A 567,523-nucleotide genomic window follows, 5' to 3' on the forward strand; every position below is an offset into this window, starting at 1 on the left:
AGTGCTGCACTAGTGAGACCCACCACCACCACCATATTAATTTGCCCAGAGGGAAATATATGTCATGGGCTTCCACTCCACATCTGTTAAGTTCCTACCAAGGTCACTAAACATGGGGCGGGCTCTATCTTCATCTGTACCACCCAGATTAGAATCCCAACAGCCGATATCATTAGAGAAAGGCCCATGGCCCAGGGGGTGGAGCACATGTCTTGCTTGCCAAAGGCCGCAGGTTCAACACACTGCATCTTGAGGGAGATCTCCCCTGTCTGAAACTCTGGAGAGCTGCTGGCAGCCAGAGGAGACAAAACTGAGCTGGAATGACCGATAATTTGACTCGGTATAAGGCAGCTTCCTGTGTTCCTGTATCATTTTTTAAAACTACACCACTTTGCCCTACAAAGTCTCATTACTATCTTCTCCCATTTATAGACAGAAGCTTTCTCTAAATACTTGCTAGTCGTTATTCAGTGTGGACCTTGTCAAGCAAAGCTTCACAATCCTACCACAGCGTGCAACTTGCCACAGCCACTGTGCTTAATGTCTCTCAATTTCCTTATCCTTGCCCAAAATGTTCCTATTTTCTTCGCCAAAAGGCATAACCCACACAGCCTTTTTTAGAAAGAGAGAGAGAGGAAGGAAGGAAGGAAGGAAGGAAGGAAGGAAGGAAGGAAACACTATGAATTCCACATGTCCCCCCTCCTACTTCAAAGAATTTAGCGTCTGTTCTTCTTTGCCTCAGCTCAGGAAAAATAAAAACCTGTTCCCAGGAAACGGAGCGGGTTGGTTGCACACGCAGTAAAGTTTCCATTTAGTCTCTTCCAAGCTGAAAAGGAAACAATCTTCCCTCTTAAAAAAAAAGTGGTCGTGGGGAGAACCTGCCATAGCTTGTACTTCGTAGGTTCTGCACTAGATGGCACTGCGCGAAGTTTTATCTGCTCTTGTTTTGTTCCAGCGACTGGAAACCCAGGCTGGGATCGAGCGGAATTCATTGAAGCTGCGGGCTTTCGTGACGTGTCCCTGAGCGCTCCATTACTTTGCTTGCTGCCAGCGCTTTATTGTTCTTGCTCCCCTCCGATCTTCTTCTTCCCCACCTTCCCTCGTGGTGCCCATCCGATGCCTTCGCCATCCCGCTGAACTCTGCCGGGCGCCCGCTCAACTCCAGCCCTCTTGCCCGGCTGCGCTTGCGGAGGAAGCCCAAAGGGATCCAGAGGCAGGTGAGCAGCGCGCAGGATGGGCGCCGCGGAAAGCAGCGCGGGACCGCTGTAGACGCGGGACGCCTCGCCTGTCCTTCCCTTGGAGACGGCCATTGGCTCGAAATCGACCTTCCATCCTCCAGTGAGCGACCAGCCGCCCCCAAAAAGCCACCCACCCGCGCCCACCCTGCTCGATCTCGGAGGGAGGAATCATGATCGAGTGAGCGAAGCTGTGCGCCGAACAGGTAGGGCAATGCAGCTTTCTTCCTTCTCGCCGTGCGCGAAGCCCTGGAGGGATCCAGCCCTCGTTCCTTCCCCCTCCGCCCTCGCCCACCCGAGCAGATCCCGTCCCAAAGTTGTGCTTTTGGGAGACGGAGGTGCCAACGGCACGGCGACAAAGGGACGGTCCGTTTCGCATCCTCTTCTTGGTTCGCCGGTGAAAACCTGGAAAGGCTTGGCGAGGTGATGGAGGGAGGCTTGAAACGCAGTCGGCCACTTCTTCCAGATCTGTTTCTCTCTCCCTTTGGGTCGGAACTCCGGATATGTTGGTGGAGAAGGCTGTGGGGAAGGCGTGTGTGTGTTGAGTTGTTGAAGGAATCAATTGTTCTCCGATCCTGTTTACCAGAAAGAGAGGGAAGGGGCGGGTATCTTCGTTGGCTTAGTTTCTGTCCATGCAGCCAGATGTGCATCGGGAGGGGAGCAATAATTGGATAGTAAAAGTCACCCAGCCCCGAGATCCTTGAAAGTTGTGGCTCTCTTCTCCCTTCCCTGGCAAAAACCTCTTGGCTGAAATCAGACAAGTTACGAGGCTGTGGTGGATTTTTAAGAATAACCACATCTGGAGAACCTATTTGGACCTATTTGTTTGTTTACTAAGAACAAATGATTGCTAGTTTGTTTCATGAAGATAGGGAGACAAACCATGATCTAATTATGTAACTGAGCAGGGTACTTAATCCCACATTTCAAGCTCTGGGAGGCTGGTGTGGGAAACAGCAGAATGCTCCAAATAAAGACCTGCATGGCAACATCCAGGATATAAGGAGAGAATATTCCCACGAAGCTTGAACAGGGAAAGGCAGGGCTGAGAGTGCCAGCTGAAACCCGTGGCAGGATTCTGCCTGATTTCACTGGCGCTGGATGGCACCCTAAATTTGCATCATAGCAGAGCAATGGTTACAATAGAGTGGGGGGTGTCATTAAAAGAACAAGGCATCTGTGGCACTGTGACGCAATGTCACACAGTCATGCAGTGGCACCCATTTCCCTCCTGAATCTTTTGAGGAGCAAGAGAGTTCTGTGATGTGCAAAGCAGCAAGCGAAAGAAGTCTTTAGGCTAATGAGGTGATGCCTAATTTGTCTTGCTCGAAAGAACAGAGCTCACTATCACCATGGCGACCCAGAGAATATTTAATTCCATAAAACATGTGGGGTGGGGGTATCTTTCCCAGTTGTAAGTGGGGGACGGGGTGGGATAATGAAAGGCTTGCCGCCACTGATTTAGTAGAGAAAGTTTGTGGCTTTGGGATGATGTCTTGCAGCAAGTCAAGTTGCCCTCTCTTAAGCATAGGATGCATAAACCATGCATCAGCACCATGGACAGTGCAACATGGAGAAGCCACTCCATTCAGCCCTATGAGCGTGGTGTTGCTTCTTGAAACTTTCCCAACTCTCTTTGGTCAGTTTAAAAGTTAGCATTCTAGTGAAAGGTGTGAAGTGGGGGAAGAGAGAGGCTTATTGTACATATTACAGCATGCAAGTCCCTTTTGCGCGGGGGGGGGGGAATTAATCTGCTTTGTGCATAGCGGTGGTGCAGCATCAGAAGAGTTCTTGGGAATGAAGATCAGCTCCAGTAGCTGGAAAGTAGAAACAATCAAGCAATTTTAAAAAGTGATAGGAAGAGAAATGGAGTTGTTTTTCCCATGCTGGTTTATCTCTTGAACTTTTCAGGGCCCAAGATAATAGTGAAGAAATAGTTTTGCGGCATGTACTGTGCAGACATAGCGCAGTCTGCATAAAAAGCACAGCTCTGCCCCAGTCTGGAAGATGAAAAGGGTATGTGGGCACCACTTAGTTAAGTTCATGAACGCCCAGAACTGCAAAACTTACGTTTTGCTTTTATTTGGTAGTTGTATAGCAATGCCACTAATTGGATGGTGCTAAAATTACAGATCCACAGGGCTAGGAGGGACTCTAATGTATTCTATTCTTAAATCATTGCATCTGGGATGGGACAGAAACTCTCTGTCCAATAGACCTCACATCAAAGTCTCTAGCATTTATATTACACTTTCCCACAGGTAGCAATCTTGAACCGTCAAAAGTGTGCTATAGATGAATTCCTAAAGAAAAAAGATCATATATATATATATATATATATATATGCAGGTTTTGGTGTCCTCGGGTGTCTTCCCGTGTAAAAGTTGGGGTGTCTAGGCGACGTTTCGACGAGGTCTCACTCGTCATCTTCAGGCTGGTGCTTTCGGCTTCTTGTTACTGGAACAGAGCGGGATCTCAATGTTTGAGTTCCTATAAATGCTGTAGAGGGGGTGTGGTGTCTAGCCTCCAATGTTCTGGGCAGAGAGGAAGTTCCCAGGCTAGTGTGCCTTTTCTTCTTTTATTCCTTAATTACTTGAGAGATACCTTGAGTGATTTCTTGAGTGATATCCTGAGTACCACTTAGGTGGGTCATTAGGTGTGGATTAGTTGCTAAAGTCTTTGTGTCTTGACCTCTTGAACTTTGTGAAGAGTTTTCCTGAGAAGATGGCTGTATTGCACTTAGTTGTGCTTTGGCTTGGCTTCGTGTATAGGGGCGAGCTGTGGTTTTGTGGCTTGTGTCAGCCAGATCTGTGTAGGGATTGCAGGGGGGTGCAGCATCCGGAGGTGCCACCATGGATTGGCTACTGGATGGTGTCAGTAATTCATCTGTGGAGAGGGTCTGGGTTTGGGTCTGGTGTGGTTGATTGGTGTTGGCGTTCTGTGTGCCTCTGGATCTGGTGTCCAGATCTGGTGTCCAGATGAATTACTGACACCATCCAGTAGCCAATCCATGGTGGCACCTCCGGATGCTGCACCCCCCTGCAATCCCTACACAGATCTGGCTGACACAAGCCACAAAACCACAGCTCGCCCCTATACACGAAGCCAAGCCAAAGCACAACTAAGTGCAATACAGCCATCTTCTCAGGAAAACTCTTCACAAAGTTCAAGAGGTCAAGACACAAAGACTTTAGCAACTAATCCACACCTAATGACCCACCTAAGTGGTACTCAGGATATCACTCAAGAAATCACTCAAGGTATCTCTCAAGTAATTAAGGAACAAAAGAAGAAAAGGCACACTAGCCTGGGAACTTCCTCTCTGCCCAGAACATTGGAGGCTAGACACCACACCCCCTCTACAGTATTTATAGGAACTCAAACATTGAGATCCCGCTCTGTTCCAGTAACAAGAAGCCGAAAGCACCAGCCTGAAGATGACGAGTGAGACCTCGTCGAAACGTCGCCTAGACACCCCAACTTTTACACGGGAAGACACCCGAGGACACCAAAACCTGCATATATATATATATATATAGTGTGAAGCACTAATTAAGGCTTGCAAAGAGCCTATGTATGGTTTCCCAAGTGTGAAAATGGAATAGAATCATAGAATCTTAGAGTTGGAAGGGACCCTGGGGGTCATCTAGTCCAACCCCCTGCAATGCAGGAATCTCAGCTAAAACATACATGACAGATGGCAATCCAACCTCTGCTTAAAAACCTCCAAGGAAGGAGAGTCCACCACCTCTCGTGGGAGTCTGTTCCACGGCTGAACAGCTCTTACTGGTCTTTCCAAATGCTTAGTCGGAATCTCCTTTCTTGTAACTTGAAGCCATTGCCTTGAGTCCTACCCTCCAGAGCAGGAGAAAACAAGCATGCTCCCTCCTCCATGTGACAGCCCTTAAGATCTTTGAAGATGGCTATCATAGCTCATCTTTTCCAGGCTCACACACAGATCAGAGACACATTGGTGCTATGTTGGCAGATTGGCTTAATGGCACCAAGAATGCAGGCTCAGCCTGAGAGGGAAGATGGGAAAACACACAAGGAGAATTTTTTGAAAAACACATAAATGTTTCCAGGATCCTGTACCCACTGGTAAGGGACAGGGCTGGCAATGGAGCCCAACCTGCCACCCACATCCAGAGAAAGCGAATGACTCCTGCACACTTTTGCCTGTGACATAAGGGTGAAGTGAGTAAAACATGGGAGACTTCTGTAGCAGTTAGGCATGACAGCCCGTGTTCCCCCTTCCCTTGCTTAGCCATATGGGATGCTCTGTTCTGGTACTCCCAGAACTTCCCTCTAATATTTGGATGAAGGGTGGTATACAAATGTAATAGATCATCAGCATGAGCATCAGTTGTTGGAGTGGAATTTGGTATTATGTGTTTGTGTGTGGAGGAAGTCAAGAGCAAGGTACCTTTTAGAGATCTAGGCATAGATGTGTTAGCAACGGGCTCAAGTTACCATGCATCTAACGAGGCTAGCCTGCTTTGCGCAGAGTGCTCCCTTTGTGTGCAAGGTGCCCTTTCTCCATAGTTTCTCATCCCCAGAGTTCCCTTTGTGAACCTTTAAGCATGTGCAGCATTGGGCCAGAGAGAGATAATCCCAGACACAGCATCCTATCACCTCAGTTATTGTCTCCCTGTATGGGGTTTATAGACTGATGGTAGTGTGATTGGGTTCTGAGTTACATCATAACCTGTGCTTTGTCACTGTGACATGTGTGGGGCCATCACTGATGTGGGGTTAGCTATATTTTCAAAGAAAAAAATCTCACCTCATTGAAATCAATGGGAGGAGTTGCACTGTCCATGAGTCAAAGAGGTAGAGAGGATGCAGCATAAATGTGCTCCTGCTGTGTGCTGCCACCCATGCGCCACCCACAATGCTACCCTGTTTAGCCATTTGACCAGCATGACCTGTCATGGCAGTTGCATATCAGATGTTTCTCCAACATTGCTGTGTCCCTGTCAAATACTTTAGCCCCCTCATTCAAGGATTTGTCAGTACAGAATTGTGCCCTGAAGATATTCAAAATGAAACCATCATTTCAGTGGAATAGCCCTTGCTAAGTTGGTGTCCTCCAGACAGTGGCAGACCTTGGGGTCTCAAATTTCAGTGGCGCCCCCTGCCACTTGTGCCCTATTCTAAATCATAGTTACCATGTCCCCTGCAGCACCCCAAGGCTCCTCACCCAGGGTGACCAAACCGGTTACGCTCTCCTTAATCCACCTCTGCTCCAGATTGCCCTCACAAATCTGGAGGGCAATAGATTGGCAAAAGCTGCAATAGTATTTTATAGAAATGGAGAAGGTGGGTGGAATGGTGGGCATGTCTGAGGACTTGAATGGTGGGCATGTTTGAGGACTCCAGACTTGGCATCTTACAGATAAACTAAAAGGCCTTCTGGCACAGATTAAACACTGAACGTCAAACAATTGTCAAATGACATATGCAATTGGATCAAAGATTACAGCCATAATCCTCCGTACACTGAATTTGGAGTAACTTCCAAGTAACTCTGCCCTGGGTCACTCAACAAAACTGTTTGGTTGGTGACTGCTCTCAAGTGGTTACAAGAAGCAGGAGATGGTAGGCAAATAAATGCTCTTCCTGTGTTTCCGAAGCTCTAGTGCGTAGTCTGTTCTGCATACTATTTGAGAGCCTCCCTAAAATACAGCCGTGTACATAAGTATCATTTCACATTGACATTGCTAGTTCTATTTCTGTTTCTTGCTACCATTATTTCTCTCTATTGTTAGACATACAAGACAATCAAGAACAGAAAGGAAAACAAGAAAATAATAGTGTTCATTTAGGAAAGAAATCTTTCGATGAGTCATTTTGATTCTGTTCCCTGTGCAAATGCATGTGCGTGTTTTGTTTTGTTTTTTACATTTCACAAACACACTGTCTTTTAGTACTTTACGTAGTCTTCAACAGACAACAAGCAGTAAATACACATTTTTTGTGGAGGGGGAAATAAACTGAAGATTTATATACCTGGAGAAAAATTTTAAATATGTATTTGTAATCAAATGTCTTATTTTTATAGGTCATTAAGTTATCTCACCCTGTAACTCAGTGAAAATAATCTAAGGGGCAGGGAGGGAGGGAGAAAGAGATGGGGGGGGCAATCAACCAGGAACTACACATGTCAAGTGGTTACAAGAAGCAGGAGATGGTAGGCAAATAAATGCTCTTCCTGTGTTTCCGAAGCTCTAGTGCGTAGTCTGTTCTGCATACTATTTGAGAGCCTCCCTAAAATACAGCCGTGTACATAAGTATCATTTCACATTGACATTGCTAGTTCTATTTCTGTTTCTTGCTACCATTATTTCTCTCTATTGTTAGACATACAAGACAATCAAGAACAGAAAGGAAAACAAGAAAATAATAGTGTTCATTTAGGAAAGAAATCTTTCGATGAGTCATTTTGATTCTGTTCCCTGTGCAAATGCATGTGCGTGTTTTGTTTTGTTTTTTACATTTCACAAACACACTGTCTTTTAGTACTTTACGTAGTCTTCAACAGACAACAAGCAGTAAATACACATTTTTTGTGGAGGGGGAAATAAACTGAAGATTTATATACCTGGAGAAAAATTTTAAATATGTATTTGTAATCAAATGTCTTATTTTTATAGGTCATTAAGTTATCTCACCCTGTAACTCAGTGAAAATAATCTAAGGGGCAGGGAGGGAGGGAGAAAGAGATGGGGGGGGCAATCAACCAGGAACTACACATGTCCTTGTCACTCTGAAGTCTGTAGAAAATAATGAATTTTGTAGAATATTGCAAGTAGAAACTCCAGATTCTATGACTAGATTATAGTGTGTATATTAGTTACACATAATGCTAACAACAGAATATACATTTTTCATATCATGAAATTTGGAGGAAATGGATTAAGGTGATAGGAGGAAACGGGATTTAAAATGCATTTGGGCAGTAGAATCATAAGAAAGAATTACTGCATCTTCTCACTGTCCGCAAGTGCTTGTCTTTCTGTGATTGCTGACCAGCTTTTCCCATTGAACTCTGGTTTTTCTGTGACACCTTATGCAATAGCAGAATGATCGAGCCCGGAGGGATGTTGCTTATGCCCCGTCAGTTCTTCATCCCACACTCTGCCGAGACCAAAGAATGCAAGTCAACGTTTTGATTTGACTAAAATCAATGTCACACAACAGTCCTGATCATCCTCAGAAACAAGCACAGTCAACTAGGTCGGTGGGGTGATGAAATGCTCACATCGCACACAAACAGCACATACCTCAATGCAGTGCAATGTCAGGATTCCTGGGGGGGGGGGTCCATTTGTGCCCCACTCTTCCTCAAAAAGACTGAGTAGCTTGCACATGGTTCCCTGGTAGTCTCACATCCAGGCAGTTGCCAAGCCAGGTATGTTCATGCTGTCCAGCACACTTGTGTAAATCCAGCATTCAGTTCCTTACAGCAATATAAATTTCTGCATCAGCATAGCAGGTATAACCAGTGCTTTTTTCCGGGGGGATGCAGGGATACGCATACCCCTAAACATTTTGTGGGTCTAAGTTTGGTCTCATTGAGGGGCAGTATTTCAATATGAATAGGAAAATGAGAATATCCCTAAACATATATATATATATATTGGGGGGGGGGGAGCACTGGGTATAACAAGGGAAGGAGCAGAGGTCAGCAAAGCATTTAACCACACCAGATCCATACATTGCTTTGGAAGGGAAAATTGGCGAAAACTTAGTTGTGGGGGGTGAGGGGTTAAGGATTCATCTTCTAACACTGTCACGGGTACTAAATCTCTGCTGTCCCTCCACATAAACTAGGTTGATCCCTGCAAGAAATAAAGAACCAACAGAAAATAGCCCCTTAGGCAGATTCTGGGGCCTAAATCTCTCCCCAATCCAGTCCAACATATGGACTGGGCTGCCCCAAGTTTGAAATTGATATTGCTAGCACAGTTTGTTACTTCCTTTATAGAAAGCTAACAGTTTGCACCTCAAAGGTGCTGGGAACATGAAACTGCTGTCTGTAAGCCTAATTATTTGGTACTGAACAGCATGTCTTCTTGTGTATGAAAGGGGTGGGTGGGAAAGAGATAAGACACAGCAGCTAAAAATATTGGTCTAGAAGATATTGGTTCCCATGGCCTCCCTCTCCATAGAAGCTTGAAAAACGAGAATGAAAAAGAGCCATCATAAGCATTGATAACAAAACTGTTCAGCATACGTGAGAGTGTTTATTGTTACATAAGCTACCGGTAATAGCCTAATGACAAAATTATTCAAATACAGTTTAAATGCTATGGAAATGGAGGAAGGGAGGAAAGAAATTGCTATAGTCATCCAACCTCCAAACTAAATGAATTCACTGATACTTTTTTTTTAAAAAAAGAATGTTTTCAATAAGTCCAGCATTTTAACTTGCCAAGATAGGAATCATATTTCGCCCTCCTACAGATGTTCAATTCTCTTGTCAAAACGAAATCTTTTTACACTGTTCATTCAGTGAGAAATTTGGATTCGTTTCTGGAGACAAATCACTCCAAAGACAAAACAATTAAAATTATGTCTGAGAAATAGATTTCCTCTCGTCTACAACTCTTAACAATGCCCTCACATCGGATGCTTGGCCAGATGAGAACTAGATGAAAATTATACTCTGTTTCAGCTAACTATATTAATCATGTCTGTGTAAGGGTCAGATGGCAGAGTGCACCATTAAAACATCACACTTACGCAGGAATTATTTCCATGTTTTGAATGTTAACCATCTGAAATGAGAGGTAAATGTTACTTCCTATTGAAAGTAATAATAATAAAGTAAGCTTTGCTTTGAACAATTTTAGTATCACAAGCATTTGATAGAAGGTGCTTTAATTTTGGTATTTATTATCAATTGCTTATGTTTTACATCTTTAATTAGCTTTTATTGTTTTATTGTTTGCGTGTATATTTATTTTTCAGAATATAATAATAATAATAATGAGGAGGTTCTGTTGTTAGCCACCATGGAAATACTCAAAGGAGAAGTATAAGTAAAACAAGAATAAGATAAATAAAATAAACAAACCAATTTATTACGATTGGTGAGTGGTAAGAAGAGCAGGCAAGTTGTGGCCCCTGTAGCAACTTTCTGGACAGTTTATAGACAGTTTCTACCATCTCTTATTATCTCCTGTGAAATTCCGGGGGGGGGGGGTATGCTCTGACCAAAGCTATATGAGCTTCTGTGACATTACATAGCCCATATGTTACTGTTGCTGTGGCCTGAATGAATCTGCCTACTGTGATGACAGGAGAAAATCAGTTTCTAGGGGAGCAAGAAGCTGTGTCTTGCACACAGGGTTTGTTAGGTGTTATTGCAAAAGACTGCTCTGTAGTGAAGGGGCTAAGTGGGAGAGAAATTACCACCTCAGGGAGAAAATACCATACTCTTGTCTCACCACAAAATTGTGGGAGACAAGAGTAGGGTACTTTCCTACAAAATTCCCACAAAATAGGTGGGAGGCTGTGCCACAGCCAGCAAATCAGCATGACTTTTACGGGGATGGAAATTTACTTCTTACTTATTTAATGCATTCTCATTATGCAATTCAGGCAAAGAAAGGAGGAGGGGGCATCAGGCCACTTAAAAATATCAAGACAGCCCTCAGGCTCACAATCTAAAAATACCTGACACAAAAGGGAAATGGATTGGGAGGGAGGAGGAAAAAACAAAACTCTGGCACTTTATTGCAATGATCAACTAGAATGGAAATATTTCAAGGTGGCGAGAAACCAAAAGTTGCTAGTATTTTGACAGAGCTGATAGACGTGCCATACAATTCCGTCTCTGCACTTTTTCTTATATGGAATGGATGCAGTAGATCAGGCATAGGCAAACTCCAGCTCTCCAGATGTTTGGGACTACAATTCCCATCATCCCTGACCACTGGTCCTGTTAGCTAGGGATGATGGGAATTGTAGTCCCAAACATCTGGAGGGCCGGAGTTTGCCTGTGCCTGCAGTAGATGATAACTGAGGAAGGAGCCTTGTGGAGCCAGTGTTTCAGCAGAGCAGATGGAGAGGCCTTGCAATGGGTTTGGGGGGAAAGCAAGTACCAATGGCAGGTCATTCCAGAACAAAAGTGGAAGTAGATGAATTAGGACATCCAAATCTCGTCCAAAGTGAAAAAACAGCCTGCAGATGCTCAGAACAGAGAATGCCTTTCCCTCACACCCATAGATGCTGAGTGCCTTCTTTCCTGCTGAATTTCCCATAAGTTTCTTCCTACAGAAACAATGATGTATAGATTGAAAGAAGAAAGCCGAAGACTGGAAGGAAAAACAAAATGACAAGAAAACGAGCTCCTAATTCAATGGTGTAATCAACTGTGTTCTGCAGTATTTAATCAGAGGATCCCTCCATTCATTTATCCAGCTCAGGCTTCTGCTGCAGCATTGCAGGACACCTTCTGGTTCCGTCCCCCCCACTCCCCATGAGGAGGAGATTTTTTTCAGTCGCACAAGAAAAAGGGAAATTGTGAAGGCCATTTCACACATTACACAGAAGCATACCTGGGTTTGCTGCTGCAGATCCATGACACGGGAAGCAGCTGCCAATTATGGTTTAGACTTGCATTATACACGCTTGCTGTTGTCACATTCCCACCTTACGTATTTACATCTACTGCACTAAAGCTGCTTGTGAAACAGAACTGTGTATCAACCCTCGGTATGTGGTTCTTCCGAGATTTAACCCTATTAAGGGCCCTTTCAGTTCGTTGAAATTTAAGGGCCAAAACAGATCTGACAGATATAATTGGTTAGGATCTCCTGTGGTTCTTATGTTGCTTATGAGCTGCCCTCAGAAGGGCTGCTTTGAAGATCAAGGAGATGGTGCTCTGGGAGACGGTGAGTCACCTTTTCCTTCACTGCCCTTTTCCAGATATGACTTCTACTCCACCAATACCCTAACCATCTGTCAATGTGTTTTCTCCCTAAGCAGCTCTGGGGAAAGATTTCTATAGGCTCCTTGACTTCTCTCTGACCTAGCTGCTTCGGGGGAAGATCCATTGCTATGATATAATCATGTGTCCCTGTGAGCACCTTGGTTGGGGAGAGCCTGGCTGAAGGTGGGCCATCTCAGTCAGAAATAGCAGGTTGCTCCCCTTCCCCATCCTCTGTGGAGGTGGCTGAGGCCAGATCCATACCATGCATCTCCAGCACATGCGTATGACATTCCCCCAAAGAATTCTGGGAACTTCCCCCTCACAGAGCTGCAGTTCCCAAGGGTTCTTTTGTGGGGATTAATATGCTTTGGATGTGATTTAAATGTATGGTATTGATTGGCCCTAAGAGGGCTCTGGGGCATTTCCTGCCAGATCCTTTTGTTCCCAGTCTGCATGGGAGAATCCAGAAAAATGAGGATGGGGTCCAGATAACCTCCTCTGGTCTAGGGTCCTGTCTTCTGGTGAGCCACAATCTCGTAGCTGTGGCCAATGCCAATGCCTTGATCATTGCAGTTGAGGATGTTGAATCCAAAGTTGTTCTTCTATTTGTGGAAGGAGTTTTTCCCTGAGTAAAAGGACCCAATAATCTAATTTGGATCCAGACCTGAACATTTTGTGATCATCCCTTGGTCTCCAGCCATCTGTGGAGGACAATGAAAAGTCCAGCTTCTTTCTTGCAGGATTATGTTGGAGAGGTTGTAGTGAGCAAGCATTAAAAACAAGAAAAAAACTCATTTAAAATATTATTTTCCTTTTAATCTTGTTGTATTTCAATATCTGAATATTAACTGTTATTCAAGGCTCATGTAGTAACTTTGTTCTCACTGGACAGAAACTTGGCCAAAAAAAAGTCAAAGCTTAAGTGAAAAGATTTGGGGGGCAGTATTTGTCTCTAGGTGTTTTACACTATATTTTGTGAATAGTTCTCTAATTTGGGCTTTTGCCTGACAGAGAGGAAACCTAGCCTAGCTTTCAGGTTTTACTATCTAGAGAAAAGGTACCTGCTTTTAAAAAGCCTTTTAGTTTATACGTTAGACAGATGGCAGTTAAGATGCAGAAAGTCTTGTTTAGTCGCTACCAAACAGGGCAACTGAATTGCTGTGGAAATGGTCCCTTAATAAAGGCATGAGATCTCCCCCAACTTTAATTTACTAGTGGTCGTTGCACGACAGCTTTCTAAAGAATGGAAATCAGTTCCATCAGCTGTCATCCAGTGTTATTTTGCTGCCGTGTTATAAAGCTTTTCATTGACTTGTACTGACATTGTAGTAGCTCTGCAGGAACTTCTGCTATGTCCAGTCAATCAAAGAGGAGCAGCAATGTCAGGACCTCTACACAGCTCTTGCTAGTTGCCTTTGGCTTCTTCCTGTTCCCTTGCCACAGTAGCCTCTGTCTAGATCACTCTGAAGATGACACTGAGGACCAGCTCAAATCTATACACTTCCTTCTGGATTTCATTGTGCAATCTGTCCTGGATGTCTTTGTCTGCAGCAGAAATGTGGCATCTGTGGCTCTGTCAGTGTTACTAGACTACATTTCCCATCATCCCTGACTGTTAGCCATATTGGCTGATGGGAACTGAATACAATCTGAGGGAGGGACAGGTTCCTCATTCTCGGGCTACAAAATTGCCTGGAGATAATTATTATATGCTGTTGTTTCATTATATTACTTTTGTGGCTTGGAAAAGGTGTTATGCTGGTAGTCTTGCATATTATTCAAGGGTGTGTGTGTGTGTTATTTTGTAAATTTTCTTGTGGTGCTGAATTATGATGCATTGTGTTGTCTTTATTCTATAGTCCTCAGCTTCCTTGACCAGGAAATTAACATGGATCGTAGGTATTGATAGACCTACCCTCGATTAATTTGTCAAATCCCCTTTTTCTCCAACTCAGAAGTCATCATCACATTTTGTGCCAGCAAACCACACAGTGTTTGATTGACTATTAAGTTAAGCATGCATTCTGTGAAGACATGATTTCTTTTGTCCATCAGTTTCATTAGATAATCCAGAATTCTAGTGTTATGAGAGAAGGAGATTTCCCCCCCTCCCTCTACCCACTTTCTACACATCATCATTTTAGAAATATCTTTAGTTGTCTTTTTTCCTACATTAGAGATGCTTTATCCTCCTCCAATTTTGGCTGCCCCATTTCTGCATCTTTTCCAGTTCTACCATATTTACTGAGATGGGGAAATTAGAGATGTAAAAAGCATAATGGCATTTTCCCACCCCTTTTTTCTGATTACCAAGCACCAATTTTGCCTTTGTCACATTCACTGCACACTGAGTTCACCTTTTCATTGAGATCTCCACTGTGACCACAATATGGTTGACCCGGTTAGTCACAGTTCAGACACCATCAATTTATATGTTGTATATTCCCCAATTTGCATAGTTTTACACTGAAGTTACACTGGACCTAACTAGCCATCTTGTTGCCTAGTCAGCCAATGGAGAAATCCTGTTGCAATTCTTCACTCTCTGCTTGGGATTTCACCAACCTATTTCCACATAATCTGCAAACCTGGGACCCTACGAGCCATACCATTTTCATCCTGACTGCAGTCCATTTTTACACAAAATACTTTGTTATTTAAAGTAATGTCATCCTGCTCTTCAGCTCAAAATTATTCTCAGAGCAGCTTGCCAGGATCCATAATAATACAGTCCCTGATCACAGGCTGACAATGGAAAAGAAATGGCACAAAAGGAAATGGAATTGGGAGGGAAGAAGAAAAGGCAGCGCCAGGTGCTAGGTCTGGGTTGCAAGGAGGAGGGAAGTGAGCTCCTTGAGCTGGATGGAGGGGGGCAGGCTGGCCTCCCCCTTCCCATTTTGATATTCCCTGGAGGCAAGGGAAGGAACCTAACAGTGATCCTCCTTCTTCCAGCCAGTGGTAGAGGCCAGAGTGTGCTTCCCTTAAGCTTTGCAGTCCCTGGGACAAATTAAATAGCACCAGCCCCAACACAGGGCTTTGGGGCAAGGGGGTGTGTGGAATGCGTTTCTGCTTCTGCAAGAACTGTCCATTTAGTCCTGCCCATTCACCCAATACGTGACTCTCGTAAGAGGGGCTGTCACTTAACCCCCTGGCTGTAAACATTGCAGGTGAGGGATTTCATCGGAAGCTTTTTGGAATCCCAAGTATGTAATGTCTTTGGGTTGAGAACATGTTTGTTCCGTATATTACGGACCATCTGGACATGTTGTCCTAACAAGCAATACAAGGCAGGTGACTGACTCAGGAGGACTCATTTTAATTGCCACACTCCCAAGCTGAATTTGTGTTTGTGAAATGGTGCGAATTGCTTTGGTTCTGCTACTGCCTCCCTCCTCCTCCTCCTTCTCCTCCTCCTTTTCCTCTACATGCTGTGCTGCTGCACTATTATATAACCAGCCATGTGTGGAAGCTGCATGCAAAAGCTTAAGAGCCAAGATTAACTTGTTAGTTCAGTGCAACAGAAGCAGAGCAGGAAGCTTTTCTTTAAAATATAAGGAGGTGGAAGCCAGCAGCCACCCACTGACCTTCGCTCACTGTAAAGTAATGATGTTGGCATTCTGTAGGATTGATATCCTGCTGCCTGACATCTTGTGCCAGTATTTACTAGAACCACAATATTCTTAAATCAGAAGAGTATGCTCTGCATGAAATAGAAAAAGTTACAAGACCATGTTCTGATATAATCCCCCTGATTTTGATGGACCATGTGGTGGTCAACAAATCAGTCATAAGGATAAATTAATTTTCTGGTCAATTTAAATGTTTTCCTCAGTTCATTTAAAATAGGATTTCAAACATCTATATTAACACTGTTGAGGATAGCATTTTCAGACCAGAAGGATGCTTGAGGGGCAGAATAATCACTCTGAAGAATCACTAAGTACACAAGAATGTTCAAAGTACAGAAATATGTCATTTTTCTGGGACATGGATATTGATCCCACAATAAAGAACTTCACTCTGTTCTACCATGCATGCCCACTCAGAATTAAAGCCCAATGTCCAACAAGATTTGCTCCCACGTAAGTGTGTGTTGAACTGCAGCCTGCATTCTTTCAAAGCTTATGGGAGATGTTACCTTTTTAACATCAACCTCTTACTGATAATGATATATGTTTTCAGTGTGGTAAGCTCCTCCCCATTTCTCATTTTACTATTTTATTAGTTATCCATTTAAAGCATTTTTTTGCTTCATTTGTGGCCAGAGGCACCCAAACTAATGCATAGTTAAAATGCCATACAAACCTAGTTTACTTTTTTCATACTCGTGATTTATTTTCAAACTTGGGTTGCTTGAAGCAAAATCACAGATCCTCCTCCACCCAACTCATATTTCTTTCCTCAGCTTTTCTTATTTTTGAAATGAATTGGCATTTAGAATACGAATGACATGCAGCACCATTCTACAGTGGCTTTCTTTCTGGTCCCACCTTCTTTCTTGGCCACCCACCTTCCCCAGACCATTTCCTTCACTAGACCTGGCCCATGTCAGCTTTATATGCTTTTGTTTGGCTGGAATGATTCTGTGGACTGTGATCATTCCTCTAGCTTGCTTGGATGGAGAAATTTGTGTGCATGCCATGACTTTCATGTTGGGTGGGATGTAGCTTACCCTACAAAGGCGAGAGCACAGGCATTGCTCTGCTCACTTTGACTCTGATCTTGCCCACCACAGGCTTGCAAAGGGCCCTGGAATGTTGCCCATGAGGGAATTCGGCCTTCAGGCTGAAAAATGTTCCCCACCCTTGGTGAATAGGACCGCTGCCTTGCAGTGCAATTATATGCATGTTGGCTCAGAATTTAAGTCTGTATAAGATTCCTATGCTTCTAATGTTGCCTACTTCCTAGTAAGCATGTTCAGGATTGCAACCGCCATCGATTACAAATGAGGACAAGGTTTTGTAGAATACATTGCATGTGCTCTTGATATCCTTCTCTGCTAGAGTGTGGCCTGCGGCTTGAGTTGAAAGCCCCACCAATGCATCCCTTCCCACCATCCTGGGATGTAAATAGACCAGACAGGCACTTGCTCATTAGGACAAGAATGATTTATTCTCTGTATATATTCATGCTTCGCCTCTCTACAGAGCCTTCCAACAAAGCAAGCTCTGCTAGGCTCAGAAGTAGGATGAGATAATTCAACACATTTAACTTAAAATCAATCTTAGGGGGGCTTTAAATATCACAGCCAAGGGAGATCATGTTCTGTAGATGCAGTCTGGTTAAATCTAAACTAAGTATCTAAAACCATAAATATGGAACTCCTGATTATTTCTGTACCATGCATACTACTGAAACTCAAAAGTCGCAATCTGATTTTCTCTCTACCAAGCTATATAATTTGCTGGCTCAAGTAACTTCATCTGCCCTGCAGGCCACATATTCACCTAATTTGGGAGAATGAACCATGTCTGCAGTGAATCAAAGCGTTCAAGTAAAGCTTTCCATCACTTCACACCTCTTATCCTTGCATAACAGCATCACCGATAAAACACACATGCAAACCCAAAGGCACTGTTGACCATATACTGGGAAACAAAGTCTGCTAGGGAGTGTTGTATTGGCAGTGTTCTTCAGCCTTAGATTCTATTCAGAAATACTCAGAAATAAACCCCAGTAGGTTTAGTGGAACATACTCCCAGGTAAGAGAGTATATGGCTGCAGACTTAGGGGGGAAGGATTATGCACTGACGTTTAGTCAAGCATCAGTACTCCTTGCACAGAATCTTCATAAATGGCAGTGTGGTGTAGTGGTTAAGAGCGGTAGACTCGTAATCTGGGGAACCAGGTTCACATCTCCGCTCTTCCACATGCAGCTGCTGGGTGACCTTGGGCCAGTCACACTTCTTTGAAGTCTCTCAGCCCCACTCACCTCACAGAGTGTTTGTTGTGGGGGAGGAAGGGAAAGGAGAATGTTAGCCGCTTTGAGACTCCTTAAAAGGGAGTGAAAGGCCGGATATCAAATCCAAACTCTTCTTCTTCTTCTTCTTCTTCTTCTTCTTCTTCTTCTTCAGTCAGTGAGGGGTTCTATTCCAGTGGTCACATTGTCTCATCTGCCCCAGTGGCCCAAGAGAGTTGAGCATCATTCAGTGAAAACATGGTGTGGTCCAGGAAGTAAGATTTTGCCTCACACACTCTAAAATCCTATTCCCTTATGGTGTCCTTTCCCACCTTGCTCATTTGTTTCCTCTTGTATCATCAGCATTTCTTTTACAAATGCATTTATGAGAGAGTCCAAGCAGAGTCTGGGAAGGCAAGGGAAGTCATTTACGGTAAAGGAAAATAGAAATCTGGTGCCTGTGAATTAAAACTACAACAGTGATTGACAAGTTACAGTAGTGTGTGGTGTTATCTGCATCCACAAGCAATATAAAATCAGCAGCCAGTGCAATTTCCTGACTGCAGTGGCTCGGTGTTGTCACTCGTGATTGCTAGATCCTTATAGTTCCCCTTGAGGCAAATGGGAAACATGAAGGGTGTAATTGGATTCAATAGGGCCACAGCTTTATTTGGGTGGAATCTGATCTGTCGAAAGCTTCCACAACAACTTCCATGGCAGATCTGCCATTTCATAGCCTCTCGATCTAAAAGCTCTTGCACCTGCTTTTGACTCTCGTGTCTCGGGACCTTTCATTTATTAGTTGAAATATGCCACTTTTGAGTTATGCAAGGCTTAGGGAAGTATCCATGTATTTTTGCCTATTTTGCTAGATTTTTTTTTTCCAACTTAAAAAGGGAGCTCTTCAGGGATGCACCGAGAGTTATCAACTCCTTTCTGATAGGTTAATGAACATGAAAATCATATGTTCCACAAAAATCTACCATGAACTTAGCCTCTTCATAGAGCTCCCAAAGGGACTGTCAATTGGGCAATGTTCCAGAATGAGACAGGCATGTTCACTCCTTTTGAATATTAAAAAAAAAAAGAGGAGAGGAGAATTTCCCCAGCAACCGTCATAATGTAAAATCTACTTCACAGAAGCTTTATGCAGAGAGATCACAACTTGTTTTGGTAAAATGAATGTTCTAAAGGAAAATAAAAAAGATCAGGGCATGTAACGCACGCTGGGTATATTTTAAGGGTCTGTCTTTCTAAACACCCATGCTGAGCCATAATGGAGGCACAGCTAGTTAAGGGCCCTACCAAGAGCTTCTTGAAATCAATGGAAAAATCTCCCATTGATTTCAATGAGCTACTCATCTCTTTTTTTAATGCCTATAAAGGGCAATGCACCAGTGAATTAAGCACCACCAGGACTCAAAGAGTGATAGTCCAGGATTTAATAACTAAAGAAATTGTTGCGTTGGAAAATAAGCACAAAAGAACAGTCAGCAACAGAATATGTAGGAAGCTTATCAGCAAGAGGCAGGAATTACAGGTAAATAAAAATTAACATAACCATGGCCAATAAATACTATGGATTTGGGAATAAACATCCTAATCCAATGCTATGAAATGAAAACCTTTTTAAAAATACTGTAAAGAAAAAAATGGTCTGTAGCCTCTACAAGTGGAAAGAAAGTATACACCGTCCAAAATATCAATACAGAATTCTTCACCCAGTTCGTACTTCAGATGCATCTGATGGTAGGGATAGCCAAGCTTATTCACACAAGGCATGGGTACAGCCTTTAAAACCTAAGCACTGTACTGTACTTTCTTGTGCAAAAAATAACCCACCAAGAAAGTGAATGAATTCTTTCCAAACTTTAAAAAATCACAAATCACCAGCGGCTCTTTTAAAAAATACATGTGTATTCGTCTCACAGGCTGGAAAGTGGGTGAAACCCAGAAACTCAAGGCTGATGATAGTGCCGAAAGCTGGGCAAGATCCCAAAAACGTGTGGGTGTACAGGCCTATATAGCTGTTCAGCCAGTTTCATAGCACCCTTGCAACTAGGGGGTAGCCAACATGGTGATCACTAGATGTTGTTGGACTACAACACCCATTACTCCAAAGGCCAGGGATGATGGGCATTGCAGTTCAACAGCATCTAGAGGACATTACGTTGGCAACCCCTGAATGAGAGCAAGTCGTTTTATCTCACACTATGTGCAAGCTGAACAAAACTGCTTTATACCAGATAGAAAGATTGTGAATCCTCTTAGACAAATGTCCTGAATGCCAGTAATGCAGAAAAGGGGGGATATGCTAGTTTTTATCTTGAGATGCCCACAAAGTGATCACCTGGAATGGCATTTCTTACTGGCAATGCTAAACAAAAGGAAGAGGGTGGAAGCAAAGCTGTATGAGAAGAAGCACATCTATATTAGGGACCCGCAGCAGTGATCAAAATGAATAGCATGAACGTCTTTTGTCACACAGGGGAATGAAATAAGACAGCCTCTTGTCTCCGCTTTTGTGTGCACTCTCTCTGGAGCCCCTAGCAGACACACTTGGAAGTAGACATTGTGCTGACAGTCAAGAGGTTAACGTCAACCAGAAAGGCTCTGCTCATCAGCATGTTTGCATGTGACACTGCACTCATCATATCCAACAAAAATAAGGTGGCCTTGGGGCTATTTTGCAGGTGGGATTCATGCCAGGAAATCCAGGTTGTACAACTAAACTGGTTTTGGCGCTCTTGAGCAACAAGCTGCTTTCCTAAAAGATACCTGACTTTTTGAGGAAAGGAAAGTGATGGAGGGAAGCACTGGGTGCTATGACATCATATAACCTTGCCATGAACAAAACAGCTGTCATCGTATCACCTCCATGCAAACAAATGGGCACGAATGTATCTGGAAGAAGCCCAGCAGTCATATATTTAAATGATAACAAACCTGTAAGCATCAAAAGACTTAGTCAGAAAGCAGCAGGCAGTGCATATTAAAATATCTAGGGATGCATTTTTCCAAGAATCCCAGCCCCTGCATCCTTGCTGTGAGACATGTCTGCCTCCATCCCATTCAGGAAAGACATCACAAGTCTCTTGGTATGGGTTCAACTTTATAAGCCATCCACACCCCATCCCCTTTACCTAGCTTGGCACTCCACCCCTTTTTCAGAATGGGAATAGCCAGCTGCCATTAGGAGCTGAGTAGGAATTTTTGGGGTGGTCTCCAATTGGCCTTTCCCAACTACTCCATACAGCCAATCAAAAATGTTGTGGTAGGGAATTTAGTCAGCTTTCTGTCATAACAGGCATGTTGTGAAGTCAGGAATGGTGGGACTTGTAGTCTAATAACATCTGCAGCGCTGCAAGTTGCCCATCCCTGGCTTATACCAGAATTATTATTTTTAAATTTCTATGTATGAATTGGTATACTACTTATATGCCAAAATAGCCTCTAGTCAATGTGTTGGCTTTGTAAACTTTGTTGTTTTTGTTACAACGACGAACATAGGCACCCCTTTGGAATTTGTGGCTTTATAGATTCATTTCGCTTGACCGGCAATTCTTCTCTGCTATTGTGCTGTTGTTCTGTTGTTTTAGCCTTCTTATCTCCTGCTCCAACATCCTGGAAATCTCAAGCTTGCTGCAGCATTCTGGCAGGAGAATGAATTGTCTTCATCAAACCTAGGTATGTCATGCTAGTCGGAAAGCAGAGGCAAAAGCAATGGCAAATGTATTCAGCATCTTAAATACAGACAGTGCAAACACTCAAACAAATGACACACCGTACAATATCCTTCCCAGTCATTATTAAAGTAGCTCTCTACAGGAATCAGCCATTAGGAAACAAGGCAGGTAAAGAAACAAAGGCCAGCAATTCAGAATTAGAAATATGCAGATTGCTGTACCTTGGCAAGGGAAAACACAACTCTTCGGTTGAGCAAGCATCAAAAAAGCAAAGCTGTTGTGCTGTTTATTCTCATAGCCCTCGTGCATGTCCTATCTGGATTCAGTGCATGCATTCATGTCTCTCTCTTAGCAACATAGGAAGCTGCCTTATACCGAGTCAGACTCCTGGCCCATCTAGAGCTTCATTGTCTACACTGAATGGCAGCAGCTCATGGGAGTTTTAGACATTTACAGCCCTACCTGGAGATGCTGCAGACTGAACTTAGGACCAGGCACTCTATCACTGAGCTACAACACTTCCCCTCATTGCTAACAAAGCAAATGTGAGCAAGTGCTGGATGGCTTTTCCTGATGTCCAAATAGGAAAGTTGGAGTTTATTTAAAACACAGTACAGAAGCAAAATCAACAATAGCTCTTTCCTTCAAACACATCCAATTATTATCACCAAAAAGGGGAGTGGGTAGTCAGGTTACTAGGTCTTCAGGTTACTAGACAATGCATTCATGTTATATAGATGTAGAGTAGAGAAAAGGAGAGGAAATGTTTGTTTGATCTATGTTTAGCCAGTCATGTCTAATCTTTACAAGCCTGTCTATATTTGGCAACAAATGAACACATAGGGACATTGGCTCAAAAGCTTTATAGATTGTTTTGTGTGTTCGCTAATTTAGAAGCTAGGAGTAGACCCAAGGGAGATGGAGTCTGGGTTTGGTGTTTCTCCTATAGTCTGTAATATAAGCCACTGTGTTGCTTTTCAGCACCATTTACTAATGGTAAACCTACCATGGAGACTTAGGATGAAGGGTGGGCAATTAATAATATTAATAATAACAATAAATATTATCAAATCCCCTAAAGAGACTGGGTGCAGGGCAGCTCACAAATAAAACTCACAGGTCTAATTGTTCTGTCCCAACAGGTACTTTGTTGCTTTTTTAATGAAGTGTTTGTTGACTTTGGGTAAGCTCTTCATTGCTAGAGGCAGTCTATATGCACTAAAGCTGCAATCCCAACCATGTCTCCTTAGAAGTAAGTTCCAGTGAATTCATTGGGCCTTACACTTTGGTAACTTGGGTTAGGATTGCACCCTTAATCCACTGTGAATCGTGAAAACCAATGGAACACATTGTTGCCCCACTCCCAGCCAAATACCCATTGCTTTCCTCCCACCACCACCGTACCCTGAAATTTTGTTAACTTATGTTCTTCTTTTCTAGAATAGAACACATTGTTCTTTTTCACACAAAAAGAATACACAGAAACAGAACTGAAAGCGTGCACAAACAGAACTGAAAACTGTCAAACACTAAATCATGTTTACTACAAACATTTAAACATAAATTAGCTTGAGCAAACATACACAGACGACCACTTTCTGAATAAAATAAATGTCTATGAAAGAAAATGTTGCCATGAAAAAAGGACTTTTATGTGCTTAAGTGGCATTACACTGAGTGAAGGGGTACTTCCTGCCATCCAGGACACAAAGAGCAAAATATCAACAGGGTGTCAAACTGTTCGTCCTTGATGCCTGAATGAAGGGTGACAAATTTCTACTGAAATCAACCTGCAATCATAACCCCACTTACCTGGGACTTAGTCCTGCTGAGGCTTACTTCTGAGTAGACACAGTTAGAACTGCAGTCATAGATGGCTTTGTGATAATGGGGCATTAGTCACTTCATTAACTTTGTCATTAAGATGCCACAAGATTATTTGCCATTTTTGCTGCAAAACTCTAACAGGGCTACCCCTCTGGAAATTCATTAACTTTGAAGGAGAACATAAAGAGAAGATAATTGATCTGTAAATGTCTGTTGGTGGCTGAATAAAAAAATATGTATATTTCAACATCAGCAGATGATGAAATGAAAAAAAGACTAGTGCAAAATAAACCCATTGCAGTGGGATGGAAAATACCAGATGAAAGAATGAATGAGTGTTGGAAAAGTTCTAGCTTTGACCTCTAAGCTGTCTGTGATATAGCCCATGGAAAGGAAGTCATGTCCAGTTAGGGTTTGGCTTTTGAAGTTTGTCAAAAACCAGGCTCTGGGTGAAAAGGCCAATGCCTATGATCTTCAACCAGTCTTTTCCCATGTGTAAACAGGTCAGTGTTCCGTCAAAGGGACAAAACCCAAAGCTTAAACCCAAATTTCAAATTAGACTGGGTTCTGGGCTGGATCTTAAGGTTGTACAACTGCCACCCTGGCCTACAGCAAGTTCTGAATGTGAGGGATGTCAAGCCTTGAACAACCATCTAGAAGAAGCACATCTATATTAGGGACCCTAAGACCTCCCAATCCATCTCTCTGTGGCTTTCTAGGGAAGGGAAATATCATAACTGCTATTCACTGCAGGTCCTGGAGGTATGAAAGCTTCCTGGTCAGATTAGCTTAAAGTAACAAAAAGAGCCTGCTCTGTGTTTTCCACATAGGAGATCACCCTTATCTCTGTCTCCTGCTAGCTGTGGCAGGAAGCCGGTCTGACAAACATAACCTGAAGCACGAACTCATCTAACAACCCGTGCTCCGCTCATTAGATTCCAGATTCATCTAGTACACTGCTTGCTTCATTTACATACACCTCTGCTGGTAGGATGACTCAAAGGAATTACTTTAAAATAACTTCAAAGTATTGCAAAAATTGACAATTTAGGGAAACAAATTGATACCATGGGATTATACTACAGGTGGAGTAGAGACAGTCTTGCTATCATTTCTCTGTCAGGCATATCAAACAGTCGCAATCAATACTCAGCCTTTTACAGTAACATCTTCATTAGCTGGTGCATTCAAATAGATCAGTTTTGGCGCCTCAACAGAGACGTTCACATCTACTGACTCCAAACTGTAACATTTTTGCAACTCTATTATTTTGTAGTGCCAAATTCTGGGTAAGGTATGCATATATTCTGGTCCTGAAGGGAGCCTTCATACCCAGTTGAAGCTTGGTATAATCAGCTGCTACAGCACAGTTCACCTATTGGGTGTTGGAATTCTGCCTCGGTCAGAGGGATGTGCCAGTCTTCCAGGCACCGGCAGATATTCCTTGGCGACCTCCCCGCTGCTCCACTCTGCTGATAAGCAGCCGAGGTCTCGGCGATTCTTCTCAGATGTGTGAGAGGAACACACCGTTCTTCCTCTCTCCCCTTTGGTGTCCCCCAGGGAGGGGAAAGAAGCAGACAGAAATCTATTTACATCTTTTATTTCTGTCCTTTACATCAGTACAGAGAAACATGTCTGCACTCCACAGCAGTAAGAATAAACTCCACCCATGTACTTCCAGTACAGGTCATATGACACACACACTGAGCTAACATCCGGTGCTCAATACAGAATGGACTGCCCCTTTGTTCCCATGGCAACAGTCACAAACTTCCTGTTTGGCTTTCCAGCCACAAGCAGCTGACTGAGCTGCTAGAGCCTTTGCTTCCTGCAGCTTCGGTGCTTTAGAATAACATTGGGAAGGGATAGAAATCTTTATTTTTTATTCACTGTTATTGTATGGCCACCCAACAGAATAAAACACAATATTAAAAATATGATACAAAACAATAAAAGCAGCACCAAAGCCTGATATTTTGTGTGAAGTCCAGATTTAAAACATTAAATTGTTAGAAAGCTCTGGGTGAAGAAAAGGATCTTGAGCTGAGGTTGAGAATGCCATAAAGAAGGTGCCATGCAATTCACTCTAAGGCTGCTGTTCAATAGCTAGGGTGCCACCACCAAAAGGCCCTCTCCTGCCTGCCTCAATTCATTCGGCAGGTGCGCTCAGCAGTGGTCCAATGAGGATCCAGCAGGTAGGCAATTTTTCATGTAACCTGTCCCAATTACCATATTTTTCGCTCCATAAGATGCTCCTGACCATAAGACACACCTAGTTTTTAGAGGGGGAAAGCAAGCAAAGAAAAATTCTGCGCAGAGCATGTAAGCGGCTCTCGCTTTTCTTGCTTTAAAGCAAGCAAGGTGAGAGCCGCTTACATGGCTTTTGTCCCGCTTTGTGCAGCTCTCCCTTTGCTTGCCCATCCCTCCTCCCGCCTCGCTGTGAAAGAGGAGGAGACACCGGGACAGGTAATTTGCTTGCTTTACAGCAAGGTGGGAGGGGAGATGGCTCTCGCTCTGCTTGCTCCCTTCCGTCCCTCCTCCTCCCGCTTCGCTGGGAAGCCAGAAGAGCCACTGCACAGCTCTCGCTCTTTCTCGGCTGTCAGCAGAGCAGCACAGCGCCTCTTGCTCTTCTGGCTTCCCAGGGAAGCGGGAGGAGGGACGGAAGGGAGCCCTTACACAGAGCCCCTTCCGTCCCTCATCCCACTTCACTGAGAAGCTAGTCAAACCAGAGCCTATGCAACCACTCACCTTCTGTAATCAATAAAGTTGTGGCCTAAATTCTGCCAAAAACCAAAACTAAAATCGGAGTCAAGGGTGACTTTATTTAGGGGGGAGGTCTCTGGGTCTGAACATGCAAAATACATTTTTGCAAAACATGCACAAATGCCAAATAACAAATTGTCCAAGCAAACATATTTCTGCTAGGGCTGTAAAAAACAGTGATTTAACCAAAAATGCACAAAACTGACCCACTAATAGAAGGGAGAGATGAATGAAATTGTCCTTGCAGCTTACTTTCACTGAATCATTTTGCTGATTTATAAGCATATTTATTTGGGAACAAGTCCTGTTTAACTCAGTAGTAGCTAGACTCTAATCCTAGCCCCATTTACCTGGGATTAATCCCCACTGAATTCAATAGGATTTATCTCAGAGTAGACATGGTTAGGATTGTGCTGCTACTTCTGATTAGACATTCACAGGGCTGAACTGTTAATCTCTGCTTTCCCCTTCACACACACACACCAAAAATAGCATGGGATGCATAATAAACCTTTGTGTTTGCTTTTTGAATAAAGCATCTGGGGTTTTGCAAGACTTTTCTTATTTTTAAAATGTAAATATGAAAAATTGTAGCATTTCAGATTTAAAAATAGAATTGCATACAACGGCACACTGCTAGTTAATATTTTTTTAGACACCTGCTTCAGTCACTGGTCTTTCTTTGGACAAGTATTCAACACTGTACCTCTTGAGTATAATGAGCTATTTAAACTACAGTTCATCCATATAATGAGCTACTTGAGGTACAATTCTTCCATTCTGCAAAAGCACAATATGTATTCAATTGCTGTCCAATAAGATGGTAACCCATCACACACACACACCGCAGTAAGTGGCAAAGGACACAGATTTTTAAAAATGAATTTTCCAAAATTCCAAAAGTACCTAAGAGCTGGGCTTCCTGGCAAAAAGAAAAGGAAACATGGCAGGTGCTCTGATTCCATTTCCTACAAAAGAGTTTTAGTTCATTCACCAAGATACAGCCTAAAACCAAACAACTGGTTTCCAGGTGAATGAAACAGTTGAGAAATGGTCATTCTCTGTTTATTATACTTGTAATTTCCACATATTAAGGCAACATGTGGGAAAATATAACTCTGGTGTCTCCTAGCTCTCCACCTCCTCAAACCATACAATTTACCAAAGATCAAGGCAGGAAGCCTTTGGACCTCATAACACAGAGATCACATAGGATTCCATCTATGGTTATAGGAACCTGACAGCTCTGTCTCACTGAACTATGCCAGGGCTCAGTCTCAGAACACAGAAAGCAGGAAGAGATGAAACTGTCCCCTGAGCAGCTATCTGGTGGAGGACTGAAAAGAAAATGAACATAAAAGATATAGTTCTTCATGCAGTGCATCATTTAATGAAATCTGCTGCCACAGCATGTGGTAATGGTCAACTTAAATGACTTTAAAAGTGGGTTGTACCAATTCACGGAGGAGAAGCCTGTCAGGGGCCTCTGAAGTTCAAAGGCCATATGTTACTGTGGCAACTAGAATGGTAGATTTGATAGGTTCTTCATCTGATCAAGCAGGGCTCTTCTTAGAGTGCACTTCACAGATAACTATAGTTACAGTCAAACCTTGGTTTTCAAACGTCCCAGCTGCCGAACGTTTAGGAAGCCAAATGCCCAAAACCCGGAAGTGAATGCTTCCATCTTTGAACGCACCTCAGAAGTCAAATGGCTTCTGAGGTGTGTTTCTCCATTTTTTCAGTGGATTTTGCTGCCAGCCCTTTGATCCTCGTTTTCTGAATGCTTCGGAAGTCAAACAGACTTCCAGAACAGATTATGTTTGAAAACCGGTACTATAATCTGCACATATAGGAGATTAAGAAAAAATACTTCTAGATAGGTGACATTTTCCTCAGGCAGCTGAACTCCAGCATTGTTTTTCTAGCAATTAAGCACACTGCTTACATTCCACAACTGAATTCCACATTTATTCAAGGGAAATTCAAGGGCATAATATTTTTAAAGGATAATGATACGCTACGTGGACTGCAGAGTATACATTATGCTTTTCTGAAGTGGTGCTTCGACATGATATATCCATTAGTTTTCTAACTCTACTAATTGTAGATTCTATCATGCTGAAGTGATTATGAGAGTCAATTTTAATAATATCTTCCCCTTTTCATGCATAATAAGCAATTTTAGAAGTCATTAATAACTTGTGAATAAAGTGAAATGAAGCCCATAAACATTAAAAAAGAGTCACTACTGGGCAAAGGACTAAAAATAGTTCCAAGCCACTGGATGTTACAAAGAATTGATAATGAAATAGAAACCCACTTTTATAGGATCTGGCCAGCTGAACTAAAAGCAATTACAGCTTGACAGCTTGCTAGGTACATAATGAAATGCTGGATTTTTACGGGCAGGTGTCAGCATTAGAAAAACTGTCAGTTCGGCACTAATTGGTACCCTGGATGGCAGTCTCATTATCGAGAGATAGGAGAGCATGGCCAGGGTGCTGCTAGTGATGAAAACTGCTCACACATTCATTTTAACATGCAGGTTTGATTTTTCCCTTTAGGATCTCTAACAGGAGGTAGAGATGACCGTGATGAGAGATCATTCCCTGCGAAGGAGAGGCTACTGTTGACTCAAGTTATCTTTGTATAGCTCTGCTCATGCACAGGCTGAAAGGGAATGACACAGCTGCTGCAGCCAGCTCAAGAGTATCTCATCCTTAAGCAGACAGAATCATAATGTGCACCCAGCACCCTTGTTCGCATGTGAAGCCAAGCCAAATCATAGATTCACACAACTGAGCAAATGTTTGGGCTTCTGGAGAACAGACTGCTGCTCCTTTGCTCCTCCTGGCCATTTGGATGCAGTGCTCTGCTAGGCCATAGTTTGCCTTAGGGCAGCCATAGGCAAACTCGGCCCTCCCAATGTTTTGGGACTACAATTCCCATCATCCCTAGCTAATAGGACCAGTGGTCAAGGATGATGTAGTCCCAAAACATCGGGCAGGCCGAGTTTGCCTATGCCTGCCTTAGTGTGTCATCTGAACCTGGGTACCTGATTTGTCTCTCTCCCAGACAAACCACAAGCTGTAACAACAAGGGTTGTCCCTATGGTTTACAGGTCATGTGAATGGAGGGGATAACCCATCAACCCAGGTTTGGCCAACACACTAAGCCAATCCATAGCTTAGCAAGATGACCATGGAGGAGCAAAGCAGCTTCTGTCTCCTCTCAGGAAGTCTGCATGTTTGATCATTAGCACTAAGCTGTGCTTTGGCTTAGCACTGCATGCAAACCAGATTAATATACAGGTTACCTCTGGTTAAGAACGTAATTCGTTCTGGAGGTCCATTCTTAACCTGAAAATGTTCTTAACCTGAGGTACCACTTTAGCTAATGGGGCCTTCCGCTGCTGCCGCACCACCACTGCATGATTTCTGTTCTCATCCTGAAGCAAACTTCTTAACCCAAGGTACTATTTCTGGGTTAGCAGAGTCTGTAACCTGAAGCGTCTGTAACCTGAGGTACCACTGTATGCTGGTATCAGTCCTAGACTTGCCCCCCACTGCTAGGACTGATTTGTCCTCCTAAATCTCTATTGTCTGCTCTGACTTGGAGTTCATCTCCAGAGTCTTAGGCACAAGCCTTTCCCATAACCTGCTTTCTTTGCTTAGGCATTTGTAGTTTGCTAGTTGTCAATACTATGTAAGATGACATAACGGTTCTGTAGTTTTAACCAGTTGGCTTAGTCATATATTTATCTGCTCTCATTTTTATATTATTACGCTTATGCTATTTTTAAACAGAGTTACTGTGTCATGCCCTGGAGTCACTTACAGTAAATTGTGGCCTAGCAATATTTTAAAGAAATAAAGAAATTACTTGCTACCTGTTCTGTTTAACAGGATATGACAGCGATTGAAGCTAGGACTTTTTGCAAGCAATGCATTTGCTCTGCCCCTGAGCTATCTGTGATCCCTCTCCTAAGAAGTAAATGCCAAAAACACCAGCCAGGCCAAAACAAAAACAAAAGCATGAAAGGTAGTGGTACAGCATTTCTGATTCAGCTTCCACCTCTCCACACACTTTGGATGCATGCCAGGAGGCAGTAAGATGGTGGAAAGGGCTTTTGTGGGGCATTCCAACTTGGCACACCCCAGGGCCCTCTCAGCCTCTCTCCCCCACTTCCATAGTTCCAGCACTTTTCAAGTAGGGAAGGGGTGAGAGATTGACAGCATCTCTAAGATGGTCTTGACTCGTAAGCCACCAGCTGCCAAACACTATTCTAGAGTATTATGCAGACTAGATAGGACAATCACATGTTTCTCGATAGTCCTGTCTTAAAGCAGTCCAAACAACAACCCAGATGATTGAATAAATGAGCAGTGTGGTTTTCACATCAACGTGAGATGATTCAAACTGATGCTAATAATAATGGCCCCACGGTACAACCATCAGATGACTAACTACTGTTGCTGGTGAAAATCTGTTATGATATTTAGCATCTGTATCCTTAACCCACAGGAGAAATACTATTTACCAATACAGAGCAGACAAATTCCACCAAGAAACAAAAGAAGAAGCCAGCAAATTAAAACTCCCTGAGGACAATAGGCACAGTTCTACATAACCAACCAACAACGAACATCAGTCTTTACTCTACGAGGCTCTACACTTTGTGCCACACACTCCCTTGTCAAGAGCCAGTCAGTTGCAGTGCAGCAATTAAAAAACAACAACACAGTGTCAGTGAATTTAACTCTATTCAAAGAAACCAAAGCAGAGCAAGCCTAGTGATCCCAGCAACTTTTCCCAGTAGGTCTTGCCCAAATGAGGCAGTTATGAGGACTGAAGGTCCCCAACTTCCCCCACCTGCTTAGTCCACTCCTTTCCCCACATAGTCATAGACTGTGTCTGCACACAATCTCTCCTCTATTCTTTTCATTTCTCTGTGTGTTCTAGGAGACCGGGGCGGGGGAGCTGGTGACAGCAGAAGGGGGAGACTCCCTGGATTCTTCAGTAGCCTGCCTCACCACTGCCTCTTGGCCCCCTCCTTTCCAGCCTCCTCTTCTGCCTCTGGTTCTGGACTTCTTCTGCCACAGCCTCTTCCTGCTCACTAAACCCTGTTTCCCCTTCAGCTTCTGACACCTCCTCCCAGTCTTCTCCCTTTTCTCCCTCAGACCACTCATCACCAGTTCCCTAGCTCTGAGCCTTCTTCCCCTGGGGGTTCATGTGGAGGTTCCCAGCTGGTGCCTTCCATCACTCCTCTGCATCCAGCCAGTCCATGACAACCCTTTTTGTGCTGGCAAGCGGAGATGGAGTTCTACACACAATCACCATTCCAAGCAAGTTTCAGTTTGATTTATGCCTGTGACAATTTTCCATAGTAGCTGACTGTAGAACCTGAGATTGGCGCCTTTAGGGGGAACCAAGGAATGGTATTTGGGACTGCTTGAAAACAATAAATTTTCTCTCGTATTTTGTGGAGAATTGTGGACCATGCATGTCTGTTCTTGTAACTTGCATTTTCTAATTGTGTACATCTTGAAACAAGACCCGCCTGGCCAGTCCAATGACCACAAAGACGCAGAGGATGCCAGTGGTATTTGATGGGCTAGAGTTGGAATAAAATTTTCCATTTTCAGCTCAATTCCAGCATAATCCAAATTCTCTCTTTATGAACAAATAACTATCAGTGTTTTAGTGCCTTGGCAATTAATTGGATGAAATGTGACAGCAGAGACTTGCTTCATGTACTGACCATTTGCCTCTGACCGCTAAGTATAGTATTTCAGAGTACTATCAATCTAATTAATTGAAAGGCTGAACAGCACCCTGTAGACACCTTTGGCCTTCTTTATGAAGTAGACAACCTGGAGCCCTTACTACAAAATGGCACATTTATTTTGTAGCAGCAGCAGCATGCATGCCTCCTGTTTTGATTCATGTTGGTTCCCACTCTTGAGCTCCCCTGGAAACTCCACTTTATTAATGCCATAAATCTCCATATACAGAGCAACCTATTTATTACCACAGAATGCAACTGTCTCTCAACACCATGAAATGTTGATTTCCTCTATGTTCAGACTGAAGCTATAAATTCACCTCCATCATTATAAAGATCGGGCTAGGTTTACTGTTATGTCTTCTAGGGTGTCCTCCTATATTGGTCCTCGAGTTATGAGGGATTCATATGATCTCCAGCAAACTAACACTGACAATAGGAATCATTGAAGGCATCATGAGCTTTAGATAGATTTCCTGAACCAGGGTTGTGGGGACCTCTAGATATCATTCCTCTTTGTCAGTGACGTTCTTTTCACCACCACTGGTGCTGAGGACCACACAGGTAGGGGAAAGGAAGGAAGCATGAGAATTTCAGGCTTGGCCTTAAGGGAAGTCATTGCATTAGAAGATTTATCTGTCTGATAGATTTGTATTCTGATACTTCAACTCTTTGTGTTCCCAGGTCAGCAAACAATAAAAACAACAACAGTAAAAATCTAAAAAATACAATAATTAATTACAATAAAAACAACCGAAAAAAATCTCTACAACAAATATAAATCCTGCTGCTCTGTTTTTTGTTTTTGTTTAGGTTGTTTTTAACTGACAGAGATGATAAAAGTAGCAAATCCCAGAAAGAATGAAGACATTTTAACTGGGCATCTAAAAGACATCAGCATAAGTACCAGCAGGTTAGCTGGGGAAAGTATTCCAAAGGCAGAGGCCGCCACTGAAAAGGCATTGTCTCTCTATTTTTCTGTTTCTCTTTATCTCATAGCAATTAGTCACCTTAGGAGAGTTACAGGGATCGAGCTAGATGTGATGTTAAATATGTATTTGCATTTAAAATCCATATTTTTAAATAAAAATGCAGTTAGAAACTGTGTGTAAAGGATAATTATTTAGATCACAGTAGGTAGGGAGTAGTTACAGCTTTCCTCCCCAGCTGTAATCCTGAAAAAGTTGGGGGGGGGTTGAAGCTACAATTTGGATTGGGTACAAATCACCCAGTGGCACTGGTGGGATTTGCTCCTGAGGCAAGTAGCAGCTTTAGAGATGCAAATTTTGTCAGAACTGAAGCATTGAGAGGGGTGGGTTAAACTCCCCTTCTTATCTGCTGCTGTCCTGGTATCAGCCCTTGCTGCCTACTCCAGCAGGTGCTGGTTGCCTTTTAAAGTATGTATGCTAAATGCAAGGATCCATTGAGGGGTCACGTCTCATTTGATCATTGGATGGAGATCTCAGTGACTGGGTGAATCGCAGAGTTCGTCCCCGTGATACTTGAGCAATCAAAACACCCATAAGACTGGATATTTTGATAGCAAAGTTGTTATTTTATGTATTTGGCAAGAAACTGATTAATATATGCTATAAGGAAGCAAATTCAAATTGAACGTTTTAGAAACAGTTAAAACAAAAAACTTTTGTTAGCTTAAATGGTATCTTTATTACTAAAGAACGTACAAAATAGCAACTGTTGTTAGCTGTTGGATAATTTTGAAGCTCAGTGAGCTGTACAGATTCATACTAATCTTCTTGCTTCAATCCAGACTTTTCCCTAGCCATCTAGCCTTCCATTAACAAGTGTAGCCTAAGGTGGGGAACTTATAGCCATCCAAATGTTAATAGACTCCATCTCCCATTATCCCTTGGCAATGCTGGCTGAGACTGATGGGAGTTGGAGTCCCATAAAGGATTTTAAAATACTTGAAAGTTGAGGCAAAGGCATATTTTAAACTAAATTCTTTCAACGTCCATTGTTGTTTTTTGTAAGTTATGCTCATGGTCACATGACCAAAGAATCCATCATATTTTGCCTTTCCAGAATTTTTGAAATCCCTGTAGTAGGAAACCCTGCAAGAAATTACAGAAATGAGAGGCTTCATCCATCAAGGAGCAGAAGCATCTATACTCATCAACATGGCATTGTCTAGGGAAGAGTAGGATGTTTTCTATGTTTTGACAAGAGCAGATGTGAGCATAGGCACACAACATTACAAGGGCCTTGGGGCTTCAGACTGAACCTCCAGGTGTTACTAGGGCTTTGGGGATAACCAAATAAATGTTCTCTTTCACAGCAAAGACACAACTAAATGCATCTGTTTTTAAAAAAGGAAAAGACATGATCATGTATATTTTAAAACATTTGTTTTTTCTCCCTATTCTGCATCATATAACCTCTCAGTCATCTTCCAACAGGTAACCTTGACTATTTCCTTTTACCGTATTTTTTGCTCTATAAGACTCACTTTTTCCCTCCTAAAAAGTAAGGGGAAATGTGTGTGCATCTTATGGAGCGAATGCAGGCTGCGCAGCTATCCCAGAAGCCAGACCAGCAAGAGGGATTACTGCTTTCACTGTGCAGCGATCCCTCTTGCTGTTCTGGCTTCTGAGATTCAGAATATATTTTTTTCTTGTTTTTCTCCTCCAAAAACTAGGTGCATCTTGTGGTCTGGTGCGTCTTATAGAGCGAAAAATATGGTAAGTTCTTTTAAATTTGTTGGCTTCAGAATCACGCAGGCTTGTATATTTACTCAGAAGTCAGTCCCGTTCAATGTGGCTTACTCACTAGTAAATGCATTTAGGAATGCATTCTGCTTTTACCATGCCAAATCTCTAATTTTTTGCCCATGAGGGGCATCCCAGTCACCATTCATATACAGCATCCAGTGTGTTGGCTGGGGCTGATGGGCGTTATAGTCCAAAGCATATGGAAGGCATCAGGTTAGAAAGGGCTTATAAACACACAACCGGAGAAAGTTTCTTCCACTATTATTTCCTGTGATATTTCTGTGAAAAGTGGGCCATTTTCAGGGTCATAAAAAACATTTGCTTTGTACTTTCACTAGCATACAGGACAGGGAGAACAATATGTACTGAAAATAATAATTACAAACTTTGGTTCAATAAAAGCACACTCAAATCCACCCTCTATGTTGCAGGATCAGAAAATGCTACTGGCAGTAGAAAATGAGTATATTCAAAGGTATCTAGCAATGAAAGAGGATCTATATAAATTGATATAGAAAACAGTTTCAACACAATCACTTAACTCAATGTTAAAGTCAAGAAGACTGCAACTAGCTGTCAAAAGTATTTCTAAATTATATTTTGTCACTTTCTGGACAGGGCACTTGGTTCCCCTCTTTAATTTAAAGATAAGAGAAAATCTTCAGGTTTGATTTTTTTTTTAAAGGGTTTGCAGCTTACTGTAATCGGATCTTGTTTGGAATTATTGCCGATGTCAAGACTTCCAACTTTGTAAATAAATATAGTGGTTTAATCCATATATACAAGATAGGGCTATTGCCTCTTATTTGTTTTTTGAGCAGTGCAGTGGTGTCTTCCTCATTATCATCTGAAGCCTTGCATGCAATGGACATATCAAGTTGTGTGCACTTCCACTGGCTCTATGCACCGGGGGGGGGGGGGTCTGGTGCCAACTGAGTCTAGTGGGGTAGAAGGCAGATAAGCCAACAGTAGGTGGAGTGTTAGGGGAGGGGTAGTACCTCTGCTGGGGGACATGTCGTGCTGCTTCTGGGGTAGTTTGTCCATCTTTGGTCCTCACGCTGTACTCAGCTCTCACCGTGTGCTCCCAGAAGCTGTCAGTATGTGACAATGGCCACACCCCAGGAAATAGTTTTGACTGGCTGGCTAAACCAGGTGAGGACAGCTGATGGGTCTCAAACCCTTGGTGAGTTAAGGACTTCCCCTGCATGCAAAGACAGGACCCAGCAGATTGAGCGGACTAGACCAATAGTGGATCCAATGGTCAAGAAGGCAGTTTCTGCACATGTTGTAGAGGGACGTGAGGGGCAGATGAGGCTCATCAACCTGGGAAGGTAGCCTATCTAGGAGAAGGAAAACTCTAATCCTAAATCTCCTCTGCCTTGTGGGATATTTTAGGGAAAATAAAAGGCTAAGGAATAACCCTACACAAATCTGGGGTAGAATCCCTAAGATGGTTGGCTGGTGCCTTGTACACCTCCTTCTGGCAACTCCTGCAGCCCAGCTGGTGCCAAATGTATTGCTCTGCTTCCTTTTGGACCACATCAACAAAGCTGAGAGAGGAGTCTTGTTGTCTGGGGAGCCCAGGACCTCCATACACACTGCCCAGGCTTGCCACCTAGGCAGGTCACTTCAGTGCTCCTAACTCAGTGGTTTGACTTCACCCCCAGAGGTGTACTCCATTGTCTCTGGTCATATCCAACAAGCCTCTTCTTGTAAATGCCCATGGTATTTGGTTTTTCTTTTGCAGTATTCACAGCCATCTAAAAAAATGCAGTGTTCTCCTGTCCTTCCCCACCCCAATGTCCAAATTGGAAAGGAGATATTCTTTGGCAGTATATTAGAAATCATAACTATAGCACCATATGAGGGGGCGGGGAACCTAATAGCCTAGCCAAAATCTTCTCCTACTCAAATAGGGCTTTACTTTCTACAGCTGTGTGTAGGCTATTGCTGAGTAAGACATAATGATGACCGCTGCATTTGCCTACACACCATCACTGAGCATTCTCTATCAAATTTGTTGTAAGTAAAGTATTTAAGGATATCTTGAGCTTGAAAGCTGCTATATAACGTGAAACTCTATTATTCTCTCCTGATAGCATATCAAGCATAACACCATTTCCATGCAGTTTAAGAAGCAATTTAAAAATCCCAAGACAGTGTTCTGTGCACTAAGATTTCATAGGCGTCTCTCCTCCTGCTACAAACCACATCAAATTAGAAGCTAGTGGTTGAATTCATATTGCCAAAGAGAACATCCATGGAATGACAGGGCATTTGCATTAAAATTGCTTTGGAAAGTAACTAAACTACATACTGATTGAAAACATATATTCATTCCCACACCTTGAAATTCCCAAACAGTAGTCAGTTGAGTTCAGAAGCTTTAGCACTGCATGTTTACAAGGCAACTTCCAGCTGTTTAGAGCATCTCTAGATGCTGGATAAATCCTATCATGACAGATGTATCATTTTATCCATCATCTAACCAATTCTTCTACAAAACCTGCATGGCAGTAAACCTCACTGAAATCAACAGGATTGCATGGTGTGGATTGTAGTCACAGTGTTCTAAACTGCTCATTCTGAAGTGGGAAGAAAGCTTTATATTCTTGCAAATAATATTATCGTTTTACATACTTCTGCTTTACATTGCCGTCACAATGGTAAAGTGGGCTTATGTCATCTTTGCCAGTATAAACAGTGGAGTAATGAGTAGGTGTTAGGGAAAAAATTATTTTATCTCTGCATGGCACTAGTTAAATTGTTGCTGGAATAATACATTCTGTATTAGCAAGCACAGTTTGAAAAAGAATGTTGGAATATGGGGCTGAGAAAAGAAAACAGTTGCATGAATAAAATGTTGAAGGGGGAAGAAGGCTTGTGCTGAGAGAATGAAGGAGCTTGGTATTTTTAAATGCTGTTAAATATTGTTAAGTGAGGTTACTGGGTAATGCTGAAAAACATAGGCAGGTGCCTTTTACTGTTAGTGCATCTTGCACAGTCTTTTTCACACTGACTGGAAGTGGTTTTTCAGGGTTCCAGAAAGTGGCCTTTGCCAGCATTCCCTGGAAATGCTAGGTATTAAAGTTGGAATTTTCTGTGTGTGAACCATGTGCTTGTCCAGCAAATACTGGACTGGGAATGTTATGCTTGCTGTTAAACAAGGAATTCACCCAGGATAGGCTTAAGAGCTCTGTAGTGGGAAGAAAGACCTGCTTCCCATCATCCAATATCAACTGCAATGCGCTTCATGTAGAATGCTGCAGTCACATGGATGTAGTCATGCTACTGTGAATAGGATATGCCCAGGCAAGCATTCTGTAAGTGGTTAAGAGCCTGAGCTACAAACTAGGTTAATTCTCACCTCAGCTATAAACTCACTTGGTGAGAGATCCAGCATGCACATGAAGCTCCTGAGCCTGCACAATCTAGGGAAAGCATCCTGAAACACTGCCATCAATGTGAGGGACATGTTCACTGAGAGATCTCGGGGTACACTGGACCCACCCTTTGATCAAACTGACAAAAACTTTACAGTGGTACCTCAGGTTACATATGCTTCAGGTTACATACGCTTCAGGTTACAGACTCCGCTATCCCAGAAATAGTGCTTCAGGTTAAGAACTTTGCTTCAGGATGAGAAAAGAAATCGTGTTCTGGTGGCATGGTGGCAGCAGGAGGCCCCATTAGCTAAAGTGGTGCTTCAGATTAAGAACAGTTTCAGGTTAAGTACAGACCTCCGGAACGAATTAAGTACTTAACCTGAGGTACCACTGTATTGCAAGCTTACATAGGGAGCAGTGTTTTATTTCTTTTCATTGATAAGTTGTTGAAATGAAAATATTGAGCGTCTCCAAGTCAGAATCTTCACAAATGATTGTGCAGTTTAAATTTCCAACAGCTGAATGAAATTAAAGATCTGATAGCCAAACAACTTTTATCTGACATTCATTTACTGTGCTGGACAGCTCAATCACTGCTGTGCTCAAGGATTTATGAAGGAAATCTTAATTATTGTCTGTAAATGTAAGAAACAAGCTTACCACATAAAACATTCCTGAGGAGTGATGAGATTGATATAAATTCCACAATAATGTCAGTGTCTCGTGAGTAATGCCCCCTATTCCAGGCAACACTTTGTAACATTATAATGAAGCTACCCACAATATCGTTGCAGCAAAACATACTTTTTGTCTTCATAAAAACAGTCCACCTTCTAAATCTGTCTGAACATTACCAGACCCATCGCCAGGGGTGAGCACCATAGGGCTCCCAGGACGACCCACTGCTTGAACCACACAGGCCCTGTGGTCCTTTCAGCACTAGACAAAAGAAAACTAACAGCCATCCATCAGAGCAAAGAAGAGCATTCTGAATCAGGCCAAAGTCTCGTCTAGTCCAGCTTCCTGTTTTTTCACTGTGGCAACCAGATGCCTATGGGAAGCCTGACAGCAAGACCTGACAGCAACAGTGCTGGAGCCCAGGAGGTCATGGGCACTGCCTGTCACTTTAATTCCCCCATTATGACTCCGGGAATTAATGTAGCATTGCCCCAGAGGCATTGTGGGGGAATTAAAATGGCAGGTGCTATCAGCAGCACTTGCTAGCTAGACCACCTTTTCGCTACTGTGCCTTCTGTTGCCTACCTTGAGGGATGTTTACCATCATGAAGGGGCCCCATCAAGTCTCCAGTTAGAAATATCAATGCCTTTATTTATCACTATTGATGCAGCATTTGAACAAGAATTACAACATACCCGTGCCTTTCTGTATTTTCAATACAGAAAATGTCATCGTTTTTAAAAAATCAAACACTTTAATAGTTTACATCACTGTTTACTCTGTGTTCTGGACTTTAGCCAAAGCAAGTAAGGTCACCCCATTGTATTGAATATGAGTCTAGGAATGATAATCCCACTGTATCCACCCACTGCCCCCCGTGGGAAAACTACCATGGAAAAAGAAGTGCAAAAACCACACTGATGGAAGCAGAAAACTTTTCCTGCTTGGGCAGCAGAGCAAAGAACACTTTAAAAATGTTTCAGACACAGCACAAATACTTCTTCTGCTCTGTATCCACAGGTCAGACAATACATCCAGCAGTTACTTGATGCTTATAACTTGACAGGAAAAGGTGTGTGCAGTGTATTTCATGCATCATAATGTACACAATTCTTCCTCTCTCTGTAAGAGGCCCTATGTTTTTTGTCCAGTTCTCCTTACATGCGGATCTTTCTCAGATCCCTGAAGGTTTTTCCATTCTGAGGCAGCATTTTTCAGGTTCATTCCTCCTCCAGTATTCCCACACAGTGAGAAAACAACACGTCACAACCAAGACTTTGTTTTGTAACAGAGCAAAGGTTTTCTTTATAAAGTGAATCTCATAATAATGTACAAACATGACTCCCAGAATTCTGACAAGAAAAAGGGGTACAAGGAAGGTTTCTGTCTTTGGTGGATATTGCTGAGCTGGTTTTGTTTCCAGTCTTTGCTTACAGTGAAGCATTTTGCTCCTAAGGGACCAGGCTCTCTTCAGCAAACTTTCAGGGGGCATGTGGACAGATGTGTAATGTTGTCTTTCTTGCCTACTGTCATTTTGAATTGTGATTTTGCATTGAAAGGAAACTTCCCCCTCCCCACAGTGAGGGTGCTGGGGTTTGGGGGGGGGGACTGTGTACCCACTGCCAAACATCTCCTTGCATAGTGAAAAGGGAACTCCACAAAAATTCAACACAGCCTATTGTACTTCATTTCCACTTTTCTTGGGAATACTTCATTCCTACTCAATTTAGAGATCTTTAAATTTGAGACTCCCTGTTTAGTTTTGTAATCTTTTCAGTGAAAGGTGCCCATGTCCTTATAAACCAAGCACACATTGTCCCGGAAATACTGTCGGCAAATTGCATTTGTTGCTCTGCCCCACCAACAGGGATCTATATGAGAACAATAAAACATGAAAACAATAAACCCAGGTTCCAGGTGTGCATACTTCTTCTTCTTTGTTTCCCAGTTCAAGAGTATTTTAATGCAGCAAACAAATGAGCAAAAGAGAAGAATGGTTGGGTGCAATGAATGTTCTATTGTGTACCACATTTAATAATAATAAAAAAATGATTCGTCACTTTCAGTACTTTGGTTATGTTTTCAGATAATAAGCCACCCACGCAAGCTGCCATATTAATTGAATTGCCCTTATAAACAAAGCACTGTCATGGGGAGTGCCTTTCAAGAGGAGAAAGGCTTTCTCCCCCAACATAAACCTGACAGAACAGTATAATTACTGAAGCTAAACTAATATCCATATCTGCTCGGCTTCTGTGTTAAAAGATAAGAGCAAACCAGAGATTAGGGAATGAGATCCCAAAAGGAAAGCTGGTTAACAGGAAGGAAAAAAAACCTAGACCCTTCTGAAAAGGTTTTGCTGTTTTTAAAGATGCAGGCAGTGCCATTTTTTTCTCCTGACTCACAAAATGGTCTGGAGACACCTGGTGTAATTCAAAGTGGTTCTGGCCCTGCAAGCTTCCTGCATAGGAAACATGATGTTAGTGGAGAGGGGAATTAAAAAAGCAGTATCCGTATCATACATTTAAATCCATTTTATTCCACTTTTTGACTTTCAGGCCAACAAATCCTGGGAACTGTATTTATCGCAGAGGTACTGCTCCAAACACCCAAAAAAAAATTAAAGTTCCCATGGTTCTTGAAAGGGGTAGGAGGAGCCATGACTGTGAAAGTGATATAAAAGTAATTTAAATATATGGAATGGATGTGGAAATAGAGCATGGTACAAGTGTAATAAATAAATGTAAAAAGGTAGATGACAGAGTAAAATACACCACTGCCTTAGACCACACTTCAAAAACGATTTGCTATCCCCCAAGAATTCTGAGAGCTGTCGTTTCTTAACGGTGCTGAGACCTGTTAAGAGACCCCTATTCCCCTCCCAGAGCTACAAATTCCAGAGAATTTGACCATCAATTCCTCTTCACAGGGAACTCTAGGAATTCGAGAATAGGAGTCTCCTTAGCAGTGGAAGACAGAAGTGCCTGGCATGCTCTGGTCCATGGGGTCACGAAGAGTCAGACACGACTAAACGACTAAACAACAACAACTCTCAGCACTCTTTAGAAACTGCAGCTCCCAGGATTTGGGGGGTGAGAGCCAGGAGGCCTCAAAAAGGTGTCAAGGTGCTTTAAATATAAGGTGTGAATGTGGCCTTACTTCCATTCACTGTGACAAAGATTATTTAGGAAAGGGCATAGTTCTTTTTTAGCATGTAAAAAGCCCACATTTAGTGCTTGGCATCTCCAGGCAGGCCAAGGCATGTCCGCTGTTATGGAGAGAGTTATGTTGCCGGTTAGTGCAGATGATACTGAGGTAGATGGACCAAGGGTCTGACTCAGTATACGGCAGCTTCCGGTATGCATATATTATTTTTTATTATTTTGTTTCTTTCTCTAGGAGAAGCTCGAGAGAGAGAGGGAGAGAGAGAGAGATGGCCAAATTGACAGAGTCAATGAGTGAGTACAAATAGGAAGTTCAACTTCTTGGCTTTTTCTGCCTATTATTATTATTATTATTATTATTATTATTATTATTATTTAGAAAAGATTCCTTCCTGTAGGCAGTCTTCATCCAGGTTCTACTTCACTCTCACTTCCATTAAATGAATCATGCCTCCCCTCACAACGGCTGGCGTCCTGCTCTCGGTTATTTGTGTGCTGTGACTAAATTCTAAAATGATAAAAAGTTCTGGAGTTCAAAGATATGTGGGAGTCACATCTCCCTCATCCAAAATGGAGGCAGACCGGCTGTAGCTACAAAATAGTTAGCAGTGAAGTCACTCTGACACATTCACAGAATACCTACCAGTATCTGTACTGGGGATGCAACATTGTGCAATCTAATATGATGGGATTCCCCTTCCTCTCCTCACCAAGCAGTCTCTGTGCACCCCATATCTTCTCAGGAGGGGGTGCACAGGGATTTCAGGGGGAGTCCTGCTTCTTCAAGTGGAAGTCCATTGTGCAATTGGGACACCACAATTAGATATTATCACTGTAATGAATCTGCAATACCAGAACAAAGCAGTCACAATACATGTTCTGGGGCTTCTTCTTTTTTCTGGGACCTGGTTCAAATTCACTATAAATGACTTTGGTTTATGTAATTTTTTTATTACTTTAATGCATGTGTCATTCTAAGGATGGGGGAGAAATTCCATTCAAGTCTCATTTGAAGGCAAACCTATCAAATTCACACTTGCTGAAGCAGTATGTGAACTGAAACACATCTAACTTTCAAGATTCACACCTACCTGAATTTTGTTGTTCAGTTCTCCAACCAAGCAGTATTTACAAAAATGCATAATTAGGGAGAGGAGTGCATAAAAGTGATTATATTGGTGTAAATTACACAAAAATGCATTATATTAGGGGAGGGTGCTTGGAAAAATGTGTACTTTAGTTAAAACGGCATATTAAAATGTGTTTGAGAAATTCACACTAAAGGATGCTGATTATTTTCATAAGGATTTTTCGCAAATTGCTGCAAAGTGTAGAGAACTGAGAAACAAAGAGAGCTGAAATTGACAGATTATTCCAACCCTTTTCACCACACTGCAGTGAAAACAGAGCTGTTAGCGTCACAGACAAAAAAAAAAAGATGTTTCACAGTTGCTGGATGCCTTAGTGAGAACTTCTTTTTTGTCTTCATTCCATCCTGAAAATTTCAAGATGACTGATAGAACTCACAGAGCTGTGTGTCTCTATTGTATGAAACAAGAAGAGCAAAATCTCAAATGAGGAGTGTTTTGAATTAAGTTAAAGCCAATTTGCAATGACAGGGGATGTGTGAAAGAACTATGGAATGACTGAAGCTAGACAAGCATTCATATTATTCATATCAGCAAGGTGCTGCTTCAAAGATAGCAACACAGGCAAAAAGAGGGAAACAGATCCCAAAGACAGGACTTAACAAAGGTTTTTTGCTTTTCTTTGCAAGGCAAGAGCAGTCCTAAAACCACTTAAGCCATTGAAGCTGCACAGAAGTTAATGCAGCTCCACTGATGCACACAGTCTCAGAATCACTCTCTAAATTGTGGCATTTAGAAGGTAATTCAGTTGAAACATTAGCTTTTGCCTGAACACGTTGAGCTCTTGCTTTCAGCATGTTATGTTCAAGCTGTTAACTTCTCTTTGGAACTGAGCTAGAACACAGAGTGATTTTTAACAATCATTTTTACTCCTTGCAAAAAGCACCCTCCCCCTCTTGAAGATTCCCCCCCCAAAAAAAGGCTGTAAAGAGTGGGGAGAAAAGTAGTCACAGCATGGCAGCCCTTCCCCACAATCAGAGTGAAGCAAAGCTGCTCCTTTATTCTGAATTGACTTGGCAACGTCACCATGCAACAAATCTGACAAGCTAAGTCTATGTGGTGCCACAGCAAACTTTCATGCAATATTCTGAATGTATTACAATTTTGCCAACTTTATTACTTTTACAGAGACATCGAAAATATTGGATTTTTGTCACAGAAGATAAATGAAGCAAGACAAATGATATGGTACCTTGGTGAAAGTTTCAGGGAGGAATGATTTTGAAAGAAGCCTTTTTGATATGCAGAACAGCTGCTCACTGTGGATTAGTGCAGAAGTATAATGATTATGCAAGCTCTGACTCGGAGATAATATGAGCTGAAAGATACTCGTGAATTGATAGCAGCAAAAATTTTCCTCATAAGAACTGGTGACTAAAGAGCAGTTTTCCCACTGCACTTTAAATACATATAGAAAACTTGTCTGCATGATTTAATACTTCTGGCAAGAACAAACAAGCATCACTGCAATTTATTACAGATTTTATAAAAATGATAAACCATATTCACTTTAATAACCTGAATTGGAATAACACATCACAAGATTCTACCTTGCTATGTTGCTTCTGTCATGCCAGTTCAAGTTAGGAGTATATTCGGCTGGTTGGCATGTTTCAGTGCTAAGAGTGATATTGAAAGCATATCAAGATGATTAAAACGGCAGCTGATGAGTTGGCTGCAGAGCTACTTGTGCTTAGATTCATTTATTTTACCATGGTCTTAGCATGATTAAGTCTAGATCCAACCCAATGTGTATATTTGAATTCTATCCGAATAACATTTTCATGTCATGTGACCAGAGGAGAACTTCTCACTGAAAGGGACGGAGTATGAAGTCATTCACATTTTCTAACGTAACTCATGCCTAGATAATGCCCATGACTAATTGAGAAAAATCAAGGGTTGGATCCAGTGCTGCTCAAATGGTGTTCCACTCCCATGATGCAATTTCCCCTTCCTCTCTGCCCACATTCCCCCAAAATCTTCTCCAGTCCCCTAACTCTCTGAAATACATCTTGAGGTGACGCAGGGGAGAGCAGAGGAGAAGAAAATTCTGTTGTAAAAGTGGGAATCTGTTGTGTCAGCAGGATGGCAGTGTTGGATACAAACCCAACTTTATACATAGAATCAAATATAAGAGTTGATGGAAAGCAAATTGAAATCAGGAGTCTTATCTTGAATTTTATGACAAGCAGATACCAATATGGACAACATTGTGCCTCCAGGTGTTATTGGTACAACTGCCATAATTCCTGACCATTGGCTATGCTAGCTGGGCCAACACAAAACTAGATGTGATTCACCCAGCCTAATTATCTCTGCCTGGCTGTTGTTGTTGTTGTTGTTTGCTTGGATATATAGATAGACAGATATTGATATATTTAAGATATTTTAAAAATCTCTTTAACTTTTCATAATCCAAACTGGTGACAGAAGATCATTGAAATCTTGACAGATTGATTTAAATTTACTGTTTTCTGGTTATGAAATGATAACAGCAACAGCAACAACAATTTAAATCTCACCCTTCCTCCCAAAAAGCCCAAATAAGTGTGATAATTTAAATTATTGGTTTGATAATTCAGGCAGAAGAATGACTTTGCTAGCAAGTGATATATGCAGAATTTATGCAACCCAAGTTTCAAATTCAAAGGAAGCAGCTATTAAAATAGCTGATGTGATGGAAGCACAAGTCTCAATTAAGCACAGTTTAATTCTCCCCCCCCCCCCCCGCCCCTTGAATTACTGTATTATTTATTGGATTTTTTTTTTGGAAGGTCAGAATGTCATTCTAATGGGGCAAAGTTTTGCAATGTGGTCAAATCTTTATATATATATATAAATCACATTTTGGTGGCTAAAAACCTTGTGTAAAGATTACAGTTTTAAATTAAGCCAGTATCCCGTGTTACTATAGAAACCCCCATTTATGACATGTTTGCAGGCAAAAAGTCAAACGATGCATTTTAATGAGGGAATCGGGAGAACATTCCTTCTATGGAGAAATTTATTTTTTAAAAAACAACACAGAATTTCTTAATGATCTGGGAAAGGCAACCTAATTAATAGTCCTGTAAAACTGACATTAAATGCTGAAATGACATGTGCCATGTTAATTTTAAACAGTAGTCTCCACCTTGCAGATTATGTCTTAGGTACTGCAGGAGGTTGATGGATTGAGAAACATGTTTCCATGGAGATATATGCTGCTTTGCTGGTATTCCCTACAGAAAGTAAAGGGTTTCTTTGCCTTCTCAGTTAGACAAATTAGCTATATATAGCAAGAGATGTTAGAAAACTGAAAACAGCAGTCTGCTGGGGTGGGGGGGAGTGGTAAACTAGCATTTATGAGTCAAAAGAAGCACCACGTAACAGACTTGTTCAGGAGGATGGAGCAAGGAAAGAAGTATATATCATTTATTTATAAGCCATTTCTTCCTTCTTGAATGAAGAACAGCAGCAGAGGAAAGGCAGCTTTGCCTAAGAGAGCATTGCAGCTGCCAGCGGTTTATTCTGCATGAGCTGGTTTATAGCTGGAAGCAACGCTAACAGCTAAAAACTTCTCAAGTGGGTAAAGAAACAATGGAATGGCCTGGGGAGCAGAATTATCCATGTAAATCACAGCTTAAGTTAGAAATGCAAGCACGGCCTCCGCTCCGCCCCGCCCCGCCCCGCCCCCCTCATCCTGGAATTTTTGTTTCCAGCATTCTATGAACAATGGGTTGCAATCCTAAACCAACTTACTAGGAAATCTCTTCATGAACACAGTGGGGCTTATTCCTGAGCATTTGTTGGTTTTACTCGTTTATTACATTTATACCCCCCCCTTTTTTTTATTTTGTCCAAGAAGCTCGAGGTGGCATACATATTTCTCTTCCTCTCCATCTTATCCTCACAACAACCCTGTGAGGTAGCTCAGGCTGAGAGGCAGTGCCTGGCCCAAGGTCACCCAGTGAGTTTCATGGCTAAGTGGGGATTTGAACTCGGATCTCTCCTAGTCTGACACTCTAACCACTACGCCACAGTGGCTGCTAGTTGCAACTAAGTCCCATGACTAATTCATGGCTAAGATGCCCCAATGATTTCAAAGGGACCTGACTTAGACTGAATTCAACATAGCACCACCCCAGCATCCTTTTTAGTGTGCACCAGCAGGGGATGCTTAGCACTGCCTGGGAATTAAAAGAAAACCCCTATAATTGTGTTTTTAAATGGATAATGCAATGTGTGTGCACCATTCCCAAGACTTTGTGTTGTGGGGGGAGATGGGCTTTAAATGTATGGTGTGTACACAGTCTTAGAAACATGAGAAAGAAAAGGCCTTATACCAAATCAGACTGTCAATCTCTTGAGCTCAGTATTCTCTGGATTGGACTGGCAGCACCTCTCAGGTCAGTTGGTTAGAGCATGGTGCTGATAACGCCAAGGTTGCAGGTTCGATTCCTGTCTTCGTACAGACGCATATTCCTCCACTGCAGGCGGTTGGTTTAGATGACCCTTGTGGGCCCTTCCAACACTACAATTCTCTGTTTCTATGATTCTGCAGGGTCTCAGACAAAGGCCTTTCCTAGTGCTTTCTGGAGATGTCAGCAGTTGAACCACAGACCTTATGCACAAAAAGCATGTGCTGTACAACTGAGCGAAAAGAGTGAGGGAGAAACTGTGAGGCTGCCTCCTTAGTGAGTATTTCAGGTCAGCAATAGTCACTGTAGGAGAAGCAATGGAGATTAGTAGGAGGGATAAAGGTACCATGAGTCTCCATTGCTCACTCTCAACCAAAGGAAAGAATGCAAATAACAATGACACAGATTTTTTGCCTAGACTCTTCTTATGTCCAGGTGCAACAGGTAACATACATTCAAAATGTCCCGTTGTTTTATATAGTCTCTTATTGTTTCAAACATTAAAAAATATTCCTACATTTCCTTGTAGAAAGTAATGTTCTGCTCAGAGGGAAGATCACAAAATGAGGTTACCACACACACACACACACTTTTCAGTAAGGCACTTTTGAAGAAACCCTTAAATTTGGCTGTTTCCAAAGAGATAGACAGAGCCGAAATCCAAATGTACACAATAAGGGGGAAAGCACTGCATCTGCATAAAAATAGCAGCAGTTTGCATAATGTGACATGTTGGCATCATCTTGGCACAGAATTTAAGCTTTCTCGAGGCAGAGAACTACCAGCCCTTGTGTCGGGTTGTGGAAGTGGGAATTATGAGGTCTGCCAGTTGAACAAATACTTGATCAGGGAAATCATCATCAATTATTTGATCAGGAGCTGTTCCAGAGGAGTAAATTGGCTGAAAGCAAAGGTTTTACAGCAATAGCAGTAGATTGGGGGGGGGGGGGAGAGAGAGAGAGAGACAACTGAGGGATTTAAGGTCGGGCTTTTTTCTGATAAGAAAATGTTTGAGTATTTAACTGTGCCATGAACCCATCTGGGACCCAGCACTTTAAAAACAGGCACGCCAAATTGCAAGACACCACTGAGAAAAATCACAGCATCTCCATTCCCAGATTCAGCTGTTAGGCAGCGTGCTATATTAGGCTCTGTCCGTTTGGTAAAGGAGACATATCAGTATGTCCCCACAGTGTCACTTCCCAGGAAAGAGTCAAAAGAAAATAAAAATATCACCAGCACGAATCTGGATATGATGTGTGATTTCCCCCCCCCCAAAAAAAAAACCCAATGAGCATCCTCCACGAATGATCAGCAGGTGGTAGGAAAGATTGCATTTCTTTAAAGCAAAGGAGTTCTAAAACCAGCTCAGATGTTTTGGTGCCTATGGATTCTTGCAATGCCACTTTGGAGCAGTAGTGCCGGGGCTGGTGAGCTGGCAGTGGCACCTTGCCTAAACATCTGTGCAACAGTCCTGTGTGTCATGAATCCTGGCAGCCCAGCTTGTGACTGCCTGCTGGAACCTGAAGGAAGAGATGCCCGCAACTCCAGCAGCATTGGCAGAAGCAGCCATCTCACCCACCAGGCATCAGATGGCAGCTTCCCACACTCACCCCAGATAAAATGTGCGCGCGCCACTCATTCCCCCAGTTACGAACCAAGTAAGAGTGACAAAATTTGTTTGCAAATTTCACCAGCCTCTCCAGTTAATTGATGGCTCAAGAAGCGCTCATGCAGCAGGCATCCACAGTGTAGAAACGAAAGAAGGACCGCCATCCTGATGTCTTTTCCCCGATACAAGCCCAGAGAAAGTTATTAGAAGGGTGACCTTTATTGAACTCTCATAATTAGGAATCAATTTTGAGTTCTTGCCTATTTGGGATCATTAGAATTTGTAATCTGTCATGTAGATTGTTCTTTGGATGTGAAGTATTGACTGGCTAGATAAAGAGAATAGACAGAAGTGTGGGCAGTTCCCGCTTCAAAATCATTGTTCGTGGGCAGTAGCCACTTTCCAATTGTTTCAATGTTTAATTTATCTTCCTTATAAAATCCAGAAAGCTAATCTTTGGCAGAGGCGATAAAATGCGTGAACCATTTATTTTCTGTGTAAAAGTATCTGGAAACAAAGGGAGGGAGATGCATGTATTTGTGTTTGGTGTGTTCCTAAGATTTCTTGTGCTGGTTATAGGTTTTAGTAGGGAAATAAGAGTGTGTTTAAGAGCTCAGCGAAATGGGCAGTTTCGTGGGCAGAGAAGAAATAAACTGGCTGGGCACAATAAACCTGTTTGTAAATAGTCTGTTAAGAACCCATACATTTAAGAGTTCCTGTTGTATCCTTCCAATAGGGATTGTATTATGCTTCCTATCCTAGGAAGTGAGTTTAGGATGGGGCACACCACAACACCACAAACCATATTAGTTTAGTGTTGATTTTAAATAATCTTTTTGAGCTACCAACATACTTGGTGCTATGTATGCCATGCTGAGCTGCATGCATTGAGAAAATAAAAAAAAGGCCTTAGTTACAGCCTGGGGGCCAACCAGCTAACTACAGTGTGCAGAGCAGTTTCCCCAAAGCTTGTTGTCTAGAACCCCTCTAGGTATATGCTTGCTGACCCTCTCAAAGGACACAAAAGAATGTTGCAAGCCTTAGTGATCAGGTTTTACATAATTCCTCTCCCTATATATATCTACTAGTTCCTGCCTACATTGTGTTTTCAATTCTGAGCTTTTGGGCAAGAGCAGTATTGCACAAAACCTCAATATTTATTTAAAAAAAAACTTTTAAGAATGAAAAGGCTGATATACGTACAGCAAATATGCCTCCAGCATGCAGGAGTTAGTGGAAACTGACACACCGTCATCATTTGGGCCACCAAAAACAAAATGTACAGGTTGTGCTCAGGCAAAGAGCAAACAGGAGGGTATGTGGCAATAGAGAACACTGATTGAGAACATATATATATATATATATATATATATATATATATATACACACATACCACTTAAAATATGTTAAAATCTCTCAGCAGTTTAAATTAAAATAATAAGAAATAGAATAACATTTAATCAGTGCTTTTTCCTGGGGGGATGCAGGGGTATGCATACCAACATTTTGTGAATCTAAGTTTAGTCTCATTGAGGGGCAGTATTTCATTATGAGTAGGAGAATGAGAGTAACCCTAAACTTTTTTTGGGGGGGGGACTGCATTTAAAATACTTTCCTAAATATTTGATAAAAATGAAGAAGAAATAAAATGGACAAAAAAGGAAGAGTTGGCATCCAGAACAGCTTGGGTAAACATAGAAGTGTTAAAGAGGTGTAATTACTGTTTCCATGTCCTGAATTACCCGAGGGAGGACATTCCAGAGTCTGGGTGCTATAACTGAGAAGGCCCACCTCTGGGTTGTCACCAAGTGACAGTGAAGAACCACCCACCAAAACATTGTGTGACACTTGCCCACACTTGCACGGCCTGCAATTTGAAATTGGGTTTATTTTCCTTATTGGATTAGAACATGAACTTCTGGATTAAATGGGGGTGGGGGGTTTGGACTGGCATTTTGATGAGGTAGATAATATGTGGACACAACAAAAAGCATAAACACATGAGTAGCAGAGAATCCACAATAAAGCTGAGCATGGACAAGCCCTAAATGTTTCAAATAAAGCCCCCACTGTGATGCATCCTTCCATTGCCTAGAAGTAGACACCAGTGCCAGAGCTGACAGATCTCACCTAGCCAAAGCACTAAAGGAACACCCATTAACTTGCCCAGTCCAGGGACTCCAGCCATTTGCCATGCTAAATGTGTTGCCTGCCCTGCTCTTCAAAAGAAAGTTGGTTCATCATCCTGGCTTGTACTTACCGACGGCTTTTGCCTCTCATGCATCCACTGATTCCTGTGACCCCTGACTTGCCTTATGTACCAATCTGATTTAAAAATAAAAGTCTTGGGGGGAACCGAAATTGGGAGTTCCAGTTCATCATTTGCTGGGGGGAGCCAGGGCAGGAGAAGAAAAACTGGATCTACCGGTATTTTTACATAATCTTCCATATCACACTTAAAAAGAATAAGACTAGTTCTAATCACTTCTGGGCTTTTTTAAAAAAAACAAAAACACAAGAAAAAAGAATTCAGGGACAACATGTTTAATATGACATTTTGGGACTTCAATAGCACTGATATTCTAGAAAGACTAAAGTGATACAACTTTCATCTAGAGAAAAGCAATTCAAAGCCTATAATGCATATTTGATTTTCTTTTTAACTCTGTAGCATTTTTGACAATATTGAATATCCACCCAAACTATCTATGGGGCCTAGTAGGATCATTTCAGCTGTAATGTGGCATGTTATTTGATGCTGCTGTGATGAGCATTTGATCTGTCCAGTCTAGTAACTGCTGGTGGGGTGGAGGTAAAGAGCTGCTGTTCCAACACTGGTGTTTCTACAGCTTCCCTGAATGGGGCTGGAGTGGCACAGGGTGCTGGCAAGGTCAGGCCTGCATGAACACAGCAGTGGAAGTGCCAGATTGGCTCCACGCATGTGCTCACGCAGCCCCAATTTCGCCATTGCCCTAACCCCAGCCACATGTTCACTTGCAAAACTGCTTGCAGGTTGCAACCAAATGACCAAATCCTGTGTGCATTTGCTTAAAAGCTAATTTAGGAACCTTGCTTCCCAAAAATGTGCTTTGGATCAAGGGATTGCTGCCTTCGGATCAGTTTCCACTGTTGTCCCATGCTGAATCTAATTTTGAATTTTCTCTTTATTCTTCCCGTGATGCTCTTTGTTCTAGTGTGACACACACAAAACAGTACAGGAGTAATTAAGGGGAACGAGTTATAAGAATTGGAGGGGGGGAGAGTAGGCTGGAATGCCATTTTTCACATGTAAATTTCCCCTGGATAAAGGCTCCAGCCTGATTCTTGAAATGGGAGTCTTATTCATGAGCTTGCATCCTAGCAAATGCCCTCATGCTGCTATTTCAAGTGGACAAGACAGCAGAGGCCACGATGTGTCTGACAATGCCTGTGCAGGTGACACAAGTAATACTGCTGCAAAATTAATGTGTCGTTGATATGATATTGAACTAGAACTTGGAGATAGAACATTCACCATAGGACCAGGTGCAGATTGTACTAGCATGTCAGTGAATCCTAAACCTAGCTGTATTTACAGTGCAATCCTGCGCACGTTTACTCACAAGAAATGGGGTCAACAGAGCCTGCTCCCAAGCCAGCGTGCACAGGATTGTAGCTTTGACTTTGTGCCCTTCTGTTTAAACAAGAGTCCTCTTGTGGTGGCTAACTGAATCGATTTCAAAATGTAATATTTGACTGCTGCCACATCAATATAAGAAGCTGCTCAGAGAGAACATGGCATTAGTGACACCAAAGACAGACAAGTTTGCCTCCAAGGTCATGCCATGTGCATTTCTTTCTGTATACTTTTTAAAGAGCAGCTAAATTACTTCCTGAGAGTTTTTCTAGTGTTCTGCCTTGGTCTATCATTAGCCATTAGGCTTGGCTGCCTACTTTAAACAAAGTATTTGTCATAGAAGCTTAGTGGCTCTAGCCTCTCAAGAAAAAGAATGTAACATGACATTCCTTGCTAACTTTTATAATACCAAGACATTGCTGTCACGGCGCATATAACAGAGGACAGGTTTTTCATAAGGAGAGGTTATCTGTGGTGCAGTGGAGAGCGAATGTGGGGAAGCAACTCTTGAGAAAGCAGGAATGATGATGTGAACTGTTGACACAACTGGGTAATTGACGGACTTTTATTGCTCCGGCTAGTCAATGAGGTACTCATCTTTTTCCATTCTTTGTAATAGATGGGCATAGAGAATAAGGGGAATGAGCAGAGGTTGGATACATCTTTCCTTTTCTTTGATTGCATTCCAATCTCAGATTAGCTGTTTAAACTGTAACTTTTTTGCAAGGTTTTTTTTTTCCATTTTGTTTTGTTTTTGCATTCCCAATGATAAACTAAAGAGGTTGCATTTTAACTGGCGAGGAACCTTTTGTTAAAAGTTGCACCTATGCAATCAGAAGAACGTAGCAACAAGTTCAAAGGACCTTATTCCCAAGAAATATGGATAGCACTGCAGTCATACAATCCTAGTCAACTATGCATAGATAGTTGGTCTATGCATAAACTGGTCATTCTGCTATGTGCCGCTTCTATTCGTGGTGTGTAATAATAATAATAATAATAATAATAATATCTTTATTGTCATTGCCCCCTCTCAGGGACAACGAAATTACTTGGCTGCTCCATCCACCCAGATAGGGCACTCCACTTAAAATCAGAACAACTATAAAAACACTAATTAAAACAATATAATATAATACAGCAAGGAAGATTAGATGACTTCAAAGTCCAGGTTTCCCATTCAGGGCCGAGATCGCTCTGGAGAAGAAGCTGTTCTTGAGACGGCTCGTTCTTGTCATCATCGTCCTGTATCTCCGTCCCGACGGCAGGAGCTCGAAGAGACAGTGACCAGGATGCGATGGATCTTTTACTATGTCCAGTGCCTTCCTATGGCACCTTGTGGCATAAATCTGCTCTAAGGTGGAGAGTGGGCAGCCAACAATGCTCTCTGCTGCCTTAACAACTCTGCACAACACCATCCTGTCCTGGGTAGTACAGCTTCCGTACCACACACATAAGCCATAAGTGAGCACGCTCTCAATGGCACAGTGATAGAAGGCAAGCAGCAGTTTCTGCGGAAGATGGTTTTTCCTTAGGATTCTTAAAAAGTACAGTCTCTGCTGCGCCTTCTCTGTGCGTGTGTTTCGGGGGGGCGGGGGGAAGGAGAGGTGTCGATACAGCTGCTTGCATTTTTGGACTCCTCTTAGAGTGTAGCTATAGGGCTGTCATGATAAGCTACTGGGAACTTTAAAACACACGCACACACCTCTACAACACTGTAAGTTATATAACAAGCGGAAAAGGAGATCACAGTTCAGTGAGAATCTTTGAGAGGTATGTCAAGTAAAGCACCATACATTTTGACGGGATATATTTTGCAATCAGACATGTTTGTTATATACCCATGGCACCTTCAACTTGGGTAATTTGGACAAAGTAACTGCTTTTGGTTTGCTGGGAAATCTGGTTCATCCTGTGGGGGAGGGTGAAATATTTCAATAAAGTCAAATATTCCAGATGACAGGAAGTTAAAATTCTGGCAGTGTGAGCACATGAACTAATCTGGGCTCCATGTGAGCTGCTGTGTTCCCTTTGGCAGTGCAAGTGCCTAAGAGCATTAAAGGTAATACATTGTTGCAACTGACGTCCAAGCCTGCAGGAGCATTTGTTTAATTAGGCAGGAGAATGAGCAAAGCCAGAGAGATAGAGGCTGCTCTCTTAGATGGCTTGCCTGCTGGGTTTTGATATTTAGAATTGATTTTTCTCCTTTAATGAAAAGTTAAGCATTTTGTGAAAGGGGGAGAGCAGGGAGGGGAGGAAATTATATCCCCTCTCCCCTTGATTCCACAGCAGGCCATCAGTGGGCAGAGTGCTTCATATGCTTAGGAGGAAGCATTCATAGGCTGGTTCCTTCAGGAATTGCCTGCTTCTACATGCATCTCGTTGTATAATCTGAATGTAGATATGTGCCTTACAAAACTTAATAGCGGAACTAGGTCCATTGTGGTGCTGAATATTCTACATAACATGTAGCTGGTTAAGCACAGTTATTCAAGATCATATCTACCTAGAGAAAAGTCCCTCTGCGACTGCCTCTGTAGGGTTAGGTGCAGACCAAGGAATGTGCAAATTCCAGAGGTGAAGAATATGGTTCTGCATACAATGTAGCATTGCTTGTTTCTGTGTTTTTTATATCCAAGTGTTTTATCGTCTAATAAGACTTATTAATTGATTGTTCAATTATCTTCCACGGAGAGGACACAAGGAACTTATGGAGAGATAGGCAGTCATACACACCTGCCAAACTCCATTTCAACTACAGGAAAAGCAACTGATGTATTTGACTGTGCTGGGATCAGTTCGTGCCTAAACGTTTTTCTAAATATACTCACACCCTTATTCCCCTTTGCTGGGGTGAAAATTACTATAGGGAACATTGTTCTAAGGTTCAACAATGCATATAAGCCAGTGGTTCCCAATTAGCTAAGTACTGTGGACCCCTATGTTTTTCAAAAGCCAACCCACAGACCCCCTACTTCGGAAAATTCTAATAGTTTCTATGGTCGTTTTTGTTATGTGAATGGTGTTGCAGGCCCCCTGGGTGAGTTATGTGGGTCCCCTGAGGTCTGCTGTCCACCAGTTGGGAACCACTGAATTGTAATCAAACACAATTGTCCCTCCTTATAAGAAAAGGCAGAATAGAGAATTGGGAGAATTGGAACAGAGAAATGCTGGGAGAAAACAGGTCCTTTCATCCTATCCCTGTCTACCAATTTCCTGCTGCAGCTCCCTTCCCTCAGATGGTGCTTTTTAAATTTTTGCGAGATTCCAGGCTCACTTGTGGAACCCAGCAGTGAGGGGACCAGCTTGAGACATGCGGCACAGGTGGAGGGTTGGGAAAAGGGTCGAGCATCTCTCTGCTTCCCACTGCCCCCTCCCACTGCTGCTACCCCTTTGGAGAAGGGTCTGTCTCAGGGCTTTGCCATGTGTAGTCTATATAACATGTACTTCAGACTTGCCCTTCAACAAGCACATATTGCAGCACAGGCTTAACCCTGGAAAGATGCATCTGGAAAGAAAACGAATCACCCTCCCTCTGGTGGAGTCTTCTTTCTGCGTAGCCTTTGAAATTAAACATATACATCATGTTGTGTTAGTGGTTCTGAAACACAAGGCATTAGTAGAACGGCTTTATTTGAATAAATTGCTACCTTGCCTTCCTTCCTCACTCCCCTCATTATACTCTTCCCTGAGACCAATGACTCTCTAATTTCATTGGTCATGGATGATGGAGTAGGGCAACCGTTCTGCTAATTTTCCGAGCGTAAGAATACTACTTGTATTCCTTTTAAGTTTCAGAAGTTCGCTGTGTGGCTGCTTCTGTGCAGTTCCAGACACATAATGGATTGATAAATAAATTGGCTTTAGCTTATTTGCCGTAGTGTTAAATTAGGCCAAATATGCTTAGCAAAAGTACCCATGAAAATGGACTTGCAGGATGTTCAAGGTTTGCTTTCTAATTGGAGGCTCAGTAATCCACATGTCTGGCCACCACAGGAGACCCTCTTGCTCCAGGCTGATACATTCCCACATGGCAATTAATATTTACACAGACACATGTAGAGAAATCAAGAGGCTATGAGATGGAACACTTATTTAATTTCCATAGTTTGAGAGGCTATGGAAAATGAGTCCTGTATTCTGTTCATACAATTCAAAATTACTCTGTTCGTTTATACACCATACATATGCACAAATTACTATTCTGAATTCTATGGCTGAAACTAATCATGAAATTGTAGTTCAGTTTATTATGTTAAATGCATCTACTTTGAAAACCATTATATAGCCTATTATTTTACAGAGCAACAAACGTAGCCTCCGGATATTACACTATGTATTTATTTTGCTACCACAAAGCATCTTATAAAAAATGGGTTTGGAATGTGCTCTCACATCTCAGTTGCCTTCTGGTGTTTTCGGTTTTTAGATGGAGTATTTCGTTAAAATCTCATTTCTCACATACTTTTATGGCTGCTGTACTAAGAGTTAAAATAAAAAAAGTCTGATTTGGTATAAAATTAAGGGTCCAATCCAACAGCATTTTTTAACATGTAAAAAGGCAACTATTTTTTATCCTTCTTCTCATGTCAAGAACATGTAAAGTTCTAGATGCTTTAATAGAAACAAAGAGCAAATGAATCAGAACTTGACTACACATTGCACTCATTCTGAGAACTGGCAACTTTGTAGTAAATTCTCAGAAACTATCGAAGCATCTCTTTACTGGCTGCAGCCAGCAAAAAATTTGCAAGGATCTTAGCAAACAGTCTGCTAACTATATCCGAGGCTACTCTTCCTGAAACTCAAAATGGTTTTCGACCTTCTAGGGGGACAGTGGACATGATTTTCACTGCTTGACAGCTTCAAGAAAAATGCAGAGAGCAAAACCAACCCCTGTATATGGCGTTTATTGACCTGCATAAGGCCTTTGACACTGTAAATCGTAATGCCCTGTGGACTGTCCTTCTGAAAATTGACTGCCCAGATAAAGTTGTCAACATCCTTCAGTCCTCCATGATAATATGTCAACAACAATTGCAGATAACAATGGCTCTCAAAGTGAACCATTCACAGTGGGATCAGGTGTTAAACAGGGTTGTGTTATCGCCCCAACTCTTTTTATTATCTTCATTGCCATGATCCTACACATTGTCAAAGGGAAACTCCCCACTAGAGTAACAATCATGTATGGAACAGATGGAAAGCTCTTTAATCTGAGTAGGATGAAAGCAATGATTAGGGTTACCATGAATTCCGCCATAGAGCTTCAGTATGCTGATGACAATGTAATGTGTGCACACTCAGAGGATGTCCTCCAAACCATCCTAAATATCTTCGCAGAAGCTTATGAAAAGCTTGGCCTATCGCTCAACATCAAAAAAGCAACAACAACAAAGTGCTGCACCAACTACAAAATAACCCCTCTACAGTGCCACAAATTCAACACAGTGGTGTAATGTTGGAAAGTGTCAATAATTTCTCCTACCTAGACAGTTATCTTTCCACAAGAGCCGACATTGATGCTGAAATCCATCATCGTCTGAGCTTTACGAGTGCAGCTTTCTCCCGATTGAAGTGCAGAGTATTTGAGAACTGGGTTATTCACAGGGAAACCAAAATGCTTGTTTACAAAGCTATTGTACTACCAACCTTACTTGTGAAACATGGACCACTTATAAACACCATCTCCAACTGCTTGAAAGATTCCATCAACAGTGTCTCAAAAAAAAATTACATATCACTTGGGAAGAGAGGCAAACTAATGCAAGTGTACTGGAAGAAGCAATGATCACCAGTGTTGAAGCAATGATTCTTCAACATCAACTTCGTTGCATCGGTCATGTTGTTTGGATGCCTGATTGTCATCTTCCAAAGCAGCTACTCTATTCCAAACTGAAAAATGGAAAGTGTAATGCTGGTGGTCAACGAAAGAGGTTTATAGACTCTCTCAAAGCAAATCTTTAAAAATGTAGTATAAACGCCGACAATTGGGAAACACTGGCCCGCGAGCACTCCATTTGGTGTCATGGACTTTGAAAATGCTCAAACTCAGGATGAATGGGAGAAACGTGCTGTGATTAATTCCCACCCAGAAACCTATGTCCCCACTGTGGAAGGGCATGTGGATCCAGAATTGGCCTCCAAAGTCACCTATCAACACACCGTTAAGACCGTGCTCATGGAAGACAATCTTACTCGGCTACAAGTGGCCCCCAAAGAAGAAGAGTAAGTTCTCTGCCACCCTGGTGTATCATTATTGCAAAAGGTCACCATGGAAATCCTGCCCATCATATACCACGTTTCCACATTGCAGCCAGTATTAATAGTAGCCACTGACAGGGAAAATCACTATGTGATGGGCAGGAGTCATGCAGTGAAATTAGCCACAAGGATGCCAATTCCTGATGAACATGAAACATCTAGACAGCTATTATTTTCATTAATACATTAGAAATTCTCCAGAGCTAGACATTCTCTCTCTCATACAATATCATGACATTTTTTATAGAGGGCAGCATCATTAGTTCATACGTTTGCCTGTTATTACAGTCATAAATAATGTGGTCTGCCAAACAAAGAGGAAACAATGAATTGAATTATATTTTGATTATCACACTACTGAGCAGTTATATAAAATAATGACAAGAAAGGTCAGCACAAAAGGGATAAAATACAATGCAGATTTTATTATTTAACTCACTTGTTCATCTCTTGATGAACAACTTTTCAATTGACCAACCATCCAGCTAGTCTACAAAATCTGATACAAATTTTATCTTCATAGTCTCTTGCTACCTACCAAGCAAAATTGCCCCCTTTCTTGCAGTTCCCTTATTGCACTGACTTTTTATTAGTGACTACATGTTTCAGAGAATGGATTCTTGATCATGGGCTGGTGTTTAGTGACTTGATAAATGGCATTAACTTATTATGAAGAAGGGTCTACAGCTGTGGTGAGAAACCTGTGGCCCTCAAGGTGTTCTTGGACTCTGACGCCCATCAGCACTGCCCAGCATGGCCAATGGTGAGGAATGATGAGAGTTATAGTCCAATAAACATCAGGAAGGCAGTGGTGGAGGAAGGGGGTGCGGGGGTGCAGTCCGACCCAGGTGCCATCACTGGGGGGGGGGTGACAAAATGACAAAAATACGAGTTTTAAAAAATAAAAACAAATAATTGGGCTCACGAAACTTTTTAGTTCAGTCAACAAACATAACGAAAGGCGGCTGGCACTTACCACAAGGCCTGCAGCGTGCCCGAACCACGTGTCTCTCCTGGGAGTGACATGGTGGCTTGGGTGCCTGCAGGCTCCGCGCTGCCTGAAACAGCAGCATGGGAACTGTGTCTGCCCTCTGCCTCTCCCTCAGCCACCCTACAGCTGAGGGTGAGGTGGCGGAGAGGCTCTACGCAGTGCACTCCACCCCCATGGGCATCTCACCCTGCCCCTGGCTGCAGGACACACACGCCACACCTGGCACCCGAGCGGCTAGCTGCAGAAAGCTCACAGGTTCCTCATCCCTAGCCTACAGAGAGTGTGTTTATAGAATCCTCCTCAATAGGATGACCCAAGATTTGTGGAGACCTCTTATCCCAGCTACAATGTATTTAGGTATATGAATTAAATATTTGTTAAGATTTTTAAGTTACATTTTAATTTGTTCCTTAATTAAAGTGTTGGGTAGTCCAGAAGTCAGTGCACAAAGAGTTCAGGTGAGACGTGGATCCCAGTGTTACTCAGACACAAAATCTCCTAGTAAAATAAAAATTAAAGAACACTATGGTTCTTGTCTGAGAACATATGCTGTATAGCATTTGGCACATTAAATGCCACACAAAACAACATTTTGCATCCAGTGACACAGGGCTTCATTATTATATCACTGAGATAGAGGTTACTTTGAAAGGGAATGTTGCAAAGCTCATCTTCACTTTAACAGCCAAGTGTGTCAACTAAATGTAGCTCACTTCTTTGTGTCATTTGGAATTGTTTGCTCTAGAGGCACATATCCAAGATTCATGTTCTCTCTCAATGTGGCACATGGCAATCTATACTGGGCAGGTCGCTCCTTAAGAGAATATTGAATTCATTGTTCTGCCTCAAAGTGCCTTTAGTTTAGGGGGCACAAGATTCTGCCCCAGCTGCAGTCCTCTGAGCTGTCTTCAAGGACAGCCTACCAGGGATATGGGGGGTGGGGCAGAGAGATAACTCCCTTCACCAACACATGGGGGCAGCCATCTTTTTTCTGCAGAACTACTCAGAGAGGGACTGACTGTCATGGCATTTCACCGCTTCCAGGGACATTTTCAGATGCATTTTTCAAAGTGGGAGGTGGATGGAATACTTTATAACTTCTCCAAGTGGATAAAAGGGAAAGAAGGGCAGAGGGAATTAAAGGCAGTACTTGGACTACATTGTAAGCTATAAGAATTGAAGTGTGTGGCAAAAAAAATCCATAAACTGTGGGCTAATTCACATCGCTATAATCTGTGCACTGCTCCAGAGAGTATGGATCAGATACATCTGATCTAAAATTAGGATTGAACAAAATCAGCAAGTGTCCATTTTGTCAGGTGTGCCTACCTTGTGCCCCTGCAGATGTTTCTGGACCACAACTCCCATCTTTCAAGGCCACTGGCTATGCTTGCTGGGGCTGATGGGAGTTGTGATTCAGCAACATCTACAGGGACACAGGTTAGCCCATACAGACTTATGCCTTGAACCAGAACAGATCGCAGATACTTTAAATTATTCCTACAGAGCTATTCACAAGCTGGTGGCTTTTTAATATCTGTCTGATCAACATGATGTCTCACCTGTATCTATAAATCTTTATTACGCAAGCCTTCAAAAGGAACAGAGTCAGAACTATTTGTGTGACTCTCGCAACATATAAAACAAATTTCAGGCATTTATCTTTTTCTATTAAAAATCCCCAGTCTCTAAAGGGGGGAATGCTTTTCTTTAAAAAAAGTCAGATATAGGGTTGAAACTGATGAGGACTTAAGGAACACAGAAATTCTGGCCACTTTCCTACTCCATCCTCCTTCAGATGGGTATTGATTACACTCTTATGATTTATTGCTTTGTACTGGAATGTTTTCATTAGGACAAATTGCAGCTCATTCAGAATTCAGAAATTGTGTTACTGATCCTGTCTTAAAACTAGGAACAATCTTAAGTTCAGCTCTCCACATTCCCACATGAACATTCATCAGCATTTTAGTGCAAATTTCTTCTGCTGTACACATTTTTGTATAACATTTTTTCCCTGATATACCAATTTTTGAAAGACAATTTCCCTAATGTAACACATTATTGTATGTTATTTTCACTATATGCATTTTAATGCGCACTTCACCCCAGTACATGCAATTTTCTACACATTACTTGGCTGGAGAACTGCATTGCAAAATTCAGAGAAGTGTGAATTTTGAAGGCTGTCTGTGTTTCAGTTCGGGTATTGTTTTGGATACTGCAAACCAGGAAGGTTCACCTTTAAATGTGATCTGCATCAAATTTCTCCCCTATCCCACCTTAAAACTTGCCCGTTCACCCAGTAATTTGTTGGCTGCTAAAGCATAGCTTTGTTATAATGTTTTATTAGCTGCAAAAATGTATGTTTGAAATCTTTAATACGTGGATTCTTCTCTAGTATATTTATACAGTGTGAAATACTCTGGTGTTATTCAAACAAAGGGTATCATAAAAAATATTCTAGATAAATAAGCAAATACTAACATAGTGAACCTTGTCCTGACTCTGTATAACTATTCATTCTAGCTTTGCCTCTCATCTGTGTTGTTATTTTTACAGTGGTACCTTGTTTCGCGACCAGGATCTGTTCTGGAGCCCCGGTCGCTGCTGAAAAGGATGCTGGACAAAGCGCCATGTCTGCGCATGCGCATGGAGCATTTTGTGCTTCTCCACATGTGCTTCTGCGTGCTTTAGTGCTTCTGCACATGCACAAGTGGCGAACCCAGAAGTAACCCATTTCAGTACTTCCGGGTTTGTCACAGACATTCAACGGAATGGGCGCTCCATGAGGCAGACGCTTGACGAGGTACCACTGTACAGATCAGCTTCACTATACAGTTGTTTTCTTTCCTTTTTTTATTTCACATGATATCATGAGTTGGGGGGGAGCACTATTGCATAGACACTTGGCTGCCACCAAAATTGCTGCCTGTTTGGCACCAAGGGAGGACAATTTTAGTCTCCTGAGCTTTTAAGTGGATAATTTAATTTCTGCAGTTTCTGGTTTTATTGCTGGTTCTACTTCTGATTTTAGCTGTTGTTTGTACTGTTGCATGAATTTCAATGAGCTTGACACTAATTTGCTGGATTTTTTTAAAAAAAATGTATTGCTTGATACCCTGAAGTGTTAGCTGAAAAGCAGCCCAGATTCCTTTTTAATGAATATGAAATAAATAAATAAATAATATAATGTAAAACCATGCACACCTGAAAAGCAGACCCAGCCATCTTTAAAAACTTCGCTTTACATGCACTCAAGTGCAAACCCATCAAATAGATCAGGGGAAAGGGAACATTTCTTAGGAAGAGGAACACATTTCCTGTTCAGCAACCTTTCCAAGGAGAAGTAAAACTGGGCAAAGCTACTAATGTGAATTTTACCTTTGTACAGTAGGCTAGTTTCTGCACATAGCCTGTCTATTCAGGCAAGCAAGAGGCATTACCTGAATTCAAGGACACATTTCAACCAGGCAAAAATACTCAAAGTAGGAGCAGGACCAGTAAAGGGAAGACGGGTCATGGCTGTGAAGTGTGTAATCTCAGGAGAGTCCCACAGGTCAGATTTAAAAAGTCAGGAGGGCTGCATTTGACACTCCCCCCCCCCCAGGCCTGCACCCTGCTTTCCCCGAAATAGAAGTTATTGGGAAACATAGTCATTTGTTGTTGTTGTTTTGCTGATAGGATTGAGATAATACAAAGTGCTTGTTTTACAATCAAGAACATGGAATTCACTCTTAAAAAAGAAATCTGGCCAGGATCCAGGTTAATATCCATAAATTGATCTGCATTAGCAAACCTACCTAAGGGAATACTTGTATTCACTCATTTCTGTAATCGTACAAGAGGCTCATCTGGAATGCTAATGTAAGGCAAATATTCCATTTGAGAGCTCAACAATCTTGCCTGGTATTAAATATATGGGGAAGATCACTTTGGAAGCCAATTTGGACAGAATTGCAGGAAATATTTATAAAGTCTAGGTGAATTCTACTTTTTGACATTCAGCAGGAACACTGTCTGGGAGATTCTCCCCTTCATCTATAGCAGCATTTAGAATAAATACAAAGGGGAGAGAGTGTTACACAGAACCATACATCTGAAAATACGCAGATCACTCTATTTATGTCTCCACCATGTACTAAGGGTAAAAAAAAAAATATTGTGTCCATTATGCCCCTAACGGATCAGCCCATATAATGCAGTCTATTACTGAACCAAGTTATATTCTGCTGAAGTGTTGGGGTATTTTTAAGGATCAAAATGTATTGATGCCTGTGGGCATAGTGGCAAACATTCAAAACTACAGAAGAATGAATACTCTTAGTGGAGCCTGACAAAGTCATAGTCACCAAACCATAAAGAGTTTGTCTGGCATATTTTGTGGCCTTTAAGGGGCTTGACAAAGCACCTGACCTCCTTTGTTTTGAACACCTTAGTTCAGCTTTTCACTCCTTTGGGCCTGAAAAGGTTTGCTTAAGTGTGGAGAGAATACGAGATTGCGTTCTTCCTGTACTTGTCTCAATAAGAAGCATAGAATCATTGTTGGCACTGCCATACATTAATTCAGCAGCAGAGTGTTACATTATAATCGTTTTTCTCCTGAAATGAGTGAAAAATCTCTTTTGGCTTTACTGCAATATGTCCGCACAAGGTATTAATCTCTGTAAGATGAAAATCAATGTTGTCACCAAACTGTCCATCCCATTTATTATTTTAAACTGCAGTTTGCTTTTATAATGTACCCTGAATCACAAGCAGTACAAGCAATAAAGTATTGTCATTTAATTTCAGGAGTTAAACCAGCTTATAGTTTTTTTTAGTTTCTACAAAGAGAAAGAGGCCCAGACTGAAGGAACATGCCCAGCAGCAAATGGAGGGCTGGAGCTGTGCTGCTCACCTCACCTCCATCTTGCTTAATCACTGCACTCTACTGGAATAGAGAGGGGAAAGAGCATGGCAGTCAGGTCAGCAAGGTGCAAACACACCAGCAGAGCCAATCCCGTGTCCTGCCAGCACATTTACAACATGCTAACCTCGCCTCCACCACAACCATCGTGGCATCCTGCAGCTACTTAGTCATATACAGGTCAGGTGAGCAGAGCAACCCCACCCCACCATCCATTCCTGAATGGGCCATAACTTTATTTAAAGCAACACTTCAGTAGAAAACATTAGACACACAGGACTAAGTATGCAAAAATGCACTGTGTAAACAGGAGATTCCAGATTGACAGCTGACCAGCAGTGTTAATTTGAAACCATTATATTTCATAAGTAGAGTGCAACCTTGGTTCCCGAACTTAATCCATTCCAGGAGTCTGTTCGATTCCCAAAACAGTTTGGGAACCAAGGCATGGTTTCTGATTGGATGCAGCAGCTTCCTGCAGCCAATCAGAAGCCATGGAAGCCGTGCCAGGTGTTCAGCTTCCAAAGAACGTTAGAAAACTGGAACAATTACTTCCGGTTTCCATTCATTTAGTAGCCAGAACGTTTGACTCCCAAGGCATTCAGGAACTGAGGTTCCACTGTAAAAAGAAGGCACTTGCTAGACAGGAACACTTATTTAAGCTTTTCCACATGATCAAACAAAGCATTCCCCAATTACATTTTATTCACCCACATGCCCTTATTATTAATAATAATAATTTGTAACTTGCCCTACAGCATGAGGTACCATATTATAGTGGCCTGACTGCACAGGTTAGGAAGGAGGGGGCATAACCTTGATGTTGGGAGATCGACATTTTTGTCCACTTCTCCATCTAATGATGCTGAACCATGGAAGGTTCAGAGCAGACAAAAGCAAGTACTTCACATGCTGTAGGTTTCTTATGTTCTTATAAAACTTGCTAGATATGCAGCTTAGCAGGGAGGAAGGGAAAATCTCCAAAGAGCTTTTTTGAAAAGAAAAGATCCACAAAATGACAGGGAACAGGGTAATGTGTAACCTTGCTACTCTTTTCTAAAAACAAATTTTCCTGGATGAACACTCTAGCATGGGAGTTGCACAATAGGGGAATACAAACCACAGAAGTTGGGGGAGGGAGTATTTTGTTTTTATGCTTTCAAAGCGATGCTTGCAGAAAAGAGGGTTCCATTACTCATCACTTTATGCATCAGTGACATTCACCTTGCTTGCCATAATGTGTTGGTTACACTGTAAACTGACCACACAAAGCATTTCTAGCTCCACCTCTATGACCTAAGAGAACTGAGAGTAGAAAGAAACTGCCCAGGTTTCTTTGCAATTTTATGGCGCACGTCGGAACAGGTGAAGAGTAACACCTGACAAATGCTCAGGATAAAGCATGAAATCCCCTAAAGACCTGGAAGGATATTAAATTCTGATTTAGTACCCAATATCTCAGGTCCTTGGTGCACACAAGTCAATGGGAAGGTTTGCAGATTAAAGTGCTTAGCAAAAGCCACTTTTTAGTAGTTCAGTTCCCCCACCCTGCCACATCAGTTATAAGATTAATAATACCTCAGTTATGATCAGGAAATGTTTATAGAGAAGAACAATAATGGAGAAGAGCAGAGAAGGCTAGATAATATTGTTTGGGGAAGTCAAAGTTTTCCTTATAAGGCTACATCGCCTGAGCTCAAGTTTTTAACAGCATCAATAATATTGCATTACCATCCTCCACAGACTGAATGTATCACACCCAGTCCCTAAACTAATTTTCCACTGAGGCATATTCAAAAGGCACAACAAGATCATCTGCCTATAAATATGCCCCTATTCTGGTTCTTTTCTGTCCTTGCAACCTCTTGATTTTCTGCAGTTTTTAAATGTACAGCTTATGAAGCAAGTGGCCTTGCTATTATAGTAGTATGTGCTCCCCAGTTGCCCAAAGACATGTTTGCAATATCTGGTTCACTTACAGATAAACAACTACACAGTGGCACCAACTCCAGGGGTCTCTGGGAGCCCAGGCACCCACAAATTATTTTTTTGCTATGGGTGTCCAGCCCCCACCACTGCTGCCACTGGAGCGTGCACCCCTCACTGCACCGCCATTATGTCACATCACGACGTCATGACAGTGTGGTGTGGCGTGCATGTGCTGGACACCCACAGTCTGGGGCCCAAGTCAGCACCACTGCAACTAGAGCATAAGTGAGCATAAGTAGAGGCAAGCAGCAGTCACACTCCTACCAAGCAGCCAATCTGCTGCCTTGCATAAGATCCCCAGAGGGATGCACTCTAGAATATCTCCAGCCTTCAGCTTGTTCTTAGCCTGCTCACTCTGCCTTTGCTCCCACAGTATAACCACCCCGAACTCCAAGCAGTGTGATATTCCAGGGGTTCCAGGTGCTTATCCAGGGTTTGTGTTTCCTTTGGAAATAGGTCTTTATGATCTATGGTTTATTTACACATAGATACAACCTGAGCCTATGATGTAGGGGTTCACAGCCTTAACATCCCGAAAGAGTCTTGTTTCTCCCATAGCCTGGATTTAAACAGACATCGAACATTGTTCTTGAAGTGTAGGTGGGTGCCCACGAGGCAAGACACAGTGATAACAGCAAGAACCTTTATTGAATTAACAGAACTAGACAACAGGGCCAAATTAACTGCTTATATACATTTCTGAAGGCCTGGGCCACTCCCACTCCCAACATGATTGGCTGTCTAAACTTCCAAGCTGCGAATCATAACTCAGAGTTTAAGGGCCAATGGCAGAGGCCCAAATCCTGAAATATTCTGTGATTGGATATCATCTATCTAATCAGAACACAGGGGCTCATAATCCTTAGTCCAGACTCAAGCTCAGGCAAACACAGGCCACTGAATACATAACGGTTCTGTCTCTCTGTCTGTTTTGGCTATTCCAGGAATTGGGGCTTGATTAGCTTTTAACACTTGCTGGATCGAGGCAAGTGTTTAAAGGTTTCTGGCATACAGCTTAACACATATACCCCAAACTCACAACAATATTAACCACACTAGCATATAAGCAGCAATAACTTAGCTGCTGGGAGGTAAGATGAGTGGTACCCCACCATCAGCTACTGTCAGTTTCATGGATAGTTCCCAGAGTTCCATGCTGATTTTCAGAAATCATTTGTGAACTCCAAGTTTATCTGCTGCCCCCTAAATCTTACTGGGATTCTTGTTCTTCCCTTTCACTCATGCAATTATTCCTCTTCAAACTGTGCTCTGCTCTTTGAATAAATCTGCCTTATACTCTGCTTTCAGTAGAATGCTTTGTTTTAGTTTATTTTTCTGCAGCGAAGTACCTTTAACTGTGTAACAGAAGAAGCACGGTAGATAATAATATGACATAAAAATGCACTGACCGGAAAAGCAGGCACTGATATCCTTCACTGAATGAAAACCTTTCATTTGTCCAGTTATGATTGGCCTGAAGCCCATCAAAAGAGGGACAGAAATCATTTGTTTCATCTCTCTAAATATTATATTCAAAGTGGCTTGCAACCAGTTAAAACAGCATGAATATTAAAATCAATACAAATCATCCTTTAAAAAACAAAACTTTGTAGCAACAGCATTCAGATTGCACCATTCATATAGCACAGCAAACAGAAATCGCGAACCTGCTGAAACAAATAAATATATATCCAAATGCAAGTAGAAAATGCCAGGCAGATTTGCCAGGGAGGATGTTCCATAATCTTTGTGCCATCATGGAGGAGGCCATGCCTCTCATATCCACCAGACATGTATTTAATGGCAACAGGACAATAGATCAAAGCCTCTGAAGCTGACCTTAACACTCAGAGCAGTTCTTAATGTGTCCTTGTCCTAGCTATAGAAGAAAAGCCATTGGGTTTTGCCACTAGGGGAAAAGGGGGGCATGCTACAAGGTAAAATGGATACAGTAGGTATTTGTTCTCTCCAAGAGCCCATGCAAGATGGCCTCTTCTCAGTCGGTCACATTGCTGCAGTTTCTAGGACTCTTTGGGGGAAACCATGACAATTATACTTCTATTCAACCAATGTAGGTTTGTAGTGTAGAGCTGTCTCAGTTCAAAAGCACTGAATAATTCTTTACCAGAGGGCTTTTAGCACAGCCACCCTTTAAAAAGGTAATTCAATAATTTCATTTTGAAGAACCGTTTCATCTTGATTTTAACCCTTTCTTTTTGCAAATCTTTCATCTTTGTTGCTATAGAACCCTGTTAATGTTCTCTACTCTGGAATGTTCGTGTTTATTTTAGGCATGATGAAATCATTTCACTGCTGACTGTTCATCTCAGTCCATGAAGCTGCTAAATATCTGATCTGAAAGGAAGGCTGACAGAATTCATACAGCATGCAAAAACAAAATTACGAACCTAACAATTCTAAGTCCTAATTCCAGACAAGACTTTATGGCACACTTGGAGAAACAAAAACAAAATAGAATCCCAGGTTTCACCTCAGTTGAATCTCCCCTTAAGTTATTGCTCATTTTCTCTTGCAAGCTGTTCTCTGCCTGTGATTAAAAGTGTGTATAACAGAGATTTAAGAACCTTTCCCAGTTTTGCTTATCTATTAAGGCACAAAGGTGCCTTACCAATAGTTGCTCAGGTTTTGTTTGTTGTTTTTGAGCAGAACAGTTTAACTTCTTAGCAGCCAAAAAGGTATATCAGGGAACAGAAACCAAATGAATGGCATTTTTTGTAGAAAAGCTTTCTGAAGCATGGAAGTAATGTTTAGACCTTGATTAATGAGATTACCAAAGGAAAGAGAGGAAGAGAGGGCATGTGTGTCACATTTATTCTGTCTCTTTTTATATCAAACATGCTGTAAAGACCAAAAGTAGGTACAAACATATAAAGAGAAATGTTCAGTTTTTGTCCATTATTCAAAGGACAGTAAAGAAACCAGTAGGGTATAAAAATGAATTATGATTTCTTTCACTTCGGAGTTACTGAATGTTCAAATCTAGTAAAAAGCATTTTTTTAAAAAAAATAAAAATACTATCATTTAACAAAATGGTGTGGGTGATCCAGTCTTTTTCTTCTTTGGATTTTCCTATACTGTCTGGTTCATGAATACATTAAAAACCAGGATGGCAGGTGCAAAGGCAGACAAGGCTTTCACACATTTGCCATTTCAGTAGAAGAGGGGATTCTTGCCAATTTGTCATGCAAAGAGGTGAAAAGCTGCTCCAGCTGATTTGTCCTCTTCTGTCATAATATTAAAGGTACAGAACACCTGTCCAGTCTGCATCTGGTCACTTTACTAAAATATCATTATGTTGCTTGTGAAAGGAAGTCAGTTACTTCATTACCAAAATGGTATCTTTTCTGAACAGAGAGTTTCCCAGTTTAATTCTTGTCTAAACGGATAGTCTCAAGCATACTGGTTGGATTTATGTTAGCAGTTGCCAGGTTACTTGTAGCAAAAGGGTGTGAACAACTGTTCACTGTAAGCATGGCATCAAAAATTATGATGCTTAGAAGTGACAGAAAAGCTTGCCTCATTATCATATGAGACTAATCAGGAAAACCAGAACCAGACACATTTTTTCCTTCACTATTTGGCATAGTTTTGTGCAACTAAAAAGGAGGGAGGTTGCTACCATCGTATCTCCACAGTACATTTACCTTACAAAGGATACATATGTTCAAGAACGTTTGGCACAACCTTCCTCAACTTGGAGCCCTCCAGATGGACTACAACTCCAATGATGGCTGGGGCTGATGGAGGTTGTAGTCCAAAGTATCTGAAGGGCATCTGGGTGGGGGAGGTTGTGCTAAACAGTCTTGAACAGGTCTACTCTTTGTAAGGTAAATTGACTGTGCTTTCCAATAAAAGCAATAAGATGTCTGCTGATTTTGCTTGTGTATTTGTGTTCTGTGAAACAACCAAAAACAATGATCTGAATAATTTTTCATCTGTTTATAATACTGTTTATGAAATGAGTGTTCCTTGCATAAACCATGGCCTTACTAGGGGAACCTACACAAGCCCCTTCATCAATCTCAGCCCTTACAGAAATGCTGAGTATTTATTATGAGATTTAGAACTTCTCAAGTTCATTTTGTGTGTGTCTTATTTAAACATGATGTCAGGTTCTGCAGTGTACAATTCACAAGTGTAGCCTCTGCCATGACTAATCTACAGTTAAAGGCTTGCTGTTCCAAAATCTCATTGCTGTAGATTGAAATGGACTAGAATTTTGTGTAAGTATTTTCCATAGATCCTTCAGCGCTTTATTAACTGACACTGAAAAAAATGAAAGGAAATTTTTGCTGGAGAGTTTCCAGAGAATCATTTATAGTCAAGTCAACAAGAAGTCAGTAAATACCATAAGATTAGAGTTTATGCATTTTGCACATAGCAGAATTAATACTGGATCCATGGCAAACACTTTAAAAGTACTATGAACTTATCATGGAAGCTGTAATACAATGTAAGGATATAGGTGGTATCTCAGGTGTAGGATAGACTGCCAAGGTGCAACCTAGAGATTCACTCTGTCCCTTTAAGCTATCTTAGGCCCAATATTTCCCTGGTCCTTTTTGTCCGTTTTCTATCTCTGTTAGTTGTACTGACAGGATGAAAGTCATCTCCTGCATAATTGTTAATTTTAAAGGGATGGAGTAAATCTCCATTTTGCTTCTGGCAAACCTATCAACAGGACCCAAAAGAGATCACACTGGGTTTGGTATTTTCCATACACAGACATACGCCTTTCTGGGGAAACGAAACCTCAACTCAGGAGCTGAGTCTCTAAACATTAGCTGACCTTAAGGAACAGTGGACCATGGAGCCCATATCAAAACCTGCTGGGCAGGAGAGGATTCCAGGGCAGGGAGAGGTGGCCCTGTCCACTCACTTTCTTTGGAGGCAGGAACAGGCTGGCGAAAGGTAAAGTAGTCTCATGATGGCCAAGAACAGCTCCTGGTCATCGTGAACCTTTGGCGAAAAGATCTTGGGATAGTTCAGGCTGCTCTCAGCCATCATGATTTTGAAATGCCTGGCTATTTATTTATTGTATGCCTTAGTCATCCAACAATTAATGTTCTCTGGACAACGTACAGCACAATAAAAAGGATTAAACTATAAAATACAATTCTAAAAAAAAAGCAATAAAGAAATCAATATGAAACAGAAAGAAAACTCAAATAACTAGCATTGAAGAACCATTGTATCAAAGGGTCAGCTTTAAAAGGCCTGTAAGGATTTTTTAAAAAACTGGCACCAGAAGGACTATCATAAGACTTGGCTAGATGTTGGGTTATACCAGGCTTCTCTCCCCTTAAAGGACCAGGAAGGTATGTGTTTTCTTTCATGCTGTGTAGAGATCAAGATTTCCTCCCCCAACACTGATCCCACATGATCATTTAATGATTGTAAATGAGAAGGTTATGACCAAATTTAACCTCAGGCTCAGTGACCCCTTCTTTCTTGGTAGCTGCAAGAACTCTGTTGCCACAAACCTTATTCAAATGAACAAGCTACAGCCTTGTGGTTTGTCATGATGTTTTGAAGAACCCACATATCTTTTGCTTAAAATAATGAGAGCCAGTCTGAAAAAGTTCAGACTGTATGAATTGCCATGTTAGATGATCAGACTAAATGTCCAGGTCATCCAGCACATTCACAAATAAGCAGAGCAGTTTGGAAATCAGTCATCCCCACCCTTGTTTCTTTCCAATGTTTGGTCATCAGAGATAGCCTATCGGTGAATGTGGAAGTTCTAGTCTAAGCTAATGCCACTGAGAGATCTCTCAAACCCATTATTAAAGCCACATATGTTCCCATCAGATACATCCTAGCCAGATTAAATGTATAAAAAATACCCCCCCCCCTTTTTAAAGAAATTCAGAAGGAAAGCAATCAAGCATAGCAATATTGTTACAACTGATCGCATAGATTAAAAGCAAAAGGTTGCTCATTTAACTACAGTGCTACTTCAACATGAACTTGTCTGAAATTTCCATGTGAATGAGATTGAGAGTTTGATTGCCCAATATCAGGTCAACCATGTAATGCTAAAGTCAGTTGCAGCTAATAGAAATTTATCACAGTCAGCTGTTCTATTAATGGCTTGCCAGATGTTGTTTGCAGAGCGCTCTGTCTCTCTCTGTCTCTGTCTCTGTCTCTGTCTCTGTCTCTGTCTCTGTCTCTCTCTCACTCACACACACACACACACACACACACTGCAACCAAGGTGTGCCAAATGGCATTTTGCTGAGAACACCATCTGCTCTATCTTCCTGCCCTCTCTCTTTGTCTTTCAGAAGGCAAAGACTGGTGGCAGATTGCATTTTCTTGGGATTGTAGCACCAGATTACCAGCCTGAAAGGCCACCATAACTTCAACTAAGAATAAATTAGCGGAACATGTAGATTGATACTTAATATCTGGAGACTAAGTGGGGCAAAGGTGAAAAGAAATGCAACAAAAACATCAATAGGTACTATTTTCTGAACCTCACTGCAAACACCAGGTTCTACATTTATACACCTTCAGTTGGGGATGTGAATCTGAACACATTGTTCCTTCAAATTTAAACAGCACATATATTTTTTGCAAGTCCCTTGACCCCAAGCAAAGTACTGAGAAACTTTAAAAAACTAAAACTAGTATTTTCTATCTAGAATTCATAAAGCTGTGGAAGCTTTGAATTATTTGTGCCCCTGCTGAGCTGCACTAGATATCTCTTAAGATGTATTGGCTAAGCAGGTTTTTAAAAAACCATGCATCAATATGAAATGAAGATGATTCCCAAATATATCAGTTCACCCAGTTCTCCTGTGTGTGAAAAAGTTGATTCGCTCCCAGGGAAAGGGGACTATTTTTAGAAAAACCAAGAGATGGGCCCTTTTAGTTTGGGCACATATTATAACTGCTTGGCTCCTTTTGTCTCCCTGGGCTATTTTTACGCTAAGCCTGCTAGTGTGGTGAAGTGGTTAGACAGGGATTGCCATCCTTTTAGGACCAGGGGGCACATTTTGACTTCTGAGGGGGGATTCTAGCCACAAAATGGGTGCCATGGAGTGTAGCACAACACAAAATGGCTGCCATCCGGGGCATGGTGTAACACCAGAGTTTTTTTTCAGTTGGAACTCACCAGAACTCAGTCCCAGCACCTCTCATGTGCTCTGCCTGCACCTCTTTTTTCTAGAAAAATAACACTGCATAACACATTATAGAAAATACCATCTTGGTAAACTTCCCCTCACCCTAACTGTTTTTCTTTATGAGAAAAGATAACCTGTTGAAGTTTTTTTTGTTTTGTTGTTTACACCCCACCCACCTGTCTGGGTTTCCCCAGTCACTGTGGGCCGCTTACAGCATATATAAAACTTAGTAAAACACCAAACATTAAAAAATAGAGCAGGAAAGGTGCTTTGAAAGGGGTGGGGGAAACAGCAGCAATTGAAACCCTATCACTTGGTGTCAAAACAACTCACTTATCCATCACAGCTCTGACTTCAATAATCTCTGGCTAAAAACTCTGACAGACAGAAGTAGCCAGGCTGGCTCATTTCACAGAAATTACTTAGAAAGCTACCTACACATTTTGCTTTGTAACTTTATTTGTAGGAGGGATAACAACTTACCGGTACTTTTTAAAAAATGTACACTCAGAGTCTGGGGCTCCTGCCTGCGGGTATCAACAAAGGCCTTTGCAGGTGTCATGATGCTGACAGGCACTGAGTTGGTGACCTCTGGAAAGTTGGACTAGGGCTTACAGACCAGAATGCAGATCCCTACTCAGCCATGAAGCTCATTAGATGGGCTTGGGCCAGTCACAGTCTCTCAGCTTAACCTACTTCAGAGAGTAGTTGTGACAATAAAAGGGAGAAGGGGAGGACTGATATTTACTTTTCCTTATTAAGAGAGGATAAGTGCAAATTCAGAAAATCCCCATGGAACAGTTCTCTTGAGACTACATCAGTTCAAAATGCTGATAGGAAGCTGTATCCCTTGAATTACTCTTCCATGGCCAGAATGTCATGCCAATGTCCTGCTGGCATGACAAGAAGATGAATTCTAACCTAGCTTTCTTCCTAATGAGCTCCTTTTCTATGGGGAGGATTTTCCTGAACAAGTATTCAGAGCTGAGGTTCCACCTGCATATAAATAGTACAATCCAAGCCTGGGGTTGCTGAACACGTAGCTTGGCTGTTGCATTACTGCTTATGCATTCATAGCGGATCATAATACTGTAAATTATATTTTATTTCTCTACTGAGTTTCATAGCAAGAAACAAACAAACACAACAGCATCCTTCCAAAGATAGATGTATTTCAGACTTGAAAAAAAGAGTTTGCTTTCCCCACATCTTTAGAACGCTGGGGAAATAATAAATGCACACCACTTTCTCTTACTTCTCATTGTACACAGAAAGCAGATAAGCTCCTGTAGACATATGCAATATGCATTAGCAACCTTTACACACTGAGAGATAATTGGTATTGTTCTTATTAAACAAATCCAGTTGGTAGGCATGGTTCTCCACTCAGCCCAGCAACTTCCTAGACTGACTTTAAAGAAGCACAAGGCATATCTGCCTTCTTCTCATATCCAGCTGAGACCAATGAGCATTTTGCTGTGCTCCTGAGAATGAGATTCATTAGCAGCGAATAGTTGCTTCCCCCCAAACTGGATGTAAATGCTAATGCTGAATCACAAAGCAATTATTGTCAGAATAAACTTGTGGGTAAGGATTCTGTGACTTGATTGTGGGGTTTTGTGGTTGTTGTTGTTTTTCATTTGTTAAGATTAGATCCCAGTTGAGCTTTCTCTGGAGCAACAGAAAACAAATTTCTGTCACATTTCAAATACCTGAAGATGGTTATTATATTGCCTCTTTGTCATCTCTTCTTCTCCAGGATAAACATACCTAGTTCCTCATAGGACTTGATCTCCAAGCTTTTTGATGCCTTTGACACCCTTCTCTGGAGATGTTCCAGTTTGTTAATAACCTTCTTAAAGTGCAGTACCTAGTACTGGACCCTCTTATGAGTTTTCTGGGGACATCTAGCTGGTCACTGCAGGGACAGAACAGAGAACTAGATAAGCATTTGTTGTTTATCCAAGAGGACAGTTTTTATGTTCACCCGTGTCTAGTTCATTTTACATATTTTTTGTGAAAATATGGATTCCTATATATTGTTTATCCAAAGCTTTGTGGATAGGCTGGATAACATTTCCCATGCAGTACAGAAGATTATTAAAGTTCAGATAATCTTATCTATGGATAATTTCACCACTCTGATATGTTGTTGATTCCTATTTTCTTTTTCTGCACTGGTCCACAAGACTAGGTTAGCAAATCATTGCTATGATAAAATAGGACTAAATCCCTAATAGACATATTTTGTGTTTATCCATTTTTATAACTCAAATGAGTGAAAAATGAGAACATCTCTTCAGCCTGCTAGTGATTAAAAGTGATATAATTCATTTGCACACGATTCATTAAACAGAATACATCTAGGAGTCTTGGATTTAGGTGTGCTTTGATCTGGTACAAATCAAGTCCACCAAATTAGACTGAAAATAATTGGAAGGTTAAATATTTAAGCACTGTTATCAGGTGTGTTTTTTTTAAGGGAGTAAAACTGGCTTCCACATGAGACAGTAGGCATTAAACTCCTGTTTCCATAAAATGTACAATATTCATTACAGGAACATAAGAAGCTGCTTTATACTATCCAGCTCAGTAATGTTTATACAAACTGGCAGAGACTGGCTACCCAAACTGCCTTCAGACTCCAAAGTCTTTCCCAGCTCCATCAAGAGATGCCAGAGACCAAACCTGGCATCTTTTGCAAGCAAAGCAGAGACTCTACCACGAGCCTCACCTTCCCCATTTCTCAAAGCTGAAGCAGCTGAAATGAGATGGAACATCATAAGCCAATCTGTTTGCTAAATGGTGAGTTAACAAGCCAGTAAATAAAACTTTAAAATAAATACATACAATATTTGGTGCTTTATGCCAAAATGCAGGATAAGAGTAGGTGATAAATAAATAAAAACTTAATTGGCAGGTCCTCAGCTATCACGAGATTGAAAGAGAGGGCCATGTAAGATTATTACCTTGAAACCTTAATTTTTATAATTGTTTTGCTGGCAAACTACAGCTATAGAGCTCATGGGTCGCTCATTTATAGATTTGGCCCAAGTTAATTTTGAAGGAGAGACACAGAGGAGAAAGAGATCTTCTTAACTGGCTGCGCTGATTGTCTGGAGTGCAGACAACGTGAGGCTGCTTATCTGGTTTGGTTCAACTGCTGTCCAGGAGACATTAACCCCAAACAAGTGACCTTTAAAAGCTTAAGGCAGGTTATCCTATGGCATTCAATCACTTTGTAGCAGGTGGCCTAGTGGGGTGGTATCACTCACCTGGCCTCCAGTCAGTTGTGTCACTGCTGGTTACCAGGCAGTAAAGGGGGAGTTGTGAGGCAGTGAGTGGTGAGAACTCACTGGCAGAGTCAATGTGCCACTTCTGCTAGTGCTTTTGTATCTCCGCAACAGGCTCACCCCTCCCTTCTACTTCCTGGGAAGCAGCATCAACCTGAGCAACCAGAGGATCAAGTGAGCGACAGAGCACCACCACGTCCTCAGCATTGGTACTAGAAGTGGTAGTATTACCTGCATTTCAGTAGATAGGTTTTTCACATTGTTTTAATTCCATAGTTAGTTTAATTACTTTTACACAATAATATTTTGTATGTTTTTAACTATGTGTGTTTTATTTGGATTTGTTTTAATTTTTGTGAGCCACCTTGAAAAGTTGGGATTTAAAGAAATCATGATATCATCATGTGGCTTGGACCACGTGCTAAAAATCACCTGGAGCTATTGTTCTACAAAAACACCTGTCTCTGCTTATGACCTATTGTGATGGGGATTTCTCAGGCTGATGTGGGGACAAAGTTAATGTGTCGATTGCTTTGCTGCAAAGTGAGGACTTTGGTTGCAAATCCACCTGGGAATTGCTATTATTCATCATTCTCTCTTTCTCCCATTCATTCCCAGTCCTGCTTCTGTGGATGAGGGGCAAATCCAACTGAAAAAATCATACTCTTTGCACATTCACTCGTTATGGAGTTTCACATAATTAATGGCCACTTATAAAAACACTCCCACTCACACACACACACTGCTTTTCACACAGTGTGGCAAGGATTCATATTTGAGATTCCCAAATTAAATCTACCATACTAATGCTGCAAATTAGCCTTGGAAATACCAGTTCTAAAGCAAACATTACATCTTACAAAGTAGGCTTCAGCAATACCCTAATTTTGTCTCTGGAGCATTCAGTTCAAAAATTCAAAGGTAATTCCCTAGCAAAACTGCAGGCTACAGATTTAGACCCCCTGTAGATCCTCGTCCCCCTTAATTATTTGTCTCATTTCTAGTCATCCTCAGTCTCATCAGAGAGATTGGGCTGAAATGGACTGATAAGGATAGATACCTTGAATCAAAAAATGTCTCTTTACATATCACTAAGGCCTGACTAGGAGGGGTGTGCTAGTGGTGGGTGGAACTGCGAAGGAATTTCAGCATAATCATCCTCACTAAACTAACCACAAAGAGCAAAATTAAAAGCTATGTAGTCAGAGATGTCAAAGCCCAAATGTTTCAGAAGATTGTTACATCTGCTTCTGCTTCTTTTTAAAAACTCCTTTCTGCATTCACTAAAGTTGACAAGTTTGGACTTGTGCATAGCTCTAAACCCACAGGTGCACCACCCTAATACAAGCCCAGCTGAGGAACTCCTACAAAGCTAGCGTGTGCCTGTAGATCTGAGACTGCCCTGGGGAACTGTCAAGAGGCACCACATTGCTAATAGGTCGTGCATCTGGAAGCCCATCTTGCTGCATCAGAGTAACCACTGATTGGCGATGGAGGAAATACTCCTGGACTATGTTGTTAGAAGGAGTGCAGAAGAGATTTTCTTTTTCTTTTTAAGGAGCTTTTCTCAAGGGGGATGCTAGGAAACAGCTCAATTTTGTCTGTCTCAAGGTACCTTTGTTTCCTGATTCTAGCTCCTCATAATTGGGGGGGGGATGTGTCCCACTAGGTGCCTCGGACATCTGGCCTCCTGCACTCTCCCAAAGCCCCTTCCCTCTCCATCCCTGCTCTGGGCATCAGGCTGATAGAGCAGAGTGAACCATCCCTGCTCTGCATGCCATACTAGCCACATAGGAAGTGAATATACTACCTTAGGGCACACTATGCCTGCTGACTGTGATAGTAAGGCAGTGGAAGAGCTTTCCGTTTCACCAGACTCTGACTTCTGAAGAAAGGCCGTCTTTTGGGGGTTTGTTTCCCCCCCAAAAAATAAATAAATGTGAATTGGGTTAAATGCAAAAAAGAATTGAATTTTGCTCCCATCCCTACCAGAGAGAAAGCTAGAAGGATTTAATTTTTTATTTCTTTAGGGCAGAAACTAAGGAAGAGAAAGCTTTGAGTTAGTGAAGCATCTTGGGGAATTGATCTCTTCAGAAATCTAATACAGGATTGGTAGTTCTGCTTCAGAAGCTGGTCGTTCTTGTGTTCTTAGTATGCAGTACCTATTCTGATAATCTTCATACAATTTTAGGTAGAAATTATGTAGCAAGAAATGTAATTGGGGGACCTGCAACAGGAGGTGGTACAGACATAACAGATAAATACCTGAGTTACTTCAAAGCCATTATAGTTCCACATTTTAATCCCCATGCCCTGCTATTTTGTTATATTGGGGAAAGACAGAGATGTGCATTCATTATTCCATTTCATTATCCAATGTGGAGTAATCCAGGGAGGCAGCTTTGCTACCAAATGTAGTAAAGACCTCACTGTAAGGGCACTTCTGTTTGTCCCATGATTTATCCTGTTTCCCCCTGATTTCTAGGCATGGATCTGATAGTTATTTGTTTTTTGTTTTTGTCCCACTCCTTTCCCCATGAAAACCCAATGCTTACTGCTGAATTGGAACAAACATCAGTCTGCCAAAAAAAATACCCAATTTACATTTGTTCCAGTTCAGCAGTAAACATTAGCAGCAGGATGGGGGGGGGACCTCTTGGACCCATGGTGAGAAATTAAGGGACAGGAGGAAGTGTGGGTGAAGCCTCGGAGCTGCTTTGCCAAACCTAATAGCCCCTCATGAAATAGGCAGATTTTTTTGAAAGTGTCCTATAAGTTGATAGACCCAAACACAGAAATATTACTGCATTCTGAGGTGTTAGACCTTACTTTGAAATAAACAACTGATTGGGAAAGGAAGTACATGCTTGATAGCTAGAAAAGTTCTGAGACAATGGAAAGCCGATAGTGTGTTCTTTTGGAAGTAGTTTGCCTCCATCTAGACGTTTTAACAAGTCTACTACAAAGAAACCAAAGTCTCAAAAGTAAAACAACGTTCAGACATCTGTCCGCTTAGTATCCAACATGGTTTAGAGAACAGAGTACTGATATTTCATATGTTTACTACAGAACAAACACACCTTTTATGTTTTTTCTGTCCTTTCAAACCTGTATGATGCATCCACGTTTTATCTATTTTAAAAGAGAGGTTTTAAAAAGGCTGCTGCTGAAATCTGAAGCAGCAGCACTTTTAGAGCCAGACTACCAGCACACAGGACCTGGCCCTACAGTCCAAAAGGACCCAACATGACTGGGCCACACCAGCAGTTGCCGGAACATCTTTTCTTTATTTTTTAAAATCTTCGTACAGAGCTGATGCACTTCAGACAGCTCTGCCTCCCATCTTCATTTTCCCAGAGTGCCCCATGTGCAGCATTCCTACTTAGTTTTAACTTAGGTTGGGGGGTTTTCGACATTGTGGAGGTTGTCACCACCAGTACCAGGTGACGGGGTGAAAGGCTGGACCAGGGAGCTGGAAAGGAATGAATGGCTTCCTCTTTTCCCTTTCCCAAATGTTTTTGCAGAGGTTGCCATACACACTTGAGCCAGCATGCCTGGCAACCTTCATAAAACATTTTGGGAAGATTTTTAAAAAAGAGATCCAACTATTCCTTTCTCACTGTCTAGTAAGTCGGAGAGGGGGGAGAAACAGTAAGTGACCAGGCATCACATACCATGATGAGAAGGGAATGGGTTCCTTTTTTTATCTCCCACACACCAACGAAATTTTTCACAGAAGTTGGAGAAGAAAAAGAAACCTATTTGTTCCCTATCCAATACCAATGCCTGTTGAACAGTGATAAGTGTCCAGAGTAATCTGGGAGGGAAAAGGAACATTAGTGGGCTCAAGTCTCAAGGGCTGTGTTCCTAGCTTGGCATTGTGGAGTTCAATCATGGCAGCAGAAAAGGCTTGGCCGTAAAAGTGGTACCCTAACTACCAGACCTCCATGCCTATTTCAGTAATTAGTGTTTGTGAGCTTTTCACCTCTACCCTGGAGTGGTACATTTCAGGTTTACCAACCCACGTGGAATTTATGAAGACTAGGTATGTTTATATATACAGTGCTACCTCGGTTTAAGAACAGTCCTGTTTAAGAACGATTCAGTTTATGAACTCCACAAAACCTGAAGTAGTGTCCCGGTTTGCGAACTTTATCTCAGACTTAGAACAGAATCCAAACAATGGAAGGGCACCGGCGGTGGGAGGCCTCATTAGGGAAAGCATGCCTCAGTTTAAGAATGGTTTCGGTTTAAGAACAGACTTCCGGAACGGATTAAGTTCGTAAACCGAGGTACCACTGTATGAATGCCTGTACATAGGATGCATTCATGAAGAAACTGACAACATATATATGATTGAGTATAGAAAACAGAATAAGGAAATGGGAGAAAGAAGCGATTCCCATATATGTAGGTGGTAAGCATGTTTATTTATTTATTTTTTGACCGTCTGTCATGCAGGTGCAATAAAAAAAAGGGCTAACGCAATTTCAGACAGGATTTCAGCAGGAAGTCACTGACTGAAAACAAAGTAATAAGGCCACCTCATAACTTTTGCAGGTGCAAACAGTATGGAAAGTGGGTTCAAGTATAACCGCCCTGATGCTATAATGAGCACAAATCATCTTGAATGCACAATTAAATGGATGCATGGAAGGATCCTTAGTTATCAATGACAAAAGCATTGGTTGTTTCATGCATGGGGTATTGTGAATATCAAGGTGCTGATTAATCAAGTTTATGTATGCACATCAGTATTTATGCTCTCTTTTTTCTTTCCTGTCAGCTAATGTGCTGGAAGGAGACTCAATGGAGCAGGACGTGGAGAGCCCTGTTACAATCCATCCACCTAAGTTGCCCAAACAAGCCAGGGAAGATCTGCCGAAGCACTTAAAAGAATGTACCAAGAGGAAAATCCAGAGGTATGTTAGGAAAGATGGAAAATGCAACGTCCACCACGGAAATGTGAGAGAGACTTATCGTTACCTGACTGACATCTTCACAACCTTGGTTGACCTCAAATGGAGATTCAACCTTTTTATTTTTGTCATGGTATATACTGTGACGTGGCTTTTCTTTGGATTCATCTGGTGGCTAATTGCTTACATCCGAGGAGATTTGGAGCATATAGGGGACAAGAAATGGACCCCATGTGTCAGTAACCTCAATGGGTTTGTTTCCGCCTTTTTATTCTCCATAGAGACAGAAACCACCATTGGGTATGGTTTTCGGGTCATCACAGACAAATGTCCTGAAGGAATTATCCTGCTTTTAGTTCAGTCTGTTTTAGGATCTATAGTCAATGCTTTCATGGTTGGCTGCATGTTTGTGAAAATATCCCAGCCCAAGAAGAGGGCGGAAACCTTGGTGTTTTCTACCAATGCCGTAATTTCCATGCGAGACGGAAAGCTGTGTCTGATGTTCCGTGTTGGGGACCTTAGAAATTCACACATTGTGGAAGCATCAATACGAGCCAAGTTGATCAAGTCAAAACAGACAAAGGAGGGGGAATTTATACCACTCAACCAGACAGATATTAATGTAGGTTATTATACAGGGGATGATCGTCTGTTTTTGGTTTCACCGCTGATCATCAGCCATGAAATAAATCAACAGAGTCCATTCTGGGAGATTTCCAAAGCTCAACTGCCCAAAGAGGAATTAGAAATTGTGGTCATCCTAGAAGGAATGGTGGAAGCAACAGGTAATGTTTTCTCAGGTTCAACTTTTTCATAACATGTCATTTTTAAAAGGTGCATAAGCATTATGAAAAAGGTAAGATATAATCAGAGAGAAAATACAAGATGCTAATCTTCTCCAGTTTTGTCCCAGTGAGTGTCTTCCAGCCTCCAAAAAAATGTAGGTTGAGCAAAAGGTTCATTCTTGAAAGGTGATGATGCAAGCAGGAAAAATAACAACTTGGAGTAGGGTTTAGAGGGCACTGGATCTTTTTGAAGTTCTAAAGTAAATGGAGTGTGTGGTGGGGGAGAGAAAAAAGTTGCTTCTTTCTTCCCCAAGACCTGCAATCCACCCATCACTGTTTGATGCTCTGACTCATTGCCCGGTGAGGACAAATTCTAGGTGAGATTCAGGGCAGCAAATTAGCTTTCTTTGAGAACTGTTGTGCTAAATTATTTGCTGATGCCCACCTGGTGGTTCATTCTGCCAGGAAAAGAAAAGCATTGCTTTAACTTCACTTCATCACAGGAATCAGATACTCTTTTGCTACAGACTATGCATTATTAGGTTTAGAATCCAAAGCATGCTCTGGTTAATTGCAAGCTCAGGTCAATTCAATATTCACATTTGGTTTAATCTCGGTTCAAAGAGAGAATCACATTTTCAGACATTTCCACATTTAGCTAGCCCCCCAAACATCCCTAAACATCCAATAATAATAATAATAATAATAATAATAATAATAATAATAATAATAATAATAGATAAAAACATCAAACATTAAAAACTTCCCTAAACAGAGCTGCCTTCAGTTGTCTTCTAAAAGTCAGATAGGAGCAGAAACCACAGTTGCAGTGGGGGATGCTGACTGAAAATCCAGAGCAGATTTCTAAGCCATAGCCTTTCTCTTGCTCCCCAGACAGCCACCACATGTAGTTCATGTCATGCTTCTATTTCATGGCATTAAGAAAACACACGGGTGCCATAGCAATGAGAATGCTTCTTCTGTTTTTATTATTACTATTGTTGTTGTTACAGAATCACAACTGCCATCTTTGGGAAGAACTAGGCTAACTTTACCCCCTAGGGAAACTCAATTTGATGAGCCATAGAGCCTACTGATTATGTCAGAGAAACAGGCGCATTCGCAAACAAGAAAGAAAACCAAGTGACCAAAATCATAAAGGGAGAGGCTGGCCTGGATAGACTGATGGATCTGACACTGCAAAAACAGGAGGCACAGCCAGGGCCACTGCAAACTGTTCTCTCCAAATAAAAGACATTAATAGGCATTGGGAACCCAGAAGTGCATTTCATCAAAAATTCATCAAGGCAGAGTGCAGGAGAATAATGGTACAAACCAGGTGTGTGCACAGTAAAAGGAAAGGCAGCTACAAACAAACCCTGCTAAATGTCAAGGCAAAGGCACAGGTGACCAGTCAAGATAGGCACATTGCAAATCCATGTTGCTTTGAGAACATTGGCAACAAGAAATAAAATACAATCCTAAATCTGTAGCTCAGAAATGTTAATGGTGATTACCATGATCTATAATGATTAATTGGACATAATTCTTTGGTGGCTTACATAACATAAGACCTATAATAAAACTGGGAAAGTGTGAATAATAATCAAGTTTACAGCAAGATGTCTTATCCATTTAAATCATGCACAATTAGAGCAGATTAAGCAGACTAACAACCCAACCCCAACACCTTCACAAGTTATCCTGTGAAGTGGAATATTACTACAGTTGTCTGCTTCTCTGTCTGTCTGTCTGTCTGTCTGTCTGTCTGTCTGTCTGTCAAAGGAAGGTTGTCTTCCAGGCCCTGCTGGTGCTACTTACAAATAGTCCCATTTTTCAAAAAAAAATGCAAACTTTAAAAGAACACATTTATCTTTTGGACTGCCAACCCCACAGAGAAGTTCAGCTGGACGGAGCTGGGTCTATCCGCCAAACTGTCTGGTTCAGTAAGGTTTGGCAGACTTTATTAGAGAGTAGTCTACCTTGAATATAATTGGAAGCCAAACTTTGGCTTAGCATGAATGAGTGAGCATGCACTGCTGGTGCACAGTGGGACAATCCTGGCCACTTTGTTCCTTTCCCACTCCTGTTGTTGCCATGCTACCAGGAGCTCAGTCATAGTTTGGGGTTCATGGTTTGTCTCATTCCAAACAAGCCACAAGCTGTAACCAAGGCTTTACAGCTCATGGTTTGGTTAGAATGAGACAAACCATGAGTTCAGACATAATGCTAAGTCAGACCATGGCTTAGCTCCCTGGCACACATGGCTTCAGTGAGAGGACTGCTTAGCATGTTCCCACTTGTGTGTTGCTTGTAACCAAATCAGCCCAATCGAGTTCACAGTTGTGTGTTGCTTGTAACCAAATCAGCTCAATCAAGGAATCCAAGAGTGTAGTTTTTGTCATCAACAACGGAACTAGAAGCTGATGTGTGTGCCTGCCATCCACCAACTAAAGCAATCAAGTTTTGTTGTGATTCCACGTGTGAGAATTTGAACCATGTGTAGCCACAGGGGGTTATGGACACTCTTTCCACCCTGCTTTCCGTACTATGTCAAAAACATTTTTGTTTGCTTAAAAATAAGATAATTACATGTGAGATTTTTTTTTTAAGGCTCAAATTACTCTTTAAAAAAAACTGTATAAAAGTAATTTCTTTATAGCTAATCATCTAAATCTGTTTGAAATTTCATTTATGTTTCTGACAGATGAACAGCTCGAGCTGTAATGTTTGTAGAAGGGTTTGCGGTTACATAAAAAGCATGCTCACCAGCTGTGGAAAATGTGTTTGGAAAGCAGTAAACTGTGCACACAGACCGTTATTTAGATACCAAATGAGGCCATCAAATAGATTGCCACCTTACAAAGCTGGCTCGACTTTTAACTATCTCCCTGTTGACTGATGGATTATTGTCCCTTTAACAGTGTGCTAATGAATGACTTCGGTTGTTCTCTACCATCAGAGCTATGTGTCCTCTGTGCTTTAAAAAGCCATAAGTTTCACATCAAGGTAACTCAAATTCTATAATCTGTATGCAGTTAAGCACAATTTCACATTTGCATAACGACCCTCTGAGGGTCATCTAGTTCAACCCCCTGCAATGCAAGAACTCTTAGCTAGATCATAGAATCATAGAATTATAGAGTGAGGAGCAAGAAGCTATGTAGAGCACTGAAACGCTTCCCAATGGATACTGAAATTCCCACAAATTGGGGAGGTTCCCCATACTGTGCCTATTTTCCTGCCAATAAAAACGAGAAACCTGCTTTTTTAAAAAAGGAAAAGTAGAGTCTCACAGTATACGAAAATTCTGTACCAGGAGTAAGTTCACCTTTTTTTCTGCACAGAAATGTAATGTCTGCAAATCTTATGATACCTCTCCCCACTAATAATTGCCCATCCTGGCACCCAACTTTTCAATCAGATCTATTCTAACTAAACTATAAAATCTTTGGCAGACCTGACTTATCACATTATTATTTTTCATGGAATTAGATATAAAGAACACCATCATTATGACTGGGTACAATGAATAGCAGACAGTCTTAAAAACATAAAGTGTGGATGAAAAAACCTGTGGCTTGGCAGAGATGGTTGGACTACAACTCCCATCATCCCCTGACTATTAGCCTTGCTTGCTGGGGCTGATGGGAGCTGGAGTCCAACAACATCTGGAGGGGCACTAGCTTCTCATCCCTGAATTCTAAACCAGTACTTAGGCTTGCGGCCGTCATGTTTCAAATCTGATTCTGTATTATCACTGTGTGAGGTATGTCTTTTTGTGGATCCTGTTACTTCAACATTCAGCGTTCTTGCAACATTCTTTAGAATTTGAAGAACTGGCAGTGTTTATTTCAACTTTGTGACATGCCAAATAGCATAGCTATTGATTCCTAATACTGTGATATAAATGGCTTAACAACAGCGGCAGCAAGAAAAAGAACAACTTATCTTTCTCTTCCACCAAGGAACTTAAAGACAAGTTAATTTTGCTACCAAATTTGAAGGTCATAAATACAGATATTCTGGTGAAAGCATCTGAATTAGAAATAGAAAGAAGAAGAAAAGCTTCTACAATATATCCAGAGCAGCAGAATTTTCCACTGATTTAAGTATCAGGGTATTTAAACACTGCATATCTGAAACCCAAACAGTGCAAGTGGAGTGAATAACTGTCAAAAGATTCAGGTCACATTTTCAGAGGAACATTTTAAAGAAAGAAAATAAACTGTCATTTCAGAAGTGTGTGTTGATTATAACTCCCCCCCCCCCAAAAAAAAGACCTATGAAATTGCTAAGCAGAACACTGCTTCCCATCTGCTAAGATCTGGTCAGGTGGCTTGAATGCAGCCATCTGCACTTACAAATGAGCTTGCTCAGGTATACCAAGCATCTGGAAGGGTGGACATCTATTAATATGAACACTCCCCTACAGTAGCTTAAGAGAGCTGGTAGCATCCAGAACAGAATGTTTGGTGAGCTGAAGTGGACCTCCCTGGGAAAGGCAAGAGACCCACCATTTTGCCTATTACCAGCAGAGGAAAACAAAGCCCTGGAAGGAGAGGCAGAAGCAGATTCCTAGCTCTGAAGACTGGAAAGACATTCTTACAATCTGACAGGGCATGGTCTTTCCTGTAATGGAACAAGGTCTTTCCTGTAATGGAACAAGGGGGCTCATCTCTCCCCCCAGCACCCATGAGATCAATCTCCCACTGCTATTTTACCTGAAAGACCAGCCCCGCTGGGTAGCACCCAACTCTGTGCCTAAGAGTATTTCCAAGGACATGAGGGCAGTTAATGTCACAGTCCCACCATTGTTGTATTTTCTTCCTATCTCTCTTCCCTTCCCCAGCTAAGCTGATTTAGGATTCTGCAGCCATTCCACCAGCATAACAGCAGCAATGCCAGGCACCATCAACAACATCTTTCTGGCACAAAGTTAAAACGTATCTCTTCTCCCAGGTATTTGACAGATCATGACAAGTTGGTTGATGGCCCACTGGATGAAATGTTCTTGCTGCTGAGGTCTTAGTTGTTTTTCTGCTGGGTTTGTTTGTGGCTCTTTGGAAAAGCTTTATTGAAATGTGTTGCTTTTTAGCTTTTAACATTTTTGCAAATCACTTAAAGGCCTTTTTGATGTAAGCAACAAATAAGTCAAATAAATAATCATCATCATGTCCAGACCTAGTATACATTAAGCATAGGATTCCTTGGCCCAAGCAGAATACCTGAAAACACACAGAAATTGTAGGTAGCCATGAAATAAAACAAAAAAGTAACAATGTGATAAAACCTCATTGAAATGTACTAGAATTTTATTCTGACTTAATGCCATCAGGAATTGTTTTCCCCCTCCACAAAACAAGGGTGGGTGCACTCTGTGTTTCAAACATATTTTGTTTCAGAGGTGAGCAGAACCCACTTTGTTTGACAATTTCTTTCAAAAAGCTTTTACTGCAGGTAAAAGATAATTGAGGTGTTTAAGAGCTAGAGCAAGACAGTAAGTTCTGATTGATTATGACAGAGATTTGGCTCTGAGCTTTTCCTGATAGGCAGTGATGGATGCCAAAGTCCCATTAAGTTTATAGAAAGGAAAAACTTTATGTTTATATTTTATTTTATTTTGCGTAATCTCATTTAAATCTTATGGTCCATTTATACCCTGTAGATTTCCTTGGATTTGAAATGCGAATAATCAAATCAAATAACAAATCTGCCACTTATGTCAATGATAACATTTTCAATACCATTGCATCATAGCTATGGGTCCCCCTCCAAATTAAAAATAAAATTCTGGGATTTCAGATTTTTCACACTGCTACTTGCAAACTATTATATTGTTGCACACTACCCCAATATCTCAGTAGTACAAAATTCCAGAGGTTCCAGGCGCTTACCCAGGGTTTGTGTTTCCTTTGGAATGAGGGATAACAGAGACTGGGGCGTCTTTATGCTATGTGGTTTATTTACACATATATACAACTTGAGCCTACGATGGAGAGGTTCACAGCATTAATACCCCAAGATGATCTTGCTTCTCCCAAAGCCACAGCCTTTGATTCCAGCAGAAATCAAGCATAGCTCTTATCTCAACTCTGGCCTTTGTCTTTCTAACTACCAGCAAATTGAAGGAGGGAGACTCATCCATTTGCTTTCATTTCCTTTGTTACTTAATGCTCCATAGTTAGAGGACCATTACCTCACCAGAAAGCTAGCCTGGCTATTCTAGGAATTGAATCCATTAAAAGGGGGCTCAATCATACAACCTATCCCTCCCCAAAACTCACAGCAGTGTGTGTGTGTGTGTCTGTGTGTCTGTGTGTCTGTGTGTGTGTCTTCGTCTTCCTGACTTGTGTGGAAGGCGGCTAGAATTTAAGTAAGTCACAATCTAAGGAAGAGGAAAAAGAAACTTTTTCAGTGGATTATTGTCCCGCTGACTTAAGACATCTCAACTGCCTCATGGTCATGCTAGATAGAAATGTGTCCCTTTGCAGAACAAGTGGAGTGTGTGTGTGTGTGTGTGTGTGTGAGATAGATAGATAGATAGATAGAGAGAGAGAGAGAGAGAGAGAGAGAGAGATGTATTCATTCTCATTTTATAGCTTCTGGGCACCATTTTTATTTAGCCTAGCTGTAACTAGGCTCCCAGACTGTAGTGTGACAATGAATTAAGGCCTAGATTCATAGTTGGCAATACCTTCATAATAAGAACTCCAGACGTTTTGGAAGAGAATATTAAACGTGTTAGAAGCACAATCTTAAAAAAAATAAAAATTATAGTATTCCTTTTCCACCTACACAACATCCACCTTAATCATCTTACACCCACATAACTGGCTCGACTTCAATGACACTGTCTCCTCTGCTAGCTTAAGAAACTGTTATATATTTCCATGATAGCTGAAAATGAACAATTTTCAAGTCAAGTTGTTAAATTCTACATGCTTGGAACAGTGTGTGGGTGTTGTATGGATTGGCATAGAGGACTGAAGAAATCACCCCCCTCCTGGGTGCACACACACACACACACACACACACACACACACACACACTTCTGATGACAAGCTGCTTGTTTACTTATAGGCTTGAATAAAGGCTTTTACTGCATAGCAGTCTTTAGCTAAGAAAATTGTATGTAACATCAAGATCAATAGTTTCAAATGCAATTTAAAAGTTTAGTGGGATCAATAGGATGCCCCTGTCCCTGTGGATCCCTTTGGCAAATGTGCCAAAGTTGGAACTCAGGCTCAGTAGTCCTGTTAACTTATGCCAGCTATGTTTGAAACGTAGAAGCAATCAGATGTGTTGGGCCAACAAAATGGTGACTTCCATTGACAGTGTTTCTTTCCAGGCCACTTCCATGTAATCTCTTTTGAACATTATCAGCACTGGGGTGGGAGTAACCACACTATGGTTACCAGAGTGTGAGGGGTATTTTAATGACTCCCAATCTGTTAACTTTAGTGGCTTGGATGCTGGGTTGCCCGTCCATGAAGAGCGCCTTCTGTTTACAGAAGGGTTCTAATCCACCGGAGGCTCCTATCTGTGGCATGGGAAAAGTGGTTTTTGCTAATTTCTCCTCCGTAGCACCACCATCCATGCTGTTCTGGGGGGTTCCCTGGCCCTCTGGAGCAGATCTGCAGAAGAGAAAGGGGAAATTGATAAATAGCACCTCCCCTCATTTGAACCAGAGCATAATTCCAGTCATAGAAACCTGGATTCCAAGTCATTGTCTTAATACCACCTGCCGCTGTTCTAATTGTATTTGTTTTTATTACACTGCTTATAGTCTATTGTTAGCTAACTTGAAACATTCATCAAAAGGGAGAATATAAACACTTAAATAAATAAATAGCCATTGAAGGTACAGTGGTACCTTGGTTCTCGAACGGCTTGGCTCCCAAACAAATCAGCTCCTGAATGCCACAAACCCGGAAGTGTTCCAGTTTGCAAACGTTTTTCAGAAGCCGAATGTCCGACTTGGCTTCCGCGGCTTCCAATTGAGTGCAGGAAGCTCCTGCAGCCAATCAGAAACCGTGCCTTGGTTTTCAAACTGTTTCGGGAGTCGTACAGACTCCCGGAATGGATTAAGTTCGAGAACCAAGGTTCCACTGTTGGTGAGAGCCAATTGGTACCCACTTGCTTGCAGAGTAAACCCAATAGTGTATTACTAAACAGTATGAAATGAAACTGATGTTCTGATTATTTCTGCACCAGAAGTCATGACACAACTGACTAGAGTGATGTGTAAAAGTAAAGGTAAAGGGACCCCTGACCATTAGGTCCAGTCGTGGCTGACTCTGGGGTTGTGGCCGAGGGAGCCAGCGTACAGCTTCCGGGTCATGTGGCCAGCATGACCAGAGCAGCGCACTTGCACTTTGATGTGCTTTTCAACTGCTAGGTTGGCAGGAGCAGGGACCGAGCAACGGGAGCTCACCCCGTCGCAGGGATTTGAACCGCCGACCTTCTGATCGGCAAGTCCTACGCTCTGTGGTTTAACCCACAGCACCACCCACATCCCAGAGTGATGTGTAGTATGGAACAAATCAATAGCACACTATCATGTTGGAGTTTTTGTCCCTGATATGCTCTGTAAGTGGCATTAAAGCAGCACATGAAACATTGCTACAATACTCAAAATTCACACAATTTGCTAATAAATGTTGAGCACACAACAATAACTGGAACATATGCAAAAAAAAAAAATTGCAATCAAAAGTATGGGTAACTGTATCCATCATCTCAAGGAGGAGATCTTATAAGGCTGGTATTAAACCTTTCTCACTGCTTTGTTCACATAATCTTAGCAGACAGCACATCAGCATCTCATGGTAATTTGTTGTTCAGTTTCACCATATGCTTATTATAGCTTGATCTGATCTATCCATCATTTCCTACTTATTCTCTTGCAACCACGTCTTAACTGTCCCACTGCATCTCTGAAGTCTGCTAATTGTCTCCTCCCTGCTGACAGTTAAATTTCCTTTACCACCTCTCAGATGACAAAGGTAATTTTCACGTTATGATAATCAATCCATGTCAATAACTACGGGAAAATACCAAATACCGTAAGTTCTATGGTATAGTTCAGATTATGTTTTTGTTGTTGATTAGTTGTTTAGTTGTGTCCGACTCTTCGTGACCCCATGGACCAGAGCACACCAGGCACTCCTGTCTTCCACTGCCTCCTGCAGTTTGGTCAAACTCATGCTGGTAGCTTTGAGAACACTGTCCAACCATCTCATCCTCTGTCGTCCCCTTCTCTTTGTGCCCTCAATCTTTCCCAACATCAGGGTCTTTTCCAGGGAGTCTTCTCTTCTCATGAGGTGGCCAAAGTATTGGAGTCTCAGCTTCAGGATCTGTCCTTCCAGTGAACACTCAGGGCTGATTTCCTTAAGAATGGATAGGTTTGATCTTCTTGCAGTCCATGGGACTCTCAAGATTCTCCTCCAGCACCATAATTCAAAAGCATCAATTCTTCAGCAATCAGCCTTCTTTATGGTCCAGCTCTCACTTCCATACATCACTACTGGGAAAACCATAGCTTTAACTATATGGACCTTTGTTGGCAAGGTGATGTCTCTGCTTTAGGAAGTCATTATTTTAGCTAAACTGAAGTTCCAAAAATTCTAGGTCTTTTTGTCCACTGAGGATTCCTGAAGTCCTGAAAGCACAATATCAGTAACAATGGAATCCAGTGCCAAAGTTCAATGAAATTACATGGGCCACAGAAAACTCTTCTATCTGTCTACATGCATCCATTAGCTATTTACTGTGACAACAGAAAATGTCTGTAATTATTCTAACTGCTAAGAGAGGAAACAGTTGACAATAGGATCATCCTGTGAAATTGATTGGCAGTTTTCTCTCATAAAGTGCAGATCCTCCTCCTCCTCCTCCTTGTCTTCTTCTTCTTCTTCTTCTTAAATCACACTGAGGAATTTTTAATCAAAGAACAACACTTTAATCAATTAACCACACCAATCAATTCATTAAATCTTGCAGCCCTTTTATTTTCACATAGTACTGACAGGATAATGTCAGGATAATGAAAAATAGACAAGTTCAGCCATGGGTTCAGAATGCCAACCCCTATATCAACACTTCCCAAATTAGCATTGCTTTGGCAACGATAATAAAAGCACAGAGAAAGATACTATGCAATTGCTTGACTTCTGTTGTCATTAAGAACAATGCTGTCTGGAGTTGGGTTGCGATGCGCTCCCTTTCTTAAGAAAACAGAGGAATAGCATGAAAACAGCTTCTTCTCCAGAGCGATCTCGGCCCTGAATGGGAAGCCTGGACTTTGAAAGTCATCTAATCTTCCTTGCTGTATTATACTGTATTGTTTTAATTAGTGTTTTTATAGTTGTTTTGATTTTGTGTGGAGTGCCCTACCTGGGTGGATGGAGCAGCCAAGTAATTTCATTGTCCCCAAGAGGGGGCAATGACAATAAAGATATTATTATTATTATTATTATTATTATTATTATTATTATTATTAGCACAATAAATACTAGCTAGCACCAAAAAAGGGGACAATGTTTTCTCTTATGCCTTCTCTGTTAAGTACCACTAATAACTGTCAAGTTCATTCTCCCAAGCCCTGCTCAGTTTGAGTGAGTGTTGCAGGTGGAAGTGCTGTCTAGTATACTCACCATTACATACATACATACATCATGTTATTTGTATGCAGCCTTTCCATAGGTACAACGAGTGCTTTTTTCTTGGGGGCGGTGCAGGGATACGCATACCACTAAACATTTTGTTAATCTTCGTACTTTTGTCCATTTACTGTATTTATTTTTCCCAATTTGAACTATAAAATGGTTATTTTCTTGAGTCAAAGTGAGAGTACCCCTAAACATTTTTTTTAGAAAAAAAAGCACTGGGTACAACCATGCACAAGGCGGCTTACAGCATGAAAAGATTTGCATTACAAATATAATAAAAGTAGTCATAACAATAAGCACATCAAAAAGCACACAACCAAACTGAACCATTTCCACATAAATCATAAGATCTAAAATAAAGATGCCAAAGATTATTTTAGTAACATCAACAACCCCGTCCCACCCACTCCGCCCCCCAACAATTAAAAAAAAACCTAACCAACACCTCAGCCCAATAGTCTGTTCTGCAGCCTCATCTTTTGTAGCTGGAGTCAGTCAGGGCCCTCCTCTCCAAGGCCAGGTAGCCAAAAGGCCTGCAGGGCAGGAAGCAGGTCCTCCAGGACTCACAGCCAAGATGGTATTGCCAATTGAACTCAAGGGGTCTTATGTTTAAGTAGGCATATCTAAGATTGTGCTGATAGTAATTTTCACTGTCTACAACACCTATGTAGACAAGGTGGCTATGGCAACAATCTCAGTGTTCCTTAGGTCATGGGTCGGCAAACTAAGGTCTGCGGGCTCCATCAGGCCCAAGTGCCTTCTGGATCCAGCCCACGGAGAGTCCGGGAATCGCCACATGGATCAACAGCACACACGTTCTTTTCCTCTCCCTCACACGGCGGCAGTGGCAGCGCCTCCTCCCTCCCTCCCTCCTGGCTTCTCCTTGCCCTGCCTAAAGGAGGAAGGGAGCTGGGCTTTGTTGGTGCCAGCAGCAGCGCTTGAGCGACCGCCATTTTAAGAAGCCCCTCTCCGGAGCCCTTTCACCTGCCACTCATCGTCCCGCCGCCTCCACCAGCCCCTGCCGCTTGCAAGACACAGGTAAGCAGCCACCGGGGCTCGTGGTGCTCTTGCATCAAAAGAATATAGTCTGGCCCCCCACAAGGTATGAGGGACAATGGACCAACCCCCTGCTGAAAATGTTTGCTGACCCCTCCCATAGGGAGCGATCATCTGAAGGTGCTTCCATATGTTTTCTAGACTGCTTTTCAGCTTCCCCTAAAATTTCTTCCAAATTATTTGGAATGGTTGCGCTGAAGCCAACGTGAGAGGAACAGGGGCCTGAATCAGGGCCAAAGGGTGGAATAAGCTTTTATGAAAAGAGCCTTGTGCTATCTGGATTCCCGCCAGAGAGTTGGAGAGAAGATGAGACAGAATTCATACAGAAAAATAAGGCAGGCAAGAGGCCTCCTCAATCCATGTTTCACTGATGGTAGAGGAAATTAAGACCCTCTTCCCACCTCGCCACATTACCCCCCCACACATACAGAAGCAGGAGCACTTGTGTCAATCTAGCTGCTTTCATGATATTATGCTGCATTCTTCCCAAAGAAAGTCACTTGGTGCAATCCTAGGCATGGCTGCTCAGAATTAAGTTCCACCAAGTTCAGTGGGATTTACCGTATTTTTCCTTCTATAACAAGCATATTTTTTCTTCTAAAAAGGAAGAGGAAATGTCTGTGCGTGTTATAGAGCGAATGTGTGGTCCCTGGAGCCGAAAAATCATGCAAAAATCAAATCGCGGCGCTGCACGCTGCACGGAGAAGCGAAACCTGAAAAGAGGAAGCGGCTGCTTTCCTGCATTCTGCCTCAGGGTCTTACTGCCCACCCTCCTCTGTTTCGTTGCTGTGTTTGCTGAAACGGAACAAAGAGCAGGGAAAGCCCCTCCCCTCCAGGCAAGCTCCGGTGCTGCTGGGGGAGAGGGAGAGAGAGGGGAGAAGGGAGAGAGAGAGAGGGGGGGAGGGGGAGGGAGAGAGGGGGGGGAGGGAGAGAGAGAGGGGGAGGGAGGGAGGGAGGGAGGGAGAGAGAGAGAGAGAGAGAGAGAGAGAGAGAGATGGCTGGCTTGGGTGGGGGGGGAACTTTTGCCTTTCTCTCCTCCCTCCCGTTAAATCCCTCTCCTGCATTCTTAGCCAGCTGCTTCTCTGCACACCCCTCTAATGTCCCTTCTTTGTTTTTCCTTCGCTCCCCACTTAAAATGTGGTTACAAAGCATGGATCCTCAGGATCTTTGCATTGGGTCACCCCAAATTCACCATCAGATCACATAGCATGTCCATGGCTACAGCCTGCACCAAAAAAATCACGCACCCACTGTTGCCTGGGGCTGCAATGGTGCAAAAATGTGGTTAAAAAGCATGGATCCACAGGGATTCTCAGGATCCTTGCATTGGGTCACCCCAAATTCACCATCAGATCACATAGCATGTCCATGGCTACAGCCTGCCCCCCAAAAATCACGCACCCACTGTTGCCTGGGGCTGCAATGGTGCAAAAATGTGGTTACAAAGCATGGATCCACAGGGATTCTCAGGATCTTTGCATTGGGTCACCCCAAATTCACCATCAGATCACATAGCATGTCCATGGCTACAGCCTGCCCCCCCAAAATCACGCACCCACTGTTGCCTGGGGTTGCAATGGTGCAAAAATGTGGTTAAAAAGCATGGATCCACAGGAATTCTCAGGATTTTGGCATTGGGTCACCCCAAATTCACCATCAGATCACATAGCATGTCCATGGCTACAGCCTGCCCCCCCCAATCACATACCCACTGTTGCCTGGGGCTGCAATGGTGCAAAAACGTGGTTACAAACCATGGATGCACAGGGATTCTCAGGATTTTTGCATTGGGTCAGCCCAAATTCACCATCAGATCACATGTCTGTGGCCACAGCATGAAGCACAAAAATGATACATCCACTGTTTCATTCAGAATGTTTTTTCCCTTGTTTTCCTCCTCTAAAAACTATGTGCATGTTATGGTCAGGTGCGTGTTATAGAGCGAAAAATACGGTACTCCCACATATATGCGTATGGGGTTGGAGCCTCAGTGGCAGCACCAGGGGGGGGGGGGGAATATGGAGGGGTTCACAGACTGGGCAAAGTACAGCTGGAATGAGAGAACAGATTTCTTCCACATGTTAGTTTTCTGAAACAGAAATAATGATACGTTTCACATTAATGCTCCCACCCCAACATACCTTCATTATAGTAAGTCCCATTGTTGTTTTTTCATGGTGTTATCTTTCAAGTTAGCACATTTCAGATTACAACCTTACAGTGGTACCTCAGGTTAAGTATTTAATTCGTTCCAGAGGTCTGTTCTTAACCTGAACTGTTCTTAACCTGAAGCACCACTTTAGCTAATGGGGCCTCCTGCTGCTGCCGTGCTGCCGGAGCCTGATTTCTGTTCTTATCCTGAAGCACTATTTCTGGGTTAGCGGAGTGTGTAACCTGAAGTGTATGTAACCTGAGGTACCACTGTATTTTATTTTTTTACTTTGTGGTTCAGTTGTAACTTGTATGTGAGAAGTTTTTGCTGTTGTTATTGTTGTTTTATTTGTACCCTGCCAATCTGACTGGCCACCAAGGGTTCAAGTAATCAAAGGGATGGGGTGGGGGGAGTTAATGTCAGAAAGGTTGGTTGCTCCTCCCTTCACTCTTCTCTAGAACCATTTATTAAGTGACTAGGAAAGCTTGTGACAGACTCAGCCGGTCAACCACCTAGAAATATGTAAGGTGGCCAATCAAGCATTGCCTGGTGTCAGAACCCTTATGCTGTTATTATTGGCCCTGTGAACATAGTGCTGATTTGGTCTGATTCATCATTCTGAAGATATTGCCTTGCATTTAGAAGCGCCAAGTCCTTAAGACTGTGAAGACTGGCTTGAAAGTGTGCGAGCAATTGGTGATGAAACATGGAAGGCAGGGGAAGTGGGAAAAGGCAAGCAAGACTGGCAGTAACATTTTCCCCTACTGCATCCTACCTGCTTCTATTCATTTTTGGTGGCAAAACTGAAGCTAGTGTTAGGATGAAGTTTCTCAAATCGCTTTTGACTTGTTTTTGGGGGGGGACGGAGTTTGGGTCCCCAAAGGTAAGGTGGTGAGGAAAGCAAATTTCTTAAAGGATTCATAAAGGGCAGCTTTACCATTGCCAACAATGCAAGGGTGAGTTCTTCCTTTCCCCACTCCATCACACAACACTCTCTAGCACCTTCAGGTTGTAGGGGCAGTTGTCTTTCAGAGAAGCTTTCCTTCCATTACTGCTCTGCTCAGTGAGCAGAGCCTAGTAATCCTCAAGCTTCTGAGGATTCCGCTAGCCACTTTTTGAAAACCAGATAGTTCCCTTTCCTTCATTCTCTTCCTTTGCTAATGCCTCTCCTTGCTCCGCCTCCCTGGGGAACGCCGGCTTCCCACACTGCGATCATTTCTGAGCACACACCTCTTTGTCATTCATTTCCCTCACTTTAAAGCCGCAGTGTTGCCTCTGCGCTGCCTGACTGACCCTACTAAATGGCAAATTTCACCGCTTGCCATGTATCCAAACGATCTAGGGCGGAAGAGCACGTCTTTGCTTTATGCTACATTTCCAGACATCATGTCTCATTAACATCTGTCTGGTTGAACAAAGCACTTCGCTCCACGGAATTGATGAAAGCCAGGCAGGGGCTCCAGTAACGTCCTGAACCACAAACAGAAGAGGAAGCAGCCATGATGTGACACTGAGCTGAGGGCGCGTCTCTGGCTATTGATCTACAGTGGCCTCTTTAAACTAAGCACTCCCAGTTCCTGCATACAGATTTATACATGATGTGGAATTCACCTGTATGATATAATGAATTTGACATCTTGTCAACCCTCTCAGTTACCAAGTGTACCACAAATGTAAAAATGTTATTTAAAATAAAGGCAGCTGCAGCTACATACCATTTGTTTATTTAGTTAGGGGTTTTTTTAATAATAAAAAACACCCTACACCTTTCATAGGTGTCAGTACAAAACATATTATATATCTCATCATTTCCCCCTAACAAAATATTCAACCATTTTCCCAGACCTTTTTTGTAAACTCATGCTGATCTGTTTTATAGAGTTGCTGGTTTTAGTTCTATTTTAAGTATTCATTACTTAGTTGTGTTTTTAAGTTTATTGCAAGCAGTTCTGATAATGTTTTATTTGAATTATGAAGTAGGAATCTAAATAATAAATAAATAACTGTGCCAAGATTACATCAAATAGCTTTCAAGTGTTATTTAAAGTTCCTCCTTCTCCAAGGTATATTAACTCAGTTGGTTGTTTTTTTAAAAAAATAGTTTAATTTAATCTAGAAATAACAGGGCAATATGACAATCTCTAAAGAGTGACAAAAGTTACAGCTGAGTTGAAACAACTCATCCATGTTTGTATCTAGTGCAACCATTGTAGCAGAGCTCACCATGTCTCCTACTTTACAAAGGGCAGGCCTCCATTTCAGAGGGCTGCGTCAGAGGACAATCCTCTCTTTGTAGGAGTCCTCTGGTTAGGGTTGTCCAGTCCAAGGCCAGTTTAAAGAATCAGAAGAAGGGAGACAAGGGACTTGAATCTGCCTGTCAACAAACTGAAGAGAGAACATGGCACCTAGTCACAGTCTTCTCCACTCAGGGGAGAGGTAATCTACAGCCATCATTTCTAAATGTGCATCTTTATATATAAGTCACCTAATGCAGAACTGGTCCATTTTTATTGGTGGTGGATAAGTAGCCACCCCAATTGTGGAACCTATTTTGGACACATCTCAAAATGTCCATCTGTTTATGGTGGTGAAATCCAGTGACATTATATGTGATTACATGATCACACAGAGATCTCTGTATTCTCTGATTCATTGTCTTGGACCACTTGACTTTGTTCACTCCACAACAATGATAGGAACATAGGAAGCTGCTTTATAACGAGTCCGACCATTGGTCCATCTACCTTGGTATTGTCTACAGTAGCTGGTGGTGGCTCCTCCAAGGTTGCAGGGAAGGGACATTCCTAGCCCTGCCCAGAGATGCTGGGAGCTGACTGCCTGCAAATAAGTTGCTCTACCGCTGAGGTACGGCCCTTCCCCATGTAACTATGATAGTTGTCATCAGGTCACATCACCATTCAGCATGGAGTATTGTTGGCGGCATACCCTCACAGGAAATTGTTTAGAGAAGTCATTGTCAGTCATGGAGTTCAGAGGTGATGGCAGCAACCGTTCTTTGACACCAATTTGGCATTAGCTCCTCCGTGACCTCATCACCAACCATAGACTGATGCAGCCATTTTAGACGCGAAGGTGGATTTTAAGGGAACACTGGACATTTACCCTCTCCCCCCTTAAAAAAAATAGAATCTTTGATTTGAAAGAGGAGACATAAAAAATACCATAGTACTAATAGAAATACATTATTTAGTAAGATTATTCTTCCTGGCATCTCTAGCTGAATATTTCCTCTTCTGCATCTGGGGCTTTAAAAGGACAGTTAACTCACCACATTTTGCCTTTTGTATTCTCTTCTTCTTTGGAGTTCTTAAAAATGACTCCAGATCTCCTCCTGAATACATGAACCTGAAGTCCCGTTTGTTTCTCCCCACTGCTTTTCATTCCAAATGAGTTGGTTCAAAGTAAAAGATATCTTTGTTTATTCTCCAGGCCTTTTCCTTGCAAGGCAACATTTTTTTCTTTCATGGGATCACGTTAGGAGGAATACACACAAAGGGATGATGTGTCAGGACTCAAAATCCACATGGATTTTTCGGGGGGGGGGGAGCAGATGCAACTTACCTGAGGAATGTTCCACTTTGCAGGTGACAATGTATCTGAGATCTTATCTTGATCTCTGTTCCTGATATCATGCTCCTTTAGGTTTTAGAAATAGCAAGGCAGGAGTAATATGCTGCTGATCACACCCATTAAAACATTGAACATTATACATATAATGTGAGGAGCAATCTATTTATACATGCCACAAAGGCAACACCCTCCCCACTGCTACCTGTAGCCTATTGGTTTCAATAGTCTTTCTCAGACACTTGTCAGCCTGCGTACCCACCATATCATGCATTGAAAGCACATTTCCTCCCCAAATAATCCTGGGAACTGTAGTTTGCCCCTCACAGAGCTACAATTCCCAGAGTTTTCTACAGGCATATCCAGGCACACTCAGTTCCAGGATACATTCCATTCAGGCAAAACCACTCAAGGGTGCACAGTGGAGCCAGCTAGGGACATGATTTAATGATTTAGGAAGGAGCATGATTTGAGGAGAAGCCAAAGGCTGGCTAGACAGGCCTGGGCCTGGCTCCTGCCAAAGAACAATGACAGATGTACTGTCTTGTCAGTAAGGAAGCCAAGTTTTAGTCTAGCAAAGTGACAGCGTATAATCAGCAAAGGGAGAAGAGCAGAAATTAGTCCAGTTACCCAAGGAGCCCATAACGAAGGAAGAATCAAGCCAACTCCAGGGAGGGGCTTCAGGGTTCCTGAAATGTTTATCGGGGAGAAGGCCTGGGCTCAGGTTTCTGGGATCAGGAGCAGCAATCTAAAACTGCACATGAGCATGAAATTGTTCCAACAGTTGGCCCTGCCTACCCACCCGCCCGCCTGCCTGCCTGCCAGCGTTTCACTTCTATGATAATTCTTTTGAAGACATTACTTGAGAGTCCTTTTCAGGACAAAGACCAAGACACCAGAATGGTTGTTTTGGGACCCATTAGGAATCCTGTGTTAAACTTTTGGATGCAAATGTGTTATGTCCTCGAGATTTTCTGGAGCAACCTTCAAAGTTGTCTGATTCTGTAACTTTGAGGTTGCCTTTCCATTGACAGGCCTTTTGAAACAAAGACTGGTACAACAGGTGAGAGGAAATGATGCATGCTATAAGAATAGAAGTATAAATTTTTATACTTTTAAAGAAGTATGGTATTTTACGCTGCCAGGCTTATGCAGAAATTGAGAAAGAATGTTATGTGATAGTTTGCTGATCTCTCCTTTTTATTTTTTACATGGTTTCTATTATAAATATGTATAGTTGAAAAATGCTTTGTGTTTTTTAATGAAATTGTGGTATTTTTATAAATGCATAAATATTTGTCCAGAGACCTCAGGATGGGATAAAAACTAGATCCATGCCTTTAAAAACGAAGCATTGTGGATAAATGTCTCATCTTTACTTGAAAGTGATGGTAGATAATGAAGACTCAGGGAGTTAAACACTGTGGGTAGAAGCCAAGTGTGGTCCTTGTGCTCACAGAAGGGTTTTGATGGAGCAGAATCTTCCACTACGTGGGGCAGGGCATGGGCCCTACCTGAAAAAAATTGCTCCAGAAAATTCAGGGATCCTCTAAGCCACTGTAGATGCAGGAGCAGGGCAAGGGGGAATAGATGAATCTTATGGTTCAGGGACGTCCAACTCCCAAGAGACTGCAATCTGCTCCCAGAATTAAAGAACTAGCAGTGATCTACCCATAGGGGGAGGACCCAAAGTTGTTGAGCTTTTTTAGAGGGCCAGGGCAAAGTTAATGAGCTAATTTTAGGGGGGGCACCAAAGTTCTTGAGCTTCTTTGGGAGGGGGCATAAATTGCTCACCAAACAATAAACTGGGCAGCAATACCACCATCTTTCATTTTTGCGCAAATGAAGGACAGAGCGAGGGGCCAGGGCAGATATCACCCAGGGATCCACCTGCCAATCATGGTCAAGCGGTTGGACATCCCTGTTATAGCTCAATTCTTTTAGCAAAGGCATCCACTAAAACCATTAGCCTGGGGGCACCAAGTATATTCCACTTCTTCTTCATTTGGGAATTGGTAAATTACCATAATGATAAATAAGGTGTTTGGGGTTTTTTGTTTTTTAAAGGTCTCAAACGTTTTGCTAGCCATTTTCCAATGGGAAAATATTTGTTGAGTTCAACTGGGGAAGGGGGAGAGAATTGCACCGAAGAGAGAATTTTGAACTGATATCATAATACAGTAATGGAAAAAAGGGGAAAGGGATACAATAAAATTGGCCAGCTAAACTCACTATTATATCATTATTTTCACATACTAATAGGTTGTCAGTGCAGCAAATTTAGTGTTGCATATCTAGCATGACGTTCCTGTCCCTCATAGCTATGTGTGCACCATAGTTTTAACATACAACAGACCTGCTAGGAGCCATGTTGCTTCTGATTTCTCTTTCCTTTCTTCCCCAGGGATGACGTGTCAAGCCCGAAGTTCTTATGTTACCAGTGAGATCCTGTGGGGTTACCGTTTTACACCTGTTCTCACGCTAGAGGACGGATTTTATGAAGTTGATTACAATAGCTTTCATGATACATATGAGACCAATACACCATCTTACAGTGCCAAAGAACTGGCAGAGATGGCCAGCCGTGCAGAATTACCCCTCACTTGGTCTGTGTCCAGCCAATTAGACCAGCGTGCCGAAATGGATACTGAAGAGGAGACCAAGAACCACGAAGAACAAACTGAAAGGAATGGTGATGTGGCCAACTTAGAGAATGAGTCCAAAGTTTAGAACTTCACAGTGGGGACAGAGAACCACTAATCTTCCTTTAAAAGGGGAAAGAGGGAGGACCGATTAAGGTGTGACAAGCCTCCCTGCCCATAAGGCAAGCAAAGATTTGGGTTAAAGCTGCAATATCCCTGCAATGTTGCCATGTAATCTCTTATCCTTGTTCTATTTTTTCAGCTGGAGAGCTCAGTGTTCACACATGCAGGTGTGTGGTTTGGGGCTGGTTTCTAAGATAAAGGGCAGAAGTTTGTTAACCTGGGCCAAAAGCAAAACACAGTAACTGTAAGTGAAGTCCATTCACGTCCTGAGCTTTAACTCCAGTTTTTATATACTGTATTCTAAGACAGTTTTGAATGAGATGCCTGCATTGCAGCTTTTAGGCCCAAGGAGGTGAAGAGAAAGGTCTGAAATTCAATGAGATACTGTACATATGCCTTATGTATTTTCTTTCTCTTTCAGTTTAGTAATAAACCCAGCATGTACAAAAGTACTGTAGTAAAGAACCTCTAAATAATGTACATACGTGTGTAATTAATGTAGGTTTAGAGATATAATTTAGAAAATAATGGGATGCAAAAAACAAAACAAAAACCCAACCACCTATCATGAGGAAGGCAGTTCTCTTCTAACACCAGACGTTTATTAGAGTTTGGCACCCATTTATAACTGCCCCATGAATGCATGTCTATTTCCTCATTGTACCAGACTGGCAGTTGTTTAGAGTACCTCACTGTTTTCTTAAGCGATGATTTAGCTGACTCTAAAAAGCCATAGGTCTGGGGTGGGGGGATAAGGGCAGAAAAATTACAACACGATTCTTGATAAACTGTGAAACTGTTTACAAAACAATCGTTTTCTTTGTAATGTTATATGGTTAAAAAAAAAACACTTCTGGTTACTTGGGCAGGACAGGTAGAATTTAACTGTGGCAGATTCTTGTCCGAGGCAAGGATTCCTTTTGTATGACATTTGTCAATCAGAGATTTTGTGTCGGGCTATTAACCCTTTAAGTGCAATACTTTGGGAAACTTTGGTTTTCAAAACCATTCAGCTAAAAAAAACAAAAAAACACCTGTGTAATTTGCTATATCTATAGCTATATAACCTATATAAGCCATGAAAAGTTTTGAATGTTATACCATAGTTCAGCAGAGAACATTTCCAGCTGATGTTCTATCTGAAAAAAACAACTGGACTTCAGCTGGATTTCATTATCGTAATAGGTATTTCATATGTCTTGAATACTCCCTGCAAAGATCTGCCAGCATGTCAGCCTTGCACATGTGTCGTTTCTGTGATGTCAATGAGCACAATCTGTAGGCCTCATTCTGCCATCTTTACTTATAATGAGTAGTGCCTTAAGTGCTTTCCAGTGTTACATTCTCCCAGTGGTTGACAACTGCAAATGAGTAGATACAACAGCTACACAGCATCCCTGACCCAACTGCCACCAGTTCATGCATTCAAAGCTGAATTATCTCCTGAGGAAATAGGTTTGGGATTGTTTTGGTCCTCATCACTTACTCACTTACTTACTTACTTACCTACATTTGCTGCCCATCTGACTGGGTTGCCCCAGCCACACTGGGCAGTTGCCAACAAAAAAATGAGTAAAAACAACAGTGTAAGGCATAGCAAGCAGTATCATACAGTACTGTGTTCATCCTCATGGCTCAGATCAGCATTTTAGCCATGACAAAATCAAAACAACAAAACAGAAGAGGTCTTTATTCTGTTCCCATATGATTTTCTTGAAGAAGAAAAATTTGCAAAGATTTTCCACCAAAAAGCTTTCAGGCTGTCATCTAGGGAATAGACCTAATAAAATCTTTAGCTACTTAACCATGGATTCATGGCTAAGAGAGCAATCTGCTGTGGCAAGCCATTAATATTCTACCAGATAAGAACACTGTAATACATACATAGACATTGATTTAATCATTGAGCAGCCCAACCCCCAAAGTTCTTTATTATTGTTTGGTCATTAAAAAAACTTACCAAGTACTATCTTGGCACCCAAATCCCAATTAAATATGGATAGCCATAGCATCACACACCGACATTATCAGAACGGCATGTTCAGGAAACTACTTCAAACATTTACATGGCAAGTGTGTTACATCAATCCATATGTATGTCAGGTGGAATTAGCCTTTTACATTTATTATGCATTAATGCATTAATACTAATCCTATTCTAACCATTTATGCCTTGCCCTCACCATAAGTAGACCTTGAGTACTGCAGGGTTGCTGAGCATTTTTCCATGAAAACTTAACGGCCAGGTCCACGCATCACAGTAAACCATAGTCTGAACCAAACAACGACTTACCATGAATAAGTATTTTGGCGGTGTGTGCCAAATAAATCACACCTCTCTGTTCCTCTCTTTGCCAAGCCAGGATGAGGCCAACCCTAGCGCTGGCTTAGTACCGCATGAGAACCATCACTAGTGGTTTGCTTCTCTTCAAACCAATCAAGAAGGCGAAATTTGTTCTTGGCAGTTCTTGGCTCGCTGCTTGTGATTTGTGTGGAGAGAAACAATGGACCAGTCCTGCTTTAAGTATAATCTAAACTAGACATATAGTTCGTTCCCCTCCCAGCTCGGTGGGGTGGGCACATGATAGCAGCAATGTAAACACGCTGCTCATTCACGGTAAGCCATGGTTTGTTTCAGACCATGGTGTATCATGATCTATGAATGGGGCTAAAGCAGCATTTGCTAATGGTCATGTCTGCTGGTGGCATAATGGTACATTGACATAACTTGCTGCATGGTACACATTTAGTTGCTAAGGCAGTGAGACCAGGATAGATTTTTGTCGAGGATAGATTACAGCTCCCAAAGGAACCCACATTGTGTAATTTGTGCATGTGGAAATCTCTCTGTAGAAATAAAGTAGTGCAATTCAAATCAAAACCATTTATCCTGAACTGACTCTGCTGAATTTGGTAGCATCCAGAGTATATTACTGCTCAGTCAGAGTAAGGTTGGCAGAAGGTTGGCAGTGTGAATAGAGGACAATGGTTGTAACTCCGTAGTAAGCCCTTTCAAACAAAACAAACAAACTGCAGCCTTAATTTTGTCTTCATGCCTGCCTAATCTGAAAACTAAAAGTGAATTGAGAAGAAGTTCAATTATTTTTTGTATGAAAATATATATTATCATGTTGTAAAATACATGACTCAGGAGAAATCTAGTAGGCAGGTAGAAATTTTGCACTGTGATAGATTTTTCACATTTAGTTTGCATCAATGTGCTGATTTTCTCTTAATGCCATTCCAGTTATTTAAGTTTTATGGAGTTATGACAAATATGTCATTTGCACTTCCCAGGAGCTGTGTTCACTTCTAGCCGAAGATGTTGTGCCACTGAGCTGGATTGATAAAACCAGGTGCACTTGTGCTTATTGGAATTGGAAAAATATTTCCTGGTCACTTGCACAAAAGAAGTGACCTCCATATGGTTTTCACTGCCCTGGCCATTCCCCAAAAGGTGTTTTGTGTGTGTGTCAGGTTGACAAGTTTCACCAGGAAGATATAGAATTCTTACTTCCTTTCATTTCCACTTTTGGAAGCTAGTTTCATTGTAGATAATGTTAATATGTAGTCATAAGTCCTTTGTATGCCGCCACCATGTTGGAATGTGCCAGTTATTTATGTTTATATGGCTCACCCAGATCCCAACACAACTCTAGTAGCACTTTGCTATGTACAACCTGGAGACCCAGGTGCAGGTATATATCCCAGGTGATGCATCCATGTTGGGTTCAATGGAATAGATGAACATCCCAGTCAGCGCCACAGCCACACACCTTGTGGGTCTCCCTGTCTGGATGAAGCACTGTCTATAAGGCTGAGTTTGCATGACAGAAGAAGTTACTGGCTAAGTTCACATAAACCATCCACCTTCGTAGCTTACCCAGTAGAGCATGAGACTATTAATCTCAAGGTTGTGGGTTCAAGCCCCATGTTGGGCCAAAGATTCCTGCATTGCAGGGGGTTGGACTAGATGACCCTTCCAACTCTACAAATCTATAATTCTATGAAACCACCCTGTGGACTTTTGATGAAGAATTGTATAGAAATTTAATTATTAGATTAATAATAATAATAGGATTGTTATAGCCACCGCCATGCCCCCAAACTATGGGCAGAGGGCCCAGAGCAGGGGTCACAAACTTTTTCAGCAGGGGGCCAGTCCACTGTCCCTCAGATCAGGTGGGGCAGACTATATTGGGGGGGGTAACAAATTCCTGTGCCCCACAAATAACCCAGAGATGCATTTTAAATAAAAGGATACATTCTACTCATGTAAAAACACGCTGATTCCTGGACCGTTCCGCAGGCCGGATTTAGAAGGGGATTGGGCTGGATCCAGCCCCTGGGCCTTAGTTTGCCTACTCATGGCCCAGAGTCCAGAAAAAGAGGACTATTTTATCTTAAATATTTTTGACAAGGGTGGCTTGGTTTAGCCCTCTCCTTCCAGTCACAACTCTGAGGACTAAGAGTGACATTTCCATAATTTTTTGTGATGGTGCATTAACATACATCAGAGTTGGCCTTATAACAGAGAATCTACAGGAGAAAGAACTGTGGAAAGCTCCAACAAGGTTCTACTAAAGATCCAACTTACTCTACTAATGAGAATGCATGCGAAAGAATTTAAAAAAATTAAAAAACAAAAAAGTGAGCTTATTTGGGAAAGAAGCTTTTTGCTCTTGTGATTTTGGGGTCCTTTCTGTAATCAATTGTGGCAGGTTTAGTAAGGTTTGTTTTGTTTGAAAAAAGATTAAAAGCGTGCCATATGAAAATTCGGTCTGAAGGTCCTCTTAGAGCTTTCTTTGCAACCTTTAGCACATAAAGTGAAGCTGCATCATTCTGACACATGCATGTGTAAGCTGTAATGTTGTGAGTGGGGCACAAAGCTTAAAAGTCTCTCTCAAATTGTCTCTGTTATTATCAATGACGCATCCAATGTAAAGTTTACGGAATCTCGTTTTTGTAATATAAGCTTAAAACTCAAAGCTTCCGATGCTTTCAACGGGGAGGCATCACCAAAATTTTGTACTAAGAATGTCCCACACACTTCTATTTTTCTACAATGACTGATTAAGAAGTTTAACAATGTATTTTGTGTCAATTATTTCCACTGAAATGTTGAAAAGCAGAGAAGAATGGAATGCTGTTAATTAACAATGGATTTTCAAAGCCAATCAACAATGAGTAGTGTTTTTCATTCTTTCAGTACATATATACTGATCCAGAAATCTGTCATAATTAATTTACTTTTTATGTTCTTTATTTACGTATTTATATTCTGCCTTTTGGCCCCACATCTTCCCTCACACAAGGGGCTCACAACATAAATGAAAAGCAATGTACAATTCCCCCCCCAAACAAAACAAGCTAAAAACCAGAAACCAGATATTAAAATCACATAAATGGAGGGGGAGAGAATTAATCCATACCAAAGTGTGGGAGAACAAAAAGTGTTTGGCAGTCTTTGGTTATTAAATATCGGGGTGGATTTTCTGACCAATAACACTAAGGCTAAGGGAGCTGGGCATGTTTAGCCTGGAGAAGAGGAGGTTAAGGGGTGATATGATAGCCATGTTCAAATTTATAAAAGGATGTCACATAGAGGAGGGAGAAAGGTTGTTTTCTACTGCTGCAGAGAAGCGGACACGGAGCAATGGATCCAAACTACAAGAAAGAAGATTCCACCTAAACATTAGGAAGAACTTCATGACAGTAAGAGCTGTTCGACAGTGGAATTTGCTGCCATCGAGTGTGGTGGAGTCTTCTTCTTTGGAGGTCTTTAAGCAGAGGCTTGACAACCATATGTCAGGAGTGCTCTGATGGTGTTTCCTGCTTGGCAGGGGGTTGGACTCGATGGCCCTTGTGGTCTCTTCCAACTCTATGATTCTATGATTCTATGACTTGTGGGATCTTATGTTTAATTGGGATGACTACACCATCTAAGGCAGCAATCCTGTACATCTTTATTGGGAGTAAATCCTATTGGGCACAGTGGGACTTACTTCTAAGTCGACATGCACTGCCTTGTACCAATAGACAAATTTTCAGAAGCATATAGATGTGCTTTTCATATGCAGCTGCTAAGTGCATGCCTCAAGTTCCAGCTGAAATTCCTATATGTGTATTTCCTATATATTTCCGTTCCCCTGCCTCAAATCATCTTCCACAATTTTAGAAGCAAAAAGGCAATTCATGTGCCACAAGGTGCGATTCACTGTGTCACACTACTGTGCAGCTTTCATTTCAATGTTGCTTCGGACAGACCCTTTCTAGAGAAAAGCATCTTCATCATACTTGAATGGAACGTGTGCAGGTTTTCATCTTTCTGTGGCCCCTGGTGGAATAAAAACCATCAAGGGAAGCTTGCTGTTGATTTTAATGGAACCAGAATTACATTAATTAACTGCAGTTAATGCCCACCATTAATTTCATGTTCTATGGTTAATTAAGCTCTGGCCATGAGCAAAAAAAGTTACAGCAGTACTAAAACTAATCCCTAAATGATCTTGATCAATAGTGTTGCAAAGATTTATGCATGTAAATAACTTACCCGCTTAGAGCATGAAAACCACTTGCATAAATCAAGTCCCACCTGGGCTTAAATGCATGCAGGTTTAGGATTTTTCTCAATACATACCAATGATCTGGAAGGTTCACTGGTGCCCTCTACAAACAAAACTCAGTACTACAGGAGCCAAATTTCTGGCTTCAATGCATATGTTATTGCTGCTTAGTGAAGTTCTTACTTAAATATGTCATTAATTACTTTTAGCATGTAACCAATTTGTCTGACACTCAAAAGAACAGAATCTTAATTTAACTGAAGTTCAGTGAAATTCATTTTTGAATGGTGCAGTTGGCTCTGAGGGTCTCCAATTGTTTCCTTTTGGGAATTGTTATCTTTCCTTTCTTTTATTTTTAAAAAGCCAATTGCTTTTTAAAATATTTGGTTACAGTCCACCAGAAACATTCACTTAGAGCCCTGGAATAGCTCCATTTTCGTTTCCAAAGGCCAGGCACTAGAGAATGCCTTCATGGACTGCACCCTATTTGGTTTGGTCCATTTCTAGGAAAGTTTGCGTTGTGGATTTGATGTCATTTCCGACAATTCTCATAACTAAAATTCAGGAATTGTAGATGTCTCACACCATCATTTCATGCATAAATATTCAGGTTGAGAAGCAAACTAGCAAGTTCAAGAAAGGGTTTCTGTTGTTCAGTTTAAATCATTCTGTTTAATGCCCCTGTTTAATGCCACTTAAATTCCTTCTTAAGAAGATACTTTGTTGTTGTTTAGTCGTTTAGTCGTGTCCGACTCTCCGTGACCCCATGGACCAGAGCATGCCGGGCACTCCTGTGTTCTGAAGATACTTTAAATCACCCTTATTTTGAAGATCCAGTTTCCTTTTCACTTCACAAGCACAACAGGAGCAAAACAGTACCCTAAACTGCTGCATCCCTGTGGATTTCTGCATATGTTTACTTATTTACAACCTATACTGACATGCAGTTTGCAACAGCCATTCTGATAACTCAGGCTGCATGTCAAACTCCACTTACCTCAAGTCAGTATGACACTTCTGAGTAGACATGGCTATGATTATGCTGTTCCTAACTATCTGATGAAGAAGAAGAAAATACATAAGGAAATAACACATTGTCTTGTCATTTCAATATCCCCACTATATGGAAAAAAGTGAAAACACAGATTCAGATATGTATTGTATTATTTTTCTCATGACATGGTCAGCATTATTCACCACCCCTTTTTTCAACAGATGCTGCCTTTACATCAGGATGGAAAACCTGTGCCCAGTAAGCCAGATGGCACACTGCCTCAGCAACCTCAGTCTGCCATCAGCCAGCCCCCAGCTGCCTTCCTTCTTACCTGCACTCAGTCCACAGCATGGCAATGCCTGTCACCTTCCTCCTCTTTAACCTCACAAGGTTGCCTTTGTAGAACTCATCAGGGTGAAGGATCATTGGCTCTGGCCATAGGTGCCAATTCCCTGGGACCCTGGGTGCCCCAGCACCCACAGAATTCCCCATGAAGGGTCCCGTGCACCCACAAATTCTGGTGCCAGGGCCATGCACCCACGGCCCCAGGCATCCATGGTCAAGCTGGCACTTCTGACTCTGGCTCTATCTACTGTTGGCCTGTCTGCCACCCTGCTAGCCTCAATGGAATTAACAATGTCTACTGTGATACCCCATAGCAGACAATGAAAGATGAAGGTCCAGGGAACTGACAGGCCTCTGGGCTGGGAACACAGAGACTGCTCCCTATCTTCAGGAACCCTCAATATATTAATTATAAGTAAGGGCTCTGACACTGTAGTCCCAAGTCACTGATGAAAAGTTTTTCCAATATATTTACAAGTGGTTTTTTTTTTTCTAATTCTTTGTTGCTCCAAGTGTTTTTCCTCTTGCAGATATTAACAGGATGTAAAGCTATTATATTTATCTCTATAGCACAAGTCATTTCCTCAATTGAGGCCTGAATTTCCTAGTTTTTTAAAAACATTTGCCACAGAGACTTTGAGAGATATTATTCAGATTGCGAAGTGTTGGTTGCAAGGAAAAATTTAAAATCATAAAACATGCAGCAAAGTAAAGTATGGAAATATAGTCTGTTAGGCCTTTTAAATATGCACTTGTGAGCTTCTTCCAGAGTTACACTCTTCCCTTAACATAGAAAAAGACCAGATGTTTAGTAAGTAAAAAATGGTTTACTTACAACCTCTCCAAAGGTCAGATTCATGTGCTTTTCCATATAGCAGTCAGAAAACACAGGCAGTAAAACTTGGCTTAGTTACAGTAAAGTTCCTAAATTATTGGCATAGGAATTCAGGGGAGGCTGGCTAGGGCCATGCAGTCTGAACTGGGGCAACCAGCTCAGACCTTCTCACATTGAGCTTCTCAGATAGACTAAGAGGCGAACAATAAGCTTGATTACCTTCCTCCCAAGGTGAGGGGAAATGATCTTCATGCATTAATTAGACTTAAGCATGTTGGTTATATGAAGCTTGTTATCCCATACAAAGGAGGACAAACCTTTTAAAATAAAGTCCAATCTACTATAGTAGAGCAGTTGACCAATTTTCAAAAAAAAAAAAAAATCTTTGTCCAATTACCAAGTTTTCAATGACCAAATAACCACTTTTTTAAAACTAGATGAGTCTAGGGGTCCCTTCCAACTCTACAATTCTATGATTCACATACATTTAGATTCTACAGCACCTTGATGAAACTGTTTCCCAGTTATTAAGTGTAAAAATCTCAGCCTTAAAAAAATTGCCCTGCAATTTGTCACAATCCAGCCAAAGCTGGATTACAAATTCTTGTTAAAAGCAGTGGGATGGAACAGAATTTAGTCACACTCCCAAATAAAGATGCAAAGGATAGTATAGTAAGCCACCCCCCCCAAAAAAAACCCAGTTACTCAAACCCCAATGAACCCAGGGTCAGTTATTCTCTCACAATGACAATTAGGATTGCAACCCTACTTCAGATTTGTGAAGCAGGCAATCTATTGACACCCTCTGAGCAGTGGCGTAGCGTGGGTTATCAGCACCCGGGGCAAGGCAAGTAATTTGCGCCCCCTAACCCATGGATTTGCGCCCCCTAACCCGTGGATTTCCCTAACCCCCAGATGTTGCGCCCGGTGCGGCCGGGCCCCCCTGCACCCCCCACGCTACGCCACTGCCTCTGAGTTCAACTGAGTCTTCATGGAACAGGAAGTGCAATGGTTCTGTTCTCCCAGCCAGCTGGTGTTCTTCAATTATGAATTTAAAACACATTAATGTATTAATGCTGGCAGAGCCAAGGGACATATTCAAGCTTGTCTGCAGTAATTTCAGTGCTCAAGTCCCTTTCACAGGGCACTGGTGTGGCTAGGAATTTTGTCATATACTCCATATTAAACCTCACCTTTTGGAGCACCAAGAGAAATGTGCAGAGCTCCCCATGCATTTTAGAACCTCAGAAAAATGGGGTTTAAAAACATGCAGGAAACATTCAAAGGTACAGAAGCATCCCCACTTCACACATGGAGAGCACCTCCTAGGATGATAAGGGAGGGTGGAGTTGGCATGCTTGAGCAAACACCACCACTACCCTGAATGATTTCTGTATTTGGTGAAAGGATGCTTCTACAGAGCTGGAATGAGGTGGCTACTTTTGGCAGTGGGTGTTGGCAAGGGGCAGAGGAAGGGGTGTGTGCTGGGTGCAGGCCGCCCTGGGTGTCACCACTGAGGGGGGTGACAAAATGCTGGGCGGCACTCACCGTGGGGCCTGCAGCACGCCCGAGTCACGTGTCTCTCCTGGGAGATACATAGTTGTTTGGACGCGCGCAGGCTCCCCACTGCCCAAATGGTCAGCCCGCTGCCTCCTCCCCAGCTGTAGGGAGGCTGAGTGGGAGGAGGCAGGCAGACTCTGGAGGCCCTAGGGTGTGCCCACCCCTATGGGCGACTCACCCCACCCCCCAGGTGTGCTGCCCCAGGCACCCAAGCAGCTTCCTCCACCGCTGGGTGTTGGGACAGCCCTCATATAATATATCAAAGAAACAGGGGGCCCCAAATGCCAGTAAGTGATTATGCTTTAACGGAGTATGTGTGTGTGTGTCTATCTATCTATCTGTTTTGAAATGAACAGGAGAATATGAAGGAAGTGAGTATTTGTACTACAAACAAGTGGATTTTAAGAAAACCATTATTGCCTCTTGCTAACCTTCAGATGGCTATGTTGCCTTTTTTTTATTTGTTTTGAGCAGAAATATTACATTTTTGTTTGTTAAAACTTGTCCCTTGAAATACTTGGAACAATATTTCTTAATAAAGTTGAAGGATTGTAATTATGGCCAAATTACAGTGCAGATTACTAAAATCCTGTAAAAGGAGTCAAACTCCCATGCATGCAAAGCTAAACAGGAAAATGCATTTCTAATTTGGGAGATGGCAAGAAAACACAAGTCGGTCCTGTTGAACTAAGTAAATTCATTGGAAGTATTAACTGTAGGTGCATCAATGACAGAGGTTTACTGTGATATCAGGGCAATTCACACACTTTTTCTTTTTTGCAGCATCCACACAACATTGCTCTGTATTTATCCACAGTCACTACTAGAATGGAAGCTCATTTGTGTTTTTTGTTTAGTTTTTTCTGGGTGGTTTGTCATGTTTGTGGTGGCAATTTTCTCTGGGGGGGCCTCTGTCACCACATATCAATGTTTGATTCTTCTTTACCTGAGCACAACCAAGCTACAGTGGTACCTCGGGTTACATACGCTTCAGGTTACAGACTCCGCTAACCCAGAAATAGTACCTCAGCTTAAGAACTTTGCTAATACATAAGCACCACTTTAGCTAATGAGGCCTCCTGCTGCTGCCACGCCATCCTGAAGCAAAGTTCTTAACCTGAAGCACTATTTTTGGGTTAGTGGAGTCTGTAACCTGAAGCGTATGTAACCTGAAGCGTATGTAACCTGAGGTTCCTTGTGAGAAAAAGGTTAGACATGAAGAGAAATGCAGCAGGCTATAGTAGAAAAAGTTATGACAAAAGCTTAAATTTACCTGAGAGGAAGTCCTGTTGGTTTTAGTGAGATGAATTTCCCTGTTAATATGATCAGAGTACAAACCCCATTGAAATCAATGTGACTTAAGGTAAGCCTTTACTTTCTTCCTTAGATTTCCATAAGACTCAGTCACACCTAACCTTTTCTGGCTTCTTTCTATTAAACATGATCTCAAAAATGATATAAACACTAAGATACTAGGAACTAGAACCTGAACATGGAGTTTGATTGCATCTGTAGTCAGTTAAACCACTTTGAGGTTTCATCAGAATTAAGCAATTCACAATAATAAATTTTGTGAAATAAAATTAATGGCTTAGCTTTACCTCTGAAGGCAGTCTATGTGAACCAGTGCTTGTTGATGGATTGCACAAACTGTAATCTTCAATTCCAAAATTCAGTTGAGGGCCCAACTAGACACGGTGTGGGAGACATATAATATATTCCCCAACATTTTCCTTTAAAAAACATTTATACATCCCCAGGAGATCCCAAATTTAATCAGAGCAGCAGCTAAAGAACAAGGAGATGTTTAAACCTTTCTCTGTAGGATGTTTGCTCACTAAAAATCCAGTACATATTGCTAATACCTTACATGTTTTAAAAAAATCCCTGCTGCCCCTTTTATTAGATGATGGAAATTTTGTATATTTGCAGATTTGAATATTGGCTTTTGCATTATTATGCAAGCCAAGGCAAAGGTACTGCAGTGCTGTAAGTGATTCAGTCCTGTTCTGGAAACAGAAATTGAACATATTTTGACATGTACTCATAATGCTGTCAGTAACTTTTCTAACATCCTTCCTCTTTTATAAGAGAGAACTAGATACATTTATACCACCCGTTATTAGTAAAAGTCTATCATTCTGCCTGCCACTGTGATCAGCACTCACATAAAGCTCTATGCATGCACACACATTGGCTGGATCCTGAGTTGTTCCATTAGCAGAAGGGCTCTCTCTGTTAATGGAAGGGACCCCTGTCCCGTGGAAACATCTGATGGTGAAAGGCAAGATGGAGGCAATCTCCACCATGCCCCCATGTTCTCTCACAGGTCCCAGAGCCAGCTCCCGTGCTGTTCTGTAGGGTAACCCCATAATCTGAAGACATTCAGGGATTGTAGTGGCCTACAGTGGGAAAGAGGTGAAAATTCCCTCCCTCTGTTCCACCAGTGGGAACATCTAGAGAATATTGTAGAGAATATTGTAGAGAAGAGCCATAGCTCAGTGACAGAGCTTGTTTTGCCTGCAAGAAGCCCCAGTTTCACTGTGAGGCATCTTCTGGCAAGAATGGGAATATTCCTCATCCGAAACTGTAGAGAGCTGCAGCAAAACTGTTGACAACATTGAGCTAGGAGGACCAATGGCCCTAGTCAGCGTAAGGCATCTTACTATGTTCCAAGCTGTTGTATTTTAGTTCATACAAGGAGCTCTTTGGTAGCCAAGTCAAAATGTCAATCTCTTTGAACAGCTTGGCTCTTTTGCCCCATCACAACGTTGTCGTGACATTCCAGACACCATATGGGGGGGGGGGGAGTTGCTGTTCAAAAAGAACAAGTATTATTCTCCTTTGTGATTATTGAATCAGGGTTCTCTGGATCCGTGCCTATATAGTAATAGGATAAGATGTGAGAATGAAAACACTTTAAGACTAAGAGAGCTGAAACCACCAGAAAAGGATTACATATCCAGTTTGTCATACAAAAACAATTGGGGGAGGGTTCAGTTCCGTCATAAACTACGTCAAGAGACATAAGGCTTATTTCTTAAGCCTCTGCTTGCTTAAGACTGCCTTTAAGCAGCAGGACTTTTAATTCTTGCAAATATTAAAAGCAAAAAATAAAAAGGGGCTTGGGGCTTGGCCTGGCACAATCTGTTAAATGGAAGCTGCCTTTGGGACTCCATGCTTCTCCATCTCTGGGAAATGTAGTTACTTGTAAGGTGCTTGTGTTAGAAATGAGAAACCTTAACACTCAAGAACATGAAATTCAGATTTAGGAACATAAGAAGCTGCCCCAGACCAGAACAAAGAATTTGCAGTCTTCCCCAGTACTATTCTATTCTGACTCACGGAAGCTCTCCATGGGCTCATGCAATAGGTCTTCCACAGCAAGAGTTGCTTTTGTGGGAGGGGGAGGAGAAGGAGAAGGAGAAGGAGAAGGAGAAGGAGAAGGAGAAGGAGAAGGAGGAGGAGAAGGAGAAGAAGAAGAAGAAGAAGAAGAAGAAGAAGAAGAAGAAGAAGAAGAAGAAGAAGAAGAAGAAGAAGAAATAATGATGCATTTGTTGTAAGAGCTAGCATGGAGAATTGTCTTACCGAAATAATCAGTTCAGACTGCAATTCAGTATTTTTCAAAACAACAACTAAAGAACTCCTCTTGAGAGTCCCCTTTATTGTTCCTGTTCTTCTAGAAAATTCTAGATTTGAAACATTTTGTGTATTTCACTGTCTCCCTCCAAGTAAGTATAGCTCGAGTCATCTAGCATCCAGCTGATTTCTCAAGACTACATAGCAAACCAACGAGTGCAGGAGTATAGCCTGCAGAGGTCACAAGCAAAGGTAATCCTTGAGGTCTGCTCCTTTTCCATCTGGAAAGTTTGGTCCCATCCCATAGGTCATCAACCACCAACTGCCTTGTGGGAAGGATCCCAATTGGGTTTTGTACTTAAAATATGTATTTTTTCATTGGGTCTTGATTTTACTTGTAAACTGCTTTGGTAGATTTTTAAACCCACCAATTTCAACTCTGGGATGCATTACGAAGCAATAGAATTTGCACAATTTAAAACATACATCCTCTCATTTTAGACCTATTTTAGGTTCCACTGGGTATTAGAATGATAAGAGATACTATTATTTCCAAATCAGTAAGAGTAATGAAAATGATAATTAAACTTCAGTAACCTCACTAATGCCTACAGTCCCTTCATTCCCTTTTTCCACAGTGCAGGTAAAAAAACCCCAAATTTTCTCAAATGCCCAAAAGAATAGCTCAATAAATCTTAAATTTAAAAAAGTATCTCAAGAAATCAACATTAGGGATAGGAATTGTTTTATTTAAAACCTAACAAATCAGACTGTCAGCTCTCCTTGCTTGTAATGCATCACTGATAATCTCTCCTGCCATCCAAAATGCTTATATAGTAATCCTTTAATTTGAAATAATGCCATAATGGCATCTAATCTGTCTCATATCTTAGAATTCATCCAATGGCTTAGACAACATGTCACAATGACGATAACTGAATAATTTCTTGTGGTGGGGGAGACTGCATGTGTGAGAAAGGATGAATTAAACTGCTTCCTTCCAAAAATATTTTGCTAAACATCCTTTCCATGTAACAACAAATAGTCTTTTACCCAGTTTTCCTCACAACATCTCCATAAAATAGGCATCCATCATAGCTACAGGAAGCTGAGGCATAGACTGCAATCGTCTGCCCATTTATCTAGATCCAATCTCTCAAACTAAACTAAATCTAGATCTTTGGTCAGATTTTTTTTCTATCAATCAAATTTTATTGTTAAAATCATAGGTCACAGTATTAAAAAATGCAATCCATTCAAAAAGATGACTAAAAACATCATAAATGTAATAAAGTAGTGAATCTTCTTCCTTACCATGACCAAAACCATTTTAGCATCTATGAATTTCTGATGCAGTTTAGCTGCAACTACAGCAAAAATGGACACTGTCAGCACTATAATACTATAATAAAGGGTAAAAAAAAAAAATCTGTTATAGAGGCCAGCAGTTAAGCTTTTCTTTTTATTGAAACAAACCATAGTTGAAGTATCAGTATCAATTTTGTCTGGTTTGGTGGTGAAAACCACATCACACCGTTTTTATGTACCCTCATGCGCTATGAATCACCCACCTCTAGATGGCAGTAGCGAGGAAGCACAGAATAAATTCTCTTAATAGGAAAGTGAATGCTTTAAAAATAGATTTCTGAAAAATTTAAATTCTTCTCTTAAAAAATATTGCTGAGGCTATTTCCATAGTGATTTTTAAAAAAAATAACTTCAGAATCTAATTCCTTTACATTAGGGGGTAAATATTTCATCAATACTGATAGTCACAATGTAGCTTAGAGCAGGTGGGAATAACCTGTGGCGCTCCAGATGTAGGCAGAATGGCCAACCGTCAGAGATGGTGGGTTTTGGAAGTCTATAAACTTAGACCCTACGGCCCCCAGCCCTGCAATATTGTTTATTCATTACTCCAGCACTTAAGAGTACAAAGGCAAAGTCCCTTTCACCCGGACACTGGAGGCAGAAATGGAAAAGTTGGTTTACCCAGGTTAGAAGGCTCCCTATGCTCATTCTGGAACAGCAACAACTTTATCAAGAAAAAGCCGGTGCTAAAATTGTTTGTTGACTCCTTTCGTGGATTTGGAAAGCACGTTCATTTTAATTGTGTTTTTAATGTCAGTTGTGATTACACAATTGTATATTTTTTATATTAAAAAATTCTGGTTGTAAACTGCCCTGGGAAATATTTGTATACTGTTACAATAGCATTAAACAATAAAATAATGTGCATAACACATCATATTTGCATTAATGCCGGTGGTTTTTAAAAGACCAATTCTGCAAATGGAAATATCTGAACATAAACACACTCTGGCTAGTTGTGTATTCACTCTAAATCAGATCTAATTCTAAGTGAGAATTATTAAGCTATTGTTCTGTATTAATTTTTTTTGCTGCAGGTAAGCTAGGAGGGATTTTATGTGCTAACACATCAGCACATGCATGGTGGAAAATGAGATTTCTAGTGTTATGTTTTGCGTTATGTTGTCGATTGTCCAATATGCACTTTCTTTTAACAGTAAGAGCTGTGCTGGCCTTTACTTCTGTCTTATTTAAATAAACTGTAATAGAAAAGCTGAGTAACTTTTAAAAAACTTCTGTCCCTTGCTGACCTAAAAAGTCAAAGGAGGCACAAAGTATATGCAAGCTCATTGGCGGGAGACAGTACCTTCATGCAGTTACAGTATGCCACAATCTGGCTTACTGTGATGTGCGAACCAGACCATTGAGGGTTTACGATACATATTCCTATGTCTGTCTCTGACCCTACGCATACAGTTAGCAGTGTGTGGGATGTTAATTAACTCAATACTTACTGAGTTTGTGTAGATTATAGCTTTGCAAATTTTGAGGGAGCAATGCAGAGCTTTGGGTGTACTTGCTATTTTTGGGTGCCCCAGTATACTGTTGGGTTTTGTACATTTTTATAAATCCCTTGAACTGTAGACATTGAAAAGTCAAAATTGACCCAAATCAGTAAAACGAATGGAACTAATTACTGTACCTTCAGTTGTGACAACAGTTCCCATGTACCATGTTCAAACTTCTGTTGAGTACATAAAAGAACGAGCACTCTAAACATTTATGTAGACTTTACAAAAATTAAGATACTCAACCTAGCAGTGAGGAACTAGGTCTCTGCATATATGCAAAGTGAAGAATTTGGGTTTTTTCAGCTAGCTTGGATAATCACTAGGACAAGATGTGGGATCATGAAAAAGAAATTCCATCAGGAATGATTGGAAGTATTTGATCTAGAAGCTTGGGTTTCATTTATTTCACTTTGCAACAGTTCCATTTTATTCTTTTGTTATTTTACTAGGATAACTGGTCAAGAGATACAATTTTAGGGGAGAAGCATCTGCCTTTTTTTACTTTGGTCTTCATGGCAAATGCATTGATAATACCTGCTGGGCTGTCAATGGGAAAATGCTAAAAATAAGAAACAATATATGTGGACTTCTCTGATTACTAGTTTCTAGTTACATTTCCAATTGTAATTCATCTGATCACTAACTTTTAGTTGCATTTCCAGTTGCTATTCATTGTGCATAGCATAAATAAAGCAGACTAGCTTTACTAACACTAGGTGATCAAGAAATGGTGCAATGACAAGCAAATGATCAAAACTCTTGAAGAAGCTATACATTATACACAAATTATTGAATAGGGCCACATGCTCTATCTGGGGCATGTGATAATGCAATACTATAGTAATTTCGAGATGGAATTAATGCCCAAACCAAAGGGAGGCCAGGCTGGAAAGGAAGTAAAAAAATATTCTGGGAATATTTCAAAAAGGGTGGAGCTAGAAAAGGACAAATGCATGAAGAACTGGAAAAGAAAAGAAGACAAAGATGGCTCAAAGGTGTAAGGCACAAAAGCACAATACAGAGCCAGTGCTGGAAGAAAATGCATCAGCTGACTTTGCTTGAAGCAAAAAAACAGCAGTAATTGTGGCGATACAAATGAAACCTGGAACTTCCTATTGTAAACCAAACTGAATAAAAAGGCAATGAGAGTTCAGCTGCAGGTATGGGGAGTTGCACTGCTGTGAAAGATGACTGGATATGGACAGTCCTTCCCCCAGTCCTTACCGCCTCTCCCCTTTCTGCAACTCATTCAAGGGCTGTGCCATGCCTTCTGCATGCTAGAATCTACTCAGCTACCAAGATCAAAACCTGTCCTTCTAACACAATCTAGCCCTAATACAGGCATAGCTGCATGGAAGGACCAGCAACACTCTCAGTACAGCTTGTTTGAGTGAACTCTCCAAGGCAAACACACATGCCACTATGGGAATAAGATTCATACAGTCTCTACCTGTATCCCCATCTTGCATGTGTCTCCAAATTCTTGGTAATGGCACTAGCATGAGACTACAAGCTTGAGGGTTCACAGAGCTCCATCAAGCCCTTTGCCAATTCCTCCAAGTAGGCTGAACCTTTATGGGGATGGATTGTGCCCTTAGACTAGTCTAGCCCCAGCTTCAGATCTGGAGTACTGAGTACATATATAACCTGCTTTATGAACTAAGTTAGACAAAAGGAAATAGTGGATGCAAAACTGTATACAATTTGCAAACTAAAAATAATACTGCCTTTCAATATGAAGGTGTGAGCATTTCATTAGTACCTTGCTATTTCAATTAAAAACTCAAAATAATGTATTCTGCCTCCAACTTTTAATTCTATAATCCTTAAAATTCTGTGTCAAATGTATCTATGATGACATGTTGATTATAATCATACCTAGCAGACCAGGCCTTAAAGTAGGTTAATTGCATAGGAAGATTTTACTATGTTTACATTTTTTTTCTTAAATTATTTTTTAAAGCACAGTAAAGAGTCTGAGGACAAATTATTCAACTGTTTATCATACATAAGACTGCATGACTATAATACAAAGGGCTTGTCTTTTCATTTAACGTTACAATATACACAGCAAGTCCGGACTAGATCTTACAATCTGAACACAGGTATTTAACCTTTTCCATGCTGTTTATGTTTACAATGCACAGAAGTCCTGTAACCAAACTGTGTAGTAAAGCACACAAAACTGGACTGTAACATAACACAGTATGCAGAAGCATTGGAGTTTATGATTTTTGATTATGTAGGTTTAAAAACAGTATTAGGTTTTTGGTGCTTGCTAAGGTGTGGCAACCAGCACAGAAAAAAAAAGTTACCCATATTTGATACCCTTATATTCCTGGACAGCAGTAAGTACTGGATTCCTTTTTGCATTGCTAAGCTCAGTGTTCCATTTCTACGGTGACAGCCTTTCACTCACCAAACATCTTTGAACTACAAAAGTTCAAAAATACTTTAACTCACATGCTTGACATTTCAGTACAAAAGAAATATGGATCCCTTGATAAAAAAATTGATTTACAAAAATGGTTTAATTCCCAAAGCATTCTTTCACACTTGCACTGTATTCAGCCTCTCTGCTGCCATTGTGAGGACTGGTTTTTGTTTTTTTAGTTTTCTAGTTTTTAAAAAAACACCTTTTGTTCAGAAGACCTGACCTAGTTGGTCATGTGAAACTGACCAGTATGAAGTACATGGTTTTCTGCTGAATGACCTTTTTAAAACTAGTTTACTGGCAGAGGTAGATTACTGCTTTTGTTAACACATAAAGGGCAAACAGTGTTAAGGAAAGATAATCACTTAATTACCCCAATCCCTCAATTTTATTCACTGTGTTTTTATCCATAATTTTAATATTTTATGTGGGTCCACAAATTTAGCAACTGCCAAGCTGACTGTGTTATATTAAGGCAGCAGAACCCAAAAATTAGGCACCTGTTAAGTACAGCCTGCTAACCTCAGGTCTCACGAGCTTTTTGCTTTACTCATACTAATGTTTTGGACCTGTTCATGCAATCAAGGTCTTGCCTTCAAGTTTACATTTATGCTAATAAGGAATACAAGAATCAACTGCTGGTTTCATAGCTTCTGGATCTAGTGTCCCTTTTACTTTCAGAAGCCTGAACACACTTATAATGTAACAGATGTTGTTATAGTCTTGAATTAGATGTCAAATCTATCATGTTCAGTACACAGTTTGCTGTAAATGTATTGGCTATGAATTCAACAACAGTTCCAGTTTTGTTTAAGCAATAGTACAGCCATAATTTTCAACTGACATTTAAAAATGGTCTAGTTACACCTTGTGTCAAAGTGCAGAACTGCTACATTATTGGTTACAGACATCTATGTGCTATAAAAACAGCTTTGGTACAATAAATTATCAAAAAAGAAAATAATTTTTTGTAAAATTCACAGCATAATTGTGAGGCAAAAAAGCAGTCACATAAAATTCTGCATTTTTAAAAATGTTCAAGATGAACAGAAGACATCTTTGTGCAGAAGTAATGGTGGAGAAACCACGTGCCCAGAAAAAGCAAAACAAAACAAAAAAAGTAAAAAGCAGGGAGGGACACAGTTGTAGCTATTTCCATCAAAAGCAAACCACTACTCCTGTGACCTTCAACCAATAAGGAAGTCAACTTTATGACACACGCAAAGTGACCTTGCAATACCTTACAATAAGTGGGTCACAAAAGTCTATTTTAAAAGAAAGGCCTCTTGAATTACCCATTCTGTGTTTTCAGCATTAAGGACTGTCTGCAAAAGCATGTCCAAAAGTGATTGCATCTGAAATGGTAGGCTCCTCTAACTTAAGAGTCCAAATCCATAAGGCCAAAGGTTATCCCAAAGACCACCACTTAGACTTCCCCCTGGACTGGCCAAGACCAACCTGTTGATTGCTTCTCAGTGCACCTTAGTTACAAGACCAGCCATATTTCAATACTAGCTGATTGTGGTCTCAAAATATGAGACACACAGAATCCCATTATAATTGCTGCTTTGATTCTCAGTAGGTTCAGATAAGGAGAATCCTGATCACCGCCACTTAGCATGCTCAATGTGCCTCATGAACACCATTACAACCGTCCCTTTTTTTTTTAACAGCTGAAGACTATATTTTGTAATCTGAAGGTCCCTCTTCCTCACAGTACTGCCTTTTCGTGCTCATGTGTGTTCGGGAAATTAAAATTCATATGACTCTCTCCCACCCTCTCTTATTTTTTTATTTTTTATTTTAAAAAAAAAAACACTCCCCAAAAGCCCATTTATATGATCCTGGGCAGTGCCTTTAAAAAGCTGTTTGCAACTAAGACCAACATTTGAACTTTTACTCCTGTTGAATGGGTGGGGGGAAGGAATCTATGACTTGGTTCTGGTAATTAAAATAGGGGCAGCAAGGTGAGACATCACCTCAAAGCTATCTAGGATACGTATCATGGCTCTAAAAACTTTACTGTCCCTTTGCAATCTGTTCAAGTTTAAAAAAATAATCAGCTTTGCCCTTCTGTAGCGGTTCAGTTAGTCTATCTCCTTCTGATTCAAGCAGCTTTGCACTTTTTTTGGAAAAACACCACTTCTATAAAAACACACAAGAAACAAATTTGTTTCAGTTTAGTCACGAGCTAGCCACAGGACTTTGCTGAACACAAACTCCTGTCATGGGAGACTCTTCTCTATCAATTCCCTGCCTCATTGCAAGGTGTCCTTCAGTCATGTAATGAGCAGGACCTGTATTAGCAGAAAATTGGTATGTTGGATGTCCTGCTATGCCAGTTTCTTGGCGTGGATTAGAGTAGACTGTTAAATTGACGTCCATAGCTCCATTTTGTCCAAAGTCCAATGAATTAGCAGCCACTGGGCGGTTCTGATAGGCTTGATTGCCTTGATTACCAGTTGAGGAGGAAGATGTGGAGGAAGAAGTAGTTGAGGAAGACAGGGATGTCATGGAGTGGTGAGTATGAACCACCTCCATAGAATCCTGGGTAGAGGAGCTGTTTGTTGGAGAATTGTAGACCCTTGGCCTGGTCCGGCTACCCAAGGCCTGCTGTCCATGGTGATGGTGGTGGTGGTGATGGTGGTGATGGTGGGAGGTGTTTCCATGGTGATGGTGTAATGCATTCTGTTGCTGAGGGGTTACGTGGAAGGAGGTTTCTTGAACTGGATGGGTTTCAACAGTGACTTGTGTAGGAGCTTCAGTGCCTGTCCAACCCAGAGGAGGAGGAAACTGCTGACGAACCTGTTATTAAAAATATATAAATTAAATCCTTATATTTTATGTCATACCCTTCAAGCTAAATATAAAAAACTACTTTTTAAACATAACATGTTGACCCTTATTTGATATTTTGCTTGTTTTTTTCAAAGAAAAAATATAAAAACAAACTTTAGTATGACCATTCAAAAATGAAACACTGTTGCAATCATAACAGGAGAGAAACAATGTCAGCTGGCATTAATAATAAAACTATTGCATCAATCCTAAATTAAACATATACATTAATATAAACAGACCATACTTCCAAACAGGTATCTAAACAAGTTTGGCATTTGTATACCATACATTCAAACACAAAAGGGGCAGTAAAATTTCAGATCACAGAGTAAAAAATTAGAAGTGATACACTTTGTTGCACTGATCACTAGTTTCCTTGTTCTGCAATACACTCAAGTTCTAGTTCAGACTAGCAGATCTGCATTTTAAAATGCATACAATGAACATTCACATATTCCTAGGTGTCACAGGGTGGCTTAAATGGTAGTAGTTTAACAAGTTATTGACCTAGAAGGAATTATTATTTATCCTGGCAATAATTTAGGTGTCAAAGTACATAGATAATGAAACAAGCTGCAGATGTGAACAAGGTCATTGCTGTATATTAAGCAAATACTAATCTAAGACCTTGATAACTGATTTGACATTTGCAAAGCCTCATGTGGAAGTTTACTGTGCAATAATCTGGATAGCTCACTTCAGGAATAATGTTGCCAAATTAAGGATTAGAAAAGAGATGCAATTTATTAGTATGATAACATATAAATTGAACTGGATTTGAATGTAAGAGGCCCTCATTTAAATCTCCATACTGCCACTAGCTCACAGAGAGGAATTCAATGTGCACTAAGGCAATCATTCTGTCAGGGCAAACATTTTAACTTGCCAGACAGAACAAGCACTGTTCTGGGAGTTCCTCCTAACCCCCCCCCCCCCAACTCCACCTGCCAGAAACAATTTAAGAGGGTATGAGTCCTTGCATGGGGCTTCTGCTGATGGGATTCATTAGCTGAATTACACTCAAAGTGGCAAGGGTATGTCACTATTTTTCAGAGCCTAACCTACCAGAAGATGCAAAGGAATTCAGAAGAAGAAAAGAGGTAGGAGAGAACAGGCCAGCCTGAGGTATAGCCCAACAAGCTGTTATGTGCCTGAAATGACCATTTGGTCAGTTCAATTCTTTGAAATCAGAAGAGTCTGAAAGAGAGAGAGACTTCCTTTCAAGAGTCTTACCTGTGGACTATGTGTTTCACAATCCATAGCTTGTACAGCAGCAGTGAAGTGTCCACCACTATGTCGATGCTGATGTGTAGGATCTGACCGTGCCCTTCCACTGTTGCTTGTCCCAGAAGAGCCACCTTTTAAATTTAAGCAGAACCAATGTATGGAAAAGGCTATTAACATGATAATCAAGACGTCCATAATGAGTCAAGAAAGCAAGGCTCCATCTAAAAATGAGTTTCTGATATACAATCCACTAAGAGCTTGCTGTTGCTATTCAAAGGAAACTAAAGCAATGTCTAAAATCTTTTGGGAGGTTTAAGATTAGAGAAAACTATGCCATTTTATTCAGACAGCAAATATTCTGACAAAAGCTTAGGGTGGTATATAAATAAGTTACTTAAGTCAATTTATTTCAGTGGGTCTATAGTGAGCATGATTAACATCGGATATTTTTACCTCCCCCCCCCCCCAAATGTGATAATCAGAAGGTACCTGAGCTTGAAGATGTGCTAGAAGTGGTTCCTGAAGACTGTGACTGCTCCATAGCTGGACTTGTTGACACACTGTTGCTTGTGTTTGTACCTTCATCTGCTGTTTTCTTAAAGAAACTGTGCTGCAGGGCATAATAAGGTTGAATTCGAGTTTTCGGATCATAGTCAAGCATCCTTAAGATGAGGTCTTTGAACTTCAAGTAGTCAGCCACAGTATGACCCGATTCCCCAGCACGACGTCCCCCTGGGCCTCCTGTTTCAACTCCAAGTATATTGTGAAGTTTACGGGTTCCAGGTGGTTTATACTCCTGTTAAGAAATTAGAAATTCCTCAAGCTATCAGTTCTCAAAATATTGTTGACAATATTCTAATATTAAGTACTTTAATTTTACTTTCATTGAACTTAAAAGTCTCTTTGTAAAATGAATATAAGCACCACATATTTTATGATATAATAGTGTGATTTACACAGAATGCTATACCATGGTTTGTTTAGCTGGTGTGATTTGTTTGAACTTCTGAACCCAACCCTGGTTTGTCTTCTGGCAACCAGCCACAATGTAAAGTCATGGTTGATTGTTAGCTTACAAACAATTGTTTGCTTTAACTATGATTGTGTGTTACTTCTGAACCCTACCATATTGCTTAACTACTGGTTGTTTAGCCACCTCACCCCAGATGTTTGGCAGGCTCCAAAGGCATGAGGCAAAACCAGATGGAAAGCACACTAAGCTGCTGACATGTTTCCTTACTAATGAGATGACTTGTGGTTTGTTGAACAAAGATAACTGAAAGAAACTATGGCTGAGAATTGGTAGCAGATCAATATCAAAAGCCAAATTTGCTGGATCAGGATGGAGGACATTCTTCTGATAGGGATAGGTTCCCACTGGTGTTTACAAGCATGGTCCTGGATAGTCGTCTGCTTCTTCTCCAGCAGACATCCCACTCACCACAATGAGTGGCTTACAGTTGGTGGTAATTGGGTCAGACTTGCTCTCTCCAGGTTTCTTGTCCTGGCATTTTTATTCTATAAAGTTGAGCCTCAAATTTGAGTGTGTGGCCCTATATCATGTTTGTGTTTCTTTCCCTTACATTCAGCTTCTTTTATTCCTGAATGGTGTGAGTTTTGAGGAAGTTTTTCTCCTGAGTGTTGTGAGATTTCCTCCATTTTTTTTCCTTTGGCGTTTCCCTCACAATCTTAGCCAGTTGGTCTGGTGGATGCAATGGCCCCTACCCCTGGGGAGGAGGTAGAAGGCTGTTTAGGACCTGCCTGCCATCTCCAGAAGAAGGCATCGCCCCATCAGAGGAATGTCCACCATCTTGGTCCATGAACAGAAATATATGGTAAGACAAATTTCCATTGTCTCTTCCTTAGAAATTGTTATCTTTAAATCAATGGGAGCTATAAACAAATTAGTATAAGACTGAGATTCAAATTAGCAACTTACCCTTTTTCCATCTTTGGTCTTCTTTAAGTTCCAAGTTCCATCTGGCAACTTCTCAAAGAACTTTCTTGCTTTTGGTGCTTGGTCAAGAATGTGAGCGGGTGCAATACCTAAAACTTCCACTATTTTATTCATCTGATCCACCTGTTTAGGAAGCAGAAGAAACCAGTTAGGAAAGGGGGGAAATCTATGATGGTAAAATACTAAGCAACACCACGTAACATCAGTGCATGTGGAGGTTAGCTCAAACCCTGCATTCTAGACTGCATTCCAAGACACCAAATAAGGATTAATTCACACAATCATTTATACTGTCTGTTCCAGATAACATTAAGCCTTTGCTTTAAAGGTAAAGGTACCCCTGCCCGTACGGGCCAGTCGTGTCCGACTCTAGGGTTGTGCGCCCATCTCACTTAAGAGGCTGGGGGCCAGCGCTGTCCGAAGACACTTCCGGGTCACGTGGCCAGCGTGACAAAGCTGCTCTGGCGAGCCAGCACCAGCGCAGCACACGGAAACGCCGTTTGCCTTCCCGCTATAAAGCGGTACCTATTTATCTACTTGCACTTAGGGGTGCTTTCGAACTGCTAGGTGGGCAGGAGCTGGGACCGAAAGACGGGAGCTCACCCCGCCACGGGGATTCGAACCGCCGACCATGCGATCGGCAAGCCCTAGGCGCTGAGGTTTTACCCACAGCGCCACCCGCGTCCCCAAGCCTTTGCTTTACACAACATTAAAAAGTTCCATAAGATTATCCCCACCTTTTTGGAATTACATACCTCATTTGCACCACTGAAGAGGGGTTCTCCAGTGTGCATTTCTACTAAGATACAACCAAGGGACCACATGTCAATTGCAAGATCATAAGGCATTCCCAATAGCACCTCTGGTGATCGATAAAAGCGACTCTGGATATACTGGTATATCTGTATTGTAAAAACAATGTTATTAGATAAGCTTAAGTCCATTCTTAGTTTAGATATTAAATTATTTACAGCCAAGCATTGTTATCTGAAGTACAAGATACGGGGGAAACAATAAAAACTATTTGCAAGAAAGCTTGGCAGTTATTTAAAAACTACAGAGAAATCTCAAGGTGACCAATGTGATAGGTATTAAGAGTAAACATTACAAAATATTTTGTTTTAGTAAACACTGTAAGATCATTTTGCTATTACACTCAAAAACTGAAAATCCTATTTTATGTTAAAATTACAACTTTAGAAAAGGTAGTTCTGATCAACTTTTCAAAAACCAAATACTTCATATATTAAACTGCTGCAGCTTCCCTTTCTTCCCTGCAAAAAATCGAAGTACTTTGACATGTGTACCACACATTCAAGATTTATTGAATGCCATGTTAACTCATCAACTAATCTTTTTACAAAAGCAAAGTATTTACATACTGGTCATGATAAAAGCAGTGAACATTTTAAATTCTTTGCTTGGGGGGGGATGCAGAAGTTCTGGCACTCCTTTTTTACCTGCTGAAGAACTTATTTAAATCCTTTCCCCATACAGATTATGGATCTAAAATCTGTTTTGTTTATACAGATTTTTACAAACAAAACAGATTCATTGAAATATCCTGAAATTTATACTGCTTTTCAAGCTGCCCTGCATCAAATGTTAACACACTTTATAAATACTCACCCTCTGCCCAAGTTGGCAAGAACTGCCAAAATCAACTATCTTGATAGCGCTTCGTTTGGGGTTACAGAGCAAGATATTCTCGGGTTTTAGGTCACAGTGAATGATGCTAAGTTCAGGAGTTGCAAGAAAAAGCAGTGCAGTGCACATCTGTTGTGCAAACTTTCGTGTCAAGTTCAGTGAAACCCCTCTGAAGTTCGTATTCCGCAACAGGTCATAAAGATTGTAGGAGAGCATTTCAAAAACTAGACAAAGATGGTTTCGGAACATAAAATGACGCTTCAAATGCACTAAAAGAAGAAAACAATGTAATTACAAATGTATTCTCATAAGTAAAAATCATGAATATAAAATTGTCTGTTGCTAAGGTAATCTATTTCCATAAATTTTCATGCTTTAAAGCTTTATTTGAGCATCCTACATTATGTATGTTGAGATAGATACATATTATTCAGTGATCTAAATGATAACAGTATTGATGACAAGTCAACAGAGCACAAAATTTCCTAAAGTGTCCACAAACATCTGCCCCAACCTGTTTTACATTTCCCTATTATGGAAGATTTACCAATTTGGCCAAAGGATCATGCTTCACACCTGCTGATAAATTAAAAATACTTGCATCAATGTGATCTAAGGAAAGTGTTAGAAACCCACTTTTCACAAGGAGGTATTTGTTATAAGTGAAGACAGGAGGTGATTATTTGGGGAGGGTGGGATCAGTAACTGACAAGTTCAACAAATACACTGGAAAGAGGGTGGTTTGTTGTTGTTTTAAAAAAGAATAAACCGACTGGAAGTTCCCCAGACCATTAGTTCTACCCTAAAAACCCAAATTTTACTACTGGAAAGGAGGTGGTCTGACCCAACAGCTCACTCATAAATATTGTGTTTAATGAGCCACCATTAGCAACTGGTCTACAGAACTGAGGTGGTCATTTAGGACATAAGTTGCTGAGAAAGCTCTATGCAAAAGGTGATTTGAAATTGTTTCCAGATACAAAGCAACATTGTCCCTTTTGGATTTGACTAGTGAGGAGTTTTAACTGCCAGCCAGATGAGTTAGCAAAGTAGCAATGTAAATGTGTCTGAATTTGGGCAAAGTCAAGCTTTGGCCACTAATATCAAGCTGCTGCCAAATATAATTACTATTAGAACAACCTAAAATGAGCAATCAACACATATGAACAGTTGTTTAAATAGCTACAGATTATATAGCACACTTGGAGCAATAATGCGGAACGATTTGGCAACAACTTTGGATACCTTTTGCAATCTGTTTGCAATTAATTGAGGTGATGCTCTGAACAAGACAACTGCAGTCATCTGAAATGTGTATCTTTGAATGGATTTCTCTTACTATAGGTAATTAGAACTATTCAGAACTTATAGATCAACCATCCCCATCCTTAACACCCTCCACATGTTTTGGACTGTGTTGATGGGGATAGGTGTCAGTCAGTAGTCCAAAACATCTGGAGGGTACCACAACAGGGAAGGATGTTATAGATTGGGCCTTCCAAGTGAGGAAACCACACATCTGGACAATGATAAAGAGGGAAGAAAGCAAGAGACCAAGAAATTACAAGAAAGATTAAGTAAGAGATCTTCATAAAGTTTGTTTCCCAAACATTAGGTACAAAGTGCATATTGGCAAAGATGAACTGATTTCTTCCTATTGAAAAATTTGACTGAACTACTTAAAAAAATAGTGATAAAGATGCAGATATAAAGTTCTCAAATAATACCTATATAATATTTCATTTCCGTGTCATGTTTGTTCATAAGCTCAAGAAGTCGCACTTCAATCTGGGCTTGATTTAGGAAAGCCTTCTTGTTCTTTATAATTTTAATAGCCACAAACTCTTGTTCCACACGGTCATATGCCTTTACAACCTGTAAAATAAAAATACGTATCATCTCACATATATATATATAGTAAGATCTCTAACACAAAAATCATTATCTATATAAAATATTTCTTCAAAGCAATAGAATCTCTCAAGATGCAGTTTGAACAAAGAACCAATGATCCCTCACAGCTTTACTTTGGACAGGGCCTATCAAATGCTGAGTCAACCTGATAAAACTAATAATGGGTAGGATTCACCTAATGACCCCGATCGGTGTAAGCCGTGTGCAAGGACTTCTGCTTGCACAACAGAGCTTTCCCCCGTCATGCAGGGAAAGGAGAGATGGGATCATTCCATCTGGGAAGCATAAATGCTTGTGCAGACAGAGCATTCATCAAAGTGCAGTGCTGAATCCCACCCATATTTTTCCCATTGGTAGCCTGGATTATATATAAATGGTGAAGCAGCTTGTACACACAGTGGCTACAACTTGCCATATCCGAATAATGAGGTACTTAGGTTGCTTACCTGTCCAAATGAACCTTTGCCTATTAAAGAGTCAATTTCATAGCGATCCATCCACTTTTCCCCATTTTTCACAATGTAGTCATAGTTATCATCATCATATCCATCGTTGTAAACCTTTCGCTCCTTTTTGTGACTCGAATCATCACCTTGGCCCTGTTGGTGTCGCCGTTTCTTTTTTGCATAGTAAACCTGAAGTTACAAAACATAATTACAGGAACCAATCACCAGACAATGTTTTGTTGTTTTAAAACACTACTGTGTTTTCCAAAAAAACCCCCTCAATTCAGGGAAATTGTATTAATGAAGTACAACTTATGCCTTCTAGTGGCCCCATGCCAATCACTCTGAAAGCAAAACAAGGCCACCGAAATGACTACTGGAAAGAAAAGATTACCTTTTGCTGGTAATCTTTAATGCCAACAGGAACCCACCACCTTATTAGAGTAGGACTATACAACCCAATTAGCTTCTTAGTATCAGGAAATGCATCATGTACAGAAAACACAAAACCTGTTAAGATACTACTTATAATAAACAAAACCATTTGTGTGCAAATAAAAGGCAGCTGGGTGAATTATGAAAATTTACCTCATTAATATGTTTGTAAGTTTTGATCAAATCCACAGATAGTTTTCTCAGAGGAGCAGTTGCTGGATCACGGAAGGTTTGGGGCATCCGCCTCTGTAAAATGGCAATATCAAATATTACCTTAAACAAATTGGAATAGACTAACACAGTATCTAAAATGAATGAATGGATTACCTTATTCTATCCTCCTCAAAAGAAGAGTACAGTGGTACCTCGGGTTACAAACGCTTCTGGTTACAAACTCCGCTAACCTGGAAGTAGTACCTCGGGTTAAGAACTTTGCCCCAGGATGAGAACGGAAATCGCGCAGTGGCAGGAGGCCCCAATAGTGAAAGCTCACCTCAGGTTAAGAACAGTTTCGGGTTAAGAACAGACCTCCGGAAAGAATTAAGTTCGTAACCCGAGGTACGACTGTAGCTTTTAAAAAAATCCAAAATCTGTACACTATTACAGTGTAAATACTAGTATCACATTTCATTCAAAGATGAAATCACCACAATTAGATAGCTGGATCACTCCCAATAGGATTTGAAGGGGTTTTAAAGGCTATATTAATAATAGTGGCTGCAATCACACACCACACTACTAAACCACGTTTTAGTACAAGGTATAGCCACAGCGGTCCTTTGGTTTGACATTCTCCCATCAGCCGCATGCCTGGGAGGAGGAGTTCGGGAGCTTTGGCTTTTACTTTCTGAGAACTGTGGTTTGTTGTGTTGTCTGGTTTTGTAAGCTGTGGGCAACACGATCAATCCAACTTCAAATTGTGGTTTTTGAAATTGTCATGTTGAAACTGTTTCAAAAAGGAGAGAGGGGCATGCAAAGGTTTGGAAAAGGCTAAACCTTGGTCAGTATGTTTTGTTTTTCACATGTTACTTAAATTAGAAGACACGGTTTGTTCTTTATTAAAGGCTGTGTAGCACACACAACTAAGATGTCCTGAAAATATTAGCCAGTTTATCCATTCAGGAGATCCAAAGGTAAACCATTTCCTGGGTTGCACCACTTCAGATGGGAGAAAGCATTCTGAATACTCCGACCACCCAACAATTTAAACAAAAAATCTGACATTAAGACATTAAAAATCTGACATTAAGACAGTGTGCCATGGCCCCCTGGGGTGCTTTGAAAGATGGTCAAGGGTGCCTCAGGCAACACTGGCCCCTGTCCCTCTTTCTGTCCTCCCTTTTCTGATGCCTTCTCACGTCTCTGCCTCCCAAAGGCTTGCACAGCTGTTTGTTGCAGCAGCCCTGTCTACAGCTCCTTAGGCAAATGCTGCCTCTGGGGCTGGCTAGGGGGTGTAGGTTGCCAGGAGCTGCCTCAGAGTAAGCAAGCAAGTAGGTGGTGGAACCCAGCCAGCCCTTGCTGTTGGTAATGGACAGACAAGTGGGAGGCCGGGCAGGCAGGCAGGCACTACACTGGCCTTTCCTATGCTTGCTGTGTGTGAGGCCTGCCTAGGAGCCGAGAAGCATTTTCGCCATGCTGGCCTGGCAACGCCCAGTGCTGCCACTGCTACCTCCCAAGGTAAGGTACTGGCCTCACGTTTACCTTTGGCCAGTCTCCGTTGGGCCACTAAGGCTGGGGGCATCCTCTTCCGAGGCCCCTGGAGGGCAGTATGACAAAGCACCTCTCTTTGGGCAGGGGGCACAGCTCAGAGACTAGGGGTGACAGCAGTGACTGCCCAGTCCCAAGGAGAGAGGAGAGGAGGCTGAGGGAACCCTCCACAAGGGAGGGTGTTCGAAAAAGTGTGAGAAGCTGCCAGCTCTGCAAGCTAGCGGTGGCATAACTAGGCTCCTGAGCCCCACGGGGTGCCACAGAAAAAATCAACTACATTGAGGGAGCCGTGGGCTCCAAAAGGTAGTAGACCTCTGCACTAAGAGAATAAGGTTCGATTTTCCTGACATTTTTGTCCCTGCGGTTTTTCTTTGTGCAATGTGGTGATGATAGGGTGGGGGCGGGGTGCATTCAAACATTTAATGTTCAGAAATGTTGCGTTGAAACAATACCACAAGTATTATTATTATTATTATTATTATTATTATTAAAAAAATTCTCCAATATACTTCTTAACCAATTAAGCACATCACATTTTGGATCTTGCAGCAAACATATAACTCTTTCTTTACTAGACAGACTGACAGACTTCAACATGAGGTTGATCCGGTTTTTTCCTCTCTAATGATGACTTGATAACTCAGGTTATCAAGAACTACATTGTATCACTTCCCAAGCTTCTATTTTAGTTATGCCTATCTAACTTCACTGAGGACCTGGCTTGGATGTTAATAACTACCCACTACACTATTACCTTACCCAAAAAAGGTAAAAATATTGCTTGGGTCCTCTTACTGACTTTTCACTGGATTTTCTAGTCTGAGTTTAACAACTGAATTTAACTATTTTACTTGAAACGTAAAGAGACTTTGTGAAGTCATATTGCAGAGCATATATATTTCTGTATTCTGGTATTTTGAAAAATTGGGTTTGTTTTTTCCTTTGAAGGTTTGTGAACATGGATTGACCAGGTATCTGAAGGAGTGTTGAGCCATTCCAAAAAGATGTAAATGGATACCCATCACAAACAGAATACGAAATAGCAGTTGTCATCTGCCCTGGCTATTCATGTTATCACTCGTCCCAAATATATCAGACATATGCACCTGTCCACATATCTTGCATAAATGCAAGATTTTTCAATATACTGAATTCAAAATGCTTTGGAATTTCAGAGGTTCATTTTTTTTCCAGCTCACATTTTAAGAGTTCTATATTTATAGATGCTGATATAAACTGACGTGAGATAGGCAGAAAGACAGATAGATAAATGAAAAAAACTGGTTGCTGTCCACCTTTTTCTGTATCCCAGCCACTTATTGAGCTGTTGTAATGCTATGGGATATTCACAAGTGTTAAAGCTACTTAGGATAAAAGAAGTGGAAATAAAGTTTTGGACATAGAACACAGGCAAACAGGAAAGTGAAAACCTTCTGGCGGGAAAGTGAAAACTTAATTTGATTGAGTAAAATTAGAGGCAAATGGCTGTGGCAGAAACAAGGGATATTGGGTTGAGAGATTTTGTTATTTTAAGTGAATCTTCCCAAGTTTTTAAATCCCCTATAACAGCAAAATAAATATAATTGCTAGCAGTAGCTGTGAACCTTATCTATGTGTTACAATTCTCTCTGGCCAGCAGATGGAGCCTAAAGTCTGTAAAACAAGTTGTCAAATGGTTTTAACATATTCCTTGTGAGTGATAACAGTTTTCCAACAAGAAATGAAAAAGGGAGAAATTTTCATAGTCTAGCTTACTAAGACACCTTAAAACCAAATGACTCCTGAAGAATCATCCTACAAGCTTTTCAGTTGTAATCATATTTGCAGCATCCACATAGGACTGGAATATAAGAGGAGTGCAACTCCTTTAAAAACAAAAGGCAACAATGCTGACAGAACTGTGATTGATGGTCTAGTGGATGTTGGACAACTAGATAATACAAAGATTGAAAGGATTATTGAAAGAAGATGGGGAGACTGAAGAGTTCAATGCATTCATTGTGTATTAACAGCAAAAAATACTGGTCAGAAGATATCCATGCTTGAAGTGATGTGTTTTTGGGTTTTTTAGCACTGTAGAAGACAAATCAAAGTGATGAAAGGTGAAGTTCCAGAGAAAATGAACTGAACATTAACAGGCCAGCAGATCCAGATGGTATATTGATTTCCTTACACAAATCTGCAATTTGTCACTAGAATTGGCTTCTGTACTGGAAGTTTGACTACCCATTAATGTAACAACAGTGTTGTTGTTTTTAAGGGAGGGGTACTGGAGGGGAGCCAGGAAATTGCAGGCCACTTAGTCTGTATTAGTTGGGAATATTAGGCACTATAGTCTCATACCCGGTGCTGCTCAGGAATTCTAATAAGCCAAAAAAATCAGTGCAGTTTTGAAAGGTTCAGTCCAAGATATTGATTCAAAATGGTGTTTAATTGTATCCAAACACAATTAAGAACCTGGTCCTTGATCTCAGGAACCATCATGCAAAAGATGGTTGTGGTATCTTAAGAGGTGTCAAAATGCACAGCAAACAGGCCCACTTTCCAAAATATATAATGAATACAGAAGAACTAGCCACATTGAAGAAGAATCATGACTTTTTATGTGAAGGGAAGTTGTGCATCACCAAACGTTTCACATTATTTAAGAGAACTAATGTGTGGATGTAGCTGACATTCTACATATGGATTTCAAAAAAGTTTTTGACAAAGTTCACAACCAACATCTCCTGCACAATCTTAGCAATTAGTGACGGTTATAAAACAGGAGCAGAACATAGAAGTAAACCTAGTTTTTACAATAGGAAGGTAAACAATAGGGATAGGTTCTATTTAATTTATTCAAAAATGACATGAAATTGGGGTAAGAAGTTGGCTAAACTTTTGATGACTTCAAATTACAGGTGGTGACCATTTTAAGTGCATCCAATTGATGTGTGATTGCCAGCATACAGGTCCTTATTGACTCAGAAGTGGGTGGGGCTCCACCAACATGGGGGGGGGGGAGGGAGGGAACAGAAGCCCCGTGTGAAATGGTCATCACCAGTATTCAGAATAGCAGAAGCTCAAGAAGACAGTGAAGAGCAAACCAAAATAACTTTTCTAAATAGCAAATTAGGTTTGGTGCAAGGATGCACTTGGGAACAAAACATCCTAAAATCACATATGCAATGGTGGGGGCCTGAAATGATAGTGAATACCTAGGAAAGAGATCTTACAGACACTGCAAGCAGCTCAAGGAAAATGTCATCTCAGTGAGAAGCAACAATATAAAAGGCAAACTTACTGCTGGGAGTTATTAGGGAAGAGACTAAAGTAAAAAGAAAACTAAAATAATGCCCTTGTGGAAATATACAGTCTGGCCTCACCTGAAATACTATGTAATTTGGACAATCCCATCCCAAAGAGATAAGCATTGAGTTGGATTTGGTGCAGAAAAGGTCAACAAAATTATTAAAGGGTAGAAGGATAAAGAAAAGTGTTTGGAGTAATTTAACTTAGAAAAAAGACAATTGAGGAAGGGCATGATGTAGAACAAGATGGAAATTCTTCTCCCTTTCTAATACAACTAAAATTCTGGGACACCAACAAAACTGATCAGCAATTTTTACGGCTGCAGCTGTATGAAGCAATTGCCATGTGCCAAGAAAGCTTTAAAATGAGACTGAACAGATCCACAGAGAACATGTTTGTCAATGGGTTAGACATGACAGCCAAAAGAAACTTCCAGTTTCAGAGATTGTGTTCCTGAGACAACCTGTCGGGGGGTGGAAGGAAACAGTTGAAGGTTAATGCCTTCCTGTGTGCTTGCAGCCACAGGAAGTGTCTAGATGGACACTTGGTCTGAATTAGGAGGACTTTCAATGGGGTTTTAAGTAAACTGTATGCTATAGATAAGATTAATTTAAATCCCAAGGCAAGGAATTTAGAATTTTATAATGAAGATTTAAAACAGGAGACAAGTGACTAAAAGAATATAAAGAAAAGCCCCACTAAATCAGATTGAGATTTTAGCTAGTCTACAATCTCATTCCAACAGAGGCCAGCCAAATGTTCTAGGAAAACTATGAACAGGATGTGAAGGCCTCAAGAATGAAGAATATAGAAATGATAATAGATAGAAATACTGGGTGAGATCCAACACTGTATGAATAGATGTCTAGTAGCACAATGGGTTTTCTTGGTCTCCCCTTCTATTTCCACCCCTCCCCACAAACCTCAAATATTCTCCAGAGGGTTGGGAAAACCTGCATAGCAGATCTAGGGATGGGTGGATTGGAGGAAAGAAAGTACAAATTCTGTTTCACTACTGAAGTTCCTCTTGCACAAGTGGGAAGACATAACTGCATCTCATTCACTGAGACTATATTTTGGAAATCTTATGCAGCAATGATGTCTAACAAATTATTACCATTTGAAGAGAATTTGTTTCTGAAGTAGTATCTTCAGAACTATGTATTTTAGGCTTGATTTTAAACAGTTAAACAATAAAATGTTAACTAGCATGGAATTAGGATGCATCCTAAATGCACTCTTACCAGTAGAGGCCAGTGGTAGGCTATAAGACTGCACGATTTACTAGTTGGTGGACTTTGTTCCTGGTTCCTTTGCTTGAATACACCAATTATCAAATATTTTAAACTGCTTAATTCCATACCGTAAATGGGTTGAAAGTATCTTCTACTTTCAACTATCATCTAGGTGATGAAGAAAGTGTAATTTGCAGTTGTAGATAGGCTAGTTTAACAAACACTTGGCTTTGGGTACCCAAATGAAGCCTGAAGATGTAAGAACACCTTGTGGAATGGAGAGGTGGAACCACAAAGGAATAGGCAAGGTAAATTTTGGGGTAGACTTTTCTTGAGTTGATGAAGTAGCTCCTCAGGAAAAATATCATGACATATTTTAGAGACTACACTACACTTTTAAAGAACACCATGCTACTACTATAATCACAGTGGATTACAGATTGTGGGGGAAAGAATCTGGTATTAGTTACATAGAAAATCAGTGAATGCAAAGTCAGGACTGGAGTTTCCATCCCATGTAAAAATAAATAAATCTAATTATTGTAATTCCTGAATACAGAATGCGATATATATATTCAGTGCTTTTTTTCTTAAAAAAATATGTTTGGGGGTACTCTAATTTTCCTACTCACATTGAAATACTGCCCCTCAATGAGGCCAAACTTAGGCTCACAAAATGTTTAGGGGTATGCATATCCCTGCTTCCCCCCAGAAAAAAGCACCGCATATATTGCTTACTATTAGCATCTTTCTCCCCCTTGATCCATCCCTATCTATATTATGGGTCTATCTATATAAGTTATAGATTATTATAATTATCTCTCTATTGCACATACATGTGGCTTGTCTAAGGCCACTCAGGTTTAGTACAAATGTAGTATTTGCTACATGACCATGGTTAAGAAATCAAGAGAGAGATGGAATCTTCCTTCCCCGCTCGCATACCTCCACCCTCCAAACCCCACAATCCTTCCTGGAGTATGACTTGCTACAACCAGTCTAAGCCACGAGTTATTGTCAGCAACACGTTACATGATTAAAGCTAACCCAGCTCTTTGCCTTAACCAAGAACTAAACAAAGTTCCAAGCACAATTACCAAAAATAGTTAAGCTATCAGCAACATTATGCATACTTTTAGTGAGTTAATGGCTGAGGTGAGATATGAAAAAAGGCATTTCCCCGCTCATATTTTTATACTAGAATCATGTGTTACCATCAAATGCCCAGCTCCCACTCTGCAGTGAAGAAGCGGAGTCAGGTGGGAGTGACATGAACTATTAGCGGGAGGGTCTGGAACTCCAGACTGATGTGCATGAGCACTATCTCAGCTTAAATATTTATTTCCTAAATGTCGCATACCTGGTTGGTGAGAGGCTGTTGAATCTGGTCAGCATATGATAAGGCAGAAACTTGTTGGTCATTTAAGTTTTGCTGCCGACGATCGCTGTACTGCTGATGCGAATGGGACATCTGTCCAGCCATCTGAAGGCCAGCAGCATGGAATGAAAATGACGGTGCAAGCCGAACAGATGAAGGTTTGCATGCTGAAGTCTCTCCTCCTAGAAAGGACAGCACAAGAATTTAGTATAGCTTTCTTAATTCCATTGAGCTTTACCTTCATGTCAAACATACAAAAAGGGGGAGGCATTTTTCAGTATGCATTAGTTTTCATTTAGGGTTTTTTAAAACACACACACACTCCTGGATGTGGGTGAGTCAAAAAGTTTCTCATTTCTAAAAACTGTTGATGAACCTTGTTGAGGAAATTGCCTATGTCTGTATAATATTTATTTTCTTGTTTGCATGCATGTGTGTGCATTGACTGGTTTTATTATATGGATACAGATATATAATTTACAGATACACCTTTCTGCTTACTAGATTTTACATCAACATTTCCTTTCTTCAGCCTCTTCAATAACCAATATGGCCAGTCCAACCAGCGGTGCAGAGTCTACATGTGGGGAGTTTCCATGGGGCTCAATAGGGGCCCATTTTCCCTTCCTACCTTGGTCATGTTCAAAAGCTTGTGGGCGATAACAAGGAAAGGAAGACCTGGGGTATCTTGCACCTCCACCCTGGCTCCTGTCGTTACCATTAGTTACCAGCCCTTGTTGCCTGAAAGTTAGTGTACTTTGCCAGTGCCCTTTTATATATAAAAACTCTGAAATAAAAACTGTTTGTTTGTTATATGTGGTTGACTTCTAATAAGCATTCCAATGTGGTGAGCAGAGAATGCACTATCATATATGCAATTTCCTAAAATAAAATAAATGTTAGTTTAACAGTGCAATACTAACTACAACCACTTCAAGGATGAGACTTTCTCCCTGACTGTGTTCAGAGAGTATTTAGCTGTAAATATTCATTAAACAATGAATATGTATGTTTGTTTAAGAATTGTGTGAAGTATAAAAGGGAAACTTGATTTAAATTATTTATTAAATATTCTTTCCCACAAAACAAGCAGGGGATGAGGCAGACACCTTTAATGAACACTTAAAAAATATATTTATTTTATGACAATATTTTATGGCTTTGCTTCTGGTTGTTTATATATAGCATAGTTATAGGCTGTTTTTAACTGCTTTTAACAGTTTTTAACTGGTTTTTAGTAACTGCTTTATGGAGTTTTGTTATCAGTTTTGACAATACAAAAATTATATAAAGCGTTGTGAATTTTCAATGCCCTACTATGATGTGTACCAAAAAGACACTAAGATTAAATCTTTCTCACCTCGGAGTAAGTCCCCTGAACTCAATGATATATATTTGTGAGCAGACATACATAGGATTGCACCTTAATTGTTAATATAACTTTGAAACTCTTAGACAATAAAAGTTATTTGTAATGGTTCTACTTCTGTTTTATTTAGAAAGATGATATCATAGTGTAGATGAGGTCTAAACACTTCCGGAACGAGTCAATTCAGATACAAATGTCCATTCCATTCCCAGACCAGTGAGATATTGCTATCTGACTGTAGCTCACTTGACACTAAGTATATACATATGAAAAACATCCAACAACAACATTATACTGCCACTATGGGAATGAAGATGCAAAATACCAGTACTGTAATCTCATGACCACCATTAAAACTGGAGATGTTTCTACATATGTAAAACTATATAATACAGAATGTTTCTATCTATCTATCTATCTATCTATCTATCTATCTATCTATCTATCTATTGTTGCATGAAAATGGTTTTGGTATCTGATGTAATTCCTAAACCAATTTCTGTTTTTAGATAATAAATGTCCATATTGCAGCAGGCACCATCTTTTTGTAAGGAAGTTTTGTTTGTTTGTTTTACAGATTTATAAATCACTTTGACAACATTATTTTGTTTGTTTCTGGTAAGTAACTTACTGTTTTCTATCAAGCAAAAGTTTGTTTCATACTAGAAGCAAGCTTAGTTGTTTTGCTTGATGGAAAATAGCAATGTAGTATACCCACCTTTACAAAATTCTACAAAATTTCATCTAGGAAACTGCTCTGTAAAATTAATGCACACACTGGAGTTCATTAAAATATTTAGAGAAAACTTACACTTACATGACTCATATATTAACACAAGTAGAAAAGCTTACATGCACATGGGAAAACAGATTTCTCTAGAAGCAGCATGTGGATTGGTACATGTTAACATATATGCTAAAGCAGTATTTCTATTTGAAAAGATACCAAGAACTCAAAACTACCAATTGCAGTTTGAGTGAGTACAATTGAGGGTGCAGCCAGTAGTAACACACAACTCTTCTTAAAAATTCTTGATCATTCCTCGGCTGGAAAGATTTGGTGCTAAACTCTCCATTCAAGCCTGGATTCTCCAAGACCCCTTTATAGTAAAACTGGCAGGCACTGACCAGTTCAGATCTTTGGAACAGCAAAAGATTGTTGGCAAAACGACTCCTATTATAACCCTTGCAGTATAAACTTATACATGCAGGAAAAAAGCTCTTCTGAGTCCAGTAAGACTTATTCCCAAGTATGCATGCTTAGAAATACAGTGCCTTGCTATTTTAATGTTCTCTCAATTCATAACTATAATTCCAGGAAAGCGGGTATTCCAGTCCCAATGCATTTTTCCAACTGGGTTGAGATCGAGTAAAGACCTAACACTGATGCAGGCTGGGATGGACACAGTGACTCCAAGAATAGGACCAGAACTCTGAATTAACCATGCTAAATCTCTTATAGGTAATCAATGAGTGATAGATTAAATGCAGAACTATTACATCAAAACCCTCAGGAGATACAGTCACTAAATCGGAATCAGAACAAAAATGTGCCCCTTAAAAAATGATTACCCAGGGATGGGGGCTTCTTCAAAGAAGAATCACATGTGAGTGACAACCAATGAAAGCTCCATGCAAGTATCTTAGGTGCACCCAAGCAGCAGCACCATCACCATCTGCTACTTCCTTCAGCATGCTGCTCCTAGTAAAACAGCTGGTAGAACCACTGAATGCCACTTTAACCACTCAGTTTGGGAGTTCTTAGACCAAGGGGGTTAAGAGGCAGCAACTATTCTCTGTGCCTGCTCCCACAAAACCAGAGGGTAGACATAGAAACAGAGCCTTGATTGGTGTTGAACAGAAACAAGTGGCAGGGCACATGTTCCTTTCCAACCCGAGACGGCAATGTTCAGTCAACAGTGATGATCTGCGTGGAGGCTTAGGAGGAAGAGTAAGCGAGCAGCAGCTGCCTACTCTCATGTTCCCAGCTTAGCCTACATGAACTTCTCCCTTCTTAGTGCACTTAACTGTATAAGGGTCCCAAAGCTAACATTTGTTTCAGGACCACAGTAATAACTACCCAACAAAGGAGAAAATTATTTTTCCCCATTAAAAGTGACCTATAATTACTCAAGTTGCTTCTCTCCATATCCTGCAATCAAAAATAGGTACATTTCCCAAAGTAAACATACCAAATGAAGAATTCTAAAACTTGTGTATCCTACAGGCCTGTTTTTATCAGCACTCTAACCCACACTTCTGAGAGAAAAACTGAAAGTAATACTAAATTCAGTGCCAACATTTAAGTTGCAAAATTAAATGGGGTTTGACTTTTATGGGTATTATGTTTCCTACATGAAAGAAGTAAACAGTCTCTCATCAACACTCTAGAAAATTTAGCTTCTACTTAGAGGCAATGTGCTACTTAAAAGGAGTGTACTAGCATTCTGCAGTAGGATGGGAAATTATGAGTAATGGAAAATTTCCCGCTACAGGTCAGTCATATCTTACACATGAGTTACCTTCCAGGGATAGCGTGTAAAGCCAAAATTGCATATAGTCAAAACAATCCATTGGAACTGACCCTATGTGAGCAAACTTACCTTCTGAAGCTGACACACTAAACAGATTTTACCCCACCCAAGCAAGGCTCTGGGAGGCTCTCACAAGATTTCACAGGGCCATCTAAGATCTTGCAAAAGCCTCCCAGAGCCCAGTAAGCCAACCTAGGAGCTTCAAAGCACCTTCTGCACTGGGAAAACTCTCTGCCTTCCATGTATCTTATTTCAACCAGCCAGCTTTCAACAGTGTAAAGTTGAATTTGAACATGTAAAACACACGTTAAATTGAGAATCGACTGTACTATATTTTTCCACAGAACAATTTCCATTTCTAAAATGGAATTATTTCATAAAATTAAAACATAATTAACATTACAAATAACAAATGAAATTGCCAAGTTTCAAAGTTGCAGTTAACTTTTTTTCAGCATCCCTAGGAAGCCTATATAAGAGAGACAGTCTGAGTGCAAGACAGAGACCCATTGGTGGTAGCAAATCTATCACAATCTCTCATTCAAATTCTATATCCGGGGGGGGGGGAGTATAGCCCCCCCCCCGAAAGAAGTCTTGCTCTAGAGCAGGGGCAGAGAACCTGTGACCCTCCAGGAGATGCTGGACGGTAACCCTCATCATCCCTGAACATTTGCTATGCTGGTTTGTGATGCTGGGAGTTGGGAGTCGACTAACAACTAGCGCAGTGGTTCTTGAAGGGTGTGGCATGCCACACTAGTGTGACTGGAGAAGATAGCAAGTGTGGCTGGAAGATTCAATGACAATCAAAGAAACTTGTTTATAATTATATTTTGGGAATTGTTAATGTTCTTATGTAGGTGCATTGTTTTATGCTATCTAGATGTCCCATGATCATATTATAAAGTAATTGTGTTCTATGTTATAAATCAAGTACTTCTAGGATTTGTTTATTTTTGTTTTCCAATGTATTTCTTATCAATAAGATAAGATGCGAGTAAATTTTTATTCTGAAAGTGTGGCCCAGGAAAAAATGTATAAGAACTACTGATCTAGACAGTCACCAGTTCACTCCCCTTACTCCATAGGTAGTCATGATTTAACACAATTCATTAATTAGATTGGAATACAATACAGATTGACCTAGATAAAGATAAAGGTAAAGGGACCCCTGACCATTAGGTCCAGTCGTGACCGACTCTGGGGTTGCGGCGCTCATCTCACTTTATTGGCCGAGGGAGCCGGTGTACAGCATGTGGCCAGCATGACTAAGCCGCTTCTGGCGAACCAGAGCAGCACACGGAAACGCCGTTTACCTTCCCGCCAGAGCGGTACCTATTTATCTACTTGCATTTTGATGTGCTTTCGAACTGCTAGGTTGGCAGGAGCAGGGACCAAGCAACAAGAGCTCACCCCGTCGTGGGGATTCGAACCACCGACCTTCTGATCAGCAAGTCCTAGGGTCTGTGGTTTAACCCACAGCGCCACCCAAAACCCTTAGATAAAGGTTAGGAAAGAAAAAAATGATTTTTAAAAATTCCTACATGTATGTAGCTCAAACAAAATTCAAGCATCTGCCAAAGAAACTCAGCTATGTATTACTTGTTGTAGCTGGAATTGGAGATAAAAAAAAATGTGGCATCAGTAATGCATTCCGTTTTTTATATGACTGTACAAACTAAAACCAAATTGCAAGGGTGGGGAACAAAATCCAAACAACTAGCTGGATCCTTAGTTTCCCCCAACCCCATGGGCCAAATTCAACAAGCGGCCAGGGTCAGTCACTTGTCATGCACCTGGTGTCATCTTGACATTATGTGACCCATTTTTGTTTGCCTGCACAGCCTGACATCAAATTCTGCAGGCGGAGAAACAACTGATTGGCAGTGCTTACAAACGCTACTTTCAGAGTAAACCATTATCCTACACCAGGGGCTTGGACTTGCGGGAGTGGACTTGTGGACATGGAGAGGCCTGGTGGACCTAATTATTTTATTCTATTTTTTATTAAATTTATATCTTGTCCCAACTCTCAAAAGAGCTTACGGTGCTAAATAGGCCTGTGGGGAAGCAGTTCCCCACTGCAAGGATGTTGAAATTATCTGTAACTATTTCCTCTAAATATATCATATGTTGCTATATATGAAACAGTATCAGCTGCATGTATATTCTAGTTTCCTTTCTAATCTGTTATTTGAGTTTTTCATCAGAAAGAAACAATAGAAAAATGAATAGTTCTGACTAGTACTTCTATTCCAGTTTATAACATGTTTGCCTTACAAAACACCTTGATCCCGTTCTCAAAATTAGGACTTATATTATATCTTTCCGTAACTCAAAAATACCATCACCCCAACTGTTGAAAACTTTTTTTTTCCAAAGCTAGTAGCTTAAAATTTAAAATGCACAATTATGCAAAAACTGTATAAAGCAATGCACATCAGCTTTTTTTATATAAAGAAAACGTAACTAATTTACTCATTTTTTACCGATTAATTTTGCAAGCAACACTACGTTTAAAGGAAGAGAGCATGGGTAATCACCTGACTTTCTATAATTCCTGAACAATCTAGAATTAGTAGTGAGTAATGAGGGGGCCAAGTTTGCTGTTGACACTAAACTGTTCAGGGTTGTTTTTGTTTTTTGTTTTTTAAAAAGGGAGATTGTGAAGAGCTCCAAAAGGACCTCTCCAGATTGACTGGATTAGTAGCAAAAATGGCAAACGGAATTCAACATAAATAAAAGTGATCCATGTTGGAGTAAAATAATACTTCATATGTAAGCTCATGGAGTCTGAACTGGATGTGATTGACCAAGAATGAAACCTTGGGGTCATAATACAAAGCTTAATGAAAATACCAACCTAGTGCATGCCAGCTGAGAAAAATCTAACTTCCAAACTATAGGTCATTAGGAAAAGTACTGAAAGCAAAACTGCTGGTGTGATAATGCCACTATGCAAATCTATGGTGCAACCACACTTGGAATACTATATACAGTTCTGGTAACCTCACCTCAAAAATGGTAGAGTTGGAAAAGGTTCAGAAAAGGACAACCAAAATTATCAAGGGAATGGAGAAACTCCCCTACAAAGAAAGACTGCAGTGTTTGGTGCTTTTTAGTTTAGAGAAAATGCAAGTAAGAGGTGACATGACTGAAGTTCATAAAATTATGCATACAGAAAAGTTTTCTCTCTCATAACACTAGAACTTGTGGACATCCAGTGAAACTGACTGCTGGAAGATACAGGACACTTATTCACACAGTGCATAGTTAAACTATGGAGTTTGCTCCCACAAGGGACAGTAATGGCTACTGACTTGGATGGCTTTAAAAGAGAACTAGACAAATTCATGGAGGAAAAGTCTACCAATGGCTACTAGCTATGATGGTTATGTTCTGCCTCCACAGTTGGAGGCAGTAATGCTCCTGAATATCAGTTGCTGGGAAGTGCAGGAGGGGAGAGAGATCTTGTGCTCAGGTTTTTCATGCAGAAGGTTTCCTACCTGCATCTAGTTGCCCACTTTGAGAACAGGATGATGGACTAGATGAGCCATTGGCTGGACAGCAGGCTCTTCTTATGTATTTATCTTATTAAGAATTGTCCAAAAAGAAATGTGCAAAATAGTAATGCAAACTTTAGAAGACTGCACATGACTATAAGACACAGCAGATAGCTGAAGTCTGTTTTCTAGACACATAATTTGGTTTGCTTCTATATGAAGGAGATCAGGACATGTATGCTGACTAGTATACATACAGGATATGTATGCTGACTCTTTGACACTGTGCAGAGAGTACCATGCTATTCAATGACCATTACTTATATATGCTGTTGGTATTTTTATGTTGCCATGTGATCTTCAGATGAAGGGTGTTAATCCAAATTTAATAAATAATTATAACAAAAAGAACTGCCTTGAGTACAAACTTTATTTTACCATAATTTATTATCAGTGACATATAATTTTCAGTATTTCCGGCTGTAAAATACAGGGGAAATGATTATGCGCAGTACAAACATAGGCAATGGTGCCTATGAAGACATCCCCTGGTGCCCATGAAGCTTCTGCATATATACACCATGGCTCACTGTCTCATTCATCTTGAGGTGGTTAGCTTTGTTTCCAATGTTAAATGTTCATAGAGCTTAAGAAGGAAGCTGAAGGAAGATGATGTTCTTTCCTGCTTCCTCTTTCAGCTCTATTTGCTTTCAACAGCTGAACAAAAGCAGTTTGACTGGGGTGGGAGAGAAAAACAGAGTGGACAGGAGAGAGGAAGTAGGGTTCCACAGGAGTCAGGAGACAGAATGTGCATGCTCACAAAAGCTGAATCCAGTAAAAAGGGTTCCTCTTGAAATTGTTTATTTTTTGTTTCTCACCACCACCCAGAAACTGATATCAAATCACAGATTTGCCATGGATTTTGCATTTAGTCAATGCTACCACGATTTTTTAAAATGATGTCTTCAGAACTATCATCAAATAATAGGTGTTCTCTGTGTCCATAGACGTGATATGTTGGTGGGCTTTCTGATCATCCTATCTAAAAGGGAGAATCAGTGCCTTCAGTCAATATTTTTGTGGTGCTGGAAACATTAGATTTGTGGATTTTACTGTGTGGTCTACTCAAAGTTTTAATTTGCAGGTGCTCTTAGAGGACCACATGCAGAATTATGTGAACTCAAGAGGTTATGTTTAAATTATACTGGATCCAGTATGTTTAAATTATACCTTGGAAAAGAGGTCTGTGTGTGTCAACATATTCTCTCTGCCTGTTTGAGAGGGGAAGGGGGAAAATGACGAGGGAAAACAAGCAACCAGAGGGAATTATTGCACTTTCAAAAGTCTAATGCTCTCACAGGACCAAAATGGTTGGCAACCCATGGTTTAGAACTTGGGATAAAACTTGATGGTACCAAGTACAGTTCACATTGATGTAGACATGCTGTTTACCACTCAATAGGTCTGCAACAATTACTAGCACACCTGCCCACATCCACCTATGTGTCGGACATTTGTGGCATATTTGGCCAGTCCAAAAGAAAAGTGCAATTCTCTTCCAACTGACAAAGTCTCCTTCAGTGGCTGCCTGGAAGCAATTCATACTCACCATAAGCAACCACCAAGTTATCCTTCCAAGTGAGGATTATTGCATAAAGTATACATCTGTCAGAGGGCAATATATATTTATCTCATTATGAATGTTCTTGAACCAATGGAATTATTATTATTATTATTATTATTATTATTATTATTATTATTATTATTTTAAAATCAAGTCATGAATTAACTTTTTTGTTGGCCTTGTTCCATTAAACACTATATTGTTCAAGTGTGCTAAAAATAAATGTGTGATTCTACTCTACTATTTTACTTCTGTGTTCAAACACAATCAAACTTTAATACATTTCCTTCTACTGATATATCAAAATTATTTTTGTAGTGCATCGCTAAATCAATGCAACTCCAATACTACTAATAAGGGTAGAGATGCATAGTCATATTCTGCTTCTTAAGTTGTGTGTATGTGTAGAAAATCATTGACACACATTATAGACTGCTCTGCCCTATCTAATCAAATAACTGCAAGCTCATTATGACACAAAGGTAATAAATTTAACATTCTTAGCACAAATTAAGAGCAAATATACGATAACCACATGATTATTAGTATCATGCAAAAAAGATGACAGTCATTGATCAGCAGATGAGAAAAAAAGGCAGGACAAGTAAAATTTGATAGATGGCTGGATAATACATATAAGTGGAGATGACAGGAAAGAACAGAGCTTAGGACTTGCATGGGGAAACAACCCACATTTTTCTTAAAGCACAGAACCATGTACAATATATTATTAACCCCTTTAAGAATATCCATGAAATCATTTTTTTTTAAAAGAGCCATTTCCCCCAAACATAACCGTCCGTACACAAATATATAACAAATCACATCTACTTCAAACAGAATCCTCAAGCACTTGTTTCTGTCTTTTAAGTATCCCAGGTTTTAATACTGCATTAGAATTCTCAAATACAGTAATGTCCTTAATCTCATATCCGTAAATAGTAGCAAAGATAAAACTGCAATACTCTTCTCCCTGGAAAGCACCAAACACTGTACTTCTAAACACAAAATCCTATAAAATGCACATTTAATGGTAAATATTTTGTCTGCATAAAAATCTTAGCATAAAGATTTTAAATATCTGTGTTTTTCAATGTAGGTAGGTAAGAGAAATTAAATCCTTATTTCTACTTCTGTTCTAAAATCTGTGTCTGCCTGCAGTGAGTGGAAACTGCTGCAGATCATTAAATACTCATTTATCAATGTCTCTCACCAGGCAACACAATGCAGCAGAACAGCACACAGAAACCACCCTGAACCCCAGCAACAGCAGCTAATTAGCATAGCCTACCACTAAAACGACACCGTATGATTGGAAGAGTTAGTCAGAGAGCTGGCCAATCAAAGCAGGTTATGCAAATAGCAAGCTTTAGTTGCCAGGGTAGAGCTGCTTCCCATTGTCCAATAGGAAAACAAGCAATAAACAAGAAATGAAATTGAGCTTTGTCACATTTTCAAGTTGTTGTTAACACTTTCAAGTTTACAGCAAAATTAGCCACAACCGCACAGGATTAGAATAGCGTTCTAAATTTCACCACCCTAAAGAAAGGGCAGTGCAATGCAATAATGCTACACAAGAATTTGGGCTAATTACTGCATTAGGAGTTAGATTTCTCTTTTCACAATACAACTGTATTACAGCAGGTTTGCTGGATATTTTAGAGCATTTAATTAGTCCTAGAGGTGTCAAAATATTTCTCAATAATTATTAAGATAAATAAAACACTTAAGTCTAAGGAGAACAGAGGAGAAATAGAGACCATAGCTTGTTCTTGTGAAGAAAAAGAGCAATTAAAAACTCAGAAAATATACAAGACATTATGCTGCTGGCAATCCACTACATTAAGTTGTCTCTCTTCAATTTATATGCAATCCAGAATTACTAAGAAACAACAATATTGGGAATACTCATACATCAACTTCATATAAAAGGAAAACATTCAACATGATTAGGTTTTTATTATGAGGTAGCAAGCACAAATGCATTGCATTTCAAAGTGCAAATGGACAATAAAACATTAGTAAGTATAAATATAGGTGTGATACATACAGATGCACAATATGCATAAAACAAAAAAATATTGTGACCATCAGTATTTCTTATGGGAATTATGAAATATTGATATGTTTCCTAACAGAGTGCCCCAAAAGTCTTATCACAAGACACAAATACTAATTTCTACTTTCAAAGCATAACCTCTTACAAGAACAAGTGCAATGCAGCTGCAGAGCTCCACATCAGGCTGAAAACTAAAGTGATATTCAGGTGTTTTAATGTATTTAAAAGGAGGGAGGATCTGAGAGCAGTCAAACGTATTATTAAATCATTACAAGCAAACTCAACTCACTTCATCTGTGTTTGTTGTTTCATTACTCCGTCACCTAAATACCTGTGAAAAGCATCAGATAAGTCATAGGAAATGTTTAGAATGTTTGGCTATTTTATTTATGTATTTGAAATGTTGTTTGTTTGCTGCCCTTGGTTCCTTCAGGAGAAAGGGTGGGATATAAATTTGATTCAAACTATCCAAATGGATATAAACAGATGCTGCTGAATTGTAAGAGAAAGGTACAAATAATAGCTTTAAAGCCTTGATGAAACACCCTATCCACCTCAGAGGTTTGCACATGCTTACAGAAATATTGCTCCATTTCCCACAGAATCATAGAGTTGGAAGGGACCCTGAGGGTCATCTGGTCCAACCCCCTGCAATACAGAAATATGCAACACCACACTCTAACCAACCGAGAAGCATTTAATTCTGTAAGTGAGATGGGTAGGATCTGTACTATGTTACAACCCCAAACTCCTAAATTATGAAATTTGGGAGTATGTTAACTATCAACTACATATTTTTATTTCCCAATTTCCTCCTAGGAACTTTGAAATAGTAACAAATTCAGTGGATTAGTGTCAAGAGCAACGTAATTAGAACTGATAGCTTGTCACATATATAAAAAAAACCCTCACAGAATTTAACAACATGTAACAGCTGACACAGAATCCAAAGACATCCAGCTTTAGTTTTAAAACAAGTTTCTAGCCCTCGCTATTGGAAAGGCAGTGTTTGAAATAATGCAGGCAGTGCCTGCAAACAATGCAGCGATATCATCTAGAACATCTGTGATCTATGTGGAAAGTTCTATAAAGTATCTTACTATTCAGAACTGGCAAGAAGCTTGAGTATCTGCAACAACTCATTTGTAAATCAACAAACTGTACCAGGGCAAGAGACACCATTCTTGTCTCAGCCTCACCACATTTCTGCTACATGCAAAGCACAGCATCTACCAGCTAGCAATAACAGAATGCCCATAGGAGGCTGCAAGTACAGAAGGGTTTGGGGGAAATGGAATGTAGCTGGAATGGTAGCTTCTGCCCTGGTCTATGGGTTCTATCTTCTCTGGTGGTGCTGCATTGTCCTACCCCACACACTATGAACAGGAGAGTGTTCCTATTGTGTGGAAATTAACACCGGGACAACAAAAATGGATTCTACGTGCCCTAATGGTGGCCAAGAGACTGATACTGATGGAAGAATAAATATATGATACACTTTAATCAATGTACCGACAACATGATAACACTTGCAACTTATGGACAGACTGCTTACAGATGTAGACTTTGTTTGGATAAATATGACAACATTTGGAATGAGTTTATACAGAATATAGAAGGCTATTATCAAAACATGTATTAGGATAATAACACTATATCAATTTATATAAGAATGTATGGGAGTATGTTGCCATGCATTTTTGTATATTTTTTTGTATTTTTGTATTTTTCCCCTCTTTCTTATACACATCTTTGTACTTTCCCTCCTCACTTTCCCCACTTTTCCTTTGTTAAAAAAAGGAGTGTGAGAGCAGAAGAATGCAAATGGTCTCCTTTCCATAACATGTTTCCCTTCATATTCGTAATACTGTACATCAATGTGAGCACACAAGATTTACACACAAACTAACTATCTAAATGATATAAAATATCTAGCAGCAAGTTCATTTTAAAAAAGTTTTGGGGGGGCCAGAGATAGTTGCAATGAGGAGAAAGAGATGGGGGGGGGGGGAAATCATACCATGATTTTCCTTAATTTTGGTGCATATATGCTTTTAACTCACCACCTCTTCCCAAAATATAACCTGATGAATGCCAAGAAAATCCTTAGTCAAGTCAGAAAAATGCAAATTGTACAGTTTATCATTTAATTGGGAATGTGCACATATAGTCTCAAATGGTATGTTCTAGGGGCAGAGGCAGGGTAGGAAACTATCATTTCATTAGCTGACTCGCCTTATCTCAGGATCCAAGTGCATAACTTTTTTTTTCTTGAAAATATAAACTTATAAACTCTAGAGTTCTGTGTAACTGTGCAATTAACATTAAACAACATCCTGATTTATTTTGTTTGGTTGGGTTTAAAGCAGCTCTGCACTTTGGTTTCCATGGGATGGTGACTAGCACATTACCCTTCTCTCCTTGCCACTACAGGACAGCAGCACTAAGTTTCCTTGTACACGCAAGATAAAAAACACAAAAGATTTTCAACTGCCACTGCACAGTGCTTTATTTTCCCAAGGTGGAGAAAGAGTTACAGTTGCTCATTACAGAGTGAATACTCACCTCCCTCTCTGGCCTAAACAGTGTGGATTGGGGAGCAGGCAGGAGACTAGCCATAGTGTTCTTATACTTCACTCACAGCAAAGCACTAATGCAACTGTTCCTAGGACTCTTTTGACATATTGTTTTTTAAAAGTTGAAGGCCAGAGCTTACCACAGCTACTGGCATTATAGTGTTGTGCTTCACTTCACTGTTACATACAGTCATGGGAAAAAGAAAGTGCACCCTCTTTGAATTCTGTGGTTTTACATATGAAGTCATAATAATAATCATTTGCTCCTTAGGTGGTTTTAAAATTAGGTAAATGCAACCTCAGATAAACAACAACACATGACATATTATACCATGTCATGATTTATTTAACAGAAATAAAGCCAAAATGGAAAAGCCATGTGTGAAAAACTGTACATAGCACAGCACTATAATACCTGTGGCTGTGGTATGCTATGGCCTTCACAGTGAACTGAACAGTGAACTGAAGCACAGCACTATGGCTGCCACAGGAGGGCAAGTATGTGAAATGTATGACCCAGTCACTTGTTTTGGACAACATCTTCCCACCTTAGGTAAATATCAGTGGCACATTCCCAATTAAAAGATAAGCAAATAGCTAACTGAGAATAGTATTATGTACCATATTATTTATTGCTCAGGATTTGGGATTTGTTTTATAAAACATTCAAACTAGAGACGTGCAGTGGAAAAATTTCCAATGCTTAATATTTCTGTGTAGTAGTGATGGTGGTGATAATTCTATTGTTTGTTTGGTTGTTTGTCGCCCATGTGCATGCTGTTTGCCACTCTGGGCTACTTTGGGAGGATGGGAAGGTTATAATTTTCAAGACAAATGCAGTAAAACAAATCAGATCCACTAGATTTCCATTTCATAAGTTCATAAGTAGAAGTGAATGGATGCCAATACAATATTAGACCAGTCCTGAAGTTTCAAAGTGTTTGGCTTTGTTTACTAAATACATGGAATAATAAACATTGTAAATCATTGCAAAAAATTTCATTGCAAAAATTTAAGTCCCTAGTTCTAATCAGAACCTACTCTGACAGTTGTCCATACAGAATGTGCAGATTACTCGTGCGTTTTCCACTCATTTAGCATCTCAATTGGTCCATTAGCTTAAAAAAGTTTGGGAACCATTTTTTTAATATAATATAGCCACAATTCAGAATTCTCAGCAATATTTTTTATTGAAATAGCCTTTATTTATATTGCTTATTTAACTCACAGAAAACTGTCAGTACAAATCCTATACATGCTATTCAGAAGTAAACGCCACTGAGTTCAATAAAACCTACCATATTTTTCGCACCATAGGGCGCACCGGCCCATAGGGCACACCTAGTTTTTTTGGAGTGGGAAATAAAGAAAAAAATTATTTCCCCCCCCCGGCGCGGGGCTGGGGCGGGGGAAGCCCAAGCTTCCCCCGACCCCAGCCCCCAGAACAGGCTGCTATCCGCAAGCCTAGGGAGCCTGGCAGGAAGTCGCGCCGGTCTCCCCAGGCTTGCGGATATCTGCCCAAAGTCGTGCAGCTCTCCCACGGCTTGCCGAGAGCTGCACGAAGCTCAAAGCCTGGGACGCGCTGAGCTCAGCGCGCCCCAGACTTCAGGATGCAGGCAGCTCTCCGCAAGCCTTGGGAGAGCTGCACAAAGCCCAAAGCCTGCAGTCAGCTCTCCGCAAGCCGTGGGAGTGCTGCGCAAAGCTCGAAGCCTGGGGCTCAGCACACCCCAGGCTTCAGGATGCAGGCAGCTCTCCGCAAGCCTTGGGAGAGCTGCGCAACTTCGCACCGGGCTCCCACGGCTTGCGGACAGCTTCCTGAAGCCTGGAGAGCGAGAGGGGTCGGTGCGCACCAACCCCTCTCACTCTCCAGGCTTCAGCGAAAGCCTGCATTCGCCCCATAGGATGCACACACATTTCTCCTTCATTTTTGGAGGGGAAAAGGTGCGTCCTATAGGGCGAAAAATACGGTATTTCCAGGTGGATATGCAATTTCTGCTTATGTTTCTTTATTTTATTTTATTCATTTTTAATACCTTTTATTATTAAGACTTAAAAAAGTCAGCAATAGTAAATCGTAACACAATAATGCTAAAGTGGGGGAAACCAAGTCACCAGTTTGTCACAGTTATGTTTCTTTATTGAAGCATGAACTCCAGAAAAACAGCCCTATTGTTTTAATAGTGAACAAGAAGCAAGTTAATAAATCTCCACTTTTCCAGAATAGCTAATTCTCAACTAGATGTTTTATTTAATATATTTATCTCAACATCTTTTTAAAAAGTTGTCAAGGCATCTTACAAATAAAAACCTAAACCAATGAATGATTAAACAAGACTATAAACAGCTTGGCAGTAATTAAACAGTCTAGTTAAAAACAATAAATCAAAAAACAATGGCAATAAAACAATGATAAACCAAATTTAAATGCCCAAATAAAACCACATTGTGCCTAGCATTACAATTTCGTGAGAATAAGCATGAAGTACAGAGAACTAGGGAGGCTATTCCACACGTTGGGTGCCACTACAAAAAAGACTTGTCTACCAAGTCTGCTAACATTAGTGACCAGGGGAATGTCTCAGATTATTTTAAAGGAATGTTGAAGTTCATTACATCACAGGTTCAGAGCACAAATTTATCTAGGTTGTTACATTTGTATGTATTACAAACCAAATGTATTACAAATAATTCAATTATTCCTGCACCACCCCAAGTTCTTCTGCAGCTTAGAATATAAAAAGAAAGCCTGCACATATATGGTCCATGTTCAGCTTAACCAAGCTACTTCGCAGGCGTTAGCCATACTCTGAAGTGAAACTTCTGCTGTGAACTTTGTAACCAGACCACCCAACGAAGCAGCCTTTTATGTAGTAAGGTTGATCAATTTTCTTGAATATTTTCTTGCTAATGTTTTACATGGCTACAGTTCTTCCCCCAAATCCAAAACCCTCTTGATCTTAGATATATTTACTTGGAGGGAGGACGCAGGGAGGCTCCAGAATTCCTGGGAATCTTCCTATCACAGTTGATGCTATGAGTTGTATGCAAAGTACAGTGGTACCTCGGGTTACAGACGCTTCAGTTTACAGACTCCGCTAAACCAGAAATAGTACCTCGGGTTAAGAACTTTGCTTCAGGATGAGAACAGAAATTGTGCGGTGGCGGCAGCGGGAGGCCCCATTAGCTAAAGTGGTATCTCAGGTTAAGAACAGTTTCAGGCTAAGAATGGACCTCCAGAACGAATTAAGTTCTTAACCCAAGGTACCACTGTATGTGACATTGACCTACAATCTCTAGGGAACAATATGGTAGTCTACATAAATATGGCACCATTTACACGAATGCACAAATACTCAAGTGAAGTGGTGATATACCTAAATAATGTGTACCTTAAATCAGTCATGCACTGGATTAGGGGTCAGTAACCTTTTGAAGCCGTGGGCCAGTCCACCGTCCCTCAGACCATGTGGTGGGCCAGACTATGTTTTTTTGGGGGGGGAGGAATGAACGAATTCCTATGCCCCACAAATAACCCAGAGATGCATTTTAAATAAAAGGACACATTCTACTAATGTAAAAACACGCTGATTCCCAGACTGTCCACAGGCCAAATTAAGAAGGTGATTGGGCTGCATCTGGCCCCTGGGTCTTAGGTTGCCTACCCCTGCACTGGATGAAAAAACTCAAGCTCAATCCACACAAAAATGTGGGGCTCGAACCCACAACCCTGAGTCTCATGCTATACCAACTGAGACATCTCAGTCCATTATCATATACTGTGCATTCTGACATCTATGTTGTCTGCCATTCATTATTGGGATTCTGTGTTTTTAAGGTAGTGGTCTGGAACTATAAAGCCTTAAAAGGCCTTAGTGCTGATAATCTCAGGAAATGTTTCCACCTGCATAACCCTGGCGCTTTTTCTCTGATAAGACTGCTTCAGATTCTAACTTTCAGAGAGGATACATTTGCCTCTATGAGACACAGAGGTCTTCTCATTGGCAGCCCTGACACTGTGGTGTTCTCTCATGAAAGAGGAATGTATAGCCTCCTCCTTGCTGTCTTTTTTAAAGGCAGACTAAGCATTATCTAATTCAAAAATCCCTTTTTTGCTGACAGGCTGTTTCTGTGCTTGCTTTTTCATTATTATTCTCATAGTTTTGAAGAAACATTTTCTTTTGCTTTAGTATTGTTATTTAACATTTTTATTAAACTTTCTTTAAGCCACTGTGAAGTTTTATTAGTAACATATTATTTTATTATTTTTAAATACACACACAAGCAAACTTGATAAACCAAAAGAAAACATAGTAGCTTTTTCAAATAATTTCCCAACAAACATTTTAAATACCAAACTGACTCCAAAGCAAGTTGAGGGGAGTTCACCAATCACTAATTTGAAACCACTAAAACTTACAGTTCACCCCTTAAAGATGGTCATTATGACCAACAGGAATCAATAGCTATCTTATCCATGAATCTGTTATCTACTTTTATAAAGTCATGTAAGCTAGTTGCCATCACCACATTTTGAGGCAAATTTTAACTGTCGCAAGAAGTATGGGATACACCACATTTCATAATGAACTCTCAAACTTACAATTAGTTATTATATTAAGATGTGTTCTACATCTTTCCTACCTGCTTTCAAAATTGTTGCACTAGCTGACCTGGGGTTCATCCTCAAAATACAAAGACTTTTCACACCTTATTTCATCCTGATGCCTCACTCTTCATAGCAAATACTGCATTCTGCTACATCTTACATTTTCCTCTCCATTTTGAACAGGAGATGCAGGGATGGTTACACTGATATTCAACCATGAAACACAGAATTGTATTTTAGATGTTTGTACCAAATTTCTTTATGATATTTCAACATTCAGGGAGGAATTCAATGTCACACTCTTCATTTCTGCTTGCCAGACAAACTTACCCCCACTCTCTTCCCCCACATGCTGTGCTAGGTATTCTCCTGACCATCTACAATGGATTTGGGGTTGGCATGAGGAGAAGAGGGGAAGCCCTGAAGCACTATCAGAAGCTGTTACAGATAGGTAGCCGTGTTGGTCTGCCATAGTCAAAACAAAAAAATTCCTTCCAGTAGCACCTTAAAGACCAACTAAGTTAGTTCTTGGTATGAGCTTTCGTGTGCATGCACACGAAAGCTCATACCAAGAACTAACTTAGTTGGTCTTTAAGGTGCTACTGGAAGGAATTTTTTTATCAGAAGCTGTGTCAGAGTTAATAGCGGTACAAACAGATTGACAAATAAACCTATAAATGGAACATCAAATGTGCATGTAAAACCAAAAACCTCACACTGTGCAGCAAATTAATATATTAGCTTGTTTTCTTTAGATACAAGTTCTTGATTGAAAGGATGATGTTTGGTAACCCAGTCAATCTAGGAGAGGTAGCACTGCATGTCTTTCCTCTCTCTAAAAGAGCAGGGCTGCAGCCTGGGCATGCTCCTGGACTTTAGTTTGCTCTGAGGGGATCATTTTGTGGCAGTGGCCAGGAGTGCTTTTTACAGTTTCATCTGGAATGTCAACCAAGTCCCTCTCCCCAGAGTACAGTAGTACCTCGTTTTGCGACCGGGATCTGTTCCAGAGCTCTGGTTGCTGGCCAAAAAGGACGCCGGACAAAGAGCCGCATGTGCACGCACGTGGAGCAGTTTGTGCTTCTGTGCATGCGCAAAGCGCGATTTAGTGCTTCTGCACATGAGCAAGTGGCGAACCAGAAGTAACTTCTAGGTTTGCAGAGGACATTCGACGGAATGGCCACTCGACAAGGCAGACACTAGACGTGGTACCACTGTACCAATTCCCTTTTAAGGACTGTCCTAGGAGACTGTTCAGAAGTTTCATGTGATACAAAGCACAGAAGTATGCCTCTTTTCAGGGGTTCAAAGCAAGCAGTCCCTGTGTTTGTTGCTACTGTGTTTCCAAGCTTGATTCACTGTGTTGTCAATGACCTAGAAAAGTCTGCACAGACTAGGCTCAGCATTCTTGAGACATTTTTCTCCCTCATGAATCCACACCTCCATGCTTTGGGAACGACTTCTAACTGCCCTGACTCACAAGAGGCGGGCAGATGATAGCCCTATCAACTGTCCTCTACCCTCCTCTTGCAAGTTGAATTGGGCCTCAGAAGAGAGCATTCTCTGGGATAGAATTTCCTACAAAAAAGAGACCTATCTTTCTCATGTTCATTTTCTTATTAAGGATTTACATACTGCCCTTCAATCAAAATTATCCCCTACAAAACTGCAAAACATAAGAAAACAATTTAAAAACATGCAAAATAATACTAAAGGGGGCAAAATATATAAGATCAGTATACAAAACAGCCAAGATAAAGAGCGGCTAAAAGATCTGAGAAATTTAAAAGGTCTTTGCCTGGCACCAAAATGATATTAAGGTAGAAACTAGGCAAACATACCCAAGGAGAATATTGCAGAATCAGAAAGTCATCACTGAGAAGACCTTCTCCCAAGAAACCCTTAACGTATCTCAGATGGCAGTTGCCCCCAAATAATGGCCTCTGCTGAAAAAATGGAAACTGGTACTTAATTTCTGTTTACTGGTTGAGTTGGAAGATGTTCAATGAATAAGATGACACTTTCCTCTGAACACAATAAGCATTGTCTTAAAAAAAAATGCCTCCTCTTCCAGAGAAAGAAGTCGAACTACCTTCCGGATCCAACCAGAAGAGCAGAAATGACTTCTGAACCCCCAACTAATCAAACTCTCTAGAACTCTGACAAGTCCATAAGTTAGCTCATAAAAGGGGGAAACTACAAGACAAAAAAAAAAAAAAAGCAGACTTCAAGTAACTCACAACACTGATAAAAAGCTGACTTTTCTCCCTACGGAACAAAAGACCTGACCTAAATCTCCTGAAGAAGGTAAGATCTGCAGGGCAGGATGATTCCTTCCATGGAAGAGGAGGCAAATAAAAAGGAAAAAAAAACCATCTTGCCCATAATGTTCAGAGGGAGGTGTCACCTTATTCACAGAATGTCCTCCAATTCAACCAGGTAAATTTTGGTTTACAGACAAGCACAAGTGAAGACAGACAGGTCCATGCTTAAAAGACTTCAAAGGGTTAAGCTGTGGCTCTGAATTGGGCCGAGAATGAGCAGAGTGTCAGCTAAGTTAGTGAAGCACCAATGCAGTATCATTACACCCAGTCCCAATTAGCCCAGAATGCAACTGATAGTTTGCTGACTGCAGTTTCCAAACTATCTCTGAAAGGCAGCTCCAAACAGGAGCAGCCAGCAGGCCTGGTTGGCACTGCCAAGTTGAGCCACAAACAGTGGCATTGCTGCTGCTTATGGAGATGGTGTAGGGGCAAAAGGTCAGGGTGACTGAATGAACCTGCTCCTTCGGTGTGAGTACAGTCCTATCCAAAACACAGTAAATACAATACTTTTTATTAATGTGATAAAAACTTACTGTTTTGTTTTTAAGTTAATTTGATAATGCAGGTGTTTTGTTCTGCTTTAAGTACATTTAAGCCAATTTAATGTTTTGTATGCAGCAGTGGCCAGTTCCGGCAGTTGGTCCGGGCTTCATCACCTAATATTTCCTAAAAGCTGGGAAAGGGCATTGGGGCTGAATACTCCTTCCCTTGTACACTCCATTGGCACTTTACTATATTTCTGACTTGTATTAATCCATAATTTCCCTGGCTTTCCATTCTGGCTTCCTAACTGGGATTTTACCAGAGTTCTCCAGTTCTGCTACAGCCAAGAACTCTCGCTTAATACAAGCCAGAAACAAAACACCGAAGCAGCTCATGAGGCAAGGTAGGGGGGAGAGTGAGGGTTTGGCTCCAGTGCACATTCCCAGCCTCACAAACCATGGTTCATGAAGTCTAAGGTTATTATGCAATCAGGTTACTAAGGCAAATCTAAAAGGCAGGGTATAAATTGGAAATTGCTGAATTTAAATTCAAACATAAATATATACCCTTTTGTGGGCAATAAATAGTGCTTTTTAGTTTGCATATTGCAACTTTAATTAAAAGCATTTGAACTTTCTAATCAAAAGGTTTCTTAGTCCTCAATACAAATTAGATTTTTTTTACCTATGCGTGTAAATTCTCAACAAAAGTCAACAAATTAAATCAAGCATTTCTCACTTGTACATGCAAAGACATAAGATATATCTGAACAGTTGGTAGAGAAAAATGGCAAGCATCTACCCTATCAATGTACAGCAAGCATGCCAAACCATTACAGCAAGAGCTAAACAAGGGATGAATACATCATATGCAATACCCACATTACACAAATCATTTAATACTCTCTTCCATAAAACAGTCCAGAGACTGGGGGAAATCTGTAAGTGAGTATAGAAAAATTGTGATAAGCAAGCGATATGTTATATTGCATTCTTGTTTGAAATTTGCTTTCTAAAATTTGAGTATATTGAAACTATGTCATCCTTCAAATTGTTTCCATTTAAATGAATTCTCTTAATATCATTCTGTTGTTCCTTTCAGTTTTTCTTGGCTACATTTGCATAATGCTCAATCATACTTTTACCATACCCCTCACCTCCTCTGGTATGGCAGAGAGAAGACAGAAACTTTGGCTTCTGTTTTCCACTAACAGCCGTCTCTTGCCATGTCTCTTATGTCCCTTATTTTTTGTTTCTTTTAAAATTGTCATAGCTACTCACCATTTTTGATCAATTTCAGGGCAGTACACTACAATATAATAAAAACATCGTTCACAGGGCCAATCCTACCATTAGGCAGAGTGAAGTGAGTGCCTCAGGCAGCATATGCTGGGAGGCAGTGGTGACCCTCAGCTCTTCCTCCCTAACTTCATTACCATGCCTTGGAGAAGAGAGCTATGTGACATGCACCTAGCCCTCCACCTTTATAGCTACCCTGCTGATCACCCTCAGAGGCAGTGTGATGCCCCTTTGCTTGTATTAAAGTAGAATTTGCTACTATATGTGGAATAAGTGCATGTGTGTGCCATTTTGGCCTTTGCCTCAGGCAGAGAAATGTCTTGGGCAGGCCTTGATCCTTCAAATAACACTAAAAACTGAGAGGCAATACATTCTAAAACATATCACATACAGAAAGTATTCACCAAATTTCCAATAAATCATTCTTTTTCTATTTATAAAATAATTGAATAATAAAATAATTGCATAGTTATTTACTACTCCATCAATCCTCCTGTGAACAAATGTGTCCCCAACAACATTTCCTCCCACAGTTAAATGAAGCAACATTAACAAGGTCTGAGTGTTTGTACAGTTCAGTCTCATATTTCATTTGGAACCCAAGAACAACTAATTTTCAGGATCTATCGCTTTATAACATACAGTATTAGTTTGTAAAGTAAACATTAGAGTAAAAATAAGTTTTACCTATTAATCTAAATGTAGTGAAACACCAATAAAGAAACACCATCCACATGCATTTTCTGGAGCTAGAAAAGATGCCACTGGGGGGGGGGGGATCATTCTAAAATGATCCTAGTGAATAGAAACCAAACTGGATAAACTAAACCTAAATTGATATCATTCACTGGTGGGCATTAGAAATATCACTTGATAGTGGTAAACATAAAAATCTTTGAAGCTTCTCTTGATGGGCATATGAATGTTGGGAAATTCCATTCCACCTTTAGTTGCAGACATGGAACTGTTGAATGTCACATGTCTGTTTACATACCAGCACAGCTTGCTGGTAACTTCCGTTGTGTGTATAGCTTTTGCTTTTCACTCTCGAACTGAGGAGACGAAAGAGAGACAACATGTTTTCTTTGTCCTGATTTATGCTTAATAAATCTGTAGTTATTAGTACGCTTCCACAAGCCTCACGCCACTTCTGTTTGCGCAGTATGCTCTGCTAATATAGTATGCTCAGGCTTTGAAGTTGCTGATTTACGTCGCACCAGAGATCGGGGGATCGTCACAGCTGGAAGGGCATGATCCAGCTGGGGGGTAGCCAGCTGGCATCTCGACCCCTGAAGGATGCCAACAGTGAATACAGGTTACAAAACAACACAAAACTCCTTGTACAAGATTGTACTAAGATCAAAGAAATGGTCCTGTAAGCTTGCTTCTCACTTGTGTGCCTGGCTTTGGGAATTTTAAATGAATATATCTAGGCTTCATAGTAACTTGTTAGTCCACAAAGAGTAGAAATTCACTTACTGTAAAATCTATACTTCAGTAAGACTAGAGTACCACCTTTGTAAATTGGAAGAATCTACTTTCAACACCACTCCTGAATCCAATGCAAAAAGAGAAATGGGGAAGTATTCAACTAAGTAACTGCATTATCACAAGGAATAGCACTAGCACAATGGGCTTTGCCTTTCTCCTCCTCCGACAAGCAACCTGTACCATCCCCAATCTCCTCCTGAGGGTTGAAGGGAACCCCAGAACAGATGGGGGCATAGGAAAAGAGAGGGGGAGATTGCTCAATTGTGCAGGGTGATATCTTTATGCTGACACAACAATCTGCTTAATGCTACTCTGAATGCAACCCATAGTGTTGAGTGCATATTGCATATTGATGATGCCCAAGAGTGAAAGATTCAGGAGAAATTGTAGGGTTGCCATTCCAAAGGAGCCAGGCCTAAAACATATTGAAACAGATCCAGATAATCAGCTTCATCCAAGACTATAAGATAGGTGGTAATTATCTTCAACATAATTATGTGTCCCTACTTTAATCCAAACTGTGCTGGAAGAAATTGGACCTGTCCCAATTTACTGGACATGAATATTTTTGTGGGGGGGGGATACTCTATTACTCCACAAAGCTTTTATGCTCCAAGTTAGAAGAGATCTGACATACAGAAGATTTTAAGGTTTTTTTTTAAATCTCAAAAGCTCTTTTTAGAGCTACCATGTTTTTCACCACCACAAATAAATCTCATTCATGTACTCCATCATTAATAAATCTGAAACAAACAGTGATTCACGTTCTCAGTTCCTTCATGAGCATGTTAGACATTGCCAGTCCTTAAAAATATTGACTATAAGTATCATAATGTGGCTAAAGATTGTTAAGTTATGGATATCCATTAATTGTCTGAAATATGAGCACTTAATCGCACCTCTCCTGGATTTCACTTATGATTAATAGTCATCATGTATACATGATTTTTTTAAATCACTCCAGGTAATAGAATATGAAATATGCCTGTGACTGGATGAAACCCCATGTAGCAATCATGCTGACAAATCCATTATTTTCAAATTCAGGACAGCTTCCATGGAATTTCCTGACGCAATATAAATTCCACTGGAACTGAATGGCATACCAATGTCCTTAGGCTCTTTGATTAGCTGGGCTTCACTAGGCCTTGAAGAGGCTTCTAGGCAGCAGTGTGCACTGACTATATACAAACTGAAACTTCAGACGCCTTGAATGCTCCAGTGCATGAGCAGTGATGGGCAATGGGAATAGGTCTCATGAATCTATGCTGCCTTGAATTCACTTAACAACTACAGAAGGCATTTATGGCTTCTGATCAACCATGGTAATCTTCTGGGTCACCTGTTGGAATCAGGCTTAGGAGACATTGTTATACAACAGTTCCATTTCTTCCAGAATGATAAAACTTGGAAGGTGACACTATGGGCATTTTGCTCTGCCTCAGAGCCTATGGCTTACAGAGTCCCTCAGGTCTCTAATTTGTCCTTCATGCTTCTCAACATCTACATGAAACCACTGGGATAAGTAAGCTGAAGCTCATCAGTATGTTAAGACTCAGCTTTACCTTCATCTTCCTTTTCAGGTTCCAGGGGGCTGTTGAAATCCTGAACTAGTGCCTGAAGTCAGTTTTAGAGTGGATGTGAACAAACTAGTTGAAGCAGAATCTGAGCAATACAGAGGTGCTGTGCATAGCCTCAGCTCCAGAAGGCAGTTTACAAACTGGGCTGGTACTTCCCCCAAAAGTCTTAAATATGCAGTTAGGAATGCCCCTGGATCCAGTGAAGACATCAGTAGCAAGGTATTGTATTGTATTGTATTGTATCGTCTTGTATCGTCTTGTCTTGTATCGTCTTTGTCTTGTATCGTCTTGTCTTGTATTGTCTTGTCTTATCTTATCTTATCAGTTTGGGCTATTATGCCAATTGGGACCCTATCTGGAGAGGGTTGATCTTGGCTCAGTGATCTATGCTCTGGTCATGTCAAGAACAGACTATTGCAATGAGCTCTACATGGGGTTGCCTTTAAAGAAATTTCAGCTAGTCCAGTATGTGGCTGGACAATCAGCATCTGTAACATTTTTTATATATCGGCTGCACAGCATTTCCAGGCCAAAACATTATATTGGACAGTCTGCACTTTCCTGCCCACAGGTTAAGATCTGCTTCAGAGCCTCCCTTGGCGTGTTTAACCCTATGTTGGCAAAGTAGGTGACCACAAGGAAGAGGTCCTCCTCTATAGTGGCCCTACAAATTTGGAATTCCTTTCCATCAGGCTGATGCCAATTTTGACACTGCTCAGTTTCTGGAAAGCACTGAAGACCTTTCTTTTTCTATTGGTCTCCTGTGTGTGATGTCTTACAGGCTGTGGTTTGGCTTGGTTGAGTTGCTTTTTTATGGCTCTTAATATTTTCATGACGAGCTTTACTGAGTCACTGTTTTTAAGCTAATGTATTATTGTTTGCCTCTTCTCTTATTGTTTTATGTTTATAAGCCACTTTGGATGGGTATTACCTAAAAAGTAGCCTTAAAGTATTTATATATAAATAAAACAGAGGCCTAGGACTGTCTCTAAAATCTGGAATGCATCACTCAGAACCAGGTACAGCTGTGACATATTTTGGTAAACCCCTTCCTTTGCCACCCCACATTTAATCATACCTTCTACCCAGGTAAAGCTCCAATACACTACAACATTAAGTTTTAGGAGAACACTTGAGCAATATTTTTTACATTCTTTATTCATCTGTGTTACCGGGTTGGTAAACAATGGGGACATGGGGACATAAGACCTTTTCAGGGGTGATCCTGCTCCATAGGAACTTCCTTCCTAGGGAAATATGTCTGTCATTGTTGGTCTTCAAGAGAACTTCAAATGATATTTTGTTCCAGTCTGTGTTTTGTTAATTATAATGTGATGTGCTTTTAAATTTGTATTGTTGTTACTTACAAATTATTAAGTTGATGGAATATTTCATTTTATGATGGGATTTAAACTCTCACAAACTGCCTTGTGAGGGCAGTGTACCTGTAAGTCAAGTTTAAAATTTTATGAATAAGTAATTTATTTACTCATATTGCCATTGTCTTGACCAAAGTGGCTAAGCAGATGTTATTCTACAAAATAAGCCTGATCCAGAAAAAAGACTGTAGATCAAATCAATGGAAAGCATTTAGACATTTCTTAGTAATTATTTTTTTTATGACAGCAATGCCTTCTCACAACTCCTAAGTAGTTAAAATTAAAGTTAAAAACTTAAAGAGAGCCAGAAATATAGTGCACAGTACACACAGACTTCAGTATTTTCACACGTCACATACTCCATACAATATTGTGGCACCATGCAACAACTTCATAACATATTGATGTAGCACCCTCCTCAATTGTGCACCAATGGCATCAGTTGCAACAGACAAAAAGATGTGAAAGGAAGTTGACAAGCTACAAGGAAATAATCAGGAACAATTAACAGCACATAGTTGGAAAGAAATTTCAAATTCCTAAATATCATTAAGCTATGAGAAGTTTGATGTGACGGGCATCTGGCATGACTCAGCCACAATAGGGGCCAAAGCTAGTCCAATGAACAAAGTCCAAATAAGACCCACATAAACTGGCATTCTCAAATGCATCCCATGCCTTCTGCTCAGTATCCATTGATATCACAGCATTGGCAGGCAAATAGCCTTGGCTTTTATCATCAATTTTCCCCACTGCTTTGCTTTCTATATTCAATCTGTCACCAAATCCTGCTGCTTCTCCCTATAGTGCATTGTCTTATAATACCATTTATGCTCCGATTCATGCTCTATTCTTGTTACCACTTACATTTTCCTTTCTGAGCTTCCATTGTCACACCCGTCTTCTCAAAGCTTATGCAGCCTCAGATTGTTTTAGTGGCTCTCTGTCTTCCACATCCAATGCAAACTCCTTGTCCTGATCTTTTAAGAACTCAATCTACTTGTCCAGTTCTATCTTTCTGCTTTTGGTTTTTGATACAAATCTGCTCAAAACCTTCACTCTTCCAGACTGTCAACCATCCAAAGGTCTCTAGCTCTTCTATAAAGCTTTGCTTGTTCTCTCTTGCTGCCTGCTTAAACTTTAAATGATTTGAATTCCCTCTCAGAACAACATACTACCACCTCCCTCTTCCTTCAAGTCCCTCCTAAAATGCACCTTTTCCATAAAGCCTCTTTTATAGTTCTCATCTACAAACAAAATGAAGTCTACCTATGTATAGATACATTTGATCTCATTCATCGCTCATTAAGTATTGCCTCTATCTCGGCTACAGTATTCAGAACAAGTAAAAGAAAGTACTTCTTCATGCAACACATAGTTAGACTATGGAACTCGCTTCCACAGGAATCAATGATGGCCAAAACTTGGAGGACTTTAAAAGAGGACTGGACAAATTCATGGAGGGCAAGGTTATCAACGGCTACTAGCCACAAAAAATATTTTTTGCCTCCACTGTCAGAGCCATATGCCTCTGAATACCAGTTGCCGGGAACTGTAGGTGGGCAGAGTGCTGTTGTGCTCCTGTCCAGTTTGCAGTCTTCCCATGGGCATTTGGCTGGCCACTGTGAGAACAGGATGCTGTTCTCATAGCAAAGGTACCTCAGGTTAAGAACAGTTTCAGGTTAAGCATGGACCTCCAGAATGAATTAAGTTCTTAACCCAAGGTACCACTGTACGTGTCTGTTTAATCTCTAATTGCCAACTGCTTTCAGTATTAAATACCGTATTGGCCTGAATATAAGCTGCACTTTTTTTCCAAATTCCGACCATGTTAAAGTGTGGTTTAAATGTGCGACCTTACACAAATTGGCTTTTACGATATCTCTGCTGAAACAGACATACGGTAAAATGGAACAAAAAATGTTTTATTGCCGATTTGCGAGCTTGAGACTGTTGTGCAATTAATTCTAATGTCATTCATCACTTTCACTTGCAGGTCCTCTCTAGTACCCGTAGGATTTTCTTCTACATTTGCCATTTACAGGTATGAGCGCGTGCGGAATTTTAAGGGAGCAACTTCTATTCAAGTATTGTCTTTTTCTCTCCCCCCCCCCAAATTTTAAAAGTGTGACTTATTTGCGGGTGCAGCTTATATTCAGGCCAATAAGGTAATGACTATCCTGTGCTGAGTTGGCAGAAGGTGCTTGGCTGTCATTCCCTATCTTTCACCCTTCTTTTCTCACAGTGTTAGACCGATTAGTGTAGGATTTTGTAGTGAGATCTTGAATTAGAAACTTTCAGCAGACATCCTACTACTCTGTTTAAAGATATGCACTTATTAAGTCCATAGGAGTCCACCCACCAATAGAGTAAGTACACAAAGATACTGATTCTTGCATGTACTGATCTCTTAGTTTGCCTGCACAGGAGATCCCCAACTTTGCCTCAAGTGTTCCAATCTAGATCATCTGGGCCCTGATATACTCACACGTTTCCTTTCTTTTTCTATCTCATACCAGCTGCTCTTTTCATCACTTTCACTTTCTCAATTCAAATTCAGGAGAGCCTTTTATAACTGGCTCCCTATATTTTGTCTTCCTCTGGTGACAACTTCTTGCCCTGATGTTGCTTTTTCCCAGACAAGAACCCAGTGCATCATGCATTCCCAGTTCCTCCCAATACCTATACAATTGCCAGACTGTTATGCTAAAAACCTGTGTTCATCAATTCTTTATTTTTACACTATAACCTAAGCATATTCACTTATAAATATATGCCAAGCATCTTTTCTGCTAATTTTGTGGCTTTTAAACGGCTTTTAGTTATGATTTTGTGTAAACCCTCATATTACCTTCTGTCTAAGTATACTTACTCTAAACATTATTTATCAGTCACATATTATATGAATATGCACGTTATTCTAGTCCTCAGGATATAGTGGTGAAGGAATCCGTCTGGCTTCAGCCTCAGAAAGGGGCTTGTGTGTGCTTGGGGCACAGCTGGGATTTACACATGTAAAGGAAATTAAGGGATAGCTGGATGATTCCATAATATTTTACATTTGGACAAGCATAACAGATTTTGTAGAAGTAAGCAAATGGAATGCAAGATCTGTCTTAAAGCCAATAAAAATTAAAATCAAAAGTATATGTAACTGTGGTTTGTCTGTAGTTTTATAAAAAGGCAATTTGTGCTACACAAAGAACGTAAGTTTTAACACCTCAGATATAAATGGAAGATGCTCCTCAAGTATCTGACCATGAGCAAAGAGTCTTCTTCAAATATCTACTTCAGTAAGTTGGTGCACCTCAATTAAACCTAGAGATCTCCAACTAAATATAGCTTCCCATTTTGCCTTAACTAGCCACAGAAATGTGGTGGGAAACACAACACTCTCTTTCCAAGAGATTATCAACCACTATTGGCATGCCCCTAAGCAACATGCCATCCTAAGGGTTTCTCCCACTACTAAATACTAAATACTCCTCACAAAGGCCTGATAGCTCCCTTTGTGAACCCTTTTCTCCAAAACCCCTTGCCCAGAAAACAAATGTATTTATCACTGAGGTCAATCTTGCAATAAGGACCCTGTTACTTTTCAGTTCTGTACTAAATTTAACTCATAAGTTGCAAAAAAAAGGGCGTTAGGAATAAGTTGGGTCCTTAAGATATGCATGTGGGGTGGGTGGATTGTTAACAAAGACAGAGTATAACAGGAATAGAGTATGGCTGGTGGACACTTTTACAAAAAAACTGTGCAACTGCATTTCCTAAGAATGTAAGAAGAACCTGCTGGATTCCCTTCTGGGTTCTTTTCTCTGCCCCACTGGATGACCCTCTGCCTCTACAGTAGTACCTTGGGTTACAGATGCTTCAGGTTACAGACTCAGCTAACCCAGAAACAGTACCTCGGGTTAAGAACCTTTCTTCAGGATGAGAACAGAAATCACACTGCAGTGGCATGGCGGCAGCGGGAGGCCCCATTAGCAAAGTGGTACCTCAGGTTAAGAACAGTTTCAGGTTAAGAACGGACCTACAGAATGAATTAATTTCTTAACACAAGGTACCACTGTAGTCTCCCCTCTCTAGCTCTATAATAGTAACTAGGTATATGAGCCAGGTAGCAGATGTATGGGCCAAACGTATGATGCATTATTAGCTCTTTCTAGTCTGTATGTTTCTCTATTTATTATATTTATTGACTGTCCTTTACCATAAGGTCCCAGGATAGGTTATAAAAATGAAAGACACAATTATAAAACATTTACAACCATAGAACAAGAAAATTGTAAATACAAACAAATCCATATATTCAGTGGTACCTCAGGTTAAGTACTTAATTCCTTCCGGAGGTCCGTACTTAACCTGAAACTGTTCTTAACCTGAAGCACCACTTTAGCTAATGGGGCCTCCTCCTGCTGCCGCGCCGCCGGAATCCGATTTCTGTTCTCATCCTGAAGCAAAGTTAATAACCTGAAGCACTATTTCTGGGTTAGCGGAGTCTTTAACCTGAAGCGTATGTAACCTGAGGTACCACTGTAAAACAATTAAATACAATTCTATACATAAAAGCAATTTAAAAAGATCCAATACAGATGCAGACTAGGATAAAGATATCCACATAAAAGACTTACTGAGCGTGGAAGTTATTTCATAGGCACCAAGAAGGCAACAGAAATGGTACCTGTCTAATATGGTACCTTGTTGTTGTTGTTGTTTAGTCGTGTCCAACTCTTCATGAGGCAATTCCAAAGGGCAAGTGCCACTTAAGTCCCAATTCCTATAAAATGGTATCCTCACAGGCAGAATGCAGTGAACAATTGGGTATGTAAGGGGTGAGATGATCTTCTGGTTATATTGTCCCAAGCTGTACTGGGCTTTTACCCAAGTACTAGCACCTTGAAATCAGCTTGGTAGCTAACTGCCAGCCAGTGCAATCCTTTCAACAGCAGCATATTATGTCAAAGATAACCTGACCCAGTGTAGTCAAGACATCACATTTCACACTGCGAGCAGCTTCTGGGCCAACCTCAACAGCAGCCCCACATAAGAGTGCATTGCAATAAACCAATCAGAGCATAGAATACAGTGGACAGGCTCTCCAGGTTTTGAAACAGCCATAGATAACTCTCTTACCAGCCAAAGTTGGTAAAATTCACTCATAACCACAGAGGCCACCTGGGCCTCTAACAACAGATGGATTCAAGAGCACCCCCAGATTATGAACCTGCTCTTTCAGGAAGAGTACAACCCCATTCAAAACAGGCAATTGACCAAATATCCAGACTTGTAAACCACCCATTCACAAGGGCTGCCATCTTGCCCAGATTCAGACTCTGGTTGTAGGGCCTCATCCAGTCCACTACCAAATCCAGGCACTGGTTGGCCAGAATGTGCATGGCCTCTACTAATTCAGATATTACAAAGAAATATGCTAATGACACTATGACCCAAAACTGCTAAAGACCACTCCCATGGCTGTCATACAGATGTTAAATAGCACTGGAAACAAAATGCTATCCTGCGGCACTCCTCAGCACAACAGCCAGGGGACCAAAATACAATCACTCAATTGCACTACCAAAACAGTTCCTGGAAATAGTGAGATTATTATCTTAGGGTGGTTGGAAAACTAAGTCAGCTCAGGAGGATGTCACGGTCAAGGGTATCAAAAGCCATCAAGAGATAAAGTAAGAATAATAGTCACACTTCTGTCATCCTTCTCCCAATAAAGGTCAGAGTGACCAAGGAAAATTCAGTTTCATATGTAGGCCTGAATTCAAACTGGAATAGGTCAAAATAATCTGTTTCACCCAAGAGTATTTGCAGTTGTTGCACTACAACCCTCTTTACCACCTTACCCCGCAAAAGTGGTACAGTAAGTCTGCAAGTTATGCAGGGGTTACGTTCCAGGGATTGCACCTAAAGTCAAAATCGCATAAAGTCAAAACACATTGGGATTGCCAATGACTTTTTTCCTGGATGCCTGTCCCCTTTCAGTCCTTTTTTATTTATTTTTTAAAATTAAAATGCCAAGCATGTAAAGCGGAACATCTCTTTCAAGGCAGTTGGGATCCCTCACTTCTGTAAAGACACATTGACCACACCCTGCTAAAGACCACACACCCACAAGCTGCTAAAGACCACACATCCACATAGCCTTACCAACTGGCAAGAGACGATGGCCTGCTTGTTTGGACAGTTGTAGGAAGTAGAAAGAGAAAAGAAAGAGTGGGAGAACAACCCAAATGACAGCCAGAGTAACAAAGGAGAGACAAGAACAACCATACACCCACATGGGAGGTGCGGAAGGAGGCCATACCAGACCCCATTCACATACACAGACAGATTATTATTTTTTTCCAAATACATTTTTATTAACATTATATACCTAACAGGCATACAAACAAATACAAACAGATACAAAAGAAAAAATTACAACAAGAAAAAAGTAAAAAATATACAGGCCAAACTTTTTCCTCTCTCTAACTATACAAAGAGAGATTTATCCGGCTACTTCACAAAAAAGGAGAAAAGAAAAGAAAAAAAAACCACCTCCTAGACTTCCTTCCACCCTTTTGGTAAGTATCGAATATTTACTTCCATTCACGTATTTGATTTTTGATCTGTAAACCTAAATTCACACGCTGGTAGTATTATTCTGACCCCGCCAGTCACATTAAACATTTATTCCAATGTAGTTCCAGTATTTACTCCAATTTTTCAGAGATTTCTGTTCATCAAGGTCTCTTATTTTACCTGTTAATTTATCAAGCTCAGCATATTTTATCATTTTAATTTGCCAATCATTTATATTGGGGATAGTTTCCACTTTCCAATATTGTGCCAACAAAATTCTCGCTGCTGTGGTGGCATAGAGGAATATCGTTCTATCTTCTTTTTTAATATCTTTATCCAACATTCCCAGCAAAAAGGTTTCGGGTCTTTTGGGGAAAGTGTATTTAAATATTTTTTTAAGCTCATTGTAAATCAATTCCCAAAAGCCTTTCACCTTTTTACATGTCCACCATAGATGATATAGGTCACCCTCCACCTCCCCACATTTCCAGCATTTCTTATCCTTTAATCTATACATTTTGGCCAACTTCACAGGGGTATGATACCACCTGTATAGCATCTTCCAAATATTTTCTCTCAGGGACATACATGCTGTAAACTTTATGTTACGGTTCCACACTTCCAACCACCTTTCAAAGTCGATGTTATAACCAAAATCAATTGCCTATTTGATCATTGCCTCCTTGACCTCCTCGTCCTTTGTGTACCACTCTAATAGTATATCATAGGTTCTAGATAGGGTTTTGTTTTTACCTTCTATTACTTCTACATTAAATTTTGATTTTTTATCATCAAAACCCAACTTCTTCTTGTCCTCTTTTAACAAATCATTCACCTGGTGGTATTGCAACCACCCAGTGAATAGATTTTTTATCTCTTCATAAGGTCTAAGTCTTGGCCCTTGATCTGTTTTTCTTAACATTTCTTCGTATGTGGCGTTTTTTCCCTCCATATTTATTTTCTTCACCGTTAATGCCTCAATCGGTGAGATCCACCATGGGGTCTTTCTTTCAAGGAGATTTTTATTCCTTTCCCATGTTTGGTATAAAGGTCCCCTGAAGATATGATTTAGAAAGCTCTTTTGAGCCTTCACTTTCCCATACCAAAGGTACAAATGCCATCCGTACCAATTATTAAAGCCTTCTAAATCCAGCAGGTCTCTATTCTCCAGTTTAATCCAATCTTTTAACCAAAGTATACAGGCCGCTTCATAATATAAACTTAGGTCCAGGAGAGAAAAAACCCCTCTTTCTTTTTTATCTATCAAAATTTTCATTTTTATCCGTGGCCTTTTCCCCTGCCAGATATACTTTGCCAAAGCTCTCTGCCACTCTTTACATTGTTTCAGGTCTCTAAGTATGGGGATGGTCTGGAATAGAAATAGCATTCTAGGCAGAATATTCATTTTAACAACCGCTATCCTCCCCAGAAAAGAGAGTTTCATCCTCCCCCATATTTCCATGTCTTTCTTTATACTCCTCCAGGTGACATCATAGTTATCCTTATATAAATTTATGTTCTTGGCTGTGACCCATATACCAAGATACTTCACTTTCTTGGCTACTGCAATTTCCGTCCCTCTCTCTAAGTCGGTTATTTCTTCCTTTGTTAAATTTTTAACCAACATTTTGGTTTTATTTTTATTTATCTTAAGTCCTGCCACGACTCCAAATTCTTCAATCTTTAATAAAACTTCTTTTACACTATTTTTTGGGTCTTCTAAGGTTAGTACGATGTCATCTGCAAAGGCCTTGATTTTATATTCCCTCTTTCCTACCCGGACTCCTTTTATTTCTGTTGCCCCCCTCAGTCTCTCATTCAGTATTTCTAGTACCGTTATAAACAATAAAGGAGACAGGGGGCAACCCTGTCTAGTTCCTTTGTATATATCAAAATATTCTGTTGTAGTGTTGTCTATTACCAATTTTGCCTTCTGTTCCTTGTATATTGCTTCTATCCCTCTTCTGAATTTCTCTCCCATTCCCATCGTTTCCAAACTTTTCTTCAAGAAATCCCATGAGATGTTATCAAATGCCTTTTCAGCGTCTATAAATACCAAGGCCGCTTGTCTGTCTATACTCATATCCAAATATTCAATAATGTCTATCAAATTCCTTACATTTTCCCTTAATTGTCTCCCTGGGAGGAAACCCGTTTGATCTTTATGTATTTTGTTGTTCAAAACCTTTTTTAGTCTTTCTGCCATTATGTCTGTGAATAATTTATAATCATTATTTAATAATGAAATTGGCCTATAGTTTTTCACTTCCAGGGTATCTGCATCTTTTTTAGGGATCAAGGTAATATATGCTTCCTTCCAGGTATTCGGGATCCTTCCTTCCTTTAATATATTATTCATCACTTCTCCTAACACTGGGGATATTTGATTACTTAGTATTTTATAATATTTGACCGAAAGGCCATCTGGCCCTGGCACTTTCCCACTTTTCATCCTTTTAATAGCCTTTTTTATCTCTTCTTGAGTAATTGTCTGGTCTAATATCTCATTTTCTTCTTTAGAAATCGGTTTTAGGTGATGCTCTTGCAAAAAATAATCTATTTCTTGCTTAGTTTCCTTTCCTCTTTTATATAAATCCTTGTAATATTTTTGAAATATTTTTCTTATCTCTTTTGGCTCTTCCACAATCCTTTCTCCTTCCCTTATCCTACTAATCGTGTTTTGTTTTCTTCTTTCTCTTATTTGCCACGCCAAATATTTGCCTATCTTATTTGCCGACTCAAATGTCCTCTGATTCATCATTTTAATTTTCCATTCTACCTCTTGGTCAATTATTGTAGAAAATTTAGCTTGTAATATCTTTATATTCTGCTTTGCGGTCTCCTCGTTGGGGTTAATAGTTAACTTTCTTTCATTTTCCATAATCTGTGTTAGGATCTGTTCCTTCTTTGTCTCTTTTTCTTTTCTTACTTGACTATTTTTCTGTATTAGGAAACCCCTCATAACTGCCTTTCCTGCGTCCCACACAGTCTCTATGGCGGTTTCCCCATTTAAATTCCATTTAAAATAATCTTACATACACAGACAGATTAGAGGGGGGCGGATGGAAAAATGAGCCTTAATAGAGGAAAAGCTTGAGAGAAAACAGCAAATCAAGCAGGAAAGACAGACCTGCCTATGTCAAAGCAAGAACATGACAGACTGAAGTGACATGGTGCCTCCTGGGAGTCACCTGCTTCCTAAGACATTGTGCCTGCCTTCAATCACTTGGTAGGGCCCTAAAGCCCAGCCCGACTGGCTCCCTCCCACTACATACTAGCTTTTCTGTGAGCACATGTGCATGCATATGTGCCTACAGAAACACTAGCAGACCTGGAATCAGTAGTTAGTTAGCCTGGTTGGGTTCAGATGTCTAAACAATCCAGTGTTGAGCTAAACCATTAGGTCTTCAACTTTTGGATCAGAACTCTTTTTCAGGTCCCAGCCTGTTTCAAGACCAAGCAGCACTACCATCACTGCAAATATATAGTGAAAAATTAAGAAATTGGTACCCAACTGGTTGTTTGGATAAAAATTGGGCCCTGGATCTGAAACGGTTGGAGACTATTGAGCTAACAAACCATGGTTTGGTATTACATCTGAATGTGGGCAAGTGAAGTAGCTTGGTTGGTTTTCATGGAACAGGCACTTCAATGAAAGGCAAGTAAAACATGTCTTGGTACTGTAGAATGCCCAGCACATTTTAATATACTGTCAGAAATAATGGCTGCTATAGCTTCTCTTTCTCATGTTGGCAATAATACTTTGGTCAACAATTTCAAAATAACGAACTATTATTATGCTGTCTGAGTTTTAAAATAGAAATAACTTTAAAAAGTCACACAGCTGCTCAGAAATTTCCAATCTCAACATTCCAGACATCTATCATTCCACAGTTTGTCATCTCCAGCTATAATCAAAATATTGTCACGCACATTGAATGAAAGCAATTTTTAAATACTCATATACTTTGATTTCTTTGTTAGCCACATGCATCTCAGAAAGAAAAACATCACTCCTGGAAGTACCCTAATGGAAACAAGTATCACCTCAGTCCCACCTACACCTTCCACAAGAGCTAGCATAGTTTTTATTACTTGTTTTCCAATAACTTTTTCACTTTCAGTAAAGCATACTTATGGATAGGACCTCGACATTTACTTTCAGTATTTAAATAAAAATATTTTGAAGCTCATAATCCACCTTGGGCACCTAGAGCTATTTTATTTATTACATTTTGAGACTGCTTTTATATATACATGGCCCTCAAATGTTTTACAAGGGGGAAAACATGAAACAAAAAAGCTTGAAGTATAAAAAAAAATCTATTACACAATTCAGTTAACATAGCTTTCAACCCACAGTTTTTTATCATAATTATTATAACTTGTTAAACACAGTAGAGAGTAAATACAATTAGACAATAAGACAATAAGGAGAAATATTTATCCATCCAAACCCTAAAAAACAATATTTAACTACGGTACTTTTCTGAACAAAATAAGTGAGTGGGATGGCAAGCAACGCTAGAAAGCAAGCACTGTTTTTAAAATCCTTACTTCTACTAGGCTAGCCTCTATGGTATACAGTGGTACCTCGGGTTAAGTACTTAATTCGTTCCGGAGGTCCGTACTTAACCTGAAACTGTTCTTAACCTGAAGCACCACTTTAGCTAATGGGGCCTCCTGCTGCTGCCACACCGCCGGAGCCCGATTTCTGTTCTCATCCTGAAGCAAAGTTCTTAACCTGAAGCACTATTTCTGGGTTTGCGGAGTCTGTAACCTGAAGTGTATGTAACCTGAAGCACATGCAACGCGAGGTACCACTGTATAGAGCTGGCTAATTAGAGGCATCAGATTGTTAGTAGTTCAGATATGAAATGTCCAAGCTATATGGTACGTGCTTGCTACACGGAATACCATGATGTGCAGTGGTTCCTGCATTTTGGTTGGTCTTTGCAACCAAATTTATGGTCTTTGGGATATCCCTGTAAGAACATAAGATGACCCTGCTGGATCAGGCCAATGGTCCATCTCCTCCAACATCCTGGTTTCACAGTGGCCAGACAGATGCCTGTGGGAAACCTGCAAATAGGATTCGAGCACAAGAGCACTCTCTCTTCCTGTGGTTTCCAACAACTGTATTCAGAAGCACTGCTGTCTCCAACTATGGAAGCAGAGTACAGCTAATAGCCATTAATAATCTATAATCCTCTTTTAAAGCCATCACTGACTCCCGTGGGAGCGGGTGCCATAGTTTAACTATGCACTACATGAAGAAGTGATTTCTTTTATCTGTCGTGAATCTTCCAACATTCAGCTTCATTGGATGTCCACGGATTCTTTTCTCTAAACTAAAAAGTCCCAAATACTGTTTTCTTTTCCCATCCCCTTGATCATACTGGTTGTCCTTTTCTACAACCTTTTCCTCCTCTATCTACAAAACCATTTTTGAGATGAGACGACCAAAACTATACACAGTATTCTGAATGTGGTTGCACCATAGATTTGTATAACAACAATATATCAGCAGTTTGATTTCACTGGTTGGTGCTGGGAAATAAGCACGGATGAACAGTGTGCAGTTCAATGGATGTGTGGTGACTTGTAATGTGTTGTCAGAGGGTAAAGGATTCTCCACCTAGATTCATGAGCTGAGTGGATTTATTAACTCTTAATGATGAAGAGGAATTTTTTGCTGGCATTATATAGATGCCAAAATATTTCAACCATATCTAAAGGTCTGCAACTAGCCTTCTGTAGAAACAGGAAGCTTGGCTAGCTAGAGACATGTCTCACACAACAAGGCTTTGTTTTATTATCTAATATGTATAGATATTACAATTATTATTTGCAATATTTATTATCAGCATGTGGAAAGAGACAGTATTTTTCTTCTACATTTTCAGCTAGGTATTTTGAATTTGAGCTTTTACCAAATAAAGGATAAAGCATGATGCTTTAACAGTAGCCTATTCTCTTATTGCTGCAAGCATGGCCCTATATTCTATGGGAGTGCACTGATTTACAATAACCAATGAAAAATTCAGTCCTGAAAACGAAGCCTAAATGATAGTTCTGCCAATAAGTTAAGTGGCTAAGGGCTGCAATCCTATATATGTGTGCTCATTAGGCCTTACTCTAAGGTTAAGTAGGTACAGGTTTACAGCCTAAATCATAATCTAGAGATAAATTTACATTTTATAATTTAGATCAGGAATTGTCTAACTATATGTTTCTCAAATAGTCAAAATAAAACAAAAAGTATGTACTGGGGAGAAAAATAATAATTTCTTGTGTTGCTTGTTTCATTTAAATATAACCTGTAAAGCTGTTTCTGCATGAAGGACTTGTGCAACCAAGAATTGTCAATCAGCAGATCATTGGCATGCATGCATAAATCCCTCTATCTTCCTCTTTCCCTCAATTAAATATGCATAGGTTTTAAACAGAAGCAAACAAATCTGAAGACCTGCCATGGGATGTGAGACACTGGTATTTACAGCTTTGACAGATTCATATTCTTCTGGATTTCATATTATATTTAAGTAAAGCCTTAATATAAAGTATCAAAATGAATTATATTACGATAAAGCTTACTGTCAGTACAATCTGTCATAACTGAAGTCATAAATGCTCAGATTTAGGATTTTATATATTAAGTTTATTAGGTAACCAATGTCTTATTGTGCATTAGTCAAGACTTACACTTAATAAACTGTTAGTTTTCTTAACTCTCAATGAGCACAAATCCCAAACACCTCACAGTAGGAAGTTTCCTCTCCATTAAAGACAGCAAATGTATGAAGCCAAAACAATCAAGTACAGTCATTACTTTTGATACTTGACTTAAAGTACTACTGCCACTATTGCCAGCTGCTGAGTTTCTCTCACCAACAACACTTGGAAGTAAATAAATTCTGAATAAAACAATATTTCTGAAGTGTCTAACAGCCAAACCATTCTTATTTTTTTGAATTAAATTCAGAAGTATATTTCACTCTAACCTGCTCTCTCCAAAGGAGTAATGATTACCCTTTCTCTAAGAGTCCACCCACTAGGTAAATGAACCTCTGGTCTTGGCAAGTCTCCTTACAGAAATGAAGCAAACACAGAACATGCAGCCATATCTTTAGATGAGTAGTTTTGATTTATAGGAGCCTCTATTTTCATTAATTTCTTTCTTGGGACACACTAAGTTCTCCAAGGACACAGTGTTTGGAGCTGACTGTCCCAAATTTTAAACAGCAAAAGCAAGCTCTATACCTTTTTTTTAAATCACAAAATGCTTCACCTACCTGAGGATTATAAACACAGCAACAGACCTATAGCCTATAGCCCAAAAATATGTAGTGGAAAAATGGAACAAGGAAATTAGGTCTCCTGTGGAAGTAGTAGGGCTGCAAGCACTAATCAATGTATGATCAGCTAATTAAAGCATTAAACAGAGACTATTTTTCTATGTAAAAGGAAAAATGGTAGGAAATATCTGGCTTTTGAGGACGAGTATTTATAAATGTAAAATATGGATACACACACAAAATTTGAAGGCAGAGATATGTAAAATATGAATAAAATATGTAGTGTTTATAGTTATCATACTGGCTTTCTACTGGACCCAGTCAATAAATCCCAAACTTTCTGTCCTGTATCTCATTAGGATTATCCAACAAATTCACCTGAGCAATTCTCTATTATCTGCCCTCTACTTGGGTTCTTAAAATAAGTTCAGTTTGAAAGTTCTGGCCAATCTTACACCTAACTCCATCCATGACTGACTTGAAAATATGCACTACTGAGTTAAATGGTTCATGTTTCCAAGTAAATGCACACAGGATTACAGCACTAGACTTCAAATGAGTGATCTTGCTTAGTGCCCTTGCAAGTATACAGAAAAAGCGAAACAGAAATCCATTAATTTCATGATTGCCCTCACTTAGATACAATTCTGAAATCATGTGGAAAAGGGTGATGGACTGAGTGATAAAATATTTTCAATTATCAATCTAGTTAGAGCCTTTATTCCATTTATTTGAAAACCAATTTCAAAACGGGAAACATGATTTCTCTCTCTCTCTTAATGATAGCCTTTTAAAATTAAAATTACTTTAAAATTCATTCACCCTGTTTGCAAGGTACTCAAATTCTTCATTGCTGGTCTTCCTTTTTAGTGAGGTCTTTCCTTCCACCTTGAAAAATAGCCAGCAAGCAAGCCTCTGTTATGACTAGTAGTTCTAGCCGACAGCTCCAAAGGCAAGAAGGATCTCCCCAAGAATCAGATATAGTTTCAACAAGAGGTTAGACCAGGCGTGCCTAACAGGTGGCCGATAGGCCACATCTGCCCCCCAAGAGCTTTTTTGTGGCCAACAGCTTAATGAATTTGTCATTTTAAAAAATTAAAGTAAATACTTTTTTTTAAAAAAACTGTTGATTGCTCCACCGTGATGATGCCAATAGGCTTTGTGCCGCCCCTCAAAAAATGTGTGTCTGTGTATACATATGCACATACCACTCTATTTTAGATAAATACAAACGAAAAAGCATTATAAAGAGAATATATTTACAATCATTCTGTGAAAGAGCTAAAAAGATACAATGTGACACGTTATTCTGGAACTTTAGGATTCAGCACATGAAAAAGGATACCCATCTTTCAAAAAATTTATCTGATTGTAAACCAAAGTCCTTCTATAGCAAATTAGCTGTGTCATGCGGGAAGGGGGTGGGGCAAGCTGCTGTGCTAAATTCTCCCAACACTGGAGGAAAAAAGGTATCCATCAGGGTTGGTGGCCACTGATAGCCTGTAATCCTTTTTTAAAACCATTCAAGTTGCTGGCCATCACTGCCTTATGTGTTCAAGTTCACTTTTGTCCATCTGATGCTTCAAGAAGTGTGAACACTTTTTTAACACACTTTTAAGCAAAAGAAAAAGGTGGAGAAGAGGTAAGTGGAAAAGATGTGAGAAAAACCATCTTGCTAATTTAAAATATATATATCCAATATTCCAGGTGATAGTTAAAGGTAAATCTCAGGACAGCAAAGACAGAAGACTCCACTGTAAACTACATATACAAAAACACAAGATAATCAATGAACCACAAACTTTTCCAGTTCTGCACTATTCCCCAAAAACACACTTTATTTGTCTTCTCATTATGAATTGTTTTATAAAATAGAACTTTAGCCAAAGAAAAAAAAGCTTTATAATATTCAGAACTCTTAGGGGGGGGGACTGTGATGGTTGAAACCATTTTTTGTACAATATATAGTTTATACATAAACAGTAGAGGTAGGTAACCTTTTGCCTTCCACATGCAGTTGATCTACAGCTGCCATCATCCCTGACCAATGGCCATGCTGGTTGCAGTTGATGGGAATTCCCTTTACTTTCAGTATAAAAATGCAATACAAAACTATCTGAAAAGTAATAATCTTTGCCAACATTATTCTATAAGCCATGTTATAGGGGATAAAACTATTGTGGTTCACAAGCTGATTAAACTCTGAATAACTTGAAACCATTTTTCCATTCTTTTACAAGATGCAAAACTTGCTATTTTAATACTTTTTTATCTAAGTTATGCCTCTCAAGCAAGAGTTTCTGATTTCCCTGCCCACAACATGCAGCAGAATGAAATGGTAGCACAAAGATACAATATAACAGAACATACCACTTCAGTCCAGACAATCAATCAATCAATCAATCAATCCCATAATTAAAAATGTTTTATGTAAATGGAACAGAACAGCAAATGGTTGAGCTAGAACTTTTCAACCTCATGTGCTAGTTTACTGAAACATGTTTCCTGTCATGGCTTCCATGGTGGGTGGAATATAAAGCTAACTGAATACATAAAAATATTCTACCACCTCATAATGCTTTGTGTACAACCAGCTGATGTTAACCGACAAGCTTTTTTGTTTGGTGACTTACTTGCCACAGGTTACCAAGATAGTGCCTATTTACAAGTCTGACTTAATAAAATCAAAGTATACAGTGATTAATATAAATCAGGAAACTTTGAAACTTAAAGAATTACCTGTATGCATCGTCTTCTTTCAAATATCATACCATCCTGTGGGGTGGGGGGTGGGGACGTGGGGAGAGGCCAGCAGCAAACACTGTGAACACAAAAAACATTAGTTACCTATGTGGATTCAGACACAATCTAATAGGGTAAGAACACAGGAACCTGCCTTATCCCAGGTCAGAGTATCTAGACCAGTAATGATTAGAGCTGTTCAAAACCTTCAATTGCCTTTCTTTTAACAATTTGAGAAGGGGAGGACACAGAACATGCTTTCAAAAAGGGTAGAGTGGGAGCAAAGTTCAAAGAAATTTATTCCTGTTTTCAAAGGAGGGAGCTGTGCTTACCTCATTTTACTGTTTTTCTTCAAGCATTGTGTAAAGTAAAAGCAGAATGAAGCTCTTATGCCAGCTACATTGCATAGTCATGTGGGAAACTAAGGAAGTGCTGCCACACTGGAAGCCCTGCATGGCTGAGTGTGTGCATGATGATTTTAAAAAGCTTTAAGAGAACCTTAAGAGCTTAGCAGCACTTCCTGGGACACCCACATGACTACACAACGTCATGCTGTCACCCCAAGAAGTGTTGCCAAACTGAAAGGCCAGAATGAGAGTTTCATGCTGCCAGAATGGGCAAAGGGGTTTTACTTACACAACATCTAAAAAAAAGACTTCCTAGGCCACATTGTACAGTAAAATAAGTTGTGTATGCATCTCTAAAAATGTTATGAGAAATTTGCATTGCACCTATGAAAGGTGCAAAAATAGCTCCCAAATTCTCCAGGAATGAATGGCCATGTGAAATTGGAGAACAAGTTTTGGCCTAGCACTAGTGAAGGCTACTCTGACTGGTAATAGTTGTCCAGGATCTTTAACAAAAGTCTTTGACAATGCCTGGAATCACACCCTTACATCCCTATATAGGGATTATATATGGCAAGTATACAGTGGGTAGGAGGCAAAACAGGACGACAAACTCCTCCTCATATTCTTAGGCAATGACAAAGAAAATTCAAAAGAGAGAGGAGATGGGACAGGGGCAGGTTTTAAGCCTCCCTGACAAGACTGGAGTAGCCCTAGGAAACTAAACATCACCTGCTCTCTGATCCTATTTAATATGAGATGCCAGGGATTGAAGCGGGTGTCTTTGGCAGGCAAAGAATGTGCTCTACAAGTGAAACATGGTCCCTACTTTAGAAATGTTCATCCAGACTGTGTCTGGGCTAACCATCCTTCCAGAATGGCCATTCTCTATTACAGTCAGCTGACTTAGTACAGTGTGGCCAATGACCAGCACATTGATATAGCTGGAAACAATTCTGTGTGCAATGGTTCCAAATCCTGGTCAGTGCATTTGAAATCCACACATCAAGAAAAGTGTCTAAATCATATAGAGAGTTTCAATGCCATCAACATGCATTCTTCTCCACAATAAACGCAATACACATAGTGAGAGTGGCTTTCAGAAATTATGGTTTTAACATGAAGCTGTTGTCATATTGAAATACTTCATCCATCTCCAAGTGGTAACAACGTTATAGTCGCTCTATGCAGGATTCTTTTGATTATCAACATCTATATAATTTCCTAAATCAACTTACGTACCTTAATCCATAGTTTCAGAAGGGTCATTTATGTTGCTCTGTACAATGTAACTTATTTTTCCACACTCTGCTTCTTTGTCTACTTCCTATGTCTGCTTACCAGACTGTAGACCAAGCACATTCCTTTGTCATGAGTAGGGCTGGGCGATATCTGGTTTTCAACATCATGATATATCACCAGCTAAATATCATTATATACCAATATATCACGGTGTCTGAAATAAGGATGGAGTTATGTAGAGGCTCTGGCTGGCTTCCCACATTGTGATTTTTGCATAGTGCATACACACACACATACACACACACACACACACACACACACACCATGATTCGCAATATCTTGCCACATCAAAAATTATGATACTGATATCACCATATGGATTTCAAACAGGTTTTGGAGATACATCAATATATCACCCAGCCCTAGTCATGAGAAAGACCAAAATCCTGGCTGAACTCTACCATCTTATGAATTCAAGCTCACCTTGATCACACTTCATTTAATAAAGTCACTAGCTTACAACTAGAAGAATGGGGCAAAAATATAAAGGCACAACACAATGAAGCCAATTCTTCATTAGAAATGGACTAACAAATATCTATTATATTATACTCACTTTCTCCTGAAAGTGTTTGTCATACACCGAGATCTCAGTCAAGGGACTTTAAAAATAAATAAATTAAAGTATATATAGTGCCTACTAAAATGAAATCCTCATTGATCTGCTACAACTCTTATAGACTACTATCATAGTACTTAGGTATTTAGCAAGAACTTAGGTAACTGCTTAGTTAAACAAGTGAAGCTTCCTTCTTATTTATGGCATTTCTAAGAAAATTACATTTTATCACTCTCCTGTCTCTACACTCACAGCACGCACCATAACCTTCCAACAGTTTGACTTCACCCCCCCAGGTGCATTCCTCCATTGTCTCCCAAGACAGACAGATGCCAACAACATTTTATCACACATGCATGCCAATATACTCTACTAAACTCTAGGGTTTGAATCTGATTTTCCTCTTAAGTTATAATTTATTGTCTAGAACTGTCACTTTTACTAGAATGAGGCTTGGGGACCTGTGGCCCTCCAGATTTTGTTCAGCTCCCATAAGCTCCACAATGGTATGTGGAGTTGTATGAGTTGCTTAAACACACTACAAAGCACTCCCGGTAAACTCCAAAATATTAGTTATCACTATGAATAGGAAAATTAATTGAGAAAAATGTGGATGCTAGATAAACAAACCAAATTAAGCTTATCTCATAGTCAGTTAATTACTCATTAGACCTATTTTGCACAGAAAGGGATGATATCCAACTAACTTGTTCCATCAGTGCAAGAATCTACACTTGTGCAACAGAACTTCCCCCTCTCCTCTCTTCATACATGTCTTGTGTCCTCCCCACATCTGTTGCAGAGGGCTGGGGAGGGGGGAGCCCAGGACAGATTTAGGAGGCACACAGGGGGATAAGAGAAGGAAGATCCATTGTGCAAGTGTAAACCTAACTGATTAGACAAGTTAACTGGATACTGACCAAAATGCTTTAAGTCATTTCACACAGTCTACAGAAGACACCTTTTCTGCTGAATAAAATATTTAAAATAAATTACAAACCTACAAACATGATGGTACTGAGCAACAAAGGATATGTACCATCTTATCACTATATTATAACAAGAGTAGATTGGTGGTAGAAGAAGCTGAACATATCCAGTGTATTATTTTATTAACCTTTGGATGGCAAACCCTATGGCCATGTAGTGAACAGTGTGTGTGTGTGTGTGTGTGTGTGTGTGTGTGTGTATGTGTTAAAAATCCTTCAATTTTGAAATACATTCACAGTGTGGAATACAGGAGGGGAAAGTGGGGCTGCTGTTCAAGAAAAACCCTCTGGCACATGCAACTAGTTGTATACTTCTTTGGATTCAGGGCAGTCTGGTCCCAGTCCTTCCTAACAAACTTACTTTTAGTAAGATGTCCAAACAACAGCATACTTAATTCTTTTGACATTAAAAGCCAAGGTGTTTATAATTGCAAGTTTTATTTTACTAGCATTTTCAGTAGTGTATGTTTTGCCAGAAAACAGCCTTTATATTATGATAAACTTTTCTAAGAGCTATAGATGAAAGATAATAGCATTATTCAAAATATGTAACATCAGTGAAATAGTACTACAACTTCTAAAAAGCTTTACCTACAAGCCAAGACAAAGAAATTTAGAAAAAGTTGAGAAACCTAGTGAATTTTTAAACAGATCCAATTCAAAGATACAGTCCATAACACTAAACCTTTTACACCAGGAATGAGGAGCCTTTGGGACTCCAGATGTTGCTGAACTACAGCTGCCATCAGCCCCACTAAATATGGCCAATGGCAAAAGATTATGGGAGCTGTAATTCAGCATTATCTGTAGCGCCAAAGGTTCCTCACAACTGTTTTACACTGTTGAAAACAATTATAAAAACAAACTCACAAATATGATATTGCCCAGAAAAAAATACTTGCCCATCTTCCCATTCATACCTATCAATTTTTTTACTCAAAATGGAGAACTGAACAACTTGTACAAAGTTTCACTTCCTGGATACATGGAAAGCATTCTTACCACAGGTGATCAGATAGATTGTTATTTAAATGTTTGTACAAAATAAGATATTAAACAGTTTTCTGCTCTTACTATACATTAACTCCTTGATTAAAAAGTGATTGAAAAGCAACACCAGCATTGTAATGAAGGATGTTTTCCTTTAAGGCAAGTGAAAATACTTCAACCAACCACAGCTGATCACAAGCCAGAAGGGTATCATGAATGCAGAATTAAATTCCCATGACAGAAAGATCACACATTCACAGAAACTAAAGTGGGAGAAAGTACTCAATAATAGTAACAAAAATGAGGAAATAAAAATTTAAAATAATGGTTGAAACCAAACACCAAGGCCACTACAACATAGACTTTCTTCAATATTAAAAACAATTTAACTATGCATGGGATTAAGGTTTCTTGCAAAATGTCTAATCCAAGTAAGGCTATTTGCACACTTACACAGAGGAAGTAGCAATTACTGAAACACAATGGATGTTGTTCTTCTGTCACTTTTTAAATTGTACAATGCAAGCACATGCAAGCGTAATAGCACGAATGCTATTTTTAGATTTTCAGCGCTATTGAGCTTGTATACACTGCTGTTTCAGCCCTCAAGTGCTGTGAGAATACTGTTCACAACTGTAAAAGTGTGTTGTTTCCACTCTGAGGCTCCTTAATTTAAGCAGCCAAGTTCCATGCAACCTGAAAGCCTCTTTGCGCTGCTCTCAACTTAAACAGGAAAACGGTGATAAGCAACAAGACCACAAAATGCCCCAAGTAAAGATCAGTAGATAAGAAATACCAATGCTCCACTATTGTGGTCATGATCTGTACACATGCACTTCCCTCATGCCACTGGGAAATATATCTGGCAAGAGGACAGCATACATGCACTAACCCAGAAGGGGTGGGGGAATTGTGAGGGTTGAGAAAATTTGATTTCTATTATGCCGCCACAAAGAGTCATCAGGATATTTTGTATTATCCCATCTACCAATTTCATGAAAAAGGGTTGACAGGAAGGAAAAGTGGGCTACTTCCAAATCCAAACTTCTCTCCTTCAGCACCAAAGGACAGCAGAGGCCACCTTCACTACTGTAAAAATCAGAGGGTTTTGTGTCTGAGGACATATACTACAGGGCTTCTCCAATCAAAGCATAACACACCCGTGCTCACTATCCAGATCCTTTGCAAAGGTAGCAAAGGCTGTCTCTCCTCACTGTATATTTGAACAGGGGGTAATTTGCCTCTCAGCCTCCACCCCAGTCCTGCCCAACAATGCTTTTAGGAGCAAGTGTGATATGAGGCCCTCTTCACTATCAGAGGGGTCATTGTGAGGTGGGAGAAAGCTGAAATCTAAATCTGATTTGCTCCTCAGGTATGCCTGATGCACCAAGTGTGATTCATGGGTCACAGAACATCCATGTGCAAATCCAAAGGGCACAAACCATGCAAAAGTAAATGCTGTGAAAGTGAAAAATCCATATACAAAACCTAATGTTTCTGTGCTTGAGTTCATGGCACTTCAGATTTTTTTGTCACTGCTGAGTAAGTTTATCAAACTTATTAAATACTGAAGGACTAAACAACTAGTAAAGTCAAAGGTGCAGTCTGGCATCATATTTAAAATCATATGTAGCATCCATTGCACTCCTCACCAGGATTGTGGCAGTGGGAAGAGTAATTCTTTCTACCCACACCATTGTCCCAAAATCCCCTATCCTGAGATTGCTATTTGACACAAGAGGAAAGTTACTAGGGCACAGATAAGTGTGATTAGACTACCCTGTCCAGGAGCAGATGCAGTAAGTGAACCAGCCATAGCTGGTGAAAGACACTCCATGGGGCAGAAATAACTGAGGATCTAGGGTAGCCCATGAATCTCAAACCTGCTCATTTAGGAGGAAAGCAACTAACTGAAAGTGGGATCCACCTGCTCACAGCAACTTAATTTTGTCATTATTCAGGTTTTGTTTACTGATGAGAACAACCAAAAATATCCCTGATCAAGTAACACAGAGACCTAGTTCAGAAACCATTGTTTCCTGTTTTGAGAATATGCCGAAATGAGCCTTGGCTCACATTCTACCCTCCTTCATACGGGAGGATATTTGTAACACTTCCTTTTGTAGTTTGGAATAACCCAGTTTCCCACTGCTTTCAAAACAGGAAAGGGATTTGTTCAAACCACAGTTAGCTAGAAAGAATAATATTCAGATGGAGTCCATGGGGAGAATCAGCGGAGAACAAAAGTTCAGCAAGGAAACAGTACCACGGACAGCTCTGAGTGAAGCTGGGAGTGATTCAAGGTGGAGACTATTCAGCTACAGGCAGAATCTACAAGCCTGTATTTGCAAAGAAGGGCAAGAGTTCAGGCAGGGAAGCAGAGTCACAGATAGCTCCAAGTGAGACTGGGCAAAGCTCAAGGTGGATGCAAAGCATCCCAAAGCAATCATCTGGAAGTACAGTGGTACCTCGGGTTAAGAACTTAATTTGTTATGGAGGTCCGCTCTTAACCTGAAATTGTTCTTAACCTGAGGTAGCACTTTAGCTAATGGGGCCTCCCGCTGCCGCCACCGCACAATTTCTGTTCTCATCCTGAAGCAAAGTTCTTAACCCGAGGTACTATTTCTGGGTTAGCGGAGTCTGTAACCTGAAGCATCTGTAACCCGAGGTACCACTGTATTACTCAAGCAGAGATCTGGAATCAACTGAGTTTAGGCACCCTGTAAGGCTTGTTGCCCCTAACTCCACCATCCTCTGAGAAAATGGCTGGTGTTTAAAGGATGCACTCCTCAAATGCTAACTTCAGCTGGACTAGAAATAATCTCTGTCAAAGATCTAGTAATTTCTTCTGAGACCTGTTGTGAAGATACATTGGCACTTAGCCTCTGCCCTCCTCAGTCCCTTTAATTCAGGGGTCTCCAAATCTTTTGAGCCTGGGGCACATCTGAAAATCTAAAAAGCTGCTGTGGACACAACAAAATACCCATTTCACAGAAGAAAAACTGTTGCAAAACATCTACACCCCATCCCGAAATAAGCAGGCAACATCTCTCCTACAAGCACGTGTCGCACTCAGCAAATAAAAGCAAAAGGCAGGAAGCAAAAAATACCTCAATTTCTAAAAACGGAGAAGGAAGCGTGACAAGGACCAAGTGGGATGTCTGAGAGCTTTGTGTTGTCGATGGGCATCATGTTACTCACTTAGGAACCTCAGAGGCCACCTTGGCATAATGGTCTTAACGCTGCCTATCCTTATGGACAAACATACTTCTTTGATTTAACATAATCATGGATACTGAAGTTACAAAACTCTTGAAGGTTAACTTTATAATCAAGATTATTCAACATTGGGTTTTTATGTTTTTTGTTTATAAACTCCAAAGAGACTTGAACAGTGGTACCTCAGGTTACAGACACTTTGGGTTATGCATTTTCAGGTTGCGGACTGCGGGAAACCCAAAAGTACTGGAAAGGGTTACTTCCAGGTTTTGCCGCTTGTGCATGCACAGAAGCGCCGTATCACGTTATGTGCATGCACGGCGCTGCAGGTTACGAATGTTGCAGACGTGCCTCCGTCACGGATTATGTTCGCAACCTGAGGTTCCACTGTACTAGGCAAAACTAAAGACCCATCTAACTAATATTGTTGTATGCCCCCAGGTTATATATAAATACAATAAATAAATTCAGTACATTTAATTTTTTATCATTGATACTGTTTAACTGCCAGAATCTGGAAGTGACAAGCTGCCACTTAGGGACAATCACAGCCAAATATCTGTCCTGGTCACTGCACTAAATGATTTCTGCAGCTACCGTCTATGTGTCTAAATTAAACTTCTCAAACTGTCCACAAAAAGAACTATTTGGGTGGTCTGCAGAAAGATTGCAAAACAGTCAATATCTGTACTTGCCTGTGGATTTGGTTCATTTTTTTCTGACAATAGAAACAGAGGCCACATTTATCTTGGTTTATCAAGCAAGCTAAGAAGGCCTTGGTGTAGGGCTCACAATTTTCATAGCATGGAGCTAGAGCAGTCTGCTTAATTTTCCACTAAAGGTTTACAAAGTAAAGGTACCCTTCTCAGCAGCCTGACTAGGGCCCGCAATTTTCATAATGTGGTGTTGGCTTTGATAATGCAAGTGCTAAATGAAAAAAAGTAAATTTTAATACACACAACATACAAAACATGTATGAATTATGAGAAATACATAATATAACATAAGAATTTTGCTTAATAAAATGATATCATCAATGAGTACTACCCATTTAACCGTGTGTGTGTGAGAGGGAGGGAGTGAGGGAGGGAGGGAAAGACAGACAGGGAGACAGGGAGAGAGAGAATGACTGATTAATCTGATACTAATATGATCTAGTTGCTAGGGTAAGAAAAATGCTCTATACTGACTTTAAGATCCAGATTGTATTGCTATTTAATATAATAAATAGTTCATTTATTTTGTCTAACTTCTTGGAAATGATTAAGTGTTAACTTAATCACTGAGGTTATATACCATTCCTTTAAAGCTGAAGTGTTATATAGTCTCTATTTGGAAGCTCTAACTAATTTTGCTGCTGTTAAAAGGCTACTATTAACTCCAAATGTTTCCATTACATCACCTAGTAGTTTTGTTTAGCTGAGTTATAACCTTTTCCCAGAAACTGTTTTGGGGTTTGTTATTTGTTTACAAGTCCATCATGGGTGAGTGAAATTGAGATCATTTCGTCAACATTTTCAACAAATATTGCTAACTACAAAGTATATAGTTGCTATTTTTGTGGTGCCATGTATATACAATATAAAATATTTGGGGGAAATTCTTTTAGATTAATACAAACGGAGTTGCTGGGTCCATTACAAAAAAATCTATTTCCACTGATCATATGAAAACGTTTATATAGCTCCCAAGGTCTCCAGCAATTTTTAAGTGGTATACACCAGAAGTTTTCAACCTTTTTGAGTCCACAACTCCCTTGATCAATTGCATTCTTTCTGTGACACCCCTGTGTCACAGGGGCTCAGGAGCTCAGTTATGTCACCCCTTGCATGCAGAGCTGGCTGCCTCTCACTCTTTTTTGAACATCCTCCCTTGCAGAGTGTTCCCCCAGCCTCCTCTCCTTTCCTCTCCTCTCACCTTGGGAGTCCTCTGGGCAGCAGCTGCTGCTGCCTCTGGTCTCTGAGCTGCCCCAATGAGAGGTGCTTTGTCACACTGCCCCACAGGGGCTTGGGAAGAGGATGCCCCTAACCTTAGTGGCCCAACTGAGACTGGCCAAAGGTGAACGTAAGGTCAGAACCTTAACTTGGGAGGCAGCAGCAGGCGCTGCCAGGCCTGCATAATAGAAAGGCTCCCCTTTGGCACCAGGCACTCAGCTCCCAGGCAGGCCTTGCACACAGCAAGCACAAGAAAGGCCTGAGCGGCACTTGCCTGCCTGCCCGGCCTCCCACTTGTCCATCCAGTCCCACATCAAGCGCTGGTGGACTGGCTGGCTGGGCTCCCTTGCCCACTTGCTTGCTTGCTTACTCTGAGGCCGCTTCAGCTCCTGGCAACCAGCCAGCCCCTGGCCAGCCCCTGAGGCAGCATTTGCTTGGGGAGCTTGTAGCCAGGGCTACTGCAACCAACAGCTGTGCAAGCCTTTGGGAAGCAGAGAGGGCATGAGAGGAGGGAGGAAAGGAAAGAGGTATGGAGGCCAGTGTTGCCTGCAGCATGCCTGACCATTATTCAATGCACCCCAGGGTGCCATGGCACACTGATTGAAAACCACTGGTGTGCACGCACACACTGATTTAGATCACTTTCTTACACTGAAAGCACCCCTACATTAGAGAGGTTAGTTAAAACAGTTACTGTACTGTACTGCATAGAGGTTGAGGCACTTGTATTAAAAGACTACAGCCAGCAACCCACAATGATTCAGTCATCGTTTCCAGCAAATGAGAATTTTGCACCTTCCTCTTACTAGCTTACAACTGAGTTAGAATAATAATTATTTATAGTTCTAATTTTAAATAGGGAAATATATAATTCACCAATTGTTAAGCAATATATTTACACAGCTCCAAAATAAAAACTGCTTAGCAGTCATTTTAGATTTTAGGGATTTTAATGTTCTATTGTTCTCTTCCAAATAATATTTTCCAATCTCCCAATTATTTTATTATTGTCCTTCTCCATACTTTAAAATGTACTTTATGAAGAAGCATGATTGATTTTTATAGCTGCATTATATTTCTTTTGCCCACTTCCTAATCATGTGTAATGTCTTCCTTACTTTGTACAGAGTCTGCAATAAAGTTTCTAGGGAGCTGTCCACAACAGTCTCTTGCCCAAGTTAGTAGAAGCAAAATGATAGAGAACAGCAAGCTTCTTTATGCCAGGTAAGATAATCATTGGTCCATCTAGCTCCATATCTACAAGTGTGGCAACTCCACAGATTGTTAGACAGGGGTCTTCACAGGCCTGCTTGGAGATCACAGCAACTTGCTTGGATATTTCCAGCAAGACTTTATGATGCAGCTTTCTCCATGCAACGATTGCAACATGCAACAACCATCAACACATGAATTGCCTGCATTGCACTGACAGTCCCTTCATGGCACTACGAACACTGTCACACAGATGTGAAGTGTACACACACCCAGCAGAATCTGTCTCCTACCTAGCAGGTCTTCATCTTTCCCTTCATCCCATGTTTCCATTCTTTTCATTTGAGCACATAAAACAACAGAAATTGAGAACCTCCGGCCAGCAGGGGTGTTGATTTAACCTTCAGGGAAGTTTTCCCCAAGCCATGCCTACATCACATATGATGTCAGGTGTGGAACAGGTAAAAACACAGCTGAAAAAGAAAAATTGGGACCCTTGACACGAGCTCCTGATTGTTCCTTTGCAAGTGAGGCTTTCATCTGGCACCTTTGAAATTTGATGCTAAATGCAAGTCACACTGGGATTGGTTCCGCTTGGGAGTTCTAATTGGAAGCTCCAAAGTTGAACTGATCCCTGCCGAAAGTGAGGTTTGCAGTCAGCGCTATCAGCTGATCTGAGTGCATCCGATCTCAGCAGGGTTTGCAGTGAGAGCTGATTAGCACTGACTGCAAACCCCTTTTGGCACAGATCTCCCTTTGCAACTCAGCTGGAGTTCAAGTCAGGCTGCAAAGATTCAGAAGCACACTTAGACTGCCCTTCCAATTCCAAAACCATACAAGATACAACCACATCCAAAACACAACCTCATTCTATATTGTTTAGGCTGTATGTTCTGTTATATTCCATCATATTATTGTTGTTTATTGTTTGTAAACCACTTTGGGATTCATTTGAATGAAAATGGCATAGAAATATAATAAATCAAATAAAATTCTTTCATTTAAAGTTGGGCCACAGTGATGTCAGGTGATTGACAGGTGGATATCCCCACCCACCTGTCAAAGTGATCCATTCAGGATAGTGGAGAAGCCACTCATGCCATACAGCTATACTGGAGTTAAGAGTGGTGATTTTTAATCTAGAAGCATTTCAAGTGGTAGTGGTCAAAAGTTAACAAGCATACAGCATGCAAACCATAAATGTTGAGATTAATAGTGTAGGTTCCTATCAGGGATGGGAAACTGTCAGCAATCAATTCAGATCTGGCCTGTGGAACCTCTCAATCCACACTACAGGCTCCCCTCCATCAGCCCCACCCCCTCCTCAGCCCCTGCCACAATTTGATCAGATTCATCAGATTCACCAATGTTCTGGTGCCCATCAGAGGTTCCTTTTGATTGTTCTAACTCCACTCTCCTTTTTCATCATTGGAATTACATAATCCTTCCTTCACTGGCACTGCAATGACTACCATGGCACAATCAGTGCAATGCTAAAGAATGAATGATAAACAGGAGTCTCCCTTTCCACATTCCCCTGTCTTTCACCCTGGTTCATATTCTTCAGAGGGAGAAGGGCTTCAGTTTTTCTCCAAAGCTGGTTAAAAAGGTTCCTCTCCTAGATTATGAGTCTCCTTCCTCCCTTGCCTGTGGTTGCATTTCTCACACTGTCTTTCCATTTTTGCTTCTCCAGAGACTGTCCTCTGGAGTTGAGCTCTCAGATACCTTCCTTTCTAGAAACTGGGCTCACAACATATATGAGAGAGAGAAAGTTGATGCCAACTACATAGTGAGCCCCTATCATTTTTCAAAAACTGCTTTGCACTGTGCCAGAAAAAAAAGAAACCCATTTGCACTGAGTCATCGGGGGGGGGGGGCTGAGAAAGGAAGTGAAGGGAGGATAAAGTAGAGTCAACTGAAGCAGAAGGAAGGGAAAGCAGAGAAAGCAGCCCAGAGTGGACAGATAGAAGGATAGTTAAGTCAGAGGACGCAAACACTATGAACAGCTTACTTTAGTTTCAATATCTCTGAATGAAGCAAGGATTCACCAGCCATTATTCCCATCCTCCCTTTCCACCAGATGTCTCTCTTTCTGCTCCTTCTCCTGAGCTCGACTTGGCACTGAATGTGGAGTCCCTATTTCACCCACAAATTCTACAAAAGGAGTCAGCTCAGCTTTCTGCTGCTGATTCTCAGGCTCTGTAGCCACAATGAAAGTGAGTCTGTTGGTTTGGAGATTCTCTAGGTATGATATTGATTTGGGGAATAGTAACCAAAGGAAGTACGAAATATGGTCTAAGACGTGGGAAAGGAAGTAGTCCAGAAGAATGGGATGAAGTCCAGAAGGAAGAGTTTGAGAAGAGTGGGAAATGGGCAGAGAAGCATTGCACATTACCAAGAGGCTACACAGGTAGAGAAGATATTGATTTGAAATTGTTAGCCAAATCTTCTGCTGCAGGTCTTTCTCTGAAATGCCTAATATTCCATACAATGGGAAAATACAGCAGCCAATAGACACCAGAAACTTGAACTTGAAAACAGCCTGACCAAGGAAAAAGACATTCCCTGAGGGAGGAAAAACTGGGCATCATCAGAGACCCCTTTGTATAGCAGTATCAGATAAACTGATGTTACAGATTATTGTGGATTTTGTTTGTTCTCATCTAAGCCTTTGGCTCAAATTAAATTATACCCTGTAAAACAGCAGAGGCAATGAACCCAATATGAAGGCTGAACGCAATACAATGCCTTCGTCCAGTCAGAGAAGTATGGTGAAATGATGTGAAAGGAGCACCTACCAGGAAAAAGTCATGAGAAGAACTAAAAACAAATGGAACTTTTACGGAAAAGGTAAGGTACCTCCACTACCTAGGAAATTAAGAGTGCTTATTCTGGGGGAAGCTGAAAATAAGTTGCTCTCAAAAATTATTTCACAGTAACCCAACTTCATTCCTTTTCACCCAAGCCCCTGCTTACCTATGCTATATGACCTGCTGTTTTCCTTAACTGTTAATGAGCTCCCTTTCCCTGCTTTATATTTCTGCTATTGATACTAATAAGAAAATGGACACAATGATACAGCAGCAGAGTCAGTTGCGATGGTCAACGTAACAAAAGCCAGCTGTGCACAGGAATTAAAGACAGAAAGTACTCCAGCTGGAAATTATGCCATTCCAAAAAAGGAAGAAGAGGCTTCCAGTTCTGTAGCTTTCAGACACCCAAGATCAAAATTAATATTCTATATAGAAATAAATCTAGTTTAAACTATATATGACTTAAAGCTTGCTTTCATGTGGAAATATAGACAAATATACAGAGGAATCCTAGAGCAGAGTTCTTCAAAACCACTGGTTATGAAGCATCCCAAATAAGGAACAATTTTATTTAGAATATTTATATTCTACCTTTTGAATATAAGATCCTTCAAGGCAGTTAGTCATGAGAACATTCAGAATACAATCCTATGCACATTTACATGGAAGCAGTTTCCACTAAAAGCTTCTCTTCTGACTACGTACTATTTGATATTGCTAGTAGGAAGGGATCTCAGAATGTGAACGAGTGCATGATGGAAAGGAAGTCAACGTAATAAAATACACAAGATTTTCTTAGTTTGCACATTTTATTTGCCTTGATAAATTTGCAGGACTTTTCTAGGTATAGAACTTTGCATTTTCATTTGAAAAACCATATGTACTACTGTCTGCAAGATTGAATGATTAAATTGCCATTACAAACTATGCCAGTACCAGCAGGGAAGTATCATATCAGAGCTAATGCAGCCTTTAACTGCTTTGACCATTTTTATCAATAACTGGAGTCCCACAATTAACCATTCCTTATAGTGCTATAGTAATTTACACTACATACTCTGTTCCGCTACTATTTTTACAAGCACAGTATTTTACAAATTAGTTTTTAGTAAGTTGTAAATTACAAAACACATATTCTTCAGGGTGGATAAAACTTGGGGCTATTTACAAAATAAAAATTAGATTAAAACAAAGTTTAAATCAGAGTTTTAATAGTTCTTAAATAACCATCCATTGGCAGGTGAGGTGGATGACCATCTGTCATGTATAATCTAGTTGAGATCCCTGCATTGCAGGGGGTTGGACTTCCAACTCTACAATTCTAGGATTCTATGAGGTCAAATGCAATCTGAGAGCAATGGGACAAATAATAAAATTTTTGTGCCAGTCCTCTACCATTCAGTCCTCCAAGTATTCCTCAACCATCACAAGGTGCAAATTTCCATATAAAATTTTCATAAATCTAGTTAAAAATTGATGTTTTTACTCTTAACTTTTGAAGCTATTTCTACCCCATAGGAAAACTGAGAAAACTGAAAAACAATGAACATAAAGTGCTAGGAGTCAAAGTGACCTTGCAAAGCACCCTTTAAATTCTTTAATTACTCTTCATGTATAAACAAAAAAAAATCCTTCCCTCCAGTATCTGAAGAAGTGTTTTAATTTTTTAAAGTGTTTTTAAAGTGTTTTTAATTTTTTTAATTTTTTAAAAAAATTGACTATGGCAGACCAACACGGCTACCTATCTGTAACTGGAACTCTTCATGTATATACATTCTTAGCATAAAACCTGCTTTTTATGCTTTTTCTCACAAGGAACAGACAGGGTGAAAAAGCAAAATAGACAAATTACTTACCATATACATTACCGTATATGGTATTATGGGTCAATAGCACCCCAAGGGTTTACAAAATCCCTGTATAAACCTGAATTTATAAAATGCTTCTCTAGTGTGAATGCCTCCTTTGGCCCCACCCCCGATCCTAGCTATCTCTTTGCTTACTGCTTACTAATTCAGCTTTTGGGTTCAATGCATCTGCATTTGATTGCAAACATCCTGCATCCTCAGTCCTGCAGGTAGCCAGACACAGAAAACTGCCTTATACAAGTCATACCAATTGGTCCACCTTGCGCAGTACTGTCTACAGCACACTGGATGGTATTCAATTACCTGTTGTTGAGAGCAGACCCACTGAAATTAATGAACATAACTTGCTGCCATGGACCAATGTGCAATGCACAAGGAAGATAACTGTGCAGAAGTGAAGGGGTACAGATCTATCTCCCTAGAATTCATCGAGTGGCCAAAGCACTTGAAAATAATTGGTTATTGCGGGGGGGGGGGGGGCCTTCCTTGTGGTGCTCGCCCTGCACAGCAGCTCTTTCCAAATAATTTAATTATCTTTTAATTTGAGATAAAACCATATCTCATACATTTAGCAAGATTGTTTTGTGTATGTGAACTTTTCTTCTGCTACTTGCGTTACATACAAATGCAGGACAGGGTGTGGATGAAATGAAACAAATTAGGTCAGCTACTTTAGAGGGGGCCTTTTGAGTAATGATACCCCACCTACCTTTAAGTTTCAAAAATGCCTAACAAATCTATACACTTCAACAGCATACAAGGAAAAAGGGAGGAAAACAATATAATTAAATTAATATTAAAAGTAAACATATACACAAAATGCAAATTTGGGTCATTTTGTTCACAATCCCTGGAAATCATTAGTAGTAGTATTGAAAGTGGGGGTAGTTAACATCCCCCCCCCAGCTTATTTATTTTATTTTATTACATATAACAATACAAATCCCCTTTGAAATTACATTTATTTATTTATTTACTTTCTTACTTAGTTACTTATTTAACAAATAATTTATACTGCTTGTAAACATCTAAATGGCTTACAATAAAAATTAAGATTAACACAAAAACAGTTAATTAAAATTAACAGTTAGAAATATTAAAAGATGTGTTTTATTATAATAATGGCAGTTAGCATTGCTAATAGAAGCAGTTGCATATCTGTATTCCTTTTTTATTCCTTTTGTCAATCAGGACATTTACAACTGCATTACTCTCAAATAGTGACGCTAACTCGGACAACTGAGGTTTTGTGTGCCCTGGCCTTGAGAAATAGGAACTGGAAAAAAGAGGGAATAAGAAACAAAATATCACCTGTCTCTGTGGACCTTCCCTTGCCAGCATGTGATACAATTGTTGCACAATGTAGATTTGTTGCATCTGGATGTATAGCTACCTCTGATGTATAGCCAGTATTATAACTTGCAAAAACACCTCTCCAAAATGAATTTTGGGATACCAAGGGTTTAAAAGAATAGTTCTTATTTACATATAACAATAAGAATCATTTTGCTAACAATCAGCCCTACTGGGCAATTAAAAAAATTGATCTAATGAAGCAGATTTAAGCGCCTGTAAGGGCACATGTAGGGACGCGGGTGGCGCTGTGATCTAAACCACAGAGGCTAGGACTTGCCGATCGGAAGGTTGGCGGCTCGAATCCCCGCGATGGGGTGAGCTCCCATTGCTTGGACCCTGCTCCTGCCAACCTAGCAGTTCGAAAGCACATCAAAGTGCAAGTAGATAAATAGGTACCGCTCCGGCGGGAAGGTAAACGGCATTTCCGTGCACTGCTCTGGTTCGCCAGAAGAGGCTTAGTCATGCTGGCCACATGACCTGGAAGCTGTACACCGGCTCCCTCGGTCAATAAAGCGAGATGAGCACTGCAACCCCAGAGTCGGTCACGACTAGAGCTAATGGTCAGGGTTCCCTTTACCTTTACCTTTACCTTTAAGGGCACATGTACTGCCACAACTCTGCACTATGCTCATGAGCCCCTTAACTAATTAATAACCAAAATTAAAATGTCAATGTTTCCAAGATTAGGACTTGAAAAACTACCAGTAACTACCAAGCCATAGTTCCAGGTTCTTATATAACAAATACTTAATTGATTATGTCAACATAATTTTTGAGGTTACTGACTAGGATTATTTATTATTTTTAAGCCCCACATTGGACAAAAGATATCTGCATTGCAGGGAGTTGGACTATATGACCCACATGATCCCTTCCAACCCAAAATTCTATGAAAAATACACTTTACACACTTATTTAGGCATCCACAAATCTATTTACCAGCTCTCCAAGGATGAGTGCTCCTTACCCTCTAGTGTGGACACTCAGAAGCCCCTAACAGACTCAAATTTGTGCTACAGTTTGGGAAAAGCTAAGACTTGTGCTGTTTCTTAGCTGTTTATAATCTAACACAAAAAAGAAATATGCTTGGTTTTCTCTAAGGCCATCTGCACATGCCAGAGGACCTTGCATGTGTAGAGGGGAGATTAAGTAGTGAGGACTGAAAGAGCCTGGCTAGTAATTGAAGCAAATACTTCTGGAACACAGAACCTGTTGTTAGGACATCAAAACAGGACCATATGAATCTGCCATTTGCATTGCACCAAAGTGAAATCCTATATATGTCTACTGAGAAGTAGATACCATTAAGTTCAATATGGTATGTGACTGTAGTCTTAAAGATTAATTCATTAATTTTAAAACTAACTTAATTTAAAATTAACTTAAATTACCACTGAATTTAACTTGGTATTTCAATTTTACTATTAGAATACAATAAAGAGGGGTGATCAGTGTATCAGTTATTTTGCAGTGCTTATCAGAAGGTTTCACAAACTGTTTTTGTGGGAGAGCAGGTACCAGAGGAGGAGGAGCAAGGATTACCTAGTACATGTTTCTTTACCAAGACCTCTGTCAATCCCAAACTACTTTTTAAACTTTGCACATGTTTAAGTATGAACCGACTTGGACCCTACAATCATCATCCGAGACCCTTCTTCATGTGTCTCCTCCGCAAGACGTCCAGAGGGCAACAACACAAGAATGGGACTTTTCTACAGTGGCTCCCTGCTTATGTGATGGTCTCCCCAGGAGGCTCACCTGGTGCCTTCATTACATAGTCCCTTTAGTCCCCAAACAAAAAGATTCCTCTTCTACCAAGCCTCTAGCTAATTGAACAATCTTATAGTCTTTTAAACTGTGTGGGGGGGGTGTTTTTGTTTCTTATTATTGTAAGTGTTGTTGCAGTTGTTATTTTTATATTGTAAACCACCCTGTGATCTTCAGATGAAGAGTGGCATAGAAATTTAATGAAGAATAATAACAAGCAGTAGTAGTAGCTGTTTTTTTGTGATCTACCAATAGAAAAGGAAAACCACTAAATTAGGTAAGCAGTACCACACAAGTACTTTGATATTCTGCACATAGTCATTAACATACAACTAGAATATATATTTTGAAAAGATAGTGTAATAGAGATTATCTACTTATTCACTGGACTACTTTTTCTAATGAGCACCAATTAAAATAACTGCTCCTTATATTTAAAAAGTCCAAATGTTTACTTCTGTTTCCATTTATGTGTTTATTTAATCTTAGAAAACTAAAGCTTGGCTAATACTGTCAAACTAACAGCAATAAATTTTGCTAAGGGTACTGAGCAGACATTCTTCAGAACCGAAATCATTTTTGCAGTTTTCTGAAACCAATCCACCCTTATCACTTCCACTGTTCTAGTCAAACATATTCTTTCACTTTCTCTTTCTTTAGCACATATTGCAAAGACATTTAACAAGTTTTTTTAGTGTTGCAATCACCATTGAACCTGACCCTTTTAGTTTATGCTAGACTTCCAATGCCTGTTGTCTTTGTCTATAGAGTTTTCTTAGCAGGGATACTGGAGTGGCTTGCCAGTTCCTGCTCCAGGTGGATCACGTTTGGTCAGAACTCTCCACTGTGACCTGTCCATCTTGGGTGGCCCTGCATGGCATAGCTCATAGCTTCTCTGAGTTATTCAAGCCCCTTCACCATGGCAAGGAGACAGTAGTGCCTGGCGTGCTCTGGTCCATGGGGTCAGAAGAGTTGGACACGACTAAACGACTAAACAGCAAACAGAGTTCCAATGGTATCTCTAAGCACTACACTGGCACCAGAATTTAAATGGTAGCAAGAACTCCTTTCAGGAGCCAAAATTACTTCTATCCCCCAACTAATTTCTCATTCTCCAGTGCTGCAATCTGCACACGTACTCAGTACATGCAGAAAGAAAGTGAAGACAGTACAGAAGAGGAATCATTGCAAGACACAGATGCAAAGTAAAAAAAAAACACCTCATGAATAGAATCAGATGTCACTTCAAGGGAAAAACATGTGAATTCAATCATGACTAGAGTGAAGAATACAGCAGCAAAAAAGGAGGAACTTAACTATTCACATCATCAAAATCTAATATCAGAAATGAAGATAATTCATCAAAGGCTGCAGTCCTACACACTTACTTGGAAGTAATCCCCCATGAAAATGGAAGACTCCAAGTAAACCTATATCATATCAGGCTTCAACACATGGTCAGCCGATAAGTGAAAGACAGCAGAACTAGCCTTTTTGAAGCAGATTTTACCGTATTTTTCGCTCTATAAGACGCACCAGACCACAAGACGCACCTAGTTTTTGGAGGAGGAAAACAAGAAAAAAAAATATTCTGAATCTCAGAAGCCAGAACAGTAAGAGGGATCGCTATGCAGTGAAAGCAGCAATCCCTCTTGCTGTTCTGGCTTCTGGGATAGCTGCACAGCCTGCATTCGCTCCATAAGACACACACACATTTCCCCTTACTTTTTAGGAGGGAAAAAGTGAGTCTTATAGAGCAAAAAATACGGGTTTTTTTAAAAAAAATTCACCACTGAGGTACTTTTAAGCAATACATTCTCTTAGCCAGCACACTTCTGGATAGCATAATATACAGATCAGCTTTACTAGCTAGGCAAATAAGAGATTGCTTTTTGCTTGGCATGCACACTATGCAAAATATGTTATTTCATTATTTCACTGGAATGTGAAGAGAAATTATAACAATGAAGCAGTTTTCCACCATTATTAGTTTTTTTTTAATGAGCAAAATATATATTATGCTGTGCTGTTGCGACATGTTATCTTTAAAAGTGAATGCATGAGTTTGGACAGATACAAAAACAAAATTTGCTCCTTCCTCTCTAAGCACTGACTTGACCTAAGTGGTGAGGTATTGGAGAAAACTACTTCAGTGTTTTATAGAATAATTTTAAAATGCAGTATAATGGTACTTGGAATGTCAGAACAACTGAATATCATGATATTGATAGCAGTGCTATAACTCTACTCCTCTTGTGTCGAAAGCTGAAAGGGGCAGTAAAAAAAAGTCTGTGATGACAGTAGGTTGCCCCTCCCTAAATAATGGAACTTGCAAGGGTCAGCAGCAGCAATGGACTTCCAGGGGAGAAACATGGCAGACTCAATGTCTTCTGTTGGCAGGTTGCCGGTGAAATAATTACATGGTGATTGATTATATCCAAGACATAATCTATAGAATTCACTCTGGAGATAAGAGTGAACAGGGGATTAACATCTGATGCTCAGAAAAAAGCTGTTTTCTATGTCTGGAGCCCAAGAAGTTGTCTGGGATCTCGGATGGAGGTAAATGACTTAGAGAGGAGGAATAAACATGCTACCCAAAAGCCACGTAAGAGCCCTGAAAAAAGGTATTTAAAAAAAAATGTTTCTCTGTTTGCCAGTTGAAATTTACATCAGGTGTGTAAGCTACTTGCCGGCTTTAAGAAGAGTCTATCATTAAAGAGCTGAAGGCAGAAAAAAGCATGGTCTAATTATTTGAACCAAGAAAGTTTTAAACAATCATGAGAGTTCTGAGGACTAAGAATCTTCATTTTTAATTCTGTTTTTCCAACAAAAGTGTTGCCTCGAAATCGAAAGTAATTTTGCTACTTCATATTTTCTCTGTGGGAAAGGAAAGTGTTTTGTTAAGAGATAATGCTGTGAAGATCTTAAGGTGGAAACTAAATTGTTAAGATCAAGAACATTTAACATACATTGTTTGACATTCCATTGACTGTTGGCATCCTTCAGCAATTGTTTGATGAGCAAATAAAAGTGATTAGAGCTGAGATTGATGAAATGAATGAGAGTGGACAAAAGGATGAAACCAAAACTGGAATTAAAGATGACACAGGGATTTCAGAAAACAATATCGATGAAGGATTGCCAGAGCAGGAGGATATAGTGGTAGAACTAGAGGCAACATGGTGAAATGGAGAATTTCTTCATGCAGGTGTTTAGAAAAATGAAACAGCCAAGTGGCAGAGTTGTGGTGTTGCAGGAGTGGAATCAGGCCATATATGGAGAAATGAAGATACATCCTGAGCTGAGAGAGATAGAGCTGAGAGGGAAAGGACTCTGTGTACAACTTAGGAGTAAATTCAGAAGGGAAAAACCTATCAAACCTCTGGTGCTATTCTTGAAAAAAGAATGGAAGAATCCTTTACTAACTCCTTTGTCATGGACAGATTGCCCTGATTAAGGATTTCCAGTTCCTGCTAACCTCTGTAGGGTGAAATATCAGCCAATCCTGCTCTATATGCTCTGCCTCTTCCCTGCTCCACTGTATTAAGTACACCAAGGAAGTGTTGATTTAGGTACCACCACTAACAGTGCTATGGAATTCCCTTCCAACAGAAATCCATTAGGCCAACTCTATTAAAATGTTTCGATGTCTGATTAAAACTTTTTTTTTCTGCCAAGCATCTGTCACTACAAAGGGTGTTGACATTAAAATTTTGCAGCTGTTTTAAATTTTGCTGCTAGCTTTAATTATTAGGATTTTGCTGTTTAGCTTTTGATATGATTTTATATTATTACTTTGTAAGTTGCTCTGAAGGCCTTAGCAGAGGTTATGAGAAAGAGTTGTTTAAAAAAGGTATGCTGGTTGCTATCAAACCATGGTTTCAGGTATCAGCAAGGAAAACAGAAACATTAAGGTGTGCCACACCATAACTGCTTATTTCAGTCATTAATTGGCACAGATAAATTAGCCAATGTTTTTGATAGTGGGAAAGCAGACATGTAGAAGACACACCAAATAAAGTCACTTTACCATAGAATACAATCTAGTTTATGACAGAAATTCAATTTCCTTCATATCAAAACCATTTCCTTTATATTAGTGTAAAACTGAAATGTACAAAGTAACTAATCTTTACTTGGCATATAAAACTATGTCATAGTATGTAACAACTGTGGCTGTTTGCTAACTGTTTCATTTATATAGTCAGAATACCCTACCCTGCTTTCCTTGTAAAATGTTGCAATCCTGTTTAAAACAAAACTATAATAAAACTCCTTGTGCAAACCGAAATCATGCCAAATCCATTTGGTGAATCAATGTACTTCCCTGCAGTCTAGCCAGGCATAGAAATTAAACAGGAACATACATGGGGCACAGGTTTTTGACACAGCAACCTTATTTTACCCTATCTTACATGGATAAAAATAGTTACCACGAGGTATACATTTTATTAAATATTGATAATCCCAGATTAATGTGTGGATGTCTGAAAACAGGTATATTTACACAACAGTGAACCTCAAAAGTTTTGGAAGAGTCAAATGCACTGAGACTTACTCCAAAGTAAGCACACACAGGAATCCTAATACAGTGGTACCTTGGTTCTCGAACGTAATCTGTTCCAGAAGTCCATTCGACTTCCGAAACTTTCGAAAACCAATGCGTGGCTTCCAATTGGTGCAGGCGCCCAGGAAACAATAACCGACAGCTGCATCGGACGTTCAGCTTCCGAAAAATGTTCGAAAACCAGAACACTTACTTCCGGGTTTTCGCTGCTCAGGAGCCAATTTGTTTGTCAACTAAGCCGTTCGAGAACCAAGGTTCCACTGTACATGAGATCAGAATGTAGGAGAAGTTAATATTACAGCTGTTCAGAAGGATATAGACCAGCTTCTATGAAAACACAGTGCCACTGAAAGACTATATACCATATTTTTCGCTCTATAGGACACACCCGACCATAGAACGCACCTAGTTTTAGAGGGGGAGAACAAGAAAGAAAATTTCTCTCCCTCTCTGCGCAGTACCACTTCAGCGAAGCGGCAGAAGAAACGGAGCCCCTTCCATTTCTCCTCCTGCTTCGCTGAAGGGGCGCTGCGCAGACAGGGAAAGTTGCACAGCACCTTTCCAGCGAAGTGAAGCCAGGAGAGCAAGAGGGATCGGTGCGCACTGATCCCTCTCGCTCTCCTGGCTTCAGCGAAAGCAACACGAAGCCTCCAGAGCGCAGCGGGAGCTCTGGAGGCTTTTGGCGGCTATCCCTGAAGCCATGGAGCCTGCATTCGCTCTATAAGACGCACACACATTTCCCCTTTTTAGAGGGGGAAAAGTGCATCTTATAGAGAGAAAAATATGGTATATAGCAATTATAAGAATATATTTCTTGTACCCTATTCATCTGACTAGGTTGCACCAGCCATTCTGGCAGTTTCCAATGAAGTGTAAAGGAAAACATTAAAGGATCAAACATTAAAAGCTTTCTGAAACACGGTTGCCTATATATGAAAGGATATCTGAAAATATTACATACAACTATTGTGTCAAGTAACATTATCTGATATTAATCACCAGTTCAGAACATCACCTAAAATCTAGATTAGATTTAGGTCCTATAGATTTAGGTTTGGGTGATAGGGAACAAGTTGCAGCAAAAGCTTATGGGCTTCCCTTCCCTGCTTTTTTTATGTGCAAGAAGAGTGAAAGCTTCTACTTTTACTCTAGAACTAACCACAATTCCATGTCACGTTCAAATCTAGGGAACTGTGGCTTGTTCTAACCAAAGTTACTGAACAAACCAGGATATGAAATCACAATGTGTTCTTAGTTTATTTAAACTTTGGTTAAAACAAGGCATAATAACCCAAGCCCATACATAATTTGGAACAGTGGTTTGATCTAAAATTGAAGCAGGAACTTTCACTCTCTTTCTTGCATACAGACAAGGAGGAGTGGTGAATGTATAAGCCCAGAGCTCATTACAGCTTACAGTGGTGGCCCACAAGACGAATGCCTTGCAAGACGAAAAACTCGCTAGACGAAAGTTTTCCGTTTTTGAGATGCTTCGCAAGACGAATTTCCCCATGGGCTTGCTTCGCAAGACGAAAACGTCTTGCGAGTTCTTGTGAGTTTTTCCCCTTTCCCCCCCTTTTTCTAAGTCGCTAAGCCGCTGATAGCCGCTAAGCCGCTAATAGCGCTAAGCCGCTAATGGCCGTGCGTCACAAGACGAAAAAACCGCGAGACGAAGAGACTCGCGGAACGAATTATTTTCGTCTTGCGAGGCACCACTGTACTTTCAATCACCCAAACATTGATTGCAGAACATCTGAACCAGCATTAGAAACTCAGATATGTAAGCTATTCACCAAATGGCACCTTAAATCTAGGTTTCAGTCACCACAACAGAATGTCTAGACACCTGGGGCGGCGGGGGGGGGGGGGGGCGGCGGCAGGATTGCAAAGCAATACAGTAAATACACCGTCAACGTTAATATATTTAACAATTCAGTTGCACATTTTACAAATTATAGGTTCCCCGCCACCAGCACCACATGAACTAATACTGCAACCATCGGGGGGGCGGGGGGGGGAGAGAAATGCCTCTCGGGGAGGCCTGGCTGGTCCAGCGTGGCTGCTCCAAGGTGCCAAGCAACTGCCTCATGAAAGACAGGGCTGGGCAAGCTTGGCAGTGTAGGCACAAAGGCGAATGTGCTTCCCCTTCTTTCTCCCTAGGTGCATTTGCTTGGAGGTATGCCCCATACTTCAAGTCCAGAGGGACATTTTTACCCTCAAGAAAGTGTGCCTAGGATCGCAGCTTGTCCGGCAGCACAGAAGCAAAGTTTGCTGCCCACACAGCAATACAAAAGCACAAGACGTGTGTCTTTTGCTGCACACGAGTCTCCTGGCTCATGTGGGAGCCTCACCCAGCCAGACTGAAATGTCAGTCACCAACCTGGCATCCAGAAATCTCCACTTTGTCGCAATTGGACCCATGCCAGTCACAAAACACGCCTGGGGAATTCTGAACACTTGTCTGAGCCAGACCATATATCGGTATCATCAGCCATAGAAAGATTCCCACAAAGAGCTTAAGTCTTGCTCTTTCCATGGGAAACTATAGGCCTCATAGAATCTTAAGAGTTGGAAGGGAACCAAGGGTCATCTAGTCCAACCCCCTGCAATGCAGGAATCTCAGCTAAAGCATCCATGACAGATGGTCATCCAACCTCTGCTTAAAAACCCAAAAGGAAAGAGAGTCCACCACCTCTAATGGGAGTCTGTTGCAATGCCAAACAGCTCTTATTGTCAGAAAGTTTTTCACATGATTAGTCAGAATATCCCTTCTTGTAACTTGAAGCCATTGCCTTGAGTCCTACCCTCAAGAGCAGGAGATAATAAGCATGCTCCCTCTTCCATGTGACAGTCCGTAAGATATTTGAACATGGCTATCATATCTCCTCTCAATCTCCTCTTTTCCAGGCTAAACATACCCAGCTCCTTCAATCGTTCCTCATAAAGCTTTGTTTCCAGACCCTTGATCATCTTGGTTGCCCTCCTCTGCACATGTTCCAGCTTGTCAAGATCCTTCTAGAATTGTGGTGTCCAGAATTGGACACATTATTCGAGGCGTCCTTATGCCAAAGTAGTTTTACAGGCTCTGCATCTTACTCCAATCCACTGTGTGTGACAGTGCGCCGATATAAACTTTCTCCTCTGGTTAACAGACTCTGGCCTAATTCTCACCTAGGGAGTGTCCAGGGTCAGCAAACTTTTTCAGCAGGGGGCCGGTCCACTGTCCCTCAGACCTTGTGGGGGGGCCGGACTATATTTGTTTGGGAAAATTGAACAAATTCCTATGCCCCACAAATAACCCAGAGATGCATTTTAAATAAAAGCACACATTCTACTCATGTAAAAACTCCAGGCAAGCCCCACAAATAACCCAGAGAGGCATTCTAAATAAAAGGGCACATTCTATTTATGTAAAAACACACTGATTCCCGACCATCCGCGGGCCAGATTTAGAAGGCGATTGGGCCGGATCCGGCCCCCAGGTCTTAGTTTGCCTACCCATGATATAGGCCATACTACTTCACATAACGGAATGCTCCTCAATACTAAAGATTCCCTTCACAGAAAAACTGAACTCTCAACACGTTACTCATGTGAAGGACTCTCATGTATCAATGGAGGAGCAGAGTCATGTTGGTAGCTGCACCCTTAATATTTCATGACCAATGTCTCTCCACCCCAAGCAGTGTTAGAAATTAATCAGGCACCAGACAAGTTTTTTTGGTTGGCACAGGTCCAATTGTGACCACGTAAAAATCTCTGGGTGACAGGCTGGCGACTAGGGAAAGCAAAATGTCACTTAGAGAAGGATCTGAAATATTTTCCTTGAAGCCTGGGCTTGTTTTATTCTAGATTGTTTGCTATTTTAATGTGTTGTAAACTGCTTTAAGATTTGTTCTTCAAAATATAAATCAGTGTAGAAATTAAATTAATAATACTGTAATGACGCGGTGGCGCTGTGGGTAATACCTCAGCACCTAGGGCTTGCCGATCGCATGGTCGGCGGTTTGAATCCCTGCGGCGGGGTGAGCTCCCATCTTTCGGTCCCAGCTCCTGCCCACCTAGCAGTTTGAAAGCACTCTTAAGTGCAAGTAGATAAGAGGCCCCCGGCCTCTTAAGTGAGATGGGCGCACAACCCTAGAGTCGGACACAACTGGCCCGTACGGGCAGGGGTACCTTTACCTAATGACAATAACAACACCCCACTGGAAAAAAATGGTTCCTAGATATTCTATTGTGGTGACCATAACCCAGGTTTTTAAGGTGCCATTTAGCAATCAGATTATATATCTGAATGTCTAACACTGACCCCAAGTGTCCATGCACTGAACACTTAAAGAGCAATACCTACACATATGCTCACACTTAAAGATAAACAGATGCCACACATGATGCTGGGAGGCAGAACTAGTTCAGCTGCAAAACAGCTACACTTTTCTAGTTCACAAGAGAATTATCCATACCAGTAATTGTGAACAAGAATTATGCACCAGAGCAGAAGACTCTACTAGTCTTTTCTTGCATCTGTATTCTGCAGTGTATAGTCCAGATACAGGTTCTATCTCAGAAAGAAAAAGCACTGTGTGCCACCTACAACCACCTACTGCAGACAGCTCATATATTTTCCAACTCATTCTACTCAGGCCCATTCCTGCTTTGCTTCTTAAATCTGCAAACATCTTCCCAGTACAATACCTACTCCTCCCCCCTCATGAGTTGGAACTGCCTTTTGAAAAGTGATTTCAGCTTTTCTCTATAGCCAGCAACTTTGTCCTATAGATCAACCACTTCACCCCAATCAGCTAACTAAAACAGACGCAACTTTCAGAAGTTCCAGATCCTCCTCCCCTCATGAACCTACAGGTAGTGCATGAAATCCCTGCATGCATGACGCTGTATATTTTTTTGTTCACTAAAGCAGTCAGTTCTAAATTTGAATATTCAATAATAAGCAAGAAAAGTCACACAAGTCAAAGAGCAGTCAAGTTCATAAATAGAATTTAAAAACTTTTTAGGAGCTATTTCTGCTCATAATGAAGTTGTAAATATATTTTCACAAAAATTATCAGTTACTGTTACTTTTGTCAAAATAAATTAAAACAATTCTTTAAAAAGATAGTGAAAAAGACTCTTAAAAAACTAAAAACTCCCTTTAAAAGAATCAAGTCTTCAAAAAAGTTATATGAGCCAAGAAAGTCTTTAAAAGAATCCTTCCAAAAAAATTTAAAAATTATAAGGTAGCAGCTTAGAGACCGAGTAGTTTTACGTATAAGCTTTTGTGTGCATGCACACTTCTTCAGATACTTTTGTTACTTTTGTGTAGCTTACATAATACATAAAGCATGGTTGATCATAACTACATTCTATGTTTAGACAGAGCAACTACGGAAGTATTTAATTCTTGCATTTCCCTGCCAGGGAACCAAGTTTCATTCATACTAAAGGGATGGACTGTCCTATGTCACTGGCCTTTCTCCAATTAACTAACTTGACATTCCCCCTTTTTCGTGTTGTCCCCAGGCAAAATGGGACTGAGAACTGGGATGGGGAGTGAGAAAAATAGCAACGCAGTTTGCAAATGTGGAAGATAGGGGGTCCCTGATGGTTAGAGTGAAGGAGAGAAAAAGAAGTGGAGCTGATACAGGGATAGAAAAATTAATAATTGGGAAGGGACAGAAACCAGGTAAAGGGACTTTGAATGATTAGTGAGCATTTGTGTAAAGGAAAAGATAGACCACAAGTTGACTGGCAGGGTTTTAAAATGAACTGTTCTCTTCTAAAAATTAAAGTTTCAGTTTAAAATCATACTCAGATTTTAAACTTAATTCAAAGACAATTCCTTTAAAAAAACTGCTTACAGCCTGATCATAAGAGCAGTACTGCTAAAGCAGATCAACAGTCCATATAAGACAGCATTCCTTTTCCACAGTGATCAGTCACATGCTTCCAGTAAGCTCATCAGCATAGAACAACTTGGAGGTTCCATTTTACTATCATGGCCAATTGCTACTGATAGTGTTTTGAATCTTCTTTTTAAACCAGCTAAGGCAGTGGCCATAACTTAATACAGAATCATAGAACTGTAGAGTTGGGATGGACCAAATGGACATCTAGTTCACTCCAGCAATGCAGAAATCACAGCTATATACAGAAACACATCCAAAAACACAATTCCAATTAAGTAAACTTGGACCTTGGTTCTCGAACAGAATGCGTTCCGCGAGTCCTTTCAACTCTCGGAACTGTTCAAAAACCAAGACACGGCTTCCGATAGGCTGCAGGAGTATCCTGCAGCCAATCGAAAGCCGCAGAAGCCACACCAGATGTTCGGCTTCTGATTTTTTTTTCAAAACCGGAACACTCACTTCCAGTTTTCAGTAGTTCAGAAGTTCCAAGTTCCAAGTAAGCGAGTTCCAAGGCATTCAGCAACCAAGGTACGACTGTATACTTAAGGTCTTTAAGGCCTATCATATATATATTCAATCCCCTTTTTCAACCTGTGCATTTTACTGAAGTTCTACAATGGCTAAGTTCACATGTCATGTTCAACAACAATTCAAAACAAAACATGCTTTAAAGTGAACACACAGCATGCTAGTAGTGCACGTTGCTCAAGTTTTTCATTCTGCTGCTGTTCCACTCTTGCTACTCTGCACTGTTGAGAACAAGCCAGAGTGTGGCTTTGTGATTATGTCTGAACTCAGGTTTTCAGTTTCTCCCCAAACAAGCCACAAGCAATAATCAAGGTTTATTCCTGACTTACTGCTCACTGTTCATTTAGAGAGAGAAACTGAAAGCCTGGGTTCAGACATCACATATTTGTTTTCCAATGATGCAGTGTGAGTGGGATAAGAGCAGAGCAAGAGCTTTATTGGAGCATATGCAAGTACGCTGCCCATTAACTACACCATGGTTTGTTGTTAGCTACAGATATTAATATGCCATGCAGACTGGACCACTGTATATTAACAAAAAATACTCGTAAATAACTTGTGAACCTAACTTGAACTCTACCATCTGAGATTAAAGGTCCACATAGTCCAGCTTCCCATGTCCCACAGTGCATTGAGATGCCTCTTGGAATTCCAGAGCCAGGCTTGAAGGCAACAGCACTATCCCATTGATGCTCCTCAGCAACAAATACTTAAACACATACTACCACTAATACTGGAAATTCCATATAGCCATCAATGACTAGTGGCCATTGACAGGCTTATACTCTATGAATTTGTCTAATCCCCTTTTATAGCTATGTAAGATAGTAGCCAACCACATCTTGTGACAGCAAATTCTATAAATTATTTGTGCATTTTATGAAGTACTCTCATTCGTCTAGCTTGACTCTTTTGCAAACCCCTAGAATTAGGAGGAGAGAGAAGATTTCTCTCTATCCAGTACTCCAAAATATGAATGCTTTTATATAGATCCCTCTTGTCGCCCCTTGGCCACCTTTTTTCCCCTCAACTGAGAAGTCTGAAACATTGTAGCCTTTTCTCATAGTCAGTTTTAGAAATTCAGATATGTAAGCAAATCGCCAAATGGCACCTTCAACCTGGGTTATGATCGCCACAACAGAATGTCTAGTCACCATCCCCCCTAGTGATGTTTATTATGAATAATATCATTATTCATTTTATTTATATATTGCTTTATATTTTAAAGAAAAATGTCAAAGTGGTTTAGGTAAAGGTAAAGGGACCCCTGACCATTAGGTCCAGTCGTGACCGACTCTGGGGTTACGATGCTCATCTCGCTTTATTGCCCGAGGGAGCCGGCGTACAGCTTCCAGGTCATGTGGCCAGCATGACTAAGCCACTTCTGGCGAACCAGAGCAGCGCACGGAAATACGGTTTACCTTCCCGCCAGAGCAGTACCTATTTATCTACTTGCACTTTGACCTGCTTTCGAACTGCTAGGTTGGCAGGAGCAGGGACCAAGCAACGGGAGCTCACCCCATTGCGGGGATTCGAACCGCTGACCTTCTGATCAGCAAGTCCAAGGCTCTGTGGTTTAACCCACAGCACCACCCACGTCAAAGTGGTTTACATCATATTAAAACATCAAATATAACAATCCAGAATAAAACAAAAATCAAACTTCCAAAAAAAAATTCAGATCCTTCTCTAATTTTTGCTTTCCCTATGTTTATTTACCTACTTGATTTATATAGCTGCCCCGTAACAGAAGTACCCTAGGAAGCCAGTGTGGTGTAGTGGTTAGAGTGTCAGATTAGGACCTTGGAGATCAGGATTCAAATCCCCACTCAGCCATGAAGCTCACTGAGCGACCTTGGAGTCAATCACAGCCTCTTAACATAGGGTCACTGTAGGGATTAACTGAGGAGCAGGATTAACCATGTACTCCATGGAGGAAAAAGGTGGAATATAAATGTAATAAATAAGGTGGAATATAAATGTAATAATTAAGCAAGCTGGAGAGACCAGCCAGGTGGAGATGTCTCTATGTGGTCGCAATTGGACCTGCACTAGTTGCAAAACATACCTGGCACCTGGCTAATTTCTAACACTGCCCATAGTAAATGAGTTCCAGCCCTCTGATCATTCTGGATGGCCTTTTCTGTACCTTTTCCAGCTTTACAGTATGGATTTTGAAATGTGGTGGCCAGAACTGTACACAGTAATCCAAGTTTGACCATAGCATACATAGTATAACTGCATTACAATAGTAGTTATCTTATTTTCAATCCCTTTCCTAACAACGAATAGCATGTAATTCACCCTTTTCATAGCTGCCGCACACTGAGTTGACATTTTCATTGAGCTATCTACCAGGACCCTACATTCCCTTTCCTGTTTAGTCACTACTACCAGTTTGAACATCCATCAGTATACAACTGAGAGATAGCCAATTAAATCATAATCAGAGCAGACCCACTGAAAACAATGGAGTCAAGTAATTTTTCCACTGTATGTCTAACTTTGATTATCACTCATAATGTGAAGATTTTATGTGCTAACATGCATCATTTTACACTTAACTGAAAACTTTAGTTTGCTTCAAAATAAGGAAGGGTTGGGGCTCAGCGATAGAGCACCTGATTTCACACAGAAGGTCCTACTTTCAATCCCCGGATGTCTCCAGATAGGGTTGGGAGAGAACCCTGCTTAAAACCCTGGAGAGCCACTGCCAGTCAGAGTACATAATACTGAGCTAGATGACCAATGGCCAGACTTTGCCTTCCTCTGTATAATCCTATTAAACGTCCGTCTGCAGTGCAAGTAAGACTTTACGACCACTGACTTTAAAAACCAACGATAAATTCCTGAATTCTGACTACTGAAGTTTAGCATTAATAAGGTTGTTAAGCTCTTCTGAACTCCTAGCTGACAGCTAGAACTAGACCATGCTTCAAGAAACTTTGGTTCACTTTCCTAAACTACTGAACATAGCTCCCTGTGAGACACATGTCTATGTGTTCCAGATTTAATAATGTCAGACTTTTAAACCTCCATGAGCAATGTTTGTTCCCAAAGATCTGCAGGTAAATTTTTCCTGAAGCCAACATACACTGTCTTCAAAAGAAAATACTATTAGTTGTATACACTGAGGCTACAATACTATACTAACCCTATCAAGGAGTACCGAATGCATTGTAGCTGTCTTCTAAGTAGACATGTACAGGACTGAGTTCAGTAGAATTCACTGATTTCAACAGAATTCAACTTTATGTAACTTGTCAGTGAATACCATATTTTTTCCATCTATAAGACGCCCCATGTATAAGATGCCCCCTATTTTTGAGGACTTGGATTTAAGAAAATGGGGGGAGGGAGATGGCCCCATGTATAAGATGCCCCCTAATTTTTGACATTATTTTAAAGGAAAAAACCTAGTCTTATACATGGAAAAATACAGTATACTATGCACCTTCTACATAATTAGTAAGAGAAATATTATTAATTTTATTTATTACTCACCCTTTACCCTAAGGTCCCAGAGTGGGTCACAACAATTTAAAATGCAACATTAAAAAGTTTACAACCATTCAAAACTTTATAGCCACAGAAGTATGGTGATTCCTAAATATATACATTTCAGATATCAAATGTCAGGGTAAAAAGGTGTTTTCAGCATTGTCTGAAAACTGTATAGCAAAGGTACCAGACATACCTCTGTGGGACAGGAGTTCCACAACTTAGGGGCTTCCACAGAGAATGCCCTCTCTTATATCACCTCCTGCCCCCTCCCCCAAGCTTCCGAGGGCAACCAAACTACCAAGATGGCCCCCACTGCTGAGCTTAACACCCAAGAAGGTCTGTAGGGAAGGAAATCATCTCTCAGATACTTACTTTCATTAAGTTTTTAGAAAACAAAAAACAGTAAGGCAAAATAAAACTGTTCAAAATTCTTGTATCAAACCAAGATACCTGTACAATTAATCAATTTCATTCAATATCATATATCTCTTTTGTGTCACTACTACAAAAGTTAAAACTCATTTTCCCAAGTTTCAATACCAAAAATACCAATACATAACACTATGTATTACAAATATCTACTAAGGATTAAGGCAAGGAAATTCCCAGCCATTAGAAAAACCATAGCCAGATTAAACCTGACAAAATCTCTTTAAAAGTAAACTAAGGACAAGAGTAGCAGCCAGTTATAAGAAATTTCAAACTTTAACTTGTGCAACTGTTCTTAAAAAGGATATTGAGGCTGCAATCCTAAACATGCTTACCAGGGAGTAAGCCCCTTTGATCTCAGTGGGACTTATTTCTGAATAAACATGCACAGCATAGGACTGTAAATATAACTTTTCTTTATTCCATATTTTTACCAATTTCATAATACTTTGAATTTTTGAACAGAACTTACTTTGAAATAACTTAGTTTGAATACTACCACTCATGCAATGAAACTATCCCTTCCTCTCCTTCCTCCATAATAAACCCTCCCCCAATCTTCTCTGTGGGTTCCAGAGAATTGCACTGAAAATGTATTTTAGAAGATGGGAGGTCTAAATTACTGTATGGCATCACAATGCCAATCTACTTTCTAACTTTCTTCTAACTGTCCTGTTCTGTGCAGTGAAACAACAACCATGACAATTTAACTCAGACTTAGAAGAGTTTAGAAGAGTTGTCTAAACAGACATGTTAACTTTGGTTCAAAAGTTTACACACAGTAAAACTGGGTTATACCATACATTTTACTATGACATGCATTAGTTTTATAATTCTTGAAACAATACTATAGTCTGGCAAGTAGAATGGTATTCCTACCAAGACTCCAAAAGAAGACAGCTCCAAGTTAGGGTGCTATCCAACTAAGTTACACTCAGAGTCAACCCACTGAAATCAATGAAGTTCATTTACTTCAATGGGGCTACTTTGAATATGACTAAATAGAACTTTCACGTGCAATTTTAAACATACTTACTGGGAAATAAACCAATGAAACTAATGAAAACAGCTAAACTTGCTTCTAAGTAAATATGAACAAGAATGCACTGTAATTCATTGATTTTAGACTCCAGTTACTGAAGCATCTAAGGCTTGCAACCATGCTTTCACAAAATAAAAAAATTAAATGGAAATGAAAGAATTCAACTATAATTTAATATATAAATATATAAATTGAATGAGTTTATATGAACAGTCTATGTGCTGTTCTTTATCTACTCAGAAGCAAGTCTTTACTCCCAGTAAGCATGGTTAGAATTGAAGCTTTAATACTTTATCTGGAATTTAAGGCTATGCAAAGTGAACTATTCTCCTAACTGATGGTACTGATACAGTACTGAAGGCTGTAGTTTTCAATACAGCTTCCTGGCTAAGAGTACACCCTTGACAACACAGTAAACATTCAAATTCAAAATCTGCAATGCACTGTGTTTTGTAGAATAAATTCTTCTCTATTTAAATACAAAAATGAAACATTTCTCTATCAGAATAGTTCAGAACAATTTCTTGACATGTATAGCCTTCCTTACCTGTGAAAACCACCTAACAGATTTTTTAAACATGCAAAGCAGACAGTGCACCCCATCTGAAAAGTTGCTTTGCCAGCAAAGATTACAGGATGGGGCAAACTGAGTGCTCACAGCAACGTATTTCATGTCCTTAGGTCAACACAACAAGCAAATGTACTAGAGCAAGTATTTAGGCTTAAGGTGCCAACCTTTCTGGCAAAGAATGAGCTCCCTCTCTCTCTCTTAATAGTTTCAGGCAAGTTCTATGAAGAATCAGGTTCATATTAAACTAATTTTCCCCAGTGAGGAGATTATCATCATAACATCTGTATGTCAGCAATAGAATCCTATGCATATTTACTCAGAAGTTCCATTCAATTTAACGGGAGGTGTCCCACTTAATTCAATGGGACTTCCACATTTGCATCCTGAGAGTTCAACTTCTTGTCTATGTGAAATCCAGAAATATTCACTCAAAAATTGCTTTAGTACATGTACATACATAAGATTAAGATAACAAGTGAACTATATTAGTTAATCTGTTGGTTAACTTAATAGATTGTTTTTAGATAACTGAACAGTGACCAGACAGCTAATCAAAGAATCTTGATGGGAAAACCCTTTACCCATTTAGTTGAGTATAGACTCAACTAAAATGTGCAGCATACTCATTTGGAAGCAAGTCCCTTTGCAATAAAATCTACTTCCTAGTGAAAGCAGTTTGGGATTGGCATAAAATGCAATTAAAGAATGAGAAACGAATCATTTGGGAGATGCTTATTCTAGTTGGGATAACTGATTTCACCCCACCACATGACAGAAGGATCCAATTCAGATGAATTATTTTTGCTTCTGGCGTCTTTGGCAAGGGAATGAAACGCTCCCTGAGTGACAGAGTACATGGGTACAAGTGACCCAGGCGTGACGGGAAACACCAGATTTCCCATGGCCAAACCCGACTTCCATACCAGTCAACCAGATACCTACTGAGGAGCACCTAAAAATCACCCGTATCCCTACAACAGGTGCTATGTGAGAGCTGCTGACTTTCCGCCACTTGCCCAGGGGGTTACGAAGGAAACTTCTTCCTTCCTCCCCTCTGCCATCCTGGCCCAGGTACGGGCGACGCCGGGCTCTCAGGACCAATCCCATAGCCAGGTGGGAAGGGTCTCCCAGGCCTCAGCCGTCACCTTCACAATTTAGAGCACGGACGGAGCTTGCCCTCGCCTTTCCAGGCCTAGCTGGAGAGTAACGGCGGGTGGAGGGACAGCCGGCACCTGCCTTTCCTCCCGCTGGGTCGGCCACCTCCTTCTCCTCCCCACCGGGGCGGCCAAGATTCCCTCTTCAAAATGGCAGCGGCCCCTCTCCCTGTGCCGTTGAGCCGGCGGCCCCGCTGCCAGAGGCCCTGCCGCTTACCCGTGTGTGGGGCGGTGGCCGCCTCTAGTCCGCGTCCGGGGGCCGCAGTCGTCGTCCTGCTCCTGGCCGAGGCCTCCTTTCCCGGGATGCAAGGAGGGAGGGGGTGGCCGGGGGCGGCGGCGGTAGCAAGCAGGAGCGGCGGGTGGTGGTGGTGGTGGGTTCACTTCATTCCCCGCCTCAGCCAGCGGCCCAGCCCAGCCAACGTCTCCGCAGTCCTCCTCCTCCTCCTCAGCCGGCTTGCCTCGCTTAGTCCGCCACGCTCGGGCCCTGTGCAGAAAGGGAGCAGAGCAGGGCCTCGGCCCCGGAGCGGAGCCCACAACCCACCTCCCTCTTGCGGGAGGAGGGCAGCCCGGCCCGGCGGGCGGATCCGCGGCGTTTCCTGGCCGGGCAGATTTTCTATCGCTCACAAAATGGCGCGCGTTCCAAACCTGCGCAGCGATCGGCAGCGGGGCCCGGACACGGCGCGGCGGCACCTCAGCTCCGGCTGCTGCCTGAGCCCAGGCCAAGCAGAGCGGAGAGCGCAAGAGCGGCGCGGGCGAGAAGGGGAACGCAGCGCTGAACCGAGCCCCCGGGAACTCCTCGCTCTCCCTCTCTCGCTCGCTTGCTCGCTCCCTCTCCCTCGCGCCCCCTCCCTGCCTGCCAGCCAGTCAGTCAGTCAGCCCCCCGCTCTCCTCCCCCTCCCGAGCGCTGCTGCCGCTGCTGCTGATGCCGCCGAGCCGGCTTCTCTGGAACTGCGCTTCGGAGCACTCCTGTCTACACGCACGCTCACCCCGCTTCGCCTCGCTACCGCAGACCAAAGCGGGGTAATTCTTCCGTTTCCTCCGCGAAAAAATCCGAAGGGAGATGAACCAATGTAAAGTTATAATTCGGGCGGGAAGGAATTTTTTTTTCAAAAAAAAAAAAGTCCAACTGACAAAATGGCGACGAGAAGAGCCTGTTACTATGGCAACTGTCAATCACGCCGAAAGAGCCCCGCCCCTCCCAGGCGGGAATCCGCGCTGATGGAGAGGAGAGGAACGGCCGAAGGCGGGGCTTGGTCGCCTTGGCGACTGCTGCTTCATTCCCTTCCCCGCCGTCCGGTGATATTATAAAATCCGAGGCACGCACCGCTCTTCCTGTCATTAGCGCCTTCTCGGAGAGGGCTCTGGCTCGCTGCGGTTTTTCTGGGGGAGTCCGTTCGGGAAAGGAGCCGGGGAGCGGCCCGATGCATTCTCGGAGACTGCTCCAAGGTTACAGGGAGGTCCGCGGGCCTCAGCGCTACCAAATCTGTGTTGCGAGGACCCAATACGGTTTGTGTTCGTCTGCTTTCGCATTTGGACCTGGCTCGGTGGGAAGCAGCCTCGGGAAGAAGACACAGAACCACAAGGCAGGAGGGTGCAGCGCATTCGGGATGTACGAGTCAATTGGCGAAGCGACCTACAAGCTGGAGAGGAGGATGCCTAATTTCTATACACATAGGACGCTCGGGGCGCTTAAACAGATCTGCATTGCTGTTCTCAGCCAAATTAATGTCTAGTATAAGTTTCCGTGAGTTTCCAGACCTAATACAGAAGCTAATCTGAGCCTAGTGAAATATTTTTGAGTGGCCTACCTATGGATTGGCAAAACAGGAATGCCATACCTTCTGACACATACACCTGCATTGTCAGATGTTAAGAACAACCGGAAAGCATGTGGCCAACTAATTTAACTTTTGTTCAGTCTTCTTTCTCCAAGTCCAAAAGACTCCCTCCAATTTCTTAGATATGATTTTTTATTTTTACAGAATGGCATTCATGGTATAAATCATTTCAACGATTCAGTCTTTGACTTTCTGCTCGTAGGCCAATCTGCAATGCCTTCCTCCAATTAACTATTTTTTTATTTGCTTGCCAATTTTTTGGTGTGTAAATATGAACATAGGCCATCAAATAAGTGCATGATGCATTAGACATCAGTTTCGCTCACTCAACCTGCAGCCAACCCATTTTAGCCTGGATGTGAAGAATTACTTATGAACTTTAACTACAGTGAAGCAGAGCAACATATTGTTTCATGGTCTTTTAGAATCACTACCCCTAAAAACTTAATAATTTAGTTGGTTAGTCTTAGTTAGATCTGCTATACCTAAGGTAATGTTTAAAGAAGAGAATGATAGTGCAATTTGAAGGATACATCTATTTAGGACAAAAAGTATATATATTGGGGAGAGAAAATTAAACAGTGGAAATGAAGAGAGGAGTAAAACAATCATGGGCAGCCTTTGAAAAACTCAGCTTCATAATGAAACAAAAATATCTCCTTAGATTTTAAGGAGTTAAAATACAGTCATACCTCAGGTTACATTTGCTTCAAGTTGAGTGTGTTCGAGTTGCGCTCCGCGGCAACCCGGAAGTAACGGAGTGCGTTACTTCCGGGTTTCGTCGCTTGCGCACGCACAGACACTCAAAATGACGTCATGCGCAGAAGCGGCGAAAAGCGATGTGTGCATGCGCAGACGTGCCATCACTAGATACATTTACCTCTACTCTAGATGCGAACGGGGCTCCGGAACGGATCCCGTTCGTATCAAGAGGTACCACTGTATGGGCATATTACCTGTAATGTTACAGTGTGGAGAACTGAACCGTGACACAAAGAAACATGAACAGCTTAAGAATAACACCTAAGTCAAAAGATAATATATATAAGTAGAGTAGATAAGGCAGGAATGGGGAATCAGAGGTATTTCAAATACTGCCATGCAACTCCCACCTGGTATGACTAATTGTCAAGGATGATGAATATTTTGGTCCCACAATGTCTAGTGGCCTGTAGAGTTCCCATCCCATTTAAAGGCTTTTGGTCAGAACCCAACAAGATTCTACTTCTTAAATGCACAAGAATATGTTTGTCATATATTTTTGTGGAATTCATACTTCTGGGAGAGCTTGGACTAGATGACCCACAAATCTCCTTTGAGTTCTCTGGCTTTCCTTTTCCTTCCTTTTCATTTGCACACATGGCACAAATATTGCCTTATAAACGGACTACCAATATGTTCATCTGCTAAAGTTCTGAAGTATATTAAACCCTATTAAAATATATTATCAGATTAATCTGCTGCTAGTGCTAAGCAAGCTTACTGGTGTATTCAAAATCTTTTGAAGACTCAAGTGCCATTAACAACACAGTATACCACTTTATACCCACCATGAAATTCATGAAAAGAACAGTAAAATAAACTGCACGGGTACTCTTCAAAGTGTTCCAGTTCTTCAAGACTGGTACTCGAAATACTTAATGCTTCCTTTGGAAGAGTTGAATGGTATAACTTAAATGGATAAAAACCATATAAATTGTGCTTTGCTACTATTTAGCAAAGAAATTAGTAATGGTAGAACAAATAACTTGTTTCATAAAGTTAATGGGGTTGTAGTGTAGCAGAAGTCTCCGATAAGTATTTTTAAAGTTAACATGTTAACTTTCAAGTGCATGCTTATTGGAAGTCCCATTGGATTCAGTGGGACTTTTCCAAATCTGATTAAGATCTGACTGCTATTCCTACATCAGGACAATGCTCCAACCCAAAGATTTATAACACCAAAAGTTAAGTACCTATAACGAAGTTTACCAACAATGTGCAAAATCACTATTCTAGCATTGCTGCATTGTATGATTCGGATCAAACTTGTATTTACTCAGAAGTAAGTCCATTTGAATTTAATAAGGTTGCTAAATCATGTTTATGTTTAGTTAGATGTAAGTATCATTGAGTTTAATGACTTCACATAGATTGCAGGCTAACTCCAAAGTAGATGTCCATAGGACTGCAGCCATGCACTCAATCCTATTGATGTGTAGAAATATTCCACTAAGGTTCAAATTTACCCCTTATTCTAAATTACTAGGGTTCTAGGTAATAATGATCAGCAGTGAAAAACAGTGTAGGAATTTAATGTTACAGGGTTAACTTCAACATAGTTTGTAACATTTTCATTTTTTTTCTTAATTCTTAGATTAGCATTGATACAACTGTATCAGGTGCAAAATGCTTTATTGCAATTGCTATCAAGCACACTCCACTGATTTGTAATAATGAGATTCATAATACTATAAAATGCTTTTAGCAACCTTATGTTAAACTATTGTGCCCAACATGCAAAGGATTCATTATTAAATGGCACTGAAATTATTTTTTAAAGATTCAAACATGAAACAACCAATAGCCTGCCATTTGAAAAATACGAAATATGGAAATTTATGAGTCTTCAACAGCTGTTATTTCAAAACCTATGGGAATCCAAGTAGTTTTGCAGCAGATATGGCACTCCAGTAGTAAGCCTGTTAAATGAAAGTGATTCCCATTTTAAAGCATGGATTTGTCCCAAGCAAACCATTTGAAATTGTTTTCAAATACAATTAATAATTCCTTCAATTTTGTTTGTGAAAGTATACAAAGAATCTCATGGCCTTGGTCCCATAATAGCTCACCTGAGTCAAGACACTAGGATGACAAAATGTTCCAAGAGAATAATGCTCCTTTCAGGGTGCAATCTGGCCATGCCCTCCTCCAGAATATTTCATTTCATCCTTCTTCACTGATTCTCCACCCCTCAACAAATACTCAGCATTCTGTGGCCACTGAATATGCTCAATCCTCATTGGGATGGCTTATTTTAGTCTCTACCCCTTCAAATCTAGTTCTTTAGAACCTTATGAGTTTCCCTTACGCCTGCTGAATCCTCAATTACAGGCATCTCCCCACTTACACAGGGGTTATGATCTGGGGCCCCATGCACATAAACAAAAATCGCATAAGTGTGGAGCACCCTTGAAACACCCCTTAAATGCCCTCTCTGCTGCTCTCGCCCCAATCCAGACCAAAAATATTATATCCAAAAATATCCACAACTAGAATTGAAGTGCTGGGGCCAGCTGGAGACACACAGAAAAGAGGCTGCTGTGCTACTGTGTGCACTAGCTATTAGGCTGGGAAGCTGAGCAGCCTAAACAAAGCCTCCCTGTGCCTGTGGTCACATCAGGGCTTCCTCTGCCCTCACTTATGGGGAGGGTCTCCTTGAGTGCCACAATGGCCCTCCAGCTCTCTCCCATTGTTTGCAGGTTTGAATTGAATTATTTATTTATTTCCTAGCACTGCGTATAGGTGGGGTAATGTCCATACTCCATGTGTTTGCCAAACAACATATCAGATAAGTCTGATATGAAAAAGGAGGTTCTTAAAAGTTTCATTTATGAACACATTTTTCTCCTTTTACAATACAGTACAGTGGTACCTCAGGTTAAGTACTTAATTCGTTCCAGAGGCCCGTTCTTAACCTGAAACTGTTCGTAACCTGAAGCACTACTTTAGCTAATGGGCTCTCCTGCTGCTGCCATGCCGCCGGAGGACGATTTCTGTTCTCATCCTGAAGCAAAGTTCTTAACCCGAGGTACTATTTCTGGGTCTGTAACCTGAAGTGTATGTAACCTGAAGTGTATGTAACCCGAGGTACCACTGTATTAAACCGAGCTATTGTTTCAGTCAAGTATTTGTATCTTGATTAATATTGTTAATTTTGTTACAAAAACATCCTCCTGTGACCTTATTCAAAATCTTTATTGGAGGAGCCAGGATTTGAACCAAATGCCTCATGCCATTGCCCAAGGGTTGCAATAGGTTTAGCCAAGTCATTGATCTTGGACCAGATCACCAGATCACAGAGCCCTCTTCAGGTACAGAAAAGGATACACAACGTCCTCTGGTTGGGCCTGAAGCCTCTGAACAGTGCACTAATTTCCAGACCTAGATCCAGCTCAGATCCTAGCCTCTGATTTAAGTGTCAGTCTTCAGCTTCAATTCCTAGGTTGGAGACAAGTATATAGTCCTGGTTTATCAACTTGCATAGCACCTAAGGTTCAAACACAGCCTTGTGGTTATCACTACAGCAATAAACATCACAATCTAGCTAAAGTTAGTTGTGTGACTTATTCCCAGTGCTTTTTTCAGAGGGTGCTCAATGGTACGCAGTACCGGCACCTCTTTTCTGTTGTTAAAAACTGTGGCACTTACTGTAACAACTTCATGGTGATTGCCGATACCTATTTTTCTAGGAAAAAAGCACTGAGTGTGACAACTTTCAAGAATGGTTGGTCACTGAATATTTTGGCTGGGGTTTGAACCAAATTACATATAACAACGGGACTTGAACTAAGTGCAACTAATTTGTCCAACTGCTTTCAATGGGATAAAGCCATTGTTACCTTTTTAGCAAGAGGAAGGAGCCAGTATCTTTAGATCTGCAGTAGCTTATTAGTTCCCATGAGTGATATTTTGGTGGAGCTGTGTGCATTCCATATTTTGATATTCCACAGGAAAATAGGTTCCAAGCTGCTACAATGTTTCCAGTCCAAAGCACTGAACAACTTGGTGCATAAAGGTGATTCCGACTAAATATCTAGAAGAACTTTCTGACAGTATGAGCTGTTAGACAGTGGAATGGACTCCCTCAGAAAGTGATGGACTCTCCTTCCTTGGGGGTTTTTAAGCAGAGGTTGGATGGCCATTTGTCATGGATGCTTTTTTTGAGATTCCTGCATTGCAAGGGATTGGACTAGACGACCTTTGGGGTCTCTGCCAATTCTACAATTCTATTATTCTAAATACTTTAAGAACACTTCTTTCTGTAGAGTCCTGCCCCGGAGTTAAGACTGCTGGAAAGGCTCTCCCTAGCATCCATTCAATAGGTGCTATACATCAGAAGACTACATGCCTTCTCCATTGCAGCACCCTGGCTTTGTAATCCTTGAAACTTGAAATTCATTCAACATTCACACTGTTAATATTTAGACATGACTATTGATGTAAGTATTTTGAGGTTCCCACTGATGTTCAGTGGAACTTGGTTTGATATTTTCACTAAGTTTTTGTTATTTGATTATATTAACATTGTTATTTTATTGTTACCTGTCTCAAGATCTTTGAATTCAATGCAGGATACAAATCATCAAATAAATAAATAAAATTTATGCAAACTTGCTAAATAAATAAGAGATAAAAATGTCAACCTTGCCCAGCAAATAAATAAATAAAATTCACCAGAATGGCAGTGAATAACCAGGAAGGAGATTTTGGGGTTGTGGTGAATAAATTCAGTGTGCCATCATGGGTGTGAAAAAGTAAAATTACATATTAGGAATGGAATTGAAAATAAGACCACAATATAAATAGCACATTTATATAAGGGTACAGGTACTTCCATATAGAAGTTTATTGTGGATAATGTGTTATTTGTGTATGTAAGGTTTTGGTTTGGTTTGGGCAGCAACAATATCACCATCAAAATGCCAGCCCATACTTTATATATGTTTATTTTTAAAAATACTTAAATACTGCAATTTCATTAAAAAGATCAAAACAACATACAGCAAATACACATACATATACATATACAATATAACCTACATAAAAACTAAAGCACAGTTCACCGGCTGACTAAAACAGAAAAAAACCTTTAATTTTCAGTATAAGCCTGACGTCATAGAAAGGTTTTTAACAGATGTTTAAAAGTTAATCCTGAAGATGCTTGTTGTTTTACTATGACAAATAACCCTATATACATTTGCACTCACTGCTGTTATGGAAGATTATCATTGTGTTTTATATGTAGCTTACTACATACATGTGTAAGGAATTTTTGGTCCATTTATTTATTTAGAGCATTTGTGTACCCCACTCTTCAGCCAAAAAGGGTCCCAAAGTGACTTACGTACAACCAAAACAAGTTCCCACCCGCAGGCTTACAATCGAAACACACACACACTGTGCAAGGGGAAAGGGACAGAGAACAAACCTAGCTATTGTGCCTCTGGTGCTTCCAAACAATACACATATTTCTATTTCCACCAACTGCCATATGCCAGGGGCACGTTTGAATATCAACAACCTGGTTAGAAGGAACCGTTCTCTCAAGATTTTCATACAGTGCACATAGGGTTTACCTTGGAGATCATACTAACAATACATACATCAGGCAATAATAATAATAATACAGAAGTATTGCACAATAACTCTTTATCATGCTTCTGCAAGTCTTAGGTAAATGTAACTCTTCTACAAGAACTTAATATTATTTTTTTATTTAAAAAACACAAATTGATTCCAAAGATATAAGCCCTGCTTTCACACGTTGTGAAATATAGTTACTAAGGTTAGTAACATTTCCTCTCGCATGGATCTCAAGTATGGGACAGTAGGGTGTTTCTTCTTATCTTTACTTATTAACTATCCCGCGGGTAGCACTATGGGTTAAACCACAGAGCCTAGGACTTGCCGATCAGAAGGTTGGCGGTTCGAATCCCCGTGACGGGGTGAGCTCCCGTTGCTCAGTCCCAGCTCCTGCCAACCTAGCAGTTCAAAAGCACCTCAAAGTGCAAGTAGATAAATAGGTACCGCTCTGGCGGGAAGGTAAACGGCGTTTCCGTGCGCTGCTCTGGTTCGCCAGAAGTTGCTTAGTCATACTGGCCACATGACCTGGAAGCTGCACGCCGGCTCCCTCGGCCAATAAAGCAAGATGAGCGCTGCAACCCCAGAGCTGATCACGACTGGACCTAATGGTCAGGGGTCCCTTTACCTTTACAGGCCAAATTCTAACTTTATATTGTGCATGCGATTGCTATTTCCTTATACTATGTAGTATAAGTATATAGTATATTCCCTCCCTGCAATCTTTTCTAAGGACTATTCATGTCGACACAACCAAAATAAACTTGATGGGAAATGAGACAATGGCATCTATCTGGCTGAAGGTAACTCACCCAAATTCAAAAGTGGGAATAGAAAGAGCAACAAGGAGAACAGCAAATTGTTCTTTGTTTTTCAAAGCATGGTTAAATTCTCTCTTCTTTGACTAACACCGTTTCACACCAAATGTTGTCTTAAATACTGAATACAACTATTAACATTTTTCAAAAATAACATTCACAACACTTTTATCACTACTAGATCTAACTCAAGTCTTACATTTGCTTAAACAGCAAGAAAGTAACAATCTAATACATTAACCATCTCTAAAATATATACTATATTTAATCACTCTAGGAATGAAAGCATTAATTTTGATGCAACTGTATCGGTCAAGAATGGTCTCAACACCTCCCCTCTGTTTTTAAATGTAACCATTCCAGCCTTAAGATGTTTGAGTTATTCAAATATTCATGTATCAATATATCTTTTTCTGGTGGTAGCTTACCTACCCGCTTCCATATTTGGATAACAAACTAAGTCAGAAAGTTATTTGAGGGGGTCAAGTTGTTTAGTTTTATTTTTGTCTATCACTAATAACGCTAAAAAAATGTGGTTGCTATTACTTCCATCTCTATAACCAGCCAATCAGAAAAGGAGGACTGTAAATAACTGGTCGGTCACATACCTTGAATTACAGAGACATTTATGTATGCTTAAACATAGCAGAACAGCACAACTGTGAATGAAGCCATACAGCAAAATGTTAAAGCTGTTAAAATAATGATATATTATCGGCAACACTCATTTATTTCCCTGGATTGTTATTTTTTGCCTATCACATTTGGACAAATTTCTTGTGCATTTTATTTCAATTTTACTGTCATATTTGAGATTCTTCTGTTGCTATCCACAAATCATGCTATTTATAGGGAATCAGTTTAAGACAAACATATAACAGAATAATCACTGAACGATTTATGTAGACTTTCAATGCAATGTTCCATAACATTTTGAGAATGTTTATGCAATGCGTAAGTCAGAAAGAACAACTGAAATTATAGAGTAAATTGGTATACTGCTCTCTTACATGTAAATAATACCTAATAAATAGTATTAGTCTGTAATATTAAATACTAATTTAGTATGTAAACAGTAATAATATTCTGTGCTGGGACCTTCAGCAAAAGTCTAGGAAAAGCCATGATATTATTTATAGATATACCGGTACCTGATGATATCCAATGTTAGAGTAAACCCATGGAAATCACTGAGCTGATATTACCCATTATTTCCCAGTTTTACAACACACGACCCTCGTACCTATGGGACCGCCTCTCCTGGGATGCCCCATGGAGGACCTTAAAGTCCATAAATAGCAACACCGTAGAGGTTCCAGGCCCTAAGGAAGTTAGATTAGCCTCAACCAGAGCCAGGGCCTTTTCAACACTGGCTCCGGCCTGGTGGAACGCTCTGTCTCATGAGACCAGGGCTCTGCGGGATCTGATTTCTTTCCGCAGAGCTTGTAAGACAGAGTTGTTCTGCCTGGCCTTTGGCTTAGAATCAGTTTGATTCCCTCCCCCTCTTTCTTTTTCCTTTCTCCTCCTGTGAAGAGGCTGCATCCTAATGTTTTAATGTTGTATTTTAATCTTGTTTTTTAAATTGTATTTTAATCAACTTGTTTTATTCTTGGTTGTTAGTCGCCCTGAGCCCTGTCTTGGCTGGGGAGGGCGTGGTATAAATAAAATTTATTATTATTATCATTATATGCTTTGAAATCTCTTGACCTCAGAATCACAAGGTTGGATCCAGAGATACTTGAGGTATAGGTGAGTTCCCACGAAGCAAGACACAGCGATAACAGCAAGAACCTTTATTGAACTACATAACTGGGAAACGGGCAAAGCAACTGCTTATATACATTCCTGAAACCCAAGGCCACTCCAACGGGATTGGCTGTCTAATCTTCCAAGCTGCGAATCACGACTCAGACTTCAAGGGCCAATGGCGGTTCAAATCCCCATGACAGGGTGAGCTTCCATTGCTTGGTCCCTGCTCCTGCCAACCTAGCAGTTCAAAAGCACATCAAAGTGCAAGTAGATAAATAGGTACCGCTCCAGCGGGAAGGTAAACGGCGTTTCCGTGTGCTGCTCTGGTTCGCCAGAAACAGCTTAGTCATGCTGGCCACAGGACCCGGAAGCTGTAATCCGGCTCCCTCGGCCAATAAAGCGAGATGAGCGCCACAACCCCAGAGTCGTCTGCGACTGGACCTAATGGTCAGGGGTCCCTTTACCTTTACTCATGCAACAGGTCTTTCCTGGCTCCTCCCACACTAGTCACCTGCATCCCAGTCAAAGCCATTCCTCAGGGTCAAGAACCCTCTGAAACTGTGTGGATGGAGCATGAGGGACTGTAGTGAGACAGGAAACTGGGAGAATTTGGTGGGACTGCCTTGCATAAGTGCATCCCCTTGCGGAAGGCATCTCTGGATCCAAGCCATACAGTCAGATCCTAGGCAATGCTACACAAAATAGATAAGGTGCTAAGCTCCCAGCTCCAAGACAAGGAAATGCCATTTAAACTTTAACCTATTGTAGTTTCTAAGAGTCAGAAGCCACATTATGTTAAAGAGAATGGTGGGGTTGACAGCAATATTTTACACCACATTCTAAGGGTTGGTAGAGTAATCACATCCCTCTAACACTATTACAGTGATAAGCTGCTGATGGTGAGGAAATATCAGGTGCACAGTGCTAGAAAGCTGTCTGTGGACAAACGCCAGCTTTCTTGGTCTGAAAAGCGAGATAAGCGCTGCAACCCATAGTTGACTTTGACTGGACTTAACTGTCCAGGGGTCCTTTACCTTTTTATATTGCAAGAATTCAACTGCCTTCATCCTGCCCACTTAAACCCGAGGAAAAGTACCCGTAGAATAAATTGTAATGGACTCACATTGCTTACATGGCTGGCAACAATATATAATCTCTCCCTTCATCACTATCTGTTTCCTGGTAGTGTGTAAGTCCACCTCTTCTTGTTACCTACCCACCGCTACACCAATATTTATTCTACAATTACTTATTATATAAGCCCCAAAATCTGCCCATTTGTTGCATGCACTCTGCTTTGCACATTCAGTGTTGGGGAGGTCAATTTTCCTTCCTGCCACAGAACATCAGCAGAAACAATGGCAACAGAAACTTTTATGTGGAACATGATGGAGGGATGAGTTCTCCCAGTAATGTAGATACAAGCTTTTCTATATGGAAAGAGGGTGGTATTTTTCCAAAACAGAAAGGAATTATTATTATTATTAATGAAACACATACTGTGTATTCTTGAAATTTATATTCCATGCAGTATACTTCTGAAACAGAAAATTCTCTTTTACTAAAGCAGTAACATAACTTGATGGGGAAGGGGGTGGGCAGGTGAGCAGCAGCAGCAACAGCAGAAAGTTGTCCATTGAAAGAGGACTAAATAGTGAATAACTGGCACTGAATAGAGTTAGCACTAGAATAGTGTTCACATGAAACTCTTTGTTGTATAGAATAATACCTGGTTAATTTTTCCTAGTCATTTGATGACACTTGACACAATAGGAAATTAGATTCTTCTGTATTAACAGTAAGAATTGGCAACACTAGTTTGCAGTAGTTCTCCTGTCTCACTGACAGGTTTGGGAAGGTGATGTTCATGGGACTATTGCCCCATTCTACCCCATGGGAATTCTCCTGTGGAGTGCCACTAGGGAGAATGTAGGTGTCACTCAATAAATCATTCAGAGCTTTGGAGTGAAGTGTGATGATTGATAGCCAGCTCTATCTTTCAATGTAAAGAAGTGTATGCATGTTGCCAAGTCAGCCAGGCACCTCCATGACAGGAGAAAGAGGAGAGAGACTGAGGAGCATTTGTGGGGTCATCAACCTTGATAGATATCAAGAGGGCAGTTCGCAGCATTGGAAACTTTAACAATAGATTTAGGAGCTGAGGATTTAGCCCGCATCCTACATTCACATTTACATTTACATTTACATTTACACTTACACTTAGACAGTGCTTTTTCTATTAAAAAAAGTTTGGGGTGATCTCATTTTGACTCAAGAAAATCACCATTTTATAGTTCAAATCGGGGGAAATAAATACAGTCAATGGACAAAAGTACAAAGATTCACAAAATGTTTAGGGGTATATGCACCCCTGTGTTCCCCCAGAACAAAGCACTGCACTTATCAACACGAATGGATCTGAACTAGCAGTGACTGAATGAGGACTTTGGGTCTTATATTCTTACCTTTAATAGTTGTGTAAAAGAGGGCATTTCAGCAAGGACAGTTTGGAAGATGGTTCAGAGGGGAGAGGAAATCATTCTCTTCTCTTCTTCCAGCAGGAGCCTCTGCTGGTTCTCTCCTTTCTGCAAACAGAGAATAGCCATTATGGCTAGTAACCACAGATATCCCTCTCCTCTATGAATTTGTCTAATCCTCTACTATACAGCCCTCTACTAAGCCCTCTACTATACAGCTGAGGCAGCAGAAGCTAGGAGTGCCTGGCATGCTCTGGTCCATGGGGTCACGAAGAGTCGGACACGACTGAACGACTAAACAACTATACAGCTGCAAATAAAATGTTTAAAGTGTGTTTTAAGTGCAATATGCAATATGACACTAGGTGGGCCTTATGGAAAATTCAATGTGTTTTTAAAAACACTTTTGAAAAAAGCATTTTCAGAACGTTTTTACACGTGTGTAGAGTCCACCTAGGTTGGTGGATATCACTGCCTCATGAGCAAATTCCATAGTTTAACAATTTGCTGTGTGAGTACTTTCTTATATCTGTCCTGTATCCTCCAACATCTTAATTGGATGTCCCCAAGTTCTAGTTTTATGAGAGGATAAAAACTTTTCTCTATCCACTTTTTCCATGACATGCATACTTTTATACACATCTATGTCACTTTCCCCCCCCTTTTTTTTTTTTTTGCTTCTTCTCTGAACTAAAAAGCCTCAAATGCTGTGACCTATAAGGGAGCAACCATTTCATCTGGCTCCAGTGTGCTTTCTTTTCCATCTGTGTACATGACATTACCCACAATGCAGACTTTTCTGTAGTTTTTTGAGAAATACTGCTGTTAAACCAGCTTCAATCCGAAAGGGAAATATTCACATTGTAGTTGAGGTGTGCACAAGACATCAATAGTGCATGTGCAGATGACAACGCATGCACAGATGACAGCTTCACAAATAAGGTTGGAAGGGATTAGATGGGCAGGGAAACCATAGACCAGGGGTGCCTTTTTTCCAAAGAGGGCCAGATTTGCTGAAGTGAACATGTGTGAGGACCGACCAAAGTTGTTGAGCATTTTTTAGGATTGAAGTTGTCGAGCTTTTAACCTTTTTTTTTTTTTAACAATTTTATCCCAAAGTTGCTGAGCTTTTTAAAGGATTTTACCTTAGGACATATACTGCCACGGGAGCCGAATTAGGCCCCCGGAACGGACTTTGGACAAGCCTGCCATAGACTGTGCACATTGGGTGACTACATCGCCAAGACCAATCTCTACTTCAGGAACGTGCAGACGGGACTTGAAACACAGCTTGGGAAGAAAGACATCACTGCGTTTTAAGCCGCTAATGTGTACATAGCCTTAATAACAAGCCTCGTGAATTTCCGTCAATTCCCACATATTTTTGCATACACGGCAATGAGAGAGATTTTCCTCATCTGATTTTTGCCTAAGCGCACTCTAAATAGCACTTTTTTAAACGGGGCTTCTTCCCGGGTCAAGGTGCATATGGTTGAAGCCCCTGCCATATAATCCTTTTTGGGGCTTAGTGGCGTTGCAAGGCCGGAGGAAAAGCCCTAATACAATCCTACTGTTCTTTTTTTCTTTTTTAAACATCTCCCGGCATACAGTGAGGCATGAACGTCATTTAGACGTCTTGCGTGATATAACGATATTTAATCTCTCTGGAACTGCAGCCTGGGAAATGGAGTTCCTTTCCAAAGCTGGCTTTCAGTGCCCAATTTCTTTCCCGTTTTCACCCTGCCTGATCTTTTGCCCGCAATTCCCCGGTTTTTAGTTACGCTGAAATAGAAATAGGAACGGAGACGCGCAGCTTTCCCCCCCCTTTCCCGCCTTGCACTGTTACTAGGCAGCAAGCGAGGAAAGAAAGGGAGGGGACTCGGAGGAGCGGCCATTTGCAATGACGTAAGCGGCGCGTCCAGTTTTAAAAATAAACGGCGCCTTAAGGTGTAACGTTACTGGGCCGGATATGACCGTTACAACCCCCCCCCCCGCCAGAGCGAAAGAGGGAGGGGGCGGAAGTGGGAGTGAATCGAAAAGCGGAAATGAGGACTCAACTCTTCCCTCCTCCCGCCCAGAAAAAGAACGGGGGGGGGTGGAGTCACGTGGTCAGAGTCGCAGCTCAGGGAGGCGGAGTCACGTGATCCGGGACCGGGGAGGGGTCGCCATGGGCACCGCGCTGGATATCAAGATCAAGCGGGCGAACAAGCTGTACCATTGTGGGGTGAGTAGCCTTTGGCAGCGGCGTTGGAGCGGAAGGAGACGGCAGGGTCTGCGTTGCTCGTCCCCCGCCCCCATTAATATTTTTTTTTTTCCCTGGGGGAGAGGAAGGCTGCAATTCTGTGCCCCCTTCCTTGCCGGTAACTCCCATTGGACTTGAATGGGCTTCCTCTTAGGCTTCCCCCTGCACGCCGGGCTTCCCTCAGCCGGGCTTGTTTCCGCCCTTAGCCTTCGAAGGATTGCAAGGGTGCCAGCTAGGATGAGTATTTGGCGAGCCTGGCTTCGTTCCCTAGGCAGCAGAAGAAGGGGGCCAGCCATTCTCGCCCTTGCTGCTCCAATTGAGGGAATAATAATAATATTTATACCCCGCCCATCTGGCTGGGCTTCTCCAGCCACTCTGGGCGGCTTCCAACAAAAATAAAAAATACATTAAAACCCCAGTCCTTAAAAACTTCCCTAGACAGGACTGCCTTCAGTTGTCTTCTAAACGTCAGATATTTATCTCTTTGACATCTGATGGGAGGGCATTCCACAGGGTGGGAGCCGCTACCGAGAAGGCCCTCTGCCTGGTTCCCACAAGTAGAGGAGGGTCCTCTCCGCACCAGCAGAGGAGAGAACATAGAGCCCTGCAGCTGCGCCGTTGAACTCCCAACAGCCCCAGATGGCAGGCCAGGGCTCAGGAGTTATCTACAGCGAATAAAGATCCCGTGGCCACCGCTTAGTGTACTGTAGGCAGTACTCACTGGGCATAAGACAATATCCCTGTATGTGCTTTCTCCGTAACCCAGCCTGTGTTGAGATGTGGTGGCATGAAGATCAAAATAAAGCAATTTCCCATTCACAAAGAAATGGAGACTATTGCAAAATTTAAGGCCAGAGATCAGGGATGGAGATGTTGTTGGACTATCAACTCCAACTGGCATTGCCAGTACTTGTTGGTGATGCCCCTTAGAGAGGGTCACAGGTTATGCATCCCTGCTCTACAGATAGAATGCTAGCATGTCTGGAGGAAGGGAAATCTGCTATAAAATCAGTGCTTTTTATCAGGGATACTCAAGGGTACACAGTACTGACACATATTTCTCTAGAAAAAAGCACTGTATAGAATACAAACCTGTTGAGAAGATAGCATGTCTGTTGTCCTGTCCCCAACCTCCGACTCCTGTGTATTATTAATTATGTTGTTGTTGTTGTTATTTATTTTAGCTATAGTGTTGGTAGGGGTGTTTATTTTTTCATGTGACCCAAACCTACAGTTTGAATATAAGCGTCCGGGCATGGTTTTACTGGCTGATCCGCTGATAAACTCACTGTCATTGGATAGGGCCTATTCAACCTAGAGTGTCCCAAATAAAAAATGGAATTGATTATAAGAAATAGGTTGCTGTACTGTACATGCAACAAAACAGAGGACAAGTCTGCATGGCTGAACAGAGACAATTGCGTATTATAAGAGCATTTGAACTAGTGGTGCAGTTGGTGAAAACAAGTGAAAGAGCAGGCTTTTTCAATATTTTTACATTTTCTTTATCCCTATCTGTTAGGGAAACAGACAGTTAATCATAATAATGGAGTGATAGGAATGTGCTTAGAGTGGCAAGGTATGTGCGGAAATTCTAGAGGTTGAGACTTGTTTGGTCCAAAGGTGGAATTGGGGAGACTTAAGTACATGGGATCCAATTATTATTATAATTAAATTAATAGTCGAAAGATTGTGCTTCAGAGCATGGTTTATCTCCTCCAGGATTTTGTTTCTGGCAGAGGCCTCTGGAAATGTATTCGGTGCATAAAGGGCCTTCTCTTCTTTGGTTTCTGATATTCAGAGGTTTAGTGCCTGTGCTCAGAAAGTCCCCATTTAGCTGTTGCAACTTGCACTTCCTCAAGCCCTGTGAAGTTTCTGTGCCCAGAGCTCAGAAACTGCTCACAGTAATGAAATTTCCCATCACAAAATGCGCCTAGAACAAGGGGAGTTTTGAACACTGTGCTTAAGATTTCAGATTAAAACTGCAGAGTGGAAGGAAAGGAGGACCTTTTTCTGCCTCCCCACTTTCAACTACTCTCTGAAGACTGGAGAAGTGACCCTCTTAAGAATATCAGGGGTGTGGGCAGGGGAAGGAGTAGACCATGTGAAAAATGAACATAATATTTTAGCTACAGTTCATTCATTTTCAGCTTTGAATTCTTGTTATAAAGAAGCACACCTGGACATTCCATTGTTGTGCCCATAACCTAGGTTTAAGGTGCCTTTTAGCTCCTAGCTTTCATATCTGTTTCTAACACTGCACACACAGTCAGTAAGTGATCCTGAGGAGAGGATGAGATGCAACACACTTCCTAGAGAAGTTATGTTTTAGAGTTACTTTTAGATGAGCGATCTGGGAACAGAATGTCAAAAATAACTGTTTTGTTTACTCGGTGCCATTGTCAAAATGATTTATAATTTTTTTTACTGGGAATCCCTAAGCTCAGCTAAAGATGTTACAAACTCATCTCTTTAATTATGAATCATAATCTCACTAATACATGGGCTTGCCTTCCTTAGGAAGTCATCTGCCACTACTGTGACACAAACCAGAGCTAGTCATGTTTCATTTATAACCTGTTTCATTTTGGAGAATTCCAAAGCGTGTTGCAACCAAGTGGCACACAGGAAAAAGCTCCTGAATGGAGTGGAGCTACATTTGTCAATGACTCTGTTAATGGTACAGCAGTGATGTGAGTTTTCCATTTCATATGCTCATTTGTAACAACGAATGGGTATCAACTGCAAACACCAATTAGGCAAACTCGACAGTTTCAAAGTTTTTGGTTCTGTTTACTAAATACAAGTAAATTAAATAGGCTAAGTTAGATCACTCTAGAGCAGGGGTTGTCAACCTGGTTCTGCAGCACAAGCTGAATTCTCCTTCCATTGAGCACTGGTAGGCGGTAAGGAAATTTTACCATCAAGAAAGATGCATTAGTGGGCGGTAGGGATAAAAAGGTTGACTACCCCTGCTCTAGAGCATCAGAAAACTTTCCAGTGCAAATTGCTCCAAGTTGCAGAAGAAAAATTTCTAGAAAAACTTCCAGTTAATTTTTCTTCTTCTTGAAAATCCAAATCACTGCTATTTAGCAGTGTCACATAATAGTTGGAGCTAGGACAGAAGAGTTCCAGACAAATTATGTTCTCTTCCCCCATGTAATCCTCCCCACCCCTGGTGAATCATGCTTTTTGATAATGACAGCACATTGCCACTGAAATATATATACAAAAATAACATGAGCAATGGGTTGGTGATTCTTGATTTTTCTTCTCCTCCCCATTTCCACCCACTTAGGAAGTTCTCACTGGAGTGGTGGTCATAACAAGTAAGGATGCAGTCCAGCACCAGGGTATCTCCTTAACAATGGAAGGATCTGTCAACCTGCAACTGAGTGCCAAAAGTGTTGGTGTGTTTGAAGCCTTCTGCAATTCTGTTAAGGTACAAATATGGTTATGGAAAGTTTTCCTAAAACTCTTCTTTATTTTTGTGAAGCTGGAGTATCAAAGGTCATGGTTGGATCATCACCAAAGTATGGAGTGTTAAAATACCCCAAAACTTAGCTTGGCTTTCATAGAGTCACCATCTGTAAAGAGAGATAAGCAACTTCTTCAGTTTCTAAGAGTGAATTTTGAGCTTAGATCTCTCTGAAAATAAAGCTTATTTCAATAAGCAATATCATTGTTCTATCTATATGCCTGCAGTAGTCATGCATTTTGAAGTATTCTGAGGGGCTGATACCTGCATTGGAACTGGTGAAGGGCTAAACTACACAGCGATATATGGCTTTTTATCTTTCCTTTTTTTGTAAATAAGATTTGTTTTATACATTTTGAAAATAAACAGTTAAATAATAAAACTGATCATGGGCCACTTAAATTCTTAACCACACTTTCCATGTTTCATTTTCTTATTTCCCCCCCTTTTGCAGCCTATTCAGCTTATTAACAGTACTGTAGAAATGGTAAAACCTGGAAAACTGCCCAGTGGTAAAACAGAAATTCCTTTTGAGTTTCCACTGCAAGTGAAGGGGAACAAAGTTCTCTATGAAACCTACCATGGAGTTTTTGTCAACATCCAGGTAAGAGAGGCTTTCAGTTTGGCAGTCATAAGCTACTTGTGGGGAATGTGCAACCATAGCTATTCATATTTATTATTTGCATTTGTATTTTTCTGCTAAGCCAGTTTAAAATACTGAAACACACAAGAATTATGATACATATGGTAAAAAGAAGAGTTGTCTTAATTTTGGCTCCTCGGGAACAGATGGCATGAGCTCCTTGGCCAAAGTTTCTCCTAGGCTACATATTGCAAAGCACACTCCATAAATCTAATTTGTTTTCCTGATAGTTTAATCTGCTTCTTTTCAGATAAAAAAAATGCCTCTAATAGAGCACAATAAAGGAGAGTACCTAGTAAAAGATTGTTAAGAGTGCTCTTCTGTAGATTCACCTTTTGATTTCCACTTAAATGACATGGGTGATGCTTCTATACATCTGCACGATGTTTCCAAACTTCTCTCTTTGTGCCAGCTGTCTTTCTTATTTAATGAATTTCCTCTTACCTAGTTTTGGCTCAGACCTCTTCCAGATAGAACATCTGCTGTGAGCAACAACATGACAGAAGCTGTGCCAATGCATATGCTGGGTTACTTCATACAAAGTTTTAACTGAGAAACTGATACATTCACTGATGCTTAAGCCATTTTTATTAAACTGGAGCAAAGGGAGCATTTTCACTGAGGTCAGCGGGAGCTTAAATGGAGGCCTCCGTAGGGCTACTCACTCTTTTTCCTTGTGTAGGATATCTAGCTTGTGAAGTTTTTTGTTCCTCACTCTTGCAGAACATTTTGTTATTTTGAATAAATTGGCTTTATCATTACTGCATAGGCATGTGAGTTCGTGTAGCTTGGTTCAATGATATAAGAAAATAAGTTTATCAGTTGTTAAGATAGTTATTTTTTAAAATTTAGTCGGTCACTTGTAAAAAACAAAAATGACATATAGATGTGTTTCCAGTTGATCTTTAATTGAACACCCCCCACACAAATACATTAAATGCTTAAAAAGCACCAAGTTAAGCACTTAATAAGTTGTACTTTATGAGTTTAACTCCCATTAAAATTAATGATATATATAGGTGTTTAGATTTGGAACACTTTCCCTGTTATAGTTGTTAAAAATGAAGCAAACTAAACAGCAAGGGCCCTGTGATAAAAAAAAATATAATTGGTAATCAAGAGTGCTCTTTGCAGAAATGCTTTCTCTCAAACTACAAGCAGTTCAGATACTTATTCTTAGAACTTGCCTTATTCCTTTACTGTAGGGTTTTGATGATGTAAATGAACTTGCTCACCATGGAATTCTTTTTGAGATGAACCATAGAGTCACAGAATTGTAGAGTTGGTAGGGACCACAACTAGAGCTGCATTGTAGTACAGTGGTACCTTGGTTTTCGAGAGTCTCAGAAGCCAAATGTTTCGGTTTTCAAATGCAAAAAACCCAGAAGTAATTGCTTCCATTTCTGAACGTGCCTTGGAAGTCAAACAGCTTCCCCTGCGTGTTTTTCCATTTTTCCAATTGAACTTGCAGCCACGGTTTTCCAACGTTTCGGAAGTTGAACGGTCTTCCGGAACGGATTATATTCGAGAACCGAGGTACCACTGTAAGTGGGTATTGCAGCACTTCCTGTGACAAGATAATTTCGCAGAAGATATAAACTGTTTTCAACACAGGTTGTGCATAAAAGTCTAATATTTGGGGGGCGGGTTTAAAAGAGGTATTAATTTGTTTTATTTAAACCTAGATTAATCATCAGAAAGATGTGGCTCTCAAATTACTAATCAACAAAATAACTCGTTAGTAGGTTGCATTCTTTTTCCAGTTCCAAGATGGAATAAATGAGTGCTTTTCCTTTGCATAGTATACCCTTCGATGTGACATGCGGCGCTCTCTCCTGGCTAAGGATTTGACTAAGACTTGTGAATTTATTGTCCATTCGCCAGTAAGTACTTGCCAAAACATGCACTGGTGATTTATAGCAGGAAGAATGTGGACCTAAAGTTGGGGGAAATGACAGAAGACGTCGTGTCTTCTGATTCCGAGAAGGCAGGGGTTTTGGTCTGTTACAGAACAGTTAGATAATGATGTGGTTTACACATCAGTGAGCCAAACTATGACTTATTGGGGTCACATTACCATCCTGTCTTCTGGAGAGGAGCTTGCACCTGCACTGCTCTTCCTGATATTTTTAGTGCAGTCTAAACGTTGTCCAAACCTAGGATCATGTTTTAGGTTTTTCCTCCTTAGCCATAATCAGTAGCAAAGGTTTGGCTTACCATGTGCTCACCATGTTATTATCGTTTATGTTCCACTCTCCTTTTAATTCTGTACTGAAACTGCAACTTGTTGCTATGCCTGAGGGGAACACTATCTTAGACTGCCCCCTTACTATAATGAGACTTTTCTTCATAGCCATTAGAGATTATGGGAAGGAGACCTCTTCCCTCTAGGCTGATGGGAGCATGTATCAAAGGACTGCCCCACAGATGGCCAGTTGGGATTGCTGGCACATCTTCCACCAGGCAAGAACGACCTTTCCTATAGTCATCCATTCTCATTCTGGTAATACGTGACTTGAAAACACCTTGGTTCTCAAACAGCTTAGTTGTCAAACAAATTGGCTCCCAAACGCCGCAAACCTGGAATGAAGTGTTCCGGTTTGCGATCGTTTTTCAGAAGCCGAAAGTCCAACGTTGCTTCTGCTTGAATGCAGGAAGATCCTGCAGCCAATCGGAAGCCGTGCCTTGGTTGTCGAATGCTTTCGGGAGTCAAAAGGTCTCCCGGAACGGATTAAGTTCGAGAACTGAGGTACCACTGTAAATATAACGCCTCAGGCGTCATAAATTGACAAATAGTAGACTTACCACTTTGACCCTTCTTTTCATTCTGTCGCAGCCTCAAAAAGGTAAACCAACCCCAAGCCCAGTGGACTTTACTATTACTCCTGAAACTCTACAGAACGTGAAAGAGGTAAGACCCATATTCCTGTAAGGGATACAGTACTAGTGTGCTTACTGAAAATTTGGTTGTTGAGATGCTGTGTCAAACCATGCATAGGTACCAAGGAGCCCTGTTTGTGTGTGTGTTCCTGTCCACCCCCCACCCCCATATGTACGCTCTGGTTTTTTCTTTCTCACTTCCAGTCTGGTGGCAATCCATAGCTGGCCATCACACCTGGCCTGGGTAAACTATTGCACAACAGTCTGTGCAAACCAGCATTGCAATCCCAGTTCTTACTGTGGTTTATCATCTAATGACCATTTGCCCAGTTGAGATGTAACGGCCTGTGGAGAAATCGCCATTTAAAATGTGTTTTTCCTAGAACTGGGTTTGGTTTATTATTTTTAGATGCAGTGTATTTATATGTGGAGGTATGATTGAGACCATATGCTTGGTGGCTACATAATCCAGTTCCTCTCCTTCATGACAAAGCAAATTTGATCGGTCAAGGGTTTTAAAATGTTCAGTGGTTCTGTGCTTTTCCCTAAAATACCTTTCTTTCTGCACAACTATCCAGTCCCATCTTCTGCCATCATGCTTTCCCCCTTTTTAGATAAGAGCTTAAACTACAACATGTAAAGGGTTTTCAGTTTAGGTGATAACAATCTCGTAGAGCAGTTATTAACGGCAGTCCCTTTATTGAGGGTCCTTTTAATTTCTTGATTGCTTGTATTTATTTTTATTTATTAGATTTATATTCTGCCCTTCATCAAAAGAGATCAGGGTAGTTCGCAAGATAAAAAAGGCAATATAAAAGCACAAATAAATAGTTAAAACAGAGGCAACAAAACAATGGAGTGAAACACTAGCTTTAATAAACTTAAATTTCAATGGAAACAGATTTTTTTCTTTCAGTATTGTCTGTGTTTGCTGGAAACTGGTCACAGAAAATGCAGTATTGTGTGGTGTGATTTAGGATTTTAATCCTTGTTTTGCTAAATTAGGAGACTTCTAGTATGAACTTGGATTAAAAGGCAATCATACAGATTTGGCTGGGCAAGTCTACCTTCCTTTGTAACAGACTTGGAGTGACCTAGAGAATATTTCCAGGTTATTTCTTATTTGTAATGTACCTAAAGTGTTGTACAGAGTTTTTGGAAACCGATACAGATCCTGCTTGCAGGTTTAGTTTAATACAAAGGGGAAATCGCAGAACAGAACGGGGGAAATGGCAATTCTTGATTAGATTACCTACCTTCTCCTTTAACTTCACTTTGCATTTAGAGGGCATTGCTCCCAAAGTTTCTCATAAGAGGCCATCTCAACTCTACAAACTGCATCATAACACAGCCCCTCACAGGGGAGCTTGTGGTGGTCAACTCAGATGCTGCGGTTAAGAGTATTGAACTCCAGTTGGTACGAGTGGAAACCTGTGGTACGTCTTTATACATGTCTGTCTATAAATGTTCCAGAGAGTTTGGTTTTTCATTTTAAAAGCACGACAAAGTGTTTTCAACTTAGCCATTAAATTGAAATGCCCCTAGAATAACTGAAAGCTTTGCCAGTAAGCAAGATGGAATACCAGCCATAGTAAAGGTAACACCACATGTTGGAAAATTCCCAAATTTACATGTGTATTCAAATCTCTGAATTTGTAGGACATTTGCTCTTAATTGGAAGCACCCCATCCCTGGCCAACTGTAGGAATGTGCTAGTACTTGAAGCAGCAAGCATGGTAATATGTTATTTAGCAAAGTTTGGTTTCCTTTTAATGCCGCTTTTTTGTCCCACTTTTGCAAAGGCTGTGCTGAAGGTTATGCTAGAGATGCCACTGAGATTCAGAATATTCAGATTGCTGACGGAGATGTCTGCAGAAATCTTCCTATTCCAATCTACATGGTATTCCCCAGACTCTTCACCTGCCCCACCTTGGAAACCACAAACTTCAAAGTTGGTAAGGAATAGATAGTTTGACTTATTCCTATTTATTGGTTGCATTATATAGATACAGGTCTATCAGCAACTTAAAAAATTAATTTTAGAAGCAAGTAGTCCCAGTGGTTTTAGTGTAGGTCTATTCTGAGTGACTAAGGTTGGATATTACCATAAAAAATTGCCTGAAATTGACACGTATTATATTGGTAATTATCAGCTTATTTTCTGAGGTCTAGAATTTAGCAAGGCAACTTGCCGCCAGCATATTTCTTCCCTAGTTAAGTTGAAGCAATAGTTTGACTTGATTTTTCAGTGCTGGCTGTCTGGAACTCCCTGAAAAATGTTGTTTTGATTAAGATAGAGACATACGCAGCACCTAGAAATGCTTGAATATTTTTATGCTGCCTTTCAAGGAACCCAGTTGGAGCTGAATTTTTGAGGTATTACTTGGCACCCAAGGATGTACTGATCTACTTGTCTCTAATGAGATGCTAATCCAGTCTCTACCTAATCATTATTTCAAACCATTTTGCAATCTACAAATGTACTACTAAGATTACAGGGGCTTGGGTGATAATGCTAATTCAAAGATTGTGTCGTTTGTTCCTCTAGAATTTGAAGTTAATGTCGTCGTCCTCTTGCATGACGATCACCTCATCACGGAGAACTTTCCACTGAAGCTCTGCAGGCTCTGATTAATTAGAACAGTTTCAGGAATACCATTAGGAGCAGAAGCCTCCTATCAGTTGGGAATCCAGTGCGTTGGAACTGCGAAAACCAAGCAGTGTGATTGCTGCCATGTGTTCTCAAATCCTATGGCGATAGAAGAATGAAATTTAGGTGTTCTGTACACTTGCAGCTATAAAAGTGCTCTCTCAAGGTTGTTGCCCAGCATGGACCAGCTGAATTTTGCCCTGATTCTGCTGTGGAGTCAAGTGTTTATCAGATGTTGAAGAGCTGCCTCTGCTTATGGTGAAACTGTATCACATACAAGACCACTCTAGCTGAACTACCCCTTCATCTGCTTGATCCTTGTTTGTATTGGTTCTGCTAGCAAGAGATCATAAGAAGGAGTTTTGTTTGCCAATATGTCATTCCAGTTGAAGCCATTTCCTATCCATGTCAGAGTATGCTCACTGTGCTTACATATAGTAATACTATACAAATTTTGAAGAAAATCTACTGAAATCTGAGTAAGAGCAGTGTGGTAGGAATTACATTTACCTAAGCAGTGGACTTACAAACTAGAAAGTAAGTGAATTTTTCAAAAACGACTATATCGAAATTCCTGTTTTCGCCATCGGCATTTTAAATAAAAACTTTGAGTGAATGCTCCTGGCCATCAACTGCCCCTGGGGGATATTTTGGCTTGGGTGCAATGGTTTAACATAAATAGCACAGGATTCATCTGTATTGGAGCACCAACTATAATGATTAGCTCTCATTTGCCTGAAACAGAATGGTATTACACAGCCATCTTCGGACAAGTTTGCCTTTAGAATGAGACGAAATCCACTTGAGTTGAACTAAGGTAAAATTGGGACATAGAAGAGGAGATGGTAGAATAAATACCGTGCTACCTATCCTTGAGAGGTGTCAGCCTACAAGCTTACTAAAGGACTGGAACCACCTGGTGATGTACATTTTTGCCTAGACCTGATCCCATGTCCTTGCTGCATTGCCTTAGCAGGTTCTAAATGTTGTACACCAACCAAATACAGCCCATTCCTGAGTTGTGTCTACTTGCATAAAGTAATGGAATCTGTAGTTCATTATCCAACAGTGCCTGTTAAGTGACGGGAGCTTTGATTTCTTCCTCCAAATATGTCTATTGCTAAAATGGATGAAGTCCTCTCACATATGCAATGTATGTTAGAAAGCAAACTAAAATTCTGTGGCTTGCTCACAGTGTGTCGTCTTATGTAACAACTTGCGTCTCTACCCAAGTTAGGCGTGCACTGGTCTTCCTGGGAAGCGGTTTCTAGAACCTTATTTTGGAATCTACAGGGAAAACATGCTACGAGGTGCTGATGTGTGCCCATTTACTTTTACATACAATTAGCCTACATTTTACATACATACATACATTACATGTAGATCATGTTAGCTCAGCCTTTACAGGAGGTGATATTATGGTCAGGTCTCACAACAACTTTTTTTTTGTCTTTGAGCCTAATAAACGTGACACTGGTGCTCTGTTTACAGTTGTACCGCTAGCAGCACACCTGCCAGAAGTGATGATAGCCCTGCTCAGTCATTTTGCCCGTTACTGCAGCTATTAGGCAGAGTAGGTGAAAAAGCAATACATTGAAAAATAGGAAGGGCAAAAAACTGATATAGGCAACAATAAAAGGGTCTTCCTTTTTAAAAAAAAAAAAGAACTGTAGAAAGGGACAGTAACACTGTGTAGAGAATAGGGCAGGTTAAATAGGGCCATGTACACACCAAGGAAAACACTACTCTGAAACCAAGCTACTGGGGGATTCAGAAGAAAAGCTATGTGACAGAACTCTGTCCAAAGGCAAAAAAGGCAAGTCAAACTGCTGGCAGAGTAACAGAGCTGAGCATGAGACACAGGCCAAGTGTGTAACCCAATTCCTCTTAAGTGAAGGCAGGAATGAACCCAGGCTTCACAAGTGGCAAGAAGCTCTTGGTCTTACCTGAAATGCATTTCTGAGAGATGTTTCAATTGACTCAGGTGGGCTTAGCTCCCCCTAGCGCTCAAAGACAGGAATGCAGACACCACGCAAGAAAAGTTTCAACTCCCATTTCCTTGAAGCTACCTCAAGTTATTAGATAAGGAGCAAAGAAATGCAGGCCACACACAAAAACAGAACAATTATATGCAATGCAGACAACAAATAGCTGCACATCTGAATGCAGCAAGGAACCACTAGCCTATGCACGTGCAACAAAGTGTAGGATTACAAAACAAGGTGACAAAATCCAAAAAGAGGTTTGTCAGACAACTACACAGTTGATATTGTTCATTTTTATTGGTTCAGAGGCTGTAATAAATGTGATTACAAAGTTTTGCTTTGAAAGTATGCGGCTATTTCAGTACTGTATTCTGAATGTAGGTAAAATGAGGAAATAGCATCTAGACAACATATAGAAGGTCTTCAATTATGAATCAAACATTTAAATACAACATTTTGAATCAGAAGGAGTGACAAAAAAGAGATCCATGGGTTAGGGTTGGAATTCCCAAACAGCCTTTTTGTTAAATTACAGGGCATTTTCAGCAATCAACTTAACAAGCATCTTGTCAGTACAAATGCCTCTTAATATTTGATTATCAGTAAAGGCAGCCCATTATTCATCTAAATAACCCAAAACTATGGCTAAGGGCTTGCATTCCTTGACAAGAGTTGCTTTTCTGCAACAATTTAGTGTTTATTTGCCAAGAGGGGGGGGAGAGGAAAATGGTGCATTCCTGCTTCATGAGGAGCTTTTTCCGCGGTTGAATAGAGCAAAGTCATTGTTTTATATTTTGTACCCAGACATTCAATTTGGAAATGTGGGAAGACAAGTTCCTGATGTAATTTAAAACAGTTAATACACAACCTTAATTTCAAAAGCTTTGGTATTCACATGAATTTATTTGTGGCTAATTAAGAACAGTAGGCTATACCAATATAAAATAAGCGTGGCTATTTTTTTTAAAAAAAATCTAAAGCTAATTCCTTACAACAACCAAACAAGCTAGTTTATTTGCTCACTCTGAAGGAAACTATTATGGACTTTGTATGCAAATTTTAAGGAAACCTACTCACAGGTGGTTTGCAAATGCTAGAATGTAGTATGAGAAAATAAATTCAGAGCTGATCTTTCTTTTTCACAAGCAGGAAGATGAGGACTGTTACAGGGTCAGCCTCTCACAAAGCGTTACACAATTTTGTCTGCTTTCTCTTCCACAAGCATGTCTAGGCATCTTTCAAACATGGTTCTCTGGATTCAGTATTCCAAATTTTAGGTTATCTTTGAAGCCAAATATTAGCCAAGAATTATTTTTGAAGGGCAGATTACGAACTTGTTTTTGAAAGCACTGAATACTAAAAAAAACACAAGGTGCTTATGAGTCTACACCTGGAATTTTCAGGCTGTTCTACTGCTCTCATCTGGAAATTTAAAAAAACCTCTCTTAGAACCAGTACCAAGCTTTTAATTCGCTGAACAGTACTGCCCACTCTTAACCAGCCTCCTGAATTCACAAGCATCGCAACATTTGGATCCACAGAAGCTAGAAACAGAAACAGATATTTACTTCCTCCTTAAATATATATATTCATGTGTTAAGGGGAATAAACATTTGTTAGGCAAATTTTGAAGGCTGCTAACTTTCTGTTTTGCTGCAATGCAACCAAGGTATTCATTGCTTATGTCTATGAACCAGATTACTAATGCCAATACAATAGAAACAATTGAATAAAATAGCAGAAATTTTAACTGCATCTTTGCTTAAAAGTATTTCAGAGGAATTGTTTATTGTATGTAACATACGATACTCTAAAACTGATGATGACTCCACACCTTTATCATCATGATTCTGTATGATGTGAATCACATATTCTTGCTAATCTGTATGTAGCATCTAAGTGGTTCTGTTTCGGCCAGGAAGCTCAGGATAATCTTCAGGTAACAAAACATGACGACGACAGGTTGGGCATGTGCTGTGCTCCTTAATCCATGGACCAATACACTGTATGTAAAAAAGCAAGAATTCAGAAACCTTTCATTTAAAAAGTAGGGCTATGGGAGGTGGGCAACATTTTTTTTAAATGACATTTTTCTACAGTTCTGAGCACTCTAGATTCATGCTATGAAAGGAAGACAAGTGGTAGCACCTTAAGCATAACTTTGAAACATTATGGTGCATATAAAAAAGACCTGACTTCAGTTAAAGCCAAACTTCTGCAACTAGGCTTTGAATTCAAACATTTTCTAATAATCACTAGTGAACGACCTATACTAAAAGGCTGACAATTTAATTAGAAGGGCTGTCAACTAATTAAAGAATTCAATACTGATCATTGGCTTTTCGGCAGATTACATCAATGTATGACATTTACACATTAGTCTTTCTGGAAATGTTGGAAGCGAAAGGCAACTCAGAATTCTAATGAAAGCTCCCACTTATTGTCAGACAATATTAAAGACGGCTCTATTAAAGTTTCCTACTACAGGTATACACGAAAGCCCACCAACTGCAACAGCAAATTAAAAAAATCGGAACATGCAATTTCAACTAAAATGTTTACCTTCTCTATCGCTGATATTTAAGAATGTTGCAATCAAACCACTCAAAGTGCTTTCAAATCAGCATAGCAATTGCTATTAATACTAGTAATGTTACTAGTAGTTGTAGACAGTCTTAATGTACTGAATAGGCAACCTGGGCAATTCTTAATTTCTAAAGCATTTTGTCCTAAGCCATATTGTGGCGCTTCACGGAAATGTTCACGTGATTGTAACTGGCTGTTGAGATACAGATACATAAAGTACCAAAAAGTTACATGAGCGGCCCGTTTCAGTCCCCTGAAAGTATGGTGTTTTGAACACATGCCACTACAACCACAAGTATATGTTATAGAGGTGTTGCTTCTCTAGCATATCCAGGACTGAGGATGGCTTGAGCTTCACTGCCTCAATGTGAACTTGGTATTCCTATTTACATGCTCTAGGATTGGGATTTTCAGTCACTGAAAAGTAAATTCCAAAGTAAAACCTTATCTTTCTGTTTAGCCTTTTTGTTTTCTGAAATGTAATCCCAGAATTTTGGCCAACTAAGAGCCAATGCTCATAATACAATCCTTCCAATAGCAAGCAGCAGCCATAAAGGTAAAGTTAAAGGGACCCGTGACCATTAGGTCCAGTCGTGACCGACTCTGGGGTTGCGGCTCTCATCTCACTTTATTGGCCGAGGGAGCCAGTGTACAGCTTCCGGGTCATGTGGCCAGCATGACTAATACACTTCTGGCAAAACCAGAGCAGCACATGGAAACTCTGTTTACCTTCCCGCCGCAGCGGTACCTATTTATCTACTTGCACTTTGACGTGCTTTCGAACTACCGTAGTTTTCGCTCCAAAACACACACTTTTTTGCTCCTAGAAAGTAAGGGAAAATGCTTGTGCGTGTTAAGGGGCGAATGCACGGATCGGAGCCATGGCTGCCGTCAGTCAAGCAAAGCGGGAGCCGCTTGCAGGGCTTCTGTCCCGCTCTCGCTTTGCTTGCTTTAAAGCGACCTGGAGCTGGGGAGGAGGGAGGGAAGGAGAGCCATGGCAGCAAAGCGGGCAGCAGCCGCTTACACGGGAGGAGGGACAGACGCTAGCAAAGGTCCCTGAGCTCTCTAAACAGAGCAATGAGGCTGCAGAGGGACGGCAGGAAAGATAAAATTTAAGCAACCAGCAGCAAAATAAAACCAACCTCAAGCTCTGAGCCACGCAGTGAAAACCAGGAAGTTAAAGAAAAAAGGCTGGGGATGAGGGAGAGGGGAAAACTTCGCAAATCCCCGAGTCTCAGCTGATCCTCTCAGCTGATCCGCTGGGAGGGAGCAGCTTGTTTTCAGGCAGGATAGATTCGAGCATTGTCTGGGTCCTAGTGCCCCTACCCCTTTTTTGTGCTCCATTCTATTGCTGCTGGTGGCTGCTTATCACTCAGGCTGCAAGGAGGAGCGCTTTTACACAGCTAATGGTGAATCCCCTGCAATCCAAGTCCTCCTCACTTGCTCAAATCTATTTTGCCTCAAAACAAGGAGCGGAAGGAAAAGGCTGCAAACTGTTAAATGGAAAAAAACCCAGGCACAGGGCAAGTACCTTAAGTATACCTTTAAAGCAACAGTGCTCTTTTCCTCCCTCCTCCCCGCTCAGCTCACCGAAAAGCTCCTTTTCCAGGCGTGCTCCCTTGAGTGCTTTTCCTTCCCTCCCCACTTAAAACGTGGTTACAAAGCATGGATCCACATGGATCCTCAGGATTTTTGCATTGGGCTACCCCAAACTCACCATCAGATCACATGTCTGTGGCCACAGCATGAACCATAAAAATCATGCACCCACTGTTTCGTTCAGAATATTTTTTTCTTGTTTTCCTTCTCTAAAAACTACGTGCGTGTTATGGTCAGATGCGTGTTATAGAGCGAAAAATACGGTACTAGGTTGGCAGGAGCTGGGACCGAGCAACGGGAGCTCACCCCGTCGCAAGGGAATCAAACCGCCGACCTTCTGATCAGCAAGCCCTAGGCTCAGTGGTTTACACCACAGCGAACACACTTATTTAGACAAAATGTTAGGAGTGCCTGTGTGTGCAGCCTTTGGAGGGCAATCTACAAATTTACAAAGACACGAGCAACAGAACTAATACAAGTTACCTTGCTGGATTTATGATTCCACTTACCACTTTGTGAAATCTGTGTCCACAGTCTAGCACATGCAACATTTCGGTAGTTAGTTCATCGTGACATATTACACAGGGATCATTATCCTATAGAAACAAATGCATTTATAATCATTTCAAAACTAGTTACAAAGCTACTGTTTTCCTACTGCACAGAGAATGACTAATTCCCATAGCCAGAACCTGTGCCTTGCAAGTCCCAAGGATCTCTTAAAGGTGGAAGAATGGAGGTTTCTGTGCCAGACCCCAAAGAGTTGCTGTCAGAAAGAGCACAAAGTACTGGGGGGTAGACAGAACAATCATTTGACTCAGCATATGATAGGTTCCAAACTGGCCAGTTTAGCAGCTTCCATAATGTTACATTTACTATTCAGATATAATCATTTTGAACCACTTTACAGACACAGGCTGTCTCCAACCTTAATTTGGGAAGAGAACACAAAAATCCAGCTTGTTTTAGAGTCGAAAAGTTGGATGTATAACTAGATCCCAAGTTCTTTGACCAAATTCCTATTTAGCAACAGAGTGCGCTTGACTCCTCAGCAACTACCTGAAAATCTACTCCAGAGTTAGAAATTCTCTGGTGGCGTGAAAACAGTATCTGAAAATTGTCTCCTTAACCTCACTTCCATTCACAGAAGCTTCTACTGGATCCAAGCGCCTTTCAAGAAAAAAATTACCCTTTTGTTCACAGGAGGACACCTTTGGACCCAATTCATGGGTAGGCAAACTAAGGCCCAGGGGCTGGATCTGGCCCAATTGCCTTCCAAATCCGGCCTGCGGAGGGTCCGGGAATCAGTGTGTTTTTACACAAGTAGAATGTGTCCTTTTATTTAAAATGCATCTCTGGGTTATTTGTGGGGCATAGGAATTCGTCGTCGTCGTCGTCCCCCAAAAAATATAGTCCGGCCCCCCACAAGGTCTGAGGGACAGTGGACCAGCCCCCTGCTGAAAAAGTTTGCTGATCCCTGAACAATTCATTGCTGACATTTTAAAACTGACTTCATTTGTGAAGCAAGTCATTTGGGATAATAATAATCTTTGACGGTTGATTCCAATGCTGTTCCAGCGGACTTAATGAAACTTCCATTTCCTCTCCCTGAGTGCCCCCCCCACAAAAAAAATCTGCTCTTGTGGGTCCTCCCAACTCTCCAGAGCTGATTCTGAGGGCATGCAGGTTAAAGTCCCTTACACCAGCAGAACTGCAGCGTTGGATACAGCCGCCAAACAGGAAGTCTACAAAATATTTTAAGACTGACGAGGAGCTAACATGCCAGAAGGTTTTCCCTGAGAGCTCAGGAGATTAGAAGATTTCTATGTACCTTTTGAGGAAGGTTTAATTTCAGTATTCTAAAAACCAAGGGTACCATATTTGGGAGAGAAAAAAGTTTTTGGATTTTCAAGAAAAGGGATCTTTTTACCAACTCACCCTCTCTGGCATTTCTCAAGTGTCTTCTACAAAGTTAAAGGCTAAATGCTTGCTTTTAAACATATGCTATGCTAGAGATTGGGGGGGACGACCAGAGGGTTCTATTCAATGCTACAGGAACAGAGTTCCACTCCAGGCAGCAGAACTTCCCCTTCATCTCCTCTCCCATCTTGCTCCCAAAAACTGAATCCCCCAGATTTTGAAGATCTGCAGGTGGAAAGGAGAACATTCTGTTGCACAAGAAGAAGTCTGCTGCACAAGGAGAACAGCAGCAATGGATACAAGCTAGTTTAAAAGAAAATGTTGCCTAACTACGCATATAAAATTATTCATTGTTTTTACTGTTAACATCGACAATGATACAAAGACCTACAGCGGCATCACTTGATTTCTTCCACTTTGATTTTGATGTTTCTCCAACAGTTTTCCAAGGCGTGTGACTTGATGGAGGTGGGAGAGTCGTCTTCTTTGTTTTCTCATTAGCAAGTTTAGACTTGGAGAGGTTAGACACACTTCGTCCTGGTGCCTTCAGCAATTTTTGAGTATGATTTCTGCTCCCTCCAGAAGTGGTGGAAGATGCCCCTTCGATTTTCCCCGAAGAAGGGAGAACCTAAAGAGAGATAATGAAATCTGGTGACATCTTAAGAAAATACCAGGGTTGTAGCTCAGTGATCGAGCTCATGCTTCACATGCAAAAAGTCCCAGCATCTCACGGTAGAGTTGGTGGAGAGGCCTTGCATGGAATCCTAGGCAGCAGCTGCCAAACAGTGTTTTCAATACTGAGCTAGACTGAGCAACAGTCTGAGTATAAGGCAGCTTCCTATAGCCCAATACTCAGTTCTCCCATCCCAGCAGACCATTTGCAACCCACATCCCTAGTCTCCACCCTTGAACTGCTACTGATCCGATGTCTGGCTGTGGTCGCTTTGGCCAAAACTGGTTCTCCAACCTGACCTAGCTGCCTTTGTGGATCAATCCAAGGCAAGGACTTCCATAGATGCAGCTCCTCTATTTCGTAACCTAGACAAAGAGCAGGAACCTGAACTTCCTTGTACCACAGAGACCCCATGCCCTGGCACACACATTATATATATATATTTTTACCATAATTTGTGTTTTCAGCATTTCAAACATTTCTGGCAACTTACCTTTTTCTTGCTTGGACGATCCAAAATAGATTCTGTTACCCTGTTTAGGAGTTCAGCTGTGCTCCATTTGTTTCTATTCTTGACTTGGACTTCTTCGATGAAATTTCCAATATCTGATCTGCAGCAGGAGGAAGAAAAGTTATACATTTGTTAGCAGTGTGAATACATAGTGATGTCACAAAGAGCCTTTTTTTTAAACAACACAGTTCTCTGGATGGCTTGCAGAAAGCTTAGGTGCATGTTAGTCCCCTGGAATATCTGACTCGAATATCTGACTCTCTAACAACATATTCTTTTACAAATATGGAGCCAATATCCAGATATCAATTCATCTCTACCCAAAAGCAACCTGGCAATTTTGCTTCCAACAGTGTTTAGGAAATAGACAATCAGGGTTCCACTACAAGTTCAAAAGGTTACTATACAGTCAAATGGCATGTTGGAAGAACACTTAATTTCCTTAAAACTGCTTCAGGAAAATGCATGCAGGCAAAACACTCAACACAACAAATGGTCAGCATCAAGCCCTATAGGACTGAAAATATTTGAGCAATAGGGTCATTGAGAAACTGAATCTTATCAGTATCCTGAAGCAAGACTCTGCTCAACTTACACCAACCAGTGGAATGCAAAGTAAAAATAACTGGAGACTACTCTTCTATTGATGGCAATGCATAGCTATATGGATGATAAGGCACTGCTGCCAAGTCTGGAGTTTGCCTGTATCGAGACAAAGACCATGATGAAGGACCACAAAGAACAGGTGTGTCTGCTGTTGTCAGATACTGTTCATGCTAATGGCAAGAAGGGCAGCTGCCATTTTTCTACAAGCTCTTGTTTAACCTAGAAAAAGTGCAGTCAGAAGCAAGCAAATGTGGATTGCTCTGCCACGTTATCTTTTTAGATGGTTATGTGCCATTGAAAATCAGGGACAAGGTAGCAGCTTGAACTAGGAAGGGAAAAAACATACACCAAGAGGTCTCCAGCAGAACTGTGAGGAATTGGTTTAACTGATGGAAAATACCTTGTCTCCAGCAGAACTGTGAGGAATTGGTTTAACTGATGGAAAATACCTTGTAAGGTGAGGAAATATAATTATGAGTTGATCAATGACGTCTTCATATGGTTGTGGCAGCGCTGGCCTACTTATAGCATTAGCATGGTCCAGCCCTGCAGTTGCTGCTGGTTCTTCTTGGTTGCTGTGTTGCAGCTGGGTGTCCTGGATAGATCTTCTAGAGTTTCCTGGTGACTGGGGTAGACATATGTAATCAGAAAGTGACATATCTCTGCAATCAGAAGGCACTTCTTCCAAGCCTTTATTTGCCATAGAGTACTTAGAATCTTTCTTGGATATTTTATTTCCCATATGCTTGTTAACTATGGAGTGCAGAGGATTATCATCGTCAGAACTTGAAAAGGTAGAAAACAAATTAGAGGGCAGGTGCGGAGCTGCAGCTGAATACATTACAATGGCTGGATCATTAATAGGAGGCCTCTCGTGTGTTACCTGAGGGAAAAAAGAACAGCCCAAATAAGGCGAGGAATATTTTCAAGCACTCTAAAGAATTCAAGCTTCTGCTACTTCCAGGGTGGCTTTCTTCTTATTATTATAGTGGTGCCTCGGTTTTTGAATGTAACCCATTACAGAAGACCATTCCGACTTCCAAAACGTTCGAAAACCGAGGCGCAAAGGGCAGTCTGCAAATTTAATTGAGAAAATTGAGACACTCAGCGGAAGCCGTTCGACTTCCGAGGTGCATTCAAAAATGGAAGCATTCACTTCCGGGTTTTTGGCGTTCGAAAACCAAAACGTTCGACTTCTGAGACAATCAGAAACCAGGTACCACTGTATTATTATTGCCCCAGCCATTCTGGGCAGCTTCCAACAGATATAAAAACATAATAAAACATTAAAAATTTCAAAGCCTACAAAGTCTTCACAATCAAACTGCCCATTAAAAATTAAGACAAAAAGATACAGTTTCATCTGCTTTACCCAGGTGGGCACTGCAACACCATTGGGTTTTTGGAAAAGTAAGATTTTAAAACTGCGATCTGCTCTTCTCACATTATCCCATAGACGCCAAAATTATAAGCAGAACACTGCCTTGAGATTTTCTGTCAGAGTGCCTTTCACTCTCTTCAGAATGAATCACCACCATAACCCTTTTCCTACTTCAACATCCCCAGGCTCCTCAATGAAGGTGGTGCTGAACTGTGGCAGGTGGGCTGAAGATCTGAAAGCAAGAAGATGGGAAGGGGCTTCTCGACCCTCTTCACCACCCTCTGCTCTTCCAAATAGTGTTGGGGTCTCAAGAAACCGGCTCTCTGAGGTTGCACCTCACTCCAGGAAATGCAACTTCGGAAGCCACTGGGATGTGGCACTGTGTCTCCTCCCTCCCCCCCTCGCCACATGAATTGTTTTGGTACACATCAATGCACTGGAAAGCTCTCATGTTGTAGGAGGTGCTACAACGTATTTTTCAATATGTGAGCTAGATATAATGTTACCTCATGTTTTAGATGCATCCAATCTATAATGAGAATTTCACGGCAGACTGGCTTTCAACACAAAACAGTTAACAAAGACTTACGGATGAGAGGACACTCGGAGGTTGAAGTTCTGCAATTTCCACTTTGGAGATACTATCTAGAAAGGCACCATTTTTCACCATGTAAATTCTCTCGTCAAACTGCCTCTGCAAAAAGAACAGAGGGGAGACATTCAAAGTGAGCAGTAATGTTTCTCTAGCTAGGCAACTCTTCCTACGGCTCAGCTAAACTTCCAGTGGCTTCAGATAGGATTCTACAGAAACACTAGTTTGACCTCTTCTATATTCTTATGTAAATTTTTAAAAAGGAAAAAAAGTTATAAAGTCCTTCCTAGGGAGAAATCTATACATATTAGTCCGTATACAGAAATCTGCAAAATAAGTTAATTCACTTCTGTCAAAAAGAGAAAGCTATTAAAACCTGTATTTTACAATAATTAACATAATAGACATACCTCTACTTTCCTAATTTCGTCTTTGGTATTAGAAATAAAGGACTCCCAAGAATTAATTTGTAACTTCAACTGGGGTACGGAAGAGTGGCTGGGAGGGCGGGGGGAGAGAGACACAAAATGTTAGTTAGTTCTATGCCATGGTAATAGTTTGAAATTAAGAAGGACTTCCAAGAAAAATAATGCTACCCCAAAATGGAATTCCAGTATTTTAATCCATAGAAAAGATTGGATTTTTACTGTCTAGCCAGGACAGTAGTCAATATTCCAGATATATATTCCAGCACCTGGAGTGAACACTGTAACCCAGACTCATCTGAAGTACTAGAGTTTTTAACCTTTTAAAGTATGTGTCCTCCAGTTTTTCTCCAGAGGCTTTCTCCGGACAATAGCAAACCACAGAGGGGGTCTCCAAATATAAGTACCGAAAGACAAAGTCACAGGGTCCCAAGTGGGAATGAAATGATTATTATTTAAACATTAACTGTACATAAAATTGTATAGTGTACAATACACAACATGAATTCTTCAAGTTGTAACTACTCTGTGTGTGTGTGTGTGTGTGTGTGTGTGTAGAATCCAATTTGATTCTGAAGAAGCACAAAGCAATATATAATCCTGGAGATCATGTCAATTATTTTATCTCTATTGTTTGGAGAACTTCGTTATTTTTATTCAGTGGCTGGTGCTTGGAGAATTTTTGTTTTCTAATTTGTAATTTTTCAAAAATACATAAGCTTACATGTATACCCTGTATTTAAAGAATCCTTATTTTTATATCATTTCCTTGTAACTTGACTTACTGAAACTTTGTTTTTCTTCTCCAGACAATCCCATTATCATATGTAGGATTGGGTGAACTAATATAAAATGTACCAATATAGTGGATCAAAGTCAAATATGGGCCCAACGTACAACCCAAAAGGTTCAATACATGTTACTTTTTTACGCAATACAGTGGTACCTTGGGTTACACACGCTTCAGGTTACGCGATTTCGGGTTGCACACTGTGCTGAACCCAGAAGTACCGGAACGGGTTACTTCCAGGTTTCAGCGCTCGCACATGCACAAAACCACTAAATTGTGTTTTGCGCATGCACAGAAGCGCCGAATCACGACCCACGCATGCGCAGACATAGCACTGTGGGTTGCAAACGTGCCTCCCACACAGATCACATTCACAACCCGAGGTTCCACTGTACTCATTTTAGTGAAAGAAAAGATGAAGTTCTGATGGTACTTCTGAGAGAACTTTCAAGCAATCTTATTTAAATGCTTCGTTTGTGGCATACTCATATTCAAAGCCATACCTTGTCATGAACTTCAGATACTTAAGATAAGTTTCCGCATCTGTTGCTATTTTGCCTAATTTATATAATTCGGTGTCCTTCCAGTTTTCAAGCACAGAAACCTAAAAAATAAAATTAACTGAGTTTAGATTTTAAAAATCTTACGGGACATTACTTCTGTATGGTATAACCAATTCTAAACATTTCCATTCATTCACCTGCCTGAAATACTGTCATGTTTAATGAGGTAGCTTCACTGTCCCAGCTACTGGCTGTGTCCTTCCTACTAGGTTATTGTTTTGTTCCTCAACATTAAAAACAAACTTATGCTCTGAGTTTAAAATTCATTTATTTGACTGCAAAGGCACCCTATTCGTCTGGCAGCCTAATACGAGTAGCAATGATACCAATGAATCCAGATAATATTGAGGTTATGCAATTTATTGCGGCAAGCCAGTAAAACAGCAAAAGGAGGAAATTAAAAATAATAAAAGGACATGAAATTTTATCGTTATCCTTAAAAAAAACCACCAGTCACTTCTAGGTACATGGTGGAAACATTACAGAGGAGAATACAAAATACTATTGTCCACGTGCAAAATTCTGAGCACCACTGGTTATACAGCAAAACTGGAGTCTTTCAGAACAGTCACAGTATTACCATACTTTTACATCTATTAAGACACCCCCATGTATAAGACACCCCCCCTATTTTGGGGGACTAAATTTTAAGAAAATGAGGGGAGATGGCCCAAAGTTGTTGAGCCTCTTCCCCCCATGCAGCTGTGTCCAGGAAACACTCCCTAGATCATTTCCTGTGCGCAGAGGCATCGGGGAAAATTGTGCTCCCACAGCCAGCCAGTTGGCAGGAGGGCAACTTCCCACAATGCCACTGCACACGGGAAACGATCCAGGGAGTCCCTTGTGCAGTAGCATCGGGAGAAGCCGCACTCCCGCCAACCACCAGTGCAACTATCCATGTATTGGACAACCCCAGTTTTTTTACATGATTTTTTAGTAAAAAAAAAAAACCTTGTCCAATACACGGGAAAATACGGTAGTTCTTTACGTGGGAAATTTCTAGGCAAGGATGAAGCGTTACAGCAATCTTCTAATGGTAATCAAAAGTGGGCAGGAATTTGTGGGAAGTACAAGAAAGCAAGGTTGCAACCCAGCATGTTATTACCTCAGCTGCGATAGCTCGTGCAACACACTCCTGGTGGTCGTCCCATCTTTTCTTTATAAGCTCCTCCCTTTTTACTTTTTCATTTTCAAATTTATTACTAGGGAGTAAATTCAGAAGGTTACTTATTTATTTTCAGGCAGCGATTTGAGTTAAACACAATGGGCTATATTCAACTAACTTTTAACTCCAAGTAGACTCACTGAACGGAAGTTAGTCATATGGCAGGTCCATTGAAATTGATGGACTTAAGTCTATCGATTTCAGTGGGTTGACTGATGGGTTAGTCGGACATCATCCATAAATCAGAAAACAAGGGCGATTAAAATTACAGCCATTATCAATCTGAAAACTACATAGCACCTACAAAACTTCAATATACACTTTAACCATTTCCAAATGTTTGGGTAAATAACAAAGTTTTAAGCTGGCACCAAAACAAAAAGAGGGCTAATGATGCCTCAGAGAGGAGAGTGTTCCATAACCAGGGTGCCGCTATGGTGAAGGTTGTTAATGCAGGCTTAAATTTCAGGTCAACCAAACAAGCACATTTTCTTTAAAAATATTACTGCTACATTTTTCAGTGGTTTTCTTAAGTCCTAAAACTTCATTTTTCAACCCTCTAAGGCAGCCTTTCTCAACCTTTGGGTCCCCAGATGTTGTTGAACTACAACTCCCATCACCCCTAGCTAGCAAGGCCAGAGCTCAGGGATGATGGGAGTTGTAGTCAAACAACATCTGGGGACCCACAGGTTGAGAACCACTGCTCTAAGGCAATGCATAAAAATGTCACAAGTGGGGGCTTAGGGATAGCAAGGTGCCTATTACCCAATAAACTCGTGGTTGAGTTGGACATCCAACTCCTCAGTCTATGCCCTTAACCACTATGCGGTACCACCTTCATCCTCTCTCAAAATAAGTACATAAAAGCATATACGTAGCTATTTAAGAATCTATGCTGCATATTAGAACAGCAGAGCTTTCACCATTTATCTGGACAGTTCTCCTTTATTTATCCCCTTAATATTTGGGTTTATGCAGTAACTAAATTGAAATATCCTTTGCAAAGAGAAGAAACCATGAAGTACCGGACATTAACCTATTGTTCCCACACATCTTTCTGGACTGAATTAATACTGAGAAATATTTCAGCATATAGTTCATTAATACTAAAGTGGAAATACATAAAGGAATTTTCATTGTGACTATTCAAACATAATAGCTTAATATGATTCTTATGCTTTATTATTTCCTTGTGCAGTATTCAACAGGGACACACCTTGGCCCAGAGTCGTCCCACTCAGCATGCCTTTCACAGCTTAAATAAATTCTGAGCATTCGGACAGGGCAACGTACTCCTAACCCTACCATAGCAGTTTGAGAGAACTTAAAGTGTCCAATTAAAAACTGCTTAGCAAAGCAAATTTAAGCTTACCTGATCTCGATGAATTCATCCAAATGTAGTTTGTACTGCTTATCCTTCTCCTCAATGTTTCTCATGTACCTGTTTTGTTATACAGGCAGGTTTTAGGAAAAAGAAGGCTCACGTCAAAATAAGTAAATAAATACACTCATTCAAAACAAAATTAACTAACTACATTAACCGTACCCCAAACCTTCATTTTGTTAGAAGCCCGTTTTCCTTTTCACCCCAAACTACTATTTAAAAGATGGAATATGGTTGCATCCAGTGCTGTGCAAACAAACTTTCCCTCACACAGAAAGACTTTTCCTTCCTCCACTGTCCCTGCAGCTGGCTGTGCACTCCCAAAAAACTACTCTGAAGTGTAGTACTTCAATCCTTCTGGAGCTGGTTTTGATGGCATGCAGGAGGGAGGAGAGGAAGTGAAAGTCGCATTGTGCACGTGGAAGTCTGTTCTGCTCCTGCAATGGCAGAACTGGATACAACCCAATGTTTTCTGCATCAAGAGCTGTAATATAAATCTTATAATAGAAGGGAAGACAGAGACCAGGGCAGAGTCTCAAAGAGAAAGCAATTCATGGGTAGGCAGCCTAAATCACTGCTACGCTTTGCCAAGACAAGTCAAAATATAAGGAGCAGGCCTTAAAATGTTCTGACTAGAAAATGACTTAAAAGTAAGCACTCAAGAACTACAGTATGTTTGAGTACTGTGGAGATAGCGGGTTTACACATCTTCACAAAGTATCCATATAGTCTCATGATGTTCCAACATCACAGTATTCACGTGCCTCACTAAACAAGGGTTTGCTGAACAATACACTAGGTTTCTGTGCTTCCTCACTCTACTCATGCCAGAGAAAAGGCACTAGGAAGCATTTGTTTCTGCTTTTTGTTATCCACAGCTTCCAGTCTCATCTGAACCTGGATAAACTGTGGTTCACCTTAGTTTAAATCAAGGCAGCTCCAGAAACACATTTGTAACTGGTCTGTTTTAAAATTGCCACAGCCAATGTTGGCCACAATTTGTCAGTCAAGCCATAGTTAGTCAAAGGCAGAAGGAAAAGCTTCCAAACGCCTTTGCTTGGCCATGCAAGAGAAGAGTTAGGAGTGTGCAAACCGGAAGCTCCTTGCAGCTCACTCCTGCTTGCGTACGTTATGGTAAACTGTGGTTTAACACAACATGCAAATGTGGTCAGTTAAGTGCAAGCATTGTAATAAGCAGAATTAAGTGTGAGTAGTATTATTGATACAAGTTTAGATGTGCAAAAATGTAATGACTTGCATAACCTCTTCCCTTATGACCCTCTCCCGGAAACCAGCTTTCACTTTCAGGATAAACTTACCCTTCATTGGTTTCTGTTAGCTTCCTTAATTTATTCTTTCCCACTTTTAATCCTTCTTGGTTTTCCTTCTTCTCCTGTTGCCATCTTTTCATTTCTGTTTCTGCATCTTGATGGATCCAATCCAGCTCTTTTCTAGTGAGCTATAAAATATGGGAGGTGAGAGTCAAAGACAGAAACTTAGCTCCCAAGTCCAACAATATATTTCTTTTGTCGTCTGATTGTACCATTGCACCGTCTCTCTGGTTAGTGCATTTTTATTATTATTTCTGTTATGTGAAACTTGTTTAAATGTTAAAAAAACACAAACATATTTTATAGTGAATATATCCAAAGGGAGAGAAGGATGTGGTTGTGAAGTCTAGCCATTATCCTGAACACAAAGTACTGAAGACCCCTCTCTTAAGTGGATTAAGCATTTTGTGTACCTGCACCTTTGACTTTTCCTTCCAAAGCAAGTTATTCATTCTGTGTAGCAAAAAGCATTTAGTCACTCCATTTCAAATACAGGGGGAGATTCTACTTTGGGGGGGGCGGGAAGCAAATGCCACTAAGCATACTAACATAGTATACTGAGCAAGCCACGGGACTGTACAAACCACTGCCATAACAGGGACACGTATCCCATTGTTTTCAGTGGAAACATGTGATACTTTTGATAGGTAAGTGGAAGAAAAACAGCCACCAGCACTGTTCTGCAAATGTTTTTATGCTGCTACCGTAAGTTGTTTCCTCTGAAATCTTATACTTGTGGATGCGCTGCAGTATACCTGAAGAAGCGTCTCCACCTCCCCATCGTTATGCCAGGACACTGAGGTCCAGCTCTGAGGGCCTTCTGGCAGTTCCCTCACTGTGAGAAGTGAGGTTACAGGGAACCAGGCAGAGGGCTTTCTCGGTAGTGGCACCCACCCTGTGGAACGCCCTCCCGCCAGATGTCAAAGGAAAAAACAACTACCAGACTTTTAGAAGACATCTGAAGGCAGCCCTGTTTAGGGAAGCTTTTAATATCTGAAAGATATCTGAAAGATATCTGAAAGACTATTGTATTTTAATATTTTGTTGGAAGCTGCCCAGAGTGGCTGGGGAATAAACAATAAATTATTTTATTATATTATAATTATTAAGTGGGTCATCATCTGCATTTGTTCAGTGCAGTCCGTATATTCAGAAGTACATTCCCTTAAACTCAATGGGATTTACTCCCAGGTACACAAGTACAAGATTTGCAGCTTTGCTGCTAGCTGTCCCCAAAATCCTTTAGGGCAGACCTTACATTCACAGAAGGATGTCTTTGGAGCCAACTCACTATGTTTAGGAGTTTAAGTTTCAACTGTACTGATGGCCATTTTTCTTTGATATTATATTCATAAAGATTTATTACCTTGTTTCCTTGAACAAGTTGTAAAATCTCAGCTTCTAATACATTGATTTCTTCAGAGCTTCGATATTTAAGCTGCTCATATTTTTCACCTGCTTCTTTAAGCTGCTCTTGTAGAACCTGGTGTTCTTTTTCCATACGTAACATATCTCCCTGAAAAAAGAAGTATGCAGATCAAATTTTAAATGCTACAACAGTGAAGTTATAGTCCGTATATATAAGGCACAGTATAATCACTGTTCTTGTCACCAAAAAATGTTATTGCCTATAAAGTTCTTCAATTTTTCAAAATGTGTGATATGAGAAAAATCATGTCAAGGGAATATGAAATTTCCAACAGAGCTAGCACAGTTTCTTGAGTTATTTCTACAAAGAAGTGCAGGTACATAACAGCCACTAAACCAACAGAGATAAAAGTATTCCATGTAATCTTAGCCACGTTGCAGAAGTTAATACTTAACCAAATTGGAAAATCAACTAAAAGAAACAATAAACTAAGTAATTAAAAAGAGAGAGAAAGAGGTGGTACTATCTGCGAGCAAGGCTCATGGATATTTCAGCTTAGAGGTTTACATAATAGAATTTTTCATTTGCTAAAACATACTCTGAAGTATGCTTTTGCTTCCTCACTGGGCCATCTGTGGACATCCACTCATGCACTTACTTGTTGGGTTTCATATGGATGAAAAGGCAAAGTATTGATTCCCTCGTCTGCTAGTTCTTGATCTACCTAAAATGCAAAGAGCCAGAAACTGTTTCAGTAGAGGTTAGTTATATCCCAACATTTCACAATGTGTTTCCCATAAATTGTTCCTTTGCCCAGTAAATATGTACATAGTTGTGTTTCCTCAATACCACCACCGAGAAAGCTCAATAAACTGAGGTATTTGATTTTATAACTTCTGAGTGATGCCTAACTGCAAGCCCGCCACCCCAAACTGAAGTGGCAAAGGTAATAAAGAAAAGCAGACTCAGCACGTGAACAGGAGTTTCATAGTCCCTTAATACAAGCAGCTAATTGTTGGCGAGAACAATAATATTCTCCTGACAGTTCTTCAGAAGAAACTTGTGAACTTGTCTTCAACCATCCATTTGACGGGAGGGAGGGGAAGGACATTTGTCATGACAAGTCAATGGAAATAAGCACCTCTCAAGCACTAGGTCTGTAGGAGTCCACCCTAAAGGTAACATACAGTACCAAAAATAAGGATTATAATGCCGTGTAGGAGAAACACAAAGCACTAAAAGCCTCCTGTCAGGTCTCCTTTTATAGCCTGAGAGTGGCCTAGAAAAGTCTTTCTCCTCTCTGATCAGTCCTTGGTCAGCAGGCATCAGGAAAGGAGGGAGAACTAACAAGCCTTAAAGGTCACTAGAACAGGAAGCCAGGTGCTATTCCAGGCACAGAAGGTATCCCCGTTGGAAACTGGGAACTTGCCTTATAGAAACATTGCAGAAATCTGCTCCCTAAGTTACACTTGTGTTCTTTAAGCAATATGAGGCTAATACGGCCAAATGCAAAATGAAACAAGTAAGTTTGATTCCAGGGCCACTTTTTTCTAGAAGTTCACTAGTCTTAACACACTATTTAACTCCAGTGAAAACCACTTTCCACACATTTTTCATACACAGAATACAGCTGCAGAAAGGGGGGGACGGACACATGAGTAATGCCATATATGGATATCATGTGCTGTTTTGTCCATTATCCTGTAGGAAGCTGGCAACAGCTTTTCACGTAGCAAAATAGTCATCTGTGTTCTTCACAGATGATAGTATACAGATGCACAAGGGAAACTTGCGATAATGGCCTTGTGTCCACCTAATAAACTTAGTTTTGGGTACCATGTCTGAAAGCTAGGTCCATGTTGACTCTCAAGTCTAGCACAGATATTATAAAAAATATTAGTAATAGTAATTTATATTGCTTTCCCATGTCTTTTTAAAAGAAGAAACTTCTTTATACAGTGAGATGAACATAGCAAACTAGATGTAGCTAGCATATTAGAGACAACATGTCTATAATTAAATTCTTTATCAAGCGAACAGGCACTGAAAGAAGCAAACTGATATCCCACACCAATGAAACTCACTCCAGAGTTTAGACATACAACACAGAAAAACAAAAACACTGTCAGCTCCACAACAAATACTGTGCACAGCTTATTATTCTCACCTGAATAGCAATCATCCTAGAACGGGGTATGTTTCTTGCTACAGACTTATTATTGGTTTCCATTTTAGTAACAGAGTCATATCCGGCTTCATTACTATTATTCTCAATGTTATCAGGATTATTTTCACAAGAGCAAATGTCAGACAATGCTGACAGTTGCACCTCATCTTTCGCCAGAAGAATATCTTCGCCATCCTCGCTTGATGTCACTTCTGGATCAATATCAAGGAAACCATCTTGATATATATAATTAGATTGCTCCAAAATATCTAGCATTTCAGGAATCGTTGGCAACGTTCTCTCATTCTGATATTCTGACTGAATCTCATTCAGAAATATTGGGTGGCTTTGGGGTAAAGCTGAAGGCAAGGAGGCATCTGGCATAGGCAGTGATGCTGCTATCATGTCAGTTACCGGAGTGGAAAGGGAGTATGTGGGAACGAATGGACTAAAAGCGGAATGGCTGGTAGTCATATATTCCAGAGTATCATGGGCTGGAGTATTAGTAGATACTGACACATAAGGATTGTTAATATATGAAGTGGGCTGGAACTCCTTAGCAGCTGGGTTTAAACGTGGTTTGATGTTTTCTTGACTAGGAAGGCTTGCCGAGAAAGTTTCTTCATTTTTAGTCCTTTCTGCAGCTCCGGTGACATCCGCATTTTCCTTCAGCATCACCGAATGTTTCATCAAGCCAATAAGGTCGCCAATCATAACAAAACGTAGAGATTCCAGAAGGAAAGACTTCAGACCCCCAGCATCCTCCACTATTTTACGAGTCTCCGCAGGAAAGTGTTCATACTCTCCAACTAACAGTGGATTATCAATTTCCATGGGGCCATGTTCTTCCAAGATTTGAGAAAAATAGCTGTGAAAGCAATCAAAGTCATATTCAAAGTTCAAGAGGAAGCTGTGCGATCACAACTCATTTAACAAAAGCTAGCAATTTATACATGACAAAAGAGGTTTGAAAACACCTACCGATCTCACGTCAACATTTTATTTTATGTAAGCTGATAGAATAATGTCACCCTAAGCACCAAACCGTGTCTTATGATGCCCAAGACCATCCTGCCAACCTGCCTCCTCCTCACTGGGCACCAACAGGCATTTTAAAACACCTTTGCCAACTTGAACAAGCAGGAGTCAATGCTTTGGGTGGCAACGATTAAAACTGCATGAGTTTCGGGTGCAAATATGTCAAGGAAAAAGGAACTAGAGACTCAGAGAAGAAACACATGGGAAAGGAAGTGCCCCATCGTGTTTCCAATGCCTGTCCCCTAAAAAGTTCACTTCCCACTTTTCTTGCTTTCTTCGGCAGCTAAAAGGTAGAAGTAAATGTCAGGAAACAAAGAGAATTCTGTTAGTGCTGAGTAATCAGTACCCAAGTATAACCATTAGTAAACATAGGAAGACTTCAATGTCTGAAACACACACTCTTGTTCCTATGCCTTACTGCTAGCACCTATGTGCTCAATCCTCAAACTGCTTTTGAAACCCAGGGGAGTTAAAGATTCCATTTTGGAGCTTGGGTGAGAGCAGACTCAAGAGAAAACTCTAAATCCCAATCCTCCTCCTCCTCCTCCTCTGGAGATGATGCCTATATCCAAGGGACCTCAGCTCTACCTTCATTATTTTTTCTGCTTGTTGGAAAATAAAGAAGGAAAAGGAAATGGAAACATACTCATATAAGCTTTCACACGTTGGGTCTGGGTAATTGTCCAAAATTCTCTGGTAACTGCTACCGGAGGAAAAATTATTATACAAAGCTTCAAATATCGCCACCTGCTCATTAAGACCATCTGGGATTCTGAAAGGGTCACGTGGATTCATAAAACTGTTGGGAAGACAAAGAACAGACTTCAAGAAGAGCAAGCTCCTTATGAATGGAAAGCTCCCAACTCACAGTGAACAATAAAAAGCTCAACAGCCGTTTTATTTGTTTTAGGCATAGGCCATAACAATAACAAAGAGACATGCTTTCAAGCGTAAGATGAATATTATGACAGAATAAAAATAAACTAATACAATAAAAAAACAACCTCAGCTGTACAATTTACAGTCAATAACAGGAGCACTGGCATAGTCTGGATATTTTGTAGTTCAGCTGTAAGGGCAACAGTACATACTTTCTACGTTACGGCATTAATATCTGCAAATAAATGCTCTACTTGCTATCTGTCTGACCATTAAGTTCAATTCATCAAACCAGGAATTACAATAGGAACATCCCTCTTATGTCATCAGAAATGGAACATGGAGATATATCAATGTGGGATATTATCTGTAATGGCTTCTCAAAAATACAATGGCAGAGATTAACAGGAATATTATAGCAATGCTTCTCTGGAACTGCCAGGCAGCATTTGAATCTGGAGTAAAGGATTTCTTCGGGGGGGGGGGAGGACAGAGGTTCAATAAATAGAATTCATCATGTTTAAATATTATCATGGCACATCTTAAACTTGGTTACAAGGCACATTGCACTTCCAAGTTGTCATGGATTCTGTTCTTAAACTATTTCCAGGGGCATAAGGCTTAATTAATTAGTCCACAGAAAAACCCATATTGCACCTCTCTTATTCTCAGTCACTCGTGTAATCAATAGATGAAGAAAGAATACAAGGGTTTCATTTCTCAAAAGTAACATTTTTCAGGTATCACTGTCTCCCAAGACACCGGAAAAACATTAAGTTTTAACAATGAGGAATTAAGACGTTCACCTCTAATACCCCCATACTAATAGGGTAAAATTCAAGCTGTCTGGTTAACAATTTTATTGTCTGATTAGTAAATTTTATTTTTCAATTTTCTTTATTTAAATACACTGTGACAACTGCAGTTCAAACACTTAAATCTCCTTTCTATAAAATGTCACTGTTTGCTTCAGGTGCCATAAAAAAAAATAGAGGCACATGCATAACACTCTCATTGGAGTCAAAGGAATTTAACAGTGTATTAGTGTTCTCAAAGGTAAGTCCCATTGACATACTTCCAGGTAGGTTAGCTTAGGATTGCAGCCTAAAGGTGTTTTGGCAAGAGCGTGCTCCATGCATTTTTTGTGCCAGAACTTACAAGGTGCTTTCTTCTGAAAATATATTGTCTTCCTCTCGAGTTACTGTACCAACTCCACCAGACAGGACTAAAATAGACTAAATCAACAAGGAAAGAATTGAAACTTGTTACATAATGACATGTAAAATTTTAAAACGAAGTAATCCATCTTCAGAATTCAACAGACTCGTTTATATAATCCTTCTTCCCTAGTTCACATTTATTCAATGCCCCCCGCCGCCAAAAAATGAGGTTTGGCAGTATGATTGTAAAAAAAGTAGATCACAACATTCAACTGTGCCCTCCACTCACAGAAGGTTCTTTGTTACAGTGAAGCTTCTCTTCAAGGAAGGAGGGAGGCCATTTTCACTGCTTCCCTCTTAAACCCCCTCCTCCCACCCACTCCAAAACTGTTCTACGAATAGGAAGACCACTTGGAACAACATGGGAGGTGGCAGTGGCATTGGGGGGGGGGTGCAGGAGAAAGGGGGAATTAGAGAAAACCAGCTCCTCCTCCTCCTTTCTATCCCCAGGAGCCACCTCTGGAGCAGAGAGCCTTTTAGCAGCAGTGGGACGCAGCTGGATACACACCAAATTTTATTATTCAAAACTAGAAATACAAAGCAGGAAGAACACTACTCAATCCAGAGTGACTCTTTAAAGCCGCAGCAAACATTTTTCTCCAAATCTACTGTTCTGCTTCTATGTAAAATTATGTTGATAATAGACAGGAACATAAGAAGCCGCCTTATATCACAACAGACTGTTAGGATGAACAGGATCACTACTATCCACATGGACCAGCAGCAGGTCTGCAGGATTTTTGAGAGGCAACATGACCAGTCCCACCTCCTCCTACTGAGCTATGGCCTTTTCCCCAACTGATTAAAAACTAAAGAGCTGGTGCATGATGCTCAGAAGTCCCGGTCTCACTCTACCCCCACTTCTGGCCATGCCAGGAGCAACATGCCACAATACCTGCCTTGTTGTTTCATCTGAACCTGGGCCCAAGGTTTGTTTCCTTCCCATCAAACCACAAGGGGTGAACCAAGCTCTGTTCTTGGCCTGCTGGTCGTGGCCTGGTTGGAGAGAGGCAAATCACACGCCCAGTTTCAAATGACGTGACAAAGCCAAGGCTTGTGGTTTGCTGCTCCTGGCATGGCCAGGGACATGGGAGGGGCAAAGTAGGGACATCTAAGCAGCATGCACTACTAGCGCACTGCTCATTCACATTTCAGTTAGCTAAACATCAGCTATGGTCTAACTTGGCATGTGAACCAGGCCTGAGGAAGTCTAGAAAGAGGGAAGGAGAGAAGAAATTGAAGAGAGAACAGTACATAGACATTTTCTAGCTTTGCTTCTTTTACTGCATCCTACCAGCATGGATGCCTTTAAAGAAATATATACCTTTGGTTCCTTTGCCTTCTTTCGGTTTCTGTTTTTAACTTTGATAGTATTATTCTAGGCGGAAAAAGAAATGGTTTAGTAGTGACCACCACCAGGAAAAAATATTACCATAACACTGCTTATTTTATTTGCACATTCCATTTCCATTCTTCACCTTCGCTAGCAAGGAAACAAAATCCCTATGTCTGTTTCCTTATTTCTTTTCTACTTTTCCCCTTCAAAGCAACCTGACGCCATGTATAACTATTTCAGTAAGAGCTTATCATGATGACAAACACCAAAACTAAATGATCGCCGTGTGGTGGTTCCTCCCCCTTTGAAATGCTCCTCCCTCAGACGTGAGATTGGTGCTATCGCTTTACTTATTTTGGTGCTAAGTGGAAATACATATTGGTTTGCCCAGGTTTTTGCAGGAGTCTGTTGAGCCTACGACGACGCTGCATGCCCTGCTGTGCATGTACGAAGGGTCCCTTAACGGATGCAAGAAGGAGGGTCTGCAGGACAAGCCATGTCAGCAGAGACAGGGATACACGGTGTCTCTAACAAGCTAATAAGCAACATGATAAGCACCAGAAATTTGGTGAGTACTCAAGATTCCAATATCCCGTGACTGGGCTGAAAGGGGTTTGGAACAGGTTTAAGTCTTTCCTTGCCATGTTATCATCCCCACTGCACCTCAGAACACGCCTTTTGGGGGTCTTTCACTAGCGTGAAGTCCCACCGGCTGAGCTGTGGTGAGGGGCACTCCGGCAAATCTCTGGCTCAGCTAGGGTGAGACTTGTGCCCTGGCCCAGCTGGCAAACCCCACAATCTCCTGAATGAAAAGTTCTCTCATCCTGGCGGACCGTGAGTTTGGACTGCACTTTAACTCTGCAACAAATGTATGTTATAAAAGCAGCAGTGCAATATAAGGGGAATGCTCTACCTAAATATATTAGAAAGGGTTCTGATTGCAATGTATTTGCTTCCATTTCAAGAAAGGAATAAACATAAAAACTTACTGAGGCAGTTGCATTCTCTTCCTTCCTTATTACAGTATACCGATTATCTATTTTTAAAATAAATTTTATTTAAAAAACAAAACAAAAATCTAAGACAAAAGCACAAAGCTCTAAACAGTTTTGAACAACTGCGCCGTAATTTTAGTAAATAGCCCTGTCCTCTCACGGTTGTGCATATGCTTTAAATCATTATACTATATAGAGATATCTAACCATGTTGGCCAAATAATTACAGTACTTTGATAAGAAGCCTGAGTTCTTACAACAGAGTATATTTTTATCTGCTTAAAGCCAATGGTTCTGAATCAAAAGAAACTTGCGTATGTCCTGCTGAAATCAGTACAGTCATACCTTGGTTTTCAAATGCCTTGTGACTCGAACATAAAGGTAAAGGGACCCCTGACCATTAGGTACAGTCGTGACCGACTCTGGGATTGCAGCGCTCATCTCGCTTTATTGGCCGAGGGAGCCAGCGTACAGCTTCCAGGTCATGTGGCCAGCAAGACTAAGCCACTTCTGGTGAACCAGAGCAGCGCACGGAAATGCCGTTTACCTTCCCGTCGGAGCGAAACGCCGCAAACCCCAAAGTGAGTGTTTCAGTTTGCAAACTTTTTTAGGAAGCTGAATGTCCGACACGGCTTCCGCAGCTTCCGATTGGCTGGTTTCTGAACTTTTTCGGAAGTCGAAAGGACTTCCGGAACCAATTCCGTTTGAGAACCAAGGTACGACTGTACATGTTTATGACTAAAGTGATACTGAATACATAAACCACCATACACAACAACTAACTCAGAACCCGCCCCATAAAGAAAGCAGCATCTCCCCACAACTGCAATTAGAAGGATAATGGAACATGGGGTTTCGCATTTCCTTTCCCATGTGGGCTGAACCACCTGCACAGAACCTACAATTCACCTGATCTGAATCCTTTCATTGCTGCCCACCACTGTTCCCCTCACAAAATCTATAGAAGTCATTGATAAAGTTAAAGGGATAATAAACTCCCTTTCGTCATCCTAGTATACTTACCCATGTTATTAAAATAGTCATCTAAGTATTGAAGGAGAGATGGGAAATTCTCTCTGTTCTCTTCTAAGAGCCATAAAAAACACCGAAGTTCTATCAACGATAGCTCATCTATCATATCTGGGGACGTGCAGGTGAACTCCCTGCCTAGTTTAAGGCCATATTTCTCATTCCACAGCACTGCTATGAAGTCAAGATCAAGCTGTAAGATGCATGTTCCATACTTGGCAAAAAATTGTTTTGTAGCTTTTAAACCTGCAAAAATAAATATAAATTATAAGACCCAAAAGTGGATTCACATCACAGAATATATTTTGCCCTCTAGGGCAGACATACACAAGGATTTGACCTGTTTACATTTCAAGGAAGCATTCTTTGGGGTAGATCTCCAAGAATTAGACCAACTAGATGGGGGATAGTATAGTGAAAAACTCAGTATCTGGAACTTGTTAAAATTACCAAGTGCCCGACCCAAAGCTGGGGCGGGGACGATGACACTAGGAGCCATTGCTCTTTGCATTATGTGGGGAGGGAAGCTGTGAATACTATTATTGGGTTGTATCCAACAATACCCTTCTCTTCACAGAAAGGTTTCTGATCAAGTGAAGGCATTTGCTGATGGAAATGAGGAAGCCATTTTCACCAATTCCCCTCCTCTCTGAAAATCTGCTCTGGAGGGTTGTGGGACCATCTGGAAGAGCACAGAATGTAGTGTGTGTGCAGGGAAACTCAGAGAAAATCACCTCCCTCTCCTCCCACCAAGTCATTTATAAAGGCTTCTGCCAGATGAAAAGTCCATCTGGAATGAGCCCACTGAGAGCTGGCTATGGATACAAGCATCCTATCACAAAGGAACCACAAACAAAACTGATCCACACACCTGTCATAAAGTTGTCTGCCTGAACAGTATGAGAAACTGCAAAGATGCAAAAGCAAAACTAGCGGTGTGCTAAAAGCAGGCATAGGCAAACTTGGCCCTCCAGATGTTTTGGGACTACAACTCCCATCAACCCTGACCGCTGGTCCTGTTAGCTAGGGATGATAGGAGTTGTAGTCCCAAAACATCTGGAGGGCCGAGTTTGCCTATGCCTGGCTAGAGTGAAGAACAAATGAGCATCTTGCTTTGAATGTCTTCTCAGCAAACAATTCTAAGCAGGACACGTGCAGTCTAATATATTGAGACTATTTTGAGAATATTAAAGGAGCATAATAAAACTTGGAAATTAGTACAAAAATTAAAAATAAGGAACAAGAAGTGCATTGGAAATGTAATTATTGCTACCCAAATCTTGCTTGTAAAAAACTGAAAACAGCAATGATCAAAACTTTGGAATGTTGTAGGAAATTACAGTGCTGGCCAGCAAGGGCATAAATTTTCCAATTACTTATCCTTGCTTTTGATACTTAAAGCATAACCTTATGATTTAACTGTAAATATAAAAAGGGAGGGATTTGTTGATCAGAATTATTTACAAATCCAGTTCCTAACTTTTATTTTCCAGATCAGCTGCAATTGCAGCCAGCTCTCATATGTCATGTGAACAAGCCTAATGGATAAATGCTCAAGAGTTAAAACCCTGTAATGGAACTAAGCCTCAGTTTTATGTTACAGTTTAACCACAAATAACTTACTCTTACCATTACTATCAAGATGTTTCATTAAGTCATGTAGTCTAGGATCCACTTCTTCAAGCTCACTTAAAACATGAACAAAAATTCTTGTCGCCACTCTATTATTTTTGTCAATTACGGAGCTTACAATCTGATCCATTACTTCAACTGAGGTCACACAGTTTGTTGAAAACCGTGTGTGGTCTGCTTCGCCAATTACCCACCACGAAAACAGTTCATTAAGAAGTTTGAAGCCATCATGTACGCCTCTCCGTATTTTCTCAAAATTCTGCATAATAAGCTGCAGGACTCTATCCCCAGCAAAATAATTCTTGTGAACAAGACCACCACCGCTCCCTAAGATTAAAAAGCAAAAACAAAACCATGAATGCCCAGATACATAACAGAAACGCAGGACCCCACGGGGGGGGGGGAGGACCAAGGTATTCTCAATACAGGTATTTACTGTCCCATACCTTTATCACTGTCATCATTTGATATAGAGTCTGCTGTGTGAAGTACTTCTGCAAAGTTCCCTAGTGACAGTAATGTGTCTTCTTTCATTAATTTCCTCTTCAATTTTCTCTCCTGTTTTTTCTGTAGGGTCCTAGAACTGACACAGCCAATTCAAAGTTTTATTTTTAAAAGCAATTGGACATTTTTCAGATGAAATGTAAATATTCAAGACTACCACTCTTTCAGGAAAAATAAGTCTCCTGGCCTGTTAAGATATGACAGAAGCTCCCGAGAGAGTCAGCCAGCCAGCCTTTCAATGTGCTGCCTGACTGTATCAATCATAGCAGACACATGATGACGTAATCCAGCAGCAATCCTTATGTGAAGGTCATCACAACACTAAATGCGAACAGGCCTTCAAGTATCCAAATGTATCCAGTAAGGTCTTTCCAGCAAACAAAAGTCTCCCTTAACCAGAAAAAGAGATAGAGACCATTTTGGCCAATTTCCCTTACCCTATGCTGGACAACAGGTGGCGATACAAACCCCCATGTTCTTCAATGAGACTACCATCTTGTGTCAGCCACTCTGAAAACGAACTGCTAGTATTATATGACTAGCTAGGAAACTTACCTTGTGCATTCCTGTTTAACAATGGGCCTTGGAGGATTCTTGCTTTTTATTTTATCTTCATACTAAGAGGAGAAATGAAAAATGGGAGCTTCAAAGATCTGTTTTCCGTAACAGTGCTTTATTATAATTGTGGAAAATAAAATACTGTTTTGACATTAGGTCAAAGCAAAGAAACGAAAATGAAATTTATATAGTATGACAACAAATTTGGAAATGTTGAATGCAGGTAATAATAAAGGTTTCTTTTCATCTAATTCTATTTTTAGTATTTATATTATAAAAAATACCAACCAGAAATCAATTCTTACCTCACATTTGATTAAACCAGAGGAGCTGAAGACAGCAATATTAGAAATGAGACCGCTACAATCTGGAGTGAAACATAGCTCTCGAAGGAAGTCCTGTGGGTGTGAGCAGAAAAAGGACTTGTGGGTAGGATTTCGCTACAGAGGCTACAGAAGTAAAGCATTAAACCTTTGATGTTACCTTTTCAGTTTTATCTGTATATCTTGCTGCTTTCAACTTCTTCCAACAGCTTACATGAAACTCCACTTTACATTGTTCACAGCAGGTAACACGTATAAAACCCTAAAGTTTGGAGATCACAGATAAGTGAGCACTGTGAGTTCAACATTTATATTAGGAATATTCAAAACATATTTCGCATAAGCTTCTTAAGAGAAAGTGCACCTAAATTAAAAGTATCTGATGATCCTTTTCAACAACCTTCACATTACCTTGAAATCTGGGTCACTAAAATAGATTTTTATTTTCTGCGCTTGGCACTGCTGGTAGCGACAAACTGCATGTGGAGCTGGAGGAAATCTGCATTCTTCAATGTGATCTTGCAATATAACCTATGAAGCAGCAAAGCAAGTTAAATATTGTAGCATCTTCCCTGGAAATTCTGTACTACCAAGTGTGCATGTTTATAAATGCAGTCTCATCGAGCAGAATACTGAATATTCATCATTTCCTCAACTTTCAAATTCTTCCACTTTCTATTGTTTGCCACCCCACAGAATATTAGGCTGCCTGTTAGGTAGGAAGGAATTCAACCCATCTGTATGAGGCCAGGCTTTCAAAGCTGACTACAGTGATGCGAGATGAAGTCACGCAGTACTGCTCATAGATTCACAGAATCATAGAGTTGGAAGGGATCCCATGGGGCATCGACTCCAACCCCCTGCAATGCAGGAATCACAGCTAAAACATCTCTGGCAGATGGCCACCCAAGCTCTATTGATAAACCTCTAACGAAGGTTTCCAAAGTAGTCCATTCCGCTGTCAAACTACAAACAAAGCAAATGGGTTTATTGCTCTTTAATTTTGTTCTGTAAGGAAGGACTCAGGGGCAATCTCAGTGATGAAGGTGCAAATAAGTGAATGGTAATTGACCTAAATACAACTTCTGATGCCAGGACAATTCAGCTGACAAACTGAGGTATTCTACAAAGATCCCATATTCAGTGCAGCTGGCAAGTCACTCAAAAGACTTCCTTGCCATTCAGGGACCCTTAGCAGGTATTTAGATTCCCAATTGCTAAGGGCAATCCTTATACCGGAAAGGATGGATAGAGTCACACACTCAAGTATGCTAACCTCCACTGAAGATGAATGCAAGATTCTCTGCTTTACCAATTTGTTGCTTGATGTAGTCCTCAGAATATAGACAGAACTTATCCTGGACAGCCACCACACAAATTATATACAAACTGGGTTTTGTTTTGTTTAGCTTTACAGGGTAACAATCTTACTTACTTGAAATTTTTCTGTTCTTGTCTCTTCAATAACTATGGAAGTTGAAGGCCACGTCAATACACCAGGCACAATCTTATGACTAACCATGGTCTTTGATTTCAAAAACTGGTCCAGAGCTTCTGAAAACCTATCGTGTACGCCAAAAGACTCAACGTCACATGCTATATCCAAGCGTCCCTAGTGTCAGTGTGTTTCGTGTTTAGGAATCCAATGAAAGATGAGTGTCATTCCTCTCCCCAGGACCCCAAACACAATATTAAAATGGGAAGTAATTGTGGCTGGTTTAATTTTTAGTTCTGGCTATTTATTTATTTATTTAATATACCGCCCTATACCCAGAGGTCTCAGGGCGGTTCACAGAAAAGATCACCATATATAAAATCAAAATAAGAACAATAACCCAATTAACACCCCCCTCAAAAAAAGCCAAATTTTAAAAGGGTATAGGATGTCAATCAGGTCAACTGGATTGGTTAAAAAGGAATGGTTTTGCCTGGCGCCTAAAAGTGTATAATGAAGTTGCCAGGTGAACTTCCCTGGGGAGAGCATTCCACAGATGGGGAGCCACAGCAGAGAAGGCCCGTTCTCGTGTTGCCACCCTCTGGGCCTCTCGAGGAGGAGGCACACGAAGAAGGGCCTCAGAAGATGATCTCAGGGTCCAGGTAGGTTCATATGTTTTTCTAACAGTAAGTAAACGTCAACTCTGGATTCCATAGTCCTTTTCAAAATGAAGAGGTAGCTCAAGTCAAGCATGCTCACTGTCGCCTCACCTTGACACAGTAGTGCAGCGGTGAGGGCTGCCGCGATTGTTTACTCATCTTGCTTGCTTCCTGATCACTTTTGGCAATGGCTGCTTTCCCTCGAGCAGGGGTAGCCAACTCCCAAGAGACTGCGCTCTACTAATTGTGTAGCTTTTTTTAGGGAGAAGGAAAGCCAGTGATCTACCACACAGATGTCCAGTGATCTACCAATGGATCACAATCTACCTGTTGGACATGCCTGCCCTAGACCCAGGCAGCTTCTCACAAGTTATTAGAGGGAGTGGTCTTCCACTCTGACTATTCTTTTCTAGTGCGATCAGAGTAAATGTGAAATGGACAAATTCAAGAGGTGCAAGAACTGTCCTCAGACAAGGTATTTAAGTGATCAGGTTTTTAAAGAACAAATGAGCTCAATTTCTAAAATCAACATATTATACTCACCTATTTTGTCTCAAATATACTTTTCCAATTCCATAATGTGCTAAGCAATCAAATCTCACTTTCTCATACTTCTCAATTATGTTATTGAAATGGTCTTTGGCTTTGGTTAGTTCCTTTGAAAACAAATGAAACGGTTTGATAATAATTTCAAACACAATCAAAACAGCAAAAGGCAAAAGAAATGTAAAGCAAAAATAGTTACAGCACATGATGGAGATTTCAAGACTTCTTGGGATAGCATGTTAAACTTTAAAGGTAAAGTCATTTTAAAATAATTGAGGTTAAGAATTTTGAGAATGACATCTGATGCCTTCGTAGATACAGTAAATCAGACCATTTTTTATTTTCAATACGTGCAGTATACCACAAAGGCGCTACTAATACCACAAGGATACAAAAGGCTTCCGAAGTAAAATAAACTGATAGATTTGCCTTCTATGACTGCATTTCAGCAAAAAATATAGGCACCTATGGGACAGAACTATGCATGATTGAAAGTTTTTCTTGGAAATTTCCACCACAGTGACGTGAACTGCAGAAGTAGGCTACTTTTAGATTTTGAAATTTAAATGTGGACTTCCCTAGTGCATGATAAAAATGTTACATAATCTCTGTCTCATGTCAGGATAGCAGTCATTAAGTTTCCCGACTCATTGCCTACAGGTCCTTGGCTTCTTGAGTTTCGTACTCTGTTTAAAATAAAACAATATCCCCATGACTGCACACAACTCACTGAACATATGGATGAAATATTTGTTCAAGCTGAAGAAGATTATTTATACAATACATTTGCATATGGGTTCAACTTCATGACTTCAAGTTTTGAAATTTGTTACAAATAAAAAAGATGGCATTTCCCTGCAAACAGTTTAGATGGGAACAAGTTATTAGTACCTGTGCTAGCTAAGTCAGCAGCCACCCACTGTTCTAGTAAGACATTGGCAGGAGAGCTCTGCCCAACACGTAATAGCTTGAATCTTACCTCAGGCTGCCCTATTCCAAGGAGAGCAGTAGCATAGCCATAGAGGATGACGACATAATCAACAATAGCAAACTTCAATGGCTGCATCAAGTTTAAAAAATAATAATAAAGAGAAGACAAGAAAAAATGGATTGTCATTAAAAATCACATCCTCAAGCTAACAAAACTTGACAGAAAGAATTGTATCCATTGGAACCTGTACTTTATATACATTCAGTTTCTGTCTGCTCAACTGCATCTGATCCTTATCCTAGACAAGATTACTTTGTTCATAAATCTTTAACCCAACGTTTTGCAAACACCTAGGGTGATCTACAACCAGGTCGTACTAAAGAGTAGACTGCAATCAATATAGTTAAGTAACCGCCCACTGATTTCAATTCGTTTATGCTGATTATTTCTAATGTTGGATGCCACCCTTAGCCTTACAAAGAACTGAATCGTAGAAATAAGTTACTTTGCCTTTATAATTTACTATGACACAGAAATTAGAAAGACAGTTTCCCTTTGTCTACACAAAATGCACAAAACCTGGAAGATGGATTTCAGAGTCACTGAAAAACCATTTTGCATATTTCCTGTTCTGTTTTCCAGAAATTTCAATTACTTAGCACAATATAATAGTGGATGTGCTTAATAAAACTAACCTTTACCCTTTTCTTAGGAATGCTTAAAAGAACCGTAAACATATACAGAAGGTAAAACTTATCTTGAGCAGACCATGGCATTCTTCCTATTACCTGTAGCTTGGATGGATCTAGAACATTTAACAATCGTGCAAAGGATTGTTCAGCATTGTGAAAGCGCTGATCCATCAATGATGTACATCCATCTTCTACAGTACTCTTCAATGACAGTATTAATGTCCCCTGCAGAAATCAACAAGGGCCAAATGTTGTCTTTGTTTCCTTTATCAAAACATTATGCTTATCAAACCAGTAATACATGTTGTTTGAATTTAATATTTCACATTTTTATTTCTTACTCAAATGTTAATGTTGAAGCAATCTTAGGGAGCTAAAATGGCACACAAACTGTAACACAAACAAACCCAGGAGACCTTGAGACTATTCAAATAATCCCTGCAAAATATGTACTATGCCAAGCTGGCAACACAGATAAAAGTCAAGGGGGCGGAGACAGAAACAGGTCACTCCCATGATCTGATTATTCTGTTTATAAGGACCCACTTGCCCCTTTCCTCCAGGAATAAGAGCAGGGCCAGGTTGCCACTGTACACTAAGAAGGAAGAACTTTCATGACAAATTCAATGTTTCGTACCCCTGCTCCCATTTCAGACAAACCCACCCTGCTCCTTACAGAAAGAACTGTACAATTGTTAGCATATAGCTCTCTATCATCTCAATTTGGATTGCAGTCTGGTCTGAAGACTACTACGAACATAACATGCAATTAAGAGTGGGTAAAGACTTATGCAACTGGCATAATGTATTGCGGTCTTCCCCTGGACTTCAGGCTAGGAAGAGATCCCAGCTGAGACTAGGAAACCTGCCAACAAGGGCTTGTGACCAATGCTGCACCCGTGGGGTTCCACTGGCACAAAAGGACTTCCTCTCCTTCCTCCACGTGCCCCCCAAATATATTCCAGTGTCCCTGAACCCCCCAGAGCTGATTTTGAGCACACCCAGGGGACAGAAGAAAGCTCCACTGCAGGCATGGATGTATAGCACACCAGTGGAGCTGCAGTGTTAGATACAGCCCACAATTTTTAAAAAGTACTTGGTGCTGTGTTTCACTTGTACATGTGAAGGCAACACTATGAACAGAATCCCATAACGAAAAACTGCCTGGTTTTAAATATTCAGTGGAGGCTGCTGCTGTATAATGTTCTACATGCCTTTCACCAACCATATGTAAACAGCATTCCTGACATTCAGTAAACTCTTAAATTTGCAATGCCACGCTTTTTACATATCTGTTACCTGTTGCACAGTACTACAGGGAGCTTTCTGTTTGACCAGACATTTCTGAGAATCAGTTTTTGAATTCAGCTCATCTCTGGAATTAAAAAAACACAGTTACTTTTGTCATTAATAACTCAAATGCACACACATTTCATGCTCTAAAAAAAACCACAACCTGGGAAACTTATCCCTGGGAAGCAAGGGCTGTCCCCAACCTCTCATGTGCACCAGGGACCAGTGCCCTGGTGACATTTCCCCCCCCCCTCAGTTATAACAGCCAATAAAAAAATGTGGACACCCAGGTATGAAAGCTACAATAAATAAAAGTGTTAAGGTGAAACCCCAAAAACATTTAAAAGGGAAGTTCTGAATCTGAAAGTATTTCCACTATTATAATGCAAGAGAAACTATACCTTGTCTTTTCAAAGTCACTCATTTTGCTCCTGGATTTTCCTGGATTTTCCTTCAGCCCTGTCATGAGGGGGAGGGGGAAAAATTCATTTTGAACCTGGTTATTTTCCTTAAAAAGAACCACACACTTTGCATCAAAAATTTCAAGGAACTGTACAAAGAGGCTGAAAATTTGACAGGGCTGAAAAAAGCAACATGCTAACGCTTAGAAACTGATTGTTATGCGCCAGCACTGTACAAAGCTGACTCTGAGAATTTTGATGTCTTTACCCTGGTCTATGCAATAATTTTCAAGCTTCACTCGGAGACAAAAAAGATGCAAGGATTGCTGAACAGAAATGGAATGAATTGTGTGTGGAGGCACCAGATACAGAGGGCAGCAGGGACCAGTGTGCGGAGGCCCTGATCCAGTCGTTGTCGCGACATGATGGAGCAACATTACAGCACAGTGTGTGCCGACGTTCGACACCCACATTGGGAGACCCAAGTCGGCGCCTCTGCCTGACACACTTATGTTTTGGGGTATCCATACCATGGAGCACATATGGTCTAACTTATTTTAACTTACCTGACGAAATATCTGAAAGACGATCTTTGTTTTCTTTAGTTAAGGTATTAGCAGCTACCTGTAAAAAGATTAAAAAAAGAGTATTTCCTCCCACCGCACCAGAAAGGGGCATGTTGCTAAAACCACCCACCTGAATAGATTTCCTTGATATGAAGTGTTGTGTGTGTTCAGCCATGGAAATGGAAGAACTCAAATGCTTCTACCAGGAAGGCATCTTAGGCTGTGAGTTCCAAATCTCCTTAACTGTCTAACTGTGCTCAGAGCAGGCTGGCAATGTTATAATACTTGCTAAATCAGATGCACAGTTACAAATGGCAAAGATTTCTGGGGAGGAATGCAAAGCATCTCTGTGTACTCTTAACTGAAGCCCAACACACCCAACTGGCATAATACAACTTAGGAGGAAGCTATACAGCCTAACCTAAGGACTGGAAGGCAGGTTTAGCCATCACTGCCTATGCATGTGCCACAGGAATGCTTCACTTTCCCCCAGCAAGAGTGAATTCCCAACCAACCCACTTACATGAAGTAAATGGATGCATTCAGGAAGCTGCTAGGGTAGGGCTAAACATGCTCATAACCCCTGGTGATCCTTGTGCTCAAGATAGGGAGGGGGTAGATTTTGCTGCCTCTTAACCTGGCTCTATAGAAAAGGATGGGAACTTCAAAGCTTCAACTCTGTTCATGTATATCCCCATTTTTGGACTATTTTTCCTGATCACACAGTGAAAAAGGGTGTGATATATCAGCACCTATGCTTCAATCTACCTATTGCTATTTACCAAATTATATGCGGGTGGCGCTGTGGATTAAACCACAGAGCCTAGGACTTGCTGATCAGAAGGTCGCAGTTCGAATCCCCGTGACAGGGTGAGCTCCCGTTGCTTGGACCCTGCTCCTGCCAACCTAGCAGTTTGAAAGCATGTCAAAGTGCAAGTAGATAAATAGGTACCACTCTGGCGGGAAGGTAAACAGCGTTTCCGTGCGCTGCTCTGGTTTCACCAGAAGCGGCTTAGTCATGCTGGCCACATGATCCGGAAGCTGTACGCCAGCTCCCTCGGCCAATAAAGCGAGATGAGCGCTGCAACCCCAGAGTCGGTCACGACTGGACATAATGCTCAGGGGTCCCTGGGAGCCAGTGTGGTGTAGTGGTTAAGAGCGGTAGTCTCGTAATCCTGGGTAACCGGGTTCGCGTCTCCGCTCCTCCACATGCAGCTGCTGGGTGACCTTGGGCCAGTCACACTTCTGTGAAGTCTCTCAGCCCCACTCACCTCACAGAGTGTTTGTTGTGGGGGAGGAAGGGAAAGGAGAATGTTAGCCGCTTTGAGACTCCTTAAAGGGAGTGAAAGGCGGGATATCAAATCCAAACTCTTCTTCTTCTTCTTCTTCTTTACCTTGATGCAGGGTATTAATTATTCCTACACAGTGGTACCTCGGAAGTCAAACTGAATCCATTCCGGAAGTCCGTTCAACTTCCAAAACGTTCGGAAATCAAGGCGCGGACTCCAATTGGCTACACAGGAAGCTCCTGCAGCCAATCGGAAGCTGTGGAAGTCGAGTCAGATGTTTGGGTTCCAAAGAACGTCCACAAACCAGAACACTCACTTCCGGGTTTGCGGCGTTTGGGAGCCAAAACGTTTGACTCGCAAGGTGTTCGGGATCCAAGGTACGACTGTACGCTAAGAATCTTGGGTTAAGCAGAGCAGAGAGATTGGAATCAATGACCTTCCCAGTTACAGTATCATCACCTTTAAAGCCCTAAACGGCCTCGGTCCTGTATACCTGAAGGAGCATCTCCACCCCCATCATTCAGCCCGGAAACTGAGATCCAGCGCCGAGGGCCTTCTGGCGGTTCCCTCATTGCGAGAAGTAAGATTACAGGGAACCAGACAGAGGGCCTTCTCAGTAGTGGCGCCTGCCCTGTGGAACGCCCTCCCAGCAGATGTCAAGGCAATAAACAACTATTTTACTTTTAAAAGAAAACTGAAGGCAGCCCTCTTTAGGGAAGTTTTTAATGTCTGATTCTGTACTGTTTTTAATATTCATTTGGAAGCCGCCCAGAGTGGCTGAGGAAACCCAGCCAGATGGGCGGGGTATAAATAATACATTATTATTATTATTATTATTATTATTATTATTATTATTATCTGCTGTATGCCAATCAATTGAGATTAGGGCCAGTTCATCCTGTTCCATGCCCACTCCAGGTACTAGCAAAAGAAACTGCATTTCAAATGCAGAATGTGATCGCTTTTATCAAAATTCACAACAGAATGAATCCATCCATTCCTCCTTTCTTGACCCGACTGAGATTAAGAAGGTTCTTTCTGTGCAGCTGCACCTGCCTGGTTCATAAAAACCTTAATACAAGAGCTGCTGTAGCATAGTAAACAAGAGAAAGAGCTAAAATGCAATGCCCCACTTGACTCTCACCTGTGGGATCTCAGGCAATCCATTCTCCCTCACCCCACCCACCATCTCCATCTGAGTAACAGGGATAATAAATAACAACCTCTATAACAAAGTTGTAATAATTACAAAATAATGTACATGGAGTGCTCTGAACATCTAAAAGCACTATATAAATGGCTTATATGCTCCTTTTTTTCAGCAGCTGGCAGGAAGGTGACTAGCTGCAGCTCCACTACTCTTAAGATGTTCTTGGTGAACAAAACAGAACCTGCCCCAACTCTTGCCCCAAACAGAGAGCTGAGGGGCTCAGATATTATCAGTTCCAGCTGCAGTTTATGCGGAACCAAGCTTCGCTGCTGCTGATTGGCAGGAAGCAGCCATATGTCTACTGTTCTTAAAGAAGAAGCCTCTCAAATTGAACGGGAAGTAAGTTTTTGAGTTATTACTTGCCCAAAACCCAGTTAGCATCTAAAGGCTGCCAAATAAAAACCCAGCGTAATTGTTTAATACCTGTTTTTTCTTGCTTTTGCCAACATTTCCTCCCATTGAAAAGGAGCACCGCTGTAATTTAACTCTGCATACGCACTTTGCCAATCTTGAAGTCTACAGCCTTCTCTTTCGTTTCTCTAAACGGCTAAATGACTCACTTTCTCCTCCCAGGTCCACCCTTAACTTCTTTTGTATGCATTGTCACAGGTTCAGCTAACTGTGCTGAGCCAACCGTTTCTCATCTAGAACAGCAGTCATCACTCTACTACTTATTTGCACAATGGCAGGTAAAGAGGACGGACAGGTTAAGCACTCTCAAAGTAACGTGAAGGGCCTGCAACCCTATCCTCTTGATGTCAAGGGACTAAGTAAATTCATGAGTCCCATCCACAGAATTACAGCTAGGTAATATGTTATCAACTAGATAAGATGCACTGGCAGTTTATGAATCACCAAGACCAAAAGCCGTACGTCAGGAGTCAGCAAACTTTTTCAGCAGGGAGCCGGTCCACTGTCCCTTAGACCTTGTGGGGGGCCAGACTATATTGGGGGGGGGGGGGATGAACGAATTCCTATGCCCTACAAATAACCCAGAGATGCATTTTAAATAAAAGGACACATTCTACTCATGTAAAAACACACTGATTCCCGGACCGTCAGTGGGCTGGACTGAGAAGGCCAATGGGCCAGATCCGGCCCCCGGGCCTTAGTTTGCCTACCCATGCCCTACATGAACCTTCTCCAAAGATGCTCAGCCAGAGCTAATTCTGTTGGACTTTCAGCACCAGATGAAGACATTTCTATTCTCCCAGGATTTTTATATATTTTATTTTCAGATGTTTTTACTACTGCCTTGCTGTTCTTATTGCTGCCTTTACCTGGTACCTTGTTGCTTTTATTTTTGTCTTACTGCTATTTTCACTGGGGACGGGAATTAAGCCTGATTTTAAATTTGTTTTATTATACCATGAGCCACCTTGGAAGCTGCTGAAAGATAGCCAAAAAAACTTAATAATGGGAAAGGTTACTTAACAGAAACAAAAAGGACCGCAAGACAGATAAGGAAAAAGATACAAAAAAAGCAGGTTGTTGTTTCTGTTATTATTCCCTACTCACCCTTTACCATAAGGTCCCAAGGCCGAGTTGAACAACGTTAAAATGCAACATTAAACCGTTTATGACTTTGCTAAGCCAGGACAAAATTATTAAGAATAACAGGAAATCTTAACTAGAAATGTGGTGTCAGGGAACTGCCATCGGAGCTAGAGGCGGAGGGAAGGCTCCAGAGGGATGCCGGAGAGGGTCCCAGTAGGGAGAGAGGCAGCCCATCTGCTGGGGAAGGAAATCAGCTTAACACCAGTGGAGAAGAGGGGCAGATGGGGGAATCGGAGAGGAGGCTCCAAGACTCTTCACTGGAGACCAGCGGGGAGAGCACGGGTACTCCGCTGCCCACACCCTCCCTGCGCAGAAGACTTCCGCGCAAGGAGAGTAGGAGGAGACCTGACATCAAAGAACTTCTTTGCTGGAAGAAGTTCAAGAAACACCCACTGATGGATTCTGCCAGCGACTGAGACAGCCACGAAGTGAAAGGCTGTCCAGACAGAAAGGGTTCAACCAGGTAACCTAGCCAGGAGTGGCGGCAACTCACGCACAAGCAACCCCTAGAACTATTACATGTGGGTAGAAAATTACTCTTGAAGAGCAAGACACAAAACTCCCCTTCAAACAATGACTACATTTAATTGTAGGAGGAAAACAAAGTGTGGCATTTAGATTAAGCAGGTATTAAAAGGAAGCCTGAAGCTTGCCTAAGCCCTCCTCCCCTTCTCCTGCAAGCGAAGGGAAGGATTTCTGTTACTGGCTAGCAGGAAACATTATTTACTGCATTTGGACAAAATTGCAAACTCTCTAATATCCAACATCATCTCAAATAAATAACAAAAACTGAATCTGTATTATATTTGCTGTTGTGACCTTCTAACTGGTGCTAGAATCCAGGAGGTATCGCCCTATGTATTGCTTCACATTCAACCACTATGGATGAGCCTGTGCTATTACATTATGCTCTCCAGCTATTCGAGCTTTGAAATGTTTCAGATTCCCGGATTAAGAATATATATGGCTGCCAACGAAGCAGCACAGACACTTGCTTTCTATCTCATAGAGAAATACTATTTTCGCCCAGTAGCAACCACTCTTGCTTCTAAAAAATTCCTAGTTAAAGCTGATCCTATGCATATTTATTTGGAAGCAAGACTGGCTTTGTTCAATAGAACTATTTTCATGATTTTAAAAGTGCTATGTTTAAAAGGTTTGTTGCTTTTTTCAGTCACATTCACAGATCTTCTTATAACAGGCCAAGTAGCTAGTTGCTTGCCAAGTTCAAATAACTTTAAAGTGAGACAAATTAATACAAAGCCAGGCTATATCACTGCCAGCAAAAAGTTAAAGCGACAGCAGTCAGGGTTGGCAGGATAAGGAGCAGGAACCTAAGAACCCTGAAAAATATATTCATGTTTAAGGAAATTCCTGACAGCACTGTCTTCCAGACAGCAGCTCTCAGTAGCATTTGCACTTAAAAACAAACAAACGAAAACAACTTACCTTTGTATGCTTCTGTTTACCAAGATTGTTGTCAGGCTGCGTTTTCTTTTCATTGTCAGATTTCTTTGATTCCTGGGCACTGACTGAAGGAGATTCTGTAGAACTAAACCAATAATTCAAAATAAAACACACATTGCTTGTGGGGGAGGGGGGGTCCCAGAAGATTATGAATTGTTTTAGGATCCGGAAACATTCTTTCGCCATCATTCTTTGGTAATAAAATAAAGCAACACCCTATCATAAGATGTGAAGAGTTGTTTTCTGCAACATTTACAATAAGAATAACTGTATCTACAAGTGCAACCTTTTTCGTTCAGGATCCCTTCTTTACAGCAGGAAGAGAGCAGCTGGGCTCTTAAGAGAAGCACACAGGGCTGTTTTCCTTTTCTAGGGAGTGAAGGACAGTTCTGAAGGCAGCTTTCAGAACAACTGACACTGCCCCAACATTGGAAGCAGAGAATGTAAAAAAAGATACAGGACCCCTGTACAGTTAAGTCCATTCAAAGGTGACTATGGGGTTGCAGCGCTTTCAGGCCAAGGGAGCCAGTGTTTGTCCACAGACAGCTTTCTGGCTCATGTGGCCAGCATGACTAAACCGCTTCTAGCACAACGGGACACTGTGACGAGTGCCAGAGCACACGGAAATGCTACTTACCTTTGTGGCACAGTGGTACCTATTTATCTACTTGCACTGGTGTGCTTTTGAACTGCTAGGTTGGCAGCAGCTGGGACAGAGCAATGGGAGCTCACTCCGTCATGGGGATTCGAACTGCCAACCTTCTGATCGGCAAGTCCAAGAGGCTCAGTAGTTTAGACCACAGTGCCACCTGTGTCCCTAAGCAGAGAAGACACCAGGGCAACAAACAAGGTAATTATCACTGTCTGTACTTTTCTGCATTCCATTGCCTTCTGACCTCACTCTTTACAATTCCTCCCTCTCTATAGCCATGCATATATGCATCCACAACTCCAGATAACACTTCAACACATCTGAGCATAAAGCTTCTGCCAGAATGAATTTGTTAGTCTTCCACAAGACCCTTTATATTGTTCTTTATTATATTTTACTGTATTTTTACCTTATTTCTGAAAGCCACTCTGAAAGTGCTGAAGGATATTTTAACTAAAGAAATAAAAACTGGGGGGGGGGGGGAATCAATGGGTTATTTCCCTCTTTGAACACCCATGTAAATTAAGAGCATGACTTCATGTGGATTAACACTTTCAATTGCTTTAAAAATCTTTTTGCCCATGCAATCCATATGTGTGGAAAGAAGTAAAGAGATGCCCTTCTAAGGAATATTTATGTGCAACCAACCGTTTTAAAGCTTCTTAGTGTTTGTTTAAATTGAACCATAATGCAGTGTTGTTGTTGTTGTTTAATTCATCTTAAATTTAAAAGAGGGATAATATTTGAGAGCCTGACACTTACAGAAATTAAGTGCTAATGAAGCATTCTTACTAATAGGAAGTAGTGTTTCTATACCTCATGAATTTGTCAAAAACTCCTAGTGGTGCCAAAGCTGTACTGGTAAAATATTAATTTAGCCCGTTGTTACATTTTCTTGTATTTACTTTCACATATAAAGTAAAATAGAATTAAACTTACTTTTTCTGAACTACTGCCTTCTTTATTCTGTGTTTATTTTGTTTCACACCTAAATAAATGATAAAAAAGTTGATTCACTAAATAAAAGTTATTATACAAAGTATTTTACTATATTTAAAGACAATCTTAAAAAGGAAAAGTTACCTCTCATTTCATCAATTTGCTTTTTAAATTTCTCATGTTGCTGTATAAGATCCTTAATTCCTTCAGGATTATTTCTGCACAGCTCTTGGCCTTTCTCATTTGCTTCTAATGCTTTTTTGTGCTCCCCCAAGAGATAGAGTGAATCACAGAATCGATAGTGTCCCTACAAAAAAAAAGAACAAAGTACTTACCACCCCCCTAAATAGAGCAAGTTTTGCCAAATAAAAACATTTTCACTCCTATTTTCATCATATGAGTCTAAAAGCCCAACCCTACATTGGCTCCCAGTATGCTTCCAAGCACAATTCAAAGTGTTGGTGCTGACCTTTAAAGCCCTAAACAGCCTCGGTCCTGTATAACTGAAGGTGCGGCTCCACCCGCATCGTTCTGCCTGGACACTGAGGTCCAGCGCCAAGGGCCTTCTGGCGGTTCCCTCCCTGCGAGAAGCCAGGTTACCTGCGGAACCAGGCAGAGGGCCTTCTCAGTGGTGGCGCCCGCCCTGTGGAACGCCCTCCCATCAGATGTCAAAGAGAACAACAACTACCAGACTTTTAGAAGCCATCTGAAGGCAGCCCTGTTTAGGGAAGCTTTTAATGTTTGATGGATTACTGTATTTTAATATTCTGTTGGGAGCCGCCCAGAGTGGCTGCGGAAACCCAGCCAGATGGGTGGGGTATAAATAATAAATAATAGGAGGGATTTTCATCTAGTAGAAACTTAAGTGTTGGTAGCCCCTCCTTTACTGAGCTCCACCTCTCCCTCCTGTTCAAACTTTTAAACCCCTGAAGAACCAACAGTGTATCACACTACGATCTGTACCACCTCTCATTAAGTGGCAGGTTCACCAAACCCCAGGGAGCACATTTCTGGGGAATGCATGGGAAATGGGCAAAAATCAAATTTCCCCACTCTCCCTAAGTGGTCACTGGGACTGCCTCTTCTGTGAGCAAAACTCTGGCGACAGGATCTCTGGATCCAATCCTATGCTGGCACATGGTAGAAAGCCAGAATCAACATGCATCTACATTAGATCAACATTAGATCATTCTTAGAACATTAGTTGCAGAAGGTGAATCTAATACGTACTTGTTAAAATTGGGTAAAGGAGCCCAAAGAGACCATGCCCTAAAAATAACTGGTATGGGTCCTTTCCATTAAAAAGCTGCCAAGGACGTAATTCCTACCTACTCACAAATATATTACATTTAGAGATCTTTTCTATATTAACCAGTTTAGAAATGCTTTTAAATAAATAAAACTATTGCATACAGTGTATCTATCCCCCAGTGATTTATAACTAGTCAAATTAACTCAAAAAGGGAAGCTTCCTGTTTATATAATGGTTAATGTTCAATGTTTTCTGACTTGAGTTCCAGCAAAGACAGATCTGTGAAAGAAATGCAGCTAACCTTTGGCCAGTTGGGCTTCAAAATTATGGCTCTCTTCCCATCACACAGGGCTTTTCTGAAAACAGTAAGAAGTTAAGATACTAATGAATGAGGAAAATGTTCTCATTCAAATACAGTACATTTTTAAGCTTTTCGAACTGCAAGACTAAATCCAAAAACCTGAGAAAGTTCTGCCTTTAAAAGAGAAGAAATTTCACTCACCATGAATTCCCATTTTGGAGAGCAGACAGAGGATTCTTCAACTCACATCTCCTCCTGGGGGAAGCCACGTTCAAATTCTGACTTCACCAGGGGGAGGGGGGATTTTTGTCTTCACAGACCTAGCCTTGCAGAACCAAAGCCCTTCACATTTACCTCCCTGAATGCTACTGACTACTGAGTAAGACAGTCAATAGTCTTTCCTTCTGTTTGAATGCTTGTTCCTGCCAGGTTTTCCTTCCGAGTACTCTCAGAGGATACGAAGAAAGATATTGACCCAAACCAACATGGCAACAGTTCAATGCTAACAGGCTTCGTCAACAGAAAAGGACATCTCTGTAAGGTCCAATATACCATCCAGCATTCCTACAAGTCTAGTCTGAACCAAAACACTAAGCCGGGCAGACTGTCCACTCTGTAAAGTTGGAGTCTATGCTAATTTACCCCCCCCCCAAATAAAAATCTTTACTCCTCAAGGAGAAGGAGTAATATTCACCTCCAAGATACAGTAAAGCAATACAGAAATTACAGGACAGGTTGGGATCCAAAGAGGTGGCTTGGGTCATACCTGGTGGAATTTATCATATTTGTTTTTGCTCTGAGCACCTGATCTCCTTACTATCCAATAAACTACTTTTTTTGAAACTATCTGCAGTTTTAAAGTACTTCACTAAACTAGTTCTATGGACTAAACATCAGGAAGAGCTTTCAGACGCTAAGAGCTGTTTGACAGTGGAGCAGTCTCCCTTCTAGTATTTCTAGTCTTTTGTTGGAAGCCGCCCAGAGTGGCTGGGGAAACACAGCCAGATGGGCAGGGTATAAATAATATATTTATTATATTATTTTCAGCTTTGGCCCCAACTCTGTCGCAGGAGACCAAGGCCCTGCAGGACTTAACATCTTACCGCAGGGCCTGCAAGACGGAGTTCTTCCGCCTGGTCTTTGGTCTGGGCCCAGTTTGACCCCCCTCTATGGGACCCTGTAGGTTATCTCTTTGGCCCTTTTATCACCTCATGTGGGACCAACATGGATAGCTGGCCCTGATGAATACTTGAGGTTCCTGACCCCTATGCTTGTAATTCGTGGGCAATCATCTAATTTTATCCTGATTCTAATTTTTAAGCTGTATTTTAATCAATTGTTTGATTGTGTTTTAATGTATTTGATATTTGATGTTAGCCTCCCTGAGCCCGGTCTTGGCCAGGGAGGGTGGAGTATAAATAAAAAAAATACTTACTTACTATATTATTAATTATTATTATTATTATTATTGACTCTCCTTCACTGGATGTTTTCAAGCATTGGTTGGATGTCCATCTTTGATTAATGCTTTTGTTAGGATTCCTGCATTGCAGAGGGTTGGACTAGATGACCCTTGGGCTCCCTACAATTCTTTGGTTCATTTGTGCTTTGGTGGTCTCTGACCACTGTGTATTTCTGTCTTTAAGAGATCACTTTTTTTATTTAACATTAACATGCATTAAATGCAATGCTCACCAGCTTCCCCAAGATTCAAAGTCCCAAACGAGATCAAAACCAAACCCAAAAGCTCTAAAAACTGAGATTAGCTGAAAACATTTCCAATTTAATGCCCTCCTCCTCAATTCCTTCCTTCCAATCAAACCAAAAATTAATTGCTTTTTCGCTCTTGCTCATGCCATTGAGCAAGTGGGTGTGGAAGAGGATGAGAAACTATGACAAACTGAAATAAATCCTCTCTAAGGTAAAATAATACTAAATTTCGCAGCTGAAAATTTAACTTTATAAATGTGGAGATAAAATGTTTCATAGCCGTTTAGTCTCTTAAAGCAACACAGCTTTTAAAAAATGGAGCATTAGATTTATATTGTTTAGATAAATATACTTTGGCAGTGTTTGAACACTCAACTGCAAACCCTCTCAAGCTTTCATACTCCTCTATTCCCAGTCCCTTCTGACCAAGGGGTTTGAAGGCATAGAATTCCACTTGCCTTTTAAGCAAACTTTTGCCATTTCATCCAAACCAAGAACTGTGATTAACTGTGGTTAGTTTAATAAGCCAGCTTCGTAAACCATGATTTGAAGTAGACTTGTTTTAAACTAACCACAGTTATCATTACCCACAGCTGAATAAGAACAAGAGCTTCCAAACTTTTCTTTCCGATCACACGTCATGCAGAGGAAGAGGGGAGCATGCGAGCCCAGGAGAGAAGGCTAGAGTCACTTATGTAACACTAAACCAGTTTAGGGTTCCATTCAAATGTAGTCATTGAATCCCATGAAAAAAAATATACTTACTTATATTGTCCTGTTCGGATAAAACAGAGAGCCCGGTTGCCATAAAGAATGTGATTTTCAGGCCTTTAAAAAAGGTTAGATTGCATTCAGTTTATTTACTCTGAACCAAAATAGTCTCCTGAAAGTTGAGCCATACATGTATTTATATGCAATTATCCAATATGACTTTTCTGCCTTAGTTTGGATTTTTGGTAGCAGTTAATACGCAAGGTTTGAAAAGCTGTGGTCTGCATAACAAACTCATTGAGAATAGTTTATAGCAGTCTCCCCATGAAGGGTGAATTCAGAAACAGGTACACCTGCAGTCCCGGTGTCAGCCTAACCGAAGCTAAAAGTCACAATTGTTGCAGATAACATAGGTAGTGATTGCTGCAAATAATAAGTACTACTGATAGGAACAGCACTCAATTTCAGTACTGTAATACGGATTTGTATTAGTGGGGCTGCTTACCAGATACATTGCCAAGCATTGCTATTCAAGTGGTTCAAATATAACAGGGTTTTTAAAATTCTGCCATCTTGTATCTCTACTGAAAAGCTATAAACTACAAAGTTCTCACAAACAGTGCTACTCAGCTGACAGTAAGGCTTCCAGCAGCAGGGCATTTTTTTATTATTTCCCCTCCCCCTTGCAGCCCCCTCACACTCTCTAAATTGCTCCAGAAAGTTGGGAAGCCCCCCAGAGCAGATTTAAATGGTGCACCGTGAGCTAGCGGAGTGAAGGAAGTGGTTGAAAATTGCTTCTTTCCTCTAGGAAGCCTTACCGTCAGCTGAGGGACACTGTTGGACAAAACCCATGGTGTATTAGGAATGGCTAACAAAAGAAAAAACAGAGGGGGGCACTGTTTCTTCTGTCTCAAAAGACCAAATCTTAATCCAGATTGAGGCAATAAATCATGTGGTTTGTTAAACAGTCACTATTCCTTACTGGACCTTTAAAATCCTACTTAAGGGATTCTGCTCTCAGGTCAACATGATCCATTAAAAGATGCTAATTGTTTGGTGACAAGAGCCAAGGACAAAATAAACCCCTCTGAAAGCAAATAGACAATTTCAGGTGAAGTAAAATCTAATTAAAAGGGCACTAAGAATGCAAAGAAACACTACAATACCCATAGTGCATTCCATACACCCTACTCTGTATATGTGCAGCTGTCTTTGGGAACTACTCTTCTCTTCATATAGAAAATATCTTTCATCTTCTGTCCAAAAAGGTAATTATCTCAAATGCACGTTTCTACACCTTTGTTCATTAATATAATTTATCCCTTACCATAATTCTATAGCTTTTGTATAGGAAGCGGCAGCAATATCAAATTGCTCTTTAGCAAATGCTTCATTTCCCCAATTTTTCATGAGATCACTTTTCTGTAATGAAACAGGACAAATTCAAATTAACTTCAATTGTAAAGCAATTGCAGATGGGTGCATATATATACAGTGTACTAAATTCATCTTGAACTATGAAACATCTTTAAGTTATTTTTAAGATTGTGTTACACAATGACTGCGTTTGGATGCTAACAAGCCACGATACAAACAAGCAATTTCAGCAGTGAGACCATTCTCTGATAAATCCCTGGATCCAGAACACTCGAACAACTATAGGTACGTTGCAAACGTTCCTTTCTCGGGTAAAGTTCTTGAATGGGTGGTTTTGAACCACCTTCAGGCCTCTTGGATGAGTGTGATGGCCTTGGTCACCCTTGTAGTATAATGACTTGTGTTGGGACAAGGGGAGTGTGTCCCTGTTAATTCTCCTTGACCTCTCAGTGAATTTCAATACAAATGACCATGGTATTCTTTCGGGGAGACTGTCAGAGCTGGGAGTTGCGGATACTGTTTGGCAGTGATTCCACTTTAACTTGGATCGCTGCCTGTAGGAACCTTCATTACAGGGTTCCTCATGGTTTGATTTTATCCCCATGCTATTTAACATCTTCATGAAACTTAGTGGGGTCATCCAAGAGTTCTGGAGTTTGCTTTCATCCATATGCTGATGACACCCGACTCTACCTCTCCTTTACAGCTCAAGCAGATGTGGCGGTGAATGTTCTGGACTGGTGCCAGGCCTTCGTAATAAACCAGATGAGAGCCAATAAACTGAAGCTCAATTTAGACAAGACTGAGATAATACTAGAGGGTGGTTTCTCTGACCAAATGAAAGGTGTGGCATTTACAAGTAAGCTCTAATTTTTTAAATATAACATTTTGTTTAAATCTTACCTTCATACAACCATCACAGTTTTGAGATTCAAATGCTTCTATTAAGTTGTAGTCCTCCAATATAATTTTGCTTATAAGATGCTTGTCTACAAAGTGAAACACAGTACAATGTTTACTGCTACCAACTATAGTACTGACATGTACTTCAGAGTTACTTTTCCCTGCCCAAAATTATTCCTTTGAGAACTATATAAATATCACACATATGTACACTAGTGTAATCCAAGTGAGTAGTTCAATCTTCCATTTTTATTTTCCAAATCAAAAAAGATTTCAAAGTTGCAGAAAGAGATTTTTTTTTTACTAACAAACTCAATTTCTCCCAAATCATGCCACCTGTCTATGGGCTGATGTCCTTGAGGGAAGGAGGGGTTCAATTCTGTGTCGAATCCTTGTTCCCAGAAGGGAACCTTGTTCCTAACAGGTGCTCAAAGTCAAAGCTAGCAAGATTGACACACACCCCCTTGACTGTTGATGAGCAGGGGTTAAATCCGGCTCAATTTGGCTGTACACGCCTGTTCAATGTTGGGAACAGGCACACACAGTCAAAGAAAACAAACAAAAGAAAACGCCAGCTAACTGGGTGAGGGAGAAGTCTCTCATACAGCTGATCTGCATAAAGCAAGTCTTGTCCCTCTCCCCCCCTCCCGCCCCCCCCCCCAGTCGCTGAAAGAAACCTGATTTTCTGAAGACATTGATCATGATGGGGATTTCTCACATGTGAAGCAATGCCTGTAAATTGCAGGAAAGGGATGGGAGAAAGAAGTGCTTTGCCAGACCAATGCTCAGCACCAGAGATTCTGACATGTAGGCAGGACTACCTACTTCTCAACCTTGTAATGTTATAATGCTGTGTGACTGGCAGGTGCCCCCACCCATCTGTCAAATTTGGCCTGCAAGGTTGATCCTATGGAGCCAAAAAGCTTCCCCATCCATGGTATTTCAAAGAACAGGTTCACTTAAGTGTGGCCTGGATCTAAAGAATCATGCAGCCCCTCTTGCTACCCAAGAAGCTACTCCAAGAAGCAACATGGCATGCAACTGGCACTGTATCTGGGAGGTGGTAGAAATCTATGATCCCCCCATGCATGAGAATTAATGTCTCACTGATGCACGGAGCACTTTGGATCCAGGCCGATAAATTTACCAGCAAACAACCTTAAGGCACATGGCAAGCACAAAGTTGCCAACTGGTATATATTGGGAGGATGCTGTTTTTTGGTCTTCAACTGCAGAAATAACCAGTTAACTTGGTATCCCTCCTGACCTTGACTTCCTATCTTGAAGTAAAACTGGTAGTGATATGTTAACTTCAGCTTGGTCTAAATGAAAAGAACACAGGCTCAGTAGTAGACAGGATATGAGTCATCATACCAGTGAAGAATAAGCTGTTTCCTCAAAAGAAAGAAAAAAACCAACCACAAACGCCGTAAATATTACTTTCAATTAGGACTAAAGAAACAAAACCAAAAGAAGCTGCCTTTATAGAGCTAGTATTATGGAACAAAGGTTGATCCACAAAAAAACACACCTTTGGGCCATACATTTTTGGGGGGAGCAACCAAAAAGACACAAAAACATGGCAAACCTTTAATTTCTCAGAGCTCTTCACGAGGAATAATGTTCCATGAAAGCTTTATCCTGGAACTGAATCTACAGCCTTTAAAAACCCCAATTATAATCATCTCACCGCTCCCTGCTTCTACTCTTCACCTGTAGAAGAGTTCCGCAAAACTCAAAAGCTTGCCACCATTTCTGTGACTTTTTGGTTGATCTTAGTCAAAGTATCACCCAACTGTGAACAACGAAGTTTAAGATTAAGCAGGCACAGGAACACGACATTTTTCCATACACCACTCATTGTAACATTGTGTATAACTTACATTCAGCAAAGAAAACTTCTAGGAAAGGCCAACAATAATTTCCAAGCTTTTCTAATTTCTGTAAAATACCGATGTCATCAGCATATTTTATCCAGTCAAGAGCATCATAAATATTGAAGATTCTCTATTTCAGATGAAGGAGAAATATATAAGATACTATTATTTGAAGTACTTTTAAAAAACGACAAGTTAAAATTAAATACAAATATAGCCATCCAGGCATGAGGGGGTTAAATAGTATAAAGACTTCAGAATCAAGCCAGCGGCCTACAGTTATACTCTAGCCTCCACGAAAAGAATTAATTTCTGCAGACAGCATGAACTCTGCTGCTTATGCTGGATTGTTATCCAGTACATCCATTGGATCATTCTGATTGGGTTTTACAAACAGCAGTTTTTAGTTCGCTCCCCATGATCCACAAGTCACATGATCATTCTGACCCCATTGCATTTCGGATCATGAATGATCCACAACAAGCTTGCAGCTCCTATAAATCTGCTAACTCTAAGGAGGTCTAGGAGGGTCAGCGGCTGGATGGGAGATCACCTGGGAACCACTGGTCCAATGCCTTCCATGATGGATGAAAGGCAGGATATAAATCTTAGTAAACATTGTGTTTATTCAAAAAAAAGTGGTGTGGGATTCTTCCAAAGCAAAAAGGCTTCTAGTATTTGAACCTGGGAGTGGAAAACAAACTTACATTGTCTATTTCAGCTCCAATTTTCAATATGCCATTGATGAAACGTGGAACATCCTGAGGATGGAGAGAAGAAGAAGAGCAAAGGCTTATCAACAACCCTAACCTGCACTCATTTAACACCATGTCAGTGATCTGAAGGGGTTTTCTAACTTCAGCTGAGATTCAAGAGTAAGGCTACACAATCCTACCTATACTAACCAGGAAGAAAGCCCCACTGAATCCAATGGGCCTTATTTCTGATTAGGCATGGCTAGGATTGCTCCTAGACTTTGGCCCTCCCTCCCTCCCTAGAGAAACTAGACTGGCTGCCTCCTTATTGTCCTTCCGCCAGCAGATGAAGACTTTCTTATTCTAGCAGGCTTTCGCAAACTGACTGTTTTTAATGAAAGGGCTGCTGCCATGCTGATTTCATTATAACTACTTGTATGGCTTCAATATGTATATAGTTTAAATTCTATCAATGTTTAATTGGTTTTTAATTATCTTTTTTCTATGTTTTTAGTGGTTTTTATTCTTATCTGTAAGCTGCCCTGAGTCCCCGTCAGGGGGAAAGGCGGGGTATAAATAAATATAGAATAATAATCTTCTTAATGACTTACCGCAAACTTTTTGGCTATATCAGTTACGTCTTCTAATGTCTCGATTTCATATAGTCTCTCCAGATTGAGCTCACCCACTTCACAATCACTTAAATATAAACAGATTCACATTAAATGACATTTTCTACTACTATATGAGAAATATCAAAATAAAGGTGTACACATATTAAAACAATATTTTGAGACTCTCATAATTCATTTAAACATCAATAGTCAAACAGGCATGTCTGTTCAGTTGTAAGTCCAACTGAGTGTTTACTCTGAATAATTTACAAAGCAAAGATAGGCATGCTGGTCCATAAGAAAAGATTCAAAAATTCACTTGGGTCATGCTTTTAACGGAACCAACCAAAATGTCACAGAATTGTGATAGAGATTCAAGTTCTCCTGTACTCCTAATAAGACAGGATGTAATAAAAAGTAGAGAGTAAGGTGAGGGTCTAGGAAAAAATTGTGCTTGTTAATTTATTGTTATTTCCCCATGACGCATTAAAAAAAAGAACGTTAGCATTCTACTTTTAGAACCGTTCTCTGTCCTGATGCTGCAAAACATACACAGGTTTTCCATATTTCAGCTTTCAAACAAGAGTGCAAAGTAAACATTTAATGAACAAGAAAAATGCCTGCTTACCTGGAATCAAGACATTTCTTTGTGTGTTTACATCCAGGCGCAAATAAAAATGGCCAAAAGGTATATATTTTGATCATGTCACAATATTTGTGCAGCTCAGAAACTGGTTTACTACACCATATTTTACAGATTTCACCTACGGAACAAAAAGAAAGGAAAAATAAAACTAAGCTCTAATAAGCCTTACAAATCTGAAGATCTGCACCACTGCTTGACTGCTACATCAGATCTTATTCTATTCTTCTGCAACAGAGCAAAATACAGGACCATTAAAACAACCATAGACAGACAAACCAAATAGGAAAAAGAATTTCTTACTACCTTGCATTGTTAGTTTATTTACCTGGTCTATATTTCACTGAAGAACAGCTTTCAAATTTTGCACGAACCTACAAAACAACATAGATATTGACAGTTAAAGTGAAGACAAATAATGTGAACCAAAAGTTAAAAACAGCTCATGTGTAAGCAATAGTGAGTCACCTGATCCAGGAACAGGTTTTGAATGCAACTCAAAGGATTACCAACAAGTTATCAAGAACCAAACCTGATCTCTTCTGCAGAGCATGCTCCTACCAAGCAGTTTCTCAATGCAGACTGAGAAGAGGATGTTTGCTCCGAAAAGCCTGCTGTATGTTATACAGACTAGCTGAGTGTTGTTTTCACCTCTGAAACAGAAGGACTTTGTTTGCTACAGAAGGACAGAAAAGAACTTCTAATCCAGCAGCATGGTGATGACTTCCAATGGACCAACATAAAACAGTTTGTGGCAGAACAGTGCCACAGAGCTAGTGTATGAAATACCCTTTGAAATGTATAGCAGGGGACAGGAGAGAACTTCAGAAACAGAAACTAGTTTACCATGGTGAAATGTTGCACCTCAAAGCATTTAATAGAGAGTGATGTTACCTTGTGACTGGCCTTCAGAAGGGGCCTTCTACCCCCAAAGCACAAGTCTACAGCATATATATTTTTTTAACTGTTTCCTAGTACCGACTATGATCCTCTCCTGTTTCTACGGTGACAGAACAAGACACCTGACAGACCATTACCAATAGCTCTTTGCTGCAATGTTAACCCACGGTCATCCATGTTAAAAATGAACAAATACGTTAATAAAAAAAACCTTTCATCAGTGGTGCCAAACGTGTTTCTTTTTCTGATATACGAACAAAAGATGTGCACATATGGGAAATAAAAAATTAAGCTGATTGTATGCCTCTCTCTCTCTCTCTCTCCCCCCTCTACAGCTAATATTAGGAGGCAGCACGAAAATCAAGCACAGCTTACCAGTTCACAACACGGTCTGACATAAGCTCCATATAACGTGATGTGATTGAAAATATCTGGATCAAGTTCAGGATTTGCCATTTTGCATGATCCTGAAAAATAAATAAATAAATGAGGAAACAATGAAAAGTGGGGGGGGAATAAATAAATAAATAAATTAGCCTTTGAAATATTGGTTATCCCTAGGGATTTTAATACAGGTTTAAAGCACAAAGAACCACCTTTCCCCGCAATAACAAAAACGATCTTAATGAAAGAGGGACTAAAACATTTGAAACTATTTGATTCAGCTCTTGGGGACACAGCTCTAAGTATAAGTATTTTATTTATTTATTGCATTTATATCCCACAATTTTCTCCAAGAAGCTCAAGGTAGCATCTCCACAACAACCCTGTGGGGTAGGCTTCTGATAAAGCACACCTCAAATCACCAGGCAAAACTACTGAATCAGAGTGCCAAACATGCCTCTAGCTCTACTAACATAATTATTAGTACAATAGGCTTAATCTACTCTTTACAAAAATTCTATTCGTTCACTAGTACCAGACATGGAAAGACTTGTTTGCATTGGATTCCCTTACGGCAGAGACTGAGAACTCGAGAAACTGCAGATGTTGCTGGACTTCAACTCCCATTAGCCCCAGGCAGTCTGGCCATGGGATGGTGGGAACTATAGTAGAACATTTGAAAGGCCACATGCTTCCCCCCGCCTTACTCGAAGTGATTTCATAAAACTTTACTTAAAGCCAAGTGACACTCTGTTTGCTAACTTGTTCATATGGGAGGCATAACAGGCCCCAAGAGCAAGTCCAAAGTTTGCAATCCAAAGAATAGTCAACTATAGCAGGATTAGATCAGCTGTAATTAGACTGTAACATCCTCAGGGAATTGACCTGACTTCTTCCTTATGTAAACAAGATGATTGTTGGCCCAGACGAGATTGATGTCCCTACATATAATCGTAACAGTATCAGGAAAACTTTATCAATGTTAACTTTTGCCTTTGAAAAGGGTGTCATAACTTTACTACTCACAGCTTTTGTTTTTTAAAAGAGCATTGGTCCTGTTATTTATTTTTATCTCACCTGTTTACCCTCTGTTATAGGAATTATAAGGTCATATGTATGTATGTGTATGTATATATATATATGTGTGTGTGTGTGTGTGTGTATATAAAGGTACAAGGCAAACACATACATAAGTATATAAACCATGTGTCTGAAATAGTACAGGAGAACAATCCTGAAGCCATTTTGACTCTCCCAAATTGACCTTAAATGTTTCTCTGCAAGGAGGAAGGAAATGGGAAAAGCTTTCCAATTGTCTTTGGACTGTAGGGGCTTACACTTCCCTGTAAATACAGTCTGGCAAGTATTTGTTAAGCTGAGCACACTATCAATATGCATAGCAGATTCAGAAACTAAGTATTTACCACCTCAAAGCCAGGCTACCCAGAAAAGGCAATCAGATAAGGCATTATCAGGTATCCTGGCAGACAGGATAGAAGCAACACTTTCAAGTATCTGATGGGGACCACCTATTTCTGTGATGTATTTTGATTTTTGGGGGGGTGGTCTTGAGCTACAGCATAGTAGGCAATTACAAAAGTCTATACAGTACAGTATAAAAGCTAGCAAACCAATGTCCTGGGTTCCTCCCCTCCCTCCGTGTGGGGTGAGGAGGAGACCCTGTTGCAACAGTTTAATAAAGATCACGCTTACTAGCTGCTTTGCTTCTCAATATTCCCTGGTTGGCCTCTTATTTTCTCCTACCGATAGAAAACCTACATAAGGACTCTATACGAGCTCTTAAATACCCCATAAGGGAAAGGGAGCAGTTTTTTTCTTACACCTCCCAAAACTGATTAAAGTTTAGGTGTTCAGTCTATGTTAGTAGTGTGCACACTTTCTCTCTCTCAAAGCAGATATGAACCTTGGGGGAACCGAGGTAGCCAGACAGCCAATAGCATCATCTGCCAGCTCACTGTGTGAATGTACATTGGCCACAATCATTGGAAACATGCAGGTCAGCCCACTGCAACATGTTCTGAAAAGGACTCTAAAGCTTCAATTGGTTCAAAATGCAACAACAAAGGTGCTACCTGGAGCCTGCCAGTGAGCACATAGCACCAATAATGCATCAATCACCCTGGCTCCTCATTTGCCTCCAGACACAGTTCAAGACCTGATACCAGTCTTTGATGCTTTGAACTCTGATAGCGAAAATGCTGGCTCTCTTAGGTCATAAACTGAGGCCCTGCCAGATACTACCAACTCCTGTTGCTAGAAATTGGACAGGAGCCCCCAACTCCTCTAGCAAACATCTTCCTCCACCTGAGTTCTTAATTTCCTTTTTAAATTGTTTTTATTAAAGATGATCTCAATCTCAAAGAATTAAGGGGAGGTGGCTGTGTAACTTCAAGAGGCAGGCATGTTCAGAACAGCTCACCTGGAATCCTGCAGGCAAATACGTGAGAAATCTGGGGGTTGCCTGATTAGAGGAGCACAAAAAAGGTTTTGATTGTTTGTATGTATGTATGTATGGGGGTTAGCTCAGAAGGTGAAGGAAGGTGGGGAAGAGTGTCAGATCCAGTTCCTGTAGTCTGGCAATAAAAGCAGAGAGAAGAGGCAATCTGTGCAAAAATCCTGAAAGCAGTTCTCTCCCTGGATTTTGCTGCCCCATTGTTGCTATGCAAGTATTTTAGGCTGCAGAACACTCCAAAGTCAGTACTGTATGGTGCACAGTTTACATAACAAGTATGGAGTACGATAAGCCCTGGGACCTTATAACGAAGGGAGGGTAAAAAATCTAAACTGAAATAATAAAAAAGAAGTAAAACTGCTCTGCAAGCCTTTTAAAATACTAATATTTATTTAGCTTCCTGATAAGACTAACCATATATTTAAGGTAGAATTCTAAGCATCTGCCCACAGAGCCAAGGCCTACTGAAACTGTGACAGGTCAAGGCTTTACAGCTGGCTGCTAGATAACAAAGCTATGAATCTAATCAAGGCTAAATTCAGCAACAGACTCCCCCTCCCCCACAGCCAGGGGTGGGGAGCCTTTTTCAGATTAAGAGCCACATTCCCTTCTGGGAAAGTATCCTGGGACCACAGGCCAGTGGATGAAGCAAAGAAGGCAAATTTTGCCTCTGTATATTGAGTGGGCTGGAAGATTCTCCAGGCACCCCTCTCTGTCTCTCATCCAAGTAATCAAGTCATCAGCACATTCCAGGTAAACAAGGCCAGTGAAGGATATGGCCTACAGAGAGGGGGGGTGGCCTAAGTCAGATAGAGATGCCAGGAGGGCCACATTGGGCTCCCAGGCAAGAGGTTTCCCATTCCTGCCCATGGTCCAACTCTTCATCGCCATGCCTGGTGAGGTCAGGCTGGTGGGCATGTGGAGCAGGACATTTCTGACCAGTCCCTCCATGCTTTGGGGCTCCCTCCTCTGGGATGCCATATGGCCCCTTGCTTTTAGCCTCCTGGTGCAGGCATAGTGTTAAGAGTTTGGTGTTTCACTGAGCATTTGGGGGAGAGGCCTAAGTTTTAATTGGATGCAGTGTTTCTGCTCTTAACATTTCAATCTCCATTGTTTGGTTGTTTTAGTACTATTGGTAGACGCAGGCATAGAGTTAAGAGTTTGGTGTTTCACTGAGCATTTGGGGGAGAGGCCTAAGTTTTAACTGGATGCAGCATTTCTGCTCTTAACATTTCAATCTCCATTGTTTGGTTGTTTTAGTACTATTGGTAGACTGGTTTATTCCAGTTGTCGCCAACCTCTTGAGGCCTGTAGTCACATTTGCAAATCAGGGAAACGGTATGGGCATTACACATACCCTGCAACACACCGCTATCTATTCTGCTGGAAACAACAGAATGCTTCATTCAAGCTGAACTTTAGCAGGAGAAGGGGAAGAGACCACTGAACAGAACATATGCTTCTATGGTCACCTGAGAACTGTGGGTGAGGGGTGGTATACAAATTTAATAAATAATAATAATGTTGGTGACCCCCTAGTTTATTCTATCAGCTCCTTTTTAAATGTATATTTTGGTTACCTTTCTTTAACCAGAAAAGCTAAACTCTGGTCTCCTTTTCTGATCTCTGGTTGTCTCTGTCATTTCCTCCTTCCTTCAAGCTAACATATAGCTCTGGCAGCAGCACACAAGTTTTTCACTCTCCAGCAATTCGCATATTACAGGCTTTCCTGAATATTCATTGACAGAAAACCCAGGTATTCAACTGAGGGTACACTTGACAGGAAGCTGCCAATATTGGTTCGCAGCAGCACGGGCCTATACTGTATATGTTTTTCCAAACATTCATTTGTCTAATTCACACATAGTGGTTTGGGTGCACAGCAGAAAACCTAATTCATGAACTGATTATGAAGAAGTCTCAGTCTACGTTATCCTCATTGAACTCAATGAGTAGTCATGTTGTGCAAGTCTGACTTCCTGGCTGCAACAGAACCCTCTGAATCACCAACACAAAACAATGCATATTGTTTCTACCTCCACTTGATTGGGCCACAAATGCTTTTTAAAAAGATGAAGAAAATTATCAAAAGAGGAAACATCAATCAGCCCACAGGCCTTATGTTGTAAATTTGAATTTTCTCAAATTTAAAATGGAAGAAATTGTACTTTTAACTGTATACTGTACTTCTTTTATAGCAATATATTGTTCGTTGTTGGGGGGCTTTAGGGAAAAAAGTAATAAATCCATTTAAACTAACAGAAATTACATGGAGTTTGGGGGAATTTTACACATGCAAACAACTCACTCCAATATAAAGTTGCACAAAACTGCCCAACAAAACTAGGAAGCTCATAACCAAAACATCTGCACATCAAAGGAATTTATTTTAAGAAGTTGGCCCTGGCATATATAATGATGGACACACAATAGTATTAGGAACTTCCTGTAATGTTCATTTTAAAAAAACAACAACACTTAAAATTCACAACCCTATGCACAAAGGCACAGATCCAAAAGAAGATAAGGCTTTTAAACAAGGCCTACCCCAAACCATAATCAAATCGTGCATCACCCCAGAAACACATTGCAAAAAAATCACCACCATGGGCACAAAGGCGTGGATCTAAAGCACAAATACGTTCATGCGATTGTTACACAGAATGCCTCCAACTCTCCCAGACCCTGTACAGAAATGCAACTGTTTAAAAAGTGCCACTCTCAACTTGGGGGGTGGGGGCTGGGGTGCGTGGTTAACCCTTCCGAATCTGCACTTAGGCATTCGACAGAGGGCGAGTGTTTATTAGTCCACTTCCAGGTCATCCGAGGAGGAGACTGGAAAGAGTTTGGCGCCTTCGGAGCGGAAAGCCTGCAGCGCCTCTCCAACAGCAGGCCTACTGCTACGAGCCTAATGTTCCCGATTCCGGAGCGGGTGTGGTTGGAAGGAAGCGATCGCCTGGCAGCATTCAGATGTGCACTTCAAAATCACGTTCCCTGGCCACAATAGCCACAGGCTTAGTCGTAATCAATATGGACAAAAGGGCCTTTCGCGCACGCACTGTTTGAATGTCAGGCTCCAGCATGGGAGAAAAGTGAACCGCCCAAGAGACTGTGGAGCAGCGGTCAGGCAGGCAGGCCAGGAGGCTGGGCCACGCGGATTCCCAAGCAAAACCCCCACGCCTCCACCCACTCTCCGCGCGCACCGGCCGTACCTCTCTCACCGGGCAGACAGGCGAGTCTTTGCGCAGCTTCCGCGCCGCCTCCGCCGCTTTGCTTCTGCTCCGAGCAGCACCTCCACTCGCTCCGCCCGCTCGCAAGCGCTGACGTGCTGCTCTGCTCTTCCCTCCCCAAGCAATACGCAGGAAAACCCACAGGCGACGCTTCGGTTTCGTTTCCGCTGCTCTCCTGCCATAGAGCGAGAAACAGGCCGGAATTGCAACCCCCTAGACTTGCGGGGAAATGGAGGGACGATCCCATTCCCTGGGGGTGGAATTCCTTGGTTCCTTTTAACGATTTGCGGGAGGGTTAGCCGTGTTGCAGCAAAAAAGGCTTGCATATTTATTATGGCATAAGCTTTCGTGGACTGCGGGCCACTTCATCAGAAGCGTGACATTGCATTTTTAATAACTATCCTAAGCTTCTGTGTCTGTATCATTGCAATCAGCGAGATTTGAGCTGTTTGCATTTAATTTCCTGCAACCCAGGTTTCAACCCCATCAGCGCTAGGTGTATACATATTACTCAAGAGAATGCTTCCTGTATCTGATGGAATTGGCTGTAGTTCCTGAAATCTTGTGTTTCGGTTCCTTCTGAAACATACTTTTCTCTGCTCAGGCCCACAGAAAATCAGAATTATAGCTCCGTCTACAGGGTACCCACAACAACAAAACATAGGGAAGATGCACTTAATGAACTCAGGTATAATTTTGTATGTACTGTTTTGTGTGCAAAATGTTTATGTTTGTGTTTAAATGTTCCAAAATGACACTGCCAACGCCAATGTTCTTCTCCATACTGAATGTATGAGAAGTGGCTATGCTGAAGAGTGGCTCACAGCAGCCCCGCAAAAGGGCATCCAACCTCAACTTAAAATCCACATTTGGGACCAACCCAAATATCACAAAAAGGTGACAAGCCTCCAAACACTACAGAATTCTTCCTCAGGCAAGATGTTGCACAAAGCAAGGGTTAAGGGGGACAAGTAAAAATGCAAAAAGAACCAAAGAATGGGCTAATGTTGTAGACATGAAATTAGTTTATACTCTTAAAAATATGGAGGCTCCATCTCGACACACTTCGGTGACATTTTTATTGAGCCCATGTTTAAGCATTGTCCAACTGTGGATTAGGAATGCTTTTTGTATGGAGCAACACGACTACCTTTGCAATTCATGTGCCTCGAACTACAAAGGGTATTATGGCATATTAAAGACTAACACTTTTATGGTATGAACTTTTGAAGGCTTCATCCGATGCAAATAAGGCGTGCGTGTGTAAAAGCAGCGAGGTTGGGAAACGAAGTGCCAAAAGTACAAACAGTGAGAATTCAGTTAGAGCCGACTTGTGGGCAGAAATAAGCGTAGGGACCTTTTTAAAAAACCAAACACAGTAGTGCTAGATGCCCAAACAAACAGCTTGCTAACTGGGAGGTGACTTAACATCCGCAACAGGGCCATCAACGAGTCTCTTATTCGAAGCATAGAGATAGAAAAGTTTAGCATCGCACAGCTCAGCTTCCATTTCCGGTAAAAGAAAAAGAAAACCGCCATTAGCTGTGATTCCCTAAGCGGGCTCAGAATGGCGCCGCTGCTTCCCTTTGGCATATCTATAGGGAGCCCGCACCCCTTTACATCGGAAGGGAGAGCCGAAAGATGGTTCAAATTGCGTACCAGGAAGGCTAAGAGGGGCTGCGGCGCAGTTGTGCGAAGGGTTGTGGAGCATCTCTAATGTCTCCTGGCTGAAGTTGTGGGCTGACTCACACGCTTGCCCAACTTCCGGCTGAATTTGGCGGGTTTCCATCTGACGGGTTCGCTAAGGGGGAGAAACAGCAAACCGGGACTGCGCCGGAGTCCATGGGACCATCGACGCCTGCAGCCGGTTGAAATGATGGATTGGGGTGGGTGGATGTCTGCGAGGGCAGTTTAACCAGGCAGTTGCAATCCTAGGTGTGTTTTGAAGGGGGCTTTTTCTCTCTCTTGGAAATCCAATCCAGGCATCGATAGAGATTGATCAGATCAGGGCGGATTTTTAACTGGGAAGGGGCGGCGAATATTTTACAGCAGTATTTTTAAAACAACACCATGCTTGCTTTTAGGTGTAGCGCGGTGGTTAGAGAGTTAGGACTAGGTTTGGGGACCAGGTTCAAATTCGGGAGTGCCCATATCTCGCTTGCTTTGCATGAGGAAGTCTCCAGGTTCCGTTCCCCAGCATCTGTATGCAGGGGTGGGAATAATCCTGCTCCAAACCCTGGGAATCCTCTGCAAGGCAATGGTGACAGCGATTAGCTCGATGATCCAAGTGTTTGACTCGTGTTTAAGGCAGCTAAGACCTGGGCACAGTCATTCTCTCTGAGCCTAACCTGCCCTACAGGATTGTTGTGAAAATATTTTTCAAGAAAAGGAGGGGTGAGAAAACCATATATGCTCCCTGAGCTCCTTGAAGGACAGGGACGATATAAATAAAAAAATAGTAACTTCCAGTTGCCTTTATAGGGAGATGCATGTACTGTAGTCTTTATTCACTGCAGGTCTGCCTTATATTCTCCCCCCCACCCCCAAAAAAGAAACCCACTTTGCGGTTGTTGTTGGTTTTTAATACAAAGTTGAATGAATGATAAGAGAACATGAAGCTGTTAAAACTGTTCATAGTCCCCTTTTGGTGGGGACTATTAGGTGTTTGGAAGTGCTAAATGATTTGTAATTGCACATTAGCATAAATTGAAGTATTTGAATTCATAATCAATATTGCCCTGGATGCAACTGAGAGTAAGCTAACTTTTCATATTTCTGATGAAGTGTTTTTTGTAACTTGCCATCTTGCATCCAACCAAAGCAGGAGTGATGCCTAGTTTGTATCTCTTGTATACTTACAAGTTTTACTGTGTTTTCCACAGTTTCACTTCTTCAGTTGGTGGGGAAATTTATTTGAGAGCAGTGCCTTGTTGTTGATGGAGGTAGAATGCTAACACAACAAAACACTAATGGTCTTTCCTCCCTCCTAAATAGATAAATAGAAGATAGCAACATGGTTGAAAACTCACCGGCCCCATTGCCAGAAAGAGCTATATATGGCTTTGTTCTGTATTTAGGATCCCAGTTCCTCTTTAGTAAGTATATTTCTTTGTTCAGTAACTCATTTTAGCCCAATCCTCCTTCCACACTTGTGACTGCAATCCAAGAAGACACCTTGGGCAACCTGGTTATTTCACTATCAACCTATTATTTCACCTTATAATCAACCACTTAACACCCTTTCATAGTTCCAAGACTTTAAAGTGTGATGGTAAGGAGGATGTCAATACTGAAAACAAAAGTGCTTAGGGATCATGACCAATTAGGCTTGCTGGGTTGAGACTCTGCAAGGGTTGCTAGACCTCTTCAGGAGCCACATATAAGATTGTACTGTAAAGGTAAAGCTCATTGATTTCATTATGACTTATTCCCAGATAAGTGAGCCTAGGATTGCATTCAAATCTGTGGGAATTGCTTCCAGGTAGTCATGCACAGAATCTAAAGGAACAGGATTCTTCTGAATCCTCAGTTTTATGTGTTGTACTTTGCCTTCATATGAAAGCACTTGACCAATATTCTTATTGTTCTAAAACATGCAATCCTTCGGACTTGTCTTGTCATTCAGCCAATTGAATAACTTTAGCTCTTCACTGTTGGAAGCTGCTGTGGCCAGTGATGTCTGATAGACTTCCCCCTTCTCTGCACAAGAACCTAACCCTATTCATTTTTACTTGAAGTAAGTCTATTGCAGCACTGTAGTGGTCTTTCATCCAGATAGATATTAGCTAGATCAGAATCTCATAACCAGCAATAACAGTCTTTCCAGTGACAGCCAGGCCATAGATACAAGCTTGGCTACTTTGTTGTAGGAGATCATATCACATCTGCCATTGACTTTTCTTCCTTCTTGTTTTATGCAGTGCTGTACCTTGTCTGGGCCTATATACCTGAATCCTGGCTGTTCTCATGGGGGTTAACATACTGGCCTCAAAAGTAGGTTTGAATAATTTTTCACACTAAATGTCTTTAATGTCGGTCGACCTCAGTTAAATAGAGAATAAATGTTTCTGTACATTTTGCCTTGTATCTCAAGTTATACAAATACTGGAAACATACTTTAAAAAAGAAAGAAAGCTGAGAATCATGGGGTGTTTTTTTTTGCTGTTGCTCCCTTTTCCAGCACTAGCCTCCGGCAGGGGACACATCCATGGCTAGTCAGAGGCTTCTGGAAAGCCTGTCATAACAGAGCATGAAGGCATGCATTCCACCCTTCCCCAAAAATAGACTGTCCCAAGCACCTGATACTCACAGGCAGTATGTTTTTGAAATGATTTCCTGTAGCCATCAAGGCTAAGAGCTATTAATGTCCTTGTTCTCATTACATTTGTCTAAGCTTTTTTTTTTTTTAAAAAAAAGGCCTTCCAAGAATGTGAAAATTGCCACATCCTGTGCCAGCAAACTCCATAGATTAACCATTCTTAATCAAGTCGCTCTTGTGTGATGAGAGATGGAGAACCATTTTGGGAACTCTTGCTCTACTGTTTGGGTGTTATCTAACTAAGTCATGCTCTGAACAGAACCACCGAAATCAGTAGACCTACTCAAGAGTATGATTGCCATTAGATACCAACACTTGTTAATTTTTAAAATTTATATCCTGTCCTCTGCCCCTTTTGACTTGTTTACAAAATTAAAAGGCACCAAACTTTCCCCACAGGGAAACTGCTCCAGCCTCAGTCATTTTGCTTGCTCTTTGCTGTACCATTTTCTCCAGCACTACACCATCATCTTTGAAATGTGACCTTACTTCATTTAGTGCTTGAAATGATTTTTGCTGTGTGTTTCCTTGTGTATACAACTCTACTTAAGATAACTGTTTTTACCTCCATTTCATAGGTTCTGGGCTGTCGCTTTGCCTGTCTACCTTTTAGTTAGCGTGGGAATAGCCTATGTACTCCTCTTTGGTATTAACATGATCAGTACTGCTCCACTTAATTCCACACACACCATTACAGGTAAGGATGCTGACAAGGACTGCAAGTAATACACTCATAATACTATTTTTAGCTACTCACAATACAGTCGTGTCTTGGTTTTTGAACAGCTTAGTTCTCAAACGTTTCGGCTCCCAAATGTCGCAAACCTGGAAGTGACTGTGCAAACTATTTTTGGAAGCCAAATGTCTGACGAGGGTTCTGCAGCTTCTGATTGGCTGCAGGAGCTTACTGCAGCCAATCAAAAGCCGTGCTTTGGTTTCTGAACATTTTGGAAGTTGAAAGGGTTCCGTTTGACTTCCAAGGTACGACTGTACTTGTTTTTATTGTGGGACTTGTGAGCGCTGGGGCTGAATAGGTATTGCATGGTTGACCACACCTCCTCCTGATCCCCCACAACAGTTTTCAAAGGACAGTGTAAAAACATACACCTAAAAGAACAGAAAGGAAATCAGAACATTATAAAAAAGAGAAAACTTTGGTCAAAACGGTATTACCCTACAATAGATGTGCAAAAGAGTTAATAAAAGCATCAAGATTTCCATGGGCATAAGAGAGTCTGTGTACTGGTCCAGTAAACGCTTCTGCTGCGCAACCAGCAACAGTTCTCTTTGCAGAGCATTAATTAAGTCCAGTGCAGAGATTCTTGTTGCAGTACAGGCTTCAGAGTCTCAGCAGCAAAGAAATAACGACACAGGGAAGCCTGTCTTTCCAAAGACAGGTTTATTGCAGAAAGATAACAGAAACACCTCCCGAGCTTTCAGACATTTTTGCTTCACGCCCCACAGGCAGAGAAAACAAACACTCTTTATATACTGAGCAACTTAACGAGCTTGACTACTTAAAGTCACATGACATTGCTAACTTGCCAGCGTCTTAGGTTTCACACCCTAACAGGGCATACAAACATCTTGTGGGCAATACTGAAATGAATGTGATCCTGGAACTTGTAGCCCCCTCTTCAAACAACCTGCACCTATACTTTATTATAGTTTAAAATATCTACTCATGGGTCTGGTTCGTACATGCATGTACTTGTAGAGTAAGTTTTATCATCAGTATGCTTTTTGTCATTTGCATTTGTAAGAAATTACTCTCATCAACACATGCTGCTTGACACATAGATAAAAGGCTTTCCACTGAATTAACTCAAGAGTTTCTGCATTCAATCAATAGATTACGATATATCACATGATACCTTTCCTACTTTGCCCATCATAGAGTTGCTATATACTGAGGGAAATGGCATGTTACTGGCCTACTTGAAAATGTGAGTGGGGAATCATTTCTGGTATTAAACATTTTATGTCCTGGCTTTCCACAGTTCTTCAAGGCGGCTCAAAGCAGCAGCGTATAACAATTTCATACAAGAAAACAAATTTAAACACGAATACTAGAACTATGGATGTTAAAACCTAAAGCAGCAAAACCAAATCACACTCTTAGTTTAATTTAGATGATAGATTCCACCCTTCAGGAGAGCATCCAGGCTTGTTTAAAAAATAAATGAAATTAAATACTGTGTTAAGAGGGTGAGATTTAAAAGCCAGGGAGAATAAAAGCAAAAGGATTGCAGTGTTGGTTCCAGGTAGACCTCTGTGGGATAGAAATTCCACAAATGAGGTGCTGCTACTGAGAAGGTTTTAATCATCCATCTTACCTCTGATGGTGGTGAACTTCCAAAGGTGGCTTCAATACAGTATAGTTGCATCTTGTGTCTCCACACAAGATCCGGGAAGCCCACATGAGAGCATCCCAGAGTTTGGTAAGCAAGTCAGAGAGATGAAAAGCTCTTTCTATGCCAGGAAAACCCGGCACAAAAGGAGCTTTTAAGTTTTCTGCCTTGCATGCAATTAATTTGCGGGATTTCAACCAGCCTTTTGGAAGGCATGGTTTAAATGGCAATTGGGTTCTTACGGAAAGAAGTGTTGAATGGTTTCCCTACCTTTTAAAAAAGCCCTTCCTTGCAGAAGCTACCATCTTGGAAAGATGACTATCTTAGGCTACACTTAGTGGAAGCAAAACATTAAATTATCCACCCCACGGCCTGCATTTTGAAGTAGTACAGTCCCCAAAGGATTATCCCACTTTTTCTGAATATATAGGTCATTCCTTAGTCTCTGGGACTCACATGGTAAAGCTGTATGCTGATTTTGTATGGTAGACTGCAAGGTTTTGGAAATAGATGTGCTGGCTTATTAGAGGAATCATTAATATATCTTGCTGTAAAACTACTTCCTTGTGAAAAAGTATTTTCTTAAGTATGACCAAAACACGATGTATCTTATTTTTCCTTACATTTTCTACAGACCACTACGCAAAAAATCAGAAATGGAAAAAACCACAAGAAGACGCCATCCCTGCATTAAGAGATATTCCTATCAGTGAAGTAAACAAAATGTTTTTCTTGTCGGACACAGAAGACTGCCCTAGAAACTAACTGAAGAAAAAGCATTTTTTTAATAAAAAAAAAATAACCAAACTTATTCATATGGGAAAGATATATAAATTCCTGAGTTGAGGAGGCTGGTTGGTAATGAAGTGCTAAAATGCTTGGCTTCAGTGAGATTATGTAAAAGTTCCTTAAAAATAAGGATGTAGTACTAAAAAAGCATCTTTCAAGGTCTGAGTGTCTTGCTCCACCTGGTCCCCACACAAGCCAAGTGCCATTCGTCCTCAGCCTGTGCTCTTTACATCCCAAAAACACACACATACACCACAAATATATCTGAGCAAAGGGCGTGTCATTTTTACCTTAACAGAAGCTGTGTGTCTCTCAGTTCTCCCATGCTGTGACAAACCTTTTTTTAAAAAAAGAAACTGCCCAGAGTGGCTGGGCCAACCCAGTCAGATAAGTATGGTACAAATAAATTAAAATAAAATAATAACAACTATTATTATTATTATTATTATTATTATACCCTCACATCACTTACCCTCATGCTTCTGTAAAAGCAGTGAACCAAGAACGCAAAGCAATTTTGTACTATTGTCCTCTCGCTGGAAAGTAAAATCTGCAGAAGCTGGTAGGGTCTAAAAATCAGAACTTGTTTTCTGATCAGCATGCTCCCCAAGTTCTCAATAAGAGGCTATCCTGCATTAACGCTACAGATATCTCTGTAAACTAGATCCTTTAAATTTACGTGAAACACTTGTGTACTACAGTGTTGAAAAAGCCGAAGATAATCTCTCAGCTCTAAAGCTACCAATTAGTGCTGCTTTAGGGGGAAACTGCACAAGATCCTACTCTGATTTCCTGTGTCACATCAACAGATACCCACATTGATAGCGAGATATATATAGATATAGATATAGATATAGATATATACACACACACACACCCTAACCTTATTTTGTTTGGCAAAACTGCAATACTTGTGCCAATGTAAACCACTTAAGAACAACAAAGATCCTTGATCCCTTTGTTTCCTAAATTATGCCCTTATCCAAGCAACCCTAACTTATCCACTGTTTTGTTTAAACTGACTTTGATGCATTTACTGATGATAGAAAAATACTGCTCCCTTTCCCTTATGGGGTATCTAAGAGCCCGTATAGAGTCCTTAAGTACCGTAGGTTCTCTGTCGGTAGGAGAGAATAACACAGGCCCATCAGAGAATATTGAGAAGCAAAGCAGCTAGTAAGCATGATCTTTATTAAACTGTTGCAACAGGGTCCCCCATGCAGGGAGGGAGGAGAAGAACCCAGAACATTGGTGTGCAAGCTCTTATACTGTATAGACTTTTGAGATTGCCTACTATCCTGTAGCTCAAGACCACCCCCCAAAACATCATACATACATCACAGAAAGAGGTGGTCCCCAGCAGATATTTGAAAGTGTTGCTTCTATCCTGTCTGCCAGGATACCTGATAATTGCCTTTTCTGGGTAGCCTGGCCATTCCTTTGAGATGGTAAATACTTAGTTCCTGAATCTCTTACACAGGGGTAGACAATCACCTTCTCAATCCGACAGGCCAGGAATCAGCATGTTTTTAGATGAGTAGAATGTGTCCTTTTATTTAAAGTGTATCTCTGGGTTGTTTGTGGAGCCTGCCTGGTGTTTTTAGATGAGTAGAATGTGTGCTTTTATTTAAAATGCATCTCTGGGTTATTTGTGGGGCACAGGAATTCGATCCTTTAAAAAAAATAGTCCAGCCCACCACATGGTCTGAGGGACGCCTGAAAAAGGTTGCTGACCCCTGCTCTTAAGCATATTGTGAGTGTGCTCAGCTTAACAGATAACTTGCTAGACTGTATTTACAGGGAGGTATAAGCCTCTACAGTCCAAAGACAATTGGAAAGCTTTTCCTATTTCCTTCCTCCTTGCAGAGAAATAATTGAAGTCAATTTGGGAGAGTAAAATTCAGGATTGTTCTCCTGTACTATTTCAGACCATAGCTGTCAACTTTCAGATTTGAAAATAAGGGATCAGCAGCCTCACCTGTCCCGGGGACAATCTATGGGATATCTAACAATCCGGGATAGCAGCGGGAAGCAGCAGGAAACAGCGCTGGAATAAGGGGATTTCCTACAAAAAAGGGAAGGTTGACAGCAATGTTTCAGACACATGGTTTATATATACTTATATATGTGTTTGTCTTGTACATTTGTGAACATTTATTTTATATATATAAGACCTTAAAATTCCTATAGCAGATTCAAGTTACAAAAAAGAAGATTCTGACTAAACATCAGGAGGAATTTTTTGACAGAAAGAGTTGTTCAACAGTGGAACAATTTTCCATCCTTGGAGGTTTTTAAGCAGAGGTTGTATGCACTGGCAGAGGAAGAGGAGTGTGGGGGGGGAACACACCGCCCCCGCAGCTTGATCCCACTGGGGTGCCATCACAGCTGCCCCGCAGGTGGTGTGCCACACGCCCCGGGCTGGAGCATGAAGCTCCGCCACTGGTTGGATTTCCATCTGTCATGGATGCTTTAGTTGTGATTCCTGCATTGCAAGGGGTTGGACTAGATTACATTTGGGATCCCTTCCAAAACTATGATTCTTTCCACATTTACTTGGAAATAAGTTAAACTGAAAATTCATTTGGCCTCTCAAATACTGTGTATTGGACATTTCCCAGGGATAAGTCAACCTATTAATTGCAAGCAAGTATTTGTGTGTGTATAGTTGTAGGCACTGCTTCCAGCAAGGGAATGCTATCTGTGCTTGGAGATAGGTAATCTATCTTGCTTGCTTAAAGCTTAGTTGGATTGCCACCAAAGAACTTTGTGCAGATAAAAAGACAGTGTGATAAATAGACATGCGCAAAAAGCTTCTGTGCTTTCAGTTTCCCTTGCTTTAAATAGATTTACCGAAAGTGGTTCAGCTTATTGGAAGCAAAATAGTTAGGTTTCGAATTATGAGCATGAACGGATGCTGGTTTTCCCCAGGACCAACCCCCCCCCCAAAAAAACCACCCCAGAAATCCGTTTTTGGCAGCTTTCCTGTCCAATGATGAGCAGGAAAAGCCAACAGAGGATTTATAATTTGTCCTAATCTTAGATAGACGGGCAGCATTGAGGAGGCAGGAGGGAAGCGAACACTTCACTAAAGGTAAGTTCTGGAATTCTCATAAGCAGGCAGAAATCCCTCCGCGGTCGGTCCCCACCCCCACCCCAATATTGGATGTTCATTTTCAAAATATTGAAAAACAAAAGTAGTTTTTAGCTAGGAATAGCGATAACTTAATGCTGCAATGTTTTAATTTTTAAAATGTTGCTCCAGAACATCCCTCCAGTGTTTTGGATACTAAGGGATCTGTTCCAATAAATTCTACACAATAAGGTGGTCTGCATAACCTTCAACTATTATAGAACTGCTTGCGAGTCAAGCCTCTTTTTTATCAGAGGAATTTACACCTTCGAAGCGATGTATGCTTAGAAATTGTCACAAGGAAAAGGCTAGTGTCTCATTCCAAGGAACTGGGTCGTGCTTTTATACTTTATGGAACATTTCCATCCTCCTTCAAAAAGGTTTTGTTTGTGCAACCACGGATTGACTGCCTCCCCTACGGCCCGATCCGATGCGGATTGGCGCGCTCAGAAGCCAAATTTTTCACAGAACCGATCGGAGACAGAATCGTGGGCATCGCGCACGTGTACGAGAAAAAACAGGAAGCGCAATACGTGATTCTAGATACATGAAAACAGAGCAGGGAGTAAGATCAAATGCGGATACGGAACCAGGAAATGAAGGACGAAAATGCGAACTTTTATATAAAATAAAGTATTTTTTAAAATAATAATAAATTAAAATGCATCCTCCCCTCCCCATCCATCCAAAGGCAGTCTAGCCTTCTCTGAATTCTGCCACAGACATAGCACAAAGAAGCAGCAAGAGGATAGAGAAGCTACAGCGCAGGTATATGGCGCTTCCGGGGTTTTTGCGCCTATTCGTGCCTGGAACCAACACAAGAGAGGGGAGGGGTGGAGACCTGCAGACCAATCAGCAGTCCTGTTATCTTCGCGTGAGGAGGGCGGGACAGCCAATCGGGGCGGCGGCGGCGGCGGCTGCTTCCCCCGCCCCTCCCCGCTCCCTCTCCGCAGCCGCTGAGGTACGGATGGGGGCGGGCGCGTCGGTTGGCGGTTGGAGCCCCTCAGGCGCGTCGCCCGCGCGCCATGCTGATCACGCTCTGCTACTTGTACTTCTGGGCGCGCTGGGGGGCCTCTTCGGCGGGGCTCATCCGCCGCACGGTGCGCAGGCTGTACCGGACCCGCTGCTCCTTCACCTTCTCTACCTCCTCCTCTTCCTCCAGCCCCAGCTGCCCTCGCCAAACTCCGCAGCACCGGCAAGCTGCCCACCATCCGCTTCGCAAGCAGGGGCCCCGGCGCCCCCCGGAGGAGGAGAGAGTCTGCCTGAGGGTGGGGGACAAGGTGTTCTTCACTGACGAAACCCAGGTGTGAGGCGGGAAGGGAGGAGGAGGCGCGGCCCGTGGCGCGCCCGTTTGCCAGGTGTATGGGCAGCGGGCGGTCCTCAAGTTGGAGGACACCCCAACCCCCCTCAGCCTCGACCAGTTTGGCCAGTAGTCGGGGATGATGGGAACTGGGGTCCAGTCAGGTACGGAGGACCACAGGTTTCCCACTCCTGATGTATAGGATGAGGGTAGGGAGATGATATATATCAACACAAGTGTAGGATATTTGGACGGGGGAGGGAGTTTTTATTATCATGTTTATGTCCCACCTTTTTTTCCAAGACAGTGGCTCAAGGTGGCTTACAGATGAAATAGAAACCGCTTTAAAAAAAAGTATATTGTAATACTCTGGGGTTTCTGATCCTTTGACAGCTGGAGGGTAGGCAGAAATTAACAAGTGCAGCTTTCCTTAGATTGGGGAGGGTGCAACAATATGGTCGCACAGTAGTTTTGTTCAGATATGTTTATAGCCTGCCTTTCGCTTGAAAGGCCCCCAAACTTGCAAACAAGAACATTGCAGTTTAAAAGCTACTCTTTATAAAGCAGCTGTTTCTAAAGAGAAAAAGCAGGTACCGCTAACTAAGATTAGATATAGCAGCAGTAAGTTAATTGAAGATTACAGGTGATAATAGGTGAAAGCTCTGGAAAGCCTATTTTCACCCGGTGCCTGAATAGTAAGAATAATCAAAAGCACGTTTGAGAAAGGAAAAGCATACTTAAAAAATTTCTAACCTGTAAAAAGTACAGGGATGCTTTGTATGTTAAGTAGTGTTATTTATTTACATACCCCCTCACAGCCACATTTAATGGAGATGTGATTACTCCCAATTGTTTGGTGCATGTACCAGTGAAACGCATGCAGTGGCAAAATCATGCTTGTTTGTGCATGTGTGTGTTAATTATGTGTTAATACAGGCTGCTTTGTGTATATAATTTAGAAAGTGTAATGTGTGACATGACCCTAAATATTTTGGTAGGATGAAAGATGTATACTCTAGGACAATGTTAACTACAACACTGAGGGAGGAATTCAGCATTGCAGTGTTTCAAATATTTTGGTGTAAGCATTTCTGCTTGCCTGACATAATTATTTCCCCTCGTCTCCCCTTGCCTGTTGCTCCAGGTGTTCTCCTGAGCCCACAAGCTAGTTGGTGAGGGAAGCCCTGTTGTGCTAGTGGAAGACCTGAATATAGCTAAAAACATGTACAAATAAAAATATGCATTACAAATCATTAAAACACAGATACATATATTCTGAAGCTTAAACCTTCTGTTATCAGATTGCAAAAGTTTGGGTAAGTAAAATTGCATTCAACTGACATCTGAAAGCTGCAGGTAGAGCTCCACCCATATTAAGGATTGAGTGGCTCTTATTGGAAGGTGAGCTTCTGTAGATGTTTGGTTCCTTAAATCATTTAGCACTGATTCATTGAATCAATGTCCATAGTGCACAAGTGGCCAGTGCAAAACTTCAGTGTTACATGAGATCCCATATTCCTGTCCAAGTTAGTAACCTGGCAGCCTCATTCTGCACAAGCTGCAGCTTTTGGACTGTTTTTAAGGACAGTCCCATGTGATGGTATTATGCTTCATCAACAAAGTTTGCTCTGCATTGTTATGCTGGCATGATATAATAGCAACAGTGGTTTTTCATCTGGAGCAGAAGTCATTGTGCCTCATGTTGGAACAGTGGCTGATAGGATTGCACATTTAACTGTACATTGTGAAATTAAGCAAAACATCCCTTGCGGTCAGCACTCATGTCCTTTAAAAATGTGAAATATTTTAAAAACAAACATATAATAAGATGAAATCTGTTAGCCTAATGTTTGGATACAACAATTCATTTATTGCGTATGATCGATCTGAGAGCTAAAATCAAACAAGCAGAAATTTAGTGTATGTAAAAGCAGGTGTAAAATTGAAGAGTTAGGTAAAACATTTAGGTTGCTATCTTAAGTATATTTAGATAGGCAAAAAGCTGCATACAGTATACGTGAACTACCACTGCAACTCAATTTGTGGACTATTTTGTTTGACGTGTTTTTTGTAATCTTGTTAATTATTTGAAACATTATTTTAGTTTCATAACATGTAAAGCAGCCCCTTGGTGGCTATTATGTCACACTCTGATCTTTAGACAGTCATAAAGTACAAGAGAGTGCAGTCCCAACACTCCTTATTGGAATTGCTAGTGTTAAGATATGACTAATTTCCACTCTCAGTTGCCAGAGGCATGCATATAGGGTTTTCATGATAGAGACTAACACTTTAACTAACAAAGAAGTAGATTACCTTCCTATACATCTTGGAGCTTAAGGTGTCGTAAGATGCCATCAAAGGTGTGGGATTCCAAAAATGTATATGGTATGGCACACCAAGTATAGGAGAAGATTTTCTTTAGCTGCTGGTTGGCAGCAATGAGAACACGTTGCTGGACTAGATGGGCCTTAGGTCTGACCAAGCAGGGCTCTTTTGTTTCAGTTGGATCCAGATAGAGCAAAGTGTAGTGAAGTTAGTCTTAACTGTTGTGTTTTCCTGATATTACATATCAGAGCTCAGTTTGGGGAGGAAGAGGAAAGCTTCCCAAAATGTTGTTAAGCATCTCTTTTTTCCCTCTCTTTTCCAGTCTGTTGATGATTTAAACAAATGGACGTTGCTTATTGTATCGCCTTTTCATTATTTGGATAAAATATTGGAAACAGAACGTATCACATTTCTAACTGAAAGTATTTCCATTCAAGCAGGCAGTTCTCAGGCTGTAAATTGCTCAACAGAAAAGGTCTGTATGTTCTGTAATGGTTTTGGTTTTTTTTTATTTTTTCATCAGATTTTATTAAAGCTTTTTTATAATACAATAAGATAAAAGAACCTAATCTAGATAAAAACACAAACAGAGAAATAAAGAGAAGAAAACTCAGTCTTCTCTCTTTGGTTCTGATTGCCTCATAGAGAATTTGCACCTTTGCTAAGCTGAAATCCTTCCAAAGCATCCTGCTTTGCCACAGGATTCAGAATTTGTCAGAAACCAGTGCAAGCTCCTAAATTTCTGTATTCCTAGGCAAAATGCACAACTATGGATATGAATGCTACATAATTTTTAAAAAAATAATCTGGGAAATATGTCATGATTTTTTCTTCAGATTGTGAAGTGGTCAGACTATTGTTCACCTTTGGCCTTCAGACCTGGCGAACCTTACATATTATTTGCTGAAACAAGCATAGATAACTTCAGTAGCCTTGGGATAGCATTCATGGAAAATAGACTCCAAATGGATAATGGAATGAAGCCTCAAAAAATTGTGTGTAAGTATCTTTATAATTAATGTGTTCCATTGCAGTGGCCCACAAAGCGACTTGGACCAACATAACTTAATTGATATTCTGTGCAAGAAAACGGGTAGGGTCCATCCTTGTGTCTGTTAATTGTAGTTCCATTATTTATATCATTTACTAGGTGCATATTTTGTGAATTTAAGGCCCAGTCTTAATATTGCTATGTTAAGATTATGTGCTGTCAACTTCAACACAACATACTTATGACAAACAACCCATTTCTACACTTTTCACTGAATTCAGTGCTTGGGGTTGGGACTTTTTATACATCCAATACATTACATATTGAAACAATAATCAATCAATAATGACTGGCCACTGTGTAGATGGGTGTCATAAATGGCAGAGATAATAGGACTCATTGATACATCCGGAGAGAAGTAGAGGGCTAGATGTCATAGACAATCATACACCACACCATAAAATGCTTTCCTCAACTTTGATGACATCAACTCCCACTCTCAGAAACTAGAAGTAATTTACTCTAAGGAACAGGGCAGTTATGTATGAACAGTAGTGCTCACTATAAGGGGGGGGGGAACCTGTAACTCTGCATTGGTATAGCCAGTGGTCGGGGATGATGGAAGTTGTAGTTTGACAGTATCTGGAGAGCCACAAGTTCTAATGGTGTTCTTGTTCTAATGGTGCAGTTTTATATTTTGCCCAAAATGTTGGGCCATCATTGAGTTATTTTATTATTATTAGCATTAGCATTATGAATTGTGTATTAAAACATGGAACTTTACTTGAGCACCTTTCCTATGAAATAGTTATTTGGTGTTCACACCATTCTTATAAACATTTAATTTTTAATCTCTCAATTCAGTTATTTTGTTGATTGGGTAAGCTAATGACTGACAAGCATAAATCTAATTTTTATCCTGGAGTTTCTCTGAAGTGTAAAAAAAGTTATAAATACTTAACCATTGCAAAGTATCCTCCAGATACTGGAGAATTTAGAAGTTCAGGTCCTCCTGGTGATGTCTATAATTGTACGTTATTTAATAATGCAAAATTTAGTAACTGCTTTGGAATGCAAACTTTTCCTTTAAAAATGTTGTTTTTTTAAGCATGCTTGGTTGGAGATGCATTGAAACTAGTGATTTCAATGCACCAGTAGTTGTGCAAGGTCTTCTACATTAATAGTAAGTGAACACAATGGACACAGATAGCAAATGGGAAAGTGCATTGGTATTTTGAGTTGGGAAGGGATGACATTGTCATCCAGACTGCCATGCTGATGAGAACTGTATCCATAATTTGTGCATCTGCATCCAGTCAGCACCACTTTTTTCTTGTACTTTGTAAGCAAATTTCTTAATTCAGAACCTACACAGATGAATATGAGAATATAACCACTGTCCATACACAGTTGTTTGCTGAGCTGATCTGGTTGCTTATTCCTTCTGAAGGTCAGGCCACTGAAGTGTTCTTAGTTAGATATCCAAATATGAGACTCCAGAATTAACACATGCCAATCTTGACGTTTGCCACGTTTTGGTTCACTTAATTGCTTAGCCGTACTTGTCCTCAGTCTAACTGTTAGGCGTTTTTCTTTTGTGTATGCCTACAATAGCTTATTGGCATAGGGTTTAAGTAAGACAGGCACTTTTTGTTAGGGCAAATGATGACTTTAGTCACCAACAGCTTAATCTGAAGATGTGCTTTGCAAGCACATAATTTTTTACCAACAGCTGCTTCATTGCATCATCATGATAACATAATGTTATATTGCATTGCAAACATGCTGGTAGTAAAATGGAGACTTGTCATCACAATTATTTAAGATTAGAACACCAGTTTAAGCTTATATTAAAGGCAGCATTATTCAACGTTGCCATTATTATGCATTCTGTTTAATAACTTACTTTAAATATGTCAGCTGTTCACTTACAGAAATCAGCACTGGAAGAGTTAGAACAACTGGCTCCAAATACCCAAAAAGAGGGAAATACTAATAAGATGCCACTTGGTGAACTGACTCAAGGGTCTACTTTTGAGACTGATGCTAAACCAGAAGAGGAAGCTCTTGATTGTGCAGCAGGTGGCGATCAAGAAATGCAGAGATCAGCATGTAAATTGCAGAAAGTAAATGAACATCCTGAACAACTTGAGCAAATATCTGAAAAGGAAACTGGAACTGGTGAACATCACCACCTTCATCTTTCCAGCTGTCATGAGTGCTTGGAACTGGAAAATAGCACAATTGAGTCAGTTAAGTTTGCCTCTGCAGAAAACATTCCAGATCTTCCTGATGATTATAGTGGCAATTCTGAAGATGTTAGTGATAATCTGGCAGGAAACCTGAAAAGGGTAAACCTTACTGGGAAGCCTCCTAATATTTTAATTTACGTTGGTTCTGACCCTGGAAAAGTGAAGTTTGAGGAAATAAAATCACTCATCATGGAATGTGTAGATGTTAATGCTTATACAGTCTACCAGTTGTTAGAGAATCAAGTTATGAGCGTTCCATGGCTTGACAATGCATTGCTGTTGATTGTTGCTGCATCACACCCCATTTCAGATGATGTGTCCAAACAATTTCTTGCTTTTATGTCAAAAGGTGGGAAGATTTTGGGACTTGCTTCTTCTTTCACTTTTGGTGGAATACAGCTAAAAAGTAAAGATGAACTGATGGGCAAAATACAGGACTTCGTGTTTTCAACAGCAAAGAGCAAAGAGGTTAGACTAAATATTCTAGCTAGTGGGAAAGTTTTCGAGAGAGAAACTACAGAAGAATTAAGCCCCATGAAGCTACTAGGCTACTTGGAGAGTCCAGATAAAGATATGGTGATTGTCCATCTACCCTATGGAAATGGTGGTGGAGAAGCCATTCTTTGTCAGGTATGGTAGACATAAGTTTTGTTTGCAAATGTTTTTCTCAATGTTTTCTTAAAGAATCCTGCTTTCAGGAAAATGACAGATTTGTAGGCAGATAGATTTTCCAAGAACATGTCTGTAAGTCTGCACTATAGCATTTCCACTGTCCCTTCTCTAGTAATAAAATTCCATATTATAGCCTCTTCATAAAAGGCAGTATCACCCAGTTCCAACATTCAGATTAAGTGATCTAGCATTTAAATTAATTTAAATTCTAGGCTGTTGGAAAAAATATTTTTGGGGCTATTTTTAAACAAGATCAACAGTGATCTTAGCAAGTAAATATTCATTGTCACTGTAGTACCATTTCTGCTTTCTGTATTGTATTAATGTGTAGTTGCTATAAAAAAACAACCCAAGTAGCTGGTGATTGAAGATTATCAGGGTGCATCAGTGTAGTTGATTATGCAGTTAATGTAGTAATCCTGGGTTTTTTAAAGTGACTTTTAATACATTTGAAGGGTAATATTTCTGCCTTGTATTCACAGGCACATTTGGAAGTGAATGTCAAGGGTTTGTCTACTCAAACAAAGGATGACTTCAATTTGCTCAAAATGAGCAATGCCAAAAGATATGATGTTCTTACCGAAATCCTGACGCTACTTCATTTGAGCTGTGATTTAAGTGAAGTTCCCCAATTAACTCCTATTTACTTGCTCTCATCTGATAAGGTGAGCCTTATTTAATAGTATTCATTTTAAAGGCAGCATTCAAAATGCCCAGTTGCTCACTTTACTGTGGCTTCTTTCATACAATATTTTATTACTGGACAACAGTATGTCTTTGACTGCGTTCATAACTGGGCATAATAAAGAACTTAAGTCTTGTGGAATAATTTTGCGAGCTATAGAAACCAGTGTTACTTTTAACAGGCAGAAGTTAGTGAACAAAAATACATAAAAAATAAGAGAGAGAGAAGGCTTGCAAGTATATTACGACTGAAGTTTTAGTGAACTGGAGGGCTTCTAAAGCAAATCTTAAGGTTTAGAGAAGAAACACATTTGGCATGAGAAACAGGTTGGAGTTCACCATATTCAAGATCAACTCAAGAGTCCACTTTATCAAATTCAACTTATATCTCAAGTGAATTCTATGTTGTGAATGCTTCATCCCATAATAAATTTGTTAGCCTTTAAAGTGCTACATGACTGCTTTTGTTACAATAGACTAACACAGCTATACCTTTTTTGGAGTGGGGTCCTTGATGCCTTTTACTTCTCTGTGTTGTGGAAGTGTATATCCACAGTTTACAAGTTTTATTTTTCTGTTGACTGAGTTTCTTGCATTTTTATGGAATATGATTTTATATAATCTGAAACGCTTTTCTTGATTGCTAAGCTAAGATTGAATCATTACATCTACACATTTTGAAATGTCTGAATAACATGACAGAATTTAGATGTGATTATGAAATTTTAGTCCATCATTCACTTGGTTTCAGTAAATCATGAATACAGTAGACAATAACATCAAATATATACTGATAATAGCATTAAAACAATGCTTTAATATGTTGAATATGTGCTTATATGTCCATACAGTAACCTATATATAACTTATTTCCTTAGGTTATTGTATGTTTCCTGATGATCCTTCCTGTGATCAAATCATGAGTATCTAAAATAAGGGAATGGTACTATCAGACTGACAGTATGCCTTTGCAGTTAGCTTGGTGCAATAGTAGAGGGGGTGTTCCTTAGGCCAACTTAATGAAATTAATTCGGATTCTGGTAAAACTTGTTCCTTTGTATCTATCTCTTGGAAAGCTTTTTAAAATTATTTATATCCAGCTATACTGTCTTTCTGACTTGTAATTCAATCACATTTTGGAAATTAATGCTTGTTTAATATAGGTATTTATTTTCAATGTAAATAGAGTTTCAGTTGAATTTGAGAAGGTTTTTAATCTTTAAAGGCAGTGTAAAATATTTAAATGACTGAATAAATTATTCAGAACATACTGTGTACAAATCTAAACTAGCTCATTTCAGTGTCTGCTTATACAGTTTTCTAGCACTTTTAACATTTATTATTGGTTTTGGGGAAAGAAACATTATGCCTCTGAATGCCAGTTGCTGGAAATCAAAAGTAAGAAGAGTGCTCTTGCACTCAGATTCCGCTTGTGTGCTCCCCATTGACATCTAGTTGTTACTGGGTTAGGTCAGCCTTTGGCCAAGTCTAATATGACAACATTTCTTCTCTTGCCACAAGATGGCACTTCTGAGCTGCTTTAGAGCTTAGGTTTGTCTTGTTGAAATAGTGAATTTAATAAAAGTGGTTATGTTTGCCTTAGTCAGACACTGGTTTTTAGGACTTAAACCTAAAGATTGGACTTAAAAACCAATCTTAAGCAACTCAGGGAATTCAGAAGATATGTTGCAGCAAATTGCACTGAAAATAATATTTACATTTTAAAAATTATTGATCCTGGGTTCACTTTTCATTGCATAATTTACACAGGAATAGACGTATAGCATAGGTATTCTAGGAGATTATAACCTGTGCAGTAATAAAACAAAGTTCCCAAATTTCAACTATTATTATTATTATTATTTACAGTCCACAGTTGGGCAATATATAGGGACCAACGCAAGTGTCATGAATGCATGGCAAGCTTTCAACTTGTCCATAATTCTTCATCAAGCAAGATTCTACACAAAACGGGGGGTAAGAGGAACGAGGAAAAATAAAGAATGAAAAATTAATTTGATGTTGTAACCGTGGAGTTGGTTTGTAGAGTCAGTTCTAATATGGAAATTATAGGCTGAATAATTTCCACTCAGTGCTGCATAGATCATCTTACACAGTTAGGATTCTGGGATACAGAAGCAGTGGCTGCTCCATATTTCTGAGAAATTAAAGTTTGACTTGTAACAGATTTGTCTAGATTCTTATAGAACACACAGGTTGTTGGGTAGACAGAAGTAAGGATAAACACTAGCAATTTCAGATGATGTGCTAGGTAAAAATAGTCAGTTGTTCTATATAAATGCCAATTGCAACCAAATTATTCAGGAGCACCTAGTGGTTGAAGGGGATGGTAATCTCCACATGTCGGGGTCCATTGTCAGGTAGTAGAAATTCATCTTTGTCTTGTAGATTTCCCCCTGAATGGCTAGGTTACTATTTTCCATCTTTCTGCACACAAAAGTGCCTGGGGAGAAAATATCCCAAGAAATCAACTGATTTTTGTTTAGTGTGCTTCCCCCCTTTTTTTGTCCAAAGTGTAATATGTTGAAGTAAAAATGTTCCATGGGTTTTTCAAAATGAAATTTTAACCTGGGCAGCAGACATCAGTGATGGTTTAGGGATTTTACTACCCCCAATATATTTTAGATTTCTGCTTGAAGAAGTAAACTGTCTCCAAAGCTGTTTGTGTAATTTTTTATGTTTCAGTTCATAAACACACACTGGTTGCTTCTATTTTGGATGTCTTCCATTAAAAATTGCTCCCTCCTGTCTTCTGCTACCTCTTTGCCCCCGAAGATGTTGTTTACTACAAACAGCACATTGAGGGGAAAATAGCAGTTAGGTCAATTTCAGGAAAAAAGTGGTGTGAGGCTGCAGTCTGGATCATAGAATCATAGAATTGTAGAGTTGGAAGGGACCACAAGGGTCATTTAGTCCAACCCCCTGCAATGCAGAAATATTTTGCCCAACATGGGTCTTGAAACCGCAGTCCTGAGATTAATGTTCCATTCACTGGACTATCACACACATTCCAGATCAAGGCTCAGTGGCTGGTTTTTCTTCAAAATAAAAGCAGTTAGGTTAAACAAATGTGCTTAAGCCTATGACTACTGTTACATCTAATTTGGCCCTAATATAATAATGTCACGAACCTGCTATATTTTATTTTTAGTTGAATGGAAAACAAATGCTACATGTATAGCTGTGTCAGCAATATATGCTTGTGCTTGCAAGTATTAAAGGCTGAAGAAGGTGCAATCTATTAACCTCTTACTGTAAGAAGCCCATAGAAATCATTACAATGAATAATTGATTTTCAAATAGCTTTGTTATTTTTTCAAGTACGTACATATCATTGTTTTTTCTGTCAAGGTTAGACCTGCAAAGCTCATTGTACTTCATATATTGTTCAACTTTTTTCTTATTTTATCCCATTTTTATTTTACTGTAAATAAAATGCAACAGGATTTTTTTTAGTTTAGTTTAATGCATAAAAAGTTTGCACACCAAAAAGAGTAAAGTATGTTTTAAAGGGGTTTTTTTTTTGGTAAATTATTGAAAATACATCAATTGGACATGTCAGCCACATCATTTTGGCATGTTCAGTCCTCATTGGGATGCTTAATAATGTTCGTACTTCAGGAAATAATTAGGAATTCTTTAACCAGCACTTAAAGAATTGAGATATTTGTACAGTCATACCTCGGGTTGAAGTAGCTTCAGGATGAATATTTTCGGGTTGCGCTCCGCGGCGACCCGGAAGTAATGGAGCGTGTTACTTCTGGGTTTTGCAGCATGTGCACATGCTCAAAATGACGTGACGCGCATGCGCAGAAGCAGCAAAACACAGTTGCGTCTTATGTTTACTTCAGGATGTGAACAGGGCTCTGGAACGGATCCCGTTCGTATCCAGAGGTACCACCGTATAATATACAAGTGGGAGCCTGAAACACAATGTTGCAGTATGGAAGGCTACTTTTTGTGGTTCCAGTCAATCCATTCCATTGCCTCATGGTCTAGTTTCCTTAGGTGCCCAATATTTTCATCTTCATTCTTTTAAAAAAATTGTTCCCTTTTAAATTTGTTTTTTTCTAATCTTCTTCATGGACTATCACCTGTATTTTATAATGCTCTCATATTTTCCCCAGTCTCAGAAATAGTTTGCTACTACTGTTTCTGTCAAAGACCTACCACAGTTGTAAGCCTTAGGTCTGATTTTAAATTTTACATGCCTTTCAAGTCCGGTGTCTCTCAACATAGCAGTCAACTTTTCCCCTTTCATGCAAGGAATCCTATTCGGAATAAGGAAATTTCCCTTTAAAAATGGGAAATGTTGACAGCTATGCTCTCAACATTCTGATATCCCTGCTATCACTTTTTGTTCCTTGCATGTTCAGAAATATTACAACTTTCTCCCCCTACTTCAGATCTTCTAAGTTTGTTTGGAATGTGGTGAAGGGAAGAAGACTCAGGAAAGTCAAATTGCTTTGCTTGCATAGTTTTTGATGAATCCATTGTCAAATGACAACCTGAATTACTGATCCTGCTTCCTTTTTACCCACCCCTTTGGGTAAGGAGACTGAGCAGACTGCAGAATCAATATTGTCTCCTTCCTAGTTCCCCATATTCGTCTCCTTGGGTCTGTGCAAAACCCTCAGTGGTTGTTCATCCTCAGACTATCCTAATTATTCACGGGTAGTCCAAGTCTCTTCCCCCCCCCCATGCCCAGTTTTAGTCTCCTCTCCCCTTCTTTTAGGATATTTTACACATCCCCCTTTAAAATACATGTTTACTGTCTGTTCCTGAGCTCCACCTTGTCACAACTAACTCACTTTTGCTCTCACACATCCACTTTATTGATAAGGAGGCTGAGGCTTCTGAGTCATTTAACTGATTTATTTTATTTAAAATTAGGTGTCCCTCTTATGCAATCAGTCAAGGGTGCTCTGTAAACTTAACACAGTATGGTAATTTTGGAAATGGCTAACTGAAAAAATGCTCTTGTTAGCAAAAATCATAATACAGCTGAATAGCGGGAGATTCAGGACAGATTAAAAGTACTTCACACTATGCATTGTTAAACTGTGGAATTCCCTGTCACAAACTGTGGTGGTGGCCAGCTTGGTTTTAGGATTAAATACGCCATGATTATGGCTTTTACTCCCAAGATCAAAGGCAGCATGCCTCTGAATACCAGTTGCTGGGGAAAAACAGAGGGAGAGGTCTATTGCCCTCATGTCTAGCTTGTGAGCTTCCCTTTGGCATCTGATGGGGAGGAAAGATGCTGGACTAGCTAGGCCTTTGCTCTCATTTAGCTACTTTTCCTACGTTCTCAATAGTGTGCTGTTATAGTAGTAATAGCAACATTTTGCTCAAAATGCTTCATTTACTTGATCTGATTCTGTAAAACAGCTTAATATTAGTGATTTATGCAAGACTTCTAACAAATCTTTATGACTGAAATATTCTATATCACCTATTATCAGACATTGCATTTTCTTCATTGAAAAGTCTGGCCCATGTTGGTTTCTATTGTTACATTTTTGTGGCAATCCTCTATGCACTGTTGTTCTGCCTCCTGAATTGTGCTTCACTATGTTTAAATTTTTAACTTGAGGTAATGGTGTTAGCTTTCTTTTATGGAAAAAAAGGAAAGGACTGATTATGATAACTATTTTCTGTAGTAAAACCCATTCATTGTCTTCATTATGTATGTATTCCTGTAACAAAATCAGCATCAATGCATTCTTTGTGTCTAATTTTTAGAAGGCTTTTTGTTTTGGTGAGAGAGTGCTGTTATTGAATTGTGTTTTGACCTACTTTTTCATTCATGTTACAAACTAAAGACTGGAAATGTGAAATGTAAGGGTGACAGTTTGACCACATTCTGAGACTTGAATATGTTCACAAGTTGCAAAGCCCTTAATTCAGATTTGTCCTCAGCATTGTGGACCATATGTTCACAGCGCGTTCCATAGTTGGCGCTGGAAACATTCTGCATGTTCTCTGTCTCCATGAAAAGTGGGAATCCACTAATGCAAAGTTCTCAGGTTTATTGACTGCAAAGGTTGTGTGGGAAGGGCTATAACTTTGTCTTGAACAAATTTACCTCAAAATAAGCCCTCCTGAGTACACTTACCTTTGACTTAAAGGTAAGTGTGCTCTGAATCTCACTTTAAGCCACATCATTCTATCCCCCACCCTGCACTTACTGACTTACAGTATTCTTATATTGCCATAATGTAGAGACTCAAAACAACATCTGAAGTCTGGCAATAGATTGCTTTTTTAATACATGATACCTGAACCATCTGCACTTAGAGTAATTAAAGAAAGTGACTGTTTTGGATTCAGTTTCAACCTTAGAAAATGTCACAGAAAATATCCTTTTGAGTTGCAGAGTTATAGGGGATTGGTGTGAAGCAGGTGGGTGGTTTTAAATATATAGACTCTGTGTCTTATAAAGTATACTCTGGAGAAACTTTTCAATTTGGCAGTAATTTACTTAACTATGACATCAGCTGCAAAGATCTGGCAAAAAATGGAGCATTTCCAAACCTGCAAATGTTTTTTTTACCCCTTTAGTGCGGTTTCTAGCTAATGCACATAAGAGACCTGGATGTGTGTGGAAGGTGGCATCTTCCTCAGTGTTATGAAATACTGTCACATTAAGATTGTTAGTTCATTGTCATATAATCTGATAGTCAAATAAAACCTCTGGATCCTTCTAGCTAAGTACGAGAATGTTAGTATTTTGCTTTAGCAAAGAAAGCAGATGGCAAAATCTTGCTATGGTTAACAATATTAGCAAAAATTAAAGTTGAACTTCAAGTGATAGGCAGAAACTTTTACTTTTGATGGTTTACCTGTATTGCTGAATGTATGATGAATTGTTTGACTCAACATTTAAGAAAACAATGGTTACCAGTTCTAAGACACCACTGAAGTCTGAAATAAATGCCATCAATACTTTTGAAGGTGAGCATTAAAATGTTTTGTATATGTTTCTTCACAAGCTAAGGAAATTGTGGATGTGCAGATAAACTAACATAACATGTTGCTGCTAGGAAGGCATCAGGAATCAAAATGAGTAACACCTAAACAGCAGTTCTAAGATTAAGGCAAACATTGAATTATTTGAATCAGTTTTCTAATTGTGCACAATTAGAAAACCAGAGGTACAAGTAGGTATATCTATTTTAATTGCCAGGTCTTACCATTATGAGCATTCTTGTGATTACTTTCTTTACTTTTCAGTGTCTTATCCCAGAATGGGTATGAAAAATACTAAGATATGTATAAAATACATCAATTAGTACATTAACCTAATCCAAGCAGGGAAAGATTCTGCTTAATGCTTCAGATTGCTTTGTGTCATAGGCTGGTTAGCACTTTACCCTTTTAGTCACTGAAGGTACAATGCAGTGCGGATCCAGAAAGACAGGGGCATCCAACTTACTTATTTCTAAGATTTATATATTGCTTTTTATTACTAACAATTTGTGGGAGGGATTCAAGTGCATACTGGAAATTTAGGTATGTACAATTAAAAATAGGAAAGACACTTAAAAGTGTGGGTTGAACAAATGGTTAATGGGAGGATGTGTGAACACACTGCAAGTAAATCAGGATGAATGCTCACTGTTTTATAACTGCCCAATAAACAAATCAGAACAAATACTCACTAAAGACCAGATGCAGTCTACTCACCATGTAAGCTTTGTGTAAGCAAATGCTGGGCAGATGCTGAATAAACAGGAGGAGAGCAGAACAATTAGTAATCCTAATTAAAATAAAGTAATAAATCACAAGTAGACAAGCCTCAAGTTTTCATTTAAAAGGAAAACAGTAGAAGAATAAGCAAGTTTCCAAAAGCACAACAGAGAAGCAAAATCAAACCTTTCTGTTTCTCCCTATCCAGCAGGTGCATCTGTCTTGCTTGCCCATCAACATCCCCAGATATCAGTGTAGGGACATAATGTTTTAGTAGCTTGTATACAGGTCCATGTCATAGTGCTGATTACAAGGTTTTTCATTCCAGAGGGATTCAAAATTCAACTATGATTGAAATAGTTTATAGAGCATGTAATTGTGCCTAGCATGTTGCAGTGGTGGCAGCAAAAAAGCCTACTGTGTTGCCACCATTGCATCCTCAACTTGCTATGGAACACTTCTTAGGGTGGTGAAAACTTTAGGCCCAGGAACATCAGTCCACCCCTACTCACAGAAGTCTATTGTGACACATTTGCCATGTGCTTTAAGAGCAATAGCACTCATTTCTGCTCCAGCCTTGATGCCACAGTTGATATAGGTCTGGTGTCGGTTTCAATCCCTTCTTGTGGGCAGGATTTAACCCCTGCTCATCAGCTGATAGTGCAGGTTGAATGCTGCTTTGGATGGCTTTGTGCTGCTATTCACTTCTGGGCATGCATTCAACCAATGCAGGAGTTAAACCCTGCCCTTGACCCATCAGCTAACATCATGAGTGATGTCAGCTAATGGGTAGGTGAGTATGATTTGGAGGAAACGGCCTTGCAGGCCAACTTGAACTGCCTGGTGAGCCAAGGTTGACCTGTGAGCCCTGCTTTATAAGAAAACATAACTTCCTAAAAACTGCCTCATTTGTGACCTGAGGTTGCTTTTTGATTGTGGTTAGCATATCTGTTCAGGGTTACCAGCAGAAGAAAGATTAACTTTTAAAAGCAGCAAGAGGAAAGAGGAAAGTTAATGGATAAAGTGGATTGTTAGCACATAATTCAAACCTTAAGCATGTACTTCAGAGCTACTTTAAATGTTACATACATCTGTGGAAAATATATTGGATATTGAAATACTGTTTTTATGCTTGTTTATGTTGTTGAAAAAGCATAGCAGCAAGTTTTATTGCTTAGCCATAGTCTTTTACAATTCTTGATGAAAATTTAGCAGATGCATCTTTCAAATAAACCATAAATAGCAAAAGGTTAATATAATCAGAAAAATTCCACTATAAAAAGTAAACAAAAATAAGACCATCAACAAATGAATAAGGTGTAGAATTAAAAAAAACCACAAATTTAAACGCATATTAAATTTTGATATGTATTTTTTAAAATTCCAACTACTGTATTGAAAGAATCTGCTCTCACGTGTTGCTGCTATTTTGTCAGAACCACGGTTGATCAAAAGTAAATCAATATATTGAACTATAAGTCTTAAAATGATTAACATCCTAGGAACTAAAGGAACCAAGATGAACTCTTTGTTTGACTCCCTGCATATAAATCAAACATTAAAAGTAGAATAAATAATCATGAATAGTTTTTTTAAAAAACTGCTAAAATAGCTGAATTCAAAACAGTTTCAATTCACACTAACCTTGAACTGGAAACTTATTTGTACAAAAAGATGCGGAAATCTCCAGCAGGCCAGATTCTCAGACTGGGCAAAAAGAAAACCTCAGTCTTTATCCCTTTCCAAACTGCTAAGCAAACTAAATAAACAGTCAGTCCTTGGCCTCTGTACTTAGCATTGAATTCAAATAATTGTTCTTCCCCTGCCACCTCCACCACAAGCAGCCATATAGCCTTCAGGATGTTCTGCAGCAGACTGCTTATCAAGGTTCTCATAAGGTTGAGGTGGGGTAGGGAGAACAGCTGCTGCAGCAGCTCTCTCCTTCCTTGGAAGTTTTTAAACAGAAGTTGTATGACCATCTGTCATGAATGCTTTAGCTGACATTCCTGCATTGCAGGAGGTTGGACTAGATGACCCTTGGGGTCCCTTCCAACTCTTAAGATTTATGATTCTGTACTCTCATACAAAAAGCCCTGAAAGGCTAAACAAGAACAATAGGTGACAGATTGCATTATGTGGTATGCACAACTGTCACATAATTAAGTGCAGATTGCTTGAACACCTGTCATTCTGCTTACACCCATAGATATGTATGTTTTGAGTAATCCACTTCATCTTAGAATTTCTTATAAAGAATATTGCTTTATTATTAGTGCTATTTAGACCAATCTACCTTTCATTGTTCATTATTCTGAGGAATTACACTGCTAATTCCTGATATAATGAAATAATGGAATTTATGCTTTAGCTGAAAACATAAGGTAATTTAATTTATGACTTAAGTGAAAAATAAATGCTATATAAAAATTCCTGCTGTTCTTTAAAAGTTGTGGCTGATACCAAACATTAAAACAGTTCTGTTGCATCTTCTGCTTGACGCATTATTGAAGTTTGTTTTAAGAAAATACCATAAGATGCTTTGCAACCCAAATCCTATAATGGAAACGTTTTTAAAGTGCAAATTTAAAAATATATTGCTATGGTGAAATGTTCCAAGACAACCTATAGACTATGATGTCATTAAAATTGCTGCAGTAAAGAATTCAGTATACATGGCTTTTGTCAATGACTGATAGCTTTTTCAGTACTGTGAAATGCTATTATATTTTGCTGGAATACCTGTGGCAAACTTAATCCTATATGGTGGCAAGTCTGCAATTTTTATGACTGAAAGAGACATCACTAACAGACTAGCAAAATGTTTTAATCTTCTAAAAGGTCTAAAAACATTGGTTACATTCTGTTTATTGTGACTACTTGATAAAAATAATTTATTTCTGTAATACTGAAAGGAAATCAGCAATTGCTTTCATATTAAACTACTGCTCATTCACATACAGGAGGTTTTTTTCCAGTAGACTTTTGGGCATTTCTGACATGAACATGGTACTCTCTTTATGTGAGAGAGTGTTTTCTTATGCATGAACGGTATTAATTTTTTATATTGTATGTTTTCAGCTTAGGATGATGTTTAGCCTTTGACCTAACCACTTTCTTACAATAAACAGTTTGTTGATGAGAGCAGCTGCTAAGAAGATTGCTTCCAGACTGTTCTCACAGCACTGAGTGAGAGAAAAAGTAAAGCAGAGTGCACCTTACAAAGGGCAGGCATTGCAAAATTATATTCACTGTGCTTGCATTATATTATATCAACATCTCTATATTTATGCATTGAAATACTCGGTAGCAGAGTGTACAACAGCATAGTTGTGTGTCTTCAAAAATAAGCTACTGAAAGAATACTTATATTTGCAATGATTCTGGAGTAGAACTTGGATGCAGTGGTAGCTGGGAAGTTGGTAGAGATTTTCTTCTAATTTATGAAATTGTTCCAATTAGTACATGAGGGTGTAGTTGGAGAGATTCCTTGATGCTGGAGTTTGGGTCTTCTTGGTTAGGAAAAAATGTGAACAAGTGGGGACATGATAGAGGTGCATAAAACCACGCATGTATGGAGAATGGCATACTTCCTCTCTCATACTGTACAGTGTAATTTGCTGCAACAGATTATGGTGATTGCTAGGGATGTACAAACTTCCCACCATTTTTTCTCACATAGATGCACATTCTTCTAGTATTTTTTCATTCTGCAATGAGTTTATTTTACCCAAGTCTTTCTTCCGGTGTGTCATGTGAAAATAAATTATTTTCAAATACATTGGAATACATATACCATGGAGTACAATAGACATGCCTCATCCATCAACATATTTGCAAATCAAAACCTTCCACATGTGTTTCCCTTCAAAGCTAATGAGTTTCCAGAGAGGTAGTCTTTTGTAGCAAAACAAGCAGTCTTGTGGTGTGTTAAAGATGAAAGTTAATGAAGTTGCTAATCGCCCATCACAAAACTATATGTAGCTGCAATTTTGACCATGTCTACTCAGTATGTCCAATTAAATTTAATGGGCCTTACTCCTAGGTAAGTGAGATTATGTTTGCAGCCTATCTCAGTAAGCTTGAGAGGATTGAAGCTCATGTCACTCACTTAACAACATAGAAGTGTTTTTATTAGAACATTTATTTCTTAACTGTGTATTTAATACAGCAAATGGTCATGCATTTGCATGTGCTAAAATAGTGTTGAAGCTAATTTATGTTTTAAATTGTTTATAGTAATTTTTTGTGTGTGCCAATGTATTCCTGCTATGTGAAGAAGAATAATGATTTTTTTCAGTTGAGATTTGACTGGGAGTAGGGCAAAAATATTTTAAGATTTGAAAATAATGATTAAGAGGGTGGATGGTAAAAAATGAGCGGTCAAATCCAGATGGTTCTTCCCACATTGACAAAGAAGTTTGGACTTTAACTGAGGGCACAGATAAAGGATACAGCTAATAAAAGAGATCACTTCTTTCCATGTGAAAAGAATAATAATGAATGATGCAGGGGTCAACAGCCCAAAGTCCACAGGTACCATGATGCCCGTGAAGGCTTCCAGCGGTGCACCAATCAAGCAGACCCAGACTATGAGCTTTAATTTTAAAAATCAAGTCTCTAGCCCAAGTTATGGGGGGAAATGTGCAGGTACCATCTAAGAGATTTATATGAAATACCTTGTATGTTTTTCCTGGTAATGCAGGATGCTCTGTGTTGTTATTAAATGGCAACAGCACCTGTTGGTTGGGGTTTTTTGTGTGTGTGTGTATGTGAGAGAAAGGGAGTGCGCCAAAGAGCACACCATATTCAGGAGTAGCAAACCGTAGCTGACTTCTCATGAGAAGCATATGGTTGTTGGTGGGGTTATGGTTGTCTGTCTAATTTTGTGTATTGCCATGCCTCTCTATTGCAGCCATTTTGTGACTGACACTCTCAGCAATCTTTCAAAACTTGCTCACAATCCAAAAAAGTTGGCCACCCTTGGAAAAATGTACTCTGTTGCATTTTAAAATCCACAGGAGAACATGGATTAAGACTGCAATCTTAACTCCACTTACCTGGGAATTATTTCTGAGTGGTCATGGCCAGGATTGCAGCCTTAGTGCATATAGGCTGTTTCCCAGCAACAAGCAGCAACCTATACAAAGTCTACTAATAATAATAATAATAATAATAATAATAATAATAATAATAATAATAATAATAATTTATACCCCACCCACTCTGGGCAGCTTCCAACAAAATATTAAAATACAGTAATGCATCAAACATTAAAAGCTTCCCTAAAGAGGGCTGCCTTCAGATGTCTTCTAAAAGTCTGGTAGTTGTTGTTCTCTTTGACATCTGGTGGGAGGGCGTTCCACAGGGCGGGTGCCACCACCGAGAAGGCCCTCGGTGCTGGACCTCTGTGTCAGGGTAGAATGATGGGGGTGGAGACGCTCCTTCAGATATACTGCACTGAGGCCGTTTAGGGCTTTAATGGTCAGCACTAACACTTTGAATTGTGCTCGGAAACCTACTGGGAGCCAATGTAGGTCTTTCAAGTCCAGTGTTATGTGGTCTCGGCAGCCGCTCCTAGTCACCAGTCTAGCTGCCGTATTCTGGATTAGTTGTAGTTTCCGGGTCACCTTCAAAGGTAGCCCCACATAGAGCGCATTGCAGTAGTCCAAGCGGAAGATAACTAGAGCATGCACCACTCTGGCGAGGCAGTCCGCAGGCAGGTAGGGTCTCAGCCTGCGTACCAGATGGAGCTGGTAAACAGCTGCCCTGGACACAGATTTGACCTGTGCCTCCATGGACACCTGCGAGTCCAAAATGACTCCCAGGCTGCACACCTGGTCCTTCAAGAGCACAGTTACCTCATTCAGGACCATGGATTCCCCCACACCTGCCCGTCTCCTGTCCCCCCAAAACAGTACTTCTGTCTTGTCAGGATTCAACCTCAATCTGTTAGCCGCCGTCCATCCTTCAACCGCGTCCAGACACTCACACAAACTGTGAGGCACCTGTTGGACAACAGCAAATATACACAAATGAATATCTAAATAACATATATTGCAAAGCAATTTGAATGGCTATTCAATTTGCATATCTGTTTTTGCATGTTAAAGCATTTGTAGAGAATTAAGGTGGAAAGCTTTCATAGTAGGAGTCTGTTGTGATGGAGCTCAAGTGAGTAGGTGAAAGGAAATCTATTTTATGGTGCATTTTCAGTGGATTCCTCTGACATTCCTAGTTATTGTGTTAGTTTCATTGTAATATTTTTAGTGTTCTTTTAAATGTGTGTGCTTTTTGTGTTTTTCACTGTTTCTCCTGTACATCACTTTGAGATGATTGTTTAGAAGGCAGTTAATAAATTAATGATACTAATAGTGATGGTTACCAGCTTAGATGGCTTTAAAGAGCCATCTAAAACTATCAGTGGTACTCAACATGATGAATGGTTACTGTCTAATGCCTGTGAACACCAGTTGCTGGGGAGTGATTGGTTTTGTGCTCATGTCCTGCTTATGGGTTTCCAACAGGCATCCGATTGGTAATTGTGAGAATAGAATGCTGGATGAAATGAGTTTTGGACTAATTCAGCATAGCTCTTTTTATATTCTTAGAAGGGTGTTCAGTTGGCCCTTATGCTCACTTCTGTTCTGCATTAATTTGTGACAGCCTACAACAGTCATTTTAAACAGGGCATTGTGAGGCCAAAAGCGCATTGATTGTGAAGAGTTTGCTATATGTCATAGTCACAGTTTGATAGGTTCTGTCTGGCAAATTCTTAAAAATTAAATTTATTGCACTGTAGCTGTATTATCTGCACAATCTGAATTTCCAAATGAACAAGTACTGAGGTTTGTCCTTATTTGCATTAATACAAGCATGTCTGCCAACTTAAAACATAATTTTATGAAATGTTACCCAGATTAGGCCCCCACATTTGCTGTCTTTATCTGAGAAAAAAATAAAATATCTTTATCAGCTTTGTATATGATGTTAAACTTGTATTTCTGCAAACTTTAAATTACTATTTCTTATCATTATGTGCTAAAACAAAATAGTGTAAGTGAGAGGCAACCCTCCCACTTTCAGAGTTGTACTACTTAGCGCGGGGGGGGGGGAGGTGTCCTCCTAGTATAGGAATTCAAACAACTTTTTGAAATTAATTTTTTGTGTGGTTCCTGGGATCATAGCAGATGTCACTTCTTTTTATCAGCAGACCACTTTCAAGTATTGACTGTGTTGGCGCTGGTGTTACCATTTCCTTTATTTTGGATCACACGAGGCTCCTATTGCTACTGTTTTAGATTGTAGTTTGTTTGTGTTGGTATAATGACATGGAAGATCTCCAAAGGACATTTGACAGTTTCACTTTTATATGTCTGGGGTAATATAGCAAGTAAAGTATGTGTGCCAGTTTGGTTTCTTCATGGTGTTCAATTAAGACCCAGAGTGTAGTACTTAAAAAAAAATAATCAAAGACATTATTGATAATTTTTTACCCTTTTCTAAATTTCAAATAAGGGTGATTCTTGAACCAAACTTTTTATAAGTGAAAATAAGCTAGAAAAATAACATTTTAGCTATATGAAGGTGTGATATCTATAAATTCAGTCATGTTAGAAACAGGTTATTCATAGTCTTCAATACACTGCTGCTACTCTGTGTATAAGTTTCAGTTGGCAGCAAATTTTAATAAATATATGGTCTTATAGAATTTAAGTTCAAGCTATATGTATATTAAGCTTTATAGATTTTTGACAGAGTTCTTGTAAACTTACAAGTTACTATTTCAATGATCTTTTATCTATACTAGATGTCAGCTATTATGCACTGTGTAAAAAAATTAATTGATTTCATATACCCATCCTCTACATGACCTTTTCCTAAATTTTGTAATATGTACTTATAATTTGTTTCTTTTTTAAAAGCTGTTTTTGATGTGTACATTACAAACATGTCAGAATCTGAATAGCTTCCATACTTTGGAGAGCTTTCTGTAGTTTTAACATGGCCAGATTTGGCACTTGATTAAGAGTTACAGGGTGGGTGAGTACTTAATGCTTTCCTAACTTTCCATTCCTTTACTCCAGATTGTTTCACAATGGCTTTTCCCCCTACAAGGTTCCAGTTGCATGTGTGCAAGAGTTACATTATTTTTGTCCTAGATCTTAATTCTTTAGGTTTAGTAATTCTTTAGGTTCACTGCCAAAATGATCATGAAACTTCCACAAATTGAAACATTGAAGTTGATGCTCATGCATGAGACTTAAAATCTACGCCTACTATAAAGCAACAGCTGAAATAGCATTTGTATTTTGTTTTAAAATATATATTGGACTTTATTCCTAGAAACCAAAAAGCCTCAAAGTTCATTGAAGTGAGTTTATGTAAGTTTATGTAACTATGGTTTGCTCCATGGCAGGGAAGCAGGGGAAAGCATATGGTGTTAGATTTCAGTTTGTTCATGTTTTCTTTGGTGACACAAGAATGAGATAATTTTTACCTTTCCATTTCATGTGATAAATGCCATGTGATGTCAGCTAATATTTACTAAGTTAATGAAACAGATACCTTTTCCTTTGCATTGTTGAATGCTTACGGTACTGTTGGTATACAATTGACAAGAAATATTTACATATGCAACCACCGAGATGAAATAGCACCTCCTGTCATGTCAAAAAGGAATATTGAAGTTGGCTCTGAAAGAGCTATCTAGCCATCTAGTAATATGCAAAAAGTGGGAGCTATTACATCACATCACCCTTCGGTATAACAAGTGGGGTATTGCATACAATTATCCATGTTACTAACAGTAGGCTTAATGGTGCAAAGTGAGTTCCCATGGCTTGCTTCAGATGTAATACAGGCAACCCTCTATTTATAGGGGGGTTACATTCCAAAGTACTACACGCGCCAGTGAAATCACATATATTTGAAACACCATTGGGAAAAGCCTGCAAACACCCCATTCCGCTCCTGCCCAACCCCTTTTTGTGACTTTTTTGGTCACTTCCAGGTTCGACACGCTGCACATGTGCACGGTCACACACATATTGAGCACGTGTAAATGGGGAGGTTGCCCATACATATACATGTTTTAAAAAGGGAAATATGGTTTAAATTTGTGAACATAAAATCATTGTATAACACTTAAGATTATAAACTAAAATTTGTTCTTTTGGTACAAGCTTAATAACTTACTTAAATTGAGCTGTCATTGATTCTACCAGTTTTAGGGTAGGTTGTTATTGATATAAATGCTTGTGTATTTTTAATAGCAAAACTTTAAAGTGTTTGAAGAGTGCCACCTTCCTAATGATGATGATAATTTTATTATTTATACCCTGCCCATGTGGCTGGGTTTCTCCAGCCACTCTAGGCAACTTACAGCATATATTGAAACATAATAAAACATCCAACAGTAAAAACTTCCCGATACAGGGCTGCAAATATAGAGATTTGCTGTGATGGCACATTCAAATGCCAGCAGGTGTCTGTGTAAAACACAGTCCAAGCAAATGCATGCATTCTTAGCTAATTAAGCATGGTTTAATTTTAACACACATGGCTACTGATATATGTTTTGTGTTCTTTCTCATAAGTTGATGCTGGCTTCTGTAATCATTACCAGGAACCTCGGTCTCACAATTGTGCTCTTTATGTGGTATTTCTGACTAGGTCTCAAGGGAATATAAGGTCAGATATTTGAACATTAGTACCAACACCTTTCATTTAAGTGGCCACTAGAGGCTGCCACAAAACAGTGCACACCTTGGTCTATAGCTTGTAAATAGTGTTAAGTTCTGAGTTCTGGAATCAAAGCACTTAGGTGTAGGGATTTTCTTTTCGTTCATAGCTTTGAAAAAGTAGTTTACAGACACACATATAGGTTTGTTTCATTTTTATTAATATTTATGTCTTATCAATATCCCTAAAAACAATATTATATTTCTGAGATAATGCTTAATAAAACTGGATATAGATTACTACTGGCAATGGTCTTCTCTTGTTTCATACATTTTCATATGCCAGTATATTTTAAAAGAAGCCCCTTTTTGACGCTAAACAAAATCTCATGGATCTTATGGATAAAGTAACAGAGAAGAAGGAAGAATGGGCTTGAACAACTACTTCACATTCTTTAGATAATGCTCTTTCCTTCAACAACTTAAAAAAGAATTACATGTTAATATTTTAAAATAGATTAAGATTAATAAGGGATATATTTGGCTAAAAAAACTAGTTTGAAACAAAAAATATTTCTTTTTGATGAAGTAAAGTGAATTTTGGCATGAAATTGTAGTCATCATTTTTTCAATTGATTAATTGCTTGACACATATGTCTCCAAGTGACATAAAAAATGTGAAAGCATAAAGGATTTGATAAAATCGGGGGAGCGGGGGAATGCATTGCAGTAAAAGTCGTAAAAGAGAATTAACAAGTCAGACATTTCCAACATTTCAGCAGCAAAAATGCTCCCTCAGAAGATGGTTTGACTATTGTCCATCAAAAAGAGAAGAGATTATAATATTCCAGAATTCCAGATTACAACATATAAAATACAATGAAATCAATCTATGACTAGCTATAAAACATCAGTAAAACATCACTAGATACTGGTAGATGCATTCAGACCATCATCAACATCCTTTTGGCTCAGGTAAAAACCTTTTTATGAACAAGCAGGTGATAAATTTTCAAGTAAATAAGTAATACAATGGTGCATCAAATAATGGGGCACAAACTGTTTCAAACTGACTTTAAAACTCAATGAGCTTATAGCATAGCATGTGTTGGGAAAACTGTTGTTAGAAAACCTTATCTTCAAATAAATGATTCCTAGCTGATTTTTGTCTAATTTTGTTTTATGCCCAACAGGATGTCCATGGTTTATTTTTGGGGTGGCTTGAAAGAAATGTGAATGCAGAAGGATTAATCAGATCCAACATGGTGTCCCTCAAGTTTGTATCATCCTGCATCAAAGGAACAGAAGTAACACCCTCGCTCATGCCGGTAGTTACTGAGATGGAAGCTTTCTCATCCGAACATTTCAGTTTTGAGAGATACAGGCAAAATCTACATACAAAGAAGCTTGGGAAAGTGGTTCTGTTTGCTGAAGTTACATCAACCACCATGAATCTTCTTGATGGGTAAGAGTAGCTGTGACTTTGATAACTTTTTTCTATATATTAGTTGGCAAAAACAAAAATGTTCTGTTGGACTTCCCATACTCCCAATTTACTGAAAATAGTTCTGGCATAGGAATACAGGGACCCTTAACATTTGACCAATTTGCTGAAAGAGGTTAGACAAATGTTAAACATATAAACTGTCATTCATTAATCAATATATATGCTTTACTACGGAATCCATAGTACATTTTTCCTGTATTGGGAGCATTAGATCCTCAGTCTTATAGATGTAACAACACAAGCTTTAATTCATGACACAGCAGCTCAGGGGTGTTCCATGCTAGTATTCAGCTTTTCATGTTGCAGGGTGGTAGTTGTCTTTTGAACATGTGGGGTTGGAATGGTGATAGGGATGAGAAGGTCACTCCTTTTGTCTTACGATACTCTGTTAGAGTTAAGCTGTCTCCTAACTTCCAAAAAACTTATTTATGTGTACGGCCCTTCCACTGTGTACTCTTCCACTGGAAGATGCCCTTTCCCCAGATGATTGCATGGACCTAGAATCTCCTTCTAGTGTTTGAAGGAGGTGGAACTTGTTTCTGCACAAGAAACTCAGAGCACAGAATCAGCCTTTTTCTAGCAGGAATTGAATGAATTTCTAATTTGAACTTGAACAAGTGGAGTTATAAGATTGCAACAGCAAATATATGTTACACAGTTTCCAAGGTAAGCAGCTCCACATTTTTCCATTGTGACTGTTCTGAAACTGAGCTTGTGAAACAAACCTTTTTTTTTTTAGCAAGCAGGCTAACATGCTGAACGTTTCTTGTTGGCAATTTTGGTCTGTATAAATCTTTGTTATTTTAAAATTGTTATTTTAGAATTTTGAATCACACCACCAGCATCACTGCAGTTGTGGTTTTGGAAAAGCTAATGAGCAAAGAGTATCTCATTGATAGCTGTAGTTCTTTAATTTATGAACGTAACTGTTTCAGGTTTTTAACATCAGCAACTAATTTCAAGAGCTTATGCCGTAATAGTTATACCTTAATGTGCTAATATTTTAATTACAGGTTAATTAAACTGTACTGAGCAAACTGTCTATATGCATGCAATTTCCCATAAATTGTATAATTTTAGAATATTTCAAGGCAAATGTTGAACTCTTCATTATATTTTGTGCTATTCTGTAGCTAGATGAAAAAACTGACTTTTAATTTAATGGAAAGGTGAAGTTAAAGGTAAAGGGACCCCTGACCATTAGGTCCAGTCGTGACCGACTCTGGGGTTGCGGCGCTCATCTTGCTTTATTGGCTGAGGGAGCCAGCGTACAGCTTCCGGGTCATGTGGCCAGCATGACTAAGCCGCTTCTTGCAAACCAGAGCAGCGCACAGAAACGCCGTTTACCTTCCCGCCGGAGCGGTACCTATTTATCTACTTGCACTTTTGACGTGCTTTTGAACTGCTAGGTTGGCAGGAGCAGGGACCAAGCAATGGGAGCTTACCCTGTCACGAGGATTTGAACCGCCGACCTTCTGATCGGCAAGTCCTAGGCTCTGTGGTTTAACCCACAGCGCCACCCACGTCCCTTAAGGTGAAGTTACTCTGCAGTAAATATAATGGTTACATGTCTTAAATAGACATATCTTATAGACGTATCCATATCTGGCTTTCCATCAGCAGAACAGTGCATCTGCCAAATCTTAATGCCTTTCAGTCTGTGTCTTTCAAGCATAGGATAGCAGCCTCAATTATGTGAACATTCTTTTTCTTAGAAACTAGATACACTAATATGATTCCACAGTGGGCTTTTCACTAAAGTCAGTGTGGACTGAGTAGTTAAAGATGGTACCTCGCAAGACGAATGCCTCGTAAGACGAAAAACTCGCAAGACGAAATAGTTTTTCGTTTTTTGAGTTGCTTCGCAAGACGAATTTCCCTATGGGCTTGCTTCGCAAGACGAAAACGTCTTGCAAGTTTCAATGCATTCCTATGGGAATTTGGTTTCAATGCATTCCTATGGGAATCCGTGCTTCGCAAGACGAAAAAACTCCCAGAACGTATTAATTTCGTCTTGCGAGGTACCACTGTATTCAGCTCATAAGAAAGCCAGATATGGAATGATTCCCCGCAGAGTCATTTCAGCAACAAAGAAATGCTGGCAGAATGACTGAAGTGAGATTGGGTCACGGGTGGCACAGGGGAGAAGCACACTTGTGTTGTATCCTATAGTACTTCAGTCTACATCCACATTCCTGTTGGTGGTACAACCTTTGCCCCCGACCAGATGCAAAAAAATAAATAAAGAATGAATCCCTGTCATTGACTTGAGTGTGAGGGGGCAGGCGTCTCTGAGTGCACAAGTGGATTTGTGTTTCTTTCAGGGTGTGTAGGGGAGGGATAATAAGAGTGGGAGGGGCATTAATTCCTGGGATGCAGCATAGGGAGGGAATGGTCGCATTGTTTGTCAGGAGCGGGGATAAGACAGACTAGAAAGACTAGTTGACCCATGCAAGGGCCAAGCTATCCAACCATGTTGCATTCCTGATCACTGATTCAGGCTTGTTTCACTGGAGGCTGCTTTCCTCTTTAATAAGGGAATTTGTCCTGGATTTATAACATAAGCTCTCTTACTCAGCTGAGGCCCTGTGTCCTGACATCTATGAGTGGGGCTGCGATTAGGAGACAGAAAAATGCCCTGTGGCAGGGTTGGGGAACTTCATGTCCAGCGGCAAAATACAGTCCTCCAGGCTTTTTTATCCAGCCTTCATGACTCTACCAAATACCCATTCCTCACTGACCCAGCTCTGCCCCCTCCTCAAGTGATTTAGCCTAGCTGGAATGTGTTCTTTAACTTTCAGTAATGTCTCCTCCTTGCTGGATAGTGGGTAGAAAGGTAGAGAGGGTGGTGATGTAGGTATAGAAAACCTGTGATTTTGTGGAGTGCCTTGTGCCTTATTAAATCTTGCAGATTGGTATTAATGTAGATTTAAGGTAACTCCAAAAATATCTAAAATAACTTTTTCTATAAAAGAGTACTTGTGTCAGTTTATAATCTGTTCAAATGAGTCTGTGTAAAGTTAATATTCACTTTATTGCGCTTTTTTTTTGGTCACTGTAGCTAAGGGTATCATGTAGCAGAACTAACTTCCCATTTTTTTCTTTGACAGTCCAGACCATAGTCTATAGAACATTATGCTATTACATTGTTAAAGCTAAGTACGTCACTTTACAGCCACTCTACCTTGGTTTGGGATCGGGGGGGGGGGCAGTATAAATGCTCTAAGTTTCCCAATGAAACAATACATGTGTATAATAAATTTATACTCAGTATTCTCTGTGTGCAGAAGACAGGAAGTTAGCAGAGCAAGAGACAAATTATTGCTGGTTCTGCTGTATTCCTTGCTTTTGTGCTCTTTCTCTTCCATTGTTCAGTCATAACCCCTGACAGGTACGCTACTTCCCATGACCAAGGCCCACACATGGAAGTAATAGTGTCCCTGGAGCTTGTACAAGGAAACCTATATTGCTCCCTTGCTATAGATAGAGTGCACTTTTCAGGTGCCATGACTAAGTGGCATGAGAAAAGAGAAGGGCTAGGGAAACTAAACTGGGGTGGTTAGTCCCTGCCATCTTTGGTTTGCTAGTTTCACATACTCCACTACATGTCAGAGGCAGGAGAGCAAAGAACTCTGAGAGCCAGGCACAGTTCCCTTCAGTTCTCTCCTGCCTAACGGATCAGGCTTTCTTCTGGCTCTCTCTTATCTTCTCTGTCAGCTAAGTGTTTTTAACATCAACAGCACTTTATTTCTACCGTATTTTTTGCTCCATAAGGCGTACCGGACCATAATTGAAATTGCATTCAAACATTCTCTCAAAAGCAGGGTGTGGGATATTCTTTGGCCCAGATTGCATCTACTGTTAAGCTATGACTGTGAGGAGGAAACAATAAACTTCTGCTTCCATTTTTAATAATCCTGGTTTAGGTCATGTCCCAAACCTAAACTATGGTTAATGAAAACAACCCAGTTTCATAAACTATGGTTTGAAATTGACTTGATTCCACTAACTATAGTTAAGGCTAAACACAGTTTGTCCATGTTGGGACATCACAAGAAGCTGCAGTTAGCTTAAAATGAAAGTTAGAGTCTCATCTTGCAGCTGTGCAGGAGGGAGAAGATGGCATTGGTCCAAGACTCACTAGTTTCTTGCTGTAAAGCTAAGCCATGGTATAGTCTTTCATGTGAACAAAGCCTTTGAGAGATGCGAGCACAATGGCACCTTTGTGTAGAACTAGTTATATACATTTTGGATTTTTGGCCTAGAGCTACATTAGAACATGCATAGAATTAAGAGCTGATGCTGTGGTGCTTAGGCCATTTATTTTATTCTTTTCAAACATGTTTATACATGGTACTAGGGTTATTTACCAGGTTAATAAAATGCAAATAAATTATCTTGAATAAGCTTTGATTTCACGGAAATGTATTAATGTAATTTTAGGCTTTTCCTGTTTATGGTATTTTTTTGAGTTTAGAAGGCTTTTTAATATGAAAATGTAATGTGATTTAATAAATGAAATTGGGAGATCTTGAGATTGCAAATGACATCTCATATTCAGACAATGGGCATATAAAGTTTATATTTAATAGGCTTCCAAACTTTTCTGAAGCTGGATACTAAATCTATCCCAGTCCCTCAAATCTACATATCCCCCCCCCCACAAAAAAAATTAAGACAGAGAAGAAAGTGGGCTGGAACTAATTTAATGGCTGAGTGACCTCACAGTAGAGAAACAGCCGGAGTCTAATAGGGGTCTTTGTCTACATTTCCACCCTAGCTGGTAACTTGCCAGTCAAAAGTCAAGCAAGAGAAACAGGTGGGAACTATTAGACCTGTCATAAAGTTTGAAAAATTGATTCTGGAGCCTAAATGAATAGATTGAACTTGACAGTGTTGTCCTAAAGATTCTAAGAAAAATTCTGTAGTTTAATTTTGAGTCCCTTGATTATTCATTAGCTCTCCAGATGGCCTGTATTGATGTATCACATATTATTATACAAGCTGTATTATTGTTGGCATATATTTGCATGTACAACTAACAAGCAATGTGTGAACACCTCTATTAGAATCTTTAAATTAAGGGGTATTACTCAAATTGTAAAATAAAGATTTGTTTAAATATTAAACAATTTGGAATGATCTGTAATACTTGTATTACTCTGACATCAGAAATGTTTAAATCTATTGGGGCTATCATTCTGGAATGATTTGTTCAAAATTGTCATTGTCATGGTGGCTGTGGAAATTAAATTTATCATTTTATAGCATGTCAGTCAGAAGCATTACCAGTAACTAGGACAGGTTAATGCTGTCGTAGTCCTTCTGTAACGTGCATATCTTTGTTCATTATTAAGGATGTACCTGGAAAATTACAAATTTCATGTAGGTTAGGAATAATTCAAGAGTTGCTTGAGAAATACATCAAGTGTCAGGCAACTGGTTTGAGTCAAGTTAATTAAAATCATCATTAAAATCAAGAAGAAAGAAGCCAAATTTCAGTCAGTGATATAAATCAAATATTCCTTTTTGTAATTTCATAGATTTCTAAAACAAGTGTGCTAGAATTAAAACATACTGGTTTGCAGCTAAACAGAGCCTTTATGCTGCCTGGGAGCATATTCCAAAATATTTGTTTGCATAGCCTCATGCAATGCAAGCATCTCTCACCCCTCTCCCTCCCTGCGAGGCTTTTCAAGAAGATGGGAAATCTTTATGACAGCACAGACTTCAGTGGGAAAGAGAAACTGCCCAAAATTCAGCAGAAGTACTTTGTGTGAGTTGGTATCTACTCAAGCAAGTTGCCTCTGCCTTATTTAGGCAATAGTCTCCAGTGATCCCTGATCCTTGGGAGGTGCTTCTTCAGGTATTCAAGGAAGAGGACATTGTGTAAGGGGTTTGCAGGTTTGTATATTTTGAAACAACCCCCTCTGCTGCCTGGCAAACTGTTTAGACCCAGGATTGTGAATTGTTTTGTCCTAACAAATTATTATTACTAGCTGGCCTTAAACCATGGTTTGTTGTTGGCTTACCAATCATGTTTTATTATCGTGAACTTAGATTCAAATGTACTGTTAAACTATCATTCCTGATCTGTTTATGTGCTCATACCAGGCAAGGAAGATGAGATACACACTTCTTATAAAGTATATGATTCCTTTCAAAAATATGGAAGTCATGGTACCAAATGTGATTTTATTTTGTAAAGTGATTTTAGTGGCAGGAATGAATGGATAATATGAGTATTTCCAAGTAGCAGAACTTTGTTTGTAAAGAGCTTTGTTCAGGACAGGGTAACTCTTACAATATGTGATTATTATTATTATTTTCATAGCATTATGAAACAGTGCTCCTTGGGCTTGTGAATTATGTGCTCAACATTGGTTTATTAAAAAAAACATTTAAAGTGAATTGCAGTTTTCTGCATGAAAGTATTGTTCAAGAGCTACATGTTGTTAGCATTATCATTTTTGTGGCACTTTTTTTCCCTGTGACATTGTCCACAAGTGGTTAGATATTGGGCAGGAGAATGATGTCATGGCTAAAAAAAGTATATTATTCACTTTTTACTGTGCATAAAATGTGGATCGTTAGAACAGAAGACATGATCATTACATGCTGTAGTATATGAACCAGTGAACAGAGAAAGAAGCAGCTAAAATTGTTAGTCGCTTCAGGTTCCTATACTCATTTTTAGAGGAATGTTTCAAAACTGACATCTTTAATTTAGTGGACTGAATGTGCAGCCATAAATGTCAATCCAGCACATGCAATGTTTTTTTAAATGGAGAATTAGATAGAAAAGAGATTGAAATACTGGAATTTTACAGTATATGCTATACTGTCAACTCTTCTTATGCAAGTTGATCTATTTTGAGCCTTCTCCCTCTTTTTTTGGCAAGAAACATCAAAGTGAAAGTGTTGCAAGCTGCTTCAAGCTATGAACTTGATGTTACTTAATTATTAGGCTCTGATTATAGTTTGTAGCCTTTAAATCAGCGTTTCTCAACTCGTGTGAAGGGGGCGGGGGCATGGCATGAGGCTAGGGGACCACAAAGGGAAGTGAGAAATGAAGAAAACAGAGAAGTGACCCAGAAAAGAAAATAGAAAACGGAGAAGTGAGAAAAATAGGAAACAGAGAAGTAAAGTGAACAGAGAAGTGACTGTGCTTCCCAGTGGATGGATCGCCACATACACTAAGCGGCAACATAGCTTCTACTTCCTTCTCCCTGCCACTTCTGAACTCCACTGCTTTTCCTCTTTGGCAGCAGTTAGTGATGAATTGAAAGATGATGAAATAATGGTGCATGTGAGTCATTTGAAGCAGCTATATAATGATATGGAAGTTCATTTCTGTGATCTGCTGGACATGGATATTCCGGCCTGGGTAGTTGATCCATTTGCTGCCTGTGAATGCTGCTGATGTTTATGTTTCTGTGTAAGAAGTGCTCATACAGCTACAGAGTGGTATAGCAGCCAAAGTAACTTTTAGTCAAGAAAAGCTAAGAGTACAATATCTAAAAAGGTTCCATGGCTTTGGGATAAAGCAAAAAAATTTTTTTATGGTATTTCCTACTTCGTATTTCATAGAATCAAGTTTCAGTCATGTGAATGATTTACTCAGCCTAATGCAGAATCGCCTTGACATAATGGGCACAGGTGATCTTCTCTTACCCCTCACAGCAATAGAACCAGATATAAAAAAAGCTTGTTTCTAGTCATCAAGCAAAAGTATAATTTTTTATGTAATTGTATTTTGTATAAATTATAACAATTATAAATAAAATATGTTCTCTTTACAAAGAAAACATTTAAATAGCTATCTTTCTACCGGTGGGACTGGGAGGGGGGCACAGGAAAGAAACAAGGTTGGATAGATGTTGTTATACCAAGTACTGCTCTTACTTTTTGATTCATACAGTAACTAGTCCCTAAGATAATTGACTTGGGAAATCGCCAGACTAAACCATTACATAGTTCAAATTCTCTGCAGTGGTATTACATTGCTGGAGAATTCTTAATTGAGTCGCTCCTCCTTTTCTCATGTACAGCAATTCATGTTGGGTGGATTTGTACAACAATTTGTGTATAGCAATTCAAGCTGAAAATGAATTCATGTGCAGCAATTTGTGCACAGCAATTCATACTGAATGTGAATTCATGTACAGCAATTCATTGTTCAGTGGACTTGTAACTGGTTGGCTGACTTGGACCAAGATAATAGAATTGTAAAATTGGAACTGACCACAAGGGTCATCTAGTCCAACCCCTTGCAGTGTAGGTATCTTTCACCCAATGTGGGGTCCAAACCCATGACCCTAAGATTAAGAGTCTCATGCTTTACCAACTGAGCTCTCCCAAATCATGGTTCCTTATCATCCAGTAAAAAAATGACAAGTGGGATGTGACAGGATTCTGTGCTGGTTCTAGTTTGTTCAAAATATTTATAAATGACTTGAATGAAAGAATAGAGAGCATGGTGATCAAATTTGCAGATGACACAAAACTTGGAGGGGTACCTAATACCTCAGAATGTTGAATCAGGATTCAAGATGACCATAACAATGAATTTCAATTAGAACAAATGTAAGGTTCTGCACTTAGGCAGGAAAAATCAGATACACATACGTAGGATTGGGGCACCTGGCTTGAGTGCAGTACAATTCTAGTGTCTAGTGTCCAGGTCAAGGGAAGTAATAGTACTCTATTCTGTCTTGGTCGGCCCCAGACTGGAGTACTATTTCCTTTTGTGGCAGCACAATTTAAGAAGGATATTGACAAGCTGGAACATGTGCAAAGGAGGACAACCAAGATGATCAAGGGTCTGGAAACCAAGCTTTATGAGTAACTGTTGAGGGAATTGAATATATTTAGCCTGAAAAAGAGAAGACTAAAGAGGTGATATGATAGCCATCCTCAAATATCCGAAGGGATGATGGAGCAAACTTGTTTGTCTGCTGCTTTAGTGGGTAGGACCTGAAACAATGGATTCAGATTGCAAGAAAGAAGATGGCACAGAAGAAGATAATATTTGCTCAGAGGAAGAGAAGAGGTGGGAGTCTTTTTGAACTCGGGTCAAATGAGGATTTACTCAGATGCAACTGACATTGCATCTACAGGAATTGTTTGCTTCATGTAGATATAAAAGGAACTTTTGTGCTTCTTCACAGTTGGAAACAAAAAAAGTACATCGCTTTCCATAGCATTCACCATTGTCTGATTAACATAGCTTGAATTTATTTATTTATTTATTTATACCTGAAGGAGCGTCTCCACCCCCATTGTTCTGCCTGGACACTGAGGTCCAGCGCCGAGGGCCTTCTGGCAGTTCCTTTGCTGCGAGAAGCCAAGTTACAGGGAACCAGGCAGAGGGCCTTCTCGGTAGTGGCACCCGCCCTGTGGAATGCCCTCCCACCAGATGTCAAAGAGAAAAACAACTAGCAGTCTTTTAGAATACATCTGAAGGCAGCCCTGTTTAGGGAAGCTTTTAATGTTTAATAGGTTATTGTATTTTAATATTCTGTTGGAAGCTGCCCAGAGTGGCTAGTGAAACCAAACCAGATGGTATAAATAAATTTATTTATTTATTTATTTATTTATTTATTTATTTATTTATTTATTTATTTTATTTAACCACTCCTCATTAGTATGTGTGTGTATTACTATGTATGTAACAGTTAGTAAATTGACCAACTTGTTAGAACTGCTTTCTGAGTGTCTGATCCAGTCTAGACTTTTGATTAAAGGAGAGGGTTTTCTCGGTGGCTGCTCCCAGACTTTGGAGCTTCCTCCCTGGAGAAGCTAGACAGAGTCCCTCTTTGCTGTCCTTCTGCTGGCAGGTGAAGACTTTCTTGTTTCAACAGGTTTTGGGGAATTAACTGCTTTTAATTAAATGGCTGGTGCCATACTGTTTTCATTGTAATTATTGGTTTGTTTTAAACAGATTTTACATATGTGTATAGTTTTAATACTGTCATTGTTTAACTGTATTTTTATGATCAGTTTTACTGTGTATTTAGTGGTTTTTGTTTTTATCTGTAACCTCCCTTGAGTCCAATCAGGGGAAAAGGTTGGGTATAAATAAATATATAATAATTTATAACATTAAAGCGCTTCCAGATTTAGCCAATCTTTTATATGTGTGACAAAAGCAATTCTGAGATACAGTTGAAAAAAGTATATTTTAGAACTATTTTATGAGCTCTTACTGTAGGTCACGTTTATCCATCACTGACTTTTCAGCATAGCAAGGGCAGCCTCTTTCTAGAAAGCCACTAATTAGGAACAATAGTTTATTTTTTTACTGTGCTACATCATCTTCTTTACTCGTCATATTGTGAGTGACATGGAAAGGTAATTCACAGCTTGCTTCTAGAAGGCTCAAATGATACATGGTACAATTCAGTTTGTGGGAATTCACCCTTGGGCACACAAAGATGCTTCAGGAGGAAAAATACTGGCCTGCTATGCAATACAGGGTTTTCACTAAGCACAGCTCCATGTTTTCATTCCCTGTCTTGCTAGATCTGTTTCATTTTCAGCAAGTGCTACTAGGAACTTAAACAGTTCTGTTGAATAAGATGAGACTGTGGTGAGAAACTTTGAGAATGTTTGGGGGTTTTCTGCAGAGCCATGACATCTGCAAGTCTTTGTTATTAATAGATGGGATGGAGAACTGTTGGAAATATTTTGGTCTGTTTTTAGTCTACAAGAAAATGAGAGTGAAATGAACTTTTATATGTTTACCTATCCGTTTATGCTTAGCTAAAATGAATGTGAAGAAAATATGAAACCATTTTGTCTCCAGGATTAAAAACCCTATTCAATAATTGAGTGATAATTCATAAGTGGCAAAGTGTTAAAGTAGATAAGTGCTTCCCCACTGTGGCAAAAGCGCTATGCTAAAGTGTAAAGTGCTGAGGTGTTTATTTTAACACTGGGAAACATATTATTGCAAGCATTCCTGGTTTATACTTAGTATCTGTTATGCCAGATGTGCCACGTACAAATTAGACATGGCTCATAAAAGGTAACAATCCCAGGTTTCTGAAAGACATAATAAAAAGTAATTCTGTTTTATCACTAACAATTTTCTCAACCTTCGGAATGAGGGATAAACTGGTTGATGAGGTCTGTTAAACCTGTTAAGGATATTGTGCAGAATTTCTACATTTTAATACTTAAGTCTTCATTTCACCACAGAGAAACATACATTTGGAAGGTAGAACAATAACCACAAGATACATAATACTAAACTATCTTTGTAGGATGGTACAGTATATAGAATGCATTGGAACTTCATCACAGAGATTTGTTCATGTAGCATTTTACCAACAAATGCCATATCCGGGGGGGGGGGGGGGCAATATTGAGTGGTTGCCTAATATAAGTTGCCTAATGCCAAGCTATTTGTCAGATGCTCCTGGAGGACATTCCAGATAGGGATGACCCCTCCTGCTGGAAAGATCAGGCAGGGTCCTCAGGCAGGGAAAAGTCATTGGCAAGACTGCAGTTTATTTGAGGGGGCGGGATGTGATTGGTTGTACTTTCAAAGAAAAAAGGTAACCAAGCAGAAAAGAATACTAAAAACTAGTAGGGGTTGGCAGTGTTGCAACCAGAGGCAGAGTTGGCAGACATGACCATGACAGTAGTTTTATAAGATTCTCCTTTCATAGTGTCATCAAGGGGCTGAACTGCTATTCATATAAGTACTTGACTAGTGCATACTTTTAGTTGTATATATTCTAGTAAATGTTGTTGTTGTTGTTGTTGTTGTTGTTGTTTTGCTTTTATTTTATTCCCCCCCCCAAAATTATTGATTTTCTACATTTATAAGACATAACCTATAAAACACACAAAAGAAAACACATTACAATACTAAAAAAACTAAAATATAAACACTTATTACTTCTAAAACCCAATTTAACTTTCATTGTTGACTTCCTCAAATCCCCCCTAACTGAATTTCCTTGTATCACCTTGTAACAGTTCTCCAAAATCATCTTTCTAATAAAATTAACTCCTTCAATTTACTATCTTCTTCTCTTTTCTTAATAGTCTAAATCCATAATGCTTTACAACTCATTCTTCTTCTAATCCTAAGCCTATTTGATATTTTCAAGCGACTTCTAATTATCTTATGTTGCAATATTTAGCTAAATAATCTTTAAATTTCTTCCAATCTTCTTGGTATTCCTCTTCCTTCTGATCGCGGATTCTTCCAAAGAAGCTCTAAAAAGTCCAACATCTTCATCTGCATTCTTCTACAGTTGGTATTTCTTGAGATTTCCAGTTTTTAGCTAATAGCAGTCTTGCCACTGTAGTGGCATACAAAAACAATCGTAACATCTTTTTGGGCAATTCCAGTCCTGTTATTCCAAGTAAAAAGGCTTCTGGTTTCTTAACAAATGTATTTTTCAACATTTTTTTCAACTCATTATAAATCTTTTCCCAAAAGTCCTTAACCTTGGGGACATGTCCACCACATATGATAAAAGGTGCCTTCTTTTTCTTTACACTTCCAACATAAATTATCATTCATGTGATAAATCGGGGTTAAGTACCACCTATACATAATTTTCATAATGTTTTCTTTTAATACAGTACATGCAGTAAATTTAACCAATTTCTTCCACAGCCTTTCCCAATCTACCAACATTATATTGTGTCCAACATCTCTTTCCCAATCTATCATCACAGATTTGACTTGTTCATCCTTTGTATGCCACTCCAACAGCTAATTGTTGTTGTTTTGCTTCTAAGGCATCAATATGCGGTGAGTACATAACCAACCATCTCATACACTAGCACGTGCCCATTACATTATATAAAAGGGTGGATAGGAACATATTGATGTGAATATTTTATACTAGTACGGTTCTCTAGTTCACTGAATTGCCTTAGTTTACTGGATGGTTTCTCTAAATTATCTAGATTTTGTGAATATGTGTGAAGCTTTCATAGAATAACATAGCAATTTTAAATATCAACAGTACAGCGACTATTTTTGCAGAAATGCAACCACCTTTAATATCTTTGGAACTATCAAGCATTTTTTCAGACATCTTGTTTTGTGTTAAAAATACAGTACAGTGATTATGCCTTACTGAAATTTTCCCTGTCCTCCCTTTCAGCTTCCTAACATTACCATACCTTTGCTGGTGGTGATGTACTATAATTGGTGAACCATGAAGTAAATATGTTGTGAAGGAATATTTTTACCAGCTACCATCTGTCATCCCGTTTCAAATAATTGTCAGCTTGTTCTGCATATCTTTTTCTTTTCTTTTTTTTTGGCCTGGGGCTTTACTTCTTCACTGTCTGCAGCTCCATCCACCTGTTGAATAACATCCTCATGCCTGTTTCTCTGTACTGCTGCATTTTTCTTGCATTTCCAAGCATATACAGAAATCTCCAGCTATGTGTACACTATTCATTATTATCTGAATAGGCCTGCTAAAACCAATTTGATGTAATCAGATTTACCTAGTTCTTCCTGATGTAGCTGCTTCTTACCCAGTGATGATACGTCTTCACTCTAGACCAAGCTTTCCAAACTTTGTGTTGCAACACATTAGTGTGTCAGCTGCAGTGTGTAGGTGTCCTGCGAATGCTTCCCGCACTCCTCCCAGGGCTGGAAAGGGGTTAGTTTAACCCCTGGATTGCCAGTAAAACTGAATTACTGTGTCATGAAATGATGCCTGTCTAAAAAGTGTGTCACCAACATGAAAAGTTTTGAAAGCTCTTCTCTAGACCATGTAGTCCCCAGCAAACAGCAGCATTATTTCTCACTGTAAACTTGTTTCAGTCCCTTGTTCAGGAAGTCAGTCACCCCAGCAAACTCAAAATTCAAGAAGATGAGCCAGCACTCTTGCTTTTATTTCTGTCAGGTTACATCTGGGTCTGGGCTCTAAGCATTTAGGTTCCCAGACCTGGCAAAGTGGTGGTGGCGGTTGGCTGTTGATCCAGCAAATCAGAGGTAGCGGATGTGGTGCAAAATAAGCAGGTGTCAGGTTCCAGGGTAGTCAAAGAAGCCAAGGGCACTTGTGCAGTCAAGGTTCAGAACAGCAAACAGGATCAGGAGGATCTGAACCACATACCTAATCAAAGGCAGGCAGAAGTCGAGACCAAATGCAAAAAATATTCTGTAAAATCATTCATTTCTAACAAACTAAGCAAAGCGAGTTGCTTCTCACAATCTACTCAAAATCTAAATAAAATATACTGGTAGCCCACAGGATTTTTCTTTCTGCAGGATGGATCCCACAGAAGTTATTTTAGACAGTCAGCATACAGTTTTCCTGATAATTCTGTCTCCGCTTTTGGCACTTGGAGTAGTGTTCCCAGTAGCAGAAGATTTTTTCCTGTAGTTTCCTCTTCTGTTGATACTAACGTCTGTGTTTTCTGATGGGGGGGGGGCACAGATTGCTGCTGTATAAACCTCCAAAAACAAGAGAGAAAATGAAATCTCAATAGCACTACAGAGAATGGTGATCATGGCAGATGCAAGACTGGCAGCACAGAAATAATCAGAGCAAGGGACTGACTATTAAACTGTAGGTAGTCTTTACTGCAATGAAGGAGGCTTCTTGACAAGGGAAAGTAAGCTGTTAATTTCACCCTGGAGTAATGATGAATGATGAAGTGAGTATATTGTGGAGGCATTCTTGTTTTTGCCAGAAGTACCTGCCAAAGGCAACACCCAACAGTACATATAGAATAAAGTAATTGGCTTGACTCTGTTACCTGACAGTTTTCACTTAGGTAGAGGACAGTGTTAGAAATTCCCCAGACTTCAGGTGTGTTTTGCGACTGATGTGGGCCCATTTGTGACAGAGTGGAGATCTCTGGATGCCAGGTTGGCAATCGACATGTCCATCTGGCTGGCCCTTCGAGTTTTCTTAAGCAGGTAAGCAGAAGAGCTTATTTATTGCATTTATATCCCACCTTTTCCTCCAATGAGTACATGGTTCACTCTCCCCCACCCCTTCAGTTAATCCCTCCAATGACCCAGTGAGGTAGGTTAAGAGACTGTGACTGGGCCAAGGTCACCCAGTGAGCTTCATAAGTGAGTGGGATTTGAACCCTGATCTCCCAGGTCCTAGTCTGACACTCTAGCCACTACAGCACACTGGACTAAATACATGATAAATCTTTAGTCGGGTTGAAACACTGCTTCCCCCGCCACTTCCTTACTGACCCGCCTCTCTAAAAATAAAGTTGGACCAAATTATTTATTTAGCCAGAGTTCATTCCAAAACAAACTCACTCTGTAGCTACATTTTCCTTCAAACTAAGGAACATATTTGGCATTTACAATGACAATGTTTGCCAAACGCTTCTTTACTGTAGCATTTTGTTCAGTTTGCAGTGGGCATATGAACCCTTAGTAGTCTCTAGCTTCATGTTTTAGTACCTCAGCTTTCAGAGGAAATCCTTTCATATAAGAAAAATCTAATTCTCCCTTTGCACTCCACTGTTGAGACTTGTGAATTTCCTAGGCTTTTCTTTTTGAGAATGTCACATTTATGAATTTGGAAGTTTACACTTTCATAATGAAATGGGTATAAATGACAGAAGATTAGGGAAGTTTCAGGGAAGGGTTCAGGGAAGTTTTTAACGTGTGATATTTTACTGTATTTTTGGTTTTTATGGAAGCCGCCCAGGGTGGCTGGGGAGGCCCAGCCAGATGGGCGGGGTATAAATAATAAATTATTATTATTATTATTATTATTATTATTATTATTATTATTATTATTATGACACCGCATAATGCTTTTCTATATCAGCTTATGTTTTCCTTACATGGATTTTGTTTTGATGATTTTCAGGTGTTGGTGAATGTGATGGAAATGTTTAATCTGTCTTTTTAAAACCACATATGTCTGTTCTGCCAGTGCCAGACTAAGCAGTCTTAGTTTTGGTTGATGTGTAAGTGAATCACTAGTAGCTAAGGATTTGGACCTTTCTGGGACTTTCTGGTGAGATAGTTTAAAACGTCACCCCAGCACCCTTCAGGAATCCTATCACCTTATTTGAGTGTGCATTCCTTGAGTCGGGTGGGGATAGGACCCACCAAAAATGTTGCACCCACAGCACCATCACAGTTTCAAAGGGAAAGGGCAAGACAGAAGCCACATGCAAAGGGCAGAATACCTGTAAAAGTGACATGTAAGAGAGAGTATATTGGCAGATACAGCTTTTCTCACTGCTGTGTAATGAAATCTTTATGCTAAAATTTCCTATTTTAAAGCTATTAAATAGAAAAGGTTCATTGCAACTTTTATCCTAGACACTAGAAGAGAAAGAACATCTGCAGGAGGAAATAAAACAAAATTGGTGCCTTGTTATAGATTAGGATAGTGGAATGAAGCTTTGTATTTTAGTTGAAATAAATATAAATGTTTCAAGTCAGATGTTTTAAAACAGGATACTATTCAATTCTGTGTTTGGAAAAAATATTTTTCTGGTAATTCAAATTCCACTATCTAATATGAAAGAACATGATCTAGAAACTAAATTATGTCATTGTGGATATCCTTACTGATATGTTACAGGCAAGATGGATGAGAGGCTAAGTTTTCAAAGCAAGTGACATTAGGCCAAGCTGAGTAAAGACAACTCCTAATTGATGAGAATGTTGTCTGTGAGTTCTGATGTTTACTTTCAGATTTAACTGTTTAATTAAGGCGGCCTTGTGCTCCTCATTCAGATGTTGGTGGATATAGTTTCAAGGTTATAACATACAAGAACTTACAATCATCTTGTAAGATTGTTGGGCGCTATTAGTGCTTGTTCCCCTTAGAGGTTCTTTAGATTTCAGGAATGTCATACCAGACCATCCTAGTTTATTGAATCTATTCGGTCATGGTATTTCACAAGTAAAATGTCACTATTATAATCTGAAACACAGTATTTCATGCTTAGAAAGACATAAAACACAATTACATGTTTGGATAAAAATGAGTGACTTTTTTTTATATGTTTTACTTACGCAGTCCTACAAATCACACCAGATGTTTGATAGCATCCTTTTTTACCTGCAGGAGCACGTTCAAGGGACCAAATTGCTTTACCACCCGGTATGAAAAGTGTTTCATTGTCTGGTGAGGGTGACAAGAGGAACAAATCCTAAGTTTCTTTCCTAGCATAGTTTTGGGAAAGGGCTTAGGAATTGTCCCTATCTTCCACTCCAGCTTCAGCCTAGAGGAAGTCGGGGGTTGGGCAGTGGGCAGCCACGGTACTTGGAGCACCTCAACTACCCACCATGCAATAAACTCCCAGCCTTTTTCTTTATGTAAACAAATTAATAGCATTTTTGTTATCAACATTTCATGTTAAATGGAATGTGTGACTCAAATTAAAAATGTTTTGAGCTCATAGCATTTTGACTTGAGCATTATTTTTTTAAAGGTTCATTATATACCACTGGTATCATACTTTTTCAGACCAATTAAGGCAGACGGCCTATCCAATTTTGCTACCCCCGCCAAAGCTTCACTGGGGTTGAATGGCTGTGGCTTCTGGCAAGATCTTGCAAGGCTCTTGTAAGATCTCATTGGAACCCGGAAACCATCGAAGCTGCTTCTTCTTGCTTCAAAGGGGGCACACCCATGTAGGAGCCCCTTGGATTCTGCCACCTGAGGCGGCTGCCTCAGTCTCCCTCATGGATGATCTGGACCTGAATTGAGTCCACAGCCACTTGACTTCAGGGTCTCTGCAGCACAATGTTATTTGACAACTCACTAAGTCAGAACTTGTGTTTTAAAAGGGAGTTGCTTTCGTTTGTCCAGTGTTCTGATGATAGCTTGATGACCATCCAAAATGCTTCTATCTAGTTAAACAGAAAAGTTCTACACAAATGCTAAATGCTAGTAATATTAGCCAGTATTATTTGAAGGTTTAAGTTTTTTGTTTGTTTGTTATTGTTTTTAGGACTGTGCAGAGTTCGAAGCAAAAATGTGGCATGGAGCAATAACGCTTTTAACCCTGCTCTCCACCCATTTAGTTCTACCCCCTGCTCTGCCATGTAGGGTTCCCAGTGTGTGTTGGTCTCTCTGAATGTACATTTGGAGCACCTTTCCACTCTTAAATCCCCTACCTGAACCTGAATATTGGACTCTGCTTGTAGAGGTCTGGTTCACATCCTCACATTAGCTGACTGGGAGACTAGAACGTCATTCAGCCATGACTATTTACCTATAGTTGAATAAAAGAGATAATCCTATAAAAATGGAGCTCTTTGGAGGAAAAGCAAGATATAAAATAGTAATTTCAAAAATATATAAAATTAACATACTAGAATTTATTGTGACCTTGTATCTGTCACTGAAATGTTGTTAAAGCCATATGCTAAGTATACTTGCGGATCACTGTTTTGATTTTACTAGAGAATGTCTAAAGGGCTATTTAGCAGAATTTCTGATTTGCTTGTTTAAAACAAAATCAAGCTTTTATGTGTGTCTTGCCGCTTTTTGCCACATCTTAGTGAACTTACAGTGTGCTGTAGGTATGGAGGAAATGTAGGAAGGAAAATGAGTTGTTTGATGAAGCATAGGGCATATGATCAGTGTTTGTTGTTGTATAAAATCACAATCAAAATTGACAAAGTTGCTATTAAATACTATTTCCTGTGCTAAAAGAGAGTCAGCATAAGCTGAAAAGAAACCTGCAGCAGTAGATTTGCACATAGACCTTAATTGGCCCAATTGACCTTCTGTGCTGTATTTACAATTGCCTTCAAATTGTAAGCAGATGTTTGAAAAACTTTCATTAATAGGTCCCTAACATCTGTTTCACCTACAATATTGCTCACCAAAGCAGTTGTGATTATACATTTATTCCATACATATTTTCTTATTGGTCTTGGATATCTATGCTTCTTTCCAGAATTTTAGATAGCGTCTTGCTGGTTGTTTTCTTCTTCTTCTTTATTATTATTATTATTATTATTATTATTATTATTATTATTATTATTACCTACATTGTGGATTACTTCTGTCAGTACAGAGCAGTAGCAAGTGAGTTCTACCATTATTTTTATTTTAAAAAAGCACCAAAAGTTTGCTGTTCTGTACCAGTATTACCTTTTGAGATATGATAGAATTAAACAGACTCCCATCTAAAATGGTCAGGTATTTCTCTTAATGTGTTGGAAAATATTATTTTGAACATTCTTACATATTTTGAACATAGCTTACCTATTAGAATGTATATGCTGTCCTTTGTATTTATGTCTATCTTCAGTTTATGAAATATTTTTACAAAGCTCAGAGTTGAATATTTAACTTATTGCTAGTTATCCTGCCTTCTTGCCCAATAAATATAATTTACAGGTGAACTCTTGTATTGACAAATACAGAATTGTAAAACATAGATGTTTTTCATATGTACATCTAAGTACATATTAGGTATGCATATTAGGATTGTGCCCCCATCCTGTCCTGTATATGTATATTTTCTTGGTAGGACCACATCATATTTCAATATTGGACATAGCTGGAAAGCCCCATTGCAAAAGTAGACTGTTATAATAACCATTATTAATACAGAAGTATTGTAAGTTAATTAACATATATGGCAGTCTGCCCAGAGCAAATGTGTGAAAACGTATTTGGGGATTTGGACATGTCATTTGATAGAAATCTAGTTAGGATATAGCATTTCTTGTTCTGCCAGACTGTTTCTATTTAGCAGGTGTGCTAAGTGGCCTGTCAAAGTTCTGGGAGCGAAATGTTAGCAAAGATGCATTGGAAAACAGACAGAGGGGCTGGAGACACAGGAAGCAGGTCCAGCCTGGAAGCTCATAGAGGCCAGGTCCTGTCATGTGCTGTGCTCTAATCAATCAAGAATAAAGTTTCTTATAGGACTGGTTAATCCCCCCTGCCCCAGTTTTCCCTTCTTCTCAGACCTTTGTGTGGCATATCCCTGAGTACCAGTGTCTGATATCCCAGCTTTAGGGACTTGCTGCAGGTTTTAGTTCTGATAGGTGCTGACTGATCTACTTGGATCTACTTGCAGTCTCAAGTGTTTCACCAGCAAGTGAATGAGGCAGTAATTACTTTCAAGGAAAACATGTTTAGGTCTCATTGTGAATGTGGTCTGAATCTAGTGCTTCTTTACTTGGGCTGTAAGAGTCTATTTTTCAAAGTAGAAGTAAGAATGAATAGATGCTGTTGTGTACATTTAATTAGTTTATCAAAACCCACTGGTATAAAACAAAACTGAAGCTGTTACAAAAAGGCTTACATGTTATGTTTGATTGTAGTTAAATCTATGGATTTTATGTACATACTTTGTGTCTATTTTTATAGAAATGTCAGCATGTAATCTCTCCTTTTTAACTAATCTAGTCAAGTAGATTTAGAATAATTTTGCATATTACCTAGTCTTTAATATTTGTGGGTTGTGATTTATTGAAAGAACTGAGAACCTAATGTCATAAGCAAAATCTGCTACTCGCGGTTAGATATTTCATTCTCTATTACAGTAACATACTAGACAGAACAGCCTCAGAGTACTTAACAGCCCTACAAATTAAAATTTGTGCTTAGTGATTAAAATTTGTGCTTGGTGAAAAAAATTAGCCATCACAGATTAAACCAGTTAAAAAGGGAGAGACTACTTCAGTAACATGGAAAAAACCACACCATTAGGAGTAGAATAAGAAGAGTGTGTTAAGCTAGCACAGAGAGTGAAACCGTGAGTTGGGGAGGAAGGATTAGCAAGGAACACTTTTAGTCAGGCTCATAGCTCAGTGTTGGAACATATGCTTTGCATTTAGAAGGTCTCAGGTTTAATCAGTAGCCTCCCCAGGTAGGACTGGGAAAGAAACTTGTCTTAAAAACCCTAGACACTCACTGCCAGTTAGTGAACTACTTAGACTAGCAGTCTGACTCCATGTCAGGCCCCTTCTTAGGTTCCTATAATTGTTCATCCTTGAGGAAAGGAGTAGCTGTGGTTCACATGGTTTGTCATTTTCAACATTATTCCTGCACTGTGGGATTCTGGCCATGCAGAAGCTGCAACCATACAGGAATGGCAAATAACATAGGAGCCAACCCCTAGGGGCTGAGCTCCCCTTTGCCCCCTCTAAAATGGGCATTGCCATTTAAATGGTGCGTGTGCACCGTGTCTTGTGATCAATGATTCAAGTTGGCAGGCCTGGCACATAAGAACTAGGCTGTAGAACTCTGCATTCAGAGGTTTCTCATGCTTTTCTGTAAGAAGAAGAACACGCCCTCCCCCAACAGCAAAAACCCTAGTTATGCATAGATTAACTTTAAAAGTTGTTTTCATTTATATTAGAGGAAATGGACATTAACTTCAAAGTGTATGCTCCTTAAAAAGACTACAGCTATTGTGTTAGGAAACGTTCTGAGTCCATGACTAGAATTTCATGGATTCATATTGTGCAATGCGGAAACAGTAGCAGTCATTATAAGCTTGGCAAAATGTCCATGATTGCAGATGACTTGCAGATTTGTCTAAAATTATTCCTCAGTAAGGAAAACAGTTCCATCAATGTGTAAAATTGCTATTCATTTATCTGGGTTTGACCTCAGGCGATCTTTCTAATATTTAGTTACTCTCACATGTTATAGTTTTGCAGGGAAGGAAAAAGAGGATTTTAAAGCTGACATTCTTGTGAGCCATGTTGAGAGCTTTTGTTTTTAGAGTTGTAGCACTGCCCATTGCCTAAGGTGCAAGTCTCTCTTCTATTAGAAACCGTGTAGAAGACATTTTATTACTCTAACATTTTAATTCTCACCGGAATAAATTAGTTTTTGAAAACTGTCAGTGCAGACTTCCTTGTACTGTAAAATCATCAGAATTAGGCAAAGTCTTGATATCATGCATTATTAACTTCTAATATAATTTTAATTAATGCATGTAAAACAAGTAAAAAGGTCTGTAGCTTATATGTCCTTTTCTTTAAGAAAAAGTGGCTGATAGCAGGGATTACTAGATTGTTTTTAAAAGTCACTTTTGAAAACTGTGAACATTTATTTCATTTTCTTGACTTACGTAATTTACATAGTAACCCAGTGTTGTCATTTTTGTTTGTTTAATTTTGAATTCATAGAAAAGTGTGCTAAGAGGAGTGAAAATCTTTGGCACATAATTTTTAACAGGGTTCATTTTTTAAAAAATAAGCAAAAGCTTGGACTTCCGGGTTGGCGCCATCGCCGAATGGCGGGCTCCCTCCGTGCTCCGGAGGGAGCCGGCTCGGCAGGGGTTGGGTTCTACCGCGCCGGCGACGCGGGGACCCTCAAAAGCCATGGGCACGGAGCCCCATGGACATGGTGACTCGGCTGGCACCTTTGCGCCCCTCCCCGGCCCGCGAAAGAGCCTTTTTAAAGGCTAAGGAACGGGCGCCGGGGGGGGTGCTTTGAGTCCGCCGCTTCCCCTGCCGAGCGAAGCCGCATGCCATTCGGTGGAGAGCGCTAGCTTCTTCTATTGAAAATTTGGATCTAAAAGAAAAACCTGTGAGTAATTGGACTTTGGACTAAAAAGAGGGATAAATGTTTAAAATTTGGTGCGAACGGGGGAGGTGGAAAAAGGAAGTCAGCCCCCCCTTTATTGTAGAAAAGATAAAACAAAGGACTTGACAACTAAGATCGAGTGTAACCCTATCTTGATGAATTAACAACCTCGCGAGGGAAAATTATAAGTTTGAGCTGGAGGAGAAAAGGAGAATTTACATTAAAAAGCAAACCCCCCCCCCCCCCCGGAATCCCTGCAGCGATCTGCAGAATACCTGGAGAAGAGTAATGGAGGTTTTGACAGCTGTCAAAGAGCTGTCAAAACGGAAGAATAAAATAGAGATGGTGTTTTGAGGACTTTGCCAGTTACATTTGGATATAAATTGGATACAAATTGTTTCAAATAAGGATCAACAAGCTACTTGGACTGGTGGATGTGATCTGGAAGGGAACTCAGTTACTGTAATCCATCTAGAGGAGCTGAGGGATATTGCATGTGTTTTTGCTAGGAAACTTGAACAGTCGAACAGAACTTTCAACCTCCTGGGAAACTGCAGAAATGGAACATTATTTTGTCTACAGAGGTCTACATACTTCAAGAAACAATGGATTTATCTGTTGGAAAATGAAAGGGACATGACGTAATGTTTTGCTCCTGAATAACAAGCCTCTGCAGAGGAATTAGAAGCTTTTGGATAAAGAACCTTTCTGCGGGAGAACAGGGAAACAAAAAGGAGGAGAGTGATCGACAAGAATAAGGAAACAACAAGAACTGGACAGAACTGGAAGTGGGGACATTTGGGATATCCAGATTTGACAAGCTTATGGAAATAAAATTGGAGTTTTTACTCCTGGATACAAAAATCTGGATAGAAGAAATGGGCCCCTTTTTGAGATAGACTCCTTCTAAGATTGGACACTTGTGATTAAAAACGACTGGTAAAGAATCAGAGAGATATGGGTTTAGTGAAATGTGGGAACACCAGGAAGATATTAGAATTGGAGGGATATAAGGAACGCAACAGGGAAAGAGGGGAGGGAAATTTGGAATCCAAAGGCTGTAAAATTATTTTTTCTTTCTTTTTGTATTTTTTCTTTTCATCTGCACTATATCTGAAAGGGGGGAACTCGTGGAAGGGAATAGACAGATCTTAGGGGATGGGAATTTGAAAAAATTGGGTTATTGACGATGAGTGTAATTTGGGGATAAGAACTTGTTGAATTTAATTGTTTATTTAGAAGATTTGGAACACAAGAGGGGGGGAGGGGGAAGTCCTGGTTATTGGAAGAAGTGTATAAATTGGTTTTAATTTGTTTTAATTTGGAAAATCTTAATAAAAATTATTTTATAAAAATAAAAAATAAGCAAAAGCTTGAAGGTATACCATTGCTTTATCCACTACTTCACTGCCATATAGCCTGAGGTGCATGCTGTTATTCCCTCCCCAACTTCTTAGTTTGAGTAAACAGTAGTTTATCATTAGCATTAAAATTGGCAACCTGTGCTTTTCCAGTTTGAATGTCAAGGGCAGAGTAAACTTTACATGAACCAGGAAGTCAAGGACAGAATATGCAAGCCTAAGGCTTAGACCTATGGCCAAATCAGCACCATTATTATTATTATTATTATTATTATTATTATTATTATTTGCTTATACCCCGCCCATCTGGCTGGGCTTCCCCAGCCACTCTGAGCGGCTTCCAACAGGAGATTAAAAATACATCAAAACATCAGTCACTAAAAAACTTCCCCAAACAGGGCTGCCTTCAGATTTCTTCTAAACATCAGATAGTTGTTTATTCCTTTGACATCTGATGGGAGGGCGTTCCACAGGGCAGGAGCCACTACCGAGAAGGCTCTTTGCCTGGTTCCTGTAACTTGGCTTCTCACAGTGAGAGAACCGCCAGAAGGCCCTCAGCGCTGGAAACGATGAGGGTAGAGACGCTCCTTCAGGTATACTGGGCTGAGGCTGTTTAGGGCTTTAAAGGTCAGCACCAACACTTTGAATTGTGGTCGGAAACGTACTGGGAGCCAATGTACCGTATTTTTCGCTCTATAACACGCACCTGACCATAACACGCACATTGTTTTTAGAGGAGGAAAACAAGGGAAAAAACATTCTGAATGAAACAGTGGATGTATCATTTTTGGGCTTCATGCTGTGGCCACAGACATGTGATCTGATGGTGAATTTGGGGTGACCCAATGCCAAAATCCTGAGAATTCCTGTGGATCCATGCTTTGTAACCACGTTTTTGCACCATTGCAGCCCCAGGCAACAGTGGGTGCGTAATTTTTTTGGTGCAGGCTGTAGCCATGGACATGCTATGTGATCTGATGGTGAATTTGGGGTGACCCAATGCAAAGATCCTGAGAATCCCTGTGGATCCATGCTTTGTAACCACGTTTTTGCACCATTGCAGCCCCAGGCAACAGTGGGTGCATGATTTTTTTGGTGCAAGATGTAGCCATGGACATGCTATGTGATCTGATGGTGAATTTGGGGTGACCCAATGCAAAGATCCTGAGGATCTATGCTTTGTAACCACATTTTAAGTGGGGAGCGAAGGAAAAACAAAGAAGGGATATTAGAGGGGTGTGCAGAGAAGCAGCTGGCTAAGAATGCAGGAGAGAGATTTAACGGGTTGGAGAAAAGAAAGGCAAAAGTTTTCCCCCACCCAAGCCAGCCAGCCAGCCATCTCTCTCTCTCTCTCTCTCTCTCTCTCTCCCTCCCTCCCTCCCTCCCTCCCTCCCTCCCTCCCTCCCTCCCTCCTCCTCTCTCTCTCTCCCTCCCCCCTCTCTCTCTCCCTCCCCCTCCCCCCTCTCTCTCCCTTCCCCCCTCTCTCTCCCTCTCCCCCAGCAGCAACGGAGCTTGCCTGGAGGGGAGGGGCTTTCCCTGCTCTTTGTTCCGTTTCAGCAAATACAGCAACGGAACAGAGGAGGGAGGGCAGTAAGACCCTGAGGCAGAATGCAGGAAAGCAGCCGCTTCCTCTTTTCAGTTTTCCCTTCTCAGTGAAGCGCCGAGACTTGATTTTTGCCTGGCGATTTGAGATTTGCCTGATTTTTCGGCTCCAGGGACCACACATTCGCTCTATAACACGCACAGACATTTCCCCTTCCTATTTAGGAGAAAAAATCTGCGTGTTATAGAGGGAAAAATACGGTAGGTCTTTCAAGACTGGTGTTATGTGGTCTTGGCAGCTGCTCCCAGTCACCAGCCTAGCTGCCACATTCTGCATTAATTGTAGTTTCTGGGTCACGTTCAAAGGTAGCCATCCATCCTCGAACCGCTTCTAGGCACTTACACAGGACCTTGACCACCTTCACTGGTTCCGATTTGAAAGAGGTAGAGCTGGGTATCATCTGCATACTGATGAACACCCAGCCCAAACCCCCTGATGATCTCTCCCAGCAGCTTCATATAGATGTTAAAAAAGCATGGGGGAGAGGACAGAACCCTGAGGCACCCCACAAGTGAGGGCCCAAGGGTCTGAACACTCATCCCGCACCACCACTTTCTGGACATGGCCCAGGAGGAAGGAGTGGAACCACTGTATAACAGTGCCCCCAGCTCCTCTAGATGTCCAGAAGGATGTTATGGTTGATGGTGTCAAAGGCCGCTGAGAGAACTAGGAAACAGCTTTCACCTTTGTCCCTAGCTCGCTGGAGATCATCGACCAGCGCAACCAAGGCAGTTTCAGTCCCATGATGAGGCCTGAATCCCAATTGGAAGGGATCCAAATGGTCCACATCCTCCAGGCATGCTTGGAGTTGTTCAGCAACCTCCCACTCAATCACCTGGCCCAAGAATGGAAGATTTTGGCCAGATCTAAAGGTGGTTTTTTAAAGAAGCGGTTTAATGACTGCCTCTTTTAGCACATCTGGGAATGCTCCCTCAAAGAGGAAAACATCCACCACCCTGCAGAGCCCATCGCCCAGCCCTTCCTGGTTCGCTTTTATTATCAAGGAGACAGGTGGTTGGTTTCACTCATCCAAGCAGCCTGTCCACATCATCGGAGGTAACATATTGGAGGTGATTCCATGCAACTTGACTAGACAGGACTCTAGCACTCTCCCTCCCTAGCCCTGTTCCCATGGTGGAGTCTACCTCCTTCCGAATCTGAGCGACTTTATCTGCAAAAAACATAGCAAAATCGTTGCAGGAACTCTTGGGGTCTTGACAAGGCCCAGATGGCAAAGGTGGTTCCGTTAAATTGCGAACCACCTGAAAGAGCCTCCTGCTGCTATTTTCTGCAGATGCAATAGAGGCGGTGAAGAAGGTCCTCTTCGCTGTCGCTATCGCCACTTGGTAGGCTCGACGTTGAGCTCTAACCCGTGTCCGGTCCGCTTCAGAATGAGTTTTCTGCCACCAGTGCTCTAGCCGTCTCAGCGATTGTTTCCTCGCCCTCATCTCTGGTGAAAACCACCAGGCTGTCCTGACTTCATGCAATTGGAGAGGGCACTTCGGATCCAGACAGTCGATAGCCCTGGTTAACTCCGCTTTGCAGTGGGCCACCAGAGAATCAGCTGAAAGGCCATCAGCATGGGATAAAGCATCCCCTCCCACTCTCTAGAAACTATTTGGATCCATTAGGTGACAGGGGCGGACCATCTGAATTGGTCCCACCTCCCTGCAGAGGGGAAGGGTCACGGAGAAGTCCAGTTGCACCAGGTATTTACATGCATGTTCTATTTAATACTGTACTGAAAATGAATGTTGGTCCAAATAACTTGGTATTGTCTACTCTAAGGAGAAAATAAATCATGGACAAACTATTGAAAAGTGGCTAGAATGTTTGACATTTTGAGTGTAGAAGCACCTAGGGGAGTGGGTGCTCAACACACTAGGGTTCGAGATGCATACTTGACTGTTATAAATATACACCAGCTGTGTGAGTGGGCATACTTTTTATTTATTTATTTTTTGGTGTGTGAGCCACTCCCTAAAATTGTAGTTGGGGGCAGCCTTTTTCAAATGACTTGTCAGTTCTTAATTATCTTCATAATATAAGCACTTTGTAAAATATCCACATAATTCCAGTCACTTATTAGACTTATCAGTTATTAACTAGTTGTAAAAAAGGAAATCTAATACATGTACAATTATTCCTTAAGTCATCAGCTAAGGTGAAATGTGTGCAAATTGCCTGTTTGAAGTGTTGTGAGTTCTAGAAAGCTTTGTGTGATTTACAGTGTGTATATTCAGAATTCAGATTGAAAGAAAAACATTTAGAATCTTTAGTTAATTCCACAGCTGATCTAATACTTTAAACCATAAGATAGAGTGGGTTATTCTTATAGTTTTTGTAAATTATGCTTATACTGTGCTATAGTAAATAGGATTTACTCAATTAATCAAATTTACAGATTAGCTCCATATTGATCACAACTATTTTATGCTGAAGATCAATGGTAATGTATTTTAAATCTTTAATTGTTAATCCTTTTAAAAAATGTAACATTGATTGGTATAATCCTTGCTAATTCTTTTGGTGCTGTGAAGTACTTTCTGAGCTCACTAAATGCATTTAGGCAAGTGAAATTTCATGTTTCCAATTTCATGTTTCCAAGCAGTATTCAGTTGTCTTATCTGTTAAATATGTTTATTTGCTACAGCTATGAATGAAAAGGCTGGAAGATGAAAGGCTCCTCAGTTTAATTGTTCATTACTATGTACAGAGTTTTATAATTTCCCACACAGATTTTTTACTACCAGGAATGTAGTATCATTTTGGAGAGTCTCCAATGATTGGTTCAATCCAAATGGTGAATGGCAGTCATGTATGTTAAGTTGCCATTGCTGTATACAGTGGTACCTCTAGTTACGAATTTAATTCGTTCTGGAGGTCCGCTCTTAACCTGAAACTGTTCTTAACTAGAGGCGTGCTTTCGCTAATGGGGCCTCTTGCTGTCTCTGCGCCGCCAGCACACAATTTCCGTTCTCATCCTGGGGCAAAGTTCTCAACTCGAGGTAACTCTTCCAGGTTAGCAGAGTTTGTAACCTGAAGCATTTGTAACCTGGGGTGTTTGTAACTCGAGGTACCACTGTATGAAGGTGTTTTCCATAGCATTCAGTAAACCAGTTCCGAAAGGTTTGTGTGAGGATAAAATCACAATACTCAATTTTAGTATTGTACTGGCAAGCAGGAGCTCCCCTTCCCCCAATTCTCAGAGTGATGGGTGTTGTTTTTAACTTCCTAGAGGGCTTCTCAGAAGCATCTCGCCAGCCACTGTTAGAAATAGGTTGCTGGAATACATGGAATTCTGGCCTGGTCAAATAGAGCTTTTCTTAAATCTTCTAACTCCAGAGGCTTGTTGTCTCTTGAGGCACTGCAGCCTATCCTGGTCATTCAGAGACGCATTTGGAAACAATATATGTAAAAACGTTTTCTTGGTTTGTTTGCCACCCATCTGACTGGTTACGCCAGTCTCTCTAGGTGTCTTCCAACAAATTCAAACACAGTAAGACATCAATCATTAAAAACTTCCCTATACAGGGCTGCCTTCAGAAGTCTTCTAAAAGTCAGGTGGTTGACATCTGATGGGAGGGCATTTCACAGGGCGGGTGAGACTACTAAAAAGGCCCTAACTGAAGAATCATTTAAACCAGGGGTCGGCAACCTAAGCGGCCCACGAGGGTCATTTAACCAGCCTACAAGCTGCCCCCAAACCGAGCCACCCGCTTGGCAAGTCCCTGTAAGCTGCGCGAAACTGGTGCAGGGACTCGCTTCTGCAGCACTGGAAATTGCATCTGCGCAGACGCCAGGAATCGCATCTGCACAGAGGACACAATCAGGCCCATGGAGGGATCTCCACTGGAGTGAACCAGCCCAGGCGAGGTAAACCTTGACAACCTCTGATTTAAACACTCTGCTCGGGTGTCAGGGAACTGCCATCGGAAAGACAGGAGGTGGAGAGGCTCTCAGAAGGCAGGAGAGAGTCAGCAGCGGAGGAAGGCACCAGTAGGGGGAAATCGGGAAGTCTTAAGGAGAGAGAGATGGAGGCATGGCTCAGGGACTCTTCCAGCAGTAACAGCGGAGGAGTTTCAGATCCTCCCATAAGCACCCCCACTCCTCGCCGGAAACTGTCGCGCCAAGAATCCAGACGACGCGTTTCCGTCAAGGAACTTTTATGTTGGAATAGATTCCGTAGACGCCCACTGTCAGATTCTACCAGCGACTGACGGAGCCATGCTTTGGGGGCTCCGTTAGAGACAGAGGTTGGCTGGCTAGCCAAAACCCGGAGGGATCAAGCTTTACGCACAAGCAGCTCATTATCCCATCATAGCAATCCGACAGTCTCTGAAAGCAGCTTGTGCAAGCAGAGGCATCATGAGCAACCCAGCCGGAACCGGAGGAGCTGGAGCTGGAGCGGGTCCAAGCCTGGAAGAAAGGTACAGGGCGTTGGAGGTCCAGCTCGCGCTGCAAACGGCGAGGCTCGAGGAGAGGAGGGCTAAAGATGCGGATAAGGGGAAAACCACCCCACTCGCAAGAAAGGTGCCTGGATTGGTGCAGAAATTTGGGGGAGATCCCAGGAACTATCAAGCCTTTAGAACCGAGATGCAATATGCTCTCAATCTACAGTTTGATGACTTCCCTGATGAGGATTCTAGAGTGGCGTACGTTATTGGCCATCTAGAGGGAGGGGCGAAGGACTGGGTTAGACCCCTGATGGCAGCCAACAATGAAATCCTAAAGGACACGAGGAAGTTTTTTCGCGCCATGGACCTGATGTTTTCTAGCGAGATTGAGCAGGGAGTGGTGCGCAGGCAGTTAATGGCGTGTAAACAGGGGAGCCGATCTGTACGTGAGTACTGGACTGAGTTCACCATGTTGATACATAGACTGGGTTGGGACCTAGCGAGTGAACCCATTCAAAGGCTGTTTGAAGAAGGGCTCTCTCCGGCAGTGAAAGATGAACTTTCCCGGGCGCCTAGGGCGGAGTCTATGGACCAGCTGACTAAATCTGCGCTGTCCATAGGAGCGCGCCAGGAGGCAAGAGCTTTGGAAAAGCGGGAAGGAAAGGGGGAACGTTGGAAGGATTTCCGCATTCCAGAGATTCCGGAGCAGCCTTTCCCGCCAGCAGAGCCGATGGAACTTGGAACAGCGCGCGCGTGCGCAGTTTCAAACACCAGTGAAGGGCGGAAGAAGGAGGGAAAGAGTGCCAAGAAATGTTATCTCTGCCAACAGCCAGGTCACAGAGTCTGTCCGCAAAGAAAGGAATGGCAAGGGATGGCGGGAACTGTTGGGGGGAAGGAGGAAGAAGAAATAAAGGAGCAAGTAAAAGCCAACGCCTGGCTGCCACCATCAGGGCACAGCAGCCAGGCCAAGGAGTAGTGAAAGTGCCCACGCCGGAACCCCCAAGACCAGCGCTTGTGATAGAGGTGTTGCTGGAGCTGCCAAACGGACACCCACTAAAGATAAAAGCGCTATTGGATTCAGGCAGCTCCTGTAATTTCATGAGTAAGGAGTTTGCAGCTGAACACCAGAAACAGACTATCCCGTTAAGTAACCCTCTGCAGGTGACCACGATTGATGGGAGGGAACTGTTGGGAGGAGAAGTGAGCCAACAGACTGTACCAATGATAATGAGGGTGGCAAGACACACAGAACTGATAGCGTTTAACGTAGCCACCTTGGGGGAGCTCCTATTATTTTGGGGATGAGCTGGCTGGCACTACATGATCCGCTAGTAGGCTGGAATCAGAGGGTGGTTTCCTTTGGATCAGCACATTGCCTAGAACACTGCAAGGAGGGAAAGGCTCAGGAAGGGGCCAAGGCCACTCTAGCAGAGATGGAAGTAACGGCCAAAGGGAAGGTGCCACGACAATATGCTGACTTGATTGACGTCTTCAGTGAAAAGGAAGCAGATAAACTGCCCCCGCACAGACCTTTTGACTGTCAAATTACCTTACTCCCAGGAGCACAATTGCCAGTGGGCAAGCTGTATGCAATGTCAGACAGTGAGATGCAGGAGTTAAGGGAGTTCATTGACAAGAACCTCAAGTGAGGTTTCATCAGAGAGTCACGAGCGGTGGGGGGCAGCCCAGTGTTCTTTGTGGACAAAAAAAACACGGATAAACCCAGGCTTGTAGTGGATTTCAGGGCCCTAAATGCAGTGTCAGAACCAGTGACTTTCCCCATGCCCAGAATTGATGACATTCTGACACGGGTGAGAAAAGGGAAAATTTTTACCAAGCTGGACCTTAGGGGGGCATATAATTTGATACGTGTGAGAAAGGGGGATGAGTGGAAGACCACTATGTTCACCCCCTTGGGGGCTTTTGAGTACTTAGTTATGCCTTTCGGATTACAAGGGGGCTCGGCCTGTTTTCAATCATTCATGAATCACGTCCTGGGGCCATTGCTCTACAAGAACTGCGTAGCGTTCTTAGATGACGTCCTGGTGTACTCAGAGAATGAGGAGCAGCATGTGCGAGATGTAAGAGAGGTACTGAGCAGACTGCAAGCAAACCAGCTGTGGGTGAAACTGGAGAAGTGTCAGTTTCATACCAGGGAGGTGGAATTCCTGGGGTACCGGTTGTCTGACAAGGGATTAGCCATGGATCCCAGCAAGGTTCAAGCGGTACTGGAATGGAAGACACCAAAGACCAAGAAGGACGTGCAAAGATTCCTGGGCTTCGGAAACTTCTATAGGAAGTTCATCAAAAACTTTGCCCACTTAACGGCGCCCATCACGGATTGTCTTAGCAGCAAGAAGAAATTTGTTTGGACGGAAGAGGCGCAGCGGGCGTTCTTCCTCATTATCCCATCATATCGGGATAGTTGGTTCTCTTAAGAGAAAACGAGAGAATGCTCTTTTTAGTATATAGACAATACTTGGTTCAAGACAGATGACAAATACTACACAATATAAAAAAGCAAGAATACTTGTGTCAAGAACACTCTGAAAGAAGATATAAAGTAACAAATCTAGTTTTTCCATTCATGTTTCTTCCCTTGCTCCTGCTTCCATCATTATTTTGTACTTATATTAGTCCAATACTCTCTAACTGTACACATGTATGTAGTACAATACATTGGTTAAATATGAACATAATCTGTCACCAAATATTTACCCACCTTAATTCTCACAACTGCTCTTAATTGCACCTACTTTTGAACCACAGGTCCTCTGCTTTTAATGCAGATTCATTTGGATGTTAAAATAATGAACTATTCATACTTCAAATTCAAATTGACTGTAGATAAATTGGGGAAAACAGAAACCCTGGTTTTAGCAATGCTCCTGTTGCTTGAGTATAGTTTGAATCATATGGTGTCTGGTGTGAATGAAATAAGAAAAGATCTATTATTTCTGCTGTCTCTCATTTTCATCTGCTATAAGCTCATACCATTCCCTCACATCCCCCAACCCTTAAGACTAACTTTTTAGGGGATGCAGAGGTTGTAAGGGAAGGAGAGGGAAGGTAAGTACCATTTGGTGAAAAGAACTGAGCTCACAGTTGTTACAGATTCAACCAAATTATATTAACAAGAGTATACAGCTAAGTTTTACATTAAGGTGATGTTTTCATTACATAACAGAATAAAACTGAGAAAACTTGCCTTGTTAAAATATTTCATTTATAAATTTATGTTTTGAGTACAGTTATATCTAACGTAATACTTTGAAGAGCTTCATAAACAATAAAAATGTCTAATCAGCACATATGACCAATCTGATTCCTGTGATATGTGACCATTTTTATAAGGCAGTTCGATAACACTTAACTTTGTAGGTTATGATGACCCCCTTTTTAGTCACTTTGAATGTAGTGTTGTTCTCTAATTGGCTTACCTTGGCAATCTGATAGTAATTGATATTCTGCTGTGGAAAATTAAGTGCGAACTTAGCTACCACTCAGGGGGAAAGAAGATACCCATTCCTGTATATAAGTGTTTGAATAGGAAAACACACTTTTTCAACTTTGATCTCAGTATTTTCTGGCCAAATTGTTTTGTTTTTTCTCTTAAATTAATTTGTTTTAGGATTAAGGAAGTTGCCACCTCTCTTTCTCATCTGATGTAACAGTTCAACAAAATACTAGTATAGCTATTCTTGCTCCAAGATATATGCAACCTTCTTGATGAGTGTAGATCTGCATGGGGCTTTCTACCATGACATATTCCAGGGCACAAAACAATGACCAGAGGCAGACATCTACAACCTAATGGAGGGGTGGGGCGCACCCCTTTTCAGCCCAGGGGTTGCATTTCCTTCCAGTGGAAGGGTTTGGCAGGGGCAGGGCAGAAGCGGACATTGCAGTGAATCTTAACTTTATACAGAAGGCTACATTTCAGCCACGTATAGTTCAAACGCACACACACAAACTCCGACACATTTCCATCCAGGCGCGCAAGGGGCAATATTATAGTTCCAGAACATGTTCTAGTCAGACAAAAGCATTCAAGGAAGGCATGGAGCAGCGCCTCTGAGAGATGTGGTCGTGGGAGAGGGTACATGATCTAAGGAGGAGTTATGGTATAAGGACACTCCCATGGGTCAGATAAAAAGGGTGAGAAGAGTGGCTTGATCAATTGCCTTTCTGTTTCTTTGCCACATGGTTGGTGTTTCTAACATATATCCAATATGATTGATTTATGCTTGCTGATCTTGTTATTTTATATTATTATTATTTATTTATTTTATTAAATATGTTCCTTATGTTATCTTGCCCAAGGCATTCTAAAGTGATGTACAACCAAACAATTATTTTGGTTGATATACTGCACTTTTATTAATTATTTCTATCGTATTACTTGCAGTTCATTGCTTTGGGGGGCCTTAAAGCAACATATAAATACAATGTAACAACAATAATTTTAAAACCCACACATTAAGTAAAACAATTCTTAAGAACTGTGAATATCTTACATCTTTTGAAAATTGTATAGGGAATGAAACATATCCTAGGGAAGTTAGAGTAGATTTCATTACACTGTTATGATACATTTCCATCCAAAGTAGTTAGTTGGTTACAGAATCTATTTAGCTGCCCATAACGTAAGTTCTGGGTGACTCATAAAACAATTTAAAAACTTTAAAGTGCATGCTTTCTATTCTTTTTCTATTGTTTTTATAATTTTGTGTGATATTGTCTCATTAAGGGTCAGTATTCAAGATGAAACTGTTTAGTGTTTCCTAAATGTGCCTGTATTTTCCTGCCAAATATACGGTATGTAAAAATGAACCTTTTTAAGACCTTGTACTTTAATGAACCATCTTATTGTCGACATTCAAAATCCAATAGTGTGCCTTTTGGTGACGTCGTTTAGAATTTTAATGCATTTTAGTTCTCATTCGGCACGGCCTATGTGCTCCTCTCGGGAGGGCCTTTAGAAATAGGATTAACTTCTAGAGGAATGCATTAGCTATGCCACAGAAGTAGGCAAAGCTCTAACTAGCCTGATAGATTGCTCCATGCTTCAAATCCTCCTTGGTCCCCCCTCCCTTTTTATTGACAGCTTCTCATTGAGCTTCTAGAAGCATTAGTGTATTTAGGAGTTAGATGTTTTGTATGATCCTAGGCTGATCTCATATTCGCTTTCTGAAATTAATTCGACACTACTTTACATGTTAATCCGCAAAGGATTGATTTTGAGAAGGTCAGAGTAGAGCAGTTTCAGAAAATGGAAGAAAAGCTCTACTTAAAACAGCTCATTTCAGTTCCCAGAATTACGTATAGCTGCCTTTTCATTGTGGCACTTAGCCAGCTGTAGGAGAATTGGTCCTCTTGCAGGATATATCAAACAGCATTGTTTGATGTGAGCTGCAGAAAGTTGAACTAATTAAGTTTAGCTTCATTAACCAATTGCAGTTTGCAAATTGCACAACTATACTTGAAAGCCTGCAAGATAATAGACTTCTTTTGACCATAAACCATAGTAATTGAATGGTACTTTAATGACAACATGAATAAGAGTTCTTTTAAAAATTAAAACAACTTACCCTAGGTTTTTCTCTTGTGTGCCTTGACTTTCCTTTCGTGTATTTTGAGTTGCATAGTTGCTAAAGTTGCAAAAGCAGAAAGTAGACATATAAGAAGTTCACAGTATGCTGTAAGGTAAGATTGGTTGATTAGAAATAAACAATGTCTTTAGTATGTAACTAAACTGTCAAACAGAGTTGTTAACAGCAGTGCCACAAAGAGTCTGTGCTGATAAGAAACTAATAAACCTGAAACAATATACTATAAATATGGAAGTAATTAAACATGTGCATTGTATTGGTTGCTAGTTGGATACATGTTATGTGCAGTGGCAGCTCAGTCATACAGATTTCGTGTGAATAGATGAATAGACACTGTTGCCGCTAACACTCATCTAACCCCAAGGTAGATCTGAAGCTGGAACAGGATAATATTACCTAAATATTGTGAATATGGAAAGCCCGTAACATGGCATGTTAAACTGAAAGGGTTTTTTAAAAATGAATAAATTTTAAGAAGGCTATGGTTACAACTCCTTCATAAGGCAAACTTGAAAATGAAAAATCCTATTCAAGGTGGGAGAGAAATATCCTCATTAATAAAAAACACACACCACCATTTAGAAGAACAAGAATTCACATGCAACTTATCATAGGTCTATTAAGTGAAATAAGAATAGATGTTAGAATTGCCAACTTTTTCATAACTGGGCTCCTGTGTCTTTAATGGAGTTTCCAACTTTTACTGACCCCCACTGCTTCTATGTCAGTAACAACTGTTTCATTGAACAATGTTGGCAGTAGTCATGTTTGTTTTCATGTGCTGGAATCTCCCTGACTTATTTCTGCATGTTGTATAGATGATACAGATGCAGGAGGAGGCCCAGCTGGGGTTTTAAAGTTCTATCAGCAATCCTAGCCTTTCGAAGTTGCAGTAGAAAAAGAGGAAATTCAGCAGATAAAGTACACACAAAGAGACACACACTCACAGTTGCCTTCTATATCTCCCTCCTTTTTTTCTAAAGGTTCTCCTGTGCCTTCAAAAGCTGACCATCAGAGTCCAGCCAGTGTACACCTCAGATGTAGTTCTCCCTTTTCCTCATGTTTCTCAAACTAGTTTACTCATCATTTTTTTCCTGTGGTCCCCGGAATTATTCACATTTTCACAGCTGTTGCATACTGGGTCAGCATCTTCACTGAGCTAGCCACCATGATCTTGCCTCTAATAGCTTACTTGACTTTCCTTGTTAAGGACACTGGAATCCTCTTGGCCTTGTCAGTACCTTTCCTAATCTGCAGTATACATTCCAGAAGGGCTTTTATTATGGTGGCTTTGAATAGCCCTCAAGCATTCTAGGGAAATTTGACCCTCTTAACCCTTTCCCTTTCAATTCCCTTTTTACCAATTTTTGAGAAATTTCTGCTTTTGAAGTCATATGTGACCATGTTGCACTAACTTGGCAAATGCCCACCTACATATATGTTGAATTTCGAAGCAATTTGGTCATTGTTTGCATCTTCTACTAGGTCCCACATGCTACTTAAGATTAAGCCTAGGGCCACATCTTCTTTGCTTGGTCCTATGACACACTCTTTTAGGGTATGTAAGAAACTTTCTGAGAAGTCTTTGGTAAGAGACACAGGAGCCATGGTGTGGGACTTCTGAAACTCCAAATGTATACTCTGTAATGCAGAACCTGTGGCCCTCCAGATGTTGCTGGACTCGCATCACCCCTATCCAGCATAACTAATGGAAAGAATGACAGATGTAGTCCAGCAACATCTGGAGGACAACACATTCCTTTCTGTGTCTCACAATCATTGATGCAATCACTGATACCAAATCTCTTTCCATGTCTCCATACGTAGTTATAGAAACCTCTTGGAAACCTAATGATAGGACTCCTTAGGAAACAATGAAACTAAAACTAAGACATATCATGGATATGACTTTTGTACATGAAAAAAACGTTTGACAGATTATAATCACCTTTCATATTACATCGCTCCAAATTTTCCACGTTTAGGAATACATTTGTAAAATGATTGGATTTATTATGTGTAATAATGCAAATATTTAAATAAATGAAGTATTTCTGAATCAGTGTCCTAACTTTATTTTTACTCACTTCAAAACAATGAATATAAATTGGTTGCACAATATGTATTCTCCTAGGCAGGCAAATACAAAATTGGTTGGTTGTGTAGCTAAGGAAGGAATGTGATGTGGAGGTGGTAGAGCTGTGATAGAACTTATTTAACATATTTGTGATGCAGCACCTCAACAGCATCAAGGTGTTTGCTCCTTCTTCCAACAAGTTATGTATGCCAATTGCAATTGTTGAGGAGTTGTTTTTTATTTAGTCCCTCTTCCTTCTCTCCACGCCCCCAACACAAGTGATGTAATAACCAATGAAGGAAACAGTAATCTGGATTGATTAAAGTGTCAGCAAGTGAATATACAAAAGACTCAGGAGTCTTCTAGATATACATACACAGCCTGCATAGTCTGAACTTTGTACATCTGCTTCTCGTAAAAATCCCCATTGGATATTACAATGGAAGTATAAATATTGGAAGTGGAAGCATCCATAGCTCTTTAACCATTTGTTACTACCCTTCATCTTTCATGTCTCTTGCATCCTTTTCTTTTGGGCTTGAGATTGGTAGGCCTGCAGGTCTGGACTTCATGAAGCAGACTCTGTTCAATTTCTTTGCCTCTAGTTTTCTGATCCGGCAGCAGCTTGCAGTTTACTGCTACAGACAGTAATACTTTTTGCCATGCTTGGTCTAGGTTGGTCCATAAAAATGAACTTCAAAGCATGCTAAAATAGCATTCATGGAATATCCATCAAAAGGCACATGAGGTACTCGACATCAATACAAAGGTGATCCTAGAAGCACAACAGGATGCAGGTCCAGAAGTGAGGCTTCTGGTCAATGATACAAGTTCTGTGAAACATCAGGAATTTTTGCCTTTCAGAATTCTTTAGCATTCTGTTTTCCTCAGACTTTTCAGCACTTTTTTTCAAAAATACATCATGAGTGATCACCTAATGTACATCTTCCATACTTAAATGTACTGCCTGTAGACTTTGTTTCCCAGGCCAACCACTTCCCAGATAGAAATAGATTTATTATTTTACATTTATTAATTGCATTATCCAAAGTTATCCAACCTTCCCCCTTCTAGCCTTGAGCCATATTTTTAACATTCAACATTATAGCAAAGTTATGAAGTTTCTCTCATAACAGTTCCCAATTCTTTATGGCTAAATATATTTAGCCTTCTGTAAACCTAGCTCAGTTATGAAACACATCATCCTGTAGCTTGGTGCAACTTTTTGCCATGAAATGAAGTGAATTTGGAGCACTGGAACTCCTCTTTCTAAAGTTTTCTCCCAGATTATGTTTGCATCCTCCTAAAATGTAAGAGTTGTGATGTGAGGGAACACCTAGTTTTATCTTGCCAGCAGACTGCTTATCTTATTTAAAATAGCCTGACACTGAGTGTGTCTGTGTTTAAATGTGAAGTCAGTAAACATACAAGGGAAACATTTCTATTTATTTATCTATCTAAACATTTATACCCCACTTCTCTTTATAAAATAAACTGAAAGCAGCTCAGCAAAAATGTTCATATACCAACAGTAAAAACACCCCAATTACTAATGTCCCTTTTGTTCAATAAATCCAATAATGAGATAAAACAAGCTTTATGAAGACAAAACTTTAATCCACACTAAAAGATCAGCAAAATAAAGCTTAAAAAGATAAGGCACCAGTTGAAACCTGCTAGGGAGGGAGTTCCACATCCTGGGTGCCACAATAGAAAGGGGTAACAAGGCTATATAAAGATAACAAGTTATGATTGTGTGCAGTTGCATGAAATCTTACTCATTGAGATTTGTAAGTGTTCTTATGTCAATTTTTATGTTCAGCACCTTCTGTTCACAGAGTGGTTGATGGAGAGGGGCAGCACCGTGCACCTGGCCTCCTGTTAGCTGTGTGGCTGTGCTCCCAGGAGGCAGTGGGGAATTTCAAAACATGTGCATAATGCTATTTTACTGACATAAGTTATGTTTTACTGACATAGTGGGTAACATGACTTAAGTGTTTTATTCTGCAGTGTTTATCGACAGTTGGGACTTCAGACACTGCCAAAGTATGGCTGTGTCTAGCCCCGTACAAAATATGTGTGAGTTGGACATCGGCATCACCCCAAAGGTTGATTGTGCATTAGCAATTCGACGCTCAACCAATCTTAAGATATATGTTAGTAATTTGGTATGGTCAGTAGTGTAATTACATTGTTGGGATTTGTTTGAGATACAGTGGGATTCTAGGACCAGGTTCCCTAAGCCCATACAGTATCTGCTTTCAGAGGTAAAACATATTTCACGATCTCTGTTCATACAAAGACATATGTAGGAATTCCTTGCAAGTAAAAAAGCTAACATGGCAGCTTCTGATGCAACTTTTTCCTTCTTTGTACTAGTCTTCTGTTTCCCGAGAGCTTATTTTTTTAATGCAGAGAAATAATCTACCTCAGAAATTTGCCACTTCATTCCCAACACATTCTGCTGTATACATAGCCTGGACCACTTCCTTAAGACTAATTGAGGGCAAGAAGCAAAGTGGTACAAAAATAAGAACTAGTAAAAGAATACAAAGTCTGCTTTATAACTATCTGCTAGCTGAAATCTTGGGAACATTGCCTTTCCCCAGGATGATTGTGTTATATACACAGATGCACATATGTGTGTGTTTATATGTGGCTTGCTCACAATGAATTTATATGATACTGCTCAGAATCACAGGTGTCAGTAAAATATTTTAGTCATTTTGATTTGAAAAAGGAACCCATATGTAAATGCTTCTCCCTTATGAAACATATATTTCCCCCTGTAATTTTTCTTCATGTGCAATTGATATTAGAAAAAGAATAATGTTTTAGGTTTAATAATAAAGCCAAATATTTGGTACGAGAATAACTTGGTGCTGCCTCCTGTTATTTGGCTCTATTTGTACAGTCCCCAGCTGCATTATCTAACCCCAATGAAGAAAATTAAGTCAACGTAAAAGTATACTCTGTTTTTTTACAAAGAGGTCACGAATAGTCTTTCTTCCCTTGGTAGTCACCAGTGTTCTTATTACACTTCATTTATATAGTTGAAGGACTCAGGAGAACCAGCTGGGTTCCCTGTCTGTACTCATCAAGTGTTAATTTCTGAAAGAGGTACTGCTGTCATGAACAAGTGCCGAAGGTACTCTGGTGGTCCTGCCAAACAACAAGAGCTCTTAATTAGCACCAATGTTCAATCAAACTGCTTAACCTGCCACAGAGCGAAGGAGGTCATGTTCCTTCCTGCAGCATTGCCAACAGAAAATACCCAAGAACAGACCCTGAATGTTTCTTTTACTGTAAGAATAGTTACTAAAGGCAACTGATCCATGAGAGTAATGTGGCGCTCCTTTTGAGGGCTATGTATGTGCTTTAAAAAACAATTTTTCTCTACTGTAAATCTTCAAGAAATTTTCTTAAGCATATTTTTCAGTTCAGGGTAAATATAGTAGTTTGATTCTGACTTTGGGCTCCTTCTGAAGACTTAGCTAAGCACATAGAGTTTAACCTTTGGGTATATGCAATGCACTAGGCCCGTTACGCTTGGCAAAATTGTAGAAGAAAAAAGTCATCCATTTTTTAAAGTAATTTGTATGCTTTATAAGCTGTTTATGTATTTAAATATCTGTTCTTATAGAAGATAATGAAGGGGAACCTAAAATAGCTAGGAAGATAACTTTCTGTATAGTCAGTTGAGGTGTGAAACACCAGGGGTTACTTAGTCTTAGGGTGCAAATACCCTTGGCAATAAAATAAAATAATGCTCTTCAACAGATGTCTAACATATTTAATTCTAGAGGTATTTCAAGCTCAGCTGTCAAAATGGAAAGGAAGTAGTTTAAGAAGAGACTTCACCAACAGTCGCTTAGCAGAATATTATTCATGACTCTGCGAAAGAATCTTTATATGACATTCAATATGCTGTGTTACAAACGATGAGGCTCTTTGGATTTATTTACAGTTGAATACACTTGCTGCGCCCTTATTGCAGGATTCTCTGAGCCTAATTTGGGAAGCAAATTATTGTTTCTACTTTTAACTTTTTTGTAGATACTTTGAAATCTGAAAAGTGAGAAATCCTGTGTGTGTTTCTGGAGACTAATAAAGAGCTGCATAGCTGCTAAGACAGTTCTGTTGACACAACCTCTGTGCATTATAAAAAGGGTACCTTACCCTTTTCAGGGTGAAAATACATTGGAATGCTTTCTCGTCTTATTGTGTAAGTGGGAAGATGGCATGCTAATCCTTTTGTACATATATACTTATCATGGCAGCCACATTGTTTAGGTGGTTTTGCACAAGCCAGAAAGAATTTAATGCATGTGTTAAAGAAGGATTTTAGTAAAGATTGTTTGCTGTCTGTCTTACAAAAGTGAATGTAGGGTATTTGCAGAGTTGCTCTCATTGTCTTCACTTATTTTCAGTTGCTATTTTAAATAATAGTTTAGTTTCATGTAAAGTCATTCTAAGGAGAAAGGGAGGATAGCATTTCTGAGCCTTTTCAAAAGTAGCAGTATCATAGTTACTAGGGGTGGGATTCCCCCAAGTTGAAGTATGCTTCTCTCCTATAGTGAACATATTATGTCACTTTGAGTTTGTAATATTTTTGCAGTGAAGAAGTACATGTGAAAATGTCACAGTTTTCATTCTAAATTGCATTACACTCTGTCGTTATGACTTAAAGTATTGTGGTAGAAGTGTGGATACACTTTAGGTTTATCAGCTCAGACAGTATAGAGTGCTCCTTGTGTCATCCATCAGGCAACATTGTACTGTAATGTGTATGTTGAGCAGTAACTTGAGCTGTCATGGTTACACTGATTGGAAGATCTGTGGGGAGGTGTGCTTTGTAGCAAGAGATTCAGAAAAACAGCACTGGAGGTTTCAAGACTTTCAAACCTTGTCAATAGAGTTACATAGAGACACAGGGCAATTAACTATGTGTAAATGTTGCAAAAATATAAGAGCTGTAATCTGGCAGGATCACTAGTTTGTGTGTTCTTATTTAGTGAGCTATAGCAGTTTTGTGCTATTAGAAACTTAATCCCAGTTTATATGAGAAATGGGCAGCCTTTTCCTTTTCCTAGATTGGCTAGCCCCATCTACCCCCACTTCCGTCTACAGCATGTGCAGAAGCCGCCTTCTTGACTGTTGGACTTTTCATGCAGGGAAAATTCACACCAAGAATTATCTCAGTTAAATCCATATAATTCAGTGATTTAGCCAAAATTGCGGTCCTCTATTTGGTACAGTATTAGATTTAAACATCTTTGCCCAGGACATAGGCTTTCCCTGGAGTTTTATTGACTGGCTGAGTATTGATGAAAGTTTCAGTTGTCTTTACTTTATGGTTTAACACTATGTTTTTGACACTGTATGTACCATATCATCAGAGCATTTTTAAAAGTATAGATTGCACAGTGTAGAGCTTTTATTCTCTTTTGCTACCATTTCCTTCAAGCATCGTGTGTAATCCTTCCAAAATTAACTTAAAACACCTAGAATAAAAATCATCTAGTAATTATTTCAGAAAGGTATTTTAAAAAAGAGAATGGTCTTACAGATAATCAAAGTTGGATGTCTGTGTTCTAAGCAATTCTGTTTAATGAAGTTCTAAAAATAATTTGAAAAATTACAAGCGATGTATTGGTAACATGATACAAAGTTTTTTACTTAAGATCATTAGCTTGAATCTAGCTCAGATTTGTAATAAGTAATGAGAAATTGTTAGCAGGTGAAGATCTCTTGGTGGGCTGTGTGGAAAGAATTGACCATCTGATCTTATTCCTAGTAGACAGATGTTTTCATCATAGAAGGAGCCACTAGGGCACCTTTTGTTGCTGGTCTGAGCAAGGAAATTAACAGTTAAGTGAGGATGAAGTGATTGAACTCAGTTTTATTGGTGATAATTCCACTTGTCAAATACTGAACAATCTATTGAAATACTGTTTTACTAGTCTGTTGGACAGCAAATTATGCACATTTTATATGTTTCTTTTTGGTTCATTTTTAAAGCTTTTTAAAAATTGACTTAAAAATATATATATTTCCTGCTGGTAGTCAGAGTTTAAGCTCAGTATTTACAGTAATTTTGTAAGCCATGGGGCAAAGGAAAGCTTTTTCATGGACAAGACTTGATTGAACCAAGTGTGTAAGCTTTGCTTTGTCTGCTCCAGATATAGCGAGGTAAGGGGAAATGATTGCGGGCCTCTTTTTAAACCCTGGCAGCAGACCCAAGATGGGAAGTCTTCTCCAGGTCCAAAGCACCAGTCCCAATTGGCTCCCAGGGTGGAAGCCTCACAGCTGGGTGAAGCATGCCAAATGCGCCCCACCGCAGGGTGATGGCTGCCATCCCTCCCCAACAGCATATGCTGCCACAAATCAGGGCTCCCAGTGAATTGGGAGGAACCAGGACTTCCTGGGAAGCACTAGTGGTAAGAGTGCCACAGCACTCATATCCTGCTCGCAGGCTTCCCAAGTGGCAACAGAATGCTGGACTAGATGGGCCTTTGGTCTGATCCAGCAATGCTCTTCTTACGTAGTTTTGCTTATAAGGAATATTGGTTTAGCATTATGTTTGAACCAAGAATCCTGGTTTTAAACAAACTCTGCTGAGGTTTAGAACAAACCCTAGTTTATGAAGCTGTCTTGCTAAATTTACCAGAGGTAATTTTAAACCAGGGTGTCTAGTCTGAACCTAAAACTAAGCTGAGATTTATTACAGATGAAACTAAACTCTGCTTGAAGTAACCATCAGCCATGGTAGGGGTGGGGGCAAATGATTCCTGCATTGCAGGGGGTTGGACTAGATGACCCTTGGGGTCTCTTCCAACTCTACAATTCTCTGATTCTATGAGCCCCGTGCTTTGGTTGAGCTCATTTGAAGCTTGTTCAAATAATAATGAACCGTGATTTAGCATTATATTGCAGACACAACTACTGTTTGACATCTTCTGTTGGTCGACTATTTCACAAAGCTGTTATCAGATTTATTTATTTTTGTTTGTCTCTATTAAATCTTAAATTGAAACCATTTTTTCATTTCTATGTACTTTCCATTATTATTTAAGTGAAGAAGATTTGTGACTGAGAAGATAGTATATTAGAGAATTATTTTAAAATAATTTAAAGTGAATATGAATTGAAGTCCTCACCATCTCTGACAGCTCTGTTGGAAACTCCATTTTTTGCTGTAATTTTGTGGTCTTTATGATATTAACAGAGAAATGATTTGCTGAATAAAGAGGTCCTTCTAAACTTGGAGTTTTGTAATTTTACCAGTGAGTCTGAACCAACATTTCAAATTTTACTGGCATTTTGTTGGCATAATAGAGCCTGTTTTCTTATTTGAATATATTCTCTGGCACTTTGAGTTGCCTAACTCAAACTTGTTCTATTCATTTGCTTTATGCAACAATACATTTCCCTTTGTTAAAATACCTTCTAAGATGTTAAGTTGTTAAAAGGCTTTTACCCACTTATGAATTATTTAAAAACCCAGTCATTTGACACACAAAAATAACTCTGGGTTATATGCAGTGTAGCGCTAAGTAAAGCATTCCATCAACACAAGAATTTACACTTGCACAACAGAGCTTCTCCCTCTCTTCCCACTGCGTATGCCTTAAAATTATTCTAGGGGTTGCCCTAATGCTCTGGAGCAGATTTGGGGAGAGTGTGGGGTACACATAAGGAGCGGAATCTTCCATTGTGCAAGTGTAAATTATTGTGCTGATGGAACAAATTAGTTGTGGGATTGACCACACAAAAAATAGGATTTTGCATTTCAGATATAGCCAGTAAACTCCCAACTGGGTTTAAAATCTAACTTTTTGTTTTATGTCTATCTTTGAATAACCTATTCCATCAGTCGGGGGGGGGGGTATTATGTGGACTTGGAAATTGATTTGAGTGCCAGTGGTTGTGAAAAGATTGTTGAGATTCAAAAGCCTGTTGGTGAATATACTCAGAAGTTGCAGTAACTTTTGAGAGCATTTGTTGTCTTTTTCTTTTGCATATATGTTTAAGAGCTACAGAAATGTTATGAACATGGGGGGGGAGTACTTTTTTTTAAAACAGGTGGAAGGGGAGTTCTGTGCTAGCAGAGTGACACTAGCATCACTCTGCAGGCAGAGGCCACAAGGAGACTAGCAGGGCTGGGCAGAGGGACCCTCAAGTGGCTTGGATTGATCTTTTAAAGTGTGATCCTGTACATGATTACTCAGAAGTAAGTTTAATTGTATTCAGCAGTACTAATATGTATGTATTCTTTACGATTGCAGTATTAGAGTAACAGTTATGCCAGGTCTATTTATAGAACTGGAATGACTTCTCTTTTTTTTAACTTGAATAAAAGATACAATAAAAATACAATGTATTTGGTGCAATTGCTTCCAATTCTGAGGCATATATTATAAATGGAATCACAGAGTCTTGTACACAAGTCATGTGAAGACAATAATTAACAAACAGCTCAAAAGAAAGATGGTAAAGGTTACTTTTGACCCTCAGGTTTTTCAACATCTGGAATGTAATGTTGCTTTTTGTAATACTTCTGCAATACCATAAAACAGCAGGGTGCATTAATGAGAGTTTCAGTCTGAAAACCACAACATCAATGAAATTTATAGATGTCAGATCATTAACATTAGTCAAACATAGTTTCTGTGGTTTTAGTTCCAATTTTAAGTAGGTATAATAAAAGTCATTTACTGACTATGAGCACTGAGCGTCTTTGGACTTGATGAAATTTCAGTTAACTATGCTGAATTAAACTAATACCATTTTCAATCTATGCTATAAGCATTTTTCGTGAAAAATGTTTAATGGGCTGATGTAGGAGCATTTAAAAAGTTCTGCCTGGTTTTACTATTTTACCTGGCCTATAGAAGTTTAAATTAAACTTTAATACTTCAACATTTTTATGTGAAATGGCAACTGGAGATTAAGCTGAAATTCATTTTGGGTATCAAAGATTTCAGTCTCCTATTTGGTCTGGTGCTGCTGCTTCTGTTTTACTAAAATGTACTGTCCTTCAGTATAAATTTGTAGGTTGTTTTTCATAAAGTCTAGGACACCATTATGCTTTTTAAACAGTTTCTTGTGCACAGATCTTCAAAAAATGCAACAGTTTCTGAAAGCAGAAACTTTGAAAATATAAGTTAAATACCAGGATCATACCCTCCAACATTTCTCAGATGAAAATAGGGACATTCTATTCTCCTGCTTTTGATCTCACCATACAAATATACATCTGTCACCTTGAGCCAATTATAACCTTTCTGCTGAACCTACCTAACAGGATTGTTGTAAAGAAAAAAATGTGCAAGGGAAGGGATTGTGTATAACACCTTCCACAGATAAATGAAATGGGAAAAAATTTTAGCTGTAAGCTGCCTTGAATCCCTGTCAGGGGAAAAGGCAGGATATAACAACAACAATGAGAATGTTCAGGAACAATTGAACTCAGTGGAACTTAGTTCTGAATAAAAATGCTTAGTAAAGTTGCACAGTCTTTACCCAACTACCTGGGATTAAGCTTCATTGAATACAGTAGTGTAGGGCTTAATTTACAATAAAGGAATAAACATTCCATGTGTTTCCTAAAAAATGGCTAGCTTCTGAAGAATTGCTATTAAAGAATTTTCCTTCAAAATTATAGAGAGAGCTTTGTATGTGTATAAACATACACAGAAAGAGAGAGATAGAAAAGGCTCCTGTTTCCCAGAAGGACAGTGAGGTGTCTGATCTCTCCACCACTCTTAACCAAGACAAGGAGGGGAGGGAAAAGGAAAACCAGGACATACCGCGATCATATCAGAAACTGGGATGGCTTCTGTAATTCCAGGACTGTGCCTGGAAAATCAGAACACTTGGAGGGTATGCAGGATGCCAAATTATTTTCCAGCTCCTGACAGACAGGCTTCTACCTTCTTCCAACCTTGGTGAACAAACTGGTTATATGTGATCAAGGCATATTATTGATCCCACTCAGCATAAGTTTAATCCAATTTATTATGGCAAACAGATGCCAGCCCCTTCTGCTTGTTTCACTATACACTAAATAAAGTACACTAAACCTATCTTTCTGAAAGAAACAGTGGATGCATGATATTTGTGGTTCATGCTGTGGCCACAGACATCTGATGGTGAATTTGGGGTGACCCAATGCAAAAATACTGAGGATCCATATGGATCTGTGTTTTGTAACCATGTTTTTGCGCCATTGCGGCCCTACGCAACAGTAGGTGCGTGATTTTTTTGGTGCAGGCTGTAGCCATGGACATGCTATGTGATCTGATGGTGAATTTGGGGTGACCCAGTGCAAAAATCCTGAGAATCCATGTGGATCCATGCTTTGTAACCACATTTTTGCGCCATTGCGGCCCCATGCAACAGTGGGTGCGTGATTTTTTTGGTGTAGGCTGTAGCCATGGGCATGCTAGTGATCTGATGGTGAATTTGGGGTGACCCAGTGTAAAAATCCTGAGGATCCATGGGCTTTTACCTTGCCCCTCTCAAGCAGCCTCCACTAGTGTCCCTTATCTCTCTTCTGATTCCACGGATCAGCTGTTTCCTTTCAACACTCCCTTCCCTCTTGTTTGCCTTAGTATCTTCCTTAGCTGGAGCAGTTTTTTTGCTCCTCCTTTTCTTCTAATTTCTCTCCTCATTGCTTTAGTATTCCTGTTTCCCCCCTTTGTAAGTTTGCTGTCTTTACCTCCCCCCTCCCAGGCAGCCTCCTTTATCTCTAGCATCCCTTATCTCTCTCCCAGATCAGCAAACAATCAGCGGCTTTGTTTCAACACCCACTTTCCTCTTTCAAAAAAACCATGATCTGCTTTTTGCCCTTGGGCAATTTGGCTCCAGGGGGCACGCATTCGCTCCATAAGACGCACAGACATTTCCCCTTACTTTTTAGGAAGAAAAAGGTGTGTCTTATGGGGCAAAAAATACAGTACATCTTTGATGGTCCAAAACAAATTTATCATGGTTGTGGAGGGTAGCAGCTGTCAAGATGATGCTACTCCCCAAATTGACTCTCTTATTCCAAGTGCTCCCAATAAAAATTCCTTGAAAAATGCTGTTGCAATGGCAGAAATGATGAGACTCTGTTCTACACCAAGGCAAGAGACCTAGATTAGGCCTGGCAACCATTTGTTAAAAATCAAAACAAGAGAGTCTAGGATTACCTCAAGTTAAGTGGTACTAAGAGGCACTTAATATTAGAATCCTTCTCACTGCGCTACAGGACCCTAAGGGTTGTTCATGATTAAGGACGGGGTATAATCAGGAAGTGCACAATAAAATATGTGCTATTACGTTTTCATCCCATAATAATAATAAAGTTGGAACACATTTTGGGCTACAAACTTAGGGGCGCCAGGACTTTCAGGACAGGACTTTCGTTTTTCAAAAGTGGAATGAAGAAGGACTGTATCATTCATGTGACATTTACAAAAACCAGCAGCATTTTACAGCTGCTCAGATTGTTCCTAAATTGGAAATAGTTGGCATAAGCTGGCACCAAGACAATTTCAGTGTGAAAAAATTGATTCACCAGCAAGCAAGCAGGCCCTTCACTCCTTTTGAAAAAAATATAATAAATACATCTGTATCATCCAAAGGAGTACTTTCAATCGTCTACAAAACTTGCTGTCTCAAATCTATGAAAAGCCTATAGGAATCAAGCTTGGGGAAGGAATTGGAATGGGCCAACAGTTGTAATGTGTGGGCCAAAAACTGCCATTATCGGTATTAGTGAAAAATAGAGAAACAACATCTAATGTCTTATATAAATGTTATCTGACACCCCAGAGGTGCTGTGGTAGCAGCTTCCAAGTTTCATCACTCCAAGTTTCAATAAGATAGTATTTATTTATTTATATTTTATTACCCACCCTACAATCTAAAGTCCTGGGATTAGAAGCTTCTACCACATGTGATCGTTATGCGAAGGTATAAACATCTTTTGCAAGACGGTCTTTAAGGAGATTGGCACAATTACCTACCCAACATTCAGTTATTTGTGTTCTGCAGAAAGAACTTACTACCTAAAGAGCTTGTTACATTTATACTAGTGACATCAAGGCAACTGGTTCACACACAACTGGAAGAGCTTGGAAAATTTGTTGGTAGACTGTTGGCACCAATAAATCTGGTCCCTAGCTCTTATGGAGAAACTTACCAAATAAGTACAGGACATGAGGATAATGCTTTTATTGAGATTTAGTATGCATTTATTGCTTATGTAAATAAGGATGACCATGGTTTACAACAGCCAACACACATGACAATCTTTGGCAAAATGTTATTGGTTAACTCTTGCATTTTCAATTCAGGAGTGGGGAACAAGGACCAGGGATTATCGCGCGCACACACACACACACATTTACAACAAAAATAATTAAAAAACAGAAAATAACAGTTAAAGAAAATAAGCAGATGAATTATATGCTGATATAAAATAAGTCACTACCTACTGTAAAATGCCTTTGTAGAATATCTGGACATGGTTGGTCTGGGTTTTTTTCCTGTAAGGCTCATAGGTATTTATAATAAATACTGTTATTGTTTATTGAACCGTCAGCACATATGTAGTTTATAGTTTGAATAATAATAGGTGATTATGCATTATCATATGAAATTATTGCAGTATCAGGTGGTTAAATCTAAGCTTACGTAGCGAAGATTATCCCTCCATATCTTCTTTGCTTTTTACTTCTTCCTGAATAAGAGTCCTGTAAGACTCAACAGCTTGCAGTCGAAGGTTAGCTCAAGAAAGTTACATGTTTTTCTTCTTTTTGTACCCACATAGATATAGAACTACACTAAGGTAGTTTTAGGGACGCAGGTGGCGCTGTGGGTTAAAGCCTCAGCGCCTAGGACTTGCTGATCAAAAGGTTGGCGGTTCGAATCCCTGCGGCGGGGTGCGCTCCCGCTGCTCGGTCCCAGCGCCTGCCAACCTAGCAGTTCGAAAGCACCTCCGGGTGCAAGTAGATAAATAGGGACCGCTTACCAGCGGGAAGGTAAACGGCGTTTCCGTGTGCGGCTCTGGCTCGCCAGAGCAGCGATGTCACGCTGGCCATGTGACCCGGAAGTGTCTCCGGACAGCGCTGGCCCCTGGCCTCTTGAGTGAGATGGGCGCACAACCCCAGAGTCTGTCAAGACTGGCCCGTACGGGCAGGGGTACCTTTACCTTTACCTTTAAGGTAGTTTAGCATGTAGACTGTTTACAATCACTTCTTTCTGTTACAAAACCCTAAAACTTGTATTTTCTGAAATGGTGGGGGGGTTATAAAAATCACAAGCACTTTATTATGGCCTTGGAACTGTGTGGTAATGCCCCTAGAGTTATCTCAGATAGCATAAATAAATCTGTCTGTCTCCAGTAGTCTCAGTCTAGGTATTAGCAACTTCTCTATGTTGTATTCCTTCTTTCAAAATTCCCCTCCTTACAGAAACTTTGCCTTCAGTAGCACAGGAGCCCAGTCTTGTCTTAGTGTGCTCTAGTAACTCTGGCCAAACCACTTAGCAACTTCATGCATAGGTTTCCTTAATCACATCATTGTTCTACAGCACTGTGTTTGGTGTCATAACTAACTTTTTCCCCTCTCCTGATTTGTCTCCCTCAGATTTGTAATGTATGACTTGCCTGTTATGTGGAGCCTAGACAGTTGCTTCAGCTATATTTATAATCTGTCCATAGCACCATTTCCAGATTTAAGTTACATTTCCTTTTATGTAACATGAATGTGGTACTGAAGCTGAAGCAGTTTTTGACTCTTACGTGCAGAGTTTCTAGAAGACAATATTAAACTTAAATGGTTACAAAGAACCTCTCTCAGATTCTTTCTGCCAGCTCCCAGCACAAGTAAAATACAGTTTTAACGGCAACAGTTGATGGTAGACAGTCTCAATAAGCAATTCATGGTAGCCAAGAGAAACAATTATCAGGCTGTACTTTTAATATATAATGGAAGTGGGACTGGCAAAGAGATACTCTGGCCATTGCTTAGAAAAAGGACTATTGCTGATATTTGCATTAAAGGGAGGAGAACATTGCATTACCACTCCTGTGGTTCAAATACTTTTTTGCCTTTTAACTTGCTCTTTTTGCAGTTAGGTGAACAACTGATCCATTGTGGAAACATGTTCAGAAATATTTTGGATCATGTTTTGTGTTCTTTATGCATCCTCTATCTAACCTATTTATAAATCATTATTCTTGAAACCCCAGCAGGAGTGAATTAGGAAACGCCCTCTGGAACCATTGGCACTAACCAATGTTGGTTCCCAGTAAGAACCAGAGGGTGTATTTGTGCTTACAATTCTGTTTTTCCTGATGGCCATTAGCTCAATCCCAGAGTTTTTAAGTCCTTGAATCTTCCAAAATTCAGAAAAAGCAATTCTACAATATGTTATAAGCAAAGGCAAACCCTGGGGGCTGGCAAAACTAACCACTGCCAGAGGTGCCAGCTCTGGGGTGGTGCAGAATTCACCTCTCAGACTATGGAATATATGATGTGTATGTGTGTGGTGATATGCCGCCACTGTTGCAGCGAGATCAAACACAGGGGAAGTGTCCCATCTTTCTTGCACTGCAGCACAAAGGTGTTTGAATTTTGTTGGCCTTTCTCCTCTCCTCATCCTCATTCCAGACACTTGAGTACTCATAAAATGTAGTAATTTCTAATGTAGATATTGCAGTAAAGTGTTTTTGGGGGGGCACTGATATAGATCTTTCTGGGGGGTGCCAATACAGTCTTTGGTTGTAAGTATCTCTGCATTATATTAAATGGAAATTCTCCACATTAAAAGGGTCTATCAAAGCTTTAATAGTTTAAGCCCTGACCAATATGTCATAGCATGCTTTTTTCTGCTAACCTGCAAAGAAAAGAAAGCCATATCACTATTTAGTGCTACTTATTACCAAGGCAACTTAAACAATATTCTCACAGCAAGATTTATGCAAGTCAACATTGGCTCATTTGGTGGTGTTTGAATATGCTTCAGTTTCTACTTATCCCCTGTAGGAAAACTGTATTCTTTTAAGTGAAACAATTTTAAAAGCAGAGCACAAGCCTAAAATAAGCTAGTGTTCTCTAGAGTTCTCAGAAGGTGTAGATTTATTTACTGTAGTTAAATCATAATTAGTTCTCAAGGGATAGTGTCTCTCTTAAACTGCTTTATTGCCACCATACTGGTTTTCTAAATAATCAGAAACTGCTGCTGTTGCTGTATTCAGGAGTATAGTCATGAATTTGCTATAAGTAGTAACAAATGTTAGAAATTGCTGGTTGTCACATATGGAAGATAGTGAAACACTTTAGTGAGAATAAGCACCTCAAAAAGAAATGTAGGAAGTGCAGCTACTTGATTGAAAAATATCCTGCTGTTATAGATTTGATATTTTCATTGCAACATTTTTCAATATGTTTTGCCTTTCCCATTGTTTTAACATTTTTGACCTGAAGCTGAAATGATAATGTAACAAAAATTATAAATATAATGTTTATATGAAAGCCACACATTGTTCTAATAGGAGTTTTCCTTTTTACAATTTGCAGGTTGATGTACAAGGTGCCACAGGAAATAGGTCTGATTGCGATTGCGGTTCAACAAACTCAAGGGAAAGGTATGTTGGTGTAATTCTGATGTCAGCAATACAAGTTCATGAATTGGAAATAATCAATTTTAAATAGCTAAAATAGCTGTTTACAATTTTAAATAGCTAAAATAGCTGTGTGAAAAAGTGTGTGAAACCATCCCGAGTTGTTAGTAAGCACTTTTCTGACTCTGTATTTTCATCCAATTGGGGTTTTCATAGATGCTTTTCAGGGAAGCCAAATGCAATCTCACCACACCCCAGTTCTGTGACAGAGAACTACTACCAGCTGTATGCTTTTTTTGGCATTACAAATATATACCACAAAGTTGTTCTTTTCAATGTATCTTTTTTAAAAAACAACAACTAGGTGGTATTTAATATGAAAAATTATAAAACCTATCCTCTCATAATTATGTATTTAAGCATGGATCTAATCCGTTGACTGGATTGTTCCTGTTTTTAATCTTCATTTCTCTTCTCTTTTGGCCAGAGTAGACATATTGTATCAGATTGACAGTAGACATACATACATTTCTTATTGCTACAACTTACGGTGTAAGCAAATCACATGTATATGATTTTTTACTTGTGAATTAAAAACAGAAAGAAACAATGTAAAAACTTTAAACCATCAATATATTAGAACGCCTTCAAAATATTTCATTAGATTTTCTCAGTGAACTGATGAAGCTTTCTTTTTATATAACAAAATAAAACTTTCACATAAATACTTGTTCCCCCTTTTTTAAGGCCGTGGTGGGAATGCTTGGCTGAGTCCTGTGGGAGCTGCTTTATCAACTCTACATATCACCATTCCTTTATCTTCTGAACTGGGACGAAGAATTCCTTTTATTCAGCATTTGGTTTCTCTAGCAGTTGTAGAGTCTGTTAGATCCATACCTGGATACCAGGTATTGTATTTGCGTGTTTCCTATTCCATTATTTTTACGCTTTTTTGACCTAAAATGACTTGAGTATATAATTGACATCCCCACTTAGCATCATTCAACTATCAGAATTTGCCCCCAGGCAAATTTGATTTTGCCCCCAGGTAATTTTTTCCTCTTCATGTGTATGATTGCTGTTTCCATAATGAACCCCCCAAAAAGTAACTTAAGACTAGCAACCCATTCTGGTTTACTGTATTATACCTGAGTTTCTGTAATGAAGATTGATTTGCCTCTTGGTCTTACTCCTGGACTTTGTTTTATTTTTGTTATAAAACTGATGAGAGGAACTGAGAAAAGAAAAAATAATAAGATTTGCAATTGCCTCTTAGGTTTTAGTTGGAGCTGTTTCACTAGCCACTTCATTCCTTCTTTCTTTTTCCACTTCTTGTTTAACATTGAAAATGTTTGCCCCAAGCTCGGAAGCAAGAGGCTAACCATATCCTCTCAGGGGGGAATCAAGTGTCCTGTCATCAATGCTCAAATTACAAACCAATCTTCTTTAGCACCTCATCAGTTTCCTTTGAATGTAACCAATTCATAATATTGGCTAACTGTAAAACATTGGTATTTTACAGGACTAGTCAATGAAAACATGTGTTTCCTATATTACACATTTGAGCACATTTACACATGAATTTCATTAGAGTGGTACCCAGTAGCCTTTCATATAGTTTAACGGTTGTCTTCTATTAACACTTCCCAACTTCAGGACTTCATAAGTTGACTGTAAAAATGCTTCACAATGGAATGTAAAATAAAATAAAATATAGTGGTTTGGAGTCTGTTTAATGTAGGAGTCCCCAAAAATAAAAGGAATACTTTACAGGGATAATTCAATCTCGTAAATATATTAGTTGTCAGACACAGTACAACTGAATAGCAAATCATCCCTTTAGAAGTCTGTTGTACTTTTTTGTTATTTTCTCTGATATGTTCAGTAACTTTTCATAAATAAGTCTCTAGATTAGTGTACAGTGGTGCCCCGCAAGACGAATGCCTCGCAAGATGGAAAACTCGCTAGACGAAAGGGTTTTCCGTTTTTTGAGCTGCTTCGCAAGACGAATTTCCCTATGGGCTTGCTTCGCAAGACAAAAACGTCTTGCAAGTTTGTATCCTTTTTCTTAACACAATTAATACAGTTGCGACTTGACTTTGAGGAGCAACTCATAGAACGCAGTGTACATAGTAGCCTTTTTTGAGGTTTTTAAAGACTTTGGTGATTTTTGAAGCTTTTCCAAAACTTCTTTTGCAGCCATTTGGTAAGTTAAGCTTTTAAAACTTTTTTTGGGGGGGTTGGATTTTGGGTTGGGGTGTTTGGAATTCAAGGACTTGGTGTTGGGGAGAGGTTTGCAAGAATCTGGAAGCTTGTGTGTTTTTTTTCTGCATTTTTATGATTTTCTGTGACCATTGGGCCACTCTGCTGTTTTTTTAAAAAAATTCTGGGTTTGAATTTTGAAATGCTCTTTACAGTATGTGTGACTTTAAAGAGCACTTAATAAACTCTTGTTGTACCAAATTTGGCTTTGTTTGGACTTTTTTTGACCATAGGAAGGCATTAATTGATTTTCAATGCATTCCTATGGGATTTTGTGCTTCGCAAGACGAAAAATTCGCTAGACGAAAAAATTCGTGGAACGAATTAATTTCGTCTTGCGAGGCACCACTGTACTTGAATCTTTGTCAAATAGTTCAACAACTATTTTTCCAGGTGTGCATGGGAGAGCAAAGGACATAGGTCCCACTGACTTTGCACAATACTGATACCACCCAGTGTCTTAATATAGCACAATACAGGTTCTTTCAGATTATTGAACTTTCTCCTGAAGAAAGGATCTCCAATCAGACCTTATACTTGATCTCAAGCCAAATACACTGAAATGTCAAGTCTTTGCTTTGTCATCAGTTCTATCCAGGACAGACTCCTGCGCTCCCATCCAGTATTTAAGAGGTTCCTTCAGGGAGCATCTCTTTGAAGCCCTCTGGTCATCCACAGGTTTCTCTCCTGGAATGGACATGGTCTTCTGTGTTCTCCCATAGCCCCTCTGCTTCCTCAGTCTCTCTGCTTCCTGTTCCTTAAGGCAGATTTCTTCATTGCTATCACCCCTACAAGTAGGGTGACTGAACTCAACATACCTTCCATCAGAAGCTAGCCCTACATGTTCCAAAAATTTTTACCCCATTAAATATACTTGTATATGCTAGATGTCAAGACGGGGACTCAAAACCTACATCCAGAACACAGTAACATTCAGATAAATGGGCAGCCTGTACTTCCACACTAGGTAGAAAAGTCTACTTCATCTCTGGTGAGATGGATAAAAGCTGTTGGTTATGAGGCCCATCTTTTAGCACAGGCTACTCATCCTCGGTTCTCCAGATGTTTTGAGACTACAATTCCCATCATCCCTGACTACTGGTCCTGCTAGCTAGGGATCATGGGAGTTGTAGGCCAAAACATCTGGAGGGCCAAGGTTGAGGAAGCCTTCTTTATCAACTCTGTTTCATACAACAGCTCATTCCACTCGGGCAGCTGCCACTTCTGTTGCTCTGTAAACCAATGCACCCATATCTGAAATATGCCAAACAGCCACATGCCACTCAACAAACATGTTGACATGACAGCACAGTTTAGATGGTATGGAGCTTTGGGGGTAGGGTTTTATGCACATTGTCCCTCAAGTGCTGAAGCAGTCATCTACCCACTGCAGGAAAGCAACAGTTTTTATGTATCCCGCCTGCAGGATACCTCCTGAATCCAGCAGGAGAATGGGACATTGGTTTCTTCCACAACATACCTTCTTGCAAAGGCATCCAAGTCAGGTGGCTGCCCACAGCACCACTCAGTTAATCCAGATCACATTCAGGATCAGGGCTCTTCTCTCTTTTTGTCTTTTCCATGTGTCTGTTTATTTTTTAAGTGGTTCTGCTAGTCTGAAAATGAGATGTTAGGGAGAAAAAGCTCCAGGGTCACATGTTTCCCAACAAACAGGAATTATTAGAACTCACCAGGGGCCAAGAGCAAACCTTGAAGGTAAGTGACTAGTGTTTTGATCTGTTTCCAAATTCATTGTGGGCTTTTGCCTCTTTGTGGGTATCTTTTAGAAAGAGGGGGAGAGAGAGAGAGAGAGAGAGAGAGAGAGAGAGAGAGAGAGAAATGCTGCTAAGTTTTCATTTGTGTATTCAGTGTCAGTATTAAATATTTGGAGAACAGGAAGCGCTAGACAAAGGATTAACACCATGCTGCTTTGGGATGCAGTAATATAGAGCTATTAATATACATGTTGGTTTCCCTAGGATATTGAGCTTCGAGTGAAATGGCCAAACGATATTTACTATAGTGACCTTATGAAGCTGGGTGGCGTTTTAGTGAATTCCACACTAACAGGAGATACATTCCACATTCTTATTGGTAAGAACATAAATGGTTTAAAATATGTTTGTTTGTTTGTTTTTAGGCATTTTTGCTGCTATTTATAATGCAAATACAAAGCAAAATAAATGTGGCCGTGATTCACCTGGCCCTTAATGGATTGTTATCTGACTCCCTGCTTTCAGCTTGCAGGAGAAATTATTGATTTGTTCAGTCATGGGAGGAGAGGCATAATCAAGAATCCTTGATTATTAAATAAATAGTGTCCATGTTGTGTGCTTTAAAGGATAGGTAAATAGGAATAACAGAATCAGGTCTAGACTTAGAGCAATCAGCAGACCTACTCTCAGTATCTCTTGCTTCAAAGTTAGCAAGCTTCAGGAGATGGTGGCAGCAATACTCATTTATAAACAGTATGAAGAATGCATCTAAGTGCAATCTAATTTGGAACAGGGATAATATTCGAGATGATCCAGGTTGAAATCCATGGCTTTCACAGTGTTCACCCTGCAAGTGGATAGTTGCTTAACATTTTGTTAAGCCCATATCCATTAACAGCATTCACAATGTTCTCCACACACACCAGAAAACATTTTGGATAAAACTAATGTAGAAAATAGGGACGCGGGTGGCGCTGTGGGTTAAACCACAGATCCTAGGACTTGCCGATCAGAAGATCAACGGTTCGAATCCCCGCGACGGGGTGAGCTCCCGTTGCTCGGTCCCTGCTCATGCCAACCTAGCAGTTCGAAAGCACGTCAAAGTGCAAGTAGATAAATAGGTACCGCTCTGGCGGGAAGGTAAACGCTGTTTCCGTGTGCTGCTCTGGTTTGCCAGAAGCGGCTTAGTCATGCTGGCCACATGACCCGGAAGCTGTACACCAGCTCCCTTGGCCAATAAAGCGAGATGAGCGCCGCAACCCCAGAGTCGGTCACGCCTGGACCTAATGGTCAGGGGTCCCTTTACCCCTTTACCTTTAATGTGGAAAATACACTATTGAGAATATTATAGTTTCACTTCAGTGCTTATAGGAGCACTCCTAAAATCCTATTTCAATCTGTGGGTTTTGTTAACAGAGAATGTTCTAAAATTTTATAATATGGATTTGATTCCTGACTCCACCCTTCTTAAATGTCAAGGAAACTAATCCTCTTCAGATCAATTTATGAATATTACCAAATAATTATTTCCATATTTAATAGGTATATTACTTATAAATTATTAAAGTAATGGTTTCAAAAATAGGGCATTTAAATGTGAGTACACTTGACAAGTCTGGCTCTGGCATCACATGCACAGGGAATGGAAAACCTACATTGCTCAGAAAGGGAGGAAAATAAACAGGTAGTACAAGATTGGTGTGTACATTTCGCAGAGCTATGTTTAGGAGGCCTGATCAAGAAAGCCCTGAGAGCTGCATTTAAACACCCTGGCTTTCTGCCAATAATATTATCCCCTGCTAGAGAGCTGGGTGAGAAATGAGGCTTCAAAGAGAGTCTGGCAAGAGAGCCCTTGAAAGCTGAAAGTTGACTTAAATGTGGAATCCTCTAGGCTTTTCTCAAAGAAGCCAGTTGCTGCCCTGGAGCTGGGGGAAATGCAATTTTTTAAAATGGTAGAATATAGCATTTCATAGCCGCATCTTTCTTTTTCCGATTAATGCTCTCTTGCCTGTATGCTGAGCCATGTGTGTATGCATGAGATGGCCCATTAATTTCAACCTAAAGAGCACATCTACACATGCACACTAAACAGTGTATGCAGCTTGACTTCCTCCATCAAAATTTAGCAGGGCAGCCCTTGTAGGTGGGACAGTTTCCATACCCACAAAAACTCACTGTGGTGGGATGGGACAGACAGTATTGTTCTGTCACATAAAAACTGACAAAATATATTATTTGGCAGTTTTATTGCAGAGAACTGTTCTTTGTTTTAAATGAAGATTGTTCCAAAGTTGCATGTCTGGATGTGGATTGTCCTGGACTGAACTAGCTTTCATTGGAGGAAAAAACCATCAAGCACTGTCATGAGGCTGAGCCAGGCTGTCTTGTATTTAGCACATGAGATGGATTTGAGTTTATATGAGCTTCTGTCATCTTTCATCATTATTTAAAGCAAATCTCTTCAGGAAATCCGTAGATGGATTTTTACAGCTGTCTGGAGGAATGGATTTGTCTTATGATACAAAGAGACTTTTTCAGAGAAACAAAACTTTTCCTACACTGCCTTTCTAATTTATTTTTCTTCCCCAGGCTGTGGATTTAACGTGAATAACAGCAACCCCACTATATGCATCAACGATCTCATTATGGAGCACAATAAGACAAAGAATACAGAATTAAAGCCCTTAAGTGCAGATTACCTAATTGCAAGAAGTGTGACCGTGCTGGAAAGTCTGATCAACACCTTTCAAGAGAAAGGACCTAATGGAGTTCTTCCCATGTACTATAAGTACTGGGTGCACAGGTAAATAATTTAAAATATATATTCTATATCTTTTTTAAAAAGAATACTTATTTTTCTTTTACAACTAATAAAGAACAACATAAAGAATCAACAACATAAAATAAAATTTCCTTCTTAATATTCTTAATCTTAATTGTTTTAGTGATAAAATGAACTAACCCCATCAAGAGGCATTTATTTCAAACCAATAGTGACTGATCAGATATATATGTATGCATTTAACATGTTTTACTTTTTCAGCATGTGTTAGAAGTATTTGTTTATGCATAGGCAGATTTGTCATTCAGCACCCATGCATTAAAATATATCAGAATGTTTACAATGGAGTTGTTCCTTAAAGCTACATTTACCTAGCATTTTGAGTTAACATGCTAGACATGGATCATGAAGTCTGAGCTTTGCAGAATATCTGAGAAGAAACAGATTAATTTTACTATAGTTAAGCAAGTCTACCTATGAACAGGTGGGTGCAGGAAATTCCCACTGACATTGTTCATTATGATGGTAGACCATGTCAGTAAACCCTATTGTGTATAAGCTATGTAGGATTCATGTGCCTTTCTGAAGAATTATCTCTGGTACAGTGCCATTTATATGAATTTCATTAATCCATTTATTTCCTTTTGTCTATTCAAAGTTGGTTAAAACCCTCTGTTTAGATGGGGAAATCGTTCATTTCTTAACGTTATTCAAGGATTTCTACATCATTTTTCAAAACCCAAAATTTTCCCAAAGCATCTTCCAATCAGTATAAAAACATTTTAAACTTAATATCAATATCTAAAATACCAAAGCCTTTTACGTGTTTATGTAACATTTATAACTAGACTGAGGTGAGTTTATGAAACTTGATGGCTTTTTAAAGTGGGTAATTCCTTGTTTTTTATTTGCAGTGGTAAACAAGTACGGCTTGGAAGTGATGAAGGGCCTTTAGCGTGGATCGTTGGAATAGATGATTCCGGATACCTTCAAGTTCACGAGGAAGGCAAAAATGTAGTAACCGTGCACCCAGATGGCAATACTTTTGATATGCTGAGAAACCTGATAATTCCAAAACAGCAGTAGTTTTTTAATATGGTGAAACAGCTTCTCTCTCAGACCATTTTCTAGAGTTTGGCTGGAGACTGTCAAACTAGAAGTATCTAATCTGAAGAATTGAAACACTGTATACCAAGGAAAACATTGAGTTTTGGGTCATTTAATTTTCCTGGGCTCTTGGCCCAGTGACCTGGGATTTAGTGGCTTTTCATGTTTGTTTGTTTGTTTGTTTTCCTTTCAGTCTCCATGCAGATGTGAAGGAAACCTTATGGTCAGCATGAAAAGCTCTAGCTTCTAATTTTTGGCATGGAACACTCAAGTAGAATTAGCTCCATAAATCTGTGTTATCCTGTTACTACAGATTCTTCACGCCTGCACTTACAGTATACCTTTACATCCAGTGCTCATATTACTTTGTATCTATAGGAAGGAATGCATTTTGCAGTAGAATATTTCCTATATTAAAATGATAGGGTATAATAAGTTTGGTTTACCAATGCCCCAGTTTAGTATGATGTTTTGTTTTTAAGTTGTGGATGAACAGCTATATGCAAAATGAAGTTATATTATTCATTTTAAACATCTGTTTTAGAGTATGCCATAAAATTATTTAAAGAATTTTACCCCTCCTGCTGTCTCATACCCACAAAACAATGATCAAAAGGAATTTTAGCCTTTTAGTAAGGTCTCTCCATATGCTGTGTTATATTGGAGTACAAGTCTTTCAGAAGCTTGATGTTTCCACAACTGACCACTAATTGTTATTTTTTTTCTAACAATAGATTTCTGGCAGTTGCCCTGATTCCTATAAGACTATACAGAATCTGAATTGCTTGGAAGTATGTTTCAAGTTCGCAGTGCTATTTTGCGTTTTCCTTGGATTATGAATCCGACAAGTGTTTCTACTTTAATGGCTATAGCAGAACCTATTTTCCTGTATTATCTATTGTGCCTTATGCATTAAATATATCATAGTTATGATACATAATTATGTGTCATCTTGCCTACTCAGTATGGTCCTCTGATCACTCCGATCATTTTTATGATCAGATGCCAAATACTGATGAATAGATGATACGTTCAGCTTCTTGCTCTGTTCTCAGAGGCTCCTAGGTGTATGATTGTGTTTCTGGACTAGGCTGCCTAGGCTTATGGAACTCACTCTCAACCCAGCCCTCCCAGGCTCTAGTTTGAAACCAATTTCTGCATATTGGGGAACTGTTGGTAACATGACCTCCTAATGAGAACTGCCATGGGTTCTAAAGGACTCCCTCATGTTAAGTTAAGAAAGTGTCCTGAAAGGCATGCCTGACATGTAGCCAGAAGCAGGTTTGTAGGTTAAAGTTCACTTTATAAAGAATCAGGAAATAAGTAGATTGGCTCAAATATAAATCCAAGAAGCCTTAAAGAAAGCAAAGAAGTTGGCCTGTAATGGTGGATTAGCATAATCCCTGCATATTGGAGTCTTGAGTAGTTTGACTATAAATTACTGGAGATTAAGTTTTCATTTCATTTAAAATGAGGATTTTGACTTCTGTTGTATAATGTTTCCCACACTGTGACATCTATGACTGTTTCTTGCTTGATGGCATTGTTATCTAACAAATGAAAAAGTAAAACAATTTAGCTTATTTGAGTGGCTGTATATTGATTATTTGTTCAAACAACTAATGGTGAGAAGCAATGACTTGCAAAACTCTCTGGGACTAGGAATTCAAAGCTCCTATTATTATTGATTTAACAACTCCAGTGATCCTTAAGATTGAGTTAGTATAATAAAATAAATAGAAACTCCAGCAATGGTATTCAATTTTTATTTTTATTTGCCTGTGGAATCCTTCTGTCCTATTGTCCTACCTCAGGAGCTTTTAAATGTATGATTCATACTATTTACCTGTTAGCTGCCAAATTAATAGAGCAGGGCTGTGCCACTTCATTGTTCAGTCTGAACCTTCATCCCAAGTCGCACAGCAATCCACTCCCCAGTTTCTACCTGACATCTTGCAAACATGTTCCTACTGTGAAAATCTTATGACTTTTCACAGTATGCACCATTTTAATAATGTAGGGTAGTTTGATTATACATGACAGCCAAGATTGCTCACAATTATTCAGTAGGGTAAATTTTAAAAAGAGGTGTTGAATTTGGAGACAGGATCAGTGAAATTTAGTTGTTGAAAGATTCTCTAAAGCTTGTTCTTCATTTAATTCTGTCCCTTTCACTTATTAATTTCTGCCCTGGTTTTTAGTATGTGTTTGAGGAAATGTAGGGTACAACATCATTATTGATGTTATTTGGGGCAGTGAAAGTTCAGACAGGTGAGGGAAGGGATAACTTCATTCTATCGTGTCATCTGGCAGTCCATCAGATCTAATTGTTTTGCTATTGAATACTATACCAGTGAACAGAAAAAAACAGCTACCATATAGAATTTGGTATCTACCTGAAGCTCAACATCAAAAAAACGAAGATCATGGCCACTGGTCCCATCACCTCCTGGCAAATAGAAGGGGAAGAAATGGAGGTAGTGAGAGATTTTACTTTCTTGGGCTCAATGATCACTGCAGATGGTGACAGCAGCCACGAAATTAAAAGACGCCTGCTTCTTGGGAGAAGGGCAATGACAGGCCTAGACAGCATCTTGAGAAGTAGAGACATCACCTTGCCAACAAAGGTTCGTATAGTTAAAGCTATGGTTTTCCCAGTAGTGATGTATGGAAGTGAGAGCTGGACCATAAAGAAGGCTGATCGCCGAAGAATTGATGCTTTTGAATTATGGTGCTGGAGGAGACTCTTGAGAGTCCCATGGACTGCAAGAAGATCAAACCTCTCCATACTGAAGGAAATCAACCCTGAGTGCTCACTGGAAGGACAGATTGTGAAGCTGAGGCTCCAGTACTTTGGCCACCTCATAAGAAGAGAAGACTCCCTGGAGAAGACCCTGATGTTGGGAAAGATGGAGGGCGCAAGAAGAAGGGGGCGACAGAGGACGAGATGGCTGGATAGTGTTTTCGAGGTTACCGGCATGAGTTTGACCAAACTGCAGGAGGCAGTGGAGGACAGAGGTGCCTGGTGTTCTCTGGTCCATGGGGTCACGAAGAGTCGGACACGACTAAACGACTAAACAACAACAACATCTACCTGGCATTAATGATCAAGATTGGGATGGATGAAAGGGACAGGCCTAATCTATTCCTATGGTGTCCTGATAATTATTGGTGCAGCAGCAATATATATTCAATGGCTGGGGAGAAGGGGTCCATCATCCACTTTCCTTTTCATAGCAGCCTGTCCAGCAATCAACTGATGCCAAAGATTTACATCAGGTGCTGGGCTCTCAGGACAGGACAGGGTTCTTGTTGATGTGAGAGGTGGTCTTTGAGATGCTCTTGGAGACCTCCTCACTTGTTGCCATGCATGTCCAGATGGCAATGGCAAAGAGTGTTTTTTACTAGCTTTAGGTGGTATGCCTGCTGCTCCTTTCCTAGTGAAGCTTGTTCTGGTCTTTGTCATTCATGCCTTAATTATACAAGGTGACCTTCCATAACAATGTGAAAGATGGACAGTTCTCTGCTGTATTGACTTCTGTTTGCCTGAATGACTAAGCATGTGGTTGGTCTAGATCTTCCCCTTCTTCCACTCCTCCCTGTTTCATGTATGCACAGAATACATTTTCTTGATTTATTAAACTTGATTTTGTATTGTTTGACTATATTTGTTTCTTTTTGGAAAAATCAGCAAAAATACCTGTTAATCAAAAAATTATATCTAGATTAGATAACAATAATGCAATCTGCATAGAGCTACCTTTGAAAATAGTTGGGCCAAGCTCCATCTGCTAGAGTTTTAGTTGGGCTTTATAGCTTAGAACTACCCCACTCATACTGGTTACCAATTTGTTTCCAAGCCAAATTCAAAGCGCTTTGGTTTCAACCTTTAAAGTACTAAAGAAGCTTGTCCTCTCCCACATGAGCCTACTTGTAGCTTAAGATCAACAACAGACACCCTGCTCTGTGCCCCATTATAATTAGATGATGGGTGGGCATCAGAGACAAGGCCTTTTCTGTGCTGGTACTTAGACCTGGAATGCCTCCTATGGGAGATCTGCCAAGCTCCATCATTGCTTGCATTTTGCAGAGCTGTTTACTTCTACTGGTATTTGGTACTAGACTAATTGCTTGGCCTATTATTACTGTTTTATCTTGCTATATATTTATACCGTTACTTCTTAATATACATTATTGAATTATTTTGTAGTTTATATATATGGTATGTTTTTTTGTAAGCTGCTTTGAATTTATTGTGTAGAAAATTGGAGTAGAAATTTGAATAAGACATAAGATTTTCTTACCTGGATAATAAAGAATGTAAACCTTTGTTAAAGTAAAAACAACCTATGGTTTGTTTTATTTCAAACCATATTACAGTTTTTTGCACTGGAAAAATTCTTTCATTTAATTTCCTTTCTGTAAATGAAAAGTAATGAAGTGTGGACATGTTGAAGCACAAGTGGATTAGGTGGGAATATCACTTTTACTTCTGCTTTTGAATGGCCTGCCCTGTACATACAAGACAACATACTGTCTTGAATGAAGGGGGGGTCAGCATCAATTGTAAACTGTCATATACCTGACTTTATTTTTGTTTGCTTCAGAAAAGCTGAATAAGGCCTTTCTGACTCACAGCTGTCGCAGTCAGAAATGCCTGCAGGACTTTCTATAGGACACACAAGTAAAGGTGTGCATAGGTAGTACAGCTGGTAATCACATTGTTTTCCACATCAAATTTGGCAACTACTCACCATTTCTCTATGAAAACCATTTTATAACAGTCCTTGTGACTTTATAACATAGCAAAATGTGTCTGGACAGTCTGGAGGAGCCAGCCAGGCATCCTGGAATCCAGAAGTAGCCCTCTGAAAATGTGCAATACTATTAAAATGTCCAGGTTAGTAAAACACCTTTTCCACTGTGTAGCTGATGTCGTCTTTCAGACTGTTCCTTAGATGAAGTGCTTTCAAAAATATTTCATTATGGTGGGTGCCCATATTTTTTTGCAATATGCGCTTTTCTTCCGGACCAAAGTTTTAAAACTCCTCATTACATATTAAGAAAATATCTGTACAGATTATTTATTGACAGTAAGGCTTCTGAAGGAACTCTGGTGAGCTAGTATTTGAAAAGAACGAGGTGAATTGCATCCAGACAGAACTGATGACCTTTCCAGAATTACACAATTTCCACCAGGTTAGGTACTCAGAACTAAGAATAAACTGGCATTAGTCATCTATAAGCCTCCATAACACCTTGAAATACATGTCCTAGCAAGTCGTTATGCCTCGGTTATCTTTTTTAAAGCATGGTGTGTTTATGCTATGGATCATGCTTTCCTTCTGCAGGAATTTTTTTTTTTTAACTGATTACAGGGTTATAAAGTACAAGTTAATAGTTTTGTTTCAGCATAGTTCTGATTTTTGAAGCTAGTTGGTGGGAATATTTATACATTGCGTAGCTGCCAATAGAAGTGCTGTTAAACAATATATCATGTGGAAAGGATATAGCAGTTCTTTGTAGTCTCTGTGCAGTCTTGCCTTTCTGTTCTTCCTATGTGTAGATTAATATTTGGAACTTCTAGAGCAAGCTGGTAACATTCTGGCACGAAAGACTATCTGCACAGCCGTAGCACATACCTAAGAACTTCACCTTCTTGATCAATTCCTTTGTGACTGCTGCAGTAGCGATTACAGGAACGGTAGAAAGGTAGGCACTTCTTTCCTCCTACCTCAGAACTTTGTTCCTCTTCTTTTTTTGCCTTGCCAGATACTTCTTCACTTACCCACAAGCAAACTTGGGACTGTCAAATGTTTGTACTGTTGCAGAGATGCACTGCACAGTCTTGTAAAACTAAAGACTGCCATTCTAGCATTTTCAAGGAAAAAGTAAACTTGATCTTTTGTTTGGAAGTCCTTTTGGTGTTAAATCCATCTGCAGCAATAGCATTCGGATCAACCTGAATGTTGCAAAATGGTAAGCAAGCCTTCATGATGGCTATTAAACAAACAGAGGGGAGAAGAGGGGAACAAACAGATGGAGAAGAGGGGAAAAACTTGTTTGATGTTGAAGTTGTGGACAGCTGTTACCCAGACCTTTCTCCATCATTAGAGTCAACAGATACTTTGGTAAGGTGGAAAGCAGATATACTGAGAAACTAGGCGATTTTTATATTAACTATAAAGCCAGAGATTATTTTTAAGTGGTGCACTCAGATAAACAAAGAAGTCAGTGCAAAGCAAATTGACTACTATTAGTTGTTGAAGAAGGGGCTTTGCTACAGGTCTTTCTCTCCAAGTGATAGAAGCGAATCTTTCTCCAGTTTTAGGATTCCACTCCTGAATAGGGTATTCTAAAAGTAAAGGACCCCTGATAGTTAAGTCCAGTCACAAATGACTCTGGGGTTGCAGCACTCATCTCACTTTACTGGCTGCAGGAGCCGGCGTTTGTCCGCAGACAGTTTTTCCGGGTCATGTGGCCAGCATGACTAAGCTGCTTCTGGTGAAACCAGAGCAGCGCACGGAAACACCGTTTACCTTCCCACTGGAGCGATACCTATTTAACTACTTGCAGTTTGACATGCTTTCAAACTGCTAGGTTGGCAGGAGCAGGGACCGAACAACAGGAGCTCATCCCGTCGTGGGGATTTGAACCGCCGACCTTCCGATTGGCAAGCCCTAGACTCTGTGGTAACACACATAAAAAGCAATGGAAGTAGTGTTGGTGTTCTTTCTAAGAATAGAAACTGATTTAGGTTTTCTCTTTTGAGAAAACGGGGATGAACCATTGTGTGCTTAGCTGCAACTTGAAGTCTACTTTGTTTAACATCCAGCCTGACGAGAATTCTGAAGAACCTAAAAGATTGCTCCCTATTTTGACATTTTGGCTAGTCCTAAAGGTATTGCCTAACTCATTTTTTTTCTCACGGACCAACATGGCTTCATTTTTTATACTTAATACAACTTTGTTCCATCATTGCTTGAGCTGAGGATGGGAATAAGTGGGGTGGGGGAACATTTAATTAAGTAACAACAGAATTACATTCAAAAGTTCTGAATAAGCCCTAACAATCTGTCTGTTTCTAGAACTGCTATACAGTGAGGAAAACAAATGATGTATTTCATTTCATTGAATTACCTGAATTGGTCAATGTAATATTAAAAATACAATTAACATTAAACGTATTTTGTAAATACACATTATTTGTACTGTACTTCTAAAACCAAGCAAATAATAGAAGTCCATTATTCCTTTGTCTACAGTATTTTATTTAACATAGTCTTACGTAATAAATAAGCAAAAGCTTTACAATTTAAGGGAGTAGATATATAATCCTAAGCAATAGTAGGATGTGTATGTATTTCTTTTTCCACATACTTTTGTCAAATAATTTATTTTTGCATCATAAAAAAGCAAAATCTAATGTTCCAGCAGAGGAACAAACAGAAGAGTTTTCTCTCAAGAAACTAGCTCAAAAAACTGTATCGTGATTTTGGACAAGTAAAATTATAGTAGGAATTATATTAATTCATTCAATGCTGTCCTTTACTTATGAATGTGAAGTTCAAATCCTAAACCTATTTACTAGTGAGCAAGCCCCACTGAACATAGCTAGACTCACTTCTGAGTAAACATGCATAGGATTATGCATCTTAAAATTATTCACTGATTTGCTGCTGCAAAGTTGAGCTTTTTAACCAAAGTAGATTGATGCAGGGGAAATCTACACAATTGTACTCAGCAGAGCAGTTTGTACTAGGTGTGTGTGGCATTTCTACTCATAAGATGCAAAACTGAGAGTTACATTTCCCATCTCCATATTTACTATTTCTTACGAAGTGTATAGAACCCTGCAAAGTACAGTGATAGGCTTTTTTTCTCGGGGGGACGCAGGGGTACACATTTTGTGAATCTTTGTACTTTTATCCATTTATTGTATTTGTTGTTCCCGATTTGAACTATAAAATGGTGATTTTCTTGACTCAAAATGAGAGAACTCTTAAACATTTTTTTAGAAAAAAAGCACTGTTGATAGGTAATATAGTTCATTAATTATAGTTCATAATCAAGAAAAGAAGTGGCAAAGTGAAAAAGGGGGTGTCCCACTCCCTGCCCTTCCATTGCATGTAAATGATACATCCAGTTTTCAAGCACTATTCAGGATTTTTAAAGTTTTATCCATGGTGAGAGGGAAGGGCTGCATGTGGCAGCGTCACCTCTCATGACTGGGAAGGTCTGCAGTACATTGAGCTGAAAAGGGTTCCAATTCTCAGGAAGCCTGATTGCAGGGAGCACTGTAAGCTCATAAGTAAAAATATGCTTGCAAGTCCTCTTCAGGCCTTCCCAGGAAGATCAGAAGGGAAGGGCCAGGGCAGGCATGTGCATCCTTGAGTCCCCTCTGTGGATAGGACTTCAAAATGCCTAAGGTAATTTATACATTGTGATAGTGGCAGGCTGTTAATTATTTGAAACTGCTTATCTTCAACAGCATTACCTAAATGACACTGGGCAATTGAACAGTTTAAAAAGTGTTCTTTTCAGAAATATTTTCTTTCTTACAAAGTGAAAGAGGCTTAGCATATATACAGTCACGCTGAAGAAAATAAAGTAAGTATGCTACACTGCAGTTGTGTATCAGATTTCTTTTTATGAGTCAGCTAATTGCCTGTATCTCATTGGGGAATACATTTTTTCACGTAGCAAAATAAACAAATGTTATTTGGCATAAATGTATTCTTTCAGGATTACATCTGCATGAACACTTTGAAAGACTGTAAACAAACTTGCATCTGGCAATAGAATTGTGTAATGACATCATGATAAGATCATTCACAAAAGCTCCTTTCTATGAAGACAAGCTAAGAATGCTGCTGCTGTTTTCAGCAATATCAATTACATCAGAAAAGGTATCAACATTCACAGAATTTACCTTGGGCATCTGGGAGGATATTTTTGTTTGGCTGTTAGGGGGGAAAGTTCACTTCCATCCTTCTAAGTACATTAGTCCAATTTAACTATAAAATTAAGTCTCTGGCAAGTTTGTTGCCCAGATAATTTATGCATGTTCTTAACACTTGAGGTATCAGCAAAGGATGTGATTTTGATGAAGTAACACACAAACAATGATGGATTTTCAGTATTACAAACAGGAGCCTTATTTGCAGTTTGTACTAGGTGTGTGTTTTACTTGCAAGTGATGTGTGGATTAGGGCTTGTGTTTTCACCCTCCTTTCTAAAATTTTTTTTATCTTAATGGCCCCCCCCTCAAAAAAATCCAGGCAATCTTACTTCCCAAACTGACTTGGAGCACTGAATTAAACCACAAGCTCCAAACCATTTAAACTCAAACTGAATAATACACAGTCAAAACCACCTTTAAATCTGAATTCAACCAAGGTTAGGACAATTTCACATGTGCAGTTTGGATCTTATATTCATGTACACAGTGATCCCTTATCCGTATGTCTAGAAGACACACCACCAAGCAGCAGTTTTTTGTAGTCAAGGTATTGAAATATGTTCTACAACAATTAGCACTGTGCAAAGGATGTGTCAGACACCTCTTAGTGCAGTGTGGTGAATATTACAAATATGAGACTAGAGTCCAAACTGTGAATGTGAAGTTCCCTTTATCTTAAAAACCATTCAAAATAATGCAGTTTTGAGCCTTCCAATTCATAAAATACTCTAAGCATTTATCCAAATGTAACTATGACCAAAGAATGGTAGCCAGTTCACCCGGAAGCACACACTTTTTTTCTCAGCCTGAAAGATCAAGCACAAGAGGGAATGAACAAGGCCATTCATTCAAACAAACAAACAAACAAACAAACAAACATGTGCAAGAAAGAAGAATGACCCAGTACCCCATAAAGCACTAGAGATGAAACATATTAGTCATGGTGAACAATGGGCTGAAGGCAAGGTGCCTAGCACCTTTGGGAGAAGCGTATTTTTACACTTTGGGAACTATTGGCTTCAACTCAAGGCACAGGTTAAGTCTGAATTCTAATGTACACTGCTTTGGCACTACTTAAAAATGTGCATGCTCACAATGGTTAACTTTAATTAGGGCAATACTGAGCACAGCCGATCACTTTTAAAAAGCTTATTTCCTTACAGTAACAAATAGCCTTATAAAATTAGGCAAGGAAATGGATTGTATTGCTACGTTTAAATGCAGAAAAATGGTTTAAGAAAATGTCCTCATTACCTTTCAACTTAGTTGAGATTTGAAAAGGTGCAATCAAAGCTGTTTTCCATATTGCACAAGTTAAATTATATATTATTTATTAGAGAAATATTCTTAAATTGGTTCTGTCTATACTCAAAACAACGGCAAAACTGTTATTTGCTTCCTGGGGGCACAGAAGTTCTTCCATGCTTCTAATGAAAACTTCACTTGTCTGAAGGACATTTTAGAAGTTTTTGATGTAGCTCAGAGCTCAGCAAAGCTAAGAAAAACTAGTCAAATTAAAATATACATCTGACTCCAGTGTTAATGTTCTTTAATGCCAACCATTTTTATACATAAGCTTTTTACATATTAGGGTGCCTTCTGTTCTGTGATTGAGTAAGATGATAAATGGTTTATTAGTTATGTTGAAATGACAACCACATTCTAGTAACTCCTAGTGTGCAAAACAACCTTCATGTGTATACACACCCACCACATGTACACAAGAGCTTCCCCCATTTAACTGGATAGCACGAACAACTTTGCATGTGTATTCTTTTGTGCTATTGCTTATGATTTTATTAAAGCACCCACAGAAAACTGGAACACAGGAGAGCTATATATTTATGGTATTAAATCTTTGCAGGTACTTGAGTTGCCTCACCTTCCAGATTAAACATTACAAAGCCAAAGATGAATATACTACGTGCTCTACAAAAAATGCAAAATAAAATGTAAGTGCCTGAGAATTCTCATCTAATCATTAGTGCAGTTGGTGAATGTATTTTATCATATCTTAACCATAAAAATTGCTAAAACTGGCTGGGCTAAAAATGTAAAGCCACCAAACAGAAAAGATTTGAAGTTTCGTTGACAGCAAAATGAAGAGAATGCAACTTCACTCCTCTTTGGCTGGCAACAAATACAGTTTGGGATATATTCTAAATGGAAAGTGTATCTGAAACAGTGAAAACCTTTGTCTTTCGTTTTCAAATAGATGCTTTGACTCCCCCCCCCCCCCGCTACAGTGTAACAATCACCAGCTCTTTGGTAGTTATCTCCAAGCTTATTGGGCAAGTAGATTTTCATTTTCTAAAGATGCATAGTAGCCATGCAGCCTGGCAATTCTATACTGCCTTGAGTAATATATATCCAAGCCACATGAATAAAAAAATGGTTTAATTTCAGGGATTGAAATCCTAAATGCATGTCCCCAAGGTAATTCATTTGACGGCAGTTAAACAGAGACTATCAGAAATAACTGGTAATTACTGTCTCCTACCAGACTGTCCGTTTGTTAAGTGATCTATAACTTTCAAATAATTGAGGGATTGTATTTTTTAAGAAAACAAAGTCACTCTATGTATCAGCACATAAACTCTTATAATTTAACTTATATACTGTAAAAATAACAAAAATATGATCTGTTACATGGCTTCTTACAAGCAGAGTCAACTGCAGAGATTAATCTGGAACAACAAAGCACTGAAGCTACCGTAATTTTTTCCCCTTGACCTTAAAGGTACTGTTACACATGGCTTGCCAAGAATGCATGCAAGTTTGTCCCACTGATTTTAAACCATGCTCACTAAGTGCAACCATGTATTCTCATGCTTTAGGGGAACTATTCCAGTTTATTTATTTATTTTATAAACCACAGCTTTCTATTACTGTCACCTTCCATTGGCTATTATTACAGACGTTCCAATATAATGGGGAAGTGCAGGCTCCTTGTGAGCCTCAGGGGAAGAGGCTGATGAAGGACTTTGGTTTTTGTAAAACATATTTACTTCCTCAGAACTGTGTCCATAATTCTCTGCTACATGTCCTGTGGCAGTACACGAAGAAGTTTGAAATGTGCCGTGTTTGGCTAAAACCCGGTGGTAGTTGAGAAGTACAAATGGAACTTGCCCTGCATGCCTAACATCCACAGTGTGATCGTTTTCAGAGTCATGATCAAACTTTCCAGTCATTCTGTCATCAGGTTCCAGCTCACCTAGATTTGCAGCATGATGGGCAATGTGCTCAAATTTTGGTTCTTTCATACAAATTCTTCTTGTTTGTTCATATACTGTTGGAACTGGGAGAAGGTGATTTAATTGTCCAATAGATTTAGTTTGGAAACATTCAGATTTTGACAAAAAAGAGTTGGCTAAGGAGTTCGAAAAGGGCTTTTCACTTAAGTTGTTTTTATCTTGTACACCTCTATTGAAAACTAGCTTATTTTCTTCTTTAATTAGATGATGATGTGCTGGATATATTCGGCTTTCCATTTTGTTGCTGTGCTTTATAATGGTGGAATCATAGCTCTCTTCTTTGTATCTGCTATTTGCTGCTAGGGTGGCACAGCTTGCAAAGCTGTCAGATGTACTGTCTTGGCTATATCTTCTGTTTGGTAGTGGCACTTTGAAAGAAAGAAAAACAAAGTTCTTTAATGAAAGCAGTTCAAGCAATGAAGTGTAGTTTGAACATACAGTAAAGTCTATTTAGATTGGGGACATTCGTTTAATGCTGTTTTTGAGCTTGCTTTAAAAGCCTTTGTGCAAATTAGCAAGTAGCTGCATTCCAAATAGAATCAGGAGGGGGGAAGGAATAACTTATCCATTCCTTCTCCATGCCAAATTGCAAGATGGGAGTTAAAGCAGGTTCTTGGAAATGCTAAATAATTAAATTATAGCTAATTACCTTCTGAGGCAACTGGAGCATTATTGGAACTATTTAAAAATGTAATTTTTGTAAACAATTTTGAGTTTTATTTTTTCACTGTGGATACATACCTTCATAAACGGGCAACATAATCAGATGTAATACATGAAAATGCTTTCCATTTGATTTATTAGGCTTGTTTCTGCTACTTGTGGAACACTCCAATATATGCTCCCTAAAGAAAAGTTGCTATTGTGATCAGTATTGTACCCGCAAAAGCTCTTTCTTTTCATATCTGATTCTCTGACAAAACAACAATATTGTGAGGACAATGTGGTCCAACTGTCTGCTCTGCTGTAGCCCCATGAACTCTAGTGTGAGGTCTACAATATACAGGACTGTCAGTAAGCTTGTAGTAGCAGGGCTACACAATAAAAAAAAAAGGTGTGTTATGTGAATACACCCAAAGAAAATCTAGGAGACCTAAGAAAACTGAAATTAGGCTTCTTGTTAAATTCTTTGCAACAGAATTGGGGTAATTTTAGTTATCAATCAGATTTGCATCTTAACTATTATTCTTGCATTATGTTCAGAAAGAAATATGAACAATTCAGGAGCAAAATTAAAGTATAAATGTAAGTTGCAACTATTTTCAGCCCTTTCCTTAACAACTCAGCTTTACCCACTACAGACTTTTAATATTTGAAGAATATTTAACATGTATGAATTTTTCTTGGGTATAATAGAGCTTCAGATTTGTTGATTTAATACACACCTTCATAACTCTGTAAGAGATTATGGCGTACACTGCTTGCTGACTGATCAGAAGGACTTTTCGATGGTGACTGACTGCCTCCTGGAACAAGAGAATTGGCATAGTGCCACTGGCACTCTCCACTTGTCTGCAAAGTACTTAAGAAAAATCGAGCTACTTCGCAAGGTGTTCCTTGAGATTGCCCAAATTTAGAAGGCAGCATTTGTTTTTTGCTACTGAATACATGAGGGTCTACAGGGAAGTGTCCATAATGGTAAGAGAAAGGTAAGCTGTACGATGGGGTGTATAAAAGTTCGCTGTTTTCTGAATGGAAGGCTTGTTCTTGGATAGTGGCAGAATTTGCTGTGGAGTTGGATCTCCAGCTTCCAACCTGGCCACATTCCAGTTTGTCTGTCTGGAAGGAGCTGTATTGCTGAAAAAGCAAATAAAAAGAAAGAAAAGTGTTTAATAGCTGACTCTGAAATCTGTCAGTATAACAGACTAACAGAGTGCACTGCAGCCAAGTACCACCTTGAACTGCAGTCACACCAGTTCATATAAACTAAGAGAAGTTGGCAGCACTTAATTTCTAAAGAGAGGAACTGGAGCGCAAGCCTTTCTGGCATTTTTCTGGAAGCTCTGCTCCTTAATCCTGTGTGTGATGGACAAGCTATAGCTTCAGTGGTGAGAGAGGGAGGCATTCTGCACATGTTTGGAAACACTTTAAAATGATTTCACATATTCCGTTTAGCTGGCAAGATTTCAGAGGGCCACACAGAGGTCTGGGGGACCTGATGTCGTGCCCCCCTGCGCTGAGGTGGGAACATCTGCTTCCCATTGGCTTGTTCTTGATCTGACACACTTATCTTGCTTTGGATTGAAAGCTCAAGGTCACCCCTACCTCCATATTTCAAGTCAGGCTGTCTAATTTTTTATTTCCTTTTTTCCAAGTGCCTACAAGTTTATCCACTCAAACATTTGCCTGCCCCTTTTTTTCCATTTTACACTTAGAAAATTGCTCAGAAAGAGGTGAGAGCTAGCTTTGACATGAGGGTCAGCTAACCAGCAATGTGAGCAGCATTGCTCCAAGGGAAGTTTCCTAATGACTGGCACAAAGGCTTTGCACAGCACTGCTGGGAATGCTCTTCTGTCAGTCATTTTAAACATTCCCTAAAAGCAAGACTTTGCACATTGCTGGTATGGTGGTCCTCAAGGCAAAGATGGCTTCTGCTCCAAATCAGGACAGGTTCCCCAAATCCAATCAGGGAAAGAAGACTGCAAGTCTCTCCGAAATGCAGTATCCAAATGATATACTCCCAAACTAGGGAGGAAACTACACCAGTCCTGAAGCTGGCAGATCTTTGGATGGACAGTTCAACCTTATTTTATTCTTTGTCCCTGCACTCTACCTTTGTCTTGTTCTTGTGTCTATTGTTAACGCTCACCCTGAGCACCTTTCTGGACCTGGTCATGTATTGTCTCCTTTCTGCCCGTTTAGTACGATCTTGGTGGCTTTCCAAGCAAACTGTTGTATCTGTCAAAAGGGTGAATGCTGCTGGTACAACAAGCTGTTGCACCAGTATAGTTCCCTGAATTGGTTGAAATAATTCAACCACAAGTGATGCTGTATTGCTGCAACAGTTCATATTCTTGATCCTCTAAACTTGCAGTACCCAGTACCCCAAGCAGCAATTTGTAGGATCAGGCTATTAAAAGGAACAGAATTTATGATATTTTGAATTGCAGGAAATTCCAGTGACTATTCACAGCTACTGTTGCAGATAGGTTGCCACACACTTTTAGCATGAAATGTTGATAGAGGGGAAAAACTACTACCTGTTGTGGATATGGCGTTGTTCTGAGTTTTGTCTTCATTTTATTACTTCTAGGTTTTGTTGCTTTTCTTGTTTCTTGTGAGGTAGACGCCGAGTTTCTGCATGGAAACTGTGATTTAGAAATGGTGACCTGGTCCAATGATAATGGGAGTTCCTTATATTCTATATCTCTGAAAAAACAACAACAGCATTGCAACAGAGGAATGGTCCATTTGCATCTTTCTCCTCACTTAGATGCCCCCAAGCATTTAAATTGGGGCGGGGGGAGAACCTCAGGCCTAAGGTGCCAATGGGCTTCTCTAGCTGGCCCTTGGGGCTCTGCAAGCCATGCATCACCCTCCCAACGCTCCTTGAGTGCTCTTGCCTGGCTGTACTGTTTCCTTGAACTATGATAGTATCTCTCAGATGCCTAGATGGAGACTGTGCGTGTATACAAACGTGTACAGCAGGCTGCATTCCAGGTGCACACAAGGTAAAAACCACACTCTTTGCTCTATCTACTTTTGCCTCCAGCCTTGCCCCCTACTGGCACATAACCCCTGTAAAGTTAACCCTGAGTGTATGTTTCCCTCACATTGAAAAAGGGTTCTCCAACCCTGGCATAAAGAAAGCTTCAAAAAAGAATACCAGACATGCCACAGTCACTGGACTATTAAAACTGAATCCTTAATGCACAAAGAAATGATAGGAAGGGGTTGGTAGCCGTGAAGCTAGGTTAGGAGTTCAATTCAGGACACTTGAACTCCAGACACTGCCAGAGAGGAGTAACTGGGCCACCTCTTATACTTTCAAAGCTTTCATTCAACTGCCTCTATAATACTGTGTATGTAAGCAGTTATTTGATATACACTCTCAACCTGTCATTTGTTCATAGTTGTGCAGCTGGAACCCATTAATAGTTAATAATATGTTTGAAAAATGGCTGCCCTTCTCCATCCTAAAGTAATAGTCTGCCTCCGTGTCATAAGAATGGTTATCTCCTTAGCTTGTTTTTTGTTTAATTAGTTTTCTGGGGTTTTTTGTCATCAGCTGATCTGCACCTGCATTTTCTCTAAAAGAGCTGCATTTATCCCAATGCCATTTTAGTTCATTAATATGTCACAGTGTAGGGGTAGAGCAGGACCAGCCCTAACATTAGGCAGAGCAAGGTGGACATCTCAGGTGGCAGATGCTGGAGTGCAGGGGGGCAGTAGCAGCATCGCCCCCTGATCCCTACCCCAGCTGTGCCTCTCTGATGCAGAATAGAATTATGTGTGTGCAATGCAGCCTGCATTGTGCCTCCTAAGGTAAACTGCTCCCTTGATGTGCAGCAAAAGATGCTGTACAATTGCCAGTGTTGAAATAAGATTTAACTTCTAGTTCAGGCAACCTCTGTACATGGAAAGGGATGTGCCCTCTTCTACCTTGTGTCAGGCAGCAAAACATCCGTGGCCCTGGTAGACGGACTTCAAGAAAGGTTTTCAATAATGTCATTTTATTTTATTTGAAATGTAGTCATTCTTTTAGTATTAGATTGGTTGTCTAGAACACAGTCTTCAGCTGTGAGATTGAAGCCCAGAAGTGAGTTGGCCATACCAAAATACTCCCCGCCCCCTAGGAAATGATGTCTACCTTACTAAAACCTGATAGAGTATTATAAAGCACAACAAAATATATATATCGGTGATCAACATTTTAAAGTAACAAAGTGGAAATCAGGATGGAAGAAACAGATAAAGTTATCAACATGAGACACTGAATAAAATGAATGTGGTATACAATGGTAGGAAATATGGACTTACGTTAGGACATAATTAACACTCACTATGCAGTGAGGTCGTGATGAGCGGCTGTTGTGTACAATCGTGGCATAGCTCTGGACCCAAACCCAGCCACTGTTCTTTGACAGCAACCGATAGTACTTGGTTGTGACTTGTCCTTTCACCAACACTATAAAACATAACATGAAAGGAATTTAATTATACTCATACTCTGCCTTTCCTCCATGAAACTTGAGGTGGCATATTTAAGTCTCCCAGGTGACCTTCTGTTCAGACATTGACCCAGACCTGCTTGGCTTAAGAAAGTTTGTTACATCATTGATTTTCAGGCCATACCATTCTAATTTGGTTTATTTGTTTTTTAAAAAGAGCATTTTACCCTTATAATTGAACTTTCAAGCAAGGGCACTATTTCGGTTATTGCGACTGAAAGTTCTCTTAATCTAATACAAAATCCAATAAATAAAACAATCCTAGATACGTCTGCTCAGAAGTCCCACTAAACGTGTATAGGATTGCAGGCTAAAAACTCATTTGAGCCTTCGTTTGTGCTTTCTTGTACTCCTGGACTCTTGCCTAATTAAAAGTTTATCCAATTCTCTTATAGCTGTAATACAAAATCTCAAACCAAAACGTGTTCTGCCTTCTGCCTTTGTGTATATCCTTTTCTTAACATCCCATATTGACTGTAGATTTAAGAATGAAGTGATATGGAGAAAGAACATTTTGGACTATACTTTCTCAGTGGCTGCTTTCTGACAATCATATCTTGGCTTAATAAGCTCAGGTATGAATGAGCCTCATACACCTGTATGTCGCTACTCTGCTCCTCTCTTTGTGCAAGACAGGAAATTTGCAGTTAACTATAGCTTCCTGTTACAACTGAAGCAGGAAACTATGGTTAATGGCTTCCAAACAAGCCAGGCTATTTAACTTTAAAGCATGACTTTATATTTTAGCAGCTTATTGAAAAATAGTGGTTGCTTGAGATCCTGCAACCACTTCCATGAGCAGAGAAACGGGGCACCACAGTTTTGGGAACAAGCAGAAGTCCTCCTCAATACACGGAACTAGTTGTACAGTTGTCTAGCTTTAACCTAGAGTTCTTTCCTCACAGACCACTTCCCAAGCTTCCTGATGCATCTATTTTTTCAGAAAATTAAAACATCTCTATTAAGTCGATATGCATACCCTTAAGAGAATTTGGATTTTCTTACTATAGATTAGTTCAGCTAAGATAGCCGGTGCCTGAAGGTTCTTTACATTTATTACTCTGAGCCAAACAACATACCCAATTTCTATTATAAATGTTACTGCCTTCCACAGCAGCCATTTGCTCCCAAAGGTGCTGTAAACAGTTGGGAGAGGACAATATTTGGTGGGAAATCAATGTAGAGCTCCAAAACGCTGCTTTAACTTCAAAATAAAAGTTCTCAGGCTTGTCTAAAAAGTGTGAATTATTTGTTGTTGCTATTTATTAAATTTATCCAGGCAGCCTTTGAACACGTGAATTCTGCCACTACTGCACAGTCAGAATATCAAAGAAATTCATTATGATTAAAAAGGAGTTGCCTAATCTGTAATACACATGAAATCCAGAGACTTGTGCACAAATATCATTCCTACCCTAGCCATCCTCATAGCTTGGCATGTTGCTAATGAAGTTCTTTAGGAAATCTACTAGTACTGGAGCAACAGCTGTAACAAACTGTCGGTCACTTCGTCTTCTTCCAGTACTAGCTCACATTTTCTTAACTTGAAGAATATGGATATGAATAATCTCTGATTCATCAATTTACTTTGCTTTCAAAATTTGTTCCAGCAGCTTCACATATTAAAAAGTTACACCAATGAATTAATATGAAACCCAGGTGTAGACAATACATTACCATTTTACATGTGAGTTTTTTACTAGGAAAGCTGTGCCGTCATAGTTCCCCAACACTTATACTGTGAATAACTCACATCAACATCATTACAAAATTATTTTACTTGTTTTCCATTACTTACAAAGATGGTGAGCATATCGTAAATGAAATACATCACATCCATGCACATGGTGGTAGAGAGTTTTCTCTATCAGGTCCTGTGGCTCATATCCAGTTAATTCAGTCACTCTAAAAGAAAGAAATATAGCTAATAAGCAGCATCCTTAAATATTTTACAGCAATAAAGAATTTCTCTCCTTTTCCAGAAATCAAGTTTCCTGAAATTACAGTAAACCCACAACTTACGCACATTTAAGTTGTGCGCATTCAGTTTTACGTGCTTGGCAAAAAGCATTTTTAAAAATCAAAAGGGGCAGAAAGGGGGTAGGCATCTGAGAAAAAAGACTGGCAATCCCACCTGCTATTGAACCCAATGTGTTTTGACTATACACAATTTTGGCTTAAGGAGCAATCCCTGGAATGTAACCCCCACATAAATTGCAGGCTTACAGTATACATTTGTTTTTAACTTTATTAGCTTCATAGAGTACAAAATCTCAACAGTATATTTAAAATACCTATATGCATTTCAGTATAAAGGATTATGCTGAAATATATCAAGCATTACATAGCACCGATCTATTATAGGGGAATGCTATAATAACAATTCTCACTTTTAAGCAGAAACATTTTCAGTGGCTGTTCCATTTGGTAAGATAATGAGTAGGTATGGTGTTGACTGGTTAATGGGACAGAGGATGAATATTTGCTCACATTCAGAATTGCCGAAGGATACAACTAGCAGTACTGCAGGATATGGCACAGATGAAATAAATTGTGGGGCCTCCTACGGGGACAATAATATAGACTAAAAGGGTACATAAGAGATAGCTTCCTACTAGAGCACCTGCTGGGTACTATTAAGTCTCATTCCTGGTCCAAATGTGGCAGTTGTTATTTCTTTGGGATGCATTAAATTTATGATGGCCCTCCAGCTGTTTTGGGACTACAACTCCCATCATCCCTAGCTAACAGGACCAGTGATCAGGGATGATGGGAATTGTAGTCCCAAAACAGCTGGAGGGCCAAGTTTGGCCATGCCTGGTCTAGATGCTTTATTGCTATCTCTTTGCCTGAGTAGGGAGGGTGGGGGAATACATTTTAAGTGTGCTCAATAGTATGTATCAACAATGTGATAGTCAGCTTTTCAAACAAATTTGTTACTGTCTTGTGAGCTTCCTTCTGTGCTTAGAGAGCTACTCAAGAAAAGAGTAAGCAAAGATCATTTTCTTTACTGCTGGCAAACCCACAAGTGACATTTACCTTTTGCCAAGATTAATGAATATAACAGGAGTGATTAATCTATAGGGCCTGTAATCAGTTTATAAATATAAGAGAGCATAAAAGAAATTAGATACTTGTCTTAGGAGAAGGAATAGCAGTGTCCCTTAAGAGGGATGAAAAGAACATTTAAGTTAGATATTACAGAATAACAGGACAATGAACACTGCAACACAAATAACTTGGCTACAAAAAAAATACTAAGGCCCTACCACTGAGGATAAAAGGATAAAATATGCCTTCTGCAGCACCTGTACGATGTGAAAGTGTGATCATTTCACTGTCTGGACACAAGATTTGCACAGTTACAGCCTTCACTGCAATATAACTCATGTGATAAGCTATTATTATTACAGGTCCTCTCAGCAGGAATCTCATGATGTAGCCATAGGGCAAAGCCATCTTGTCTTAACTGGTCTTTAAAGATACCGTACTTTTCCGTGTATAAAGGTAAAGGTAAAGGTACCCCTGCCCGTACGGGCCAGTCTTGACAGACTCTGGGGTTGTGCGCCCATCTCACTCAAGAGGCCAGGGGCCAGCGCTGTCCGGAGACACTTCCGGGTCACGTGGCCAGCGTGACATCGCTGCTCTGGCGAGCCAGAGCTGCACACGGAAACGCCGTTTACCTTCCCGCTGGTAAGCGGTCCCTATTTATCTACTTGCACCCGGAGGTGCTTTCGAACTGCTAGGTTGGCAGGCGCTGGGACCGAGCAGCGGGAGCGCACCCCGCCGCAGGGATTCGAACCGCCGACCTTTCGATCGGCAAGTCCTAGGCGCTGAGGCTTTAACCCACAGCGCCACCTGCGTCAAAATTAAGAAAGGGGGGCTCAAAATTAAGAAAGGGGGGGATTTTGGGGGGAGGACTGCCCAGAATTGTTGAGCACATCGCCAAATCAACCAATCCTCTGTCCCAACGCCGAAAAACGCAGCACATTGGCTGCCCAATTGCCACAGTGACAGCCAATCAACACCAGCCCTTGCCACAGCTACCAATAATCTCCAACTAGCAGCAACCAATCAGATATCCCCACAATGCACACTACCCATGTATAAAATGACCCCTAATTTTGAGTAAAAAAAACCATAGTCTTATAGACAGAAAAGTACGGTAATCCAGATTTATCTAGGGATCAGAATGCTAAACCCATCCACATGGTCCATCTTGTTTGTCACCCGTCTTTGATTATCAATAGGTATCAGAGAAGGTGCTATTATTACTTAGAACAATGATACTAAAGGGTTAGGCAAGGCTTCCCCCAACTGGTGCCCTTCAGATGTTTTGGACTTCATCATCAATGGCTGTGCTGTCTGATTACAGATAACAGCAAGAAAATGCTAATAAACTTTGTGACATTGATTTTTATCCTTTCCTTGGTGGGGGGAGAGCAATAGGGTATTCTACTCAAAAGCCTAAAATATAACTCTTTACAAAGGCATTATATAGAACTAATTTCCTGTTTGTAATGAACACAGAAGAGGAAATGAGTTAATACAGCAAATGAAATCAAGCACTGCTGAGAGTATTCATTTTCCTCTACCACTAAGGTCATGAGTTTGCTATTTTGTCTTGAAGTCAACAGATTTTTCATTTATCTCTCACGTTCAATATCTGTTAAGTTTTGAAAGTAAGATAAAGAAATTTAGTAGCGTGCTTTTAGCCTCCTTTTGAAAACTGATAGAAACAAATACTCATATGTCCACACCCCTACCCTATTAACTTTTCAGTTCTTCTCTACATTGTAACCTCCAGCACTGCTCCACTTGTAGATAATTTTAAATTATTTCTCCAGTAAAGTTTCAAAATGTACTGCTTAGTTGAACACCAAGGGAAAGGTCACTTATAAGTAGCAATGGGGAAGAAATTGAATTCAGTTAGCTTTTAAAGCCAAATTAATCAAAATCACACTCATCTGAATTTTGCTGTGCAATTCTCCAACCAATGTTTACAAAAATGCATATATTAGAAATATATGTGTATAAGAATGAATTATCTGTGAAAGCATACAGAAACACATATTAGTAAAAGTTGCTTTTAAAAATCTGTACATTAGTCAAAACTGCACCCAAAAATATGTTTAGGAGGATAAATTTGCCTACTAAATTTGCACTAAAATGCTGAAGAATTTTCATGAGGATTAAAAATAAATAAATCACAAATTGCTGTAGAACTGAAGTTAAGACTGGAAAAAATGAGAAGCTTAAAGAATAAAAAATGACAGATCCTTTCATCCCACCTTATGATCAAAAAATTATCTGTAGCTCACATAGCACAGACATAATTCAGTGTCTTACCCCAGTACATGAGTCGACCAAAAAACTACTGGGTTAACAACCAGTACTCCCTTTTCACTTCACTCCAGATACAAGAGTTTAAGTATATATTAGTAATATAAAATGCTGTCAAATACGAAACACCATTGCATAGCAACTAAGATATTTTCAAATATACCCATATCAAATATCAACAGATGTCATGAGCAATATTTCAGTTCGAGAAATATTTACAAAGACAACTTCACAACCTACTGTTTCTGTCCAATATCCCTTTCCCTATTATTTTTAAATTTTGCTAAACTGGGAGCAAGATAAAACAAAACATCTCAGTAAAGACAAAGACAAACATGACCAAGAAAGAGCAACACGGCTGCTAACAAAATAGCAAATGTTATTATTGTGAATTTATAGTAAGTTGTTGCTTAGACTGCTTTGACCATATTTATAATTAAATGGTCCATAAACAAACAATTAGTGTGAATTAGTTTTATTTCTTTTTAACATGCAGTGGTTTAGGGCTGGGTGAGGTATGTTGTACACAGCAGGAACAGCAAAAGAAGACTCTCCTGTTCTATTATTTCTGTGGGAATTCACTTCAGCATTTTAGCAGCGAAGGCCTATTTTGTATTAGTTAGGATTCAAGCCAATATTGACATTACATCTTACAAATGGCTATTTTCATAGAATCATAGAACTGTAGAATTGGAAGGTACCCCGAGGATCATCTAGTCCAACCCCCAGCATTCCCATATTATGGTATGCAAGCTATGCAAACTGTGACCTTAGGAACAAAAGTTGGTTTTGTGATAAAAGTAGAAACTAAGAACTTCAGAGTCCTGATGTGTGTATGAAGTTTTGCCAACAGCTTTCTAGTTAAGCTGTGCCTCATTTGTCAACTTTGTCATGGAGCAACTTAGTACTTCCTCTATTCTCCACTTTGCATAATTAAAAGAATGTCCAGACTTCATAAGACAACCTCAGTCTTCCAGTAATTTTGGTTAACTCAATTTCAACCATTACTGCTAGACGCTACCAAATAAAAGTATTTACTCCATGAGCAGTGGCTTGTCCTACAGTGATACTTAAAGTGTCACTTTATCCTATGTTCATGTTACAGGCGTAACACATATAACATACAACAAAGCTTCGTTTTCAAATGCTGTAACAATTCAAAGATAATATTGTTTCTACAGTTTTGTGTGGATTCTATTGTTCTCTTGCTCTTTTTCAGCTTTATATTTTTTAGCTATCTTTTGCAAGTTGCCACAAGCATATGGGAAAATGGAACAACCATTTTTAAAAAATAATTTTTTACTTACCTTGAATCTAGAAATATCAGTTTTAGATCTAGGCTTGCTCTGAACATAAACATGTTACTATGGAGTTTGATCTCAGTGATTGCACTCGGAGGTAATGATTGACCTACAGCAACCAGCCCCACAATTTGGTAACAGGTATCATACAAAGACATATCCAACATGTACTGACGTATCTTCAAATAGCCACTGCAGTGGATCACCTGGTATGATATGGGAGAAAAAAGGTACAGTTATGAAGGAGAAACGAATGACTAAGATGGCCTCTTGACAATGCTGTTTACCTAAAATCTCCAGGATATATTCTCTCTCTCTCTCACTCTGTGTGTGCGTGTTTCCTGAGTAGTCTTTTTACAGGTGAATTGGTAGGTTTAAAGCAGAGGTCAACATATACCATGTATTGCATGCCAACACTATATGACAATTAAGCTGACATTAAATTGCAAAGATCTTGACTCTACATTCTCTAGATACATTCAGAGTATCAAATTATTTTTGTGGCCCTATGAATATTTATTATACATTATCTTCTTATAACATAATGCTCAATGTGAAATATCCAGATAATATTTGATTTTCTTTGCATAAACCTAATTAAACATGCATACACACAAATTTAAATTATACATTTGATAAGCCTATGTTGAAATGCACACACAGAACACTGTTTGGTAATTGTACCGAAGTCTTGCCATAAACAGTTATCAGCTTGGAAGGAGGGAGGCAGAGATGAGTGGTGGCAGAAAGACCGACAGAAACTAAAAGACAGTAGGATTGTGTCCCATCCCCTGGGGTTGCCAACACGGAGTCCACAGGTCTCAATAAATAATCTGCTCAAAAATCTGCAACGCATGAGAGTCTGTTTGCTCTTTCAGCTCAGCTCCTGTTTGCACTGGTTTGGCCTCTCCTACACTGACTACACTCCATTAAAAATGCCCACATTTCACTTGAATGGACACACACCTATTCTGAACAAAGAGAGGTGCAAAGAACTTCTCTCTATGAGCAGTACGGCAGTTGCTGGGGTAGATGCCTTTTTCCACACTGATGCGACAGGGGGGACATGCACACACCATTTGGTAGTCATGAGTCTTTTTCTGCTCTTTTAAATGTGGGTGAGTTATGCCACACACCCTAGAGCAGCCGTTTTATGCCACCCACACAATGTTAGCCATTTTGTGGTTGGCGCTCATGGCATAATTCAGCACAAAAAGATGTGAGTGTGGAAGCACTGTGCATGCAACTGGAGACATGCCTTTTTCAGAGTTTGTGATTGTGCAGACAGAGCTTATAGTCATACCATCAGTATATGCATAGGCTCGTTCACATGGCATGCTGAACCTTCATACGGATAGAAGCAATTCCATTGGCTTCTCCACATGCATTCATGATTCATTATAATGTGTAGCCTATGCATATTTACTCAAAAGTACATTCAGTGAGTTTAGTGGTCTCAATAACATGTACACATGCAGAGGCTTTCCACCTTTGCCTCCTCACATTCACTCAAGGAGAGAAGAGGAGGAAGAACTGCTGTGCAATTTCCACCTTCAATCCATCTAATCCTCAGAGTTTTCAGTTATCCTTGCAAACAAGCCATTTGCTATTTGCTGTGGCAGAAGCTGCTTTCATAGAGGCTGCTGATGCAGCAAACAAATGACAGCCAAAACCGTCAGAGACTGAATTTGGGGTTGGCTTCTCCCGGGACATAGCATGAAGTAGCAAAGGAAAACACGCAACACTATGATTGTTTACTTGGGAATAAGCCCTAATGAATTCAGCAAAGCCTTCCTTTTGAGTAAACATGCACAGTATCAGGCTATAAGCTTTACTGCAAAGCATTTCCATGTCTGCACAAGGGGCTGTGGACCTGGAAGAAGGGAATGGGGAGGGAGGGAGGGAGGGAGGGAGGGAGGGAGGGAGGGGGAGGGGGAGAGAGAGAGAGAGAGAGAGAGAGAGAGAGACGTGCATGGTGGATGCGCTGGGGAAACGGAGATTGCCCAACAGTCTGCTAATTAGTCAAAGGAGAAGGTACTAAATACACTGGAGTTTACCTGCCTAAATAAGTTCTTTGTTTAATTTCCATATTGCCCCATAGTGAAGCATTGTGGGTGGTTCACAGTAAGAAAGAGCTTTACAGAGCAAAACACCGTAGCAAGCCTATCTTGCCCAGTAACATCTACTATGACAGGCAGAAGTTATCATGGGTCTCTGGCAGAGGTCTTCCCCATCACTTGCTACCTAATCTTTTAACTGGAAATGCTATGGAGAGAACCTGTGACCTTCTGTACACAAAGCACTGAGTTATGATCCCTCCCCCAAAGCAAGACAAAATATCCAGTTTTAAATCTAACTCAGCTAAGAGGCCCTTTGCAATAATGGAAGGTTTTCACTGGCCCCCTCAAAGGTAGTAAGAATAGTACAATACAAGCCTCCCTGGAAGCAAAGTTCAATCACTGGGGAGCCTATGACAATAAATGCTATTAATCAGAGCTGTACTGAATCTTCACCTGTGAAGTTTTAAGGTGAAAAAGAGTGTTACACATGCACTCATTGCTTATCTTTTTTGCATACTGTTCTTAGGTGCTTCTTTTCCTGATCTGCCACTTTAGTGCCTTTTATAAAAATGGAATCCCAGACATACAGCATGAGGATGTCAAAGAGACAGTCAACTTGGCTTCATGGTGTTATCATGAAGCTATATCAGAATGATGTCTTCCTGACTGCATTTTGAATAGTCAAACATTTTTGCCATGTTTCACAAATCCACACATACCACCAAAAAAGAGTGAAGACAAGTTTCATGATGGGGGGGGGGGGGATTTTTACAGACTCCCTTCCATTTTGGCTCAGCCCTAGTATCAATGTCACAGATATGACTGTATATTACTGTAAAATATGTGTTTGCTTTAAGGCAAGCTTCTATAATTAAAACCTGTTGCCCTGCGAAGGTGGCAAAAATCTAAGCACTTTACCTTGTAACCACTACATGTTAGTCCTGCATTCCGTTTGGCCAAAACACACTTCATTCGCAGAAAAAAAGATCTCTCTATTTCATACTCTGAAAACAAAATACAAATGTTTCAAGAATCTTTACAATATTCCTTTTGCCATTTTAACATAGTTTTTAATATTAAACCTGTAGTGCATTTTTTTAGTTATGCTTACAAACATGAAGCATGAATATGAAAGTGATAATTAGAATGCTTGCTAAGCCATTATTTGTCACAGGCCTCATGATTTTAAGCATCCCTCAAAACCTTAAAAACATGAATTTATTTATTTTAAACATTTTTAGGCCAGTTTCTGTACTATGTTCTCTGAAATGCCATCATTCTCTCAGAGGTATCAATTTTTACGTTTCAGAATAAACATTTTACATACTTTTAAATATCCAGTGACTTCCGTTCTTCTCCTTCCATGGTTCATTTTACTTATCTTCCATTCCTGCATATTTTACTATAACCACTTAAATCAGTTCTCCATTTTTACATTGTTTAAACATTAATCACACTGATGAATTTATCTTAATGCTGCCAGCATTTTCAGCTGTGTGCAATTATTTTACATATATTCAATAAATATTTTCCACTCTTCTTTAAATATGTGTTCTTCTTGTTCTCTTATTCTATGCGTTAAGCCTGAAGTTCTGCATATTCTAGCATATTACGTTGCCAGTCCTCTTTACCTGGGACCTCACTCACTTTCCACTTTGGTGCTAACAATACTCAAGCCGCTGTTGTTGCATACATAAAAAAACCTTTCTGACATCTGGGAATTTCTGTATGACTTATTCCCAATAAGAAGGACTCCAGTCTTTTCAGGAAGGTTATTTTAAACATTTTTTTTCAACTCATTATAAATCATTTCCCAGTACTCATTTACTTTTTTACATGTCCACCACACATGAAAAAAGTATTTCCGTTTCCTTACATTTCCAGCACATATCTGATTCTACTTTATACATCTTAGCCAACCTATTCGGAGTTAAAGACCATCTATGGATCATTTTCAAATAGTTCTCTTTGAATGAATAACATGCAGTAAATTTCAGATCATTTTTTCAAAGTTTCTCCCAGAGGTTTAAATCTATATTGTGTCCTATATCTATTGCCCAGTGTGTCATTGACGCTTTAACTAGCTCGTCATTCGTTTCCCATTCTAATAAAAAGTTATACATTTTGGACAAAGGTTTATCCTTATTTTGTATTAATTCTCTTTCAAATTGTGAGCTTTGGTCCAAAAGTATCCACACTTTGAGAATGAGTTCACTATTAGAATAGGTCAAAATCAGCACGTTTAAATTAACTGGAAGGCAGTGTAGCTATTTTAAAACTCCAATATGACCAGCCCCACTGTTACATGATGCAGTAGCCGTAGTTTCTGAACAGTCCTCAAAAAGTGTTCCACATGATACAGTACGTTACAATACTCTAAATGCATACATGGAGAACTGTGGTCAGGCTATCTTCATTCTTGAGAAAGATAGCAGTTGGTGTGCAACCGTTAGCAAATGAAAGGTGCTTCATGCCACAGAAGTCACTTGGGTCTCTGAAGCTAACACCTCCATATTGGGAACCTGATTTTTCAGGTGGAGTACACTATCACCTGACAACGAACCTGACTATAATGAACAAGAGAAATTGAGCTCCCTGCTATCAAAATATTGAGAACACCTCAGTCAGTAGATTTATATAGATGCTGTCCATCGCGTGGAATAAAACCTGAAGAACACCATAGAATAACTCCCAATAAGCAGCCTTAATAGTTGATCATCAAGGGAGCAGGAGCCCACAACATTATACACCAATTTCCACCAGCCAACCAGTTCATCAAGATATCATAGTGGATGGTACTGGACCCCTCTGAGAGGTACAGGAAAATCAACAGGATTGCAATTTCTTACTCTCTCCTCACAAAGGTGGCACCATGGTGATCAAAGTTTCTGTGCCAAACCCTAACCAAAAATGGATTTAGATAATCAGTGTCATTCAAGGGTGTCTGGAGTTGCGTGAACACCTTCTCCTCAAAAGGTACATTGATAACTGGCAGGAAGCTGGCACAATTGTCTGAGTCCAGTATAGATTTTTTAATGAGTTGACAGAAAACTGCCTTATTTAGTGTAGAAAAGACAACCATCTCACACAGAGATATTCATTTCATTATCTTCGGATTATTTCTGAATATTTAGGTGTTTGAAACTTATGCTCAGAATGTCAAATTGGAGCACAGAGTTTCAAAGTATATTCCATTGTTAAAAAATGATTTTAATAATATAATTTTATTTGCAATTAAGATGCTTTATTTAAATTCAGAACTATACTTCCCTTAGTAACTTCCCAAACTCCCTTGATGAGGACTTCCACATTCCAGCAAATTGAGAAACAGTGTGATCCTGTGCTTGTCTACTCAGAAGTAACTTCACCAAGTTCAGTAGAACTTACTCCCAGCTAAGCATACAATCACAGCCTGAATTTATTTCCTATGAATTAAGAAGTTGACATTTCTGTGCTGCTTCCACCAAATTAAGGTGTTTACATGCTTTCACTTTCTTCCATGTAACATTCCTACATGGAAAACAGTAATTCTTCACAACAAACGGCTTACGAATATGAACAATACACATGTAAACTCACTAAAAATTGACTTTATGACATCTGTACTAAGATCTGCTAGAAATTAGAGCAAGATACTAATTCTCACCTTTCTGGACATGTTGGAGGCACATGGATACTTAGCCCTTGAACAAATATTTGGGCACCCTACATCTATGCACAACCTGCTACCTCCTGCTGACTGCATTCATTTTTTCTTTCCTCAAGGACAGGGGTCAGCAACCCGCGGCTCCGGAGCCGCATGTGGCTCTTTTACACCTTTGCCGCGGCTCCGGGGCGGATACTAGTGAGGGAGGAGACGCATTGTGTGCCCCGACACTCCCCACTGTGGTGGGCGCTGTACTGGCTGTGACGTCGCATGCGGGCGGTCACGCACCGTCCTGACGTCACCTTCCCACCCGCTGTCAGATCGCGGCTCCGGAGATATATTTGTTTTAAATGTCGCAATGGTTTTGCGGCTCCCAGTTTCTTTTTCTTCGGAAACGGGTCCAAGTGGCTCTTTTTGTCTTAAAGGTTGCAGACCCCTGCTCAAGGACCTGCCACACAGAGCACATCCTTGCTAGCTAGACAATTGCAATAAGCTGCCTGGTGAGAGATCATAGAATTGTAGAGATAATGCAGGTCCATACAGCTGGAAGGTTGATATCCCCTGCAGTCAAACTACGAGAGAGACAAATGACCCACCCACCTATCCTTGAATTGCTTGAGGATTTTGTTTGGTCTTCATTTTTAAGCAAACTGACTAGATTTGCACTTACCAGACTAATACGTGGATCAGAATGCAGTTATCCTTTTGTTTTCATACTTCTCCCATTTTGCAATACAGATATCAGCTCAAAAAATGTACCAAAATGCACACAAAAATGTGTATTTTAGGATAAAATGCGTTCAAAATGTGTCTTTTGTAAAAATAATAATTCCTTTAAGTTGTTTTTTTTTCCTTTTAAAAAATTGCAGATAGTTGCAGAAACAGATTTATGATCATATGTGAACCAACACAGACCAGAAACATGTTGATCTATAGATAGCAAGAAGTTTTCCAAACCTATGAAGCTATGTAACTCCTGAGCCACCTAAGAGCTAAACTAAAAACTAAAAAAACTTTAAAAAACTAAAAAAAACACAAATCTATTGGCCTTATGCCTATAAGATCTATCTACCGTATTTTTCGCACCATAGGGCGCACTTTTTCCCCTCCAAAAATGAAGGGGAAATGTGTGTGCATCCTATGGTGCGAATGCAGGCTTTTGCTGAAGCCTGGAGAGTGAGAGGGGTCGGTGCGCACCGACCCCTCACGCTCTCCAGGCTTCGCACACCTCTCCGCAAGCAGCGGGAGCCCAGCGCTGGGCTCCCGCTGCTTGCAGAGACTTGCCTGCATGCCGAAGCCTGCGCGCGCTGAGATCAGCGCGCCCAGGCTTTGCGGACCTCTCCGCAAGCAGCGGGAGCGCTCCCGCTGCTTGCAGAGAGTTGCCAACATGCCAAAGCCTGCACGTGCTGAGATCAGCGCGCCCAGGCTTCGCGGACCTCTCCGCAAGCAGCGGGAGCGCTCCCCCTGCTTGCGGAGACTTGCCTGCATGTTGAACCCTGCGCGCGCTGAGCTCAGCGCGCCCAGGCTTCGCGGACCTCTCCGCAAGCAGCGGGAGCGCTCCCACGGCTTGCACAGAGCTGCCTGTTTGGGGGCTGGGGTAGGGGGAAGCTCGAGCTTCCCCCACCCCAGCCCCGCGCCTGGGGGGGAAATAATTTTTTCCCCTTTATTTCCCCCCCAAAAAACTGGGTGCGCCCTATGGTGCGAAAAATACGGTAACTAGCTGACTTAACATTTTACATACAAAACATGAATATGTAAGCCATAGCTTTACTTCAACACATTAAGTAAAAGATGACATTAGAATAACAAACTAGAAAATCTTTTTCTGCAAGGTGCCTCATAGTCTGCTACATTTTTTTTTCAAGTCAGCAGCTGCAGCAATCTAACTGGTAGCTAAAGACCCTTGATGCTATAGCCTACATTCTGAGAAAGAGCAGCCAATCTACAACACACTTAGGAAACATGGCCACAGTTGAAACCTTGAGACTTTTAAACCTCTTCAGGATCTCAGCATCTTTGTCAATTGTTTAGCAATAAATCCACTTGAGTGATCCTGCCACTGTTTTTTGTTTTGCTTTGCTTTGCTTTGCTTTTTGCACTGTATTCTCACCCAGCTGCTACTGCTGGCCCTTAAATAATCATTGTCAAATCACTGAATTTCCATTGAAGAACTGTCCACTCACTGAGTCTTCTAAGAGCATGTATCTGCTGCTTCAAGTTAAAGGACAAGTAAGATAAAAGGTAATGGCCCCTGAACGGTTAAGTCCAGTCAAAGGTGACTATGGGGTGTGGTGCTCATCTCACTTTTCAGGCCAAGTGAGCCAGCGTTTATCCACAGAAAGCCTTCTGGGTCATGTTGACTAAACCGCTTCTGGCGCAACGGGACACCGTGGAGAGTGCCAGAGCTCACATGGATTCGAACCACTGACCTTCCAATCTGCAAACCCAAGAGGCTCAGTGGTTTAGACCACAGCACCACCCTCTTAAACGAACCCAGAGAGATAAAGATGAGGAAGGGAGGTTTTCCTCCACTCTCTGCATGCTCCTTTTCATGGAAATCCTCCCTGCCCGCTTTATAACTAAACCAGTAAGTTCATGTGCAACGACACAAACACACATACACCTACCAGGCACTCAGATTAGTAGCTTTGCGAATTCAACCAGAAAGCAAAACAAGGAACCCACTCCAGAGTTTCAAGCAACATTCCCCTTTGCCTCCTGGGGTTTAGGTCTTCCTTAGGAGATCCCACTCCAAGAAGGAGAGCCACATTCCAAACATCTCAGAGTTTGCTAAACAAATATTACAGCTAACTTAAATGGTCAGTTTACTGCACCCTACCTCAACACCTATGTTTTTTGTAATTCCCCCCAGTGCAAACTGAGCCATCCTGGGAGTGGCTTACAGATAATAATAGTGTTTGATCCTCTAGGCTGCTACTACTCAGACCATTTCTAGCCACAAAAGCTTAATTATTGGTGGCTAGAAAAACATCTGTTCTGTTTGAATTACAGTCATACCTCGTGTTGCGTTCCACTCGTTACGGACAAACAGCACCCCGAAACGGATTAAGTCCACAACTAGAGGTATAGCTGTATCAAGCACTTTAAAAAGAAAATTTGCAAATAAAACTCTAGCCAGTATTTTCCAGATACATGGCCTGCTACTGGACAATGTGTGATACTTAATGAATTAAAACCAAAGGGGCAATTCATCTCCATGTGTAGCCACCATCAGAGGGGTGACAAATGATGTGTTTTCTCCTTTCCCTCTTGGAGACCATGTACTGGCCATTACTCAGAACAAAAGGCCAGCATGGTTCTAGTGTATCCAGACCTTCTGCACTATTCCAATGTAATGGCTGGTGCATATATGACAAAGAGGAGGAAGGAAAGAAGAGACATTTACCAGGCCTTATAAGAAACTCTCCACATGTGACAAAAGAAATCATGCTCCACGTCATTTGTGTACCTTTTCTTACCCATACATCAAATAGATTGCTAATACTTTGAAGATCAGATAATCCAGATATTAAGAGAGAACATAAAACAGACTCATCTAAACCCACCTATTTATTTACATCCAGTTTGAACCGAGATGCCAATTATCAAATACACATTAAAGATAAAATACTCATTTGATCTCGTCAATGGAATTTCAAATAAGTGAATTGTTCTTGTTTTAATCAAGTATGTATCTTAAATTATCCCATTTTCCTGGAAATTCAAAGACAACATGTCCAACTTCAAAAAAGATTTACAAATAAATATGTCCTATGGACATTTCAACGGTTTGCTCTGCTATACGTCATGGTATTAAAAAAGGAGGCAGTGGCTATTTTATGTAATGAATTTGTGCCTGTACATTCAGATTGCACATGACTATTTAACAAGATACTTTAGCCCCTTCTGTGAAATTATATTTAGCTTTCATGCAACCCTGAATCATCCGAGGTGATGGAATGAAATCAATCTTACTTGCTCTCTCCCATTTCTATGTGTTTTGAAGAAGGATCACTTAAAACTTCAGAATGTTTTGTTTGTTGCCAAATGGTCACAAAGCATTTTTCACAACTCTATACCTACTATACCCTTGTTCACAGAGCAAAGTCATTTATTATTTCATAACTGTAGTCTACAATTTAAAGTTTCATCACTGTGAACAAACCTAATATTGCAACTAGATATGCTGAAGAATGAAGTTTTAATATTAATTTATCAATTTGGAATGAGATGAAAGATGCTACATCAATATAGCTACATACAACACTTGGCCAGGAACCCTTTTTACATTTGTAAATTTCAGTGGATTAAGTGTTAACATGTTAAGATCAGCACTACATCTCATCATCCTTTTTACTTGTATATGGTCATAGCATATGGAAGTACCTTGTAAGAGATGAGGATGAAGAGGCTGGTGAGCTGTTAGAACCGCTGTCATTTCATCATGGTCTGATGGATGTATATACTCATAAATGCTATTACCGGTGAGTTCCACCTGTCAAGAATATATTTAATACATTCAGAACTATAGCAGATTTTTTTCCCTTTTAGTATTAATTTTCAGAGGTCTCTTGTGTGTAATATACATATGATTTACAAATACCCCACTGCATTTCTAACACTCCTATTGTCTTCCTAGACCAAAAACAGCTATCAACCAATAGCCATGATCTACAAGTTGTTTTGTCTTATCATGAGCAAAAAAGGTTCAGTTGCAGCATACATGACTTGAAGACTGTGATTTATGTAAATACTAATTACACCAAAAAAACGTATTCAGTGTTAAGTATGACCCTATTTTGAGCTCTAGAGTCAAACAGTTGTTGCTGGAGGAGATAACAATGAAATAGAATGTTTAGTTCCTGTGATTTTTCACAATGAAAAAAAGTCTAAGTGGCATAACCCCCTATTAAAAAATGTGTGATCACAGCTTGGGTGGAGGGTGGTAGTGGAGAAATGAATAGCCCCACTCACTTCTCAAAGGCTAATCAGAGTTTGGTCTTTTCCTAAAGGACTATGCTCACACAACCCTGGCAGTGTGGCTGTTACATTGAGCTTGGAAACAGTGTATACACCATCCATTTGCACTCCTGATTCCTCAAACAACTGACATAGCTAGCTTTTCCATAAAGGTGAATTCACACCTTATGCAGATTTTACCATTGCAGTTAGCGTTCAGTAGGTTAAAACTGCAAAACAGTCCTTTTTATCATGGTCTGGATGAGCTATTAAGAGTCACAGGTTCAACCCTTTCTTCCTGCTCTCCTCTCCCACCAATTAGTAAACTCCTTGAGACTAGTATTCTGATTGAGCTCCAACCAGAACTAGGACATTTAGGGTTGGAATGAAAAGCAGCTTTAACAAGTTTGTGAATTAGACTTCACAGTTCTCAGTAGTTAACTAGTTAACAACAGGTCTAAATTTAAATATGTGGTTGAACTCATGTGTTTTCTACAAGCATGTGCCTTGCTTTACTGAATTAAGGCATAGATTCATTTAGAGATTGGAATCTCAACTAATTTAAAGTTTTAAAAGCTGTCCCTCAGTACATTTTATAAGCCAGAGAATGCAGTCTTTCATCTGGCTAACAGCTATGTGAATGCTTATTAATGTTTACCAAATGTATACACAATAGCTATGTGAAAAATTCAATCTTGTCCTGTGGGCCTTCATTCCAGTTTTGAGGAAACAAGTGGTATATAAGCAGGGGCAGATCCACCCACATGAAAACAAGTAGTAGTATCATTTTGTATCTCTGTGTCCTTTCCAAGAAGGAAGAATTACCCTGAATCAGACCTAACATAACACAGCTCTCTGTTTCTAGCTTTGTTGGGAAAGAGACTGTAAATGCAAAGAGGCAGTGTTTTACCCAAAGCCATTCTTCCAAAATATATTTTCCTACTTATTGTTCTCAAAAGGAAAAAAGGGTAAAGAAAGAAGGTAGAGTATTGCAGACAGGAGAGTGAAGGAGGCAACACACTTTGCACAACGAACATTTTTAGGGAGTGAAGGATAGAAACTGGAAAGGGAAAAGGTGGTTTGAAAAGGCAGAAAAGGCAGCTATAGTAGAAATTAGAGACAGAAAGAACTTGGGGAAGGGTAGAACAGACATAGTCATACCTTAGTCTCTTAACAAGGCACCACATGTATAGAATTTCCTCTTTTCCTATACAGTATTGGCGCACAGAAAAAGTGAGGGGAATCCTCTCCCCAGGATACCAAAACAGTCAAAGGTTTTTTAAGAGTGCTTCTATACCTCACATACCTCCTTGCCATGCCTGCATTTAGGGATTTGCTACTACTAACACAACTAGTTGCTTTCTTTTACTCTATTTTTTCCACCAAAGAACTCCCTCATTCTAGTGGTGTCTGCTTTCATCTGAGAGTCTCAGAGAAAAGCAGATGTCACCAAAGGAGAGCACTTTTGAAAAGAAATGAGAAGTTACTTTAAAAAATAGCTAGAAAATTGGTTTTTACTGTGTAGGCAACGAGAATATGGTGTCATGTCAGGGACAAGTCTAGTACAGAGGTCTTTTCTAATCACAGAAAAGAAAATTATTTCAAAAGGTCCAACAATGACAAAAATGGTCCTGCAAAAAAACTTAGTGCCCAATTGTTAATTGCCCCTGAGGAAACAGCAAGCAGGTTGCTTCTGCTGCCTTCCCCTTCCCCTCTTAGTGGTGCCTAGGTAATACGATTCCAGACTCTACCTCAGGTCCTTTGTCCTATCAGTGAGTTCATAAATAGTTACATACCATTCTTAATTTTCTTTTAAAAGATAAATAACAATCTGTCTCTAATTAATAAAAGTCAAAGCAAATATGTGGATCTTCGCTCAAGGCTACAAGGAGAAGCCTACAAAATGAAGCTGGCAAGCTAATACTGACCCACCATGCACTTTAAGGCCCACATGGGAGCATTCTGTAAGAGCCACTCCACACATGAAAATAAACACCCTCTTTACTGTTTACTGAATCAGCAGTACTTCACACAGGTTTGGGGGGGGGGGGACTTTTCCATGATAGTGGGAACATCCAGTGTTGATAAATGGCACAATCCTCTACATCAGAAGGAAATCGCACTGAGTTTAAGTGGTATATGATTGCAACCTAAGGTTGCTAAAAAATAACTTTTCAAACCATTAAACATGGGCTAATTACAAGTTTTGGGCACAAATATTTCAAAATGCTGTATCACATCCCAATTCAGCTTGCTAACAGAAATAGAATTGCTTTATTCTAAACACATGTACTTGAAAGTAAATCCCATTGTTTTCAGTTGAACATACATTTAAGAAATTGTTAGTTACCTTTAAAATGAACAAATGTAACAGTGCCCTAAAACCCCAAACACTAACGTTTGAGCAGAACAGTAGTAAACCTGGTTTTATGAGTTCTACCATAAACATATAAAACGCTTTACTGAAAAGGCCACAAGGCTGGCAAAACTCAAGAAAAATTGCCTGAATTCCATGTGAACACTCATAAATCTGCTCCCTTTTTATTTTTTCCTAAAGCACATTTACTATAAAACTCAGGTTTCCTCTGTTTTCACAGCAGCTAACACTACAAGTGGAGAGACTGCTGTTGCACTCAGTTCCTGCTTGTGGACTTCCTATAGGCATCTGGTTGGCCACTGTGAGATGGATGGGCCTTTGGTCAGATCCAGCAGTTCTTATATTCTTACTGCATACAATTCAAAACACAGACTGGAAATTTCCACTTTTTTCCAGAGATCTATACCACTGCTCTGGCCAATGGCCATTTGTAACAACACCCAGCAAGCAACAGGCAGCACTTGCTATAATTGTATGACAAGTGGATTATGCTATATCCAGCTTCCAGGAGGCTTTAGTAGCACAAGAGAGAGTAGAGTTAGCAAAGCACTTTTGTGGACTGCATTTTTAGTTTCAAAATGTATATAAGTAACAAGCAAAATGCAAAGTTTTTCCTTTACAGTGATAAGCTGTGTGAATTATTTAACTTAAAAAACAAAACAAAAATCCATTCAAAGGAAGAACATCATCATTCAATAGGGGGACAGAACTTATTCCTACCTGTGATAAACCTAGATGAACAGAAGCAGTTTCTGAGATATACATTATTTTGCCATCAGATGCTACCACAAAAACAAACCCATCCAGAGTCTGCAAAAGAGAAAGAAATATAATAAAATCTTACCACTTACAATTTACAATCAAGTTGCTTGTGATAAGTTTTTTTATTTCCCCCTACAGAAGAACATATATTTTAAAACATATTACCCAAATTGGCTTGATGAAGACTAGCTTAGGTTGATTAAATATGTGTATCACTTCCCACTAAAACATCCCAAAATGATTTATAAGCAGGTAAAATAAATAATCAAATTAAGTATACAATAATAAAATTAAAACAGATTAAAAACAGATTTAACTGTATTATATAATTGGTGCTGCCCAATTACTATTATACACACACTATAAAAAGTTAAATCTAACCCATTCTCCCCTTACATATGCTAGTTTTACAGCAACAGCAAATTTAACATTCTCATGTTGATATTGGGTTATTATAGTACTTAGCAAAAATCTTGAGTCCTTATGGGGGAAACCAATCCCAATTAATTGGTAGAAATAACTTATCACTATTTACAGTTTTAATGATTCCTGAGTGATGTTTTACATTCTTCTGACTATTTTTATTAAGGGTTTCGTGGCCATAGAATAATCTGACAAGTGGCTCCTTTGAAACTTGTAATGGAAAGAACATGAATATTTCATAAAATAAGTTTTATGAAACCATAATTTCAAAAGCGATAGAAGGGAAATCCCTTGAAAGTTAAAACTACCTTATATAATTGTTCACAAGTAACTCTGCAATATGCTACTTTGACTGATTCTATAGTTATTGATTGGGACCTAATATTGCATATTTTAACCAATAAGATAAAATGAAGGCTCAGCAAAAATTTAAGTATATTGTTGTATTTTAAAAATGCTAATCCTGATCACATGAGTAGATTTAAATCTGCTTCCAAACACCATTTTGAAAATTCGGGTACGAGTCACAAAATGAAAGCAATCTCAGTCCCAGAAACATATATTTGGAAGCAAGCTCTGCTGATTTCAGGGAAGAACCTTAATGCACTAGAATGCTATTTAATATGCAGCAGGTCCCAGGCTTAATCCCTGGCATTGTCTTTTGAAGAATCTCAGGTAGCAAGGCACGTAAAGTTCGAAAAAGCCTGCCAATCAGAATGGAGCAATCATTTGAGAGAGGTGCCACAGCTCAGCAGCAGAGCATCAAAGGTCTCAAGTTAAATTGCCAGTTAAAGCATCTCAGGTAGGCAGGCTGAGAAAGACCTCTGTCTAAGACCTTAGAAGTTACTGCTTATCAGAGGACCAAATGTTCATTAAAACAAAACCCACCTCTACGCAAGTGTGATTAGACCATAAGAATTCTTCATATGGAGGCAAAGAGGTCTACATTTGAAAAGGGAAATGTATTTCTAAATACTGTACATAGATAAAACAATTGCCTTTTATATTTACTAGTTCATATTTTAAGATGCTGGAACAAAAGGAAAGTAATAAAAGTCTGCAACAGAGGAGCAAGTTCAATGTTACCCCAATAAAAAATATTCCAAATTATTCTCTGACCTACTCTACTTTTACAGCATGTAATTAGAACCAGATTACTCTTTGGTTTCATTCCCGCCCCCCTTCTTCTGAACATAAACAAAACTTTGTAGCAGTATTAACATGGGGAAGAAATCACTGCTTTCTTAAATAAAACATTTCTTTAAAACATTCCTCATAAACTAGCAATTTGTTCCCCGATGTTATAGTTAGGCTGCATTGGCACTTCCATTAGAAAACCTTACTTTTAGTGGCTCTTTAAATACATGGCACTCCCCTCCCTTCTTTGCTCAAAGGTGAAAACACACATATTTTCAGTAAAGTAGCTGCATGTCTTAAAACAACATTTATAATTCAGAAATAGCTGGACATTTTAAATAGTATTACATCATTATTTTGTGTTAAATACAATTTGAAAATAGTAAATTAAGAAGTTGCAGGTATGTTGTAAATATTAATTACTGCATACAATCTCAAGCATAAGAGGTAAGATACAAATTTTTAACTAGCTAGCAAATAAATAGATGTCACTAAGCTTCTTACTGTGTGCCAAACTATATTTTTGAAAGATTAATTTATATCACATTTTGTTTAAACATATATTTGATTTTTGTCAACAAAGGTGTTCTAAAAGTTTTTTTTCTCAAAGTATACACTATTTTTCATGAAGCTGACTTTCCATGCAACAACGATATGACAAATAAAGTATACTTTAAGGATGTGAATCAATTTCTGTTTACATTAAAGTTGCTTTCAAAACAGGTTACATTCCAGCAAAAAGATCATTATACACCTCATTCTACATCAATGCCAAAGCATTTGTTAATGTATTACAATTATATACACCCCACTATCCAATGGAAATTAGTGAAAATAATGATTAAGATATGGAAACCTTTATCATACAGTGTCTGTTTATTCAAGTTTCAGAAGGCCCTGCAAATGTCAATCTGCTAGTAAAATGTGGTTGAAAATTTTAAGAACTCGCTTACCTGGGAGTAAACCCCATTGAATTAAATGGGAATTACTTCTGAGTAAACATGGTTAGAACAGCGGCATAAAGCATAACTAAAACAAAGTTCTCAACCCTTACCTAATATTTTCAGGGCTACCTTTACCAACAAGCAAAATGGTTACAATAGTGAGTGTAAGACAAATTATAGTAATTTTGAAAAACAGTTTACTGTTTTATTTTTCCGGTTTCACCTACTCTAGGCTGCTTTTCTCTTTATTATACCTGTAAAGTCAGGAGGAATTTACTAGCAAAAAAACCTTTTGTGAGGTGAGCACATGCATGTCTATACCCTTTGCAGCACTGGGACTTACACAATAGAGAGAAGCAGAATTCCAAAGTGGATCAACCAGATTTTGAACAACTGTATTTTCAGGTGCTAACGTCAATGGAAGATCTAATCCAGATGTTCTCCTCCCACCACAGGAGCCATGCGTTCTTTTAAAGGTTTTCCCTACTGAGCAATGAGTGAACTGAAGTCTCCCATTAAAAATGCATGTTTGTGTATAGATATAGATATGCAGCCGTTTAAAAAGAGCCTATTGCAGCACATGTAGATTGACTGAAATGTGTGTATATGCAAGCATATATTATAAATTACAAGCCACTAGGGTTTCTTGCCCATTTATGCCACTTGATTTATGGTTGTCCTGCATACACATCACATTCTTTTACTTTGCATTAACCCATTCACTGCCACGCCCTAATTCTGTACTCCCAAATCATAATAAACCCGGACTTTAAGTCCCACTCTACCCCTAAGAAGAGAGAGCTGGCCAGCATGTGTCCATTTTCTCTGCGACGGTTTATTCACAAGCCACGGTTGCTAGACTCATGGACCGTCTCTTCCCTTTCGCCTTTGAAACAAAAAAAGGCGGCTCTCTCCAGGGGACCGAGCCTTGGGTTCTGGGGCGAGATCCAGTGGGTTTTAACGCAACGAACTTCTCCTGAAACAACACAAGCAGTATTGAAGCAGCAGCACGAATCGCAGAGACTCTACCTGAAGCAAATGCGAGCCCAGCTCCTTCGCGACATTATCCAAGGGGCCTAATCTGCTCGGCTGGCCCCAGGCGTCTCCCAGACCTAGAAAAGAAACCGAGAAGCCTCAGTTAACGCACAGGAATACAGTTCATCTGAAGCACTAGCGGGAGGTGCAAGTTGGCCTTTTTCCTCTGCAGCAGAGGGAGAGAAGCAGCGTAACATTGGCTGGGTCATATTAGGGGGAGCTGGGCCTCCCTGCCCTGCCTGTGCAGTTCCCCGAGCGGGTTTCTCGGCGAGTTAGGTGGTCTTTTCCTCAGGAAAATTAGCTCCATGACATTAGGGTTTAGATTCAGCTGAAGGCCGCCACGTTGCGAAAGGGCCTGGCCGGCCCACATGTTACTCAGGGTTCAGTTGCCATTTTAGAGGTGGGGGTGATCCCCCACAAAGTAACATAAGCCTCCCTGAAATCGGCCGAGGGGACCTCGCTAAAGACGCCCTGAAAAAGAGTTTTGTACTCTCTCTCCCTGCCCTCTTCCCCCACACCACCCCCGCCATCTTCCCACAAGCCCTTGCGAAGGGAGGCCACGGAGGCAAAAGGCCGCCGAGCTATACAGTATTATTGCCTTGGTGCTTTTAAGTGCAAACGTTTGGTCCCTTCACTCAAACGCCCGCTGCTGTCGCTTCGGCAAATCCATCCATTTGCCCCTTTCACAAATCCTTCCGATTCAAGACCTCCCCATCTATACAACTTGACTTTGGGCGGAACGGTTTGCTAGCAAACCGTGCAGCTCCTGTTAATTGGGTATATTATATCCACCCTTTAGATTTCTAAGAAATAATCAGAGTTAGACCCAGTGAAACCAATGAAGTTATTTATTTTAATGGGTCTATGCTGTGCATAACTTGAACGTAACTTTCCCGCCTTTGCTCCTGTGAGGGAAAATTCCCTCAGCCGCGTGAAATCCCCTCGTTTCCTCCACCCTCGGAAGTCCCTTCAGCAGGAAGTCTAGACTGAGGGTAGATGGGATCTCACGCTGTTTATCCCGGGCACGGATCTCCTTCAGTGTTACACATTTAATCAAAATGAATGGCATTGCTCGGACCCACCTCCTGACCAACTGAGAGGTTGATCAACTACCACAAAAGTAGTGGAATGTTGGGAGTAGTAGTAGAAGAATAAATCATAGATAATAGGGCTGTCGCTTTCGTAGACAAGCTAACCGCTTATTCTTTAAGGGGACCAAAACACCTTAGGGCTCACACTCCTGGTTGTCTGCAGAGCGTGGACCACTGCTTCACTTAGGTTGCTTTTAAAATAATAATTATTCTTTAAATAGTGATCGACACCGTGCTCTGTGTAAACGGATGGCCGAAGCCTCTTTCACCAAAGAGAGGTCATAACATTATGCCCTTAACTTCAACACGGCCATTTCAGAACCCCTCGAACAGGCTTCGGATCAAAACAAAATGAGTACTCCAGACGGTTCCTCGGAGATCCTGTTTTTCCCCTGACATTGTCCTCGGGAAACTCGTCTCCCCTAAATTACTAGCAGTAACGAAAGCTGCAGCCCATGTGCAAAAGCCGCCGAAACCAACAACGCCACAGGTTGCATCAGGGAAGAATAATCCGTTTGCAGAATCCTCCCAAGGTTTCAGTTCTAAGCTAAAAATGTGCCGCAAGTCAGCCTGCAGGACACCCCGCCAGGCCGCCGTTGAAGATGTCGGGGCTTTGGCCTGCCCATTGGACTCTAGAAGCCCCAGCCCAGCCCCTCGAACAGCAGCTGCAACGGCGCTCTATATGTACTCTATACATGCTTTCCTGGCCCAAATCTTTATGCTGAAAGAATGTTCAGAGACTAAATAGGCGATTTGGGTGTACTGTATACTGGCATAGTATGTAAACCTTAACTCATAATATTACACTACACACGCTATACCTTTAAAGCATATTCAAACCACACACACACACACACATATTCCGAATCCAACTCAACGTCAGGAAGAATTTTCTGTTCGATAGTGGAACGAACTGGCTGCCTCGGAAGGGGGTGGACTTTCCTTCCTTGGAGGTTTTTAAGCAAAGGTCGGATAGCCATCTATCATGGATGCTTTAGTTGAGATTCCTGCATTGCAGGGGGTTGGACTAGATGACCCCCGGGGTCCCTTCCAACTCTACAATTCTATGAAGAACCCCACAAATTGCATTTTACCCCTCACTGAACTATATTTACGAACTACGGTTCCCATTATTCTTTGGGGGGGGGGAATGTGATCTGTGCTTTAAATATCTGGTGTGTACTACAGCCTACATAGATTGTACATACTATATAATCTCTCCCACGCCCTTCGCCACCTCTCTCCAGTCCCATTCCCCTCTCTGCTAATAACAGTTTTGTGACACGGAATGAAAGATTTGCATGAAGGCTTGGTTTAAATCGTGCTGCAAAAGACCGCTTTGCCCGGAGCTAAATCAGAAGCGAGTTGCTCTGAAATCGGCTTTTAATAAGACGCAAGAGAGGCGTGAAGGTCTCGTTCTCCCCTGGGCATCTCTTTCCTTTGAATCCTTATCCGTCTGGCACAATATTGCCTGTGTAACTGGGTTCTTATCACTTTTATACGGTGTAATTAATTAATTAATTAATTAATAGATAGCACCAACTCGTACAGCACCTCATAAATGAGAACAGGTTGGTGCGATCTAGATGTGTAAATATGATTTTGGGGCAGTTTCACAAGAGGATAAAATCTTATTTTGTCTGAGCGCTACCAGATTATCAGTGCTTGATTCACAACGGGGGCACATTTCCTTTATCTAATGCTGGAGAGCATGGTTTTGGTGACATCTCTGTGCAGCAAAAGCTCCATAGTAGAAGAGATTAATGATAATGATGTATATGACTTTAGAGCGCCACAAGAAGACATAATTTATCCCGTTAACCCTAGCAAATGGGCTGTAGAAAGCAATCTTCCCGCTTCCTCACAAGGAGTAAGGAGATGGTACACCCCTCGTAACCCAGATTAGCTATTCCAGAGTAACTATCAAGGCTTGGTACCTTCCTTGTCCAGAAGCATTGTAAACACACAGTAACACATTCGTGGTTACACAATACTCATCTTAATGAGGAGTTATTAACCTTTCTTCGCACTCACAGAATGGGTTTTTATTTCCACCCTTTCCCTGTATGTCTATGAGTGCTGCGGGGATGCTAACCAACGTCCGTATGCAGAAGCAAAACCTGGTAATTATTTCGGATTAATTTGCGTGGAGGGCTAATTTGCACACATGGCCAGTCCATGCGGGAAGCGGGGGGCAGTTGGTGGGAAATCCGCAAGTTTAATTAAGGTGACTGCAGTTAAGAATAGCCAAAGGTCACTCATGTGGTGGTTCTAGCACAAATTCACTTTCAGTACTCAAGGCCGGGATAAGCGCTGCCTCTTCCGAGGCTCCTAAAACGCTCGCCTAGGCTTGCGGCGCTCGCTCCATTCATTCCACTGTGAATTCCGCGTGGCTCCCAGAAAGCACAGCGAAGAGCCCCGCGGAGTCCGTGGCCGCACCTCCCTCCTGTCATTCTCCTGCTCTGCCTGCGGGTGGCGCACGAGATGTTCATCTTATTGCTTTCCTCTTCCGCAGACTGGAGCCCTGACCCCAGTCAAGTAAATAGAGGACAAACGCGATCTGCCCTATGGAGGTGTGGGGAAAACAAAGCTGCACCTTTTCTCTGGTGGTCCCGACAAAGCCTTCTTTCCAAGGCTGTTTAAAAAAGGTTTCTTGCTGATGTGAACTGCTCCTTATCTTGTGCAGGAGGGGAAGGAGAAAGGGACTCGTCAGTGAGCCTTTCCCACTGCACCTGCTCCCAGGGTCGCTGCGCTAGAGACATTGCGAGACAAGCTCGGAATCGGAGCGGGAAATGCATGCATGCGTCTGACTGCCATCCAGCGCCATGCAAATTCGTGCAGAAGTGCAAACCCCCTTAAGCTCACAGTCCGAAAGAGCATGCTGCTGGAGAAGCAACGCCTTTTGGGCAGCAATGGGATTCACTTGAGACTACATTGTGCTGCAAGAATATTTACAGAAATCAATTGGGTTCCGAATTACACATCGGTGTGTTTTTGGTTTGGTTTGGGTTTTGTTTTGTTTGTTTTTGTTAAAGCTAAGACTTAGCTTTAACAGGTTTATGGATTGAGCCATCCCCCCATTCAAAGAGGCGTCCGTTCTTTCGAGCAGATGAGCCAGCCATTGTTCGCCGGCTTTTCAAGACCCGCCGCTCGGTACCTGCTTTCTCGCCGGCTGCGCCGCGCCTGCTAATTATACAAGCTGATGCAGAGCCATGAGCACTTGGTGCCCCGTCCACTTTTTCTGCTAATAAGGGAACTGCATGCAATGGGAATGCACAGGGCGCGGGGGGTGCATGCTAGACTACGTTGTAAACACCGTATCTTGAAGAAGTGATGTCACAAAGATATAGAAATTAAGAGCCACACTCCCATCTTTTAAAAGGAAAAGATATAGCTATCATAAAATTTCTGAACAACATGAATGGGAAACCTTCCATCGACTCACTGTGGTTTAGATCGCGCCCCGGCGTTGCCAAATGAGGGAAGCACTAGAGAGAAAAATCATACATCGTTTTCTATTAAACATCTGTTAACTGGCATGCTAGTGTTTAAGTGGCTCTGCGGGGTTCACTGTCTCTTTTAAGTTCTTTTTATTTATTCTCCCCATCACATTGTGGTACGAATTTATCAGCATGTTCAGAGTTATTTCTACATGCACCTTTTGTCTGAATAACTATCGCCTGGGCTTCAGTAAATGCTGTCTCATAAACCTTTTAACCTCTTTGTACAAGCAAATCGTGTTGTTTTTTCTTTAATAATCAAGCAGAGCCCAGCTGCATTTTGAGGAAGACATGAATCCATTGTTGCATTTCCCAAGGAACACAATGTAGATTTATTTGCTGCTGCTCTCCACTACTACTTATCTCAAAGCCTTTTCCAGAGGGCTACAAATTCCATTCCCACGTATACCCGTCACGTCTTTATACATAGAAATGCTGTCTTAACTCGGTTAGAAAAATATATAGAAATACACAGAAACGTTGCCAAGTCCATCCCTCGGCGTAACATTCAACCACGGCATCAGCAGTTTCAACTTTGTTGTCATCCTGGCAGCCATAAGTACATCATAAGAACGGCCAACAGAGTTAGCAAAATGCTAAATCTTTGTTTGTGAGTGTGTGTTTTGATGTTAATATGTCTGCTGACGATCAGGAAATACAAAGCATGTTTGTTCTCTGAGCCAATGGATCTATGCACCAAAATCCGCCAGACGGGCTCCTTTGCATTGTATCATTTGACATTAGTTGCGGGATTCCCGAAGATTTTTAAGTGTTGCAAGATTCTCTCCAGTACAAAACTGAATTCCTCCAGTCGCATTGTCAACGGTGACGGCAGGGCTTTGGGGCAGAGGTCCATAGTCCCACTCAGCAAAATCAGTAGGGGGCTGATATCAAAACGCACGTTACTAGCATTCAGAGATGGGACCATATAAGACCAAAGTCTAAAATTGCCCCACTGCTCCCACCGCTAAAGCTCAGGTGTATGTCGCCAGAGAGAGCTCGATCCAAAAAACAATGAAGCCGAAGTGTTTAGGCTAATGCTGATAGAAACTGCGACATTAGCTATTTAAAGCGCAATCCTGTGAGTGTTTACTTGGAAGCACAGTCAGCATTCAGTGAGGTTTGGTCCCAAGTACGTGTGCGTCGGCAGTGATGTAGCGGTGAATACTGAAGTGCGGGCGGTCTTCCTGGCAACCCCATCTCCATGTCCCTTCATGGAGCAGCTGCCCCCCCCATCAAGTAAAACAATAGAAATACTTAAGTAACTGACCAATCACTTCGGTTCTGCCCCACTCCCCACAAAAGTGCTCCCCGCAACAAAAGCCATGTGCCCCTCCTAAGGCAAGACAACAAAGCTGAACCTTTGACCAATACAGACTTTATGGTCAGTATCAAACCTCTCCGCCTTACTTTACAAACAGGCTGATGAAAGCGTTTCGGAGGACTCAAAAGCTCCTTCGTTGTTTCGTGACATTTTGTTTGGTCATAATAAATAAAGGGACTCCGACATTTGTTCGAAGCAGAAGTGGGCTGCTTAATCCTTTAGCTTGCATCCTAGTGTAACCTCTACCTCTTCTTCTTCTATTTATCGTACATGGTGAGGGTTTTCCCCCTCGGAGAGCAGCTCCTTTATTTGGCACGCAGAGGATTGGCTTGGCAAATAACTCCCAGAAGACACGAAAGAAGGAGCAGGGAGGAGGCTGGTCGTCCCTGCTTGCCTTTCCCTGCTCTGCTGCTGTAGCCTCTATTGAGGAATGACTGCCGAGGTGACTTCCTCTTTACATCTCCATCCTAAACGGCTGCCTTAAAAGAAACAGCCAGTTTTGCTACAACGAAACAGACTTGACGATTCAACTAAGCTCAGCTGAATCTCTCCTCTTCCCCATTTTCCGGTGGAACTGTTATCTTCCCGGCATGTGGGAAGATTGCTGTCGTTGTTGAGTATTTGATGAACTGAGTACATATTTTAAAGGTCCGCACCCCAGTCCCCACCACCTTCCTTCTCCTCTTCTCACCCCGAGTCCACACGGGGATGGGGGAGATTCTTCCAACGACAGGACACGGTTCGAGCAGCCTTTGAACCTTCGGGCGAAGGCTGCATATAAATCCAAAACAAGCGAATCACATGAGTAGCAGCAATGCGTTTAGGATCCACATCGTGCTTCCTAAAGTGAGGGTCTTTAAATGTACGTAGAACTTCCTTCTAAGTCAGGTACTGCAGAGAACCGCGGAGTTTACCCGCCTTACTTTCCACCCGAGGGGCTGACCCTCCATCTCTCTTTAAAATGTAAGCACTGGACGCCAGGGTCTCCCATCCCAGGGAAACAAGGACGCTCCCAGAAACAGACCCCCCGAACCCAGTACAAACGTCCGTCTCTTCTGTGTTGCTGTTTCATAACCAGGGATTATTTGCAGAACTCTGAGAATTCTCCAGGGCTTCCTCACAGATAAATGTGTGTTTAAATTCCTGCTTAAATTTGAGAGCTGGGTCTGTCTCCCAGGTAAACAACGTGCTAAAGGCTTCTTTTTGGAACAGCTCGCTTGGAAGCTCTCGCTTTCCGGAAAGCGGAAGGAGCCTCCAAAGAATCGCCCCTGGCCCCAAAATCAGAACCATCAGCGGCACTTTGAAGGATCCCCGAGGATCTTCTGGGGCCCAGTGGGCATAAAGGAGTATATAATGAAATCGGCATAAGCGGGAGTAAGGCGACCGGGCCGCGATTTATTTTTATTTTTATTTTTGCTGGTTGTTGGCAAAGGTGTACGCGCATCCACCGGCCCGGCGACTCTTAGTGTGTCTGGAAAGCTCCCTCTTCAGACTGCAGACCTTCTGCACCCAAAGGGTTGCGTGGGGAGGGGAAGTAGGAGACTGAAGAAAAGCTGATTCTTCGGCTTTGTAGGTACTGTACTGTATATGACTCGCAACAGTTACGGTTGGTCCGGATTAATTTACCTAAAGCTATCGCCCCTTTAAAAACTCATGGCTAATGCGCTTGAAAGGATAGGAAGTCCCATTCTGACGCCAGTCCGTGACGACGATGATGAATACCGATATATATGTTATGTAGTATCTGATCCACTTTAAGAAATCCGGAGCCGGAGCAGTCCTAATACCTGCACGGGCTGTAGAATGCGACATGTGCAATGCGATCCTAACGCAACTATAAATTTAGAAGTAAATCCCACCGAATTCAGCGAGAAACGGAGGAATCGCAGCCTTAGTTGATTAATTGATCGAACTTAATCGATACAGGCTTCCGATGAATCAGGCATTTCAACACCCCCCCACCCCACATTAAGTACTTTTTTAAAAAAAAGTGCACGTGACAGGCGCCATCTTAGAAGAGGCCCTTGGCTTCCGTGCGAGAGATCTCGCTTCTGCTAAGGCGCTGCTGCCGCTGCTACTGCGGCACGCGAGCGAGGCCGCCATCTACAAACAAAGAGCGCACCTTTTCTGGGGCAGAAAAACTGGCGGCAGCCCAAAGACAATTCACTCTCTCTCTCTTTTCTGCTGGCAAGTCCTGTTTGCTTGCCTGGTGAGAACAAGCAGCAGCAGCGCCCCGTGACTCTCTAAGGAGAAATCGCCTGCTAGAGGAAAGACATCTCCGCTCCCAGGAAAAATAAACGTCTCCCTTCCTTTTAGCAGCAGGCGCCAAACCTGGCTCTGCGCGGCGTCGCTCCGCCCGTTGACTGCAAGCAGCGGGCCGAGGGATGGCGCTCTCCCAACCTAATCCCGACTCCTTTTCATTTCGCGCTTGAATCGAGTGGGGCGGGGAAAGAAATTGCTGAAAGGTCAAGGCTGCCATCCTAGCCAGGGCTGCCCTCTTGAATAAAATGTTTGGGGGGGCAGGTAAGCCGCACCCCTCATAATCGACTTGGTGCGCGTATGTGAATGGCAATGTCCATCATCTTGGGGGGGGGGGTTCGGCCCCTCAAATATTTTATTGGAGGGAGCCGAAGACCCCTTGGCTCCTACGATCCTAACCCTGCCCATTTAGGACTAAGGCCCCCTGGATCCAATGGGCCTTACTCTTAGGTAAGTGTGGGGGAGAGGCAGTAATGTCACTTACCTGGGACTGTGTCCCGTTTAATTCAGTCGGGTTTAGTCCTAGCCCCAATTACCTTCCTTCCTTCCCCCCTTGTCCCAGACGCCCCTTACCCTCCCTTCGCCCACGGCGGTCCTTCAAGGGATCCGGGGGGCTGGAGAAACAGGAGAGGAAAGCAGCTGGGTGTCGCGGAGGGAGGAAAGCCGAGGGCGCCTCTCTCCCTTACGTATCCAGAGTGAGTTAAATCCGACGGAAAACTGCTGATAGCGCTGACACTTGATCCTAAGCACGGTTTACTGCATATTTCAGTTGGGGTCACCACCAGCTTTCTGGGCTGGCTTGCCCCCCTCGCCTCCGCCCACATGCCTTAAGCCAGTCTTCGCCAAGCTGTTGCCCTCCAGATGTTTCGACCAAAATATCGGGAGGGCACCCGGTTGGTGAAGGCTGGCTGAAGGCATAGGCTGGAGGGAGCCACAGGCATAGAAAGGCCCAGGAGCTCTGGCAGAAATATATAATCCAATTTCCCGAGAGCATCGGGTGTTTAGGATGGCGGTTTTAGGAAAGGCCAGCGGTCCTTCTGGGTCTTAACCAGCAGTCACACAAACAAGAATTAAGCACGTAAAAGTTCCCTCTCCTTTATTCGAGGTGCAAACACGCCTCTGCCCTTAATGTCAGATAAATAGGAGCTGAGACTACACGGGAGGGAGGAGATGGCACTCTGCGAGCGCTGAGGGTGGGGGTACTCTCGTCTTTATTGGGACCTTCGGACCCCGGCTGAAAATAGCTTGCAGCAAACATTTAACTTGAGAGTAAGTCCCTTTGGATTCAGCAACGCCTTGCATCTGGGTAGGAACGAATCGGAGTGTACTGTCAGCCCCGCATTCCTTCCCCAAACATACTAGTACAGTACAGTGGTACCTCAGGTTACATACGCTTCAGGTTACAGACTCCGCTAACCCAGAAATCGTGCTTCAGGTTAAGAACTTTGCTTCAGGATGAGAACAGAAATCAGGCTCCGGCGGCACGGCAGCAGCAGGAGGCTCCATTAGCTAAAGTGGTGCTTCAGGTTAAGAAGTTTCAGGTTAAGAACGGGCCTCCGGAACGAATTAAGTACTTAAGCCGAGGTACCACTGTACTGCATTGCTCAGGAAAGTCTTCCCACGCCAAATTGCGTATTTCTAAAAATTGGTGTGCAATTATTGAAAACAACAGCAACCACCCTGTGCTCTGCCAGCCAGATCCTAACAGTAGAGCCAGCGCGTTCATTATCACTTACTTGCATAAAAGTATTCTAATACAGTACAATCCATAGCATGTCTACTCAGAAGTATACCCTATTAAGTTCAGAGAGATTCGCTCCTAGGTTAGGCTGCAATTAACTCCACTTACCTGGGAGTAAGTCCCACGGAACTCACAGAGATGTATTTCAGAGTAGATTTGGTCAGGATTACACTGTTAGTGTGGATAGGATTGTGCTGCAGGGTTATAATCTTTAAACATGTTTACCCATAAGTAAAGTAAATGTGAATTCACTTGGACCTGGTATATGATGTTAGCTTTTCTGCTTTAATTTGCTCTAGAAGTATTTATTAAATAGGTGTAATATAATTGATCATGCAATATTCATAAGAAAACCAGAAAATGTAATAAGACCATGCGCTGCGGGTTTTCAATTCTGACTGAATAAGAACAGCCAACGCCAAGGAAAGCTGAAAATCTCCAGGTTTTTCCCGCTGCTACAGAAGGAGACGGCTGGCTTCGGCAAACGCTGATTGATAGTAAACAGGGGTTTGTGCTCATGGCATGTTAAAAGGTGCATGCAGTTTTTCAGCTGAGAGAGAAAGAGAGGGTTTACAGCCTGGTGGTTCTGTGCAAGACGACTAAGTTTTGGTTTAAGCGATCCACAGTTGCGTCACGGGCGTTTTAGTATTCTGAAGCTGGGCTGGGAGGTGACTAAACGTGAAAGGCAGAAAGCGGGATACCTTTATAAATGAAGCGAGTCCCGTTAAGATCGAGTGGAAAAGTCCTTAAACCCGAACTGGACTCTGGATTCTAAGCACATTGACTTGAAGTGAGAGAGTCTCTTACTTTTTCTTAGTGCGGGAGTCCTCCGGCTTAACCAGGCTGTGGCGTTCCCCACCACTACCTTGGCGGCGCCCCAAACCAAGTGCCACCAGGGCAGAATCTGGAGGGGCCCCCAAGAGCAGTAGGGTCACATTTTGAAATAGCACGTGACGCATCCTAATAGAGGTGAAGACCACTAAGTCCGCAGGCTACAATTTATCCAGTAGCCCGAGTCCTCTCCGTTTAGAGAGGGGTTGTGAGCCCCACGCGCCTTTTTCTATTTCCCCATATAAGCTAACCAACAGTGCAAATGGCAATGATGGCGCAGTGCTAGCAGAGCAAGAAACAGTGGTACCTCGGGTTAAGTACTTAATTCGTTCCGGAGGTCCGTTCTTAACCTGAAACTGTTCTTAACCTGAAGCACCACTTTAGCTAATGGGGCCTCCCACTGCCGCTGCGCCGCCGGAGCATGATTTCTGTTCTCATCCTGAAGCAAAGTTCTTAACCCGAGGTAATATTTCTGGGTTAGTGGAGTCTGTAACCTGAAGCGTCTGTAACCTGAAGCGTATGTAACCCGAGGTACCACTATATTTAAAGGGCGCACGACATACATTTAAAGCAAAGCAACTGAATCATGGGGCCCGTCGTTTCTCCCTCCTTCCCTACATGTCCCAGCACCCTTCAAAAACTACAGTTCCCAGGATTCTCGTGGGAGTGCTTTCAATGCAGCTATGGCACCTTTGTACTTGATTTTGAGCTGATAACTATACGATTATAAACGGGGGCTTATGCGAGGAAGAAACCTCTAGGAAAGCGTTATCATATGTATGCCTTTCTTTCTGGATTAAGGCGACCGAGGTTCCAGGTTTGCTTGCTTTTTAAAAAAGTCATTCATTAAGCAGCTGGCCTCCCCTTTTGGTTTAATCATTACGAAGAGGGCTGTTTTTAAATGTCCATTTTCATCGCTACGCGGTGTCACACTTTAACCATAGCGCGTCCCCAACCTGGAGGGACCTGGATGCGGGGGGGGGAGGGGCGCTTTACTTCCTAAAGTGTTCCTCTTTCCCCCTTTCCTATTGTGGAGGGAAAAGAAAAGCAAACACCCGCGGAGAGAGGGGGAGAAGGGAGGGGGAGAGGAAAGGAAAATGAAGGCATCCTGTTCTATATTTTTGTTTTACAGCAATAAACGGTCGGACATGAAAACACGCACACACACAAAATCCAAGCACAGCGGCGGGGGGGTGTTACAGAGCCGAGATCTGACGCGGGTCCCTGCCTCCTGCCTGGACTTTAATTCGTGGATCACGAAGGTCAGCGCAAAAGCTCAGGGGCTAAAGGGGAGAAAGTCGAGCGCGATATTAGATCCTGGGGAGCAGCTGGGGATTCTCACTGCGGGGCTCGGGGACTCCGCCGGGTCAGTCGAGAAACCTCGCCAGCATCTGCTGAAAAGGCTCTCGGTCTGATCCCCCGATCTGTAAGAGCTGAAGAGCCAGGATTTATGTTGGTCAGCGCTCCCGCGTTCAGCCCGCAAAGGGCCCGCTCATAAAGGCGGTTTACTTGCACGTAAGACCCAGGGCGTTCAATGAGGCCGACGGCCTTCATGCGTCTCTTCGGGGTCGCAGGCGGCCTTAGCGGCCACCTGTTTCATGCAGGATCAGGCTTCAGCGGAGGCTGGGGCTGCCTAAGCCCAGGGGAGCCGGGGGTTCAAAGGCATTTCCTCCTCCCAGCGGTGCTACGGTTTCCTTGCTCCTCAACTCCCCCCAACCACACTTCTTCCTTCGCCCCCGCTAGTCAAGAGAAATGCCCAGCCAGGCTGCTGCGGGAACCTCTCCTAAGTACCAGGCAGAAAAACAAGGGAAGTGCAGTAGATCTCTTGGAAAGGGGGGCGGGAGGAGCGGAAAACATTTATTTCGATACATTATATACGGGCGAATCTAAATTAATATTCCATATAGAGTTGAGTTTGCATTTATTGCACACCATACAAACCATTACGAATAGAGAAATCCGCAAGCTGGGGGAGTAGGTGGTTTTGTTCTTGTTCTTGTTTAATGTAATTATTTGGGCCATAAGACACTCTTAAGTGGTTGCTGTCGGTAGCAGATTGCAGTGGGTTTCAACTTTCCAGTGCAATCCTGTTTTTGGACTGGTAACTCTGAATCTGGGCCGTTTCGGTTGGCTTTTCTGGTTATAAAGGCCTGGAAACCCTTACAGGGTCAGCAAACCTTTTCGGTAGGGGGCGGGTCCACTGTCTCTCAGACCTTGTGGGGGGCCGGACTATATTTTTTTTGGGTGGGGTGGGAATGAACAAATTCCTATGCCCCACAAATAACCCAGTGATGCATTTTAAATAAAAGGACACATTCTACTCATGTAAAAACACGCTGATTCCCGGACCGTCCGCGGGCCGAATTTAGATTGGGCCGGATCCGCCCCGGGCCTTAGTTCGCCTACCCATGCACGTAGCCGGAGCCCTTGTTCTTGAAAGATACACGAAAAGGCAGATCATCTCTCTTTCTCCTCCCGCCCTTCCTTTTTCCTTTCTGTCTCTTTGCTTAAGAAAACCAAATCCACCCGAAGTGACATTCCCTCCACGCATGCCGGACGATTGTGAGTTGCTAGCAACTATGAGACAGAGAGAAAGCGAAACCCCTTGCAATAAATAGCTTGTGGTTTGCAACATGTTTTTCCTGGAGACAATGAGGAAGAACCGTCAGGGAGGTCCTATATAACACCGAACTTTCCGCTTTCCTACCGTACTTAACAGATCCCCAACTTTGAAAAGAACTGCTGAATACGAAAGTTAAAAGTCGTCGTCCCCGCCCCCAGAAACCCTGCAATTAATAAACCTGATTACATTGATTCATAGTCCCAAAGGGGGCTTCGGGGGACCGCCACGTCCTGTTCTGAAGAGGGCTGAGGCTCCAGTCTTAACCCCGTTCACCTGGAACTTAGCCCCATTGAATTCAACAGGGCTTACACAGCAATCGTTACCGTGTCTACTTAGAAGTAAATCCAACTGAATCCGTGGGCCTAAAATGGTTCACCCCCTATCATTTTAATTGCCCTCCAGGTTTCCCGGCCCTTTAGAACAAGTGTCCAGGCGAGTTGCGACCCTCAGAACCGGCTCCCTTCAAAAATCCAGACACTATCCAAATTTATTCCTTTTTCATTAAAATGTTATTATCAAGCGATCCTTTCCTGAAAGGGTTGAAGGATGGAACTGGGATGCAGTGAAGTCATCCCAAATCGGAGCACGCACACACACAAAATCGCTCACATATTTGTGCAGCTTCACTTCTCAACATAGGGAGTTTGGCTAATTTCTAGAAGGAACGCGGAAGGAATTGAACAAAAATGGATCAAAATTATCTCTCCGATATTACTCAATTCCTATGTTTTAAGATACGTGGGGAATCTTTTCAAAGTTTTTGTAAGTATGGCAGAATTATCGAATCTCCCTGCTGTTAACTTTGTACTTTATTCACACTTTTTAATTTATGAAATAATGGAGAAAGAGGAGCAGCCCAATCTTCTCCATGTTTACTGGGAAGTAAGTCCTGCTGAGTCCAGTGGGATTTATTCTAGAAATGCCCAGGAATACAGAGTTAGCGGCAGCCCTAAATCCACTTCCCTGGGAGTAAAATCTATTGAACTCAATGGGACCTACTTCTGACTAGACACGCTAAGTATTGCAGCGTCCTTAGCTTTTGTCAGTTCAGATGTTCTCTGTTTAATGGATCTTTGTTAAAGCTAGACTTTGCTGGTGTATCTCCGCAGCAGGAACACGCACATGCTGGCAAACTTTTTTTTCTTGGTGCTTCGGTTGGACAACTTGGTATACGCCTTTAGAGTCTGACTGGCAGTCAATGTTAGGGCTGCAATGCCATGCCCAGTTTCCTGGGAGTAAGCTCTGTGTAACTTAATGGGATTTCTTACAATCCTCAAAGTACTTACTCCCGAGTAACACCAACGAACTTTATGAAATGCCGAACAAGCCCAATGAGACTGGAGCTGCAATCGCCTTAACACCTAGAACTCGTCTTAAACTGGGCTGTGGATCAAGCTGCGAAAGGAAAATCGGAGCTTTTGAGGTGCCTATTCTTTTCTTACCCTCCACGGTCTCGAGACAGGCCAAACGCAAACTAGCACTTGATTTGGTATATTTTCTTTAGGCAAACTGCCTCAAGTTATCAAGGCAGAGGAGGGGGAAGAAAAAGCGTGAACAAACTGCACGTCCGATTGTTACTTCCTCCGACTGAAAATGCGCAGCTAAAACGCACCTTTCCAAGTGAGCATGGATTACGGACAGTGTTCGGGTCCACTAAGAAACTGCCACTGAAATCATTGGGACTAATTGCTTCCTTGTGTAGGATTGTGGAGTTTTCGGGGGGGGGGGGGAATGAAACCTTGGATTCAAAGCCTATGAAATAAAATGCCGTGGACTGGAGAAATGAGGGCATCCTTTTGCAGAAGGAACCTCAGTTTTGCCTGAAAATCTACCCAAAGAAATTGAAATGATGTAGATGGCGATTCTTAAGCAACCTCCCACAATGCCTCTTCTCTGAGTTAATTTTAAGAAGTGAAGGAAAAAATATCCCAAAAAGAATTCTTAGCCAGCAAGAGCTCTGGTGATTTGGGAAGAGCAGATTCCCCAAACTACTCGCCTTCCTTCCGACGGGATGGGGCTTTTTATAGTGCGCTTACAGCTATAGCAAACGCTTGATCAAATGAAAACAAAACAAACAAAACTCTCGGCTTTCCAGGCAACAGATGCAGAATGAGCGCATTAGAAGAGGTCCTCAACAGGACTCCTCATTCAGGCCAGAGTTGCCCACAAGCAGGAGTGAAAAGGTAAACCCAATTGATTTCAATATAAGCTATTTAAAGGAATAGGATAGAAATAGGACAATAATTTATACTGTAAGCTTCCTGGGGCAGGGAACTATTTGTTACAGTGTCATACGCCATGTACGCTGCTTAGATTATAATCAGCATTGATAGAATACCAGCCTCAAGCACATCAACTTGCAAGCAAGCCCCCTTGATTTCAGTGTGATCATCAGTGCAACCCTATACCTGCCTACTCAGAAGTAAGTCCCTTTGACTTCGATGGCACATACTCCTAATTAAGTGTGAATAGAATCCTAGACATACTTTCACGTGAGTAATTTCCATTTAACTCAATGGCATTTAATTTCGGCAACTTTCATAGAACTGTACTTTTATTGAGTATGCGTAGGGCTCCGGCCTTAAGGAGAGAGATATAAAACAAAAAAACAAAAACCTGTCTCAAACCACTCTTAACTAGATAGTTTGCTCGAAGACAGGATATATTTCCAAATCCGAGTGTACAAATAAAACGTCTGCTATCAAAATTAGAGCGGCTCAGGTGTAAGGGTGACTTCCTTACTGACCCAGCGATTGTTAAACCATAAAACGAAAAATGAAAGACTATTTTCCCATCTCTGGAGGAAGTGATCCTACGAAATGCGGAAGTTAGAAGACTCAAGCGAGTAAGCCAAGCCACAAGGCAATCTCCACCAAATGGCAGGTGCATTTTATTTTAGGGTTTAGGATTGTAGGGGAAGAAAACGCAAGGACAATACATTTAATCTGACGCAACCCTGCCTCCAGAGGGAAAGAGGTGGGTAAGTCATCTCTGTATGTGTGTGTGTGTCTTTGTTTGTAAAGGAGTGCGCGGGGCTTATCAGAGCAGAGAGGCTGCTTTGAGCAGCTGTCCGCGGCGCTGGATGGAACTAATTATATCTCCTGCCGTCAGCTCAACTCAGCTCGATTCCCGGCTGGCGCTGCCCACCACCCAAGCCGGCTGAGCGCTTGTTTACAGCGGAGGCTAAGACGCAAATCTCCCTGCGACTCCTGTCAATTTCAAGGCTGGCGCTGAGGAGGGGTTTCCGCCGAAAGCGCGGCCCTGCAGGCGGCTGCGCGAAAAGGGAAACCGGCGAAATCCACACCATTGCGGATAAGCTGCGGTGGAGAGTTTACTTACACCACTTTCAAATATAGGCGACCCAGCGAGGGAGACCCAGAGGGTTTCCTGGGCCGAATCTCAGCTTTTCAGTTTGTACTGCAAGTCCAGTTATACTGCTAGCTAATCTTACATCTAGGAATTGCCACTGATCTCGCCTCTAATTCCAGTAGAGCACATTTTAAAGTAGATATCCTAGAATAACAGACCTTGCGCCTAAGATTGCAATCAATCGACTTTACTGTTATTATTTTTTAAGCGCACGACACAACTTCTGAGTCAGATCATGTAGCACAATATTCTAACTGGGAGCACTTTTCCCAGGCTGCAAAAAGCCATACCTGGAGACACCCCGAGTTGAACTGGGATCGTCTGAGTATAAATGGGTTTAGGGTGCTGCCTTTGCGAGAGGTGGGTTGTGATCGTGTGCGACTCTCTGAATTCCCAGTTAAGCTGATCTGTATTACAGTATAAGAAACCTTATATTAAACCATTCCGCCTCAACTTTGAAATAAAGTTCTTCTGGCTGCAATCTCTCACACACTTCTGAATAGGAACGCATAGGATTGCACTGCTCACTGCATCTGTTCACTTAGATCCTCAGCACATTTACTTAGGAGTAAGCGCCGTTGCTTTATATGACTCGTAAAGTAAAAAAAAAAACTGTGATAACGCCTCAGGTTGGAGGGAAGTGAGTTTACTTTCCATCTCCTCCCCACTCGATCGCCCTCGGGCTGTCGAGTCCTTTATCTACTCAATTCAGCTTGTTCTGCTAGTTAAAGATACGGAGAGCAGGACTGTTGTCTATTTTTCACGTGGACGATTTTCCGGACGGTATATGCGATTCAGGCAACAAGCGAGCAAATCTGTAGTGTTGGTAGGCCTTTGATCTTGGAAAACTTGACACTTTTCCCCCTAGACCGTGAGATACAAAATGTAATCTTCCAAAGTTTTCTTTTTCTTCCCTGAGTCTGACAAACCATTGACTGTTGGCGGAAACCCCAGCAGTCATGGCTAAAACACGGATCTCCCCTTTTTCTGGAACCTTACACGCATTTCCCCCTCTTTCTTCTACATATTGCTAGCAAAGTTAAGTTAAAGGGTTTATTTTGCTGTGCTTTTATGGTGAACTGTCTGACAATTGACGGACAAATCCTGTCTTGTCTTCCTCCCACAGAAGTCCTATCAGATGCAGTACATGTGACATCGGAAGGATTTGTATTTTTAATGGTGGAAAGTCCCGGCTGCAATGGCCATCTCTCTCCTGCAAGTCTCTTGACTTCAGCAGGACTACTCCAGCATTCAACGCGTTGTAGATTGCTGCAAATATCTTTTATTTCTGCACTCAGGCTTCCGCGACTGGTATTAAAGAACTCTCAGTCCGATATTAAACACGTTTTGTTAAGCAAAAGGCCACTGAAGTTATTTTAAAGAAACGGCGTTTGAGGTTCTTGGGCCACAATCTACAATTTTTGAAACTTCATAGTAGTCCTACAAAAAGTCACGGAAATCGCTCCCAAAAGCAAAGGGCTTCACTGTAACTAACAAACAGGAACAAGGGAGAATTGGGGGGGGGGGGGCGATCCGTGGCTGCCTTGGCGTCCGTGGGGCTGAACAAGTTATTCAGCTGGTGGTGTCAGAGAGCGGCCACCCAAAACGTTGCAAATCGAGCTCTGAGTATCTTTCTAACTGTGTGCAGAGAACTAAACGCCGGCCTCTGCAAGGCAACCCCGAGAGCTCACGACAGCCTCCGCTGACAATCGAGTAGGACCCCAAGAAGCCCCTGGATTGGCCCCAAAGCTCCATTTAGCCCGTGGTTCTCTTTCGGGTCCTCCTAAAAGCCAACTGGTGCCTTCAGATCAGGATTTGGGGGCGCACGTCCAGGATAACCTCCTCGACAGAATTAACCCCAGCAGGGTTAGCTGACCCACCTTTGAAGCTGAATGCAGTGGCTCCCTAAGGAGGCGGAAAACCACTAAGTCCAGGGGTCCTACATTTCTCAGCTGCATCCCTCACCCCCCACCCGCCCACCTCCCTCCACCCTCGCGATCTGAAGGGGCAGAGGCGAATCCCCCCTTGTCCCGGAGGACTCACCTTCGGGGAAGACGGCTCTCATCTTGAGGTAGCTGGTGGTGAGGCGGATGATGGACGCCTTGTCGAGCTGCGACGTGATCGCCGACGGCAGAGGCAGCAGCTTGGCCAGCTCGTAGAACTCGCCGTTCTCCTTCTCGCGGCGCGTCTTGGCGGCGTTCTTGGACTTCTCCTTCATCGCAGCGGCAAGTGTGGCGAGGCGGACGCGAGGCGGGCACTGGCATAGTCTCGGGCCCGCGAGGCTGCTGCAGGCGGGCCGCGAGCAGGGACTTCGCCTGGGCCTTCCGACGGCGGCGGCGGCGGGCAGCACCAGCCCCCGAGCCCAGAGGAGGAGGAGCGTGAGGTGGCGGCGCCCGGTTGCCTCTTCTCCCCCTCTCTCCCTTTTAAAGCGGGCCGGCGAGATGGCCGTCCGAGAACGTCGGCGTTTCTATCTCTCCGCTCTTAATGGTATCCCTCGCCTCAGCGCAGCCTTCGAATGAAGCAGGCGGCCGGCCACCTCGGCTCGGCGGCGTCTCCCCTGAATCGAGACTCGCTCGCCCGCAAGGCAGGGAGGAATCGCTGGCTCCTTTCCCTCCGCCTCTCTCCCCGCCCCCCCTTAACACGTGTGTACTTGCTGTGTTTATTTTAGACCCCCCTCCGGGCCAAACTGGTCTGCCTTCTGCGTCACACGCGCCCCAGCCCCTTCCGCGCCCCTCGGCCGGGAAGGAGAGCGGCTCGCCTGGCTCCCAAAGGAAGGGCTCCGCGGGGATCCGTTTCCCTCAGAGAGAGCCCGGAGTTGCCACAGGACGTGTGGGGACGTCGCTCTCTCCCGCCCGCCCCGCCCCTCGAGGCAGCAGCGAGCGGCTCTCGGCAGTGGGCAACGCAGACCTGCCGCTTGGGCACTTGGCGCGCCAGCAAGCCTGAGGGGATATTTCTTCTTTCTTTCCCGCCAGAAAGAGAGAGAGAGAGATGTCCACCTCCCCAGGCCCGGGTGGCTCTCTTCCCTGCTCTCTCTTCACGGCCACCGGAGCGAGAAGAGAGCGCTTCCCGTGGCTTGGCCGGGCTAGCGGAGGGCGGCTGCGCTGCGGAGCTGTCGCCGGGCGCCGCTTCTCCTCCGGGCGGCAGCCAGGCTAGAGAAAGAAGCTCTGAAGTGGGCTCGTCAGTTCCTGGCGAGGTAAAGGCTGAGAGCCGCCAGAGGGGAGGGGGAAAGCGCGCCCAGTGACGTCTGCGTGGTCTGCTCAGGGCAGCGGCAGCGCCGTCCAAACCAGCCAAATACAGGCCCAATTAACACTCGAATTGGAGGGACGAGGAGAGCGCGCGCGCCGGGTGCGTGCGAGTGGAGGGAGGGAACTAACTGGACGCGGGGAAAGGGGGCAGGCAGGGTTTCTCTTCGAATGGCGCGTTCCTATTTCCACTCTTATATCCTGAAGCAAAGCGCTCTCTCTGTCTCATTCACACAAATAAATAAATAAACCTCTCTCTCTTTCTCTCGTTTCGCAGCCAGCCTGCTCCATCCACAAGCGCCTCAAACCATCAGCCTTCTGACAACCCCTCAGCCCTCCCTCCTTCTTTCAAATATGCGTTGACTTTGCAAGTAGATCCCCTCGATTCCGAGGGCTGGTCTTTCCAAGAAGGCCCCGCTTCGGGCTGGCTTGGCTCGAGTGTCTTTCCCCTCTGCGAGGGACCCTCAGGCCCGCAAGCCTCGACGCCCTCCCTCGCGACCCTGGTGCAAATGGCGCTGGTTTCGAGGGAGCTGCTCGCTTCCAAGTGCAGACGTCCTGCAGAGGCCAGGAAGGCGCTTGTCTTTCAGCTCTCTGTCCACAAAAGGAGGATCTCGAAGGCAGTCGGTGGAATGTGTTTCCAAGCGAACGCCTTGCCTTATTTAAGATCCTACAGCTTTCGACAGAATCTAGGCATTTTGAAACAAAAAAATCCGGCGCCTGATCCCCGCCGGATCCAGAATCCACTTAAAGCAGTGGTCCCCAAAGCACTGAACTCCCCGCAATTTGTTTACTTCTGAATAAACGTGCTTAGGATCTGATCGCGCTGGAAGTTAAGGTTCCTTTGGTTGGTTAAAGGTCCTTAAGTTGCACTAGTTTCCACTCAACTGACCAAGCTTGTTACCTATTAAACTGGGAGTGAGGCTTCAGCGGTTTCTGAGCAACCATATTAGTTAATGGATCCTGACTGGGTTATTAATAATACATTCCATTAAAACGGTGGGATTTCCCCTCTAGTGAGCAAGAAGAAGGTTTGGGGTGTAAAATCCCCTCTGGACTCCCCGGCATGTTATGAAAGAACGGATCAACATTACTTAGGCGCCCATCCTTGACTAACTTCTCTGCCCCACTGAACTCAATGAGGCTGGCTTCTGAGTTGACAAGCATACGATTGTGCTGTTAGTTAATCGTGTCCTCCTCTTCCAAGTATATATGCAACCCCTTCATCTGTCACCAGACTTCAACTCCCCGTCGACCTAGTTGATTGCTCAACCCTATTCCCAATGTTCATTGGGGTGCGCGACCCTGCACACACGTCTCTGAGGGTCAGTCCCGTGCAACTCTGTGGGACTTTCTTCTGAGTTTAGATTTGCGGTCCCCAATAGCTCTAAGACGCACTAACGTAGAGAGGCCCAGATCTACTCGAGAGGCGGAATGGGGGAATCCAGTAACTTGGCCTAAACTCAATCTTGGGTCCCAGTATGTTGTTGGACCACAAATCCCATCATCTCTGGCCGTTAGCTAAGCTTCCTTGGGTATGATGGGGGCTGTACTCCAAGAACTCAGAAGTATAGGATTTTCTGCAATCCTATACACACTCACTCAAGAGGGAGCTTCATTTAACACTGTGGGATTTCCATCCATTGAATTGCCCTAGCAATACAGGGTCCTATGCGCGCTTACTCAGAAGTCACTCTTCCCTGGGAGTAAGTTCCACTGAACGCCGTGGGAGAGACTTTTGGGTACATACGTGCAACCCAGGAGGAAGCCTGAAAAGGCCATAATCTCCTTCGCCTACAAGCCTACCTTGCTGCGCCCAAGCGACTTCCTGCAGGAAAGTCGCATGCGTCAGGCAATGTGCCCCGAAGTGTCGCCCATCGAGGCCCCCAAGCTCCCAGGCCGACTAAACAAATGAGAGCGGCCCACTTTAACTGCGCTGCCGGCGGGGGAATTCATCCCACCAACGGACTGCTCAGGCGGCTGGCGGCTGGCGAGGACCGCGCTTGTCCGTCCTCTGCAGCAATCAGGCACGCCTTGGGATTGTAGGGGACGGTGGAGGGGCCGCCGTCGAGCAACGCGGCTGGCGGCTCTGGGACCAGCGAGGAGGGTTGGGTGAGCTGGTGATTAGCGGTTCCAAACTCTCCGATCTGGAGATTGACCTTACAAGAGGATGGATCTGCTATTGAGGCAAACTGACCGGTATTTACACAATCAATGGACACGAGCCACTGACAGTCTTTAGGGCAGATGGTGGAGAGCCTGTGGCCCTCCCAATGTTCTTGGACTCCCATCAACACCAGCCAGCATAGGGAATTGTTGGGGATGGCGGGAGCTGTAGTAACCTCCTCCTTTGGAACGCAATCGCGTTGCTATACTCCACAGCCTTCCTTATCTCTGCCGCTCGATCCTAAAGACTATATTTACTTATAGAATCATGGCAGAGTTGGAAGAGACCCGAGGATCATTTAATCCAACTCCCTGCAATGCAGGAATATGTAGCTGGCCCGCACCAGGATCGAACCCACGACCTGGGTGTTGTCAGCGTCACGCTCTAACACGTGAGCTAACCACCTTGAATACTTGAAAGTAAGCTGCGCGAATTAATGCGTGCAGCTCGATCCTATATGTGCTTGCCTAGAAGCACTCCCTCTGAATTCAGTAGGTCTTGCAGGCTGAGCGGGCGCCTTCTTTCCAAGCCAATATGCTCCGGAGAAGGGAGGTACCTGCGCCCCAATCTGCCTACTTCCACATCGAGAGACGGACAGACAGGGAGTAGTTAGCCCCACGGAACTTACATCTGAGCAAGCATGCATCGGTTTAATCTCTATTCAACATGGAGTATCTTCTTAGGCGTTTTTAGACGCGCAGAAACGGTCTAAATAGCAGTGTAAGTAACACGGTGTATATATGCTGTTGAGTAGTCCGATTAAATTCGACGGGACTGTTCCGGCGTAAGCAGGACTGTGGTTTGCGGCTCTGGGTTCCTTCCCATCAGCTCGCTGCTGCTGCTTTGCCCGAGTCCTCTGACAATGCATCTGCTTTGTGAATTCATGCCTCGCACACTGACCTTAAGCGAGGAGGATTCCGAGGTGTTTTCTGAAGCCTGCAGAGGAATCGGATGGAAATCTACATCCTGCGAAGCTCCCCGCTCCCTCCCTTCCTCACACAAGGCACACACTCTGTCAGCCCTAAGCAAGTTTTATTGCAAGTGAACCCCATGACGCTTACTTCCGAGGAAGCGCGGCTCTGCTCGCATCTGAAACGCCTCTCATAGGGAAATCCGATTGTCTTCCCAACCCTGCTGCGCCCTTTTGACTTTCGGGGCTCGGAGGGGGCAGTTCCCCAGCAAAGCTGCTCTGTGTCAACACCCGGCCTCTGCCAAGGGCTCCGTTGCGCCTTTAGACGAGAATCGCACAAGAAAGGCTTTTAGGGCACCGCCCGAGGCAATTCCTCCGCAGCCTGGGCCGCGGTCTCACCTGCGCTTGGAAGGCAGGCCTGTTGAAATGGTACATCTAGTAGGCAGGGATGGGGCTTAAAGACGCTCCCTGCTCCCTGGGAAGTGGATGGAAACGCTTTTAAAAGCCTTAACACCATCCTTTAGTAGCGCCTGCATGGCAGAAGGAGCCATTGGTAGCCGCGCATTTCTCAGGTCAACATATTGCAAACACCGTATTAACACCAGCAATTTAATCCATTATGGGCCACTTATTTAATTATTTTGAATATTACGGAACATGAGGCGCATTTAATAACACTTTCAAATAGGTGACTCACAGTTCAATCCTAACCTCGTCTACTCAGAAGTAAGCCCTATTGAATCCAGTGGGTTTACTCCCAGGTACTAGGGAGGGTTAGTATGGCAGCCTTCGAGCTCCGATGACTTTACCAAGGTTTATTTCCGAGTAGACACGTGTAGGGTTGCGCTGTTAATATATTTCCTTGCTTAGGATGCGAGAAGCTGAGGCAGCCTAACTGCATTTTCTGGGCTGGTATTATTGACAGTAGTAGGCCTTTCTTCCTCACAAAATTATGTAAGATCAACGACTGCGAGACTAGACACCCCCCCCAACACACATACAATGAGTGACACGTCGCGCTTTTGTGACAGTTAATGACTAAACCGGCTTTATTCTCCATTTAGAGGGTTTAGGATCCCGGGTGGTGCAGACCTACCAAACAATTGCTCTCAGCAATTGGGAAGAAATGAATGTGTGCGCGCGCTGCTGCGCTTAAACCACTCTCTTAAATCACTTAGTTGGTTGGCCGTTGACTTCCGCAGGAATCAAGGAGCTTTGCTTCCACCTAAAGTAAACCCCTTTGCGCTTGTGCTGTTGACTATCCCCAAAGCCACAGAATACAATCTGGATGGCTAAGGCTTGGGCTGCGCTCTCTGGAGACAGAAGTGCTGCTTCTGTGTATGTGGAAACAGAGTAGACACAGGCACGATCACAGATCTGTTCCTGAACTAGCCGGGATGGAACATTTGTGTTTGAACCGCTTTGTCCCAGTTTTCTGCAAAAATGTGCTCCACGAGTTGGAAACCAAGCCGGCTCCAGATCGCTGGCAAAAGTTCTCAGGCGGTTCCACACATTAGGTTTTCTCTCTCTTCAAAGTGTCTGATTTTGCTGCACTCACCACGACACGAAAAACGTATTTTCTACGTCTGTAAGTTTCAACTTCGAGGTGGTGAGACTGCCTGTTCAGTCGACTTGGAAAACCGACTAACTCGGCTGAACAGGACACGAATAGCGGGACAGGAGTACTTTGCTCTTAGGAAAGAGTTTGACAAACGACGCATTCTGTATTAAGTATTCCTTAAATAGGTTTAGCATAATCAGAGCTGGCTCTTTTAAACTGTGACTTGCGAGGGCCAGAGAGAGAACTCCTGAACAATCCTGGTTCAGCAAGGCGTCGAAAGCGCTTCTCATACACCCAGTTTGGAGTCCTGCAAAATAATACCACCACCACATTTCCTGAGGGGGTCACAGATTAACAGACCCTCCCAGAGAGACCCCCTTCTAAGCAAAACTCCAGCCCGAAAGGGGCTGCTTTTGTCCAAGATCGCTGCCTAGGACGATAAACAGAAATAAATTAAATGGCCCGGTAATAAAAGATCAGCTTCTTCTAAAATAAACAGCGACAGTTTGGTATTAACGACAGTTCCTGCTTGACTGGCCTGACCAGCCAAACTAGAGCTCACCGATTTAGACTCACTTCGTGCCCTCGAAGCAAATGAGAGTCTATTGTTTTGTTTTGTGTTTTGTTTTTAAAGGGGGAGGGTGTCCTTAACTGGGTTATGGGTAGACTTGTAATAGTTACCCGAGGAGCACAGGGTCAGGCTCAAAACAAGGTAAGGAGGGAAAGGCGGAAAATGGAATATACCCAATCCTGAATCCTCAGAAGCAGAGTACCGTATTTTGGTAGTGACACGTCAGAATATTACTATTGCAGAAGTTTTCATGGCGCATATGATTGTCACAATTCTTATCTGACGGATCTTTCTCACATCCCCGTGCAGAAAGAATCGTCTGAAGTAACTTACCCTACATTTACTTGCATTTTAAAATAAATGCAAAACTGCTGCCACGCCTTTGGCTTCTCAGGACAGCAGGGATTTGAGCCGGGATCGCTGGAATCCGGGCCACTTGCTTCTTCCTCGATCGAGCAACCCGGGGTCCGCTTCTGATTCGCTTCGCTTGCAGGTTTGGCCACTAAGCGAAGATAAATGGCATTAACCCAACTCTACCCCTTTGTCTATCGCTTTGTAAAATCGAAGGCAGAAACCCCTTTTAATCGGCGAGTTAATACAAATACTATTCTTGGTGTCAAACAACGAGAGCTGGGGAGGTGAGCGCGCGCCTGTTCATTTTGGGGAGAGGTAAGCGCCTAAATCAGGCAGAAACGGCGCAGACGGTTTAGGTAGGTTTTGGACTGTCTTCCCAACAACATGGCAAATGGAGACATTCCGACGTCGCTTACTACTACCCCAATCCCGAGAATTCGGGCTGGATCCAGTGAGATGTTCTCTGGGAGAATCGGGGCCGTTAAAAAGATTGTTAGTTGTACTGGTTGTAGGCCGCCTGGAGAACGGTTTTGCGGAAAGGCGGCTCTGCAGAGAAATTGTGGACACAATCTGATCCTAACAAAGCGCCGGCTCAACCCCAACCCCGCGCGCGTTTACTCCAAAGTAAGTCTCCCTACTCAAAGCTCTTCCATTCCTCTCCAACCGGCCCTTTTCTTCCATTTCGTCAGCCGAAGTTAGCTAACTACTAATTAACTGGGAAAGTAAAGGTCCATTTCCTGTGTGTGTGTGTGGGGGGAGACCCTCTCACCTCATCCCCCCCTTGTCCTTCCATCCTGCTTGCTGCAAACCCCAGGCGGTGGCGCGCCAGAGGCTGAAGCCGCCAAAGCGCCGGCCCGCCAGAAGCGCATCTAGCGGCCCGCGGGAAAGATTCGCGGCGGGCTCCGCGTAAATGCGCCCAGACCTCGCCGCCATTTTACAGCAGCTGCTTCCCTCGCTTCCTGCCCTTAGTCGGATCGCCTCCTACCCCATCTAGACGAGGACCCTGATCTCTTTAGCAGACGCGGGCGGCTGTCTCCGGCCGTAACAAAGCCGGTCCCTGTGCGCTTTTCTTAGCAGGGTATATTTCACCTTCTCCTTTCCTGATGAAGCTCATTTCCAAAGGCTGGTGCCTCCTGTCCCCATCCTGCTTCCCTGGACTTAAAAGCCCCCCCCCAAAAGACATTCTTTTTCCTGGGGCGAGGGGATAAATGGGAATCGCGTGGAAAGGATAGAAAACATAACTTTACGCTCTGAATCTCGCACCAAAGTCAGCTCTCCTTCGGTGTGTTTAGAGCCGGGGCTTGCTTTCCTTTTTGGGTGGGTGGGTAATAAAATCCTGTCCCCAAACTCTATAAAATGGAACAAGAGCTGCTGTAACATAAAGTATTCTCTCTGTCCAAACTGTGGGGACACCATATATCATATAATAAGTAAACGCCACTTGATAATAATTATTAGAGATTCAGTAGAGAAGCAGCTGCGCCGGAATCAGGGAACAAAACTCTGCCCATTTCTTCGGAATTTGTCAATTGCGGGCGGACTTGGAGATCCTTGCTCCGACGTCCCAAACGGAGGAGTTTGTTCTTTCCTGCCTTACACAGTCGGACCCTGTATATTTAATCCGTAGCGCGAAATGCCCTGGAAACATTTGCTTTCAAGGGATTTCCTTCCAAGTTAGGGAGGTGCACACGGCAGGGAAGGTCATCGTAGTAGTAAGTCCTGTTGACATGAATTATTTGGAAGATCATGCAATAAGTGTCCTATTTGCCTTTAGGATGGAGGTGCGTTTGGTGAGGATCCTAACTAAAGACGTCGCCTGAGAAATAAATCCCATTGAGTTCAACGTGCTTGACTCTCTAGAAGTGCAGTTTTCCTATTGATCTTGGGTCCTTAACATAACTGCTTGGAGCGTGTTTGCTGCAATGGCTAAAGGGCCGGGAGCATAGGAGCCAACTCCTAGGGGCCGAGATCCCTTCGCTTCCTCCCCAACAAAATATTTGAGGGGGCTGCCACCCCCCAAAGTTGTTGGGATTCCTATTCAAATGGTGCGCGCGCCTTGTGATCGATTATGCGCGGCTTACCTGGTCCCCTCCCCCAATATTTTATTCAAGTTGGCACCCCTGGCCGGGAGTGATTTCAGCGGCTCCGAAGCTGCGATCTCTCACAGGTTTACTTAAAAGTCTAAGCAGCGCTGAATGCAAGAAAACTTGGGTAAATTCGTCCTACCGATGGTGCTCTCAGTTTTCCAGTATGCACTGGAATCCACGAGGTTCACTTTCAAGCAGCTTTGAATGATCCTATGTGTTCTGATTTCAGTCCCCTTCATTTTAGTGGCACCTACTTCCAGATTAGAGCAACCACAACAACCCTTAAGAGCCTCTTGTCCCTCTGCGCACTTAACTTGGAGGCGCCCCAATGGGCTTACTTCCGAGTAAACCTACAGTGGGTTGAAATGGCACCGTCCCTAAGCGATCCTCCTTGGGAACGTCCCATTGAACTCAGGGAGGCTGACTTCTGAGCAAACCGGAGCAGGAGCGGGCATTAAAAGCCCGCGGGGGTGCTTTGAAACTCGCCCCTTTATTTGTGGCTATTCCAGGCCAAAGGCAGCGAACTCCGCTAACTTGAATGAAGCCATCTCTCAGGAACATTTCGCTTTCTCTAATAACTAGGCAGAGAATCGGGACCTTCGGTGGGGGTTGCGATGTCCCCCACCCCAAGGGAGCCTGCTGGGACGGTGACCTGAGATGGCAATTTTGCTTTGGAGCTGCTGCCTATTTATTATCTCCACGCCCCGGCCCCGGGAAAACTGACTCCCGCCGCAGCGCGACAATATCAAGGGGCGGTGGAAGCGTGAGCCCCAGATGCCTGCCAGCTCTCCTGACCCGGGTAAGCTAAGATCTGACCTTCACATTAACACGTTAATAGAAGGAAAAAGCCGGTCCAATAGTTTTATGCGAAGAAACGTGGAGACTTTCAAAGTCCGGGGAGCGGGAGCCTGTTTACTTTTTCTCGACTCCTGGCTTTTCTTTCGCTTGGGAACCCATGTCTCCATATAACAGAAACAATGTTTGGGCAAAGCCTGCACAAACAAGGAGAGGCCGGTTTACAAGGCTTAAGGAACCGGCTTTTGTGCTCCCTTTCCATTCTGAAAACGCTCTTTATACCATCCCCTTTTCTGCGCCCCTCTCCTCGCCCCCCCCCCCATCCGCTTCCCAGCTTCTCCCTTTTCCTGGATCCCGACTTCAGGTCAGGATTCCTTTCCAGCTTTCTGCGATGAGAAAAAACAAGGATCTCCTTCAAGACACCAAAAGCGATTATGGAAAGCGAAGCTAACCTAGAAACTCAGGCACTGATCGCAAAAGTGGCCTTTGGGGTTGCTGTGCGCCTATAATATATACACACATCCCTCCCACCCCTTCATATAATTCCGGGAAATGTAGTTTAAGGGAATTAGAGCATTTTGAGGGTGAGTTACAGTTCCCGGGATTCTTGGGTGTGTGCCTGTGGCGATGTGCTTTCAATGTATGGCTGCGTCAATCGACCACTTTTTGAGCCACTTTGATTTTAAAAATACAAGCTTGAAAAATGTGCGCATCTTCCCCTCCACTGAATTCAATAGGGGAATCAAGACCGCGCTTCCATTTCTCCCGTTGACTTGGAAGTCAGTCTAGCGGGTGAGGGAGACTGCGTGGGATCAGGCTGCCTTAGGGCTTAGCTGTGGCTGAATTGTGCCCTTTTGTAGTCCGACCAGTTATTCCGAGCCCACAATCCTGGATCGAAGCTGTTTTTTTTTAAAAAAAAAACAACAACAACACAACAACAGCAACAACACCATTTCCCTCAGAATTAGTAGGAGATGGCACGCAGACTTTCTGGAAAGGAAAGGGGCCGCTGAGATCAACTAAACGCCGCTCGACTTAACTTTCCAATTACAGTATTGCGTCAGTATTTCAATCGCAGGACTTCGTGTGTTTCGGGTTGCGAGGAGGAAACAGGAAGGAAGGAAAAAACCCGACCCAGATGGACAGCACCAGAGATTTCACTGAGAGCATTTGTGCTAAACCAGCTGCTAGCGATGAGGCTGAAAGATTTGTTTTCAAACCCGAAGGTTGCAATGCTGTGGACAGCGTATGGCTTGGACCACCTTATCCTTTACAGATCATGAATGGTTTGGGGGAAGTTGGGATTCCTTCACTGTGTTGGCATCAGATGTGTTTGTCAACAAATTCCATTTTATTTTAAGGAAAGCTGTCCAGAGCAAGTTATTTGTTGATTGAGGCAGGTTGGAGAAGAAACCATGATGTGCTTACGCTCTGTAACCCTGCAGAAGCAGTTTTGTTCCAGGGAACCCAACAGTCCATCAATGGTGTGCAGATTCCACCACTAACGCTGGCAGATCGTGCCTGCCCTCTGCAGAAGCAGCTCATGAAACCATGTGGAGGACACTTTGGTCACAGGTAGGCCATCTGCAACAGGACTCTCAAAATGCCACAGTTGCCTTGAGTGGGCCTTTGGCAGATTCAAGGCCAGGTCAAGGTGCTTCCCAGCCAGTAGCAGCGGAGAAAAAGGTGATGACGTGGTCCCAGCGTTTTTTGTGCTGCGTCACATTTGTGATATCAAGGGACACACATTACAGGATGCTGTGGACATTCCTGGCATGTTCTGCTGCCAGCATATAATGAGGACTAGCATAGGGATGCAAGAGATGGCAGCATGCCACTTCCTATTTCCTTGCGAGAATTTTTGGACAATAACTGTTCTGTATTTGTTTTTATAAATGAAGTTCACTTTTGAAAATAAAAAGTACCTTTTGGTAAACAAGATTAGCTACACATGGAAGTCATGCACAATGCATTCGTTTGCATTAATTTGATTAAAAGCGCACATAAATCACAGAACGTAATGATAACAGCAGAAGGCTCCCAACTGACTGCCTACTTCCCTTCGGTCCTAGGATGCCACAATTTATGCTTTCCAGCATTTAGAGAAAATCTTTTTATAAGCAAACTTTAAATGTAGTAGGAAGTAATATATATTTTTTGGAAAGTCTATTTCTTTGCCTCCAATCAAGCCTCAGAGGCACCAATGCATTTAGGAGAGCAAGAAGTCTATCCACAACTATATGCTAGTTTGTTTAATGTGGCCTCAGTGAGTGAAAGAGAAAAATAGAGGGCTGACTCTTTGCATGAGTCTCTGGGGAAATGCTTCACACATGTAACTAATTTGAAATCCATACTTCATAGGTAGATTACAGTTCAAATCTGGCAAGCTTTGCCCTCCCCGCCAACTCTTCCTTTGGCAATATCAGGTCGTGACTCCTGGGGCTGAGACAACAGGTGCGACCTCAATAAGGCTCAGGAAATTGCCAATCAGTTTCAGGTAAGCAAACCATTCTTCCTTCCTACTGGGGCAACCTATCTCTGAACAGAATCGGGATGGAGTTGGAAGTGTAGCATTAATTGACTACTTCTTTTTATCTCCCTTTTATTACACTGGGATAATAAGGAACTCCATAAAACTGTGTGATGCTTGACTAACCTTGCTTCTGCCTACAGTGGATATAACAGCCCAGTCATATACAGAGGCAGGCGTGTCTGCCTTCACCGATCTCTGTGGGCTTCAGCAGACCTGAATCTGCAGCACTTTCCAGCCAGGTGAAGAGAAATGTCAGAAGAAGGCAATGAGAGGGAGCAATGGCCATTTTGCATGCGATGGAAGTTGGAGTCAGAGCCATCTTTTCCATAGGGCTTAGTGGGCCTTTCAGGGGTGCCCCAGTGAGTGGGGGAGCTGCATGGCTTTGCTAGTGGCCTCCCCTTTCCCTGCATGTCCGCCAGCTGCGCCCTGCCAACCATATGGCTGGCGGGTGTGCAGCTTGTCTCCCAAGCCTCTGTGGGAGGAGAGCGATCCCTGCAAAGGCTTAGGATGGAAGCTGCACTCCGCTGACTATATGGCCGGCGGGCATGCAGCTTCCCTCTCAAGCCTCTGCAGGGATTGCTCTCCTGCAGCAGCATGGGGGAGAGTTGCCCCCCCCAATGGCTGGCAGTGCGCAGTTTCATACCCCCCCATTGCATGGTAATTTGGGGGCACTGGGCAGATATTTGCACCCCGGCGCTGCATCTGCTAAAGACGGCCCTGGTTGGAGTACCATTTCGAAGCAATGCATTTTGTCTCAAAGACATCTAGCCATGTGACGCTGACACAAAAGCTTACACTATGCAAAAGAATGAAAGGTCATTACCCCATGGGGGGCTGGAGGGCAGCTGCCCCCCTAAAACAAGTCAATGTTTAAAAATACTCACGTCACAGAACCCAAAGCAATGTCGTCAATGTTTTCATACGTCTACTTTATCCCCAGCACCCTTTCTTCTCATACAGGGTCATGGGTTAAAAAGTTCAACATATCTTGTCTCATGTAAGAAAAAAGCAATATAAGCAGATGCAATTCACATATACATTTGACACATCAAAGATCTGCTGCACACGGACAGAAGGCTGATATTAAACCAAAGCACAGATTTGCAGTTGTGGGGTACTCCCCTAGTAGTACCCTAAACATAAAGTTTAATTCCCACACTGCTAACCTGTCTGTACTGTCTGTACTGTCTGGCTTGTACTTGTTTGGGGGCTGTGATTGTGGATGTCAACCTGTTTAGTGTTGTCATTTAAAGATGTAATACAAGGCTTTAGAACTGCTTGCCAAGCGAGACTTGGCTAGCACTATCTTTGATGACCTTCTGCTGGCCGACAAAGAGATTTTTACTTAAACAGGCCTTTGGCCCATAAACTGACACAGGTAATTTAGTGTGAGAGAGTTTGGTTTTAAACGATTATTTGTTTGATTGTATTGATCAGCTTCTTTATTTCTTTTGCTTTGAATTATATTGTGGTTTTATTTTATTTGCATCGTTGCCAATAGGTGTAATGAGTGCTATTTGGTGGAAAGTGGGGATACAATGTAAGCAAATGATGATGATGATATATGTTTATCGATATTAATGCTGTGTGTTAGTCACAGTATAGTCACTATACTATATACTCTTGAGCACAGTGCTTTGCCAGTCGTGTCAGCTGATCAGTGGTGTCTGCAAACCTGCTTTGGCCCAATCACATCTGATCTGCCATGCTGCCACTCACCTGATGCTATATATGACATGAGTTGAAGGGCAGATGGCTTGGCCAGAGTGGTCTTTTGAGCAAAATGGGGAGGCTTCATTAGGCCCACAGTCTGGATATTTCCAACCCTGAGTGTGGTGAATCATGTTGGATACTTCTTTACAGCGATCTTTATTTTTCCTCTAAACCAAGTGACTTTTTGAATCTTCCTCTCCCCTAGCTCGCTTTGAGCAATAATGCAATGTATATCCACAGGAGTCCTACTAAAATACAGAAGACTCACTACCTGTACAATGGCAACCATACACAGTGGGTAATTTAATGGGGCCAAGGTCACACAAAGGGCCTTTCAGGGTCACAGTCTGTGGATTTACTGTTGTGTAGATTTTTAAGCTATATGCACATTACTAGCTTAAAACACAGCCAGATCATTCTTTTGCTCAATTTGGATCAAAGATGGTTTGTGGGGAAATGCATCGAAACACAGTATTTCACAAGAAACAACAGGGCAGATGCAGGATAGATATGGATGGTGGCTAATGTGTGTACACAACTTTCCAAATCGGCTGTGGGAATGCCCTGGATGACGAGTAATTAGGAGCATGTATACAGCCTTAGTTGCACTCAGCTATATATGCCATTGTGGAATTCTTTGCTGTGTTGATAAAATTCAGCCTGCAAGATAATTTTTAAATGGCCAGTATGACTAGTTTATAAAAGCTGCCCTTTACTTCAGAAGCTGTAGGGAGCTTAGATGAGAAATATTATCCTGGCATGCTGCTTTGCCACATGAAGACTGGGTGCTCACTCACTCAAGACATGTAACATTTTCTTATATTTGTTGGAGACTATTAAAGCCAGAGGCCAGAAAATGCTAGTTGTTAAATAAAGGGAACCTTTACCATGGACTAATCAGTTTATTTGCATTTCTATATGGAGTGTGATACCCATGTAGTCACGCCAGAACAGTTGTCAGCATTGATGAATTAATTCAAAAGTATGACTTAAAACACCCCAGCACCGGCTTATGTGCAAATAGCATACATATTCAGTGCTACATTCTCAGGCCAAAATCCATCAATTGATTCTAGTTTTATATTTCAGCACTGAAATCAAACTCATACTATTTTGCTTGGGCCAAACTTGATTGTTTCGGTTAGGCCTGGTGCGTGATGAATATTCTGAAAGTATTACAAAATGGGACATTAATAATAATTATCATGAGCAAACATTAGCCCTGGCTTGTTCAGGATGCAATGCTACACACACACACATTTTAGCGGGAGTAGATAGTTTAAAAGGTGAAAACCTTTCTTGGGAGAAGGGGAGGCAATATATTAATCACAGGGAGGAAATTTCTAGGCTGAAGAAATAGGAAAAACCTACTTTGAAAAAGCACACACTAGAGTATTTTTGTTCCTTTTGTCTGAAAACGTTTGAACACTTTGAAAGTCAATGTAAGTATTCTTCTAAGTGCTGTTCAGTGACTTAAGCAAGCTTTTTTTATTTTTGTTTCTTTTACTCTTACCTTGAATGCACACTGTGATTAATCTAGTGGGAATGAATAATAGATCTTTAAGGAATACAGAAGTTTTAATACAAACTTTTTCTTTCTCAATTTATGGCCGTCATGAGGCTTTATACAATGGTTGTCATAGGAACTCTGGAAGTCATTTAAATAAAGGCAAACTTCATGACTTCTTTATTCATGATTTAGAAGTGATGGATTTAAACTGTTGCTGATACATGATCATAGCTTGATTTGCCATGTTTTCAAGAGCATTAATAAAGAATTAAATGCATGTCAGCCTTGGAACACCCTCTTAGAGGTTGCCCTAACATCCTGATTAAATGTTTTCAATGTCTGTATCCAAAGCACATTGTAAAACACCTTACAAAATCTGGGGTGTGTCACGTCTGATATTTTTATTTTGTGTCGCCTAGCTAATGCCCCCTGACGCTATCCTCTGCTATATGTTTGTAATTTACTAGAAGTGGATCAGGGAAATTATGTATAGCCTTGGGTCAATGGGGGGTGGGTACATGGGATGGGAGTGAGGTTGCCATCCCTATGATAGTAGGTAGAGGGTGATATGGAGGAGGGAGAAGGTATAGAGGGGAGGGAGAAGGGCTAGTTCCATCAAAGCCCTTGCCTCCTCTGCTTTGCCTGCTGTATTTCAGAATCTGGGGGTGCCAGACAGCTGTCCTGTGGCCTGTTTTTGTTGATAAATGCCAGAGGAACAGATTGGGATATTGTTAATGTAGCCTTCACACTGTTGTGCTACAACCTCCCTAACCAAACTTGCAGGGGTAATTTTGGATGCTTTGTTGGACAGCCGTTTCCTGGTGGTGTTGCAGGACTTTAATATCCATGCTGAGGCTGCCTCAAACAGGCCAGCTTGGTGGTTCATGGTCTCTATGGGCAACCATGGGGCTGTTTCTTTTTTTTTTTTAACATAAATCTTTATTGAACACATTTTTTAAAAGAAAAAACTTTAAAAAGAACAGAAGTCCCTAAAAATAAGGTACAGATACAGATACAGAATATCAGTATAAATAAGATACATAACATAGAATATAAAAAGTACATATGAGTTAGACCTCCATCCACTTCAGCTTAGGGTTACATAATCCTATACAATTTCTGCAGTTGTTATAGTAATTACTCAGAATGCCGTAAGTGTTAACTAATATCTACTGTTATATTGTTAATTCCCAGATTAATTTTAATATAATTTAAAAATTTGTTCCAGTCACTTTTAACTTTAGCCATATTATGATGCCTAATTCTTTGTGTTAAATTGCTAATTCTATATATTGAAACAGTTTCACTTGCCAGTCTCTGACCGAAGGTATTTCAGGAGATTTCCACTTCTGTGCAATTAAAATCCTTGCCGCTGTAATGGCATATTGAAAGAAGGTTTGGTCTGCGTTTTTTATTTCCTCCTCAATCATACCCAACAAGAACACCTCGGGGGATTTAGGAAAATTATATTTCAAGATCTTCTTCAACTCATCATAGATTTGCCCCCAGAATCTCTTAACCACATCACAGGTCCACCAAACATGAAAAAAAGTTCCCACCTTATCCCTACATCTCCAACATAGATTATCGGCATTCCTGTACATCTTACCTAGCTTTGCCGGAGTCAAATACCAGCGATATATCATTTTTTCTAAATTTTCTCGGAGGGTTGCACAGGCCGTGAATTTCACACCCTTTTTCCACAGTATCTGCCATTTATTATAGTCCACCTTGTGCCCAAGATCCCTATCCCATTTTACCATCGCACCTTTCACTACATCCCCTTTAGTGTCCCATTCCAGTAATTGTTTGTACATTTTAGAGAGGAGTTTATTGTTGCTTTCCAGAATCTCCATGGGGCTGTTTCAGTATATCAGTGGTTCAACACACATGGCAGGGCAGTCCCTAGACCTGGTCTTTGCAACAGGGTGGATTGGTAGTACTCCATTGACATGTGTGTTTGGGGCTTGCTGCGAGTCCATTGGTGAGGTTTGGGCTGAATGTAGCTACTCCATTTGGGGGTGGGGGACTCGTTGAGATGCTCTGCCCTCAGAAACTGATAGACTCTGATGGATTCATGAATGCTCTGGGGAATTTGCTGGCTGACATGGTTGGTGCTCATATTGAGGGCCTTGTCTCACTGAGGAAAGGGGAAATGCTCAGAGCCATTGACACAACACCTCCTGAATGCCTTCACTGTTGCTGTGGAGTACATAGGTCACACTGGTATTCCAGTGGCCTGTGTGCGATGAAACACAGTGGGTAGATGGTGTAATTCTCAGTCTGAATGTGGTAGCTGTGGCAGAGAAAACTTATTTCACCACCACTGGGTCTGCAAGTAGCTGTCAAGCACAGCTTTTCCAAGTGGCCTGCTGTGATAACTTGGTGAGGCACTTTAGGGACAAAATCACTCAGAGTTGGCTGCTACAAGTTAGAGCAAGTCCAGTGTGGGGTGTCCGGAATACTGTCTGTTCCATCTGTACTGGATTTGTCTCAGTTATTGGAGCCTGAGGATTGTGGACAAGTTACTTGAAGAAGTGCAGTTGACCACCAAGGGTCCCTTGACCCTTGCTTCTTATCTGACTGGTCTCAGGTCCAGTTGCCAGCGTCTCCAGGCAGGGCTGGAAGAGACACTTTCCTGGAAGGGGAAGCTTCTGCCTCTCAGTGTCAACAATTGGGGCTGGATGGGCCAATAGTCTGAATCCGTATAAGGTACTTTCAGTCTTCCTATGGGATTGAAATGGAAGCTTTTCTTTTCTTCTTTCCCAGTTTATTGCATTTTCTTAAAATTGTACAAATACAGTGGTACCTCAGGTTACATACGCTTCAGGTTACAGACTCCACTAACCCAGAAATAGTACCTCAGGCTAAGAACTTTGCTTCAGGATGAGAACAGAAATTGGGCTCCGGTGGCATGGCAGCAGCAGGCGGCCCCATTAGCTAAAGTGGTGCTTCAGGTTAAGAACAGTTTCAGGTTAAAAACGGACCTCCGGAATGAATTAAGTACTCAACCCGAGGTACCACTGTATGTGATCCTATTAATAAATCATACAAAAATACAAATGGTACACATTCATTCGTAGCCTGAGTACAAAGAATGTAAATAAAATCTCTCTCTCTCTCTCTCTCTCTCTCTCTCTCTCTCTCTCTCTCTCACACACACACACACACACACACACACACACACACAAACACGCACCCTGTGCCCTGTCTAGGCCATTTATGATTCAACAATTCGAAAAGAAAAAAAGAGAGAGAAAGAGAAAGAGAATGATATGCAGTCATTTAATAAATTTTAAAAAAACACACAACTCCTAAGGGAGCACATTTTAGCTCTTGATCTAGAACAGTCTCACGTAAACAATGGTTCCATGGTGTTTACTGCATGCTATTATCTGTCTAAATACTGGGATTACTGTTTCCTTTTGTGTGGCAACTGGCTGGTGGTTCTCACTAATAGCCATTATTAGTAGCGGTGACACGTTAATTGAACTTTTCTGCTCCCATGTGTGTGGCACACTTCAAGGTCACACAGTGCACCGGAGTTTCATGTGTATTCAATTACTGTAGCATTATGAAAGAATGTAACCTGTCATACATTAAAAAATATCACTTGCTACTCTGCATGGGATAGATGGTAAGCTAAACCAATCAGCTTCTCTTACATAGTTGGTCTGTCTCTTGGATGCTGTAAAAAATTAAGGGAGGAAGGAGGATAAAAAAGCCAAATATTCTTCCACAAAACAGGGATTAACAAGGCTGATCTTCCATAGATATTTTGTGTTCTCCTTCATTCCATGTGTAAAAATAGTAATTGCTTGCATCCACCGTAAGGCCTATACATTTAAACCAGCACCATACTGCTTTAAATAGTTGTGGCTTCTCCAAAAGCATCCTGGGAAATGCAGCTTGTTAAGAGAGCCCTTTCTCCCTCACAGAGCTACAATTCCCAGAGTTCTCTAGGAAGAGGAATTGATAATTAAAGCACTCTGAGAATTTTAGCTCTGTGAAGGGAATAGTGGCCTTGACAGTTTAAAGTGGTATGGTGCCTCTTTAAAATATAACAGTGCAGATGGGGCCATAATCATTAGGTAGAAGGGATTCCTGTTGAAATCAGTATGATTTCTAAGCAATGAGTTTATCATGCCAGGAACATGCCGGGCAGTGTTGCACAGCATGGCAAATGTTCAATAATAGCATCCATAACTTCTATAATCCATCTACTTTCTATAGTTATAGGTCAACCTAAAAAATGCCCCTACTGTAAAATGGGCTGCACTTGATAGTTCAATAAAAAGTTAGTCCTGGGAGATCCAGCAGTTTATTGCTCTTTCCCTGGGCTGCTTGACAGAGATGTTGTTTTTGGGAATGGAGTGTAATATCTGCTTCCTTCCGAGGTAGAAATGGCTGAGCAGAGTGTCCTATTCAAAATCAAGCCAGCCCTTAATCTCTTATGGAGCGCAGGGAGATATATTTTTCAGACTAGTGCTAGGAATGTCCCCATCTGAAACCCTGGAGAGCTGCTGGCAGTCAGTAGACAATGCTGAACTATGTGGTTTAAAGCTGATTCCTTTGTTCCTATATATAACAGTTTAGAATTAGCGACAGTGTGAGAATCAGCATTCAGTGCAAGTGAAATTCAAGTTGGGAACCAACTGTGTATTATTTAAGAACTCCAACTGAACAAAGAATTTGCTCAGATGAGATCCAAATATGTATAAATTGTCCATCATCACATATGAGGTTTAAGGCAGGGGCATATATCTGTTTTCCCCAATATATTCTATAACATCTTAGTATGGGGATAAAATTGATTCAGTTCATATTTAAAGATGAACCTAACTAATTTGCACTTCCTGTAACAATTCTGCAGCCATGTACTGTGTATAGAAATGCATAGTGTGCCTAAAAAGTATATATTAGTGAGAATAACATAGAAAATGTATTATATTGGGGAAATTTATTTTAAAAATGTGTACAACAGGCAGAACTACATATAAATATGTGTATATTAGGAGAAATTTGTGCTAAAATGCTGAACTCCCATGAGGACTTTTTTTTAAAAAAGTAATATAATGTGGGAATGTGGAGAACTGAAATTGAGATTGAAAAAACGAGAAACTGAGAGAACCCAAAATTTACAGATTCACTCTTCCCTAGGCTTTAATAATTTAATAATGCACTGTGGACAATTAAACATGCCAAATTGGGTATCAAAGAGGGCATTGAAGCCTAAATCAAATCTTTGGAATCAAATGTAGTATTTTCATGGTTGCTTCTTAGGAATGTGAATGCCTTAAAAAAAAAAAGTCTTTTGCTCCTTTTAATGTCATAAATATATACACAGCATCAGATCATGAATATAATTACATCATATACAGTATTGTTTGACAGAATCAGAGTTATTGCCTGCGTCTGAACTCAGTGTTGTCTCTATGTCTGATTTCCATAGTAAGTTCAAAATGTGTATCATGACCTTCTGAGATATATGCTAAATATATATACGATGCAGTTTATTTTTACATTCTGTACACAAAGACATACTGTTTTAATAGTCATTCAAAGCCGTCATTTGAAAGATCCATTATGTCTACGCTGTGAATAAGAATTAAGATTAATAATACAGAGAACGGAGTTAGACCTCAATGGGCTCTTTGACAAGACAGACTAAAGGCACTTTGACATTACAGTGTTTATTTCTCTTAGATGGTTAGTTATCACTAGATAGCGTGAATGATTATGGGGGCAATCCTATGGCAAGATTTGCCTGGGTGAGCACTTTAGGATACAGCAGATCTCTGAATGAATGAACGAGCTTGGTTCAGCTGGGCTCAGCCTGTGTTAAGACCCCAACCTTGGCTTGGTCAGTCAGGGCTCAGTCAGGTGAGCTGCAGCTGGCTAAGCTGAAGTCAGTATAAGTTCACCAAAAGAGGTATTCTGCGGGCGTGGTTCGGAAGGACTGGGCAGAGGGGACAATCCTAACTCTGTTCAGCTCATTCACATAGCCTGGGAAAAAGAGCAGTGTAAGTTTTAAAGCAGGCACCCTCAAACTCGGCCCGCCATATGTTTTGGGACTACAATTCCCATAATCTCTGACCCCTGGTCCTGTTAACTAGGGATGACGGGAGCCAGTGGCGTAGCGTGGGTTGTCAGCACCTGGGGCAAGGCAAGTAATTTGCGCCCCCTAACCCGTGGATTTTTGTCCCCTAACCCTAACGCCTAGATGTTGCGCCCGGTGCGGCCGGCCCCCCTGCACCCCCCATGCTACGCCACTGACGGGAGCTGTAGTCCCAAAACATCTGGAGTCCAGAGTTTGGGGATGCCTGTTTTAAAGCCTTGTTTCCCTCCGATTGGTTTGGTCCTTGGTCCTGAATGGGGCTTGGATCTGGTACAAGTTTATGCTGGCTTGTTTTATGCTAGCTTCTTGTGTATAGGATTGTTCTCTAAATGTATACTTGATAGGAGCCGTACTTGGCAACATATGCTCCTTTGAGCTATACTGCAGCCCAATACTTTAAAGCACATGATAGCTGTTCAAAGGCAGCTCTTCAGACATGTTGCTGTTAGGATTATAAGTCAGAAGTGAACCACAGACATTGTGGGAGCCACTCCAGCTCTTTAGAAAACCGTGGACCTTGAATGGCCCCAATTATCTTTATGGATTGTCTTCTTATCTCTACACTCTCCTGTTGCTATATCACTTTCGTTTCCCACCTGCACACCAGTTTATAGAAATTCGTACAAGAGATCAGCCACATCTACAGTTCACAGACTATATTCCTTAGTCTGCCCCTGCCTGTTCCCAGTATACTACCATGACCTTGCCCTTACTTGCTTATGCCACTGTGCCTGTATCTCTTCCTGTTTCCTCCTGTACACCTAACTAACCTGTCTGAAATTTGTTGCTGGCTGCATTGATGCCACGGTTTGGGAGAAGGCGGGATATACATTTTAAAAATAAAAGCTGTATTCATATTCCAAGGTCACACTTAGAAGAACAGTTTAACTGGTTCCCTCTTCAGATGGATAGTGAACTGTCGACCAAAGGTGAAAAATGTAAAACAAAAGCAACGCCCCGCCCTGCAGAATAACCCCACATTCCATCAGTGATCTTTTTCACCAGTTCCCTTTTTATATCTACCGTACTTTTGTTATTGGAGTAAACTGATATTCTGCAAGTGTAATGCAATTTATTCCTTTACACCTTGAGATCCCTTATCATTATTCAGCATTGTTTAGAAGGTGATTATTTTTGAACACTCCTCATCTGTTCTGGTCCAAAGATAACATAAAAATCAACCATTTTATTATTTAAGGGGGTAGCTGACATCAGGATCAATAAATCCTGACAGAAGCTATTTGCATTTTAATGAGTTACTCTCTATAACACTGTAAAGAAAATTTGACAAGTCATGGTCTCTGTGATTGCAGACATACTTTGCAACTACTGTAGACAAATATTTTAACCTGGGAAGCTGTCAGTCACCCATCTCAAAAAAGGCTATGAAGCTCAGAAATTCATTGTCCTCCCAGCTATATGTTATTTGAGTATGTAAAAACATATAAAGATTTCATTCATTGGAACAGAACCAGATGCAAAGATAGACATTAGTTATAGATTTCATGCGTATTTTTCATTATGCTCAACTTAGTAGGTTGAGTAATATGGCAAGGAGGTTTGTGATGGAAGGTCCTGTTTTATTGTATTGTCAGTTACATATGAATAAGAGGGACATCCCAAGATTTTTCCATTATCCTGGGATAGCACCCCCACCCCCTAAATTCAACCAATTTGCTTATATTCTCTAGGGCTGAAACAAAGACTGAAATATCCTGAAAGGAGTGAAAAGCTCCGGTAAAAAAACAGTTCTTTCCATCTGAGAAAGATAAATTCTAAGCATGTTTACTGGGAAGCAGGATTGGCGGTGCAGTGGGGTGATGCTGCAGTTACATTCTTGACAGTGCTATCACTGGCACTTAGCAGGGATGGAAAGTAATCATGGCAAATGCTCCTGCAGCCCATTTAGTAGAGCTAGTATGGTGTAGTGATATACAATGTTGGACTAGGACTGTGGAAAGATGGGTTCAACCCAGCCATGAAACTCATTTGATGATTTGGGGGCTAGTCACAGGGTTACCTTACAGGGTTGTTTTGAAGATAAAATACATAGGGGGAGGCCACATATACAGGGAGACTAAAAAGGTAATTAATAAATGCAGAAGTAAAAAATTAGAAGCATTTCAAGTATGGAAATGTTGTTGTTTTTACAATGAAAACCCTTGTATACCAATAGGCTGTCTTTGCATGTGGATTTCAGAACCATGAGAATGGTACCACTGGTTTTTAAATCAGGGCCGTAAGATTGAAATAGGCCACACAGTGTTTTGCTTTGTAATTGTACTGTGATATTCATGACCAAACATGTAGCATTATTTAGCTGACGCCTCTTATTGCAATTTTGGGCTGTTGGAAATAGTTAGGGATCTAGATGTTTACCTGAATAGAATCTGGATCTTGCTCAGAAGCTTTACAGCTTGGTGTCCTAATCTTAAACATCTGTCTGCAATCTCTCTCTAAAGCATAAAGTTACATTTCATGCTATAGAGCTTGCTCAACAGCTTGTATGATGACCCCAAATTAATTAATTTAATTTCCTGAAAGTCATAAGGCAAGATCAAATTGAAATTCTCACCTAGGAAAAAATATGAAACTAATGTGTTGATTGCTATGCACAATGAGTACACATGTGTATATTCTGTTGCATGTACAGGTGGTGATTTAAGTAAGGGTTTTGTGCTTTTCAGTAAATAGAAGTGCTTTAGAGGAAAATCACATTTTCTGTGTAGGAAAAGAGTAAATTGCAGTCCTTACAGTGGTACCTTGGGTTAAGTACTTAATTCGTTCCGGAGGTCCCTTCTTAACCTGAAACTGTTCTTAACCTGAAGCACCACTTTAGCTAATGGGGCCTCCTGCTGCCGCCGCACCACCGCCGCACTATTTCTGTTCTCATCCTGAAGCAAAGTTCTTAACCCGAGGTACTATTTCTGGGTTAGTGGAGTCTGTAATCTGAAGCATATGTAACCTGAAGCATATGTAACCCGGGGTACCACTGTATTTATAATTTTTGGATATAGGGTTTATATACCATTCTTAGTACTAGCCTTCTGCATGCTAGTACTGAATAACTATTAAGTTTCTACCCACCCTGCTAAACTGTTACAGTAATTTTAAAATTACGTGGAGTGAGCAAACAGAAAGCATTTGATAAGGTAGAGTTGCTGTAGCTGCTAGACAGCTGCTGTAACTAATTTGAACTGCCTAGATTCTCTATCACTCAATTTGATTGTTATCTAAGCAATAATAAGTACGATTGGAAAGCCGAAAGATAAGCTGAGAGAACAACAACACAAGTGTCTTAGCTTTCTTCTGCTAGAACACAAAATTGTTGGTTTTTTTTAAAATCATATTTTATTAGATTTTACAGAAATTAACAACAATAAAAATTAACTAAAATCACAAAACCAACAAACACACACATCAAAAATACAAACAAAAAAGGAAAAGAAAATAAAAACATAAAAAAGAAAATTTAGCATAAAAAAACCTCTCTTTCAAGTTAATACCCTTCCAAATCTTATTTTCCTTACTTCCACCCGCCTTCCTTTCTTGTATTCCACTTTAAAAATTAATTCAGCAATATCATATTATTCAAATTCATCCTTTATCCTTCCCTTTGTACTCTTATTTATCTTAATCACCAGAACCCCTTCATTAAATTTACAATGCCCTTAGCATTCATAAATTTTACAATGTTTTTGTAAATAAACTTTTAACTTCTTCCAGTCTTCTTCCACCTGCTCTTCTCCTTGATCTCAGATTCTGCCGGTCATTTCTGCCAGTTCCATATAGTCTATTACTTGCATCTGCCATTCTTCCAGAGTGGGTAAATCTTGTGTCTTCCAGTGCTTTGCGATGAGTATTCTTGCTGCTGCTGTGGCATACATAAAAAAGGTTCTATCCTTCTTTGGCACCAATTGGCTGACCATGCCCAGGAGAAAGGCCTCTGGTTTCTTTAAGAAAGTATACTTAAATACTTTTTTCAGTTCATTATAGATCATTTCCCAGAAAGCCTTAATCCTTGGGCAGGCCCACCAAAGGTGAAAGAATGTTCCTTCTGTTTCTTTACATTTCCAACATTTATTATCGGGCAAATTATAGATTTTTGCTAGCTTGACTGGGGTCATGTACCACCTATAAATCATTTTCATAATATTTTCTCTTAAGGCATTACATGCCGTAAATTTCATACCGGTGGTCCACAACCGTTCCCAGTCAGAAAACATAATGTTATGACCAATATCTTGTGCCCATTTTATCATAGCAGATTTAACCGTTTCGTCCTCAGTATTCCATTTCAACAGCAGATTATACATTCTCGACAATACCTTAGCACTGGGTTCTAGCAATTCTGTTTCCAACTTCGATTTTTCCACCTGGAAACCATTTTTCCTGTCCAAGTTATAGGCCTCTCTTACTTGGAAATAATGTAACCAATCCTGCACCTTATCTTTAAGTTTCTCATAGCTCTGCAATTTCAGTTTGTCCCCCTCCTGTTCCAAAATTTCCCAATATTTTGGCCAATTCGATCTCATATTAGATTTTTTCAAGGCCTTAGCCTCCATAGGTGAGAGCCACCTTGGGGTTTTATTCTCCAAAAAATCTTTATATCTGACCCAGACATTGAACAATGCTTTCCTGACAATATGGTTTTTAAACGCCTTATGTGCTTTGTCCTTACCGTACCACAAGTATGCATGCCATCCAAAAACATTATCATGTCCTTCCAAATCAAGAGTGTCTGTATTCTCAAGAAGTAGCCATTCCTTCAGCCAGCAAAAAGCTGCTGCCTCATAATATAGTTTAAAGTCCGGCAGGGCAAACCCCCCTCTATCCTTTGCATCAGTAAGAATTTTAAATTTTATTCTGGGCTTTTTGCCCTGCCAGACAAATCTAGAAATTTCTTTTTGCCACTTCTTGAAACAGTCCATCTTGTCAATTATCTGTAACGTTTGAAACAGAAACAACAATCTTGGCAATACATTCATTTTGATAACTGCTATTCTACCCAGTAAGGAAAGCTTTAAGTTTGTCCACGTTTCAAGATCTTTTTTCACTTCAGACCAGCACTTTTCATAGTTATCTTTGAATAAATTAACATTCTTCGAAGTCATATTCACCCCTAGGTATTTTACTTTTTTCACCACTGTTAAGCCTGTTTCTCCCTGAAACAGGGAGAGCACAAAATTGTTAAAGGTCACCCCAATCTCTGTTGAGTGGTGCATGAGATTTCAGGGGTCTTGGCACTTAACCAGGGTTTGTGTTTCCTTTGGGAATGAGAAACAATTGACACTATAGTGTCTTTATGATATATGGCTTATTTACACATATATACATCCTGAGCCTACTTGTGGAGGGGCTCGCAGCAGCAGCAGCAGCAGCAGCCGCAGCCTAAAACATACCAGCTTATTCCACAGTAGAAGTATCAGCATCCATTCTCTGCAGCCTCTCTTGTTCTGCAAGGCAACATCCCAGTTTATCTGTCACAACACTCCACACCCCTTTCCTAAACCAAGCCCTCTTTATCTACAGAGGTAGGGAGGGCTCCATTCATTTGTATTCTGACACCTATATGCTTTGATGTTTTGAACTCGTAGTGGTTAATACTCCGAGGCGGTCACCTCACAAGGAAGTTTGCCTGACTTCATTAACACTTGTTGAAGTGGTTAGGATTACAGTGTTTAATACACATCACAAGAAGTGTGCCTACTTAACTAGCTTTCTTAGATTTCAACTCTTAGATAGTCTGACACATAGATTTAAAAACAAGCTTAATTAAACACTTCAAACTTTAATTAGATTCTGGCACTAGTCTGATCTGGAATTTAGGCTGTCTTGCATCTGCAGATTCATAACAATATCTTTGGAAGAGCAGGCAAGTGCTGGCTGAAAACAAAGCAATGGAGAGAATTCAGTCTGTGGTCTACTTAACAAATCCACATGAAAGCATGAACATAGTCTAGAAAATACTCCATGTGTTTGTGTGTGTGTGGGGGGGGAACGGTTCAGTGGCTTCACTCCTCAAATTTCCACTTGGATATCAGTTTCCAGTTGGATATCTGAACCTTCAATTTCCTGTTAGACTTATCTTAGAATTGGTTAAAAAAATAAATATATATTTGCCCAGCCCATATGGCATCAGCTTTGTGCAGATTAGATAAGAGATAGGTATATGATATATTAAATGTCATGATGTTTATTTTGTGATTATTTTAAGAAAGCAATGAGTGTTGGTGTAGCTGAGACCGGATAGATGTGCCAGGCTTATTCGCATATACATGATACTACTGGAAAACAAAATTTATTTAGGAATGGATGAAAATTGTGCTACTTTACATTTCACGATGTAAATGTGCTGTTGCTGTGTATTAAACCCCAGGACACTGACAGTGTATTAACACCCTTACATATAAACTGTTCCAAAATCCCCATATACAGTGGTACCTTGGATAACGAACTTAATTCGTTCCGGAGGTCCGTTCTTAACCTGAAACTGTTCTTAACCTGAGGTACCACTTTAGCTAATGGGGCCTCCCGTTGCCACCGCGCAATTTCTGTTCTCATCCTGAGGTAAAGTTCTTAACCCGAGGTACTACTTTTGGGTTAGCAGAGCCTGTAACCTGAAGCGTCTGTAACCTGAAGTGTCTGTAACCCGAGGTACCACTGTATCTGTAAATAGCAGACCACTGTCATTGTAAGTCCTCTTCTCTGTAATTAGATCTCTGTATATTAACCTTAAGGTATAGACGGTCTCTGGCCCGTTTTCACAAAAAATATCCCCATGCTGCCCAGGCCACTTCCTTACTGCTGGCCATCTTAACTGCATATCCCAGTTTTTATAAATATACATTTTCTTGATCATTTCAAACCATCCAGAAACCACCACATCCTGTTTGTTTAAACCCAGATTGATATACCTGTAGCTTTCCAAGTTGGAAGGCAACACATGTTGGCTCAGCTTCAGGCAGGAATAACCCAGAGAAAGGTCAGCTTGCCATAGAAAGGCCTTTTATTCTGCTGGGCAGTTTAAAAATACAGCTTTTAGGGAAAGAGAGACTACAAAACATGCAAATCAGAATCCACACTAATTCTGAATTTCTCCACTTGCAGCAGGCGCCTGACATGACAGGAGTGTTAATCTGTCTTTCATTCACCAAAGTGCAACAAATACTAATAATAATGTGAATGCTTCTTTTCTGATAATATAAAGTGTCTCTTCTCCATCTATAGAAGGGATGAGGAACTGGATATAGCCAGTGGGCTAGAGCCTCATATCCCCCACCCCACATGAACCAAGCTGCCCACCTGTCAATCAGCTGGCATTACAGTGATCTCAAGTGGCCCTGTTTTTTACCTACGTAAAACCAGCTGATTGTTGGGTTTAAACTCTGAAATTGTTGGTCTTAAACATCTTTTACACTGGTTCCTGACTACATGATTGCTACTGTCTTTCCAGATACTTAGGCTCAGGTACGCAAAAGAAGCAGGAGTATTTTAAATACAGTAGTACCTCAGGTTACATACGCTTCAGGTTACAGACTCCGCTAACCCAGAAATCGTGCTTCAGGTTAAGAACTTTGCTTCAGTATGAGAACAGAAATCATGCTCCGGCGACACGGCAGCAGCAGGAGGTCCCATTAGCTAAAGTGGTGCTTCAGATTAAGAACAGTTTCAGGTTAAGTACGGACCTCCGGAATAAATTAAATACTTAACCCGAGGTACCACTGTACTCCTTTGTGTTTTAACACATGGACTGTCTGAAACTACTCCCTACCTTTCTAATGACACTTGGAAAATTTGGAAGGGCAGTGTAAATCCATTCAATGGATAGGATCCTAACGACATGTCTGTAAACAGAAGGGCTCCTGCTATTCACAGATGGGATTGAGATCCAGTGTAGGACCTCTCTGGTGGATTGGGGATAGGCAATTTTCCCCCATTGCAGTTCCTTGTACTGCCTTTCATGTTGCTCCAGATGGTCCCCCAGCCCATCAGAACAGATTTGGGTGGGAGGGATGTGTTGCAAAGGAAATGGAAGGTCATTAGTTCCCTTCTGCTGGCGGGAGCATCCAGTAAGTAGAACTCAGGCTCTAGGTAAGCTTTTACTAGCAGAAACCTAGTTAGCATTCAAGCTAATACACCGTACCTAGTTGGCAGAGGGTCCAAGGGGACAGAGTTAACTGGGTGTAGGCGATAGCATCTGAATCTCTCAAACTAAATTCCAGAACATACTTAAGGAAGGCGAGGAGCAGGAGCAGGCCAGACCAAAACATCAGATCAGACATAAAAAGGAAATAAGGGGTGGGTATTTAGGTATTTACAAATGTGGGAGTGCCCTGTTACACAATCGTTTTGACAGAGTTTTTCAAGAAATATCTGCTATAGTACTGCAAATATAACCTACAGTCCTTAATTTTATTTTTTTAATTAGGGGAAGCCCAATTCGAAATTGCGCATCATTGGAGATACATCACACAATATTTTTTTAAAGCTGGGTGGGTCAAAGTTTGCGTGTTGGGTGGAGTGGAAAAGTTCATAAGCAACAACAGCAACAGATGTTTGAGGGGAGTCAAACTGAAAAGTGTGTTTGATGGGACATGGAACCCTCTCAGAACTTATGTGAGCCAGCAACAGAGTCTGATTCTTCCATCTGCCTCTCAAAAATCTATGTGGCTGGATGCTATTCCCATGCATTATTGCGTACTTCAAACCATAGATGCTGAGACAAACATAAGAGGCTTATAAATTGCTATTAATTTTCACTATGAATATGCAAAATTATTTCAGACTCTTGCTTTTGTTGTAATGCCAGGGTTTGTGGGTAGACACTCAGTCTGTGTTTTGATTTGGTGAGTGTACTATGTTTGTTTTAATATTTTGTTTGTGTCATTTCCTCTCCCAAAATAAAAATCAATAAATACAGTCTTGCAAAATGAAAAAAAAGGAAATAACACTAGCTAAGTTACTGGGTCCCAGATTAGCTGTTAAAAGCTAAGAACAAGACACAATTCTTGTATAATCCATTTTTGGCATGTAGCATGAAATCCATTTTCGGCATGTAGTCTCAGCCTAGACAGCAAACAAGCCTTCATATGTCTCGCAGATCATCTGAGTTTTCTTTTTCTTTTTTAACTTTTTAAAGAAGCCATGGAACACTTCAATTTTGATTGGAACACTGGTGCTGGAGGGAGGAGTGTCTGTTAACTTTCTCCTGTCCCATTTCCCCCTTGCACCTGAAGCTAAATCTTAAGTGGATCCCTTAACAGTTGCTCTAATGATAAAAGAAAAGAAAAAAAGTTGGGAAGAGCCATCATAAATTGAAACGGGGCGGAAATCTGCAGAGTTCACATATTCATCAGAGGTTAGGAATGGAAATCACACAAGCAATTCTGACTGGCATTCACTACAGGTTTTTTAGTCTGCAGAATCTATGTAAACAATCACATTGTTTTTTATCTTTTGATGTAAATTAATTGTAGAACATCTGACATGGATGATTTCATTGAAATATGGTACCCCTTTATAAAATATTTGAATGCATACTCAGAAGACTGGCACCTACCAGCTACACACACAGACTTATGGCAAAACTTGACATACTAATTTTCTGTTCTGTGGGGAGCAGGGTGGAACTGGGGGAAACGTAACGTTCTGTTCATATTTTGTTGAAAAGCAATCAATAAAGAAATGAATCACGTAACTAATTACATAAGTTTTGGCCATAGCAGATAGCACGATAAATAGTATAGGTTTTAGCAGAAGCTAAAGTGCAGCAGAATGGAAACAGAGCTGATTGTGATGAAAGCAGAACAGGATGGAAACCACGGCCTTCCCTTACAACTCTATTCCTGGGTTGCATGGAGTTTCATGGAGTTTCTTAGTAGAAGCAAAGGCAGGAATAGGTGGTTCTGAACAAAGCGTTTCAGCTATATATCAAATCAGATGAAGGTCTTAGCACTGAATAATGTGGGAAAAGAACATGGAGACTTCTTAGCAGGGACTCCATTGTAGGATGAAATGTGTGAACTCCCAGCAGAAAACAGTGACATGTGGACTCTATGGAAAACAGATGTGAATAAGAGCATAGACCAGATTGATGTTGCTTTACTGTTTTTAAGCAGCGTAGCCGGCAATATGGGAACATGACAGCCAAGACAGAGTTTCTGTGTGGCAATGCAAAATTAAACCCATTTTTATATCTGATACATCATACTTCTGTATTTTACCACAATTGTTATAATTGCAAGCTTTTCTGTGCTTCTGCATAGAATGTAATAGTGAAGAGTTGAGATTGACTTTATAGAAGAATCTTAAATTAGGTATCTAGCATTTGAGACTAAGGATTTTATTTTTCACATTTTGTGTGTCAGGAGGAATTTTTCACTTTCAGCCAGTTTCATTTAATTTTAAAAGACTCTGCAGTGCAAAGTAAAGCTTCTTGACCAGTATTTTATGGCTTCCCCCAGTCCTATCTTTATAAGGTGTTTAGTGTACAGAATGCTTAAAAACTCAGTTTCTGATCTCACAATCAGCCCTGTGAGGTAGATTGTTTATTTGCCCATTTCACAGCCAAAGAGCTAAGGCTGAGAGAGACGCAGTAGTATTTTTAATGCAGGCCTCTGCCATTCTAGCCTAATGGTGTAATCTAGAGATGAGAAACCTGTAGCTCTCCAGCTGTTGCTGGAGTCCAGCTTCCATCAGCCCCAGGCAGGATGACTGATGCTCTGGAATGAGGGGAGCTTTAATCCCTGGAGTGATTCTTTGAGCCCCTCTCTCACAATTTGTCTGTATGTGTGAAGCTTGTGAATGAAGGAAAGACATTTTAAATCAAAATTGATTCTCCATTCCTATTACAGACTGGGAAACGCCAAAAGCCTGTTTAGTGTGATGTGTCAAAGTCCCCTTAATAACCCCATGTGCTACACTTTTATCATATTTTATGTATTTATATATTTTAAACTTTATCAACTCTCAAGAAGAAGCAGTAACTATTATAACAAATAATTAAATGCATACACATTATAAATACCTCCAATATACAGCTATTGATATTTTACCACATAGAGAAGCTATTACATGCATCAACATTTATGCCATATTTACGCTTCATATATTTGACTATAGGATTCTACTTATCTTTTTTTTTATTAAAAAAAACAGAACTCTTGTCTCTATAAACTACAGAAGGTTATAGGATGTGTTGTTGCCAAAATGGCTTCTAAGCAGTTTACAGGTATATAAAGCTAGTTATGAAAATATGGCCATGCATAATTAAAATCCTTAATAAAACAATTTCATGAAAGCATTAAAATAAATATCCATAAATAAAATTTGCAATAAACAAGGCCTTTAAAACTGCCTAACAATTAAAGCAGTTTAAAAGGGCAGGTAAAACAATGAAAACAGGAGGTTTGGTCAGGAGATCAGGGGAATGCTTGTCTAAGCAGGTCTTAGATAGCACAGACAATATTCAGTATGAGGACATACCTGTTTAGCAGACAAGGCATTTATCCCTTTGATATGTGGGTGTATCAAACTATTTTCTCATTATTACTAATAGAAGCACACCGACATTCTTGTATACACATGCTTAAAGAGCTTTAGCTTAACAATGTTGTTAGGAACGCTGGAACATTTTCTCTTTTTCCTAACTGCATTTTATTCCACCAGGTGCCCTTTTAAGTGGAGCAGAAGCTCAAAGAACACTCACAGCACATCAGAGCACACATAGGTAGATCTGCAGCCATTTATGCCAAGCAGTTTTCTTCTACTCACTGGAAACCTATGTTGGATTAGAGCTTAGCGCTAAAGACACTGGTTGTGCACAGCACAGGGCTTGACAAAGGCTTCTTTGAACAGTCCTATCAATCCATTGTGCAATGTATTTCACTCACACATTATGAAGTAAGGCTTCAGCAAATGTTCATTTCAGGAAGAAACCCTCTGAGAGGCATGGGAAGACTTTCTAATCTTTTAATGCTGTGAAAATGAAGCCTGAAGCATAAGCCTCCAATAGCAAACACTGGTACTTTCCAGTTATTCCCTTTAAAGTATCTAACTATATTTAGACATAAATAATTTTTTTGTGTGTGTGTGTGTGTGTGCGTGCGTGCGTGCGCGCGCACGCACCCATGCACGCGCGCGCACACACACACACAGACAATTTAAGTATAAAGTGGGTGCAATCTAGAGAAAATCAGGCACACCTAAATCCCATTGAAAGCAATCAGGCATAGGCACTTATGGTGTGAAAAGCAGTTTTGACATAGTGTGAAAAGCAGTTTTGACATAGATTTGCTATAGGTAAAGGTAAAGGGACCCCTGGCCATTAGGTCCAGTCGTGGCTGACTCTGGGGTTGCGGCGCTCATCTTGCTTTATTGGCTGAGGGAGCCGGCGTACAGCTTCCGGGTCATGTGGCCAGCATGACTAAGCCACTTCTGGCGAACCAGAGCAGTGCACAGAAATGCCGTTTACCTTCCCGCCGGAGTGGTACCTATTTATCTACTTGCACTTTGACGTGCTTTTGAACTGCTAGGTTGGCAGGAGCAGGGACCAAGCAACGGGAGCTCACCCCATCGCCGGGATTCGAACCACCGACCTTCTGATTGGCAAGCCCTAGGCTCTGTGGTTTAATCCACAGCGCCACCCACATCCTAGATTTGCTATATCTGGCTATTAAATTGATTTCAGATGACTGAGCTGATCTCTAGCAACAAGAGTGCAATCCTGAAGCTTCTTTCATTTGTGAGGCAACACTGGGTTTTTTTTTGCAAGTGCCGTTCCCACTCATATATTGTATGGAGTAAAGCTGCACATTGCCTTTGTTTGTGACAGCGGTGTAGCATCGTTTGGGATAAAAGTGTTCTTGTTGAGAGGGTAAGATTCTCCCACCCCCACTATTTCTGGAGATTCAGAGTACCAATTTATGGTAGAAGTTCAATCATTGAGAGGAAATAGAGGATAAAACTTCAATCCCACAGATTCGTTCCTACTCCAACCAGGAGGCATGATAGGAAGGTGAGGGAAGAGTTACCCTGAACACTTCCTGCCAAAACAGTGTACCCCGCAAGTATCCTGGAAAAAACGGAATGTCCCGTTTTCTTGTGCAAGAGCACGGCAGCCATTTTGATCTCACAGGATTGCATGCCAAGATCTCACCCCTGAGCACAGTGGGGCTGTAATCTTGTGCAGAGCCCCAAAAAGTGCATTTTGGGGTGAGCATGGGCCAAGAAAATTGTGTCTTTGGGGCTTTATGATCTTGAAGGGTTGCATGACTCACACAGAAGCATTGGTGGGAAGATGTGTGTCCCAGTTTTGGGACTCAAGAGGTTGGAGGGAATGAAATGGTAGAATCAAGAACAATCCCAACGTTTCCCCACCATCACACTTCCACTACAGTAGGTCCTTTCAGAAAGAGTTTAACTAAAGTCCAAAGTGATGGTAGTTTTGCTTAATATCAGGATAATTCAGAATGGTAATTTCCACCATGCTGCGCATGCAGTCATTTTGCTGAAACTTTCTGAAACACACTCGTATATTTAATATCAAGCAAGAGAGATCAACAAGAGGCATAGTTTACATTCATAAGGACACTGTTACAGGTACACACAGGCTAGGTTTTCTTAGTAAATACTCTTTCTGGCTTCTGCAGAGATTTTGTTTGCCTTTCAAAACAGCCAAGCCTCAGGATTTATTCATGCAGCAATTAGTATGCTGATCATGGCCAGGATGCTTCAGTCTTTATTGGCTATATGTGCGGCTGAAAGTTTGTGTTTTATTAAACCCGAGACTCCTGCATTTTGCTGTTTAGTGTGTGTTACAAAATGAGGATCAGCTCTGAATGTAACCTAATCCACATGTTGGCCTGTTTGCTTCACTGACTTAAAGAAATATCTCAGGTAGCAAGTATTTTTCTTACAACTCCCGTTATAAAGGGACACACAATGTTTGCATTATGTGTTCGTTTTCTATTGGGAATGGGAAACAAACTAAAATTATATAGTGGGTTCTACTTTTACCAGAAATGCCACTATATAGTCTTAAATGCTATTAAAGGCCATTTATATCACATTGTATTTCAGTGTGCAAAACTTTCCCCTTTTCCCCCCACCCTTTTTGCAGTACAGTGAAACAGCAGCAAGCAGCTGGATTCCTCAGAGAAAGATGATGGGACAAACTATTAATATGGATAAAGTTTTTCTTAGGAATAAATATGTATGAAATTGTCCTTGGGTTCTTTGGTTGGAAAATGCAGCTGCTCAACCGTGAACAAAGACACACAGCGTGTTGATTTCAAAAAAATTATATCCCACACTTTCAGGGGCAATCAGTGTTTGTTGGATGGCATACAGAAAGAATAGAAATACAATATTACAACAACTACTACTACATCAAAAACCCAGAAAAACAAAAAGAAACCAATCGACATCTAAAACAACAACACACAGCACAGTGTGAATGATAAAAGATCATTACAGAAAACTTGCAACAGTTTAAGAGGGTTAAAAGGCTGGGGAAAATAAAATGAAACACAGAAACACAGGAAGCTGCTTTATATGGAGCCAGACCATTGGTCCATCTAATATAGCATTGTCTACACTGACTGGCAGCAGCTCTCACAGGCTTCAGTCTATCCAAGCCCTACCTGAAGGGCTTGAAACCTTGGACTTTCTGCATGCAAGGCAGAATCTCTACTGCTAAGCTACAGTCTTTCCCCCAAAGATTTGGTATATGGCATTTTCTTCTGTGTTTCTCATCAAATAATAATAATAATAATAATAATAATAATAATTTATACACTGCCCATCTGGCTGGGTTTCCCCAGCCACTCTGGATGGCTCCCAACAGAATATTAAAAACATGATAAAACATCAAACATAAAAAACTTCCCTAAACAGGATTGCCTTCAGATGTCTTCGAAAAGTCAGATAGTTGTTTATTTCCTTGACATCTGATGGGAGGGCATTCCACAGGGCCGACACCACTACCAAGAAGGCCCTCTCTCTCGTTCCCTGTAACCTTACTTCTCACAGTAGGGAACCACCAGAAGGCCCTCGGCGCTGGACGTCAGTGTCCGGGCTGAACAATGGGGTTGGAGACGCTCCTTCAGGTATACTGGACCGAGGCCATTTTGGGCTTTAAAGGTCAGCACCAACACTTTGAATTGTGCTTGGAAACGTACTGGGAGCCAATGTAAGTCTTTCAAGACCGGTGTTATATATTGTTGGAGCAGTGCCCTGGGAGGGGGTGTAGGATGGCCATGAAGCTGCCTGATACTATTGGTGCATCTAGCTCAATATTGTCTGCACTGACTAGTAGTGGCTCCCCAGAGTTGTAGATAGGAGCCATCTGAGCCCGGCCTTGGCTGGGGAGGGCAAGGTATAAATAAAAAAATATTATTATTATTATTATCCTGGCTCTCTGTGGAGATGTCAGCGACCAAACCTGGAATTTTCTGAATGTAAAGCAGATACTGTAAAGCTATGGCCCTTCTCCAGCTAAAGGAAGAAATGTGTAATTTCAGTTGCCAGCTAACTCATCGGATAATCCTTACTCAGGCTATTGGACAGAGGATTCCTTTCCTTACGATATTTTTTTACAGAATTCTGATGGGTTTCTGTTGGAACAGATGGACCTTGCTCAAACAAGGAAGTTCTTAGGTGTCTTGCAGTGGCGTAGCGTGGGTTTTCTGCACCTGGGGCAAGGCAAGTAATTTGCACCCCCTAACCCGTGGATTTGCGCCCCCTAACCCGTGGATTTGCGCCCCTAACCCTAACCCCCAGATGTTGCGCCTGGTGCGGCCGGCCCCCCCTGCACTCCCATGCTACGCCACTGGTGTCTTGCGAGGATCAAACTCCTCCAGGCCCACCTATATCCACTGCTAGTCTTTGTGGCAGAACAAAAAACAATGTAGTTCAAATCAGTGTACTCTGTAACGGCATTTTTGCCATTCTTTCACGAAATCCAACCTGTTTTGGTAGCAGCAGCTACTAACATTTTAAGAAGCAGTATTTTAAAACAAGACTCCTCTTTTTTTCCTCCCTGATGTGTTTTCTTCTACTAAAGTAAATTTAGTATGACCAACTTGGTAGGTGCTGCAATGCACACCATCTGTTCAAACATAGTCAGGAGGGGGAAACCTGCATTTAAAATAATAATTAAAAGACCCTGGCATTATTAAACAGCAAGACATGCTTGCCGAAGCAAGCAGGGCCATTGTTAGAGAGTTTCCTTTAAACAAATAAAGGGTTTTGTTGCAGTGTGCCTGAATAGCTGGAATCACATTTATTCTGTTATCCCACTAATGTACCTGTTTTTGTAATGCTTCTATAGAGGCCAAATCGGCAGCAAACTTTTGCATTTTGCTTTTGGTGGCTTTTGTCTAAAAAAAACAATTCTCCACCCTTCTTGGTTAGCTTAGACATTTTAAACTGCTGTCTTGATTTATCTCTCATCAACCTTTATATATCCTAATCTTTGGATGGGGGTGTGTTCTGGATTTCAAAGTGAGGACTGTTGAGTCAAAAAAGCAAAGCCACAGAATTCAATTCACTGTTTGCATTGAATAAGTTTTAAAGAGGCTTCTATATTTTTTATGTTTTTAGCTATGCTCTTCCTGTATTTTCTTTTTTTGGTAGTTGGCTTGCCCTCTTCCCTTGATGGAGTGAACAACACCTTGTAGCACTTAGCAAAACTAAGGTCTGGTCTGCACAGAGGGTTCCTGTGAACAATTGGTTAAATGCCTTGGCACTCAGAGACTGGAAAGCAAGCAAAACCCATTTCGGTCAACCAAATCCATTCAAGAGGAATGTGGTGGGTCAGGATTGCACTAGGTAGATTCACTTCCAACCTTTACATATTGATTGGCTCTTTTGCACAGAGCAACATAAATAGAAGCTGTATGCACGGTCACCAACCTTTTTAGACCTCTGGACACATTTAGATTTTTGAGTGAGTGCTGAACGCCATGGGCACCACCCTCTCTGGTCACTTCACTCCCCGCCCCTCAGCCCCCAGGCAAGAGACAGAAAGAGAGAGAGGGCATCTGCACAGACTTCCCCAAGGGATTTGGGTAAAAGTGGGATCCAATAGAATGAACCAGAACTGTGAAAAGCACACAGAGCTGAAAGAAGAAATAGGAGAAAGCTGTATATACTTAATCAAGGGGAAAAAATGTAACAGCTCTCATCACCTCATGATGAAGGGGACAGTGTGGGGAGGGGCTCAGAGAACTTGTGGATGGACACAGGAAGACCTCAAGGGTGCCACACACTAGCGATCTCCAATGTAGGCTCATGATGTGCAACCTGCTTCCTTGTTTCTGCAGATTGTACAGAGAAAATCAAGGTGTGCACAGATTGCGTTATTGATTTTATTATTTGTACTTCAGCGAAAGGTTCCAGGGCGGGTTACAAAAATATCACAATGAAAATAAATATAATATACACTTGAAACCATAAAATAAAACCACCAATAGTGTTAATAACAAGAATACAGGAGGAGGAGGGAAGACTTCAGTGACTCGGCCGAAGACCTGGATATAAAGATGTGTTTTGACCAATGGTCCAAAAGCAAACAGTACAAGATGGTGCAAGATGCCCCACAAATGGACGATAACTCCACCACCAGGGGACACCACAGGGAAGGCCCTCACAAGTGCTGCTGCTCTTTGACCCACGCTACCCTCAAGATGGCTGAGCAGATTGCGCCCAGAGGGAGAGGTTAAGTGAACATGTGGTGACAACTGCAGTGAAGAGTAGGAGGACCCACTCAGGGTAGGTTACCCAACAGCTCTCCAGAATCTGGAGCCAGCCGTGGTAGAAGGTTTGTGCAGAGGCTCAGGTGGATGTGTGGAAGGTGAGGGAGGACAGTCCTTTATATGTTTAGGTATCCACAGATTTGTTCAATTGAGAAGCAGGTGGCGCTGTGGGTTAAAGCCTCAGCGCCTAGGACTTGCCGATCGAAAGGTCGGCGGTTCGAATCCCTGCGGCGGGGTGCGCTCCCGCTGCTCGGTCCCAGCGCCTGCCAACCTAGCAGTTCGAAAGCACCTCCGGGTGCAAGTAGATAAATAGGGACCGCTTACCAGCGGGAAGGTAAACGGCGTTTCCGTGTGCGGCTCTGGCTCGCCAGAGCAGCGATGTCACGCTGGCCACGTGACCCGGAAGTGTCTCCAGACAGCGCTGGCCCCTGGCCTCTTGAGTGAGATGGGCGCACAACCCCAGAGTCTGTCAAGACTGGCCCGTACGGGCAGGGGTACCTTTACCTTTAATGTCTCTGTAATTTACTACTAGCTGTCTGCAGTGCAGCAGTGGGAAGGCCAATCAAAGGGACAGGGTCTTAAATGGTAAGATCTCATTTCAGGAAAGCACTTTAGCCCTCTGCTTAACTCTGAGCACTTCTGTAAGTGCCTTGCTGAAAGGGGAAGGAATTAAGGAGGTGGCAAGACGCTATAGTGAATGAAAGCCTGAAACATTTCATTTTTCAAAACATGATAATCAAAGCTCGAAATACATGAAGCAGTGCCAAATATGATATTATTGTTTGTGCAATTATGCTGAAAAATACGAGTTCATAGGAAAGTATTTATGAACTCAAAACTCTTTCTTGATTTCAACATCAAAGCTAGTGGGGCCTAAGAAGAATTAAAGCAGGCAGGATTTTTTTACCATGATGAATTTGGCCCAGTCTTGGCTTCAGCAAACTGAAACCACCCACTATATGCTGCAATTCCAATGAAAACTAAGGCAAAATGATTTTGGAATTTGAAGGAAAAATATAAGAAGCAACGAGTAAGACCTAGAAGGAATGACAGGCTCTTCAGTTTGTTAAAATATATTTTCCCCAATATTACTGAATTGCATTTCCACAGAAAAGTAACAAAGTGACATATAATATAGAAAATAAACAATAAAATATCATCCACTTTATGATTCTAAAATGCTAAGCATACCCACAACTTATAGATAAAACACAAGCTAAGCCTACAACTTACGTAGGGGTTAAATTCCAGGGACTGTACCTAAAGCCAAAATCATGTATAGTCAAAATACATTGGATTCAATGGCAGGTGGGATTGCTAAAGTCTTTACCCCCAGACGCCTGCCGGCTTTCCACTCCTCCTCCTCCTTCCACTTCTTCTTCTTCTTCTTCTTCTTCTTCTTCTTCTTCTTCTTCTTCTTCTTCTTCTTCTTCTTCTTCTTCGTTACACATGTAAAACTGAATGCACACAAGTTAAATGCACGCAAGTTGCAGGTTTGCTGTATATGTGCTCCATTAGGTTCCCCTCTCCCCAAGCGTGACAAAACAGGCAAATTTCCAACCTGTTTATTAAAACTCAGGATTTCTCTGAATGTCAGTATTTTGCAGGATGAATGCACTCTGGGAAATTTAGGTTTGTGAATGAAAGCACCCTGCCACCCTAATACAGTAAATCTGCTTTTAAAAAGTGGTTAGGAAAGTGTGGAATGAACAAATGATCAATGAGAATGTAGCCTTATTGGAGTTCACCAATTGGGTCTGCGTTGCTCCGGGACATGAGGAAGGAAGTCAAATGACACCAAGGTTGATTCAAAGAAAGAGTTTATTCTGCTCTCCGGATAGCAGAAGGCACTTGTGTGATCAAGTCCACAGCAAGTCCAAAGAATTGACAAGTTTTATGCAGTATATATATCCTCCAGGCACCTTCTCCCTCCTTCCAACCACGTCAGCCTATGTACGCAGGTTGACTTCACATATGTTCTTGCTCTGGTATTCTTAACCATAAAAGGGTGTTCCTTCCTGTACTTCTGACCATAAAAGGATCTTCCTCTTCCTACTTTTATCTGGGAGGAAGAGGTCATCATCTCCGGGAACACGCTTTTGGCGTTTTTCCCGGACATCGGCCTGTGCGTCTTTTGTGGTCAGCACATAAGATAAGGTACTGACGTATCTTCTCCGTTCCCCTAGAAGAACAGCCCTTGCCGTGATTGATAAAGGAGAGAGCTTGTTTATGCAGCCGTATCCTTATTATGCTTTTGCTCAACAGCTCAAGTTTTACGCATTTTAGAGTACTCTCTTGGAGAAAGAAGAAAAGGGGGGGGTTGAGTCAGTTTTAAACTTACTGCACAGACACCCATTCCTTCAAGAAGACATATAAACACCCTTATTAAAGACCAAATATAGCTAACCTCTGCATAGGTTCTGTGCATGAATGCACAAGAAATAGGTTCTCTGGAGAAGCTTGCAGTTATGTCATACCTTAATGGATGTTCTTGGAGAGGGAATAGCATAATGGCATCACCCCAGGAAAAGCTTTTCAATGGTGAACTTTCCTAAGAAGTGGCACTTGCTCTTGTTCATCACTATCATCACCAGTGCTGCCACCTGGCTTTAGTTAAAGACCAGTCAGCGTTAGAAACTGAGATACGGAAGCTAGGAGCTAAATGGCGCCAAGGTTATGGGCGCAACAACAGAATGTCTAGGCACACTTTTTATAACAAGAATACAAAGCTGAAAATGAATGAACTGCTGCTAAAATCTTATATTCATGGTCTAGTCTTCATCTGAAGACTTAAAAAAAACAAAGCTATGCTTCCCACACCCCTAATATTCTTAAGAGGGTCCCTTCTGCAGTCTTTAGAGACTGGTTGGAAGTGGAGAGGCAGAAAAAGGTCCTCTTTTCCTTCTACTCTGCAGGCAAGCCCTGGATTCTCCCTACAACCCATTTCCTTCATATAAATATACCATATCTTTTTGGCACCACAACACATATTAAAAGCCTATAGAACTAATGGTAGAGACATCCACCTTGAGTGTCCAGTTCACAAACCTAAGACTTAAGCGTCCTTCAATGATCCCACTCAAAATTTGTTTTGATTTGTGAGAGTCTGAGGTAGATAACACTTTAACATGCACTACTCAAACCATCATAACTAACTAGCTAGTATATTTCAAATTAGAGGGCTGCCCCCCCCCCCGGCTATGCCTGTGCTGGGAGTCACCTGTAACCAGTTGCACCATCCAACAGATTTTGGGAAAATGCTGGAGATGGGACCAGTTGTTCTAAAGTCAGTTGATTCAAGTGGACTTTGGATGAAATAGCTCAAAGGTATAGAGGAGGCTATGGGACATGGGTGGCGCTGTGGGTTAAACCACAGAGCCTAGGACTTGCCGATCAGAAAGTCGGCGGTTCAAATCCCTGTGACGTGGTGAGCTCCCATTCTTCAGTCCCTGCTCCTGCCAACCTAGCAGTTTGAAAGCACGTCAAAGTGCAAGTAGATTAATAGGTACCACTCCAGCGGGAAGGTAAACAGCATTTCCGTGCGCTGTTCTGGTTCACCAGAAGCGGCTTAGTCATGCTGGCCACATGACCCAGAAGCTGTACGCCGGCTCCCTCGGCCAATAAAGCGAGATGAGCGCCACAACCCCAGAGTCGGTCATGACTGGACCTAATGGTCAGGGGTCCCTTTACCTTTATAGAGGAGGTTATGCGGCTTTTCATAAGAAGAAGAATTTGTAGGGGGTCATTTGAGAAGCAAGAAGAAAGGGAAAACACTTATTCACTTCCTTAGTTTCTAGTTTTTCTCTTGCCTACATTTAGTTTGTCCCCTGACCTGAAAGCCATGAACACAGAACTATGTGTATGTGTAAATAAATACCATGGAGAGAGAATGAATGGATGCACTATCTTACAAACTTTGTCTGTTGATTCCCATTAACGTTGTTGCTGCACATAGTCTGTTGGGACTAGTGAAAAGATGCTAATAGTCACCAGCCATTTGATAAAGTAGAGCTATCTCTGTCAAGTGCCAGCTCTTCGTTCTTGTAAACAACTGTTATGCTCCAAAGCGCCAGACTTGCAATCCGGTGTGTGCTGAGGCCCATCAATTCTTATGGGGCTTGTAAGCAGTCAGCTGTTTGCAGGATTGCAGCCAATGGAAGTTCAAATATTGAATGTATTGGCTGCAGCAGACTTATTCATGAATGATCAGGGCAGCAGGGTAGCTAGCCTGTGCTATTTTTGATTCTTGTTATCTAAGTAAGTTCAGTTTCTGTACCTATAGGCCAATCTGAAAGTTTCATGAGGGAGAAACGAAGATTTAAAACCAGGAGCGAGCCCCTGCAGGATATTGAATTGTATCTCACGAACCTTGAAGCTGCGCTCGTTTTATTGATTTATTTTCTCATTTCCAAATGAAATGTACTATCCTGCCTCTTCTCCAAGGAGGAAGAGAAAGAAAGGAAAGAACATAAAGAAGTAGAGAGCTACTAAGAAAAACACAAAAAGCAGCCACAGCTATTGCAGTAACTAGATAGGAGGATTAGATGCTACATTCTCAGACATTTGGCAGTGCAGTGGCTCTCATGGCAAGAAACTTTTAAATTTAAACCAAGAACCTTTTATTCAGAAAGCTAATTTCTTTTGTCTGCCATGCCTAGGAAGTTTTGCAGACCCGAATTTTCACAGGATTCCACTTTGGTCTTAAGAAGATTTCACCTACAAGTGGCTCTTCTTTTCTGCTAGATCCAAACAAGACCCTCTGTTTTCTATGAAGATTAATTTAGATTTTCTCTTGCAGAGGCATACATCCCTCCGCCGCATGATCCTTGTCCTTTTGAAAACTAGGTAAAGTCTGTAAAGAGGCAGCTGCGTTCCAACCTCTTTGAACAGTGTCTCTTATATATGAGGAGAATGGCTAATCTGTCCTGCAAACACTAGTGGAGACTTGTAATCAGCGGAGAAGGAGGCTGCGCTGGGAATGAATATATCAAGTTACCACAGGCTGTGTCCTTCAGAGGTGGGTTTTGCTCTATACTAGTTGTCTTTTAAATTTGGACCATATCTAAAATCAGACCACTTTCTTATTACAAGTTGCTTTGTTGACTTGCATTAATTAGACTTTCCCCTTCAACAAAAAGACACAATAGTTGGTGAGTTATAATGGTTGCGGCAGTTTCCCCTCTCTTCCTTGCTGAGGGACACATATATGAAATGGCCATTTCCTGCCATTTCTGATAACACAGAGGCCTACTTTGAGCCAGGGGCAGGGAGCAGGGAGTGCAGATTGTAAGCATGCTACAAGAGCATGCGCACCGATATGCCTGGGGTGGTAAAGATAACATGAGATATATTTAAAATGTCAGATTTTTTTGAGTGGTCACTGCGCAACTCCCTTAATGTTAGTTGTAAATTCTGGGTTTTGTGATGTGACAGAAGCAAATACTCAATTTATCTATTTGTTGAGGCTTTGAGTAATCTGGGATAAGATAGGGGGAACTACCACTACCAAGTTAACCCACCAAATACTGTATATGAAATGACTGCTGTATTAGCTTTCATAATACAGAGGCCTGCTTTGGGGGACATTGTCCCCCAATAAGAAAAAATAATAGCATTTCAATAAAATAAAAATTGAAGTCATCACATAAATGAAATACTTTGCACAAGTGGAATGGCTTCTGCTCACACAATGAAGCTTCCTCTTCCTCTCCTTTCCCCATGCACCCCCAACACAACCCTTCTGAGGGGAAAGGAAGCACCTGGGGGAGCAGAATCATATATTCACCTCAGGTTGTGAGCCTGCAACTTCCCTCACACATGTAGAGAATCTCCACGTTAACAAATGTTTGAACTGGCCAGTGGCCCTAATATTACACACTGAACCCAAAAATACACATACTTGGAAATAAGCTCCATTGAATCCATGGGCCAGGCTTCTTTATAAATGTGTATACAGTCATACTTTGGTTTTCGAACAGCCTACTTCTCGAACGTTTTGGTTCCTGAACGATTGAAACCCAGAAATGACTGCTCCGGTTTTCAAACGTTCTTTTGGAAGCCAAACGTCTGACGGGGCTTCCACAGTTTCTGATTGGCTGCAGGAGCTTTCTGCAGCCAATCAGAAGCCACACTTTGGTTTTTGAATGCTTTGGAAGTTGAACAGACTTTCGAAACAGATTCCATTCGACTTCCAAGGTACGACTGTACTTGAAATATTGTTGCGCATCACTGTTGTCCCTGTGAGAACTGAGTGTTTGCTGTACATAGGGCAAAACCAGCAAAAGTCTATATATCTTTTGTGTAAACTTGACTGCCACTACCAAGCTCTCCAATAAGCTTCTAAAGAACACAGTTTGAAACCTGGTGAAGTACTGTGGAGAAGAAAGTGGGCAATGAAATGTAGAGGAAGGCCATAGCTCAGTGATAGAGCACACGCTTTGAATGACTGAGTGTCCAGGTTCAGTCACCACCATTTCTTGGTAGAGCTGGGAGGGATTCCTTTCTGAAACCTTGGAGAGTCACTGCCACTCACATACTGACCCAGATGGACCAATGGTCTGATCCAACATATGGCAGCTTAAGAACATAACAAGAAACCTTAGCCTGGAATGATCTTTGCGGATTTTCTTGGGAAACTGAAATGGAGAAAGTTTACAGCAAGGGCGGGGGGGGGGGGAAGGTTGCAGTTGATTTCCTGTATTTTAAAAATGAGGGTAAACTAAATAAGTAAATGCATGCACACATGATTTGCCAATTAACTGAAGGTGGCTAAGTCTATCAAGGAAGGATTCAGTCAACTGAAAGGTTGGAGCAAAAGAACAGTACATATTGACTTTCTCTCTATTTTGTGAAGGAAGGAAACACATGGCAAAATTAATGAGCAAAAAATGTGTCTCTTCAAAATATCCCTGAGAGGCAAGGATAGTTTGCCAGCATTTTATGTGCAGAAACTCAGGGCACGATCACCAGTAAGTTCACCTGTGCAAGTCTCGTTAAAATGAAAAGATGTTCCTCAAGGGCATGGAGAACTTCCCAGCCAACTGTGGTCTTGGGGAACACTATATTTATTATTATTATTATTATTATTATTATTATTATTATTATTATTATTAATTGAATTCATTTACCACCCTATATTATAGACACTAGGGACTTCAATCCTGCAAATTTTATGTATGTTCACTGAGTTCATACCCATTGACATAAACATAGTATAATTCATATTAATTCTGCCCCCCCCCCCATTTATTTGTTCATCGGATTTGGTCCAAGGGGATCTATTTGCCCAGAGTTTCAGGAAATGTGTTAAACTAAGGTCTCCTGATGACTCACTTCAATCACAAGTCCATCTTTCAACGTAAGGGAGATGAAGCAAACCTAATTTGAGTGGGGGGGGGAAATGCTGAGTTTTGGTGGCCTTGAAAGACATGTCTGGCACAACACAACTTTCAAATATGAGATGAGGTGAATTAGTGGTCTAAAATACTTGTATGGGTTTAGGGTGGAGTATTCCAAAGGGCTCAGATTCCAGCTGAGTTGAATTAGTACTTTATCCTTTTAAGGAAAGAATCCAATAAAAATTGCTGATGGAAGCCAAGTTCCCATCTGCTCTACCTGGACATTATGGATCTCCTGAGAGCTTTTATAAAATGCTATGGAGTCTCTAATCAAAACAAGCCCCTCCCCAAAGCTGGGCTGCGTTCCAACTGTTCACCTAACTGTTGCCGTCCATTGTCAGAAAAGTTCCACTACGCATTACGAAGTTAAAACATGCTGCTCAAGAGGAAGATTGCACTGCAAGCATCATCTCATAACTCAGCAGTGCTTTGTATTATTTGACTGACATGTCAATTAATTCATGTATTATTTTTTTGGGTGGGGTTGAAACTGGGGATGGTTCAGCATAATTTCTGAACTTCAGCAAAAGTAGAGCTGGACTGACCTACGCAAACCATTGCTGAATTGATGTTCCTTGAATTGCGTTCAATGGGGCATTGCAACTACTAACTTTTGTCTCTGACTTAGATACACGAGTTGAACACCAGAACAGTGTACCTATGGATTCAAATGAAGGTTGAACCTTCCACACATGTTTATTCAAGAAATGTGTGCATATGCGAACCATTATGGGCTATGATCTTGTGTAGCACACAGGAAAGAGAGAAACATTGGTACAAAGGGTCTGGTGTGGCAACCAACACTGCTATTTGCCACCAAGTGTATACTTGTCAGTTATACACAGCAGGCAATCCTGGCTCTCTGAAGAGTATACTTTTGTCAAATATGTGTGTTTGCCAACAGGAGTTTGTTACAGTTACATTGTGTATGTACAATTTTAAATCTTTTGTGTGCACTTAAAGTGCAATGTGTGAATGGCACAAGGTTGTTCATAAAGTAGAACTTTGAGTGCTTACTTACACCATTGAGCCACTCCTGTGCACCCACGAAGCAGTAGTTCATAGAGTAAAGTACAAGTGTTGGTGGGCACATCAAAATGTTTGCACTAATGCTGTTTCTCTTTTTCCCTGTGCTATGCTTCTTGGGAAAGGACTATGGTGTGGAGACTGGGGAAGTTGATGCTATGTTAAAACAACTGTGATTGAATCTATTGAATGGGTGGCACTGTGTTGTCAGGATGAGAATGGCTTGGGAGGCACACCTGCCCTGCTATGAGCAGGTAGGTTCCAAAGGATAGGGAGGGAGAGATGTGTCCTTTCTGCTCAATTGTTGCTTACATGGTCTCTGGCATCTTTGGAAGAGTGACTGTGCTTCAGTTTCGGGAAATTAGAATTAGGCAGCCTAGCCTTTAAATGCAGACTGAATTGAATTCATCCCCATCCCTATGTTTATGTACAATTGTGTATAAACTACACATACAGTTAGAAATGACAAAACTATGTATTTCCCCCCAAATTTTATGTATGTTTGTATTAATTTGTGTATTTTACCTTGTATCCCACGAAAACCAAAGAAAAGACTAAGAGTAGATGGATGAAGATTTTCCCTATCTAGGTTATTCCATTAATGGGTCCAATTTAGGCACTTAAATAGAAAGAAGGTTCAATACACGGTAAATGTCTTAGCCCCTAATGGGTAGACCCTCATTTTGAAGTCAATAGGGCACCACTGAGAGGCAGGGATTTTTCAGCATAGAAAGGAAAGCGAGCAGCTACTAATTTCCATAGTGCTGTGCTTAGCCATTCTTTGCTACCATACATGGGTTTTAATATGGATATCTCAGTAAATAAGCAAGGTCTGCAAGTCCTTTTTATATTTGGTTTGCCTTGCTGCAACATCTCAAATGTGAAAGTTCTAGAGAATGATCTGTCAGGTTGCGGCTTACTTTGGCTAGATTTAGCTTTAAGAATGTAAATCCCCCTTTGCCCTTAATGTCACTCAGCCACGCTCTCTGCTCTGGAATTGCTAGAAGTATATGTAATGTAATTAAGCCAAGGATCATTTCATTTAAGGAGAAAATCTCATTTCTTCGAGACATAAAGCTCTAAGCAAATAGAAACCCCCATGATAGCATCACAAACCGTGTCTCCAGAGTGTCAGCAGGCTATGCTGAAATGAATAGTTCTGAAATACAGGCGGAGATAAGAGTGTTTAAGACTATCCATATAGATAGTATTTAAGAAATAATAGTGAACATGCATAGCTGATCAGTGGCAGTGCATGCAGTGGGGCTAAAGTTCCCATGCAGAGTAGCATGGGCCTACCATGAGCCACACTGAACCTCTTGCCTCAGGTGGCAGACTGGGAGGGGTGGCAGACTGAGTCACCAACAACTGACCACCCTGCCATGCCACACAAGTCACTGCTGACCAGGCAATGAAATGCCACTGGTGGGCTCGCTTTTTCTTTGGACTGAGGTTCAGCTGCTTCTATGTTTCAAAAAGAGATAGAATAAATGAGCAAAGGGAATTTCCTGCCTGGTCAGGGTTACTCCATGGTCACCAGCACTTGGCTGGGTCTGCAGATGGAACTCCAGATCAGCCAGGCTGAGGGCATCTCCACATTCCCACTATTTAGCGCAAGCCAGACATTTGTGACATTAAAGAAGGATATTTTGCTCTGTTACACTCACGCAACAAATCCTCTTTTAACTCCCACCAGATGTTTTGCCATTTAGAAAGTGGTGGGGAAATGCATTGAAATGGTGGGGTAAAACCATTTCGGGTGTTTTCGGGTATAAAAATGGCGTCATGGGAGATGTCAGGGAAAACCTGGATGTATGGCAACATGATGGAAAAAAGCAGTGGAAACAGCTCAAAAAGCTTAAAATCTCTTTTGGGGGTACCGGTAAGTTTCCTCAAAAAAGCTCAACAATTTGGGTTTGTGGTTTGTTCCCCAAAAACCTTAAAGCTCAACAATTCTGGGATCTTCCTAAAAAAAACGGGTGTCAGGAATTTTACTTTTTGAAATATGGCAACCCTATCCTTGTCATATAATCTTTCTGTAAACAAGTCAGAATGAACACTCAATAAAGGCAGACATAGTCTAACCACCTTGTAATCTATGTACAAGCAAATCAGGATGAATTCTGAATAATGGGAGGCAGCCTGAGACTGGGTTATGTGGGGAGAGACCTAAAATAAGACTCCTCTAAGCCTCATCTAACAAATACTTGGAACAGACTGGGCAAAGTCTTGTGAGGCTTCTCTATGGGTCATGAGACTTGGGTGGCTTCTCTGTACCACCAGTGACTTGGTGAGACTGAGTGAGTAGTGTTAAGTTGTGGGTGAACATATCAGACAACACAGCGATTCTCCAAACAGCTCTTGTTTGTTCACAGGTCAGAACAGAACTGAACTGAAGGGTTCAGCCAGCCTGCTTATATAGAGCTCCAGTACAATGTAACTGTAACAACTTTCTGTAACTATCCAATCACTCAACGTCACTTTCAATCCCTTATTTGCATATGTGGACCTGAACTATCTACAGTATCCCCCTGCTGGCCCAGGGTGAGAACTTCAGTACATAACAAGTAGTAGCTGAGGTAGGTGGTAGTGGTAGGCCTTGCCTCTGCCTCACATGGAGAAATGGCTTGGGCTGGCACACTAAATTCTGAAATCTTTCAAAGTTCATTTTTGAAATGGGTGTTCAAAGAAATTAAAATGTGATCATTACAGGCACCCCCCCCCCATTTATGCATGTTCAATTCATGCGGGACCCTGCATATGCACAGCCCCAGAAACCCAGGGCTCCAGAAACCTAGAAGTGGGAGGAGAGACCTGATGAGTCTAAGCAAGGGTCTCCTCGCAAGCTGGAGGCACAGTGGGGCTAACAGGTGACATACAGGAAAGTGCTTGCTACTGCTGCACTTTCCCACATGTCAGCTGTTAGCTGGGAAGCCCCGCTTCACTTTTGACTTGCATGAGCCAGAAGGGCAGCAGGTCTTCTTGGCCTGCTCAGCTGGTACACAGGGAAGAAGCTTCCCCGCACACGAGCTGTGTAAGACCCGCCGCCTTTTGGACTTGCATGAGCCAGAGGGAAAGCAGGGCTTCCTTGACCAGCTCAGTTGATGCACAGGGCCTTGTTGAGCTGACAGGCATTTTATGCAATTCTACCGATGTATGTAGGGTTTTGGAAAGTAACCCTGTGGAGTTGCCCGTATCTGGAAAAGAATAACAGAGGATGAGCCGTAGCTCAGTGGTAGGGCATCTGATTTGCATGCAGAACGTCCCTGGCTCATCTACAGGTAAGGCTGGGAGAGAAAACCCTGCCTGAAGTCCTGGAGAGCCTTTGCCACACAGTGTGGACAAGGCAGCTTCCTATGTTCCTATTATGTATCAGCATGACAAATTAAACACTTCTAAATCTAATTTCCCCTAAAAACTTTCTCTCCAGCAGCACCCGCAGCTGGGAATGTGTATGTGTTGGAAACTACATTAGGCAACATAAATTATTTCAGTAGGTCTACTCTTGAGTATGCCTAGCACTGGACATCACCTTTAGCTGGAGAATTTGTTTGGGAATTGCTCCCCTCCCCACACAGAAAAATTAATTACAGTTCTTGACAGGTCACAGCTGCAGATGTCTCTGAAACATCCGTGTGGGAAGCCAGTTCTGATGCAACACTTTAAATGGGTATTCCTCTATGGGAATCATTCCCAAAGTCCTCCCATGTAGGAAAATCTTACAACTGTAGAGGCCTTACAAGTGCACTTAGGTCATTTTTACATGTGAGGTTTAAACTGGCTCTTATTGGGAATGAAAAACCTGCACTGGCTGTCATTTACATTCTGTTTCCTCTCGGAGAACTGTCTTGTGTTAACAGTATTCATGTGAGACCCGAAAAGTGTGAGAGAAGCTCAAAATTGCACATCTTAGGGTCACACAGGAAAATGGCCTCTGACTCCAAGGGCCTGTTCTGCAGCAAAGACTGCGGTGCTACACAGATGCTCTCAGCCTCCTTATCTCCTGTAAACCCAACCACTGCTGTGCCCAGATGCTGCCAATTTCTGCTGCTTATGTCAATGGCTTGGGGAAGAGGTTTCAACAGTTCCTGCTCAGTACAGTCTTACACCACCTTAGCACAGTCCTTTTGCAATAGCACCCATTAGGAAATATGGTATCTGCCCTGGGTTTTGAAGCTCCTGACTAGAAAATATAGACCTGCCTTTCTTTTCCAGTGGGATCGCTGAAGAAACATAGAGTGGATCTACACACAGAAACAGCCCCCCTATAAATAAATCAGAAATTAGATTGTGATAATAAAATAAAAAACCCTGTATGGAAAAACGCATATAAAAAAATCTGCTCACCTGGTCACAGTCTTCCCTGCTATGATGTGTACTGCATTTATGTTTAGATGAAAGTAATGATTCGTAAATTTGCAGTGTGGCCCTCAGGCTGAAAAGGTTTTTTATAGCTTTTCTCCAGAATATATATGTTTAGGATCAGGGTGATGGCCTTGTAATCTCTTCCTACCTTTGTCACTTTTTAATCTCTGTAGAAAATACCAGCATATTTCCTGTAATCCAAGCCTGAAACACTTGTGTTGTCATTGTCTGCTTTGCTCTTTCTAATGGTATTTCTGCATCTATTCTGCATCTTCTATATCATCTATCTATCTATATCTATCTATCTATCTATCTATCTATCTATCTATCTATCTATATCTGTCATCTATCTATCTATCTATATCTATCTATCTATCTATCTATCTATCTATCTATCTATCTATCTATCATCTATCTATCATCTATCTATCTATCTATCTATCTATCTATCTATCTATCTATCATCTCTATCATCTATCTATCTATCTATCTATCTATCTATCTATCTATCATCTATCTATCTATCTATCTATCTATCTATCTATATCTATCTATCTATCTATATCTATCTATCATCTATCTATCATCTGTCTCCGATGCTAAACACATTGATTTCACAGGATATTACTTTACAGTAAACATGCTTAGGAATGTGTACCATAGCCATGCCCTTCTATTTAGTTCCCCAAATCTCCTAGATACCCAAGATCTTCCCTCTTCTCTCCAGCTACATTGATAACGGGGAATCTCTCCTGCTTTGAATTCTGTAACGCCCACGTTTTTCCTCACAGAGTCCACACAAAAATATGATTAAAGCAACCATTTTCATGCTTTGATGAAAGGGCTGAGAGTGTGTCGCTCCAGTACATATGGGTGGGTTGGTCTACCTGAAATGGATACAAAAGCAGCTGTTTCCCTGACTTTCTGAAGTCGATACCTTCCGAGTTGATCTCCCTGCTTTGCATTCACTGCAAGCACCAGATGGTCCCTGGGTCATGTGAACAAATTCCGGGTTAAACCCAGCTCAGGGTCTTATTCCATCAGATAGGATCTTTGTATAACAAGCCTTGCCTGGGGATCCTGGTCGTTCCGCTGGATGCTTTGAGTGCCGTAGAGAGCTGTGGAGAGGGAGAATGTGTGATCCTGCTTTGATGCATAAAAAGGGGAGGAAAAGTTCTAACGCTAATACGTTTAGTCTAAAGTTGCATCACTGGCAGCCTAACACGAGACTTATTCGCTCAGAATTAAGGCTGCGATCCTAACTCCACCTACCCTGGAGTAAATCCTATTGGATTAAATGGGATTTACTTCTGAGTTGACATGGTTAGGATGGCAGCCTAGTATCACCGCTTGCAGCAGGAATATTTACAATTGCAACCTCTCTTTTTAGTTGGATTTCTTATATCACAATCAGACCTTTCATTCCTGCTTCACATGAGTAGCACTTGGCTCCAAGTATGGGTGGCTCCTAGGCAAAACGCCATCTGATAAGCCACCTCCATGGGTAGGCCAGGTGAACTTAGCAGGCAGCAGTGGGCAACAATTGCTTCCAGCAGCTGGATTTAGGACCGTCTCTCTCCATATGAACCTACCCAGACCCTGAGATCACCTTCTGAGGCCTTCTTTGTGTGCCTCCTCCATGAGAGGTCCAGAGGGTGGCAACATAAGAATGGATCTTTTCTGCAGTGACTCCCCATTTGTGAAATTGGTTTGTCTTTGTTATTATTTTTAGTATGTATTTTGTGTTTTTATATTTTATGTTGTGAACCACCCTGAGCTCTATGGGTATAGGGCAGTATACAAATTTAATACACAAACAAACAAAATTTTAACATCTCAGAACACCTGAAGCAACACTATGTCAGGAGCATTGTGGTGGCCGTACCCAGCCATCTAACACTGCTTCGAGCCCCAGACCAAAAAATAATTTAAAGACAGGGGCTTGGGAAAACATAGGTGGTGGACTCTGCTGGAATGTTGGGGCTCTGGCAGGTACCTGAGAATGCCAGGGGCTGATGCCAAGAGCAACTGCCCATAAATAATTTTATCAGAAATTTGTAATTGTTGGTATTTGTCATCTATCATTCTAGAAATACTGGGGGAAAAATAATTCTAACAATTTAATTAATCCTAGAAGGAAAATTTTTTGTATAAATTTTTTGTATATAATCATTTACTCTTTTTCTAAAGCTTGCTTCTGTATGACTAAAAAACATGTATAAACCCAAAGACAAGTGTAGTGCCACACACAGTTCTGACATTTTCTGCTTCTAACGCTAAAGAATGGAAGCATTACTATTAAGTAGTATTCACCAAAATTCATACAAGGGAAATCAAAATGCTTGTTTACAAAGCTATTGTATTGCCAACCTTACTATATGCTTGTGAAACACGGACCACTTATAAACGCCATCTCCAACTCCTTGAAAGATTCCATCAGTGGTGTCTCTGAAACATTTCACACATTACTTGGGAAGACAGGCGAACTAGAAGGTGTACTGGAAGAAGTAAAGATCACCAGTGTTGAAGCAATGATTCTTCAACATCAACTTCTTTGGACTGGTCATGTTGTGTGGATGCCTGATGATCGTCTTCCAAAGCAACTACAGTGGTACCTTGGGTTCCAGATGCTTCAGGTTACAGACACTTCAGGTTACAGACTCCGCTAACCCAGAAATAGTACCTCGGGTTAAGAACTTTGCTTCAGGATGAGAACAGAAATCGTGCTCCAGCGGCGCAGCGGCAGTGGGAGGCCCCATTAGCTAAAGTGGTACCTCAGGTTAAGAACAATTTCAGGTTAAGAACGGACCTCCAGAACAAATTAAGTTATTAACCCAAGGTACCACTGTACTCTATTCCGAACTTAAAAATGGAAAGTGTAATGCTGGTGGTCAACAAAAGAGGTTTAAAGACTGTCCCAAGGCAAATCTACAAAAATGTAGTATAAACAATGACAACTGGGAAACACTGACCTGCAAGCGCTCCAGTTAGAGAACAGCTTTTACCAAAGGTGTCATGGACTTTGAAGACACTTGAACTCAGAACGCAAGGGAGAAACATGCTAAGAGGAAGGCATGCTTGGCAAATCCACACTGTGATCAACTCCTGCCCAGAAACTAATGTCGCCACTGTGGAAGGACATGTGGATCCAGAATTGGCCTCCACAGTCACTTATGGACTCACTGTTAAAACCGTGTTTATGGAAGACAATCTTACTCGGCTATGAGTGATTGTCAAAGAAGAAGAAGAACATAATAGTGAAAGACAGTAGTAAACACAGGACTGTAGAGATATCTAAAAATAGGCAATGATTGATTCATGTAAGCTATGCTTGTGTACAAGCATATACAAAGTTGCATTTCTGTTGTGTTTTATTGACTACAAAACTAAGGAAGTTTTTTTTTTAAAAAGCTGACCTAAATCTGGGTGTAAATTTTCTATGATTCATGAACTTAGGTTAAATGATTCAAAATATGTTACTACATATAAATCACCAGATACTGATATTTTGAGGCACATTCCTCTGCATCCATTAATCTGGTCCAGGCAGCACTTGAAAATCTTTACATTGTCCCAGAAGGGAGTTTCTATACTGAGACTTTATGCCTTGGAGAATTTCAGTAAAAGGATGAACCTTCTATATTTTTCCAAAAAGCCCTCTCTTTTATCATACACCCTCTTCTATTGAAATGGAATAGATTTTATCTATGTATCTTTGTGTGTCTAGTTTTCTCTATTATAGTAGAATGGCTATTCTAAATGTCCTTGTTTTTTTCTGAAGTAGAGTTATTGTAGTTGATGAAATCCAGGGCTACAATGGAAACAAACTATGCTCTGGAAAATGTAGTTCCTGCATCTTTAATATTCTCTATTTCCTTTTGTCCTAACCTTCACACTCCCAGGAGCTTAATAGCTCTTAGTCAGCTTGTTGGTTCCAGTATCCCCCTTCTTCCCGATGGCAGACATATGTCTTCCTACTTTCACTGCCGACATACGTAAGACCCTCTCATTTATAATCTGCTCAGAAGGTTGCTGAGGCCAGGCCAAACATGAGTTCTCAAATTAAATGTGGGGTTGTTTTTTTAAAAAAGGTTATACAAAGCTTTTGCGTAAGCTCATCTAGATTTCAAAGATCTGGCTGCATGAAAGTGAGAATATAAAAACACTTTGTGCACGTTGCTGCATATCGTACACATTTGGAAAAGATCAAGTCAGGACTATCTAAATCATTCAATAAAACCGACAACATAAAATTGGCAATAAATGGTAATGGTCGAGGGCTTGTGCAGAAAGGCTGAAATCCCAGCTATGCTCTGAAAATAAAAGTTTGGTCACATTACTTTCTTTTCTGTGTGACTTTACTAGCCACTGGAGTGAAAGTGTCCTGTTTCACTGGAACACCACAAAAGGAGCTTGGCACCAGTCTCAAAGGAGGAGTGATTTGCCATGCTTTAATTTTGCTTTATGATTTTGGGGGGTATACTGTATTCATCTCCCAAGTCACTAAGTCCATGGTTAAATAAAATAAGTTTTCTGGTGTAGATATAGCTCCTTTTAAAAAACGGGATTAAGTTATTTAATAAGTTATTTAAACTCACTAAGTCATTAAAGGATCTTTGAGCCAAATGCAGCTTACTAATTCAGTTAAGCATAATGTAAGTAAAACATGAAGACTCGTGATACAAAATGATTTTCATAGTGTTATTAAAGAAGTGTCACTTTGATTCCAGACATTTTCAACAGAACGGCGTGGAGGGAGGAGTCTCAACAATTATGTGTGTATTGTGGCACAATGCAGCCAAAGTAACAAGGGTTTCAAAACCACATGCTTAAATCTCTCTCTTGAGATCAGTGGGACTTAACAACTGTTGAATTTTGGCAGGTTGGTGCCCAGCATGTAAAGAGAGAGAGACAGACAGACAGAGAGAATTTCTATATAGCAAATAAATATAATGAAGCATTATTAGCTGCCCGACTGCAGGACTAATAGGACAGGTCAAGAAATCTAAAACTTTTTGGCCACTCATAAATACGTTAACTTGGAGGTAAATCCCACTGAGTTCAACGGAGCTTACTTCCTGGTAGAGAGGATTAACAATATTGCAAATACACTTTATAGAAAGCAGTGGGGGAATTCTGAGTAAACATTCTTGAAATCATTCAAAAGTCTCACTTTCATGCAGTTAGGACTGTGAAATCTAGATGAATTTACGCAAATGCCTTGTATAATGGCTGCTTACCTGGAACTCTGGTGGTTTATGGCTTGGCACAGCCATGGCCCGATCGGGGAGCCATAGTTTTCAGTCAGGCCCACCTATTTCCTATATATTTAGGCCATTATCAGTCTCGCTACTCAGGTCAACACTGGGTTCCACATCTACCCTCCCTGTTTCAGATGAGGCATTGGGTTGGCATTGGATTGGCTCTTTAGCCTATTGGGTGTCAGGGGTTCAGAAAGGGGCAACTCTGTCTGGGAGTGCACAGGGCCCCCGATGAGCCATAGCACCCTTCCAAATGGTAGAATCACCCCAATTTGATGTAAGTCATAGGGCAACCCTCAATCCTGGGTCTGTCCAGCCTTTTGATCAACCCAGCAGGTGGGCTGGCTGATGCCAGATACAAAACCAGTGCCTTCGCCAAAGTCTGCTTACTTCTGTAATCAATAAAAGTTGTGGCCTATTTTAACCCAATACTGATGTTCTGTGTTGTGTTCCTTTCCTTGACCTGCATGATGGAATGCATGATGGCGCATTCCTTTCACCTGGGTCTGCAACTTAACTTCTTAAGTTAAAGAAGCCATGTGTAGCTTAGAGCTACCATTCCAGGTTATAAGTACTCCACTGGCAAGCAGCACCATCTTTATAGAATGAGAGAATTGGAAAGGACTACAAACATCATCACATTCTATCACCTGCCACAGGTAAAAGCATCCTTTTTTCTTTCAAAGCCAGTTAGTGATAGAATGGACAGCATGGAAACTAATGCAGTGCTAGTGCCACCACAAAGTTATTCATAAACCACAATGTTGTGCACTACTGTGCACTCCAGGTTGAGAGCAGCAATCAGTTTCTTTGCTAGGGCCCAACTCTGTAATGTGGAAACCAGAAACAAAAAATACCTTGGAACATGTGCAGAATGGAATTTTCTCCTCCTAATACTCTGCTTTCTCTTACAGATTGCAAAGATGGTCCTAAGTGAGTACACACACACCTCGTCATGAATTTTGTTCTTCTCCAACTTTATGTCCCCTTCCTCAGTCCCCCCCCCCCCCACTGAGGGCAATATGATGGAGATCAGGATTACAAAGAGAGTTGAAATGCTCACTCCTTAAGTGTGTGCTATTGTTCACAAGTTCTCTAGATATATTGCCTTCACAAGAAGCCAATGGCCAGAACTATGGTAGGAAGAATTTCACTCAGTTTACATTTGAAGGAGAATCTACCTAATTCACATGTTCTGAAACAAAATGAGAACGGAAAGGCAGCCAACCTTCAAAATTTTGCAGTGCAGTCCTCCAGCCAAGTAATGCATCCAAAAAATGCACACACTGTATTAAAGTGTCCATAAAATCAATGCAAATAACATACAAAAATGCATTATATTTGGAGAAATTGCTTTGCAAAAATGTTTTCATCTCTGTTATCTTTGTGTGTATGTGTGTATGGCATAGGCAGGTGGAGAATATCTGAAGACAATGATACGTGAAGAACAATTGCAGGGGCTGTGTGAGAGCTATGAGGAATGAGGAGGAGAACACAAAGAAGAACATGGCTTAGAAAGACACGTCCAGGGTTTATATCTTCTGGCATGTAGGATTACAGTGCAGTCCTATTTGTGTATCTGCAGAAATAAGCACCACTGAGTTCATTGAGGCTTGCTCCTAAGTATATTATAGGATTGCAATCTGAATGTTTAATGCAGGGGTGGGAAGCATTTGGACCTTCTGATGTTATTGGACTACAGCTTTCACCATACTGGTCCTTCACCATGTTGGCTGGGCTGATGGGTGTTGAAGTCCAACAGCTTTTGGAGGAGACCAGGTCCCCCAATTCTGTTGTGATGTGTGAGGTATTTCTGTGTGAGACAAGTCAGGGCCAGCTGTAAATTTCAGTTATTTCCTTGCTTAAAGGAAGGTAAACAGCTGCCTCACACATTATGGACTTCTCACATGGAAAATATTTCTGCTTAGGAAATAATGGAAAACCCACCTGTAGTTTATAATGTGTGCTCATACGACATGTGGTTTTCCTCACTGTGTGTATAGGCAACAAGAAACCTGTGTGTGTAGTATCATCATACATTACAATCTAATTTTGGGTTTCCCACAATTTCCTGCAAAACGTGTGTTGCATCTGGTCCATCTGTAATCTTGATATATAAATTGTGCAGATTTTCAATGAAATGTATGGGAGTCAGAACCCTTTCTTCCTTCCAGTCCTAAAGGCAACTTCACAAAGCACACAGTGGCAAAACAAAAAGAGGGTGGTATCAACTAAGTTTTGCTAAGCATAGAGTACCGGTAAATCAAAATTAATGAACATGACTAAGGTAGTCCTACTGATTTCAGCGAGTCTTCTCTGAACAAAACTTAGTTGAATACTCCTCATACACTAGTTAAGAGTGGACTTCTTGACCCATATTATATGTGCATTTGCAAACAGGAAATGGCTTCAACTTGCCAGCTATACCAAGTGATGGGTCTCAAACCCTCATTGAGTTAGGAACTTCCCCAGCATGTGAAGACAGAATCAAGCAACTTGGGCAGATGAGATCAATAGTGGGTTCAATGGTCAAGAAGGTGGTTTCTGCACGTGCTATAGAGGAAAATGAGGAGCAAATGGGGCTCATCAACCTGGAAAGGTAGCTGAAATATACTCGTAGTCGAGAGTAGATTTCATGTTCTTTATTCAGCTCATAGTGGGGGGAGGAATGAAAGTTCCCCCAAAGTGTCTGCTTTATATACATTATTTATACAATGGGCTGCACGTAATTGGCTAATTCCGGATTTCTCCTGTAGTCCAATCAGGTTGTGGATTCACTTCCATCTGGAGCTAGATTGGGTGGCTCCTGCAGACCAATCATACTGCTGCATTGTTCTAGGACCAATCAGACTGTTTCATTTTGGATCCTATTCAACTCAGTACATAACACCAGCCCAATTTAGGAGAAGGAAAACTCTAATCCTAAAACTTCAGGAAATCCTAAACTGGAGGAAAAATCCATTATTGTGGCCTGTAGGACATATTTGGTAGAAGAAAAGGCCCGGGATTAAACCCTACACAAATCTGGAGTCCCTAAAATGGTTGGATTGTGTCTTGTATGCCTCCTTCCAGAAATTCCTGCAGCAACGCTGGTGCCAAATGTATTGTTCTGCTTTCCTTTGGACCACATCAGTGAGGCTGAGAGGGGGTCTTTTCATCTGGGCAGCCCAGGAGCTCCATACACACTGCCCAGGCTTCCATCCCAGAGAGGTCACTTTGGTGCTACTAATGCAGGAAAAACAACGCGGGAGGCAGCAGAGTTACCTGCGATTCTCCAGCAGTTTGATTTCACCCCCAGATGCTCACACTACTGTCTCTTGAGACAGACGGATGCCAACAATTGTAAACAGTGAAAATCTAATAAGCCAACAAACAAAAACATTGGCTCTAAACTCTGATTTTTTTATTCTCTTTCTCATAGGATAAGCTATTGGTTTCTGCCTCCCTCTTTTAATTATCAGTGTCCCACTCAGAGTAGCACAGGGCCCCAAATAAATGCATTTTAACAGTTCCTGGTAGACAGGAAAACAGGAACTAGAACACACATAAGTCATTTTATTGCAATCTTAAAACTGTAATCTTGCGGTCCTCCTTGGAATACCTTATTGCTAGGCAAAACCAAACTCACTGCTACTCTCCATTCTTTTTCATTATGTGGAAATGTATCTTTCTTTCTTTTTTAGTACATGCTTCAGAATTACCTTCTAGTTTTCTTCCATTTGGCACAGATCATAAAGTTGCTTATAGGGAGCCTCATGAGTCTGTGCCAACTCTGAAAAATATAATCAGTTGCAAATGTTTTGGGGTGGATGACTGATGAATGTAGTAACTTTATCACTTCTTCCATTTTTTACCATTAGCAAACTTTAGAAATTCCAAGGAAGGCTGCGTTCTCTGTCTTAGAATATTTTTTTTGAAAATGATTAAACCAGCTGCTAGTTGTCTGTTCCAAGTGATATACACAGTAGTAGCATTGAACTTTTTTACGAATTGCCACAATCCAAGATGTTTGCAAAATGTCTATTGTTTCCTCAACCTGTCTTGCAAATACCTGTCTTTTACTCCATATCCAAATACGAATCTCCTCTGTTCATTCCCACGGTCTCCCCCATACCATATTGTGGACAACATGCGTCTGTGATGGCAATGAACATACATTTTTATTACGTCTTTTACATCATCCCATACTGTTACTACTTATATATTGCAGTAACTAATGCAGGTCAACTAACATGCAATATTTTCCCTGAAGATTTGTTCATAATTATGTATAGGGCAATTTTGTATCGTTTTTTTCTCTACCGTTTGCATTATATCCTGCCCACAGCATTTAATAAAGCTGTGATTTTCCTTAACAGTTATATCATTTCCCCCAATTAGAATGTCATCTATAACTTACATGGCAACACAGGCAATGTAAGTCACACACAGAAGGGTGGAAGGGGACAACTGGGAATGTGCAGTTTTGGGAGACATGAATTAATTAAACAAACATAGCTGATATATGCAGTGCATTGATGAGGCGAGAAGTTTGGTTTCTGAATTTAGAGCATGAGAACCTAAGAGCCTGCTGGATCAGGCCAAAGTTCCATCCAATCAGGCATTCCATTTTCACAGTGACCAACCAGATGCCCATGAGAAGCCCTAAAGTCCAATAGCAACATCTCGTGATCCCCAGCAACAGGCATTCAAAGGGAAACTGCTGTAGTCTTTCATATACTTACAGGAATAAGTTCAACTGGGCTTATTTCTAAAAAAAAAACCTGCACAGGATCAGGCTGTGTGTCTAGTTTGGTTGTCATGTGTAATATATTTCTCAATAGAGCTCTGGGTGTTTTCTTTTTTTTAGTAATCATAAGGAAGAAAGAAGCTATTAAAAGCAGTTTGAGTCATTTATGAGAGAACTAGCTGTTTATGCTGTTTAAAGAAAACTTACATTTCTTTTGATGGCATTGAGGCTGGGCTTTCCTCATCATTCATATTTCAACACCATATACATCTTTCTCGTTTTACGACACTTTAAGCTCATGTTGCCAAGTTAGCCAAGTCTTTGCACAGTTACCCAATACAGAAATTTAAGTAGCATGTATTGAAACATCGACTCTCCATTTCAACTGGCTCAGACGGCATATAAATACATTCTGGGGTCAATAAAGAATACAGGGAGGGCTTTTTGCCATCTAAGTAGATTGTGAACTGATATGCTTTCTATACATTATTACAATTTACTGTGCATTGGACCAATGGGAAACTACTACTTGCTTGGCTTTGGGCTACTGTGCAGAGCTATGGGGTATAAATATTTTCAACAAGTGCAGTTGCAATCTATACACGTGAAATGCAAATATTGCCTGCATTTTCTCAGTACCTGGAGAATCACATAGTCCTGTCACAAGCATCTAGCTCATATCAGAGGGCGGGATTATTTGGATAAGTGAGGGCTAGGGTTTGCCAAAGGAGAAGCGTAAGTCATGGATTATGACATCCTTTGCCAAACTGGCAGCCTCCAGGTGTCAGAGACAACAACTCCCATCAGCCTCAGCAGCACAGGCTGCAGATGATGGGAGTTGTTCTCCAAAACATCTGGAGGGCACCAGGTTGGCAAAAGCTAGATTATGACATTCATTTCTTCAACATACCAAATAAGAGCAGCAATAATAAATCAGCAAGTAGACACCAAGTTATTTTGAACACTGTTCTGGGATCCCCTGGAGGGAAAGTTGGTTTAAAAGTGAAATTCATCAATCAATCAATCAATCAATCAATCAATCAACTGATTAAAAAAAATAGAGCATCCAAATAAAACATGTGCCTTCAGTGAACAATGTTGTTTTTATCTGCCACCTAAAATGAAAAAGAGAGGAAATCTCCGTATTGGATAGTATGACTTCATATCATTCCTAAAATTGAATTCTAAGGTTTTGCAGGAGTAATGCTTCTCCCACCCTGGTTGTGTTCAAGCTAAATGGGTGGGATTGGGGGGAAATCTTGTTGAAATGTTAAGCAACTGCCTAATGGGTGGGCTCCCGCTGATAACTAACGCTAATAAAACACTGTTTGACAGTGTGGACATACATGAACATGCCAGGTGTCCCGTTAGACTCAGTAGCACCTCTAATATTACACGGATACCAAAGTACTTATGCAAGACCTGCCACCAGGCCACCATCAGAGGACTTGACCAGAGATCTCTAAAGCAGAGGAGCCTTCCCAGCTTGACCTGTTGGGCTTTAATGGACTCTTTTACATGGGGTTCAGAGCCAGGATTGTGGAATAAAAACCTCTTAATCTTACATGAATTACCTAACCCCCTCTTAAAAAACTACTCAGGACATTAGAGAACGAAAAGAAAGGTGTCTGTGCCATGTTATAAAAACTCCCTTAATAAGTAGGACCGTGTTGAATGTTTTTTGGATTTATTAAAACAATTTACGAAATAAAATATATTCCTGCCCACATGATTAATGTGACTTGCCAGCTCCTTCCTGCTCAAGTTATTTATATTCAATGCAAGGGAGGAGGGGGAAATCATTTCTCTCTGCCCCCCCCTTTTCCTTTCCCCTCTTCTTGCCAAAGCAGACCTTTTATGAATGCAATGAACAAGCAGAAAAGAGGGTTTGGTTTTTAGTTGGAAGATGCCTTGCTATCAAAACAAGCCGTTGCATTCAGGCTGCAATGTTTTATTGCTCTCTTTATAGTTTCAGTAATTGTTCAGGTCCTGACTGGGATTTTAAGTCCTGTCCAGGCTATGACCTATATGTCTTGTCTCCACACACTGCCAGCTTGTTTCATAGCGCATCACCTGACAATTATTCACATGGACGCCTTTATATAGCTAGTTTCAAATATCTCCCATAATGGAACATTCAAAAGTGTGATCCTTCACCTGCAGTCTGGATGTGGTACAGTCCATTCTACCACTTGAGGAATCTGTCTGTCTACCCACCCATCCAGCCACTCACCCATGCATCTCTTTAAAAAATAAAGTAAGAGTTTGTTAGGCTTCAGGGAATTGGATCCCTCCTCTGGTGGCCAAAAAACAGATAAACAAGAAGAATTCTTACCAAGTAATTTATTCGCTATGCACAGAGAGAGATGAAGGAATGAAGTCTCCCTAAGATAATGGCGTTGCTCCGAGTAAAGTTTAACCCCCCTCCGTCTCTCCTATTCTACATCATCCCTGTGCCGGCCAATCTGAGCTTCCTACCTTTGAGCTTTCTGTTCTACTACTCTCAATGCCCGCCTAGTCCTGGGAGGGGTGTGCGCGCTTAGGAATGCTTTCCAAAGACACTGAGTCTGTCATCAGTCTCTCCCCCAGTGCTTCTTCTTCCTGCTGTTCTTCTCCCAATATTTCCCAGCTTTTCCCCTCTGCAGCCTCTGAACTCTGGCCTTCTGCAAACAACTGTTCTAAATCTATAATGTCCTCCTGTTGTCGGGAAGGTTCGGGAGAAGGAGTGGCAGCCTCCACTATTCCTCCTCAGTCCAGCCCCTGACAGAGTTGCATTAAGCACAAGAGTATGTGTTGAATAGATACTTAAAAATACTGCTCAGGTGAAGTTAATTGATAGTGAACCACTTCTATCTAGGTGAGCAAAACAAAGGAAAATATTTGAAGTAACTACTACGAAGGGTATCTACCCATGGTCTTTCATAGACAACCAAAGAAGAACATCTTGAGGACTATAGTGGCATATAGAAGCTGAGACTCCTGGGTCTTATACATAGTAATAGATCACATCTATATTTTCATTTTTCTCTGCTTTCCTAGTATCTCTATTTCAACTGCTTAACGTGGACACCAGTAGCTGTTTTGGTTGAGGATGTTTTGCTGATTGCATCAGCAACTTTGCCCCATTAGCACAAACCTTTTGGACCATATTCATTTCTTCTGGTCAAGAAAGAACTCAGTAGAAAGTTACTTCAAGAGCGGTGATTTCAAATGGACTTCACTAATATATAGGAAATGTGAAATGTCATTATGAGGCTGGTGGGCCATCTGGTAAAAGCTCCTGTATGAGCAGTACAGATGAACAACACTGAAATACTAAAGAAACATCATCTGAAGCCATTTAGGCCCTCTGGAGACCTATCATTCATATATGCTGGGAAGGTAATAATAAAGTCCAATTATTTGAGCAACAACCAAACAGGTCCCTTAAAATTATCTCATTTACAGTGAATCCAAAGTTAAGGTGGTTTTTTTTTTTAATGTCCATCATTCATTCCAGGTAACAAAACAAAATAAACTAATCAATCTCTGAGGAACCAGCCATAAATCAAAAAGCCATGGTGAGAAGTTGGCAATTTTTCATGTATTCCAAAAGTAATATTTTAAAGCTGACATGCTGACAGGGTGGTCCAGGCCAAGACAGTTATTGCATTTGTGACGAACAACCAACTTTTTCTTTCCATATTGCAATTTACTCATCATTTCACTTGCAAGAATGTCCATAGTTGTTTCATTTCTGGTTACCACCACTGGTTTTATTTCATAACTTTTAGACAGAACAGCCTGGTTTTATTTAGTGAGTAACAGCTGAGTGGTTGTCAGCCTCATTAAAAGTGTACTGTTTCAATCGCTATTACAGGTGGACGAGAGGCTGCCAACTCACTTACGCTGAGCCATTCCAGCCTTCACAATATCGAAAAGCCATGCCTCTTCTAAAGGGAGCATAATTATATAAGAAGAGGCTGCTGGATCAGGCTGGTGGCCCATCTAGTCCAGCATCCTATTCTCATAATGGCCTATCAGATATCTGTGGGAAATTCTCAAGCAGGATGCGAGCACAAGAGCACTCTTCCCTCCTGTGGTCTCCACCAACTGGTATTTGGCGTAATTACTGCCTTTAGCTGTAGAGCCACAGCATAACCCTCATAACCAGGCATGGCAAACTTGGCCCTCCAGATGTTATGAGACTACAATTCCCATCATCCCTGACCACTGGTCCTGTTAGCTAGGGACGATGGGAGTTGTAGTCCCAAAACACCTGGAAGGGCTGAGTTTGCCTATGCCTGCTCATGACTAAAAAACATTGATGGCCTTGTCCTCCACAAATTGTCCATGCTCTCAATTGGCTCAAAAACACATCTTGCACCTTGTCTTAGGCACCACTCAAGATCAAGTCCACAGTTTTTGCCCCTCTGGTCTGTTCAAATATTCTAGGGAATAGTCATTTAGGTTATCTAGAAATTGCACCACTTTGTCGTGACTGGAACACATATGTAACTGGTCTATGTGTGATAGTTGAAGCCACCCATTACTACAACATTTTCTCTTTTGGGTGCTTTCTTAATTTCATTCTTCATCTAGATCTCCCTGAACATTTTGATCAGGGGCCCAATATCACCACCCACATTGATTCTGTGAGGGGATCTGCCCTTTCAGGGGTTTCTAGCCTGCTGGACTCAGTGCTGTCAGGCCCAAGACATTTTCCTCCATGAGGAAAAGGACAAGATGGTGTATTGTTATTCTCCCCCGTACTCTATTCCATACGCAGCCACTGACTGGGCTGGCAGGTGAATCTTACTTCAACACTAGTGATGGGACTCCCATGTTGGGATGGACCACAACACTAGCTAATAAAGTGTAAGTGCATGTCACTGTAGTTGGTCTTCTGATCTTCTGACATGGCTCTGCTCCAAATTCAACCCTATGAGATTTGTTAAGTCACTGCTAGGAGCAAGGCCTGTTCAGTAGTGGCCCCAGGGTTTTGAGGCTCTCTACCAGAGTGTGACTGGGGAAACCCAGCCAGACAGGCAGGGTATAAACAAAATCATTATCATCATCACCATCATCATCCTTACAGTCTTTATCCTGCTAAGTTTCTGAACATTTCCCCACTTTTAGTTCATCTTTGGAGATTCTCTACTTTCTTTTCTAGCTCCTATATGGATTTTGTGTTGTTTCTTGCTGTGTCCCCCCATTTATTGTTATTTGGTTTATTTAGATTGTAAGTTTATACATATTATTTCTAGTTCATGAACAGCTTTTGAAATTAATATAAAACAGGGCATTCAAATGTTTTGAAACAAACAAGCAACTATGATCCAAGCTTGAAAATAATTGTTGGCATAAGCGGCATTAGGTTCAGAAAACAAGAGAACATTACATGCTGAAGAAAATCGTATTGTGAACCAGGTAATTATGAATTCTATTGGTATGAAGTTCTTATTTAAAAATTAAAAATTAATATTATGCAGTTCAGGAAATATGTTTTCTGAATTAAGCAGACTGGCATTGGAAAGCATATGTCCAGTCCTGGCTAAATGAATGCTGAATATAGAAATTCTGAGTTATAATTATCATTACAATGTGGGATGCTTCTGTCTGGCAATAGATGTTTCTGCTCTCTGACTAAATTGATGCTTTCTACATATATGTTTCCAAAATGATGCCAACAGGCTTTGACTCTCGCCTTGAAAACTGGAGGTAGCCATTAAGACTGCATGGCTATGAAGGTTACGCATTTGTACAAGAACACACAAGACACTTCAGTGCAAGAGGGTGATCATTTAGATATGGAACATAACATGCAGCTCAGTATTACAATTACACACATTAAGGTGTTGGTGGTGTTTGATTTTTACTTTAAATAAATGGAACTATTTCTGGCTGCCTCTTGCAGCAAACTAAGCAGAACCTTGTAGCCTAAATCACAGACAAGGTAAGCTACAGTATTTGGATTTTAGCCCATCTGATGCCATGGATGTCAACCAAATTGGGTTAAGTCCATATACTTTAGCATAACTGAGTTGTGAAACTGGCTGTAAGTGTTCAAGCACATAAGGATAGCCTAGCTATGCTATTCCTAGGAGATCAGGGCTCCCCTGTTTCCCACCTCTTCCAGCCTTCACTATTGGTGGTCTTCTGAATATTCTACAGATGTTTCTCCTGTTCTCCTTGTTCTTGCTTGGTTTTTCCCTTCTTCAAGTGCTTATTAAGAGCAGCTGTTTCCATGTGTGCACCTCCTGCTTCACTGCCCTCTAGTGAAACATGTTGTGTTGTGTTATAGTTTGATTCCCAGGGGAGGCGGGGGAGACACTACACATCCAACTCATATTTAACATATTTTATATCTGTTTTATCGCATGAATTAAGAATGTGTGAACAAGTTCAGAAATATGTTCAGGATGCGTGAATCAGATCCAATTCTATTCTTGGTTTCCTGATGCCCTGAACAGAATGTACATTCAATCATGGAATAATTTGATTATTTTCTGTACTTTGTCTGAAGTTTTGGTTACCCCTATAATCAACACCAGAAATTTCTAAAATGAGAAACATGCATGCGCAAAACAGACACCCAGAAATATATTTTCAATTGATAGTTGTACCAAGCAGAAAAGGAATACATACACCAACAAACACATTTTCTTTTCTGTCTTTATAGCTATCTGGAACACAAAGATGTGTTGCAGTTCAAACTAAACAGACTTCTATATAAAACAAGAATATATAACACAATATTAAAATATAAACAGTATATTGCCAGTTGCTGGCGCTCCACAGTGGAGCTTTGGGCTTCCTATTGGCATTGTGAGAATAGACTGGTGGACAAGATGGAACAGGATGATTCTTCTTATGTACATAGCAATTTCCAAATGCCTGTTGGGAAAAAAAATGTTTTAGTTGCTTTCCTCAATATATATATATAGAGAGAGAGAGAGAGAGAGAGAGAGAAAGCGCCAGTGTGGTGTAGAGGTTAAGAGCGGTGGACTCGTAATCTGGGGAACCAGGTTCGCGTCTCCACTCCTCCACATGCAGCTGCTGGGTGACCTTGGGCCAGTCACACTTCTTTGAAGTCTCTCAGCCCCACTCACCTCACAGAGTGTTTGTTGTGGGGGAGGAAGGGAAAGGAGAATGTTAGCCGCTTTGAGACTCCTGAAGGGGAGTGAAAGGCGGGATATCAAATTCAAACTCTTCTTCTTATATACAGAATGCACTAGGTTGACCTCATTAAGGGGAGAGTTCCATATTTGTAGTATCATAGGAAAAAACTCAGGGTGCACCCACAGACTCAGGGAAGAGACTCTGAAGCAAGCTTTTGCCTGGTGATATAAACAGGGAAAGGGAGAAAGTTTGTAGGGACTCAAAGACTTCTTAATCAATTTATTTTAACCAGGTCTTCAAACAAAGCAGCACTGAGCTTTCAGATGGCCACAATTATGCACAGATTGACTCAGGGCTGTCTGTAGCAGGAGACATGTAAGATTATAAACACACAGCAAAATGGTAAAAAGGTAGATGACAAGTGGGGCAAATTGATGAACGTTATAGGAAATAATCCATCATGCCCATTTAATTCCTGATTGCCACCTTGTTTCCTGTTTTGCTGCTTGAATACAGCTGGGACAATTTGCAATGGAATGCTAATGGTCAAATACACATCCAGTTAGGGATGTGCTAAAGTTACTGTGTGGGCCTGTGCACACATTATTCTAATCATTTGGCCTGGGTGATTTCTCGCTCTCTTTATATTATGAGAGATGTCAACTATTGTTATCCATGATTGCATCTTCCTAATTCTAACAACTGTTTAGAGATAGATTTCCAAAGCATTGCAACCACCTAAATGTAAGCACAGGAGTCAACTTTTGTATAGCAACTAAGGGAATAATCTTACCAGCACACAGACTATCAAATGCACGAGGTCTTGTTTTGCTTGCTAGGATTGGTTTGCTTGAGAGAACCACCACAAACGTCATACTTTTTGAATCCCTTCTATTTCTTGGGCAAATGCCACTGTTTTATTCGTCTTGCAACCTTGTGAAAAGATTCTCCTAGACACAGCTGATCAAGTGTGAAACATTATATTACCGTTTATGTGTAAATGGAGGATGTCCAATTTTCATTTTGACCTTCATTTTTGTCAAAAGCTAGAGTCAGCTTTCACAGTGGGGTAGCTATCAGTTTGCTGTCAAAATGACAGACTTTGACCAAAGGTCAGGCTTGACAGGTCTGTTGTGCTGGGCGGGTGGGGAGTGGATTTAGTAATTTTCACCATGTTAAACCCATATTTGTAAAGGTCAGAAGAAATGAAAATTTGCCCTGGCTCAGGGAAACAGCCGTTTGCATATGATGGATAGGCCTATTCAGGTCTGTGCTACAGTTTTATACATGTTGTAATTGACAGTACCAAAAGTGTGCTGGACATGAAGTTATCCTCACAAGTAAAAAATGTGATGCATATAAGCAATGGCCTCAGTCTTGTAATCAGATATTCGCAATTGAATATTTTTACAGATGTAGTGCCTTTCCACGACAGATCACAACACAAAGCAGATTCTTGGAGTGGAGTTTGTTTCAAAGACTTTGGCTGCCCTGCCATTGGTACAGGGAAGGTATTTCCTACTGCACAGATGCATGTGAGGCCCTCCATTCACCGCAACCCAGTGCCAATATCAGCAAGTTTAGGGTTGAAGATTCAGTTGTGAATTTTAAAGCAGACCCACAGATAGTGAAAGTGGCTGAATTAATGAATTTCCCTGTTGTTAACATGTAAACCAAATTTGGGTGAATTGCATCAGAACTCAGTTATAGGAATCCTTCAGACCTTAAAGTGTATTTTGGATATCTGTCAATCACAGAGAGACAGATTAGAAATTTATTCGGCAGTGGCTTTCATTGTAAGGCCAAGCCATGAACGAACATATTCCATATTCTGATCTAAAAGAAATTACTTTCCAAAGGAATTGTAAGAAAGTGAGAGCCAAGCTTAATATTTTCTTCTAATCATATATAAACTTTGATGTTTCTGAATCTAATTATACTCAGTCTGAAATGATACAACAGGATGATTCAGGATCATCTCATAATTATCATTCTGTCTAATAATTAACTTGGGTGTCTGTGTGACTACCAGTCTGAGAGCAAAATGAATTTGCCTGAAAATAAGGTAGCAGTTTCTATATACTTGGGAGATTCCTTAGGTAGACAAAGGTTTGTAAGTCTGGTGTATATGAGGACATAGGCTTAGCAGTGGTAAAGACTATGGACCAGGTAGAATCAGACCAGGAGGATTCCCTTGAAAGGTCTGGTGGGCTTTTCAAACCTGAATTGCTCCTGAAATAGAGGGGAAATCTAGAAGTCACGAGCAGGAAGTGACTAGAGGAAGAAGCCTACATCAGGTTTTGATGCCATTTTCCTCCTTAGTTGCCACCTAGCAGTCAGGGTGCAGTTCTACATGCTTGATTTTAAATACTTACATTTCTACCCTTAAATTTTCCAAACTAGCTGGTGTGAGATTAACTTCCGCAAGGTTATGTAGCCTGTTTTATTCCATCTGTGTGTTCTGCTTCTCCCTTACCTGTTATTTGTGATGTGATTGCAGCTGGGAATCAACCCAATAAATCCAATAGAGGTATGCAGCTTGTTTCTATGTAAGCCCCCTTCTCCGAAATTAACACCCCTTTGTTCACTCGCTGTTTAAAGAGAATCCAGGCATTGCCAAATAACTGAAGTCCAATGTTTTCTGTCTTCTTTCAGGTTTTATTTTGTTGCAGTAAAATAAAGTATGAAGCAGAAATAGGTAAAACACTCTCAGCAGTCTATACATTTAATTAAAAGTTTCCTATTTGCATATTATGGCCTCTGAGTAATCTCTTATAGTGCATGGATGTCTACACAGAAGTAAATCCAAAATGCCTATGTAAATAGATAGAGGCTTGCAGCCTTAATTGTTCCTTTATTCATTATTAAATAAAGTGTTCTGCCTTTTGTTCCAAAGGGGCCCTTAATTTCCCCCATGGCAATTTTTTCGGGAGACACATGAGTTACTCGTTTCCTCTCATTTTCATCTTAAATATTGAAATATTGCCATTTTGATAACATGTAAATGTAAAATAAGCTAAAGAAACCAGTGAGGTAAGGAAACCATTAAAACCCCACGGTGGGAACAGAAACCAACATTGGAAGCAATTAAGATAAACTTTTCATGGGGCATTTATGCCAATCTCAGCCACAATCAGCAGGAAGCAAGAAAATACTGCAGGGAGGACTTGAAAACAGGAAAAAATAATTAAAGGCACATTAATGCTGGAAATGACTTTTGCTGAATGGAACATACTTGTGGGGAAACATTATAGGAGAGTCTTTGGCTTTGCAGGATAATACAGTGGTACCTCGGGTTACATACGCTTCAGGTTACAGACTCCGCTAACCCAGAAATAGTGCTTCAGGTTAAGAACTTTGCTTCAGGAAGAGAACAAAAATCATGCTCTGGTGGCGCGGCGGCAGCAGGAGGCCCCATTAGCTAAAGTGGTGCTTCAGGTTAAGAACAGTTTCAGGTTAAGTACGGACCTCTGGAACAAATTAAGTACTTAACCTGAGGTACCACTGTATAGGCTGGGCTATAGTAAGTGCTGAATAGTGCTTTCTTGTTAATTCTGCTTCCAGATAATTAGAGAAAAGCAATGCCTCAGCAACACTAGAAGGTTTTAGCATACAACCACCAGCCACCATGCCATTGTTGATCCCAACCATAAATGATTGGTAGCCTTTCCAAACAAGATGTACTGCTAGTATAATACGCTGTGTTTACAGCTATGTAACAGGATGGTTATAATTTGTTTTGAATGATCTACTACAGACCTTAATGGTATTTTTTCAGTAAAATTAGTGTTATTTTTCTAGAAAAAGAGGTGCTGGAACTCCCCCTGAACACCTCCCTTGTTCTCTTAGAATGGTAATGGCGCCCACCTGAGAGGCGCCAGAACTGAGTTCTGGTGAGTTCCTGCTGAAAAAAAGCCCTGAGTAAAGCTTCTTAACTATACAGCAAACTTTTTGATTCGTTTGTTTGAACTAAACTGTACCAAATATATCAGTTTACTGGAAGGATGGGGAACCTGGGACAATGCTGCCTCCAACTTGTGTCAGCCTCAGCTGTTAGGCCAAGAGGTGATGGGAATTGTCATCCGGTAGCATCTGAAGGGGCAGAGGTTCCCCATCCCTGCTTTGTGGTGTATGTGTGGAACTCAATAAGGTATTCAATAAAGTTTGCAATAAGGGATCAGAACTATAAAGGTAAAGGTAAAGGTACCCCTGCCCGTACGGGCCAGTCTTGACAGACTCTGGGGTTGTGCGCCCATCTCACTCAAGAGGCCAGGGGCCAGCGCTGTCCGGAGACACTTCCGGGTCACGTGGCCAGCGTGACATCGCTGCTCTGGCGAGCCAGAGCCGCACACGGAAACGCCGTTTACCTTCCCGCTGGTAAGCAGTCCCTATTTATCTACTTGCACCCGGAGGTGCTTTCGAACTGCTAGGTTGGCAGGCGCTGGGACCGAGCAGCGGGAGCGCACCCCGCTGCAGGGATTCGAACCGCCGACCTTTCGATCGGCAAGTCCTAGGCGCTGAGGCTTTAACCCACAGCGCCACCTGCGTCAGAACTATAAGCAGTGCTATTTACAGTGACAGTACCTCTGGACATATTAAGTTCTTATTTCCTCCCCACTTGCTAGTCTTAGCCTGGATTGTGAGGAAACCTCCCAAGCAGAGAGTGTGACTTCTAGGTAGATTTGAGTCCTACCACCTCTCATTTTAGAAATCAAGCGACCATTTCTAAACTTCTTCCCTTTGCCTGTTTAGCAAGAGCAGCAATTTTTAGCTCTTTGCATCTCCAGAACACTTACTGACAGGCAGCAGAATGAATCATAGCTATTCCATAGAGGGGAACACCATGGCTGCAGAATAGGCAAGTTCAAGAGGACAACTTTTTAATATAAGGGGCACTACACCCCACAGGTAATTGAGCTAATATCACAGTGGCATCTAGTGGGCATGTGAAGAATTGCTCAAACCTAAAAAAAAAAAAGATTCAATATGATTTTTAAAATAAGATACTGTATCCAGAAATAATCTGATTTGCTATCTCATTTCCCCACCAGCAAGAACCACGAAATCAACAAAAGGATGGAATTCCCCATACATAGCTAAACATGTACGTTTATTATTCTCAACCAAATGGAAGCCAGGTCAATGGGAGAATGTACTTAAATTACTTTAAAAGCAGTTCATTGTGATTTATACCCACTGCATTAAATATAGATGTATATGAGATATGAAGTTCTTGTTGACTGCATACATCCATGGAGATCATGTGTTCCACTACAAATGTAGATATTTGTTCTTAAAAAAAATAACAATCATAAATAAATTACAGTAAACAGATCTGAATATTAAGAGGGCACTGTTGACCTTCAATTTTTTGTTTGCCTTGTTCACAGCAGCAGACTTTGTTGATAATCTACAAGGTCAGCAGGAAGTATGATATGGTCCAGTATTTAAGAAGAAAAAGAGACTTCTTTAAGCACAGATTCCCTAAAAATATTTCAAATAAGTTGCTATGTGCTCTTTGCCCCTGGATAGGAGTTGTGAAGAATAAAAGTCCTAACCCAACAGGATGGGGTGTGTGAATATTAATTTAATCTATGCCTGTTAATATTCAATACTAACTTTCTCTGAGAGGAATTAGAAGCTGCAATGAGAAAGATTGCATTCTTCAATTCTTCTTTTGATTTGAAAACCCTTCTCATGTGTTCATTCAGGTGAGTGACCAAAACACATCTTTTCTGACAGAGCCAAGAAAGATTTATTGCCACAAGCCCGAGTTTCCTATCTTTGTGGATCCTTCATCCTTGGTATCTGGCAACTAGGATATCATCATGCTGTCAGCTGGCTTTGCAGACAAAACTTACTGACCACAGGATCACTGTACTGGAAATGAAGTACAGTCTTATAGAAAGGTATTGTGAATTTGTTTTGTGGCATTTACTATCTCACAAGCATGTGATAAAATGTCCCCATTGACCAAAGTATGTATGCTGGAAAAAGGTAACATCAATGGCTACTGGTTACATGGCACCTTCATGCTGAAAAACAACATGCTACTGAGTACCTGCTATTGAAGAGCAATATTGTGCAGTTCCCAGACACAACAATGGGAAGGAAGAGGCTAGACTAGATGAATTTGTTCCAGCAGGGCTTTTGCTAAGTTCTTAATAACCCTCCAACCAAATTTCCACTTTGAGGAAAGTTATCTGGATTGCTAACTCAGACTATAAAATCATCATATTGAAATGTGCTTGCCAACCAGGAAGTCTGTGGTTTATTTGCATCTTGGTTGCTGACATGCTGTGATTCTGTCCAAGGCTGACTGTTCACTATCAGTATTGGCATCTGGTTTCACTCAAGACAGGACCTTCTCTGTGGTAGCACCAAAACTGTGGAACTCTTTTCCTAGAGAAGTTTGTCTTGTTATTTGTGGGGTCTGCCTGGTGTTTTGCATGAGTAGAATGTGTGCTTTTATTTAAAATGCCTCTCTGGGTTATTTGTGGGGCATAGGAATTCGTTCATTCCCCCCCCCAAAAAAAAATATAGTCCAGCCCCCTGCTGAAAACATTTGCTGACCCCTGACAATCTGTTGTGATTTTGGGTTTGGTTTCTCTTGAACTATTGTTTGCTGACATGGAGATTTGTTTTTTCTTTGTCAAAAGGCAGGATACAAATATTTGATTAATTGTTTGATCGATAAGTTGTAATGATGCAGGATAAGACAACAGATGGACTCAAGTTTCTAGCCCTATAGAGATTCAATTCCACCACTCAATTAGACTCACATGAGGGAAGGAATGAGGGAATACCCTGCCGGCTCTGCTTCCTCTGTCACATCTACTACAGCAGGCTTAACAACAACAACAACAACAACAACAACAACAACAACAACAACAACAATTTCATTATTTATTTGTCACCCATCTGACTGGGTTTCCCCAGACCCTCTGGGTGGCTTCCACCAACATATAAAAACACAATAAAACATCAAACATTAAAAACTGACCTATACAAGGCTGCCTTCAGATGTCTTCTAAAAATCATATAGATGTTTATCTGTTTGACATCTGATGGGAGGGTCTTCCACAGGGCAGGTACCACTACTGAGAAGACCCTCTTTGCCTGGTTCCTGTAACTTCACTTTTTGCAATTAGAGAACTGCTAGAAGGCCCTTGGAGCCAGATCTCAGTGTCTGGGCAAAGGCCATTTAGGGCTTTAAAGGTCAGCACCAGCACTTTGAATTATGCTCGGAAATGTACTGGGAGCCATTGTAGATCGTTTAGGACCAGGGCAGAGCATAGAGAAAAAGGTGTGTGTGCGTGTGGCAGGCTTACTAACGTAACAGGGATGTGCTGGAGGAGGCAGAGGGCAGCAATTCCTCCTCATTGCATAAGAAGAATGCTTGAACAGGGCAGCCGCTCACACAGCTATCCCTGACTTGTGTTGTGTTTGATGATGTGTTCCACTCAGATTTTTTTAAAAAACTGCTCCTTCCTCTTGAGGCATTTGCTCTGCCCCCCTCTCCCCACGAAGGTAGTTTCTGTTTCAGGCAAACCAAAGCAATGCAAGGACCTTCCTTTCTTTCTCTGTTTAAGTTTATGCTGCAATCCCTTTTTTATTTCTGTGGAAACAGAATAATGTAATGACAGAAGTTTGGGTAGCAGATTGCTTTTGTGGTGTGTGGGGGAATAAGCACTACATCTGTAATTGCGACTGGATTCCTTTCAATCTTACTGTGCTCTGCCTCCCTTCCCTACTTCCACCCTTTCTGTTTCATTTGCTTCCCAAAATTCCACCCCCCTTCTGAATAATTTGGTATAAGCCAAAACAATATGTAGTGTAATAAAAAGAGTATGCGCTGAATGGCATGTTGTACAGATGGGCCTCGTCAGGTTTCAGAGTTATTAACGTATTGGAAGGAGAGTAACGCTGCAAACATGAATTTACTTTTTAGAAACATTGCAATATGAATTTTACGAAGCAAATTTAAGTCAGTTCAAAATGTCAAATTTGTCTTAGTTATATTTAAAATTAGTGAGGGTGTGACATTTCATTTGTGCCAGCTGAGGGACTCTAGGATTTTGACAGAAGCCATACTACCCTGGTGGAATGTCAGATACATAACAGATACTTTAGTGTTTCATTCTGCCAGCAGAGCTGCTCCAGCCGTGAAGTTCCACCAGTGGAACAGCTAAAATGGGGTACAGCATACTTGTGATGTATCCTATGGTCCTCCAGAACATGTTTACCATTGCTGTTAGAGAACAGAACGTTCTTAACTTTCATATTTTCCCCATTGCCAACTCCAGTTGAGTAATATCCATGCCAAATTTCATTCATCTTTCCAGTTTGTCTAGAAGGTATCTTAAAGTGGCTTCTTCTCATTAAAAAACAACAACTGAAGGTAAGGTTTTATCCACTTTATATCAATATCTAAATAGAATTCCAGTTTATTCCTTAAAAGCCAATCCAGACCATCACAGCCCAAGCCACATGACCACATCTGTAATATTTGTTTAATAGGCCTTTAGATTTGGTTTGTGAGATAAATACATAAATTTCTTTTCTTTCAGTTATATTTGGAATACTCTTCTAGTTTCAGCTAATGGAGTTTTATTTGCTTTGCTTCTGATGAAATAGTCACGGGTCACAGTGTTTTCTATAACAGAAGTGTGAGATAAACAGCATGGTGTGCATTCAAAACATCAATGCATTTTGCAATGTATATGAAATGTATACCATACAAGGAGGTGGGGTGTGTGTGTGAAAAATGAAAAATATATCTTGTGCTTTGAATTCAAGCTTCCAGATTCATATGATGTTGAATGAAGCCTAATTAAATCCGAAAGTGTCACAGAATGTACTGAGGTTTGCAATGGTAATGGAAAGCAAAATAAACATGATGTAGATTTTGGCATCTCCTATTCTTTGTGGTTTTCTCCTTAAAATCATGTCCTACTTTTTCTTCAGTATATACGACACTCTTATACTAAATAGAATCAATGTGTAGTGTTCTGAACTGGTCAGTTTCAGTAGATGAATGTTGCAGATTGTGCTGCTAACAAGCCCCTAACATGGAAGATAATTTTTGATTTTGTGGGAATGGGATGGCTTTCGTACTATGAAGAAGGGTAATGACCAGTTCTGGGGGAAACACAAAAGCATTCTCACGGAGAATCTGATATACAACTTACAGAAAACTTGACCCTTTTATTGTACCTTGAATCCCAGGATTGAGCAGCTGTTGTGATCTTCACAGGATAGGATAGGCATGAGGATGCATAAAACAGAAAGGACTAGGGATTAGATAATTTTAGGTCCCAAAAAGTATTTAACAATCCTTGGTAACTCCTGGGAAACATTGATTGATTCTTTTGCATGTTTCACATTCCCATTAAATGATTTCATACCCTTATTTCCCTTAATCGCATCCGTGGGTCTGAGAAGCTTTATGCTTTGTGAAACCTGTTGGCACACTGATAGGTTGTATTTCTCATGTGGCTGTATGCGAAAAGTTGATACAGTTGTTGTAACCCCTTGGAGCCAGCTAGTCTAGAGCTTTCAGCATCTGTACTTGGCTGTGCCAGGGTACCTCCAGAGGACTAATAGCTGTGGCAATACAAGCTTTAGTCCCGTTTCATAAAAATGGGATATGTATGACATGGGGCTTTCCCTGCTAATTTAATGAGCAGCAGCAAGGTTCTTGGAAGATCCATTTACTGTGTAAAAATCATAATGCCAAACTGTAATACCAGGAGACAACCGGGGTAATGCACAAAGCACTCCTGCTGGGCATTCTCTGTTCTTTTCAATTGAGTTGGTATGGGGCTTCCACACAAGCAGTGTTTAATAGAAGCTGCACAGGGCCAGTGAACGGTGGACTGCACCCAACATGGGGTTGAAGGCTACACACCTGTCAGCCAAAGGCAGGATTAGAGGTCAATTCAGACATGCAACAGAAATGGAGACAGAGGACACCAGGTCTTGGTGTCAACGGCTCAGTCTGCTGGGCAGAATATCTTACCTCTTCCCAATATCTCTTTATTGCGGACCACACATCCCATCCTTTCATGTGATACTGAGAGACATGCAGAACTGTTAAAAATTCAGAAGGGAAAAAGGAACTCTTATTTTCTGCCACTTTGGCAAAGTGAGGCAAAACAATCTTCCTTTTAGCTGACCTTCATATTCCATCTTACATGGGCATCAAGTTCCTCCTTTCAGGAACTGCCAATGCCATGGGCCTCTCCAGTCAGCCAACAGCAACTGGAAGGTGGAATATTTTCAATGGCCGGGGCAGGGGAGAATTTGTTTTGATTGTTCACAAGACAGGAAACAAACAAAAAGGCCAGTCCAGCCAGTTCAGGGCAGGTGCTCCATGGAACAGTTTGGGAGGAAGAAGACAATGAAGACCACTACTTCCATTTCATACTTCATGAGGACAGGAGGAAATGGCCTAGAATCTTGGATTCCCTTTCCAAAAAACCAAGACAGCTTTGAGTAAGGTCCTGTGTAAGTTCAAACTGTTTGCAGAAATGAAATGTGCTCCAAGGATTGGCACTTTTCTTACCACTAACCTTTAATAATCCCCACCACATCACTGGAGCAAGAAAGAAAGGAAAACAGTGATGCAGAACACAGGGTGTGTTGCTATTGGCTTGGTCTGCTGGGCTTGGTATATCAGTAGCTCCCCAAAAGGTCTCTCCTTTGCAGATATTTACAGAAGCATCCATAGCAGTCAACTGGACTGCACTTAAATGAATGAAAAATAAACGTATGAAACCATATTTTTCCCATTCTGTGGAACACAGTAAAAGTGTCTCCTGTTCCTTTCAGCACCTAAACTAGATACATTCATCAGCTCATGAAAAGGCATTGGCATATGGTTTGAGGAGACACGCATTCAAAGGAAATGGGCCTATGTTACCCAATACTTTCCAAATTAAATAAATACCCCTGTCACTGTATATATTTTTTGAAGGCCAAGGTGGAAGCAGTATGAATAATTTTTCTCATGTACTGCACTAAGCCCTTTGGAAGACCCCTGCTTTCACCAGGGCCAGTTCTTTTTATAGCACCAAACACTTCCTTTTATTTAATACGGAATCCTTTAAAATGTTATTGGCTTCCCATAGCAACCGTCTCCATTTGTGTCTGCACAGGTGATTTAATAGAGTTAACAAATTTGCTTAGAGGGGAAGGATTGTGTGTCATTTAAGTTTAACAAATGATTACAGGATATGCAGGTTTAGCGCTTGATGGGTTTCTTCAGCTGCAGTTGTACTGAAGGGATGGGAAAATTCCTCAGCACTGAGGGCTGCTTTGTCAGAGTGGCTTGTTCTTCTATGCATACATCTATTAGCATAATTGGGAAGTGTGACCATTAACATACTGAGAATTGTTGTGACAAGGCCCCTCTCATTAGCTAACTCTTCACCAAGCTGCAGTCAAATTTTGGATCCTAAGCTTTTAGTAAACACTGAATTTCGGTCTTAAAGTTTCCTACAGAAACATAAGGACTAGAAATTTACCTTATAAAACAATGGAAGCAAAATGGTAGACCACATGACACCAAGTTCTCAGGTTCGACATCCCCAGGTAGGGTTGGGAACAGACTTACCTGAAGTCCTGAAGAGATGCTGCCAATAAGTGCAGACTTTACTGAACTACAGTGGGCCAAAGTCTGGGTCAGTATACATGGCAACTTTCTGTGTTGCAGGGCGAAACTGCTTCATATCTGGTCTTGGACCTTTTCCTAGTTGCAAAGATGGACAATATGGTCCAAGGGAAGAATTTAGCACTGATAATAACAAACTGTCCAGTGATATATTAAAGCAGTGCCTTTTTCTGGGGGGATGCACAGGGACGCATACCCCTAAACATTTTGTGAATCTTTGTACTTTTGTCCATTTACTGTATTCCCCCTCCCCCGATTTGAACTATAAAATGGTGATTTTCTTGAGTCAGAATGAGAGTACATTTTTAAAGAGAAAAAAAAGCACTGTATTAAAGTCTGTATTGCACTGTAAGAATTAGTAGGGGATGAAAATTTACACCACAATAACTTATTAGTCACCGTGGTGTAAACCATAGAGCCTTGGGCTTGCTGATCGGTAGGTTGGTGGTTCGAATCCCCACGACGGGGTGAGCTCCCGTTGCTCAGTCCCAGCTCCTGCCAACCTAGCAGTTCGAAAGCACATCAAGTAGATAAATAGGTAAGGTAAACTGTGTTTCCGTGTGCTGCTCTGGTTTCACCAGAAGCGTCTTAGTCATGTTGGCCGCATGACCCAGAAAAACTGTCTGAGGACAAACGTCGGCTCCCTTGACCTGTAAGCGAGATGAGCGCTGCAATCCCAGAGTCATTAGTGACTGGACTTAACTGTAAGGGATCCTTTACCTTTACCTTTTTTTAATGGTAGGATGAGACTCTGTTGTTTCATGACAGTACCAATGAGAATTAGAGGTTCCATTCTCACCAATGGCATCTATTAGAACTGCCTGCTTGAGTTAAGTGCATACCCACATAGGTAATACCTTAGCACAGAAATGGGCCGCTCAGGGGCAGGTAAAAAAAATAAATCCACTTGCAGGTCCTAACTTGACCTAGAGTGGCCTACTGAGGTTAACATTTAACAAGCATCCAGCCAACAGCAATTCTCCTTTACAAACATCCTAGCATGGTCTGTATTTTTCCTTGGCTGGGCAAATTCTTTCTCACACACACACTTTCCTGTCAAGCTGTCTTTACAGTCACTGGTTATTTCTACTCCTATTCAGACCCAGGAGAATGAAACACAGAGTGTGATTAGGTTTAATTAGACACCTGTTTAAATCCCATATGTACTAATGGTAGAATAAATCCAATTGCCTCTCAAGCTCAAATGTCTATGAAGGTACTCTGGGGTGGGGTATGGAGAACCTAGCCTAGGCCCCAATCCAGGAAAACAGATAATATAACATACTATACTTTAAGCGTATGAGTAGTCCAAGTGATGTCATTGTGAAAGTGAAGTACATAGTTAAGTGCTTTCCTGGATCAGGGCCATAATACATAACAGCTAAGTCACTGGACTTTAGGGTAAGTATCCTGTGAAAACAAAAAGCCAGGACACAATTACTCCTGGCATTAAGAAACCTATTTGTGAGGGACTTTTTTCTTCTCCTCGTGCATGTATAATTCACTGATTTGACTGTCAGGCAAAACAAACCTCAGTATTAAATAAAAAGCATTAGCAAATGCTAAAGGTAACGTCATGGTTGTAGCAGCAAGCCCTCATAAAAGTCAGGAAATTTAGAAAGGTAAGGTTTCTCCCCCAAATGTTAGTTCTGCAGGGCTGAGAGGGCCCAAGCTCACCAGCTGCACTATTGAACTCAGGGCCAGCCTGCATGTTACTTTATCCTTGTGGGTTAAGGATAGAAACTCTCCATGTAATTAGGAGCACCCGTGTGGCTAAGTGCAAGAGGCGTTACAGCCAGGGCACACAGAGTTTCCATGCAGAAGCAGATTCCCAAGGGGGATAATGTAATACGCAGACGAGCAGCTCTTAAATCCTAATCCTAACTGTTTTACTGGGAAGCAAATCCCACTGTATTCAGTGAGGGTTTACAAACAGGTAAGAGCACATAGGGCTGCACCATTTTGGCTCAATCCTGTGCATGTTTACCTGTGAAGGAAGTCCAGCTGTGACCTACAGTCCTCCGTCCCTGCTAGTAGGTGTAGAGAGGACTGAAGCCTTTGCATCTAAACCACGTTTTAAGTTATTTAATGTAAGCGGTTCATAAGAAAGAATGAGGTAATTCTGAGTGTAAATGCAAACAAAGCTTAATAAACGTAAAGGCTACATAATCACAAAAGCAGCATAAAACAATTAGCAAGATTACAATGTAACCAAAAAGCTTGAGAAAATAAAATAAAAAGGTCTTTGGTTCAAAATATATATGGTAGGGACCTAGCCAACTTCTCCTCCAGCAGTATATCCTAACTGGAGGGCCACCTACCTTTTCATTTAAAGACCCTGACTCCTGACAATACCAGGGGTGGTCAAACTGTAGATTATGATATCGGGATGATGATGATGATAATTTATTAACATTAAATAAACATGGGTGGGGGGAGTAAGAGAAATAACTTAGGGCATTTACACTTAATACATTATATTAAAAGTACACCTACTTCTGTATAAATGCTTGATGTTCTTATACAACTGACAACATCTATTAATGCTCTGCTGATTTCCCCCCCTATTTTAAACGGCTGTAAATAATTGCCATAAACATCTGCATAGATTTCCACTGAAAACAGTGGCAGTGTTAAGATAAAATCAACAGTGTAGTTATTGTTTGAGGAATGTAAAACTGAAGAACGGACAAAATGGTCTTAGTAAAAAATGCAGGGAGAGAAGATAAATAAAATGAACCAAGGAAGGAGAGGGAGGGAAGTTGTTGGAAATTTAATGATATGTTAAATGTCTGTTTTGTTTCTAGAATTGAAAATTCAATTAAAAAATTTAAAAAAACAAAACAAAAAACATCTGCATAGATTTCTCCTCCCTAGACATCTAAAATGCTATCACTATAATTTGGCACATAAAGACTGTATCCGGAAATGTTCCAAAGCCATTTATTACTGTTTTTCCAGTTCTTGCTATAATCATTATGACTACCTCTAAAATATGTCCTATTGTATTTCTCTCTCTCTCTCTCTCTCTCTCTCTCTCTCTCTCTCTCTTATTTATTTATTTATTTATTTATTTCATAAAATTTCATAAAATTTATTTACCGCTTGATTGTAAGAAAAACCTTAAACTGGTATACAAAAAGAAGAAAACAAGAAAATTATTGGTGAAAACAACAAAAATAATGATTTAAAACATTCAAAATTTTAAAACCAGCACATCAACATATTTCCTTTATTACAGATTTCCTGGAGACCTTTTAGAGAACAGCTTTTGCTGTAAATAACAACAGATAACTGGTTATGTTTCATACAGTTCATATTCCTTCCATTAAACTTAGGATTTATATTCCCATCATAGGTGTGGAGGATGCTTTTTACTAGCACACAGCAGAGACCATTTCTATAGATACGCTGTCCCTCCTTACACAAATCAAGTGTCGCGCAGCATGCAATGAGAGACAAAGCCCCTCAAAATATACACAAGGTTGTCCTCAGTACCTAGTGGTAGATTCCTTTAGTTCTGAGAAAGAAAAATGACTTCTCAACATTTTGTTGCCCAGGGAAAGAAATATTAGCATAGGCCATCAAAATACTATGATTCTGACACACACACGAGGCTTTGAGGCTGATGCAGTCCCCACACCTGCAGAGATTCCAGAGGCAGCAGCAATTAAGCAAATGCCATATCTAATGTCTGCAAGCTGTCTTGTTGGTTTTATTTGCAAATCAGGGAAATCCAAAAGTGGTCAAACTGATTTCAGTGGAACTATGCTGGACTAATGCTGGAGTAAAGGGTTTCAGCACTGTTATCATTGATCCCTTTAGCTGCTTTTGAAAATCATATTCATCACTTGAATTCATCACTGATGTTAGAAATTATTTCAAAAACTTGATATCACAATAAGGGGCAGTGAAGGAATTGCAGTAGATCATCATTTTCACATTCAATTTTAAATGTTGCCTTGTTTGGTGCACACACACACACACACACACACACACACACACCCAAGGCGGATATATACTTGAACCTGCCCTCTGAAAAGAGGTGAGTAATTGAATTTAGAACCACAAAACTTACATCAAATCAGTACATGATGTTTGTTAGTGTATCTGACATGTTTGGCTAGTGAATGTTCACTCAGTTTTTTATTTTTTATTTTAGTTTGGGGGGAAATAGAAACGTTTGTGGTGAAGAAACCCCTATAGCTTTCCTTTCTGCCAAACCAACTCCGCTTAAAAAGAAAGAAAAAGTTCTCTGCTCGAATTAAAAAGACAGAGCTGTTTCATAAAATGTTTAATGTACAGAGTGATGCTTCTGAGCCAGATGTATGTCTTTCTCGAATTGGCATGCTGTGGTTTTGCTTACCATGAAAAACTTAAAATAGGCAGTGTTTAGATAAGGCAGACGTCAGGAGCAGTGTTGTCTCACTATTGTAAAAACGTCGCTCCTTATAAACGAGCTGTATTGCTGCCTGATGGGATTTTTCCTGGCTGGCTTTTGAAAAACCTAAACTAGATTGAATCATCACAGCTGGCTCTAAAATATCAAGAATTAAATAAGTATTTTATGAGCATTATAAGAGCGTGAAAGTTTTAAGTAGTTAAATAATGGCAGCGCTTGGCAAGTGTTGCGGGAAAGATGAATGAATTTGGGACGGGTGGTATTAACGTCTATTCTGTCTTTGCAGAGAAAGATAAATGCAAATGGCAAACAATATGGGACTGAAATGTAACAAAAAGCTGATTTCAATATAACTTATTTCCCTCCATGGGGGGAAGCAGAGACATAGAACAACTGAAAGCATATGGCTGTTAGGCAGCCACAAGAACAGCACTGAATGAATTAAGGTGGCAATGAGAAATCTCTACAGATTGCCACTGGTGGGTTATATAAGCCCTGGGGGATAATGAGAGGCTGCAAGTATGCCAGTAAGAAAGTTCAGATAATATGACACAAGAGCTTAAAGGTGTTTCACTTCCAAGACATTAAAACTGCCCTGCGCCTTGAATATGCACTTAACAATGCTCTTGCCATTACGATGCACACATTATCATATTAACAGTGCTATGAAACTTACATACAGAGTAGTTTACATGGACATATAGTTAAACTACAAACCTGATTGCAGTGTAATAGTATTGCTTTCGATGTATGGAATGGCATTAAGCCCGTAAGTGTAGTTTTCTTCTTCTTTTTTAAGCTTCTTGTCTCTAGAATCTGTCACTAAAAATATAGCCGTCAGGTGCCTGGAAGCAGTAAAGGATTTGCCTGTCTTGATTCTATCATTCAGGCTCCAGTGCTCAATCAGGCTTACAGTCACCAGATTTTCTGAACAAGTATCAGACACACAGATTTGGGCAGCCCATGTTTGTCTCAAAGCCCAGTGGTTTTGGAGAGGCCACTTGGAGCTAGCCAGCTGCTCTTCCTCACCAAGGAGAAAGAAGAGGAAGCTAAGAGGATGGCCAAGCGGGCAATTTAAATAGTTTGGGTAGAAGAGGGAATGTCAGGAAGTGCATGACAAGCTACACCTGCTGAAATCCTCTTTCCCTTTTTACACTTAGCCACCCAATCAGGGAGTAGGAATAACCAGACAGGGCTGACAAGCATCCCAGTACAGAGATTAATGCCAGCAACCGGGGTGGGGGGTGTTGGATAGAGTGGTGCTGATAATGACGAGGTTTCAGGTTCCATCCCCGTTTGGGACAACTGTGTATTCCTGCATTGCAGGGAGTTGGATGATCTGCAGAATCCCTTCCAACTCTGATTATACAATCAGATGAAAATGGACTTCTTCTTAGCTATGAATTGAAAGCCTGCCTGATTTTCATAATCTTTTAGGAACAACATGGCTACAATGGTTATTATGAATTATCTGGATCTTGAACTGAGTAAAATGCTGCTCAAAATGTTTATCTTCGTATTCTAGTACTCTTGAAGAAAAATTCAACAAAACCAGCCACCTCATCCAGAGTGTTATTCATCACTTCGCCCTGCCCAGCTTAAATGCTTTATTTAAAGTATGGAAACCTTCAAACATTCTGATGACTTTCAAAACAGCTTACTTAACATATTTGTGTGACTGTGGAAAAGGAATGGAAGTAATCCCAGAACTCACTAAGCAGCCTTTCAGCCTTTCCATATCACAATATCTCTTATTATTATTAATAGTTTTCAGTGGAACGTTAACAGTATAAAATTCTTAACATGAATTACCGTAAGCACTTTGTTACCCCATTAACATTTCGATATAAATGCATCACATAACCAACAAATAACCCCTGAATCAAATAACCACAGATCTTCGTACATTTAGCAAAAAACATTATTGCAAACATCAGCAGACCTTCTCTTAAATGGAAAGGACAGAGGGAAGAAAAACAAGGACAGTTAAGTTATTAGGCAAGTAGGGCCCAGTCTGATGGATAGGATATTCTAAAATTGGCAGCAATGTTGCCTTAAATGTTGTCGTTTTATCTCTCTCTCTATAGCGTTTTTTCCCATTAGGGAAACAATCTTGTTAGCTACATTTCAGAGTCAAGTGAGAATATGGATTTATGAGCTTGTCATACAATACAATTGGCAACTTGGTTGCCTATATAGGACTGAATGGCTTCTGCAGTTGAGATTTTCGCAAGTTTTTTTAAAAAACAAAACAGTCAAATGGGCAAATGGGCAAAAATACATTTAAAAACAGGAAGAAATCCCATATGTGGATTGCCACTCTGATTGTCAGATGGTGGGAGCATCTGGTATAGTTTCCAAGGATTATTTCAATCCGCAGCCAGTTAATATGGGAAACTTTGTTGCTTTAGAAACCTTTAAAGCCAAGGGGGGCTTTTGGGTTAATCACCAGCACTTTGACTGTCACTTAGAAATGGACTGGTAGCCAGCTGAGTGAAATATGATACAAAATCAGGACATTAATTATCTGTTGAGTTATCTTACCTCTCCATAGATATAATAATGTGCCTTGAATGGTTTTTTGCTGACACTGTTTTGGTGAGTGTTGTCTTTTCTTTTTTTAAGGTCAAATAACCTAAAACTGAATTCCTGCTAGCCATCTATATATCCATTCTGTTGGCTTTAGATACCTTTGCAGTGTAAACTTTTAGACATTTCACCCTGTGCATGCTATGTGTTGTTGTTGTGATCAATCACTTAACAGATCATGACACTCTGAATTGTACATGAGATGATCAATTTTGTTATTAGCTATGGAATGAAGAAATAATTTGTTTCCCCATCTATCAGTTTCTTATGGCATGTAGATTCGCTCACTGTTAACATGCCTTTATTGCCTTGTGTCTTTAGCCACAGATGCCGTTGGACAGCACTAACTCAGGCAGCCATGTTGGGAACAAGGTGGCTGGAATGAAATGGTACAGATGGCAATGCTTTTACAAGTCTTTGATGTTCTTTGAGATACATGTGTTAATTTACAGTTGTTAAGCAGAAGGTGAAAAGCCGTCCCCATAGCAATTAAAGCCATTCTTAACGCCAGTAGCAGCTGGCAGGGACTGTAAGGAAGGGACTGTGGAAAACATGACGTCAAACAAGTGAGGCTAATTAACACCAGTTTCCCAAATTAGAAAGTCTGCAATAGCTAGAATTTAAAAATAACACCTTAATGATTTCTAAAAATAGCAGCTGACTTGCCATTGAGTATCATGACCTCCATTAAACTTGGAGCCTGTTTCCTGTGACTAATGGCGTAAATCGCATTTACCTTTTATATTCTATTCTCTTTGGGATTAGCACTGAAGCTTAAGGCCTGACCTTGAAAGGCCTTCTCATAAAGACCTAAGATGAGCTCTCAAATTGTACACAACACATGGTGCATACAGGTATGCATACAGGTATAACAGGATGTTTAATTAACTGGGAGAAATCAAAACCAGGAGTGTACCAAGGATGGGTCTCTGTACATGAATAAAAGGTCAAGGAAAGAAATTGGAGCACCAATGAACTGAAATTAAAAGACAAAGAGGATGATTTGGCCGATAAGACTCTGGATTAGGACACAAAAAGAAAACCTCAAGTCTTCTTCAGGCTTCTTGCATAAATTCAGGTAAGGCGGCTAATTTCCCAAAGGTTACTTTCCCCATCAATTAAACAGAGTTAATAGTACTGATCTTATAGGGAAGATCCTCCTATATAATTTATATTTCTATTTGTTCATTTGTTTTATATTTCTCTGAGTCCATCAGGCTTTTCTTTTAATTGATACCCTAGAGAAAGAGCATATAGATAGAGTTGGCGCAAAGAATGACAACCAGTAGTAGATATAATATAAAATATGTAAAGGCAGTATGTAATATGTAATATGTAAAGGATATTGGATTTGGCCATGGGAGATCTGGATTCTAATCCTACCTGTCTTGTGCAGTTTAAGGGACGCAGGTGGCGCTGTGGGTTAAAGCCTCAGCACCTAGGACTTGCCGATCGAAAGGTCGGCGGTTCGAATCCCTGCGGCGGGGTGCGCTCCCGCTGCTCGGTCCCAGCGCCTGCCAACCTAGCAGTTCGAAAGCACCTCCGGGTGCAAGTAGATAAATAGGGACCGCTTACCAGCGGGAAGGTAAACGGCGTTTCCGTGTGCGGCTCTGGCTCGCCAGAGCAGCGATGTCACGCTGGCCACGTGACCCGGAAGTGTCTCCGGACAGCGCTGGCCCCTGGCCTCTTAAAGTGAGATGGGCGCACAACCCCAGAGTCTGTCAAGACTGGCCCGTACGGGCAGGGGTACCTTTACCTTTACCTTTACCTTTAAGCTTTATGAACGAAATATAATTCTAAATCTAATAGAGATTATGGATGGCATCAAACAAAATAGTTAGTGCAAGAATTTCCATTCATTCAGCAGAACTTCCCTTTCCTCACTTCTCTCCACACCTTCCCAAAATTTGATCCGGAGGGTTGGGGTGGAAACTCAGAACAGATTTAGGGGGTGTACATAATTATATAACAAAATCTATATTAAAACCTATCCTCCATTTATGAACAGTCATGAAACAGGCCCAAATAAGCACCAAACTTTAGATGCATCCAGAACAACATCAACATCAAAAAACCTGGACCTGTTTGACTGTAATTTGGTACACTTTATCCATTCTGGACAGGCTGCTATGTCTGCAAATTTCATCCTGTAAATAGGGGGGGACATTGACATTTCTAAAAAATGTCAACAGCAAATGGGGCAGGGAACATTGTCTTTTTTCTTGTGGACTTGGCCTCAGACCTCAGTCCAGCTCAGACAGCTGTTTTCTGAAGTGTTGAATCGGGGTCTGAACTGAATCATCTGGTTGGTGCACAGATCTATTATTTTGCTTCTTTCCCCCTTGGATCCTATTTGAATTTTGACTCAACAGTTACTTCATGTTTTAACTTTCCGAATTTTTGATCACACTCTCTTTCTCTCACACAGCTTTTGCAGGCAGCTTGCAAATGAAGCATTAGCAGAGATCACTGAAACTAAGATTTACACAGGTGGAAAGGCCTCTATTTCTTTCATGGTGTTTCAGCTTGAATTTATTATAGGATGTTTTCTATAACTGTGAAGGTACCACCTCTCAGAAGCTGCATGATACACATCTGGTTTCACATGCTGTCATCTAGATTAAAGCCATAACCGGAGTCTCCATAGGGACTAATGAAAATTATTCCCCTTCAGGTTCCTTTATTAAAACAACACCATCTCAAGAAATAGTGGGAAGTGGGAAAGGGAACTGTAATCCACTGTGCTTTACCTTCTTCTAGAAGCCTTTTTTTAAAAATTCACTTTAGTTGCTTTTCAGTTTGAGCAAACACAGCATCATTGTTTTTGTAATCCTGCTATGACCTTTTGGAAATGTTTTTATCCTGCAAAGTAGCTTTTAGGCTCCTGCTTCATAAATCTTTTCTCCCTCTGTTCCATAGGAATTTGAGAGCGTTCTAATCTTGCTGTTGTTGTTGTTTAAAGGAAATAGGTATTTTAGAAAGCCTGTTAAGAAGACAAAATGTTTCTTTTAAAGTATTTTTCAGTGTTATATCTTATATGGGTGTACACACACACACACACACACAGTGTTATTCCTCATGGAGCAGACAGGGCAGGTGTAAATAACAAGAAGCAATTACTTTCCCACCGTTTTCACAGAGCGCATTAAAGTGGGTTAAATATGCTAATAATCACACTAACTGCCTCTGGAATGCACCTTACTGGTCACTGGAGTAATGCACTCGTATAATGTTTAACTTCTTGTTCCGCAATTACTTCTTTATTAGGCATCCAGAAGGTGTCAAAGCAAACCTGCCATATATCTCCCGGGAGAGGCTGTGCTTTCAGAAGGAGCCCCAACCAAGATACTGCACCGAGCAGTATAACCAGGACAAACATTAACATGGCCAGCATGGCTATTCAGTTACTGGGCTTCTTCCTGAGTCTTCTCGGTCTTGCTGGGACAATAACTGCGACCATCCTGCCTCACTGGTGGAGAACAGCCCACGTGGGGACCAACATCATCACGGCTGTAGCGTACATGAAGGGTCTCTGGATGGAATGCGTTTGGCACAGCACTGGCATCTATCAGTGCCAGCTTCACCACTCTCCGTTGGCTTTGCCTCGTGACCTCCAAGCCGCCCGTGCCATGATGGTGATTTCCTGTGTTCTTTCCACCTTGGCCTGCGTGGTTGCTGTTTTTGGCATGGAGTGCACCCAGTGCGTCAAAGGGTCCTCTGCCAAAAACGTGTTTGCTGTCTTGGGCGGAGTCCTCTTCATACTGGCTGGGCTCGTGTGCCTCGTCCCTGTTTCTTGGTCAACCAATGATGTGGTAACTGATTTCTACAACCCAATGCTGCCCAATGGGATGAAGTATGAGATCGGGCAAGCCCTTTACCTTGGCTTCGTTTGTGCTTCATTGAGTATCATTGGTGGAACCATCCTCTGCGTTTCATGTCAACGGACTGGGAACGATTTAACCTACCGCTCACAGCTGAGGAGTACAAGGGCAGCTCCAGCCTACAGACCCCCAGTGGCCTACAAGGCAAACCACACCTCATCACTAACTTCTGCTTCTCACAGTGGTTACAGGTTAAATGACTATGTGTAAGTTCTCTGGGATCTACTTTTATAATCTCAGTATGTGGGGTGTTTTCAAGGTGGTGTTATTAATGTACAGTCATTTTCATACAATGTTTACCTCTGCTTTGCTGTTCATGTAAAGAATATGTGTAATTTTTTTTAAAAAAAACAATGCTTTGAAACTCCCAATTAAAAATTACGGACTCTTAGATTCTAGAGCATGTAACTTTCTTTATCTGTGGAATCATGGTCATTATATGAACTCCTGCTGTATAGAGCTCTGTTTCCATTAAGGTAAAGTTAAAGGGACCCCTGGCCATTAGGTCCAGTCGTGACCAACTCTGGGATTGCGGCGCTCATCTTGCTTTATTGGCTGAGGGAGCCGGCGTACAGCTTCCGAGTCATGTGGCCAGCATGACTAAGCCGCTTCTGGCGAACCAGAGCAGCGCACGGAAATGCCGTTTACCTTTCCGCCAGAGTGGTACCTATTTATCTACTTGAACTTTGATGTGCTTTCGAACTGCTAGGTTGGCAGGAGCAGGGACTGAGCAACGGGAGCTCACCCCGTTGCGGACATTCAAACCGCCAACCTTCTGATCAGCAAGTCCTAGGCTCTGTGGTTTAACCCACAGTGCCACCCGCGTCCCTCTGTTTCCATTACCTGATTCAAAAGAAAAAAACCCACACACATTTACATACAAATAATAAGAAGAAAGAATACACAGTCTGAATATAGAATATCCCATAATAATAATTAATATTATAATAGTTTACTAGTTACTTTTTGTACAAATCTCACAAATTTGTACAAATTCTAAAACAGTGTATATATACCTGAAGGAGTATCTCCACCACTGTTGTTCAGTCCAGACACTGAGATCTAGCTCTGAGGGCCTTCTGGCGGTTCCCTCACTGCAAGAAGTGAAGTTACAGAGAACCAGGCAGAGGGCCTTCTTGGTAGAGGCACCCAACTTGTAAAATACCCTCCTATTAGAAGGAAAACAGATAAACATCTATTTATAAGACATCTGAGTGCCCTGTATAGGGAAGTTTTTAATGTTTGGTGTTTTATGGTGTCGCTGGAAGCTGCCCAGAATGGCTGGGACAACCCAGTCAGATGGGTAGGATATAAATAATAAAATTATTTTTATTGATGAGAATTTGAGGCATGTGAGCCAAAGAAGCTAAATATGGCCCTCAGGATTCTCCCCAGGCCACAACTTTCCCAAGCCACATCCCTCACTAATCCCACTTTTTTAAAAATAATTTTATTAAAGATTTTCTTCGTTTTCAAAAGCACATGCATTGTCTCTTTCTTCAGGTTGTGTTTTCTACAGATCAGTTACATTTGTTGTGAGACATTGGTGTTATATGCAGTATAGGGCTGGGAAGAAAAGAGTGGAGGACCGGAGAGAGGGGGTGGGGTAGTAAAGCTTATGTTCTTTTACTTAATATGTTTTAGGCTGGCTGGTAGAGGCATCTTGCTAGTTTCCCACTAGTTGTAAGGGTTTCTCGGCAGGTGAGTTGCTGTTACTTACCAGGATGGGGAGGGGCAAAGTGGTGGTGGGAGTCTGTGCAGTGCAAATGCACCGATGAAGCCAATCTGGATGTTCCTGCTGGGGCATTGATACATTGCTGGCCTCCCCATCACCTCACCCCACCTGGTAAGCAACAGGGACCCAGCTGCCGGGAAGCTAGGGTAGCTGCTCTGCCCTACCTAGTGAGCCCTTTCTGCTGGCAGGAATCTGCCCTTGAACTCTGATGATGAACATCTTCATTGCCTGAATCGAGGATAGAAGGGGATGTGTGTGGAGAAACCAGCCTACTGAACAATGGTAAAATTCTGGTTTACTGAATCTGTCCACTTAAATAGAAGGTTGCTCAGAGTGCTCAGTGTGATCGTCTGGCTTAAAAGTCCTGCCAGTCCTGTTCCAAATGGTTAAAAAATAAATCTGATAAATGGGGCTCCAGTTAGAGAATTCTAGACTCTGGACAGTCTTCCAGTAGGGTTTCTTTAAATGGCAATATTGTTTAGCTGACTTAAACATGGGCCATACCCGTCCTGCTGCATTTGGAAGCCTTCCTGCTCATTCGACTGAGTGGGGGCCCCTGGACATCAGCCCCAGAGTCCTGCCCTCATGGTGTCTCTATGGGTAAATGACTTCCTTCTTTCACTCTATTCTGTAAGCCCTATTTAATGAGCTATTGTGACCACCAGCAGATTCATTTACTCATAGATTTAATGGGGTGCTTTTTTTCTTTTGCAGAGCCATTGGAAAAATTGGTGCCTGATCATTTACTGCAATATTGTCCTGTGATTTGATTCCATAGATGCTGCCCCACTACTTGGCATAAGGCTGCTCGGTGTTAGTATGAAAGCACAGGTGATGGTTGGTGGCGAGACCCAGGCAGGGAACTTCCTTCCAGGCATGACAAAGACTTGCTAACATGTGATCTATCAGTTTCAGTTTCTCTTGCTTTCTAACATGTCGAGTCTTCAGGTTGGTACATTTCCACAATAACAGGTGACTTTTAAGGCAATATGGATACTCATATTTGAAGAGAATAGGAGATTCAAGGCAGGGCTGTATGTTATTAGAAACATCATATCTAACTTAGTTTACCTTTCTTCACTTACCCTTCCAAAGATGTAAGGCACTGTGGCTGAACGTATAAAGTTTAATTCTGAACTGGTGAAAAATCAGAATATCTCTCATCAAGTTTATTGTGAATCCTGTATTCACATTGTGTGCCTTTTTCTTTCTTCAATTTTTTTTTATCATCTAATTGATCAATAGTGCATTAAAAGCTCAGTTAAACTGGTTTGGCAGTTCCTGTCAATTTCATTCATTATCTCCCAGACTTTTATTTAATTCCGGAAAAGGCAAGTCCACAAGAATAACTCTGCAGTTTACACACTCCATAACTTTACAGTTCCTTTTATCAGCTGAATATTGCCACAGGAAGCACTTCATTTTGTCTCTAGGTACCAGGTGAGTTTACAAACATTGAAACGTAGAGTCCATTACCACAGCTGTTGGAAAGACGATACGTTTTGTGGTCATGTGGTCCAAGGAAAACAACATTAGAGACTTCTATTCAGGAGGATGTTCCGTTTATACTACCTGTTCATGCTTTCTGTACATAGAAGTGAGGAACCCAGAGGCCAACAATATCTAGAGGGCTACCACTGGCATTATACTGGACTACAGACCATTCTATCTGGGGCTGATGGGAGTTAAACTGCAACATCTGTCCCAATTTTTTTCTACAAAGTGGATTGTATTCAAGAAAACCATGTAATATAGAAACTCAAGAGTTCCCCTCGACTCTCCTTTAGAGACAGGAAGTGGTTCTTCTCTCTAGGGTGAAAAGAGGCACTCTGAGAAAGTGTGGGAGAGCTTTACTTCACCATTAAGGTGTAATGGGAAGTTTCCAGTTTTGACACACAGAGTTAACTTCAGCTGCTTTTAGTAGATTGCAGGTTTAAAAGTTACATTGCCCAGCTATTTCTCTGTGTGTTTTTTAAGTGAAAAGAAAATCCATAATTTAAGGAACATGATTGCCAGTACCAATGGGCCATATGCTGGAAACACTATAACTAATACTATACATTTCAAATGTAGCTGTAACGGATTATTAGCATAATAAATACACACATGGACGTAGCTGATGAAATCCTAGGGGTGGAAGAATGCTTTCGTAAATGTGGCCCACTTGTAAAAACATTCGCTCACACAGTGAGTGTCAGTATTGAGCAGTGAGGAAAAGTATCAGGTAATCCACTAAAGGTGAACCAAAAAAATTGACATGAAATTAACGGTGAGGCAGCCCAGATCAATGAAGTGGGAAAGATACTTTTTTGTAGTGAGACTACACAGGATCCAGGTGACGAAATCCCAATGAGAAGATTTGCACTTCAGGTGTTTTGTTTTGTTTTGTTTTGTTGTTGTTAGACTGTTGGGCTTAATTGTACTAATAATTTACAACAGGTCAATGCTTAATTGAAGCAGATTCATCTGCTCTTTAGCATATGCACTGAAAAAGATGAAAATATAGCTGTGATAGGAACTCGTGCTAGTTTCCCATAACACATACAGAGTGCACATGCTCTCCACAGAGTAACACGTTCTTGTGCACCATGCATCAGAGAGAAAGTCTTGCAGGCCAGTTCCTTTGCTTTCTGCATCCCCAAGGGCAACAACAGTGGCTCAAGACCTGGTGTCATATATACAATTCATGATGAACCATTTCTGTAGGGTTGGGATGGTCCAGCCCCTAACAGACCTCATGTTTCATTGAGTGATGATGGCCCTCTCTCAGAATTTGGGTTTAGTTATGTAGCAAGTGCTGAATTTGGAGTTGCATACGCTCCCACCCATTGCTGAGGCTGCAAACCTTTAATTACTCACCAGGGATGACGTCCCACTGAGTTCACTGCATTTTTAGTAAGTTATTTATACTGATATATATATATATATATATATATATGCTTTCGTAGATTTTCACGGGTACAGGAATGCAGGTTTTGGTGTCCTCGGGTGTCTTCCCGTGTAAAAGTTGGGGTCTAGACACCCCAACTTTTACACGGGAAGACACCCGAGGACACCAAAACCTGCATATATATATATATATATATATATATATATATATGCAGGTTTTGGTGTCCTCGGGTGTCTTCCCGTGTAAAAGTTGGGGTGTCTAGGCGACGTTTCGACGAGGTCTCACTCGTCATCTTCAGGCTGGTGCTTTCGGCTTCTTGTTACTGGAACAGAGCGGGATCTCAATGTTTGAGTTCCTATAAATACTGTAGAGGGGGTGTGGTGTCTAGCCTCCAATGTTCTGGGCAGAGAGGAAGTTCCCAGGCTAGTGTGCCTTTTCTTCTTTTGTTCCTTAATTACTTGAGAGATACCTTGAGTGATTTCTTGAGTGATATCCTGAGTACCACTTAGGTGGGTCATTAGGTGTGGATTAGTTGCTAAAGTCTTTGTGTCTTGACCTCTTGAACTTTGTGAAGAGTTTTCCTGAGAAGATGGCTGTATTGCACTTAGTTGTGCTTTGGCTTGGCTTCGTGTATAGGGGCGAGCTGTGGTTTTGTGGCTTGTGTCAGCCAGATCTGTGTAGGGATTGCAGGGGGGTGCAGCATCCGGAGGTGCCACCATGGATTGGCTACTGGATGGTGTCAGTAATTCATCTGTGGAGAGGAACAAAAGAAGAAAATTAAGGAACAAAAGAAGAAAAGGCACACTAGCCTGGGAACTTCCTCTCTGCCCAGAACATTGGAGGCTAGACACCACACCCCCTCTACAGTATTTATAGGAACTCAAACATTGAGATCCCGCTCTGTTCCAGTAACAAGAAGCCGAAAGCACCAGCCTGAAGATGACGAGTGAGACCTCGTCGAAACGTCGCCTAGACACCCCAACTTTTACACGGGAACACACCCGAGGACACCAAAACCTGCATTCCTGTACCCGTGAAAATCTACGAAAGCAAATATCTTACCTCTACGGGGAGGAAACCTTCCAGCTGACAAGAACCTACGAGAAACTAGAAGTCCGAAGAGCCACCATCTTATGTGATCTCTTGTTCCTACGCAACTGCCGAGACAACAAATTAATTCCCACATGCTTCCAACTTAAATTCCATTCTAAAACCCCAGCCACCGAAAGGATCCTGAAACGAACTGAACTATCCCTAATCAGAAACGAACTACACAAGAAAAGATACCTACTAGACCAAACCAACAAAGATCTACTCACTCTTCACCTCAAACTCTGTAACAAAATCCACCCTGCACTCTGGGACAAATGCAAACAACTAGCCGTCTGGAGAGCTGAAACGGAGACCTCACATAAGACAGACACACACACCAACAAACTCCACAAACTAGAGAAACGCCAGAAGCCCGGCCACCCTCCACAGCAACCCATGAAACAAACAGTACATAACATATCAGACAGGATCCTCACCACAACTGAAACCAAAGTACTCTCCAAAGGTTTCAACTTTGCAGTCGCCCCGAGACGCATCCCCACGGAAAACATCATATGCGGAGTCGAAGCTAGCCTAACCAAATTCAACCCAGATGAAGCCAATAAAATCAGACTTGAAGTCACCAACATCCTCTGCTCCAGCAAACCACCCAGAAGCAATTTACACAAAGAAGAACAGAAAGCACTCACCAACCTGAGGAAAGACAACAACATAATCATTCTCCCAGCAGACAAAGGTAATGCCACAGTGGTGATGAACACATCGGACTACCAAGCAAAACTATCAAAGCTACTCCAAGATCCTGCCTACAAACCTATAAAAACAGATCCCACCACCTATCTGGAAAAAACCACCAAATCCAAAATAAAAGCCTCTCCTATCAGTGAAGAAATCCAGCTAAGAATCATCCCCAGAGAAAAATCATCCAGATGCCCCAAACTCTACGGCCTCCCCAAGATACACAAAGAAGGAACACCACTCAGACCAATAGTCAGCTCCATAGGCTCACCTCTACAAAATCTCGCTAAATTTCTCGCCAAGCAACTTCAGCCCTATGCAGAATCCATCTCTTCACACGTACCAAACTCCTTCCAGTTCATAGAAACAATAAAGAAGCAAAACCTACATCCTAATGACCTACTTGTGAGCTTCGATGTTGTATCTCTCTTCACACAAGTGCCCATTAATGAAGCCTTGACAGCTATTCAAAACAAATACAATCCCCCCGAATACATCTTGGACCTGACCAACCACTGCCTAACCAACACGTACTTCATCCACAATGGACAAAGATACAAACAGATAGAAGGAGCACCTATGGGATCACCCCTCTCACCGGTCATCGCAAACCTGTACATGGAACACTTTGAAACCAATGCTTTAGACAAGTCAGAACACAAACCCAAACTTTGGCTCAGATATGTTGACGACACCTTTGTAATTTGGCCACACGGGAAGGAAAAACTGGATAGCTTCCTCACACATCTCAACAACTTACACCCCAAAATACAATTCACTATGGAAATAGAAGCCAACAACCAACTTCCCTTCCTTGACGTCCTAATCTACAAAAAACCTGATGGCTCCCTAGGACACACTATCTACCAGAAAAAAACACACACCAACCGCTACTTACATGCACAATCACACCACCACCCTGCACAAATAAACTCCGTAGCCAAGACTCTCATCTCCAGAACCAAACGCCTGGCTGACAAAGACCACTTGACAACTGAGTTACAGAATCTCTCAAATGTGTTAATTGCCAATGGATACCAGCAAAACAGGATTACGAAGCTAATCCAAAAGGAAACACCCCCCAAAAACCAAGACACAGAAGAAAACAATGGCATGGCCCTCCTTCCTTATATCAAGGGCACTACAGATAAAATTAGCAAAATCCTCCATAAACACAATATCAAAACAGCCTTTTGCACCAACCAAAAAATAGCCAATATCCTCAGAAACCCCAAGGATAAAATCCAGTTGGAAAACCAAGGGATCTATGAAATACCCTGCAAAGTCTGCCCAGCCACGTACATTGGACAAACAAACAGACGAATAAATGCACGTATCGCAGAACACAAGAATGCCGTCAAAAAAGAAGAAAAAACTTCCTCTCTTTTCCAACACATGAAAGAAACAGGACACGAAATTAATTTTGCAGATTCCAAATTGCTCTTTAACACGGAACATCACCACAAGAGAATAATCATGGAAGCCATCGAGATAGAGAAACACCCTCACAACATGAACAAGCGTGACGACACATCCCGCTTGCCAGACATCTGGAAATTAGCCCTCTCCACAAAAACTGACACCAGATCCAGAGGCACACAGAACGCCAACACCAATCAACCACACCAGACCCAAACCCAGACCCTCTCCACAGATGAATTACTGACACCATCCAGTAGCCAATCCATGGTGGCACCTCCGGATGCTGCACCCCCCTGCAATCCCTACACAGATCTGGCTGACACAAGCCACAAAACCACAGCTCGCCCCTATACACGAAGCCAAGCCAAAGCACAACTAAGTGCAATACAGCCATCTTCTCAGGAAAACTCTTCACAAAGTTCAAGAGGTCAAGACACAAAGACTTTAGCAACTAATCCACACCTAATGACCCACCTAAGTGGTACTCAGGATATCACTCAAGAAATCACTCAAGGTATCTCTCAAGTAATTAAGGAACAAAAGAAGAAAAGGCACACTAGCCTGGGAACTTCCTCTCTGCCCAGAACATTGGAGGCTAGACACCACACCCCCTCTACAGTATTTATAGGAACTCAAACATTGAGATCCCGCTCTGTTCCAGTAACAAGAAGCCGAAAGCACCAGCCTGAAGATGACGAGTGAGACCTCGTCGAAACGTCGCCTAGACACCCCAACTTTTACACGGGAAGACACCCGAGGACACCAAAACCTGCATTCCTGTACCCGTGAAAATCTACGAAAGCAAATATATATATATATATGCACTTTTATGCAAACTTTCTCTGAACATAATGCATTTTTGTAACACCTTTCTTTTTTCTTCTTTTTTTTAACTGCATTTCAAAACTTGGAAAAGGATACCTGCATTTCAGTCTGCATATTTTTTTCAGGAAGTAAACATTTGATAGACTCTCAATTTCTCCCGCTCCCCCTTTCTATAGAGGTGCAGGGGCATACCCAGGTATTGGCTCGTTGCCCCCTCCCCTGAAGGGGGGGTGGAAAATCATGCCTCTGTACTCTGGCTTGTAGTGGCCAGGAGCCTGCCCATCTGTGTGCTCAGACAGACCAATAGAGGAGAAGGAGCAGCAGAGCAGACCTGATCCTGGTGGCTGCAGAGGAAGTCACTGGTGGCAGGGCATAAAAGGTGACACAAAGCAAACTTTTTCAGTTTCTGGTCCATGGTCTTTCCTGGCTTCTGAGGTGCCAATGCATCTCTTTGCTAAGGGCGCAAGGGACTGGTTGTGGGTGCTAATACATCTCTTTGCCAAGACCTCTAGGTATGCCTCAGCACTCTCCTATTCATGTCTACTTGTAATGAAGTCCTGCTGTGTAACTGAGATCTAATCCATCATTAATGCAATCCGTTTAGAAAAAATACTTTGGAAAGTCCTAGTAATGCTTGCAAAAGCATTTGTTGTGCATGACATTGGCACATTCTCCACAAAAAAAGCTGTTTGCAACGCTTGCTAACTTGCTTGGAGAAGCAAGCAGTGCATATAGCAATGAGGCTGCTGCATGGACCTGCCAGCACTGATAAAGGAATGCAAAGGAAAGGCCGAAGTTTAGTGTTACACAGGGGAAATTGTAAAGCTGAGTAAAGTAATGGACAGTGAGTGAACATTATGTAATGCAGTGGTGAGGAACCTGTGCCCCTCCAGATGTTTTTGGATTCCAATTTCCATCAGCCCCACACAGAATGGGCAATGTTCGGGAGATGGAATTTAATAACATCTGGAGGGTCACAGGTTTCTTATGTAATGCACGTTGGTTAGGATAACACGCTTCTACTTACTTGGCTTGACGGTTGCACTTATTTACATTAGGGAGTGAAAGGAGGCATGTCATTTCCTGCCATTTATCTCACCTATTAAAACCGTCAGGGAATGCCGCCGTCTAACAATGGGTTTGCCAAGTCCAAACATGGGGATCCTGCCGGCCACTTTAAGAGCTCATAAGCAGCCTGCTGCCCAGCAGTCCTGAGACATTAAATCTCACAACAGAGCACATGCAGTAACATTTCAACATGACAAGAAGGTGGACGTGCCTGTATATAAAATATAAAATCTCTCTCTCTCTCTTTCCTAGACTTGCTAGTTTGGGCTGCATAACAAGGTGAAACTATTCCCAAGTTATGCTGGCAAATTTCTAATAAAACTTGATAGTAAGAAAATACAGTAGACGTAAAATAAGCCATGATGAAAGGAACAGATATTTCAAATGCCTCTGGGTTAATAGAAGTATTTGTTTCTTAGTGAGCTTGCTTGAAAAAACTGAATGTGGAAAATTCCCCCTACAGAAGTTAAGCAATGCCTGGAGGCAGATGGTATTTGATATTTTATGATGTCAAAGGCTTTCTGCTGGAAAGCATTCTGAAATACCAGACAATGCACCATTGGAAACCTCTGTGCATCTCCCTCCTGTCACTTTTTTGTTTGTTGATTCGAAACACACACACACATTGTGG

General features: G+C 40.9%; 8 protein-coding genes across 21 annotated transcripts; 5 read left to right on the forward strand and 3 right to left on the reverse strand.

The window, feature by feature from the left end:
* Nucleotides 1-256: 256 nt before the first annotated feature.
* Nucleotides 257-103,893, forward strand: KCNJ6 (potassium inwardly rectifying channel subfamily J member 6). Of its 3 annotated transcripts, XM_083734794.1 has the most exons (4): nt 257-1,441; nt 42,334-42,392; nt 82,262-83,179; nt 103,053-103,893. In XM_083734794.1, exons 2-4 carry the CDS (start codon nt 42,368-42,370, stop codon nt 103,376-103,378), a joined length of 1,269 nt encoding a protein of 422 aa, XP_083590920.1. In that variant the 5' UTR covers nt 257-1,441; nt 42,334-42,367; the 3' UTR covers nt 103,379-103,893. The 3 variants fall into 3 exon arrangements, with proteins under 3 accessions (XP_083590920.1, XP_083590921.1, XP_083590922.1); XM_083734795.1 differs by lacking the exon at nt 42,334-42,392; XM_083734796.1 differs by lacking the exon at nt 257-1,441 and having other exon boundaries at nt 42,334-42,396.
* Nucleotides 103,894-122,157: 18,264 nt separating this feature from the next.
* DYRK1A (dual specificity tyrosine phosphorylation regulated kinase 1A) lies at nt 122,158-233,520 on the reverse strand. Of its 3 annotated transcripts, none has more exons than XM_083734761.1 (12): nt 233,401-233,520; nt 184,126-184,207; nt 140,672-140,871; nt 133,229-133,321; nt 132,641-132,829; nt 132,008-132,155; nt 130,263-130,549; nt 129,389-129,535; nt 128,616-128,756; nt 127,166-127,472; nt 126,683-126,807; nt 122,158-125,413 (listed from the first exon to the last, which is right to left on the reverse strand). In XM_083734761.1, the coding sequence occupies exons 2-12, from the start codon at nt 184,133-184,135 to the stop codon at nt 124,793-124,795; spliced, it is 2,268 nt and encodes a 755-aa protein (XP_083590887.1). In that variant the 5' UTR covers nt 184,136-184,207; nt 233,401-233,520; the 3' UTR covers nt 122,158-124,792. The 3 variants fall into 3 exon arrangements, with proteins under 3 accessions (XP_083590887.1, XP_083590886.1, XP_083590888.1); XM_083734760.1 differs by lacking the exon at nt 233,401-233,520 and adding an exon at nt 220,406-221,347; XM_083734762.1 differs by lacking the exons at nt 184,126-184,207; nt 233,401-233,520 and adding an exon at nt 150,930-150,972.
* Nucleotides 233,521-235,485: 1,965 nt separating this feature from the next.
* Nucleotides 235,486-246,499, forward strand: VPS26C (VPS26 endosomal protein sorting factor C). Its single transcript, XM_083734813.1, has 8 exons — nt 235,486-235,636; nt 238,953-239,096; nt 239,587-239,736; nt 241,578-241,658; nt 242,612-242,686; nt 243,941-244,091; nt 244,458-244,610; nt 245,204-246,499. The coding sequence occupies exons 1-8, from the start codon at nt 235,580-235,582 to the stop codon at nt 245,284-245,286; spliced, it is 894 nt and encodes a 297-aa protein (XP_083590939.1). The 5' UTR covers nt 235,486-235,579; the 3' UTR covers nt 245,287-246,499.
* A 1,069-nt stretch (nt 246,500-247,568) lies between these two features.
* TTC3 (tetratricopeptide repeat domain 3) lies at nt 247,569-306,820 on the reverse strand (the record flags this gene model as incomplete). 2 transcript variants are annotated; one of them, XM_083734744.1, is made up of 46 exons in its annotated part: nt 247,569-249,293; nt 251,985-252,071; nt 253,787-254,023; nt 254,562-254,679; nt 255,635-256,068; nt 257,156-257,260; nt 257,569-257,656; nt 258,877-258,977; nt 260,042-260,138; nt 261,474-261,542; nt 262,805-262,944; nt 264,183-264,332; nt 264,844-264,909; nt 266,353-267,220; nt 268,037-268,189; nt 269,428-269,504; nt 270,814-270,867; nt 271,815-271,861; nt 272,844-273,095; nt 274,479-274,808; nt 274,928-275,064; nt 275,541-275,602; nt 275,849-275,941; nt 276,027-276,128; nt 276,278-276,397; nt 277,302-277,428; nt 278,504-278,616; nt 279,486-279,566; nt 280,226-280,354; nt 281,429-281,504; nt 281,824-281,881; nt 282,390-282,447; nt 287,895-287,997; nt 289,504-289,552; nt 289,648-289,810; nt 291,057-291,111; nt 293,532-293,594; nt 294,805-294,899; nt 295,758-295,843; nt 297,641-297,764; nt 298,342-298,395; nt 298,941-299,028; nt 299,572-299,707; nt 299,915-299,960; nt 300,862-300,953; nt 306,565-306,820. In XM_083734744.1, 46 exons carry the CDS (start codon nt 306,818-306,820, stop codon nt 249,186-249,188), a joined length of 6,147 nt encoding a protein of 2,048 aa, XP_083590870.1. In that variant the 3' UTR covers nt 247,569-249,185. The 2 variants fall into 2 exon arrangements, with proteins under 2 accessions (XP_083590870.1, XP_083590869.1); XM_083734743.1 differs by having other exon boundaries at nt 306,556-306,820.
* On the forward strand, nt 303,973-314,191 carry PIGP (phosphatidylinositol glycan anchor biosynthesis class P). 4 transcript variants are annotated; one of them, XM_083734820.1, is made up of 6 exons: nt 303,973-304,096; nt 307,178-307,261; nt 309,723-309,844; nt 310,494-310,566; nt 311,470-311,588; nt 313,877-314,191. In XM_083734820.1, exons 1-6 carry the CDS (start codon nt 303,987-303,989, stop codon nt 314,005-314,007), a joined length of 639 nt encoding a protein of 212 aa, XP_083590946.1. In that variant the 5' UTR covers nt 303,973-303,986; the 3' UTR covers nt 314,008-314,191. The 4 variants fall into 4 exon arrangements, with proteins under 4 accessions (XP_083590946.1, XP_083590949.1, XP_083590948.1 ...); XM_083734823.1 differs by lacking the exons at nt 303,973-304,096; nt 309,723-309,844 and adding exons at nt 306,769-306,829; nt 309,568-309,668; XM_083734822.1 differs by lacking the exons at nt 303,973-304,096; nt 307,178-307,261; nt 309,723-309,844 and adding exons at nt 308,102-308,508; nt 309,568-309,668.
* A 2,728-nt stretch (nt 314,192-316,919) lies between these two features.
* On the forward strand, nt 316,920-406,890 carry HLCS (holocarboxylase synthetase). 5 transcript variants are annotated; one of them, XM_083734753.1, is made up of 11 exons: nt 316,920-317,125; nt 321,115-321,267; nt 321,629-321,791; nt 323,704-324,665; nt 325,190-325,372; nt 343,978-344,249; nt 397,398-397,465; nt 398,189-398,349; nt 401,683-401,797; nt 404,008-404,221; nt 405,115-406,890. In XM_083734753.1, exons 3-11 carry the CDS (start codon nt 321,740-321,742, stop codon nt 405,284-405,286), a joined length of 2,199 nt encoding a protein of 732 aa, XP_083590879.1. In that variant the 5' UTR covers nt 316,920-317,125; nt 321,115-321,267; nt 321,629-321,739; the 3' UTR covers nt 405,287-406,890. The 5 variants fall into 5 exon arrangements, with proteins under 5 accessions (XP_083590879.1, XP_083590878.1, XP_083590877.1 ...); XM_083734752.1 differs by having other exon boundaries at nt 317,079-317,125; nt 321,233-321,267; XM_083734751.1 differs by lacking the exon at nt 316,920-317,125 and adding an exon at nt 318,056-318,468.
* Nucleotides 406,891-415,801: 8,911 nt separating this feature from the next.
* Nucleotides 415,802-466,225, reverse strand: SIM2 (SIM bHLH transcription factor 2). Of its 2 annotated transcripts, none has more exons than XM_083734758.1 (11): nt 465,463-466,225; nt 446,676-446,758; nt 443,101-443,190; nt 439,431-439,539; nt 432,317-432,402; nt 429,345-429,544; nt 424,493-424,599; nt 422,504-422,651; nt 420,724-420,892; nt 418,909-419,320; nt 415,802-417,891 (listed from the first exon to the last, which is right to left on the reverse strand). In XM_083734758.1, exons 1-11 carry the CDS (start codon nt 465,635-465,637, stop codon nt 417,161-417,163), a joined length of 2,310 nt encoding a protein of 769 aa, XP_083590884.1. In that variant the 5' UTR covers nt 465,638-466,225; the 3' UTR covers nt 415,802-417,160. The 2 variants fall into 2 exon arrangements, with proteins under 2 accessions (XP_083590884.1, XP_083590885.1); XM_083734759.1 differs by lacking the exon at nt 465,463-466,225 and adding an exon at nt 447,764-448,330.
* Nucleotides 466,226-556,622: 90,397 nt separating this feature from the next.
* Nucleotides 556,623-559,682, forward strand: CLDN14 (claudin 14). The gene is made up of 2 exons (XM_083735074.1): nt 556,623-557,367; nt 559,611-559,682. The coding sequence occupies exons 1-2, from the start codon at nt 556,664-556,666 to the stop codon at nt 559,633-559,635; spliced, it is 729 nt and encodes a 242-aa protein (XP_083591200.1). The 5' UTR covers nt 556,623-556,663; the 3' UTR covers nt 559,636-559,682.
* Nucleotides 559,683-567,523: the final 7,841 nt, after the last annotated feature.

The sequence above is a fragment of the Podarcis gaigeae genome, assembly GCF_964106915.1.
Source record: "Podarcis gaigeae genome assembly, chromosome: 4".
NCBI classification, from domain to species: Eukaryota; Metazoa; Chordata; class Lepidosauria; order Squamata; family Lacertidae; genus Podarcis; species Podarcis gaigeae.

What these genes read in the sequence shown, in the direction of transcription:
- PIGP (XM_083734820.1), top strand. Translation starts at nt 303,987, where the DNA reads ATGAAGCAAAGAAGGCAAATTTTGCCTCTGTATATTGAGTGGGCTGGA. An exon ending in AAGTCATCAGCACATTCCAG is followed by an intron (nt 304,097 to 307,177) that starts GTAAACAAGGCC and finishes TTCTCTGCTCAG; the next exon opens with GCCCACAGAAAATCAGAATT. An exon ending in CAAGACTTTAAAGTGTGATG is followed by an intron (nt 309,845 to 310,493) that starts GTAAGGAGGATG and finishes TGTTTTATGCAG; the next exon opens with TGCTGTACCTTGTCTGGGCC.
- CLDN14 (XM_083735074.1), top strand. Translation starts at nt 556,664, where the DNA reads ATGGCCAGCATGGCTATTCAGTTACTGGGCTTCTTCCTGAGTCTTCTC. An exon ending in TACAGGTTAAATGACTATGT is followed by an intron (nt 557,368 to 559,610) that starts GTAAGTTCTCTG and finishes TTTCTTTTGCAG; the next exon opens with AGCCATTGGAAAAATTGGTG.
- DYRK1A (XM_083734761.1), bottom strand. An exon ending in CTTGCCAACTTGGGCAGAGG is followed by an intron (nt 129,536 to 130,262) that starts GTGAGTATTTAT and finishes TTTACAATACAG; the next exon opens with ATATACCAGTATATCCAGAG. An exon ending in GTGAAACACATAGTCCACAG is followed by an intron (nt 125,414 to 126,682) that starts GTAAGACTCTTG and finishes TTTTAATAACAG; the next exon opens with GTTCGTCAGCAGTTTCCTCC.
- KCNJ6 (XM_083734794.1), top strand. Translation starts at nt 42,368, where the DNA reads ATGGCCAAATTGACAGAGTCAATGA. An exon ending in CAAATTGACAGAGTCAATGA is followed by an intron (nt 42,393 to 82,261) that starts GTGAGTACAAAT and finishes CTTTCCTGTCAG; the next exon opens with CTAATGTGCTGGAAGGAGAC. An exon ending in AGGAATGGTGGAAGCAACAG is followed by an intron (nt 83,180 to 103,052) that starts GTAATGTTTTCT and finishes TTTCTTCCCCAG; the next exon opens with GGATGACGTGTCAAGCCCGA.
- HLCS (XM_083734751.1), top strand. Translation starts at nt 318,190, where the DNA reads ATGCTGATCACGCTCTGCTACTTGTACTTCTGGGCGCGCTGGGGGGCC. An exon ending in TCTTCACTGACGAAACCCAG is followed by an intron (nt 318,469 to 321,114) that starts GTGTGAGGCGGG and finishes TCTCTTTTCCAG; the next exon opens with TCTGTTGATGATTTAAACAA. An exon ending in ACCATGAATCTTCTTGATGG is followed by an intron (nt 344,250 to 397,397) that starts GTAAGAGTAGCT and finishes TACAATTTGCAG; the next exon opens with GTTGATGTACAAGGTGCCAC.
- SIM2 (XM_083734758.1), bottom strand. Translation starts at nt 465,637, where the DNA reads ATGAAGGAGAAGTCCAAGAACGCCGCCAAGACGCGCCGCGAGAAGGAG. An exon ending in CTGATATTTCTAGATTCAAG is followed by an intron (nt 424,600 to 429,344) that starts GTAAGTAAAAAA and finishes TCTTTCTTTTAG; the next exon opens with AGTGACTGAATTAACTGGAT. An exon ending in CAACGCCATATCCACAACAG is followed by an intron (nt 419,321 to 420,723) that starts GTAGTAGTTTTT and finishes TTGCTTTTTCAG; the next exon opens with CAATACAGCTCCTTCCAGAC.
- VPS26C (XM_083734813.1), top strand. Translation starts at nt 235,580, where the DNA reads ATGGGCACCGCGCTGGATATCAAGATCAAGCGGGCGAACAAGCTGTAC. An exon ending in AATTTATTGTCCATTCGCCA is followed by an intron (nt 241,659 to 242,611) that starts GTAAGTACTTGC and finishes ATTCTGTCGCAG; the next exon opens with CCTCAAAAAGGTAAACCAAC. An exon ending in GGTACGAGTGGAAACCTGTG is followed by an intron (nt 244,092 to 244,457) that starts GTACGTCTTTAT and finishes ACTTTTGCAAAG; the next exon opens with GCTGTGCTGAAGGTTATGCT.